Below are 484906 nucleotides of genomic sequence, written 5' to 3'. Positions count from 1 at the left end.
CTGCCAGTGAGACCAAATGATGGCACCGGTTTCCAAACTCACGTCCTGGGAAAGTGTCTTGAACCATGACTGCACAGCTATATCGAAAGCAGCGAAAATTACCCCAAGACATCAACCCTGTCAAGCCCATGTGATTACTCCAAAATCTTATCAACTAGAGGACAAAACAAATAATTATTCTGACTCATCAAACGCTATTTAAATATTGTCCATAAAAGTTCTTGTTGCTTTTCCCCAACACATAGAGCTAGGGTTAACATATCAGTGTCAGGTGATTGGAAAAAAGGCCACTTAAGGCTTAGAAGTGGATAAAAATTACTTACAGGAGCACATATATAGAAGACTTTACTCGCTCATTGATGTGTCTGGATCCTAAGCTTTGGTATAGTATGTAAGTCTTACCTAATGTTATATCGGCAGATAAATGGATGGAAAGGTAGATGGATTGAGTCTTTGTGTTATTGCTACAGCACAGAAATCATCCAGCAATCATCCTTACCGTCTGTCATATTGGCGATACGTAGACATTAGAGCAAGCAGTGTTTGTGGTTCAGACCCAGGACACACAGAGGAGATCATCTCTTGAATGGCTTGGTGTGTCCCCTCCAGAAGAACTAGAGGATCAAGAGGATATTGGTCCAGAGAGTCTCTGCACTTCTACCTCTGCAAGCCCACCCAGGTGGATTGATGGATTGATGGATGGATGGACGGACGGAGGAACAGATGGATGTACTGAGTCTTCGTGTCATTGCAACAGCACAGAAATGATCCAACAACCATCATTTTGCCATGACAGTGGTGGTGGCATAAAGGCAGGAAGAGTTCCAAAGGTGGTTTTAATGGTTTTCTTTAATGGCTGTAGCTCAGGAGGTAGAGCAGGTCATCTATTAATTGTAAGGTTGATGGTTTGATCCCAGACTGCTCCAGTCTGCATGCCAAATATCCCTTGGCAAGATACAGAACCCCCAGTTGCTCTCCGATGTATCCGTTTGAGTATGAATGTTAGACAGAAAGCACTTAAACGTGGAAAAAACTGCTCGTGTGAATGGAGCATGTTGTAAAGAGTGCTCAGGTAGAGTAGAAAAGCAATAAGAAACAGTCCATTTACCATTGGCTGCCTATTTGTCAACAAAGCGTTTTGGTTTTTTTTAAATAAACGCCAACAATTAATTTCATTTTATTTATATAATGCCAATTGACAATAACAGCTGCCTCAAGGCACTTTATAATGTAAAGAATCTACAATAATACAGAACAAACCTCAACAATCAGACAGTTCCCTACACTCATAAGAAGGAAATTGGGCTGTTGTTGCATTTACAAAAGTATAACTTGTAATTTGAACAAATTATTTCATGTTTCTATGGTGAACGTAATTAAATCATGTAGGATCTGCATAATATTCAATAACTTAATTTGTTCTTGTTGAGATGACATGATAGGATCTAGTAAGAGTGGTTAGTTGCTGGACTGAAATTCACAAGGGGAAAAGGAAAGTCACTGGGTTTATAAGAGGCAGACAACTACACACACACACCACATGTACGCTATCGCTATTTATCGTGGTTTAACCTGTCAAGGACAAAAACAAGAAAATTCTGCATCAAGCCTTGTAATCATAGCTTTCCTACTTTTGTTAAGCCTGGTTTGACAGTTTGGTGGCGTGGTGGTTAACACTGTTGCCTCACAGCAAGAAGAGCGTGCGTTCAAATCCCCAAATAGTTTGCAGTGGGTTCTCTCTGGGTAATCTGGTTTCCTCCCACAGTTAAGAGTCATGCAGTTATTCGAGTTAGGTTAATTGGTGATTCAAAATTACCTATAAGTGTGAATGTGAGTGCAAATAGTTGTTGTCTCTCTGTGAGAGACTGGTGACCTGTCCAGGGTGTACCCTGCCTCTTACCCTATCACTTCTGGGTTATGCCCCAGCTCCTCTGGAACCCGGATAAAGATAGTAGGATGGATACAGTGGAAGTTGTTGTGAATCCATTAACTTTTCATGTTATCTAGACTTTGTTGAACATTATGTAATATGAAGACAACATGTACTATTTACATGACCAAGTAGTATTTGGGTAAAAGTTATTGAATAGTGTTGGAATAAAGTGAAAAAATTGTGAAGAATTAAAATATTCCAAGAGCTCAACTTACTTCATTTAAACATGTTTCAATCACATTTCATCAACACAAAATGCACAGCTTTATTGAATATGAATAAGTTGTGTTGATTTAACTCAGTTGTTTAAGTTTCTTCCAAAGCAAAACAAGTGCAAAAAATGTCCACTATTGAATTAAGTAAATCCAACATGTTCTTTTGTTTTCAGTGTACGTGCAAGCACTTGGCGACAGTGGGAATGAAAAACTCCCTTTTAACAGGAAGGAATCTCAGGCAGAACCAGGCTCAGAGAGGGGCAGCAATCTGCCATGACCAGCTGGGGGTGAGGGAGGAAGGCAGGACAAAACAACATCAGTGACACATCAGGAATCCCCTAGTTTAGGCTACTGAATACATTATTTTCTCCATAAATTGATTAATTTCAGGATTGCTGACGATCAAAAGGTGTCCTTCATTATTTGTGGGTCCTTTCAAAGAGGACCTGCATCTACATCTATTTAAAGTGATCAAATTAGTAAACAGTGTATTTTTTCACCACTTCATACAGCACTCTTAGCTGTTTCTATCATAAATCCTTTACTTTTAATGTTGGCCTCAGTAGATTTTTAAGCTGTTATCCTGCTTAACTTTCACAGTTCAGCCATTTCCTTGATCAGCAGTCTGCCACATCTCTCCGGTCACCTGTCACTAGGAATAAAGTTCTCTCTCACAAGTAGAAAATCCCAGGGAAACAGCTTAAAGTTCAAAAAGTTATAGCATCCTGAAACCGGAGTTGGCCGGAGCGTTAAGCTTTCTGATGTTCCTTCACCCCTCCAGTGCAGGGTGATTGAAGATCAGCACATCAAACGAAGGGAGAGGGATATAATGATACAGAATACTGTATCAGGGAAACACTTTACAACTCCTCATCTAAAACAGTGAAGGAAAGAAACAGTTGTGGTGCATGTGTTAATGTACTTTAATTGCAGTGCACCGTGCTGCCTCAGGGGTCACCGACTGTGGGGGGACTGCTGGCATCTGTGTTTGTGTGGACAGATATGCTGCTCGTGTGTGTGTGTGTGTGCGCTCAGGAGCAGGTACAAAAGTCATCACGGCGTTGGGTAATGGTGACAGAGAACCAGAAATGTAATCTGTGAGGCGGTGTTAGTTTCTAAGAGTGTATCCAGTTTGATTTAATTTGCTGGTATTTCTTGCATTCTTTGTTAGCAGTGTAATATGACTGACAGTTGGCGCGACAGGCAGTCTGGACTCAGTCCAAGTCTTTTTCTGCTTTAAGTGTGTGTGTGTGTGTGTGTGTGTGTGTGTGTGTGTGTGTGTGTGTGTGTGTGTGTGTGTGTGTGTGTGTGTGTGTGTGTGTGTGTGTGTGTTCCCAGACTCTCTAATCTACCTCTTCCAGTCTGTCAATATCACTTGGCATGTGTGCGTGTGGCTAAATTTGCTCCTCTGCGGCCGTCCTTGGACATCTGGGGTGTGTTGATGCTGCTAATGGATACTGCGACTGTAACAAAGGAAAGAGGCCGATGTGTGGATTCTGTTGAAATATGAAGTCTGTTTTTATAAAGTACAGAGCTGGGGAAAAAAAGATAATTAAACTGCTCCCATACTATTATGACCAAACTCTATGGAATTTCCTCACAGGTACTTCTCACACAGTGACTCCTCACGAGCAGGAAAGAAAGAAGATGAGGTACACTCAGATATTTGGCGAAATGTTTAGACTCTTACAGGAATGCACTTTGTACTGACTGTGGGGGAGATGCCGCTGAGCAGGCGAGGTCTGGGGATTGTCCACTTTGAGCTTATCTACATCAAGAACTTGTTCTCTGGCCTCAAGAAGTTAGGCCAGAGAATGACGACTAACTTCCTCAGGCCTTCTCATTAGGCAGTTGCTTTAGAAAGTATTCAGACACATTCAATCTTGGTGCACAAAAATAGTTCAGTGGCCACTTTATTAGGCTAGTACTTGGTTGGACATCTTTTTGCCTTCAGAGATGCTTTAATTGTTCATGGCACTGATCCAACAAGGTGTTGGAAACTTTCCTCAGAGTTTTTGGTCCATGTTGACATGACAGCATCAAACAGTTGCTGCGGATTTGTCGGCTCGACATCCATAATGAGAATTTCCCGTTGCACCACATCTTGAAGGTGCTCTGTTGGAGTGAGATCTGGTGAACGTGGAGACCGTTTAAGTACACTGAACTCATTGTCAAGTTCAAGAAAGCATTTGAGATGATTTAAGCTTTGTGACACGGTGCATTTTATCCTGCTGGAAGCAGCCATCAGTAGGTGGGTACACTGTGGTGATAAAGGCATGGAAAGGGTCAGCAATATGCTCAGATAGGCTGTGGTGTTTAAATGTTGGTACTAAAGGGCCTGTGCAAAACTGTATCTCAGTTTTTTCCTGCTCTTAGCTGACCAGAGTGGCACAGTTGTGACCACAGCTGTACCTGATAAACTGGCTGGTAACATTTGTAATAAATGCAAATATAATATGTTTGTGTTCTATTTTATACTTTTGAAAAAATGCATTAAGTTTAAAATGCATGTGAAGAGTCGCATGTATTTTATATGCTCTAATCAATCAATTAACCAAGACTTGCAGGCCTGAATAAGGGCATTGTGCCCACACAGTTTAGTTTATTCCAACCTTGTTTCTTAGCCTAAAGTTTGTTGAGACAGATGGAGAAGTTGTAAACCACACCTTACATTTTTTTTAGCTACAAATAGAAAAGGGGATATCTGTACTAAAGTACACTGCTGACCCACAGAAGGTGTGTGTGACATTCACTCCAGGCTAAATGCTACAGGTCAGACAACCACAAAGGAGTTTGCAGCTTTTAGTACAGATTTATTGAAGCCGTGTTATGTTAGGGTAGCTAAAATCAGTCAACTCTTGGAAAACTTCCCCTTAAACCGACAAAAGAAGCTGTTTGCATGCAAAAGAAATAGTTAAAACAAGACAAATCAGGATTCAGGAATGATCAAAATGTTACAACTATATTGTAACTATATTGTAGCAGTGTCTTCCACATAAAGGACTACAGTCCAACAGTACCAGAAAAACTAGATATTTATTTATCCTGAAAACTGAAAACTGTGTGTGATAAAAATAAAAATAAAAGAAAGATTGATCTCAGTTCCCACATGAAACATCCAGTTTTAAACACTCTCTCTGGACGCTAGCGTCCTCGGAGGTACTACCACTTGTTTTGACTGACGGGCTAATTTAGGAGGTTCTACTTTTGGCTCTTTCTTGTTTGCCGGCAATCTTTTTGGCATTTAAAAGAAAACTGAGCTCGAGTTGCAGGTTCACTAACGCCGACCACAACTTCTGCTGAGAGTCCTTTCAGTGGTGACACGCCTCAAATCTAAAAACTCCACACTGTAACCTTATCGTGCTTATTTTTATCTTCAGTGAATGACGTTTTGTACTCGCATGTTCGATGGATTAAAGGGCCGGGCTTTATCTTGTGATGATCAGGAGGTTGCGGTCTGCCGGCTCCCACACACACACACACACACAAATGCACATGCACACATAAATATGCCAGCATAAATACACGCACACACTCCCCCCAGATGTTTCCCGACATGGTCTGCTGTGACTCCGGTACATTTGTTTATCCCTGCATGCATAGTTAATGCTACATGCCCTGCACAACAGAGCTTACGCTGCTTTTTGTTTTCCACTGCAGCTCTTTTCCACTCTCAGAGTGACCAACACAATGGCTAGTACACCTAAAATGGTACTGATGGCTGTTTTTCTTCTATTTGGAAGTCAAATGATTTTATCACAAAGGGCTTAAAATGAGACTGAAATAAGTGACGTCATCTCGGATGCCTGTGTATTGCCAGAACTTGTCACTGTGCTTATATTTCCATAACTGCATTATCAAAAGTGCCGTGGCTAAAGGGCCAAATAAGCATTCAGAAATGTTACATCATTTTGAAGCTTTCTGGAAGTCAGAGTTTTACCTGTTGTATGCCAAACTAGACAGATCACACCAGCCGCAACACCAGTGAATTCTCGAGACACAGAAATTATTCATTTTAATGGAAAATTCTGGTTTATTGCAACTTTTTTTAATGACTCATATAAGTCTGCAGTCCGCATACAATACCAGGTCTTACCAGATCTTTCAACGTCTGTGAAACACAGTGAAAAGGAGAGATGCACGTCTGTACGCTCTTCAGCTTTTGTGCTTTACAAGTTCATTTTTTACTAAGTTAATGGTTTGAAGTAGAAAAATACCCCAATCACTTCCCCCAAAATTGGATATGTTTACCCAATTGCCCAATCCTACCCACATAGCAGACAGGTCAGGCCCGGATCTGGTGTCAAGCCGCACTGCTGGCTGACTTCTGGCATGGTAAGTGGTATGTCATTCAGATATGGGCCAGGCCTGGTGTAGATGGCACTGTTTATGTGATGGCATCCCACATCTGGCCAGATTGTAGTTTGGTGTATGTGGCCCAGGCTCATAGAAAACAGGTCTGGCCCGAGTCCAGCATCAATCTGGCACTTCTGACTGACCGGTGTCATGGCAGAGTCTGACAATAATGGTGCTATTTATTTTCCTATTTTCCTATTTTAGTTAGAAGACCCATATGCCATGTTACAATACTATACTGCTATAGTAGCCAACGTTTCAAATGCAGGTTTGTGAGTGTACACTTTATCCAAAACCTAGTGACGGTTTACTTATGTTTACCACCTGGTGGCTGTAGCTCAGGAGGTAGCGTGGGTCATCTACTGATCGAAAGGTTGGTGGTTCGATCCCTGGCTCCTCCAGTCTGCATGTCAACTGTGTTGATGTGTACAAATGTAGTTAGGAAGTTCTCAGTTTAGAGAAAGTGTGTGATTGGGTTAATGTGTCATGTTGTATGGAGCACTTTGAGTAATCTGGGAGAGTAGAAAAGTGCTATATAAGAATCAGTCCATTCACTGACTGAACAGAGTTTTGTCATGTTTCTTTTGCGCTATCATGTTCCGGTACATGTTGTTATTACATGGCTTCACTAAGGTACACAATAGGCTGACATCTGTCCCAGCACCGGGCCAGCAGTGTGTCTGCAACTGGCCCGTGGCTGCACACAACTTACACGTGGCCCACATACCACAAAGAATGACGGCCCTTTGGTGGTCCAGATCTGGTTTGCCAGAGGTAATCCACACATGGGCCAGCACAGGACCACCAGTGTGTCTGCAACTGGCCTTGTGCTGGCCCATGTGTGGGCCACATGTGTGGGCGTGAGCCTGGTTCTGCCGGAGGTTTCTTCCTGCTAAAAGCGAGTTTTTCCTTCCTACTGTCACAAAGTCCATACCAAGGTTATTATAGTAAACTAAAACTAACCTAAAAACTAGACTTTTGGAGGAGAAAGGAAAACAATTTTGTGAATTTAGAAAACAAAATGAACATTTTTGAGACTTCTACATCAGTGTCCCCCCTCCCCTGTGATCTGTTCCTCTTCATGTGATTTAACTCCAGGTCCAGTCCTGATGCACATGAACTCCGAAAAAATACTCACCTTCAAATTTTCACCTCCGAGAAGCATCTACGCGGTGAGGTCTGCTAGTCACTTCACTGAAATGCAACACTAACATGAGATCTCCCCTTCCTGAGAAATGTATTTTGCTTTTAAACCCACATCACTTACAGCTGCTCTCCTTGCTTAATCACTCCTGCTTGATATTCTGCAGTCACTTCCATCCTCCTGAAGGTGAGACTTTTTCAAACAGCTGCTCTGGGTCGCATGCTTTGTCAGATTGTTAACACATAATAAGCCCACGCACTCTTGTAAACATCAAAGGCGCCCCTCTCTCATATTTTTTTTTTTCCAGCCGGTGCAATGTCCTTTTCTGTTGTCGCTTTGAACACATATACAATTATTACGGCTGGTGGGAGGAGATACTGCACATGATGCAAATGGGGACGCTCGCACAATGTGCATACTCGCCCGTACACACAAACACAAACGGCCGAGGCCCTGGCATGTCTGAAAAGAACACTTTGATGGTGCGGCCCTCATTTGCCGTTTGAGTTGGCATTGACTGAGTTCTCCCGTGGTCCCCTGGCCACGGCACACACACACTGACACACACAGAGAGCCATGAAGGCCTCATGGAGCCTGCAGGGAGTCAAACTGCTCTCACCTGTTGTCTCTGGCAGCCTAAGAGGAGACGATTAGCGCCCAGCACTGACAATATGCTCTTTGTTCCCCTCTTTCGCTCCCTCTCCCTCTCATGCTCGCAGTCCGTTGCTTCTGCTCATTCCTCCCTCTAACCCAGCCTTCTGTCTTCCTGTGTTTCTCGCTCTCAGTATCTCTCTGTCCCTCTTTGTGTCCTTTTAGCTCACTTGCTATTTCCGTCTCCCTCCCTCATTCTCTCTCGCGCTCTCTGTGTCTCTATCCATCTCTAATGCCCTTGTGGCCATGAGAGCAGCGTGTGGAAAACAGTCGAGCACTTTATCACAGATCATCGATGTAATCCCTCGCAAGTATGCTACGCGAGGTCGCTGAAGCAGTCGCAGTGACTGAAGCCGGAATTAACTCATTTGGCTGTGCAGTGATATCAACACATGAAGGTCAAATGTTTTAAACATTAGCGTGGATTAAACCTTAGGAAATACAGCACATGTTCCACCCCGAATGCATTAGCATGTATTAGAGAAGCCTGGCCTGGCATCCACGGGTAAAAGGGTGTAAGCGAGCTGTGCATGTGTCCCACACGCCAGCAAGAGCACACAAGTCACAAACAGCCAAATGTGATATTTCCACGAGCGGGGGCACAGATGTGCAGCTGTATAAAGTGGGCTTTATAGCCAGAGGGGAAGATCTCACATTGAGTGACCCGAGCTAGCATTCCTCAGTATGCTGAAAACATAGTGGACAGCAGTGTAGTGGTAGGAGAGGTGCAAAGAGCAAAAGTCTGTGTGCTTGCTCGCTATCAGCTGTGCTAAAATAGGAAAACAACTTTCTCCCCCACTTTAAGCAAATACAAAACTTTTAGTAAGAGCAAAAAAAATGCAGGAAAAAACCTGGCATCTGCAATTCTTTTAATTTGCCAAATATAATATGTAAACATAATGATATCAGATTAAAAAAACGAAAACAACAGAAATTGCTGCAGACACTCTGTGCCTGAAGCAATGTACATGAAACAGCTGTTATAACTAGAGTTATAGAGCACTGCTTTGCAGCTATAATGCAAACTGTGGAGCTGCAAATAGTAACGTGATAAAGGACGGTTTCACAGGAGTCTCTGCAATCTTTACACAACATGCTTCAGTTCATTTAGGTTTGTGGGCGTTCATTTGTGCACAACTCTCTTCAGGTCCCAACATGGCATTTAGATCAGGGTGAGGTCTGACTGGGCCGTTGCCACAAATTGATTCTCTTCTTTTCCAGTCATTCGGAGTCATTGTGCTGTTTGGTTCATGGTCGATTCAATGACTGCAAGGGAGCCTAAAACAGGTCCAAATCATCACCCCCTCACAGACGGGCTTGTCATGAGCTGTTAGTGCTGGTATGGTGTTTTCAATATGTGTTGCCGTGCATTGTGGTCAAAACATCTCCACTTTGGTCTTGTGTTCATATCCAGCTATGCGAGTCTAAGTCATCCTGTCATGTTGTTTTTAGAGAGAAGAGCTTTGTAATGAAAACCTTTCTGAACAAGTCATATTTGTTCAGTTGTTTTCTAATTATTATGTCATGAACTTTATCGTTTAACATGCTAACTGAGACCTGTAGAGTCTGAGATGAAGCTCTTTCGGGTTTTTTGCAGTTTCTCTGAGCATTGCAGGGTTTGATCTTGGGGTGAATTTACTGGGATGTCCACTGCTAGCTTTATTCCCAGCTACAGCATAAAAAGAAAGTCAGGTGATACCAGCGATAGCATGCAGAATCATGGATAATCACGCAAATAATACTACATTTTACTTAATGAAGAGATAATCTCTTCCATGTGTGGGAGAGAGATGGTGTTTAGAGCTGTTAACATGAAATCCAGTCAGAGTTCACAGGTGGTCTGCTGTTTGCATAAGTGTCTTATCAGACGTGCTAAAAAAAAGCGTTTCCGTTCACCTGACACAGTGCAAACAAGTCAAGCGTAGCGTGCACAGTGCAGGCGACATGTAACTGAACAATAAGTTTACTGTGACCAGGGAGGAGAGGGTAAAACACACACTGGCAGATTTTAGCAGATAGTCTGAGATGTTATAAAGAGTTTTAAAAAGGAGTTTTCAACAGAAACACTTAAACTGAACTAGCTGGCCTCTTGTTTCTGTTCCTTTAAACCTGCAGTGTAGAGTCTTGGTTTGTTTTGGCAGATGAGAGCAGCTGGAGTAAAAACACTACCTGTCCATTTGTGGAGGCTTACATGTGATGCAGTGTCCTGGAAAAAGCTGTCTGAGTGTCTGCTTTGCATTTCCTCAGCACTGGTGTATAAATCATACAGTGTAGCACACGGATCCATTAAACGCAGAAAAGACCAAATATGTGTTATTCCCCACCGCTACCTGTAACTGTGATTAAAGCTTTAAATGTACTAACATCTCACTAAGTCTCTGAAATTCGTTTTAAATTTTTCTGGACAGCAGACGGTCACTCTGTGTTTATACAATTAAAAAAATGAAGAATTGCGTTTGAGGATTTGGTTTCCTGTGCAGAACTGAAGTCTCTCTGTACTTTTCAAACAGTAAAACTCTTGTGCAAGCTACCTGATGTCTGTAACTGATTGTGTTCATACTGTTTGTACCCTTCACTGCCCTGACAAACTGTACAAATTCTCTCATTGCTCGCTGTGACTTTTAATATTGTCCTTGGACTGGAGGGCATTTGGACTAAACCCAAATGCCCATTTATAAAGTTTTTGAAACTTTTTAAATGGGTCAGCTAACTCCAACCTGTTTAAAAAGTTTCAAAAACCATAATTAACAACATTAGATATACAAAAAAAAGAAAAGAAATTGCTAAAATCACATAAAAATTTAATATGTTGTTATGCATTGTATCTCCATTCGGCCTGGTGTGGGGCTGTGGCTCAGAAGATAGAGTGCTTTATATTTTAAGGTAAATACCCTGCAACAATACAGAGAAAACCACAACAATTAAATGACCCCCTATGAGGAAGCACTTGGCGACAGTGGGAAGAAAAAAGTCCCTTTTTTCCTTCAAGAAGGAAATCTCTGGCAAAGCATGGCTCAGGGAGAGGCAGCCATCTGCTGTGACCGGTTGGGGGCGAGGGGATGGTTATGATTGCATGCAAAGTGGTTGATAAATACAAACATTGGAAAGTTGGTGCTTCTGTAGTCTACATGTCCAAGTATCATTAGGAAAGATACTGAACCCCGTGTTACCCTGATGCATCCGTCGGGCTGTGTGTGTTACATAGGTTGCAAGAACTTAGTCAACCAAAAAGATGGTTGTGTGGATGAGGGTTGTAATAAGAACATGCTCAAATGGAGTAGGAAAGCACAATATTAGTACCAGTCCATTCATGTGACCTGCCGTGCACAGTCAGCCACCTACAGCCACCTTGATGAGACAGACTTCATCCAGTATTATCCAGGCAGTAGCAGTTCTGGCCTGCCCAGTAATAAACTCAGGTAACTTCATTACTGTTAGCAACACAGCCATCGCTGTGCTTTAAGGCTGTGCTGACGGGCCATGACAGATTGAGTCCCCCCTATGGACTGGGGCCTCTCCGCTCCCTGACATGCTGCAGCTTTATTAGACTCCCTCTGGACCACATTGCCCAGCCTGACCTGGATCGCTCCACTACACGATTGGCTTAAAAGCCCTGGGTCGGGACTCTCTTAGTTCAGGGGAAACAGTTGAGGCATGTGCTGTAAATCAGCAGGCCAGAACAATGACACCTGAGGAAGCTAAACTCTCCTGATGGTGAACGCGCACCATAACTCACACCGGCTTAACCTGGGAAGACATGAGGTGCTGATCCGAACGAGAGTGAACGCCTGAGCCAAGCTGAGAAGTTTCATTACCTTATATGCACTAACTAACTAAGCCTGTTATGGCCTCAGTATCTCATTGGCAGTGTGAAATATGTTGCATTCAGAATTTATGGCTGATCTGTCAGAGATTCACATGCAATATTCATGTTTTTTTCCTCCTGAACACACAAGGTTCTCCATCCAGCAGCTGTGATAGATGAAGCGTTCTTGTTAACGGGATTTATGAGGAGACGTGAGTGCAATCAATATTTCAGCCCATCGTGTAGCCGGTTGTGGAAAATAGACAGTTTTCTATGCTGGCTGGAGCTTTGTAAGATCAGGGCTCAGTAAAGTACATTATTGAATGTTTACAGGCTAAGCTCTGCTTGATGAATGACCTGCACAGTGGCAGCTCTCCTAAAATCAAATAGGTACACTGGCGTATTTGTACAAAACAAACACGATGAAGAGGACAGAGTATATATACACATGTCCCTGCATGCTTGTAGGAGATGTTGTTGTTGTTTAACTGGCACAAATGTATCTATAAATTATTTATTGCCTATTCCCTATTTATGATCCTATTTGTTTCAGTTGGATCAAAAAGCTGGAAAATGGAACTGATCTGGAACCACTCTGATAACTCTTTAAATCCCAGTATTGTAGCACGGGAAAATGACTGCAGATCTGACATTAATGAGCCAATAAGTTCTGCCGTATTTCACGAGAAGCCACATTCATCAATCACAACTGGACTCCCTGTGCACATAGTCAACAGACCGATCGGGTACCTGCTTATCACAACCTTCACAAAACTCTCATTGGTACCATTTGTTTGGTTATTCACACTTAGCCTGGCATAGTGGTAACCATGGATGGAGGAGACTCAGGCCACCTGGATGTGCATCTTGCCCACCCAATCAAAAGAATGTCATATTTAGTGAAGAGGGGGACCCAGATTAAACAAAAACTAACAAGGGTAACTAAAAAACATCAACTAACAGAAACCTAGACTAAGGAAAAGAGCTAGCAACCAGGAGCACTGAAGCTATGCAACACAAGGGGAAGGTGAACAGACACTGTGACAAAGGCAAAGGGGAATACAGCAACTATATGCACACAAAAGGGTGATTAGGGGAGGAGAGACAGCTGGAGACAGAGAAAAAGACACAGGTGAACCAAATTACAGCGACGAGACCAATGACGTAAAACTAAAAGCAAAGCATCGGGACTACAAACTCAGAAAACAGGAAGTGATCATTAAATCAGGAAGACAAAGACATGAATTAATTTAATACGAGAGACTTGAAACAGGAGGGAGGAACACTAGGGAGGAATTTCAAACTGAGACCAAGACTAAATACACCAAGATAATGAATATAAGAAATAACATAAACATAACACAACACTGGGATCTAGAAAGTCTCCATAAAACTGGGTCAACTGGCCGATGACCATGACAAAGTATAAATTTCTCTACCCGAAGGAAAAATAACAGAAGAAATATTGGAACGATTCCTAACATCTGATTGGATGGACCACCTAGAGATTATCGCCAATATCGCCCACTGCCCTTCCCCTCTTAAAGAGCTCAATGATGAAGTAAAACTCCCATTCATATTCTCCATAGGGATTTTGATAATGAGTCATAATCAAGTTAAAACCATAGAAAGTAGACCTACTACGAGCTACAACCTGGTGAAATGATGGCAGCTGCTCCTGTTGGAACTCCAAGTCAGTATGATACCAACCTTGTATTGTTTTATACTTTATTATACTATAAATTCTATATGTTGACAATTCACAAGACCCATTTACAAATCATAGTCTTTAAGTTATAAGGTTTTTTGCCCATTTTTGACCAATAAATTACAGAGTTCATCTTGAAGACCTCAGTGGACGTAAGCCAAATTTTAACAGAATTTTAACGACCCCACTCTCCACTCTACAAAGTTTCCACAGAATTCATTCGAGACTTTTTGAGCTATCATGTTTACAAGCAGAAGGACATGCACACAAATGCTACCAAAAACATAACCTCCTCGGCGGAGGTCACTTCTATCCTCAATCATAAACCTTTTTTCCAGTTTCTCTTATTTTTGTTAAACCAAATCAAATATTTTTTAGGATCAGGACTCATCCTGCAGCTGGTTCAAAGCTTAAAACTCTTTTTATACATGTGTTCTGATGGTTCATAACACATGTATATACCATGTGTTCTGAACCATCAGTGGATAAAATGAATGGGAAATTCACGGTCACTGCTGAGCTCTGTTGCTGTGTTCAAAGACACTTCCACTGAACGGGATGATGTTTAATGGCTCACAAACTATCCGACCGCTAATGAAACACTACACACTCAGACACACATAAACTCTGTACGGAATAAATCTGGTGTTTTATGGTATCAAAGCGGAAACAAAATGCCAAGTTTCTGGTCTTAAAATGGCAACTTTCAGGTGACTAATCCACTTCCTAACCTCTGGATTGTGGCTACACCTACTGCTCAAGTCGTCCAAATATTATTTCTACAAGACCACCCGAGTATAGCAGGCTAACAGTAGCCCTAGCTGGGTTTAAAATATATATTCTATGAGGCTAACCTCCCTTATGAGCCAAGCTAATATGAGCAATCAAACTATTTCTGTGCAGTTTGTCAGTAAAGGTGCGTGTTAAAGGTACAGTTTCTGTATTTACCTTGAGGACAAAAGAAACGTTAATGTGTGACAAATTCACTCTCAGAAATTGAGAAAGATGTCAGAAAGATTTCATACTGTGGAAAATAATTTAGTGTAATTCAAAGGTTGTATGAATAGTAAGCACTTTAATGCAGGTTTGTTTGTAGTACTGCAACTACGATGCACCGGTGCAGAGAAGCTGTGGCGTTCATGGTCAGTGTTAGCTGGTTGATGTCAGCTACCATTTAAATTTTAGCTAATGATGCTGATTAGAGTCACACACTGGATGCTAGCTTTATAGTGTCTAAGGGTTGCTGCTTATATCTTGTTACTTATTCCTGAGGGACTACAACCAATCTTATGAATCCCCATGAATGAAGTTAAAACGTCCCATTTTAACCCCTGACTATACACCTTTTTCTACTTGTAGGCAACAGCTAATAATGCTTTGTTTTTCTCTGCTGATGTTCTAGCAAACCAATGTACAAGCTGAAGACTTTCATTATAATTATAATTTAAATAAAGATTGTATTCCATTCAAATCTTTTAATGCCATTGACTATTGCATTTCCATCTTTGTCACTGTACATCTGACAAGACATCTCAAAGAGCCTTTTTTCAGTACTTCTGCTTAAGTTATGAATGTGTGTACTTAGCATGCTACTTAGTGTTTTAGCATTCTAACATTTACTAAGCAGTGACTTACTGTAAACCTAAATATAATATAAATAAATATAATACAATCCCACAGCCAACACCAACAGCCGGAGATTTATTTAAGCATACATAAACAAAACAAGCAAAAAAAAAAAAAGCCTTATATGAAATGTTTGTTCATTCTTTATGGATGACAAGGCCTTTGTTACTATCAAGTGATCACATGGGCAAAAATAAAACTTTAGTAGCTAAAAAGCTGTTCAGACAGTCATGTATCTATTTGTTTAGAGAGATTTGTCTCTATCAAAAAGACAACATAAGATTACTGACGAGTTGCAGTGGAAACACTAAAAGCCTTGTCTGCTTTTCTTCCTGCTATTTTTTGCTAATCGTATCTCTCACTCCCCCACACGTCAGATCCATTCAAGGTTTTTCTTTCATGCCCGCTCCAGTGAGGCGGCTGTTATGAGTCAGAATTACCAGGTCGAAACTTCAGCGTTTGAAATCTTTATTATCTCTGAGATCGGTTTTCTAGTCTACAGTTTGGCATAGGGGCGCTTTATCTCACATCGTCCTCACCGGATCAAGTCTCCTAATCTCACAGCAAGCCTCCGCTTTAGATGTGGGCGTGGGGTTACGAGGTGAAAAGGTACGCTCTCGAGCCAGTTTGTGAGTTTTTAATATACAAAAATCAACAGTCCAGAGAAAATAAATGCATGAATGAAGGTTTTCTGTAGTTATCTGGTTGGAAATCTAGTTTATCATCCAACTGTGACTGTCAGTAGTTCCCTTTGAACCACGCAAGAGTAATTATCGCCATTTGATGTGGACTTTTTAGCCATTCCACAAAAATACAAACTTTCTGACTGGAACGGGTCAAAATGGAAAGGACATGGCCAAATGTAAACTTAATGTGTTGTTTTTCCAGATTTCTGGAGGCTTGAATTTTGACAGACGGGGGTAAGGTGAGACAGGATTAAAATATCAAATAGGCTTTTGGGCTCATTACAAAAGAAACAGGATTTTTATACGTCCTCTTCAGCAAACCAGAGTAAGCTGTGTCCGTTGGCTGCCGGTGAATGCGCGCTCTATGTCCTGACAGACAGAAGAATGAGCTGCTTTATTACCTCTGCGCAGGGCTGCCAATCATCATACGGCGGGTATCCCCTCACACTAGTGCAAAAACAAATGGAGTATAATGTATTAAAATATATATTTCCATTTGAACAGATATTCAGTGTTTTACTAATATAATGACCTTTACTGCATACAGTGATCCTGCAATGGATACAAAAGCCCCAAACACAGGCGGGATTTCATAATCTTGACCTTACAGTGCACCGCCCTCATTTTATCTCCCATCAAATCACATCTCTTTCACTTTTTCAATGAGAATTCAGCTGCTTCCACACTACGCCGACTCCTGGAGTCACGCTCCCTGCTTCATCCTGCTGATCCCGCTTTATCAGAAGAAACGGACTGCGATGGAGAAAGCTCTTATCTGATGGCTTTAGTTGCTGCCTTCCTTGATTTTCATTGTTGATAAGCATCAAATTTTAAATATATGTAAGCAACAAAACAGGTCGTGAGAGCCAACCAAAATGACCCTGTCATTATCTCTGTGGCCTTATCAGCGGATGGAGTTGCTAAGGTGACTCTAAGATGGATCTGTTAGCGTTCAAGCACTCGGCTTTGTTAGGATTTCATTCATAGTACTTTTAAAACTTGCTGCTGGCTTAAGACTATGTTGTGTATCCGGATGCTCACTGAACACTGAGGGCTCAATAAGCGACATACCATTAACCAATACTTCACTGTATTTAGACAATGGTGAGTGATCAGAGACAGCAGGGTCATGCAGGGTGAATGACTGAATGACATATAGAACTTGCTTATTGTTAAATTATTATGGTGTGAAGCCATTTTTAAATTCTCTCTTATGCACGTTGATCAGCAGTGTTATTTTGCAGAGCCCGTGGCCCTTTCAGTGCCAAAACAAGGTATGACACAAGGTAGCAAATCCAGACATTTAGATATTTACGCTGTACACTGACTGTAAAAAACACCGTTTACCAAAAGCGCACACAGGCTTGTCTGAGGAGGTTATGAATGTGACTCATCAGTAATGAATTTAATCCAGGCACGTCTACACCGCTAGACGATTTTATTTATGGCTCAGTCACTGGAGTAAAAATAGGACGGGATCCTCCTTGCGACTAGGAAACATTTGGTGGTTGCACAGCCACTTCATTTCAATTTTCTGCATTCGCAAAATGATTGCAAGTAGTTGCTGTGACTGCTTTTGATAACCAGGCGACTGCACGGGTTGCCTGATCGAAGGCGAAACAATCGTCTTTCACCAGCGGCGATTATCTGCAAACCTTCGCCAAGGCAGATTGGCAAAGGTTTGCAAATAATTACCATCTGTCTAATTTGTAAATGCAGGCAGTTTGCCAACACACTGCAATCAGTCTGTGCGTATGAGTGCAACTCATCTGCAACCTGTCCCTTTCTAATAGGGCTTTGTCTAAGCTGGTTGTATCCTCATTATATTCCTATATAAACGCGAGGCTGCTGAGTGCATATGTCCTTTTGCAGTTAAATTGTTGCCGCCTAGAAACTACGTCACTATTTGTGGAGGAATTTCAGACCTCTGAGGTTCTGTTTGGACTCTGACTGTAATAGTATATACGGTAACAGACGTGCGACAAGTGGCAACAGACTTGTGTTTTTTTTCCAAACTGTCACAGGTGATTGCCACTTTATCACAAACAGATTGCATGTAATTGCCAGCTTGACCCCATTCAATCACAAACTGATAGCAGACAGCAGTCTGACTCCGTCTTATCCAGCTTTTGTCAACGTCTCGTCGCACCAAAGTTGCACTGAAGACAGCAACTGACTGTGATTGGTTACAGATCTGGTCCCCGTCTTCAGGGCAACCACTGAAAAAGAGATAAAAAATTTGGTCGTGCTGTGCACTCCCACTACTGTTTTCCCAGGTGTGACTGGAGCCAGCTTTCTTCATTCATCGCAGAACAAAACTGCAGACACTGCTGTAAAAGCGGTACTTTTTAAAAACTCCTTCAAACAAAGCACTTTATTATTTTTATGTAAAATTACTTCCTGTAAAATGACCCTTTATAAATGACTTGCTTTCCAAAACAAACAACAACAAGCAAGTTTAAAATGAAAGCAAAGTTAATCATCCTGATGCTCTTAGTTTCACACTTTCATTTCTATTTTTTAACTAAGAAACCATAAGTGTAAAAATGTGCTTATTTGAAAATACAACCACTCTCATCTCCTTCTCTGTATTAACGTAATAATGTGTTTAAAGCATCATCGGAGGGTAACGTCACTCTCCTCAGAGGCCTGTACTTGCCCAGCTGCAGTGCTGCTGGCACAGGGGCAGTAAGGTGATCCGCAGGCTATCAGCGGGCCATTGGTATCATCTCGGGTATCTGTGTCATTTCTGGCATGTTCCAACCCAAGAGCCAGATTCTCTTTCCATTTCCACTCCTGCATCACGAAATCAAAGATCAAAGATAGCTGCCAGCCTTTCGACAGCTCACCGTCAGAGAGGAGCGCCTGATCTTCTTAGATTGAGATTTGCAATTAAGTCTTTGTTTAATCTCTGGCTCCTCAGTGTTTCCACACGCCACCCGAATTCCATAACAGTGCTGCCTTATGCTGCAGCACACCCTGCCAACACTTATCACATCAGCCGAAGACTGAAGGGAGCCAAACGTTTGTTCAACCTCGCATTTTCGGGCACGTTAAAACACAAACTGCCGTTCACTCCATCAGATGGCATCGGTCTGGTCTTGCATAAAACAAAAACCCCGAAATCTTAGACAAGTATCAGAACAAGGCACAACTTTGTCTAGCCTGCCCCCCACACCCTCTATGCACACACACCCCACCCGCTGACCCCCACCACCATGTGCCAAAAATTATCATACAAGTTTCTCTTTGTATCCATATTTAAAACATGATGGAGAAGAATTGAGCCTTTATACGAGGGGCAGCTTGTGTGTTTATCCAGCAGCTCCAGCACCAGGAAACAAGAGAAAGCCCCCATTGGTAGTGGTGGAAGCAGGAAAAGGTTGGAGACTGCGGGGCTGGCGAGAGGAGAGGTGAATGGAGACGGGGGAGAGAGAGAGAGAAGGAGAAAGAAACTCTTTGAGTGACAGTAATTTGGGAACCTGGACTTTTTATGACTTTCCTCCTTTTGGGAAAACATACAGACTTCGGGGTATAGCACTTGGGACCATATCAAAGGCATCTTTTACCATCAGAAGGTGTGTGTCTGTGTGTGTGCTTTATACCTCTATGTGACTTGTCTGCATGAGCAATATGTGGCTACGGTGAACCAATCACCACACAAATGTAAGTTTAAGTTCTTCCGATGTTCCCAAGTAAATATAAAGTTTTTCAGAAGAGGAAAAATGTTTGTTTTCTGTCAGCAGAAAACTTCAGACTTCTGTGAGGGGGGTTGTTTACCACCACAACACTGGACTGTAATTTGAGAACCAGCATTAACTAATGTGGTAGAACTGTTGGGATTTATTATATAACCATCATCCATTAACCATCGAATGTCAGCTACACTACGTGTGGGCCGCACAATCTCTTAATCGTTGAAATCAAGCTTTTTGATAAAGAGGGCATTACAGTTTTCCTGTGATGGAATTTTGCCATGGAATACCAGATTTTATGGAAATTAATTGACAGAAGGGAAAAAAAATGAAGCAATTTGTTAAAACAGCGAATGATCACACACATGTTGCTAATCCAGCCTTAAGTCATCATATAATATTTTGCATTTATCTGAAAATACCTAATAATATGGTGAAATTAGAAATTAGAAAATATATTCCTTTTTTTACATTTTTACAGTTTGGCAAGTTACTTTTTAAAAAAAAAAACATTTAAGCAGGATTTTAAACATAAATCACAGTACTACCGTACACAAACTAGTCAGTTAATATCATTCTCTAAAGCCGATGTCACAGCTCGCCGTCCATTTCCACGTACAGATGGTTGGCCTTTTAAAAGTAAGGACACATCAAAACTTTTACTCTCCACACTGATAATGAAATATTAAACAAGCTGAATTTAATGCACTCTTTAAACCTGAAACATTCAAACTGATTTTTAGGTGTCAGCTTCAAAACACAAGGTAGCGCCTGGAAGGCGTCTAATATATTTGCAGTCCTGTCCGATTATCAATCACCGACTCTCTTAAAGTTGTGAAATTTAAAAATACTGAAACTACAAACTAGCAAATTATTAAGAAATTGTAAATTGTAGAAATGTGAGAGTTGAGAAACATTTCTACTGATGGGTTTGTTTTTGTGGCCGTGTCAAACAGAGCCAGGACTGAACGGGCCTCTTCATGACCCTCTGGCCTCGCTTCCACATTCAGGACGCTCAGGAAGGCCTGCGGCTTGGAGGTTTGAAACCACAACGACCTTCTCACTCCGTTTGCCTCGTTTTAAACTTTTTTATTTCGAAACGAGACAGGGGATAAATTGCGCTGACTATGAAGGGCCCCCTTGTTCACTAAAGAATAATAAAGAAAGGATACCCTGGTGGAGAACCTTGGAGTAATTTTGCCTGTAAGTGTGTGAGAGTATGTCTGGGCTCGAGAGTTGGCTGACACAGAGGGTAGAGAGAGGGAGCGAGCATGGGGGGGAGAGCCTGTCTCATTCCCTCCATGATGGATGAGCCTATTAGCTGTCCAGTGTTGGCACAGGTTTAGCTTTACAGCTTGGCGGCGCTCGCCTCATGGCACACCACGGGCGATCACAGCAACCAAAGGGAGAAGGAGCGGGATGAAATGATGATATCGCGTTTGGGGTATGCTTGAATCGACATCTGCTCCTGCAAACGATTGGCAGTCATGTTTAATTTAAACGAATGTCCACATTGTACTTCTCAGATGACCTGTGCATGCTGCACATCACTGTAAAGAACAACTTGGAGAAAAAAAGAATTAAAACCAAAGGAAAATTGTTTGTTTACATAGTTGGAGTTTGTTGTATGGTATTTCTAATCCACCTGAATGTGCCCCCTTACTTAGGTACACCTGTTCAGCTGCACCAATGTAAACATATATAAATATGAACGTGCAGAACACAAATATCTAGTCATCTGGCAGCAACTCAGTGTATTTAAGTATTTAGACATGGTTAAGACAGCCTGTTGAAGTTCAAGCTGAGCATTAGAATGAGGAAGAAAGGTGATTTAAGAAACTCTGAAGGCATTGTTGTTGGTGCCAGACAGGCTGGTCTGCGTATTTCAGAAACTGCTGATCCACTGCTACAAAGAAAGGTCTGAAAAAGAGAAAAGTTCTAGTGAGCAGCAGTTCTCTGGGAGAAAATGTCTTACTGGTGTCAGAAGTCAGAGGAAAAAGGCCAAAATGGAAGGCAACAATAACTCAACTAACCACTTGTTAGAGGTCTGAATATGCAACATGTACAACGTGAAGCTGCAGAAGACCTCTCCAGGTGCCACTTCTGTCAGCTAAGAACAGGAAACTGAGGATAAAGTTTATACAGGCTCAGGCTCTCCAAAACTAGACAATAGAAGTTTGGAAAAATGCTTCTTGGTCTGATGAGTCTAGATTTCTGCAGCAACATTCAGATGGTTGGTTTAAACATCGTGAAAGCTTGGATCCATCCTGGGGGATATTTTCTTAGCACACTTTGAGCCTCTTAGTATAGACGTTTAAACACCACAGCCTGCCTTGCTGACCATAGCCATCCCTTTATGACCACACCATACCCATCTTTGAACCCTGCTTCTCAAACTGGTTTCTTGAACATGACAATGGCGTCCACAGTCACCAGATCTCATTCGATAGAGCACCTTTGGGATGTGGCGGAGCAGGGGATTCACATCATGTATGTGCAGCCGCCAAATCTGCAGCAACTGTGTGATGCTGTCATGTCAACATGGACCAAAATCATTGGAGAAGACACACAGCAAACAGCCCAGGGTGGATTTGAACCACAGAATATGAAGCACCTGCTCAGCCGGATGAGCTAAACCAACACTATGAGAGCATTATTATCATCAATACTATGTCATTCCTCTTTGGGTAACATCCTGCATTTTAATGAAATTTGTTTTCTTCTTGAACATCGACAAGAATATAAACAGAATTATTTGAAGCTATCATATTTTTATGTATCATGATTTATTGATAGAAACCACCACAGAGCGGGGAGATCAGACTTTACAAGCTTGTAAGCTGTGACAGAGAGTTAAAAAATTAACAGTCACTTTAATCCTGCATTTACTACAACCAAGGAGCACTCCTTATGCCTTTATTATTTCATTATGCTGTTATATACAAACAATACTGACCAAGTGGTCCTTTCCCCCCCGTTACAGAGCAGCAACCTGTCCAGCATGTATCCTGCCTCTCACCCAGTGTCAGCTGGGATTTGTCCAGTGTCATTAGAGCTTGATGAAGACAATGTGATAGTTCAAATCTATTGATCCGATGCCTATTAGCTAAATTTAAGTTGAATTAAGTTTGCAGCTACTTCCAAACCATGCTGACTTCTGATGGTGTGCGACACATCTGTAAACCTTTGGATAGCCTTAAAGACTCGTCTGTATTTATGTTCACCCATAGTGCAGATAAGGGAAAATTAAACTGTTTTACTATTTTACCTTTAATTCACTTTTAATATGGAGAAAACAAAACAAAACAAAACATTTATAGCACATTAGCACCGCAGATCAGTGAGACTTAGGATACATTCCTGTGCACATATATTGGAGCAAATGGACATATGCCAACATCCCATCCCTGCACACACGCAATCGCAGGCGCGTCAACATTAACACATACATTCACCCTTCAGACGTGGACAGTTTCCAGAGGAGAGTCCACCTGATTCTCTCATCCATCCACAGGTTATAAATAGGACTCGTTTGACGTACCAGGGCAGAGGCCTACAGGGTGGGCAGATGATGCAGGGGTGGGTGTGGGGTCAGAGATAGTTGATATCCCTGTGCTTGTCCCCTAACCACTCTCTTAACCCCCTCCTGTCTCTGCTGCCAGCTTTCTCTCACATGCACGTCTGCCTCCCCCTTCCTCTCTTCCCTGTGCTCTTGTCTGTGTGCTCGGCCCGCCATGTGTCCTTCCTCACTCACTCTGTGCAACATGTGTCACTCGCACTCTCTCCGGCATGTGCTCCGTCTCTCATGCTCTCTATAACTTTCCGTCCCCCCCAGCTGACAGCATGTAATTGAAATGGTCAAACGCATGAAAACATGACAAATGGCGAGGAGGTATTTGTGCATCATCATCAGCATCGCTGCTGCTGCTGAGCGGTCTCTCCTTTGCACTTCGTTCAGCTGCAGCTCAGTTGACAGCTTGCAGTCAAACTGCATGGGGAACACGGCAAATGGTGAGGCGACTGAGAGGAGATTTGTGCTTCATCATCATAATTATAACGGGCCCCAAACTGCCTCCTCCCCTTCAGCAGGACCTACACACTTGGCTGCAGCGCAGAATGAGTCAACATGTGTTAAAATATGACCTGTGACTATTTAGCCTGCACATGTTGTACTTCCCAACAGAGAGTCCCTGAGAAACGGGATGTGCAGCTTAACGAGATTAAAGATGATCAACCAGATTAAATGTGATGCCTGAGTAAGTGGAGAACAACAAATTGATTTTAAACCCGTTTTAAATCCCAGCGTATAGTTTTTGGCTCAGATTGTGTGATCACTGTTGATCCACTTCTGAAGCACTTTTAAACTTAAGAAAAAAAAAAGCCTGGAGAATCAAACTTCCTGGTGCCGTGTCGGAGGATTCCTCCACTAAGAAAACAGAGATAAAGAAGTAATTAGGATAAGAGAGGGGGAACCATGCTGAGCCACTGACCTGGGTCTGATCAGCAGCCGTCAGCTCTGACAGTATATCACCATACACTGATAACATGTGTTTGGTTTGGGCACTCGGTGTCCCTCATGTCAACCACAAATGCCATTAGATACTTACCCCCAGCATTTTAGCTAAACTAGCAGTGTTGACCTTGAATTAAAGGAATAGCTCAACTTTTGGGAAGCATGAATTGGAGAAGCTTTGTATCATCAGGCCAGCTTGTTCCTCTTGCAGGAAACGACCAATGTATGGGGTTTAAAAAAATAGCTATGCATGCGTTCCTGAAACAAATGCCGTATACGTGTGTTTCCACTTTAAAAGACCAAAAAAGGCCACATTAGGGTGAAGGTGGGGTGCAGGAGGGACAACACACGCACATTCAAGTCTTGTTTCAGGTTATATTTATTTGTATTTTTTCTGCGGTTTCTTGGTTAAGGTTAGGATTAGATCACGACTTCCTTGCTAAACTTAGTAGCACACTTTAAAAACAACTTTAAAGTTATATAATTGCAAAAATATTAAAAAATAATGTGTCACGATCCTAAGATTGTACTATTATTGATCTTTGATTTCATCATAATTTTTCACTGCTAGTCTCTTGGTTTCAGTTTCCAGTATTTCTAGCTCCCTAGTTCCTTAGTATTTCATGATTTCTAGTCTTTAGGTTTTGTTTATGTGCCTTCCCTGTGCCTTCCTGCCCCACGTTTCAGGTCTCTGTTCTCTGTGTCTTCTTCATCCTTGCGTCCGTGTTCGTGTGTTTCCTGTTTTACTTTGAAAGTCTGTGTCCTACGTCAATGTATTCTGTTTTGCGTCCTCCCTGTCTCCTCACGTCTAATTAGGTTCAGCTGTGTCTCCCTTCTGTTGTGCATTCCCCTCGTTACCTTGTGTGTATATTTACCTCTGTTCTTCGTCAGACTGTCTATGTCTCATCATTCTGTTCATCTTCCCCAGTTTCTTGGTTGCTATGTTTCCAGTTTAGCTGTCCCCAGTTAAGGTTTTTGTTAGTTTGTAGTATTACATTCAGCCACAAGTAAAGGCTCGCTTTCAGTTAAACATCTTCATCTCCATTGTCTGCGTTTGGGTCCACTCCTCATTCTCACCACACAATTTGCCTTTGCAAACTCTGACAGTACGCTCTGACCAAATAATGGACGCAGCAGACTTCGAAATGCATGAGCGACAGCAGGCAGTTCTCGCCCAGCTGGAAGACGAGCTCAGGTGGAAGCCATGGCTCACCCCCGACTACGAAAGCATATTTCGAGGGACTCGTTTAGCTCTGGGGGGTCCCCGGAGATGCCGTGCTGCTTCACCTGCTGCTCCACCAGCACCCAAGCCTTCATGCCTGCGCTCCCCAGCCTCGGCGCTGCCATTCTGCGCGCTAGAGGCTAAGTTGCCTGGATCACCGGCTTCCTCTTCCCGGAGGAAGCGGCGCTCACGCCGCTGTCACTCTACCCCGGCGGAGCAACCTTCAGTGGTGAGTAAAAGTGACTTCTTTTCTTACGCGCCTCCAGAACCCACAAACATAAACTATAAACTCACCCCAGAAAGCTTTGGAATTTCTTTTTTGGATGAGGAGTTGGACTTGGAGGATTCTTTTCGTTCTGCTCCTCCAGAGGAGGTAAAAGACAATCATTTTTCAAGAAATGATAACGCTGTTAAATCAAAAACTGTAAGCCATGTTACCAAGTCAGGTTCTGTCAAATCAGAGTTTGTTCACTCAACCACAAAGACTGTAAAAACTGGTGGAAAAGGTTTTAAACCTATTTTTGCTGAGACTGTTTTTTCCGAGCCTTCTCCTCTGCCTCTCTGTGCCCCTGTTTCCAGGGCAGCTGTGGTCCGGCCGTCCCCTGCACCTGTATCAGTTTCTCGGGTGAGGGGGGCTGGGGCCCGGTTGGTCCCTGCTCCGGATTCAAGGCCAGGTGAAGCTCTGCTAGTCTCTGCATCTGTACCAGCTCTTCAGGTGGGGACAGCAGCTGCCCAGCTGTTGCCGGTACCTATTCCGGCTCCCAGGGCAAGGCTAGCCAGGACACAGCCCACCTCTGCACCCGTACCCACTCCTCGAGTGGGAGCAGCTAGTGTCCGGCAGGTGCCTGCATCCGTTCCTGTTTCCGCTGGAGGCTTAGGTGAGCCCGTCCAGCCGTTTCCCTCGTTTTTTGGAGGCTTCGGAGAACTAGTTCAGCCACCTGCTAATCCACCACTTCATACACCATTACAACAACATCAACTTCTGTCACTAGCTTACTTGCTAGCTCAGTTATTAGCTCAGTTATTAGCTCAGATATCTGCTCAGCCACCGATTCAGCCCGGGGTCTCCACACCTGCTGGCCCTGCTTCATCTCAGCCCGGGGTCTCCACACCTGCTGGCCCTGCTTCATCTCAGCCCGGGGTCTCCGCAACTGCTAGCTCTGCACCTGCTCCCGCTGGGGGCTCACTGTCGCCAGCCGCTTTCCAGGCCATCGGCTGAGCATCTTTGCCATCATCAACGGCCTCCTGAACTGTGTTGCCAAAGCCGCTTCCCATGTGGTCAGCGTCTGGACTTGCTACACTGGCGGCGCCGCCTTCTTCATGGCAGGCACCCTGGACTGTTTCATTGCCGCCGCTGGCTCCGCGGACGGCCTCCTGAACTGTGTCTGCACCGCCACTTTCCGTTTGTTATGCTCTTCTGGTTTGGGCTGTCTGGAGCCAGCCCTTGAGGTGGGGGTACTTTCACTGCGAACCAGTGTTTTGAGTTTGTACTATTATTGATCTTTGATTTTTATCATAATTTTTCACTGTTAGTCTCAGTTTCAGTATTTCTAGCTCCCGAGTTCCTTAGTATTTCATGATTTCTAGTCTTTAGGTTTTGTTTATGTGCCTCCTCTGTGTTCTGTGTTATGTCTGCTCTGTGCTCTGTTACTTTGAAAGTCTGCGTCCTATGTCAATGTATTCTGTTTTGCTTCCTCCCTGTCTCCTCATGTCTGATTAGGTTCAGCATCTGTGTATCATCCCCGGTGTCATTATTCTGTTCATCTTCCCTAGTGTCTCTCCAGCCATGTTTCCAGGCTTCAGGTTGTTTAGTTCCAGTTTCATGTTTAGCTGTCCCCAGTTTAGGTTTTTGTTTTGTAGTGTTCATTCAGCCACAAATAAAGGCTCGTTTTCAGTTTCATCTTCATTTCCATTGTCTGCGTTTGGGTCCTTTCCTCATTCTCTCCGCATGATTCACCTTTGCAAACCGTGACATAATGATCAATAATAATCTTACTGTAATGATTGCAGCATAAATGTCTGTATCTGCCCTTTTCCTCCTTAACAGTGTTGTGCCAAAAACTTGCTCCAGGAATTTAAACTGTTATAAGTGACTTGTTGATCCATAATCTGTCTAAAATGTGTCAAACAGAAATGTGTTGTGAATGAAATAGTCATTTTGAATCATAATAAAACATCCCAGTGGTAGAAGCTGCAATGAGTTTGTGGCAAAGTAACTTTGATATTTCCCTTCCCCCTCTTTTTTTTTTTTTTTTTTTTTTTTTTTTTTTTTCCCTCCTTGGGTAAAAAATCTCATTAACAATAAAAATGTTTTTTCAAGAGCTCTGGCCGAGAGAGCAGCAGGGGGGGATATAAAAGATGCTAATGAAGTGAATCATATTTCCTCTGGCAAGTTATTCCACAACCAGTAAACACTTGTCTTTAAGCGTAAGGTGGGAAGTGCTTCTGCCCGAGGTTCAGAGGCTTATGCCTTTAAAAGATTATATGAGGACGTTTTCTGGGGAGGACAAGGTACTGTTTGTCTCTGTTTCAAGTCTCTGGTCAAAGTGATCTTAGGGGCTAGAGACCAACCAAGCTGTTGGGATCCTGGAGAGGTCACCAGTCTTTCACAGTTCTAACACCGAGAGGCAGACAAACATTCACACTGGCAGTCAATTTCGAGCCACCAGCGACATGCATGTGTTTGGACTGTAAGAGTACACCAGAGCACCGGAGAGAACCCCACGCAGGGACGAGGAGAACATGTAAACTCCACACAGAAAGACGTTGGCTGGACAGTGGATTCAAACCCACCATCACTATGCTGCTATATATACACTACCAGTCAAAAGTCAAAACCTCCTTATTTAATGGTTTTTCTTTGTTTACTACTCTATATTGTAGATACAAACTGAAGACATCAAATATATGAAGCAAGATATAAAGTTATGTAACAAAGATAAAACTGATATGTAAAAGGTTTTTTTGTTATCTTAGATTCCTGAAAGTAGTCACCCTTTGCTTTTTTGACAGCGCTGCAAACCCTTGGCCTTCTCTTAATGATGTAGTCACCTGAAATGGTTTCCACTTCACAGTGTGCCTTATCAGGGGTTATTCATGTATTTTCTTCCTCCTTAATGGGGTTGGGACCATCAGTTATGTTATGCAGAAGTCGTCTTTTCCTTTCCTCACCCCCAACTGGTCTCGGCAGATAGCCGCCCTCCCTGAGCCTGGTTCTGCTGGAGGTTTCTTCCTGTTAAAAGGGAGTTTTTTCCTTGCACTGTCGCCAAACCGCTTGCTGACAGGAGGTTGTTTGATTGTTGGAGTTTTCTCTGTACTATTGTAGGGTTTTTATCTTACAACATAAAGTGTGTTGAGGCAACTGTTGTTGTGATTTTCCGCTATATAAATAAAATTGAATAATAAAGAGTGCTTCTTTGTGATCTTTCATTTTTTCTGATCTGAGGAGTCTATTTTTTCCCATTTGATGTTCACCTAATCACGTGCAAGCCTTTTTTGTTGTTGTGATTTTTTTTTTGGTAAATATAAAAATAAATTCCCATCATAAGAAACATTTTTGAAGTAGTTTGGAGGCATTTTATTTTAAACTCAAACCAGGAAAGTGCTCAGCATCATTAACATCTTTTTTTATTGTTCTAATATTAAGTTCACAGAATATTGGTTCACTCACAATAACTAAAGCTATAGTTGTGATTATACTGTGAGGTCTGGATATGTTACCAACCTCATGTCCCAGTTTAATTGTGAGTTTCTTTTTTGGTAAACTTATAAGTTATATCAGCATCCAAATAAAGGTGTCTGTCTTTATTTTCACAGCAGAACGTGGGAGTTAAATCACACGCTGACCTGCTGTTTTATTGTAGCTAACAATGTCGATAATGACAGTTACATGGCCAGGAATGCATTACATGCAGGGAATACAATTGGAATATCAGCAACTGCTTCCTCAAGCCAAATGCATAATCAGGTTGTTTTGGTACCTCCAGCTATCTCAAGCAGCCATCTTTCAGCTATCCTAAGCAGCTATGTCTCTGTCCCCCCTCCGACATCAGATGGGAACTGAGCATTGAGAGGAAGACAACACTGGATACACTGATAGTGCAGGAGTTTTGTTTTCTCGTGTGCGTTGCCAGGATGTGGTGTATAAATAGGTACTGAGCTGTTTGTGTGTGAATGCAGGCTTAAGTTATGCGGCTATAGCTTGATAGGGGCTGTGCGTGGCTGCGGGGGCCACTGCTGGGCCGGAGCTATGGTGGGTCAGGGATGTCGGCGTCTTCTCATGTCCCGAGATCTGAGAGGCCTCACCCAGGAGGTGGTGACGGGTGGCAGAGGGGCATGGATTCGGAGTATTTTAGTGTTAATTGAGCTTATTGGGCTGCTATTCACAGCCTAGACATGTGATTGATTTAAGAGCTAGTGTGAGACAGAGCTGACATCTATGGTGGCGGCTCCTTAGATATGGCCCGAGGACTGCACAGCTGTGAGAAATAATCCCCTCCCTCCTTTTTTTTCTTCAAAGAAGAGCGAGCAATGCACCCTCCTTCAGTATTTTATTAGTTTTCCATCAGTACAGAGAAGGAGAGGAGAGAAATCCGAGGGCCGTCCACAGGGCCTTGAACCTGAACACCAGGGAGGGTTTTACAGACTGGAGCAGTAGTTAAACTCACAGAGCTAATCACATACCAGGACCAGATTTCACCATTTAGAGGGAAAGGTTTCTTTAACTACAATCAGAGCTAATTATTCAACTGGATTTAATTTCTAATTAAACTTGGATGCGTTATTTATTTGTTTAGCATTCATAATTTATCCAGTATTGGTCAGATTTCCTGGAAACAACAATGCCAACAGCGCAAAACATCTTCCTGCCCTGTGTTTGGTGCAAGAATTTAAAACACTGACAGTTGGGGGAATGTATTCATCTCTTTTAGTTTTACTCCTGTTATCGTTATATTAAGCTATAACATTGATATTCAAACACACATTTTGATTGCAGATCCAATGTTGATAACTTGTCATTCTTCTTTTTGTACACCTGTGTACAGTTACAGTCTCTGTCTCTACCACAGTCACTCTGCATGCCCATTATTAGTAAAAATGAATGTTTTGCCCTTGTGAACCAGCGTACCATTTTTATTTTCACTATCCATTGTCTTGCCCCAGAGTTGAAGGGGCAAATAAATCCAACTTATTTAGGACAGTTTATGTTTATGCATTTATTTTATATTTTTTGGTGTATTCACATTTTTTATTTTTCTTTCCTCCTTTGCATTTGTTCTCTTTCCTTTCTCTCGTGCTAGCCCCCAGACTACAGACGGTTTTGAACATGGATGTAGCCTTCATGATGTCACCCATCAGTGTTGGAATTTTTATTTTGAAGTGTCAGCATAAGCCGCTATGTTGGTTTTTGGTAGATGTCACCATATTTGGAGGAAAAGAAGGGATTTTTCAGCAAATGTCATCAAGCTGTATCCATATCTGCTGATTAGTTCTAAGTAACAGTCTATCTATTGCTGGAGGTTGATGGCAATTTCTGGGAAACTGACTGCTAACGCCCGCATCACACAGGTCTCCAGATGAGTCAGTGACTTCCTGGCATCCAGCTGTCGCTACGGGAAAAACGTTCGTTGTCCAGCTGGTTGGTAGAAACTTCCATGTCATTGTTTTGTTTGCTATCACATTGCTGCAGTCAGAGTTTCAATGGAAGTGGTACAAACACTGTATATCTACTCTCCGAGCTGTAGTGAAACTGGGAACAGTGTGACATAAATTAGAAATGAAAGCCTTCAAAGTAAAGGTTTTTGAAACATGTTTGCTGCACTGCTAACAACTTTTATTTTGAAGGTGAACAGTCTCCATTTTCTGTTTGCAATGCAGTTTTTCAAGTTTTACTATCACTGGGCTAGCATTATTATCAGCAAAACAAACATGAAAAATGCTGCCAGTGCTACCCCTCAGCCTCCTAGTGGATGAACCGATTATATAAGTTTGAACATCGTAGGCGACATCCTTCTTGAGTTATTGCATTCACAAGCTTTTCAGAAAACTTGTGCTTGAGATCATTGCCACCGAGATTCTAACTTGTCCAAGATTATTTTTATGCACCTATGGTAACAATTTAAAAGTCCTATGTTGTATCGTTCTCGAGTTATCATGTTCACAAAGTTGGGTGGATGATGTCAGTGTTTTATGGCTGCGGAGTAAAAACTACAGGTGACTGTGGCAATCTGCAAACAACCAAAAGCAAGGTTTTGGTGCAGTACATTCTTTGCAGCCAGTTTCATCCAGCTAGAAGCAGCAACTTCCACCAGCAACCAACATTGCCCACCAGCCTGAGAATAGGTGATATAACCTATGTGTTTTTAAGACATCCAATATGTTGGACAACTTTTGAGCAAAATTCACATGACAATCCTCAATATTTTTCGCTTTAGCGTAGCTTTTTAGCTCTTTAGTTTTTTCGCAAGTTTTGGTTCTTATTTCCACCTTCTTCACGCCCAACAAGCCTGACCCCTTAAGGGCGTCTACATAAAAGCAACTAGCAGCAACTATAGAAAGTCGAAGGCATGGCAGTGATGTCAGTTAAATCCTTCCCAAATCAAAAACCCTGGATTAACGGAGATGTTCGCACAGCACTGGCGGCACGGAGCACCGCTTTTGCCTCCGCGAACACATCGGACTACAAACACGCACATTACCAACTCCGGAAGACAATCAAAGCAGCCAAACGTGAGTACAGGGACAAGGTGGAGCAACATTTTGACAACCCTCGGAGTATGTGGCAGGGACTAAACACGATCACAGACTTTAGAGGGAAAACCAGCACACCGCAGACCACGGCCTCTCTGTGTGAGGATCTAAACGTATTCTACGCTAGATTCGACACAGCGAACACCACGAGACCGGACAGTGTGCGCACCGCGGATGACGTCAGTGCGCACACTGTGTCTGAGGAGGATGTGCGGAAGTGCTTCAGGAGGGTGAACGCACGCAAAGCTACTGGTCCGGACGGGATTCCCGGCCGCGTCCTCAAGTCATGCGCGGCTCAGCTGGCTGGAGTGTTTACACACATCTTCAACCTTTCCCTCTCTCTGTCTGTAGTCCCAGCCTGCTTCAAAATGGCCACCATCGTCCCTGTACCCAAATCCTCCACCATCTCCTCATTGAACGACTGGCGACCCGTAGCCCTGACCCCCATCGTGAGCAAATGCTTCGAGAAGCTGGTCAGGGACTTCATCTGCTCTGCACTACCCGACTCACTGGACCCTCTACAGTTCGCATACCGCCACAACAGGTCCACTGATGATGCCATAGCCCTGACACTCCATGCTGCCCTGTCACACCTGGAGAAGAGAGACACGTATGTGAGAATGCTGTTTGTAGATTACAGCTCAGCATTCAACACCATCGTTCCCTCGAAGCTGGACAGGAAACTGCAGGATCTAGGACTGAGCAGCTCCCTCTGCAGCTGGATCCTTAACTTCCTGTCTGACAGACGCCAAGTGGTCAGACTGGGCAGCACCACCTCATCCCCCATCACACTGAACACTGGTGCTCCACAGGGGTGTGTACTGAGCCCTCTCCTGTACTCACTCTACACCTACGACTGCACAGCCACTAGAAACTCCAACATCATTGTGAAGTTTGCGGACGACACTACAGTGGTGGGTCTTATCACCAACGGTGATGAGACGGCCTACAGGGAGGAGGTCAGCGCCCTGACCCACTGGTGTCAAGACAACCATCTCACCCTCAACGTCGCAAAGACAAAGGAGTTGATAGTGGACTTCCGGAGGTGCAGAGGAGTACACACCCCCATCACCATCAACGGCGCCGCTGTGGAGAGAGTGAGCAGCTTCCGCTTCCTTGGTGTACATCTGGCTGAGGATCTTACGTGGTCAGTACACATAAACAAAACAGTGAAGAAGGCGCAGCAGCGCCTCTTCTTTCTCAGGAGACTGAAAAGATTCGGCATGAGCCCCCGCATCCTCAGGACCTTCTATCGCTGTGCCATTGAGAGCATCCTCACTGGATGCATCACCACCTGGTACGGCAACAGCACCGCTCACAACCGCAAAGCTCTCCAGAGAGTAGTGCGGTGCTCTGAACGGATAATTGGAGGTGAGCTTCCCTCCCTCCAAGACATCTACAGGAAGCGGTGCCTGAGGAAAGCGGGGAGGATCATCAAGGACTCCAGTCACCCCAGCCATAAACTGTTCAGACTACTTCCATCAGGAAGGAGGTTCTGCAGCATCCGGTCCCGTACCAGCAGACTGAGAGACAGCTTTTTCCATCAGGCCATCAGACTGCTGAACACGTCATAGACACCTCACCTTCACTACTGGAACTTCAACATTATGCACTCCATACTGTATATAAATACCACTGTTCTGCACATACCAACCTCTGTATATTTTATATATCTTATTTTATTGTTTACTTTATTTCATTTGTAAAACATGTATATACATACTATATACACACTCAAACACACACACGTAGAAAAACATATTTAGTATACACATTCAGTAATGTATATACCTTTACATATTGTACATATATTTATTACTTTTTAGATTAGCCATTTTTATATTTTGCTTGTTTTACATTATTGTATTTTGCACAACTCTGTTGCTTGTGAAGCTTGCACACAAGAATTTCACTCACATGTACTGTACCAGTGTACCTGCACATGTGATGTGACAATAAAAGTGATTTGATTTGATTTGATTTGATTTGTCAGTGATGGACGAAATGGCCACAAGCTACGTGAAGTGGGTGGGTCCCAGTTAAGACTCGTCTCAACTTTGAGTCGAGCAATGAAAGCGGCTACCAATGAGAGTGAAGAATACAGCTGACTGACATTTACAGGTAAATACAGCACACTGAGGGTTACCTTAGCATCTGATTCAGGTTGCACATCGCTTTTTACCTGACAGTTGATTCTTAAGCCTTTATTATGTCACTCAGACCTGAGTGGACCTCACTCAGGTCTGAGTGACATAATTTCAATGGAATTATGATAAGCGTGAGGGTCCGTGCAGATGTTTGCATACCTGCCCATTTGTTAGGACCAAACTGACAGTGCAGTGTAAAGAACACATGTGCCAAAGACAGTGGACTTTAAGTGGACTTGATAATGAGTACTCAGCATCGGGTCTGTTCGTGTCGGTTTGTGTAAAAGTATAATCATGGCTTTATTGGACACTCCAGGCTCCAGTTGCCTAGTTAGCAAGGTTTTAGCAAGGTCTGAAAGTAAATTGAGCCAATAACATAAATGCTTTTGTGCGGATGCCCCTTAAAGAGCGTCCATTTGGGTTGTTGCCTCTTGCAGCATGGTGTTAAAAATGCCGACAAAGCAGACAGTTTACTAAACACATTTCAAGCCGACCTTAAAGAATAAACACATCTAAGATTTGTTCATTCTGTAAGGAAAGTTTCTGAAGCTGACTGACGGCTCCTGACATAATAAACACCAACTGCATGTGTTATTTCAAGTCAGATATGCTACTTGTTCCTTTAACCTTGCTCACCCCAACACCCCTCAGTCCATTTTTAGTCTTTCCATGCCGGGCTGGCTGACAGCTTATGTCGGTCACTAGCTGCACTACGACCTGTAGTGAAACACAATCAATCCCCAAGCAGGATGCCTTTAGAGCATTCATATTCTGGGAAAGAAGAATAATATACGATCATCTCCTGTTATACAACTGTGGCAAACTGGCATTGTTCTTTCTCCTCTCCTCCCACAGAAATTCTAACAATCTTAATAACATAATATCATTGTTTTGGCTCACCTCCCCTAAAAACTTTATCTTGAAACATTCCTAAATCCTCTAACCCTTCTTTCCCTCTGTGCAAATCCTTAGCCATTCAAAACACACACCCCCACCCCTCTCCACTACGTCTGTATGACCATGCACTGGTATTGCTTTCAACTGCATTGCTCCCCAAGGACATCTGAGAGTGTCCAAGTGTATGCCCAGAAACTCCAGCCTTTAAAAACAAAGCAGAGACTTTTCACTGTTTGCAAATTGAGCCATTGAGCATTAGCCCTCCTGTGCAAACATGCACATGCACGCACGCACGCATGCACGCACCGCATGCAGACGTACTGTTAATACGCCAGTGAATCATACGTTTATTTCATGTGTTTGACAAAGCTGAACGAAAGAAGACTATAATCCATCTCATTCTTCTTAGCTAATGCAAACTTTTGGGGCAATGTTTATACTTTCACAAATCCCTCTCATATGAATATACGGCCCAATTTATTTTGTAATATCTCAAAAATGTTTTGCTCTCGCTGGCACATTTATGGTGGCTGTGTGTGTCCTGCTGAGTCTGAGAGAGACTTCGTGATGTCTCGTGATGGATAAACATCCTGTGCCTGAAACATATTTTTTTAAACTAAATGTTTACATTTTCATCGAAAAAAGGCCCTAATTCGGACATTGTTTCGGTATGTTTGAGGTCGCTAATCAGAGCTGCTGTCTATTTTTTTGTATTTGCATCTATTTTTATATTTCTTAATGATTCAGCTGCAGAGCTGCTTCCCACAGAGGTCGGTTTGAACTCAGGTCAAAGTTGGGGTGGGATGGTTCAGAAGCACAGCTGGCTGTTGTTATAACTGTTATAATTGTGCTGTAGACCCATTTCTCTGATTTCTAAGTAAGAAATACATTTGGGTCACGAAAAGCTGTGTTTTAATGAACAAACCTGAGTTTTAAAAAAAAATTACATTTTGTAATAGTTCCTTTGTAAATCTACACAAACCAGCAATGGGAGGACAGGAGTTAATACGGACGGCTACAAAAAGATGAGGCCTGTGCAGGACTAGGCCATATTTCCCAGGACACTAACTTTATTTTGCATAACCAACAACTTTTATGTATGTTTTATTTTACATTAGAGGTTTTTTTATGCATAATGACTTTACATCAGCTTCATTAAGTTGTTGTGACATCCTAAACGCAGTATGCACAGACTGTAAGGTTGCATGCACTTTGTCTCAATTTAGAGACTCAGAAAGTGCTCAGAAAATTCTAAATTCTTCTGCAGCGAAAAAGCTTTTACAGAACAGTGTTTGATAACTATGCAACCGTTTGGTAGCTGTGTTAAAAAAGCATCTTCCTCCTACTGGCTGAAAATTGTTTGGTGCTACCCCCCCCCCCCCCCCCCCCCCCCCCCCCCTTCCACTAACTAGACATGCTGGTGACCATGGATGGTGCAAAGTCTAAAGTGTTCCACACCAAACCTTTGGACCATTGTTAGATTGCCATTTGTTACTCTGGTGAGGACTTATTTGGCGAATACCACCTTTAGCAACAACAAAGTCTGCACGACCCAATGTTGTGGAGAAATTTTGGCCCGCTTATCTTTGCACGTTGCTTCATTTCGTTGAGGTTTGCAGACATTTCTTCATGCTTAGCTCTTATAAGGTCACAGCATTTTAGTCTTGTTGAGGTCTGAAGTTTGACTTGGTCATTGCAACACCTTCATTCTTTTCTTTTTCAGACATTCTGTTGTAGATTTGCTGCTGTGCTTGAGATCATTGTCCTGTTGCATGATTTAGTCTGAGTCAAGCTTTAGCTGTTAGACAGATGGACTCACACTGGACTCACCCCTGCTCCACTGTCCTGAGAGTAAATATGAGGTGTTTGTGCTGATATACTGTGTTTGGTTTTCTGCAAACGAGGTGCTATGCATTATAATCAAACATCTCCACTTAGGTCTCATCTATCCAAAGGACGCTTTTGCAGAAGTCTTGTGGTTTGTTCAGATGCAACTTTGGAAACAAGCAGCTGTGCTGGCGTGTTCTTCTCAGAGAGAAGAGGCTTTCTCCTGGAAACCTTTCCAAATAAGCCATACTCATTCATTGTTTTTCTAATTGTACTGTCATGAAACTGAGCCTGTAGAGTCTCAGATGTAGCTCCTGGCCTTTTTTAAGTACAGGAAACAAACAATGGGAGGTGCTCACACCTGCTGATGATCAGTTTATCAAGCACATTTGATGCTTCTGCTACTGACCCTCATAATTCCTATGGAAGTAGTAAGGGTGCATGTAGTTTTTCACAGGACTTCAGAGAGTCCTATAAAATCTTTCATTACATGACTGTACTTGTCAGTGTGAGCACCCGTTTGCATGAGAAAAGCAAGTGTAAGTACAGACGTATGCAGTCAGACACAACAGATAAGATGCCAGCAAAGCAAACAAGACCAAACAGGAAGTAGTCAGGCAGTCAAACTCCGTCAAACTGATGGAGCAGGATTTGTGACAAGACAGCGGGCTGGTATAAAAACAAGGCAATGTGGGACAGGTGTGCAGGCAGGTGACGATAAGACAGTCTGTGAACCTGTCAGATAGTCTGCCTCTGGAGACAGTGGCCAGCTTTTTAGGGCTTCCACTGCAGCCACGATATCAGATTCAACACTTCCTGTTCTTTCCACCAGTCTTTGCTTATAATGCAGATAATTTTGAGGTTGAGTTTCAGCAGAGACATCAATATGTCTGCTCAAACAAGACAAGTCAGTATAACTCTAAGATTCTGAATATTCTTCTGCAGATACCTGCGTATAGAAATGACTGATATGGAAGCTGAGGAACAGCAATAAGAGCGAGTGATGTAAAACAAGTAAAAACAAAAGAACAGATGACCATGCATCACAGCAGCGTTAACTAGACAGAAAAGGTCAACTAAGATCTCTACCAGAACAACGTCCAACTCTGCACCCAAACTTAAGCATCTCAAGGCTCCCACCTAAACATAACCAGTGTTAAGCTTATGTCTAAACCCAACCTTTCAGTTTGGCAAGCCAGTCACATACTAGTCATAACCCAAGCGGTGTTATCATGATTTGAACTGCTCAGGCTCTTCAGGGGTAGTGCACTCCTCTTACTCCAAACAGGGGACTGTAGAAAATATATCCTATTTATAAGAGCCAACTTGTGGAAACGTTTTTAGCAACAAGTACCCACTGTCCTTGAAAAAAGAGCTGGCAACGTTGCCACAGTGTTGCATGTAGTCAGCTGGTAGCAAGACAGATAACCCAGTTTCTATAATCAGTGTTTAAACAAATTATTTGCTTAAGGGTTGAACGCCAGTTTTAGGAAGGATGGCAGCTGCAGGAAGCAGCAGTGGCTGTGCAGCTCTGTTTTTACCGTCGGATGAGACGGATCGGCTGTTTGTAAGGCGCAAGAAGAAGAAAGAGAAGGAAATTTAAGGCATGCATATGGAAAACTTCGACATTTCTACAGAGCAGTCATAAAACAAGTGATTCTAATATTCATGCTGGCATTTCAAAAGCCCTGGAAATTTTTCAAGTGTGGACAGTAAGACTTCGCTGTCTCTTAGATGCATTTCTATTAAAACGTGCTTCCATAAATGCATTTCAAGAGAACTTGGATCACAATCACAACATTTTGATTGTTTAGCAGCTCAGTTATCTGCTCATTTAATTCCAGTAAAGCTGACATTCAGAGGATATGGCAGCAGCCATGCTACCTGCCGCAGGCTGTGAAGAACATTATCTCATTTCAAAACAGGATGAGGAACGCAGATGGACTGAGGTGAAGAATCAGGCCCATTCACTCAGTCACCTAATAGCACTACATAAAATTGCATAACAGTGAAACTGAGACACTTTGTGCACGCTGTCCTCTCATTACAGCAAATGATTGTTTCAAAAGGAGCGTTCGAAAAGAGGCGAATGTGGACGTCAAAATCCTGCAGTCGTGATTGCAAAACAAGACGGCCCCAGCTGATGCTGACTTTTGCTCTGCCTGCTTTTTCTTTACCCTTCAACACTGCATAAATTTCAGATTAGTGCTACACAACATGAACAAAGAGGTAATTAGACGATCCGAGCCTTAACAATTTGCCATTATACTCCCTGTCAAAGGCAGCGCACTCATCCAGATGTATTGCTTTACATGTGAGGTGTCTCTTATTACACCCATAACAATCTCAGACAGCCCGTGTCTCTGGGATAGTAATGTCATGCTGGGCTGTGGCAAGGCTCTCCCATTGTTCTCCACAGGTTGTTTATAGCTTTGTGCCTGATATATGATAACCAATAAGTGAGAAGTAGTAATTACAAGGCCCACACTCCAGCGGATCGCCTGATGAATGCGTGAAATAAAAGATGGGGGTTCTTTGTGGAGGCTTGTTATTACAAAGACATACAGAGACTTGACATACGGCAGTATTATGAGCAGGCAAAGGGGGGTATAAATAGCGTATACCCATTTCCACCAAATAGCAAAGTAAATAGCATTGACCTTCTTAAAACAAATCAGCTGCAAGCCAGAAAATGCCCAAATCAAAATACTCAATTGCACATATTCCGACTCTATTCCCGTCTTCTGTTCAGGTCAGGAAGGAATAACACGATTAAAAGAAATAAAAACATACAAAGAAAGCACAATAGTATCCTATTGTAGGGCCCGGGACACACAGCAGCAGTGCGGTCAGACCGTGTGGCTCCGAAGCTAATCAGCGGCACAGTGCCATTTATTCTTTATGCAAGTCGCAGCAGGAATACCAAGGAGGTGCAACAGCCAAACTCAGAGGACCCATTTGTTAATTTGCAAATTAACCCAGTAAGTTGCATCACACTCGGCTTATTTGTGCCAGGAGTTAGCTGAGAAGATTAATAGCACTCTGTAGTAAGAATAAAGCGACATCCGTTCACAAAGCAGCTATTTCTGGCTCAGTGATGTCCTGAGATATAATAGTAAATGACCACACAGTCACAGAAACCATTAATCAGCCTTTTGAGAGACAGGCTAGCTGCAGCATTGCTTTATTTAAAGATGTGGTTCATTCCAAATAGGCAGTTTAGGAAATGCACTTTCTTAATGAGAAGATTAATATCAGTTTCTGGATTTTTCTGTGTTAAACACAGAGCTTGAGCTAGCTAGCTTAGCCTAGCATAAAGCCTACAAATATGGTCGGTTAGGATAGCACCTTGGTTAAAGCAGAAAATCCAAAACTAACATACGAAGACTTTCTGAGGAAATTTCTCACCTGTTAGTCCTCCTCCTTTTCACCAGGGAAAATTAACAGACAACTGGTGATCTGACAGCTAAATACTCATTTGCCTGAAGGCACTTTATATGGTAAGATAAAGACAATAATAAAATAGCAAAAACCCCAACAATCAGAGCAAGCACTTGGCGACAGTGGGAAGGAAAAACTCCCTTTTAATAGGAAGAAACCTGCAGCCATCTGCTGCGACGTGGGGGTGAGGGGTGGGAAACATGACAAAAGAAACACTGTGGAAGAGAACCAGAGATGACTGAACAGAGATCGGTGTATAAACACATAGAGAGAGTGAAAAAGGTGTGTGAACAAGAAGCAGTGTGTCATGGGAAGACCCCAGCAGCCTAGGAGTATTGCAGCGTAACTAAGGGAGGATTCAGGGTCATCTGATCGAGCCCTAAATATGTGCTTTATCAAAAAGGAAAGTTTTGATCGCAATCTTAAAAGTAGACATAGTGTCTGTCTCCCAAATACAAAGTGGAAGCTGGTTCCACAAAGAGGGGCCTGAAAGCTGAAGGCTCTGCTTCCCAGTCTACTTTTAAATACTCTAGGAACCACAAGTAAATCTGCAGTCTGAGAGTGAAGTCCTCTATCTGGGTGATACAGTACTATGAGTTATTTCAGATAATGTGGGGGCTGATTCTTCAAGACCTTGCATTTGAGGAGCAGGATTTTAAATTTTATTCTGGATTTAACAGGCAGCCAATGAAGGGAAGCCAACGTATGGGAGAGATATGCTCTCTCTGTCTAGTCCCTGTCAGAACTCTTGCTGCAGCATTTTGGATTAACTGAAGACTTAATAGAAGTTTTTAGGACAGCCTGGACTGGCCACTAAAGCTGTGAAAAGGTGCAACAAAAAATACATTATAGGTAGAGCACAACACAAGTTTTGGGCTATTTCATGCTCAAACCAACAGTCAATGCAGTGCGTACTGCTTTCTATGTAACTTGCATTAAGTTAACTTTTGTTATGCTCTGTTTTTTGTTATGAAACACTTTGTGATCCTTGTCTTGAAAGGTGTTTTTTTTTACTTACTTAATTACTTATGTGAAGGGACCATACCAAGCAGTTGCTATTCTTTTGTCTGGCTCTAACCAGGGAATGAACCCAAACTTAAAAGCTTGAGTTTTTCAGTCTCTGAAAGAGCTTTCACTTTACTTCAGGAACCCTTATGTGGGTTATTTCAGACAAACAACCGATATGAATCAAAAATCCACCTAACAGCGCCTCTAAAACTCCCTACAGTAATGCTCGCATTTGTTCGATATCTTACATCTACTTTGTATTTGCTAAACTAAGTTATACATGAGAGTATCATCAATCGTCTCATTTAAAATGTTGAACTGCTCCTTATTTGTTTTAAAAAGGTCAATCTTGATTGATGCAGACTGAGGGCCAGGTAACTATCATCCAGGCTACTGCTACACTCTAACCGTGATCCACCAGCGCTCCCACCGTGAGAGGCCTTGTGCCTTGCATAGACCCGCTAATGTATCCTGATATGTGTTGCTTAGCTTACAGAGAGAAATCTCTCCAACAATAAACTGAGGCCTTCAGAGGGCATACTCAGCCTTCAGTCTGGCCCTCTCCGATGACCCACTGTCTTTGAAGTGTGAACTTAAAAAACGTTAAAGTGGAGAGTGGTAATGGAACTTCAGTCAAAGCTTCTCTTTTTGATTCACCGAGGTCTGGGTGCTGACGTACAATAAGATATCATCTCGGAGTCTGGAATGCATTTCCTCCCCCGCTCGATCAGGCTTAATTTGAAGTCGGAGCCTTTTTTTTCCTACCTGAAGCCAGATCTGATAAAACCGTCTTCTAGCCCGATTTGTCAAATAGAAGCACAGGAGTAAATTTCCTTTCATAAAGCAAAGGTAAAATACGTCTGATACTACAAAGTGCAGTGTTTGAGCAGCAGATTTTCACACTTCACTGGACAAGATGAAAATATCAGGCTTTGCAGTTATCTTAAAGAAATAGTTTGAAACTCTGGGGAAAATTTGCTTTACTGTTCAGAGAGGGCTGAAGTCACTCCCTTAGCAGGCATGAGACAGGAAACAACAGAAGCAGTACTTCAGCTCTAAAGCTGGATAAAGAGAAACGTTTTAAAAGTATAACAGCTATGATTCAGGGGACGGGGGTTATAGTTTGTTTATTGCAATAAACAGCTGCTCTGTGTCTCTCCAACAGTTGAAATAAATCTAACACTTACAGCTATAGACCATTTATAAAAGCCACAGTAAGTCACGTAGTGGTGCTGCTATTTTGAAGCATGCGGAGTAGAGGTGGACGAATAGATCCAAATACTGACGGTTTCAATACTAACGCTCATATCGGTATTGAATCGAATATTGAAAGTTCAGTATGTAGCCCACTTAGTTGTGTTAAATTAATTATTTAATTTATACGCTTCAAACGTACACTATTAAAAATGCCTGAACCCTTTTTGTCTACTTTATTTGCAGACTATGGCACATCTAAACATCAGAAGTTTAGCGACAGGCACATTTACATTCCAGGTCTCAAAAAATCCCAATTTCAAAATACAAGGTGTGATTTAGTGGTTAATAAAGTCAGGATCTGCAATTGACTCATAAGTCATGAAGCACTGCTCTCCCCTTCATAAACTGCCTTTATAAGTTAAAAGTATCTGTATTGGTATCGGTATTAGTCCGAGTAGTCCAGGATACTTATAAAATACGACTCACCAAAACTGAGTTAGTAAAGTTAAGCCTACTAAAATTATTTTTAGCTTATCCAGCTTGAAGGACCGATGAGTTCATGACATAGAGAGGCGTTCACAGTTCACAAGAATTGAAGCTCGTCTTGGAGTTTTGCTCCAATTTTACTGAAACTTGCACACAAGTGTTCACCTTAAAGATCTTCACTCAAATTCTGCTCAAGATCACATTTGCGTTTTTTATGGCCACATTTCCATTTTTATAGCGTGACTTTAACGCATGCACTACTTACAGATTCATCTAATCTTCGCTCCTGATGTACTGAACAGTATTATTATTGGATTAAAATCACTATACTTGTTGCTACATGCAGATGGTGATGAACATCATCTTACTGGTGGTGATGATGGAGGAAGTGGTCCTCCTGCTTTATGAAGGTGTGGTTTGGGCCTGCTTATCAACCATTATGCTGATATCAGTAATACGGTCAGTGCCATGACATGCTGATTCTCATATATTATACATAAATATTCTTTATTTTTAATAGTAATGACATAATAATACATTTTATTTGTTGGCACCTTTCTAAAACCCAGGATCACAGAAAAAAATTATTTTTTTAAAAACAGCATTAGAAAACAATTAGAGTCCATGTTTAAAAAGATGGGTTTTGAGTTTTGACTTGAATAAGGGAATAGAGCAAGTATTTCTGATATCAGGAGAAAGTGAATTCTCTATAGTGGTGAGACGGGCAGAGGGAACATTAAGGTGACCTTGAACGAGAGGGAGTAGTAATGTGGAGTAAATAACACAAGTAGGGAGGGGCAAGGTTATGGATGCATTTGGAAGTGAGAAACAAGATTTTGAAAGTGATTTTAGAATCTACGGGTAGCCAGTGAAGCTGCTGAAGAACAGGAGTGCGAGTTATGATCCAGGCTGCAGAATTCTGGAGGAGTTTGTGAAGGGACTTGTTAGGAGACCAAAGAGAAGAGAATTACAATAATCAATCCAAGACGTGACAAGTATAGCTATAGCATGGGGGGTGAGGAAAGGGCGAGACGATTGGTGTTGCATATGTGGAAGTACGCGGATCAGGTGATGTGATTAATAAGAGACTGAAATGATAAAGAAATGTTGAGGATGACACTCAAAATCTTAGCCTGAGGGGAGGGAAGGATGGAGAGTTTGTCAATATTAATGGAAAATGCGTGGGATGTGGTTAGAGTGAAAGCTGTGCAAGTAGAGTGAAAATAGAACTTCAGTTTTATTAATATTGAGTTTGAAAAAATTGAAGGAGAACCATTAGACAGTCACAAGGGGAGATAGGTGGAAGGGTGAAATTGGGTTTGGAAGAAATATACAAGTGAGTGTCATCCACATAACGGTGAAAATTAATATTAATACTGTATTTCCGAAATATGTGACTGAGTGGAAGCATGTAAATACTAAATAAAAGAGGCCCCAATACTGAACCCTGGGGCACACCAGCAGAAACAGAAAATGAACTGAGTGTGATCCAAGAGATACGAGGTGAACCAGGCAAGGGAGTTATGATTAATACCGATGGATGCAAGTTTTTTCAGAAGGATAGCTCAGATCAAGAAGGATGAGGATGGTGAGAGAACCGGCGTCAGCTGCCATCAGGAGGTTGTTGGTGATTTTTAATAATGCTGTTTCTGTGCTGTGAAGTGGTCAAAGGTTATTTAAATTATGGAGATCTGTACCCGGTTTTTAACAATTTGAGTAACGGAAGTAGTTTTCAATAAGGTCAGTACTGAGGGGAGAGTGAAACTTGAAAATGACGAATGGTAAACAAAGAGTGGAGCAGGCAGTCAGCTTCAAAGACTTCAGCTCCTGCAGAATTAGGTTTCTGGTGAATATTAGAAATTTTGATAGTGAAGAAGGACATGAGAGAGTTACAAAAGTCAGCACATACATATGAGAAGGAAAAGAGTCCAGAGGCCAAGTAATGTTGTTAAACAAGAAAAGAAACTTAGGGTTACATGCGCTAGAACAGATTAAACCAGAATATTATGCAGATTTGGCTGAGGCAATACAGTTCTTGTAAAACAAAATGTGATTATTATACATTTCTTTGTGTATGGTTAGTCCAGTTTTCTTAAAACTGTTGGCGACCAGTTGGCGCCCCTTAGCTTTGAGAAGGCACAAGGTGGATGTAAACCAAGGTGCTGAGAAAAGGAGACAGATCTGAGTTTGAGTGGAGCAAATGTATTAAGAAAGTTTTGATGGTTGGTATTATAATAAGAAACCAGATCATCAGGAGTTGAAAAACTACAGGTTAAAGAGAGGTTAATTATAGCAGATGATTTATGGCCACTGTGGAAATATATAATAATATAAATATTCCTAAATACGCTTGAACTCAGACACTTTGATTTGGTAGTAAATGAGGTTATTCTGTCTTAGATATGACTTTTTTGTGTCTCCTCAACTTCTCAAAGGAGTTTAAGTCTAATTATTCTGTGCAATACAGCCACCCGATGACAAGAAAACTTATCACTTTCTTCCTGCATCTCATGAAATACAGTACCTTGTGTTTATATTTATGTTTATCTGAAATGGACGATGCATATTAATTCACATGAGCACTTTAATACATCGTGTAACAATGCCAGATTTAGACCCACAAGCTAATTTTCATTTGTAGCCCCTGGCAGGTGAACTGTGAAGGATCGTGGGCTGGATGAGCTGCTAACTCACTGACATTCTGGTTTACTGTTTACATCAAAGATTATATCCTTCTGATCTGTAGTGGCTTAAGCTCAGGTTGTAAACGATGGCTGGAAGTAACCATATTCATATAAGAGGGTCCTGCATTAGTAAACTGTAAGGGTTGCACTGTACACATTTTGAATAAATGGCATTTTTTTGGTGCTTCTAGGTTGTCTTCATTTTTCAGCCTATAAGTTTGCCTCTTGGTTATGATTTTAAAACTAACTACTGAAATCCGAGCTGCACATATGAGTTTTAAGCAAAGCTAGCAGCTGCAGATTTTGTTTTGGCCTAACCAAGCGTGGTTTGCTTTTCAGTTTTTATATAGCTCAAGCAAAAAAAAGTTTTTTATTTTATCATGCTGCTAAGCTACCAGCTGCTGCTGCTGGTGGTAACCCTTTATTTAACATTAGATATGAGAGTGATATTTCATATAACTCTTATCAGCTCTACTGAAGCAAATAAGAACGCTCCAAGAACTTCCACGGCATCTTTCTAATTTTTCAATGTATTTAACCTGCTGTGCAGTGCCCTGAATGTTAACCCTTCAGAAAGGGGCAGGACGAGGCATGTACGCATCTCGCTGCAGCAGACAGACTTTTAACACAGGGGCTAATAGAGACAGTATGCAGTTGACAACCCATTCAGTCCCGCAGGGCGAGGGGCCAAAATCCTTGAGTTCCAGCCCTGTTTGAGAAAAGATCAAATGCTCAGAGCGACAGCTGTGGAGCTGCAGGCTCTTCCCATTCAGCCACTAGATGGAAACAATAGCCTGCTCTGCACTATCACCACTGCATTCATTTATTGCCTGTTATGCCTGATTCTGTGCACCGCTTTGTCTCGTCTCATCATGCCCGTGAAATCATCCTGTTTATGTATTCTGGGTATGCATGGGTCTTGTGTTTTTAGATCCTTCAACTGGTCTGCATACAAGCACCTGCCTCTTCTGAAGTATCTTTTAGCAAGGCAGCAAAAAAAAGGAAAAAAAAAAAAACAGCTGCAGAACTGCTTTGCTTTTATAGAAACTGGCCCGCAGAGCTTAATAAAGTTTCACATTATATTACATGAACACATTAGCAGAAATGGTGACAGAGTAATTTGTGAGTCAGCAACAGTGAAACGCCACTGGGACTATCACTTTACCATAGGAGCGGGTTATTTTCTACAACTCCACTGGAGAAAAATAAACTCTAAGGAGCAGTAGTAGCAGGTTCCTTATTAGGGATCCAGAGGGGGAACGTTCCTGCCTCACATATGTCATTTTTATGGAGTCCTCAAAATTACTTATTAACACATAACCACCATTCCAGCTCCCCTTGTTTTCATATCCGACTGTATGGTCTGCATTTTATATGACTTCACGTCCTCATTGGAATGCTAGTTTGTAACTAATATTTAATGCTAACCAACTGCTTGAAAGTATCTGCTGTAAATGTGATACTTCTAGAAAAGTCAGACCTTAGCTTTTACCAAATCCTGAAGCTTTCTTTGTCTAAACCTGGTACTAAAGCTAGGCGGATCTATCCAAATATCACTAGTATCATACCATCTGATCCTCAGTATTTAGGCCAATGATTTTTGTTGAGTTAATTATATTTTTGGGAGTGAAAAAATATACCCCAAACATGCGCTATGAAAAATGTCTTAACTTTTTTGTGTTGGCTGTCGGTTCATTTTATTTACAGGCAGATTTACATTCAGGGTCTCCAAAAAGGTTTCAAAATACATGAAAAGCTGAAAGGTGTGATTTGGTGATTATTAAAATATGATCAGAATTTTCAAATTGATCTCATACGTCATGACGCACTGCTCTTCCCCTACATAAGCGGCCTCTATAAGTAAAAAGTATCGATACTGGTCTGCGAAATATTGGCCCTGTATTAATTTGGTATCGATCAACACCAAAATTTGCAGAATGGCACAGAACTATCTGCTCTGTGACCCACTTTCCTGTTATATTAAATATGTTAAATGCTGCATTTAATTATTCTACAAGCTGGGCAACACAGCAGCACTTCTAGTCCCAGGTAAGGGGGCCTCTGCAGGTTTACTTGGCACTTTACTAATGAATAACCAAATGCATGAATACCTTTTATGTATTTTCACACTGCAAACATGTAGAATAGCCTCCTGCAAAAAAAAAAGAAGTTTTTATTATTATAGCTGTTCCTGAGTGAGATTTTTTGCCTTTTTAACTGCTGCCCTACGTCGTGTTTTGTGTGAAAAGTTGCCAAATAAGTGCAGCAGCTTTTCTGTCACATCGCTAATTTTTTTTTACTCGAGTGTGCAAACGACTATATTCGTCGTGGCATTGCAGCTTCCCCCCTCCCTCCAGGCAAAGCGCCTGAAAGGGTAGGCATACTATTCAGGGCAGAAATGTCAGAGGTATTTGACCATCCTCCAGCATCTGTCTGATAATTTTCCTTGTGTAGTGCTCGGGCTGAAATGTGAGCGTCACGGAGCGCCCACCCTCCTCCTCCTCCTCCTCTTCTCCGTCTCTCCCTCAGTGAAGTCCCACTGAGCGGCTTTCAAACTTCAGTGTCGAGCCTGAAAGCGGAGGAGGAAGAGCTGGAGCCGACAAACAGCCTCACAGCAGCTCAAACAGCCGCTGTGATCGCTGCCTCTCTTTTTCTCTTCGCTCGGTCCACTTTGAGGATTTACGCTCAGCTCCCCGACGTTTGATTTTACGATTTTTGTTTTTGTTTTCGTTCCTTAATCGTGTATCGAAGTTTCCGACTGTCACGTTTTAGTCACGGACCTTTATCTCGGCAGACTGTGGGAGTAACCGCTTTAATTCAGGACTAAATAATAACAGCGAGCCGCTCCGAGTGCAGCTGGGGAGGTTTTCTAACGGAGAGCTGGCTGAATTTCGACCTGCCCTCGACATGGGGAAATAGCGGGGATCCTCTCTACCCGACCCCGTGTGTCTTCTGAAAGACAGAGACCCCTTTTTTTCTTTTTCTTTTCTTTTTGGCCGAAACAATGAGTATGGACGGCTGTCCGCTGAAGGTGGTGATTTTTTTGTGGTGTCTGCTGGTGATTTCGGGTTCCAGCTTTGAGATTGGCTCCTACGACCTGGAGCGTGGCAGACCGGCCAAGTGCGAGCTCATCACGATCCCCATGTGCCAGGGGATCGGCTACAACCTGACCCGGATGCCCAACTTCATGGCCCACGATGACCAGAAGGAGGCTGCCATCAAACTGCAAGAGTTTGCCCCCCTGGTGCATTACGGCTGCCATGTGCACCTCCGCTTCTTCCTCTGCTCCCTCTTCGCCCCCATGTGCACGGACAAAGTGTCCACCTCCATCCCCGCATGCAGACCCATGTGCGAGCAGGCCAAGGAGAAGTGTGCTCCCGTCATGAAGAAGTTCAGCTACACCTGGCCGGAGTCACTTAATTGCGAAAAGCTGCCTACCAGGAATGACCCCAACGCTCTGTGCATGGAAGCCCCGGAGAACGAAACCAGGACGGAAGGGAAGAAAGGGGAGGGCATGCTTCCAGTGCCCCCTCGCCCCAGGCAGCCGGGCACGGGCAACAACCGCTCTCCGGGCAGCGTGGGTTCCTGCGAGAACCCAGACAAGTTCCAGTTTGTGGAGAAGAGCCAGTCTTGCGCTCCACGCTGTTCCCCTGCTGTGGATGTCTTCTGGTCTAGGCAGGACAAAGACTTTGCTTTCATTTGGATGACTGTGTGGTCCATCCTGTGCTTCGTCTCCACCGCTTTCACCGTCCTGACCTTCCTCCTGGAGCCTCACCGCTTCCAGTACCCAGAGCGACCCATTATCTTCCTCTCCATGTGTTACAACGTCTACTCCGTGGCCTTCATCATCCGCTCAGTGGCTGGGCCCGAGAACATCGCCTGCGACCGTGAGCACGGCGAGCTGTACATCATCCAAGAGGGACTGGAGTCCACCGGCTGCACCATCGTCTTCCTCATCCTCTACTACTTTGGCATGGCCTCATCTATCTGGTGGGTCATCCTCACCCTCACCTGGTTCCTGGCTGCAGGGAAGAAGTGGGGCCACGAGGCTATCGAAGCTCACAGCAACTACTTCCACATGGCTGCTTGGGGCATCCCTGCTCTCAAAACTATCGTCATCCTCACTATGAGGAAGGTGGCTGGAGACGAGCTGACGGGGCTGTGCTACGTAGGAAGCATGGACTCGGGCGCCCTCACGGGCTTCGTCCTGATCCCTCTGTCATGTTACCTCATCATCGGCACCTCCTTTATTCTCACGGGCTTCGTGGCGCTCTTCCACATCCGGAAAGTGATGAAAACCGAGGGCACCAACACGGAGAAGCTGGAGAAGCTAATGGTGAAAATCGGCATCTACTCCATCCTCTACACCGTGCCGGCCACCTGCGTCATAGTGTGCTACTTCTACGAGAGGCTCAACATGGACTACTGGAAGCTGAGGGGGCTGCAGATGAAGTGCGGATCTTTCAACGGACCCGGCAGCGACTGCTCGCTTCAGACGTCCGTGCCCACAGTGGCCGTGTTCATGCTGAAGATCTTCATGTCGCTGGTGGTCGGTATCACCAGCGGGGTGTGGGTTTGGAGCTCCAAGACCCTGCAGACCTGGCAGGGCCTGTGCAGCAGGAAGCTGGCAGACAGGACTAGTAGTAGGAAACCCTGCAGCGGTGTCAGCTGCGGCAGCACACACTGCCACTACAAATCTCCTGCTGTGGTTCTGCACATGGCCAAGACTGACCTGCACTCAGACAACCCCACACACGTCTGAGATTGAGCACACACACACACACTCACACACCTTTGCCCTGTGTAAGGAGCTGCTAAAAGACTTAATATGAAGATGAGGCATTGAATTGAACTGTCACTTACTTCTGTGCTGCTGCCAAGGGACACGAAGCTACACCACGAGAAACTATAAACAGTATTCAGTGCATAAAGGGAAAAATGTTCAGTATTGCTATCCATATGTTTCCTGTTCATAGTGTTCTGTGCAGTAGACATGCCCGGTGTTGCAAAGAGAGGGAAAAAAGAGACTCGTAGGGGAGGTATGTTGGGAAATATTAGCGTATTCTCCTCCCTGAAAGTGGCATGATTAACTGTATAAATGTGTATAAATGTGTTATTTATTGTAAATATATTTAATTTAAAGTTCACCTTGGCTCTTACAGGATTTGTTGTTTAGATACATTTATTAAAAAGGTCGTGGGAAATCAAGTGCCTTTTCTAAGACCTCTGGTTCTGGCCTTTTGAAGGATAATAAATTTGTGGAACTCCTCCTCAACTTTCTTGCCTTCTTGTTGTTTCGATGACCGTTTAACAGTTTCAGCAACCTTTAATAGGTTTTGGTGGCCACAAATGATTGTTTGAATAGATTTCGTAGCTTTTCTTCTTCAGGGATGTTTTTTTTACAGCAGGACTGCTGCCGCGTGTGTTTTCTTCCAAAGCGCAGGCTACATCCCAGAGGCGTCCCCGACAATAATCCTCAAAGAGAATTGCTGATGAATAGAGTGACAAACCGTGGCAAGTATTAATGTTTGCATCATCAGAGGAATATATTTAATTAATGGCTGTTTTAATCCTTCCGCCGAATCGCTGTTGTTGCCCTCTCGCTGCTCTATTTGATCCCCGTGCAAACACTCGGCACTTTGATGTGAGAGGACAGACCTGAAGTGGATTTCAGCCTTATTGCATGGTTTCACTGACAGATTGAAGCTTAGCGCACGCAGCCAAAACTGTGGTTGCTCATCGAGTAGATGGATTATTAACTTAATATTCGAGTTTATATGCGGCTTGTGTCTCTTGGAGCCTGCGCTTCTGATATGAATTAAGGAATTCCGCTAAGCAGTGCATTTTGTTTGGCTAAAGCAACAACGTGCCCTCAGAAACTGCCACGAGGTATAAATGATCACTGGCTGATTCAGAGAGAAGGTATGCATAGCATTATTTTTCATTGAACAAATACTCTAAGTTGGTCCTCTGCAGCTAACTTTTCAGTAATAAACCTGATTTTAACTGTGCATGAGCGCTAGCATCTCCTCACACAGTCCATAAAAAAGTGAAAATAAATAGCTTTTACATTACTGGACTTTAACAGTGTAAGCGCCAACGTAAACTGCAGCCACACACACACACACAGCAAGTTGTGTGGAAATTAGTGTTTGACAGCGGTGGAGTTTATTATGTCTGTGTGTAATTGTGTGCTGTGTCACCACAATCACCACCAGCAGCAGGAGCAGCTCGTGGGAGTGATAGTCTGGTAAAAGTGGGATAACCAGGAACATTACCGGGATGTGAGCTGGGTGAAGCAGGGGTGAGCTCGCTGACCATCTAAAAGTTGTTTCGTTTTCATTTTTTTTCTCCACCGCTTGCATTTCAGCCGAGTTATTAAGGATGTAATACAGCTTGTTCCACCGTTCAGCTATGACACGCACAGCATTTTTAAAATCAAAGGCACATTGTGTCTCTGCAGTAAATTAACCACATTTCCACTTGGCGTGGTGGTGTTGTAGTGGATTTGTGCAACGCATGAGTTAACTTAAATTACTTATTCCTTCCTTCGTTGGAAGAAGATGTGGGTTAACTACCAATATCCTCCCCTCTTTTGTTTTCATTGCTCAGCCATTGTAGACGTTGTCCACGGTTTTGGCAGGCGAGCTCTGCGAGTCCTGGACTCTGACACTGTGTGGATCACATTTAACTATTAAAAAGAGCTGTTTTGCTTGGAGAGCCCTCGCGGCCAGAGGCTCGGCTGGTGGTGTTTTTAGGCCACATGTTCCAGTTCACGAGCGACTGAACGGGGGCGCGTGCTTCCTCCCCGGTTCACACTCCAGTGACATGACCCAGAGAGGCCAAACACTTGCCGTGTGAGACACAAAGCAGCTTGTCCCACCTGCGCTGAGCTGCTCTGATTAGATAGGGGCTGCAGAGGGTTAAGCCCCTCTGAGCTTTTTTTAAATATATTTTTCCATGTAGTGCTGAATAAGAAGCCTCTTTTTTTAAAATAAAAAAGTGGGGTCAGCAACAGCGACAGGATGTCTTTAATGTGTTTCTTTTCCACAAGTATGAAGTCTATCGCTGCATTTCCAGGTCACTGAGAGCTATTTTTAGCCTCTTTTCTTTCACAGAGGAAAGGAATCACACAGCACAGCGCTTCAGATAGAGGCACGAACGAAAGAAAGGTTCATTCCAAAAACAGAGTTTGTTTGAGCTGTGGTTCTTTTGGCGCCAGATATGTGGCTGCCGGGAACACCTTGCCTTCACACACACACATACAAACGCGCACACGCACACACCTGAGGTCTGCAGGGCTGGAGGAGCGCCAGCCAATCAGCAGCAGGCTTGTTTTGAAGAAGACCCCACCCCATCTCCAGTAATGTCCAATTTCAGGAGTAAGTAAGCCTGGTCTCGCTCGAAAGATTTAGTTTGGCTGAGGCTCGGCGCTGTTTTTCTTCTCCTCTGGCTGAGGAGGTTAAATAGTGTCAGAGTCAGTCGCACTGAGCACCAAGTTTGTCTGGGCCAAGAGTGAGACTACTCCCAGAAAAGGCAACACTTTTCCCTTATAGGTTTCTCGGAGAAATTTCATTGTGTGCGCTGGGAGCTTTACAGAGTATTTATTGATTCTGTTTATCCGGGATTTGTACAATTTGTTTTTGACTAAAAGGCGTAAAAACACCTCAGCGGTTATCCCGCTTTAGCTGCTGACACTGTGTTTTTTGTCTGCCGAGGAGAAATCCCTCCATCTGGTCATGGGTCTGATTAAAGGCGATCATTATGGCATCAGTACGCCTCCCTCATAGACTTAAAACCCCTGCCCAACCCTGAGGGTAAAAAGAGAAAATAAAGCATCCTTCATTACCCTGCCCTCCCTCCCTTCTGCAGCCCCTCACCCCCCTTGAGCACTATCCCTTTCCTGTGCTGTTTTGATGTGTAAATGAGCGCATTGAAAACCTGCAGGCCCCCAAAGAGATGCTTTCCATGAAAATGCGGCAGTCAGAGAGCACCAAAGTTCACACAGCTCACCAGTCCTCGCAACCGGACTCCAATCAGACGCCCAGTACACGCACAAAAACCACACAACGCGACCGCGCGCGCATGCTGATATCACGGCCCGCGCGGCGACCTCTGAGGCGAGTTTGATGGTGACTTTTTGTCTAAAATGAGGATTTCAGTGTCAAGTGGCAGAGGAAGAGATTGAGGGGCTGAAGTTTTCCAGCCGGTTTAATGAAAGCAGGCAGACTGAGAGATGAAAAGCCGTTTTGCAGAGGGTTTCTTATTGTTTAAGAACCTCAAATGTAGCACAGAGGGAATGCTTAAAGGTGTTTTCACCATTCAAAATTACTGTGTCATACATACATCTGTTGGAGGTTTGCATACAGGTACTGAAAGTCCATCTCCAGTTACCTCTCTGTGTTGTTTGAGAGATGTTTTTAAGGATAAAGTCCAGCTGTTGCTCGTCCAAGTTCACGTCAATATTTTCAGTGCTGCTGTCTGGGAAAAAAAGGTCCATTTGCCTCACTTCAGTAAAGGAAAGAAAGTCAGTTTGTATTTAAAATATTATCAATTACCTAGAAGGTTCGGTCAGTTTTAACAAGTCAGATATTAAATATCCATATCACACTGACCTGATATTTATTACTCTGTGGATCGCAGTCTCAGCTGTAACTGTGCTTGATGTGAGCTCAAGGACACGTACCTTCAGTCTTCATCCTTTCATCTTCATCTAACGAGGGTAGAGACACGAACAGGAGGAAGTGTTCCTTTGAATTAAAATCAGAATGAACTATGAATTAAACATCGTCCAAAAGGGACTCAAATCAACATTTAAAACTTCAATGAAGAGCACGCAGGCATAGCAATAAGAGCGCCGGTGTCTGTCTTCTTCTGCAGCACGGCTTACAAGCGGGTGCACACGTTTGTGGCGTTATTGAGATGGCAAAATTAAAGAAAGAAGCAAAAGTGTTGTTTCAGGACCTTAACAAGGAGTGTCGACTCGCTCCGAGATATAAGAGGAGTTAAATATATAAGGAGCAGTTAGTGAGGAAAGCTCACGGTAAGGAAAAAAGTAAAAATTGATGACTATTGTTGTATTGAAATCATAATTAATAATGCCCTTACTTCACTCTTTAGCGTCATCCACTGACACTAAAGACCACAAGAAACAGGAAGTGACTGCACCTTTCAGACACCTGGAAACCAATGAATAGCCACAACCTCTAGGAGAGAACACTTCTACAGCCAATCACAGTCCATCTGGGAGTGACTACAGTCACTCAGATAACTACAGTATATCTAAATTATAAATTGAGAGAGACTGGCAACACATTGGAATCAATTGGAGTCAGTCTGTGCAATGGCAGCTCATCTCTTTGCAATAGGAAACTCGGTTCAACTGGTTGCCAACTGGTTGTTTTCTGGTTTTACTCCCATAGGAAAGCAAGGTTACCAAGACTACTGTTTGAGCCCATTCCTGCATCAACTATGTTGTTATTTGTGGAGGAATTTCTGAATTGTCTGTTCCCGGTCTGCAAGTTTCTGGTTGGACGCTGAAGTAGTTCATGTGAATTTCTGTTTAATGGGATCTTCTATGTATGTAGACATCAGATTTGCAATTTTCAATGATTTATTACAGACACACTGCTGTATTATCACAAACAGACTGCATGCTATTATCAACTTGACCCCATTCAAACACAAACTGATCGCAGACTCCATCTTTTATCACCTTCCTGATGCATCCAAGTCGCTTCGAGGAGGACAACTGAGTGATCGCAGACCTGGTCTCTGTCTTTGAAGCAATCATTTCAAATGCAACAAGACTACAAGTCCATTGTTTCCCTAGTGCTTAATATCTAATCCGACCACATTGGACCTTCGGGTTGTTCCAAGTCCAGGGATGAAAAAATGACAATGTTTTGTAAAATCCACTCTTTGTCCTTTGTGACGTTCAGAGTTATAGAATTAGTGAGAGCTACAATCATTATTCTCAAACGTGTTGAGTTGCTGTTCTGAAAGGGTGTATTTTAACTCACCCTATGATCTTTTACTAGAGTGAACCAGTACGTGATCTCCTGGTTTATAAAACTGCCAGTTTTGCCACAGGTCTCTAGAGCGGGACCTTTATCTGAAATATTCAAGACACCAAAGACAAAAGATGGTTTGAACAAGTGGCATTACCCAGAGGATATGGTTCTAATTGTAAAGTTACTTTGGGACAAATTAAGTTAAAGATGTCAAAAGTGCAGGGAAAACAGCACTGTAGGTCAGAACAAATAAAAACATAAGAGGTACGGATGGGAGTAGGAGCACTTTACAGGAAGTGAAAGTTTGAAGAAAAAGTTTCCAGCTTTTTGCTGTATCTTTTTTTAAATATATATTTTTTTGTTTTTTCACGTCCTTTGATCAATAAGCAGAAGACAGAGAAGTAAAGCTTTCTCATCCCTCTGTACTCATTCCTGTGCTCCGTCTGCCTGTGGCTGAAGGAGAGATGAATCAGTGAACAGAGGGAGGTTCCACCGCTCGCTCTCGCTCTCTGAAGCCAACAGCATTGCTGTGATCACTGTTAATCTCCTTTGCCACTCTGCTGCCATCTCCTCAAATACATTCATCTCATTTCCAATAGCGTTCGCAGCCTCTTCTTCCTTTCTAATTAGGCACCGTCAAGATTTCAGAAGTCACCCTTTGGTGTTCTGCAGTAAGCGAGATGGCTCTTTGAGCAAGGGGGTCAGCCATGGCAAGTATTTGTTTGAGGGTTAAATCACAGCAGGCCTTTCATCATGTTGTTATGTTGCACGATCAGAGGCTTGGGATTATGTAGGTCAGACGTTGGAGAGTGAGAGCACCCCTTTTGTAGCTGCCATTTTTATTCAGTTGCTAGGCAGCACCCGCTCTAATCTCTTGTACCAAAGAGTCTCTCCCCAGAGAAAAAGAGAGGGAGCAGGAGTTACAAAGGACGGAAAAAAATGTGAAAAAAAGCATCAACAAAGAACACAAACCCATGCAAGGACTGCTTTTAGAAACACTCTAAAGGGAGGGAGTGGAAATGGACAGGATGTGGGAGTCTAAGCTCGGCCCTGAAACCTGCTCTGGCCCTCCTGAACATCTTTAAACCCCTGTGGACTGTTTGTGCCATTGACTCGCTAACTAAAGGATCAACAACAGCGGGCTACATTCAGCATTTGAATCTGTGGCACTCTTGCTTAACGCCGGGAAGCAAAAACTTAACAGCCTTCAGTTCTCGAGTCTAGCTTTTCAAAACAAGTGGAACAGCTCCAGTGGGTCAGTCAAAGCAGGACAGTTGATGAAAGTCACAATGTTGACACAGATTTTCTGTCAGCGAGTGCCAAAATGGATCAGAACCGCTCAGATGTGGAGCTCGGTCTTCTGGCAAAGTGTGTCTGCTGTCGCGCTGCTGCTGCTGCTGCACCCCCATCCTAAATGTGCTCATGTCACGCTCTGCCATCAAAGGCTCACCCCTCGGCTCTGTGTTCTGAGAAAAGGAGGCACACCACCCCCCACCCCCACCCACTGATCCTCCCCTCCCACCCCAGCCCCGGGCTCAGTAAGGATCTGCTATTCTCCGTTGCATTTCACACGCTTTGATTTGGAGTTTTGAAGTTTGTTCTTGTCTGCCTTTTTTCCTCTCTATTTTTTTTTTTACTTAGTTCTGTTTCATATTGACTGTTTTGATTCATGAAGTTTTCAGATGATGAATGCTCTGAAAAACTGGCACTGCAGCACTGATGGCTCTAATGCTGTCTGTAATCCCATACGCCTGCTCTCAGTCAGTGAGCCTTTGCAATGACAAAGAAGGCCAATAAACTGTATGCAAAACAATGAGTTAGTCTTAATCTCAAACATTTACATCCTCACAGGGAGTGAGGTGAGAGGACTGCTAGGCTACCTCTACAGATTTAACATAAAATCTGAAAAGTTACTTATTTGCAAAGTTGCAAGCCTGCTGTTTTTGTTGAATATTTTCCAGATTTTCATTCTACAGTGTATTGACTCTCTTGGCAGAACTGAGATGAGCACTAGTACCATCGTCATATCTGTATTCAAACAATAAGCTGCTAGCTAGTAGCTTAGCAAAAGTCCTTGAGACACCCCTCATTTCTTTAGATTTTGCCAGGAAAATGGGAAATGGGTCCAGAGATTTATTCAAATGTGCAAATACACAAAGAAATACAATATGTGTAAAAATGTTAATCATAGCCTTAAAAGTACAAGTTCTTGGAATTTCTTTAAGTATGACAAGAATGCATTATCATGTTTAGAAATAAAGCTGCTACCAATCAGACACTTTCCAGGTGGTTTTCTGAGTTCATAATTCCATCAATTTTGACAAGATCCCCAAAACCACTGGCTGAAATGCAGCTCAAAAAATCAGAAGCCTCCACTGTGTTTTATAAATGGCTACAAACACTCACTGTTGTACTTGACCTCCTCCATACATCGTGACAACAAACTGAACTAAAATTTTAAGTTTGGATTAATCGCTCCATCACACCTGTTGTCACTGATTTTCAGTCCAGTTCTTGTGTGATTTGGTATGCGTCAGTCTTTTCTCCCTGTTTCCCTTCCTTAAAAATAACTTCCTGACAGCCAGCTTTCCGCCGAGACCATTTCTGATGAGGCTTCAGTGAATCAACTGAAGGGCCAGATGCATCTCTCAGGTTCTGTGTCAAGTCTTTCCTGTATTTTTTCCCATTTCTTAAAGACATGACTTCCAGATACTGTTTATCTGGTGTAAATAGTTTTTCAGGCCTACCCCTTCTTCTTCTTTTTTCCTCCATTTGTTCAGTTTCATCAATTTTTGAGGATAGAAAAAGTTTTCCACTAATAGCTCAATGGGGAATCCCCTTATTGGCATCATCTGCCTGTCAAACTGTGTTATCTATGGCATCTTTCATACATTAAACAACAAAAAAATGGGGCCAAATCATGTGTATAGTAATACAATTTTAAATTAGCTAAGTTGTCTGTGATCTGTTGACTCAACACTGCTTCATAGTTCAAATTAGTTTCCTTTTTATATTGACTCATGAATGACTGACTCATAGGTCAGCATTAAGCAAACATAAAAATCGTCATCTAAAAGGTAAAAGGAGTGGACTGAAAATTGGTGAGAAAGCATCCAGTGCCCAAAGGAAAAACCCTGAAAGACCTTCAGAAAGCCAGAAGAATTATTGATCAACAGCATTTAAAAAAACTACAAGTCTGGCTGCTTAGAAGCAAAATATACAGAAATGAGGGGTGGCCTAAGACTTTTGCACATCACTTTAGTTGATAGTTAGACTGGAAACAAGTGTGAGCAAATAAGAAAATCTGCAAGCCAGTACCTCTAAATCTCTGTCATTAACATGCTATTATAAATTTTATTTCCATAAAAAATCACAAGTCTGAAACTATTTTTCCATTAGTCTTTTGCAAAGCTAAGCTAACTGTTAGCTATCTTTGTAATTAGCAAATATTTCACAGAATTACATGCACAAAAAAATTGTAAGTCAATAGTTTCTTGTTTTCTTAGAGTAAAAGAAAGACTAAAGTAAGAGAAAGACTAGTACCACTCTGTCTTTTTGCTAAACATGACGCTAAAGCTAGCCACCCGCTACCTAGCAAAGAGATTGGAAAGAAGGGAAAACAGTGAGGTTTGACTTATCCAAACAAGATGCAGTTTCAAGAGAGGTTCTGTTCATCTATTTTTTATAAAAAGATTATATAAATTTGATCTAAAATCTTAATTAGCAAGATTTAAATGTTTTCTTTGTCAACTGTTTCCAGTCTTTATGCTAAGCTAAGCTAACCGGCAGGTGGATGGAACAAGGCTCAGACTGACGCTACATAACAAATGTTGAATTATCACTTTAAAATTAGCTTGAGTAAGTGGAGCACATCAAACAGAGGGGTGATTTTACTCCACCAGACTTAATTGGCTAATTAAAGCGGCGCTGTGTGAATGGTGCCTGTTATTGTGGGTGTGTGTGGAAAGTTGAAGGGTGTAGGGGGAGTCCTCAATATAACACCAATGGGAACAGTTTTCTATCCTGGCTTCTGTTCTTTGTTTGCAAGAATGAGTGCGTTAATTAACTTGCGTGTTCGGCACATTATGCAAGTATCCGCTCAGGTTGCCCGGGATTATTTGTATTCTGTAAATAAAAGGAGAATTTATTGAATAGGACATTTTGGGGCAGTTCAAACACATTTATCCAAAAAAACAACTTTCCTATCATCAATTAAGCCCCTTTCTAGCCAGCACTGTTGACTCAGGCTGATCACTGTACATTAGCCAGTCTGCGGAGTAAAAGGAACCAGCTGGGGCCACACTCACTCCAACACTGGACCTTTTGTCAAGGTCTGAACCCCCTACAAGTAAAAGAAAAACCTTGTTGTATAAGACATTGTTCCTATTGTGGCGTGTTAAAGCTGTCATGCCAGGTCCAACACAGTGCTGAATAAACTGCGGTTTGTGTACATACTGTAACTGTAGGCTGTGGAAACGGAGTGAGGCAACGGTCTGTGATGATCTTGGCGGCTGGTGAGGATTTGGCATGCAGACCAAGGGCTACAGCAGCAGTACCACATGCGGCCTTTTCCCTCAGGATAATAACTGCCTGTGGAGGAGAGAGGGAGAAAACCTGCAAGGATCAGCCTTCCTGTTCACACCCCATCATGCATGAGCTGGCAGGATCCTTGTGTTGTTATGGTCATGAGACATTTCCTGTGTGTGTTTTGGGGTTGCATCTGGGCTTGTTTACAGCCTAAGCTAGAGCCTCATTAAGTGGAACATGGTACTAGGCGGATGTGGCAGGGGGGCTCAAGTGCCTATTAGTGGGGCCAGTCTGTAGCCCCAAACCAGAACCCAACTGGGCCAGGTGCTTCAGCCGGGTTTCCAAAATACAGCCAAACATGGCGAAGGAAAGCTTACTCATTAGAAAAGTGTGCAATTAATTAAAAAAAACAGCACATGTATCATCCACGGAGGCCTCAGATGCAGAATTAAATAATGCTGGTGATATTCTGTTTCATTTCTTAACGCATGCTTAACACACTTCACACCATCAGACTACTAATCACAAATTTCTGATCATAATATTTAAGCTTTTGGAATAGAAAGAATAAATGATTTGTGTGTATTTGTTGAGCACTAATTCCAGCTGTGTATATTAATACATAACACCACATTTATTTTTTGAAGTTCAAAAGTTCAAAGGAGGACCCGAAAATAAAGATGCAAAGTGTGCACGACGCCAGGTTGCAAAAACAATGAGTGAGGCCTAATTTCAGAAAAACAGACTCGCAGAAGTCCAGCCCAGTTCAGTAAAAGGTCAACGAAAGCAGCAAAAACAGGTACAAAAATCTCGAGTCAAGGCATCAGCTGAACCACAGGGGGACTGGCAATCTCAAAACAACAGCCAGGCGGAGCTTTAAACTGCCTATGTTACAGAAAAATGTGATTATAATGCATTACTTTTTAATGTGTTACAGCCAGCGCGAGTAAAGTTGTGTGTGGACAACTTAGGACAAACTTTTCTTTTGTTTCTTTAAATTACTTACAGATTATATTTAGGTTGCAGTTATATGATGATGACTGAGAGTGCAATCGCTTGAATTTAAGGAGCTGAACAAAACAATGTATTTTAATACATCCCATTTGCAGGGAGTCAAGTGAAAACTGGCTGCCCGAAGTCTGAAACCTATGGATCTCAATAACTAATGAGTTTTCTTCTTTGTGATGCTTTGCCAGGTCTTTCCTTCTGCTGTCTTCAAGTGCAATTCAGCTCATTTATGTTGTGATAAATCTGATTGGGCCATTGCATAATGTTCCTCCTTCTTTACCTAAACCCTAAAACCCCCAGGTTTCTTCCTGAGTATCTTTTGGGTTAGTGTTTATCTGCACTTTGAAGCACAGTCCAATCAACTTTCCCTCATTTGGCGGAATCCGAGCTGGAAGTAAAGCTCCGTAAACATCGCAGCTCATCATTTCTGTCTTCTGTCAAATCACTAATAAACACAAGTGACCCAGCGCCACTGAAAGCTGTGCGTGTCCATACATCACGCTGGCTCCAGTGTGTTTTACAGAGGATGTGTCATTCTCTTTAAGATATCCAAAGAATGCAGTTCCAGCGCCGGTCTGCTGTTTTAGATGTTTTTGCAGAGCCTAATCTGTTTTTTTCTGTTCTTGCAGCTGATGGCTGGTTTTTCTTGTTTTCCCTTTAAAACACCCTGCCACATAGTGAGCGCATTCTTCATTTGATTTTATGTATTATATATCTGAAGAGGTCTTTGCTATGGAAAGGACCCCATGATCATCCACCACTCCTATCTTCAGTCAATATCTGGGCCTTTTTGTGTTGTTGTGTTTCTTTTTTCCATCCTTTTTGCAGCCCGAGGACTTCGCTGCTAAAAGAGCTTCTTCTACTACAAGTTGGGCTGAGAGAGTTTCCAAATTCAAATGTTACACTTCTAATCACATGCTGACATTTTAACCGCTTAACTAACTGGTGAAAAGGCCACACTTGTACAAAGAGCATATTTTCTAGTTATATTTAAGCCCCGGGTGTCAAACTTATTTTACATCAAGTGTCAGTGTAAAGATGTTTAACTACACATTTAATCCCTGAGATATCTTAATAAATAAGATGAAGAGGTACAATTACAACATCACATTTCAATTATTCTACATGATAAAAGTGTACAATTACAGAAAAGGTTCTGGTAGCTCACTGCCCGGACTGTTTCGTATTTCTAAAACATGAACTTTTAACCAAAATTTCTATATTAGCCAATTAAAAGCATGATTTTTTTTGTCATGTTGTTTGTTTTTATATTATTGAACTACTTTGGTGTAGTATAAATGCCTGTGAGGGAGGTCTTTATCAGCAGGAAAAGCAGCTGTAAAACTTCAAAAAGTTCAAAAATGAATTCCCGCCTTCATGTTTTCCCAAAACTGTCCAGTGGTCCGGATTGGAGTCTTTGCTGGGCCGATTCTGGCCCCAGGGCCTTATGTTTGACACCTCTGCCCTGGACGGTGACTCAGTCTAAAAACTTGTGGCACAACACAGGCAGGTGATCCAGCTGGCGGGAACAAGACAAATGCACAAAGTAAAACTAAACATGAAACACAAGGTAAAAACAAAACAATTCCGGGTTTTAGAAATTCAGTACTGATTTTGTGTCTTTTCTTGGAATTAGTCTAATGGGAATTGCCCTTCATGGCATAAGCATGGCTGCTAAATGAGTCTCTTTGATTAGCATGAGCATACTGAGGCGTTCTTGATACCTCCTTTCTTTCTGTGCATATCCAAGTAGCCATCTTATTAATGTGCACACAACTATGAGACCCTCAGAGCGGCGGCTTCGTGAATTCCTGCGACGTTCCAGTGTGAAGCGTCTTGCACAGACAGAGGACAAAGCAGAGAGGGATTAACATCTCCCGCCTTTCTGCACATGCACACTCGCGCTGTGTAACGCTTAACATAATCAAACACTCACCCAGTGTGACACACAACACAACCAAACACTCTTCTGGGGCTACACTACTAAAACAAACCCGCGAAGAACCCCAGGGGCCAAGGAGAGAGGTGGAGGAGCTGAGGAGGCGGATATGAGGGAGGCCAAGCACTCCTGGTGTTTATGCTGAGCAGCCAGCGACTGGGAAACGCTCGGAACACGATCCTCATGTTTTCCTTACCCCAGCTAATCCGACAAAACGACAGAGGGAGCAGATTCCGTTACAGAGAAAGCTGCCACTTAGATATTTATCCTCACTAAGGCAAACATCTGGCCCCAGTGGACTTTTTTCACAGGGCGATATGAGTGGGTGTGATACTCTGCTACATTTATTTGGGTGTGAAGCTTTAATTAAAAGTGAAAGCGATGCCCGCCGGCCAACCACGACAGTTTTCTCTATCCCGCCCAAGGTTCATCTGCAGGTAGGATGAAACGAGAAGAGCATTACGGCCTGTTGAATAAAACACAAGCAGATGTCAGAAAAATGAGAATGCAAACAAATACAAACAAATACAAAGACAGGGAGAAAGGGCAGAGGCAGAGGAGTAGGGGATTTATCTGCTAAGGAGGTGCCCAGGGTGTGAAATTTCCCCTCTTGCTGTTTGTTTTCACTTGCAGTCAGATGGAACAGCCTGAGTAACAGACAAAGTGCCCATTGCCCTTACACACCGAGACGGGCGTATTGCTTACAGAGAAATCTGCTTACTCTCCTGGGTCTGCTTTTCCAGAAGCACCCTTGCATGCAAGATCGCTTCTGTCAACCGGCTAACGGGGGAACAAGAACCATTCTTATCCAGACCGAGGACGAAAACTGCAGGGCAATTCCCAGCATTCATATATTCTTTCTTTTTCTTTTTTTTGCAGTTTTATGCTTTGAAGGGACATCTTCATCACACGGTACAGCTTCAGCACTGCGGTCACAGTCGTAACAGCAGTTTAGGGGCGAGAGACTGAGCTCATTTTGTGTTTACCGATTGCCTCCGGTGCTGGGGCCTCATTTATGAGCTGGCACATAGGATCCCTCATCACCAGAAAAAAAAAGAAAAGAAAAGCTTCTTGTACATACACCGTGTTTATAGCAATGCAGGTAATAAAGCTAAGCCTTCCGTCTATCAGCTGTAATTGCCTGTGTAGGAGGCAGAAACTGTGTGAATGAGCTTCGGTGCCCCCATGTGATAAATGTTCCAGACTACTTGTAATTAAAGTCGGGGCTGGATTTGCTGACACGGTGCAGGGAACAGTTTTGGATTCCTCTGTGCAAACCGTGTTTCTGTTTTTTACTTTATTCATGAGTTTTCGGACTCTGTAATCATTTGTCGTGATGTTTACTGTCCACGCTGCCTTTACAGCACTTAAAGGCACGGCTGAAGCCATTTATTCCCATTCATTTCTCCGAAAGCTGTACAGGGAGTTTACGTGGGACTATTTCTTTGCACACCGCATCACCAGATCTTCTTATATGTGTCAAATGATATATTTTCAAGTGTAGGATCTATTCAAACATGCTTGGCCTCTCATCGTATTGAAAGAAACTCTTGCCTCGGGTCGTATCGCTGACAGATGTCCAGCACATGGATAAGCTAATGAGTGTCACCCCACCTGACTGTCTGCCCAGCTCTTTGCTTGAAAGACTCAGGCTATCATGTGTTACCTGGCCGTGCTCTCAGTGTGAGAGGATGTTAATTGGCGGTGAGGCGCCAGTCTCCCCCACCACCAGTCCTCTGGCGTCAGTCGGAGCCAGGAAAGGTGGCATAAAGCCTGGCCTCGGAGCGCTCTAGACTCCCTGGGTCCAGAGGGAACAAGGAGGCTTGATCCAGTGTGTGTGGAGGCCATCCCTGAAGCACACACCTGGAGTTAACTTGTACGCTCGAATGGAAAACGTGCCCAGAGAGCAACACAAGGAAGGAACTCAACCGTTTTTTGTTTGTTTTTTTCTGTTAGGAATAAGAGTGAGAATTATTTTCAATTTAAGAGCCAGAGTGGTTCAAAGAAACGGTCCTGTCTACTGTTTAGTGCCGTGCAGAGTTCCCTCCTGGCTGATTGGAGTTCACCCAACAAGTGTGTGCGTGTGTTTGTGTGTGCTTGAATGTGTGTGTGTGTGTCTCCTGGCTCCTGTCTCCCGTCCGTCTGCCTACCCTGGATTGGACTCCTGTCGCCTTCGCAGTGAAGGGCCACTCAACCTGGGTGGATATTCTTTCCCCCACATCTGCTACAAATTTACCAGAGCCAAGCCATTCAAAGGCTCCTTTATGGAGCCGTCAGCAGCACTGTGACTGCTTCCTATAACACACACGCACTCACACAGTTGGTACACTTATACACCTTGGCACAGATGAGCACACAAACACAAAGGACACCCGTTTTGCATTCATGTGCACTTTTGCACTTTCTAAACATTTTTAAATTCACATTTTTTCCGCAGTTTTTTCCATTTCTCTTTCTATACAAAGACAATTAGACCCGAACACAACCTCCTCCAGTTTCTTACTGAACAGAAAATCTGAACTTAGGTCATCCCCAACAGCTGCAGACATTTTTTTAAGTGAATCAACCGTGCATGGTGGAGAAGTGCAGGGGTGGTTATTGGGCCATTACACACTTTAATCTATTTATTGCTGACATCCCTCTCACTTGGCATATGCACACTCCAGAGGAGCATTAGCTGTGACAGTGCAGGGCAACCACCTAACTTTAGGTGGATTTGATCATAAGAAAAAAGATCGATGCAAAACAATGATCTGGGGTAGCAGGAAATTATTCTGCAACTTATTCCTTTCTGTTATTGGATTACGGAAAATGGATTGATATGTTTTCCTGATCTGCTTACCAGAGACATGAAAATATACAGTAATTTTAGAGTAACTTGCAAAAACGAATTTGCTTTCTTGCCAAGAGGTAGATTGGGAAGAATTATAACTTGTACAGGAAACATTTAATGACCATCTGCAGTCAGTCAGCTTACCCTAAAGGACCAGTATTAACAATGACCAGACCGTGGTGACAGTTGTGTCATCCATAAACAAGGCCAAGTCTACATAAAAATAAATTTAAAAAAATACAAACTTTTTATTCTCGGAGAGCCATGGTAGCAACATATTTACTGCATGCCCAAAAAACAAAGAGAAAATAAAGCCAACAATTGTCCAAAACACTTCTTTGCTTCAATGGACATTTGAGACTGGTGCCAAAAGTGAGCAAAACCGATAGACAGTTAAAAAATGGACATAACCTCTGGGTTTGAAATACCTTCAATGTGCGTTCTTATAGTGGCCATCTGGGGGGGGGGGGGATCCTATGGTTGCCTCAACTCAGTAAACGATTTCTTGATGAGTTTATGGGCTTTGTGACTCTTTCCAACTGTAAATTCTAAGAGACACAAAGGAGAACAATCCAGGATATGCTTCTGTGCGCTGTTGCGGTCAGATCCACTCCTCTCTCGTCACATCTTGTTATAAAACACGAGTACGGCGACAACTCGAGGTGACAGCTTCAAGTGTGTGACATCACACTGCGAATACTAACTGCTAACCACTAGGTGAGCAGAAGTAAAACTTGGGAAAAGTGCAATTTAACGCAAAAACTGTACTTTACCACTGCAACAAACACATTTTAAAAGACAATTCTTTTACTCTAAAGGCAAATGTTCTCCATTTCCAATAGTTGGGGAGTGTGTGTGGATAAGTTGGCATCTTTCATACAGCTTGTACGGACAACAGTAGTAATCTGCCACCAACTAAAGTAATCGCAAAGTTTTTCCCAGTCTGGGAATACTCACGATTCCAACTATTTGGCAACTCGTGGTTGCCAAATAGTTGCAGACCAGTTTCTAGGCCTAAATCTTACCATATATCCAAAATGCTGAACAACTAAATTTCAAATATTTAGGAAAACCTCAGCATATAGTGCATTGTAATATCCCCTCTTCCCCTCCCTGGTTTCCTATCAGACCTTCACTATCACATTTTCCATATTTTTTGGCTGGATAGAGCCAAGTTTAGCTGAGCATTGGAAACATGGAAGCAGATAGCTTGGCTCTCTCCAAAGATAACAAAATCCTCCTACTAGCATCTCTAAAGGTCACCAATTAACATATTATATATCATTTATTAAACTCGGATTAAATCCAAAAAGGGAAAAGCAAGTTTATAAGTGTTATGTGCTGAACTATTCATCAACCCGGCACAGTAACAGACCCAGACTCACCATTTCCTTACTTTTAGCACTTATGCTAGGCTAAGCTAAGCTGCCTTCTAGCTGTAGCTCTGCATTGGACTCACGGATATAAGAGTGGTGACAATAAAATGCCATTTACTACTTTTCTTTTAAAAAGCCAAAGGTAAAAAAAAGTAATTTAAGGGTAGCTCTGTGTCACTGCATGTGTCTCCATGCCTGCTGAAAACAGTGGGAGGAAGTTAACTGGCTCTGTATCATCCACTGCTAAGCCTGCAAAGAATCCACCGATATATATAAGCCTATTCAACATTTGGAATCACTGGCTTGCCTGAACGGTGAGATGAAGCCTCAGTATGAATCATGAAAGGCCTCAGCCCACTTATTACGTCTACAAGTTTGACTGCCTTTCATCTTCCCTGTAGCGCGCTCATCCAATTGTTGCTGCTGCCATATCTGAATCCCCGAGTTCAAAGAACTCACTGGGTGATTCTGCGGTTATTCTCTGCAGTCCTTTTCCCAAATTGCCTTTAACATTTTCCTATTTGTGTCATCATGTGAATCTTAAATTAAAATATTTTTGAAAAAGAAAGAAGAGGAAGTGATATGAACAGGAATATAGCAGCGTTTACCTGTGTCATGGAAAGCCAGCCAGAGGATATAAGCGCTGACGGTGTCGGCATTTGTTGCAGTCATGGCAGAGAGAGAGGTTATGTGAGTGATATGTAAATGCTGCTGTTTGGTCTACGGGAAGATTCAGACTGTTTCAGAAGAGTGCAGGATTCCCTTTGGGATGAGAGCTCTGCATTCCCAAGAGAAAAAAGCCATCCTCTGAACTTCTCCGTCTCTGTGCTCCCTCACTTTTCTCCCCTCTTACTTTGGTTATATCATCAAAGGGAGAAGGCGCACATCAGTGGAGAAAAAAAATGGGGGGAGAAGGCTCTGTTTTGTGCATAATGCATTAATAATCATTTATACTTGCTCTTAAAGCAGAAGGGGGAGACAGAAATTTAGGGCATGTCGCTGCTGCGGTCATGTGAGTTGGTTTTCACACTCAATTTTCGAGACACCTTCATGCTCTGTGAATGATTATGTTACTTCACTTCTTTCTGTTCTGGCAGCCTGTCAGGATTTTTCTCTTTTTCCCCCCCGCTTGTCCTCATTTTCTCTGTGTGCATTCCTGCAGCTGCCAGCCTGATAGACTATTGACTGAGCTCATTCTGAAGTGTGGCATGATATGACACAAATCGAGTTTACGCTCACAGCTCAAAACTACCTTCGCTGTCTGCCGGAGCAGTAAGAGCCTGACTCGCTGTGATGGCACCGGTGGGACAGGTGTCAAAAATGCGGCAAGCAGGCCTCGGTGTAACTTCATCTTAAGCTGGGGATGTGTTCAAAATGTACAAAGATATTCATAAAAGATCCTTACAGTGACAGCTGTTACAGGTACAGATGTGCTGCTAAAAGACAGTCACAAGCCTCCTATCCATGATAGGATCAGGTGACTGCAAAGACCAATCCTCAAACTCATCTATCTGCTGTTTACTGATCCCTTGTGCCGTCTATGGAATTATCCATGTTTGTTACATTCCTAAATCGATTTTTTTATGTTGTTTAGTCACCTTTAGTCACCTGAACATATGTTTTAAGACTGAATCTTGATTTAGACTTCCACATTGTAACTTAAGACATTACCAGAAATGTTGTAAGTTACGCAGCAGATGGCCGGCCCTCCTTTAGCCTGGTTCTGCTGGAGGTTTCTTCCTGTTAAAGGGGAGTTTTTCCTTCCCACTGTCACCAAAGTGCTCACACATAGGGGGTCATATGATTGTTGGGTTGCTGTATGTATTATTGTAGGGTCGACCTTACAATATCAAGCGCCTCAAGGCGACTGTTGTTTTAATTTGGCGCTGTATTAATGAAACTGAATTGAACTGAACCAGAAACCCCTCCTAACCTTGTACTGTAGCTTTCCACACCATTCAAGTCAGTGCAGGCTCCGTTGACCCGACGGGCAGTAATAATTCTCTGGGAGGTTGACGTCAGGGTGTGGGAGGTTACAGCGTAAGGTTAAAAGGCGTTTCCAAATCATGCATAAGAAATGCCAGTTACCCCATGCAATGCTCAGAAAAACTGCAAAAACCCCAAGAGCTACATCTCAGACTCTGCATTCCTCAGTTAGCATGTTAAATGTTAAAGTTCATGACAGCACAATTAGAAAAAGACAAAACAAATATGGCTTTTTTGGCTCCCAGGAGAAAGAACATGGCAGCATGGGTTAGGAACAAACCACAAGACTTCTGGAACAATGTCCCTTGGACAGTGACCAAAGTGGAGATGTTTGACCACAATACACAGGATTTCGTTTAGAGAAAACCAAACACAAACATCTCATACCAACTGTCAAGCGCAGTGGTGGAGGGGTGATGATTTAGGTTTATTTTGCAGCCACAGGACCTGGGCAGCTTGCATTCACTGAGTCGACCATGAACGCCTAAGACAGCCAACACTTTGCCAAATTGGGTCATGCAACTGGACAATGATCCAAATCACAGCAGCAAATCAATAACAAAATGGCTGAAAAGCAAAAGAATCGAGTTGTTCCAATGGTGCAGTCAAAGTCTAGACCTCAACCTGCATGAAATGTGTGGTTTAAGAGAGCTTTGCATAAACAAATGCTTGCAAATCTCAATGAACTGTTAAGAAGAGTGGACCAAAATTCCTTCGTAATGATCTGAGAGACTGATAAAGTCATACAGAAATTGATCGCTTCAAGTTATTGCTGCCTAACTTGGATCTATAAGCTACTGAATCATTGGTAGACTTAGTTTTTCACATCCCTGTAGTTCCTGGGATGGTCATGAGTTAGTCTTTGGTGACTCCCATCTTTTAATGCCCAGCTTTAATCTGCGTCCACACGGGAAGCAAAGCACTCATTGTGCATCACATCGTAGCTGGTGATTGGATGACATTCCAGGCTCTGGTTGCCTAGGTAACTTTACTGCTCTGTCAGATGTTAATCAACAGTGTCCTTCCCTTTCATTGGTAGTTCAACCCATCACTCGCCTGGAAATTGAAAAAGGTTCATCTCGTCGCCATACTGCTTCTTGTGCTGACTCAGATTTTGAGCAGAAATAAGAATGTTTATTAGATTATTTCCCCTTTTGTGACGGCTGTCCAAAGTGTGAATTTGTGTATAACTCACCTGTTAACACAGTATTAAGGCTTGGAGTTAAGCCTCAGCCAGATGCTGACACAGACACTAGATGCAGGTCTCTTCCTGTTTAAAGGGAGCTCGTTCTCCCCATTGGTGCCAAGTGCTTGCTCATAGGGGATCATCTGTGCATTAGATGAGTTCTCTGTCTAATACACATTATAAGGCACTGTTGAAACAGCTGTTGTTGCAAACTGGTGCTATATAAATGAAATTGAACTGAACTGAATAGCTGCCAGGTTTCACCTCAGCTAACATGAATTTCTGAACTCAACTTGACCGTGTTGGCGCATTTTGGAGCATTTTTTGATGCAATTAACTGACAAAGAGAGTGTCCAACAAGCCTCTCCTCCAGTTTCGGTGAATATTTTATTTGTATTATACGTTGTATTATATAGGAGTGCCAGAATTGTATTGTTTGAATCTATTTCAAGCAATCTAAGAATTTTTTTTAGGAATTTTCAATCTTTATTAGCATCCTCTTGTTTGTTTCCATAAGGTCCCAATATGAAAAACCAAACAAGAGAACAAACTAAAGTTTCACAATTAAATAAAAGCTCATAAGGAACAAATAAAGGAAGGAACACAGCATAACAAGTAAACAAATGTTTTAATATTGCACCACTCTTATAGATCAGGGGTCCCCAACTCCAGGCCTCGAGGGCCGGTGTCCTGCAGTTTTTAGATGTGTCGGTGATCCAACACAGCTGATTCAAATGGCTAAATTACTTCCTCAACATGTCTTGCCATTCTCCAGAGGCCTGGTAATGAACTAATCATTTGATTCGGGTGTGTAGGCCCAGGGTGAGCTCTAAAACCTGCAGGACACTGGCCCTCGAGGCCTGGAGTTGGGAACCCCTGTTATAGATGCTTGAAGCTCTCTGCGACATTGGTGAGTATCACATTAACAATCCAGTCCCTCAGCTGTCCTGCTATGTGGCCCCAGTGAAGTCATTCCTTGTCTGAATGAGAGCGACAAACACACTTGTTCCCCTCTTGCCACATGCCCTCTGCACTAACTTGGACCTGAGGTAAATATTTGCAGGGCGAGTTGCTCCACTCTGCTCATCCACATCCACACGATGTGCCGATGGACCCATGATACAGTCGGTTTGCACAGGGTTCAAAGGTTAGTCCACGCATGGCCAGTGTTTGCTTGCTGGCATGCTGCTGCTGCTGTTTGTACTTTTATTGAACTCAGTGTCTGTGTGTGTTTGTGTGATATAAATGTGTCACTAGCAATGCCTAATGTGCAACATGAAACTAAAGGGGAGTTTCACGCATCCGAACACATTCAATCAGTGACATAAAGGAGCGCAAATCCACATTATATAAGGAAGTTTTTCCACATTCCACACCACACATTAAGTCATAAAACAGCACAACATGCTCACAACTATTCAAAGTAAAAGATTCCTCTGACGTCATGCAGAGAGGGAAAAAGCAGCTCAAACAGGAGAACGTTGTGCCGTGACCCCGTATGAAAGGCACATGTTGTTTGGCACCAGAAAGTTTAAAAAAGAACTGAAATGTAGCAGGAATTTAGGCAGTACTGTGTGCTAAAGAGAAGTGGAAATGAACAAATTGTTTTAAAAACCTAGGGAAATCAATTAATGCAAAGAAAGAAAAATCCTTCTTACACAGAGGCGGGAGGGGCAGAAATTACTGGGGGATAAGGTGGTCTACTTCGCTCTTTTCTGTGGAAAAACAGAGCTGTTGTCTCTGCCCTCCTCGATGCATTTCTGTAATTAAAGTATTGAAGTTTTGCAGACACATGACTTTTTAAGCACATGATGTTCACTTGTCTGGCATTTTGGACTTGTGACAGTCATGGTGACCCAGTGACACAGGCCTAGAGAGCTTTTCTCAATCGTGTGGCAACCACCTGTCGTGAGGAAAAATCAGTATTCCCTGACTGGTTGCAAGTGGTTGATGGAAGTTGATGCTAAAGCCCCAGTTACACCGGGCCAGAGACCCCTGGCAACCACCTGTCACTAGTATAAAATGTATATTTCCAAGGCAAAAACCTTCCTCAATGCAAGCATCTACAAACATTTTAAAGGTACTCTCTGAGCTGCAGTGAAACCAGGAAGAGTGATGCAAATAGGAAATAGAGACCTTCCCCTTCAAAGTAAAAGTTGTGCCTTTTCAAAAATGTGGACTGCAGTGCTGAGGAACAACTTTTAATTCAGAAGTAAACTGTCTTAATTTTTCATGGTTTTTTTTTCATGTTTTGCTATTGCTCGGCTAGCAGTTAGCGAGTATTTATGAGAAAATACTGGCTATTTATTGTTGTTGTTGTTAAGCATTTAAAATATTAATAATATAATAAGTTAGGTTTCCTGTTCCTGCCAAATTCAAGTTACTCATGTTGGTTTGCTTGTGACAGTTTTTAATAGTATTAGCTAACTTCTTTGCTAATGCTAACTGAAGGATTGGTCAGTTGTGATGTTGAACCTGTGTTGTATCATGTCCAGTGTGACGCAGAACTCAGTTTTATTTATATAGCACCAATTCACAACAACAGCCACCTCAAGGCGCTTTATACTGTAAGGTAAAGACCCTCTTTGAAGACGCACTTGGCAACAGTGGGAAGAAAAAACTCATTTTTAACAGGAAGACACATCCAGCAGTACCTTTTTTTTTTTTTTTTTTTTTTTTAAACCTGTCCCGTTTGGTTCTTTTGCCATCAGAATTATTGTCTAAAGGCGAAGAAAGATGCCCAACGGATTTACTTTACCAAATGGACCATCCCAGCCTTGCCGTAATGGTCCATTTGATTTACCTTTTATTGTTTATTTTATTTTATTTTATTTTTTTTACTTGCTAGATACGGGACAGGGGAAAAGAAAAGGGAGAAAGAAAGAGGGGGGAAAAAACAAAACAAACAAACAAAAAAAAAAAAACAGCGGAGAAGAGGGACGGGGATAAAGGGCAAAAAACAAAAACCAACAAAATAAGCAGACAAAAAATACATATATCGATCACCTGGATCACCTGTTGAGAAAGAAAAAAGAAAACAAGCAGAAGAAAACGAGAGTAATAGAATAAACAACATCACAATGATATATGGGAATATAACACTACATACTTAATATTAAACATTATTGTGCAGCACGTAAGATCGACAGCGCACAGTGTGCTTTGAGGTAGGAGCCAAAAAGGGTGTAGTTTGTGTGTGTGATCACCCGTGTGTACACCTGTGAGCATGAGCGCGCTTGTATTTAAAAGGTTCCTTAATGTAATGATCTGCTAGAGGGTGTGGGGGGCCACAGACCCATCCTCCAGGGCATGAAGCAGGTATGGAGGAGATCAAAACTCCAGACATCCAGAGGCCCCCAGAACACAAGAGACCAAGGAAGACCAACAGAGGGGCAGCCGCGCCACTATCCCAGAAAGAGCTGAGGAGAGTCCCAGATGAGGGATCACTCAGCAGCCGCGGAGCAGAGGCCAGGGGGGGTTGCAGTGACGTGCCCGTGAGCTCCGCCGGCAGCCAGCTGTGCCTGAGTGACCGAGCCCCAGGCCGAGAGGCCGAGGGCACCCCACCCCCGAAGTGGCCCGAGCGAGCCCCAGGTTCCAGGCCCCGATAAGCAGCCACCAAGGAGTGAGCCGGTGTGTACCCGGACGCCCACCCAGTACCTGGCTCAGTGAAGGGCAGCCATATGCCATGACTGGTTGGGGGTGAGGGGTGCAAGACGTGATAAAAGGCCTGCTGTGGAGGCACAGTGCACAAAGCTCAATATGACTATGTAAGGTTAAATAATATCACATGCAGTGAAAACTATTGGGTTAAATATGGATGTCAAACAATGTATCTGCAACTTTTGAAAATTAGACTACCCCACACGCACTCGTCCAGCACATGTTCATGACAATCCATTGATACTTGCTGAGATACTTCAGTCTGGACCAACACGTCGGTCATACTGACATTGCCAAAAGCTGTGCCACTAGCATTGCCTAATGTGTAACATGGGCCGAAGTCATAAACCCGACACAGTCGCTACATAATGAGTCATCATGAAGGACTGTGGACCGTTTATCCCTGCTGAGCTACCTGTAAAATGTTTTTGGTGGGACATGCCAATGTGTGCAGTCGTTATCTACTCTGACCTCAACAAGGGAGTGAGAGTTGGGTGATTAATGCGTGTTTCACTGCGTAGGATGGACTGTGTGAGGAATGACAAATACCTCACGTTTCACGAGCTTGGACAGAAACCGATAGATCCACAAAACTCCTAAAACATTAATATATCATGGCTGTATCTAGAAGACAATGAGACTCCTAAAATCAAAGTGATCTACGCCCCAGAGTTCATTAGAAGTTCATTCAGACTTTGGTATTACGCTGTGAACCAGTTAAAGAACCAGTATTAAAAAGAAGTCCTCATGTATTGATTAATTTTTTATATATTTATACGGGGAGTAAATAAAAAGCACAATAAAACATACCAAAGTGAAAGATCACTTTAGGTTTATTATAGCTGAATGCAGCTGCCACCATGCCTGAACTGCCACTAATCAAGTGCTACGTTTCCACTGACTTTTCACATCTCTGACCTTTACTCTGATCCATCTTAGACTGTACACCTGTTGCCAAATTACAGATGGCTCACAGGCTGTCACCACTTCACTCCTAAATATTTCATCAGGTCCTGCTGTCCTCCTTGCACTCTTCTTTGGCCCATACATCACACGCTCTGTGGGATCATCGCTGCCGCCTGCTTACCTGTACAAGCCTCTCCTGAGTGAACCTGGTTACCAGTGGTTACTTTTCTCAGGTTATTCCGAAATTATTGTGCACAGAGTTTTTAAAAATCAGGTAAAGCTGCACTTTACAGTTGGATAAATACAATCACCAGTCGTTTTATTAGGTACACCTTACACGTGCTGGGTTGGACCCTCTTTTCCCTTCAGAGCCCTCATTCTGGTCCATTTAGACACGATAGCATCACACAGTTGCTGTAAATTTGTCGGCTACACATCCATGACGAGAATCTCCCGTTCCACCACATCCCAAAGGTGGTGTCCTCCCAGAGAACTGCTGCTTACCTCCCATCTTCTTTTTCAGACCACTCTCTGCAAAGATGGTTCCCAGTAGATCAGCAGTTTCTCGAGTACTCAGACCAGCCTGATACCAACACTAGCGCTGCATTCAAAGTCACTTAAATCATCCATCTTCCCAATTCTCACTTTCAACTTCAGTCTTGACCACGTTTACATGCCTAAAAGCACGAAATTACTGCCATGTGATTGGCTGACTAATTATCTGGGTTGACAAGGTGAATAGGTGTACCTAATAAAGTGTTAGTATAGTTGACTATGTTGAGAACATCTGAATCCAAACAGACGGCTTCACCTTTTCATGGAACGCTTTGAGTCCAAGTCGCTCATCCTTCTGTGAATAATGAAACCATTTATCCTGTTATGACGGCTTTGGCTTCGACATCCAGGGTTTGCAGATCATTTGTCTTCCACACAAAGATTCAGATGTTCCGAGAAAATGAACCAACACCACAGTATAAAACAATGATTTGATATTTTATTAAAAAGTAAAGAAGACATAACTTGCTTGTCAAAGCTAGCCCATTTTTTGTTTTTTAAAAATCACAAAGTTTACAGACGGACGGCAGTGATGTCAGCCTCATCAGCTCAGTACAAATCAAACAGGGAGAACTACAGTCTTCATCCATAGCCTTTATTGGAAATTCTTTACAAGTGAATCCTCAGAACTTGCCCAAACCCAGCTTTTAGAGACTATAAATATATATAAAAAAGGAGGTGTAAAAGGATTTTGCAGTTGCTCCAAGTACAAAGAAAGCATTTACAGTCAGATCTCATTTTGAGAAGGGCAGTTTGCTCGTTTGTTGAAATGTCAATTTTTACAAACATTGTTGACAGCTGTTAATCGTGTCGGGAAGCTGAATTTAAACAAAAACAATACGGGGCAAAAACAATCAGTGGCCGAAAGAAAACAGGAAAGTTTCGATGGTAACAGCACTAGAAATAACACGGGCGAACGGCACAGCACAGTACAGACAAAAGAGGGCGACCCAGCCACTGCCACATCAGTATACAGGTAATATATACACACATTTGATGGCAGGCAACCGAATAACTACACATGGTCTTCTGCACACTAAGAGCTAAAATATCCCAGCACTATGAAGCTCCCCTGCAGTGACAGGCAGGTGGTACAAGAGTACAGCTAGCAGCACTGCCGCTGAAGTACTTGGAAAATGCTGGCACAAGAGTGATAAAAGTGCAGGTATAGAGCGCCACCTGGTGACCACACCAGGAAATGTGCTGGAAAACCTTTGATTTACCTTTAAAGAGCTGCTTTACCCCAAGTCTGAGCTACTAATCTAATTGAGCTGAACCACAGCGCTCACTGTGTCACAAAACGTAAAAAGGGAAGATTTCTCCTGTTGACTATGCGATTAGTAAAATAACTCGTGGCACGTTCTGAAGAGAGCCCCGTTTTAAAACCTTGCAAGTTCCTGGGTACTATTTATTATTTACAAATAACCAAATAAAAAGTGCAAAAATTATCAAAGGTTAAAAAAAATGCCCATTTGTCTTAACAAACATCACATCTGCTGCTTTTAAACACTGTTTACAAATGTTTATGCACATAATTTCAAATATAGTATGGTCCTGCAGCTGCTGGCATATTAAGTGTACTTTACACAGAAGGAGTGCAAACTGACGGATCATTTGAGGTACCTTTAAAGTGGCAGGGCACTACAGAGGAGGAAAAAGGTCGAACAGCTCTACAAGCTGACAAAGAAGGGGAGACTCAGAGTCCATCCCTGATAACATCTTGGCACCAAAAGCTGGGATGAAGCTTTTTTTTGTTTGTTTTAAACCGGTGAAGTGATTGGACTACAAAGCCCCTTTCAGACACAAGCTCCTTTCCTTCTAATGGCTTCACATCACACATTTCGCTTTTTCTTTCTTGTGATTGATAAATCAGCCAGCAAACGTGTGGCTTCACCGCGAGATCTCAAGGCTTCTTAATAAGGATTTCGCAAACCAGTGGGCGACATCACAGTAGCTACATCCAACTTCTAAACAGTCTGTGGTTACTAAAAATGTCCCGGGGCTCTGTGAAGCCTGAAAATTGACTCAGTGCTGTCACTAACAAGATTGAGGAAGCTGAGAATCTTGTGTCTGAAAAGGAATTTTGATTTGCAGTCTCAGCCCAGCTTTGGATGAAAGATTTAAACCTGGGCTAGGAGGGAAAATATATATATGTATATTTATGTATATGCTAAATCTAGTAAAATCCTATGGTGTTTATCTATGAACATGGAATTAACCAAAGATTGTAAGCAAGATGCTTCACAGAAAGAGTAATTTACAAGTGACGGCTATCAGCAAACTCCTAGATTGTTTCAGACACACCAACACGATCTGTTACAGTCAGCGACTCGTCACAGATGCTGGGGTGGGGGGGGGGACAGAGAGCTAGCTGGACTCATTCCTGAAGCACACCAGTAAAGCCATGTCTCAACTAAGTGTGAAGACAAGTCCCTCTGATTACACTGTACTCACGTTTGGAGAGGACACAAAGCAGTTCACAACATTTAAGTCAAATTACACTTGTGTGTGAGGTTGTCGACTTTAAATCGAAGAGTCTTAAGAGCTATGAGGACCTCTCGATTATCTCAAATGTCTCATTTTTCTAGGTGGGAAAAAAACAAAACAAAAACATCACCAATATTAAACATGTTACAAATATAAATCAGTTTTCTTCTCTTGTTTTTCCAAAATATGAGCATAGACTTATTAACACAAAAAAAAGTCCTTCTGAGGATTAGGTCCCGCTGGCTGTGTGAGGAGGAGATGAGGCGCTCGTGGTCATCGTTCTGAGGAGCGGGACAGAAATTTTTAAAGCAAAGAGAGATGACAGAAAACAAACAGCACCCTGGATTTCACGAGCGTTTCTGTCTCTTGGAATGTCGCTGCTGGTTTGACCGGTCCTCGTCGCTGCTCGCTGCCTCGTTGTCGCCCCGGCCCCTGCGCTTACGAGTTCTTCGTGTTTCCCGCTCGCCGTCGCTATCCTGCTCCCTGTAATCCTTCCTGCCCGAGGTGGCAGAGGTTCTCTTACTTCTCCTCCTGCCATCGTCATTATCATAATCATCATCATCATCCTCCTCCTCCTCATCTCCTCCCTCTTCTTCATCCACCTCATCTTCTTCCTCCTCCTCACTTTCGCTGTCGTCATCCTTCTGTCTTCGATCATTTCTGGTTGTTTTCCTCGCATGAGATTTTCCATTTGTCATCTTCTTCTTGGGCTCTTCTTCCTCTTCCTCATCTTCTTCCTCCTCCTCCTCCTCCTCTGATGTTGCAGGAGCTTGGCTGACACGCTTGCGGGAACGCCGCCGGATGTAGCTGAGACCAGGCAGCAGCTTCTGGAGCAGCTCGGTGAACGTCTGCTCTGTCTTGACCATACAGGAGAGCACAGTGCTACCCTGCTGGTTGTACTCCTCGGCATTGGAGAAGACCAGCTTTACATCTTCCAGGAAATCCTGGGCGTGGCGGTACGAGCCCTGGCTGAACTTGCCCAGCATTGTCTGGAAATCCATGGGCTGAGAGATGATATCCAGGTAGTCCTCTGCCTCGTCAGAGGAAACAGGCTCCCTGAAAGCGGATTTAAAGCATGTGATGAGTGTTAGACTGGAGATTTGGGACCATAATGTGTGTCATGTTTTATAAAAGTCGAGAAACATACGCAAGTCATATTAAAAAAAAAAGAGTTTAAATCCTGTAAGACATTTATTGGAGGCAGAGACACAAATCCCTTTGGGGTTGCGTCATGAGGGAGATCCAGCATCAAACATGCAGACCTACCCATTGTGGTGATCCCTTCTGAAAAATGGAGTCACATGAGTCAAAGTGGTGAATGTGACCACCAGACCACCAGTTACCTTGTCTCTTCAACATGTCTGACCAGCTCCCTGAAGACCATCCATCATATGTTTAGTGCAGCAGTTATTATTACGATCATAAACTCTCAGAGGAGCAGTTCAGCCCCGCACCTTTCTCTCTCACAAATCTCTACTGCTGCTAGGATTAGCAGCTAATAACCAGCCATACAACCCACACCATTGCTCTGTATAAAATGACTTGCAGAGGTCAGCGCTCGGTCTAGAAGGAAATAGTGCCCGAGAGGCTCTGGGCTTTGCAGTTTTCACACTCTGTTTCTGCTGAGGGAAAACCATTTACAAAATGAGACTCAGTCTGATAAGCTTGTAATATTTCTGTGTGCCACAGAAATATTACAAGCTTACATTTAAAAGGTTTTTGAATGCACAATTAGTTCCCATAGACAAATGCTTTCCGCACTGATGGAAGCATAAATACATACTTTATGTGGACAAAAGTACTGGTCCACCTACACATTGCACCTAGGTGCACTGCTCAGCCATGGAAACCATGCTACGAAGCTCCCAGCACACAACGCTTGTGCTGATGTTAATGCCAGAGGAGGTTTGAACTGTGCAGTTACTGACTCAGTGGTCTGCAACTGAGTTTCTCCTAAACACTCAAGATGACACCAGTAACAGCTGCAAGTACAAGGAGTCAAGAAACTTCACAAACCACCTTGATGCAGTGGTGACATCCTATCATAATATCACACTTACACACTTTAGAACAACCCATTCTTAAATGTCTGTAGAGGCAAACTGCATCAGGCTAGGTGCCTGATTTTACACATCTATGACCATCAGGCTGAAAACAGGTAAATTCAAAGAGTAAGAGGTGTGGCCCAACACTTCTGTCCTTATAGTGTCTGTAGTTTAGCTAATAGTTGAAAAGGTTGTTTAGGAGTCAAAGTGGCTCCTGTTTGACATGCACTTGTGTCACATTTCTTCTTCCCTCACCTGAAAGGCCAGCTGTAGCGAAATTTCATCAGCTTCTTGAGGATTTCCTCACACCTCTCCAGCTCCAGCACCTGTCTGCTCACTCCTGTCTGGGAGCTCTGTCGCACCTGCAGAGACGGCACACACAAAAGCTATAATTTTAGGACATAAACGATACAAAGCTGGTCTGTTCTAAGCTCTCTGTAAACTTCTTACCAGTTCGTCGATGTCTGCAGGACTGTTGGGGCCTGTTCTCTGCTTGCCGCTCTGATTACTAGAAGAGGCCGACTTCTTTGATTTACTTTTTGAGCTTTTCTGCCGTGATGAAGACTGCTTATTTTTCTTTCTTGGTCTCACTGTGGAGGAGGAAAGACGTAGAGAAGAAGCAGAAGTAGAAATTAACATGTATAACACTGGACTCTCATGAAATCAATCCACATCCAACTGTTCAATTCTTGGCATTTTAAGAGGTGGCTCGAAACATTCCCAGGCCACCATGATTTGAACGTTCGCCTGTCTGAGCCTCACGCTTCAATTGAGAAAGATAACTGGCTCTTAGGTGCACCGACACCTCTCTGTTGAAACTTCTAAATCATTATCCTTGACACGCAGGCCTGAACTGACAGAAGGGATCATCCTGCCACATACTCTGAGTGAAGCCACAGTGACAAAGCTTCAAAGCCAGGTCCAGACCTGAGCTGTGCTACATCACACACAGACAATGAGACACAAAGAGGACAATGGCTGAAATTCCCCATCAGCATTCCTCTCATTCTCAACCTTCAGCACCAAGGATCCTCCATTTCCAAAACAAACTCAGGTCTTAAAGCCTTTAATAGTCTATAAAAGGATCATTTTAATGTATTCACAACAATGATTAAAAAAAAAGGTATGGAAAAAATGCTAATGGTAACTCAAACTGGAAACGTATTCCTCACCACCTCCTTAACTGTAGGAGTGAACTTAAACTTGGTCAAAGAGTTACAATTTTTTTTAAAACCTAATTTTCTCTGTAAAATACTCACAGCTGTGTCCCATGGCTTTGTAGTCGTTCTCTTCTTCGTCCTCTTCCTCTTCCTCAGAGTCCTCCTCTTCAGACTCCTCCTCATCGTCTTCTTCATCAGAGTCTTGCTTATAGTTCCTGCAATGGAGAGCTTGCCTTTAAAGACAGCTGATGAAGTATAGGGCAGACACATCTGGGCTTCAGTTACACTGGTTGATCCGCTGCTCTGTTTGTGGGGCACCCTGAAGAGGGTCTCCCCTTTCACTATATCCAGCTACCACACCATCAGTGGGGTGTGCGATTACTGATCACATGATAGAAAACTAACAAAATAAACAATGTGTTTGTTAGACTATGTCCTAACCAGCTCTTTCTCAGCGACTGTACAGACAGGTTAGCATTTGGGACTGGGGCACAGGAGAGATGCTTTCTGTAGTCACTAACTGTCTGAATGTATATTTAAGGTGCATGTCAGCTGGAACCAGGAATTCCTTTAGCCTTTATTTATATTTTGGTTATTTATCTTTTTCCTCCATACAAGTGGTAGGGTCTGTGCAAGATGGGCTGGGAAGGCATAATTACTGTGAGTAGAGAGCAAGACGCAGCTTGCTATTAGACGGCACTTTCAGTTATATTTTAGTCTCCTTTTGTTTGAATTCCTTAGGGATCAGCTTATTCAAAGAGTGGAGGACAGTTACCTTACACGGGAGCCACGTCTGGCCACAGTTGGCTGGCAGGCTGGGCACAGCCACTCTCCATCGGGGACCCGGTAGAGAGCCGGTCGCAGGCAGAACAAGTGGAAGGCCTTGTTGCACTCATCACAGAGTATAAGTTTCTCATCATCACCTGGAAGAGATCAGAATCAACCATAAGGCCTTTTCTTTTTAATTTTAAAGCTTTAAGTTTTATTCTGGGTCTTTTAAGCAGCCCCACATATTTCCACCCCGACTCTTTTGCTTTTCCTGACCTTCAGTTTAAACAGCTCAGCAAATCTCTTACATGTTTTCTACTGTCATCTTATCACTACAGGTTCACCTGTCGGCCTGCGGAGTGGTTGGCTCCGTATGTAGATCTGCCTGACACTACTACTCTGATGTGCTTTGACCCTGCAGTTGCTGCCCTGCCTGGATCTACACACCTCCAACCTCAGCACAGATGGGTTCTCCCAGAGCCCTAGACAGGAGGGCAGAACATCATTTGGCAAGTGCAAAACTGCTTCACTCAAACAGGACCTAACCTTTATGAAGTTTACATGCAAATTAACACCATAATAATCTGGCAAATTCAGAGTGAAACTAGATAATAGTGCAGTTTTTGTTGTCCTCTTTGAAATTTGAACTGTACGCAATTAATAATGCTCCCATCAGCTGCAAATAACTGGTGATGAGCATTCTCCCACACACAGCAGGGCAACCGTGGAAAACATTTCTAACCTTTCCTGCGACAGACTTTGCAGCGAGCGTTCTCAGCAGACATGTCCCACTTTATGCAAGCGTCCAACATTCCCAGCAGCACGTGCATGCGGGAAAATGTCTGGGCCTCTCGGATAGCGGTCTTCCACTTCTCCACTGCTGTTGCTACCTGTGAGGAGAAGTAAACATTGAAAATAAAATAATTGGGGGGGGGGGGGGGGGTTTCAACATTTTTTACTTTATTATTTGTTTTAAATATCAAAAATTAGAATTTCAGTTTCGAATGAATAAAACTTTTGACCCTGATTTTGCTCCATACTGCTTTAGCATCAGAGTGCTAACAGTTCATCTCTTTCCTCTTACCCTGGCCTCTTCTGCCAACCGCTTCTCCTCATCCACCTCTTCAGCCTTGCTGCTTTCCTCTCCTGCTTGCTTCTTCTTCTTCTTCTGCTTAGGGGCCATGAAACCCTGCAGGAACTTTTTGATTACACAGGCCTGAATGGTGATGATGCACTCGCCGAAGTCTTTCAGGCTCTCCATGTCTTTCAACTGTGACAAGAGGATGAAGCAGACGGAGAATTTCAATTCAAAACACAGACACACGGCATGCCCAGTAAAGTCACAAAACTTCCCTGATGGGTGCTTCATGAGGAAAGAGTATCTCTCTAGACCAGTTAAACATCCAAGTACAAATGTTTCATGAAGATCATACTCCCTAAAAATTTACAAAGCATACAGAAAGTAATATTTCTTGTTAAATCAGCTCCCCCATATTACAAGTAATCCATTTAGAAAAAAGGTTAAGGACAGCCTGATATGTTTTAAGAAAAATAAGCACAATTTCAACAATATCAGGTTCCCAACCTGCAGTGAGTCCCAAAATCTTCACATGCAGAGTTTCGGTAACTAAACTAAAAACAGTATTTTACATCTTTATGATTGAAATAATTTGTGTTTTTAGCAGGACATTTACACTTCTGTGCTGTAGGCCCACGCTGGCATCACCAAACCAGGGTTGGCAGTGAATTTTATTGAAAAATTTGAGTAATTAAAAATGACCAAGCATTTTTTACACCCTGGAAAGCCAATCAGTGGGCTGTTCTGACCCCACATTTGTTTACATCCCTGGTGTTTGTTTACACCCCTGGTGTAAGTATTAAAAGCCACATTTGCCACACTACATGCTGTGCCATTTTAGTGGAATTTAAACACAGATTTTCACTAAAGACTGGGAAGAGTCTCATTTTCAAACTGTCTGACTATTCACCTTATCCTCAATGTCCACATTATCGTCCAGGTACCCGAGGCCGCCTTTCTGCAGGCGTGAGGCTACTTCCTGGATGTCGCTACGCAGATATTTGAGTAGCTCCGCATAGCCGTCACAGGTCCTGAGGCCAAGCCTGGCTTTCCGGGTCAAATGGATGGAGTGGAGTATTTCCTGATACCTGACACAGTGAGAGGGTATTTGACATTATCACCGCTGCCACCACAAAAATCATAGATATGAACTACAGACAAAAAAATAAATCAAAAAATAAAGAACTGAACTCTGCAGACTGGATAGTTTTATGTGGGTTAAAACAATCTCTTATAATACTGCATTCACCTGCTTTGTATATTTGACTTTAGTTCACTCTCTCTGACCCCCTGAGGATGAAGACTCTCCACCAGTTCCTCCAGCTCAGCTGAGCTGTCACATATGAACCTGAAATCAGAAGTGAAAATGAGAAGATCAATTAAACAAAAAGGATAATATGCATCAAATGAAAGTGAAAAAGGAAAATAAAGACGGACATAGACACCTACCAAAGGTTCTGTCCCTGTTTGGGAACAGTAGTTTCTATACAAACATCTGGTGCTGCTCCCTGCTGGGCTCCTTCACTAACAGCACCGTCTACACTGCCATCATCTTTTTCAGTTCCTGCAACATAAATAATAATTTAGTGTCTCGAGATAAAGCCATGTGTGGAAATTTGTTTCTCAAAAACACACATTAACTACCAATTATGTGCAAACAAGCCTGCACACAGAGCAAACAAAACCAGACAGAAACAACAGGAAGGAAAAAAAATTCTATATCAGTTAATAAGAATATTTGCATTACTAGATCTAAAGAAAAACAAAAACATTTTTCAAGAGAATGTATTTTTGCTTACCTTGTGAATCAGGAGCAGGGGCTACCTCACCATCCTCCTCCTCTTCTACCTCAGGCTCAGCTGGTTTTTCCTCTGGTGGAGGGGTGAAGCTGTAGTCTATGCTTTCGTGCACCCAGCCTTTCTCGATGTACAGACCAGGAACCACATCAGAGAAAAGCCAGAATCTGCACAAAACCATCACGTATGGTTAGAATTTACCAAAGTGCCTCTGGTAAGTACGTTGTTAGTCTTTTAATTTTTAAAGACTAAGAAACAGCTAAAATGTCCGGAAATTTTGTGATACCCATTAATTTATGACACTTACAATACATTCCTGACTAGGGATGTTCCTGGGGACCAAATTCTTATTCCGTAACCTAATCCACTATTCTAACACTGAGAAGCAATCAGATAAAGTTACATTTGAGACCAGTTTAATGAACAATGTCAGAAGCTCCCTAAAAAGGCATTTGAAACCAATAACTATTAGTACTTTAAATGACAACTTAACCTCTGAAAAATTAATCAATTGCGACTGAATAGTGTGGCACATTGTGAATCACTCATAGTGCACAGCACATTCTTTTACAAATCTAACAACCCGCGCTATGAAAATTTAAATATAAAAATCATAAAACAATCAGTCATCCATCAATTTCTTCCAGACTTCTGTCCCCAGCCACCTCCCTCAGCTTAACCGGGCATAAACCGAGAATACCAAGGCGTTCCCAGGACAAACAAGAGATGCAATCTCTACAGCATGTCCTCAGTCTACCAGGGTCTTTGTCCTGGCAGGACACGCCCAGAACACCACACCAAGGAAGCAACCACCTCTGCTGGCTCAGTTCAATGTGGCAGAGTTATAGTTCTACTCTGAGTCGCTCCCAAATGGCTCCTCACTCTATCACTAAGGCAGAGCCCATCTGGCCTTCAAAGAAGTCTCATTTCCATCGTTTGTATCCGCAATCTCATTCTTTCACCTTCAAAATAACAATAATATGCTTTAAAAAAAAAAAAAAAAAAGAAAAAGAAAAAAGATCAGGCTTAGATTATCTGATTTGTCTTCAATGATGTCAAGCTTGCAGCGCCCTCTGGGGCAAACAGCTGCATGACATTTAGGACACAGCACTTTACCTGCATCGGGTATCAATTAAACCATTTCAGTTAAATTAATGACTGGTACATCTGGTGCAGACGATGTGAGCAGACATGATGTTTTGGCTCGCTGAGTTAATTCCTCGTGTTAAGTACCAACCTGTTGTGATTTCTGTCGGTACCTAGAGGAGTCCTGCGCATCACTTGTCTCGCTTTGGTTATTCCATCCTGAAAAGCCCTCTCTGCAGCCGCCCTCTGTTTACGCATCCGCTCCTCTTCAGCCTCCTTCTCCATGCGTTCTACAGAGGAATAATAGTAACAAAAAAATAAATAAAGCATACTATGTAATGAATCAAAGTTAGAATTAGTATCAATCTTGCTTAAAAACTGTACCTTTGTTCTGTCTGTCCATCTCCTCCTTCTCCTTCTTAGCCTGCATGGCCATTAGTCGCCGGCTCTTCACTGAGCTGATCATGTCCTCTGGTTCTGGCTCAACCTTTACTTCCTTCTTGACCTCCTTTTTAGAAGACCCTTCTTTTTTCTTCTCACCTTTAATGGCATGGAAAAAAACAAAAATATGTAAATACAAACTGTATATGTATTTATAATGTCTGCTTTTAGACCCCCAGACACATGTGTTGTGCGAGACTTCAAATACACACTAGACTTGAAAGGCATCTACTTTCTCTGACAATTCTTAGGGTAAAATGTAGATGAACAGTTTAGAAACTGTGTAAAGTACACATTTGATTCACAGCAATATATCAAGACTAGTAAAACTGATGATCCCTCCTACCTTTGTTCTCCATCTCCTTCCTCCTCTTCTTCTCGGCTCTCTTGCGGTCATTGGCCTCTTTCAGCATTGCCAAACGCTCCTTCCACAACTCGGCTGACCGCTGCTGCATTGCATCAACATGGTCTTCCACAGAGTAAGTCATCAGGATCCGGTGGCACAGCGCCACTAACAGGTTGACCTTCTCCTCGGGGCTCAGCTCAAACACCTCGGTTGTCTCGAGTTTATCCAGGAACTCGCTGGTCACCACATCGTCATATCCACCCATAGCCCCAGAGTCTTCTGAGCCCTGGCCGCTCTCCTCACCGTGAGCGTCACACGGTCGCAGGCACAACCGTGCCAGCTCGGACGCTGAGTGCATAGTCAGAGGAATCTCGGATAAGGGCATGTCCAGCTCACTGTAGCCCTCAGCCAGCTCATCCTGCAGTAATGTTTGGAGCAGCACCACCAGCACACGGTTTAGATAAAGGAAGCCAGACCGTTCCCCAGCCAGCGCTTCCATCAGAGCCGCTGCTGTGATAGGATACTGGTCATTTGGCATCAGCAGCCCTGAGTAACAGTGAAGGAAGTCCACAGCCATGGCCACATTCCCAAACAATGTGTTGGGCAACCCCTCAGGCATGTCCACAAGCTTAAATGCAGGCAGAGGCTTGCCACCTTCGATTTCCTGATCTTCATATCGGCGCGACTGTTCACGGCGGACCAGCATCTCCTTCTCTCGTCTCTCCTTGGCCTTTTCTCTTAACTTCTCTTTGAGTTCCTCACGCCTCTTCTTCATCTCTTCCTTCCTTTCCTCTTCACTCATGGCTGCCCATCGCTTCTTCTGCTCCAGAAGCTCCCAGCGTTTCTGCACTAGCTCCTTGAGTTCCTCTGGCAGGCGACTACGATCATCTGGGGACAAGGTCTTGGCAGCTTTGGAGATAAGGGATGAAAGGGAGTTCTTCTTATCCTCTTTACCCTTGTTCTCCTTGTAGTAACGAAGGAGGTGGAGAGCCATAGGGTGTAGTGGCTTCCCAAGTTTCGGTGTACCAATGCCAGAACTACGAGCTCTCTTCTTTGGGCTTCCTGTAGCACCGCTCTTAGCCAGATGCAGTAGAGTCATCTGCTTCATCTTTGGCCCCTTAGCACCAGCTTTACCGTCCTTTTTGGATGCTTTGAGAACATTGAGCTTCTTCTCACCACTCTTTCCAGATTTCCTTCCTTCTTTTTTGTCCCCTGACTTTTTGCCAGATTTCGGAGTGGAGGGGGTGGAGCCTTTACCTTCTCCTTTCTTAGGGGTTCCTGAGTTCTTTACCTTGAGTGGAGAACCATTCATTTTTATTTTCTGAAATACAACCAAGGAACCATTAAACATAACAGTGACGTTTGAGGGATACCTCATAAATTAAATCACATTTCACCATGTACACACAAGCTGACTAACCTGCATGTGGCCCCAGATGGTGGGACTAAGGGGCATGCCTAAAGCATCTTTCTTCTTTTTCTTCTTCTTTTCTTCCTTCTCATTGCCCGAATCCTCTCCTGGAGTGTCAGCAGTCTTGAGCTTCTTGTTAGGCTTACCCTCTGGAGATGACAAGCTCTTGCGCTTCGTGGAGGGATTCTCTGCCAAGAACTTGAGATGTACACAGGAAGGTGAGTCAAGAACATGCAACACTTAAAAACTGATTTAAATAATGAGCAGCAAAATGAAATAAGTAAACTTACCTTGTGTGGATCGAGAAGAAAGTCGCTGAATTTGCTGGGCAGGTTAAATTTTTTCACCAGTTCATCTTCAACCACCCAGGGAGCACTTTCTCCCATGCCCAGCCTTAGAGCATAGTGTCTGATGAAGTAGCGCATGATCTCCTTGGTTGGAGGACGCTCTGTTCTATAAAGACTGTCCGCTGGGACGTCACAAATCACCTATGACACATGAAATTTAGAGTCCAGTTTTTCTTAAAATCACCAAGTCTATTGTCCACAAGTATATTAACCTTACGTATAACCTTTTATAGTTTAAAACTAGAACACATTCAATTATTTCTGATGTTGGGAAAAACTCCACACACCATTTCTTGAGTGATGATGTAATAAAACAAAACAAACCTTGTCCTCATTGATGAGCTTTACATCATACTTATGAGGAAGGAATTTAGGCATTGCCCATTTCTTCCTCTCTTCTTTCATGGCAGTGGGTAGTTTCCTCGGAGAACGTCGTGCTCTGTCACCTAAAAGGAAGCCAAACATCATATATTGAACAAATACTGTATAAATAAACAATTTTAACCTGCTTATTCAAGCAGCATTTACAACATGTTCTTAATTTTATCCACAATGCAAGATTTCGCCTCTTAAAACTGATTGGCACTCACTCAGACTCTCCCTCCTGTTCTCCTCTCGGGGAGGAGGCTCCTTCCTCTGGTTTTCCTGGCTTGCGTTCTCCTTGTCGCTGGATGGAGAGTCACAAGCGCCTTCAAGTTTCTTTTCCCCGGACTCACCCTCTGTGTTTTCCAAGGGGTGGATCTTTACCACCGTCACTCGCAAGCTTTTCTCCTTCCCCACCTGAAGCCAAGATGTAAGATTTGACATTATATGAGAAACTTTACACACACACTATAACTTTTAATGCAGTAAATTATCAGGTTACAAAAAATACTGACAATATCATAAGATTTCTAAACTTGTCTGTAATGTCAATCTAATAAGAGTAAACTGTCAAACTGACCAGGAAGTCGCACTCTTCACCCACAGCATATTTGGTGAGGATTTCCACCCAAGCCATCTCAACCAGTTTGTCTAAAGACACTGTGTTGTGGTGAACCATCTCAAGGACTGGTTTCTCAAACCACTTTGGATACTCCTCTTGAAGCCTGCACACACACACACACACACACACACACACACACACACACAATGTGATCAATGGTTAGTTTATAAAAAGGTAACAAACGTGAGACTGTCTTGCAGCTCCATCACTCGCTGTTCACAGGGGTTGTGAACAGAGAGTTAATCATCACATGATTTGTTTTACTTTGCTTAGATTTCTGCAGTGCATAAGTCATCCTGTGATAGACACTGTGACCCTGAACTGTAATAAGCAGAAGAAAATAGATGGATCGTTTGCCGAGGGTTGCCAGTAGGGGGAGTAGTTTCTCTTGGCTGACATAATTAGAGCATAAATACTGTACAGCTCATGATCCCGACTTACTTCAGCTCTGGGCAGCTGAGCACTGCTCTTCCCAGTCTCTACTGTGACATCTCTTTGGGCCATATTTATTTTTTGTTCTCTCTCTTGCTAAAAGGACATAGTGATCCCATATGTCAATACATATTTCAAGTCAAGTGGACTGAAAGAGATGAGTTGAACCATTTTATTATTTTCCATAGGTTTTTCCATTTGCAGATCAGGATAAAGGAACTCAGGCCCTTGCAGATTCAAGGATGACTGAGTCACTCGCCCTCTAAATAGACTGAGAGGAGGAGCACAAGATTTATCCAATCATAGCAAAGCAGTAAGCCTTGTGACCTTCACTGGGGTTGTATGGTTCTCTTCTTTGTTGATACCATGAACTTCTGTTAAGTGACTACTCAGTATTTCTTGCACAGTCCTTCCACATAAGTAGGTGTGTTTTTACAATCAGAGGTTTATGCAAACCAGGTTTTACTGCACATCTGAATACAAAGGGCAGGACTTAAAGAATTGAATCTATGCATTTTTACTCACTCAACAGCCTTTATTAAACGTGCATACTCTGTTTGGTCTGAAATTAGCATAGTAGACCAACAGAGCTTTCACAAGTTAACATAGAATAATGAATGTGCACGTGCAACACTGTGGATGTAATACTAACAGTTCGGTGACTTCTTGTTCCTCCTCCCATGCCTCTTTGTGAGTGAGCTGGCTGCTTCCAGTGCTCTTGCATGTCCAAATGCGTTCATTATATCTCTGTAGGCGGGCCTCGTACTCTCTGTGTACATTCGGTCAAGGAAGTTACATCATCCAAATGTTTTCCTATTTAGGGTTTTGTTTACGCACAACAAGCAAGACGCAAGTCAATAAAATTCCATCATGACATTTAACATCACTGAGCATAATGAGAGGTCAAGGGACACCCAGCACAAACACATTTCAAAACAAATCATCTGTGAATAGTCCTGTCCTAAGGACAAGGAGAGGGTTAGGGACGGGAATGAATAATGATTTCAAAGAAAGTCAGAAAGATCAGTTGACCGCTGTGTAATGGAGTATACTACATTTCCATGGGTACTCTAACAACATACCAAGTCAAATTCCCATAGATGGGACTGTTTGACAGCGTAGTGGTTCACAAAGCTTTATTGAGACAATAAAAATGGATAATAGAGTTTAGACACCCGCATAAAGTCAAATATCATAATCGATTATCCATATCAGCATATTATGGATACTTAACACTAGCTACGTGTGCCACAGCAGGTTTCATAACCTTGCTGACAGTCGTGGACCTTTAAGAGCTTAAAGCGTTCGTGTGAACGTTTTAACAACGTGGTAAAGTTGTCCAATTGTGACAACAGAAGAAACCAAGCTAACAACAAAATGCTGTCATAAGTCACTGAACACCTTTCAGTCAGCCCAAAATACAAAAGTAAGTTAAAGCGAAACGGACTCTGAGAGGCTTCTGTGCTAGCATTACCAGCTAACACATTACCAGCCGGGGAGCGGCGTCAGTCTGGGCTATTGTGACATAATGGGATACCTAACGTTAGCAACTTGCTAGCTCACCCTGTTAGCATTGCCAGCAGAACCGTAAAACATGAAAGTGAAAGACTCCTTTTCGCCCTTCTCTACAATGACGTGCTATTTACAGTCATATATTTAGCTCGGTTAGGTAAAAAGCTAACTAATAGGTAAAATTATTTAATTACCAGAAACAGCGGGGTGTTAGCTAGCCAGCCTGTCAACCCAGAGTAAACTGTGTACATGCGGGGAAAGACTTAACGGGGGAGAAATGTCAGGTAACGTCAAATTCCTTGCTTTAGCCAGCTTTATAGAGCTCTACTCGTGACTATGGGCACATCAGTTCAGCTAACCAAGACAAAGCCCGCTATCCAGCCTATCGACTGGCTCGATAAGTCGAGACTGATAACCAGCATCATGTTAAAGGATACTCTTTGTTCCTGAAGGCCTCCTTGGTGTGCTCGATGATGTAGACCTCCTCTCCCGGGCCTGGTGGCTCGGCTAGCGGCTTAGCCAGCGGGTACGGTTTCCGGCCCAAAAGCGGTGCCATTTCAAATCCAGAGATGGCACGAGTGCCGAAAGTAAAAACAGATATTCTAGCAACAAACTAGCACAATAGTACACAATGGTATGTCCTTTGCATGTATCCCAGTATTAAAAATGTCAGAGCCGACAGATAGCACGTCTCACGTTACCGCCGGCAGGCCCGGCTCTCAGCGTGTAGCAGCTAGCTTTCTAGCTAGCAGGCTGGGTTATCTCGTTGCAAAACAATAACAGTGCGCCGCTTCTCGCCGCCGGACTCATCGCACCATTCTTCGCTCTTCTGGAAGTGGTGTCAGGCTGTTTTTTACGCTGCACTTTAGGTAGAAAACACGCTGGCAAACGTGTCCCCGGACTCAGTTGTTAAAGTTCAGCACCTTCGGGTGAACGTGAAAGGATGCGAACCGCACCAAAATGAAACTCGCGGCAACCGTCAGTCAACAGCAGGTCTGGCGGCTGTACAGTCCCGAGCAAGTGTTCGCTAATTAGGCCTGCTCTTTTTTAAACTGTACTCGCTCCATGCTCCGAAGCTCCTTGGCGTCAGGTAACAGCGTGAGCAAGCGTTGCGAGAAAGTAACCTGAATCAGCTAAGAGGAGGTTAATTCCCTGTCGAAATGGCGGGAGTTTTCAGTCCACCGGCACTGTGCCTCATACCCTCAGAACTCTGTTTCCCCGGTAGCAAGCAGCGTCGCGCGCATGTCCCGCCCCCTCTTCGCTTTCACTGGCTGTCTCGCTGAAGCGCCATCGTCAAATTTGCCTGCAGGTTTCTCATTGGTTGAATTGTCCTGTCTATCGTCAGTCTTTTCCGATAAACCACGCCCTCATTTAATATACATGAGGCAAGAGGGTCAGCTGATGACAATAAAAATTATATAAACCGTTCAAATCAGCACTCTTAAATCATATTTCAATAGACTGAACATGGGTTTTGTCGATATCTAACGAGGAGCTGTCTTCTTCAGTTATCGAATTAATTTTTAAAACCATTGTCTGGACTCCATTTTGAATATGCTGATTAAACAATAGGTTACCCACTACTGGGCTTCCTCATGGTGAATAAATCCTAACTTTGCAGGATCTTCTTCGTCTTCAGCTGCTTCCTTTAGGGGTCGCCACAGTTAATCATCTCCCGCCATCTCACCCGATCTCTAGCATACTGCTCTGTGAAGCCAGCCCCTCTGCATGCCCTCCTTAATTACGCAAAACTTACTCTGTCCTCTTCCTCTTTTCCTCCTGCCTGGCTGCTCCATGTTAAACATACATTATTCAGTTTATTTACTATGTCTTCTCTGCATTTCCAAACAGTCTCAGTTTTGACTTTCTAACTTTGATTTCAAAATGCTTAGCCTGTCCGTTCACCCCCAGTAACAATCTGAGCATCTTCTGCGCTGCCACCTTTTTTTAAAATCTATTTTGTTAGAGCCACCATCTCCAAACCATACTTCAATGAGTTAAAATGAACAGTCGCATTTATTATGATTTACAAAATGTGTTCAGTTATAAACATGGGCAAATAATATTATAGAGCAATATATATATATATATAAAAAAATCATATTCTTGCATGTGATAAGCCAAAAGAAGCTTCTTTTTTTAAAGGAGGGCACTGTATTTAATACACAATGGCACATCTAAAAACAGCAATTTGCATAAAGCTTCACAAATAACACCTTTTCAAAATCACCAATAAACCTTCAGAATAAAGCAACAGCATATGGAAACATGCATAATTTCAGCTGCGGCTGCCAGGAAAATCAGACATTACAGCAACTGCATGAAAATACACAAAGCCTGCGAAATACAGTTCAAAATGCTCCCCCCCGTCCTTTTCAAGATGAAAAACGAAACACAGCATGACTTCAAATATCAATTAAAGTAGGGGGAAAAGAGAAGATTTTGCAGTTAATACACATTTTCATAAGAGCTGAATTTAAAATAAGCAATATTTGCGTAAATTATATGAAGAGATCCAGAATAATTGTCAAAGCTTTGCTAATCTCACAACAACTGAGGACATGTTTTGTGTGCATTTTGACAAAACGATCATAAATAAGCTATCTCAGAACAGCGTTCTCTCCTGTGCAAATCTTCTTTAAGGGAGGCGCTCCTGATTCATCCAGTTCCTCCTGTTCAATGAAAAGAAACACATTTAATTAGACTGCAATAAATTTAGGAATGATTTAACGAAGGAACATGCTTTTTGGTCTTCTTTGAGCTCATTTTTTAACGCAGTGAACCTGGGTGTCTGGGGTGCTCCGTCTGACAGTTCCTGATGATAGAAGGTCCTCCTTGATCAGAGTGGGTGGCTCATCTGTGCCCTCCTGTCCTGAGTGAACTGGCTCTGCATCATGAAGGAGGCAGCGAGATTATATACTGATTATCGAAGCTGTCACAACAAATGTGATGCAGTGCGTATTATCTACATACCATCCACGCTCTCCTGGCCGAGCATTGGAGGCTGGGAGTCTTCAGCTCGCAGGCTGGAGGCATGAGGAGGGCTGACCTGCTGCGAGCTGGAGGTGCTGCTGCTGTTATCCATTTTAGGCTGGTAAACGTCCGACAGAAAGCTCTGGTTGCTGTTTTCATCTGGCGCAGAGAGGAAGGGAAAGGCACGGAACATGAGGTTACAGCTCTTACAGCATTTTTGAAATATATATTACTGTGCATTAGTCTCGAGCAACCTCTCATTTCTTTATGAAATGAGCAATAGGTCCAGTGAATTACTGTGACATATGCAAACATACATGAAACTGCAACTCAATATTTGGTATGACCACCTTTAGAACAGTACTGTTACTAATTTCTTTTAGATTGTTGTTTTAATTTAGACAGCATTAAGTACAAAACAAGTCAGCAAACCTTTTAAAAATTATTTTTAAAAGCCTTCAAACATACCAGTAAAATCCAGTAGAGAGTTGGTGTTTTCCAGGACCACATCTTTCAAGCCTCTAACTTCTCCACCGGTGGATTTGGTGCGATATATCTGACAATGGAAGTGCAATTTGTCAGTTTCAAGAAATGTGAGCAAAAAAAGGTTATTAAAAAATAAGCTACACATGACAAAAGGCCCACACCTGCTTTGTTTCCGTCACTGGCACCCACTTGAATATACGTAAAGACGTGTCACCAACTGTCACCCATTTCTTCTCCCTGGGGATGTGATTAGTTTGATTACATTGAGACAGGAGCTCAGCAAACATCTACCGCTTTCACCTGGTTCACAGCCTCAGTCTCTAACATGACATACAGCATACACGCTCACGTTTTCTCTCTCCAACAGCACACAATGGACAGCTGCACAAATATCACAATGTGCCCACTAACAGGCATCGCTCACAGTGCAGGAGAGGGTTAAAACCCCCGGGGAAACGTCCGCGGGTGTTTATGAATTACACTGTAATTAGACTAACGGGACAGCGAGCCGGAATTAGCCGCGCGCCGCATGTCAGGCTGAAGCCATATTGACAGCTCTCGGCGGAAAAACTCAGCTAGCCCCGCCCCCTCTGTCAAACTGGGGCACGGGTTGGTCGGCGTCTCCGTCAATCATCTAACTTTTCCGACTGAAGTTTGTTGTGCGACGCAGCAGATATCGGGCTTCGGTCTACTAATACCTTTCCCTCCATATTGTCCCCCCGCGGATCGCTTACGTACCATTTGCGCACTTTCTCGATGGCCGCTAGCACCTTTTTGATGTCGTCTTTAGCCCGACTTCGCGTCTCAGCGCGGCCCGATCGTCCCGACATCTTGATGCTGTTATGATTCATCTACAGATGCATCTGAAAACTTCAAGACCAAGCCCCAGTCCTCCGTTACACTGGTAATCTCGCGAGATTCCTTCGTCACATTTTTTTCTCCCTTTTTTGTCAGCTTCATTCTGACACCTTATGTTCACTCTATATATATATAATGTACTGTAAAGACAGGCTGGGCACGTTTGATTTTATTCGTCTTTTTTGTCCATTATCCATCCCTTCTGACTATAGTGGAGGTTTCTATTTAATGTACAGTTTATTCAAATGCTGTACTTAATGACAGCTTTGAAGGCTGTAAAGTGAGACGTGGGGATTTTGTTTTCACATTAAAAAAGGCATTCTCCTAAAAAAATAAATAAATAAATAAACCCAACATGTTGTGGGGTTGTCCCCCTGTGCGGAGCCCCTGTCACCTTTAAAGTGAGTTGTTAGCAGCTCTACTCAAAACTACACTACTGTGGAAAAGTCTTGAACCACCCCTTATTTCTTTATATTTTGCTTCCAAGCAGCCAGACTTTCTTGTCAGTTTTTACCAGTGGTCTTTAGGAATAGCTCTCCAAGCTTTCTGAAGATCTTTCAAGCTCGTTGGGAATCAGCTATTAGGTCCAAAGTGTGTACTTAAAAAAATGGAGGAAACTGGAGAAGTGGAAGCCACCACCTAGGATCTAATGTTCGCTGGAGCCTCATCAGACATGGTCTCAGTGGAAGGGTGGTTGCTATGAGGGGAAACAGGGAGAAGTATCAAAACCATTGTCTGATTTTGATCCACCATACGTAGCACCTGGAAAACATCTGATTGGCAAAGGCTACATTTTTCAGCATGACAATGAGCCTGTATAGGAAATCACCGCGGAATGCTATGAGTCATGGATTGGCCTCCCCAGAGCCCGGATCTCAACGTTACTGAAGCAGTGTGGGATCATTGTTAGAGAGGATGGAACAAAAGTCAGCCAACATCCAAATAAGAGCTTTGAATGTCCTTCAAGAAGCCTGGAGAACTATTCCGGAAAACCACTTAGAGAAATTATAAGAAAGCTTGTCTAAGAGAGTTTAAAGTTCACATATTGACTTTCAAGCTCATTAGATTTGTACAAGCTGTGTTAACAATACAAATCAAAAACAAAGCAAATAAAATCCTCTCAGAACATCTTGGAGGGGATCCACTGCAGTAAATAATTACGTTTATAGTGCATAAAGCTCTTTTCTTTGCTTTTGTATTGATTTTTGTGAACTGGATTAGCGTCTTTGTATGTACTTGTTCCCACATGTAATCAACAGAGGGCAGCTTTGAGTCAGGCATTAGCAAACCTGCTCCTCCCGGCCCTCAGGGGGCACAGAGCAAAGGTTGTCAGTGTGTTGATTTATTGCTGAGATAGGAAGGAATCACTGACAGGAAATTATCCTCAATTTGCTTTGCTTGTCATCTGCAGATAGTAAAGGAGCAGAAGCAGGCCCAGCTTCTCTTTAAGCAACTTGTTTTCACTCTACCAAGAATGAAACTAGAAACATTGTGACAACATTGTCAAGTAATGTGAATATTTTATTTATTTATGCAAGTCTGTTAACATTATCATCTTTTTAGTAAGAATGAACATAAATAGATTAAATCCTTTTTTTCAGTTAACATCAGATCAGTGACTGAGAGAGTTACAATAAACTGGATGCTGCCTAGAAAAAATAATCTCAGCGATGAAAAATCTGTATCTTAGTCTCAGACTAAACATTTCCGTGGCGTACGTTTCCAGAATCATCACATTGAATATTTTCTTTTAGTGTTTCTATATCTGTTTGACAGGATATGATAAGACAGCTGAATGTGGGGAAGGCCACAGAAAAAGAAAAATGTCAACATATTAACTGATGGCGTAGGCGGGGACTGCTAGAGCTTCAGCCAGTGGCTGACAACACAGGGAGGAGTCCCAAGGCCGTTACTAGAGAAAATATCCAAATAACAGCCCAGCATGCAGCTGAAAGTTGTCATGGTACCTACAATGGCAGCAACTTCCTGCCACGACTTTGTCATTAAAGGCTTTTCATTTTTCAGAGATTGTGAGGTTTGCACATCAGCGTTGATGACAAACACTGTGAGTCAGGTGAATTTTGTGCTTTTATTTGCACACATTACCACAAATGGACGTCCATCAGTTTACTCAAAGTTGTTGTCATTCAGAGGGGGCACGTAGTCCTGGCTTAAAATGCAAAATATAATATTTAACTTTGGTTCATATTTATTTATTTAATTTAAAAGCAAAAACATGACAAGTAACTGGCTGAAGAAATATCTGCTTTTAAAAGTAAAACTAAAATATTTTGATCTTTGGCCATTTCATTGGGTACACATGTTCAGCTGCTTATTAACTTTTACCTAATCAGCCAATCGCATGGCAGCATCTCAGCACACTTATGCATGTAGACTTGATCAAGATGGTCTGCTGATGTTCAAACTGACCATCAGAGGGAAGAAGAACGCTGATTTAAGTGACTTTGAATGTGATGTTGTTGTTGGTCTGAGAATTTAACGAGATGTTGATCTATTGGGATTTTCTTACACGACCATCTCTAGAGTTCACAGAGAATGGTATGAAAAAGAGAAACTACCTTCAGAGCTCAGAGGAGGATGGCAACACTGTTTCCAGCTGATAGGAAGGCAAAAGTAACAACACTTGTTTACAACCAAGGTACCATGCAGAAGAGCGTGTCTGAATGCACAACATTCAGGTACAGAAAAAGACCACACTTGATGTCACAAAAAAGAGGAAACTGTGACTCAAACTCACCAGAGAGAAATGTTGCCTCGTGTGATGAGTTGTTGGATCATAGTTTAGCATAAACAGCATGAAAGCATTTATCCATCCGGCCTTGTATTAACTGCTCAGACTGCTGGTGGTGTAATGATGTGGGGGATATTATCTTGGCACATTTCTGACCCCTTAGTCCCAACTGAGCACAACTTCACAAAGCTTAAATCATCTCAAACTGGTTTCTTGAATGAATTCGCTGTATTCAAATTGCCTCCACAGTCACCACATCTCAATCTAATAGAACACCTTTGGGATGTGGTGCACAAGGACATTCTCGTCACTGATCTGCGGTGTGATGCTGTCATGTTAGTATGGAGGAAAATCTCTAAGGAATGTTTCATGCACCTTGTTGAATCTTTGCAAACAAGAAATAAAGGCAGCTCCGATGGCAAAAGAGGGTCCAATTCGGTGCTAGCAAGGTGTACCTAATAAAGTGGCCAGTGAGTGTATATTCACAATATAAGCTGTAAGTTAAAATATAAGTAACAGCTGAGTCTATCTCCGCTCTCCACATGTGAGATTTACGTCCTCGCTAACTGTCGGAATTTGGGAACTTTAGTTTGAAAAAGTGAAAGCGGAAGTGAGCCCTTCGCGGTGAGCTTGTGCGCGAGCTTTACGTTGGTGCCGCTCAGGCTGCTCCTGTCATTGACTGGGGTGGTGTTGGTGGTGGACGCAGAGGCCAAATGCTTCTGTGAACGGGGGCGACGAGTCCAGCAGCGCAGTATGGACGGCTGCCCGCCATAGTTAGCGCAGTTCGGAGTCTACTTCACTGTAGCCTAGAGAACGGTTATAAGCTAAAAGCCTCTCTTTCTGTTTTTCCCCCCCGCTGCTGTTTGTTCTTCTTCTGCCTCAGACGACAATGGATCGAGTAAAAAGCTCCATGCAGCAAGTCCCCAACGCTATCCCCAAAGTGATCCGACGGACCGGAGGAGCCAACAGCCTGGAGCTGGAGAGGGAAAACTTTGAAAGAGTGCAGGTACGGAGCACAGGAGGTCACAGTCATATAATAACGTTATTCTGCCGGGAGCGTGGGATGGAGGTCCCGGGCTGAGAGCCTCTGTTTTATGTCGCTGGTGGGAGGTTTTTAAAAAGTCATGTCAGCTTAAACTATGCACAGCACTGTGTCACTATTTCTCTCCGTCTGACGCGAGAGAAGGAAATGACACGGGAGCCAGATTTTTCCTTCATCATTTTAAACGAGTCACCGTGTGACAGCTGAGTCGATCAGGCCTACCCCGTGTTTGCTTTGCTTTTTTTTTTTTTTTTTTTTTTTGATCCACATTGTTGTCACCTTCCCACACGTCTGTCTGAGATCAGCAGACACAAAACGAGCCCACTGTACAACAAAAGAGCTGTGGAGATGTGGGTCAGTGGCCTTTTGAATTCAGATAACTCTGCTGCATAAAAAAGCACACAGGAGGGGGGCTCAGTGGAGCTGTATCATGTATGTAAACTGCATTTAAGGCAGGACCAGGGATGAGGATGAAAATGGGTGAAATTGTAAAACCAAGGTAACTGACTGTCTTCCTTCCTTGTGTTTAGTTTTCATGGCTGCTGATGAATAATGAATGTTGTGTATCTTTACTCAGCTATGCCTGACTGCAGGGATTGCTCTTCCTATATATACATATATGCTGTGGAGCCTGCTGCTTCCTGCTTGGTGGTCTCCCCTCCCCTTGCCCCGGACCAGGCGCAGAGGAGGGAAAGCGGTGGGGGAAAGTAGGTCAGATGAATCAAGGCAGCGTGGTAGTGCTGCAACATGCTTTTCCCAATCCACTCCTGCTGCTAAAATCGGACAGTACAGTCCACACAGCCTAAATGTGCACAGTAGGTATTTGGCCTCGCTGCCTCTAGATGGTCTCATCCAGTCTGGCCCCCTCTCTGCCAGCCCGTCGCAGCAGCAGTATGGATTAAAGTTGGGGAAAGACGCATGCGTAGCTTTGTGCATCTCAAGCCAATCCTGGTCACTGGGTCACTGTCAGGCTCCTGAGATCACACCCTGCGGAAGGTGCCAGCATGGCAACGTAATGCAGGCACATAGTTGCTCCAGCTTCCGGGGAAACTGGAGGGGGAAGTAAATGTGTCTGAGCAGAAAGGTGTTTTTGTCTTGCTCTAGTGTATCTCCCATTAAAGGAGGGTGAAAATATTCAGGCAAGCTTTAACAAGCCCAAGTTTGATGTGTTGTCGGCAGATCACACTACTGTTTTCGTACTAATGGAGTCAGTTTCCGCCTCGTAAAGGTGTAATTTTTAAGATAATACTCATTGGGATTTGTCACCCGTATGAGAGGAAATGCTTATGTTTGCTTTTTGTTCCTCGTGGTTGTTGTTTTTGTTTTGTTTTGGGGGTTTTTGTTGGGGGGGGGGGGGGGGGGTTCTAACTGAGGATCCAGAGCTGCGGCAGGAGGTGCAGGAATCAATGAATGTGCTGTCTGCTTTACAGGGATCAACGAGAGATAATCTCATCTGATCTGTTGTGCTCTAAAGCTGCCTAAATCTGCTGGGTGGCTGGCTTTCACCTCTATAGAAATCCCAACAGCCTGTCTGCTTTTAGATATTTGTTTCTTTCACCAGCTTTTTCCTTTATTTCCCCTTTTTTTTCGTCCGTCCGTTCATATTAACAAGCTCACCTTAGATGTAAAACTTTTTTTTATGTTATTTGTTTCTACTGTTTGGAACAGAATCTTATTATTTCTGTTAAATTTCTTGTTTTTGTGCTGGTTATCAGTGATATGTTCAAGTTTGTTTGGACTGTATAGTGTCAAAAATGACTCGGTATAATAACCCCTAATCATAGCCTCAATGCTTTTTTGCAGATGAATGAATCCAGGCATTCCCAGATTATTCCCAACGCTTCTTTATCTGATTTACCCTCACGACATACTGTTTTAGCCTTTCATGCACTTAGTTCAGCTGACATGCTATTTTTTTCCCTTGAAGACCAATTTCAACATCCATATTATAGAGCAGTGTGCAGAGCTCTCGGTCAGCCTCTCGTTTGTTTATGTTTTGCCAGGAAAATTTGAAATAGGTGCAGGGATTTACTGAAACACCTGCAAACATACATGGAAATACACTATACAAGACAAAAACTGTCCATTTTCTACATCTTACACATTACTTTTAACTGACTTTTAACCTTTTGTCCACTCAGCTCTTTAATTAAATTATAACTTTTGGGTTTTATTTTATTCCCTCGATTAGTTGAGTTTATTCCACCAAATAACCCCTTTATACTGGAGAAGTACCCCGCCCACTCCGCCCGCCCTGGCTTAGACCCACTGAGTTAAACAACAACAACTTAAAAATGACTCCAGAATCATCTGCTGTTAGTTGAGACAAGTTCAAGGCGTAAATTAAAAGCTGTTTGTTTTTCTTTTTTCTTTTTTTACCCAAATGTCTTCTGTGGTTTTCTAGCCACGCTCATCCTGAGAACTTCCTGCCCGATCCTTTCTGTTGTGTGCAAAATCCCCTCTGTCATGTCCACTCGGGGTTATAAAAAGCACGAACCAGGGCAACCTGATAGCACTCAGCACTTTTAATGACATGTTTAGTCTCATAACAGCGACCGAGTCTTTCATTTAGAGTTTAGGCGGATTAAATCTCCGGGGGAGTTCGTCTGAAACGTCATTCTGTGTTTTGGTTTGGGTTGAATCGTAGCCTCAAAGCTGTAGCGAAAACAAAGGAGTAAATAACACGATGAACACCGGCGGGAGTTTTTATCATCTTTTATCTTCAGGCTCCGAAATGTCCAAGATGCCAGCTCCCGGTCCCTGAGCTCCCAGAGGACAGGAGAGGTTTTTCATTTGAAAGCTGGCGTAGGTAGTAATCTATGGACCAATAGGAACCATAATTAGTGCTTGAGGAACATTTCTGGGGCACCAGCTCCTCAGTTGGGATATGCAGAGTGAGCCACAGAGTGACACCACATTGTACGCATGTTACATAATGAAGGCCTTAAAATCAGACTGTCTGTCTGCCTCGTCCTTCCCCTTTAATTGTCCATACTGAGGGCACTCCTGTATCTGGATATAAAAGTGCTTTGACTGTTTGACTGTTAATGGGGGCGGTGTTCTCCTTATTTTCTATCAAACTGAACTGCCAGCATTAAGGTTGCTTTGGTTGAGTTTGCAGTCCTGTTCCTGGTGTTTTGGAGGAGTAGTAGAAGCTGGATGTTTAACTAGAGTCTGATTAATTCTTGGGCTGATTCGTAGGAAGTAAATAACCTGCTCTTAGTACAGAAGGCCTGTCCCCCAGGCCTGCGCGATCTTTTAATTCCGTTTGGTGTCACGGCAGCTTTGCAATTCAGACAAGGAGCAAGATCACGGCCTTTGGGCACAAGCAGGAATCAGCAGGGGTCTTTGTAGACAGGCGTTTTTTTTTTAAAATCACGCTGTCTTCCTGCCTCTCTTTCTCCCTCGTCTTTTGTCTTTACCTCCTTCTGCTCCCCTCTGCCGCTCATTGTCTCGAGTCCTCGTCGCCTTCTTTGACATCCTGCGATTCAGAATGCGCAGGAAGTTGTCGAGGGATATCCGCATGCATGTGGGATACACGCAGACGAGCACGAAAGCGAGACCATTAAAGGCGCTGAGGGAGCAGAAACGGCGGGTGGTGGTTTGTGGCCTCATTGCGCTGGCTGCGTGGAATAATGGAGCGGGACGTGAGTGACGGGTTAGTAAGTGGAACAAAGTGCACCGAGGAGTTACTGGTGACAATAACAATGGCTCTGAATTGCAGGTTGTTTTGGAGTTCCCTGCTGAGTTTTACGAGCACGGTACAGTGAAAGGTGCAAGGTGGAGACGGGGTGCTTGTTTGTGTCAGTCGCAGCAGAGGTCAAAAGTCAGACTGGAAGCTACGTCACCGGTGGAAGAGCGTGGTAGGGGAATTGGGCTGCTTCAGCCGTAGAGCAAGGAGGTCTGCCAATCAGGAGGTTCGATCCCTGGCTCCTCTAGTCTTAGTCTGCACGTCGAAGGATCCTTGGGCAAGATACTGAACCTGATGCATTCATCAGAGTTAGCTTAAAAGCACTTAGCAATAGGAAAAAGAATCTTTGTATGAGTGGGTGAATGAGGCTTGTAGTAAGAAAGTGCTTTGAGTGCTCAAACAGAGCAGAAAAGCACTATAAGAGTACAACTCCATTTACTCCATGTGACAACCTATGTCATTGTCAGAGTTTCTTCATTTCAAATAATACAATATTATCATATAATTCTTTCAGGATAATAATAATAATAAGTCCAGAGGTCCTGCCCTGATGGTCACCATGCCAACACGAATACCAAATGTCAGAATGAAAATGAAAGCTTTTTTTTTAAACTGCTGACACAATAACAAAGGTCTCCTCTACACATAAATGACTGAGGCTGAAAATTCCCTGCTAGTCTGAAGTAAGCTCATCAAAGCTGGGCTTTCTTGGCATTAGCTGACTTGACCCAACCTAAAACCCCCGGTGGAAGATGACAGTGTTTATCAACTTTCTCTGTTAAGCCGGACTTTCTGCGTCATTCTCGGTGAGCGCTCATATAACAAGGGGCATTTCACGCATCATATGACTCTTCCTCTACACGAAAGAGTCCCTGTGAGCGCTGCCTGCTCCGGTCAGAGACGTTATCAGATGATGATGGAGATAAAATCTTTAAAGAACATCAACTATAACTATAGCAGTCAAATGTCACACAGTTTCAAATAATACGAGGGGGGTAATAATCTCAGGATTTAACACTTAGAGTTTAAACTCGAGTTAATGTATTTATTTTATTGCTAAGTGCGCTCTCGGTGCTGGTGTTTATTTCTAGTGTGGTGGCTGCTCATCGAAGCTCTGAAACTTTAAACCGGGTGCTTTGAAACATGAAAGGTTACTGCCCCGAAGCAAAATAAAGGAGCCGTGGAAATCGCTTTGGTTTCTCGGCAGATTCGAGTCAAATAAAATTTATTGATTGAACAGGTGCTCTCAGTGAGAAATAGCGTGAACGTTTTTCTGATCTGTCCTCAAGCAGCTTCAATTCCAGCAGTGTAGCAGAGACCTGGCAGTATAAAAACATTTATGCATGCACGCTCCGGTGACGATGTGGTGCACAGTTTGCTGAGCTTAACAAGTTGCACGTATAAAATGCGTTCCAACTCTTAAAACCGAGCTGTAAATGAAGGAATCATTTCCTCCACCTGCTCCTGACCGGGGTCAAGCATGTGTTGCCACGGTGAAACTGAAAACTCTGTGTTTAAGCTCAACGTAGCTCGCTAACCCAGTAATCTCGCTCCGTGGTAAACCCCTCTGATTCGATTTGCAAACATCTGCTTCAATATCCCAGGTTACTGATGTACAACATATAGACATGATGAAGAAGTGGCTCCAGTCTTTTTAAAAAAATCATCCTGCTGTGTCAATAACACCTTATGTTAGCGCATTCACATGATAACACACCACAAACTCCTGTGTTTTAATGTCTTTTTTTTTCCACTGCGGGAAACAAAGATATTCCAGGAAAAGTGTCGTGTCATAACACTTGAGTTCAAACAAGAGATTTTGGAGGACTTTAACCCCTGACTGTGTTTTGACATGGTACAACGACCTTTTCCAAGCCACACCTGCTTAAAGAGATATGACACACCTTTTCTAATATGTCATATGGCTGCTGAGTAGGAAGTTTAACACAAATAATCAGCAGGTTAGGTGAGCCTTTGCTCTTCTTGGTCCTTAACCTTTAGTCAGGAAGGTGCAGTATGACATCACGGTTCAAGTGGACTGTGAGAGGTTTACTGGAACAGGAAAAAAGATGGCACATGATGTATGCTGACAGCACAACCCAGCCAGCCCGTATTGAACTGCACTTACTCAGCAATCCTAGCCCACATCTGATTTAACTGCTGAAACACCTTGAGCACTCTTACATGCTTCATATTGCTAAATTAAAACAATGACTGAAACTCAGAGATGTGTCCTTTTAAAGCGGGTTAGACTGTATAAAACAGAGATGAGTGTTGCTGAGTCAAAATAAAGACAGAGACAGAGTGGGACTGCTGTATGTGAGAAATGCTCGGCGATGGGCCCACGCCGTACCAGGAAGTGAGGAGACTCGGTGGAAAATAGCTGGCATTGTTTTTAGACTGACTGCTGGGCAGCCTGGAGGTTTAATGCGCACACCCGATAGTCTAATGAGTGACATATTGATTATTGTGGCTGGCCTGGCCTGGCCCTGGTTGGTCAGCTGTGATTGAAAGCCTGGCCTGGATTTTAAAAATGGATCCTGTGGGCTCGCTGGCTGTCTCCGAGTCTTCTGTCGTGTAATCCCAGACTGCCTCGTTGATGTTGGCGGTTGTACTGTCTCTTTTTCATTGAGGATGAGTCTTTGTCACTCTGCCTGGATGTTTCGCGTTGTTGTTATTGTGAAACAAAATGAATTATGAGCCAGCCAGGTATTACACGATTGATAAGAAACTAAGGGCACAGATTCGCACACACTGGCCACTTTATACAGTCTAGTTATCGACATCAGGCTGACACTTCTGTGCATGCGGCTGAGTCCACACTTGGTCCCTAAAATGTGAATTGAAGTTAGTAAATATGCTGTTTAGATACACTCACTGGCCACTTTATTAGGCGCACCTGTGCGACAGCTTGTTAATGAAACTGTATAATGAGCCAATCACGTGGTAGCAACACAATGCATTTAGGCATGCAGACATGGTCGAGACGACCTGCTGAAATGCAAACCGAGCATCATCCCGGTGATTTAAGTGACTTTGAATGTGGCATAGTTGTTGGTGCCAGACGGGCTGGGCTGGTCAGTTCTCTGGGTAAAAATTGACTTGTTGATGTTGGAGGTCAGAGGAGAATGACCACACTGCTTTGAGCTGATAGGACGGCAACAGTAACTCTCATAACCACTCGTTACAACAAAGGTATGAAGAAAAGCATCTAGGAATTACTGATTGAATTAATGAAGCTTGTATTTCAGTAAAGAGGCTTAGTTTACGGGAATTGTAACACCTGCATTTTACCTGCTATGTCATGTTAAAATTGTATCTTTATGGAGGGTCTGTTATAGACGACTCTCCCAGAATTTCTTGTGTCAAAAAGGCCTGAAACTTTAAGCTGTTGTGAAGCACAAATCCTGCGGGCTGACACAAACACAAAATAACTGAAGACTCTCAGAGGCACCAGATGGGGGCATCAGTTGCCCAGGATTGATCTCCTTGTGGACGCTGAGCTCCTTTCCCCCACTTTTCACCTTTTGAAAGTTGCTTTTTTTTTCCCAGGCTTCACCATCACTGTAGTCAGAGTCAGGATAAGGCTTTAAGGCAGTGTGTGCATATAAAGTATGGAAATATAGGGGCTCTACAGTATACTGTCAGCATAGTTAAGTTGTTGAGTTTTCTTTGTACCACAGCCTTTTTGTTCTTTTGGCTAAATTTTATCTAAGTGTCTGTTGTTGTTCCCACATCTTCTTCTCTTTCCTGCTTTTTCTGATCTTCACGGTGAGGAAGATGATTTAATTATTTTAAATTTCTTTATTTTTTTGGAGGTAGGGGAGGGGTAGATGGTCTTTTGGCTCCTGCTGCAGTTTAGATCAGGTGACCATCTGTTACTTCTACTAGTGAATGGAGCAGCAGTGGAAGTTGCAAACCCCAACCACCCCCACCCCGTTTTTTTTTTCTCTCCCTGCTAGGACCCCCGGCGGTTCCCCGGACCCCAGTTTGAAAACCACCGTGTTTGAGCCATCCCACTCTGCGGGCTCCATGCTACTATTGTCTAACAGGAGAGCGGGCTATTTGCAAAATAAAGGTAGCCTCCTGCCTCGGTGTTTGCCCCTACGAGGGCTGATTCATGCGAGTGGGGTGATTGTCTTTTCTTTTGCCCCTTTTAAAGTGAAATGAGCGCCTATCGTCAGCGGTAGTCCGCTGGGTTTTTCCTCCCAGACAGCTTGAGCTCCTCGCCGGGTCGGATGCTGAAAGTCCTCGCCGATAAGAGATCGCGCAGAGCTCGCGGAGAAAAGCAGACTGGACGCGGAAGGAAGCAAAGGAAGAATAGAGCAGCATTTTAATACCAAATCGGGACACATGTTGAGCTAACGGCCCTCGCCACCTCCTCCCCCCTTCCTCTCCTCCCAAATGCATTTGTAGCCTCAGTCGCTTTCCCGTTACTAATTACTGCGCTTTAGGAGAGAGCCAGCAGCTCCGAGGATCCCCCGCTCGCCGTCTTGGAAGGACGATCATGGATCTGAGCAAAATCGTAAGTCCCGAAGAGCCGATCGGGTTGTCTTTATGTGAGCTAAGGACGGATATTAAGAGAAAAAAGGAGAAAGCGACAGATCCACGGGTTTGCATGTTTTTGTGGAGGTGGGGGTGGTGTCCAAGAAGTCCTGAGCGCACACACTACACTCGGCAGGGTGAATACATGCAAGTTGGGCTCGGTGCAAGCAGGGACTTGCTCTGTCTGCTGTTTACATGGCAGCTAAATGCGTCCGTGGGAAGTTTGGGTTTTGTTGTGAAAGCTCGGAGGTCTCCCGTGGGTTTATTCCAGGGGTTTGCGAGCTGCTGTAGTGAAAGAACAGCTGCATTTAGTCGGGAAAATGATGAAACCAAGAGTCAGAAAGCACACGATTGTGTTAATGCAGCCTACTCTCTGGAGGCTTTACATTTCTAGTGCAAGTAAATGAAGCCATTCACACATTTGGCTTTAATATAGTGTTCTTCTTAGACCTGGAAATGTTTCCTGTGTTGACCAGAGCTCTGTTTCTGCTGCAGGTTAGAGGAAAAAGTTCTGCAAGCATGGTTTAAATGTGCCATGAATGTCAATTACAGGATCTTATTGACAAACCTCAAGGCGAGTCTGAGTGTGTAGTTAAAGCTCTATAACACAGATTCAAGAGACTGGGGGCTCTAAGGGTGAATTTAAAGTATAACTTCTTCACAAGCAGTGATGTTTTCAAACTGGCGATCGATGTGGAGTTTATTCCACATTTGCCTGTTCATCTTCCTTTGACTCAGAGCGATGGGGATGAGGCAAAAGAGGTGCAGCTTGGACTGCTGAAGCAGGTGCACAAGAAGCCTTTCACAGTGGATGAAGGGGTTGCACTTTTAGCCTTTTGTACAGAAGTGTAAGAGAGTGTGTGTGTGTGTGTGTGTGTGTGTGTGGTTTGATGAGAAAGCCTACTCTCTAGTAATCCTCAACCAGGTTAGAGACTCAAAGGTTTGTGGAGGAAAAGCACAGCGAGTGTAAATTCTGTAAAGATGCACCGGATCCTGACAGGCTGTCCATAGCTGGAACAGGAAAATCACTCTCTCAGCTGTGAGGAAAGAAAAAACCTCAGCCGCCCACGTGAAGTCAGTCACGTGTAGACATGGCGTAGGTAGGTGTAGTGATGGAAAGCCTCCTGGTGCATCACCTTCCAGTTGCAATTAACAGGTTATTTTAGCTGAACCTCGAGAAAAAGTGGGAAAGTGTAAAGTATTCCAATCAAAGCTTTTCTACATGTTGTTTCTGCCGCTGTCCAGTGGGTCTTGCAGACTGTGCATCACCGCGCCACCACAGGTAATCTGGTGATGCACAGCAGAGATGAAACATTGAGGAATGTGGCTGAAGGTATGCAGGGTGTGTTGTTTAGAGATGATGACAGCCCTCCAGCTCTTCCGCGACCCTGAAAAGGATAAGCGGCAAGAATGGATGAATGGTTATAGACCTACAGTTTCTTTATGTAAATATACACTCACTGGACTTTTTTTTTTTTTTTTTTTTTTTACCTCCAGGACTGCCTTAATTCGTCATGATATAGATTAAACAAGGTGCTGGAAACATTCCTTCAGTTGTTGTGGATTTGTAGGCTGTACATTCATGATATGAATCTCTTGTTCCACCACATCCCAAGGGTGCACTATTCGATTGAGACCTGGTGGTTGTCGAGTTCATGTCAGTAGAGTGAACTCTCTGTCATGTACAAGAAACCAGTTTGAGATGATCTGAGCTTGGTGACATGGTGCTCAGAAAATACCCCCCAAATCGTTAGACCACCAGCAGCAGCCAGAATAGTTGATGCAAAGCAGTATGGATCCATGCTTTCGTGTTGTTTACGCCATCGTCTGAATCTCTCAGCAGCAATAGAGACTCATCAGATCAAGCCACATTTTTCCAACCTTCTATTGTCCATTTCCGGTGAGTCCGGGCCACAGCTTCCTGTTTTAGCTGACAGCAGTGTCACCTGGTGTGCTCTTCTGCTGCATCTGAATGTTGTGCATTCAGAGATGCTCTTCTGCGTACCTCGGTTCTAACAAGTATTGTTAGAGTTACTGTTGCCTTCCTATCAGCTCGAGGTACTCCGGGCTTTCTTGTTTGACATCAACAAGTCATTTTTACCCAGAGAATTGTGCTCTCTGGATATTTTCGTCCTCTTTTTCCCAGACTCTAGAGATGGTTGTGTAGGAAAATCCCAGTAGATCAGCACTTTCAGAAATACTCCGGCTAACAACCACACTACATTTAAAGTCAATCAAATGACCTTTCATTCTCAGTGTGATGCTCAGTTTGGACTTCAGAATGTCGTCTTGAGTTTCTCTACATGTCGACATGCCTTAGTGCACTGAGTTAATGGCATTTGATTGGCCAATTAGAAATTTGTGTTAACGTGCAGCTGAACATTTGCCCCATTGTTGCATCAGCTGGAACAGTTTGTTTTAGATAACATAAAAAAGAAGCCACAGAAGCAGATGATTGTGACGCCTGTTTATATTCGGTTATTGCTGTGCTGTGAGGTGGGGTGAGCTGAGGTGCACAGATGTGGCTTTTACTGATACGTCTTCAGGAAGTTGAGGCGAGGCCGTGAGGCTTTTTCACGCAGAGCTGCAGAGAGAGGAGGGGCTCAAAAACCTGCCACGGGGACGAAGGGCTGAGAGTTTAATTGTGGTGGAGCCCAGCCTTCGGCCTACGTGTGACTTTAACCAGCTGCCACCCTCCACCTCTGCCCTCAGCGATGAACCCATTGCTGTTAGGTCGCACGCTCCAAACATCCCGGAGCTGTATGTTTGCATGCTTTTTAATGGGCTCTTATGAGACTGCAACATCCCGCTGGGCTTATCTGCATCACCCATTGCCCCGTTATTAATGGGACAGGAGATACTCGGTGCATTAGGTGGAAAACAAGCTCCCAGTTACAGCCTCAGGGGCCTGCACATGACTGGCAGCCATTGTTACTAGGCTGGTGGCTGGTTTCACCTTCACTCTATGATAAAATTGTACATTGCATTCCAGATTCAGCTCGCTGGGTTGATAATGCTTCCTCAGTGCCTGCAGTGACACCTGTGTAGCATGCATGAGTTTGTAATTTCCCTTTTTTTTTTTTTTTTTTTTTTTTTTTGCTCCCTGCATGCACATAAGAAAAAACTCTCACTCTGCCCTCTTTGCGTCAGTGCAAGCCTGAATTTTGAGAGATGCGAGGAGGCTCACACGGGAGCAGATTTGCACGTCAGACGCGACACACAACATGGTCCTGAAACAAGCAACACAGAGGGCTCTGTTCAGACCGGTGACCTTTTCAGCCGGGTGGAGTCGCTCTTGGAAAAATGTTTGGGCCAAAAACGCTTTTCCAGTTATTATCCTTTTTTTTTTTTCTTCAATGGATTTGTAAAAGAATAAATAAAAACTGTTATTTCATGCTGTTGTGACCTCTGAGGAGGCTGCTTGTTTGTGTGAAATGCACCACGGTAAGGCGAGCTCTCAGTTTCACCGCGTATACTTTTACTTGTGCACGTTGAACCATGAAGGCTGTTGTTTTATTTTCGAGGAAATAGGCGGATATTTTTAGTGTGTGAAACCTGAAGTCAGATACCGAGTGCACCGGAACCATGCTCATCGGAGGTATAGTCCAAAAAAAATGTTTACACCACTATGTCATACTGCTGTAATCTGTGTTTTTAGATTAAACAGTTGGATTAGGTCATGTGTGTATATGTAAAAGGGAGGTTTCATAAGAACAAACACAGAAAGGCTTGTCTCCAAATCTGCACTTCCCCTTCACATCTTTGAGCTCAATGGTTTCGTTTTCCAGCTGGAGACTTTGCTTTTGGGTTTACTGTAATCTTTTAAAAAAAGACATTAAAGTCTGGCTCCTTGAAGCCAAATTTAATAAGAGGTGAGGCCGGGCTAAACATTTTTGCACAGCACTGTATTCTCCAGGTATGACACCATGTGCAGACTCCAAAGGTTTTTAGAAAGAGATAAGACACAGTACAAATGTTGTTCTTTAAGCATTTGATAGTATATGAATTAAAGATCATTTTGGATTTGTCTACGTACTGAACTGGAGACAAAACACATATTCAGTGAATATCAGACTTTTATTGATCAGCTGAGCAGAAAATGCTATTCACAGTGTGTGTACTTCACATGTAAGCGTGCAGGTGTTTGCAAACAGATGTGTGTGCTTGATAAGTTGTGTCTAAATATTACAGTCTGTGAAGTGGGGAGAGATGACATGTTCTTTTTAGATTGTTATTTCAGGTCATCTGTTAGCGATAGCTGACTGCCCATTTTTAAATATCCGTGTTCCTAAAGGTCTGAGTGTATTCACACAAAGACACCTGGAGGGGATCTGGCAGGAAATGGAGACAGCAAAGTGTTTGGTCTCAGCTGCTCCCTGTCTGGCTTGACTGAGCAAGGTTTTAGCTGAAGGCGGGGGTGCTGTGGATTTTTCAGCAGGCAGGAAATGGGCAGTATAGGGTGTGCCAAGACAGGAAGCCTGACTGAGTGCCTGCAACCCACCCACCCCCCCCTTTCTCTCCTTCACCTCCACCCCTACAGCGTCAGCCACAATGACCGTGCCTCCTCTGCCTCACCTCAGCGTTAACAGGGCTCCTGCATTCACAGCCTGCACGTTTCCTGTTTTCATTCCTTCCTCCATCCCATCGCTGTTTACCCTTTTTATAGCAGAATAGCTGGACTGGTCTCGGCGGCAGCTCCAACCTCGGCCTCCGTCTTTAATTTAGACGGGTAGCTCAAAAGGTATAACAGCAGTTTGGTGTCTGCTCTGTTGTTTGGGAAAAGTGATAGACTTGGTGAAAGCATTCTGGGCTCTTGTCCCCTGTTGGGTGTGCTGAGAGGTTAAATCAGAAGGAGGAAACATTGCAAAAGGATTGGGAAAGCATGCAGCTGTTAAATACAGACATGCAGTCCTTCTTAGCTGTGCCTTAATGAAGGTTTTAAGACCAGAGGCTTCACTTGTTGATATCATGCCAGAGTCAGAATCACTGGGAACATGGTTGAAGCTAAAGCAGACTCCACGGCCTGTCACGAGCTCTCTCCTCCATCCACACCTAAATAACTGCTGTCAGATAATCATAGTACCATAACTTAAATTAATCACTCCACTCCCATGCTAAGGATGCCGCCGCCTCCTCCTCCTCCTCCTCCTGCTTAACCGTGAGACTTTAAATCCAGTGAGAACAAGTGTTGCCGAATTTACTCTCCCCCTTCTCATTTGGCCCTGCCGAGGTTTTCCACAGGCATTTTCTCATGATTGAGCATCACTGGCTTTGAGTTATTCTCGGCACTAATGCTGACATGAAATGTGCGACAGCGCGCCAGAGACAAAAATATCCGAGAGCGCTGTCTTTTCTCTGTGACCGTCATAAAGTGACCACGATAAGATGACATGTCTCCGGGACTGACATGGGAATCAAATCGCCCAACATCGCTTTTTAGTCACATGCTGTTTGGGAGGCCGAGGGTTGGGGAAGGGAGTCGCTCAGCGAGGGCCGTTTCGTTTAGCAGGCAGAAGATGCTTTCTCCCTCTGGGTGCTGTGCGCTGGGCCTTCAGCGGACGCAGCCAGACCACGATCAGCATATCAATGCCGCGCTTTCCACTGAAGAGCTGATTGGTGCTTGCCAGGCCCGACTTTGCGTGCTTTCAACACTGTATCAATAACACTTTGTTTGAAAGCAGAACTGTGGAAAAGAAGATGTTTCTGTAGATACCAAGAAGCAGAAAGGACTTCTGTGCTGCGTCGGCGAGTAATTGATTGATGGCTCGTTATGACTCTTTGCTTCAGGGCGGAAAGGGGAAGCGCAAAAGATGCCGGCCCCCTGCAGATGCAGTGACGTAGGTTCCCCAATTTAAGGACTCTCTCGGGGCAGATCTTTGCTCCTCAGCTTTATAATCACTTTCCTCTCACCTGTGATTTAATTGCTCGTCATTTGACTTTGTCAGCCGGTCCGAGTGGCTGCACTGCAAGGGGCTAATAGGCCACTGATTTATTGATGCCGGCAAGCCGCCTCAGCCAATGCCAGGAGATCTAGGCAGCTGGCACTCCCATTCAACCCTAACACAAAGTACAAAGTCTCACTGTGGGCTAATTGGGTCATCCTCATGTGGGAACCAGTTGCACTGGCGTTTACTCAATCATCCCTTGATTTTTTTTTTTTCTTGTGTGATGGAAAGAAAAGGAGAAGCAAAGCGAATTGTCGATGTTATAACTTACAGCTTCGATCCCTGAAGGCTGTGTTAGCTCACACGCAGATCACAACACGAGAGTGTCACAATTTTAGTGCTTGTGACAAATTAGCAGCCAGTGACCATGACAGGAAATGCCACAAAAGTCACTTCCCTCATCAGTAAAATGTAAAGCAGATGTGGCTTAAGTGTAGACATAGTGTTTCAGTGTTAACCTACACTTTGAATACAATTTTTAGAAATATGGGTCGTGTTTAAAAGGAGGAAAAAGGTGCAAAACACAAGAAGTGTGTATAGATTGTATTCAAACTCTTAAGTGTAAATATATACAGCACTATATGTTCATAACTCCTAAATAGGAGTGACAATATTATCTTAATTTAAGGCTTTTTGAGTTGCCTTTGGCCACATTTCAGGTTCCAGCCTCCACACGCAAAGCTTCAAATTCAGTCTGTTTAATTCCAAATACTCACAGGTGCATCAGTCTACACAGCCTCAATGTTTCTGGAGAAGAAATAGCTTTTTGAATGTGTTGCATCACTGAAAGCCTTTCTACAACCATTCTCTGTATCAGCCTCAGGTGGTGCAAGAAATCAGGGTTTCGCAGCTGCATGGGGTCTTTTTTTTTCTTTCTTCCTTTTGTGCATGAAGAGAATCTTCAGGGTTGTTTAATAAAAAAAAAAAAACAAAGAAAATTGTTCCAGTAATCATAAAGTTCCCGTAAATTTCCAGATCCTGTCGTCAGACCCTCTGGTTTATTTGTAAACAGGAAGTCTAACTTTTTTCTTTTTTTTTTTAAAGCACATGACTGATTATAACTCACTGGTCTTCCTTTTGTGGACTCTATCAGCAGACACAGGCTGTTTTCACGCGTACGCTTTTCTAGATCATATCCAGCGGTGCGTGTCAGGATGCAAACATCCGGCGCTGACCTTTATCCTTTTTAAAAAACAAAAAAGTGTGCGGCGTCGGGTTGTTACACTTTGTGCCTGCATGAAAACAACTAGCCGGTGGTCGTCACGTGTCCCGCCACGTGCCTGCTCTCCCCAGGCCACGCTAGGGGTGTCAAACATAAGGCCCTGGGTCCTAAATCGGCTCAGTAAAGACTCCTACCCGGCCCACTGGACAACTTTAGAGTGGATAGATTTTGAACTTTTCGTGCTGTAAGTTTTTTATCAGCAGGAAAAGCCGTAAGAGTCCCCACCCACCCTTACTGCACCAAAGTATAAGGGCACTTTCTGTTGTCCACGTCTGTCTCTTATCACCTTTATGATTCGTAGCGGCGCCTGTTCGCCATCGACAGGACTACGACCTGAGCGCGGAGGGGTGGATGCTGTGCAAACAGCAACCAGCTCCTGAATTCCTCCTCGTCTTCTCATGATCACTGAATCACTCCTGTGACTGAACCAAACTCATAAATTAGATTTTTCTCAACAGTAAACTCGTGTTTGCCTGCTTGCTTGCTTTCGCTGCTGATGATATGTCACTCAGAGTGACGGTGCGTGTGGAGGTGGCGGTCTATTGTCTGCCGTTGTTTTGACAAGCCAGACCCACATTCTTCTTCTCCGATCCAAACGTCATCTGTTTCAGGATTGTGGTTATAAGGAAAATATTTTCTAGATGGGTTCTCTCAGGCATTTTTTTTCTCAGCAGTCTGCGACACCAGGTAGCGTTGTGGAAATCTGAAGTAGATCGAGGTGCACGCACCCAGGTTGTCTTTCCAAAGCGAAATAAAACTCGCTGTAAACCTAGAATATTTATAGTCTAGTTATCTGTCAAGCTCAGTCACAGGATGCTGTCAGAACATTGTGCAATAGAAGATAACTCGAACATCAACATGTGGTGTATCTGCAAGATCACACAGAGACAGACTAAGAAGATATGGAGCCTTTCATTCACCGAGGTCAGCTCGACACAGAGAAGATCTTAAAATTTTCCATCACTTGTTTGCCAATTCTAAAGAGACTGACAGAAATCCCTGCTCCCACATCATTCCTCCTTTCATCTTTCCTTTCCCTTCCCCATTCCAACCTTCTTCTACCCCACTCCTCCTCCTCCTCTTCCGATTCCTCGCAGTAAACTTCCAGTCCCGGCGGCTCACATACTGGAAGAGGAGGAGCGCACTCAGAACATCTGTGGGAAGTGAGATTATGAAACAGGCCTCCCGTCCTCTGCTGACCCCATCCCCCTCGCTCTCCTCGCTCTCTGCTGGAGATACCCTGCAAATGATAGTGGCAGGATACGCTGCCCTGTTTGGTCGTGTGTGCGGAAGACCGGCATTTCGGGCTCCGTTTGAGTCAGCTGTTTGGATGTAGAACTTTTCCCGGTTTTGTTTTCCCCTCGTGTTTAATGTCAGCCAGATGCTGCTTCACGACACCTCGCCTTCACAGAAACTATCTGAAAAACTCTGAAGTGATGTGGGTTCTAGAAGATTTATATTTATTTGTACTTGCAGATTTTTCCTGGTTGGCTGACATAACCTAAAAGTATAGTGAAAACTTTCACACAACAGCTAGAAGGCTTTTGAACTTTTCATGCACGTATCTATGGATGCAAATTTCTGTCAGTCCAAATTTAAATGGGCTATAAATGGACTGTAATGTATATATCATTCCTACATAGTTTGAGCCCTCAAGGTACTTTCTTACTACTCCAGGGGACAAATGAGTATCTTCCCCAAGGGTACTTCTACATGCAGACGAAGGGAAGCCAGGGATCAAACCGCTACCTTCTGATTAATAAACGACCTGCGCTGCTGAGCCACAGCCGCCCCAGTCTCGCTGTAGTGGACCGTTCAGATATTCCTCAGAGGATGAATCCAAATAAATGCAGCGATCTCTGATGTTTATTTGTTTTTCTCATCATAAGTAAAATGTGTATGGAAATTTCTCAGCAGGTGTTAAATGGTTTATCATAAAATGTCCGCATATCGATGGTCTCCACAGGCTGAGTCAAAGAGGAACTCCACTGGCCAGTTTCCACATCGCAGAAGGCGCCACCGAATACGTGAAGATATTTTGGTAGTGAACTTGATTGCACAAAACCGGTTATGAGTCAGGGTATGTTTCTTAGATCAGCACTGGCGAGGGGTAGAGCTTAAAAAAAAAAAAAAAAAAAGACCTCAGCTGATGCGTCAGGCAGTCGAATGATGACAAAATTAGCCAGTGTGTAACGTTGAGGTCATATTGCATTGTGGGAAATTGGGAAATTTAGCATAGAGGACATGAAAGAATGAGATGTGTAATTCTGCCTCATCGCTTTAATCATTGGTGCTATAAACTCTGTTTTAGCTTTTCTTCTGGCACCATCGCTGGGTGATCATTTCAGTTCCTGTTTTTAATTTCTGGATCATTTCAACATTCTGGTTTCTGATCAAGCGCCTACCAAACGAATTGCTTTCCACTCAGACTCAAACTGTAAACTTCATTTTCAATGAGCAAGTGTTTTCCTGCTAACAAATAAAACTAAAACGATTAAAACAAACGAGTCTGGATGTAGGAAATGTTTTATACCTCGTGCTTTCAGTCTGTGTAACGCAATATATCTGTCTGGTACGGAGATCAGTTATTATCCCTGTTTATTTAATTTTTTATTACTATTACTCATGCTACTGCACTTATTTGGCGTGGCTGTAGCTCAGGAGGTAAAGAAGGTCTAATGCAAATTAGATTGACTACTGAGAAGGTTGGTGTTTCTATCCCCGGCTGCTCCAGAGTGCATGCCAAAGTGTCCTTGAGCAAGGTACTGAACCCCAAAGTTGCCCTCCGATGTGTTGTTAAGTGCGCATATGGATGGATCAATGAGGCATGTTGTATAAAGCACTTTGCGCGGTCAAGTAAGAACCAGGTTGTTTACCATTATTTGGTTTTAGTCTGTTGCTAGGTGGTTGCTAAGACACGTGATGACTATAATAAAACGCCTGATTTAAGTTTGGTGCCTGTAAATCAAATGTGTATTGTATTGAAATTAAAAGGATGCAGGTGCGTAAATGTGACAAGTGGGCCATTCTAGCTCATTAGGCTGTTGTTACACAATGAGGTCACAATACCTGATATAGATGAGGTTTGGTTGGTGTGAGGAGTTACTACTACTGTTGTTGATGTTATTACGGTTATGGTAAATGGCCTGTATTTGTATAGCGCTTTACTAGTCCCCAAGGACCCCAAAGCGCTTTACACATTCAGTCATCCACCCATTCACACACACATTCATACACTGGTGATGGCAAGCTACATTGTAGCCACAGCCACCCTGGGGCACACTGACAGAGGCGAGGCTGACACTGGCGCCACCGGGCCCTTTGACCACCACCAGTAGTACTTTTGAGCCACGATCGGTTGATGGCTGTAACAAAATAATTTTACAAATATCGGATAAATGAGGAATTTTTCATCTTATTTATTATTTGCATGTTAGCATGGTACCATTAGCTTTTAAGCTATGCTATGCAAAGTCCAGCCTCACAATCTGCAAGCATTGCTGGACACCCAGGCTTTGTTTTATTAAATAGTGGTTGTGTTTTTAATGCTTTTCTTTGAATAGCACTTTATTAATTTTGTAGTAGTTCGTAATATAAGTTATCTTAGAGCATGTTTAGTATGCCTCATTTTCACCTTCCTATGTTACAGAGAAAGAAACCCAACAATATCCTGTATAGAAAGTTACAGTTGAGAGAAACGACTCACTTTTAACTGAAACGAAACCCCAAACTAAACCACACTCGGGATTGGTGGCTTCTGCCTCAGCTAAGAAGGTATACTCGCCACTTTGGTGGGCCAGGAAGTGCAGACCTGAAACATGTAGAGCCTGCACAAAGGTAGGCCACAGCGCGAGAGAGAGAACAAAAAGTAATTGGCTGTAGCAAAGAAATGCATGGAAAATGGGGGGGGGCCACAGCAGCATATCTAAATGATGGCTGAACCATGAGCTTTTATGTAAAAGGGTAGTTTAAGAATGAGAGGGAGTGTCCATAGTAGCTCCTGAAAGCCAATAGCGTGCCATAGCACAACCACAAATCCCCACAAAAACTGACAAACTAACACCATCCAAGCTACCAGTGGCAGCATTTTCAGCCTTGTGACTGTGTCACACTGAGTTAGAGCAGAAGTGAAAAGTCATTCCAGTGTGTTCTGGTGGTTCTGTAATTCATGTCTGATGATTTTTAAAATTTGAGCTGAAGTTGGAGGAGCTTCAGGTTCAGTCTGGCCAACATTCCTCAGTAGATTTCACAGCACAGACAGATACTCCCCTGCTTATCCGCACGTGTCTGCTTGCTGGTGCCGTCTCATTAAATCTGTCTGGTTACAGTCTTAATGTTAACTATGTTTGCTGAAGAGTAGTCATTGTTGTTTTTCTGTCCGTCCTCTATCCTCTGCAGATGTTGCAACTGTTTCCTGCTCTATTCGTATATTTGATGACATCTAATCCTGTGAATTAACACAAACACGCAGGAGAATTTAAAAAAAAAAAAAGCACCTGCGCCGTTTCAGCCCTTCTTACATGCTCCGTCACATGTCTGTAATTTAACTTGCCGACTGCGCTCCATGCTGAGATTTGGCAGCACACGCGTCTCTTTCAGGCTGCGAGGGTGTAGATCCTCCTCAGCAGCAGAGAGGAGGCCTCTCAGCTGCTGCCTTGAATACCAACTCTGCAGAAAATGGGTCAATCAGCGCGTTATAAAAAAAACCTGGCCTGCCTCTCATTCCCCAGGTGGTTAGAAAAGGGAAAAGGCAACTTTCTGAAAGGTGGAAGGATGTCAAGTTTTAAAATGAAACACTTGACTTAATTTTTTTTTGTTGTTTTTTTTTGCTGTGAGTAAAAAAGCTGTGGGCTGATTTATTTCCTCTGCTTCTCTCCCCTCTTCTCTTCTGCCCTTTCTTTACTCCTCTTCACAGGCTGTCAGCATCAACAAGGCCATCAACACACAGGAGGTCGCTGTCAAAGAGAAGCATGCCAGGAATATCCTAACATAATGTGTGTGTGTGTGTGTGTGTGTGTGTGTGTGTGTGTGTGTTTGAGGAGAGGAAGAGCATTTGTTTTGACTTTGTTGTGTGTGCAGAATCGTCCTTCCGTAGCTGGAGGGCTGTGTTGGTGCAAAACAGCAAATTTTGTGTAACCCCGTCGTTTGCACATGGCCCTGCTGCACAGCTATATTAGTCGTGTGTGAAACCAAATGGAAGGCTAGACAGACATGTTTCTGTTTCATCAGACAGCCTAAAAAGCACCAAACAGCTAACATCTAAAATCCTGCACAGAGACAGAGCTAAGCAAAGGCCTCAAACATTAAAAAAGAGATCATTAAAAAAATACACACACAAAGGAGACGCAACAAATGTTAAAATAAGAGTTTTCTGTATTAAGATTGGTAAATACTTAGGCTCCACCAGGCTCCGACTACACAAACACTGTAAGCCTGTAATCCTTGACTGCCGCTCTCACCCTGCATCTTGGGGACCCATCATGAGAAAGGTGCCCACACCTTCTGGGCGGCAGTCAACCGGCTTCCTCTCTCCAGCAACGCCGTGCTCTGCTGGAAGTTCTGCCACGTCTTCCACAAGCTGCTGCGGGACGGGCATCCGAACGTACGTAAACACGAAAACTTTGTCTCCCTCTTATTGTAACTGTGTTCTGATACTCAGTGTTAAGGATGTGTCCCCTCTCTTTGTTTCCATTGTTGTTTCTTCAGGTGATAAAGGACTCCATGAGGAACAAGGCTGATTTAACTGATATGAGCAGGATGTGGGTAAGGATTATGTCATCTCACACAGTCATAAGTCTCATTTACCGCATTTTCCACACTACAGGGCGCACTTAAAATCTTTTAATTCTCTCAAAAATCGACAGTGCGCCTTATAATCTAGTGTGTCTTATGTATGAATTCTGGCTGTGCTTACTGACCTCGAACCGATTTTATGTGATACACGGCATTAAGAAATCTGACAAAAAATGTTTTAGTACGGCTACCGTAGTCAGGAGCCTTGTGGAGTAATCTGGGTCCAAAACTCCGTCCGCTTCAGGTCCCAAAGTCAAACGAACACTGCAGCATCACTGAGAGCTAAAAACTGTCTAAATTATTTCATCTTTAATAAAATGATCAGCGTTGCTGCTTTACCAGGTGTAATAATTAAGTTTAAGGCATCCATGAAAACAGAATTTATTCAATTTAACAGATTTAGAAGTTAGCAGGAAGTTAGCTCACTAGTTTCCACCTAAACATGATATAGCATGTTCTGACTGAGAGATTTCTGAACAAATTAAAACGTACAGCTCTGCTATCACTTCCAACATAAATGAAGACAGAAAACTAAACAGCAATGACGTTTGTAGGGTTACTGAAGTTGGGCTAGCTGGTATATAATGATGTGCTACGTGATCGCTAGCGACACAGCTATGTTAGCATAACATAAACACAGTGAAGCTGGAGGATGAACGCTAAGTTTTTTCCACTCGATAAAAGTTAACATGAGGGTTCCTGATGGTTAAGGATAAATCCAATCGCTTGGCAGGATGCTGTAAACAGACCAAACTTCAGTCAGGAGAACAACTGAGATAATCCATCCACAATACGAGGTTAGTCATTAATATACTGCAACAACATGGGAATAGAGCAGCTGCGAGAGAATTCAACATTAATGAATCAATGGTACAGAAGTGGAGGAAGCAAGAAGAATGAGTTGAGTAAAGTTTGACTTATCTGTTTTGTTTCGCTTAATGCACCTTATGGTCAAAAAAATACGGTAATCTTCTTTAGTCATTACTTTATTGTAACACTAAAAATGAATTGAATAAAACATGATACGAATGAAACATACTCATTACTAAAAGGTAAATCAGAAGTCAATACAAGACGAACAAATGTGACCATTTAAACTAGTAAGTCATGTCAGTATAGCTTGGGGTGTTACTCCTGTATTTACAGTGGCTCCATAGTGTAGTGGTTACACATATGCCTAGCATGTGAAAGATACCGGGCGGAGACACACATCACTCTGAGGTTTTGTTAGGAAGGGCATCCAGTTTAGAAATCTACCAAATCAAATATGCCGAGCTATGTGCTGTGGTGACCAGCAATACTACTCTCCAGTAAAATTTACAGCTGTCGTCATAAGGGATGTGATCTGTCTTTACTGAACCAGTTTTGTATAACCAAACTGTCTTCTGCAGCTATATGAAGGATGCCTTATTGTTATTGCCTTTAAGTGTCATTAAAGTCTAGTTACAGTAATTAATGTTATAAATCATTCTGTGATTGCATGGTTTTCTGACAGCTTGGCATTATCGTGCAGCTTGGCAGTGGCTTGTGGGACCACTGCATTTGTTATGTGAAGACACGAAACATTGTGTATTATTGTCCCCTTTATTCTGGCATCGTAGTTGTGTGTGCAGAAGTGCAACGTACTGTAGAGGCACTCGGTAAATGAACAAAACAAATTCTGTCAATTAATTTACGGAGGCAGTAGCTTTTTCGCTTTACTTCCTGAATCACAGCAGAGCTTAAAGTGCTTTCAGAGTAGATTATTTTCTTTTTAAAAGCATGTTGAGAGACCAGGAAAGCCACAGAAACAATAACGCAGCAGTAAATAAACAGGCGGCAGAGTTATTAGACATATAGTGCTCAGGCTATTTTTACAAGCTGTTAGATTAAGCACCAGATTAAGTTCACATGGAATAAACTTGTGTAGCAAACCTCAGGCCAGGTGAAGGTACTCACTAAAAAGGCATTAACAGGCTATCCAGGTGGGTGTCGACTCATTAAAATGATCTTTCTAGGAGTTTAACATATACAGGTGCAATTTTTGCTGATTTACTTGGATTTTGTTCATTATCAACAGAGTACGGCTGCCAACTGTGCTCCTTGCTGTGGTGATCATAGCAGATTATATTCATCATCATTTGTTGGTAGCCTGCTGCCAGAGTGTAGTGACAGACATAATGGACAAAAGCCACATGAGCTCATGTTGCATCATCTACCACCCTCATGAAACAGTAATGTCACCGAGGCTGGTGTCGTTCTGGTTTGGGGGATTTGTGCTGTCGTGCGTTTTGGTGGTGTAGTTAAAAAACAATACTGGAGTCTCAAGTTGTTTCAAAAGATTTTCAAAATAATGTCATTTGATAATTTTGCATTTATCCACCCCACTGACTTCCCTCTCCAGGTATCTTGTAGGAAGCCAGAGATGCATTAAAAGAATAAATAATTTAGTTGACCTGAATAGGTTTGAGCACCACTGTTAGTGTTACTGCGCCTTAAGTTAACCAATAACAACCGAAAGAAAACACGAGTGATTAAAATGGACAAGAAATATCTTCCTGGTTGAAAAAGCATGGATGAAAATTGTTTCCTGACATTATAAATGCAGAGATTATTTTATTGATTTATTTTTTTAAATAAAGTTGCTAAAGTAATGAATTAAAAGTGGAAAATTGTCATAGCTAGCTAACTGTGCCTCAACAGTTAAATTATTGTTCAGTGGCAGAAACAAACTTACACAGTTAACAGCTGAAATGATATAAATAGCTAAGTATTACATTAAAAGTTGTAAATTGTCATAGCTAGCTAACTATATGCCTCATGAGTTAAATTATGTAGATAATAAACATAAAGGTTTAGATGGGCAGTAAAAATGATTAACTGTATGCATACATTACATTGTTAGCGCAACCTAATGGGTTAATAGTTGAAGTAGGTAACTAAACTTAACTAGACTGAAAGTTGGAAATTATCTTAGCTAGCTAATGGTATGGCTCAATAACTCAGAGAGCTAAAGAAATGTTTTTAGAAAAAAAACATAAGTTTTAACAAGCAATTTAAATGATTACCTAATTGTATAAATAAACAAATGAAATAGTCAGCTAAACATAATGGATAAATGATTAAAGCCTGTTTCCACCAGTAAAGAAAAACTATTTCACCTTCAGCAACTCACACTTTTATGTTAGCAGGTTAGCAAGTTGCATACCAAGTTTCGACTTAGGAATAACTCACAATTTTGACTTGCGTGTGTGTGTGTGTGTGTGGGGGGGGGGGGGGGGGGGGGTTGTTCAGTGGCACAGTTAACAGCTAAAATGACATAAATAGCTAAGTATTACATTAAAACTTGGAAATTGTCATAGTTATGGCGAGCTAACAAGTTGCAAGAGCTGTTCAAGTTGTTATCCAACTTGAACAAATATATAAATAAAACAAATATATAAATAAATAGATTAAATAAATAAATAAATAAATAAATAAATAAATAAATAGATGAAAGTGGAAGCCAAAAAAGTGTGAATAAACTGTTAGCTAAAATTCTTGTTAACGGAACATAACAGCTTAAACATTCGGCTGAATAATCCTGAATGTACACCCAAATAACATATACAGATATATGTAGTATAGCGCTGATGAAGCAGTGTTGTCCATCTGAATGGGGCATGGATGGAAAATGCTGGGAACCACTGATAGAAGTGAGCAGATTTCTCTTCATTATATTGATGCCGGCGACTCTGATGAAATGCAAGCGTAAACATGTGTCAACTGCAATACATTTAGCCACAAAAATCTCAAGAGACACTCCTAAGTGATTACTTGAGCAACAGCGACTGGGGTGGAGTTCTAAGATATTCCTTATTACACTAACTCAATTTTGCTGATGTCAGTAGGGAGGAAGATACAGGAAGCGTGGTCAGTGGGACAAAGGTTGTGGCCTCTTTCTTTCCTGTTATGTCATTACCACCCTCACTCACAGGCTAGAGATATTCTACTTTTTTCTGGCACAAGGATGTTGTCAACTGGGTTTTTGCATTCACCCGTACACTGTGAGAGTGACCTTACACGGTGTTCCTGTGACCTTTAGAAGGAAGGACATGGGGACACTCCTTTGTTTCCTTGAAGTTTCTTCACTTCCTCTTCTGTCTTTCTACATCAGGGTCACCTGAGTGAAGGCTACGGGAAGCTGTGCAGCATCTACCTCAAACTGCTCATCACCAAAATGGAGTTTCACATCAAAGTGAGTTGGCCTGACCTATAAAACCCATCACCACTCTCCCTCGTCTCTCATTATCTTTGTCTCAGACTCTCCTTTTAGTGCCAGCAGGTCTCTGCGGGTGGCTTCAGAGAAAATTCCAGCTTTTACACTAATGGCCTCCCAAGAATCTGTAATGTAGCTTTTTATGAGACATCTGAGTAGAGTTAAGGAGGGACCAAAATACAGTGCCGGTGCTGTCCCAGAAGGTCTGGGTGTTTTTTGCCAAGGTTGAGGATTTTCACCTGGAAAGTGACAAACATGCATATGATGCATGCCTGCTAGTATGCATATTAATTCATTATTAGTAACAATTGCTCTAATCAGTTGTTTCTATTAAAAATGGATCACTACGCGTAGATTGACATGGCTATTTCACTATATGTTTTTAAATCGAGTAATCGAGTAAAAGTAGTAGTACAAAATAGTGTGAAATGCTCACGGGTAGGGATGGGTATCGTTTAGGTTTTATCCGATACCGGTGCCAAACCGGTACTTAAAGAATGGAGAACACAAAATTGGTCCAAAAACCTCTCATGTTTAGCTGTTTTTTTTGTAAAAAAAGATAACAATGTTAGCCTTTTCTTCAGCTATAGGGCATATTTGGTATCACTCTTGGCTGGAAGGAGTGCTTAATCAATGGAAAAAACACAAACTTTGTCCAAAAACCTCTCATGTTTAACTGTTTTCCACTTTTTCTTTGGTCATTTTAGCCTTTTTGGCCAGGGTGAAGGGAGTATCTGCCATCAAACAAGAAGACAGCCGCATGTAACTACGACGGTGTTTGCTAGTTCACCTTGCATGCATTAATGTAATAACGTGGTTAGCCTACCTACTCAACGTAAATTACACACGAACAACATTAAGTCACTCACGCAGAGAAGAACGGCTGCTGCTGCCATCATCATCCTCATCATTTCTGCTACGCTGACAGGGCTAGGGGCCAGGACTCTACTCTTCGGGTTCTTGGGGGATGGTGCTAACTCCGGGTCCGATAACAGGCACCACACCCGCAGTAGATGTGCACAGTGTGAGGTCTCGCAGCAAGCTATCAAACACGGCGCATTTCTCGGCTTTAAAAAAAAAACGCTATGCGTCGCCAGGTGTTTCATCAGATTTGAGGTGTTACCTCCTTTGACAGTATCACAGTATCACCTTAAAGCACTTGTTGCAGGCTGCTGAGTTTGCATCTTTTGCTGCGAAGTACAGCCAGACTTTTGACCGCTTCGTCTTGGGCATTTTTAATCTGTAGCGCTGCTCTAAAAGAACGTACGTACCTGGCCCCGCCTACTATCCTCGGAAACGTAAAATGATTGGCTAGAATTGGCTCAGGAAAAAAAAAGCACCGAAATAAAGCACCGAAATGTGCGCTGCTTTTCGGTCTGGTTAATACCGTTATGATGGCACCGGACACCGGTACCCATCCCTACTCACGGGGTGTTTCAAAGTAAAGCCTTGTCGTTTGTATCTTTTGTCCTGTCTTCCTTCCCTCATCTCCAACCGCTCGTACAACTTATTTGACTCACAGTACTCAGACTAATTAATGAATCCTAATTTAAATAGCACATTGCTTTGTACAAGCATCAGATTGGTCTGGTATATAACCGTAATCGGGACATTTACATTGCTTTGTCTTTTAGAACCCTCGTTTTCCGGGAAACCTTCAGATGTCAAACCGACAGCTCGACGAGGCGGGAGAGAACGACGTCAACAACTTGTGAGTGTGGCGAGTCGCTGCTTCGGCTGCTCGTATTGTTTTTGTTTGGCAGACAGGACCGCTGTGCTGGCCAGGCCCCAGCGTTGCCTTTTTCTCAGCTTTGTGGAGCAAAAGTGTGAAATGCAAAATCCTTCAGTTGTTACCGGACAGTCACACACGGATAATATGTGGCTGTTCATGGGGATAACCAAAAGGCTTGTTCTTTACTTTGACACATACTAACACTTTAACATGTGTACAGAAGATGTTTCATTTGAGGTATAGCCTCCACTCAGCATGATGCAAGCAGTCTCCCATCTGTGCACAAGTGTCCGGATCTGTTGTTGAGAGATTGCTCTGCATTCCTGGATGAGTGCAGGCTGCAGCTGTGCAGTGGTTACTGGTTGTGGCTGGCCTTTGATGAACATTTTGATGTTCAATAGGAGACATATTGGGAATAAATGGTGGCTAAGGAAGTGCCTGGATATGCTCCTGATCCGGAGAGAGATGGTCACGTAAGCCAACAGTCCTGGATCGGTATCTGCTTCTTTAATGCTTTGATAGTAATAAACCAGATGCGTTTTTGTTTGATATTTTCCCCCCAAAAAGGGAGCAAAAGTTTGAGGAAAATCAGAAAAAATGGAAAGAACTGTGTAAAAGAAGGAAAACGCTCGTCTGTAGGTTAAAAGAAATCTAATGTTATAAGTGCTCTGTACCCATTTGTTAGATTTGCCATCGATGTTGTAATCTGAGGCGTGTATATCAGTGTCAGAGCCATCTCACGGACGCGGAGAGGTTTCAGTTGTCTTTTATTCGTTTTTGCGAGCCACGTGGATCTAATCAACACGGGCAAAAGGAAGACATGAAAGAGCTGTCATATAAACACAGCAAACACTTCATTTAGGATAGTTTGCCCATAACTATTCCTTTCTGGGCTTTTTGTTTTGTTTTGGGTTTTACTGTTTCGAGGAGATTCCAGGAGAAAGTTACTCTAGGAGAGCTTGACTGAGCCGTAGAAAGTCCTTAACTCATCAACAGGACCCGTATCTGCTCCTTTGTTCGATGAAGATCTTGATGAGCACTGCCGGAGCTAGAAAATGACCTCCAGCAGATCACTGGTGTGAATGTCTCTGACCAAACAATCAGGACTTATAGAGGGTCCTGTACTCACTGCCAGCACCGTGGAGTCCAACTGGAATTTGACATAGAATACCAGAATTGGTAGGTTCACCACTGGAGGTTTTCACAGATGAGAGCAGGTTCGCTCTGAGCACATGTGACCGACATGAAAGGGTCTTTAGAAGCTGTGGAGAACATTATGATGCCTGTAAAGTCATTCAGCATGACTGTGTTGTTAGTGGGTCAGTGATAGCCTGAGGAGGTGTATCCATGACAACAACACCACCATTAGGTATCAGTAAACCTTGGATCCATTGTCAGACCCTACGCTGGTGCAGTGGGTCCTGGGTTCCTCCTGGTACACGGCAATGCCCGGCCTCATGTGGTGAGAGTATACAGGCATTTCCTTGAGTATGTTAGAACTGATGCCATTGGCTGCCCCTCATGGTTGCCTGACCTAAATCCAATAGAAACCCTCAGGGACGTTATGTTTCAATGCCACCAGGTTGCATGTGAAACTGGCCAGGAGCTCAGTGATGCCCTGGTCCAGATTTGGGACCTCCGCAGGACACAAAATCCATCATCTTTATGAGCCTCAACATTGTCAGGCATCAAAACAAGCATGTGGGGGCCATACAAACTAACAAGCACCGTTATGAGTTTCTGCAATGACATTTCGGTAAAATCCCTGTGGCATAATTTTTTTTGGTTTTTACTTTGATTTCAGGGTGTTTCTGAATCAGGTTGATCGTTTTCATTTCCATCAAACGATGTGGCATCCTTGTTTTGCTAACCAATTATACAGTCCATATCGGTGTAGACATCAAGCATGAGATCTGATGTGTTTTCAGAGTGTTTATTTTTTTTTAAGTTTAGCATTTCTATTAAAATGAGCTCTGCCTGTCTCTCTCCTGTCCTGTAGCTTCCAGCTGACCGTAGAGATGTTTGACTACCTGGAGTGTGAGCTCAACCTCTTCCTGGGTGGTAAGTTATTCTGGTCTGACTGCACTGCCAGCTGTGCTTATCTTAAACCGTGCACATTAACATTCACACACCCACAGATGAATGCATCCAAGTTCACACTTTCACAGACAGGAATACGCAGTCGGAGGCCTCTGCACAATGGTGCGCAGAAATAAAGATGATGTCATGATATATATATATATATGTCACGTCAGAGCTCCACCTCTTCTGATTCAGTCTACTGCCAGGCTGTTTGTGGATTCATGTTATATTTTAGCCCCCCTTGTTGTCTGGGTGAGTCATCCCAGGTTAATGTCTCTTGAAGTGTGGGTCGAGCTAAAAATAGAGCACTGGGATGTGACCAGGAGCTCAGAAGAAATGCCGGGAAGGCTGTGTGCCTCCATTTATGAATGATCAGGAGGAAATTACATTCTGGTATCTATTTATCATGGCTTTCATTCAACATCCTGGTGATGTTATCAAACCCTCGTCCCCAACTCCACTCCCAATATTGCTCCTAAGCCTAAATCATATCTCTTCGTTACATTGGTGATCACATGTCGTGCTTTGACAAATGAAAAATCAAGGTTGCACCCAAATCTCTTATGCTGTCGTCAGCTTCCTCCTGTGGTCTGTTCTCTAAAAAGCATCACGTCACCTAGGGGTGAAGAGGCCAGACATCTAGGTGCATGTGTGTGTGTGTGCACGCTGTGACTAAGCAGGAAACCACACCTCAGCTTTACACAGGCTCTCAGCGGCCGACTTTGGGGATAGTGTGAGCAGGGCAGCAGAGAAATGAAAGAGGGGGGCGTAATGACAGCGAGTCACACAATCCTGTTAGTGTTCAGGTTGCTGCTCTCTCTCTCTCTCTGCGTCACTTAAAACCTTTTTCTTTTCTTTTTTTAAAGCAAGAGTGAGCCATGTGCTGCTCTCAGACACTTTATTAGTTAATTGTGGCAGAAGCAGTAAAATGAAGAGCACGAGTTGATTGAGTCATGAAACATGAATGATTGATGAGTCTCCCACTGTTTGCAGTAATTACTAATGCTCATGTGTGTATGAGTGTGCATTAATTTTTGGGTCTGCATTTATTGACCGTCTCTCTCCTCACAGTGTTCAGCTCTCTAGACATGTCTCGGTCTGTCTCTGTGACGGCGGCGGGTCAGTGTCGTCTGGCCCCCCTCATCCAGGTTATCCTCGACTGCAGCCACCTGTATGACTACACCGTCAAGCTGCTGTTTAAGCTGCACTCATGTGAGTCACACACCCCTGCTGGTCGAGCACACACACGGCTGCAGGCTCAATAACTGCAGCGGTGCTCAGTGTTGTCGTTACTAAATGCAAATGTTGTGCAGTTTTTGAATATCGTTGAAGTGACTGGAAACCCTTGTTAGACTGGGCTGATTTGCATTTATTGATGTCTAGCTAAAGTAGGATTTCGTCCATGGTGATAACTGATTATTTCCATTTTTTCTTATTAGTTGAGATTGTGCAGGAAAATAAACACGGGCCTTACTCTGAAACTTTTTTTTTTTTTAAATCCTAAATGCCGTTTATGGTTTTCTGACCTTAGCTTATGAGAGCAAATCCTTGGCTTAATCAGAAGTGGTTAAGACTTAGTCTCACTGTGTTTTTATTTTAATGTTAATTGTTTTTAATGTTCGAAACTGGTCAACAAACACAACAGCAACATTAGGTCTGCAGCTAGCGATGAACAAAACTGCCATTTTTTTTTAATGCTTCTGTAATTTGTTGCTAAAGGTAAATAGTAATCATTGCCATCACATCTGTCTAAAGCACAGATGTGCTTAAGCCATTAACACTAACTTATGACTCATTCAAGTGCAGTCGAATGATCAGTGGATGGACCAGTGTTGTGTCTACACGTAACAGACAACCTAACAAAGATCCAATGTCTTTACACACTTTGTAAACATTTTTGTGACAGACTGCTGGTAACAATTTCCATAAAATAGCATTTTTGCACCAACAAGGCAATTCTCAAAGAGCTATTAGTCTGAAACTTGGCATATCTCAGCGTGGTGTGCAGTGTGTCCTTAAACAAATTTAAGGAAAATGAACAGATGCGGGACAAAAGAAGAAAGGGAAAGACTAAAAAACTATCTACAGCAGATAAACAGCATCTGAAAGTCACATCTTTAAGAAATAGGAAAAAATCCAGCAAAGACCCGACACAGGACCTGAGTGATGCATCTGGACCTTCAGTTGATCATCTACTGCAATGGTCTCAGTGGAAGGGCAGCTGTCAGGAAACAATGGAGTACTGCCTGGAAAGTGTCTGATTGGCATCACTTTCAATTTTCTGCATGATTATCATCCCAAACACACTCCCAATGCAGTTTTGTTTGCCGTTTCAATAAGTCACTGCACCTTTTCCAAGCAAAGTATAAAGAAATGTGGGGGGGCTCGACACTTTTGAACATTACTGTACCTCAAATATTTGACATCATCATTTTGCCTACAACAGTAAAATCACAGACCAATAAATACTGTAGTATGGGCTTGTATTCAAAGTCTCACTCGTAAGCACCACTTAAGTACAAGCTGATGAAGCCCTGTGTCTCCTGAACTGCACTGGGTTTAGCTGTAGGATTTCTAGCCTTACCTTTGGCTCTTAATATTCCTCAGATGTGTGCATACTTAAAATCTCTGACAGTTATCTTCAAAGACTGAGAGATGCGTTTCTCCTCTCTGAATTGACGGATTCCTCAGAACCCCTCGGGCTCATGAAACCTTTCAAAGTCTCACTGGAAAAAAAAAAATTAACCAGCAGCTCAGTTTCAAAAAGCCTTTTTCTCACTCTCTGTAAAGGTAGATGTGGAAATTTGCAGTTCTGAAGTATTCTTAATCAAATCCCTCGGTATGTGTATGCAGTCAGACATGTTTTAAAGTATCCTGATCTACCTGTCTGTAAGTAATTCCTGGCCACTTGTCTTTGTGTGCACGCAGGCCTTCCAGCTGACACTCTCCAGGGCCACAGAGATCGCTTCCAGGAACAGTTCAAGAAGTATGAAGTTCACTTTCAGTGTCTCACACACACACAGAGTTGGTCACAGTTTCTCTGAGCTCTCTGAGCTCTTGTTACCGTGCTGAATGAATTTTTAGTGTCAGACCTTTTTGCTCTGTCTGCTTTTCTCAGTGAGGTTTTCTCGTTTCCTCTTTTTCATTTTTATATCTCTCCCCTTTTTGCTTTCAGGCTAAAGAGTCTGTTTTATCGCTCCAGTAACCTGCAGTATTTTAAGAGGCTGATTCAAATCCCACAGTTGCCTGAGGTGAGGACTTAAGCGCATTTAAACCACACCTAAACGTGTAAAAGTTTCAGTTCAAAGCTTTTATCTTTATTGTTGAATCCCATCGTTTTTCACAACTGAAAATGAAATGTGAAAGTCCTGACACGAGGCAAATTCATGTCACGCTTTCATGAAAATGTAGGCAAATAGATTCCACTGTGATGAACCTGACTAAACCAGGACGTTATACAAAGAATAACCTCGTGCCTTTCTGATTGTCGCAGAACCCTCCAAACTTCCTGCGTGCGTCTGCTCTGTCGGAGCACATCAGCCCCGTGGTCGTGATCCCCGCCGAGTCGTCGTCCCCGGAGTCGGAGCACGTAGTGGAAACAGACGACCTGGTGGACACAGACGTCCCCGTGCTGCCGGTAACCAGACAAACAGCTCTGGATGCTGTCTTCTTAAATTTGGCCCATCTGTTTGTCCAGCCAAATTATTAGGAACATCTGTGAACTCTTATAGGATCCAGTACAGCTGTTCTGCCGCATCGCATAGATTTATATTTAAATGTGTCGTCTATCTAAGCATTTCCTCTGTATACATCTGGTTTGTATAGTGTTAATTATGTTGTTTTTCAGACGCACATGAAATCCAGTGTCTCAGCTTATTGGAATATTTAATAAGATCAATTAAAAAAATAAAAATAAAAGGATTTACAGCACAGAAACAGTCCAACCTTAAACAGTTTGGTGCAAATTATTGGTATGACATGGACGTGATCAGCTCGTGGCACTGCTGAAGTGTTACTGAGGCTTTGACAGAAGGTTTCAGCTTGTCTGTATTTTTAGCTCTGGTGTTTCTCATCTTCCTCTTGACAATACCTCTGAGTATGGTTCGGTTCAGTTCAGGCGGGTCGATCGAGTGCAATAATGAAATGGTCGACAAACCGTGGGCACGTGTGAAGTCGGCTTCTCCATAAAGTGCTCTAAAATCTCTTGGTAGACAGCTGTGTTGACTTTGGATCAAACACCTCCAACAGCAGCAGGTGACACAGCACTCAACATCATCCCAGGCTGCAGAAACCTCACACTGGACTCCCTCTGGACTCTAGATCCTTGATTTCCAAATGAAATACACAATTTACTTTTATCTGGAAAGATACTTTGAACCATAGAGGATGTCCTTAGTCCAGGTAAAACATTTTCAATGCTGTCTCTGGTTGACGAGTTTCCTGAAGACGTCTGAGCGTGTGGTGGCTGTTGATGCTCTGACCGCAGCCTCACTCAACCCCTTCTCTGCAGGCTCTTTCTGTGCCTGCTTGTTGAAGATGTCAGCGATGATCATCTGGGCCGCTGTCAAGTCAGCAGTTCTCCCCATGATTGTGCTTGCGTGTACTGAACTAGCCCATCAGACAATCTGAGTAAATTACAATCCAAACTGTACAAACACAAACTGGAAAAGAAATATTCTAAATACAAGAGATGCTGGATTTTCATGAGCTATCATAATTATCAAAGTAAAAAAAAAAAAAAAAAAGTGGTGACATGTTTCACTTTAGGTTGCTATGTGATTTGTGTGTTTATCCTTTTCAGGCTCCTTTGGAGACAAAATTTGACGACCTGTTTGGCACCTCGGCTGCTATCGACCCGTTCAACTTCAACAGTCAGAACGGCATGCGCAAGGATGACAAGTGAGTGTCATCACAGGAGCATAGTGACATGAATAAATACTTATTGTAAGTGCTGCGTAAACATGTCTCTGGTGCCAGAATGGTACCGTGTGAAGCTTGTTCTCCAGTTTTACATAGAGCAGCAGAGATGACAAGTATTTCTAACAGTTCAGGACACACGTGTGCCATCGTACCCCAAATAACTAAAGTTTTGCTTATGTTAACAACAATCTTGTAAGATCAGATTAGATTCATTTTTACCTTTGATGTTAATGACAGAGACCGGCTGATCGAGCAGTTGACGAGGGAGATCCAGGCCCTCAAAGAGGAGCTGGAGTCTTTCAGACTGGAGGTAAAAATGGCGGCTTTTTTTAACTTTATCCGAGCAGCATCCTCACAAAACGTGTGACCTTTTCTCCCGCTCTCATGTCCGTCGCCAGAGCGGTCGGTTGTGTCAGGCTCTGCGGGGGCGAGTCAACGAGCTGGAGGCGGAGCTTGCCGAGCAGAGCCACCTGAGGCTGCAGGCTGTGGGAGAGAGCGAGTTCCTGAAGGCCGAGCTCGACGACCTGCGGAGGGTCAGGGAGGACACGGAGAAGGAGCAGAGAAGCCTGACGGAGATTGAGAGTAAGGCTTCGTTTATTCTACACCGGCACATTATCTACTCAATCAACGAGTCGCTGAGGTGATGACGTGAAAAGTTGCACAGAATTTTTGGTCATGGTCGTACACTCTACATCTGATGTAGCCGCTTCACCTGCTGCGTGTGTGTCTCTCTGTATGTTTTCGCGCGACTTTTACCAGGAAAAGCTCAGGCCAACGAGCAGCGCTACACCAAGCTGAAGGAGAAGTACACCGAGCTGGTTCAGAGCCACGCAGACCTGCTGAGAAAGGTGAGACACTCTACTTTGAGATCCTTGGATCGCAGTCTGGCCTCCTAGTGTCCTTTATTTCTGTCAAGCTGAGGATCTGCTGTCTGAATTATAAGTGTTTCTTTGTGTGTCTGACTGCAGAACGCAGAGGTGACCCGGCAAATGACAGTAGCTCGGGCGGCACAGGATGAAGTGGAGGCGGTGAGGAAAGAGATGCAGGAGAAGGTGAAGGCCGCTCAGGAGGGGGCGGACAGACAGGTGAGAACGAGGCTGGTTTGGTCATCACTGCCAAACGTGTACGGAAAGCTGGCCCCGTGCTTCCAGCTCGGTGGTTTCGCTCCAAACGATGTGCAGAGTTTGGTAAAGTTGGATTTTTCTGCTGCAAAGTGACCAAACAGGCTGTTGTTTTTAAGATGTCTGAAGTTTAATTTGGGCTTTTCTTGCTCAGGAGCGGGAGCAGCTCGAGCATCTTCAGGAGCTCCAGAGAGAGCTGGTCTCAAGCCGGGCAGAGCTGGATTCCCTGAAGACCAGCATGGCCTCTTCGCAGCAGGTCTCTCTCTCCTCTCCTTTCTTCACTCAGATCCTAAATCCAGATCCCAGAGTTGCTATGAAAAATTACAAAACGAATTTATTGCCCGCTCCCTGCCCTTCAACATTAATCTATAAAAACACCAGCTAATACAAGAGTGTGCGAAAAGATTAATGACATGGGTGACCTGTGTGATCTTTATGGATAAAGTCTTATAATGGGGCGCTGACACCACACGCTCTTATTCTAATCATCAATTATTAAATGATCTCAGTCACTCTTTAGCTTGGCAGCAGAGAAGGGACAAAGTTAAATACAGCTGGTATCCTCCTGTGATCCTGGTGCACACCAAGCCTCAGATCTGTAGATTGTTCTTTGAAGGAGTCAGGCTTTCTTGGCATTTTTAAAGTGATCTAAAGCAATAATTCTCCAGGCTTTCTGAAGGTTTGTCACAGTTTTTCATCAGACGCTGGTTCCGGGTTAGTACCTGACCCAGAGAGCTGTCAGGGGAAAACGAGGCTTATCTCTATTAAAGGTGCTCGTAGCAAAGATGGACTTTTAAGCTTGTTGGAATTAAACAAATGAGGGATGGCTCAACACTTTTACACAGTACTTTTAAATGGTAACAACACATCCCGGACGCTGACTCAAAGTTAAATAACCGCTTTTCTGTCACAATCGCGCTCCATAAAAACACCCTCCGTCCCCGTCCATCATCCACGCCCTCCATTTCTTCTTCTTTTTCATCGTCTCCTCTCTTAGTCACCGACTGTTCCTGTACACGAACCGCTTCAGAGACTCAAAGCGCAGCTTGTGTTAGAATTGATATGCTAATTTGTTTGTTTGACATCAGCGATTGAATAAAACGATTTTCACAGTGGAGAAATTTAAACAGAAGCAAAGCCTTGTTATGTATTAATTTTTTTCCCCTCGCCGCCTCTTTTCTTTTCTTAATCGCCTCTCGGTTTGTTTGTTTTTTTTGTCATTGCTGAGCTGAATAGAAAAAGTTGCAGAAGACAAAGAGAGAGCGAGAGATGAGAGCGGTAAAAATCTTTACATTAACTGCTTATGGAAACACGGATATTTAGTCCCTTACATTAGTGCAGCATTTCATTCCAGGATCTTAACTACGGATGTTTCAGAGGGGAGAAAAAAAGCTGGAGCTAACAAGATCATTTACAGGAATATTCATAACGGGATAAGCGTAATTTAAAAAAATAAAATAAAAATCCCTGAATCATGCTGTCAACCCTCAGGATCCCCGACGACTGTACCGTTTCTCTGCACATGCTCTGTTCCCTGTGCCTTTCATCCGTCTCTCAGCCTCCCACTCCTGACTTCCTATTCTTTGCAGCTTCCACTTATCAACTCCATCACTCTTTCTGTCCTCCTCCATCTCTCTTCAGTTCTTTTCGCTCCCACAGCCCACATTTTATCGCTCTTGTCACTTTATTTTTCCTTCTCCCCGATGAGCAGCTCTCATACCGCAACTTTAAAAAGCCTAACAGTTCTGTTTCTTCTTCATTTCCTCCTCTGTCTGTCGGACCTGCCGGCACCCAGGCTGTAAGTCTTTCACCTTTTCCTGCTTTTACACTTCACTATCTACCTGCAAATAAAAGGGCAGGCACTCGGCTCAAGTTCCACTGCTCTCCTCCAAAGACACGAGGATGTAGCTACATTACAAAACCACAAATTCCCAGAGTTCCTTTATTTAAAGGTCAACCCCAAAGCTCTGGAGTCTGAGACAACATGGTTATTGTGGTTAAAGATGAAGTGGGGGTTTTTTTGTGTGTGTGTGTTTGGGTTTTTATTGTGAGGTCAGAGCTCTTCCTGTTGTGTCCCGACAGCTGTGAATTATCCTGACCATCCAAATTGTTTCCTTCTGTTGTTCCTCTCACTTCATTGTTTTTGTTTCGTAATCCCTCCATGTTTTATTTCCTCGACACAGTCGGGCGAGGTGCTCGGCACTCAGCTGGCAGCGTTGGAGTCGGAGAAAGCCGAGCTGGTCCAGTCGTTGTCGAAGGTGGAGGCGGAGCTTGCGGCCCGGGGGGAGGAGCTAGAGCGGGTCCAAAGCTCGCTGGTGACGGAAAGAGAGAGCAGGGTGAAGAGTGCTGAAACCCTGCAGAACCAACTCAATGAGAAGGTGATGAATTCAAACATCTCCCCTTGTAAACGTCTTAATATTAGTCACTTTAAATCGAGCATGTGGGAGACGCGAGCGGCTCGGAGTGTGCAGATTGCGATGTTTGTAAGTTTGACCATGTGCGTTTGTCCACAGGAGAGCAGGGAGCAGGCGTTAGAGAGCCAGCTGGCAGCGGCTCGTTGGGCCAGCCTGCAGGGCGCCGTGGAGGAGGCGGAGAAGATCATCCAGGACAGTCTGGCTCAGATAGACGACCCAGCGCACATCAGCTGCACCAGCTCGGCAGGTCAGAATCTGACGTGTGGATTCTGTGTAGTGCAATTGTGATAGTCACCTCTTTGTGTAGCAGCGTGTTCGTGTGCATGCTCTCATCAAGTGTGTCGCTCCATCTCTGCAGACTACCTTGCATCCAGGTGTCAGGCCTCCTTAGAGTGTATGGAGAGATTAAATTCTACCAGAGTGGCCTTCCTGGCTGACAACACGGGTGAGACGAAATCAGAATGTGAAAGAATAAAATTAGTTATTTGTTTTTAATTTGTTATCTTTTAAAATCACTCTGTGTTAATGCTGTTAAATAAAGCTGATGAATATTTGTGATAATTTTTACTTTCTTTTTTCTGCTGTTTTGTGCAGGTGTGTCTGAGCTGGTGCGTGCAGTGACCCAGTCTGGCCACCTGGTGGGCGACACCATAGTTCAGGGTAGTGCCACCTCCCACATGGTGCCTGTTGAGCAGGCTGACGGTAAGATTGTTCTCTGTGAGAGGTACAAAGAGACGATTTCAGTTTATGGAGATTTTCATGTCCTTACTTATCTGAACTGTTCTGATCCTTCCACTCACTGGTCACTTTATTAGGTACACCTTGCTAATACTGAGGTTGGACCTGTTTTTTGCTTCAAAACAGCCTTAATTCCTCATGGCATGCTTTAAATAAGGTGCTGGAAACAACCTACAGAGATTTGACATGACAGCATCACACAGCTGCTGCAGATTTGTGAATCTCTCGTTCCACCACATCCCAAAGGTGCTGTATTAGATGGAGGTCTGGTGACTGTAGAGGTCATCTGAATACAGTGAAGTCACTGCCTGCTTAGTGATGTGAAATCATCATCAGTGTGTGTGGGCAAAACAGAAGCGACTTTGGATTTCTAACTACAAATCCACTCTCTCTTGTTTCTTTTTCTCTTTATCCCACTCCAAAATTTGGATGTAACAGTGAGACCAAATTTACAACCCAATAGAAACAGATCCATATTCATTTACTGCAATATTCAAACTGAATACAGGCTGCTGCTGGCCATTGACATGTAGCATCCTTTTGACTTGAAGTCACCTGGAACTGTAGCTTTGCTGTAAACAAATAATGAAGCACAGTTTGACCAGAATAAGAACAAAAATCCAATTCAATTCAATTTATTTATATAGCACTTGTCACAGGATAAAAATCACAAAGTGCTTCACAGTAATGTAAAAACAGAAATACATTTTTAAAAAAGCACAATCGAACATACAGCACAAATCTAATTAAAAGCCAATCTAAATAAATGAGCCTTAAGCTGCTTTTTAAAAGAATAAATACAATCAAGGCAACGTAATGATGGAGGGAGAGCTCCTCTGGTCTTAAAACATGTTTGTGGGACTACCAACAACCTTTGATTAGATGATCTCAGGCTGCGAGAGGGAGCGTGGGGTTCTAAAAGATCAGAAATGTAGACAGGGGCATCACAATTCAAAGCTTTAAAAGTCAGTACCAAGATTTTAAAATTAATTCTAAAATGTACTGGAAGCCAGTGTAATGAACGTAAAACTGGTGTAATGTGCTCTCTTTTTCGTGTCTTAGTTAAAAACCTTGCAGCAGCATTCTGGACTAACTGGAGACGGTCAAGATTCCAATAAGCCAGAGGACTAATGGCTCAGAAGGCCCAAATGAAGCTAGTAATGTCCAGATATCTAGCCTATATTAGGCTACGTTCACACTGCAGGCGAAAGCGCATCAAATCCGATTTTTTTTTACCCTATGCGACCCATATCCGATCATGGTATGACAGTGTGAACAGCACAAATCCGATATTTTCAAATCCGATCTGGGTCACTTTCGTATGTGGTACTGAATCAAGATACATATCCGATGTTTTAGAAAGCGACTGCTGTGTGAACGGTCAGGTCGCATTAAATCCGTCTTTTACGTCACTGACACAAGACAGACACCAATTATCAGCGCCGGAGAAGCGCCCGAGAAGACATCGCGAACGCTTCCTGGCCATCCAGTGTAGATGTTAGTGCAACTGTTGGGAAGACAACGTTGGAGAAACGTGAACATTTTATTTGTACTGTATAATCTGCAGATTCTGACAGAAATCTGCAACTATCCTTTGAAGCACCGCTTCTCTCTAAAACAGCAACAAGGATAATTATTAGGTTATTTACATTATTATGTAAATAACAAAATAACTTAAAGCAAAAATTGGGAAACGTAAAGTCGGAAGTGTTTATATTAAGGGCCATCAGTCAAACAATATTGTTTGGTCTGGGTCTAAACAGAGCGCGTTGTGTGTGACGCCTTCTTTTGCGCATGCGGGCCGCTTTGAGCGTTCACACTAGAGCGCGTTTGCTGTCGCATTTTATTTGTAGTGTGAACAAGCAGACAAAAAAATCGGATTTGATCAAAAAATCGGAATTGAGCATTAAGACCTGCAGTGTGAACGTAGCCTTAGTTAATATTCATTAACCTATGTAAAGAGCACTTTTGCTCTGTTTCAGGTAAAGTGTAAATCTGCACCATTTTCTATTCGTCTTTTTTCTGCTGCAGCAATCAAAGTCTGATTTATTAATGACAAACCAGTGGTAGAAGCATCATAACATCAAGAAAACTGGACAGTTAAAGGATTTTCCTTTTTACATAAAAAAGAAAAAAAATGTTTGATGATCTGAAATGTTTAAGTGTGACAAACATACAATAAAATAGGAGAACGCTTTTTCACACCATTGTCGTATAAAAATGACTTACTTCCTTCATTCTGTTCATTGACCCCATTGTGGACCACTAAAAGTTTTTTATAGTATGTAGTATATACATATATATATGTATGTAATATATATTTATTTTATTTATTAGTTTTTGGGTTTGTTTCGTTTTTTGCACTACATTAGACAACATCAAAATAGCGTTGTCAAAAATGACAATAGCGTTGGCATTTTTGTTATTTGTGTTTTGTAATCTTTATAAAAAAACGTAGAAAAAAACACCTCTTAATCTTTGGTATATGGCGAGGCGCTGTGGACATCCAAGTTTGTGATAGTGTAGATTTTTCAAATCAATACCATGGTTGCATCTACTGAAAATCTCTGTGAACCTTAAATCTCAGTGACCTTGACTTCAAGGTCAGAGGTCAACTTTTCTGAAAATCAGAGGAGTTTCACATTTATAACACAGGTATGTCTACTAGGAGGCTGAAGGGTAGCACTATATATTAATAAACAATCAAAAACAACAATTTATTTCCAATTTTTATGGAATTTATTTCTGTAAACATGGTGTTTTAGGTCAGATTAAAGGACTGATGTGATGGTAAGGTGTCCGCTGCTCTGCTTTGAATATTGGTAGGCTTTTTTTTTTTTAAATTTTCACAAGAATTGCTAGTTCCCCTGGAGTTTTGGCCACCCCAACAATCAGACGATTCCCTATGAGCAAGCATTTAGCGACAGTGGGAAGGAAAAACTCCCTTTAAAAAGGAAGAAACCTTCGACAGAACCAGGCTCAGGAAGGGACAGTCATCTGCCGCGACTGGTTGGGGTGGGGGGAGTGAAATTTAAAAAAAAAAAAAAAGCCAAAGTGATAATTATTGGAGCAGCTTAATTAATTTTTCCAGTGTAATTTGCTGTTAATATCCTTTTCCAACCCCAGTTTGTGTTTTTATCACTTTTGTCCAGGGTGGAAGATGCCATGCTGGAGATTGACTCTGTATGGTTTTTCAATGTCGATACATGGGAACCTGTTAGAAAGGCCAGGGCTGAAAAAGGGATGCCGGAGAACCTCCGAGGGTGTTATCCGCTGGTGTGCATCCAAGGCCAACATCTCTTTAATTAGGCTGACAAATAAGCGTTGGCCAGCTTCTGGTCCTCGTTTAAACATCATTATTTGTTCGAGGTCATCCAGACGTGTAAGTTTTATGTATCGAGTCTCCAAAGATTCATATCCTGTCTCGTATTTAAATTGTTGGGCGGTCTTAAATGTCCAGCGCTGTTGGTTGTAGTTGTAGTTGTCTTTTGTGAAATAGTCTTCAGTGTACACGCCAGAGTCTAGAACATGATCTGGTGGCTGACCCTGAGTCTCTATGATGAATTTCAAAACATCATAATATTTATTTCCAGGGTAGAGTGGCACCCCTGTACCAAGCTCCACAGCCACCAGCCCCAGAGACCACATGTCACTTGCTTCATTATAAGGAAGGCCAAGCATAACCTCAGGTGCACTATAACCAACTGTCCCCACACGGTCACCAGGCATCACTGTAGACGCAGGACATGCGAGGCCAAAGTCTATAAGTTTGACTTTGACTGGAGACTCATAGCGGTTTACAACCATGATGTTTCCAGGTTTGAGGTCAGCGTGCACTATTCCCAAAGAACCCAGGTGGGACAGAGCATTTGTGACTTGACCTAAAATTGGCCTGACTTCGCTTATGGGGAGACGCCGGTTATTCGGGTCCCGTATGTAGTCCCACAGGCATTGATCTAGGAGTTCAAACTTTAGACAAACCCGCTCTCTGTCAAGGAAAAAGCCGTTCCATTGAACAATGTTGGCGGCATCTGGATCCAACCTTCGCAGCTGCTCCAGGATGAAAATTTCCTTTTTTGCCAGTTGCAGAATATCAGTGCGGTTCTTGTTCACTTTAATAGCCACAGCTCTGTTGGTCTTGGTATCGCGACATTTGGCTACAATACCAAAGCCCCCTTCTCCGAGGAAAGCCTCTACCTTGTAGTGGTTTCCCAAAATGCTCCCTTCAACTATTTCGAGCTCATCTGAGCTGAAGGATGGACTGGCTGACGTGTGGACGAATACTTGCTGAGAAAATTTAACTGAGTTTTGGAAACTGCAGTTGATTTTCTCTGATCTCTTGCATTTCAAGTTTGAAGGGTGCTGAGAGACCATAGGGTTTTGTGGTCTTTCAGCACTCATGTCAATGCAAGGGGAACTCTTAGGGTTGAAAAAGGGATGCCGGAGAACCTCCGAGGGTGTTATGCGCTGGTTTGCATCCAAGGCCAACATCTGTTTAATTAAGCTGACAAACAAATGTTGGCCATTTTCAGGTCCTCGTCTAAACATCATTACTTGTTTGAGGTCATCGAGACGCGTCAGTTTTATGTATCTTGTCTCCAGGGACTCATGTCCTGTCTCGTACTGAAATTGTTGGTCAGTCTTAAATGTCCAGCGCTGTTGGTTGTCGTTGTCTTCAATGAAATAGTCTTCAGTGTACACGCCAGAGTCTAGAACATGATCTGGTGGCTGACCCTGAGTCTCTATGATGAATTTCAAAACATCATAGTCTTCATTTCCAGGGTAGAGTGGCACGCCTGTACCAAGCTCCACAGCTACCAGCCCCAGAGACCACATGTCAATTGCTTCATTGTAAGGAAGGCCAAGCATAACCTCAGGTGCACAATAACCAACCGTCCCCACACGGTCACCAGGCATCACTGCAGACGCAGGACATGCGAGGCCAAAGTCTATAAGTTTGACTTTGATGGGAGACTCATAGCGGTTCACAACCATGATGTTTCCAGGTTTGAGGTCAGCGTGCACTATTCCCACAGAACCCAGGTGGGACAGAGCATTTGTGAGCTGACCTAAAATTGGCCTGACTTCGCTTATGGGGAGACCCTGGTTTTTCCGGTCCCGTATGTAGTCCCACAAGCATTGATCAAGGAGTTCAAACTTTAAGCAAACCCGCTCTCCGTCATGGAAAAAGCCGTTCCATTGAACAATGTTGGCGGCATCTGGATCCAACCTTCTCAGCTGCTCCAGGATGAAAATTTCCAGTTTTGCCTGTTGCAGAATATCAGGGTCGCTCTTGTTGACTTTAATAGCCACAGCTCTGTTGGTCTTGGTATCGCGACATTTGGCTACAATACCAAAGCCCCCTTCTCCAAGGAAAGCCTCTACCCTGTAGTGGTTTCCCAAAATGCTCCCTTTAACTATGTCAAGCTCATTTGAGCAGAAGGATGGGTTAGCTGACATGGTGGAATGTGTCGGCTTGGTCGGTGAATTGCTGAGAAACGTGAAATTCTTTCAAAACTCTCCAAAAGGATTCGCTTGCTGTCAGGTCAAGGTCCGTTAAGCACTAAAGTTTAACAGAGCAAAGCCCCTACTTAAGGGTTTTTGTCTCTCAGCAAGAGTATGACATCACAAGGGATCAAAGGCATTCTATTTTGGATCAAAGGGATTCTATTTTTTCAGTTGAAACACTGAAAAAAAATAGTGTTTCAACAGGGCAGGCTGGCGCCCTGTGCGAGGCAGAGGTGATAGGGTAAGGATGCAGAGGATAAGATCCAAGAAAAGATTTACATATCTGTCAGCTCATCAGCGAGCTGCCGCAGAATCACAGGTGCAGCTTGGCAGGGGATGGAGAGTGAAGACACAAAATCAACAATGACTTAAGGCAAAGTTACAGTGTCAATGTTATTCTTTATTTTTTCTCAGTGTCTTCTTGAGGGACAGTATGTGTTATATGTGTACGCGATATTAAATGAATGTTTAAGTGCAGGACACTCAGTGCCGCATACCGTATTTTTCGAGCCGAAAGGCTCACTGTCGATAACGGGCCTGTTTTCATACATAAGGCGCATTAAGCGAAACAAAACAGTCAGATAAGTCAAACATTACTCAACTCATTCTTCTTGCTTCCTCTTTTCCGTACCATTGATTCATTAATGTTGAATTCTCTCGCAGCTGCTCCAACTTTTATCGAGTGGGAAAAAGTTAGCGTTCATCCTCCGGCTTCACTGTGCTAATCTTATGGTAACATAGCTGTGTCGCTAGCGATCACGTAGCACATCATTATATACCAGCTACCCCAACTTCAGTAACCCTACAGAAGTTATTGCTGAGAAGTAGTAGCAGAGCTGTACGCTTTAATTTGTTCAGAAATCTCTCAGAACATGGTATATCATGTTTAGGTGGAAACTAGCGAGCTAACTTCCTGCTAACTGTTTGATATTTCTCCTTCCACAACACTGACACTGAAAAGCTGTGGGAAAATGGATCTAGCTAGCCACAGCTTACTTCTTTACCCAGTTCTTCATGTTGACCATGTCTGCACACATAAGTCCATTGATGATTTAGATATATGCGTTAACTTTTGAACAGCTGTACCTAATAAAGTGACCATTGAGTGTATGTCTGTGTATCGTGTGGCGGGGCACTCACATTGCAGTCGCAAATAGTTCTTTAGTCGTGTTTTAGATACAGAATGTGAGCCAAAACAGGCCAGAATAGAACAAAAGTGCTGACTTCATGCAGATGTAATGTTTTCGCCCTCGGGGAGATGGCAAGTCTAAACATGCCCAAATATAATGGAGTTCTGGCCAGCACTTATTTTACTGCAGCAAAAGAAAAAAACAAAACCTAAACACTGGGTCAAAACCGCAGGCTGCAGAGGCTAAGGATCAATGAGGAGCACTTAGCTTTGACTCGGTGTGTGTGCTTCCATACATTGCCTGTGGAGCCTGTGTACAGTTTAGAGCAAATCATCTGGCTGTCAGGTGCTGCAGAGTTATATTTTGGCTTCCTCCTGTCAGAGTGTTCGTCTGGAGCGGTTGACACTTAGCCTGAGGAGATATCGGTTTAATTAACACTCCAGCTTCAGCTGCTTGTGGCACCGTCACATCCCAGAGTTCACAGAGTATAAATCTGGTAGCTCAAACACTTAGAGTGTGTGTTTGTGCATTTATAACACGTGCATCCTTCCTGCCCCTGTTTGTGTGTCAGCCCTGTCAGAGAGTGTGAAGGTGTGCGGGGCTGAAGCTTTGGCTCTGCTGGGACAGATGAAGCAGCAGGACGGCCTCGCTGCAGCAGACAGCGGCAAGCTGAAGGCAGCTCTGGAGGCCGTCCTGGCCATGGCAGAGGTGGGTAGAGATAAAGAGTCGCTCTGTCTCCGCAGCTGCTTTGTGATATGATGGCTAATTTCTCCCTTAATGTGAATACTTGACTTTCCGCTGTTTCAGAAATTGCGTCCTCGGGGTTTGGAGCTGCAGCAGGGGGAGCTGGGAGACCTCGTGGAGCAGGAAATGGCTGCCACTTCTGCCGCTGTGGAATCGGCCGCTGCCAGGATAGAGGTGCATAAGTGTGTTTGGGAGGGGTGTTTAACTTTGGTCATCAGGCACCAGGTGTTTGTGCGAGTGTCCAGTGTGAAAACATTGTCCCCTGTTTGACTTTGCAGCAGTGTTAACTTCAAAGAGTCCTCTCACTCTTCTCCCCCCCTTATGCTCCTCTGTGCGCTCCAACAGGAAATGCTCAACAAGTCTCGAGCAGTTGATACAGGAATCAAGATGGAGGTCAACGAGAGGTAATGCTCAGATTAGGACTTGTTTTTTTTGGAGGGGGGGCACCGCACGGAAGCTGAGCAGATTATCTTTTTCCTATAACATCATTTTAAGTTAAATGTGGGTTTCCAAAGATAGCTGACTGTCTCCCAGGAGAAAAAGTCTTAATCTGGCTTTTAAAGCAGCTACACGTATGCACTGCAACCGTGAGCCTTTCTACACTCATGCAACAGCGTAAAACTCGGACGAGCGGACATTCAGCGACCTTTAAATGAGTTCAGAGTCATGTAATGTCCTCGCTCTAACCAGGCAGCACCCTCCTCCTAAAGCAAACAGTCACACGGTGCACTGAAGCTCTGATATAGACCTGCCAAACATAGCACAGACAACAACACCACATTTTACCCCTAATTAGAAACAAACTTCAACCTCAAGCTTTTTAACTTCCGGTGGTTTTGTTTTGGTTTCTCTTTCCTGCACAGCAGCAAAATGCTTTTGAACTTTAGAAGAAGTTGAGTCATCTCCAAAAACTAACTCAGCATCTTCTTCAACAACAAGAAGCTCTCCACAAACCTCCACCAAAGCAGTGTTTACCTTCAAGGGAATAGTGCTGTAAATAATTAGAAGTCCCTATATAACATGATACTACAGTATATTTCCTGAAAATACTTTCTTTATAGATATAACACATTTTGATGGAGAGGTCAGAGGTCAAATGTGACACAGTTTTTTAAAGTCTTTCTATATGATGATGATACACCCCACACTTGTAAGAATCATAGTTTCTAAATTGGAGGCTTTTTGTTAATTTTCCACCAATAAATATTTAAGTGAACTTTGAAGATGTGAGCTAAATTTGAATGGATTGTTAACATGACCTCACTCTACACCACTACAAAGTTTCATCAGACAGAATGACACGCACGCATACAAGCATTACCAAAAATGTGCAAATGTTGTGTTTTTTGGTAGCGTTTTGCCTCCTTGGCAGAGGCGAACTCCTCCATCTCATTTTGAATAAATAACACAGACACAAGCCTGCAGGTATCTGTTTGTATTCTGATGGGCGCAATCTGAGGAAATGAAGCGGAAAAGGAAAGGGAGATGGTTTTCATCAACCGCGAGATGTCGGATAGTCACCTGCTGGGTGCTGATGTGTGAAGAGTTTCATAAATTCAACCACAAAACCAGGACAAAGCTTGACATTTGAAGCCAGCCTGCCACTTGTCTTCAATGCAGTATTCTGTCTTTTCAGCCTCATTAACTCATTAAATAAGAGTCGCGCCGTTTGTCGGACTCACAATAAAAAAAGATTGGGTTGACTAGGTTCCTCTGGTATTTATCCAGGCTGTGTATTAACTCTGTGTGCAAATTAAGCCGATTAGACTTTCTCTTAACTCTCAGGGTGACTTAATTATTCATGTAAAAAAGGAAAAAAAGTGTTTAATCTGTAGCTGCTGTGGGAGATGATCATGCAGAGAAACAAACAACCACTACAGCTGTAACCAAAACAAAACACACAAACTGCACTGAGGATTTGGGTCAGTGGTGCATCAGTCGTGCATTAGCTATCGCTACAAGCTGCGTTCAAGATATCTGCAGGTACAGCTTCTGAGCTACATCAGGCTTGCTTGAGCTGGAGAGCTGCAGGCAGTGATTGTGTCTTCTGCTCTGTCGCCCTCTGCAGGATCTTGGCCTCCTGCACAGAGCTCATGCAGGCCATCAAGGAGCTTATTTTGTCTTCCAAAGATCTGCAAAGGGACATCGTGGAGAGTGGAAGGGTGAGTCACACTGCAGCTTTATGTTACTGGTATTTTTTTTCTTTCTTTTTTTTTTTTTTGCATTAGCGTAGTTTAAATAAACCCAATATCTAACATCTAATTTAAACATGTTTGGTGTTTGTCCACCAGGGGGCAGCCTCCATGAAGGAATTTTATGCCAAGAACTCACGCTGGACCGAAGGCCTGATCTCTGCCTCCAAAGCGGTGGGATGGGGCGCCACAGTCATGGTGTAAGTAGCCTTCCTCTCCTCTGTGAGTCTTCCTCACAGCAAAGTATTAAAGTGCTTGAAGGCTGAGTGCTTGCTGTGGGAAAGTTGATGATGAACAAAGAGGTGACTTTTTTAGAGGAAGATTGATAAAGCGAACACTTTAAGGCTTGTGAGGTCATTTACAAAGTTTTAGTTTCTTCTGAGCGTGATGCCCAGGAGCTCTGGCTAGTGACAGGGAAGATGACATCACAGATGCAGACTGCTTCCTCTGAAGCGTTCCTGGGCACACACTTAGGGATGGGATTAGGTCGGGCAGTCGTTCAAAGCAGAAAAGGAGCAAAGTGAAATTGTTCAGGCATCCAAGGAATCTCCTAGATGTGGCGTTGGTACAGACTCAGACTCTGTTAGCTGAGTCAGTGTTCCCCCGGATGAGCTGCGCTCTCTGCTTAAAGTGCTGTATTTTCAACAAGTGGAATTGCCAAATACAAGAAACCAGTAAAACTATATTTAAAAAAACCTTTGAATTTCAACCACAGGTGGACATACTTAACAGTTTTGTTCATGTAGTAATGATGGCTGTTATCTAATGTTATGTAAATGTTATGCTATAAACGCTTACCCTGATGTGGGATATAGTTTATGTTTTAAGGAGTCGTTTTTGTTGTTTCTATGTGTGCTTTGGTTTAAGATGCTGGGAGATCGAACTAAACTAAACTAAGCACCCACGACCAGGATAAGAAGCAGAAAATGCATGAATAGTTTGTTTCTGCTTCCTTTTCTCTCTTTTTTAATTAGTCTTTATTTAAACAAGTTTTTTTAAAAAAGGTTAAAAAAAGGAAAATAAAATAAATAAAATATTGGGGCAGTGATAAATAGTGTCAAAGATCAGGAAACAAATGTAAACAAAGTCCAAAGGTAACCGCCAGCGTTAACACTATAAAAATCTCCAGTGTATAAAAACTGTTTCCACTTCCTTTCTAGCTTTAAATTAAAATCAGAGCTTCCCTTGAGTTTGTTTTGCACCGTTGTTGTTGCAGGGATGCTGCTGACCTGGTGGTTCAGGGCAAAGGGAAGTTTGAGGAGCTGATGGTGTGCTCACATGAAATTGCTGCCAGCACAGCACAGCTCGTGGCTGCTTCCAAGGTGAGTTTAGCTTTTTTGAGAAAGCTAAAAACGTCACTTTAGCAGTTAACGCTACGGAAAGATGTTAAAGATTTCACGTCTCTCGCGTTATTGCTGCTCTCCTTCTGCAGGTAAAAGCAGACAAAGACAGCACCAAGCTGCACCGCCTGCAGCAGGCGTCCCGCGGTGTCACACAGGCCACCGCGGCCGTCGTGGCCTCCACTAAGTCTGGGAAGTCCCAGATTGAAGAGACAGGTGAGTTTTAGTTTCCTCTTTCCTACTACCTTAAAAAAAAAACAACCACAAAAAAAAGTTACCACACTAATTTATGCCGGTCTTTTCTAGACACTATGGACTTCTCCAGCATGACTCTCACCCAGATCAAGCGACAGGAGATGGATGCACAGGTGAGCGAGCAGCAGACGGTTGAGCTGCGAGTCTTAATTAAATCTGGAGGTGACCGTAACGTCATCTGAGAAGCTTTTCACAAGGTGCCTTTCATTGGACGTGGATTAAAAATAGTCTCTCCCCTTTGGCCCCAAAATAATCAGAAAGTCTTATTTTTAGCGAGCGAGCCACTCGGGTAGGCGTGCTGATCCGAGACTCTGAAGGTTCATTTTTCATCGTGAGTGAAGCCGAGGTTCATGTGAACACTTGAGTCTGTGTTGTGGCTTTGCTTCACCCACACTGAAAGAAAAACACGGGAAGCTCTGAACCTTCTCTCACACACACAGACACACACACAGCTCATTGTTGGAAACGCACACAGGGCTCCTATTTTAAGATAATCCAGTGTGTGTTTTAGTTTAAGTCAGACCTGTTTAAACAACAGCTTTCATCTGGTTGTTTAGAAGGTTTTCTCTCACTCACACACACACACACAGACACTTGAGCCTGACATAATTCAGCCTGGATGACAGTTGGATTTTCCGTGTTTGAGAAAAGTTAAACCAGCTGTATCTGTATCACGCCGTGACACCCATAAACCCACGCTGGCAGCTGTGGCTGCGTTACGTACAGTTTTAAATGTAATAAATCATCAGCTGTTGCTCGATGAAAGGTCGTCCTCTCCCTTGTTTGTTCAGCTTCGAGCCGATCTGTTTATAGTTTTTAGTTTTCCAGGATTTGAGAGGGGAAAGTGATTAACAGCTATGTGAACGTGTCGGGGTCTCCTCAGGTCCTGGTTCTGGAGCTGGAGACCCGTCTGCAGAAGGAGCGAGAGCGTCTTGGTGAGCTGAGGAAGAAGCATTACGAACTGGCCGGCGTAGCAGAAGGCTGGGGCGAGGACGAAGAGGGTGGGCACCCGCGTTACAATTCATGCACGGTTTAAAAAACCCAAAAAAAACCCGTAGCAACAAAAACACTTAATCTGTCTCCTCCTCGTCCTCCACAGGCACAGGCTGATCCCCGCCACCGGTGTCGTCGACCCCCTCCTCCTCAACCCAGAAGACCGGCTTCTGTCTGCCTCTTTCTATTTATAGACACACTTTTCAGCCTTTCTTCTCCCTTGTTGTTATTTTTTTAATTATTATTTGTTTGTCTATTATCCAAGCCAAATGAAAAGGTGCTTCTTTTCTAAACCCGCTTCTCCACCCATGTCCCGAAGCTTCCATAAAGGACAGCACCAAGGGCTCAGCGACAGCGGAGGATGGGTGGGGGTGTTAGTGGTATCAGAGGGATGAACACATGCACACGAGGAACGGTGTGAAAGACGACCCACAGCCCGGCTTCACGGCCTTCCCCCCCGCTCCTCCTCCTGGACTGTGTTGGGAAAACTCAGCGGCGAGGTCTCTTATTGTCGTTTCCCTCCTCGCTGCACAAGTTCTACTCGTCATCCCGGGACGCACCGCACAAAGGCCGAACTCTGAGGAGCAGGACGGAGGGGGGAGATGAGTCCACCCAGCCCACATTCATGTCTCCGTAACATAGACGGCGTGCTCTCCCGTTACAAACAGATGTTTTTGTCCTGCGCGTGAAACCGCGGGAGCCTGAGACGCTTCTTTTTTTCTCACTGTGAGTTCTCACCTTATTGAGTCCGCTTCGCTGGACTTTCTGCCTTTCACCTCCTCACCATTGTAACGACCGTGACTGTTAACTTAAACACCGGCCCCTCCCACACACACAGACACACCCCTGATTTTTGGTCTTTATTTTAATAAACGCTCAAATAGAACGGTCCATGTGCAGGAGGGTTGGGTTGCAAAGTAGCACACACACACACACGGTCCCTGTGAACTACCTCATGCTACATCATTGGAGGTAGCCGTGCATCAGGGGGAAGGTTTAGATGAGCAGGTTTGCTGAAAACACTAACATGGGTCTGATTTTTCAGATTTTCCTTCTTTTACTGGTTAAACTGGGGAACAGGGTAGTGAGAGGCAGCCCTCTTTATTATTATTATTTTTTTTTAATATAGAGCTTGTTCTGATGTCTTTTTCTCTTCATCAAAACACAAGTTTTGCTCCTCGGTTCAGTAAAGACAAAGACCCTCCTCTGCTGTCTCGTCACAAGCTTAGCCCAATAAATCAGCAGGAGAAGCAATATCCATGAGAACTTTGACCTTTCTTGAAGTCAGACTTAAACGAGGACTCAAGGCCATTCCCGCTGCACAAACCTTTAGATCGGCCCGGTTTGATCACGTGACCCAGCCTCTCGCCACGCACAGCGAGGGACCGACTGCCGTTATTTTCCCTGAATTCCTTCTCTGAGTGACAGAGGGATCACGGGGACTCGGACGAAAGCAAACTGCAGTGTTTTTTCAATAGCTTCCTAAAGACCAAGTAGCTGTGTACATAAACTACAAGCCTCCTGTTGTTGGAAATAATATTTTGCTTGCTTTTAAGGATTCGGTTTAACTGAAACGAAACGGTTAGTTTCCTAACTTCCTGCTGAACCCAACGAGCTGCCGTTTGGCTCTGGACTCTGAAACCTGAGACGAGCAGGCGTTTATTTTCAACCCTCAACACGTTACTTACCTTCTTTCTATTCGATGACTCTCGCCGCGGTTGGTGGTGGTGGGGGTTTGTCTCTCTGTGTCTTAACGTACTTTAGTTTTGGACGCTCCGCTTCAGCTGCGTATCTCTAAAAGGTTGTGACACTGGGTAATTTAACAGCTGCTGGTCGAATAGTATTTGCCAATAATAAGAAGTATTATCTGCAGTGCTATTGAGTCCAGGTCTTTTTGTACTAAATGATTTTTAGCTGTAGTCTGTCACTTCTTCCACACCTGGACGACACATCTGGTAGCTGACTTCAGTAGAAGAAGAAAACCTCCATAAAAGAAAGGAGCATTTTCTTTGTATGGATTTTTTTTCCAAGTGTCTTGAAAGACGAGTCGATCGCACCTCGAGTGACATTTTGGGTTTTATTTTATTTTTTATTTTTTTGCCCAAATGACCTTTTTATTAACCTCTCTCTCTCCCTCTTTGGCTCTCTCTCTGGTCTGTTTAGTCCTACCAGCTCAGCCAGCCTTTCAAACTGCCTCACACTGTAGTCAGAGAGAAACAGATACTCACATAGCAACATTGAAATATGTCTTTGTATAATATACTAAAACTATGTTGGTGGGTTTGTTTTTATTTTTTCAGTTTTTAAAAATAAATATTTCAGCTCATTAATACAGACCATGGCGTGACTGCGTCTCCTTCTTTCCCTTGTTGGATCTTAGTTCTGGGGAACAAACCAAAGCCTGTAAAGAGCACAGTTTTGAGAAATGTTAGTATTCTTGGAAGACGTCAACGTTGCATAACAGTCACTGATTGATAAATTACTTGAGTCATTGCTCCGTTAATCCTTTTACCTGATAACGCGGTGGTCGCTGGGCAAATTTTGAGGATTTCCAAGAAATAAGTGAATAGCTGGTGGAGATGACGTGCAGACAAGTGCAAACAATGGCATCCTTATGTGCATGAGAGCGCAGTGGTGGGAGGGTGCAGCGGGTGTAGGCTCAATAACCATCTTTTACAGAAGCAATAACCCCTTCATGTGCGTTGGATCAGATTTGAAATCCTAATGCAGCTAATTGATTTTTCTTTTTCAGGAGCAGGGGTTGGGGTGGACTGTTTTCCAGTAAAAGGATTGACTCGAGTATTTTTAAAGTGCTTTGTTGGCACTCACCTTTGCCTAAAATTCTGGCCTATGAAAGACAAAAGAGGAAAAACTGCTAATGAATCAGCCTGAGCCACACCCTCCCCCACCGCACCGAGATATGGTTGGAGGCGCTGCGGGACTTGTGAGTAAATGAATCGGTGTAATCTAAAACCACTGTGCTGAGATTACATAAATCCCCAATCTGGGCTGCTCCAGGATCAAACGTGTCTCCTCATAAGAGCCTTAAATGCTCCTAACTGCAGTACAGCTGATTGCCGCTGAGGAAGAAACAAAATATAAACAATACCACCTCACAGCAGCAGATCATCATTAACTCTGCTGGTAATGTCTGAGTTATAAACCCTGCTTGCATCTTTTAATCACAACACTATAGTTAAAGTCTGAGTATTTCAGAAGCTGCTGATCTGCTGGGATTTTCCCACACACCCATCTCTATTGTTTATAGAGACCTAAAGGTCTCCTTTTCCAACCAAATATCCAGTAAGCAGCAGTTCACGGTGTAAAAATACCCTTTTGGTGTCAGAGGAAGATTGTCAAGCTGATTGGAAGCCAACAGCAGCTTGAATAACAACCAAGGTATTCAGAAGAGCATTTCTGAACATGCAACATGTTTCATAAAGCAGATGAGCCACAGCAGCAGAAGACCACAATCCTGTCGGCTAAGGTGAGGACACTGAGGAAACAATTCAGCTCGCCATAACTGGACAACTGAAGATTGGAAAAACATTGTTCTGATCAGAATTTCTGCTGCAACATTTGGACGGTAGGGTCAGAGTTTGGTGTAAAGGACCTGAAAGCATGGATTGTGCCAACAGTTCAGGTTGGTGGTGTAATGGTGTCAGGATATTTTCTTTGCACACTTGGGACTCCTTAGTACCAACTGAGCATCATTGTCATCATCATCATCACACCCTACATGAGTACTGTTGCTGCTCATGTCAATTCCTTCATGGCCACAGTCCAATCATCTTCTTATGGCTGCTTCTTGCATAATAATGCACCATGTAACACTGGTCAGATGATGATGAGTGAGTTTACTGTACTCAAATAAACCTCCACAGTCACCAGATCTCAATCCAAGAGAGACACTTTTGGGATGTGATGGAACGGGAGATTCACATGATGGATTTGCAGCAACTCTTTGATGCTATCATGTCAACATGAACCAAAACCTCTGAGGACTGTTTCCAGCACCTCGCTGAATCTTTGCCACAAAGAATTAAGGCAAAAAACGTCTCTATTACTACCGAGGTGTACCTAATAAAGTGTCTGCTGAGGGTGATTCAAACATTTATTTAAATTTAAAGTGTACAGGTGTGCTACAGAAATGCATCCCTTCTCTGTGACGGTCACAGCTGCAGTCAGGTGCAGACAGGCCACAGGTGTGCTCTGTTTACAGTCAGCAGGGACCGTAAACCTGCAGGCCCAAAACAACAGTAACACTTTTGTAGGTCAGTAAATCCTGTAAGCTGAGAGTGTTGAGCAGCAACGACAACAACAGCAACAGGCTGAGGATCTGTAGAGCAGCACACAGCTAATCATAGCGACACGTGACATCTGAGGATCAATCAAAAATACGGTGAATACAATCAGGGCAGAACCGCAGATCAAAGGGCAGTGCGCACAAAGACGTTCATCAGATGTGCAAAACATGTTTCTGAATATATTAAAAAGTGTCTATACAAAAAGAAGTGACCCTTCTGTCTGGTGCACGCTTCGGTCATCTCCACTTTGAGACAGAAACAACATGTCATGTACAAGTGAAGCACATTTAATAAATGGACTTTCCAAAAGCCTTTAAACTGTCCTCTTAAAGGTTGTTCAACATTATTGTTGAAATGACAAATAGTCACTTTTTATTGTCAGCATTAGTTGTTACCATGGCAATAAAGCTTAGAGGACACCTTAGCCTAAATTCACTAATGTTAAAATGCATGCATAAAAATGTTATGCTGTCTCTACAGACAAAGAGATGTCATTAAAGCAGCTCTCTCTCTTTAAAGAGCCCTACATCAGTACATGTTGTTCCACTCCCCTCTCAGTGGCTCAGTGTGCAGCGGTGCTGAACTGTTTTGCTTTGTGCTGCTGTTCTGTCACATGGGTTATGTAGTGGGTGGTGCCTGTGAGAAAGACAGGGCTGAGCTATTTATAGCCTCTGCAGTCTCTTACAACAGGTCTCCTGGCAGCAGCAGCAGCACAGCCTTGGTCTGTCTGAGGATTCAGCAGGGACCAAGAAGCCCCACGTATGCAGCATTTTTTTAGATCAGTGTTTACACTGACAGGTTCAGCACGATTGTTCACACAGACGGCAATAAACTGAACTGTAGTAGGTTATACAAGAACAGAAGCATACAGCATATAGAAGGTTCTGCACAAAGCTTTGTGAAACTGGCAAGAAGAGTAACTAGTAAACAATAGTGGTTTCAGAGAAACTTCTTTTTTCCAAAGAGCTGCTGGTGACATATAATTGCATCCATCCTTTGCACATGAAACTAAAGCCACTGCTGTCCCCTGTGCACGTGGTGGTGATTCACATTTTCTTTTTTTGATTGTGTGTGTTTTCATGTGTTTGTTTTGCTAATGTGCTTCATTAATTTCTCATTTGAAGGCCTCATGCAGTGCAGACCTCTCCCTTAAAGCTGCATCACAGCTGGTCTTGTACAAATCTGTTTTTATTTTTGTGCACATTACACACAGTTAGGTCGATTGGTTTTTGGATAATTCTCTCTATGTTTTTTATAATTCAAGGGGTGGAACAAAAAACACTTTAACAGATTAAAATAACAAAATCGCAATAACTATTTAAGAATTAGTCAATTTTCAGTCTCAACAGTAACTCATTGAGAGGCAGTTGCATGGCCATGTGAAGCCCATTATCTTGTATTTGTTATTTGCTTACTGGAGCTCTCAGTAAGCAAATCCAAAAAGATGGCAGTACAAACAAAGGAGGCCGTCATTAGGCTGAACAACCAAAATTAAACCCATCAGAGAGTAAAAACTTTAGGAGCTGCCAAATCAACAGTCTGGTTGAGCAGCTGAGCGATACCAAAAGACCTGAAAGACCACAGAAGACAACTAAAGTGGATGATCACAGAATTATTTCCATGGTTAAGAAGGAAATCCTTAAAATCTTACCAATCTAAAATCTCTCTGCTCAGATCCAGAAATATACTGCAGAACCGATTAGAAAAAGCTTCATAACGCAAATAATATAATGTTTTAAAACATGCTGCAAACCCAGTCAAAAGGGTTCTCAAAGCAGCTTTTGGAGTCAGCATCAAGTGATGATGAGCTGGTCCTGATGTTTCTAAACAACAAAAAGAAGAAATGGAAAATATGAGTTCATGTGCCTGTCAGGAGAAGACCGCAGCAGGGAGAATTTCATAGTTTGATCCAGGAGTTGAAGTTTTATCACAGTTGCTTTTATACATATTTCAGGATGTGAGAGGAGGAGTTTGAACTCTTGTTGGCAGAGTTAAGACCACATCTGAGGAGGCAGAAAAATTATTTCAGAGAGCCAATTGACCCGGAGCGCAGTTGTGGTCTGATTGGTCAGCCTGAAAAAATAAATGCTACAAATTTATCCTGTAAAATTACCCGGTCGGTGTGAATGGCTGCATTAAAAATAGATAAGTACAAAAGTATTTTTAATATATGATATATTTGCATGAATGATCAAAGTCTGCAATCAAGAGACTCTTTCATAAACGTAAATAAAGTTTACAACACGTGCAAATCAGTAGTTAGTTAGTTCAAGAATAAGGCCAAATTAGGCTTTACCAGAAAACATATAGAAGAGCCTGCACAGTCCTGTAAAGGAAAATAAATAATCTTTGAACAGATAACATGAAGATGAACTTGTACCAGAATGATGGGAAGAGAAAAGTTTGGTAAAAGAGAGAAACGACTTATGTTCTGAAACATACCACATCATCTGTCAAACATGGCAGAGGAAGTGTTATGGTATGGGCCTGTACTGCTCCCACTAGAAGCAGGTCACTAGTGTTTATAGATGATGTGACCGCTGATAGAAGCTGCAGGATGAACTGCAAAGTGTACAGGGCTACACGTTCTGCTCAAATTCAGCCAAACACTCCACAACTGATCAGACAGCATCTCATAGTGCAAATAATATGATGACTCAAAGAATACTGCAAAAGCAAATAAATTATGTGGTTGGTGTGAATGGCTGCATCAAGAATATGAGTCCAAAAAATATTTTTCACACACAAAATTTTTGCATGAATTTTACGCACCCGCTGTATAAAGGCCTTGATTCCCTAAACAGTTAATGCATATTTCATTTTTGTAAAACTACTTGAATTAAAGTTAAAAGTCTGCACTTTCACAAACTTACTCATAGAACTAGAGTTACATTAGTAACAACTACTCTCCTACAAGTACTTTTGTGGAACCTTTTCTCTACATCCATTGTTCCCAGGAGGACAGATTTTACCAGGGAAACCACCCATTTAAATTGTAATTATGTTTTCAAGTTTTTACAACTACTCATTTTTGCTGCAGATCTACAACTCCTAGAACTCATATTCTCTAAAGTCAATGTAAAGTATGACATTACTTCCCCTATGTCCTTCTTTACCTAACACTTGTCATAACACTCATATCATTTCTCAGATTTAAATACAGGGAGAACGTGATATTTTTTTTCAATGGTGATAGAATAGAATAAAATAGAATAGAATTCAACTTTATTGTCATTGCACATGTCACAAGTACAAGGCAACGAAATGCAGTTTGCATCCATCCAGAAAGTGCCTTAGCAATAATATATAGATATATTACAAAATATATATTATAGCAATAATATAGATATATAGATATATTATTAGTATTATTATTATTATTATTATACTATTATAGGTATGAGGGTACAAAATATGGGTCTATTATGGGTATGTTACAATATACACGGTATGAAGGTATATTATGAATATGCTATAGCTTTAAGTATGTACAGGCTGTAGTGAGTGTACAAGCTATGTACAGGCTATGAACAGAAGAAGGTTAAGAAAGAAGAAAGAAGGTTAAGTGCTCTTTTTTAATCTATTTTTTAAGTCTTATATAGTAGTTTACTATGTGTGGGGGGGGGGGTTACACAGAGTTAGGTTTGAAGATGTTAGTCGATTTACTTACCTTTGGACGCAAGCTGTCTTCAGTCTTTGTAATAAGCAGACTCATAAATCACACTTTCTATCTAAGAGTAAACAGCCGCAGTCTATTATCATCTTCTAAACACAATTCTATCACATGATTTATTTCTGTGGTTGAGAGAGTCAATGTTGCCTTTGTCAGCAGGCCCAGCTTTTCCCAGCAGCCTCCCTGACCCCTCAGAAGCTGTCACAACAAAATGAGAGCAACATGATCGCATAGCACCAGAGTCGGCCTGCTTTTTCCAAATCTGTAATTAAAATTCATGCTGTGGCAGAAAGGTTGCATTTTATTTTAGTTTTATGGCCTCTTTAAAACGTTATTTTGTACTCGATGGTTGCTACGTTGTGTGCTGGGACTTAGAGATGAGAGGTCAGAGAGTGCACTGAGCTGGATTTAGGCCTGTGCTGCTTCACACCGTAACCTTTGGCATTATTCACCTTCTTACACACTTCAGGCCACATCACAACAGCTGACTGTACGAGCTGTGGAGCAGTTTCCCTTTCACGTTTGCCTGACGATGTTTTCATGAAGAGAAGAGACGAGCAGGCCAGCAGACTCGGGCTGCTGATATGTTAGTACAAGAAAACACTTCAAGTGACTCATTATTTTTGGCAGCAATTTCAGTGTCACCCACTAGGAGGATTATTTATAGCATGATACTGTTTGTGTGGATTAGTCATTTAGCTGTTTAGCTCTGTAAGCAGCTGTAGCAATTCTGAAGATTGCAGTTCATTTTAAACAAATTTAAGGAATACACAGTGCCTCTTCCACCAAGCAAAATAAATTCACTGAAGAGCATTAAAAAGACACAAACTTAACTTAATTTTCTCAAAGTAGCTCATTAAATTAGACACTGTTTTGGGCGGAGGTCATTTCAGTCCCCATTTCAGTTCACCAGTTATATAAAACGAAACATTAAATCCAAATAAGTCTAGACCTACCCCTCACTTCTTTATATATTTGTTAGGAAAACAGAAAATATGTGCAGTGATTTATTGACACGTGCAAACAGACAGTGCATCAGTGATGTTGAGGCCAATCTATGATTCAAAATGATCTAATGTGTGTTCTCTTATTCAGGAATCAGTGTCATGCTGAAAAAACTAAATGCTGGATCAAAATCTGATGGTGCTTTTCTGCATTGTTAATCCCTTTAAGAGCTCCAGCACCACTGGGTGAAATGCAGCCTCAAACCACAACAGAGCCTCCACTGTGTTTCACAGATGGCATTTACTGATGTACCTTTCTCCTGATCTCAACCAATTAATGACATTATAGTACCAAATCACCCCATTAGAGCACTTCGCGGGTCTGTTGTTCCTAGAGTATTTAAAAGTAGAATGGGAGGCAGAGCCTTCAGTTTTCAGGCCCCTCTTCTGTGGAACCAGCTTCCAGTTTGGATTCAGGAAACAGACACTATCTCTACTTTTAAGATTAGGCTTAAAACTTTCCTTTTTGCTAAAGCATATAGTTAAAGCTGGACCAGGTGACCCTGCTGCAATAGACGTAGGCTGCCGGGGGATTCCCATGATGCATTGAGTTTTTCCTTTCCAGTCACCTTTTTCACTCACTATGTGTTAATAGACCTCTCTGTATTGAATCATACCTGTTATTAATCTCTGTCTCTCTTCCACAGTGTGTCTTTATCCTGTTTTACTTCTCTCACTCCAACTGGTCGCGGCAGATGGCCGGCCCTCCCTGAGCCTGGTTCTGCCGGAGGTTTCTTCCTGTTAAAAGGGAGTTTTTCCTTCCCACTGTCGCCAAAGTGCTTGCTCATAGGGGGTCATATGATTGTTGGGTTTTTCTTTGTATGTATTATTTTAGTGCCTACCTTACAATATAAAGCGCCTTGAGGCGACTGTTGTTGTGATTTGGCGCTGTATAAATAAAACTGAATTGAATTGAAGAAAAGATTTCAAATTTGGATTCATCAGTTCATCAGACCTGCTGCCACTGATTTTCTGTCCAGTTCTTATGTAGTTTGGCCCACATCAGCCTTTTCTGCCTGATTCTCCTTCCTTAAGAATGGCCTGTTAACACACTTCCTCAGATTGTTTAAGGATACACTGCACACTATGCTGAGATATGCTGTATGTTTTCAGCTAATAGCGCTTTGGAAATTACCTTTTTGGTGCAAAAATAAAATTGTATACCTGTCAAACTGTAGTATCTTTGCCATTTTTCATAGATTCAGGTAAAGAAATGGGAACAAATGATGATGAAGCTGCTAGCAACACAGTGGAGTTTAACCTTGTTTATGGCTGAATGTTTCATCAGTCAGTGTTAAGTGGCTTAACAAGAACGTTTTTGAAAGACCTTCAGAAAACCTGGAGAAAAAAATATGTGTGTGAGCCAGGATCACAGAAGGATATCACCTGTGTTTAACTGCTACAAAACAAGTGAGTGAGTGAGATCATCAAATAACTCATGATTAGATAAGACTATGTTATGTGTTGTCGGCGCCCCACTTTATCCAGACTTTAATCCATAAAGATTGCCCAGGTTTTACATTACCTCAGTGCAGTGCAGAGCAGTGAAATCTAAGTTGTGGAAGATATCTGAGACGAACTGCTCTTGTGTTGGAAAATTGTCTCAATGTTTTTGCTGTTTGCAGACCAAGACTGTCAGGTCGCTTAACAGCAAACGTCATCACTCAGACCAGCCTCACTGAAGGCCTTTTCATTGTTTTGTGCTCGCCTCCCTTGTTCCTCTCCAGCCTTGGCCTGTGTGTCTGATACAGATATGAGTGGGGAAGGAAAAAACCTTCCTCGCTCTGTTGGGGCCTGTGGGTACTTCTACCCAAGCAAACAAACAAGGAGGCGGCACTTTGCTTCCCTTGGGGGGGGCAGCGATTTCCTCCGAAAAGAAGGAAAAGCCACAAAAGGCGCTTTTAGATGCTGGTGCAAACAATCTGCTGTCGACACTTCATGACTTCCTATTGATTACCAGCACCACAGAGCATTTTAGACATGAGACAGCATGATTTTATTTAGGGCAAGTGAACAAAAAGTTACACAGCACTGTACTTGTGAAGCTGTGGGTTGTTGAGTTTCATGCTACCACACTTGGAGGAGAAGGATTAATCATTTGTGTTGTCTGTGTGCCACAGCTGGAAAAGTAAATTAAAGCAATTAATCAGGGACAGGGGCATCATAACATGGCTTGGAGCTGCCATTTGTATTGTGTGTTCTCCCTCAGCTACACTTAAGTATCACAGCAGTGTGCGTGTGTGTGTGTTTGTTTGGGTGGGTTTGCTTATCTGTGCATGATGGATGATTTTCTGGGAGCCATTAGAGACTCGAGAGCATGGCAGCAAACTTGTGCCATAAAAAAAACCAAAAAACTTTTGCTTAAAGGAAAAATTTGTGGAAATAAGAGTGCGTTCAGAAAGTCAGTAAGACTTTAATGTCTCTTCAGTAAATGTGAACCTGCAGCTTAGCGTTTTTTAGGGCTTCTAAACCTCAGCGATTAACACCTTGCATTGCTTTTTTAAATCCATGAAACCAAAGGATGAAAATAATAATTATTTATAATAAATAAATAAATGCCCTTTCTTCAGCTCCATTTTTGTTTCCTGGGATTTGCTCTGTTACTTTAATGGATTGGGGCCATGGCTGCAGTGATCTGGAAATTGCACTGGTCTGTCAAGGTAAATAGAGTCTTGAGTGTAAAAGTAAAGCTTTTGTTTTACCGGTTGATCTACATCCTTACCCTCACCTGTGGTCACGAGCTCTGGGTCGTAACTGAAAGAACAAGATCATAGATACAAGCGGCAAAACTTAGCTTTCGCCTATGGTAGCTGGGCTCCTGTTTGAAGACAGGTTGAGAAGTTCAGTCATTCAAGAGAGGCTCAGAGTAGAGCTGCTACTCCTCTATATTGACAAGAATGCCTCCTGGGCACCTCCTGGGTGAGGTGTTCTGGGCATGTCCTACCCGGAGGAGGCCCTAGGTTAGGTCCAGATGCATCGGACAGATTATATCTCTCAGCTGGCCTGGGAACGTCTTAGTGCCTTAGTGGAGGTGGTGACTTGGGAGACAGAGGTCTGGACTTCTCAACTTAAATTACTGCCCCTACAACCTGGCCCTAAGCAGAAGGAAATTAATGGATGGATGCACTTTCACCTTAATATTGAGTTCAGTGTTTGGTGTATGTGGTTTTGTACTTCAGTAATCCTTGTGGAAATCAATTTAAAGATTAACCAGTACACAGTATGTATGCAGACACAGCTGTGTAAGTGTACTGGACCACAGGTACCATAAAAACAAAAGGACCGCTGTGATGTCAGGATGAGAGTCCTCATTTGCCCTCCTCATAAAGTAGAGTGTGTGGGTGGTTGTTTGGCCAGAGCGCAGTATTTCCAGCCTGGCAGATTGCATCTACTGTTACATATTCCAGCATCTATTGTTTCAGAAGCCTCCCTGGCAGGATATTAGATCATGGGATAATAAAGAAAATACCAACACACAGATATAATGTACATTTGTAAGTTTCCAGCAGTTTAAAATACCATAAACATCTTTGTACCCAACATGACCCAGATGCGATCTCTCTGCCGTCACAACATATGTGAACATCTGTAAAATCTAGGCCACATGGGGTTACAAATCCCATTTTTTTCTGTGTGCGTGTGTGTGTATGTGGGAGTCACATCATATGCTGTGTCCTGCTTTGCCCATTTTTCACATCCGATGTGCTCGTTGCACACGTATAGTCATCCAGACAGTCAGCCGCTGCCCTACTTTTGCATAGACATGAACACTGAGAGGCAGCCAGGTCAGTTTGAGAGACAGAAGAGGGGTGGGCACGGCAGACCCAGACAGTGCATGACACCAACTCCTCCACTGCTCCGGTTTAGGAAAGAGAGATGGAGTGAGACGGGGTTGCTAGGAGACCTGGCCCAATGCAAACACAGCACCATCTGCTGCAGTGAGATTTGGAGTGGGTTAGCCAAGTCAGGAGGTTCACTGGAAACGAGGCTACAGGGAGCAAGAGGGAGCGGGAAAGCGGGAGGAGAGCACGGGATCCAGGCTGATAATGGGAGGTGGAAAGGGAGAAAAGGAATGCGGGATATGAGTGGAGCAGACAACACGGAAGAAGTACTGGAAAGTACTATAAACATGATGAGGAGCTCGATTATTGCATGACTAACAGGTGTGACTCTTATACCAGCCCCTATAGTCGTCCTCCTGCGCATACACACAAACACACACACTTTCAAACGTAATCTCACAGAAAACATCAGGCGAACCATCAGCACGTATTTTCTGTATCAGAGTGATAAACACTCATGAAGGCGATGCCAAGCTGCTGTTTCGTTTTCTCAGTTCTCCAGTAGTAACAGATGATGCACTTGTTACCATGGGAACCATAAAATGTCATCACCAGCAGATATCACCGTTCAGTCGCAGCGGGCTCCACGCCCACGTCCTCCGTCGAGCCCCGGTCGAGTCACACAAACACACGCCTGATAATGAGTAATTTTTCTCACCATTACCGACATTGGAGCCACGTTTTAATTACACAAGAACGGTATCAGTGGGAAGAAACTACACAACAGTCATTACAGTCCTGTAACTCTATGGTACAGTGTTGCCTCTAGGTGACTGTGGCCTTTTATGCCCACACAGTAAATCCTCATTTATAATGCAAAGCTTTAAAAAAAGGACACAGACCCTCTGTTTCTGTCACATGGCTCTTTGGACACTAACCTGGATCTGAAACAACCATCCACAAATGTATCTTTCTGTCACTTCACATACAGATGAAGAAATTAACATTTTAAAGCTTTTAATCAACCTGTTTTCTAATAGAAAGTGATCACAACTCAAATTTTTGTCCCTTTATTTTGGTAGTGTGTGGTTTTCAACTGCACTCAGAATAACAGTCACACTTTTCTTTTATCTCTTCTATTCAAATTAGGTTGATAATGTAATATGTGATGTGATTAAGTTCAGACTGTTGCTGGCTAAATGCAACTGTGCGCTTCATGTTTTATCTGCACAGAACATTTGCTTATATAATGGCAACACCAGGAAACTGGAAACAAATATTTCAATGTAAAACAGAGGAACAAACACTGAAATAGGACTAATCTTGTTTCAGGGATTAGGGTTGGGATAGTTTTGTTTAAGAGATTATCTGCCATACACTCACTGGCCACTTTGTTAGCAAAATGTAGCATCACTGTTGGTGTTGTCAGGCTGTTCCGAGTTTTTCAGAAACTGCTCATTAAGGTTTACAGAGAATGGTAAAAAAAAAAAAAAAAGACTGCTTCGAGATGATAGGAAGGCAACATTAACTCAAATAACAACTCGTTACAACTAAGCTATGCAGAAGAGCATCTCTGAATGCACCAGCAGAAGAACCCAATGGATGTCATTCCTGTCAGCTGAACACAGAAGCTCACATGGGCTCACTAAAATTGGACAACATAAGATTGTAAAAATGTTCCCTTTTCTGATGAGTCTCAATTTCTGCTGTGAGATTCAGGATTCTTTATTTGCCACGTGCATGGTTATACAGATATAACACGCAGTGAAATGTGACCTGATACGCTCCTCGACTCAAACTTTATATACAGTGAATGAGTATATACAAAAAGGACATTACGTGCAGCAAGTGGGTGAGTTATATACATTATATAAATAAAGATAAAAGATGGTAGGGTCAGAATATAGTATGTCATATTAGATTGCTGACCATATCATCCCTTTATAACCACAGTGTACCCATGTTCTGATGGCTGCTTCACACCTCGTCACAAAGCTCAAATCATCTCAAACTGGTTACTTGAACATGACTGTACAGTACTGTATCAGATTTTGTTAGACTTTTATTAAGTAACTATCTACTTTATTTTTATTAATTGCATTTTATTAACTTTAGGCAACCAAAATAATAAATGAAGTACATTTCACACACCAAAAAAGTTTTAAGATTTTTTTTTCAATTAATATTTTCACTTATTTATTAACTGAGTCAATTGTCCACTTGGTCAAAACTGCCTGAATCCAAATTTTAAAAATGTGCATGCTCACACAATATTACTTCACCCAATATAGCACAGTGTGCAATGACTGGAAAGTAATATGAAAGGCAGGCAAAACCTGCACTCCTGCTAGCTAAGCTAGTTGCAGAGATACCTCTAACTTATTTGTTCACCATTTCTTCTCATTTTCTAGAATTTAAAAAAGTAACAAACTGTATTTTAATGATTCAGGAGCTTAAACATTAGTGTGTAATGCCACATATTTAAAACACAAGCTAAATGTTTGATATAGAGATAACCTGCAGCTAAAACCCAGACCTTAAAATGCTAACTAGCTTTAGCACTATGAGGCGATCTTTGCAGACTCTTGACTCTAGTGGTATTTGCCAGATTTCCTGCTATTCCCTTTTCTTCAAATCATGTTTCTTACTTATATATTTGGTATATGTTTTAGGTAAGATATTTTAAAACTGTCAAACTTAATAATTATCAAATTAAATGATTGTCAAATTATTATAGCCAAATCTACAATCTTGCTTTTACAAATTCCAGAGCTGGAACAATGTGTATGATGTCAATGAAAACAAAATGGAATGATTTGCAAATCTCAGTCTATTCCGAATAAAGCAAACACCAAATGTTTTAACTGAAAAAGACTAAATATCTACAGTATATAATGTCACAAAAAGATTCTGAGAATCTTCGGGTCCCGGGGCGGCACTGCATTCAAAACAGGCATGTTGCTGCTATGGAAATCCCTGCTTGGGCTCAGGAAAACTTCCAGAAATCATTACTGTGAGCACAGTTCACTGTGCCATTCACAAATGCGGGTTAAAGCGCAAAGAAGACGCCACATGTGAGGATGATCCAAGGAACACTGCTGTCTTCTCTGGGCCAAAGCTAATTTAAAATAAACTGAGGCAAAGTGGAAAGCTGTTTTCCTAACATTCTTTTAGGAAAACATGGACACCACATCCTCTGGACTAAAGAGGAAAGGGACAACACAGCCTGTTATCAGCGCTCAGTTTGAAAGCCTGCATCTCTGATGGTACAGAGGTAAATATGGAATTGGTAGTTTGCATAGCTGGAAAAACACCATCAATGCTTAAAGGTATATACAGGTTTTAGAGTAACATATGCTCCCATCCAGACATCTTTTTAGTGAAGGCCTTACATATTTCAACAAGACAATGCTAAACTGCATACTGCATCTGTTACAACAGCATGGCTTCACAGTACATGAAATGAAAAATATGACAAAGAAGACCGAGGACTGTAGAGCATCTAGACTCCTATATCATCAATGTCCAGCAGCTGGTCTCCTCAGTTCCCAGACTGTTGCTAAAAGAAGAGTGGATGCTAAGTAGTGGTAAAAATGGCCTTTTCCCAACTTATTAGAGACCTGTTGCTGCCATCAAATTGAAAGTGAGCTTGCTTTTTTCCTAAAATGGTACATTTTCTCACTTCAAACCTAGATTTTCTATGTTCGATTGTGAATAAAATATGGGTTTATGTGAGCAATGTGTTCTGTTTCTACAGCATCCCAACCTTTTTAGAATCGGGCTTGGACGTATGTGCTATCCTCAAGGTTATCTCACATTTGTCCGAACACTTCAAACTCAGTTGTTGGAGTGGGCGAGGTAGCGCGAGAAGACAAAAACACAACGACCCTTACAGATACAGTGATGCATTTTATTAGATGAAGATCCAATGATATATAGTCAACATCAGCATCCTCCTTTAAAAAAGACATTAAAATTGAAACATTTTCAGTAAAAAAAAGTAGTATCGTACAGCCAATGTGGGGTACCAGAGAGAAAGCATGACATGACCTAAATCATATTCATTCATCATCGTAAAGATCATAGATAAAACACATTACATTAACACTGTTTACAATCTGTAACACAGAGGTTGACATGAATGATGAATACAGTAAATAGAATATATTCATATATTAAGATCTGTTTACAAAATCAAAGTAATGCATGTATGTATATTATATATCACAGAGAAAGGCTATCCACAACCTTGGCTTTCAGCTATATGCACACCCCTTGTTATGCAACACTTTGCCCAAGCAAAATGAAATCTTTTGTTTGGTCAATTTATTGTTAATGGGTGGGTTCTTTGGTAGTGCTGGGTTTTTAACGCTGCAGCCTCGGACTGAGCGGTGAGAGTTACCGACGAGAGTTAACCGTTAAGGTTTGGTTGTCACTGAAAAGGACTCTTCACATACGGGGCAACTTCTAGAGCAATGTTCGCAGGAAACTGTGTCTGTGACAAAACAGAGCAACTAATTTTTACTTTTCTAAACCAGGATCACATTTAATCTGCGATACATCTCACAGCTCAAACGGACTGAGATGAAGCTGACTAGATGTCAAGTTATAGCACAAGGTTTGATTGGAACTTTAATATGCACAAAATGCTGTTTTTCACCAAAAAACAAACATCATGAGGATCTCTAGCACAAAACTAGTCAGAAAACTTTATACCGCGCATGCATTAACAGTGCATTTGCATGGGATGGAGGCAGCTGTAATGGATTCTCTCATTTGAAAACAATACATTTCCATTGGAGAATAACACACCCAGCTCGTTTTGTAGGATCCTGGCCTTAGCAAAGAAAAGTTAGCATCAATGAACCTGAGCAACGCTTTCCAGTAAGGTTACCTCGCACTGTGATTAATCCAAGACTCTTAGTGGATGAGGAGTATTTAGTAAGCTAGGTAGATCATGTGTCGGTGCATTTAGGAACAAAAGTGAATCTCATACATTCCTTCATAATGTTACCCATTAGGTTCTCCTTTTTTAAACAAGGGACAGTTAGTTAACGATCAGGGTAACAGCAGTTAAACAGCAGTCATCCCAGACTGAAAGAGAGCCTTTGAGCGATGACTGAAAATCTGCAGTCATGTATAACTCGGTTAAAAGTATATTTTCATGTTCTCTTGACACATGAAACCAGTTGCTCTGTAACCACTGGCTGGTTGGCTTCTTCAAATGTGTTTGCATCTGACTAATCGCCTCATCACCTTTGCTCTTCCTCTAAGCAGCAGAAAGATGCGCACAGTGTTTGCAAACCTTTTAGGAACTCTGGCCAAAGTTGCTGACCTGAGACGTGCCTACGTTTTGTAATTCAGTCTGGTCCTGTAACAAAGGTGGGCTCAGCGATGGGTCCGCAGACACCAGACGAGCTCGGGGGAACGATCAGCAGATCGCTTTACACGACTTTGGTGTATTGAAGGATGAATAAAACCCGGGAGAGCTGCTTTGCTGCTGTGAGGGCAAATTCCTATGAGGTTTTGGAACAAGCTGGTGGCTGTCCATCTCTATCTCTCTTCCACATTCGGCTCACCCTGATCGTCCTGAGCTGCATCACTGGCATGACATGGAGTGGATCCCAGCCAGAAACCATCAGAGCCTCAACAAAAATGGATCAGGACCCTTCCCTCTCCCACTATTTGGAGTGAGAGGCCCAGTGGGTAGCAATCTCTACCCCCCCATCCCCAACTCAGCGCCCCATGTGCTAGGGCCTCCGTGCCAAGCCTCAGCGCCAGGCCTCATCAATGGCCCAGCTGGCATGGCCCCGATCAGCTGGATTTGCTATAATCATATTAGGTCATCTCTTTTACGTCGGGGACGGAGTGGACGTTCGTCAGCTCCTCATTCAAGGCCGTCGAACCCCTGCAGGCTGGGCCAACCGGTCTCATTCTGGCTAAATTTCCCGTTAACAAATGGTTTTAAAGTTATTATTAGACAAGGTACAATACTTCACACAGTGGAGACGTCTCCTAGCAGGTATAGAGGGAGTGCGGCTGTCTTTTTTAAAGGCTCAGAAAAAGAAATTAGACATCTTGCCTCGTATACTGTTGCTGGCCAGTCACCTAGTCCTGCTAGCTGCGTACAAGCCTGCCTAGTCCGTCTCTCTGTCAAACTGGGATGTCTGGGACTTTGACGCGTGTGTTTTTGTGTGTGTACATCGAGAGGTGTGATAGGGAGGGATGGGTAGTAAGTTACAAAGGTTAATGGTAAATCAGCCAAACCAAAGTCACACACTCACCCACCACACACGACCCCGCTCCCACCCTCTACCCAGTCCCTCCCCTCCTCCTCCTCCGCTGCGGTTGTCACCCGGCTGCTCGCCCCTCAGTCCCAGCCGTTGTCCTTGATCATGTGGGCCAGCTCGATGATGAATTTGCCCTCTTTATACTTTTGACTGCTCTCAAAAGCATGTTCCTGGAGGGAGTGGCAGAGGACAAGAGACAAGAGAGGCTGCGTTTATTTCAAATGTAACAGCATGTATATGGAGAGTAGGCTAATGCAGTCTTTTCAGCTCTGTGCAAAAATCCTGGCCTGTCTCTGCTCCTGGCTCAGGGGAAGCTGGTTATATAACAATCAGTCACTAAACACTGCAGAGGAGCCTGCAGATCCAAAACCCTGACCAGACTGCACTGTCATACCTTACATTGGCAGGACTGAGTCCCTAAGCAGCAGAGACACCAAATGAACACAGGCTGCAGCCAATGCAGGGCAAACTCTGCAAGCTAAAGCTTGCTTTTCCTCGCTTGGGTGTGTGATCCAAAATTCCTCAGGAAAATATGAATGGATTTAGAAAAAGTACCAGAGTACAAGTCTTAGCTACATAGACTATTAGTGGCTTGCAGTGTTGGTAAGCTAAGTAAACACACGAACATGTATGTAACTGTGCAGCTCATTCTTCCTCTGCCATTATCCAGTTCATTGACTCTTTGCTGACTGATCCTTTTATCATTCAAAAAGGAAGTCTGCATGCTTGGGCTAGCTTACTGAAATGCTCTGAACTCGGCCAAAAAGAGTCCAGAAATGGCAAAAAGATTTAAGCCAGATAAATGCTTAAGGTCCCAGCCAATGGCTATTTTGGTACAGTGGGTTATCTACCACTGTCCAGTCCGCATGCCAAAGTATCCTTGGGCAACATACTGAATAAAAATGCTGCATGAATGTGTGACTGAGAGATTGAATGGGTCAATGACATTTGTAGTAGAAAGACTGTTTGAGTGCTCTCCGGAGTAGAAAGGCAGTATGTAAGCCTAAATTTTCAAACTGGCAATGGCCAATTGGGGAAGTTGGGGAAAAATTAGCATTCCCTGACTGGTCACATGAGGTTGATGTCTGTTGCTATGGAAACATTTGCTAGATTGGTCACTAGTCTAGCCACTCCCTTGACAAGTGGTTGAGGGAGGCTTGGATGGACACTGCAAACACTCTCCAAGTGACAATGAAACTGTGAAAGAGAACATCCATCTTCAACTGGCAAAGAAGCTGAACGTTCTCTGTTTCCAGTTCAGATTGCACTTTGCATTTCACTACCACTCCGTGGCAAGTTAGCAATGTTTGCAGACAAATTGGCATCTTCCATGCAAACTACAGGCGGCCAAAGCAAGAAGAGGATTTCTGATACAGCCCCCTTTTTTCAAACAAGTTCACCAAGCAACAGCAACCAGACTCCAGCGACCACTCAGCAATCGGTTTGCCAACCAGTCATCAACCAGTGGGGATCTATGACCTAGATCTTGGCTAATTTCTCTATTGGATAAGCTACCAATTTGTAAGTAAATACTAATGGCATTTGCATCATTCTCAACTGTACACTGAAACAGCCTCTTCCCCGGGACAATTCCGACTGTCACCAAACACTATCCACCTACACCCCACCTCACCAATCTGAGCCATGGGCTGAGTATCCTTTATCATTCAGGCCACTAACATACACACTCTAGTCAGACCAAGTCATTTGCACTACTCCCAAGCCCTTTGTTCTCCATTGTGTGCCTTTTCTAATGTGTGCTTCTGTCTTAATGTCTAAAATGATTATTATAGTCTTTTATTTTACTTCATTTGCTTAAAATTAGTGAGGCCATTGCAAACATGTTGACGTCACTGAAGGCATGTCTCAATCAGCCATTGATGAAATCCTTTTAGCACAGCTCTTATTTTGAAAAGTACGGAAAGCTGTTTTTATCCATCTGATGTTCCAAAGAAAGAGTTGATTATTGTTAAACATGTCACAAAACAGTAATATTCTGCTTTCTGTGCAGGTCATTCACTCACTGTGAGACCCTCTGAGGTGTGTCACGGTGTAGGCCGATACAAATGTTCTTTTACCGCCGATCGCCTGTACCTTGTTTTGTCTTTGGCTATTTTGGTTCAGACCTGCAGAGGCATGCTATCAGATTTCTCGGTGTAGAAGTGCAGTAGGTCAAGCCTCTCAATAGAACTTTGAACACTGCAGAAAATCTACACTGCTGCCGGCAAAGGATATTAATGGAAGCTCTCCATTAAGCCCTATCTAGTGCCTGCACGCTTTTGCATACATGTGACCTCTGTTTTCTCTGCCTTGTGAGGTCCTGACAGGAATAGAAACTACTGAGAGATGGAGCTACTTCTGTAGCTGGTATACCAGGTGTTTAACATGTGCCATAAGGAGGGTACTTTTTTAGGCGGAGAGGTTAAAGAATAAGGTCTAAGGTTATAGAGGTAGTTGTGAATGTTAAAGTTAGAGGTTAAGCAAAGAGTTCTGGTCAATGGCCCTTTCTCAGAAAAAGGATACTGCGTGCACATGTTTGGTTGAACTCTTCAGGGATGTAGCCACGTGCCCTATAATGTAAACTCTCACTTCCAGGGTTCACCACGGACAAATGCACATGCTCTGTTGATATATGAAGACTGCTGGATCCTGTTTAGGTTCTCACTGACATGTGACCTAAAAAACTGCCTGTCCTAAAAACATACTGCACATGTATTTTGACATACAATATCACTCCTTTACAGACGCTTCAACTCTACCTGTGTTTTAAACTCAAAAACGGTTCCAATCAAATCTGAGTCTGAAGGAGTCGACATCCAGAAATCCACATTTTAAACTAGATAAAAGATTCCTAAATAAACTACTTTTCCATGTAAAGCTTCTGTTTGATTAACAAAGGGAAAAAGTCTTCTGTTGAACCATCAACAACTCAGACTTTTATTAAAGTCCTATACTCCGAACCTTCAAGGGGCAATGCTTTTGCTTTAACTTCTTTTTATGACGTGAACATTAACTGCACAGTGTAGTGGTTACAGAATAATGACATCTTCAGTGTTTAGGCTTGTTACCTCCAATTCTTGATGTCATTATGTAAGACCGTTAGCCACTGAGTACAGAATCTCCCAGGAAAATAAAGGCTCGATTGTGCAACCAAAACAAAAAGAAGAGAACTTTGTGTTTGTGTTTCCTAGCAGAGCTATTGGTAGATTTTCCAGGTAGCTGGATGCTGGAACAGCCGGAGTAAATGTGGAAACTGTATTGAGGATAAGAAGGAAAAAACACTCTGGTACTTAGGAAAGTTCAAAAGTGACGTTCAGCTGTTTTGTTTGGTTTTTTTTGGTACCCAAGTCACATTTATTTAAAGATACAGTCAGTTAAGTTTTTGAGCTTATTTAATAGATTAAAAAAAATGTTGGAATAATAAGTATAAATCAATCGGTGAGTAAATAAAGAAACTGATGCATTCACATAGACACGGAAATAATCCAATAAAAGTACACAGAAGTGCATGCTGGATTATATAACCATTGTTGTACCACCATCTTGAATACAGTGTCTACAGTGGCCTAATCCTGTTTTATGTACGTGGCTAAAGTCTTACACGATACTTTTAATTTATAGATCACAAATAGCTCCTTCAAACTATTTATGTCCATTTCACATTTGTATTTGCACGCTTTCATCATCTCTTTCTCATTATTTTTTCTCCTCCCTCATTTCCACATCATCCTCATCTCGTGAACTGAAGTCAGGGTTTTAATACACAAAAGCCTGCATTAAGATGCTTACTTATTCCCAACATTGACACAATTACTTATCGTCAGGAGATTAGACATTCAAACCTCCCATCTCCGGACAGCTGACAATGAGCCAAGCTAGCTAAACAACAACAACAGCTGGTTATAATCTAACATTATCCCAGCTCATGTTAAGCTCAGATGCCCTAAAAATGACACCTGAACTCAGGTAAAGTTTGATTAATAAACTCTATTTAAAGAATGTAAAGTCAAACAATGTTAGCTCCTCTGCAAAGAAAGTTTCACTAATGCTGGCTAACAGTAGTTAAGAGAGGCTAATAGGGGCTAACAGAGGCTAACAGAGGCTAACAGGAGCTAAAGACAGCAAAAACAGCAGCCTTACAGACAGAAAGGTTCAGGATATCAGCCAATAACTCAACTCAGTATCACTGTCATTGGTCAGAAGTAGTCAAAGTTTTACAGCCTATTAAAGAGTAAACAGACGTAAACCCCTGGCATATTGAGAACTGAGGCAAACAGTGGCAGCCTACACTCACTACATACAGTATGAATGGTAACTAAACTAGGTTTCCCCACAGTGGCCACCATAGCTAGGATTATGCATTTGAATTGGGAAGTATAAGAAAACAGCATTCTGCTGATTGCAATCTACTGACCTCTATTTGTGAGATCTTACACACGGTACCTTTCATATAACATTATTCTAGTCTTATTGACTGCTCGAATGGTTTTAAATTCCAGATCACATTTTACTATACATTCATACAGGATTTAAACTACCTCACATCTGTGGCCAATTTAGAATCAGTAATTACCACAACATTCATGCCTTTGGACTGTGGTAGGAAATTGGGAGTAAATCAATGCAGGCTACAGGAGAAAATGCAAACTTCATACAGAAAGAACTCACAAACTTAGAGGTCTGAACCAGGAGAGAGCAGTGCTAACCATCGCACCAACCAAGTCCACAGTCTCTCTTTTTATAGCAAAATCTAAAACCTTCCACCTGTTTGTTTTCTGTTTTTCCTGAGTTTGTTTTTCTATTGCGAAAAATCAGACACACACAACCTGGCATTATATCCACATTATGTAACAGAATGTGTCCATTTATCGGTCTAATGCAAGGCTGTTTTATAACAAAAATTGAATGCAATCTTATTCATTCAATATGCTGCCTGGTAGTTTAATTGACTGCATGATAATTTATTGTACTTTTAGTCATTATATCAATGTGTCAATATGTTTCCCTCAGATCTGTAGTAAAATCAGATTAGAAAGAGGTATAAAATACAGAAAGAACCAAAGAATTATACCCCAGTAATTAACTGGAGTCTAAATATAATTTATTTTACAAATAAAATAAGAGTACGCTATAATAACAAACTCTCAGCTTGTCGCCCTCTAAACTTGGATGTGGTTTGTGGTACTTACGTATTTCCAGCCAAGAGTCGTTTTGCAGTTCTCACAGTAGATATCTGCTACAGCGTGCAGGCCCGTGAGCAGAACTCTCTCCTCTGCAGGGCCACACCCAACATTTACCCTGAGAGAAAGAGACACAAGCAGAGACAAAGAGAAAATATTAAAAAAAAGAAGTGTGAAAGATGTTGTGCATAATGTGCACAGAGGGTGTTGCAGAGAGGGTGCACTGACAGGCCACCAGGCTTTGCAGCAGCATCATTTTCACACTCAATTCAGCCAGTAATAACACCGCTCTGAGGCACAAACTGGCTCTATCTACACTGGGGCCTTAAAAAACAAAAACAAACACACCCCAATATTAACCTGAGCATGCCACATCACCTGCTTCCTGTTCAAGTCCAGCATGCAGGTTTCCTGCGACGCCTTGTGCCTACAGGTAGACTGAAATGCAACAAGAGCACTGGCTTTTATTCCTAAATCAATACTCACACTGAGTTGAACAGGTAGGCTCTGCCCTGGCTGCCCTGGAAAGACTGCAGAGACAAGATGAGACAAAAATGAGAAGACTGAGAAAAATCCACTAGTCCATACAGTGTAATAACTCTGAAAGATTATATAAGCATGCTATTATACTGCAATAGTGCTTCGTATGTTATGGAAGAGCTTATATTAAAGCCTGTGTGGTCTGTTTATATTACTGATAACATCGTGGTTGACTGCTGTTTTAATAGGCCTACCTTTACCTGGCTTTTATTTACAGTAAGGCCAAAGCTCGCACTGACGCGCCATATTAAACAGATTTAATTCAGCCAGCTGTGTTACGACAGGCGGAAGGCCTTAGTACACAGGTGAGCATGTTTCCGTAATCACACATGGAAAAAGTGATAACACATTCATAATCCAATTCACTAACCAGCTTATAACCTAATCCATAACCTAATCCGCCCACAGGCAATAGTGAGGTGGTGGCTGACACAAGCGTACAGGTGTTCAGCCTGCTGTTTATTTTCATCCCTTCTTCCTCTTTTATGCTTTTTCAGTACTTGTCCTTTTAAGTGCTGTTAAACAATCTTCTTTATTTCTGTGTAACTGAAGTAAAATATTAAATAATCTGAATCTGCCTGCAATAATTAGCTGCCTGAATGGCAGCACAGGGCGCGATCACGCCACTGTTGCCGTTGGATACCTTTGAGATGAGCTCGTCGTGGTTGGCTAGGTGAGCTCGGCAGTGGATGCAGCTGTAGGTCCGGTGGCAGCTCGGCAGGTACGCCTGGAAGGTCTTGGAGCGCGTCATCCTGACCATGGGCGGGGTTGGCGGGCGGTGCAAGAAGGGACTGCCAGCCCAGGTCGGCTCACAGGGGAAGCACCGCAACACACAGGTGAGGGCCGTGGTGGGCGGTGGGTCGGGAGGTGAACACCTGAGCGCAGAGAGGTGATAAAAGTGCAACTAATGATGACATGCGAGTGTAACAGCTGCCTCCTCAATCCCAACCTACAGGTGTATAAGTGCTGATGGGAATAAAGTGATCACTGCTCTGCGGGTTGAGAGAATTCTCCAGCTGGGTCGCATCTGTGAAACTCATAAAACCTGAAAAAGCTATGGTGGGACAAGACAGTGTGCATTATTAATGACCCGAGGAACCCTTAGTGGTCGTTTGAGCCACCAAAGCAGGGACAAAGACTCATTTTGGTAAATATTTGATAACGTGTTACTGTAAGCCATTTATTACCTTGTTTGAAGGCAGTTTTCGGATGAAGCTTGGCTTTTCTACTACAGGACTTTTTAGGAAAACATCTGCTGACTAGTGAAGTCAGATATGTTACTGCTTAATGACCTGTCTGAATTAAAAAATGCTTATAGAAGAGGCACACGGCTGTCCAATATGTACCAATGGACCTGCAGGACAGTGACTGACCATGATACAAGCACACAGTAAACACTAGTATCCATACTGGGTATAATGAATATTTATAATTATATATTTCACTGCCCCAGCCTGTGTCCCTGCCTCTGCAAAATTATTTATAGTCCCCATCTGATTTTAGCATTGCATCGTGAAACAGTCCACAGCACAAACAACAATCATATTAGAGGATGACTTTCACGTTCAGCGTTCACAATCCCATCACAGCAGACATGACAATGCCTGGTGCAGGATGATCCCCAAAACTACCTTTCACTAAAAAAAGAGAAACAAAAAGGGGCTGATTCAGAAAACTCACTAAAAATCTTAGAAATACTCCTACTGTCTGATTGCTGACAGAAGAATTACCCACAAAAGATGAAAAGCAGCTGTGGACCAGGGCTGCTGACTTTGCCAGTAATGGAGCAGCTGCTGATAGAGAGGAGCAGCCACACGCCTTAGTGAAAAAGATCGACCCCAACCTGACCGTCATTCATTGCATCAATCACAAGGCTGAACTTGAAGTCCATGATGGTGCAAAAAGCGTTACAGGGCTGAGCCACTTTCACACATTTATCGACTCTTAGACTGAAAGTCTGGTGTTAAGCTCAATAAATAAAGACAGTCGCCTCCTTCTCAGCACGAGTGTGGGTAAAAGAGGGGCCACGAGCTGCAGATGATGCAAAAATGCCTTAATCGAAGCAGAATGTTTTTGAAGTCTAAAATGTAGGAATCTACTATAGCAGAATGTTTATTTATTATTTGTTTAAACTGACAGTATTTTGTTCTGTTCAGCTTATTTCAGATTAAATAGTGATGTTAAGTGCAAATGGGATTTAATTCTGGCATGTTACACTGTTTGTATTATTAGGTTTGAATGTGTCACCTGTGTCTGGAGAGGAACGCATAGACTGAGACTACTGTGCTCACTAATTTAATTTTAAAAATACGTTATAATATACTCAATATGCTTACTTGAGTGTACTTGTCATCACTCGCAGCCTGGACCCAATTCAGGGGCCACAACCTTTGAAGGACTCGAGGCTCCTGCTGCCTAGCAACGTAAAGCAAAACGTCTGTCCAAGACAAGAGACATCTTGGACAGAAGTGGTGGAGAGAGAGGAGAAAATGCTTGTCTTACTATTATATTTCATACATTTGGCTTATAAGTTTTTGAGACTTCAGACTAAAAAACCCAAAATAAGTTGCAACATTTATTTTTGTGCAATAAAATGAAAAGAAATGATCAGATATAGCAAATATTATACAAATTAAAAAACATATATGCAAATTAATATTGAATTTGCATACAAGAATTCAGTAAACACTCTATTTTCAAAAATATTGGAATTTTCTAGCAATTATTTAATGTTTCAAACTATACTAGAAAGAACCATTTTGTTTTGTTGTTATAGGAGAAAATTGAGCTGTTTCATTGTTACATGATGTACCTGAGGCTGAGAGAAGTTTAAACTCAGGCTATAGGCTCTGTGAGGCTGCTTTTACAGCAGTGCTAAATGCTAATTTCAGATGACTAACATCCGAATGTTTAGAAGTGCTAGGTTATTTCTGCTGTAAAACCCGTCTCAGATTTCAGGACTGCCTCGTGCTTTTCCTGTTTTCGATTGCAGGTCAGATGTTTGAAGATATCATAGAACAACAAATGTACAACATATATATGTAACAAGTATTCAGTACTAGTCATTAATAAAACCACTTCTTGCCCACCGTTAACATGCAGTCAAACCCTGACTCCAGCTTTGCCAGTGCCCACAGGCAGCAGCAGTCCTTGCTCGCTCTCTGAGGCTGCAGAGATAATCTGCTTAGCCAAGCACAACTGTGAGGACTGCGCTCTGCTCGCTCCATGATATCCAAATGGATCGAGGCCTTAAAATACTTCTGCTGGTGTGCCCTGGTGACTGAGAAGATTAGAGAGCTGACCCAGGAACCCATCCCAGGGGCTGAGGGGCAGAGAGGACAGGAGTGTGTTTAGACTAACTGTACAGGAAGAGCTAAATAGTTAGAGGCCTGCAATCTCTACCTTTTGATGCAGTAATAATCTTTGAGGTTTTATTGCTTAATGCAACTTTAATTGTGATTTCAGCACTGCAGCTCTGCTGCAAAACAGACCCTATCAATCACAAAAGCAATCTTGTTTTATTCCCCTGTTCTGCTTAACACCTCCATAACAATATGCAACTTTCACAGTCTCCCCTTTAACTACTATCCTTTCTATGGGTTATTGAACGCAATCCTTTTTTTAGTTGTTCACCTTTACAATCTGTCTCTATGTCTCCACGCTTTCCTGCCTGTCTTTACCCAACCATCTGGAAAAACGAATAAAATAGTGATTGGGAACAGGAGGCCTCTGTGAACTGAGGACACACAAAATAACGAGCTGAGAGTGAGAGAGGGGCCTCTTTACGTTGCTGCTCTGCAATATGATTGTTTTTAGTGTCAGCGCGAGGCTGATAAAGGCTCGAGTGCTGATGGGAAGGACCGGGAGGGGGATATAAATAAATAAGGCAGTGAGATGTGCCCTTGTTTTCTCTCCTCTGACACGGTGCCAGCAGCGTGGGTTTGGGGCACAAAGACACATTCAGTACAGTTGTCAGAGCTGACCCCTGACACACACGCATACAGACTGATGTTTTACCCAAAGCACGTTTCATCCTCTCACAAAGTTTATGCATCATCCAGTCCTCCAACACTTGTTCAAAACGTTGAGTCCTGATGTACAGAATCAACAAATGGGCACACAGCTGGAATGACTGCTGCGCCCACAAACTCACGTTTGTTTGTTTGTTTGTTTTTTGTTTAGTTTTTACCATTTTCAAACCAAATTATAGACCAAATAATCAATCAATTAATTAAGAAATTTTTCACAAAGCTGCCAGATTACAGCTGAGTAATTAGTCTCACGTAGGAGTGTAAGCTTCAACCTTGGGTTTCAAATTTAATTCCATTAAATTTAAGCTTCTGCTTTTAAGCCTCTGCAGCAGCATTTGTTGCAAATCACTCAGTCTGAAAGGACCAGCTGAATGCATGAAGTGAAAATATGATACATGGATCAGGTGCCAGAAAAAGGCTCTGTGGGATGCTGTTCCAGCTATTGTTGACGTATAGCACGCTATGATATTAAAGTGCCCTTGTGGGCTGATTTTCAGGGGCAGGATTATACAGTGAATGCTATGCATCTACTCATAGGTCATATTTAATCCACGTGGAGGTCTCTTTGTGTATAATCTCTCTGATGAAAGATCACTTAATGTCAGCCTTAACTGTGTACAAGTCCATGTCAGTGGCTTTAGATTGAAATCAGTGCAGTGACAGGAGAGGAATGTGCCAAGGCTGAAGTATTTGTAAAGCCTTCAGAAAATTACACCCACATTGTCTGGTTGAAGCTCACCAAATGTGAGATTTAGTTAGTTTCATTAGTTAAATAACCAACTTTTTTTTTTTTTTTGACAATAGACAAAACAAGACATTCACAGGCTAGAGCCCAAACAGTACTTGCCTTTTTGGAGTGGGGGGGGGGTTGAGATGCGTAGTTGGCAAACCCCTGACAACCTCTGGCTGCTAGAGAAAAATATTTATTTCCCAACTGGTTGGTGAGTGATTCATTGATGGTGCAGGCTCTGCACCAAAAACATCCCTGGGATTAACTTGGTTGCTAGCAGATTGCTACAGTTGCTGACTTGTCTGCAACCACTTGGCAAATAATGTTTGCAAAAGTCGAAAAAGCGTGACACAAACTGGAAACGGACTGTTTGACTTCAAAGCTTCTGAAACGTGTTGGTAGCAGCAGTAAGGTTTTTTTGTCGCACTTTTCAGTTTTATTACGACTCAGCAAGTAGCTGAAGACTGTTTGGAGACAAGCTGTTGTTTTTCATGCTAACTTAGGTGACCACAATCTGCTAGCGAGTCCCTGAGTGAGTCCTGACTGGTTCAGAATTCGCGGTCGTTCCATTGGATCATGTAACCTTCAAATAGCTACCCCAAGTGCTTAGCAGGCAGTTTGAATGTGTGCTGATTAAACAGACTTGTTTTTTAACTTCTTAAAACAGCATCTCAAACCTATCTGCTGCTATATTTCTATGGCGCAGCCAGCACATGTTGCTAACTTTTGGAACTATTGTGAGGCTCCATGATCCGCCACTAATGTAAAAAAAAAAAGAAAAAAAGATGTCCATTCAGCAGCTAGTGCCGCAATCACAACCAATATCACCTAGCAACTACCAGAACCCACTCACCTGTTAGGAATAACCATTTTTCCCTAGCAATCAGTAGTTTCCCGGGAGTTGCTGATCAGTCTCTAGCCCTGTGTGACTGAGGCCTTATGTATTTATATTTAAAAGGTAAAATGATGTGGCCATTGTTTCAAACAAACTGCATCCTCTACTAACCAGCGACTAGTACTAATTTACTATTTACTAATTCTTTTACCTTTGGCGATAGTTCACATTTAATGTGTGTATGGAAGTAAGAGTATGCTTGAGAAGCTGGATAACCATACATCTGACTCTGTATTTTCATGTACTACACAAACACTTTTCTCATGTATGTTTTATCCAAACTGTGACGCACTTTGTGCACTTTAAAAATGTGCTAAACAAAAAAAACATATTATTATTAAAGACTAATTAATCGTCTTTAAAAGACCAATAAACTGGAAATCTAATGAGGAGAAGAACTGAAATGATTCTAACCTCTATCAGATGTATGAATTTGATGATTACAGTTTGGTAAAATTATAGAGACACAAGAGGGGTTGTAGAAGGCTTGGTTCGATATTTTGTTTTCCTTTAATAAGTGAACCACAAGGTTGGAAACAAATTAAGCTGATATTGTCCTTTAACAGTGTCAGTGGAAGATGTTTGTGGTTTTGTGCTTACTAAATTAAATCTAGAGTATGATGAAGGCTTTAAAACAGCTAAGATATTTTCTTATGGAGGAATGATGAATAATAAAAACATACAGAATACATACAAAATAACCACACAGTAATACATGAAAGAGTGAAAGCAGGCACAAGCTGGAGAACCAAATTAAACAGATGAAAAAAAAGACGTAGTGAAGCTGTTCGAGGGGTTGAAAGTGATGCTGTTTGACATTTTCAAACAGCTTCCAAAAACAGGACAACACTCATGCTGGTGGGTGGACATGCTTGTAAGTCATTTTTGCAAAAGCAGCATTGTCTGTGGGATGCTGACGTTCAGAGAAACTGCTGACGCAAAATGTTTGCACTAATAAAACCTCTCTGGCAGGAAAAAAAAAACCCAAAACAAATTGCATAAATGATCAGATGACTGGAAGAGCTGATCGCAGCCATCCAGACAGGTTCCGGTGGCGTAGATGTCAGAAAGAAAACCCAAGTTTATCTACTCCTTCATCTGACTCTATGCCTCTCTGATCCGCCACGGGTCATTTGAGGTCACTGAGCTGTCCATTCTGGTCATTTCTGGGTGTCATCACAAAAGGCTACGTGCAGCGAGTCTCACCAGCCAAAAGGGCCCTTGTATCCAAACAAAAAAAACAACCTTTGTTATGTAACACACTGATGCTGCTGCTGCTGCTGTCTCTGACAGTGATCGCGCAGGAGAAAACCAGAGGGGGGGGGGAAGCGATGCCAGGTGAAAATGACTTGGACAGAGAGTTGAAGGGAAGGGTGAAGAAAAAAGGGAAGAGGTGGTGTTGGATGATTCGCTGCTGCCCACGAGCTGCACCGTCACGATTTCTGTACTTTGTGTACTTTCATCTCGCTCTCCATTCACTGTTACACCGAGGCCACACAGCTTACAGCAGCATGACATCACTGACTACTCCCACCATCTCATTAAACCACATTGATGGAAGTGATGCTCCTGCTTCTCAGACTCTTACACATATGCATGCAGCTGCTCTCCTGCCCCTCTTTGGCTTGGTTTCATGTGCTTGATGTGTAGATGTTATTTCTACAGCTCTTCCTGTAAGTCAAACCTGGCCAATTGCAGGCATAACACACTGTGCACAACTTTCGTCCGGGCAAGATCATCTTTCAAGGCCTGCAACTCTGACCCTCCTCTTCGATCCCTGGGTATCGAGCCCCCACATAATCATTAGGGATGTGCGTGCGCGCTCTGCAATGAAAATAGATCGCAAACAGTGGAAAACAAGGCTGTGCCTCGATATGGGGTTCTCGATCTTCATCTCCTCCGTATGAACTCTCGCGGACGTTATTTACTAGATTTCTGGGATTAACATGAGGCACCCCCACCTGCAGGTGAGGCTCAGTCATGTGTGTCTCATCACCTGAGGTAACACCTAAGTTAAAACATGAGGGTTTACAGTGTGGGTGTGTGTATGAATCAGGTCACAGGCAGTGGCGCACTTTATCTGGGGCATAACTTCAGCCACCACACAGAGCACAGATGGCGGGGATGCCTGGGCTCAGCAAGACTGACACACACACACACCGCCTTCAAAGCTTTAAAATCCGCAGTGACTTTAGCAGGCAGGTGATTGTCGTCAGCATGTGATCACGTGAGCGTACATTACACGATAACCCGCATCGATCACTGCTGACGTGCACCGCTACGGCCGGGGGCGCGCGCACGGGGATGATGGCGCAGACGTGCAGCAGTGCCACAACAAAAACAGCATGTGTCCTAATAATAAATAAAATACTAGATACTGTAGTAGATACTATAACCACAGAGAGCAACTCTTCAGCATCCCGTCCGCAAAGCAAACAGGAAGAACAAACCTGCAACAGTTACCTAATGCACGTAAACAACGCACGACATCATAAACTTCTCTTTTATACTGTCATTTTACAGCACGTGAGTCTGCAGTTAAAAGTTGACTCGGTTAAAGGCGTTGAGCATAAATAGGTCGATGCTTGAAATGGGTTAAGAGAGCAGTGTGAAAACAATAAGTAACAAATGCACCGGAGGGGAAAAATAACGCAGACGAAATCATCTTACCTTTGAAAGGAAGAAAATGCGGGTCTCCTCCACGTAGCCTAGAAAATGTGGCACGTCCTCGTTTTTCCTCGTGGCAGTGCCAATCCTAAAACCTCTTTCGCATTCCTTCCCAGGCAAATTTCCTCTCTTCTCTGGCCCTGGCAAGTCCTGCAGAGACGCAATGTTTTGACGCGCAACGATGCCCAGCAGAGTTTAGAAAGCCACAGAGAGCAGTGGAACTTCCAGCCGGAGCGAGAGCATTCACTCCTACCTACTTCTGTGTTCGCAGTAAACCGTTATTCCTTTTACACGGCTTTACCCATTAAAGGGGGCGTAGTCAGTTGCTGATTGATATTAGCTTTACTCCATATCACTTGGAAGGTTAAGAATAGTCTTTCCAGTATACCATAAGGAAACCGTTAAATGTATTTCGAGCTAAAAAATTACATGGTACGGTGTCGCGCATGCTCAGTATAGGTGCATTGCTTTTTTTTATGTTAAAAAAAACAATGCAGTCTGTAAATTGATTTTACAGACTGAATTTATAAATGATGAGGATTCTTTAAATATATAGTTTTGTTTATATTTACTATTATGTGCATTAACAAAAGCGTTTTATAAGCCGTAACATGGAAAACTAGCTAAAAGGGAAGCCGCATTTAGGGGAAAAACCTCCAACAGCATCCTTTCTTTTCTAAACACATTCACGGTTACTGTAAAACTTAGATGTTCGACTTCATTGCAGTGTAACTAGTAACATCCAAATAGCAAAACTGGTAAACACAAACTCTGAAAAAACGGTAATCATCTTGAGTTGATACTCTTGGTCCCAAATCACACTTGTCCTTAAGGCTTGATGAATAAATGACAGGCTTATCGGCCAATCAGTGAACAGATAAAGCATAGCAACACCGTGTTTATTGGTCAAGAGTAGAAACGATGAACCAATAATCTTTCCGGATTCTAACTTTTTTTTTCTACATGAATTCTCTAGAAAGCAGTTCAGCTACCTGCAAATATTGTTTAATGAAGCTGCCTCGAGCAGGACAACACAGCGAAGGCATCACCTGCTCTTGTGAAAAAGTAGGAAATTATTATTTCAACATGTCCAGCATCATTAACTTTTCGCTACAGTGAAAACTTCTGACGTCGTTTTAGTTTGCAGCGCCACCGCCTGCCAGTTACATAAACTGCGACATAACACAACCCTACAAAACGACAAATACCAGTTTTATATAATGATGTACATACAGTGTTTATTGATACAGATACAAAAAATTGCTCTTTAAATAATTTCTCTCTCGGCAAATCAAATCTAAAGATGAGCCCAAAAAAGTTCAGTTCAACATACACAACAGTTTTAAACATGCAATATAAAAGTACACTCAGGACAGCATGAGTAGTATAATCAGAAAAATCCCAGTACTTGTAATGTGATTGTTGGATCAAGTCTCTAAAAGAAATCTTCATGAACATTTGTAAAAACATTGTAAAACATCACACATAAGTGATTTAAAATGCCCCACAACAAACCTAACATTGTTTTGACTGCAAAAATCCCAAACAACATACAGTACATTCAGCCAAAACCACATTCATTCGATTAGAGACCGCCACCGAGCATCAAAATATTTCATATATTTGTATATTAAAGCAAGGAACTATGCGTAAACTACTTTCATTAACACATTTGAATCTTAAATGAGTGCAGTAAAGCGATCAGTCTGCATCACTGCCTATACTAGGCTGTAAAATATTTTAAATATACACATATGTCATATAAAGTTCAATGCTGATTGCAATCACCCTGACACAGGTAAAAAAAAAAAAAAGAAAAAAAGATCAGGTTTCCTATTTTGTGCAAAATTCCTCATAAAACAGGCAATGTACGCCTCTATTATTTTATCTGATCAAAAGGAAACAAAACAATGAGAAAAAAATCTAGACACTAAACAATAACAGAAACATGAGACACAGCATACAGGACAGTGGTTTTTACAGTGCGGCGCACAGCTGAAATGAATCCGTCTGAATGTCCGGTTAACTGTTCCTCACCTGGTGCATCAAATAATATTTAATGTAGTGGAGAATTTTTGTTTTGTTTGACTGCATTTTGGGAAACAATGTTTCACCACTGCTTAGACATGTGGCAAATTACAGTGTGCAAAGAATGTATATAAATATATATATTTATATGTATGATACAAGTCGAAAATAACATGACATCATCGAGCTGCATCTGCTGGTGCTTGCACATTACCCCTATCATGATGCAGTAATACTGCAAACTGTAACTTGAAAGCATCAAAAAGGATCGAGTTTGCGCAAGTAAACCCTTACAGAAAGTGTCAAGTCAAGGACCATGAATCTATTATGGCATCTGAGACTGATAAAATTTAAAAGCACAATATTTCAGTGGCATTTTTAGCTCTTTGTAAAAAAAAGATTCAGTGGTTTCAATTAAGTGCGTGCTCCTAGCAGAAATATCATACTGTTATATGGGTATGTGTGTGCAAGGGAACGCACCATGGATAATATTAATAATACTAATAATAATGAGCCAGGATTTTTTGTGACTAAAAGAAAACATTCAGATTTCATCATTTATGCATCTAAAATATTGTAAATGCATGCAGTATATTTGTGTTATAATGGCAACAATTCTTATTAACTTTTTCGAAATATACTTCAGTCGTAACTTACCAACTTACTGTTAAGACATCGCATGACTGCACCGCCATCTGCTGCAGTCATTGCTGAGAGGATTGTAAACCAAATTACCCAAATAAGTTTTCATTTTGGGTCATATCAGAAAATCTGTAAGCCTGTGGCGATATACTGTCTCTGTGACGGGGCCCAATATCAGTCAAGCTCTAATATGATCACACTGTTTAGTATGAGTAATGAAAAACAGGAGTATGTGCTACCACTACATGTACAACACGCGGTTCCTAATACTTGTGCTGGATACAGAGCATGTTGGAGTTCTTACAGACTGTAAAACACAGTGTGAGAGTAGCTGTGCTGGAATGCCTGCAGTAAAAGCGGGTGCATGTTGGGGGCTGGTCTGGCAGGTCAGTGGCCCTGAAGGATAATCACTGGTGAGAGGTGGGGTGAGGTAGATTTTGGCAGGTCACTCCGCTTTGGAAAGGCTGTTCCTGTCCATGAAGTCTTTAAGCTTGGTGGGAAAATCTGTCATAACTCCCGTGGCTCCCAAATCAAACGCCCTCTGAAAGTCATCCTCGTCATTCAGCACCCAAATGTACACCTGAAACCACATGAGGGATTTGTACAGTTAATACACACGCGCTCAGAGGCTGTCACACACAGGAATGTTTCTGTACTCTATTCTATATTTGATCTGGTAGGAACCTTTCCAGTAACTGCTTTTAACCACAGTGTAACTACAACAAACACACAGGCTTAGTTCTGGCATTTTACATAAGTTTTACACACTGTTGGAGCAAAACAAGGCACACGGAAAGTAGTGACAGTAGTAGTAGCAGTCTTCAGGAATAGTTCTCCCGGCTTCTTGAAGGACATTCAAAGCTCTTCTTTGGATGTTGGCTACCGTTTGCTCTATTCTCTGTCAACATGATCCCACACTGCCATGTTTTACAGATGGCTGTAGACTCTTAGTGTTGTACCTCTTGACCTCCTCCATACATGCACTAGGACTAAACCATGGTTTTTAAAGTGGGATTCATGAAACTACCATTTTATCTTGCTTTTCAGTTATTAACCTGTGCAGACATACAAGTGTACAGTACTATAAAAGACCATGGGGACGATGCTGTGTGTAGCTTGAAAGCCAGGAAGCACAAAAAACCCTCTGTTTTTTAAAGTACTGTCCTTCAGTCAGCATTCCTTGTGGCTGGCTGGTTGTTTGTGACACTGCCCCCTGGTGACAGTACACAACTACAACATGCAAACCTGTGCGTAGGCTCTGATTAAGACCAACGCGCAACCATCCCCTTTACGTCAACTAATCTTGGAAATTGTTCCAGGACTGCAAATAAAAACTTGGCAGGTAAGAAGATGAGCCATCTGCTTATCTCTACCACGGGCCAAGTTCAACCAGTAAGGCCAGCGAACCATAAGAGACTAAGAAGAAAAGGAAAAACATGCTACAACACGAAGACTTTTGTATCCATGTAATCAGGTAAGGAAATTCCGATGAACCAGCCATCCACTCTAACCCCTAAAACACTCCCATAGCTCCTCATTTGCTGGCCAATGGTTCCTCACAGGAACCTGAATCAACTTAATAAATAAAGGAACTGCAGTTTTACCTGAATTCCCCGAGCTGTTAAATGGTCAAAAAGAGCTTTCCTCATCAGCAAACTGCAAGAGAAAAATAAACACTAATCAGCTGAGGTGTGTGACTGTAAATCCTTTGTATGTTAATCATGATCGCACAGCTACATCTCAGTAACACAGAGAAATACAAAAAAGCCTAGTGCTGCTGCAGGTTTATCTTTTGTTGAATTTTCTGCTGATTCAACCACAAAACTCAAAGAGATTTTACATTTTTGGAGGAGAGAGCGACTTACGTGTCTGCCAGCCAGGCGATAAATCGCTGACCTCTAGTTAACCTGCTGGGATCCTGCAGTCTGAAAAAATTCACACAGAAAAGTAAAATAATTAAAAATGGTAAAAAAGAAAGAAAGAAAGAAAAAAGGCACTTAATTGATTCTATAACAGCATGACAACATATTTTTAGTAAATGTCTGAAATCCACCCAAAAAAATTAATAAATCAGTGTGTTTAAATATGCACAAGAAATCAAGTCAATCTCTTAATAAACACAATTTATGGTTGCAGTCTTAAAGCAAGAACTTAACACTTTAGAAGTGCAATAAAAAAAATTCTGTTAATCCTTAATGAGCATTGGGCAAGAATAATCTGCTCTTTGACCATGATCCTCATGATCCACTAACACACATTTCGCAAGGCCAATCTGTGCAAAAGTTTCTTCTAATGACCTAATTAGTGAGTGAGTCCATCTTTCAAAGATCATCCTTCAGGCAGATAACAGAGACAGAAAGAACACCAGCGCAGCCAGGGGAGTGAATCTGAGCCAGGTACTGTGAAAAGGCTCTAAAGCCCCAATTCAAAGTTAAAGTATGTTTAAAAATATTAGTCAGGCAAGAAAATAAAGTTATTAAAGTTGGGATCCCCTTTGTCTAAACTTCTGTAGTTTGGAGGAAACAACAAACAAGTCTGTATATGTTATCCAAAAATCCAATAACAAGGCCCAGCTAATGAAGACTTCTCCAGAGGTTTACTCCACGTCCTGACGCTTACACAGTATGAAACTTCAGCCTTGTGCGTCTCTGTCAAAGCTCTACTTCGACTGTTTGATGAGCTGCTGCTGTTTGCTGAAGGACTTTTCTCTGCAAACAGACCTTGTTCCAGGAATTTTTACTCACATAATGATAATCATAAAGGTCAATAAAGAACCTTTAAACTATTGCAAGTCAGATGGCGACATTTCAGTTTCACCTGCAAACTGAGATCAAACCACAGCACTGACAACTTTCTCCAGCCAATAAACCAGCAGCAGCTAAAACACAACGCTGCCAGATTTTACACTACTAATTATTAATAGTTTGTGTTGACAATGCAGCATAGAGGACTTTAATCATTTATGTTAACTGAACAGTAGGTTAGTTAGGGTATAGAGAAAACAGTGATTCAGAGCAGGGTTAAGGTTATTTCACGTAGGGCCTGTTTTGTGACTGTATTAGTGAGGGTGTTTGCATGCTGCCGAGCTAACCCTTTCCTGAAAACTGTTTATCAAAGTTCCTGACATGCACCTTTTATTTCTTTAGTACCACATTCCCTGGCCACTTTATCAGGCACACCTTGCTAGTACTTGGTAGGCCTCCCTGTTTCCTTCAGAACTACCTTAATTCTTTATGTCATAGATTCAACAAGGTCATGTAAACGACCCTCAGATAGCATCCCATGACAGCAGCAGATTTGGCGGTTGCACATCCATGCTGAGAATTTTTCGTTCCACCACATCTCAAAGATGCTCTGCTGGACTGAGATCTGATGACTGTGGAGGCCGTCTGAGTGCAGAGAACTCACTGCCAAGTTCAAGAAGTTTGAGATAATCTGAGCTTTGCATTATACTGCTTAAACTGTTATACTGTCACATGATTGGCAGCAAATCACTGCATCAGAACAGGTGTACCTAATAAAGTGTCCATAGAGCGTATTACTAGTATTTGGTTACATGAACAACAAAGTGCAAGTGATTTGGGTGTGTGACTGTGTGTGAAGGAAACTCAAATACATTTCCATTTGCTCACTGTAGTGGATGCAAATCCACCTCCCTGTGTGCTCACTGCCCTGTCAGAATACCAAACAGTCTCTCAACTGTCATCAGTCCAGAGCGTAAAGAGACTTATTTGAACGTCAGCAGGTCTTCTTGATCATTTCTACATGCATGTAGTGTAATGTGTTTGGATGATTAGATATTTGTATTAACAGGCGTACCTAACAAAGTGGCCTTTGAGATTATTTGTATTGGATTCACACACTTACTTGGTGATAATGGAGGGCATTGGGATCTCCAGGAACTGCTCCTTGATTGGAACAAAGGGCAGGAGGCCGGTGTAGAAGAGGCCTAACAGCTGCAACACTCTGGGCAAGCTGAACAACACTGGAATATGAGGGTTCTGCAAAAACAACCAACCAGACCAGACTTAGAAGCAGTTCCAAGTCATTTTTATTCACCGAAGAGGATGATGATGGCTTATGACGATAAAAGTGTTTCCTCTAAAACTCCTTCAAAGGGTCTGAACATTTTTAGAAACAAGACAAAAAGATGAATAGTGATTCCACAAAGCAGTGCATTTAAAATACTGCGATATGGGACAGATTTAGCACTTTTTCTGTAGGCCTGCTGGTAGCAGGTTATTCCTTTGTTGTTATGAAATTCTGTAATTTCATAACAACAAATTTTATAAATAGCTACACACATTTCACCAAAGTAATGTGAAGCAGCATATAAAAGTACCTCTTTGTAACACTTTTTCACAATCTGGTTGCTGGCGTTGCCCCAGACAGTCAGATGCGCTCTGTCATACTTCACGACCAGCTCGGAGACCTGCAAGGATTGAAAACTCAATGAAACTATGAAACAGAACATTTTCTCTTGCTTTTGCTCTGTCCTGTTGCCAATGTTTAAAACTTAGAATTTGTTTTTTGATGAAAAGACGGCGGCAAAACTCGTAAAGTCTCTAGACGGACACTTGGAGAGCAGAGTCCCAATAACAAGGCCAACGTCCTCTTAAATTAGATCAGTTCAGGATCTGAACAGGTTATTCCTCTGTCTACATTTTCTCCCCTCTTCATCAGGTTTGTACTGCTACTTTATGCATGATTGTGGTGACAGACAAATAAAAGAGACTTAAAAACATATCTCAGTCTTGGTTATCTAACCATTGTACTTTAGGAAATGCTTCACTTTCCTTTGCTTTACTAGGGACCATGGGCTTTGTAACTATGGAGGACTTTTTTTTTTTTAAACAGGCTGTTAAGTCGATACATTTTCGGACAAGGATACATTTTTTTTTAGTTGTCATCACAGCATATTTTAAATCAAGACACGACTGAAGCGGCGACTTCAGCCCTAATTCAGGGGTCTTAACAAAAGCATTGCATTAACTCATTACTCCCTGAAAGCCCACTAGAAGTAATCCTTGAAGCTCTTCTCTGTCACATCGTAGGGCTGCTTCCAGGACAAAATGACTGGGTGTGCATCTTGGAAAAACCTGGAAATTATTCTAATTAATGTCAAAACACGTTTTTATTAATACATAATAGGTGTCAAAACCCATCATTAGTGTACAGGGGAGGCCAAATTTAATCTTTATGGGAGAAAGAGTTCAGGGTTTGGAATTATAGCCATTTTTAAACACTGCCTTCTTCAGAAGCCTAAAAGTAAGTGAACAGGTGATGAGATGTCCCTCTTGATTCCAAAATTGACACAAAATCATTTGAGTCCAAGTGCTGAACTTGCAAAAAGTATGAAGAAGAAAAGAACAACTCAGGATCTAAAGCATCTAAAGAATCTGTCAAGGACGGTGGAGGTAGTGTTATGGCTCCCAGTGAAACCGGGTCACTGGTGTTTACTGATGATGTGACTGCTGAGAGAAGCAGCATGATGAACTGTGAAATGTACAGGGATGTACTCTTTTCTCAGATTCAGCCTGAGGCTCCAAAACTGATCGGCTAGTATTTCACAGTACAAAGTGATGATGACGTAAAGCATCCTGTAAAAGCAACCCAAGAGTTTCTCAATGAAAAGAAATTAGATATTCTTTAAAGTCAGTGACCTGATCCCAACTCAAAGGTGCCTGTTTTTCAATAACCAAAGACAACAGTGACAGAAGACCCACAGACAGGCAGCAACTGAAGGCAGAGGCAGTAAAGGCCTAGCAGAGCATTTTAAGGGACAAAACACAGCATGTGGTGATGTTTATGGGTTCTGGACTCCAGGCAGTCACTGACTGAAGTATTAAAACAATCTAAAATGATGTTAGTTTGTCCAGTTCATTTTGAGCCACTGAAAATCAACTATGTATAAAAATGGCTGCAATTCCTAAAATGTTTTAATGCAAAATTTTCCAAAAAACACAAATTAAAACTGCAGTTTGATCTAAAATCCACTAAAGTGATGTACAGAGGCAAAACTACAAGAATGGTGTCACTGTCCAAAAAGCCTAACTGTACACTGTTTCCTGCACAATGAAATAACCACAAGCTGCATGTCATCAATACAGTAAAGCAAGTTTCAGTCAGGGGTCAGAGAACTGAAAGAATAAAAACAGGATGAGATACACATACACAGACAAACACACACACACACACCTTCTTGATGAGCGTGTCATTGTTAACCTTGATGTCAATGTTGACAGGAGTGTTGGGAAATGCGTCAAAAACGTCCCTGAGGAGAGGGATGCGTTTGTCCTCTCCTCCTTCGCAGAAGCACTCTGCACAGACAAGGACAGGTTAAAAACACCATCAGCTTCAGATTAGACGCCGGGTTGTGCGCACTTGTATTTTTAGCAGCAATTTTCTGCCCGTCAGCTGTCAACTGTTATAACCTAAAATGTCAATTTGTGTCACCTATTGAATAAATACGTTGCTTCGTGGTAATTACATAAGTGACAGATACGTGATGCTCACCTCGCTGAAAGGTTACACCCAGCCTGCAAAGGTATGGAGGGAGTTCCTGCAAAGAAAGCACGACAGACACAACTTCAGAGCTCCTGGAAACAAAGCAGTCATGCTCAAAATAAATCCAGGATTTCTGATATAGTTTTCTCTAGAGCAGCCATTCCCAAACTTAAGACTTCCGAGGTCAGCTGTGAAATCGTTGCAAAGGTCACTAAAATATATGTGTTTTTATTTATGGCAGGAACAACCGTTTCCTGTTCCATCAAAGCAAATGATGACAATAATTTGTTTGAGTATAATGGGTGTTTTTTATTGTCTTTGTAGGGATTTCAGAAATGTTGTTCATGCATATTAACTGAAAGATTTTTTTTAAGAAAAAGAATAAAAAGAGTCAATAAGAATGTTAGTAAATGTTTAAAATAATACTCTGGCCAATAACTGAAGCCCATATTTTAGTGTCTTGTTGTTTTTAATATATATTGATTGTTGTTTTCTTTATTACCTCTTTTGTGCTGGAGAAACAGAGAAATCTTCTTTATATAAAACAACTTCTTCAATCTTACCTCCACCTTCTTTTTAATTTGTTTAAGCTAAAGATTGATGTGATTTATATATACTGTAAAGTAACACACCATATAAACCACTGACACTGGTGTTTTTCATCTTATTTGCCAACAGCCAGCCATCAGTCAGGAAGGCTGGTATCATTGTTTAGATGAGATCAGTTAAGATAAGAAGTACTTTATTTATTCCATATATGGGAAATACTCTTAGGATCACTGTATCTGGATATTTATGCTGATTTATAAGTTCTACTCCTTCAAGAGTACTAGCCACTAATGTTTATGAGTCTAACCTTACTGGACAGCTTCCTAACTCACTATCATGATCCCACCAAGGTCTGTGCTTATGTCTACAACAAGGCCAAAGACCATTAAAACCCACTAAGCCTCATCTTCAGTTCCAAAATATAAAATCTAACTTGTAGATGGGATCGCTGATCCAAGAACCTCTACAAATACACAAAAATACTTCAGTTTAATGTTGTAAGGCTTCTTCGCAAGACAAAAGCATTTTTTTTCCAATAAGCATTAAATGTGTAGACTACCAAATGTTTAAAGAGGAGAGCAGAGCTTAGCCAAAATCCTAAGTTACTCACAAGGAATGTAGCTGGATAAGAGTTTTTTTAAATCACGTGACGTAATCAGATGACTTGGTTTTGACCTCACCTGATCAAGGCGCATGATCCATCAAAGCTCATATCATGTCTAAACACAAACCACATTCACAGTTGTGGTCAGACGTTTCCACCCAATCATGATGAGCACGAGTGTCATGATGATTTGGGGCTTTTAATGATTCCTTTCAACTGTTGTTTTTCCAGGGTGGAATGATCTTTAATGACTTTTAAAAAGAACTGAGTACACAAGACTGAATTTATGTAAATTTTGTTTGAATTCTCAATAAATAAATAAATAAATGAATAAAAATTAGTCCACGACACTTCTGTCTGACCGAGCTCTTTGCCATACATGTAAAATTAAAATTCAGTGTTATACTTGTAATGGTTTTCATGCAAAGAATTAAACATGCACAGCGCTTGATCAATGGTGAGAAGAGATTTGAAAGTGGCTTCAGTTTGCTGTCAGACAGCAGAAACTTACAGCGTAGGTCACATCGGAGATGTTGGTGTTGATGCCGCAGGTCCTCTGCAAGTCGCCATCATGTGAAACCACTACCTGTTCATCTTTTGTCAGGTGGCAGTCCAGCTCCAGCATATCTGTGCCGACATCCACAGCGCTGCACAATCCGACACACAGTACACATATAGACTCAGCCGCAATCTCAAGCACACAAACATTAGCATTGAAATTTGGACCCTAACCATGCAGTATAGCACACAGATTCAATAAATGCATAAAACAGTCCACCTCTTGTCTGATTAACTAATCAAACAAAGGAGAACCACAAGGTTATCTTTTACACGAACAGTTACTGTACATATTGCACCAATTCACAAGCTTGATTGTGGGTAAAAGAATTAAGACAACATCTCAGATGACACACACCGTCCACAGTCACAAGTGCAAAACCCAAAGAAAGAGCTGTGTCTTATGACTTTGAAGTTTCTACTCACTGCTTGAAAGCCATCATGGTGTTTTCCAGATTTTCACCTGCCCCTGAAATAGGAAAAATAAAAACTCAGATTTCTTTTTATCTGCTTGGCTGTGAAACACATGTCTGAAAGAGTGCCTGCACTCCATATGTGGGCAAAACAAGTATCTTCTCGGGGAGGGTTCTGATATTTTGCTTGTGGTTCATGTGTAGGTTTTTCTCATTTTTATCTTTAACTAATTTCTGCAACTACTGCCCAGTAACAAATAGATGGTTACAGGACCAAAACCATAGAAGAGAAATGTGACAGTCAAAACCCTGAATAACAAACCTGTTTTTACCCATGAGTAAGTAACTAGCTGTTAGTGAGACCTAAAAGAAGCAAAGTAAGTTGGGATTAAGTGGCACCTTTTACCTTTTAAGTCAAGGGCTGTTCTTAAGAAAGAAAACTGGTGACCTACCTCCACGGTGAGAAATGTGCTTGCTGACGAAAGTCTCTCGCTTCTTTCGATGTAACAGATTTGGGCATTTTAGCAGCAGGGCAGAGGTGAGCACGTAGCCCGTTACCGTTGACAGGACATACACAGCAGCACACATCTTCTATCAGTCCCCTGCAGAACAAACACCAGACATTTAGCAGTGGCTGTGTCTGTCAGATAAATGTGTGTTGGTTTTTTGTTTGTTTTTTTTTTAATGCAGATACATTTTTCCCACTCACCAAACGTTTTTAACTAGTTAAAAGAAAATCACAAACACTGAACAAAAACAAACCTATTTTCTTCATATTTTGCAAGGATAACAGGAAATAGGTCAAGTGAATTATTGATACATGAAGAGATTAACACACTTTAACAGAGCCTGGATTTTCTTTAGCAAGTTTTCTTATAATTTCCTTAGTAGTCTTCAGGAACAGTTCTCCAGGATATTCAAAGCCTTCCCTCTGATTTTTTAGTTCTTGTTTTTAAGGACACACAGCACACTGTGCCAACATATACCAACTTTTCACTATTTGAGAATCATTTTGCCGGTGCCCATGTCTGCGCTTGTCAAACTATGTTATTGTTGGATTCAGCTAAAGAAATGAGGGGGAAAAATGTGTTTTCATACAGGCTGCTGGTAACAAAATACCTAAAGATACTATTTAAAAAGGGTTCTTTGCCAAGTTGTCTGCTTTCTGTAAACACAGCAGTAGTTAATCCCTTGAGTTAGGTGCCTTTTGAATGACTTGAAAAGGCGTGGTCAGTGTTAAGTACCTGAAGAAAAGAAACCATTTCTCTAAAAATGACCAGGTTCATGGACTGAACAGAAAATGAGTGAAAAAGCAGCCGATGTCAAACAAAAAACTTTGAAAGACCTTCAGAAAGCCGGGAGAACTATTGCTTAAGACAAATTCTTTAAAAATTACAAGAAAGTATGGCTCCTTGGAAGCAAAATATAATTGGGGTGACTCAGGTCTTTTGCACAGTACTGCATAATCTACATTTTTGTTTATCAAATACTAAGAAAAGGAAAGGCAGGAAAACACAGATCTCAGACAAATAGTGTTCAAACTGAACATTTGAACTCTACATGGACCATTGTTGAGTATGTACACAGTCAACCAACAGAAGCCCACTTCAAAAAAAACCCCTCTACCATTAAATGCCACTAATATCTCCAGCTGAACAATTCTTAAAATAAATTACATAAATGTACAAATGTGAGGTCCTAAAATGCAAGTTTTGTTTTAATAACATGCGAAATCTCAAAACACCGTTCAGCTAAAGCTAGTTAATACTGATTAGGAATTAAAGGAAATCAACTGAAAATATGCCCTCTCACCAAAAAATGTTTGCGTCACTTAAATTTTTGAGTTTAAGTTAAAAGAAATAAAGAAAACAGGAAAACAGTAAACAAGACACAACAAAATTAGACCAAAACATGAACCCAAATACACAAACGAAACAGAGTTACAGCAAGTTACTTACAGCACGCTTCCTTACAAGCTAAAAAAAACAAACCAAAAAACACCCCTGGCCGAGCACGAGCTCCTATTTAAATGACAAAACAACACATGCTGCAGGTCAGGCCCACAAAAAAAGGCTGGGTGGAGACATCGTCAGCCTACATAGTCAAAGAAAGTCTGTATATTTACATTTTAAACAGTTAAAAACTCTGTAAATAAAACTGGCACAAATAAAACATATATCCAAAAATTTTCCATTTTCATATATTCAGTTCAATTCAATTTTATTTATATAGTGCCAAATCAAAACAGCAGTTGTCATGAGGTGCTTTATATTATAAGGCAAAGACTCCACAATCAAACAACCGCCTTTGAGCAAGAACTTGGCAACAGCAGGAAGGAAAAACTGCCTTTTAATAGGAAGAAACTTCCAGCACAACCAGGCTCAGGGACGAGCAGCCATCTGCTTCGACTGGTGGGTGTGTTGGCAGGAAAACAGAACAAAAAACACATATTTACGTGAAATTGACTAATGAAAAGCAGGTAAGACTCTTTACAGTTTTGCAAATTCAAAAGAAGCATTTTCAGTCATGAGCCAGACTTTTCAGGCTGAGAAATCACCCGCTAGAGAAAATGCTGGTTTAGACACTTTGGGCAAACATGACCTATACCCACCAAAGGCAAAGTTGAACTGACTGAGGTGCTGGTGTATTGAGCCATTCCTATATTGCTCTGATTATCTTACTCCAGAAGGGCAAGTCCACATTTTACATGGATAAAGGTACCTTCATGCCTTTTACATTTCCAGCACAGAATACATCTTCCATTAAACCTATTTTATAAAGGCGAATAGATATAAAGAAGTAGCAATGAAGTACCTTATACTGTCAAATGTGTTACAAATTTACTATTACATGGTACTCTACCCCAAAAACTGAAATACTTTATAATTTCAGTTGAGAAAAGCAGTGCAAGTGAATAACTGATCCAAGGACAAAAGAATTAACATCTAAGAAATGATGAAGGATTCAGCACATATCAAAAGCGTTTCTTAAATAAAAAGACAAAATATAGTGATGTGATTCATATGCTGGGAGCCCACCCACAAAAAATGGGAATAAAAAAAATGCCTTCACATATTTTTATCAGAAAAATCTAGCTCCAAAAGATAAGAGATCTACCAGAACAGCAGCTCCACATATAAAAGAGAAAGAGAAATGCTTGTTTACTTTTTGTTCCAACCTCTAATTTATTGTTCAAGTCAAAGTTGACGCTGCTGTCATATTTTCAACATTGGAAAACCTGTTAAGTAACAGATAACAACAATGAAATCCATTATCTCTAAAACCAGCTTACTGCACACCAGCTAAACTGTGCTAACGTTAGCTGTGAAAGGGTCGAGCTAACAACATGACCCTCTTACCTTTGTCATCAAATTGTTCGGACTGTTGTTCTTAGTTGTGTTAAATAAGTTAGCGACGTCCACGTGTGTGTGAAGCGAGTTCGATAAAGTGATGAACTAGCGTCTCGTCTGCAGTCTCACTGAGCTTGGAAAAAAACAAAACACCACCACTAGCCGGCCGCTTTGTCGTGCCCATGCGCACTTTGCTACTTCCGGCTCGGGGACTATTTTCACTTCCTCTCGGATATTTCAAAATAAAATTGAAACGTCACGACTTTTCTAATGAAGAAAAGTCCATTGTTTTCCTTTAACTGGTTTTTTTTTTAAATTTTGTTATCATCAAACCTAAGTATAAGTTGACACTATTTTTACACAAACTTTCTTAGATTCACTGTTTTAAAAGCTATTATTGCTTATGAAAAAAGAAGTGTATGGTAGCTAATATTAAAAATAAGGGGGACATGCAGAGCTGTAGTAACTACAGAGGGATCAAATTGGTACTATGAAGATATAGTCAAAAATATGTCTGAAGCTAGGTTACAAAAAGAAGTGACAATCAGGTGACAGCGGTATGGCTTCATGCTGAGAAAGCACACTACTTATGAGATGTTTGCTTTAAGAGTGTTGATGGGGAAGTACAGAGGTCAGAGGGAGGTCTACTGTGTCTTTGTGGGTCTAAAGAAGGCATATGATAGGGTACTAAGAGAGGAAATGTGGTACTGCACGAGGAAGTCAAGAGTGGCAGAAAAGCATGTGAGGGTGGTGCGGCAAATGAATGAGGGAAACAAGACAATGGTGAGGTTTGTGGTAGGAGTGACAGATGGGTTGAAGACAGGGATAGGATTACATCAGGCTATTCTTGTTTGCAGTGGTGATGGACGGGTTGGCACATGAGGTCTGGCAGGGGTTTCTGTGGCGTATGATGTTTGCAGACGACATGGTGATATGTAGTGAGAGTAGGGAACAGGTGAAAAAGAGCCTGAAGAGGTGGAGGTATGCTCTGGAGAGAAGAAAAATGAAGGAAGGCAGAAGAAGAAATTAAGGCTTTGCACACAGCAGAACACCTGTTTCCTTATTTATTGCATTGTATGATTAGAAAGATTTCAAACCCACTGACCCAGTTAACTGAAATGTGTCACATACAGTATACACAATATACAAAATTTTAAAAAGTTCATGCAGAGTGCAAAAGCAGAGTGTTAATGTCAGATCCTGTTTTGGGGAGTTGTACATGCTCAATACCACTGTAGCTCAGACTAGACCAGTGGTTCCCAAACTTTTTTTGCCGGGCCCCCCTTTGTTTTACAAGAAAAATGTTCGCGCCCCCCGCCCCCTTCTCGCGCGTGCACGCGCGCACGCACACGCACAGACACATCCTCCAACCACACACACCCATATTTTGCTCCATTGCGGTTTATTTCACACCTCAAACATTTAGTAAACAATTAAGCAAATACAAGTAACCTGCAATAAATTACAGGTAGTAATAAAATAAACTACTAACTCTTTTACGCTGCGTCCACACCTACACGGGTATTTTTGAAAACGCAGCTGTTTCGTCCACACGTAAACGGCGCTTCGAATCACCGAAAACGGAGATTTTTTTAAAACTCATTTTTTGCGTTTAGGTGTGGACCAGGAATACAGAGTTCGTCAGGCAACGTCAAAGGTATGTGCCTTTTTTCACGTCACGCTGTGCGCCACGTTAGTGTTTACATGAGATGAATTGCAGAATGGCAGATAGAGACAAAATACTGTTAATCTGACTGTCTGCAGGTTTTACATGCAGTTACTGTCCCTCCATTTACAAAGGCAGAGGCGTCACGGTGTGATTATTTTACGTGTAGTTGTTTTTTTTTTTTTCATGTGTAATAATATTCAACATTGCTATCAATACATTTTTCAAAAAATGCCTCTCTGTGCAAAATGGGTTTAAAAACATAAACAACTGTAGGATACTGTTTGTCCGTGATTTGAAGAGCCCAGCGCTGCTCCCGACACAGGGAAAACCAATTATGCAGGGGAGACCTACCTTGGCACTTGTGCAGGTGAAACCAAAGGGAAGATATGCTTCACCATATTTTCTAGTCGTTGGCTTAGAATGAAGTTGGTTTGGAAACACATTCAGCGATGCTTCATCTCCTGCTTTGCGTTTCTGTGGGCGCCCCATGCTAGCAGTGTCCAAGCGTCCCCCCGCCCCCCTTTTCATTCCGCGCCTCCCCTGCAATGGCTCTGCGCCCCCCTAGGGGGCGGGCCCCACACTTTGGGAAGGTCTGGACTAGACACCGTGATTCATTTGCTTAAAGTGGCTGGGAATTGGACTTCTGATCATGATTTCTGATGGAACAATGTTTCTTCCTTTCATTTACATGCATGAATTACCAGTGATGGGAATAACGGCGTTACAAGTAACGGCGTTACTTTTTTCAGTAACGAGTAATCTAACTAATTACTATTCCTATCGTTACGCCGTTACCGTTACTAACAAGAAAATATTTTTCAGCAAACAGACGGTTGAAGCTGTCTTCAGCTTACCGCTTCAGTTGCACGGAAGTAGCTGACTATCTGGGCGCTACAGCTTTAAGCAGCTAAGCCCTCCCGCAGGCGGCAATCACTTTCTGCCCCACGATCACTTTTTGGCACAACACCTGGAGCTAAGGGGGCAAAACAATCGCATGTGTGCTGCTGTTTGACTGAGGAAGAATAAAGTAGTCGTGGTAAGCCAATCACAGGACCACTTCAAGATGACAAACCAATAAGGTGATATATACCAGTTTTTAAATTGTGTTGATAGGCCTCATAAAACCAGAGTCATGATAAACAATATATACGCGGCGTTTTTTCCTCAATAGTTTCGTCACGTTTACTGTCTAAGGACATGCAAGGATTTAAGGTAGTAAATGTAGATGAGTTTAAATTCCAGGGGTCAACCATCCAAAGCAACTAGCACAGTGCACAAAAGAGGTGTAAAAGAGAGTGCAGGCAGAGTGGAGTGGATGAAGGGGTTAGGGTTGATTTGCATCAGAAGGATGCAAGAGTGAAAGGGAAGGTTTACAAGATGGTAGTGAGACCATCTGCTATGATGTAGTTTGGAGACAGTGGCACAACTAAAATGACAGGAGGAAGACCCAGGATGGACAAGAGTAGTAAGGAGTAGATCAGAAGGACAGCTCAGGTTGATTAGTTTGAAGAAAAGGTTTGAGAGGCTCGGCTGAGATGCTTTGGACATGTGCAGAGGAGGGATGGTAGATATATTGGACAAAGGATGCTGATGAAGCTACCAGGCAGGAGGAAGACCACAGAGAAGATTCATGGATCTAGTAAAGGAGGGCACACAGAGGGGTTGTAGTGATACGGAGGCATGATTCTGTGTGGCGACCCCTAAAGGCAGCAGCCAGGAAAGAAGAAGATTATTCAAAAATACTACTTATGTCACAATAAAATTACAAGTATGGCTTGCAGTAGCCCAATACAATCCACTAGATGCTGCTAACGTGTAGTAATATAAGTGTATTAAATAGCATGGAGCTGGATGTACTATGGCAAAAGTGAAGACTGCAATGCAGTTAACAATGACCTGCCACCTTAAGCTCTGCAGGTGATAAATTAACACTGTGATAACAAGAGATTAATGTCCAAGACAAAATCTTGCACATTTGTACCAGTCAAAGTTCACTTTATGCAATCAACTGTACATGGAGACGTGATCCACACCCTGGGAATACTTCACCATCACATTTCAACTCATTTCATGGTGCTCGAACACCATCGTCCCTAAGCTGATGTGCTGTTTTTAGCACTATTGTTTACAAAATGTCAGAAAATTTGAAAAACATCCTGGAGGAATGGAAAGGTCTGGAAGAAGAGTATCAGCAACTTCAGGTAAGAAACTGCCCATAATCAGTTTAGAGTCTCGGGACAGCCTTGCACTGTATACTGAATATATGATGTTCTTTTACAGATCCACAGAAAGCTGAAAAAGTTGAAATATTTCTTCTAATTGATATATTTCCTGTGTTGTTGTTATAACCTTGTGTTCTTAATGTCCTGCAGGAGACACACAGAATGTATTTAAAGAAACTGGATGAACTTTCCAAACTGCAAAGCAACTGCTCTTCCTCTATCTCCCGTCAGAGGAAAAGACTGAATGAGATATCCCAACTGGTGAAAAAGTAAGTGTGAGTCACACCTAGAGATACACACGTACACAGATGTACAACAACGTAAATTATATCTTGCATTGCATCATAAGAATTGCGGGGAGTTCTGCTCATTTCAGGTGTGTAAGCCTTGATTTGAGTCTTACAACTAATATAGAGAACTTTATACAACATGCCTCATTCACACAAAAAATTTTCCTACACCTAAGTGCTTTCTTTCTAACACTCACACTCAAATGAACACATCCAAGAGAAACTTGGGCTTTATACCTTGTCCCACATTCCCATAACCCTCATCCAGTGTGTTGCTACAAGACCAATGGCTGAGCAGCATTAACACTGGCTGCAAGTCTTTAGTCCCTGCAGGGGTCCAGGTCACAGCCTATAATCCTAAACTGTCTTAAATGGCCATACAAATATTAAAAATCACATTTCCACAAAAAACAACCAAAAAAGAACCTCGGCAGAACATAACTGAAATACTATCGCAGTTCTAAATTTATGATTTGAACGTTTTACAGTGTTGGCACACTCACCAGTTCACCACAAGTGTTCCTTACTTACTAAATTAGTTAAATATTAATTGTGGTGGATGACACCACAAAGAAATTTAAAAGACCTGTGTAAATTAAAATTAGTGCATTAACTGGACTTTTACAGTGAATTAGCCTACGGAAAAAATAGAGCCAGTCAGGTTACACACATATAGTCACAGACAGTACAGTGGAAAACATTTAGGGAGTGCATGCTCTGCCAAGAACATTGCCATGCAGTTCATTTTGGGTCCTTAATTTGCATTTGCTCCAACTTTCCACCAAGTTTTATGAATTAGACTCAGTAGTTTTGCCGTGTCCTCACTGGCGAAGAAATAAACAACAACAGTCATATCTTTGGTTTTAGAAGTGGCTGAGACAATACAATGATGCAAAGTTATCTTGTGCTCTTATGTCACTCGTCAGATCCAGCAAAGGGTCATCAGAAGAAGATGCCAAGATTCTGGATGAAATAAAAGAGAAAATCAAGATTCGACCAAATGCTTTCTTTCAGATGGAGGCTTTCCTTCCCAAGAAAAATGGGTAATCAATAGCTTTTAAAATATAACCTGACTTTCATTAAATAAAACACTTTTTTAACCTAAAGAGAAAAAATCATGTGGTTGTTTGATATTACAGCCTTTACCTCAGTCTGGTTCTTGGAAATGTGAATGTCACGCTTTTCAACAAGCAGTCAAAGTAAGTTTGACCATCAAACCCAAAGCGCCGAGTATAAATATCTGACTTTTGCATTTTTCTCTGTTGAGTCACTCTTATAGCACCATTTTTATTTATCCAGCCACAGCTTTAATATTCAGATAAGTGCTTTCATTGGCACAGCTGTCCTCAGCTGCTGGATTTCGACAATCTTTCACTCTTTCCGAACTTATGCTTTTGCAGATTTGCTTACAAAGATGAATATGAGAAGTTCAAGCTGTGCCTCACAGTCATTCTGCTGCTGTTCTCCTTCATTTGCTATTTCTTTGTGAGCTACAGGTAAAGCGTAATGTCATCATTAATAGCTGAATGTAACTGTGTGAGATACAAGCTGACACTGTTTCTCTAAACGTAACACTTGGCTTTAGATTTTCTGACGTAATCCTCAATTTTCTGCTGGTGTGGTACTATTGTACCTTAACTATCAGGGAGAGTATCCTCATCACCAATGGCTCCAGGTCAGCACCTCCAATCACGATCATCTTTTTCATAAATTGCTACGACCTATTTATTAAAGAACTTGTGCATTACAGAATCAAAGGTTGGTGGGTTTTTCATCACTACATATCAGCGGTTTTGTCCGGTGTAATGCTGACTTGGTGAGTAGAATAGGTTAAAAAAAACCCTGATGCTCTTTAAAACACATTTAAACTCTAAATCTTTATTTACAAATGCCCTCCCTTTAATCCTCAAAGGCCAGAGGGAAACCTGTACCACATATTCAGGAACCAGTTCCTCGCCTACTCTCTGTATCAAAGTAAGGTCTTATTCCTTTCACACTTCCAGCTTTTCTTTTCTTTTCTTTTTAAAACCAAACAAAACCCTGATGATCACTGTTTGCTTCAGGTTTCGTTCAGTGTCTGCAGTGCTATTATCAGAGCGGATGTCTGTACAGACTGCGAGCCCTGGGAGAAAGACACAACATGGATCTGACTGTTGGTGAGACACAGTGTAGCAGGCAAATTTTATATTCATTAAATGAAATGTGACCACAGGCCTCACTGTAATCATATATGGAAGTAAAAACAGACCTGCAAAAATATAAAACTGTTGTGTGCTTTCTGTATTTAGAGGGATTTCAGTCCTGGATGTGGAAAGGGCTGACATTTCTTTTACCCTTCCTGTTTTTTGGTCATGTGAGTACAGTCTGTGTGACACTGACAAGCTTCTTCTTCTAGCTGCTTATTTTGCATTAAAAAAAGAAAAAGAAAAAAAAAGAATCATGCTTTGTCATGGTTTAGATCAGGAATGTCAAAGTCATTTTACACCGTGGGCCACATACAGGCTACTTTGATGTTAAATGGGCAGGACCATTCAAAAACATGAAAAATGTGTGTAAAATTACAGAAAAAGTTCTGCTGGTTCATTACCCAGACTGTCCTATAATAATAAAAAAAATGTATTATTATTTTTTACTGCTAACTCACTGTAAATCAAACAAAAAACAAAAAGAAGCAAACAAAAAAGAGACATGTCCATCATAATGGAAAAACAGGTAATTTAATTATTTTTGGTGTAAGGTGAATGGCAAGGTGGGGGATGTCTTTATCAATGGGAAAAACTGTAAAACTTATGACAAGTGAAACAGTTGTTAAAAAATCTATTCACTCCCTCACATTTTCTCAAGATGTCCAGTTGGCCTGTTTCGAGTCTTTTTGCGGGCCTTTCCTGGTCCCCGGGCCTCATGTTTGACACTCCTGGTTTAGATGGAATAGGCACTGATAAAAATGCTGATGTCATGTAAGACTTAATATTGACTGTATTTAGGCGGCTGGAGACAGTGTTTGGGTTTTTGCTGATCTTGATAACAACTCGATCTTTAGCATTCCTCTGTGTCTGCGTACTACAATCACTACTTCTGAAACAAACCCTGAGGCTTCGTGTTTTGTCTCTCAGTTCTGGCAGCTCTTCAACGGGCTGTCTCTATTCAGAATGGCTCAGCTCCCAGAGTGTAAAGAATGGCAGGTCAGTGGTCTCATACACACCAGGTTTTACAGTTTCTATGTGACATCCAGTCACCATTAGCACAGATTACATGCTGGTAACTGTGTGTTTAGGATACGACTCATCCTCTTCTGCTTGCTCATGTTCTCTATGCTCTAATGTCATCCCAGGTTTCAGTGTGTGGGCTCTGCTTCCTTATTCTCTTTGCGGGAAACTTCTTCACCACTGTTGCAGTCGTGCGTCAGAAGCTAAAGACCAGGAATCAGAAGCCAAAGAGCCTGTGATGCAGAAAATTATTACAAGGTGGTTAGCAAGAAGGTCCTGAGTTCAATTCCACCATCAGGCCGGGGTCTTTCTGTGTGGAGTTTGCATGTTCTCCCCGTGTTTGCTTGGGTTCCCTCCGGGTACTCCGGCTTCCTCCCACCGTTAAATGACATGCAGATTGTTGGGATAGGTTAATTGATTAATCCAAATTACACCATAGGTGTGAATGTGAGCGCGAATGGTTGTCTGTCTCTGTGTGTTAGCCCTGCGACAGACTGGTGACCTGTCCAGGGTGTACCCCGCCTCTCGCCCTATGACAGCTAGGCTCCAGCGCCCCCCGCGACCTTGAAAAGGATAAGCGGAAGCGAATGGATGGATGGATAGACTTATGACAAGTGTATTGCCTACAATATCCATTGTATGCATTGTATTGTGTAAAATGACTAATCACTCGCAGTTAAATGTTCAGTTATGATCCACATCACTTACATGTTCAGAGACAAGCATCACTCTCCAACAAAGTCATTATTTTACAGATTTTCTGCAATTTTGTTTGTAGCCCTTAATGTTATTTTCACAACTTCAGCTATATTTTATGTTAAATGTTATAATGAGTAATTGATGTTAGATTTTATTTCTCTATGTGTTAAACTAATGATTAGCAAACAATACAGCCTGGGCTAAAAAGAAAAAATCAGTGTTTTTTACATTTCATGTTTTATTGTTAATGCTCATTTGGTGTCATCATAATAAAGTGCTTTTACAGTTATTAATAAACAAGAAAATGGACTGAATTTCTACTTTAAACAAGGAGCTGGAAACATTCCTCAGGGATTTTGGTCCATATTGAAATGATAGCATCACTCAGCTGATAAAGTTTTGCCAGCTGCACATCCATGATATGAATCTCCTGTTAAACCACATCCCAAAGGTGCTCTACTGGAGTGAGATTTGGTGACTGTTGAGGACATTGGAGTACAATGAACTCATTGTCTTGTTCAAGAAACCAGTTTGAGATGATCTGAGCTTTGTGACATAATGTCATATCGTGCTGGAAGCAGCCATCGGAAGACGTGTACTCTGTGCTTACAAAGGGATGGATATGATCGGCAGGCTGTGGTTTTTAAACGATGGTTAGTTGATGTTTAGTTGGTACTAATGGGCACAGTGTGCCAAGTATCCCCCATACTATTACAACACCAACAGCCTGAATCATTGATAGAGGGCAGGAAGAAGAACAAGCAAACTCCACACAGAAAGGACACTGGATTTGAACCCTGTGAGGCAAAAAGACCAGACAACATTTTTCCATTTTTCCATTGTCCAACTTTGGCGTCAGCTGTATCCTCAGTCTCCTGTTCTTAGCTGACAGGTGTGGCACCCAATGTGGTCGTCTGCTTCCATAGCCCATTTGTGTCAAGGCGCAATGCCGTGTATCCAGAGATGCTCTTCTGCATTACCAACAAGAGGCAGTGGCTCTATTTGCGTTTAGAGACAGCTGAGCCAGTGTACCTATCAAAGTACATGTTTATGTGAGGTGATATTACAGAGTACAGACGTCAAGTCTACTTTGTCATGTTTTAGTAACTGAAAAAGCCTTCAGTTATTTGTATTAATGAGTAGAGAAAAAAATCCTACAGTTCATCTGAATAGAAACAGATTAGAAGAAAATTGTGTATTTATTTATTTAATAAACATTCACTCAGTGGACAAAGATAGAGTTAGGCCTCGGTGACTGGACACAGCAGAAGTAAAGTTTGCTTTACTACCAACAGGTTTTGGCTGGAATAATTAAACTGTGTACAAAGGCCAGTTTGTTTGCTTTTTCTTTGTTATTATTATTATTTTTTTAAATCTTGTTTACTTTAAAAGTGTACCATAGTGTACATGAACAAATACACTCTTTTCCAAACAGTGCAGGAGTTGTACTACTACTGCTATTCTTGTACTCGAGTACTCTTTAACCTTTTTATTGAGTTTTACTTGTCAATAAATTTAAAACCATTCTCATTGTGAGTGTACCTAATGAAAGTATCTGAACACGCAGGCAGAAAGCCTGACGGATTGTGGGGCTGTCACGTGTCTTGGCACTGTGAACATAAAGTGAACATAAAGTGACTTGCGAGGTCACGTTTGATGAGAGTACCTCTCAGTCTCTCAAAGATACATGGTGTTTGTTCTGTTCGTTGTATTACATAACCCTGACCCTTCGCCTGCTGCACCTCGCCTGTTATTTACTGAGCCAGATTAGATGTGCACGGGCGAGTCTAAATTTAAAAAGACCCATACAATAAATAAAATTAAGTGGTTTTTTCTTTCTTTCTTTTTTTTCTTTCTTTTTTTTTACATCATTAATTTTTAAGCTGAATCACGTCTTCAAAAAACACAGACACTCAACTTCTCCAAAAATAACATGACGAGGCTAAACGCCGCTGGCCTTCACAGTTCAAATCCCACCCCCTGACACCCCCCTGCTTCCAGGACGGAGTTGGTTTGATCCTGCATGGCGTAAAGTTTCCTTCCGCGTCGAGCACGCCAAGAGTCTGCCGTAAATCCAGGAGAAGAAGAAGAGAGCTGTGCGAGAGGCTTGCACAAAGAGGAGAGAGGCAGTTAAGGTAAGATGCTGAGAAAACTCGCCTTTTATTTGGTTTACGTCGACTAGCGCTCTGTGGCAGTGTGCGGAGACTCAAACCTAAGCGATATCGGACTTACACCATCACTAGAAACCTCTAAGACAGAGCCAATATTCCGCTTTTACGTCAGATATTAGCTGTAGACTACTGCCGACTCCAGTGTTATGCAAACTGAGGTCAACTTGTGTAATCTTTAAGCCACGAACATTTTAAAGTAGAATCTGATCATCTTTAAACGTGCAATTTATAAAACTATTGCGTGTCTGCGTTCACCAGTATTTTCTGTAATGTGTTTACAGCCACCTTTGTCACTCTCCAGAACATAGTCAGAGCCCGGTTCCGCTGGCTACTATTTCTATCGTTATTTATTAATTTGTAGTGTGTAAAATGGGATTAAGTCTGCTATAACGGAGCTAACTGACATTCATAACTAGTATAACCGGTGTGTAGCGTGACATTACGTGTGGTACTACACACACACACACACACACACACACACACACACACACTCGTGGGCCAATCTGGACTGTCCCACAGCTGATAACGCTTTCGTGACTGAAACGCATATTTATTTTAGGTGAAAGAGCTGGACCGTAGTGATTTCCCCATTGAACTGCTTCGCTTTTATCAGCTTTCTGGTGTTGTTGGACATTTTTGCCCCAAATTAACAACTCACTTTATGTGGTTGTACTTTTAAACAACCACATAAAGTTCTTACTATTTTTCAAAATATGCCACTTGTTAGTAGCAGCGTGAGGGTATCCGGTGGGATTTTTATGTCACTGCGGGTAATTTAAGTCAGTGATCTTTTAGGGCACATGTGTTTGATATGGGTGAGGATATAGGAAAAATAAAAAGCGTTATTCATACAGTTTTACCCAAGGTTTTCTTTTATGGCTGCATTACAGGTATCTCTGAAGGAGTCACATGCAGGTCACTAGAAAGTTACTGTGTAAAAAGGGCACCTATGATGACGCAATAACTGAACTGGCTCCTTGTGAGTTGTAGATGTCTTTTTACCAGGTTGAAGGTTAATACATGGTTTTAGGGTAAGGGCTTGGCACTGGTTTGTGTTGCTGAACTTGAGGGTAAGAGGGTTGGGTCAGCATATGTGGCCCTTCCCCTTACACACTGAGTGGAGTGGGCAGCAGCCACTTTTTGGGAGTAAAGGAAAAAGCTTTTAGACTAAATATGAGAATAGTAAATGTGTAACTTCATTTTCCACATTGCGCTTACTCAGCAGTTGTAGAAATGAGCCAGGAACAAGTAAGCGTGGATGTTTAGAGATTTTATGAGTTATTAGTCATATTTGGTGAATTGTCACTGTTTTCTCGTGTCTTTAGCCTGAAGCGAATTGGCATGAGTTTTCTATGTGGCTCCATTATGTAGTGATTTACATATTTACCTAACAAGTGAAAGAGCTTCAGTTTAAGCTGGGGAGGAGACATACATTTCTTCTGGCTTGCATCAGCAAGGGAAGCTGGAGTTAAAGTAAAAAAAAAGTTGCCAAACATGCGTAGCTACCGACTGTTGCAACACTTTGTCACTAAGTGCGCAGCTGAAAGTAGCTTTTTAGGTAACCGTTTTCTTTATGACAAATCGACCTTTATGTAACTCACTGTGACGTTGAGAGAAGGTGTGGGTTTTGCTCTCAGGTTGAGTTCTCTGATCCTCCCAGGAAGTCACTATGTTGTTGGAGGGGTGCCTCTGGGGTGTTTAGCTTGGATACTGCTTGTGGAGTTTGTTTTTTCTGTATGGCCGCAGTGACACTTGGCATCTGATAACGCTACCTGTTTGAATAACCTGTTCACTAAAAGGGTTTGAAAGAGTTTATTTAAAAATAAGACCTTTAGCTAGTTCTACTTAAACAATCAAAGATTTATATATTTTTATATCTTGCAAAACATATCTATATAGGTGGATTGTTTATATTTTCAAGTGTTTTTAAAGGGTGTGGATCATTTGGAGCATTTTATCTTCATCAGTCTTTGATAAATTAATCAAAAACTGATGAAAATGTATCTATTCAGTTGATCTTTTCATCTCACTGGAAGTTTCCTAACTTCACATGAACTTATCTGAGATTAAATTAGATGCAATCACACTACAGTACTTTAAAGATTTGTAAAATTTCCTTTTTAGGAATTGGTTGATAATGTTTTCTATTATGTTGGGCTGTCATGTGACTTTTATCACCGTGACTCCTGTACCCACTGTGATAGGGCTGAGCTACCTATGAAATAGTTTGCTTAATAAACCAGTGACTTGGTGTAGTTTAGTGTGCATGGTAGCACTGAGTGAATGTCTGCATGGCTAGTTGTTCATCAGCCATCTTAGAGGATCAAAGAAGCTCAGTGTCATTGTTTTCAGTCTGTGAACCAAACTGAAACCTGAACGCTCAGAACATTAGGTCCTCTCGACCTCGGTATGAAAAGAGCCGGTGCTGTTGCTGCACGACAAGAAATTCCTCATGCACTGAAGGCGGTGGTTTACAATGCCACAGTATCCCGAGCCAAATGCAAATCGTAGTTGTCTACTATTGTGTGAACACGAGGTGTCATTGTGTGCTATAATGCATAGCAGGTTGCTTACATATGTTAGCAAGGGTGTTGTCTGTGTGCATTAGCCTTTATAAGCTTTGTTTATTTGGAGTTTAACATGCAGCCTGTTTTAAAATGTGAATTTCACAGATCGATAGCAGCATCTTCATGTCAGTGACATGTTCACTGTAAACCATGGGCCTGTAGTTAATGGGCTGTTTTGGATCCAAAACTGTGACATCTGTGGTGTGTTGAACAGTAACTGAATGATGTCCCACCCCAAATACATAAAAAATAAATTTATGACCAGGAAAAATAGTCAATTATTTGTTTTTTGTATTGTTTTTTTTTTCACTTTAGCTGTGTTCTGTCTTTCCTCACGCAGAGGACCCACATGCCAGACATGGACCCCGAGACCACCCACACCGAGCCCGCAGTGGATGAAGAGGCATCTCTCTTCAGCACCATGGACCTCTTGCTGTTCTCCGTCATTGTCGGCTTTGTAGTTTACTGGTTCATGTCCCGCAAGAAGCCTGAGCCCATTCCCGAATTCAAAAAGCTCGACACACCGTGAGTATCCATCAGCTTTCAGGTTCCATCTGGGACGTGAACACATGACATGAGGTTAACGAGTTGAAGCTCATAAACGGGAGTAGTCGGGGTACTTTAGTAGATCTGCTCAATAGCTTATTTTTATCTTCAGTCACAGTTTTAAATTGTTGTAGCGGTAATGGTGCTGTATTGTAAATTATCCTCACGTGTAGATGCACATTTAAACTGCGCAGCTGGACACCCGTGAGTCAAAGTTTGCTTTCAGAAGCCAAGCTGCGTCATATGTAGGCGGATCCTCATCAAGAGCTGCAGTTGCATTTATGTATCCAGGGACTGGGTCTAATGGTGTTTGCTGAATGAGCTCATTAACGAGGACATTTACTGGGACACAGATGATTTGTGCTGGTGGATAAACCTTTGGTCTTTAAACTAATCATGTGTCTTGTGTGGGCAGACTTCAGCTTCTTATCACCTTAACCTGGCAAAAAATGTGTTGGACTATGTTGCATAAGTTATCTGTGTTATATGCCATCTGTTTTTTGTTTTGTTTTTTTAATCTTTATCTAATAACTTATTGTTTTTTAGACATAATTCTAAACATGTAAAGATTGATATGAATTTACAAATGCACAGTGAAAATGAAGATTAAACATAGGCTTCTTTTTAAATTTGTTTTTTTTTTATTACATCTCTTCAGGTATATTTTAATTGGGTATGATACTGACCCAGAAAGCCTGATTGGTTGTCAATTACAATGGGTCGATACACGATCCAATCCATTCACTGACTCTCAGTTTGATCTGAATAAGGCCTGGTGCAATTAAGGTATAATACTGGTGGAGTTGACTAAGACCATGACATTTTATTTCATTCTTTGATTGTATTCATGCTTGGCCAGTTTTTATTGATTATTTTAGGAAACTTATATTCTTAGATGTATTTATTTATTACATTTTGTTTTATGCTTAGGAAACCTTTAGTATGTTGTGAGTTCAGCATATCAAGCTTATCTTTCCATTATCTGGAATCACTTACCCTAACACTGGCAATCAGACTAAACAGTCACACGAAGCCAGATCACTAAGTTAACCCAGGGTTACCTTTGCGCGTTCACATGACCGGGGTGGTGTTGCACCAAGTAATCACTTTTAAGGGGTGTTTCACATATGACTCCTTTTCCGCAGAAAACGATCCCTATGAGCGCCACCTGCTCCAGAGATGTTATTAGATGGTGATTAAAAATCTATAAAGAGCATAAAAAACTGCAACACTGTTGTAAAAAGAACAAGAGATGAATTGCTAGTGTACAGAGCAATAAACAGAATTAAAATGTTTATTTTAATTATTTTGTGGCAGAGTGCGTTGTCTGTGCTGCTTTTTATTTCTAAGGTGACGGCTGCGCATTAGATGTCTCAAACTTTAAACTGCATACATTTAAACGTTGAAGCTTACTGTCCCATAGCCCGATGAAGGAGAAGAGGAAATCGCTTCAGTTTCTCATCAAATATTGGTGAAATTGATTGATTTGATGCATATTTCTGTGACAATGTGTCACACAGTTTGCACTTCATTCTGTGGTTTTGGTAAGGTACAGCTTAACAAGCTGCACATAGAAAATGTGTTTCCTCAGCAGAAAGTCTCTATTGTGTTTAACCCTTTCACGCATAGTGCTCACTACAGCAGACAGCTATTCAAAGGCTGTTTTCTTGTATTTGTGTCAGTGTTGAGGGTATACTTGTACATAAACACAACACGCAGTGTATAGTATTTATTAGTTTCTCAAATTCATGAGTCAAATCATATGTTGTCCACCTAAGTGGACATGTAAAAACTCTTTGAAAAGTACATGTTAAAAAAAAAAAAAGAAGTTAAAAAATCTTTTTTTAACTTTTAAGATAAGTTAAAATGCTTAAGAAAAAAATCCTGATTGAGGTTGTTATAATTCATGCATGAAAGGGCTAACAGATATTTTAAATAAAAGAATCAGTGAAAACGTGGTGCTCCCAGATGATTATAAACCGAAACTTAGGACATAACCTCCTGACAGTTTTAGTTTTATTCTCTTAATTGCAGACTCGCTTCTGTTTTTAAGGGCTTGGAAGTAAATATATCAAATGGGCTTACTCTACATGCAAATTTGACATGTCAGCAAGTACAGTTTGGATGTCCTGTTGTAGGATCATATGCTTATAGGAAAATAAAATGATCAAATGTTTGCTGCCAACAGAAAAAACACAAACCTTAGATGCAGCTGAAAAACTTTACACGTTCTCTTCGCAGGCTTCTGGGGGGTCTTCTACGAATAGTGACTCTGTTTTCTAGAGAATTGATTGGTCAGCAGGTGGGATTTTCATACCTGTTGCTCTCTAATCTGCAACATAATCTACTCCAGAGCGGGTTGGCTCTATAGCGATATACTCTGTTAAGAAGGGAACCACCTTCCTAGTACAGGAAACCCAGGATTAAGTCTGGATAAGCCATTATCCTGGTTTATAGTTCAGGTGTCTGATGTTTCCTCTCACATGATGATTTCCAGCCACTTCCTCACATACTTTAACCCTGATATCAGGTGTGTACTCGGTATCTGCACATATCCACAGCCATGGTATCGGTATTAGATTGCAACCAGAAAAGCCAAATCAGATGATCCCTAATTTTCACATTGTTTTAATCTACTTTCAAAAAATGCAATTAGTCAAATTGTTTTTTATTAATATGAAAGAAATGTGTTAAAGTTGTATAGTCAGTTTTAAGAGGAAAAAAATTTATTTTTTGTATGTATTTTTTTTCTTTCATATTTTTAATTCTTTTTAAAAAGAATTACTTTTCCCTCAGCTGCTCATCATAGCTGTTTTTAGTACTGAACATTTCTTATAGTTTAACATGAATAAGCGTAAGGGGAAGTGTTCTGTTTCAGTCTTCTTTATGAATGAATAGTGTTTTCTCCTCAGACGAGGCCTCAGGACGTTCGGTCTCCAAGCAGAGACCGTGACATCCTTACAGTAGAGCAGCTGAGGACTCTCTAGTAAATGTTTCACTACTCGTGACCTTTGTTTTCTCTCACCCTCTCCTTTCACACAGTTTCTGTCCTCCCATAAACTCACCCGGGCTTTCTGTCTGGCTCCTCTTCCTCTCTTCTGAGCCCTCCCTCCCCTCCCCACTCTGTTCACTCCAGGTACAAGCCTGTGCAGACCACGAGTGGGCGTTCCTCTCAAGTTACATCCAGTTGAGTTAGGGTCACAGTTAAAGTGATTCCATCCGACCACAGCTGTTGGGGAGGGCTCATTCATTTTCTGTAGAGACTACTTACTCTGCTCTCCCCTATGATGGCGTAATGGAGGCTTGGACTTGCCTGGCACTGGCCACATTTTTTTTTTTTTTTTTTTTTTTTTTTTTTTTTGTCCACTTCCAGGCATAAGCTTTATTTTTCTTTACTTTATTTTTTGGTGAAGGGGGGAAAAAATAAGAAAATGAAGCAAAAGGAAATCCTGACCATTTGTGTTAAAGCAGGAATTTGGTTGGAAAGGAGGTAATGACCCCTGGAGAACATGTTTTTGTCGAGGGCGGGCCTAAAGAAAAGGGAGTTTGGGGGCAGCACATCCTCAAAGCTGGTCTCTCCTCCCCTTAAAGGGGCAGCGATTGCTTAACTGCTATGAAGGGGGCGTAGTTTTGTCTCTTTCCTGTGCTTTTGTTTTTGGCCCTGAACCCATTTTGAAAGTTCCCTGGAGAGCGAACTAGGCAGGCGCGCCAAGTTCCCTTTTGTGAGCCCTCTCCAAAGGTGGAAAGTTGAGGCTGAATACAAGCAATCCATTCTTTGTCCACAGTTAATTTTTTTTCTTTCTTTTAAATCATCCCCACCGCTGCTTTTTACCCTCCCCTCGTTGTGGGTGCGTGTTTGTGTGTGGGTGCGCTCTGAGCTTGTTCCACCATTGGAGGGCCATGTCACAAATGAAATCCTTTTATGATAAATGAGGTTGCCATGGAAATGACATCCCCCCCCCCCCCTTCCTCTCTCCTCCAGTTAGGTGGGGGCAGGGGATACTTCAGGGGAAAAACATACCATTCATTGCCCCCCCTCCTCCTTCTCTTTTCTCCTTTAGTGGTCCACTGAAGAGTTGCTCTGATAACCAGCCAAATTCTCAGATTGGACTTTTTTGCTCCTAACACCTCTGAGGCTGGAGAGGAAAAGGGGCGGGGATGAGCAGGAAGGCATTTTCAGCCCGAGATCGCTTCAGTGTGTTTGTGTGTGAGTCAAACGTGTGGGTCTGCAGCTCGGCTGGATTTTATGGGAAAGTCAGTTTCCCACCATTGTGTTCTCAGCGGTTGCCAGACACTCTAAGGGCTTGTAGGCTGCTGTGCTCGTGCATGTGTGTGTCTGTGGAGTTGTGTAGAGCTGCTGGTTTCACAGAGCAGTACAGGAAGAAGCTGAGTTCAGATTGTGTTTGAAGCGTCTAAGGGGAAGTCGGGCCGCTCTACAAACCTGTAAATATCTCTCTGACTTTTTGGGCTGGTGTTACTTTTCCATCTCGCACCTCTGGACCGTCCTGCCCTTTTGATTTTTTTTTTTTTTTTTCGAGCGTGGCGGCTCCCGGTGTTGCCTAGCCAGCGGTGCTAGTGGCAGCGGTGAGCTACAGGGCTGCATGCCATGGGCTGCGTCTTCTCCCTGCCAGAGGACAGGAGAGATGCTGCTGAGAGGTCAGTGACATGTTTGATTTACTGCTTCAAAGCATGATGCAGTGTGTTTTTAATGCTGCTTACTTGAACGGTGATGTAACATTTTTTTTGTAACATTTGCCACTGGCTGCCTGCTGATTAGGCTGATAGCACAGACCACATTTGCAAGTAATTTGTAAGCACTGAGTAGTAGCTTGTTTTCAGTAAAACCTCTGCACACAAAGCTTAGCTGTCTGTTTCAAGACGTTAAAGCGAGTGCTATAAGAAGCTATACGTTGTTTCTGGAGGTTATGTAAGACGGAGATAATATCTATTTGAATGCAAGTCCAATTTGATTATTGGCTGCTCTGTTTCTTTTCTTGTTTTCCCTTTACCGCACAGGTCACTTGCACATTTACAGTCTTGTTTGCTTTAGTTCTTTATATCAACTTTGCATACGGCTCGGTTTCCATGTTACTGGCACATTTAAATAGAAAGGAATGGAAATGCATGTCATTCATTGGTTGTGGCGTCACAAGATCAAGATCAGGGGATAACTTCCTGGATTGGTTCTTTATCTTAATTTCTATTTGTGCAGCTAATTACTGAGCAGCAGGTTGGAGGTTTGTTTTGACACAAGAAGCCAGACTTCCTTGCATTTTATTTTGTTGTGGTCTCAGGCGATAGTTGTCCAGGTTTTTCAAGGTTTTTTTTGGGGGGGGGGGGGAGGTTTCGGTCATTTTCAATCCAGTGTCTGTTTCTGACCATTTTCAGAGGAATGTTTTTTGTTTGTAAGCAAATTAATACCGAATAAGGGATGAGCCAGTGTTGTCTACACGTGGTAGACATCTTCACAAAGAACCAGTTTTGTTCCCATTTCTTTAGTTGACTCTGCACAAAATGCCAATAACAGTTTGACAGATTCTCAAAGAGCTAAAAATTGGCACATGTGCTCTGCATTGTGTTAAAAATCTGAGAGTACTGGATAAGTGGAAAACAAAAGACGTGTGTCTAAACAATACCTATCTACACAAGATGTACAGCATCTCTTATGGAGCAAATCCAGCAAAGACCTGACACCGAACCTGAGAGATGTTCACTGAAGAGTGAAAATCGGTGGCAGGTCTTTGGATCAAGTCATCGTCATTGTGTTAAGGAGGAGGTTGAAAGTGATGCAGTGAGTGTCTACGGCCATCCTTAAAATATGGTCGAGGCTCTGTCGGGTTTGAGGCTACGCCTCAGCTGGCTAGTAAATCCACCACACCTGTTGATGATTGATCCTGATCGTCACATTTTATCTGATATTATTTGTGTTTTAGGCTGCAAGGATGGGGAGATTGATTCATAGTCACAGCCTTTGCTGCGTGTGTATATCTGATGTATTATAATGTAACCAGGTGCTGCATTGACTTTGAACTGGCGTAACCTTGCTGTTTTGTAATTTCACACAGAAATCCTTCCTTTTGGCAGGTGGTTCAGAGCTGATAACACGTCTAACGGATCCTGCTGAAGCTGTCAGGAAGGGTTTCGCTTCAGTGCAAAGGCTTGTTTTAAATTTTGATCAGCAACTTGGTTCAGAGGAAAAACTCAATGAACCTGCTTTTTTTTTCTTTGCTTTTTTTTCTCCTTTAATATATAATTACACGTTCAACGTTTATCCCATACACACTGCAGGGGTTAGGTTCACTGAGGTTGTATTGGGTTTTTTGTGCCCTTTGTTGGGAGCATAGTGTACTTTGGAAACCCGTCTTACGTCATAGAGTTTGCATCAAATCAATATGTTGCTGCTCAGCGTTAATGGCTTTGCTGGAGGTCTTGTCCTCCTGAATCATGGAAATGGTGTGTTCATCTTGCATTAGGATTTATGCTTGTAGTCATGTGTGGCCTGCGTATTCCTTTATCAGTGCAGATGTCCACTCAGGGCTTTGATGCTGAATGAAGCTGTGCTGCCTTTCATTTTGCTGCGTGCTGCTGTTTTTTAAATGTTTCAGTCCATTAGTGACTGACTTGGTAAATATGAACCCAGAGTTTAAATCATCTGATGTAACACATTATATATTGAGCGCTGTGTAATGAATGCATCTGTGGGTCTGCAGACGATTGTTGTGAGCAATGCTTGTGTAATAGCCTTCTCACTGATGTAAGGATTGCATCAACTGAGACTGGTGAAGACTTGCTAAACATTTCTTTTTAAACTGTGTCAGCTTACAGTAAATGCATTACTAAGCTAAAAAATGTGTCCTTAAGTAAAACAAAAATCCCCATCTTTAAAAATACTCAGTATGAAACTGAAATGAGAAGCCTTTAAGTAATCGAGTGAAGTGACGCTGCATACACACTTAACTCTCCTCAAAGTATTTAAGTGGTTCTGCCACCCTGCGTTGTTGGGTGTTTTACCAACACCTCCACTACCCCAGTAGTGGAGGTGTTGTTAAGCTCCACCTGTAGGCTCTAAATGTATAATCGTTCCCCAGTTTCCGTATGTAATATTTGCTCTGAGTGACGAGCTCAGTCTAGATGCCGGCCGCGCCTCCCTGAGCCTAGTTCTCCCAGAGGCTCTTCTTAAAGGGGGGTTTTTCCTTCCCACGGTTGCCAAATCTCAAAGGGGGTCATGTGATTGTTGGGGTTTTCTGTTTTCTTTGCATTATTGTAGAGTCTTACAATAGAAAGCACTTTGAGGCACCTGTTGTTGTTGTTAAATATGCTATACAAATACAATTAAATTCAAACTCTAAATTCAAATTCTGTTGCTGTAATAAGTCATTTTAATACATTATGTTTAACTCATTTGTGATGATAAACCAAATTCTCCTTAGCATGTGGGATCCTATATTTTTAGTTTTTGTTTTTTTTTGTTGTTTTTTTTTTTTTTTTCTCCGCCTGTTTTTGTGACGCAAGCGGTGACGCAAGCAAGCAAGCAAGCAAGCAATTTATTTATATAGCACTTTCGGATCAGCCCCCAGCTGAACACAAAGTGCTGTACACTTGACATGCCAGAGTGATACATTGAACATGTTAAAAAATAAGAAAAATAATAATATAAAAAAAAAAAATGTGTATATATATATATATATATATATATATATATATATATATATATATATATATATATATATATATATATATATATATATATATATATATATATATATGATTATTAAAATAAATAAAATTAGCACAAATAGCAAAGACAATAATAAAATAGTATAAAAAATGATGATGAGAATTACATTTAAAACAATAAAATCAGCACATTAGATCAAAACAATAATAAAATAGTATAAAAAATGATGATGAGAATTACATTTAAAACAATAAAATCAGCACATTAGATCAAAACAATAAAATCAATAAAATTGGGTCAGACTGTGTCATATGCCAAGGAATAAAAATGGGTTTTAAGATGTGTTTTAAAAGTGGACAGTGAAGTTGTGTTGCGTTGATGTTAGTTTTGACTCAGGACAGGGCAGCATACTTACACAAACACACGAAAACTAATCTGTATCATGCTGGAACAATCCTCTTCCGAGAGTCATCCTTTAAGGCAGAACATGGCACATCGGAAATCTTTCAATGTGCAAACCTACATTCATCAGCCACTTTGTTAGGTACACCTGTTCAGCTGCTCTTCTGTTTCTTGAACATAACAGTGAGTTCACTTGTGTGCAAATGGCCTCCACTGTCATTAGATCTCAATCCAACACAACCACCTTTTGGGATGTGGTGGAACGGGAGATTCACATCGTTGATGTGGAGATGAAATCTGCAGCAACTGTTTGATGCCTTCGTGTTAATATGGACAAATCTCTCAGGAATGTTTCCAGTATGTTGTTTAAACCATGTCATTAAGAATTGAGGCTGTTGTGAAGTCAAAAACAGGTCTAGCCTGGCTACTGGCAAGCTTTGCACTCATGTCCCAAACATCCAAAGCTTCTGGCTGCTACACAAATCTTTGCACCCACCTATTAGATGTATGAGGTCATGCTCGTGAATGTTGATTCAGTTCAGGTTTAGAGTACATGTGCAGCTGATGATTTAACTAAGGCTTAAAAAAAACCAAAAACTACTTTGACCTCTCCAGCTGTCAGCCATTTGGAGGACAGAAAACTTGCTGTAATTCCTCCATCAGCTTCTTTGCAATGGTTGTTACTGCTAAATGGTCTTCAACCATAGTGTCTTTGTAAAAGGATGGTCGTCTCTGCTTATTTGTAATTGTAATATTTCATTATCTCTTCCAGGACACCCACAACAAGGGAGACCAGTTTCATTGAGAAAATGAAGAAAACCGTAAGTAATGCTACTCTATCAGATATATTTTAAAATAACACTGTATAGACGAGTGAACTCCAGACTTGCAGAGTTAATGTTGTGGTTATTCACCAGCTAATAATTATCTTTATGGGCCCTGCAGAGTAGTTTTGTTGCCCTCTTGCTGAGTGGACGAAGCATACAATAACTGTAATGGTATCCCTGCTGATGTAACCACATTAAGCTCTTGATTTCCAAACAATGTTTTGACTTTTGTGGAACTGTTTTGTAGCCAGAGCTGAGCAAAGACTCGGGGTTTAACTGATGTGGTTTTTGAAGAGAATAGCTCAGATACCACCGTGGTGGCAGGAAGGATCTTTGGCCACCACTGAGGTTTAACTTTGCCCCTGTTTTTGTCTCAGCAGTCCTGAAAGTGGCAGTTTATTTTATGGCACAGATTTACACATGGGGATGGAGCTGTCTGCTGGGGGGGAAGAAAAGAGAGTAACTCAATGATGGAGTTCATGCAGAAGTCCTATAGTTCAAACGCAGGTCTAAGGATGCATTTTATGTAGATTTAAATAGATTACATACTTCGTGATGTAATGCATTTACATTAGGTACTCATCATTTACATTACATATCTTTGTGTGCAGGGAAAGAACATCATCGTGTTCTACGGATCTCAGACGGGTACAGCAGAGGAATTTGCTAACAGGCTGTCCAAAGACGCTCAGCGTTACGGCATGAAGGGAATGGTTGCTGATCCAGAGGAGTATAGCATGGTAAGTACTGCCAGTGAATGAAATGCACAGCACAGTGAGGATAAATGCAGTTATTCTGCGTTGTTCAAACATGAAATGTTTGATTTTAATGATTTTTAGTGAACCTTCTCTCATTCCTAGATAAATAAAACATGTACACACCTCATCACATCAGTTGTTCCAGTCACAGTTGGATGTAATGTCTGCTTATTGAGAATCAGTGTTTGCATCCATTTTAAACTTCAGTGTCTCCGATTCTCTCTCTTTGCAGGGGGAACTGTCCCGTCTGTCTGAGATTAAAAACTCACTCGCCATTTTTTGCATGGCCACCTACGGAGAAGGAGACCCAACTGATAATGCACAGGACTTTTATGACTGGCTGCAGGAAAATGATGATGAGGATCTCTCCGGATTAAACTACACTGTGAGTTTTTATGCTCAACTTTGGCCAGTGTAAATTCTGTCAAATTAAAAGCGACTTCAGGAGAACTTCTTTGTAGAAAGTGAAGTTTTAAAAAGTACAACACAGACAGTGAAATGGACGCTGGGCAAGATATCAGTGAAGTTTGTCGTATGTTGGACTGTTACTTCCTACCAGTCATGCTACACTGTCATGATGGAAAGCCCAGTCAGGTTATAAACTGACCTTTTTAAGGTAAAGAATAATAAATGGAGATGATGACGACGATGATGATACTTGGAATTTGAGTCACCAGCTACACAGCCTGGATTTGTGTCACGCCGTTCATGTGTGACATCGTGTTATTGTTGGGATTCTGTGTCCTCATTTGAGTGAAAAATTTGATTATGGTTAAAATTTGATTATGGTTAAAATTTAAGTTGGTTAAACTTTTTTTTAACAAACTTCTTGTTTTCACTGTTGTGTATATTTTGCCATGTGTGCAATTTGAGGGAGCAGGTCAAGTGGAGGACAAAATAGGAAGTGGCATGCCTAAAAACTATCCACAGCAGATGAACAGTATCTGAAAGTCATGACTTTTGATGATCACTTCCTGCACCTGTTTCCCATTTTCTTTGCAAAATACGAAGAAGTGAGGTGTGACTCAAGACTTTTGCACATTACTGTGTTTTGGTTTTCATCAGTAGAAAACCGGTCGGACATCTGCAGCGATCTCACAGTTGCACGGGATTACTGTGTACTGGCCACTCTTCATTGTGTCCCGGTCTGTTTTCAGGTTTTTGGTTTGGGCAACAAGACGTATGAACACTACAATGCAATGGGGAAATATGTGGACAAAAGGCTGGAGCAGCTGGGAGCAACACGCATCTTTGATCTTGGTATGGGAGATGACGATGGCAAGTAAGTGACTGATGGATCCTCTGTGCCTAAAAAGAAGTGAGCTCCACATTTTTGAGTGGTGCAGCACTTATTGTGGGTCGAGATAGATTAGACCATTTTAAGATCCACATTTGAAGACTTTATCAACCTTTTTAAAATAATGCTTTTTTTGGCTTAGTCTGGAAGAGGACTTTGTTTCATGGAGAGAGCAGTTCTGGCCGGCCGTCTGCGAGCACTTTGGAGTGGAAGCCTCAGGAGATGAATCAAGGTGAGTTCAGGGACAGTTTGTGCCATGCATCATCATTTAATTATTTCAGACTTTTGATTTGGCAATTGTGCAACAGTTGCCTTGAGACATTTTTACCTTTCTCTCACCCTGCCTGCTGTTTTTTGTCCTGCTGCATCTCTAAAAAGAAACTACAAACACAAAACACAGGATGACTTGCTGTGATTCACTCCATATTGAATTGGTATGTCTCCGCGTGTGCACAGCTTGCAAACTGTAGTCTGTTTTGTCTCTCAGCATTCGGCAGTACGAGCTGAAGGAGCACACTGACATCAACATGAACAAAGTGTACACTGGAGAGATCGGCCGCCTGAAGAGCTTTGAGGTCCAGAAGCCGTGAGTATCGTAGCAGAAACTAATCACTGCGGTGGAGACCGATCAGTCACTGCTAGCATTTCACCTGCATTTATGACAAACTCCAGACTGGGTACAAGTGACCCTTTCTGCCCTCTAGTGGTTAAAAAAAAAAACCCCAACCCTAAACTTTTTTTACTCTCTTAGAAATAAATCTTTTTAATACTTAAGTGCTGCTCTTTTATTCATAGGCCTTTTGACTCCAAAAACCCCTTCCTGGCTCCAGTGACTGTCAACCGCAAACTAAATAAAGCTGGTGACAGACATCTGATGCATCTAGAGTTGGACATCACAGGCTCCAAGATCAGGTGAGGCTGGATGGGATAATTGCTTAGTAAACCTTTATCTCCCTGATTTAATGCAACGATATGCACAGCCCTGATGTATTTTTAGCTTTATGAATTCAGCTCAAAGTCTGAATTTTTTTTTTTCTCATTCTCATTTCAGATACGAGTCTGGAGACCACGTTGCAGTTTTTCCCACAAACGACTCTGCGCTGGTGAACAAGTTGGGACAGATGCTTGGGGTTGACCTTGATGTGGTTATCTCTCTTAATAACCTTGATGGTATGGCATTGACAGACCCAAAGCACCTTGACCTTACAGCTCGTCCCTCCCACAGTCTAGTGAAATCTGCCCTTGATATTCAAACTTGCAGTATCAGCTCACTTAATGTGTGAGTGACAGGGGTACTGTTACATTATGTAATAGCAGTAATTTAGCGGTAGTATAAATACTTAAGTTAGCTGTTGTTATAAAGGTCAGTTGTGGTGATTAAGGCTGCTCATTATCACTGAAAGTTGAGTAATAAGGCTACAAATGTGAAACTCTTATCATTTCGCACCTTAAACTTGCTCATTCAGACCACGTGCAGTTTATTAATACAATAAAAACTTGCCTATAACCACACTTTAAAGCTATTTTACCACTAGTGTGATTAAAAAGGTGAACCCATAAATCCACTGAAGACGCCCAGATACATTTTAAATCTTTTTCTGTTAGCTGTTGACCATTAAAGTGTTTTCAGAGTAGTGTCCTTGCTGTTTTGTGTTTCAGAGGAGTCCAACAAGAAGCATCCGTTCCCCTGCCCTACCACCTACCGCACAGCCCTCACTCACTACCTGGACATCACTCACCCTCCTCGCACCAACGTCCTCTACGAGCTGGCGCAGTACGCCTCTGATCCCAAAGACCAGGAGAATATGCGCAAGATGGCCTCCTCCTCCCCCGAGGGCAAGGTCAGTAATGGGTGGTAGTTGGGGGTTCGGGGCAGTGGCGGCATACAGCATGTGTGGTTGCCTGCACGTGCCTCCCAGAATCCATTTTGTAATCAAAGATCGTTGCGTTAAGTTCTTGCAGATATAATTATTTATCAACTTCCTTGTGCGGACGCTGGACAAACGGGAGTCTAGTGACAGACCAAAAGTTTTCAGTCCTTTCCGTCTGACGCTGAGTTTTAATTGAAGCTTGGTCGGTCGAAGAAAAGAATTAAAGAGCTTGGACCTGACCGTCCAGAGTTAAATATTCAGCAGCAGTCCATGGATCTTGGGAGATCGTGTACATGGACATTCTCTAGCACGCTATATGACAAGCGCAGTTGGTTAACTGGGCGTGGGGTGAGCAGTGCCTTTTGTTTTCCGTGTCTGCTGTGTCAGAGTCCTCGTACTGAAAGGTTGTGGACCACCACAGTTTTACGGGACTTCAAGCACTTAACAGAGAAGTACAAAAGACTCGAGCAGTTGTAGCCACTTGGATAATAGCGTAGTTTGTTTGGGGTTTTTTTTTTCCTCCATTGGTGTGACTGCAGTCACTCTCAGATTATCGAAGGTTTGCAAATGATTGCTGCCTAATTTATAAATGCAGACAGATTGCCTTCAGTCTGAAGGAGTCTATGTCAGCGTAACTCGAGGAAACGCATTGCATGTGATGGCCAATTTGACCCCATTTAGTTGCAGACTAACTCTTGTTTTTTTTTTGTTTTTTTTAAATAATTCAAATTTTATTGAATTCGGCATAAAAACGTCAAAACGGAACAAAGCAGTTCAAAGACACTGACAGAGAGAGGTATATAAGGCTGTTTGTATAATAACTTATTGGGTGGTAATGATTTGCCAGGCGTCTGGTTCAAACAAAGTTATATTTTCACTTTGTCTCTGGGTAAGACGTCACAGAAAGTGTCCCATTCTTCCTTGGCCATCTCATTTTCATGATTTAGCCCTCCCCAACATCTTCTCACAGACAGCAGTGTTCGTCTTCTGTTCAGTCTGCATTTTTAGTGTCTGAGTTTGCCACTAGCCAAGAATCCGTTCTCATGCTGATTGTCATATGGCAAAATTTCCCCCAGGTTTAGTGGTGGTGTTAGAGTAGCTGTTATCAAGTTAATGTAACAGAAGCTGGATCACAAAGCTTATATGAACCGTTCTCTGCTTATTTGCAGGCCCTCTACCAGAGCTGGGTGTTGGATGCCAGCAGAAACATCCTCGCCATACTGGAGGATATGCCGTCACTGAGGCCTCCTGTCGACCACTTGTGTGAGCTGTTGCCCCGTCTCCAGGCTCGCTATTACTCCATCGCCTCCTCTTCAAAAGTAAATCCATATACTTCTGTTTTAACATTCATTGAGGAATTGAATAAGCCGTCTGATTTTTAGGAGTGAGCTGTTGTTAACTCTTCTCTTTTATGCAGGTTCATCCCAACAGCATCCACATCTGCGCCGTCGTGGTCGAGTACAAGACCAAGACTGGCCGCACCAACAAGGGAGTTGCGACCAATTGGCTGAAAAACAAACTGGTCACGGACAATGGGCACAAGTCCACCGTCCCCATGTACATCCGCAAGTCTCAGTTCCGCCTGCCGTTCAAATCCACCAACCCGGTGATCATGGTCGGCCCTGGGACTGGAATTGCTCCTTTCATGGGCTTCATCCAGGAGAGAGGCTGGCTCAAACAGCAAGGTATTTACGGACTAATGTTGTCTAACCTTGACAAGAAACTGATGAATTAGGGGAAAGACCTCCAAGCATGTTTGTTATTTCTGTCCTTGTGTACATTCTAGCATTTAAAGGCTTTGAATTGTGGGCGCACATGAGAAATGGATGCAGGGAACTAGTTATAGTAAGGAATTTTTATCTATATTAGCATGTTGCGCTATCATCTATCACTAGTGCAAACCTGGAGAGTGTATCCAAGGTTACTTTCTGTCAGCATCTGTGTACGGATGTCCCCTAAATGCCTCATACACATTCAATGCACTAGGAAGAGGAACATTTTTAATAAACATGTTTGGTTACCTGTGAAGCAGGACTAAATATTTCGTAGGCAGCTCCCAATTATTCACAATATATTAGTCAACAACAAGGAACCAATTCTTATTGGTGGGGAAAAAAAACCTGTTTGTTCCAAGATGTCACCACGAATTTGCTTCTGGTGGCAGTTTATGAATGACGGTGAATAATTTGCTTTGCTCTGTGGCTGTCATCTGATTATAGGAAAGGAGGTTGGAGAGACCGTGCTGTATTTCGGCTGCAGACATAAGAACGAGGATTACATCTACCAGGAGGAGCTCGAAGGCGCAGAGAAGAACAGAGTCTTAACACAGCTGAATGTTGCCTTCTCCAGAGACCAGGACCATAAGGTACAGCTGCCTACGAGACTCGGAGTGGTGCATTATATCAGATTACCTCTGTTGACAATGTCTTGTTACATCAAAGTCGGGAAATGTACCTGGATTTTCTGTTAGTAGTTAATGTGAATTTCTTTGGTAAAAAAACCAAATTGAGATTGCAGTAAAACATTCGATCTACCAGTTTAATGGGGATCCCCGTTAGTATCAGTCTCGGGACCCCAGTGAACCCGGTGACACGCCACGTAGCATCAGATTGGCGAGCATAATGGCTCCATTACACACAGGCCAACATCCACAACACATTAACATAATACTAGCTGCTTCTAAATATACAGATGTCACTTACTTTCATGGAGAGAAAATAAAACTATAACAGGACACCGAAAGAAGCGATAATCTGCGTGACACATTGATACAGTACAATAATGGTTCTCCTTAATGTTTCCTCTCGTCCAGTGTAATGTCCCTTTTGCCATATCCCATTTACAAACTTATATAAACAGGATTCTTGACTTGAGTACCTTCCCGGTTAAACTCATCGAAGCACAATCTTATTCTGATCAGCCCAGATTACCAAGAGTATTGTTTGCATTCGGTTCTGTCTGGTTGTTTAGCTGTTTGTAGATAAATACACTGTTTTCTGTGCAGGTTTTTGACACGCACATATAAACATTGTTTTTCTGTTTTTCAAAATAAAGGTGTACGTGCAGCATCTGCTGACAAAAAACAAGGAGCATGTCTGGAAGTTGATTCACACGGACAACGCTCATATCTACATCTGCGGGTAATTAACACATTTCACAATTGTTACATTTTGGTGTGTGTGTGTGTGTGTCATCGTGAAGTATGCAGAAGATGCCATTGTGGTTGGGCTCATCTCTGATGGACATGACAGGTGTACAGGGCGACGGTAGAGAACTGTCTTGCTGGTGCTCAGAAAATAACCTACCGCTGAACTAGAGCAGGGCGATATGGCCAAAAATATTTATCACGATATATATTTGAAAATTTGCGATAACAATATAACTGACGATATAATTGATGCGAAACAAAATACAACTCCACAACTTTACTAGTGCAAAAAAAACCCCATCCATTTATTTTCACTTAAACAAGAAGCTGTTTTTTATGTGCATTAAAGCTATATAAAAATTTAACAGTACAAATGCAAATTCCTTGCTGAAAGTTTAACCAAAAGGCATTTCCAGTAGAAATGGGCTGACATATTCTGAGCATAACCATGTATAATATCCACTGAAGTTAAAAAGAGGTGCTTTGCAACATTAAACTGCAGTGTGCCAAATAAAAAAGTCAAATACGTAGTTTTTGGACCATAAGGTGCACGGGATTATAAGGCACATTAAGCGAAACAAAGCAGTCAGATAAATCAAACTTTATTCAACTCATTCTTCTTGCTTCCTCCACTTCTGTACCATTGATTCATTAATGCTGTATTCTATCACAGCTGCTCTATTCCCATGTTGTTGCAGTATATTAATGACTAACCTCATATTGTAGATGGATTATCTCAGTTGTTCTCCTGACTGAAGTTTGGTCCGTTTACAGCATCCTGCCATGTGATTGCATTTGTCTCTAACCATCAGGAACCTTCACGTTAACTTTTATCGAGTGGAAAAGTGTTAGGTTCATCCTCCAGCTTCACTGTTTATGTTATGCTAACATAGCTGTGTCGCTAGCGATCACGTAGCACATCATTATAAACCAGCTAGCCCAACTTCAGTAACCCTACAAACGTCACTCCTATTTAGTTTCCTGTCTTCATTTATGTCGGAAGTGATAGCAGAGCTGTACGTTTGAATTTTTTCAGAAATCTCTCAGTCAGAACATGCTATATCATGCTTAGGTAACTAGCGAGCTAACTTCCGCTAACTTCCTGCTAACTTCTAATTCCGTTAAATTTAATAAATTCTGTTTTCGTGGATGCCTGGATGTTAAACTTCATAGTTACACCTGGTAAAGCAGGAACACTGATCATTTTATTAAAGATGAAAGAATTTAGACAGTTTTTAACTCTCAGTGATGCTGCAGTGTTCATTTGACTTTGGGACCTGAAGCGGACGGAGTTTAGGACCCAGATTACTCCCAGATTTACGAGCACCTTAGTCTGAGAAATAAGGCAATTGACCCTGTGCACGAGAAAATGCTAACTTCCTGGTTTGAGACCGGATGTGGGGTTGTACATTTCCGGTAGCTTTACTTTGCGGTCAATCGCTACTGCGAAGATATACTCCAAAATCATGTCCAAAACTCGAAAACGGAAAGATCGCGTTAAGTTACAAAGAGCAGAAGGTGGGAACACTCACCACTGTTGTGTTATTAAAAAATCTAATGATCAATTTTGATGTTTAAAGAGTTTAGATCGATCAGTTGTTTACATCACTCAACACAAGCAGAACTGCATTACAGAATCAGAAGACACATCGTCCACCTTCAGAAGCACATCTCTGTATAGTGACTGGTCTTATGATTTAAACAGGCAAATGTTCAGCATTCAAACTACAGGTGAAGAATAGTCAAACCAGATGTTTCCCCGTTATGTCGATATCAGCTAGTCAAGTACACACCTACACAGCATGTCAACAAACCATGAAAAAAAGCCACACAAAAAATGAATGATTGCTGGTAAGGGTTTCTATACATTAGTATTTACGAAGGGTATGTTGTGACTTACCTTCAGAATTACAGTGGTCCCTCGCTATAACGCAGTTCACCTTTCACCTCGCTGTTTCGCAGATTTTTTTAGTGCAAGTTTGCATGCTTATTTTTACGTCACATTGTGTCCTGCGTCCTGATCGCTGCAGACGATCTCCTCCGTAACGTCTCTCCTGTACAGTACAGAATCGCTGCATCGATCGCTAGCAGTGTGACTCTGAAGTGCAGTACTGTATGTCCACGATGTCCACGAAACGTTTTGCACCGTCAAAAAATAAAATTGGCTACTTGATTTCACCTATCGCTGGTTATTTTTAGAACATAACACCCGCGATAAACGAGGGACAGCTGAGAAATATAACATTTGAATCCCTTTTCTCTTTTGCTCTGAGGCGCGGGGGAAAAATATCGACAAGTCGATGAACATCATTTACAGATATATTGGGTAAATGCCCAAGACATCTATAGAAATGTAAATCGCCGCTTGATTCATTCATTTGCTTAACTTGTTTTGGACCGTAAACAAGGCGCGAATAGGACACCGGAAACAAAGCTCCCCACAGGAGTTTCCGCACCGGAAGTAGCATATGCTAACGTGCACATAGTCAATAACGACGGCCCGCTTGCATGTTCTACCAAAAAAAAAAGTGCTTTGTTGTGTATCTGACGGACAAACACCAAACCAGTTCCACATCACTGAAGTTGCACCATTTTTACAAACCAATTCTGGTTCACCCGTTTCAACAATCGGCCATGTGCGTATGAAAACAAAGGCACTGCGCTTGCGCGTTTTACCCATATTCTATCGCGATATTTCATTTTCTTATCGTTGCCTAACATTGTACCGTTATTACCGTGAACAGTATAATATGGCCCAGCCCTATGCTGAACGTCCTTAAAACTAAAACGACAGGTGGAATCTGTGTCCACCTTTAGGTTTCTGGGCACCCACATCTCTGCTGATCTCACCTGGATCTACAACACCAACTCCCTGGTAAAAAAGGCCCAGCAGCAGTTGCACTTACTCTGTCTCCTGGAAGAATAACCTGGACTAGAAGCTGGCCTTCTACTGCTCCTCAGTACTCTCCTACTGCTTGGGTGTTTGGTACACAGGGGCCACTGCTGAGAACAGACAGGTTGTGAAGAGGGTAATTAAACCTGCCCAAAAAAATCATTGGCTGCCCTCAGCCATCGCCAAATCCTCCTGTCTCAGAAAAACCAGGGCCATCACAGGTGACCCCTGCACCCTGCCTACCATCTGTTTGACCCGCTGCCTTCAGGTCAGTCAGGTCAATCAGGTCCCACACCTTCAGCTTCTTCCCCTGGGCCATTCAGACTGTTAACATGCCCCACCCCCTCACTCTCCCACACCCTACCCCTGCACAACCACCTCGCCAATCTGAGCCATGGTCTGAGTGTCCTTTATCACTCAGGCCACTCACATACAGACTCTATACTCAGACCAAGTCCTTTTCACTACTTTCAAGCACTTGGCAACTTGTAGACAGCAGGAATGAATACAAAAGACAATTTATATTTTATTCCAGCACAGTTTTTGTGGAGCACCCACAATTTTGTTGTGCATATGCAATGACAAAAAGGGCTATTCTATTCTATTCTGACACATCCTCAAAATACATTTGTCTCCTCCCAGGATCTAACAGGTATGACGAAGTATCTGGGCCACATCAAGGACAAAAAATATTGTTGATTATTTTGAGAAAAAAAACCCATATGTGGAGGTAACCAAACTGCCATGTTTGCTAAACACTCTACAAACCGCCTTGTGTAGATGAGTTGAGTGAAACAAATTGATCAGCTGTCTTGTGATACAACATACATCCTCTTTATTGCACAAGGGTGTAGCCATCGATAACCTTGCAGTTTGTCTTGAAACAACTGTAATCTTCACATTTCAACTTTTTTCTCAAAACGATTGATAATACGTGTATATATCTTCTTAATGTGATCCTAGTACTGCTTTGTAAACTGGGGATCTTTAGCTCGTTAGGTGAACCTTCACACTGTGGAGCCAGTCAGGAATTCGGCACTACATGGAAGTGATGCAAGCCTGGATTCTCTTTAGCAATGTGTAATTTCACAACTAGTGAAATAGTTGTGAAATTAAAGTAAAGAATTTCTGTCTGATTTGAGGGATGCGCTGATCACTATGTCATTTCTTTCCCGTTGTAGAGATGCAAGAAACATGGCTAAAGACGTGCAGACGGCTTTCTACGAGATTGCGGAGGAGGTGGGAGGCATGACGCGCACCCAGGCTGTAGATTACGTGAAGAAACTGATGACCAAGGGACGCTACTCACAGGATGTCTGGAGTTAAATGGCCTCAAACCTGGCCTCACTTTGTGCACATACAGTGGTAGTTTTAAAGGTTTTTTTTCATCCGCCTTGGTCTGGACTGACTTAAAGAAACAAATGATTCAATTTTAAACCTTGTGTTCGTACTCACCCTGGTTCACCTTGACAGCGACAGCTAACTGAAGAAAATGAGGCAAACTCTACCTCAGCAGATCTTACTAAACCAATAGAGCAACCTCCTTACTTTTGTTTGTGGACAGGCAGCTTGTGTTTGCTGAGATCCTCACATGATCCTAACTGTTTCAGCCCTGTGCTTTCCGGGGAGTGTTAAGAGCCTCCGATTTATAAATGAACGAATTGGTGTAGAATCCCACCCGCTCTAAATTCTTAAATAATGAGTATTAGATGCACAAGAGTGTCATTTAATTTTGTTTAAATGGGGTTTTTTTTATTTTTTTTATTAGCCTCAGATTTAAGGTGTCACACCACAGCAGTTTATGATGCATCGTGTGTGTGTGTGTGTGTGTGTGTGTTGCAGTGTAAACACTCAGAGTAGGCTGAGACATGAATGGACGCTTTTCTCTCTGAGCTGATTCAGTAACCGTTTCCTAGCAACAATAAACAAATATCTAAAATGTTTGAAAAGTTTTTATTTGGTGTAACAAACTGGCATCGCAGGTACAATTGTGTGTTTACCTTTGTGTTTTGACAAGGGGGTTAGCCTTTTATGCAGACGTTGCTGTTCATTTGAAAGAAGAATGGTAACATTTCGAGAGGCACCGAAAAAAAGGAGACGATCATATATGAAAACCATGAGATTATGTGCATTTCTTTTCTTTTAATACCCTGCCTTTTAACATAGAGAAAATAAATATTTTTAACCAGTGATATTTTAAAGCATTTTGTATGTTAGAGCCTTCCTCCCATGGGACTGTTGTTTTCTGTGATATTCACCTAAAAGCAGAGGATTGTGGGTTCATTGGGTGGCATTGGCAACTCTAACACGATAACCACCTAGGGCTGTGCGATATGACCAAAATCTCATATCCCGATATAAGACATTTATCGTCCTGACAACGATATAAATCACAAAAATTTAACATTTTCTGTAAATTCTGTGAATCTCGGGCAACTCAACTTGCGTGAAGTGTTTCCAGCTGGGCGTCCTTTACCTGGAACCCAGTGTTTTAACCGAAGCATGAAACTATACATTTTTAGACATAAGTTGTAATGGCCGCCGTTTTCTTTCAAAGTTTAAGTCTAAGGTTTATTTTTTTTTTAGCACCTGACGGCTCTTTTTCGCTTCCCATCCGTAAACTCTCCGCATATTCTTTCACGTGATTTAATTTATTTTGAAAAGTCTCAACAGGATCTTGAGCTTTATTGTGAAAGGTTTACGTGGAAAACAAACAATCGGACAGCGGAGGCACGCGATGGTTTTACCGTCATTGTTGCTAACGACAACACGTAAAAACAGGGTCCGTAGTGTGGTTATATTAAATATAAAAGAAAGAGAGAACTTTAAGAAATTAATATAGCCACTACAGTGACCATCAAAACGATGAAAAAATATTGCTGTAAACAGTTTATTTTACGACACCACGAAACAAACGATAGCGTAATAGGAAACGATAGACGTTTTTATATCGTCATCCGATATATATCGTTATATCGAACAGCCCTATAACCACCTCTGTTTGTCTTTCTTATACTGTTCTGCGCCTCTCCCCCTTTTTGTCTGACCACACCTGCGCCGCTGCACGCAGAAGGTGGCCAGACGTATCCGAACATTTCGCGTGTTCTCCCGTTTCAGTCCGTCAGAGCTCGTCACGGAGCTTTGGGGGAGTTTGAGGTCAGTCAGGCAGTGGAAGTGCAGTGCCTTTTTTTTTTTTTTTTTTTTTTTTCTATGATACCTTATGTATGGAGTTGGCAGTAAAGTCTGGATACTTCATTGTATGTTTATTCCTTCTTTCTTGCTTATATTTTGATAGAAAGAAAAGTTCATCTGAGACACTTTACCTAGTGCTGTCACTTTTATCATTCCTCTTTACAATGTAATCATTTGATTATATGGAGGCTTGCTTTTTTTTAATTAATAAAAAGACTGAATAATTTTTGGAGTTTTGTTTTTCTTTTTTCTTTTTTCAGGGGGGGCATTAGAGGTATGTAAGGGTTCCTGAGGCGCCTTACACACCTTTTAGCACAGACCTTCCCAAAGTGTGGGGCCCGCCCCTAGGGGGGGCGCAGAGCCATTGCGGGGGGGGGGGCGCGGTATGAAAAGGGGGGGGAAAAAAACCAACGCTTGGCAGGGGCGGATCTAGAGAAATTTTCTTAGGGTGGCATGAGGGTGGCAAAGAAATCAAATGGGGTGGCAAAATCAAAGCCTTTTTTTCCCCCCCAAACACATGCAGGTGGTTGCATATGGTTAAAATGATTCAAATGCAGTAAGTATACACGTTTTTCATATAACTATAGTCTATAACTTAATTATTGTCTGTAGCCCACATAATTACACACTTTAGTTACATAAAACAAGTGAGTTTTGATGTTATGTACTGTATAGCCTGTATAATAAATAAATATGTAGCCCAATAAGTATAAAATCCAGAAAGCTACACAACATGGGGTGGTTCATTTACAAGCACAAGTCTAACTTAAGTTTCACACTGTTTTTTGTTAGAAAACAATCACATTGTTAGATGCTTAAATTACACAAAATGTCAGAAGTCTGCACTGTCATGATCAAAAATTTAAACCTAATTTTTCATGATTTGTTGGATCAACCCACTGAGGTCTGAAATACAACTGGCCATTTTTGACTCCTTTTGAGTTTACGTTTGTATTTCACGCTCAGATTGTTTCATTTTATTTTTTTCTCCTTGCCATGTTTGGTATCATTCTTTTCAGCTCAACTGAATTTAGTTGTTTTTTTCACTGACATACTGCATTAGTATTACTGATCTGAAATCACACAAAGAACTTAAACTCCTAGTAATATTTTTTACTGTAAAAAAAAAAAACACAGACATGTTGAGTAAATTTTTATAACTTGAAATGCAAATATAAATTGTACATTTTGTAAACATATACAACTATTTATCTAAAAATGCAGCCAATACACCTGCCGGGTTTTTTTGTTTTTTTTTCATTTTTTACAACCATTTAAAAATATTACTAAAACTAAAGTGAGAGAACAATCAGGTTTCGCAATAAGATGCCCCACAATTGATGTGTGCCAGTAAAAAAAAGTTTGTCCACCAAAAGACAGAGGAGAAGAGCACAGGGATAAACCTGCAGGTCTGACAACAGGAGGTGTATCACTCCGCTGGTTTTCTACTTAGTGACAGTGTTTACACTGCAATGTGCCTTAGTGACATTCATTAGTGCCCTCACTAACACACAAAACAAAACGACTACACAACATAACAGCTACACAAGACAACACAATACACTAAGTATACACTCCACACTAAACGTCACAAATCTCCCACATCTAAAAACTCTCTCTCTCTCTCTCTCACTCGCTCGCTCTGTCTCGCTGCCGTTACCGTCACTCCCAAATCTTTCCCTCTTCCTAAACAACCAAATCCCACATGTTGACTTTTTTTTTAATTGGTCGACATGGTACATTTTTCCACCGATAGGAAAGAGGTGGCTTTTTTCCCTTTCTGTACTGTTTTCGCGCTGTCCTTAGAAAATGCTTAAAACACACGCACACAAAAACGTGACGACAGTATTTAGAAAAAAGCGGGGCTTATATATATTATCATAACTCTGGATTTACTGGCCTGTAATTAAAATTTAAAAACTTTGAAGTCCGAACTTTCAATGTGGGCTGAAATAGAAACTCAGCGTGGCTGCAGCTTGTTGCTGTGTCAGCTTAAATCAGTCATGTGATTTGGAGGTGCAGCGTGTTCGTGGACCACGGAGGGTTAATAACACTCACCTTCCTTCCATTTACAGAGTGTAACATCCAACCACCTGTGCAAAATCCGAAATTCCCATGGTGTTGTTCAAAATGTGCTCTGGCACAATCATAAGCATCGCTTGCTACTGAAACCAAGAAAAAAGCCGGTCCTGCTATGGGCTGAACCATTTGTTAATGGTGGAGGGGGGGGGGACACTATATTCAGTTTTAGCATTTATATTCACTGTTGACTGTAACTACGCTCAAACTGTTAATGCTATCTTATTTTAATAAACAACACTGTCATATGCAAAACTGGGGTGGCACTTGGGGTGGCAAGGAATCATTTTAGGGTGGCACTTGCCACCCCATGCCACCCTTCTAGATCCGCCCCTGACGCTTGGACAGTGCATTATTCAAAGAAATGTTCTTTCTTTATGCTACTCTACACTGACCTGCGAAGGAGATCAGTCAGTGATGTATTTACATAATGGACTTATCTATGTGGATGATCAGTAATTTGAAAGTTGGGTCCTTAAAAAAGAAAGAAATGGTCTCAAAAGAAAAAGGGAGAAAAGGCTCAGTTATGAATACCTGAACACACAAGAACTGGACTGAAAATCACTGGCAACAGATCTTATAAAGTAATTTATCCAAACTGTGAATGCATGAAAGTTAATGTCAGATTTTTATCTACCATGTGGAAACAATCTAATTGACAAAAGCTTAATTTTTCAGCTTGATAGTAATCCCAAACACACTGCCAAAGTAGTAAATGTATACCTGGATAGAAAACTCCATAGTCATGGATTGACCTCAATCAGGTTAATCAATGACTATGGAGTTTGGAGAGCTATTACCTGAAGGCTACATAGAGAAATTACAAGAAAGCTTGCCTAAAAGAGTTGACACTGTGCTGAAGAATAAAGGTGGTCATACGAAATACTAACTTTCAGGCTCTTTAGAATTGTACAAACACACTTTTTGCCTTATATACTGTATTTTCAGGTATGTTTACACATGTTTCAATAAATCCCTGCAACTATTTCCCATTTCCCAAAAATATAAATAAGTGAAGGCTCAAGTCCTTTGCACATCATACATACACATTAATACAATTATCAATTAATCCCTAAAATGTGCATTTTTGTGAGCTGGACGCACATAAACCTAATCAGAGAGAAGATGCGCAACTTTCTGCGCTATTTCGTCATTAACGCTCAGGACCAGCAGGGGGCGTGAACGCGCTTTAAAGGCGGGCTCCGGAGCGCCCCGCCCGCATGCAAAAGCTGCTGCATTTAGCACAGATTCGCAGCGGCGTGTTCGGCTCTGCGCTGTTTGTTGCGCACTTTCAAGCAGGGGTTTTAATCAGCCACGACGAGAACCAGAATTCATCAGCTTTTAAACTACATATATATAAAAAGTACACACAATGGCCACTGGTAAGTGAGAACGCATTTTTTTTCGATGAGAAAGTAGGTCAAATAGCTTTGGAGCTAACGTTAGCTTGCGAACCGCGAGGCCAGAGCCAGGGCTGCGTCTATTTCATGGAACGCAGGCTCTTTTTCCCCCTCATTAATGCATGCAAATAATTTTATTTGTTTATAATTATTCATCTTTTCATAATGGGAATGTGCTTCACGGCATCTTATTTTTAGCTGTACTTTAAAACACGAACTGTGGCTACAGTGGTCTTTGTCGGGGTGGCTGTTAGCAAAGAAAAAAAATTGAAAGCGTCTTTGTTATGGCGAAGGCTGTTGTTTCTCTTGCGGATCCAGAATTATTTTGCTCTTGTAACGTTATCTGATATCCTGCATTATAGTTAACTGTAGTCGTACATGTGCGTATTTTCATTACATCAGACTGTGCCAAGAACAAGGGGTATTTTGAGCAGATCATTTGTTTCGTTTTCAACATTTAGTCTAAGCCAGCGCTAATGTGACCGCCATTTTCCCGGCTCGGCCTGACTAAGGGCCTGTTGGCGTGTTGCTGGCCTGCTTAAAGTAACCTATTTTTGCCTTTGAGGCCAGCTCATTGGTCAGCTAGGTATTTACTTAACTTTTTAGCAAACACATTTACACCACTGTGTTATTTTTGTTTCAGACTCAGGCTACGGTGGCCCGCAAAGGTAATGTGCAGACAAACTTTAAAGTACATACCCATGTTCAAAGCGTGTAACTGAACAACGTTTTAGCTTTTTGAACACATTTAAACCTGGAAGCTAAATGTCTTTTTAACCATGTGTCTGCAGCTATGGCTCGTATAGTGGAGGTCAGCAAGGCGGGCAGGTAAGACCTCTATTCTGGCTACTTGATGTAATAGTACAAGTTCATTTATTTTTACGTAAAACCTGCTTAACTTATGCATTTGATTGGCAGGGTTATGGACAAGGAAATAGTGGCAGCTCCTATGGAGGACAGAATTATGGTGGCTATGGACAGCAAGGTACAGTATGTAAATGCAACTTAAACACCTTTTGTTAAACAACAGAGGCCACCTAAAAAGTGTCTTTTTATCATTATTATTATTACATTTTTTTAAATATCAGTTACTAAAATGTCTTTTCACATCTAGTTTAGTTGGTGTTTAAGTTATGTGTCCTTTAAGATCTGGCATACGCCTGTGTCCACACACAACTTTGGTACTGGTTTTTATTGTCTTTTGGTGGAAAGTATCCCGGGCACAGCAGAGGTCAGGATACTGTCCAATTTAGTACAATCTCATTTGGTACAGGTTAATTGCTTTATAAATTGTGAAATGCTAATGTGAACCTTGGGGTTGTTTTTAAACTTGGTTAATGTCATCTCTTCATCTCCACAGAAAATTATGGCCAGTCTCAGCAACCGAGCTATAATAACTATGGACAAGAGTCCTCTGGGTAAGTTCATAATATCTCTGTATTAGGGATGGGGTGTGTTTTGTGTGTGGAAAGGCGCTTCCAGTGACATCCTTTGTCTGTTCAAAGAAAGTTAGGATTATTAAATAATACAAGTGTGTAAGAATTTGTATGTATTACGAAATGGGGGAAAATCCAGTAATGATTTGTATGTATGTAACTCTAATGCAAGATTTAAGGGGAAAAAAATCCAGCTAATTCTGCACTTGGTTGATAATTTCCCATTCAGGTATGGTGACAAGCCCTCCTATGGGCAGCAAGGATCTGGGTCTTATGGACAGCAAGGCTCCTACAGTGGTCAGGGGCAAGGTGGAGACAGTTATGGACAGGGACAGGGTGGCGGCGGCGGTGGTGGTAGTAGCGGATACAGTGGCCAGGGTGGTGGCAGCGGTGGATATGGAGGCCAAGGGCAAGGAGGAGGTGGTGGCGGTGGATATGGACGATGGAATGAAGGTACGCTAACTGGATCATAAAATCTCAATAAGTCCTGTATTCAAAATTGGCCTGTGCTAAGAATTTATTTTCTGACTTCCACCAGGTGGTGAAGGTGGTGGTCAGGGTGGGAGGTTTGGGCGTGACTATGGAGACCGTTCAGAAGGAGGGGGCTACAGAGGCAGAGGCCGTGGCGGCGGTGGCTATGACCGCAGTGGTGGATACGATCGTGGCGGAAGAGGCGGACCTCCTGGTATGGGGTAAGTTGCACAGTGCCACTGCCCCCAAGGTACCCTTTTAACTGAAATATGAGAAATGACTTGTTTATAAGCACATCATCACCACTCATCAACTACAAACCATCCACATAGATGGATTTTTTCACCACTCATCTGCTTTGTGCTCCAGATCTGCAAACACTGGTAATTTTTCTTCTTTTAAAACCTGAACAATCAAATGTTGCCGCAGGTAAAAATTTCCCCAAACATCTGCTCCAGGTCCTCTGAGCCTTGATTTTTTTTATTTTATTTTTAAATCTTTTGTGTGTGTGTGTGTGTGTGTGTGTGTGTGTGTGTGTGTGTGTGTGTGTGTGTGTGTGTATTTAATCTCATAAGAGTCACGCTGGTGACAAAATCCACTGTTAAGATTGTGTGATTTGTACTCAAGTGGTGGTTAATTGGAGCATAGTTGCTCGACTCATTGGAGATCCACTCGCTATCAATGGGATCTTAAGGTAAAAAGAAATGGAGATTGGATACAGCTGCCCAGATAAGAGCTGGTTGTGCAACTAACATACCCAGACAGTGACACAAGTTTTGTCCATTTGGCAACAAAGGTTGAAAAGGACCACTTGGTGTTTCCAGAGACTTTCATTCAGTGGAATATTAACCTAAATGGTGCCATAGCATTCTTCTTTTTTTTTTACTTTGGACTAATTTGTTACTAAAAATGGATTTGACTTTTTTAATATTTAAACTGTGCCTCTATTGAGAGGAGGTAAATATAATCTGTATTTTTGGAGCCTGTACAGTCCGAAAGTGCCGCATTTCTTTTTCATCCTTTAAACCTCCTGTTATGTTAGAGATCTCGGTCTCAGTTAAATTTCCAGTAGCCACACGTTTTTAAGATGCCAGTAAGTTCACGAACTCCAGTTTGTGGTACGTTCATTTCTTATAATGACCACACAATATACTGTGAGCAGTGGAAACTCCCCTGAGGTGATGCACTTAGACCTGGAGCCACATTTTCAGCTGCTTCACATTCAACAGGTTTCATTCAAGTGTTGTATATTTGACAATGGCGAACATGTATGTTGTGTTAACATGGATCTACATTTTATACTACAGGTGATTGAACTAAAACATGGACCTCAGTAAAAGGATCACATAAATGCACTCAGTGGAAGATTGCTCATTGGTTTGCTGCACCCCTTAACATCAATTTGGCTCATTTTGTTTAAAAAAAGAAAAAGAAAAAAAGAAGCTGTTTTTTCAGCTTATGGTATCTAATCTGGCCATGTGAAAAGTACCAAATTATCTGTAAACGGTGCCCCAGTGACATGTAATAACTGCCTTCACTCGTCTGCCTGATTGTTCAGTCAGAGCTGCCTAGTCGTCTGCTTATTGATCTCTAATGTCAAAGACTAACGCATTCATCGTGTGAGACATTTCCACCGTAGTCGCACACCCTGGCAGGAGTGCATACTGGTGGGGATGTAGGGGAGCTTTGAGCTCTCAGTTGGGACAAAGGAAAAGCCATCATATCTCCAATTTTTCCTCTGCAGAGGTGGTGACCGTGGTGGCTACAAAAATTACGGTGGTAAGTGACGAGCATCAGAACTGTGTCGGTGGGGGAGGAAAGAGTTTGAGTTAGGAAAAAGAAAAGGGGGTTTTTAAAAAAGAGAGAGAGAGAGAGGAACTTCAGGGAATGCCACCATTTCCATGTCCAGATCCCAAGGCTACTCCACCTATTGCTATTTGTCATAATGGTAAAGAACATGGAGCTTGAGATGTAAAATAATGGTAATAATGGTTGCATGGAGACAAGAGCCCATTGTAAATGAGAGGTGTTCCCAGGATGAAGAAGGAAAACTTTCTAAAACTGGAGACTTTATGGTGGTTTTCATTTCTGGTGTAAGTTCAAAAAAGAAAAGTGAGGGGAGGAAAAAAAACAGAACAGTTCTGTTCCTGTTGAAAGGTGTTGGTATGTGACGCAATGGTATGAAAACACCCACCAGAAAGCTGTTAACGTGGTATTTGGTTAATTTTCTTTGGTATCATTATGCAATGCTAGGGACCAAGTTAATACTTAATTATGTGAAAGCTCACCCCAGAGTTGAAGAATCCTTTTTCACACTTTTCCCTTCCATCCTCTTTTCTGTTTTCCAGGATCTCGAGACTACGGCTCAAGGGATGAACCAGGTGAGGCTTAAAGTGGACATTAAACATGTATAGGCTAAAAGCCCTGCTCTGAATAAGTTACATAAATTTTACACTGCCTGTGGAGCCGGATGTAAGAAACGAGTGTTTAAGTTTTTAGAATGAGTTTGGCGCCATCTTGTGTACAGTCCAGTACAGCCTGGGACTTCACCAGGTTGGTTGTTTTCGGCTAATACACCTGTATTGGTTTATGTTGGCTAACTAGCGAGAGAACACACAACTCATTGTACAGCCAGAGGCAACACAAAGGTGACCCCCCCCCCCGACTGCTTCTTATTTTTAGTGTCTGTATTTTCTGCTGAGTTGGTTGTATCTCTGGTTGGTTAACACAAGCTAATGTAACTTTGTTAGTCACAACTTAAAAAAAACAGCCAACCTGGTCATGTCATGTACTGTTCTGTAAGATGGAGCCTAAATATGTTCTGTAATCTTCAAACACTTAAATTTGATCTGTTTTTAGATGAGGTTTGTTGACACTTTCTGTCGTCTGATCTCATCCACAGCTGGAGAGCAGGACAACTCTGACAACAACACCATTTTTGTACAGGGACTTGGAGAAGATGTCACAGTTCAGGAAGTTGGAGACTTCTTCAAGCAGATTGGCATCATTAAGGTACTGAGCGAATCTGAGAATCATTTCTTTTCATTTGACTGGATTTTTATTATACCAGATCAGTCCTTTCTTTATGCACCTGAAGCAACTTCTGTCATTTTAATTTCAGTTATGTCTAATTTATAGCCACAAAACTGACAGTAGGGGTAGTGCATTACGATGCAATCATGTTGCCTGGCCTAATAATGGACTAAAATGATGTAAGCATTACAGAGGACCAGAGGGCTAATACTATTTGTCTTTGATTCGTATAGGCATCATCTACCACCTCTACTTCATTTACTTTAGTGTAATTAGGTTTCAGTTTTCCACCAGCACAAACACACACGATACTAGTAGCATGGGCGTGTACTCGTGTAGATATTCATTGCAGCAGACTCAGGTATTTAAAACAGTAAATGCAAAAAATGCTGATCATCTCGAAATCTTCTGTACTTTTAGGTGAATAAGAAGACTGGCCAACCAATGATAAACATCTACTCTGACAAAGCCACTGGGCGACCAAAGGGTGAAGCTACAGTGTCCTTTGATGACCCTCCATCAGCCAAAGCTGCTATTGATTGGTTTGATGGTAAGAGCCCTGATATGTATTTTTATTTCCTGACATGTTTCAGCACTGTTTTCACTGACCTCTTGTTTGTTTAATTTCAGGAAAGGATTTCAATGGCAAACCCATCAAAGTATCGTTCGCCACCCGCAGAGCTGAGTTCACACAGAGGGGTGGTGGTGGTGGCGGCGGCGGCGGCAGAGGGGGGCGAGGAGGTGGGTGTTGCTCAGGCCGTCCTCTGGGGTTCAAATGATGGATATCATATACAGTTGGTAAATTAAGTTACCTGTACTGATGATGCATCTTGGTTGGCAGGTTTCAGAGGTCGTGGTGGTGGTGGACCCAACTTTGACATTAAGGGAGGAGACTGGCCTTGTCCCAACAGGTGAGGATTTTAAACTTTTTATTTCATTTCTAAATGTTTATTAATAAAAACTCAACAGAACATGTCCATTTGGCTCAGTTGCATTTCTAAATGCCTGGATTTCCTTTCCTCAGCTCTTGCGGCAACATGAATTTTGCCCGGCGGCAGGAGTGTAACAAGTGTGGTGCACCCAAACCAGGAGATGGAGGATTTGGAGGTGGAGGTGAGTGCTTTAGAGATGTTCTTTTACCTGAAATGTTTACAGGATTGGAAAATGGTCCCTGTGGTTTTAGCGAAAAGAAACCTGGTAGCAGGAACATGTTTCTAAGTATGGCTAAACTTGCCATTTTTCCTTTTTTTTTCTTTTTTTTTTTTTCTTTTTCCCCCACTCTTTGTCCAAATCGTTATTGCTCAATTTTTATGTTAATAGATTTAGTGATGGATTAAAGGCTTTTGGGTAATTTCAGTTCTGTCATTTTATAAATGCAAGAAACTCATTTTTATTGTAATGAAAACACAAAGTTTAACATAGGAAATAACAGCACCACTTCAGAGTAGTTGCATGTGTTAAAGACTTAAATTGTTAGGCTAGTTTGTGCTCTAACCTGTCACGGACCCATTTGTGTTGTCACGTCATGATGCATTTGCAGATCGTGGAGGCAGAGGCGGATATGGAGGCGACAGAGGTGGTGGCTTTAGAGGGCGTGGAAGTTTCCGCGGGGGTGACCGTGGAGGCTTCGGAGGAGGTGGCGGAGGATTTGGAGGTGGCGGCTACAAAATGGGAGGAAGGTCAGTTGAAGACTCTTGGCTGTTGCAGTAGTGTCATTACAGCAGGGTGGTCCATCTACTTTGCTTGGTTTAAAAAGTGGCTGTTTCTTGTGAAATGGCTCAAGCTGTGATTTCACTCCTTGGCCAATCAGTGTCATGCAGTCTGTCACATTTTTGCTGGCTGAGGGGTACTAAAGTACCAGTACCTAATGGAAAACTCTAAAAACTGGGTGGAATTATAGTAGGTGCTAGTGGAAAAGAGACTTTAGACCAGGGGTGGGGGAACTGCAGGCCTCAAGGGCCAGTGTCCTGCAGGTTTTAGATGTGTCCTTGATCCAACACAACTGATTTAAATGGCTAAATGACATCCTCAACATGTCTTGAAGTTCTCCAGAGGCCTGGTAATGTACAAATCATTTGATTCAGGTGTGTTGACCCAGGACGATATCTAAAACCTGCAGGACACTGGCCCTTGAGGCCTTGAGTTTCCCGCATCTGCTTTAGACACTACTTTATGACCAGAAGAGGGCGTACTCTGCCCAAAAATGACTATAGTTTGTCTTTTTCAGTACTTTGGCAGTATGATCTTCAAGGAGATTAAACTGCATTTTGTGCTGTTAGCAAGCTGTGAGTGAAATTACACGATCCAAGGAGCCCCTAAGTGTTCCAGGTGTCTGAATATTCACTCTGATTTGTGTTTGGTTTGCCCTGAAGGTGACATGCTGCATTAATGGGTGTCTGCTTTATTGAAAGCAAGTTCTGCTGCTCATTTAAAATGTGAAGGCCTGTGCGAATGAGAAGTTGACATCATGGCTCACCTTCATTTGCCGGCTGATTCCGGTTTTTATCTCAATGACAGAAGCAGATGTGGGTCTTCGTTAAAATGCAGCCCGAGTAACAGACATCTTTGTCTTCTCCCCTCAGAGGTGACCGCAGGGACGACAGAAGAGACCGGCCGTACTGAGTGCTCCAAAGAAGGAAATCATTCCAGCCCTTAAGTTTGCCGTGGACGGAGGATTTAGATTGGAGGAGGACTAACGGGGTGTAGGAGGGGGGAGGGTGTAGATGAGACGATGTTTTTTGTCTACTGTAGCTGGTGCATCCTAAGTATCACTGTTCTTCTGTGATTCAGGGATGTGTTGAGCTTATGTAAAGGGGCTGATTGGCACCTGTAGGCATGTGGTCTTTTGTTTTGTTTTTTCTCCCCATTTTTGTTTTTTTGTTTTTTTTCTTTGTTAAATTTCTTTGTACATCTTTTTAATTTTCTGTCAGATTCTAGTTGCTGATGTTATGTGAGGTAGACTTCATACCATTGTTTTGTATAAACAGAATAAAATGTTTTACTTGGTTTCTTTTTTTTTTCTTTTCTTTTTTTTCCAAAATGATATTAAACTGTGATCTTTTCTCCGTGCTTCGTGTGAGTTCATTACACACTAACCTCTTCAGCACTAAAGAAACAAACTGCATGTGATTCATATCTTTAAAATTGGTTGTGTGCAGCTGGGGAAACGCTGCCATGCCCTGCTGATTTGGATTTCTTTGCCCTGCAGTAAAGGGGCAGACGAGGGGCGGTGCTGACACACTCCTCCTCCTCTCCCTGTAATACTCCAGCTGTGAATAAGCTCCGTCAGTCCTCGCAGTGATGGAGAAGTCTTGGGATCACTTGAGTGTCCTCAGATGGTAAATTTAATCATGGAGGTTGTGAAGGGAGCAGGGCGCTGACTGCGGTTCTCCCCGCGATGAGCCGCCGAGCTCCGGGCCTGTGTGAGCGGGGCGTTAGGAGACTCTGGTTCCTGGCTGTGACGGCGCTCATCACCGCTCAGACTACCGCAGGATCACCGCTGCTCCTGGACCCGGAGGTACTGCTGTCAAAACTCATTTCACAGAGACTCAAAGACCTCTGTTACAAACATTTCTGGTAAGCAGGCGAATTAAAGTGACCCACATTTAAAACTACGCTGTGGGCACTGCGAAGTTATCCTACCGGGGAAATTGTTTTATCGGCTTTACACCGAAACTTTGACACAGTGAATTTGGTGGTTATAATAAAATAACATTAATAGCTCGCAGCAGTAATCAAATAAGATGATTTTACAGGTGTTTCAGACGAATAGGTGCATGTCTGTCTAAATGTATTTCTGTAAAAACATTAAATATTGTTAATGGCTGTTTTGTTTTTCATTTACAACCCACAATTTAAAACGCAACTCCCTCCTGTCTCTATAATAGCGCTTTCCTGTTTTGTCGCCATTATAAAATGTGCAAACTTTTTAATAACGGGAATTATTACAGCTGGACAATGTTGTGTATAGTTAACTAAAAATGGACGTAAAAAGCTGTGAAAACAAAGTCAAAATTATAGATGAACTTTACTATTTAAGTTGTATTAACATGTCTGATGAGGCTTTGATGTCTACAGTGCTGTACCGTACTGCAAACTTCAGATCTATACCGATATAGATCCAATACCATGTAAAACAGTCCCAGTATTGCCGATACCAATAACATACATTTAACCTAGATTATGAACCAAGAACAAAGATTTTGAGTCGTTGCGGGGGGGTTTTCTTATAGCTGTACTGATTTTCCCCAAATCTTGCATCTTGGCATATGCCCTTCATACAACAAAAAGACTAAAGCTAACAATTAAACTAAAAAAAAAAGCTAAAATGAGCAACCCCACTCAAAACAGATTTAAAAACAAAGTCTGTATATATCCTATATTCATTCAGGAAAGGTTACACGTACTGTGATGTAATGTTAAAGTCTACTGCATAAAGACAATTAGATCTGACCCATTCATAAAGAAAGATAAACGAGTTTTGCCTCGCTGTGGTTCAGACTGCACCGCTTTAATCTGACAGCTCCTTTTGCTGGCTGTCCAAAGACTACACGCTTTCCTCATCTGGTTTCACCAGCTCTGCTTTCATTCTTACATTAAACAAAGCCCTGTGGCATTTTCAGAAACATTATTATTATTATTATTATTTTGTTGTTGCACATTCCTGTTGCTGAAACGCATCTGTCATCTCCTCAGTTTTAATTTCCGCCCCGTCACATCTGTAATCGCACTCTGAGCGGTGCCTGCTGCTGTTGTCTGAACATGAAGGGGCTGTAATATTAAACTATGAACCAGCCTCACAGAATAATGCAACACCTGTTGGCGTGTACCCTGTGGGTTCATGTTAAAGCTCTTTATAGGTATTACACCGGAGCTTTCCGTGACTTGCATGTTTACATGGAATTCTTGCAAAATTATAACTTGGGAGTTTTTGGGGCCCCCCGGGGGGCTTCTTTGTCTTATGGGTGGTCTGCGTACTCATAACCATGTACATGGTAAAATAATGCAGATGTCTTGCAAACTCATGGGGATGTGTGGTTACTACGCTGTGTTCTTATTAGAAATATGTCCGTGTGACAGTATTGGTTTTTGAAAACAGTAGCATTTTTTAATAATGTCACACTATTAAGCATTAGTAAGGTATTAGTAAGTGCTTAATTAATTATTTGTATGTCATTACTCCTCTTTAGTATGTCGTTTTTAAAAACACGTATGGTTATCCATCTGTCACTGTCACACCCTGTACAGCTATCACTGCTAGTAAAAATCATAGTCATAACCATCACCATTTTTGTTCTGCTGCTTCTCTCGGAGTTTAATTATTAACAGGTATGACTTCTGTTGTAGGACTTTCTGGAAAAGTATGGCTACCTCCATCATGACCACCACATCCACAATGCGGCTGAGGTGCAGTCTGCAGTCCGGTAGGTCCATTTGCACACATTTCTACCTCTAGGCATTGCGTGTTCATCACAGGGAGGGGTGAGCTCGGTGTGGTACAAGCCTCAGGGCTGAACGTCTGTGCAGGGCAGTAAAACACACCCTCATCTCCGCATTGGGAAACCTCTCCTGAACCCTCCCTGAACCATCCAGGAATTTCAGGAACCTCGCCCTCTGGCCCGTCTGCTCACTGTACTATAATGGGAACTGATTAAAACTCCTTCATCTTGGACTGAATGATGTGTTCGTAAACTCTGTGCAGTTTTTATGTATCTAAATGCTCATCTCTACTCAATGTATGCAGGCTCTGGTATATAAAGGACATAAAGGTTGGGGATAAGGCTACATTTTTGATGTTATCAACCTTAACAGCTCTTCTGCTTTCCATCCATTGATGTGGGAAACCTAGCTTCATGATGCTGATGTACTTTTGAGTTATATGTATCTGTAACTCACCTGAATCCAGGAACAGTTCAAGTGCCTGGCTGAAAGCTCTCGTGCAAATCTTTAATAGCTCCTCTCAGAAACACAGAAGTGCATCAGATCATTAAATCTCTATGCAGCAAAGATCTATCACCTTTTGCAGCCCTTTTGACTCACACAGAGAGACTCTAAGTGTTTTGTCTCTCTCTGTCTCTCCACAGAGAATTCCAGTGGTTGTCCCGTCTGCCCATCACAGGCAAACTTGACAGCGCCACCCTGCTGCGGATGGCAGAGCCCCGCTGTGGGGTGTCGGACGAGGGCAGCCAGCAGATCTGGGCTCAGAGAGTAAACTTCATCTTTACTGGACAGAGACCGCAGCAGCAGCTGCGCAGGAGACGCTCCGCTGCAGAAGGTATTGTTTTATTTAATTTATATGCATGCATGTGCAAAGTGAGCCTGACTGACATGAGAGCCGGTATTTCATTCCCTGCCTTTTTATGTAGCGCCTTTGTTTGCCCCATTGTGGTCTGAAAGAACCAACAGTTAACTGGGAGGGTCCGCCGTCATAAACTGAAGCACTAAATAGAGTTGAGGGTAGTAATTAAAGCTGGTGGAGTGTCTGATGGTGCACACGTCAGCCCTGGGTGATTCTTATTATTTAGTTACACAAGCCCATGTGTCTTTCATGTCATGTTTACTGGGTAAAAACTTCAACTTTAGTCTCCACTTTGTCTTTAGTTACTGGGATTATGCTTCTCTCTCTCATCTGCTGAAGTCCTTCACATCTCACTATGTGTTCTTCAGTTTAGATGAAGGTTTGGGGAAATGGGCTCGTCCAAACACATATACCCCTGCAACCTCACTTCCAGTTTCTCCGAGAGGTAAATCTGTTCTATCCAAACCGAAATACCAAAATCTAAAAACCAGAGGATTTAAAGAGTTTCCTCTCTCCTATCTTTCAGTGTTTTATGTTGTTAGAATATCCTTGATGGGAACAAGAGAAGAAGACACTGAATATAACACAACTTTGCTGAGCGGTTTTGGTATCAGTCCGATACCAAATAAATACAAGGCCAATATTACTGATATTTTTAATGTAATTGTATTCAAGGCGTACCCTTTCATTACCAAACAAGATTTAACACAATTTAGTTGGCTACATACTGAATTTGAAACTATTAACTTAAATTCAAGAAACAATGCATTGATCCTTTTCCGCTAGTATCGATCGGATACTAATATCGACATTGGTACTGACACTATCAATATTTACATCGATATTTGAATTGATCAGCCCACTAATTTTGAATCTGCACATGTATTTTTATTGGAGTAGAGTACTTCCTTGGTGGAGGACCCTCTGACCGGCTGAAATTGCTTCCATCCAAGGCCACTCTACAGATTTTGATGAGACCTGTAAACGCCCTTTTTGTACGTCTCCGAGTTTTTCGTTCTCGCTGTCTCTCCTCAGTGCTGCTGTTCGTCACATCTCCTTTGTGAATGAACAGCAGCAGCAGGCCGACGACAGCACCAGAAGCCCCGGTAATGTTTTCCACTCCCTCTCTCTGTGCTTGTGCCTCCAGCCTCATGATGTGTGAAGCCTCTGCATTCCTCAGTGTCACTGACGAGGTTGGCTAATGTTCGGGGAATGCAGCGGCGGCTGATGTTTGCCGCTGCCTCTTCGTGTCAGTACCTGACACGTTCCCTCTGGTACACACATCCATAACTGACTGACTGGATTATGTTGTTTGCCAAACTGGCTACCTATCTCAGTGGTCAGCTGTTTGAATGGATCTGAGCCTGCTCTTTAAGATCCCAGACTTGTCTCATATGACAGGCGGCAGTGTTATTAAACAGGCGGCAGATACTTTTACACCCTCAGGTCAAACCTCTTACTGATCTGGCTTCATGCATCCACTGATGTATTGTAGCAATAATAGCTTAATTGTGAATAACAGCGTTTTGCTTGTGCGGTGCCACCACCTCTAACTCAAACATTATGCCGCTTTATGTGATAGAAACGGCAGATATGTTTCTGCTTGCAGCTTCACGAGTGTTTGCTCAAGGAGTTTTGTGTTTGGATCAGACTCTTGGTCTGAACAGAGTCCTGTGAAAACATGTGTTTAGTAGAAATGAGGCCTCAGGTATGTACAGTGTTGGCTGTCAGTTGTTCTACTTTAGCACAGAGAGTAATATCTCAACATGTACTCAACACATGGCAGGAAATACTGTACAGACACATCTGTGGTGCAGATAAACCCAAAAATGTTGGTGATCTCTTTTGATCAATAATGTGACCTAATGTTTTCACCTACCCTGTGGAACAGTTCAAGTCTATCCTTGTTTATTTATGTGTAACTTTGCTGATCCTCTGTTTTTTCCTCCCTCCTTCTGGTTACGTGTGTTGGATGGATTGCAGCTATGGTCATAAGTTTACATACACTCATCATGAGCATGAATGTCATGGTAATTGAAGTCTTTTAAGGATTTCTCTGAACTGTTGAATGATTGTACATCTTTAATAACTTACACAGGTTCTAACTTATTTAGAATTTTCTTTAATCTACAAAAAGTAAAGGGATACATACAGGTTTAAATATGTACATACATACATAATTTGGTTAAATGTTACTTAGAGAGGAACATTCATGTGAATAACATTCATGTGCCATTCCAAAAGCTCAGTGTTAGCTCAGTGATCATTTTCATGTTTGTGTCCATGTTTCAACCATCCAGCTGATTTGAGGTGATGTTGAAGAATTTGGAGGAAATCCTCCTCTTTCATTATTCCATTCACTTTATGCAATGTACCAGTACCACTGACAGCAAAACAGCCCCAGAGCACGGGGCTACCACCACCATGCTTGACAGCACGTATAGTTTTCTTAGGTTTGAAAGCCTCCAAACATACCTCTTGTCAATCTAGCCAAATAGTTTGAAGGGAGGAGCTTCTTTCTTCATTGGCACCCTCTCACTCCACGGTGATGAAAAACTTGCTTCTCTGTGGACAGTGATGCCGGTGTTCCTGCAGTTTCCAGTTCATATCAGGCTTGAGGCTTAGTGGTTCCTGGATTACTAACCGATTTTCCCTCATCTGAAGGTGATAGTTTGGGTCTTCTTGTACTTGTGTACAGTTGTTTGAAATGATGATCTTGGAGTCTGCAGTTGTTTATAAATGGGCCTGCAGACCTTTTCAACTTGTCTAAATCTACAGTTCTCATTGCTCTGAGTATTGGTAAATCCAGTGTGTCATTTCTATACCAGTTGTTGCCAATTAAGATCACTAACAAGAAGTTAAGTTAGACATTGTAAAACATTTGCTTATTAAAGTGAACATATATGTATCCTTTTGACGCTGTGTGTGGATGAGAAAATCCCAAATAAATTCCAACCTGTACATCCAGTTCTTGTTTTTTAAAGTCATTAAAGATGTCAGAGAATTACGCCTTCATTTATTTAATCATTTATGTTTTAATAGTAAATATCAAACATTTGTAATTAGATGTACAGAGGTATGAGTTCACCACCTCTACAGTTAAAAGGTTTTCTGCACAGTTACCATTCTGTGAAGCAGGCGATCCATGACTTAAAGCTAACCAACCCTTAATGCTGTTTGAGCTGTTTGACCTTGACAGCTGACTGTGGCTGCTAAACGAAGCCGTGCGACTGCAGCAGTGTGGGTGAGTCAGACGAGCTGCCTGCTCGTTCACTCTCACCTGTGGTGTGATATGATTTTTGTTTATCAGCTTCTGAGCTTCCTGGAAACTGAAAACAGACCTTGACTTGTGGTTGTTCCCACTGATATTTACAGAACTGACTTTCCACCAGCTTGTCTAAGATAAGCTATTTAAGTGCATGACGTGTGTGTGTATTTTTCTGAGGTGTGCCTCCATGGATCCATGCCATGAAGTGTAGACGCTTAAACAATGAATGGGCATTTTTGCAAATTTTGGTAACTATTTCAATAATTTCATTTTTAAATAATTAGATCGAAGTTTTCAGTTCAGTCAAAGATTCACTGATTCCAGCAGACAGTTGGTTTCTTTTGCAAAGTTCCCTATTTTCATATGCATGAATGGCTTTATAGGTATCTGAGGCCCGCAATCAAGGTCTGTTTTCAGTTTCCAGGAAGCTCAGAAGCTGATAAACAAAAATCACACCTTCACCTGCAAACAAGTAGCAGGTGAAGGTGTCTGCAATAAGGCCTGGCAGAGGCCTTACTGTACTCCCTCTCAAGAGAGGGAGTACAGTATCATCCAATTAGAGCCCTTTAGCTTACCTGTGGTTCCCAGGACATTTAAAACAAGATTGGGAGGCAGAGCCTTCAGCTTTCATGCCCCTCTTCTGTGGAGCCAGCTCCCAGTTTGGATTCAGGAGACAGACACTATCTCTACTTTTAAGATTAGGCTTAAAAGTTTCTTTTTGATAATATTTATAGTTAGGCCTGGATCCAGTGACCCCGAATCCTCCCTTGATTATGCTGCCCGGGCTTCTTCTTCACTCACTTCCTTTCACTCTCTGACTCCTGTTAAAAGGGAGTTTTTCCTTCTCACTGTCGCCAAGTGCTTGCTCATAGGAGGTCTAGTCTGAGTATTGGAGGTTTCTCTCTTTCATTGTAGAGTCCTAAAGCACCCTGAGGAAACTATTGTCCTTATTTGATGTAAATAAAACTGAATTGAAACAAATTTTGGATTTTAGACCACGGCCTGGACAAAATAACCCATGAGACGTGAATGAAATCTGGTACATCGCGTCGGGCCTTTTTTAGCCTCGCCCATTGGCTTCGTTGTCAGCGGCATCTCTTGCGTGCATTTGTCGCACAGCCTTCTTAACACCAGCAACAAACAGAATCTCCCCGAACCTCCACAACCAATAACTTTAGCTATCAGATGATCTAAGTCACTTCCTAATGTCTGTGATAGCACGCCCTCCCCTACACTGCCGCTATAGAGGGCATCATAATTGCTTCCATAAGGGAAGTCTTGGAATGTCTTGTGGGTATCGGACTTCCTGGCTTCTCTGCCGTCCTCTGGGACCTCTTACTCCGCGGCGGTCTGAGATGGAGAGTAGGCGCCTGAGCTCTGCTGAGAATACACATCTACACACATGATGCGGTAATAGGCCTAATGTGTGCAGTTCATCTTGGAATGAGAGGTGGAGCTGGGATGGGAACATGTTTGAGTATCCCACACTCTCAAATCATACTAATCAGACTTCTAGAGGATTGCGGCAAATGATCACTTTATTTTGAATCAGATTTTTTTTTTGTGGTGTTTGAGGCTCCATGTGCTTCCACTCTTACAGTGTCATATCTGTGTAAACTGTTGCAACAAAAAGGATAAGCATGAAGTTCTTATAAGAGTCAAGCTGCTGCCGAAGCACTTCTGTTTGTGTGTTTACTCACACAGCTTACACACTGATGTCACTGCCAAAACCATGTCTTAATGGCTCCAGATTTCCAGATATTTTCCAGTCTCCAGGGTGCTGTTGCGGTCTCTCGGCCATTCACAGTATGCAGAACATGCTTCTCGTATATTTCTCCCATATTCTGTTTGCAATGCATTATTTAAACAAGCACAAATGGCATCGAAAGCACTCAGAGTCTGTCCTCCGTTGTAGCAGCCTCAGGCAGCCTGAGGCTTTAAGACGGAGCAGTAGTGTGTAACGTGAGCAAACCTCCCGGTCACATTTGGCGGTCTTTTAAAAAAAATATTTTGACAACTTTGGAAAATAAGTTTGATTTATGTGGACGCTTAAGCGTCAGCTCTCCAAGTATGTGTAAATCAGCCGAGCCCCGAAGTGAAGACTGAATGGAGAAGAATCACTTCTTGCAAAGTTTAAGCGTCAATTCGTCGCCCACGTGTGCAAAGTTTATTTCAGTGACGGTTTCAGTCCAGTGTTCTTGTTTTGGCCAAACCCCCTTTGACAAAATCAGCATTGAGGCTTATTTGAGCAAAGTCTGTGCAGTTTCATAAAGCTCTCATTTAAAAGTGCTCTGTAAGTCCTGTCAGCGACAGCCTCTCCAGCTGCCTCTTTCTGAAGGTTCATATTATCTGCTGATTGTTTCCTGCAGGCAGCCCCTTTTGTCTGTTAGTTGTGGATGCGTATTGAGCTGCTTGTGTGTGTTTGCTCTTATGTCTGCTTTGTTTCCAGACTCTTTCCTGTGTATGTGTGTGTATACGAACAAATTGGAGTCTTGTAAATTAATGAAAGGCTGAGCATGAATCCCCCCTTCCTTCGATCCTCGAACAAATGATGTGACTGTGAAGTTTGCGACACATGTCATTATACCTAAGCCAAGAAACCACAGACACATGGTGAAGTAAACTGTTTGGTGAAGCATGCAGTCAGTTTACCCAGCTGGAAGCTTGCATGGTTAACATCCTATCATTTTGGCTCAGTCGGCTGGATTTGTCACAGTTGAGGATGGGATACCAGGCATTCAGAACTATAAAACAATTCAATTCAATTCAATTCAATCACCCCGATAAAGCATATCCCTCTAAGACTGCAGGTTTACTTTGGTTCCTAGAGGATTTAAAAGTAGAATGGGAGGCAGAGCCTTCAGCTTTCAGGCCTCTTTCAGTCCCAGTTTGGGTTCAGGAGACACATACCCTTTCTACTTTTAAGATTAGACTTAAAACAGTCCTCCCTTAATTATGCTGCAATAGGCCTAGGCAGCTGGTGTGTGTGTGTGTGTGTGTGGGGGGGGGGGGGGGGGGGGGGGTGTTCTTCTTCACTGGTTATTTAAGGTGTAAATCCACAGCTACATCAATGGCTCATAATAAGGACACAATAGTAATAATTTAACAATTTTCAATGGGATTAGCTCTCTAAAAGTTCAACTACTTTAAAATAGCAGACTATCCAGCAAATTTGAAAAGAAAGAAAACAGCTACATTAGTCAAATGAAACAAAGCAGGGATTGTTTTGACATCTTATAAAGAGGGTCACTTCTCTTTGAAAAGATAATTCAGTTTAACATATATGAGAAAATCAGCATGACTGAGCACTTTTTATGCTCTTATTCTCGTTTAGTTAGCATCTTTACCCATGTACCTGTCTGAGGGCTAACTGTGTTATTGAGTTTTAGCCAGTATTACTTTTTAATATTCTTTGATAATTGCTTTGAACTAAGCCTTGCTCCGAATAACACCGCCGGCTTTTTGTTGGTTAGAGCTCATCTGCTGATGCACCGGCTGAGATGAACCAGACTGGGAGTTTCATAGTGTCTCATTTCTGCTTCTCTCTGTCTGGCCGTTCTCCAGTTGACAAGTGGTACAAGCGCCACCTGACCTACCAGATCGTGAACTGGCCTCAGCACCTGTCGCTGGGCTCTGTCCGGCTGGCTGTGCGTGCTGCCTTCCAGCTGTGGAGCAACGTGTCGGGCCTGGTCTTCCAGGAGGCCCCTGGTGGACCCGCAGACATCCGGCTGGCCTTTTATGAAGGAGACCACAACGACGGGGCCAGCAACGCTTTTGATGGACCAGGTCAGGGTCACAACACATTGATCTATTTCATCTTCATTTATATTTGCAAAGACTTGTTTAAGAAATTCTAAAGATATTTAACTTCCTTAAATTCTCCTTACACGTACTGGCAGGTTAATTTCATTAGTTAGGTGTGACTAGTAATGAGATTACTGGGAATATTTGGGCTTAAGTCCCACAAAATCACAAGTTTTTTACATTTAAGTACAACATGTAAACTCATTAAGATCCTTTGATCTGACTCAGCAAATTAGAAAATATAGAAATATTAGAGTTTCTGAATTTAAAAAGCACTTTAATGCAACTTTTTTCTCTACACTGTGTGTTATTTGTAACCTGAAAGCTCCCAGTCTCACAATGGAAAGAACGGCTGTTCAGAGTCTTTAACGACCTCTTTAATACATGAAGCAGCACCATCCTGCAAGTCCTCACCGTGTTCGAGTTGGGTGCAATTCATAAGAAGAGTGATTTTAATCTTGCACGGTTTTTATTTCACTTGAGTAGATGAGTAGGTATGCCTTTTTTGGTGTCTTATGTCCATGTGGGTCGGCACTTTGTGCATGACACAGTAAAACAGCTAAACTAACCAGCTCATAAGAAAAAGAGCATGAAGTAACAGTGTCAGTTTATACAGGCTAATAAGTCAAGCTTTATGGCTCAGATCCACTGTTGGAGAACTCTCATATAGAGTGGGGTTTTTAAAAAAACAAAACAAACAGTTTTAGTGCAGTTGCTGCCCCACTGCAGGCACCTCTGCCACATCTCCTTTTTTGCTGTATCTGACATGTTGTCACTGACAGCTGCTCTGCTTCTGCTCTGTGCTGAGATCCTGAGAAGATAGAACTAATCAAAAATAGCATCAAACAGAATGAACAAAGTTCCAGTGCCAGAGGCTGAAATGTGCATCTTGCAAGAACAAACAACTTAAATACAGGGGCGTAATTTCCAGGGGGGTTATGACCCCCCCAATAATCAGACCCAGCCAATATAATCCCCCCAATAAAATTATGAATTATCTTGCATAAATAGGCTGTTGATTTTCTTTACTCATTTCAGTTATTACCAGCAAAATAGTTGCATGTTTAATCATCTGGGAATTTACCCAGATTTATTTATTTAGACAGAGATCTTGACCCCCCCAATGTTCAGCACAAAGTTACGCCCATGCTTATATAACACCTTTCTACTGTGAGTTATCTATGCCTGTGGATGCCCTGAGGGGCAACTTGATGTTTAATACCTTGCCCAACGATACTGAGACTGGAGGAGTGACAGATTGATCCACTGACCTTCTGATTGGTAGATAAACTGCTCTACCTGAGCCACAGCTGCTCAAACCTACGGCACTAACGATTAAACGCAGAGCGGTGTATAAATACATGGCGAGTGAACAGTGTTAGGTTTCACTAATAAGAATGAGGGTCTAATAAATCATAAATGCGCTTCAGAGTTTTTTTTCCTTTTTCTCGTTCAGGGGGAACTCTGGCTCACGCCTTCCTGCCTCGCCGAGGCGAAGCCCACTTCGACATGGCGGAGAGGTGGACGCTAAACGGGCACAAGGGCCACAACCTTTTTATGGTGACCGCCCACGAGATTGGACACACTCTGGGCCTGGAGCACTCCCCCGTTCGTCACGCTCTGATGTCGCCGTACTACAGGAAGCTCGGCCGCGGGCTGGTTCTGAGCTGGGACGACATTATTGCTGTGCAGCAGCTGTATGGTGAGAACATGGTGCTTGGTTTATGGTAACAATTTAAAATGTTAAATAAGTTTAAACTTTTTGGAAGAGTTGCATCCCGTTACATAAAACTAACACAGCATTTCATAAAGAGAAAATCATACCAACAGTCAGACATGGTGGTGGTAGTGTGAAGATCTGGGGCTGCTTTGATGAACTGTGCATGCACTGTGACAAATCCAGACTGTCTCTCTGTTCTATTGCCCTCCAAATTGGGAGCTGTAGCACCGAGCTGTGAAAAAGGCCAGCAGGCCACTACAGCTCCAAACACTGACGGTGACTGAGTAGAGCAGCAAAGCCAAAACTTAATTTCTTACATTTCTTGTTTGCAGTCACTCGAAGTTTCTGCGTGTTCTTTGCAAAAGAAATATGCACAACACATCGCAATCTAATCTTGAGTTTATCTTTAGCAGCAGGAGGAGTTTGTTCAGCCTGACAGCCTCTTAGCTGCTGCTGTGGGAGTGTTTATAAGGAGAGCAGCGGAGGTGGTGTGAGTGTCAAAACAACACACTCAGCAGCCTGTTTGTGTATTATTATTATTATTAGCATTGCAGTTATGCACACTGTAGTTACCTGCTGTGATAGATTACCGTTGTGGTTTTGCAATGTGGGAGCATCACCCTGGACTTCTTGAATGACGGCTGTAAGAATTTCTGTTTACTGTGAGTTTGTTGTCCCTCCTGGCATGTGTGAGGCAGGTTTCCACATGTGCCGCTCTGCACACTTCTTTTATTGCTTGTTTTTGGGGGGTTTTCTGCTGCTGCTTGGAAAATGATTTCTCCACAACAGCTGCACAACAATACGTCTTAAATAATTTTTGCATTGCCAGCAGCTCTTTAGCCGTGACTGTGTGACGTTTTGAAGATGCATGAGGAGCTTCCTGTGCTCTGGCCCGGGCTCTCAGGTGTACGGCAGCTGCACAGAGAAAAACAAGACACTGTGCAGGAATGCTTGCGTGGCTGCAGGACAAGCACACAGCTCTGAACCTGAGATCAGCAGAAGCTTGCAGGCAGATCACGTCCAGCTGCCTCTCCTTTTATTTAATAAGTGAGGAGTTCCATCTGCTCTGCCTCTGAAATATTCTGTCTTCACCATCCTAAAGTGGCCCTTCACTCCCGCTGTATCGGCCGAACAGAGAGACACACATCTTTATTTCAGTTACATTCAGGACCTAAAGCAATTTGACCATAGATTGAATTAAATGGCAGCAATTATAGCAGATAATTACCTTTAGTTGGTCGTTAAGCTGTATGTGCTTTTGTTTTTAGTGAAACTTGAACTTTGGGTGGCCGCTTATCAGCAGACCTTACACAAAGACCTCAAGACAACTCTCCAATAGCTTTTGGGGTATTTTTTGCTTCAGGGAAAATTACCCAGGATTCCTGCTGGGAATCCTGGGTAGCGGACACTCAAATGAAGCTTGGTCTGCTTTTTCTCCTTTATTCTTATCAACCTGTGCACACTGCAGCTGCTCCCACGTAAACGTCAAGCGGCTCCAAAACTGACGAGTCCAGCTGACAAAACTGCTGATGCTCCAAAAATGTTACATCTGCTTAAACATATAAGCTTTAAGGAGAATATGTGAATGTGTGTGTGTGTGTGTGTGTGTGTGTGTGTGTGTGTGTGTGTGTGTGTGGGTGGGTGGGTGGGTGTGTGGGTGGGTGAATCATTCCTGGCACTTCAATCTGATAAGGAGCACATGTGAGCAGACTGGATATGTCAGAGAGCAAACATAGATTTGGTGTTTCTGCCTTTGAATACAGTGGCGTGTGCACTGTGACGGAGACATCATCGACAACTTTGACTTGAAGTGGACTTTTTATGCTTTTCTTTCTTTGTTATATATACTGTTACAATGCTGGCTGCTCATATTAAATATGGCCAGTTTGAAATAATGAGGTCAGCGCAAACTTACCGGCCACTTTGTAAGATGCACCTGCTTAACTGCTTGTTAATGTAAATATCTAATCAGCCAACCACAAGGTAGCAGCTCAGTGCATTTAGACATGTAGATGTTTAAACTAAGGGAGCATCAGAATGAGGAAGAAAGATCATTAAAGTGTCTTAAATGGTCTGATTATTTTGAGCTGGTCTGCTGCTGACACTTTATCTGACACAAACATCTCTAGGATCTACAGAGCACGACCTGAAAGAGAGAATATCCAGTGAGTGGCAGTGGCAGAAAGGGCGTGTGGCCTTAAAGGGACAGCAGCTCGTAAAACAGTTACAGAAATATGTAACTATGTAACTAGTGCAGAATGTAATGCAATAACCTCAAACATCCTCCCCAATATGAAGTTCAGCAGTATAAAGTTAAATATTATTCACATCCAGGCCTATATGACATTAATTTTAGGATTTATAGCTTTAATATTTCAGTTTAGTTGCCACTTTGGTGCAATTTCATATCTAAATATCTCTTCCACTTCTGATGAATGTGGCAGAGCACGAGGAGGGAGTTTGTGTGTTTGGGTGAAGTCATCTCTGCTCCTACATGCTCACAATGAGCTTTTGGATACCACTGCGGTGCGCACAGTAAAGCTATCTTTCCTGCCTTCTTCCTCCTTTTCTTGGGTGTGCTGATTTTATCCATCTTCCTACAAAAATGTTTGTTGAGGTCCTTGCAAACAAAGTGGCTGTAATCACATCTGAAGCGCTATCATTTACTCTTCAGTTGAGCTCAATGTGTTGTGCCCCCCCCCCCCCCCTTTTTTTTTCTCCTTTATTCTTTTCATGTGCGCACTGCGAGGGTACGCGGGCCAATAACAATAGGACGGCTCTGATTTTGGTAGTTAAAAAATGTTAAAGGTTCCAGCCCGTGCTCTATCTTCAGTCTGTTGTTTATTTCCTGTGCACTGGAATGTCATCCATCAGTATACATCAACCCAGCCACATCCTGTAAAGGACAATTTAAATGTTAACATTCTCCAAGTCCTGTTTAAGAAGAAATCTCCACAGTTTGTGTTCCCATTTGTTCCTGATCTAATTTAGTAAACAGTTAAATTGCTGTTTGGGATGCATGAGAAATCGGACCGATCTGTAATGTAAAGTTTGTCCGGTCAGCCAACGAGAACAGTTAACAATAAACTCCAGCTCTTCCTCTTCATTGTTTTATGGCTTTGCTTCCTTTATTTTTTGTGCCTTTAGGTAAACCATTAGGCGATCGCCCGGTGAGGTTGCCGGGTCAGGTTTTGCACGCTGCGCTGCAGGAGTGGGAGTTCTCAGAGCTTCAAAGCAGACGCGACACCCCGGGACAGCCTCTCTACTGCCAGGGCGTCTTTGATGCCATCACTATGGGTGAGGTCCGAATAAATGAAATCTTATCAGAAAACAACATTCAGCCACAACTCTTGTAGAAGAAGCTGAAGAACAATAATAAACCCTGTAGCAGGAACAGTGGATATTCCTGTTTTCATATTTATTTCTATAACAAAAGGACAAAGCTTCTGATAAATACTTGCTTTCCTGTATTTCAAAATCATTTTATAGTTAAGCAAAACAGGAAAGAAAGTTTAAGCCACCCATGTGTTCTCATGATATCTGAGAGAAGAGCGAGAAAAGTGAGATGCTCTAATTTCCCCAGCATGCTCTGTGCAAGAATGAGAGACATATACACGTATATTAATCTGTTTTCCAGACCAAAATAAGACAGTGCTGGTCATTCGGGGCAACGTATACTGGACTGTACCGGCTGAAGGGAGCATAAGTGGCCCGCTGCCTCTCCATCAGCGCTGGCCCGACCTCCCTCCGGCCATCGAGGCCACTGCCTTCTCTCCGCCGGACTCCAAATGGTATTTTTTCAAAGGTACTGCCTCATTGAGCACATTAATGTGACTCACACCTCCTTTTAAAGGCATTTCCTAAACTGCTGGCTAACTTCACGCATCTGTTAAAACTCCCAAAATAGATCCTCTCGTGCCTTTTAAAATAGCAAAGTGCTGCTTAAAGGCTGAATACGGCAGTGAGGCTCCAGCTGTGGTTTTAATCGTCTTTGTGCTAAAGGCTACAAAAATTTGTCTGAAGATAGTGCCAAAATGTTCCACTAAATACCAAAAACCTGACAAGACTTTCTTATCTGCCGAATGCAAACAGTTTTATGCAAAGCTCAGATGCTCTGATGCATTATTAATCTCCATAAATCATAATCACAAATTTTTTAAATTAAGAAAACCGCCCAAAACACTTGTTCATACTGTGTGTAATTTTTGTCTTTAGTCAAAGTTATGCTTAGTTTTAAAGAACATATTGCGTTTCGGTAAAGTTATTTCATCTCTTAAAAGGCCTGGTGTCCCGAAGTCTGAGTTTTTTGCTAAATATCATAAGATGGTGTATTGTTTGTGCAGGACTGGTGAAATAGAGGTTTTATTTTATTCTAGACTCTTCGTGAGCATAAAGTTTGGTGTCATTTCAGTGTCTCTTGCCTCCTGCTGTGCAGGGAAGCGGATCTGGCGCTACACGGGCAGCACGCTTGACCCCGGCTTCCCCAGGAAGAGCAGCGAGCTAGGACTGCCTCGTCACCCTGACAGTGCCTTCTACTATGCTCCTCTGGGTCACATGGTCCTCTTCAAGGGCTCCCGTTACTCCGTACTCAACCTTAAAACCTTGCGCCAAGAACCCTACTACCCACGCAAGCTGGCAGACTGGACTGGCGTACCGCAGGGGACCAACGGGGCGCTGACCCGTCCAGACGGCCGCCTTTACTTCTTCAGAGAAAAGCGGTTCTGGAGGTTTGACCCAGTGAAGGTGCGAGTCACCAAAGAGGGCCACTGGGCCAAGGACCTGAGCTGGACCGGCTGCAGGAGCGCTCCTCAGAGCAACAACATCCTTTGACCAGCAGATGGCGCCGCAGGATTTAAAGCGCAATTTGTTGATGTATTGTAACACAGAGGAGCTACAGCTTCTCAGCACATACAGTATTTACACTGCAGAGCGATTAGCATTACTGTGTATGGAAGTGTAATTACAGCCTCAACAGGACTGTACATCATCATCAGCAGCAGTGTTTAAATTATAATACTTACTCTGGAATGTGATGTTCAATCCCTCCTGATTGCTAGAGGCCCCAAATCAATCATGACAGAGTGTGAGAGCAGTGCAGGTGAGTCATTGATGGCGATGACGTTTCAGGATGTCAGTGGGGCAGTTTGAACTCTTGACCATATCTGAAGAGCCAGAAAATCATTTCAGAGATTGCCCATTGATTCGGAGCAGCGTCTAGCTGCGTGTCAGAGGTAAAATAGTATTATCTGACTATTTCCATATCTTTGCATTTTTAGTATCGTCTGGTGTTTTGAGTGAGTGCACTTGTTTCCAAATGCAGCAGTCTGATTGGTCAGATCTCTGTATTTGAATCAGAAAAATCGAGCTTGAGCCTAAAAAAATAAATGCTGCAAATTTTTCCTGCTAAATTACACGGCCGGTGTGACCGGCTGCATTAAGAATGTTTTTAACGCACACAATCTGCAATTTACGTGTTCTGTGTCTAAAGGCCGGTGTGTAAAGCAGCTGTAACTATCTGTGTTTCAACATTCATTGAAAGATGAAATTATGTCTGATCTGGATTTGAGTATTCAGCGTAGCAGTGTTATCAGCTGTGTGAATATATGTCTGGGAAACTTCAAGCATTCACTTCTCACCTCCTACTTCATCTGCCTGCCTGCATGTAAACACACACACACACACACACACACACACAGCTGTGCGGGCGCAACGACGTAGCCATTTTATTATTCCAATCATTTATCTTTTAGCCTACATCACTGAACATGTTACACACTACTTGCTTACAATACTCGCTTTCTTCCAGTTACAATTATTTCCAGTAAACAGTTAAATGCTCTGACGTTTTCGAGCTCCCCAGCTTGCCTACGGAGCCCAGCGGGAAAAACTCTGACCTCATAATGCACAAGTGAAAAAACCCAGACTCCAATTAATCTGTTAGGTTAAACTGAGAAAGCCCTTGATCACAATTCAAAGGAAAAAAAAGATTAAAGAAAAATAAGTAAGAGACTAGTCTGACCTGAATCATTACATTTCTTATTACGATTCTTTTCCTCACTTAACATCTTTTGCCTTCAGAACAGCTGTAATGATCAAACACTGTTTAAGTGATCATAAAAAATTCATTCAAGTTAACCTGTCCTTACTGTGACCTTTCAGTAATGAGCATTTCTGAGGTGTCAGGTCGACTAAAGGGAGATAATTCTTCATTACTGTTATGTAGCCTGGTTTACTCCACTGCTTGTCCATTTTAACAAGCAAATTCTGGATCAATGATTATCTGAAGTTCCTTAAAACAAATGCTTTAAAAGCCACAAGTCAGCTAAATCAGCTTTCTAATCACGACCAAGGGCAACATCAAAGACAGCCTTAACGCTGAGATCATCTTAATCTGTTCGAAGTTAATCAAAGAAAAAAAAGTTGCCTAGCTGAGTGATGAGAAGAAGCCTAGTGTGCCTCACTTAAATACAAAACTCTGATTGCTATTCACTCGGCTACAACAGCTGCACAAATCATTAGCTGCACCTATGTATAAAACTAACTTAGACATTCATTGTATTACATTTACCTGCGCTGTCTTGAAAAAACAAGACAAGTTAAACTAGTATTTAGACATCTGGATGTTACGTGTCAACTGCTGCAGTGCTCCGGTGTCCCCGTTGTTTGTCTGTGATTATTACCACTGCTCGTGACAAGGTGGTAGGAATTTAGATGAAGAACTCATCCAGCGGTTCCTCACAGTTCCTCACACGTGCCGGCTCAGCTGTAGTCCTGTTTTCTACCAGGGGCCTGTTAGAGGGGCTTTGCCTGGTCCTGCCTGCATCTGTTCCACCACCAGAGCCCCATGTCCCAGACGACTCCTGAAGGTGTGTGTGCTTTCCTTGCAAACAATCACTCAGCTCCTTGGCCAGTTCCTCGACAGCTGAAGCTCCAACTGTTGTGGGTCTCTCTGACTGGAGGGTCACCAAAAGGTCCAGAGAGGAGGAGCGAGTCATCGCTTTGACTGCTGGGTCTGGGCGAGGAGAGACGGCCGCTCCTGTGTCAACGTTGGTCTCCGGCTCCTCCTCGTCCTCTTCCAGAAGGAGATGGGAGAGAGAGTGGGTGATCGAGGGACGCAGCGGAGAGTCGGGGTGGTTGGAGGTTGAGACTGGAGCAGGGCTGCTTCGCTGGGACGAGTAACAGGAGCTGCCAGGAGGAGTGCTACAGCAGCTTCCTGATCCCAGGCTCTCTGCTCCACCACTTCCTCCATGAAGCTTTTCCAAGATGGGGTCGCTGCGCGGTCTCTGGGCTGGCAAAGAAACACCAAACAGATGTTTTAATTAAAAAATTAAAAATCGTACACTCAGTGTAAACAAACATGAAAACTATTTCTGCTTTGTGTTACTTTAAGCTGTAATGTTGTCTCTCCTCCTCTTTTGGGTCTTTATTCTTTTCACTTTGTGACTTTTTTTTAAAGGGCTATACAAAAAAAAACTACTTACCTAAAAACTTTCTCCAAAAAAATTTAACTATGTAACTTAACACTTCCTGTGAAAAAAATCTGAACTGCTTCAAATAACTACTTAAAAAAAGAGACCACATGGCCAGTATAATTACTGGTAAACTTTTCTACTGATATTCATCTCCAATAAAAAGACTTTGCACTGTGCTGGCGGAAACATTTAATATTTGAATCATTATACGTACAAATGCTTTCTAAGTCAAAATGATCATTTAATACAACGGCAATTAGAGAGCGCCAGGGAATCATTATGAACTCAGAAGTCTTTGGGAGAGCGCTCAGTGAAGTAGTAATTTGGAGATATTTCTCCCTGTCTGTCAAGCTCCAGGCGATAAATCTCCCACTGAAAGATTGAACATCGCAGCTTACCGTGCCTGTGTGTTTGCCCGGACAGAGGAGATGTAAGGCTGCAGGGTGAAAGGCTGTGTCCCGAGCTGCTGAGTTGAATTCCTCGAGGAGGCATGCTCGAGCCAGTCAGGGGGAAAGCACAGGTCAGAGGTCGCTGAGGTTGTGCCAGGGTTTTCACCTGCAGCACAGGACGACAGAAGGAATGGGATTATAACGTATACCAGGACTACATCCAAACATATCTTTATGTTTCTACTGTTTATCTGTTAGAATACAGGATGTAAACTCCTGTTGGAAGCCCCAGCCCATCTACACCTGAACAGATGTTCATCTCCCACCATGACAAACAGTGCAATACAACAGTTGGTTCAGTTATATTTACACTATGTTATTAGTTTCATAAAATAACATTCACAGATTTGCATATATTTGCATTAGATCCAAATCCTTATCTAAAACATAAAAATTTCCTGTTTCATAAATCACACATTAGTGGCACATGGAACAAAGGTCTTGCCAGTTTCCCAGCATTCTGTGAGGTAATTAGTGGTTAAACCTCCCACACTTCAGCGTGTTTACTCTTGCAATGCGAGGCTGCGTCAATCTGCCATTCACACAATCCTCACGTTTAACATAAAGAGCGAGATTGACTTTTAAAAACACTCAGCAAAATAACCTGCAGTTATGTTGAGTTAACCTGGGGTCAACCCTCCAAAGTATAAGACAGTGCACAAGAGAGGTGAAGAAGAGAGTGTAGGCAGGGTGGAGTGGGTGGAGATGAGTGTCAGGAGTGATCTGTGACAAAAGGATAGCAGCAAGGGTGAAAGGGAGGTTTACAAGATGGTAGTGAGGCCTGCTATGGTGTAAGGTTTGGAGAAGGTGGTACTAATAAAAAGACAGGAGGCAGAGCTGGAGGCTTCTCTTATGGAAGAGAAATGAGTACATTAGAGGAACTGGTAACAAGGAGCATTTTAGACAAAGTTAAATGGGGAAGGCTGAGACAGTCTGGACAATGTGTAGAGGAGGGATAGTGGATATACTGGACAAAGGATGTTGAAGACAGAGCTGGCAGGCCGGGGGTAAAGAGGAAGACAACTGAAAAGATTCATGGGGATGCTAGGGGTGAGAAGGAGACGGTGGATCCTATGTGGCGACCCATGAGGAAGCAGCTGAAAGAAGAAGATAACCTGCAGTTACCTGAAAGAGAACCTTGTTGCCGTCGAGGTCTTCAGTCTGCCAGCGTGTAGCGCTGATGGGGGTACACGGGTTTGGCAGCAGGGGAACCAGCTGGCCAATTTCTTCCACACTAAACTGTAGCACAGCAGAGCTGCATGGCTCCACCCGAACTCCTGGTGACAGCTGCTTTAAAGCCAGCTGTAGGCAGAGCCCGGGCTCTGGATGCAGGGGAAATAAGGCAGGAGGAGACAGCAGAGGATAAGACACATTTTTAATACGATGTTTAAAAAAAATTATTATTACAAAATTTACAAAATTTGAAATAAATAAATGTGTATGTAGTTTTAATTTGAGGAGTATAAAAGCAACACTGCACAATCAAGAGCAAACACTCTAAAGCCTTACCCATATGCAGGGTGAACCAGCAGAATCCTGCCTTCTGCTCCTCTGCCTGTCGCTGCAGCACCGTCTCATAGAGCCGCACAGCATCCTCATAATTGTCATACGCACTGTACAGCGTCACACGTAGTATCTCACCCCCACAGTGCACTGGTCGAACTCCCCACACCGGCATCCCCGCACCCAAGCTATAAAAGTCTCTGCTGGGCAGGAGGTAGGGCCGCAGCAGGGCATTGGAGGGCGAGCTGCTGGAAGTAATGTGGATCCCTCCGGTTCGGCTGCCACAACTCTCCGTGTGATGATAGTGCCAGGGAGGACGCTGGAAGAAGTCCAGCACTTTGAGGATTCGTTCCTCTCCGTAGGCCTCGTGCAGGAAGAAAGTGATGGCCAGAGACGGGTAGCCTGAAAGATGTCAACTTTTATTTTATTCATTCTAAGTAAAAACAGACATGGCTCTGGCAGGAGCTCATTGTGGGATGGCATGTTTACAACGGTTAAAGTGCAACATTTGATGGAGGGGGATGTTGACCTCAATGGCAATCTTAAATTTCTCTAAATATTTCTCATTTTCACATATGGAAGTTATCATTATAGCTGAAAAATACACCTCCAAAGTGTGTAATAAGGTATAATGTATGGTTGAAACATCCGTGCCAAAGAAACAGCTGAGATCCAAGTATATGTACTGCTTACTACATACTGTGCTGAAATGCAGGACTACACACTGAAAACCCAGGATCCTTACCAGCCACGGGGCAGAGGCGGGGGTAAGTTCTGAATGGCGAGGCCCTCTCCGACACGTGGAAGATGCGTAGGCTCGGACAGAGCCAGCGCAGCAGGCGATCCAGGGTGTGCTGCAACAGCAGCGAGTCTCCGGGGTTAGCCAGCAGATGCAAGTGCATTAGCAGGAGCTGCTGCTGCTGCTGCTGTCTGACCCGCCTGCTCACGAGGTCGACTGATGTGACGCACAAAAAACACGAGGCACAGAGTGTACAAAGATATTTTAGACAGGGACAACAACTTCACTGCTGGAACAACACATTAGGTTTTGGAGGAGGGCAAAACCAACTACCAAATGATTTAACTACGAGTCAGGTTGGGGAACAGCTGTAAAGGCTCTGGTTTGGCTTTTCTGGGTTTTTTTAAGGGTACAGTCTCACTCCATCATTAAACTAATTCAAGAATACGTTTATCCCCCCAAAGGGAAGGAGTATTTAATCGGTTCATTTGTTTGTCTGTCTACTATCCACAGTTTTCAAGATATCATTTAAAATTTTTGTGTGATTATAGATATCATTTACTGCTCCATCTGATTACATTTTTTCAAGCCCACTGGACATAAATTTGGACTTTTAATCTTTTTAATTGTATCGTTTATTTTACAACCTTTATAAAGATAAAAACCTCCCACATGGCCATTCATGTTCAAGTAACAGATGAATAATACATTACAGAAAAAGTTCATATTTTCCTACTGCAGTAATGTCATTTTTTATTTACAGTATGGCAGATCCACAAATCCACACATGCAAAAAACGGATTCAATTTTACTTATTTTTCATATATTAAGAAATCTGCGGGATTAAATATTTAGAGTCACTGGTCTGACCCACTTAAAATCAAATTGGGCTGTACTGCAACCCACGAGGTAAGATGGTTTAGACTACTGTTTTTGTCTTTATAAAGGTGCGAAAAGTAAGTTTGAGTGGTTTTTTTTTTCTTTTTCTGTGTGTGTGAGTCTAGGATTACTTACTGCCAGACGACGACATCCTGCTGCAGTCTGATCTGAAAACAAAAAAGGCCACGAATTTAGTTTATTATTCATTCATATACTTGGGGAAACACAAAAAACTGTCTCCATCTTGTGGTGGCCGGTTTGGAAACGTTCCCTTTACTTTGGTCTCCATGACAACACTTTATCTGTTGTTAGCTAGCGTACAACTTAAAAGAATCACTAGAAAAAAAACCGTAAAGATCACAGCAGCTGCCAAAAAGCCGATGTCGTAAAGTGCTAAAGGGTTAAATGAACGATAAAGTCATACTCTTCATAATTTAATGTCTGGAGCAAAATTAATTTCCATTGTGGCAACCGCTAAAAAAAAAGAAAAGAAAAAAAAAAAGCGAAGCTGGCTAGCTGAGGTTAGCCTCCGGAGCTAGCGATGGGACCGTTGACTCACTCACTCGGCAGTATCAGCTCCGGAGTCCACGTTTTCATCGTCGGCTCTCTTCAACACCGCCGCTCGGCGCAACATGGTCCGGTCCACACTTTCACATCTGCGCCCATGCTCCGGCCAGTGAGTCTGAGCTGTGTTTACGGCAGACCACACTCGGGCTGAAAAGCATCCTGTTTGATTTCTTTCCGCAGGCTGTTTCCAAAAAAAAAAAAAAATGGGACACTTGCTGGGACGCTGACGTCACATGGCACCCATACACCGTTGGTTTATCCTTAGTTTTAACTGTAAGACCCGCTGGGTTTTTAAAAAAAGAAAAGAAAAGTAAAAAAGGAGAGGTGGCCCGTTTGGAGTCTAGAAGAAAAGCAGGCTTGAGGGTGTACGTATGTTTGCGCAGAGCTACTGAGACCAAATCCCGGGCGAAAGGGACCAGCAGAGGTGGTGCTACTTTAAATCCAAAGCCGCCTCCTATAATAACAGAGCAGATGGCAAGCTCTAACAAAATGACAAGACAAAGGAGACGGTCCAGACGGCCTGGGCAGATTTAAAAGTGCAGGGGAGGCTCCAAAGACTGTAAGTTAAACACGTTGTTTGTTAAGACCTTCTTAAGACCATATGGAGAGCTTTAGAAAGGCACAGTTTGGACAACGTTATCAAGCAGTGCGAAGTGAAAAGCAGATAAAACCATCATTCAGTGAAAGACACAAGTTACATCAATATATTCAGAAGAAAACTAAACAAAAACACCAAAGCAGCCCTGCAATCTTAACAAAAGAAGTGTTAAATGTTGAATAACCAGGCATCGTGACATAATACAAGTATTTAATCAAGAATATTCACTTTTCTGATATCACCCTTTACTCTAATTTGGGTAGATATCCTAAATAGAAACGTTTCTAAAGTACAAAGTGCTGGAAAAACATTTTTAATATTTATTATTGAACAGACTGGGGCTCTAATTCGAAGGCCAAGATTTGTGTTTTTGTCATTTACTGTTATTTCATTACTCATTGTATTTTCATTATTCAGTAAAAGTATTAAGAACGCCTTTCAGTACGAAATAATATTATTTAACACCAGTACAAGCCACGGACTTAAAATAACTATACTCTGTTATAACTAGTTTTCTACACTCACCAGACATGTTATTAGGGACACCTGTTCAACTGCTCCGATAACAGCCAATCACATGGTATCTACTTAGTGAATTAAGGCATGTAGACATGGTCAAGACGATCTGCTGAAGTTCAAACTGAGCATCAGAATTAGGAAAAAACATTATTTAAGTGACTTTGAATGTGGCACGGCTGTTACTGCCAAACAGGCTGGTCTGAGTATTTCAGAAACTGCTGATCTTCTGGGATTTTCCACACATAAGTGTCTCTCGGGTTTACAGAGAATGGTCCAAAAAAGAGAAAACATCCATTGAGAAGCAGTTCTCTGGGGGAAAATGCCTCGTTAGTGTCAGAGGAAAATGGCCAAACTGCTTTGAGCTGTTTGGAAGGGAACAGTAAGGTAAATGTAAATGGACTGGTTTTTATATACCACTTTTCTACTCTGAGCACTCGAACACCTCAAAACAGATGGGCTACAGCAGCAGAAGACCACACTGGGATCCAGAGCTGTTGGTCAGAGGAGCCTCCATTTCTGCCTCAACATTTGGATGGTAGGGTCAGAATTTGGTGCAAACATAATAAAAGCATGGATCCATTCTTCCCTGTATCAACGTTTCAGGCTGGTGTAATAGTGTAGTGGATATTTTCTTGGCACACTTTGGGCCCCTTAGTACCAACTGAACATTGTTTAAACACTACAGCCTACCCGAGTATTGTTGCTGACCATGCCCATCCCTTTGTGACCACAGTGCACCCATCTTCTCGGATAAAGCGTATCACAAAACTCAAATGATTTTTTCAACATGATAAGTTTACTGTACTCAAATTGCCTCCACACTTGCCAGCCTCAATCCAATAGAGCACCTTTGGGATGTGGGATTCATAGGAGATATGGACCAAAATCTCAGAGGAATGTTTCCAGCACCTTGTTGAATCTGTGGCATGAAGAATCAAGGTAGTTTTGAAAGAAAACGTGTTTTGACAGAAAATGATCCAAGCTGGAAAGCAGGGTGTAGCATAGCAAAGTGGCCAATGGCAGCTTCAGCTGAGTATTTAAAAAGTAAAGAAAAACAGAAACACGTGAATCGGAAAATACTGTAATAAACATCATCCTCGTGAAGCCTGCCAAATTCTTGTTGTGAACACACAGAATCTGACTGTGGCTTACCATTGAAATTAAGCCTTGATTATGGTTACAGATGCATTTCTGAGGCTTGCCAAGGCCTTGGTTGGTCATGCAAAGAGGCAGAAAAAAAAAGAAAAAAGCATCCTTTCATTTTTTTTTTAAATTCTACATTTAATATGATGAAAACAAGGCCCTGTACAATCCACCTTTGCAGTGAGTACAATATTTATTTTACAATTTGTACACATTAGAACATGGTGCTAAACTGGTTCCAGCTGATCAAAATGCAGTCGAGAACGAAAAATAATATCCTCTTTGCACACCTGCACCACCAAGAACCTTCCATTCAGAGAGAAATCTTTTTTTTTTTTTTTTAGGGGGGTGGGTGGCCTATCATACAGCAGGCCTTACGTGAAAAATGTGTCATGAGAGTCCAAACACCTTTCATGGAGTTTCATGTGTGTCTTATATTCCCCTGATTGATCCAATAGATAAAAGCATGCTGTGAAGCAACAGCCCTTGATCTCTATAACCACTAGTACAGACCTGGCCAAATGAGAATGGCATTAAATAGTTCAGCTGTGAGGTGGACATGTTTGATAGCAGACATTAAAACAACTCCCCCACCCCCCCTAAAAAACCCCAAAACACCCCAGACCTATTTGCAACATAAATTAAGCACTCTTCATGTTTTCTCAAGTACTCAAAATGTATTTCACTGCTGTTGTAAACCAGGTCTGTACCAGTTAACACTCTGTCCTCTTCTTTAAATCTAAAAATCCTCTTGAGAGGAAAAAGGCCCATCTGTCAACCTGTACAGCCATTATTGTGCCACAAAACACAAACAGAACACATTGACATCAACATTTAAAACAGGGGAGTGAGTTCAAATGTTTTCTCGTTCTCCGTGTGGCCTCTGATGCGCTCGCGTTTGGTGGCGGCGCGTCGTTAACCCGCAAACAGGCCCACTAAGTTCTCTCCAAAGGCCACAAGAAACATGGATTTTATACAAAACTAGACTCCCTCATTTCAGTTCTCTCAGCTGAAGAAATCTAATAATGCTAGAAAACTTCACCATCCTTCGCATGATTTTTTTTTTTTTTTTTACCTTTTTCTTTTTTTAAACACATTTTTATGGAAGAAATGTTAACCTTCCCAGTGTTTCCCAGAATCAACAATGAAAGCATTTCCAAGTTTGTTCAAACACATAGCAGTCCACCAAAAAAAGAAAAAAAAAAGAAAAAAAAAGAAAAACAAAGGCCCTCAGCTTCTTTCAACTCGACGCTAGCTTTCATTGAATTAATTTGTTTTATGCTACATAAGTGTACACTTTGCGGTCCTCCGGTGTTCTTGCCAAATATTCCCTCTCAATGAGTCCTTCAATGCGTTTCTTGATGACTACAGGACTAGGAAGGAATCGTGCCCGCAACTGCTGTGTGACCTGTGGAGACACATGAAAACACGACTGTTTAATTCACGGCTTCTTCTTTCGTGGCCTTTTTATTTATCAATTTATTATTAACTTTGCTATGCAAGACTCTTTTATATCAGCTTTTTATGTGAAAGAAGTAAACCACTAGAGCGCACTAGAGGCTCTAACCTCTTGTACATCATATAATGTGCCACTAGGGGACTCACTGACTGGTGCTGTCCACCACAGAACATTATTACAACTATAGTTTTATTTTTGTGCTCTTTACAAGTGGGCTTTAGCTACAGCTTCTGCTGACTGACCTCTGCTACCAGGACATTGTGCTGCATCTTCTTTCTAGACTTCATGATGCGAACGATGGCAGCTTCGATCTCATGCTTCCTGTCGTCGTCCACTTTCTGCCGCGTCTCCTTCCTCTCTGGATCCGACTCCCCCTGTTTAGCAGCCACTGGGTAGTGCACAAAAAAGACGGACAATAAATGCAAGAGATCATGATGAAACGTGTCATTTTCTTATGTACATTCAATAGCCACTTTATTAGGTATGCCTTGCTAGTACTGAGTTGGAACCCCCCTTTGCCTTGTGAGCACCTGTAACTCTTTCCCTCATAAAGGCGACATGTGACCACCTCCCCTCTACCCTTAATGAGGAGTTCTGACACCTTAGTATATAATCAATAAAGATGTGGTTTGATGACCATCAGAACAGTTTCTGGGTTTTTCCAAGGGTAGCTGCATAGACAGAAACCACCCACACTACCTTCTGCTGCACACCCATTTTGTTTAGGAAACAGGCCTGAAATATGACAGACATCGCTCAGTTCAGAAGAGAGCTTCAAGGATTACTTCTAGCAGGCTTTCAAAGCGTAAAGAGGTAATAGACAAAATCATCAACAGTACTGAGACAGACTGTGGTGTTAGACTTGTGGCGTTTTTGTCTTTCGGTCTTCTTTTGAACTGTAGTGTCAGTTTCCTGTTCTTAGTTGAAGGGAGTGAACGTGGTGTGGTCTTCTGCTGCTGCAGCACATCTGCTTTAAGGTTGACGTGTGCGCGTTCACGGATGCTTTTCAGCATACATGTAATGAGTGGCTATTTGAGTTACTGTCGCCTTCCTATCAGCTTGAAGCAGTCTGCACATTCCCCTCTGACATCAATAAGTGATTTTCAGAAAATATTCAGAGAGTTTAGGCATGTCTGCATGCCTAAATGGTATTGAGTTACTGCCATGTGATTGGCTCATTATATAATTGCTTTGATGCACAGTCGAACAGGTGTATCTAATGAAGGTGCCATTAAAGTTTATATTTACCTGTTCACAAAATCACATTAAAATACTGTAATCCACGCATGTTTCCTGCTCTTTACGTGCTACTAGACTTTGAACTTCTTTATCTGACTAAATATTTATTAATTAACTAAGTTTTGTTCTAGTGATACGAAGATACAAGATTAAGGAGGAAAAGTCTTGAAAAAGCAAGATAAGCTGTATCTGTAATAAATTTACTGCCTATTACTAAGCTTTAAGAAAATAAAAGTTCATTTTTTAAGCCTGACACAGTATAAATCTACACTCACACAGTTTACATTCACAGAATAACACCTAGGAAAAATCAAACTAAAGCTGTGAGCCTCAAGAAAACTGCTTAACTTCATGATTTTTTTTTCATACCTGTCTGGATTTTGACACGGTGCAGTTTGGAGGTAAACTGGTCGTTAACTGTAAACACATGGCCATTTTCGATCTCCTTGGACTTTGGCTCCTTGGTGAGAACTCTCTGTGTTGGCTTCCCACAGGCCAGAGACTGCAGTGCTCGCACCAGCTCCCTCTCTGGGATGTCCGTCTCCTGCTGGATTTCCTACATAGTGAAGAGGTCAGGCTTGGTGTCAACACAGTACAGAGGCCACAGACTGAAATGACCTTTTCCTGCTTGTCCACTACACATGAAGACATATGGGGACCAAAATATCCTACTATGTCGGGTACTAAGGAATTAAGTTGTGTACCTCAAAGGTGGACTTCTCTCTGTTGTTGAAAAGCATGAGAATGGTCATCTGGAAGGTGGACACTTGGAGTATGTGCTTTCTAGTATTGGAGCCTGTCACCTGGGCACCACCTACTCCGACCTCTGACCCATCCTCCTGTTCAAATGTTGGGATAAGGCAACATAAAAACATTAGTCAGAATCCATTTTGACAAGATGTCCACAAAACAGCAGATTTCATTTTTACTTTCCATTACTTAAAATTGTTACATTTATTCGCATTTGCTAGTCTGTCATTTTGCTTATATTTAAAACACTAAGCTAATTTATAAAACAGAAAATTCACAATAAGTAATGAACGTAAAGCCAGGTCCACTTGTTATTCTAAAATGAAATAAAGGTTGCTGAAATGTACTGAGACTCCCCTTTCCAAGTGGGGCGTACCTTTTTAATTGGCCCGTAGAAGGTGGCATTTAGATCTGCAGAGCCCATATGGTGCTGCAGGGTGAGCTGTCTCCCACTGTGCTTCCCAAGGTAAAACCTGCATGCAGAGGAGAGTCATACTAGATTAACCTACAACAAATGATCAATGCAACTTTGCTTTCTGCAGCAGGACACAGATATTTAGTTTGAAATGCTGTGTCTAGCAAAACATACACGATAATATTTTCATGAAAGGGACTAAAAGAAAAAAGTAATCTCCATGTACTACTTCTACTGGTAACAACACATATAATGGATTTATTGTTCCTTGTGGATCACCCGGAGAAACCTTTTAGAAAATCACCAGACTGAAAAGCTAAGTGCTGTTATGAAAGCACTCACATGTAATCAATAAACTACTAAATCTGTGAGTGAAGTGAACAACTAACAAACCTTCTGAAGACTTCAAATGCATGTCGAGGTGAAGGTGGAATATTGCACTTGGGTGTTGCTGATTGCGTTGGCCAGTATCCCGTGGTCAGGACTCTAACAGTGAGATCGACCCCTCCGAGTGACACCTTGAGTTAGGAAAAACAAAAAACAACACATACGATCACCTACAGTGATGCCATAGTGATACTATGTGGTAATATTGGTAGCATTTAGATTTGGGAGAAAGACATCCTCTCTACTTTTAAGACCTGACTTAAAGCTTTTGTTTTTGATAAAGCTTATAGATGAGGCTGGATCAGGTGACACTGAATCCTCCCTTAGTTAAAGTGTAATAGGCCTAAGCTGCCGGGGGTTTCCCATGATGCACGTCAGTGTTTCTTCTTCACTCTCTCTGTGTTTATACACCACTCTGCATTTAATCATTAGTTATTATTCATCTCTGGCTCTATTCCACAGTGTGTCTTTTGCCCTGTCTCCCACCCCTCAATGTCAACTGGTCACAGGACTTTCCTGGTTCTCCTGGAGGTTTCTACCTGTTAAAAGGAAGTTTTTACTTCCCACTGTCGCCATTGCTTGCTCATGGGGAGAAAATTATTGTAGGGTCTTTACCTTACAATATGAAGCACCTTGAGGTGACTGTTACAGTTACTGTGCACACACAAGATCCAGACATGACAAATATCAGACAACACTACTTGGACCATGAATTTAAAAGCAATGTGCATAAATATGAACTCAGACTGGTTACACCGTTCACCAAATAGAGCTAAAGTTACCCCAGCAATCTGAAAGCACAGCACAAGCCAGAAGCTTATGCACTATGATTTTCCAGGATATGGATAATTAGGTGCCTAATTGTTAATATGTAACTGAGCAGTGCAACAAAGCTCAGTCAAGCAAGCAACAATGTCCTGATTACATTTACTAATTAGGCTCTTTATTGTGACAAAAAGTAGATTTTCCTCACCCCAGTTGTCTGCAAATGTTGTCTAAACTCATCCATGGTGGTGTTGGAGATGCTCATATCTCGGAACATGCCCTCCAGTTTAGAGGTGAACTGACAGCCGCACTCGGTCTGTGCAATAAAGACATGAAGAAGGATTAGATTTATAATTGGTAAGCTATTCAAAAGAAAAGGGGACAGCTCAACCTGAAATCAAGTGTAAGAACATAATTCTGGGCTGCAGAACCAGATTTAGAGATATCAGCTATAGAGATATCTGCTTCCTCCTAGCCTCGTCATGCTCAGCATTGCTTCTTTCTAGAAATCATGAATCAATAAAATCCATAAACCTTGTTGTGAGAGACTCATGGGAATCTTTCCCACACAGCTAGCCTCTTGTCATAATTGGAGAGACGCTTCCATCTGCAGGGATAAAGTGGCGGGTGCAGTTTGGTAGAAAAAAATAAATAAAACTAAAATTCCAACATAAAACTGCTCACATCAAGGTTTGTGGATATCTTTGAGTAACTGGGTCATGATTTCTGCAAAGAGTCATTTCTGCTGAGTTTTTCCAAATGTCTTTTTTTTTTTTTTTTTATGGCTGCTTTGAGCAAAAGAAAGCGAAGGACATCTGGTTCTATTATATTCAAGAGAAAGCAGACATTTCTACAGCTTATATCTCCAAAACCAAACAAGTCTTACTGAAAAAATGATAAAAAGCACTATAGAGCACAGAAAAAGTGAGTATATTTGATTTTGAAGGGAACTGTCTATTTAAAGTAAAGAAACATTTATATAATGATCAAACACAGGCAAGTGGATACAGTCTGAAAACTATGTTTCCTTTTACCTAAACAGCCACTGAAATGCAAAAACACTGAGAAATAAAAATGTAAAGAAGTGTGCATAACACATCTGAGCACTGTGGCCAGTCTCCAAGCACCCAAAGATCTTTTATTTTATATTCAGCTTACTCCAAAGCGAGAGTTATATCATGCCACATGCCTGCTCACCTTAAGTTTTGAGATCATGTTCTTTTCCGAGTCGTCAGAGACGCTCTTGTTAGTGAGCAGCCTGCGAGCCAGGTGCTGCTTGTAGTACCTCTCAAACACGTCCTTCTCCTGCATGAAGCGGAAGAGCACCATGGCCTTGTCCAGTATAGACTCCACTTCTTGCTCTGTCAGCTGGATAAAAATAACAGGGTCAGGTTATACCCATTAATCAAAAACAGACTTTATGATTTATTTTCCCCAGCACTTTTGAAAACACAAAAGAAAAAAAAGAAAAAACAAAAGAAAGCAGAAACACAACTTTTTACATGAAAACATTGTGTGGGGTTTTTTCTTTTTGGCATTTTTTGAAGTGAGGTTATAAATTTGAAAGAAGCAGGTCAGTAACATTTGTCATACGTTCTAAAAATAAGAGCATGAATGCATGATTAGTGGGCTCACCCCTTTAACACCCTTCTTCAGTTTGTCATCGATGAAGAGTGAGAGGTATTCAGGCGAGCGGGAGTTCAGGTTAAGGAAGTACTCAAAATCACCAGCAATAGTTTGTTTAAAGAGGCGGTCGTTGTTGAAAGACTCCTGGAGGAAGCGGTCAAAACGGGACTTCAGGTCCAGCAAACCCTGCAGGAAGACAGGAAATGCAGCAGCGGCGTGCATTAGAAGGAGCTTAACAAACAGTAGCTACAGCAAAGGAAAGGTGGTCTCATCAGAAAAGGTGAATCTGCAAGTAAGAGCTGATGTGGTAAAAGAAGAGGCTGCTGTTTTCTACTAGAGAGTAAGAAGTGAGTCATTATTTTAACCAAGAACTTCAAAAGGACTTGAAGGCTATAAGATTTTCAAAAGCACTGATGTCTTTCTAGTTGCCAGAAGGACCTCACATGTTAAGTATAGTGCAAAGACTCAGTGTGGATGAGGGTAAAGACCATCATGGTTTGTGGTAACAAACATGGGAGCGAGAGCAGTTATTCTCTGCTGGGAAGTAATTAAAGTGCATTATGGTGAAGGCTCATCACGCAATGGCATGCTGAAGTGTACTGAGCCAGAGGAAATCCATCTGTGATCTCTTACAAGGTAGCACATTCTCAGTATCATCAGAACAGTCCATCTTCAGCAACATTATGTCGACTGATAACCAAGTGCCATACCTGAATATAGTCCACAGGGTTTTTCCCTTCTCCTTCCTCTGACACCAGGGCCTTGCCCTGCTCCCGCAGGTATGAGCTCATACACTCACACATGGTCTTCAGCCCATTGGGAACCCTGCTGAACAGCTTGTACATGCATGCCAAATCTGTAGAGAGGTAAGCATGAATACACACATGAGCACACATCAAAAATCCACTTCTGCCAACTGAAAAGGGACTGAGCATCTGAGATCTGCAGAAAAGGAGGAGAAATATACTCTCCAGGCACTACAGTTCCAGTTTCACTGAAATCAAATCATCATTGAATTCCTCACATATTACTATTTGTGGCATGAACCAATGGGAACACGATATGACTGTATTACTGAGCCAGTAAAGTATTTCCTGGAAGTGACAGCTTCACGGTTTATTAAAGAGTGTTGGGGATTTTCTATTTCGCTGTAACTCGCGTGGATGTCAATTTAACCAATAAATCACTAAAAATATAAACGCTAAAGAGGTGAAGTGGAGCAGCAGGCTGTGACTGAGGGCTTACCATCTGTTTTGCCGTTCTTAAGCATGTGGACCAGACCTGAGTTTTCCATTTCTACAATGGTCTTCATGTGTTTGGAGATGAGCTCACGTTCCACCACCTTGACGATGGGCTCCTCTGTGGATTTATCCAGGCAGTGCATTACCCGCTCGATCTCCTCATTAATCCTGGCTTCAACTTTCTTTATGTACACACTGGCACTGTTTTCTGCGAGGAACTTTTGGCTTTCCATCTGAGCGAAAACAAGAAACAGTTTATACAAGAGGTTTTAGCTCCTTTAAGGGAAACCACAAAGAAAAATAGATCCAAATTAAAATAAATATATAAACACATAAACAAGGAAAATGGATTTCTCTCCCAAACCTGGAAAAATTCTGCAGACATTTCTAAAAACGGTGCTTCAAAGTCTTCTTCATACACAGATCTCCCTTCAAGGCCGAGAATCATTAACATTTGGCAGGCATTTCTAATGGCTCCCCTAGAGAAGAGGAGAAGCAAACCAAATGGTAAGTAATGCAAAACAAAACAAAACATTACAAAAAAAACCCCCAACAAAAAACAACTTTTGTGGAAGCTCATTTCACACTCAGTATAACTGCCAACTAACTTTTTACTATTCATCCATTGAAAAACAGTTACAGTCCACAGTGCATGAAATTCAGAATAGTCAATGTTTTTTAAAATGCCAGAGGCTCTGAGGCTTTTGCCCACTGGGTGCAAATACAGCAGATGTATTTGACAGATCTTATATTTCTAATACCAAAGGCATCCGCCATGTCCACCCCTGGTGAGAAATGATGACTTTTCCATTTAAAGATCAAGAAAGCAAACTTCATTTTATTTAAAAACTAAAGATAATTTATTAGATAATGCTATTTGTGACTTTTGGCTACCTGTCCACCACCTCTCCCTTCCTCTCCCGGGCAATCATGTCTAGCAGGGTTTGTCGGAGGTGGTCTCTGATGCAACCATAGCGAACCACTTGATCCCTAAATATGATAAGGCCCAGGTTGTAGACGTTCTCCACGCTATTCTGCTGTACGTACACCCGATCCTGTGACACAGACACACAAAAATGTCCCAAACAACATTAGAATGAACTGGAATTAACAGCAGCTCAGCTTAAATGTATATTTAAGCATATAAAATACAGCTGTTATGTGTAAAATGTTTATATCTAACGCTCGTCAGTCTTACTGCATGATTGTATACTCACCATATACATCAGGATGTCTCTAATCATCACCATAGCTGTCTGGTGGTCATTCCAGGCCTGATTTAGGGTTTGGAGGAAGTTATTGTTTAACGAATTGAGAACATCTTCCCGTACCTTTGGACGAGACAGAAACACAGCCTTAGAACTCAAGCAGACACCTGTATTTGTATTTTGTTGCTCGTGCAGCATTTTAATGCGGGGCTTCTTTACTAGTCAGGCACACAACAGCTTGATAACAGTCACACTGCAGTGTGACTCAGCACAGTAAACTAAATGTCTCAGTGGAGTAAGATTCTTAAGGGCACACTGACCTCTCCTTCCTTCTCCTTCGGGGCAGAGGTAATATATTACGGCCTCTGCTCCTAATGTTACAGGCGACCAAGCTTTATGAATGCACCGACTTCTTCTTTTGCACATCCACATCAAATGTCAGAAGCAAAACCATAAATCTAAACGTGCACTATGCAAAGTCATGGCTTGCTTAAAAAAAATCAACAACAAAAAAACCCCAACAATGTACCCAATATTATATTCATCTGTTTGCCACTTTGTAATGCTGCTTTTCCATCATATCAAATATTACATATATTACAAATCAAATTGTGTATGTGTTTATAAATGCTTTATTTAACTTTAACTTTCTTAAACACCAGCTGTAATTAAAGTATGCCTTAAGTTATCAATTTCTGGCCTACATTAAAGAGCCAGAAGACTGCATATGGTCTCATCTAAACTTCAGGTCTTAACAGGTTAACATTTGAAATAAATAAATAGATAAATCACAAAAATGACCATAAAAGCCAGAAGTGATTGTAGAAAATAAACATCTGAGACCGAATAGACATGCTCGCTTGGACTTAAAGCTTATTTTCATCCCTTGTCTAGACAACGATGAATCACTGCTGAAAAAATACACATCTCCAAATCCTTCTCTCAATAATTCATAATAACATTAACTATTAGGCCTAAAACAATATATAAACCCCCCCCCCCTCCCCGCAAAAAACAAAACAAAGGCACTTGTGACTGAACCTCTCGACTGTCTTCCAAACTTAAGCTGGGTTGAGACCATGCTGTGTTCGTACCATTACAACTGTTTCTTTCAAAGCGATGCCTTTACCATTATAAGACAATAAAAACACACTCAGCTGTCAGAGAACTCGTCTTTGATCCATTACTTGTTGACATTTCCTGACTGCTCATTTACTAAGCCTGCCAAGCTGAGAATGTGCATTTAATTAAGCTGTAAAACCATCTGGCTGTTATTCAACAACATCGTGCTGAAATATTGCTCATTGTGTGTCTGCTCACTGTAAGCTGCAAAGAAGCATTTGCGACAGATCTCATGGACAGGCATAATTTGCAACTAATTATACATGCTACAAAAATACAAGCGACAGCTTAGGAACAATTATGCTTTCTCTAACTTATTAGGAGTTTTAAGAAGGAATAAATCTCAGATAGCCCTCCTTTCTGCCACTTTTGTTTTTAAAAACAAGCTGCTTCACTAACATTTTATTTTCAGTGGTAAAGCAAATCAATTACATGTCCGATTTGAGAAAATGACTCCATCATCAAAAGCATCCTAAAGCTCTTCTATAACGCACAGGACAACGCCTGTTTTATGAAGGGCTTTCAGACAGATGTGCCTTCTCTCACAGCTGAAACCCCAGAATAAAACATCACTGAAGCCCCCCATCCTCAAACCTGGGCTCTTCCTTGCCTTCCAGCCACAGGAATGAGGCATCTGCTAAAAAAAGGGGCCGTGAGTAAAGGGTTTTACAAATCTACCACAAGACTTAAGTAACAGCCTGTGGATTTATATTCTCCATCTTTCTGCTTATGTGCCTTTACAAGGCTGCTCATGAATGCAACCGGCTCATATTTTCTGGTTTTGCCTTTGTTGTTCAGTATGGCATGCAACCCAAGCAGGGGAAAAAAGAAAAAAAAGAAATCATAATATGAATCCTATGACAGTTTCTGTTTAGCACCAAACAGACTTTACAGCATTTGAGTGAAATTCAGCCCCGACATTCGAACAACAGGCCTCATTAAAATCAGATTTTAATATCATTGTGTTAACTGGAGGAAACTATTCACAGGCCAGGTTAGGTTATTCTTTTGTGGAATAAACAGTCTCCAAAGAGCAACTACAGCTTCAAGTCTACTTTAAATACCAGCACAGTATTGTGTAATACACACCAGCCCACCATACATGTGCTGTATGTATTACACAAAGGAATGACAGATAGCTCAAATTAACTCTAAATATTTTAGTCAATCTGTCATCACTTGACTTCCAGCAACTGTGTTAGGCTGTGATCTGTGATGGCCTTACTTTGTTGATAAGGTGTTCGGTAACAACTTCACGCAGGCCGGTGTACAGCTTCTCTCCATGTTTATGAAGCACCATCGTGTAGGCGTTCCTATAAAGTTCCTCAAAACTCAGGCCGCTGTTGTTCTTCCTCTGAATTTCCTGGATGGCATTCTTCAGAAGGTCCCATATGTTGTTGACGTACTTCTCGTCCATCGTCATCTGCAAGAAGTAACAAGTAATGGGTTTCAACAGGACTATAACCAGTGATTAGTTGTGTCAACATGAAGAATCTGTGCATACCACATCATGTTCTAGAAGATCAGACATTTTGCTAATAAGGGACCTAAGACTCCATTCACACAGGCCTAGAAAGTGGTTGGTGACTGTCTGGTAACCACTGGTTGCCAGGGAAAAACGAATATTACCCAATTGCCTGTGAATGGTTGTTGGAGGTTGCCAGCTGTCGCTAGGAGAAACTGACTGCAAAGAGGTATAGGGTGCTTGTGGGGCGACCATGGCTCAGGGGGTTGGGAAGCTCATCTGTAACTGGAAGGTTGCAGGTTTGATCCCCGGGCTCTCTGTCCTGGTCGCTGTGTCCTTGGGCAAGACACTTTACCCTACTGCCTACTGGTGTTGGCCAGAGGGGCCGATGGCGCGATATGGCAGCCTCGCTTCTGTCAGTCTGCCCCAGGGCAGCTGTAGTTACAGCTGTAACTTGCCTCCACCAGTGTGTGAATGTGAGAGTGAATCAATAGTGGAATTGTAAAGCGCTCTGGGTGCTTAGAAAAGCGCTATATAAATGCAATCCATTATTATTATTATTATTTACCCAAAAAACCCTTGTGAATGCTTTGCTTCCCAGCAGGTTGCAACTTTGCTCATAGTTTGCATGGAATATGGCAACTTGTCTGCAAACACTGGCCAACTTTTTTCTTTTTTTTCCCCCCTGTCCTGTTTGGCAGTGTAGCAATCAGAATTGTTGTCAGAAGGCCAAAAAATGACAAACAGATTTAATTTCACAAGTGAAGCATTGCGCATTTGTTGTAATGGTCCACTTGATAATCATATTTTATTAGACCTTTATTAGGGTTTTTTGATTTTGGATTATCACAACCATAATGGACAAGACCGGGTGATGGAAAAGAAAAAACAGAAAAAGTAAAGTTGGGGAGAAAGTTGACAGAAAGAGAGGGAGAGAAGACGAGGGACAGAGAGAGGAAGGGAGAGAGCTAAATCAACACCTGTTGAAGGGAAAAAAACAAAAAAAAACAGCAGAGAAACCACAGCAACAACCAACATATACATAAATAACAATGACAGTCACCCAGCAGACACAGTGCAGAGACCCTAGGGGGTTGCAGTGACAAGCCTGGAGGCTCTGTCTGCTAAGCCAGAGCAGACCGAGCTCCGTGGCCAGAGACCCGAGACCCAACAGCACCCCACCCCCCAGTAAGGGCCCAACAGAGCCAGGGGGCCCAGTGTGTGTGTGTGTGGGTGGGGGTGGGCCCCACACCTGAGATGTTCTAAGAGAGAGGAGAGAGGGAAGACAGTGTTATCATCTAGGTCGCCCAACAAGCAAACTGAAGGGGAGGCTGGAATGTTACATTTCAGAACCTTTGATAAGACTCACATATCTGGAACCAAAACCTCTGAACAGGTGGACAGAACCAGCAAGCATGGATGTAATTGTCAGGTGTATTGCCTTGACAGTGCGAACAGGTGTTAGATGATGCAAACCGATCCTGAACATCCGTTGATCTGTATAGTGTACTTTATGAAAGATTTTCAATTGTATTAATTGTAGATTGGGGTTTCTAGTCATTTTAAACATATCTGAGACCAAATGTTGTGGTCAAAGCTGACTGATAGATCCACCTCCCACTTAACAATAGGAAGGGATATCTATTTTGGAGAGCATACTGTATATTTGGAGGTTTTGAAATTAAGGAATTGCAATTATTTGTAATTCGACTAGATTAGGCTTAAAATTCTTTTTTACTTTGGATTTAATTTACTGCTTATGAAATCTATAGATTTAATTTGTATTCTAAAAATGTATTATTGTTAAATACTGTAAAACTAATCTGTCGAATGAAATAAAGTTTCCTTTGAATATATGTTCCAAGTATTTAATACAACTCAATCTAGGAAGTATTATCCATCCATTCTCTTCCGCTTATCCTTGTCAGGGTCGCAGGGGAGTCTGGAGCCTATCCGATCCCTTAGGGTGAGAGGCAGGGTACAGTCAGTCTGTCACAAATAGAACCATCCGCACTCACATTCACACCTAATTTAATTTACCAACCTAAACCCACTAACTGCATGTCTTTGTACTGTGGGAGGAAGCTGAAGTACCTGGAGAGAACCCACACAAACACAGGGAGAACATGGAAACTCCACACAGAAAGACCCTGGCCTAATGGTGGAATTGAACTCAGGACCTTCTTGCTGTGGCAACAGTGCTGACCAACGTGCCATCCCTTGGAAGTATCATATTACTGTTTTCTAGGATGTCAGGGTTGTTCCAGATGGGTTTATGTTTACATGGAATTAGTGAAGATTCAGTCATTTTTAGAAATTCCCACCATGCTGTCAGAGAGGAGCTGATATTGATGCTTGAGCTAATGAACTGTAGGTCCGAAATTTCTATATTATTGCATAGCGCCTGTTCTACGTCTAGCCACAGCTCATCTAAGAGGGTATGTTTTAACCATCTTGAGATGTACTGTAGGCCTGTTGGCTAATAAGCAGTGGTCCCAACTACTTGCTAAGCAGTAGCTGAAGCTGAAAAAGTACAATTCAATCCAGAAACAGAAGATGTTTATCTTCAAAGTAAATAATGTGCCTTATGCTGAAACCAAGGTGTTTTATAAGGCATAACTATTAGTTAAAGTGGACGTCCTCCATTTCAGTTTTTCCAAGTTTCACTACCACTAGCTGGTTAGAGAGGCTACGTTCACACTGCAGGTCTTAATGCTCAATTCCGATTTTTTGATCAAATCCGATTTTTTTGTCTGCTTGTTCACACTACAAATAAAATGTGACAGCAAACGTGCTCTAGTGTGAACCCTCAAAGAGGCCCGCATGCGCTAAAGAAGACGTCACACACAACGCGCTCTGTTTAGACCCAGACCAAACAGTATTGTTTGACTGACGGCCTTAATATAAAGACTTGTTTCGGACTTTACGTTTCCCAATTTTGCTTTAAGTTATAAAGTTATTTTGTTATTTACACATGGCCTAATAATTATCCTTATTGCTGTTTTAGAGAGGAGCGGTGCTTCAAAGGATAGTTGCAGATTTCTGTCAGAATCTGCAGATTATACAGTACAAATAAAATGTTCATGTTTCTCCAACATTGTCTTCCCAACAGTTTCACTAACATCTACACGGGATGGCCAGGAAGCGTTCATGATGTCTTCTCGGGCGCTGATAATTGGCGTCTGTCTTGTGTCAGTGACGTAAAAGACGGATTTAATGCGACATGACCATTCAAACAGCAGTCGCTTTCTAAAACATCAGATATGTATCAGATTCAGTACCACATACGAAAGTGACCCAGGTCGGATTTGAAAACATCGGATTTGTGCTGTTCACACTGTCATACCATGATCGGATATGGGTCGCATAGGGTCAAAAAAGTCGGATTTGATGCGCTTTCGCCTGCAGTGTGAACGTAGTCTTAGTTACCAAGTGTTTGCAGACAAGTCGGTGCCTCCCATGCAAATTTCTCGCAACCTTGGAAATCTGCCATTGACAAAGAGCATTCTCCCCTAGGCCTGCATGACTGAGGCCTCATGTAGCATGGCAAAATGAACAACAGAGAATCAACTGTTCATATCACATATGGATATTAAGAACATTTTTTTGATACTGATGTCCAAGTTAATTATTTGATAACTCCTGATCCATTTTCTGTGCATTTAAAAAAAATGGCTTTCATTATCTGTGAGTCCTCTGAGTCAATGCACAAACAGAGTAGGAAAAAGACTGACATGTGACTCATGTGTCACTGCCACAAGGCTGACGTCACTGTTTTGATATGTTCAACTGCAACAATTAGGATTTCATAAGCTTAGATTGGAATGACACTTTATTGTGGACACACACACAGACGTGTGTATGTCCACCCCCATCCCAAAATTTTCTTTTCCGTGGATTCCACCTTCATTGTTGGTGCCCTGCACATCAAACTGGAGGGCCTGCAAATGTCTGCACGGAGTCTTGTGTTTATCCTGACCAAATGAAGTCACTTGAACACGAGCAGGTCCTCTCTTACTCACAGATGTGTAATATATATAATACCTGTATTAGTGGAATACGGATCTGGTCTGATGGATGATTAGCACTGGTTGTCACGTGGAACTGGCTCATGCTTCCAATCTCTATTCACGCCTATTATTCCAACAAGCTATGTTTATATTTGAATTGTTTGTGACTTGGTTGTGTCTTTAACTACTAACATGAAAGTGGCTGTTTTCACATGTTTTTCTGCCAGCTCTGTTATTCTCCATGTGTTTAGAGGAGGGAAAATAAGGTGACTACAAATGACAGCATTTGAGATAATTAAACAGAGATGAAACTGAGATTTAAAAGACTAAAACATTAAATAAAATACTTTGGCTCAGTGGTGATGCAGAATACATTTTGCAAAGTGTCAATCCTCAATCTTTGATTTTTACTTCATTATTGAGTATAAGACACTAACAGAGCTTATTACTCCTCTAGAAAACTCTTTCTCATTAATAAATTTGCTCAGATCTGCAAATATTAAGATGATCATTTCTTCCCTGCTGTGTACACTGCCTATAAAAAATATTCAATCATAGGATAAATCTGCTTATTATAGCAAATTGCTCAGACTAGTAAGAAAACTGCAAGAGTAAAAAAGGATGCCTCTCAATAAAAAAAGAAAGAAGAAAAGAATAAAAGACCCTTACATGAGGTACATTAAAAGCTCAAGGAAGTGCTGCTCCCATTCCAGCTGATTTAGAAACCATCACATTCCTGTAGCAACGATGAACACTAAAGACTAAGCAGTTTTCATTCTTTTGAACACTGTGTTGTGGGTTAAAACACCTCTCAGTTTCCTCAGAATCCTAACCTGGTATGCTGGTAAGGAAGTTGGAACAATTTTATTAGGTTAAAACCTTTCTCTCTCTCTTTCTTACTTAAACCCCAATTAACCCACCAAAATGATTTGTATAGTGAGAAAGCAGATATCACAAAGGGTAAAGGTGAGATATATAATATCTACCATGTCCTCTGAAAATTTGGCTCTGTCAAAACAAACTCATAGGCTGCTTTAAGTACTTGCATAAGCACTATGAGGAAAATGTAAAGTGAAAGAATGCAGGTCAGTGTCTATACACTAATATTAGGGTTAGTCATTGCATACACCAAGCAATTAATATTAAATATTTACGCATACATGGGCGTGGGTTTCAGTGCTTCTGAAGCTACCAGCCCCAGCTCCTATAGTTTAGTTTTTTTTAAGGTTTCAGATGTCATTTTAAACCAGGAGGAAAGGTTTTTTTTACGTTACAGATAGGATAAATAACCGTAAAGTGAGGACCTAGTTTAGCCCAGCTGTAAAGCATCATGGTAATAAGAAATCTATAATCCAGTCTAATTAAAATCTTTAAACTTAGGAATCCCACAAAGTCTAGAGTAATTGCCAAAGACACGTTATCCAAAAGCAGAAAACATAACACATGCCACCCCTGTGCTACTCCTCAGCAGGCAAGCCCAAACACATGCACATCACGACGCTGGTTTGACAGCAGCTCTGACAGTTATCCTATCAAGACTGGGCCACGATCAGAGGGCCGATAGGCATATATAAAGGTGGCACTGAAGTAAAACTTCGTCACTAAGATCCATCAGCTACATGGATACTGTTGCTACGCTCTCATCAAGCCTTTACAGACAGGCTAATGCTTTATGAAAATTTAGGTCAGTTCAGAAAATAGATAATTCAGTGTCTCGCAGACAAAGGGAGTGCCATGTGAGCGAAGAATCGATTCCAACACCAACACAGGTCCACAAAATCCACACAGGCATTAATCCAGAACCAAGAACTGGGTTAGCTCATTTTGGTTTTCATTAGCATCATGTAAAGCGGCCGTAACGCCGCTGAGGCTAAAGTACAGACGTCTGTCTGCACAAACGTCCGTTACATTTAGTGCTCAGTCATAAAGACATTATGCGTTTATATATATATATATATATATATATATATATATATATATATATATATATAGATATATATATACACATATAGACACATTTTAGAAAATGAGCAAAAATAAAATCACTCAAAACAACAAGTGTCAAGACCTATGGCTAACGTTAGCATCGGCTACTTGGCTGATCATATCGGCTAGCTAATGTCTGGGAAGTTGTAAGACAGTTAAGCGACAAGGAAAATAAAAGTGATTTATAAAACTTATCACCGAGCTGGTATTATAAATGAGTTTCCATCTAACAGACCGACCAAGAGTGTGGAAGACTGGTTATCTGACGGCTACACTTTGTTTACGGATAGTCAAGTCACATCAGCTGGTTAGCCTATTAGCATTTAGCCCTTAGCGCAGACCACGGTAATCGAGTCCGCGACCGTCGGACGGGCAAAGCCCCTACTGCGGCGTGCACTTACAGGAAAGGCCCGTATCCTCATTTTGGTGTCCTTCTTGGTGCCGCCTTTGCTGAGATTGGACATGGTTGCCTCGTCCGTGGGCTCCGTATTCACATGAACGTGTTGTCCAGGGAGGACTGGGCCGACTACTGGTTTATGGAGCAGCCGACGAGCTTTCACCCGACCTCGTAGCTCCGGGTCCCGGCACCACAAGTTTATTGACTGCCAAACACCAAATCCGACAGTTCTTCATACAGCGATGGCGGACTACCTGCAGTTCTCATTGCGCAGAGCTCACGCACTCCAAATCACGCGAGGATTCAATTAGTACGAGCGTTTTCTCAACTTTGCTTTGTTTTGTGCTCGTAAATTGCTGATTTTTAATTTTAGAGCATGCGTTTAACTGCTACACAGTACTACTGTAGTTTGTTTACTCTACTTTACCAGTGTGATACTAGAGTGAAGTACAGGCGCAGTAATAAAGTAATAAATAATTTTCAGTAATTGTTATGCTTCAGATTGTATACATAAAATAGATCACTTTATGAAATAGTATGTATTTTTGAAGATACATATAAGTATATATCACGGACACTGCGCTATCATAAGTGCCTAATAGACATGATACGTCCTCTTTTAGGCCTACTTAACTACCTGTTCCCAAAAGTCAATCATTTGCTGTTAAAATTATTTTGTTATTATTTATTTATTTAATTAGTTTGATTAGGTTTGTGATGCTTTGTAAGATGTGAAGGATGCATTTGTGCTGTGATCTGAAGTCTACAGTAGCTGCATGGGTCTTTCCTGGACTTCTAAGTCTAACTTGCCTGTCTCATTTTCATGAAAGGGGACCTATGATGTTCTTTCCTTATTCTGTCATATATGCACTATTGGGGGATTCTCATAATTCCCAACGCTTAGGGTTCAGTCTGCTCCAAACCTTTCTGACAGCTTTTTCAGTGCATGGCCAGTATAATGACACAGAGAGCAGCTATCTCTCAGGAAGACAGCCCCACACACCTATTGTTCCTTTAAAAAATTTTTTTTTGGCTTATTAAGGAAAGCCCATCACAGAAATGTTGTTTTAAAGCAATCTGCTTATGTCAATTCATTACTAAAAATATAATATGTCCCCTTTAATCAAATTTTGCTTTCTACTATCGATACAGAGTTGTGGTCAGAAGTTTACACTCATCATTGGTATAATTTTCATGTGATTTTGGGCTTTTAATGATTTATTTGAACTGCTATTTTTCCAGGGTGCACAGCATTCACCTTTAATCAATTTAAAAAAAACAAGAATTGGGGTGTAAAAGTTTGGATTTATTTTGGATTTTGCTTAAAAAGAATAAATCCTTTCTTAAATATATACATACACCATCTTAAATCTTTTCATAACTGGTACTGCAATTCTACAATTGATTTTAACTTGCCAATGCTGAAGCCTATTAAATTCTCATTAGTGGTCACGTTTGGCTAAAACTGGTAGTTTCAGTTTGCCAGCATATAAAGGATTTATTTCACAGCACTCACTGGATTGACCAATAGTCAGAACAATGGAAAAGTCCAAGGACTTCAGAGACGATCTAAGAAGGAGAATTACAAAAGTAAGAACGTCTCTTTGAATCATTTCTAAACAACTGAGGATTCTAAGATCATCATTTAAACAATTGCACATCAGTACAAGTTATTCAGATGTGTCATGACTTTGCCGAGATCTGCAGGAAGACCCAAACCCTCAGATGGTCAGGAACCCAGAAACCACCAAGGTTTAAGCCTGTCATGAACTGGAAACTGCTGGAACACCAGCATCACTGTCCACTGTAAAGCAGCTTGTACATCACCATGGACTGATAGAGTGCTGACCGTGAAAGAAGTCCCTGCTACAAAATCAGCAACTTTAAACTCAAGTGAAATTTGCAGCTGCTCACATGGACGAGCCAAATGTCTTCTGCAGAAAAGCTCTATGGACAGATGAGATAAAGACTGAGCTGTCTCGCTTGAAGAGTGGTCATATATACAGCCAGACTTTTGCCAGAAACTTGTTGATGGTTACCAAAAGTGTCAAGTTGAGGCGCAACTTGCAAAAGAACATTAAACCAAATATTAGTGGGGTACATGTATATGTTTGAGCCTGTATATATACTTTTGAGAAAATCCAAAGTCAATTCAAACTTCAACACCAAATTTTTCATTTTGTTTTTAAAGTTATTAAAGATATTTGTTGTACAGTCATTCAACAGTTCAGAGAAATCATAAAAAGACCGAGATTTACCAAGAGATTTATGCCCATGATGAGTCTATGAAAGCTTCTGACCACAACTATATACTGGAATATCTTCAACTAGGGGCTGATAACATATAATTTAAATGTAATTTCCCATTATAAAAGTATAGCTGTATGAACAAGCTATATAATTTCTATTTAAACTAATGTAAAAACAGGAGAAATGCTTACTGCTTTAGGGGTAGATTTTTGTCCTAGGAACCCCTCCGAAATATGTTAGCCTAGCCATGCTTAACCATGAGTACATGTGGCACAGGTCAACAGGAACAGCAAAGATGCCTCTGTGACGACTAAATCAGTGTTGCCAGATACAAATACACAGCTCCAGACAACATAATACACAGTGCAGCATGTGGTGTGCACACACATTTAGAAAGGACAACCGAGAAGCCTTTCACCAGATTTATTTCAAGAAAAAAAAGGATTTAAAATGTTGCACATTTGCCTACTTCTGAAAATTGTCCTTGTTCAATACATCCGAAGAACAAGATCACCAGCACTCAGAACTCAATGAAACAAATGATTAACAGATGAATATCCTGGATTTATTGGCCAGTATAAGCATCATTTATACATTTCAGATTTGCCTGGGTTATATATTATACGTATATCCCAAACAAACATATAATTTTCTTTCATCCCCTCTGTTAAAGTCTGAGCTTAGGGTTGTTCAAAAATGGCTTAGCAAAAAAAAAAAGAAAGAAAGAAAGAAAAGGAGAACAGAAGGCAACCACTTTAAACACATTACAGAATTGGAAAAAAAAAGTCCCATTGTAAATGATGACAGACGATCAAGAAACGTTTTCTTTTGAAACTCTTGATATTTACAGCAATTATATTTTTGCCACTTTTAACAATTATGTCACAGGTGATTGTTACGATGACGTTACGTCACAGGTTCGAGTCCCGCTGCTCTGTGATGATGGGAAATCGATTGTGTTCACAATCCATTGACAAGCTGTCATGACGTAGCGGGAAAAGTCAAATATGAACACAGCCCTCGTCGACACTCCAACATTAGAGAACAAAAATATTTTAAGTTCTGTCTGTTTTTTTTCTTTTTTCTTGTGTTTTTTTGTTTTCTTTTTCTTTTTCACTTTGCAGCTTGCCAAGAAAGTAGAAAATGTTTGCTTGGCACATTTAGCCCTGACTCTCTAAAACAAACAAACAAAAAAGGACAGATACACAATCGTGATAGAAAACTGAAGCATTTTAGGATTAAAATTGTCACACTCCATTGATTTGTGTTTCTTTTCTCAATGGAAACATCATGATCTAACACTTAAAAGGCTTTGGCAACTCAGACCTAAAGCAATAATTTAACAAGAGGCATAGGTATTTACATAGGAATCTATGCAGTGTCACAGAGGCAGACAATTTATATTGCACATGGAAAAAAAGGCAAGTACATGTGAAATGTTGGTTTCGAAATAACTGAAAAATAAAACAAAAAAAAAAATGAGAGAAAGAGTTCAAGAAAGAGAGAGTGGCTCTTATACAGACACGTCTGTATGCCCTTTAGAAACTTTGCAGCAAAACTATCTCGTCCACGGCAGATCAAGCACTTCCATCGAGCTAGCGCTGATGCATATCCCAATCTTGGTTTCACACATACATCACACCACTTTTAGAGGCGATTAACCTTCCTCACTAATGGCTCCTCACTAATTTTTTTCAAAAGGATCCCATGAGGATTCATAAGGTACTTTTCAAAGAGAAATCCTACATTTGTAACCTGTGATTTAAAAAAAAATGAAAAGAAGCTTTCATCTTCTTCCATTAACATTATCGGGGCAGCATAAAAGGAAAGGGGGGAGAAGAAGGAAGAAATTCTGATAGATCACTCGAGGTTTGTGTCAGCCTCGTTTCTGTGAACACCGCCTCTGTAGAGCTACACCGAACATTTCTCTCTTGCTCTTAACTACCTCTCTCTCACCCACGTAGACGCTCGTGCCCATCCACACATTCACTCATCCCCCGCCCCCTCCCTGTGCAGCCCACGTGCAATGGTGTCCACTTTCCCTTTGTAACTATTCAGCGGTTTTCCTCACATTGCTCTGCAGCATTTCCTACTTTAAGCATCGTAAGGTAAAACTGAGCAATAGCGTACTGTAACATAAAACTCCAGTCAGGTTTTCTATGAGGCACAAGCTGAGAACATAACTTTCTGACGCTTCCTTTGGAGTGCAGCAATAGTGAACTGCTGGATGGTTCCAAGAAAGAGTAATTTCTGTGATGGCTACATCTCTAGTTCCTTTAAAAAAAGAAAAAAAAACCCAGTCTGGATGCACTGAGAACTGAACAAAACGCTTTTATGTCTGACTGGGACACCCGAGGGTGGCTGTGCAGATAAAATAGAAAGAAGTGAAATGACGACTGTGACATCTGAGGTTCTTCACACGGGTATTTCACAGATATACATCTTCTCAGCTGATCATTCAGTCAAACACGTCGATACTCACGCTATCTCTATAACAAATATACAACATACATACTAAACAGACTCTTTATTTCAATTTTTATATATTAAAAGCTCTAAGAAAGGCAGCAAAGATGCGCAATAAGGCAGATCCATATGACACACTCGATGACACACTCTACTCTGGCACATTTGCACTTACAGATGAGATGGATCTTTTAAAGGGATTTGGTTACTCTTTACCTAAAGTGGGTTCATGAGGAAGTTAGTTAAAAATAGAAAAAAGAAGAAAGAAAAGAAAATGACCTAAATGAAGAGGAAATGTGACAGATGGAGGATGGTGAGAAGAATAAAGTTGGGAGTCTTTTGAGTTCAGTGTTTAATGCATGAAGAAGGGTCAGGGATCAGTGAGTCTGTCATTAATAAGTGATTGTCAAATTGTCTCCTAAACACCTAAAAAAGCAAGAAGTGAATCACTAAAAAGAAACAAAAACTCCCCGTGCATCTTGATGGTCATGAATTTATTATTACACATATCCTGAAAAGCTGTAACTAAAATGTGTTGAGACGGAGTGGAGATGGAAATGGAGTGCATTCATTTCTTAGTTAATGGGAAAAAAAATAAACACTGACCCAGATAAAAGGAATAAAACATGAGGTGTCCATACAGCATGCATTCATAAGCATCAGGTGAGGGCTATGGCAGCTGCTTTAAATCAATATAAGCTTTTATGACACATTTTACAGAAACTATAGCACTTTCATCTCACTGTTACATGTTGAAGTAGTCTCTGCTGTCACAATGAATCTTTTTTCCCCCCTCCATCTTGAGACACTATGTGCATGTACATATGTGTGTGTCAGTGTAGCTGTGTGTTTTTACAATCTTAATCAGGATCAGTACTGTATGAATGAGCTTGTGACTAGTGGTAAAAACCTATTATCCCGGTATAGCTGCTGAAATAGACAAAGTCACCACCTTCTGCCATCTTCAGCTGGAGACGTGTGGCTCCAGCACTCGTTTCAGATCGCTCGTCTGATTCAGTTTGAAACTTTTGTCCCGTCCTGTCTGGCCTCCTAAGCATCTAAGTGGTTGACAGCAGAGGGAGACCCGTGACTCTTAGGTCACTAAAAAGGTATCCTCAGCCTCTTACGGGACCACAGAAAACTCGACGAAAACCGTCCGCAGCCTGCTGCCGTCACTGACCCCTCCCTCCTTCTGTGTCGTCGAGGCAGCCGTTGAGGCAGTGGTCGTCACTCCCGAAAGCGCCCTGGGCCTGCAGCAGCTCGTATTCCTGGTCCAGGAAGTCGAGGCTGTTGTTGCTAGGCAACCCACGGATGGTGAACTTATGGGACACTTTGGTCCACTGCTCACGGTTAGCCGCCACCCTCTCGTACAGCTCGGTGGCCCCGGGAAACAGTTCAGACAGCAGCCTGAGAAGACAGGAGGCAGCAGGTGGTGTTAATTTTAGGCCTACACGTGATTGCTAATGAAGAGTCCTCAATGTCCCAGTCTGAGAGTTTGTTCAATTAATGCCACTCTAAATGAAATGGATTAATCATTCATATAAATTATTGTTTTAATTTTATTTCTTTAACTTCATGTAATGATTTGAACTGTGCTATCGGGTATTTAATGATCCAGTAACCGGCATTTTGATTTTTCACAGTTTGCAGACACAGCACATTATCAGAATAAACTGTATATATAGACAATGTTAGTGGCCAAAGTGATGTCAATCACTGGTTTTTGAAGTCCTGTTTTCAAGCTTCCACTTTAAGCATTATGTGTTTGTTTGGTTGCTTTTTCAATAACCAGATGTCATGTGCCAGGTCTGGGTCTGACTGAGAATCTGAGGATCATGTGTGCTCAAATGGTAGCGACCACAGGTGGCATAAAAGTCGTCACCCTTTGGTTTTTCAAATCCTGTTCTGAAACCTCGAGATGAGCGTTTGCCATCGCCATCTTCATCGATGATGACTTGTGTCATTAGCTAACAAGTGTGTGGTTCATGCCACCTCCACTTTGAAATGTAATATGAACAAGATTTACATAACAGACTTCATTTATTATTCAATAAGAACAAAACTGAGTTACCTAGTCCATAAAATCAGCAGAAAAGTGTTTCAAGAGGTCAAGATAGAAAGCTGATTTCCAACACACTTCTATTAGCACGGAAATCTTTTTGCAACCAAAACTAAACCCATCTGGTGGCCTTCAGATAAAATGCAGCTTTAAGCCACTAGGCACATTCTTCTGACCTAGAAGCTACATCCATGCTTTATTCTGTCTGTCTTAGTGACTTTTCAGTCACCAAGTAGTCCTGATTCATTGTTTATTTCACTCTTATGAAGACCCCAACCGGTCAAAGAAGAGATGGCTTCCCCTCCCCTGAGCCTGCAGGGGAGTTCTTACTACTCGCTCATGGGGATCGTCTGATTGTTGGACTTTCTGTTGTACATTGTAGTGTCTTTATGTTGAGGTAAAGTGGCTTGAAGTAACGGTTGTTGTGATTTGGCACAATATAAATATACATATATCAATTGAATTGAACTCCTGCGACCATAATTTACAAATAAATATCATGCTGTATTCAACAAAACATGAAATGAAACAGCAGAGTCGCCTCCCCTGCAGGCCATTAGACGTATTTTTCTATGATTATCACTTTAAAGGTCTATATATTGCAAATGTGATGCACTTGCTTAATTAAATTTACTGAATTTAATTAACATTAATTTCAAACTGTTAATTTCGACATAATGAATTTATCTACCTTTATCTGTTCTTGCTCCTTTAAATGAGTTACTTAGATGCTCAAATGTCCACCAGTTAGTTTTAAAAGTTTCAACCACAGTAAAAACAGTGCTGATGAGAGTGAATGCCAAAACAATCAGCCAAAAGACTCCAGAATCAGGGGATAATTTGTACATAATCTACAGTTTTGTTTTAAGCACATAGAGCAACGTTTCAAACTAAATCCTTTGTGTGATAAAAGGACCAAAACAGGTCCAATAATAATGAGTCTGTGCTGCTTTCACGTTTGTACGCACTTGTAGATCGGCATGGCGATATGCTCCATGAAGCTGATCTGCAGTTCCGGTATGTACGCTTTCTCTCTGTCCATCATCTCACTGGGCCTGTTACCCATGGCTTTTTCCTGCAAACACACACGCACAACGTTAAGCTATGATTAATGACCTCAGTCAGGCGTACAATAACACACTTTCACCACATGCTACTATTTTCACATGTCATTTAGCAGTTAGCGCACACTAAAACATACCAGATCTCCTTGAGAGAAGAACTCTTTATAAATCAGCTCCTGTAGGAACATAGCAGCAGATATTTGAAAGTCTTAACATGTGTCATACTTATAGAGACATCGCTATGTATGAAATTTAGTTTATTTGTCTTTTATGCAAACGTTTTATGCTGTTACCTGCCATAAACTGCAAGTCACTTCTATTAAAGTTCAATATTTGGTGTGATTGGGGTTTTTCACTGATAAAAATGCATTCTCTTGCTATTGAGATGATAATGTATCAACTGAGCACAGTAAAAGCCAATAAAGTCTTCCACAGAAATGTGCTATTGGTTTTGAGAACAAGGATTTACAGTTTATTTGCTTTAGGTGTTTGGAGATTGAGGGTGGAGGATTTGGGGCAAGGTTTACGGGTTTGGTGTTGGAAAGGGGGCAGGCCAAGATTAAACATAATCCTAAAATGGAGTGCGGTTTCTCAGAATAGAAAATAATGGAATACAGCTCAAAGGTTGTTTCCAGCTGTACAGCTTTGCATCTCATAATCTCCAATGTCCTAGAAATGGGTCAGTTTCACTGTACAAACACTGTTAATTAGAAATCTTTAGTCGTGTTGCTAAAAGATGAAACAGAAACTTCTTTCTCCTGCAAATCAGCAAACGCAGCATGAACCAGATCACACTAAAGCCTTTTCTATTTTCTTCTTACTTACAACAAACTGCTACAGTGTGTAGTTTACAAGGTCAAAATAATTACAGCTATTACTTCTACTAAGCTTTTGGAATTTGTACTGCAGTAATGCCAAAATATTAACAGTCTTAACTAAATTAAACACATTAATACAACATTTTTGCCACAAATTGCAAGTTCTAGTAAGTATGTGGTAATGTTTCTCGTATACTGGTGCAGAACACAAACTGACAGCAATTTTGCGTGTGGTTTTCCAGCCCTTGGTTTGGTCTGACAGGTCACACGAAGTCATCAACAGGCACAGCAGCAGGGAGTGGTGGGTACGGCTTTTTGGATTGTATCCATCTGAAAAACACACAAAACGCATCGCTCTGCGTTAACAGCATTTCAAGCAATGTTGCTGCCTTTCATCTCAGAGGAAAATCACACAATTCCGAAGCAAAAATGCTTCAAACTCATTGCATAAGGTTCATTTTAGTCTCCAATATGCAAAATGATAGAAGTGATAATAAAAGAAGGTCACAACAGGATGTTAGATAAGCAGACTTTGCGTGTTTGGTAGGAAGAAATGATTTTCCAGTGCCTATTAACACTCTACACATTCATTCAGTATTCTACTCCATGATTGACAAGTCACCTATTCTAGAGTGTGAGAAAGTTGCTAACTCATTTCGTGGTTTTTAATGTCCTTGAATTGCTTTAACGGCTCGAAATTGTTTCCACGGAGGAGACATCCACTCAGGATAACTTATAATTGGTTGCATTCAAGCGTAACAAACCACTGGCCTGGAGGTTACAGCCAATTACATTACATAAGAGTGTAAGCAACTGTCTTTTCTAAAGGGTAAATAGTCCAATGAAAGTGGAGGATTATTAAGAATGTCAGAGCTGAATGTTGCAAGCGTGACCTCGGATCTTTGCAAAATAAGTCAGTTCATGAAAAAGAAGCAAGTCATAGTGCAGAGGAAAATGGGTTGTCTGTCTGTCTGTGAGTGATCATTCAGCTCAGCAATGCATAATTTTACTGTACTGACCGAATGAAACGGTGAATTTCTAATGTTCTATAATGTTTCTTTTCCCTTATGAAATCAGGCCACTTTAATCTAAGGAGAAGTAAAAAGAAATATTGCTTTGCTTTCATTGTGAATAGACAATCAGAACCGAGCCTCCTGGAGCTGTTCACGGGTGTGAGTCTAAAGCAACTGCAGAGACGTGGCTGTGCATACTGAACATGTGACATGTACCATCAGACATCTTCTGCAGATCCTTGAAAATGCGAAGGTGGTGAGCAAGGTCCGTGGCCAGAATTATGTCTCTCATTAAATCCAACATGCGCTGGTAGTCCTAGAGACATAAAAAAAAAATCTTTAGCTTGCATAGGCGGTGATAGAAGCAAATGAAATATATGAAATCAGCGAGAGATTGAGAGAGAGAGAAAAAAGAAAGTTGTTGAAATGCACGAATGGAGAGAGGGTTTGATAATTTACCTTCCTGGAGAACTTCTCAAAGATGTTGCAGCCATGAGTGTTCAGAATAGCGATGGCCTGGGCAAAGTGATGTCTCTGGCGTGGTGAATAAAGCATAATGACAAAACATGTTAGAAAACGGTGACTCTAAAGTGACTAATGCTGCAATGCAAAAGGCAAAAACCAATTTAAATTCCTCACATTGCCTCATCGCTGCTGCAAAAAAATGTCAAGATTGATTTTGGCCACTAGATGTCCTAGCAGAACACTACATTAGCAGCTCTCAGATAATGGCATTCATTAACTATGAAGGAGCAAGCCTATACCAGTAATCGCACAATCTTATCGTCTCTGTCATAGGAAATAAAGATTTACACAGTCAGTGCGAAAACTTTGAGAGACTTTACCTCCATCACAGATCCCTCTGAGCTGTAGAGAGCAGCCAGCACAGATTGCTGGAAATATAACAGACACACAATTGAAACACAATCCTTTTAGCATGCGCGGCACATTGATTCAAATCAACATCCTCCAATAAAATGTAGCAGTGTTTTCTCTTTAACAGGAGATGGCAGCTCTCAATTGAAAAAATAAAAAATAAAATAAAATATATATATACAAAAGCTTATCAATGATGGATTACTTTTGTCTTATAATGTGTGTCTGATTTAGGTTTGTGCCTGATTAGAGTGTAGCAGGGCGACACGCTTCTAATCACCTCGTGATTAGACCCTGATAAAACCGTGCAACCCTCGATATTACCCGGGATGCTTCATCTCGAGCATTTAAAGTAAAATTTTCGACATTATCATCACTGTCACTGTTGTTGTCATGTTAAATGAAATAGTTTGTGCGTTGCTCGCCTTCCTGGCTTTTGTCAGGCGGGGAAAGTGATTCACAAATAACATCCCACTAACGTTTGCTTTTTAATTTATTCATATGTTTTTTTTTCTTTTTTCATTTACAGTAAACAATACATACTAATACAATATTGTTAATGCAGAAACCACTATCATGTATTGCAATATCTTCTCTTCTTCTGTCTCTTATCTCCTCTTATTGTGTTCTTTCTCCCTCAGTCTCATCTGAATGGTTAGTATCTGGGCAGAGTGGATCTACAGTCCTCTGGGGATCCTCAGGAGTGGGCGGTTTGGGAAGGCAGGCCAGGTCACTGTTCCTATCCTCTCGAATACACACTCTGTATTTGAGAGGATAGGAAGCCCAAATAAACAGGCAAAATAAGTGGAAAGATACCACAGTATATACCATAATAATAGATATAAGTTAAAATTACTGAACTCATATATCCAAAAATGAAAAATGCCAAAGACAAACACAGCTTCACGGGCATAAAATTATATTTTTGTGGCACCAAGGTGATCCCTAAAGAGGGTACATCGATGCATCTGGCCTTTTGCTCATCCATCTATCCATCTATTTATCTCAATGGATCATCTATCAGTCATGGATTGGTTTTTACAGAGCCCAGACCTCAACATTATTGAAGCAGAGTGGGATCATCTTGACAGAAACATCGAAAGAAGAGCTTTAAATGTCCTTTAAGAAGCCTGAAGAACTATTCTTGAAGACTACTAAAACAAATGAAAAGACTAAGAGAGTTCATGGTACCACGCTGGTACCTATTTTTTGTTACCTTCCTTGTGGGTTTGTATATATTTAGCTGTCATTTGTATCATTATTTTCCTTGCTCTAATTAGTATTTAGTTTTCTATTTATCAAATAGCTGCTTTAGTTGAATTCACCGTGTTTAAGAGTTCAGAAGCCTCGTCTGTTTGCTGCGGCTCTTTGTGGTTTCCTTTTAGGATTTATTCATTTTTATTCATATGTTTTATTCCTTATTAAGATGCCAAGTTTTCAGTTGTTATTAGTTTTTATTTTTACCGTTGACGTTGCTTTTAGTTCATTTCCTTTTTTGCTCCTTTTTGTCGCAGTCTTGTCTGCGTTTGTCTTTCGTCTTTTTACGTTCCTCCGTCTCATCCGCCGATCTTCCCTCCGTGTCAGGCTCATTCTATTCCATCCATTGTGTTGTGTTGTGTCACACTTCCTGTTTTCTGTGTCTTGTGATGTGTTTACTTCCCCATCTCGTTATATTTGTTGGCTTCAGCTGTGTTAGCACCTGCTACCGCTCCTCTCTATATCAGGTGTGTCTCTGCCTCCCTCTGTCAATTGCAGTTGTGTGTACCCCACTGCTGTACCTCCCTGCTCGGAGCTTCCCTGTATCTCCTAGTGTTTTTGGATTACTTGCTCATTTCCCTGGTTTGTTTACTTATTATTGTGTTTATTTTCCCTATATCAGCTTTTGGACTGAATAGAAGATTAAAAACATAATGCATTTTTTTGTCAGCATGCATAAAGTTGCAGCCCTGCTTAGAGCAGTGTTTATTTTCCTATTTTTTTTGTATCATTCCTATTGCTTTCTAATAAAACAAAAGCAAAGTATGTGCTCTCACCGAGGCCACTTGGAAAGAGTTGTTGGTGCCACGGTGGTCCAGATCATGGCACATACAGGAGACAAAGAGCGCTAATATTTCTATATCCCTAGAAGACAGCAGGCATAGGAGAATCATTTTAAATACAAATGATATAAAAGGTCATTATAAAGTCTTTTGAGAATTGTGTACTCACTCGAGGTAGTTGGACAGCCCTAGGTTTTTGTAGAGCAGGTAGCAGAAGTGTGAGACGGAGAAAGCGTGCATCCAGTTGTGGTAGGGAGGGTCTCTGTAGCCTTTCTTCACCATCAGACAGAACCTGGCACCAAGGCAGCAGTTTAAAAACACTCTCATGACTTTTTTACCAACATGTAACTCAGTGGTAGCCCTGGAAATTCTCATTCACAACCCATCTCTCCATCAGCTTTAAATAAAACAAACCTGATTGAAGATTTTGCTACATAACAACAGCTTATGTCTCTGTTCCTCCTCCTAGGGATTTGGCTCTTATAGCTTACAACGCAATAATACTTAACAATGTAGCCAGAGAATCATTAATAAATAAAGTAAATATTCTTTATTTAAACAGCTGATGGAAAATGATTTAAAGCACAGGCTCTTATACACAGCATATAAATTGATGGATGTCAGACCTGGCGAGCGTGTGCATGTCGATCTTATAGGTGTTGATGAAACCCATGTCTTCAAACATGCTGAGAACGCACTGCAGACACACAACAGGAGCAGTTATATCAGATTTTGTTCTCTTTAAATCTTTGTGCTGACGGCATTCAGACACACACTCTCTCTCTCTGCTTCTTACCATCGGCGTGGTGTCATCGGGAAGGGAGCGCGGCGTGTACGTGAACTCTGCGAAGCACGGGTCAATCTCGTTCACTGGGTCGATGCCAGATACCAGCAGCTTAGTCACCTCTTCCTCTGAAACCTGCCACAGACTCATACTGAATCATACTGAGTAAATAGCATGGACACTGTCAGTAAGTGCTGTGCGTCGCTTTGCGAGAGTGAGTTTGTGCGATTAAGAGATGTGATTTCACCTTCATATGGTACATCATCATTTCATTGGCCAGATGGGATCTGAACTGAGCCTCGTGGACTCTCTTGTAGAGCAGAGACTGGAGGAAAAACGGCACATTAAAACGTTGCTAATTCATTTTTAGTAAGAATGAATTCATTATATCATCACAATAACTGGATAAACGGCGAAGACAAACAGAAAGAAAGAAATTAAATTAGATGTTTGTGATATAAAGTAATAAAGTTCAGTGAAATATTATAATATCAGGATCTCCTACTTATGATCGATCTTCCAGCTGGAACCATTTTTTGCTTTTCATAGTACCACTGACCACATGCTAGTGAGAGTTGAAGTTCTTATCTTTTATTTTGAAACTATGTTTGTGGGTGGCTGTGGCAAAGAAGGTAGAGCAAGTTAGTGGTTCGACTCTCCCTGTCTTTATGGTCTTTTACAGAGTCTTTTACACACACTTACTTTACAAAGTAAGTGTGTGGATGAGGCATGTACTAAAAAAAATGCTTTGAGTGCTCAGATACAGTAGAAATGCACTAAATAAGTGGCATTTACCATCTTTGGATGCACTGAAGCAAAAAATCAGGTTAGCAGTTTTCCTAAATTATGTGATTTTTATGGATAAATTATCCAGATTTTTGTTTTGGCCTTTCGTTCACACACAAAAAGCATTTTGATCTCTGAAAACTGACCTTTGAAAAAGACATACAGGAAACAAACATTAAGGCACAAGAGCCACTATAAACATATGTTGCAGAAAATTATAATTGATTTTCAGCTTTTGCTCCTGCTTCTAAGACGTGCGCCTGATTTTTGATGTCAGACTGTGTGCCGTGTTATTGTTTGTAGGCCTCTGAGTGGCCACCATTTCTGTATGATCAGGATTTTATCGCAACCTGTTGCTTGGGCATGATCTCGTTTTGCATTTTCATGTGGACAAAACAGTGTTTGTATGGATTTTTTTCCTTTAATGACAGTGAAAAAAACCCTAAAACCGTGTACGTGTGGACGTAGCCCAACTTATATGGCTGAAAAACATGTTTAGCTGCTTTGAAGGAAACTCTTAATCCTCTTCAGCTTTCAGTTTGCCAACCTTCGTGTCTGCTCTTCTTGCGCCTCTCTGTTTGTTTTCTGAGTTTTGACACCTTTCAGTTTTTCCCCATTTGTTTTTCCTCACTTGGACTTTCGTATTTTGTTTGGGCTTTTGTCGGATTACCTGGAATATTCTTCACCGCCTTTTTCCAAGCACATCAAAGCCATTTTCAGTTGTCTCACCAGTTTGTGATTACACACATATTATGTTTGTTACTGCTTTTACATTCACATTCAAATGGTAAACCTGTGATTCATGATTAACAAGCATGTTTTAATTTTCGTGGGCTTTTCACAGCCCTACATCTGGCCCCCGCTTTACCTTTTAGTACATGAGGGAGCTTTTTACAACCCTGAGAGTACTCTACAGCATGATACTGGGTGAGATCTGATGAATAATATATCTGGCTGTGCTTTAAATGATTAATTAGTGGCCTCGAAAGCAATTATTTTTTTTCTATCAAATATATTTATAGTTTGTAGATAACCTATTAAGTACCAGCAGTCATTCAGAGGTCACACTCTGCAGGAGCTACTCAACATGAAGTGACTCTGTTTATTAGAACGGGAAGACATTTTCTTTTATCTGAGATCAGGGTGGTGAAGGATGAAAAAGACAATATTTCAACAGATTTTGTGGGCGATAACAAATATATCTCTCCTTGTTTGTTCATCGCTATTATCACAGACGTGATCGTCTTCATAATCGTCTCTGTGAGCCGCGCACAGCTGTTCAGCTGGAAGTATGTTAATAAGTTCAGTTTGCAGCAATCATACAATGTCAATGAACTGCACCACGAAAGCCGCTCACTTCCATCTGACTGAATCTCCTTAAATTTCCCTCGAGACTTTCCTCTTCTCTGCCTCGACTGAGCATTTCACTCCCGCTGAGCTGATCTCATCTCGCCAGGACGGGATCAATCTTTCTGACATCGTCAACTATTTTGGGGAGAGACTCCTAATGATGGATATACTGTAAATGCTAAACTCACTTATATTTGCATCATTATAAGGATGCATGGAACTTGCAGAGATTACATTATTTAAAAATGAAGCTGACTTATTGACCGAGAGAGCCAGTGTGTATGAAGATGAATTGTGTAGCAGTCTGGATTTATTCACTGCTGCTCACAGAGATAATAAGAGGAAGTTTGGAAAGTGAGAAGTTATAAAATAATAGTTACTGGAATTCAATTATTTCTGCTCACGTGCTCATGTATGTGTGTTATTTTTAACAACTTAGTCTCTTTGATTTAAAGGGAGTTAGAAGAGACTCACATGTGCAATGCTGATGCCACAGTAGATGGAAAAGGCTGTCGCCAAATCCTCATCGAAGCGGTTGAACCACGGCCCATTCATCTTATTCACCAACTCAGCAACGCCGATGACTTCTGGAAAACGGAAGATTTAAAGAGGAAAGGGGTGAGGAGAAGAGGAAGGTGGAACAATTAGGGAGGAAATGATTAAGCAGGAAGAAGGGCGAGAGATGCAGGGATGGATGGAGGCGGGTGAAAGTTGATGAAGAAAAATGGAGAGTGGAAGAGGGAGCGACAAGGACGAGAAAATGAGGCACAAATGGCAAAAGTCAACGTCGAGTCAAAAAGGTCTGCTAACTTGAATTGATTTCACGGTGGAGTCAAACCTAATTGCACATAAAAAGCTCTGAAATTAAAATGTTAATATGATCCGCAGACAGCTTCTTTTTTTTACATGGAGACAAATGACACTGAATGCAAAGCTTCTCCGTGGATACAGCAGAAACCATTAGGCAGCAGCATCAAAATGGAGAAGAGGTTTCTGAAAGTCTGGAACACAGAAGATGGTCTAAAGTGCACTTTATACATTTAGGCACAAGGACGTGATGTAACCTCTCTTTGTGCTATTCCGAGAATGTAGCTCCACTTTTAAAAAAAACAAACAAGAGGGCAATAATGCACTAAATATGATGTTTTAAAATCTGGTGTAAGTTGCTTAGCTTTTATACAAGTCACAGAGAATATACTTTTCTGTTTTTGCACGACATCTATTACAGTTCTTCTTGTTTGTTGGGTTTCTTGTGAAATAATGCTGGTCTGGTCTCGAGGGTAGACCAGTTCAGCACCTGCTCTCTTTTATTGTAGCTCTTGGAAAATATACAAAATGTTTTTTGGGATTTTTATACTGAAATAATTAAAGATTTTCCTGAAAACACGTCTAAATGGCAGTAAATGTTGTTTCATATTCATATTTACCCTTCAGCATTAAAAGTTCCTTTATAGATGTGTACGTTGCCTACACAGTGTACGCTAATGCATCCCCTTTTCCAGTAAAGGTACTGGTTTTTGAACTGTTCACTGATAACATCCATGTCCATGATTTCCAAAAATATTTTCATACCAAAGGAGAGGTTTCACGTCAGCCTCTCTTAACTTTTTTCTTTGCGTCATAGAGCTTTAACTTGGATGCGCTGATGGTTTGCATTTGCTGGTTTACAGAAGCCGTCCTGATCATGTGTAGTAATATTCACTACAGAATCACGTACATGTTTAATGCAGTGTTTCCAGAGGCCAGCAGACCAGAGCTACTCAGTAATGGTTAAAGTCTTGTCCTCTGCAAAAAGAGCTTTGTCTCAATTCCCTGCATCTTTTAATGATATTAATCACTGTATGTAACAAATTCCCCAAATTCTCTGGAATTACAGTATTGAACAATTTGCCCTTCCCTGAGTGTTGAGACCCTCCCCATATTTACTTGTAAAAGACTCTTTGGGATGTTTTTTTGTTAGACACAGTCCTGTTACTAATTATCCTAATGAGATGTGAGCTGTTCTGCCAGGTGTCTTGTTTTTAGCATTACATTATGTTTAAGGCTTTTGATCCTCTTGCCTGAACTGTTTTGAAATGTGCTGCTAACCTCCAATTTCAAACAGGCTTTGAACTGTTGTCAAATCGAATTACATTAAAATGTTCTGCAAACGAATACATTCATCATTTTACACATAGTTCCCACTTTTTGGTACACAGGGTTGTATATTTTGCATGATTTCATCAGGAAATCCCTTTGTGTTGAACTCACTGGTATGAAATGAAAAGTCCAAATGTGTGTGTTCATGCATTGTTACCGTTATTCTCATCTTTGATGGGGAAGCAGAGGATGTTGCGAGTCCTGAAGCCCGTGCTGTCATCCACCCCACGATAGAAAAGAGGATGAGAGTAGGCGTCCTTAATGTTCAAAATCTGACCAGTTGTCGCCACGTGGCCGGCAATGCCCTGATCGGCTGGGATGCGAAACTCATTCTGCGCTCAGACACGAAGACACACACAGTTTTGTCTTTACTTAACAGCTGACAGGATAGGGAGACAATCAGCAAGTGTAATCATATAAATATCTTGGGACCATAATCAATGAAAACCTGAATTTTGATGAGAATTGCAAATTGGTCTGGAAAAAGGGTCACAAGTGCCTTTACTGCCTTAGGAAACTTGCTCATTTCCACATTGACTGAACAATTTAACTTCATTTTATCGTCCTTTTATTGAGTCTGTTTTATCTTTTTGTTTGGTGGCATGGTTCGGTCAGACCTCTGTTGCAGAGAAAAACTGACTGAATTGGATAGTGAGATGGTCCAGTCGTCTGATAGGTGAGTCACAGCCCTGTTTAGCCTCCCTTTACACTAAACAGGTACAACGGATGGCTTTATCAATTCTTAATAATGGTTCCCATCCTCTACGGGGTGAATTTCAGCTTTTTCCTTGGGGACGGAGCTTTCTAGTTCCAAGATGCAGGACAAAGTGTTATAAAAACAGCTTTGTCCCCGCTGCCGTCACTGAACTCAATAAGAACGGTTTTATTTGATTTCATCTTGTCTAATTAACAAATATGTGTCTGTCAGGTTTCATTAAGTGTGTGTGTTTAGTGATGGGATTCTAAATGCTATCATTTTGCCTATTTTATTGTGGTGTTCCTCAAGGTTCTATGCTTGGCCCACTTTTGTTTTCAATATATATGATGCCTCTCCACCGTATGATTCAAAAGATTGATTCTAATTACTTTAAAGCATTAAATGGTTTGAATTACATGAAGGACTCATTAACATTTATGTGCCTGGGCACTAACTGATATCAGTGAATGAGGTTCTGCTGGTTATCCTGAGGTCTCTTGTAAAGAAAGGTTAGCGGGCCTTATCCGTCAGAGCTCCAATTGTGATCAGAATGACATCAGAACCTTTTGAGTCTTTTAAAGCATTTTTTAATCATAAAGTTTTTATGAATGTCCCAATGTTGGTTTTAGTATTCCTGTATTTCTTATTATTTGTCTTGTTGTTATTTGGCTTTTTTTTTCTTTTTAGATTTTTAACTCTGTTTAACTTTTTTCCTGTGATGCAATAAAGTTTATTATTATCATTATTATTCCAGTATGTAGATATTTGTTCAGTGTACTTTGATAATTCTCCCTGTTATAATTTCCTGTCACTCCCTGTTGCCAAATTCAAGACAGCCAAAACAGTCTCCATAAATCTTAGACCATTAGGCCACAGTGCAGCTGCAAGATAACCCACTGTCAGCACATTCATGCTAAGTGTCTATATGTGTGTTAAATTAAATGCTTGTTTGCCGTACCTCCTCTTCACTGACCACACCACCATCAAACACCTTCGCCACCAGCTCATGGCTCACACGATCCAGCAGGAACACCGAACAGCTGCAGAAACAGTGAACGTCAGATTTCGAGGGGTAAGAGACAGAACGGAGCACAGCTGAGAACATTAGAGAGTTTTATCTCGTTTCATCTCAGGTCATTTTGTAACTTATTAAATGACGCAAGTCGGTTAAGAACAAATTGCCTAGATAGCCTTTGCAAATGGAGATAAAGACATTCACACTATGCACAGACACACATGCACACACTCTTTCTCTCTTTCATACACGCACACTGATAAATCCCTTTGAAGATGAATCAGAGGGCTTACATCTCTGCATCACTGAGGTTCCTGGCCTCCACTATAATTTCCTGTAACAGCACTGACACATCATCTGAAAGAATCAGAGAGACAGAGAGGAGGGGGGGAGAACAAGAGAAAAAAAGAAGGATGAGAGAGGGAATTAAATGGAAAACAGAGGAAATTATAAGGGGACACAGCAAAACCCAGATAGACAGAAACAGAGATTACAGTACGAGTACCCGTGGATCCGCCGCACAAGCTGATAAGAGCTTTTGTAATCAACGCTTCAGTACAGTGAGAGGCAATTTGCTCTACCAACAGATCAATTTTTGTACCTGCAATCATGATGCCATCAGTGCTTACAGCTCGATAAGAATGGAAATACCTCCATAGATAGATGGAAATTATAGGAAAGAGAGGTGGACCCATAATTTTCAATGCCCTTTTGATTTTATGACAATGATCACCTTAAGGGTTGCTAATATCTCATTCAATTATGTGCACCATTTGTTTCACAAGGTGATCACTTCAATTAATGCAAATTGCACCACACTGGTCTTGCTTCACACAGACAGACACATGGACGGACAGACGGAGGAGAGAAGACTTACCCAAGTGTGTAAAGAGATTTTTGGCCACTTGCAAGAGCGCCTATAAAGAGAAACAGTGGACACAAATAGCTCTTCAAAGGGCAACTTCATGTATATTTATGCATACGGCATATGTGAGAATATGACTGGATGGGTGTGTGTTTCTGTGTGTGTCCGTGTGCATGTGCAGTACCTGGCACTCCACTTTGAGCTTCTGCTCTTTCTGGAAGGCCAAAGTTGAAGTGAGGACTGTTGAAGTGTAGCAGAAACAGTGCTGGATGGCATGCTCATCTGCCTCGGTGTGTCTGCAATAGGGAACACACAGGGGTCAAAGTCTGCCTATAACTAACAGGCTCCTACTTATTTCATTTATTATAACAAATCTGGATTTTGCACTGCTGGTTAGATACAGAGATCATTATAGGCTATGAAACATTCCCCATTTATGAAATGGCTTACAAATGCAATTTTGTAATTAAACTATCCAACTGCAGATATGTAAAGGTTTATGTAAATAGAGCAGTGTGCAAAAGTCTTGAGCCACCTTTTATTTCTTCATATTTTGCTTCCCAGGATCCAGACTTTCTAATAACTTTTTAAAATGCCCTTGATAAGTAGTTCTCCGGGTTTTCTGAAGGTCTTTCAGTTTTTCTTAGGACATCGGTTGCTTTTTCACTCATTTTTAGTCCAATCTTTGTACCTGAACATTTTAGGAGGAATGTTTTCTGCTTTAGTCCCTTCACACTGACCTATGAATCATTCACGCATACCTAATCCAAGAGATGAACCTGTGTACTGTTTACATACAACAGACAACTTAGCAATGAACCAATTTTAAATGGTATCTTTAGGTACTTTGTTATTAGCAGCCTGTCAGAAAAACAAAGATAACACATTTTGACAGGCATCAAATTGCCAAAGAGCTATTTGCTGTATTTCCATTTTTCCCATTTCCATTTTCTATTTTCCATATTCCTAGTAACAAATAAAAACTAAATAAAGACTTTTGTACAATACTGTATATCAGAACCATTTAAATAATCTGTTTTGTCATAAAAACATGAACACGCTCTTACTTAAGCCCTTTTTCCAAAACTAAAATCATGCAAAAAGTCTAGAGTAAATAAGAAACCTCAATAATTACCTTCACACACAGGAAGGTGGAAAAGACAACAGTCTGTACTCTTGGCTAACTACAACAAAGACTTACACCTCTGTGCAGGCAACAAGTGAAGGCAAAGTCACTGAAAAATATCAGAAATGACAGAAAGTTGAACTGAAGTTTGTTTCCTGCAGGTAGTGAAAGCAGCCGTGTCCTTCCATATTTAATAATGTGAGAAATTGACAGCAACACCATTGACCACATTCATGCTTGTAGCTGTCTGTGTTTGCCTACAGAGGGCAGTGGCACATTATTGTGCAGATATCAAGGTATATTGTATATTGCTTCAAGGCGTTCTTGCCCTCCGCTTGGAGGCCTCAGAGGAATCTAAGCAAAAGAGGTTGGAGCCTGAAAAAAAGCCTGTCAGGCTCACTTTAACTTCAACAAGTGTCCTACAAATCTTTACGAGTGACATTCAGAGATTCAGAGGAGTCAGAATAAAGAGAGTGGAGAATAATTTTCAGTGGTAGACGCCAGTTATTTGAAGCTGTGATAGAAAATGATCAACAGCCAGTGGGAGTCCACCTCCAAAGACCAGAAGGTGCATGTCTTCTGTGACACTGGACTGGGGCAGTTAAAAATCCTTCCATCACTTAGAAACAAACCATCACTCAGCCTATTTGTCAAAAGAACAATATATCTGAGTGTAAATTAAAAAACAGTGTCTCTATTGTCTCCTTCTAACAATGTGCTTCTGCTCATTCTCAAGCTGCTTCTTTTTCCTGCTGCCACTAAATCTGAGATACGGACCTGTTACCAGTGTCACAATATGTTGTTATACACCGGTGTCACGGGTTAAGAGGACACATTATAAAGGAGAGACAAGCGTCGGCAAACCATGAATATGATCAGACAATATCTATAATGAGGCGATGCACCTTCGAGATATACGGCTCCTCTAAAATCTGGATGATTGTGCTCACAGAACAGGATATTCATCACATTATATGCACAGTTGAGACCATAATCCTGCTGCTGTTACTATGGTAATGAGATGCAAGTTCTATCATTTGTGCCACTGGCAGAGGGAGAAATTATAGGACATGATCCCTTCTCATCTCTCACAATCTTGACGGAGAGAGAGAGAGGGAGGGAGTACAAACACAGGACTGCATGAGAGTGTCTGCACGTGTGTGGAAATCATACAATACACAGAAAAACTTTCCCAGTTTCTTAGACAAACACAGAGACAAACAGCTGGAGTGCAAGTTTACAGACTTCTGCATTCAGGAGATAGCAGCATTGCTCTGGGCAACACACACACACACACACACACACGCACACACACACACACACACACACACACACACACACACACACACATGTCTGGTTTGCTATCCTCGTGGGGACATCCCATTGACATAATGCTTTCCCTAGCCCCTTACCCTAACCCTAACCATTAAAAATGAATGCCTAACCCTAACCCTTACCCTAAACCTAACCATAACCTAATTGTAACCCTGACAGTAAAACCGCATTTTGAGTGTGAAAATTGCTTTCAACCCCGAGGGGACCTGGATTTTGGTCCCCACGGTGCAGAAAGTCCCCACCAGGATAGTAAAAGTCAGATTTTGGTCCCCACCAGGATAGTACGAACCCGTACACACACACAAACACACACACACACACACACACACACACACAACCAAACACATACATACACACGCATACCAAAACATAGCACCAAACCAGGCAGCAAAGCCTCCCGCTGCTTTTAGGCTCATGACCTGACGCTAGATACTCACACTGTCATCCTCATCGCAACCATCTGGACACACACACACACACACACACACACACACACACACACACACACACACACACACACACACACACACACACACACACACACACACACACATTAGAGGATTTCACACAAGCTCAAAAAGTGCTGTGGTATATGTTCGGGGGCGGTCACTCTGTCAAATGACGGACTTTCCACATCTGCCAGTGACACGGAGCGGGACCCAGACTTAAATTATCCGTGTAAAACTGTGTCACTCTGGGTTATAATGGTAAGTTTTGTAAGCATCAGCCCGTGCAGTGAAAGATGGGTGTGCATTAAAAAAATGATGCTGTTGTTGATGGAGTCATATTAACAACCTGATGAGTTAGCGGGTCTTCTTGCCCAATAAATGACAGCTGCATACTTTTGCAAGACTTTTAAGCAAGAAGCACTGCCGAGTAGGGATTCGCAAGAGTGATGACAAACAGCCATGCAGAATGAGGGATAGGTGAGGCCTTGACTTCTAACAAAAACATATACAGGGTTTTCTTGCAAATCATCAGTAAATACCTGAAGATCAGTTCAGCTCAGACTCAGATGGCAGACTGTTAATAATCAGCATTGTTTCCCTTGTGTGCTCTCTGCACAGACACTTGGCATCACCAACAGTTTCTGCTTGAACTAACCTAAAATATCCTGATTTCACGTATCAGTGTCAGGCATCTGTGCAGCTCCGTGTGATTTGTGAATCCATACAGCCTGTGCACAAATCTGGTGCTTGGCTGGAAAATGACTAAGAAGCTTTAATAGGTAACTTGAAAAGGAATAAAACAATGTAAGCAGCCTATTTTTGTAGCCAATGGATGGGAGGGATGTTTATTTTATTCATTTATTCATATGTTTTGAGAAATACAATATATCAGCGAATATTTTGGAGATTGTTATTCAAATAGGTAAGAAGATTTGCTATAAGACGAGACAAACTGCGAATTGTTTTGCTCCACAGTTAAAAAGGTAAAAAGAAAGCACACCCTCTTTCAGGTTTTATATATCAGGAGATAATAAAAATCAGCTGGTCCTTAGCAGGTCTTAAAATGAGGTAAATGGAACTACAGCGCATAACATATTACACTGCACCAAAATGCAGTAGCAATGTGTGAAAAAATACACCCTAGAAGCTGCTTCCTTGCCACCTTTAGCTGCAATAACTCAAAGCTACATTTTCTGTATTACTTCATCATTTCCGCACATCACTGTGGAGGAATTCTGACCCGCTCTTCTTTAAAATATTGCTTTAGCTGATTTGGTTTGATTTGTTTACGCATAGCTCTCTGAATTTCCTACCATAGCACATCAGTCAGGTCTGGATTTTGACTGGACGATTGCGACACCTTGATTCTTTTCTTTCTAGTCATTCTGTACGAAGGATCATTTTCCTGTCGCATGATCGAGTTTGAGTCAAGCTTTATCTGTCAGACAGATGAATTCGCGTTTGACTCTAAAAAAGTTTGGAACACAGAGGAGTTCATGGTCGACTAAAAGACTGCAAGCTGCCCAGGTCCTGTGGCTGCAAAACAAGCACAAATCACCACCCCCTTTGATGACAGTGGGATATATAGTATAATATGGTCAAAAATCTCCACTTTGGTCTCATCTGTCTAAAGGACATTAGTCCAGAAATCTTGTGTAACTTGGCAAACCTCAGCTGTGCTGCCACGTGCTATTAAGAGAGAAACGATTTTCTCCTGGCTACCCTCCCAAAGACTTGTTCAGTCTTTTTCTAATTTAACTGAACTTTTAACATGCTAACTGAGGCCTGTAGAGTCTGGGATGTAGCACTTTGCTTTTTGCAGTTTGTCTGAGCATAACAGGGGGTGACTTTGGGGTAATTTGCTGGGACGTCCGATCCTGGGGTGATTGTCAGCTGTCTCAAATGTTTTCCACTTGTGAATGATCTTTCACACTGTACAATGATGGACTGATTTGTTAATGAAGTACATACCTGTCCTCTTATCCTCTTGCTTCTTATGGAAGCAGTAAGGGTGTACTTAGTTTTTGGTGATGATTTATGACATATGTGATGTGTTGGAGTTGCATTTACCTCATTTTTACACCCGCTAAGGACCAGATGATGCTTTGTTATGCTCTGATATTTAAAACCTTAAAATTTAAAGAGAGTATACTTTCTTTTAACCATGACTGTATATGCTCAATAGCATCCTGTGCTGGAAAACATGAAATAGCCTCTTTGTGTTATACTGATGCATGAGAGTATTATATATTTAAAAACACAGCCTTTAACTGTAAAGCTGTAGCAGTATGTGCATGTGTCACACGTTGCCTTGCCTATCACTGGTCTGAGTAATATCATTCCTCCTAGCCTATCCTTACCTTTCCATTATTCTGTCTTTTTGCACACACTTTTGGAACCTGTCATTACACTCACATTTCTGACATGTGTCTTTAAACAGACACTCTGCTATCAGCAAAAAATCCCGTATGAATGTCAGCCCTGCCGAGGACTGCACAAGTATTTCTGGGCTACTCTAGCTTAAACTCCAGGGCTGCTTTTGCATCTCAGTCCTTCCCCTGCATCTGTTCATGGCCAACACGAAGCACAACCTGCTGGTAAGCTGCAGATCTTAGTGGAAACAGCAGTGCAGTCTCTGCTACTATAACCTCAACAAATCTGAGCTGTAAGGCGCAACTAATCAGGCCCCATCCCGACATTACTGTAAGCTGCTGTCAGATAAATCTTTGCATCTACCATGAGTCAGCAGTTGTGGCATTAGGAAAAGCCAAATCACTTTTGGACTGACAGCCGAGTAATTTCAAAAAAGTTTTTTCGGCATTAAGCCATCAACACTGGAGTGATTTCTGAACAGCTGCGAGGTCCAAAACGCGACTTTAGCGAGTGCTGTGTGGTCCTCTCAGCATTAAACTGAAAAACAAACCAAAAATAAACAACTCAAAGCGAGGACATACCTTTTCCCGCCCTCTTTGTTGAAAGCGCACGCTAGTGCCACCACCTGACCTGTAGCCCTGCTGACCACAGGCACACAGAGCATGGAGGAGATCTCACAGCCCAACATGCTGGACAGTTGCCTGCGCTCCTCCTGCCATGGTAGCAGGCAGAAAAGACAAACAGATTAGTTACAGTGATGCAGACAGATAGATAGATGCACAAATAGATAGATCTCTTACAGCACTGATGTCTTGAAGAGTAATTGACTTCTTCTTCTCGACAACCTGACCAAAACGTCCAAACATGAGCTGCACAGAAGTGAGAAAAACAAGGAGATAATAAAGACAAGATGAGCACAAGGAAAGTAAATAAAACCAGTATAATGAGGGTAAAATAGATATAAAAAAGCTTGTTTATTGTCAGTGAAGCTTATTACCAGTGCTAAACAGCACATACAGCCACTTAAGTTTTTTTTTTCTTGTGTCTTGATATCTCTCTTCACCGGCTATTATCGAGATTTCACACATCATTTAGGCTGGGGCACGCAGTCTATTCACACGATAATGGAAAGCCTGTTAAATATGCTACACAAGCACTGCAGCCAGAGACAGGAGAGTGCAAGCCACCCAAAGGATGTCATTACTGGCCCTCACCAAATTTCTTAATTATAACTCCTGCTGAGGATTATAAGTGATTACATGTGGGAGGCTTATTCTATCATGACACTCGAAAAAAAAAGAAAAAAGAAACTACACGCAGGGTTGCAACACTTGCATCATAATTCTGTTTATTAAAAATTGGAGAAGACATCCCTGAAATCCGCACCTCAGCTTAACAGACCACATAACGAACAAGAAGCACTCAGAGAGCGCAAACCTCGGCCGAGGCAGCTCACCCTCGATAATTTAAGGAAAAACGATTGCGTTTTGTATAAATTCACTTTGTTTTCTTTGTTACTTTTAAACTTTAAGAAGTTTGTGGCGCAGTAAAAACAAGTGCAAAGTGCAGGCTTTTGTTATTTGCCCTGTTGAAACCCATTTGAATATACTTGGCATATTCTTTCGTTCAGATATTATTCTTCACGATCTTTTATTTATGTGGATATAGCGTTCATTTCACTGTATATCACTTCCTATGTGCCTGTATGCTGACATTGCAAACAATAGTGTTAGCTTTAAACAGCTCTGTGTGGCATTAATATCACTTTGACCTTCAGATCAAGTCATTGATCTCGAAGAGGTATTTTGTATCATTGTAGGGTCTTTACCTTACAATATAAAGCACCTTTAAGCAACTGTTGTTGTGATAAAACTGAATATAATTGGATTGAAAGAGGTCAGAGGTCAAATATGACATATTTTAAATTCACAGCACACTTGCAAGAATCATAGTTTCTAAGTTATAAGGTTTTTTGTCAGTTTTTGAGTGTTAATAATTAAATTGACCTTGAAGACCTTGATGGGTGTATGTACAAATTTTTCAGAATTCATTCAAAGCATTTTGAGCTATCGTGTTTACAGACAGAGTTACACACACGCAAAAGCTATTAAAACATAACCTCGCTCCCCGAAGGAAATGAAGGTCATTCATGAGTAAAAGGGAAAAATAAAAGACTTAATGGAAATGGTATCAAACTGGTAAAAAAAAAACTGTTTTACTGGGAACATTGGAGACAAACATGAAATGTAGATGAAAATCAATAAACAATAAGTAAATTATTGCATTGATATTTTCCCTCACCGGGAAGCTGATCTCCTCTTCCAGGACTTTGTCTCCGACTACCTAAAAGGTCAGAGATGTCAAAGGTCGGGAGTTCTTCAAATGTTAATGTTCAAATTGCTCTTTGATAAATGAGTCATGGTGTGTGTGAGTGTGTGTGTGTGTGTGTGTGTGTGTGAGTGTGTGTGTGTGTGTGTGTGTCTGTGTGTGTGTGTGTCTGTGGCGGTGGGGATGAAGAGAACAGTATGTGAGAAAGATTGGTGTGTGTGTCCATGTTGTTTTTTGTGTGGTATTTCAAAGATTATGAAAACAAATGTGTACGACAGCGATAAAGATGTGTCTGTGTGTGCGCGTTTGTGTGTATACCTGGCAAAATAGCTGGTGGTTATCCTCAGAGACCAGTAGCAAACAACAGCACTGCGACCGAGTCTGCTGCTGCAACTGCAGAAGAACACAAACACGACATCAGTCCTGACGTATAATCACAGAAATCTCTCTTTATCGGACTCGCTCAGATTGTTTTAAAACCTTCAATTTACTATTCTTTGGAGTGTAGCCTAGGCGTGGAGATAAGATAAGAAATCGGCGGACGGTGAAAAATGACTGCTCCCGGGGCGTGGTGAGAATTCAAACTGATTTTTGCAGTAGATTAAAATCTGGAATGAAATTAGGTTTTTATTACGTTAAACAGACGGGATTTATTCAAGTACATTTTCAGCGTAAGCCCCGCAGTTTGCTGTGATTTTCCAAGATGGATAAACAGAAGAAAATCACATTTGGTGTCTGCGTGTGTGTAAATTGAAGTGTGTGTGTGTGTTCAAGCTCCCTGAAGCTGTTGCTCTGTAAGACCTGCAGAGTTGCAACCAATTTCCCGCTGCTGTCTGTGATGAAAACATTTCATTCACATTCATAGACTGAAAATACACTCTGAGCTGTACACGCCCCTGCACGCACGCTGACACAAACATATACATGCACACACACACACACATATGCAGCAGCGCTTCCTCACACAGCATTCTTCTCCGTAATCCACCGAGCTGGATGGAGAACAAGCAGAACAGGAATAAACGCCAGCCACTGCCAACACATTTGCCCCCCAGTCTCTCACACACACATATGTGCACGTACACAAAGCACGCTGCTGCACCCTCATATAATAATAAGCCCCTCCAACCCCTTTTTCAAAATGCTGTTAATACCATAAGAGCTGCCCCGAGCTCTTCCCACCCGAAAAAACCCACGATTCTTCAGAAGCAACAATCCCATGCTCCTCTTCCCTCTCCTCTCCCCTGTGCCCTCACCCCATTATTTTTACAACAGTAAAAATAAACAAATAGACAAAAACAAATCATGTCGGATTTAACATGCATCTTTAAAAGCCCTGCAGTCTATTTTGCACCACCGCAGCCTCTGTCTCTCTCCCTCGCTCTCATCTGTGAGACGGATGGATGAAGAAAAAAAAAAAATCCAATGCAGGTTCAGGGGCATAAAAGGATGCAGGCCGCGCTGCTGTTGTTCAGCACCGCTGAGCTGGTCCCAGGGTAGCACAGGTTGCACAGAAGGTCAGGTAGGTTTGACTTAAGCGTTTACAGAGAGACATATCCACCTCGCTTTATGCTGGTTTTCGGAGCAACCTTTGCTATCCGTGTACTCAAAGACAGCATCTATAATTTCTGCTGTGCAGGGACGCCGGTAACAGCAGCTAATGGTAAATGAGTTCATCTGATAGCGTCCGCCTGCTAATGCATTTTCTCATTTTAGAAACATAATAGAAAACGAGGAAAAAAACGTTGTCGAAGGAAAGCAGCGAGTTCACTTGGTTCCTTTAACTAAATTAAAAATACTCGGAATACCTGAAACTCCGAGTATGTTAGGGCTGCAATTATTCCGATTATTATGAGATTATGAGTTGCAGCAGTGCTCGCGATTAGAAATTGCTGATGGTTTTATTTTTCCTTTTCATGTGAGGACAAAAGACTGTGTTAACATTTTCTTTTACCAAACTCTGAAGAAAAGACTGGCGTCCCTGGATCCATCAAGCTTCCTTGGATGGACTGAAGCTCTGTCCATTTGATGCAGCATAACCTTCAAATTTCTCTACTTTCTCTTGCTTTATTCTCTCTCTCGCCCTCTCTTATCTTCTTCTTCTGTGAATATTTCCATACATTTGAATTGTAGCCAGAGTCCCGCTGACTACAATTTACTGACTACCGTGGCTGAAGCTTGATAACTCTGCTCTCTCTCACGGCTCTCTGCACAGCTCCTCCTTCCTTGCAATCAATCTCTACACCTCTCGCTCTGCTCCCCTGGCTTCAGAGAGTGTATCATATAAGAAGGGTGCGCACATTAAGGGGAGACTAATGGGGTAATTGTGTGACAATAAGCTTGTAGTAAAAATAATGACAGGAAGAGAGGTAGAAATCACCGGGAAGGATTTTATGTCTTGAATGTACTGTACATATTTAACACAGAGTGTGTGTCTGCAGGTTGTGTGTGTGTGTGAAAGCGCATGAGTGATCTCAACCACTTACATAATTGATGACTTTAAGCTGGAGAGAGGCTGCATCAAGGTCATAGAGCTCACCTAAAAGAGAGAGGGAGACAGAGAGAGAGAGAGAGAGGATGACGGGAGGAAAAACCAGCGTAGAGCAAGGTCAGAGTGGCGTTAAGGAGAGTGGGAATGCAGAGCATGTACGCAAGTGGACAGAAAGCAATCCAGGGAGAGATACACTGAGACAGCGAGGTCGGGGAAGGGTGAGCAGGAACCAGCTAACAGAGGGACTAATAATGAAGACAAGACATGGGATGGAGGGCTGCCCGGACTGCAGATAAAGACCCCCCCCAAAACCCAAAAAACAACTAAAGAGACTAAATGCAACCCCCATTTTTTGACAGTTATCAGGGAGCAAACAGCATTGATGCGTATGTGTGAAGAAATAGCATTAAGCATGAGATTTTAAACAATGCTTTGTGTTTTCACATGACAGACTCCATCTGAATTCCCACAGCTCCATTATTATATCCCACCTCTCATATACGCATATGCATGTATGCATGAGTTTGGTGTTTTCTCAGAGAAGAGTGAAAGAGGCAGAGATGAACGTCTGTAAAGTGTGTGTGTGCTGTGTGCGTACCACAGAGCTGCAGGATGTTGCGGTCCAGCTCGCAGTAGTCCTGTTCTGAGACATTGAGGGGCAGCAGTGCATTGTGGGACTGTAGTGGAGAGGGGCTGAAAGGAGGCCTCTGGTAGGATGTCTGAACAGCTTGGACCCGCACACATGCCACCGAGGCCTGCGACACCACGTGGACGTAAAAAGATAAATTATAACTTCTATATAAGCATCATCTATTTAACATTATACACAAGATTTGGATCCGTAACACAATACAAATGTAAAATTGGTGCGTATCAATACTACAGACTATAGTTAAGGAATAAAAAATAACATCACGGCTTGTACAGATAGTTGTTAATACTTGTTCGACAACCATTGTTTCCTAATTTCCTAATACAGCAGAGCACACGCATGTATGCTGTTTTTTTTCTTTGGTAAAACACCGTGCCAAAGAGTGTTGATTAACTAAAGAGCACCGTAGCTGCTGCCAAGCTGTTTTTTACGCAGGAGCAAGCTTACATGTTTTTCCAGCACGCTCAGATGCAGTTCATCCTGATCAGATAGTGGACCGCAGCCCACCTGCAATACAAAAACACACACACAGAGTGGAAAATCAACAAAATGCTATTCAGTCGAGTTGGTGGTGCGAGCTGTGTGGTCTCTGTGGAGAACTGAATTCACATATGGCGCACGACTGAAAAAATCTGCCTTTTGCTTCTTTAATAGGAGAACTTAGAGGTAATGACCTTCTCTGCTGCAACTGGTTTTGTTACTTTGGACGATTAATTTTTTGTCCTTGACTGACTCACCAGTAAGACAGCGATGACCTTGTCCTGCTCCAAGATAGGAATGACAACAGCTGAAAGAAAGAAAGAAGAGCATTCAGAACACATCATGAATTTATTCAGAGGTCTTTTAATCGTCCTTTAATTTTCCTTCCATGTCCTCGTCTAGCTCCTAATCTTATTTGTTCGCCCCCACGTGTTCTTGTGCTACATATGGAAGAAAAAAATATGGTAAAAAGTACACCTGATGTCCTTGCATAATACTTTTTCTTCCTCTGTTCTTTAATTTGTTTTTCTCATCTTTAACAACACCTAATCCTAATCAGCAAAATAAATGTCATCACCGAGGTGTGTGCTGCTGCGCGTGTGGACAGCAGAGGACAAAACAAACAGAATGATGGGTTTAGCACTTTGGTGCCAGGCTAACTCTTTCCCTGCATCATTATTGTGATGGGTGTTCAGTATTATGTATCGATTCGCACAGTGCAGAGTGGTCATGCATGTGTACTTTAGGGTCTATAATTACACCTAACAAAACTAAACGTGGTATTTTGAGTGTATTCACTCATCTCCATTTGCTCTTCTGCATTTTTTCCTCATCAAAGACCTCTCGTTGCTTTTTTTAGTCCTCTTGTCCAGCTTTTCGTGCCCACACGGCTCCATGCTTCTCCCTCGGCAACCATCGCCTCTCGCTACTTCCCTCTCTATCTCCTCGTACTTGTTTTTTTTCCTCCCACGTTCTCACATCTCTCTGCTCTCATGCACGCAAGCGAGCTCCCGCGCACATGCACACATTTGCGAACAAGGACATGCTGGGCACTTTGTCTGTCCGCTAGCAACATTAAAGCCCTACCCTTCAAAACATAACCACACCTCTTCTGTGTGCTGGTAACGGCGCTGCGAGGCAGATTCTGTACTTCTCTGGCAGTTCGGATGGAGGAAGGCCGGTGCACTGACATCGTTTCAGCTGGTCCGCGATGCTCCTGAAACAGATGTATGATAGATAGTTCAGTGTGACTCTGGTCTGAGACAGACAATTACCCGTGCCATATTCGACACAAAAGGGAGGAGACAATCTGAAAGACAGCTGGAGCAAAAGGAAAAACAAGCGGCAACATTATAAAACCAGATGTGTGCTGAATTCATTCATACTAACAAAAACACCCCTGAATAGCCCTATTATTCATTGTGAAATTATAAACTCACCGCAGCCATTTGTGCATATGTGTGTGTATGTGTGTGAAAGAGCAAGCCAGGTGTGAAGCCAGGTGTGATGGCAAAGGTGTAGGTCTTTGTGGGTGTTACATTAAATAAAGAAGGCAGGTGTTTCATGCTAAAATATAGGACATTGGGGCAATTGTGTATTTTGGACCGGCTACCGCACGTGAACACAGTGCACGCCTCGTGCTCAAATGTGCACGAGCATACAAAGCAACAGGAAGAGGAAGCAACACGGTTTCGCCCGTGCACACAGTTAGATTCAAGATGTATGTGCTTCAGATAATAATCAGTTAATCCCTTTGGCAGCCACACACACACACGCACACACAGAGCAGCAGTCCCTCTGTAACGCACACGGGCTCTACAGAGTCTGAAATCCCTCAGAGCGTTGAAGCCAAATCTCTGCATGGTGCATTGATTTAAAAATGCCCATTTATTCAAACTCACTGAGGAATATTGCACTTCAGTCAAAAAACATTCTCATTGTACTTCACTACTGTGACAAATACAGTTGACCTTTGCGTATGTATTTGGTTCAAAACAGCTTCTCTTGGTACAGCGGAGAGCAAAACAAATGACCCCGAGGCACTATGAACAATACTGTTATTTGCTGTTGTGTGTGTACGTCTGACAGTACATGTGATGTTAAAATGTGTGTTTTAATGTTCGGTGCGTGATAATAAAAGAGCAACTAAAAGTCTCATTTTGCTATTGATCTGACACCAAGTAAATAAACGGCCAGTATCACCAATACCGATACTTTTAACTACTTTAAAGGCACCTTATTTATGTCATTTCCCATATAATAATAACAATTCAGTGGTCTACACACTGAACTTGGAGGATAGCAGTTTGTTTGCGTATCAGATGACAGTTGCAAATGCTTCTGCCTAAATCTAGAATGTAAATCTTATTTGTCATAACCACTTAACCATCAAGAAGAAAGCGGGGGAAACACTGATATTTAAATTGTTTCCAGGGGCTGAAAGGCTCCAGTTTAGCCCTGGACTCTTTTACTGCAGCGCCATGCTGATGTAATACATCATCCGAGGCTCACCCAGAAAAATATGTCAGACATATGGAGGGCAGCACATCCATCGTGGATCACTCATAGCAAGTAGGGTGGTCCCTCTGCACTTCAGCTTAGAAGATGCAGCGTCTACAACCTCCACAAAGAAGTTTTCATTGGTCAGACAACACTACCCCTTGCTCCATATTTAATGAGCTCGGGCCCAAAGAAGGTGGCAACAAGTTTGAGTCGTGTTTATTATCATATCCTTGCACTCTGGCCTTGCATCTTTCTTCTGCAGCATTTGTCATTTGGCTTGTTTGGCTCTAAGAGTTCACATATTGTGAGCACAACAAGTTGTTTAGAAGAGAAACCTTCAAGGAAGATTTCTTAGCTGAACTTGTTTAGGTTTATTTTTTTGCATGGCTGTGCATGTGCGTCAAGGTCCACATAATGGGCTTGTATGTATTAGAAAGTAGGCTGGAACAACATGGCCTTCTGCCTCTTATAAGGGTTCATTGAGTGTGTGTGTGTGTGTCAAGGACTTGATAACAGGCTTATATAAGCAGGTGAGTTGGAAGGAGAAAAAAGTAACAAACTTCCCTGTAGCTCTTTTAATATCTCCACGATATCTCGTCCTGATAAATGCGAGTATGTGAGCGTTCGTCTGTGCGTGCGCTCAGGTGTTGTGTGTGCGTGTGTCTTTGCGCGCTGGTGCCTCGTGAGGATGTTTGTGTGGCTTCCCGTTGTTCATGTGGCAATGAGGTGTTGGAAACGGGGTGGTTGTCTGACAAACAGACACTTTCATCAATAATGTAGAATTGGTTTTTCCCCAGCGCCTCGGCAGCAGTCGCAGCAGCACATGGGGGTCGTGGAGCTTCGGGGAGCACTTAAGAGAGGAGAGGATCGCCGAGCCTCGCTGAGGGACCGGAGGCACTGTCACCTCTGCTATTAGCCCCGCAACGCTTCCACGGGAGAGGGATTGAAGGTGAGAGAGAAAGAGGAGCACGGGAAAGGGGGAGGGCGGTAGCTGTAGGCAGGAAGATCTAAACACAGGCAGCATAGTGCTTTATGGCTCTTTGGGGGAAGATCAGGCTGAGAGGGAAAAGAGGGTAAAGATAGACTCATGCAGTGAGGTGGGAAGGTGGGAAAGCAGATGACAAAAGAGGAAAAAAGAAGCTGTCAGAGAGATGGGTGGGTGAGGAAGGGTAAAAAAAAAAGAAAAAGTGATGGGGTAAAAATCAAAGGCCAGGACAAAAACAGAGGAGGTCCTCTCTGTGTGTCACCTTATCTCTGTGCTGAGGAGGATGTGATTTTGGACCGAGTGGCTCACATTCATTTAGACGACACCTGTTTCTCACACAGAGGAAACATCCGTCTCCGTTTCCCCTCCACCCCCACCCCTCCTCTTTGTTCTATTGCTTCTCCGGGTATCGCTGCCCTCAACAACAAATGCAGCAAATCAGTACACGGCGGAGATTCACTGAGACGAAACATCTGTGACTTGCCGCATAGAGAGAGAGAGAGAGACAGACACACACACAAGCACAAGCAGCACACACCTGATCTTGCCCTCCTGTGGCAGCTCATGTGGCGGGTCGTCAGATAGTAGCCTCGAGTCTTCCTCCAGCAAGTAGACACATGCACACTCCTGGAATTAAAACACACCCGCGTATACATGCACATTCATTTGTAAAATTAATCTGATTCTGATTAGTTTAATGAGCGATGAGCCTCATCCATTTGTAACAAGGTTTGGGGCTCTGTTCCCTGGTCCTGTGTCAGGGCTGAGATATTAACCCACACCACTCTGAATACTAACAGGAAGCTTTTTCTTTTTCCTTCCCCTTCCTCCAGGTAATAAATTGAGGAAATTCCAATATGTGTGTGTTTTCGTGCATTACCGTGCTGGGCAGCAGCTCCCGAACGCCGTCTCGAAGGGCCACTCGCAGAGAGCGCGCATCCACAACTGCCGCCAGCCGCAGCAAGGCATCCTGGGGAGGAAAACAAAAACAGATGCCCCGATGTCTGTTTGGTTGTTTTTCTACGATCGTAAAGTGCAGCTCGAAAAACCCGAGGCCTTGGCTATCAATTTGTTTTCTTTGTGGGCACAAGGATTACACCGCAACAGCTCTTCCTCAGATATTTACCTTGGCAGGCTGCAAAGGCCTCTGAAACAATATTTAAACTGTGTCACACTCAGTATATACTCAGCAAACTGCACCAGTTGGAGACACAAGTGTGGTACTTAGGAATGAACTGAGCTCGGATGTCACCAGGGAGTGGATTTTGCTCAACAAGGCGCTCGTTGCTTTTGTTTCATTTCAGAAAACAAAGCACTTGGCAATTCATTTGCACACTTTGGTAGGCAGCCGATTTATGAAACGAGTTAACAAGTTGCAAGAAAATGTACATTCCTGGATGCTCTGTTATGCCTGATCAAATTCACCAAGAGCCTGTGAGAAATCATCTTTTTTTTTTTTTTTTACTGCACTCTCAAATCTTTAAGATAGACAAACTAAAAAATGCTTGCCTGAAGCTATGCAGGCTCTTACTCCTCTTCACGGTGGAGGCTGGCTCTGCTTGGAATAAACCTTTTTACAGGAGGTGGCATCTGACCACTCGCCACACAGAAAGCATTTCATCTGAGTTTCCATCCAGCTAACGCCTGACTGAACAGATACGCTCTTGTTTTAATCACTCCAAGCTGTCTTCAGCACAATGGCTTCCCTTTCATTCATGCCAGTAAATGTGAAACAACAGGTATTTTTCTTTGGTTTTGCACCTTTTTGAGACAAATGATTGCATATTGGGCTCTGAAAAAAAATGCCAGTCACCTACACTCACCTACACTATTCCTGTGAAGACATGGTGTAAAGAAAAAACTGTTTGTACCTGATGTGAGCGGACCGACTTGACAGAAACGTATGAAGAATGAAAAAACAGAGCTTGAGAGAGAAGTTCAATCCTCACTGTCTCCACACACCAGGCTACTGGCTGGGTGTAGCGAACTGCAGAGGCAATTTTGATGTCAGAAAGGTTTAAGGGACGGGTGTTTCAGGTACATTTCTATAAACAACCCCATTTGACGTCCAATATTGTCGTAAAAGGGACAATTCAACTGCAAGGCGACAGCGCTTTTATAGCTCTTTTCGGTCCTCTGAAATACACACTTTGATAAAAATTAGATTAAAAAACAGGGTCGAGGAATGGAGGAGTACACAAACAGGGGAGCAGATCTCAGATGAAAGGGACCGTATAGTTTGAGGTCGTGCAAAATTGAGGTTTTTACATTTTTTTTTACCTTCCGCAAACACTACAACGAAGCACCTCTGCATCTCCGGCCTCAGCTTTACCAGAAACAGCTATAAATTCCCACCATAGGCATAATTATTCTCTGTGTGAAGTCTACTTAAATCCCTACCAGTTCCAGTGATCACACTGCATTATCATTACATTTAACCGTGGTCTACAGAAACATCTCAGCGGGACTTCAAAATCTGATCAAAGCAAAGGAAAACACAGAGGGAAATCTCAAAGGCTTTAAATGCTCCTGCTTTAAAACTGTGTGCTGAATATGAATGGGGAAGAATACACAGAGCCCGAAACCGCCAGATCTTCTTCTTCCAGTTGTTCATGACAAAGCTGTTAGTGACACGGCGCAACTGAAAGGAAGAGCATCTTGTTTCCCTTGGGCGTTCAAGAGCACGAAGGTATCGAACGCCGGGCTCAGCACTCTAACGAGGCGGTCCAGTGTCCTCTTCCCCTCATTTTGATACCTCACTTCTAGCGGTTTTACCGCTCTCTGTTGGTTGTGACTGATGCTGAACATGGATGAGGAGGGAGGAGGACATGTTTTTTTGCAGGTCTGTGTGTGTGTGTGTGTGTGTGTGTGTCAAATGTCAAGGAGGAGAGGAGACGAAAAGCGGGGAGATGGAGAGAGAGTGGAGAGCGCTGTCATGCCTGAGCGCTCAGTGTTGGTTATTACATATGATTAGATAGGATTAAATGTGATTAGCTTTGATCACTCAATCAGCCGGCCGGAGTGCTGTTGTAATGAAGTTGGAGCTCTGCCAGCCCATGTGTGAGTGTGTGTCTGAGAGTGTTTTGTATCCTAAGTTGCAGATTGTGAAATACTCGCACAAATCCCAGTAAGCAATGTGTTGGCCGTGCAGCAGACAAACAATGAACGTCTCTCTGGTTTCCATCCTCACGATGCTGATGCTGTCAGGAACGACAGACAGCGTTTGTGGCTGTAACAGATTTATGCCTCGGTAAATGTCACACTCTGCACTTTGACCTTTCGCAATAATTTCTTTCCATATACCTCGAACCATCTGTTTTATTAATTTACCTCCTTCTCCGCCCATCATTGCGCACACATTTACACACACCCACACACATTCCTTCAGGTATGCATACATATCCTGCCACCCACTCAAGCAGGACCTGAAATCACGAGATGATGTCGATGATTTTTTCTTTAAATGATAACATTTCTAGTTTTTATTATCTGGTGTTTCTTCCCGGGGACTGAAAGAAGACGTTTATTTAGTTGAGCTGGTTTTTATCCGTTCCTCCTCACACAGAGGATGATGCAATCCTGAATCATGGGGGAGATCAAAATTGAAATGAAAACAGCGATTGTGATTTCATTACACTAACAGCGTTCTCTAATGCCGGTTCAGTTTATGTGAATTTGGCTACAGCTTTTATCTAAATTGATCTGAAAATGCTTTACAGAACAAATATTTGATCATCAGCCTTCACCAAAATGGCAAATGCGTTACTTTGATTTAATTATCGGAAAAATATTCCCATAGATTTGATATTCATTCAACTCATTGCATTACTGTCATGTTTGAATTTGTTTCAGGATTGCACTCGTCTCAAGCAGGTTGCACTGCCCTTTTGTGTCTGTGCATGCAGCATCACGATTTTTCTCTTAATTTGCTTCGTTTTTTAAATCCACCTTTCCTCAACATCTCTCTTAATTTCCTCCGTGTACCAGAGTTTTCATTTTTATGTTGATCATCAGGTTTCTCCTCCTCTCATGGGGATGTAGTCTTTGTTGTTGTCTTTATCTGCAGTTATTCTAATCACTTGAAGCACTCTTCTGAAGGGCACCTTTGATCAGCATAACCAAACGTATCCTTTTCTCTTTTTATCGTTCTCAGATCGTCACATCACCCATGTCTTTTTGTTTTTTTTAAGAAACGGCAGTAATGGCGGTGTCAAATACTCCAGTTAACCTCAACTGCAGCACGCTTCGCACAAAAAACAAAACAAAAACAAAAAACTATAACTGACAGAGAAAGTTGAGGGCAACGCATTCATGGTGTGAATCCACCACGTCCCAAAGGTGCTCTGTTGCATTGAGGTCATGTGACTTGAGTACAGTGAAATCAGTGTCATGTTCAAGAAACCAGTTTGAGATAATTTGAGCTTTGTGTGTTTTCCTGCTGGAAGAGCCATCATAGGATGGGTACACTGTGGTCAAGAAGGGATGTACGTGGTCAGCAACAACGCCTTTGGTAGCCTGCGGTGTTTAAATGATGTTCATTAAGCCCTAAGAGGTCCAAATTGTGCCAAGAAAATATCCCCCACATTGTTACACCACCACCAGCCTGAGCTGTTGATACAAAACAGGCTGGATCCATGCTTTCATGTTGTTTGTGCCAAATTCTGACCCTACAATTGAAAGTCACAGCAGAAATCGAGACTCGGCATTTTCATCCAGAGAACTGCAGCACTAGATATTTCCTCTGTTTCAGACCCTGCAGATGGTTGTGTGGGGAGATCTCAGCATACAACCCTGTATGTTCAAAGTGACTTAAATCACCTTTCTTCCCCCCTTTTAATGCTCAGTTTGAACATCAGCAGGTCGTCTTGACCATCTCTACACATCTATATATATATACATACTGAGTCTGATTGGCTGATTAGATATTTGCTTAACAATGAGTTGAACAGGTGTATCTTATGAGCTTAATGATTTCCTGCAGGGAAGCTATTGTAATGTAGGCAGAAAGAGTGTCTAAAGCCTCTCCTGCGATGGCTATTTACTTTTAATATTCTCGACACTTAAGCCTGAGACATTCTCATCAAGTTTCTTGGTGACTTATGCAAAATAATGAAAACATAGTGGTCAAGCGTAAGGTAGCAAGGAAATTACATTACAGAGAAGTGGAGCTTGACTATCGAATGAAAAAAGGCTCCTGCTCATCATCATTAGGCTGCTGTCAGACAGAATTTTCAGATTGTTACAGTCTGTTTCCATCAGCCATTCGGTGGAGTTAAAGGAATCAAAGGTACGAACTTAGGTGCCGGAAAGGGAAAAGAAAAAAGCAGCATTTCATTCAGTGATGTCCCCAAACTACAGCAGTCATAAATTTGAGTTAATAGAGAGGGAGCCAGACATTTGCAGAATAACTCCAGGAGGACATCTCACTGAAAAGTTTAATTAAGTCTACACGGACAGAGCTGTAGCTAGCAGGATAAAGTCAAATCAAGCTCTGTATAATGTCGAGATAATTTCCTGTTGAGCAGAACTAGACCAGATAATATTTGCACATTCTTTCTAACGTTTATTTTGGCTGCCTGGTGAGGAGTGATGTTTTTTTCCCGGGTCCTACATTATTTGGAGTTGCATTTCTATATTAAAATCAACTCTTCTGACATTGCCTGATTTGTACGCATTTTATATTTTGCATTATTTCCAGCTGATTAAAGCAAAAGGATATCGCCAAGCTGATTGACCCGGCTATGTGAGTCTGCTCTCGCTGCTCTGGATGTATTTCTGCTCCAGCGGCGAAAGCATAATTGCACGTTCACTGCCGGTTGTGCTCTCTGAGGGACTCTTCATATGAATCCAGCAACAACAGCAGTGTGCGAAAGGCTGAAGAGGAAACAGATTTATGCCCCCAGGGAGTGTAGCATCATATATTTGATGAACACTGAAAAGGGAAAAAAGAAGTGAGTGGTGTTGGTAATATAACAGGTAAAAGTGAGAGAAAGATCCCTAATGGCCCACTGTATTTCATTTAAGTGAAGACAGACGAAAGCCTCAGTTGAGACAGGAGCTTGTAAGAGACGACCTGACTCCCTGTTGTCCTATATTATTGTTTTATATCTGATAAAAAAATGTCTTAAATTATTGGAAGTGTTCCAGGGCCTCAACCCACATCTCAAGGCCTTTATTAATGACTGGATTCTGCTGAAAATAAAATAAAATAAATTTATAATAATATGAAGACATAGTACTGTGTTCCTGCAGTACTTATGGAAAGGAACACGGCTGAATATAACAGTGAAAAAGCCATTTTCTTTCTACTTGAACCGACTTCCACAGCAGTCTCAGTCTAATGAAGTGCTGAACATAGATGGAGAGAGTGTGGATGTCTTTAAAAAGCGGGCCACCATAAGCCTGCCTGCAAAATTGTCCCAGTGTTATGTGTGGTGTTGCAACTAAAACACCTAAACCAGCGGTCCCGAACCTTTTTTTTGCGCCACTGACCGGTTTATGTCTGACAATATTTTCATGGACAGGCCTTTAAGGTGTCGCAGATAAACACAACAAAATACAACCAGTACCGGTACCAAAAAAAGAAGATTTATTCATAACACATGGGAAACGAAGTTAACGATAAAAACGATTAAAAAAATAACGATAAAAACCCTGAAAACCATAAATTTCACACCCAAGCTTCAACTCTCGCGGCCCGGTACCAAACAACTGATAAGAGGCACTCCACCAGGCCCTCTGACCACCACCAGTAGGCAACGGGTGAAGTGTCTTGCCCGAGGACACAACGACCGAGAGCTGGGACTTGAACCGGCAACCTTCCGATTACAAGACGAACTGCCAACTCTTGAGCCACGATTGCCCCATGGTGGTTAGCAGGAAGGTCCTGGGCTTGAATCCTGCTGCCTGGAGCCTTTCTGTGTGGAGTTTGAATGTTCTCTTAGTGTCTGTGTGGGCTTTCTCCTACAGTCCAAAGATATGCATAGGTTAGATTGAACTCTTAATGCCTAGTGTTTTTAAATAATAAAAATTGTGAAAGGGTTTAATAAACACTTCATTTTGGAAAAATTAAAAATTTCTCGCAATTATTTCATGGTTCAGGCTTTAAAGGGTTAACTAGTGAGTCTACATTGGCTGTAGGTGTGAATGTGGACATGATTGGTCGTCTGTCTTTGTGTCACTCCTGTGACAGGCTGGTGTCCTGTCCATGGTGTACCCCAGCTCATGCCCTGTAACAGCTGAGATAGGCGTCAGCACCCCGCATGACCATAAACTGGATAAGTGGGAGAAAAGTGAAGGCAAATCTTGGTTCGATATTTAGCATAAAACAAATTTCTCACAAACATTAGAAAAAAAAAGACTTCGTGTACTTCATAACCGCAAAGCAGCCACCTGCAAGTGCTGATAAGACAAAGACAATAGGGGACTGGAAGGGAGCGATGTAGTGCATACCCCACTATTTTGCTTTAATTTTGTTATTCTAACCTTAATCCGTTTGCTGAGGCCGTTTCACACTTGTTGGACCCGAGGAGTCTGGCTGGGGGGCGGAGATTATCTCTGATAGCGTAGTTACTGGTGGTCCCTGCACACGCTGTGCTCAGTGTGCACACAGCACGACGGAGAAACAGAGCACTCTTAACTGTGTCTTAGTTAAAAATATCATTTTCTTTTACTGCTTTTTTCATAGTAACGCACAGTTTATTTGTGTGTTTAAGAAAAACATAAACCAATATTAGATAGCAGCGCTCATAAATTATTATAACATTTTTATCACTTTAACGGGATAAAATTAAATGGGCAGATATAAAAACAATTACAGGGCTGTAAGCGCATCCCTGGGATTGTTTGGGGAACTCTTCACAATTCATCACCACCAGCAAACAAGGTCAGGCTTTACTCTTTGTATTGTGGATTTTTGGTTCATAGAAAGTTTGTGTCATGGTCCTGAATTTTCTCTACAGTCGATGTAATTGGGGGGGGGGGGTGTCCAAATCACATGACCAATTTAAGATGACCTAGAGGCAGCACAAAAGTGCAGACAATGGTTTTAAGCCTAAGAGGGTGGTTTTGTATCATTTTCTGAATCACATTTAGTTGTATATTTTAGATCATCTCGACGGATATTTGGGATTCATGTATTTGTTTTAGTTCTCGCTAAGCACCATTTGCTAGCAATGGTTGGTGCTGCTCTCCCTGACTGAGTCTTAGTTTGTGATTGTTTACAATCGTCCATCATATCTTAAAATCTTGAGCCTTAGTTCTGTTTCAGTTCCTGTTTTGGCTTCAATATCTTGGTCACGGCTTATTATATCTCTTCTATTAGTTTTACTTCCCTGTATGTTGTTGTTTGGCTTTAGCTCAGCTGTGTCTCCCAGGTGTCTCTACTCTGCCTCAATCACCCCTGTGTGTGTATGCATAGTCCTGTCACGCCCTTAATCTTTGTCTGAGTGTATGTTTCCATTCCCCATGCGTCCCTTAGAGTTTGTTTACATTTCCTTTTCATATTTCTTGTTATAGTTTGTATTTCACATTTTTTGCGTGTTCTGGGCCTTATGACAGTCAATTATTCTTATCAGATTATTCTGCCAAAATGCAATCTACAGTCTGAGTATTAAACTGCATATTTAACAAAAGGATACTAAAAGGTCCTGACGGAGCATCCTTTGGTGTAAAAGCTATCCCTGGAAATTTTGGTCTTTTATGTTTTTTAAAATCATTTACACATCCATCTAAAGAGCAAATATTAGCACTGAAATGAAAAACCAATTCAAACCAATTTAGTGTTGGTTTAAATTAGCTACATCAACCTTGATATATGAGTGTTTGAGACTTCGACGCCATCTGTGTGATATATGTAAATTAATATTTAACTAATCTAAAAAAAAATGAAGGTCCAATAAACACTTTATTTTCCAAAAATGTGATTTTTTCTGGCAATTATTTCATGGTTCAAGTTTTAAAGGGTTCAAACTGCTGGCAGGTAAATCAGACAAATGCCTCAGCAACAAAAATCTGCCACTTTGCCCCTTTCTAGAAGAAAAATGGCTGCCTTCCACCTTCCACAGGCAATAACACCCTTTCAAAGTAAGATGTAAAGTATATCAACACAACCAAATTGTTGCTGTTTGTTATCTGGTTATATAGCTTACTAATTGCCAGAGATTTTAGTACTCTGACAATCCTGTATGATATATTATCCCACATGTCAGTAGGTCGAGAGAATCGGAAGCACAAAAACTGTGAGTTTCAAGATGCAAAAACAGGTAATAGGTAACATTCATATCCTTATTTATTCTAGAATAACTTCTGCAACTTTTTGGAAGATTCACTACAACAAAACCTGACTTTGTATAGATTTTAAAAATATTATTTTGTGCTTCATTGCACTCATGAATTCACTGAAGGAAACAACCATTCCTCTGAGAAACAGAGCAGATTAGCCAGTTAGTTGAATACTAATATTCTAAATTGGTCACATTAGTTAACGACTGCGCTGCAATAAAGGCCTGACCGAGAGGATTAGTTTAAGGAGCTAATTGGAGTCTTTAGGGTAACTCCCATATTTCTTATCTGCTGCATTGTTCACAGAGCCATCCGACGCCTTGAGTCAAGCCCATCTGCATTTCAAGTGAGTCGACCTTGATCTAACAGCGAGAGGATGGAGGGTAATGGCACTCCACTTGCACATGATTAAAGGTATCTTCCTTTATGTCTGCAGAGATTTATGCAAAACCAACAATTTACTTGATCCTACAAGCCCCTCTGTGCATTACAGTGAATCACTGTGCTTAACCAACACCTTCTGCTTGCGTATCTGTGCATGTTTAAAAGCACCAGCACGGTTGTGAGCTGGGTCTACACGCAGCAGCTTTGCAGACCGTCAACTACATGTTATAACAGTTTACTGTCACCAGTGTGTGGGCTATGGCTGTTTGTGTTGTTGCTAGTCCTTCAGCCTGCTGCAGAGAGGTCTAAAGTTGTAACATTCAACAAGTTGAAGTGAACGTCAGTGTTAAACACAATGAAAAATGTCCACTTTGTGTTTCCACTTCATGAAGAAGTCATTTTCCTGTTCAGGCCCACTTGTGAACCAATCAGCATTTGACTTGCGCATAGTATCATTTCCGTTGCATTATGTGCTGTTAGCTTTTGGGACACAAGTACATCTAAGTGAGCTTGCATACCCAAAATCCTTCACTCTGTGGAGCCGAATACCTCCGCAAACTGAGACAAACTCAGAACCACGAATCCCCGTTCGAGTCAGCAAGAGATGCACAGCTGGGCTCTTCCGGTCTTTAACATATAAGTGATTTCCCAATGCGTATTGATTTTTCCTTACCGGTCGTCTGTCACGGAGAGAGGAGGGATGAGGGACACATTTAACGATTTAAGGAAAGATTGAGAGAAAGACAGGCAGAGGCATGTATACACACACATGCACACCACAGCTGGTGGGAGGCTAGCAGCGTGAGGTCCTGGTTGTTATTCCAACAGAGCTGGGTCTCCAGTAGCATCACTAACATACTGGAGACACATGCACTGTAGAATACAGCCAAGCCATGAAGACGGGCCTCGGAACAAGCACTCACACCCCATTCATTCAGTTAAGAGTACCGAGAGGAGGAGGTTTTAAAAACAACAGAGCGATGCTGACTCCTGTAACAACAAGGGCGACCTATCGCCGAAGTACAGGAGAAACAGATGCATCGCAATGCTGCCCCGTAATTAACCAAACAACCTGTGTGTGCGAGAAAGAGAGACTCAGAAGACGAGAGACAGTGATTTTCAGCAGCTTCCAGTGAAATTTATTAAGATCACACCGCAAGAGCAGCCAACAAACCATAATTCATAATTCATGTTTCTACAGCGTGACTCGAAAGGAAGTAGATGATAGACAGAAAGAATGAGGAACAGAAATTAAGGCTGAAGTGGACTGACTAAACACGGGAACCCAATCCTATAAAGACAGAAAACTGCTCGCTGATGAAATTCACACATTGCTCAGTTGGAGAGAGACAAGATTTGAAGAACTGCAAAAAGGACTGGAGGCAAGTGATGCTTTAATAATACAGCACAAACTAGGGCTAACAGATTTTAATAGAATGAAATAGGCGTTAAATTAAAAGCTAGGCTAAGTCTGAGAGGGGAAATGATGACCCAACAAAGAGGACATGCAAACTCCCTGGGCAAACATTTGCCTTTAAGTCATAAACCTCAAACATGTCATATCATATGGTCACTTCCTGTAACATTACAGACAGTCTCCATGCAAAGTTGGTGCACTTGTTACATTGTTTTAATAATCCTACTTACAGCATTCTTTAAACTTAGATGTTTGGATTAGTGCAATAATGGTTTTCGCCAGCAGCTACTGCTCGGCTAGATTACGGACAGCCCTGCAAATTTAATACAAACTCATGCATAACAAATATCCAGCAAGGCTCATTTTTCTAAGACCCACACACTATAAAACTTGACAAAGATTTCCTGGCAGTAATAAATGTCTGCCAATCCTCCTCTCAGTTGCCTCCTTTATCTCCTCTGGAGACAACAGCAGACAGCTGTTCTCATCAGGTCTAATCAGATTTGTATTTTAATTGAAGGAGTAAGAGAAAACAGTTAGAAATAAGAAATAGTGGATTCATAAGCTGATTTATGGGTCTAGTCTTTATGAAACCTGATTATTTAGCAATAAATTCATCCTGAGTTATCAAATAGACATTGAATCCCTTGTAAAGTTTCATAAAAGATCTCAGTTTATCAGCGTCATGGTCTGTGGGTTTTGTGATCTTTCTATTGTTATTGATAATATTATGAAGCCTCTGTTCTTAGTTTTATTTGTTGTCTTGTGTGGGGTTTGGTCATATTTTTTTTAAAATTTTATCCGGTGTTACATGTTGTTTGGTGTGGGATTATCAACTATTCCTAGCATTTGGGTTTGCTTTGACAAAAAATATCTGCTCGTGACACGCAAAAAAACAAAACAAGCTTCGGTAGGTTATGAAGTATTCTCAAAGATTTGAGATGATCGTGAATCCGAAACTGAGCAATAAACCACTAATTAGGAAGTTAGTTTTTCCTACTTGCCGCTGGTCTCAATTGCACTGCATTTATTACTTACGCCCACTTTTGAAAAACCTTAGCTCATTCGATCTCCCGTCAAATTCCTGCAGCTAAATCTGTGATGAAAACTGCGGATGACAAACACTGGTGCACAATGAGCTCGTTTTAGGTGGAGCGGTTGATTCTTGCTTGAGTGTTTGTGTGAGTAAATGCAGCCTGTCTCATGTCTCCTTTTGTTTCAGGCTGTGAGTGAGCAAGCATCGGCTTCCTTTCATGCTGCATGACTCTTTCTCTGTCATCGTCTCTGGAGGTAGTTGTTGTCAGCGGTTATTAAAGCGGCACTAATGTTCCTGTCATTCCTACAACCTGTGACGACAGTGACAACACTAACCGAGCTGGTGATGTCACTTCATGAAATCTGAATGTTTTTTTAGCCGTTTCAAAATAAGTCGTCGAGTTTTAGACATACAGTTTTTTTATGCACTTATAAGACCCCTGACATGTCTGAGTTAATTAGATGGCTAAATTTTAATTACCAGTCTGCTTTGTTAGAACACCATAACATTTGCTTTGAGTGTGTTCCTGACACAGTGCTGGTGCAGTAAAATGCAGAGCACCTTGTCTAATTTAAATGATTGCCATCAGTATTAACCGAGGGACCGGACTGCTCGAAAATGTCAACAACTGCCAATCACGGCTGTCTAAATATCATGGTCGCTCAAAAAAACTACCTTACTCGAATGCAGCAGATGTGTTGTATGATAGCACCTTTGTTACAGACAATGACACCCAGGCTCATCTACTTTCTCTCCCCCCGGGAGCGCCGCAGTGAGGATTTATTCAAAGCTCAGGGGAGTAAAAAAGGGACACTGATGGGACTGCGCAGGCAAAAAAAGAAACACTAGTTGTTTCTCACTCGCACAATCTGAAAGGGAGGACACAATAATGGCCTCCATTCTTCATCCTCACCCTTTTTTTTGTTGCTCTGAACCTTTCACTCATCTGCATCTTATTCACGGACTCACTCTTTGTCGCTCTGTTCCCTCTAATGTTTTGCATATTCTCACTATTCACAGCCACCCCCCCTTTCCCTCTGTGTCTTTGTCACCTGTTTCTGCATTTGTCCCTTACATCCCATTATGAGTCTCTCTTTCTCTCTGTCTCCCCGCTGCAGGTGTTTGACAGTCACACTGTCGTCATATGGCTGTTGTTCTATTTTAATCTGACTCTTCTGTTCAGGAACAGACACCCACATGCTCTCGCCATTGTCTTGGCTCTCTATTCACTTTTCTCCTCCCCTGGATCGTTACCTTGCTTGAACTTCTACCATTTGCTCCGTTTCTAACTCCAGTGCTCTTAACATCCATCCATCCAACCATCCTGGGAGAAAGACGGGAGGAAGACACACACTTCAACCCAGAACCCAGACCTCTTCATTAGCCTTACAGCACAAATGTTGACTTTTACAGGTGGTTACATGATGGCTTCCTGCCTTCTCTACCATAAACAGTTTGTGGTTATACATTTGAGTTTGGTTAGCTAGACCTTTTGAGCTTATGAGCAGTTATTATTTTTCCAGTGCAGATTCATTTGCATTTTAAACCAAGTAAGTACTTAATTCACCATTTAATGTTAACAGCTGTTCCATAAAAACACACGTTTAGATTCAAGCTACAATGACATTTAATTAAGATGGGAGAAAATAAGTGAGAAAGTGCTGCTGACATATTTTTTAATCCAAATCACGGTCCTTTACCCAACTATAGTGCTTTTATGCTATAAAACCCCCCAAACCGTAACCATAATTTATTCACATCAGAAAAAAAATAACTCTATGGTAATATGCTCTTTTTTCCATCAAACATTTGTAACATTTGGAAGTCAAACTATTTATGCTCGGTCTTGTTGACTGAAATGTCCGATTCTACTTATCAGGGGAGTGACAAATGCACGCGTCACTTTATTAGGTACGCCTCTTCAGGAGCTCTAATCAGCCAAGCACACGAGAGAAACTGAATGCACTGAGGCCTGCTGAAGTTCAAACTGAACATTGCCTGAACATTTTAGAAATTACTGATCCACTGGGATTTTCTCCACAGAACCATCTGTAGAGTTTACAGACGATGGTTCAAAAAAGAGAAAATATCAAACACCACTGCCTAATCCAGCATTGTTGCTGAACATGCCCATTCCTTTATGACCATAGTGTGCACATCTTCTGGTGGCTGCTTTCAGCAGGATAATGCACCATACTCAGAGGCCTCCACAGTCACATGATCTTAATCCAGTAGAGGAGGAAATTCACATCATGGATGTGCGACCAGCAAATCTGCAGCAACCGTGTGACACCATCATGTCAATATGGACCCAAATCTCTATTCTCTGTTTTCAGCACCTTTTTGAATCTGTGCCCTGAAGAGTCAAGACAAAAAAGTACTAACCAACAGTACTCCTTGGTACTAGCAGGGAGTACTGTTGGTTATTCATTAAGAAAACTGTAATAATTTATATTTGTTAAATGACTCACTTTACACAGAAACTTATTGCTGTTGATTGGAAGATTGCCATCTAAATAGTTATGTATGCATAAATGTGTTTTCCTAAGTCATATCTATAGTTAAATATCAGACCGTAGCGGACCTAAACATCCATCCATCCATCCATCCATCCATCCATCCGCTTCCGCTTATCCTTTTTCAGGAGCCGACCTAAACAAGAACTTGTAAAATGTAACCAATGTTGCCAAAGTTCCAAAACAAATTTGAATTTTGTTCGAGTAGAAACTAGTCGCACTTTTGTTTCTGCTTTTATGTTTATCTCCTGTTGCTAAAGCTAGAGCCGCAGCAACACGAAATCAGTCGTGTTTGAAAATAGTTGAAGGGTTGGAAAAGTCTAAGACCGAATCCGTCTTATGTCACATCACTCGCTCGGGCATGCAGGGCTTCAAACCCTCTAGATGACAACCGTGGGATTTGTTTTTGGCAACAGGTAAATCTCCTCAGAACCGACCTTCAGCGATGTGGCTGGATCGCTACATAAGCAATCTATAAATGAAAGTGTTTGATTAAATAATCAAACATTTACACATTCTGAGTTTTGTTGATGATTTTTAAATTAGACTTACTGTATATGTCAACTATTTATAAATACTAGAAATTACTCTTGTAAGGTTTTTTGCCTTTAAAAAAAAATTACACTATTTTTTTCTTATTTATTTTTCTCTAATATCTCTAATTCATTTATTCTTGCTGCTGTAACATGCAAATTTCCCCAGTATGAGATTAATAAAGTCTATGTCTTTGCAAAGAAATTGTTACATTGTTACTTAATATGTTCAAGCAGCAGCCAGTGTACTTAAAGGAGGTTGGAAATAGCACATTCACATTAACTTGCCAGGTGAAATTTCTTCTCTCTGTCACAGAGGCAACTGTGGAGACAAATACAGCTTATTACACTTTCACTGTATCTAGTGCACTGCATGTATTTATATTTATTGATATAGTGTTTACTTATCCAGGGACTGGAGATGGAAATTAGCTGGTAGCTAAATCAGGTACAATGCGCTTTTTCCCCATATTAGATTGCTGTGCATGTGCGTCTTCCCTGACAATTACACTACATAAAGTACACTAAACTGAATATAACTTCATAACAATTAACAGTGCACCCTTTTCAAGCAGGTCTGTTGTTTTCAGTTTGGTTATTTGCTCACAGCAAAGTGTCTGGGAGAATCTGTGGGGAGGTCTGTGACGCATCCGTAAATACCCTCTGTCATCTTTCAGTGTTGACACTTTCAAGTGTTTCTTCTTTGGACAAGAGACAGGAAGTCAGGAATACCAACACACACACACACACACACACACGCATGTCTGGTTTGCTATCCTCGTGGGGACATCCCATTGACATAATGCTTTCCCTAGCCCCTTACCCTAACCCTAACCATTAAAAATGAATGCCTAACCCTAACCCTTACCCTAAACCTAACCATAACCTAATTGTAACCCTGACAGTAAAACCGCATTTTGAGTGTGAAAATTGCTTTCAACCCCGAGGGGACCTGGATTTTGGTCCCCACGGTGCAGAAAGTCCCCACCAGGATAGTAAAAGTCAGATTTTGGTCCCCACCAGGATAGTACGAACCCGTACACACATACACACACACACACACACACACACACACACACACACACACACACACACACACACACACACACAGCATATTCCCTGTGTTCACAAGTTCACACACTTGTTATTTTAACCGTGGGGGCCTTTCACCCCGACTCCAGCCTTCTGTTTATCGCGTCACGTTGTGTGCCTGTGTGCCTGTGTGTGAGACCCCACTTCAAAGTGTACACCTGGGGCAGCTATTGCACATGAATACAGCAAATTAAAAATGACAATGTATTAAACTGAATTATAAATGCACTATGATTAGTTCATCCAAACACACACAAATGAAAATACACACAGGTGCAATCTCATAAATGCAATTTTAATGACTGAAAAGGAAAGGGAACGCACACACACACACACACACACACACACACACACACACACACACACACACACACACACACACACACACACACACACACACACACACACACACACACACACACACACCCAACACAACAAACACCTCAACACATAATTAAGCAGAGGCTGTCTAATGTGTCTAATGTGATTTGACTAATCTGAATGTTTTGTTGTACTATCTCTGTTGTACTGTACTCCTAAGCAGATTCAGAGCCATTGTGACTGTGTGTATGTCAGGGTGTGTGTCCCTTATGCCATTGTTTAGGGTAGAATAAATTTCCTGTTGAAAATTCCAGGATGGACTCTGGACGCTCTGGGAGCTTCCCTGTTTATCAGTGTGTGTGTGTGTGTGTGTGTGTGTGTTGGGCAACACAATGCCTCGATCTCCTTATGTTACCTCTGAGTCTCCTTGACATTCCGCTCACCTCTCCTTTTCTTTTTTCCTCCCTCACCCCCCTCCCCCCTCTCATGCCTCCCTCTCCATCTTATCTTCTACTGGGTCATTTCATGTCCTTTTACATGCTTCTCTCCTTTCCCATGACCTATTTTCCTCTCCTGTGTCCTCTTTAAAAAAAGAAAGAAAAAGGGCTACCTTGAACTATGTCGTTGTGTGAGCACTGTGTGAGTGGAACCTCAAGTTTTTTCTTTTCTATTTTTCTGAAGTATGTATTCAGGAACATGTAGTATTAGTTTAATTTACTTCTGGTTTTTTGAAGGTGCATTGAGTTGAAGGGTATTATTTGTAAGAATGAGGTGGGGGTGTCACATATAGGAGCCATAAATATTTGCAGTGCTTCTTTACTATCTGTGTCCTGAAAAAGAAACAAGGTTGCATGAGGAGAGGAACTGAGAGTTAGATGGTTTCACTGGGGAAACGGGTGTGAACATGCTAGAAGGGTGACAGCAGGTAAGAAATAAACCGGGGTTTCGGCCCTGAAGGCAAACACGTCAGCTATCGTTGTTCTTACCAGGCGATAAAGCCAACAGTTTCCCTACATGTAGTTAAACTTCACCACTTTATTTTTTCAAGGTCACACTGCATATTGCCTTTAAGGCGAGCATAAATTAAAGCTGCTTTGCAATACCGTTTGGTTTGATGGTTCGGCTTCACAATTTTCTGACATGTAAATTGGTTGATGGGTAAACTGAGACCAGTCACAGTGATGTGCAGTACAAATAATCAGTGTGAAAATCAGCTGGGGTGCGCTAGAGGATTCAAAGGAAACTGATGCAGACAGGAGAAAAAATTAAATCTGCACCAAGAAAAGTCCACACAGGTAACACAAAAGTCAAACACAGGTCAGCCTACTGTGATATGATTGCGCTGTGTACTTTGAAAGACTTCTTTATATCAAATAGATTTTGGATCAAAAACAATATATGATACTCGGGCAAATCTTAACTAATAAATGCTGTACCAATTCATTGTGATGAGAAGTAACTTGTGAGTAGTTCTAGGTGGACTGCTGAAAATCCAAACACATTTCGGTGTGTGTTATATTGTTTTTTTCATATACTGGTAGAATAGTGCTAGGCCTTAAGAGTTTGGGATATGGTACTCTCGTCTACAGTGATGACTAATGGGGAAAGAGTGTTGGTGACCATTTGGAAGTCCGGTAGCACCTGTGGTCAGATGGGGGCAGAGTCAGAAACATGTTGTACAACCAGCATGTGGGCTACTCATGCTTGTGCTGTTGATAGTGCTCTGAGTTAGGATGCCTGGGTCGTTGACCCGGAGTTTTGAGTTTATTATATTATTTATCATTTCTAGTCTTTGGTTTCTTTGTTAGAGTTCTGTCTTATGGTTACGTCTCCGTTCCCTCTGTTGCAGTCCCTGCCTGTGAGTCTGTCTTTAAGTTCAGTCTGTGTTATGTTTCCTGTTTTACTTTGAAAGTCCGTGTCTCATGTTAATGCGTCTGGTTTTGCTTCCTTTGTCTTGTTAGGCCTGATTTGCCCCAGCTGTGTTTCCCTCCTGTTTCCCATTCCCCGATTGCTCCCTCTGTGTATTTAAGCCTTGTGTTTCTGTGTCCGTGTCGCGATCTACCGTTTACGATGCTGTGTGTTCTGTCTGCCTGCCTGCGTTTATTATTTGCGTTTTGGAAGTTTGTTACTTTGAGTTCAGCATTAAAGCTGTTTTTTGAGTTCACGTCTGTTTCCGGAGTCTGCACTTTGGGTCCTTTTCCTGCCTGCACACAGCCGTTCCATAACACTCTGAGAGACAGCAAATTCTGGTATCAATCCAAAGCACACCTTTCAGCTTTTTGTTTTTCATTGCAAAAGTATTTGTATTTGTGTCCATTTGCAAATGGGCAGCAGCATAAATTCAGACTTCACAATGTTATATTTTCTTCACTTGTAGATCCTCATGCTAAGCGATTGTTTGGTCTGTTGGCAACGTGCAATACTTAGTCTTTACCTTTCTCAATGTGATTATGTTGCTTATATACTAAAAATAGGGCATTTTAGCAATTTACTAGGTGGTTGCTAGGCAATTCAACTGTGGGTAAAAATAAAACGCTTTTGCTGTGAAATTAAAATGATAGGATGCTTTTATAAGGTGTTGTAGGTGCTTAAAGGCTAAAAGCAGGCCATTTGAGCCCGTTTCTAAGTGGTTTCCAGGGAACATGATAGCATCATAACACATCATTCGTGTGTAAATTAAATGCTACTGTCATGATTAAAATTATATGGTATTTTATAGGTTTTTATGGCTTAGTTTAACTTGTTTGCCAGGTGGCTGGTAGGCAACATGATGCCATCATAATATCTGATATAGATAAGAACCTTCAGGGGTCTAAGATGTAGCTGTCTGCCAAATGGAGTTCCTCAAACCCTGAGAGTATTAGGAGTTGGCGGACAAAGAAACGAACGTACAGACAGATTTCATGCAATGCAGGTTTTTTAATTAAGGTACAATGTTAATAAGAATAGAATAAAATTCCCATATATAACATCTGTCATATGACATATGTCAATAAAAATAGTCTGTAATGTGACTACGGGCAGACCAAATGCTGAACACATCTAAATAGACAAATGCACTGAACCACAGCCTCTCATTATGCAGCCCTCCTGGCATTGGCAGAACCAATGCTCTTCCTGAGTTATATGAAACACACCGTGCGGTCTCAGTAGGCAAAGAGTAGGATTCAGGAAAACAATTATAACCCCAATAGCATGAGCATAATATGGAACAAGCCCAGAAACAGTAATTACAAGATGGGTCTATTAATTGAAGTGAGCTAATTTGTCCCCACTCCGGTCTGTGGGTACTGAACGATGTCTGTGGCATCTGAGAAGACTGAGGTATTAACGAAAAAATAAACAGACACTTCCCTCGTGTGTGCATTAGTTGCTTTTTTGCCTCCATGACAAAAGTACCGTGTTTACCCAGATTTGTTCCCACTGTAAACAGCTCACACTCATCTAAGTGAGTCTGATTATTTTGAGCAAGTAAGCTCACGGTGGATCTATTGTTAGCACTTTGCGTTTATGTAGATTTCTTTCAAAAACAAACTGTCTGCAGGTGAGAATTTATGGACAGCTAACCTGTCCAGTTTTTTTATTTTTATTCAAGCTTTTATCTCACCGAGTCAGGTCACTGGTATTGGCTTGCTTTTCTGCCAAAGTCAGTCAACAATGACCTGGCTGCAGCTGATGTCAGACCCCGCTGCCAGGCTTGTGACAAACACTCTTGCAGGTCCCACATCGCCACATGGCTGTCCTATTTTTATTGGCTCCCACTGAAGTACAGATTTGATTTCAAAGTCTTTTTCATTTCACACACGGCACCATGGTCAGGGGCTGACATTGCTTTAAATGAAACACTGAGTCCTCGCGTGGCCTGATGGATGAAGTCCAAGCTGAAAAAAGTCCGCAAATGAATGTCTTTATCTACAATCTCCTCCCACGTGGAAAAGTTCTGATTGAGTTCTGGATGATCTTATATTTGTCCATATTTATTTACTGTGGTAAAACTGCTAATATGCTGACATAGTTTTCTTATTCTGGGTGGTCACATAATGTCATTTTCACTCTTTTTACTTTCCTTTCTTAGGAACTAAAAACGCCTTATAGTGTGGCTTTGTAGAAGACAGTGGTTTGGTTTAACATATGCCACTTCACAACAGTGAGCCTGCACACTGACAAATTATGAGTTTGGAGCCCCATCTCAGTGATGCCATGACCCAGTCCATCACGTGGACACCGTACGTGTAACTGAGACACACCAACGACTTTGACAAAATGTCATTTGATGAGCAGGGAGGGGAACGGGCTGGATGTTGCACAAACTTTTGTGTCAGAGTGATGTATTTATTATTCATGTAATTTGTGATATTTTTTGTGAAAATCTGACATGAACCAGTGAGTGAAGATGATAAATTCATCATACAGCAGCTGCTTTTTGAGCTCAAAAGAAGAGCTGCTTCCAGTAATTAAACCTCTGTCCTTCACTGTTCATTATGTGTTTCACACTGTGACTGTGTTGCCAACTCCCATTACCGCTGACAACAATGTTGCCAATCGCTCGCTGCTCGTGTATCTTTTTTTGTGTGTGAAATGGAGAAAAGAACGACGAAGGAGCGGTTAAACAAGATGGAAAGAGATAAAATGGAGGAGAGCGGAGAAAGGAGGAGAGCGGTCACTGAAGATGAAGACGGGAAAAAGGGAGAAAATGTGATGAAGATATGTCAAGAGGAAGAGGTGGGGAAGACGAGACCTATTGCTAATAAAGCTGTGTCGTGACAGTGGGGAGCCAGACATTCAATCAATACTTGCCCCAGAGGTCACAAACACACACTAATAAGGATGCACACACACACACATGCACACACACATAAGCCCACAAACAGCCTGACAGCATGTTGCTGAAGCCCGAGGCCATAACTCTGACAAAAAGGATTCCTGCCACAGATACACAGAGAGACACGACCGGACAAGAAGCCTGCTGTGGCAGAACATAAATGGCACACACACACAATCATACACAATCATAAACACATATCTTTCAGACTGTGTGACAATGATGCAGTAAACTGTTGATGTGAACACTTTGAACTCCTTGCACTCGCGCAGTGAGGTCCCATGAGGTCCACCAGGTGGACAAATTGTGCGTTTGTTAAACTGTGTCATCGTCAGGGAGACAAGTGTCTGTGTCGTTAAGCCTGTCACGTTTGGGCCGTCAATGTGACCAGGAAGCGAGAGACGCCTGACGCAGTGCAAATATCACATTCAAATGAGTTGTGATGACTTAGCAGAAAAACGTAATATATTTAATGAAAATGAATTAGATGAAGCAGTCTACACATGGTTGCGTGCATTTTAAACACAAACACACACACATTCAGGCACAAAATCCCTAGTGAGGTCCACTTAGCTTATTGGACTAGAAGTGATTGATTTAGTTTAGTTTAGTGGCTGATGGATGGCAGCTACTTCAGAACAACACACACACAAACACCCACCCACCCACACACACACACAGAGACACAAACATGTGATGCAAACCTTGTGAAATAGTTAAAACTAATATTAATATTTGTTGTATCTTGCAAGGCTGCCTTATCAGGGACTCGCAGAAGTCTGCTTTGAATTTCAAAATAAGCACTCCTCTGTGTATACGTGCGCATGTTTGTGCGTGTGTGTGTGTGTGCGTATGCACGTGTTGCACTGTTAAATACACGTCTAACTCCTTGCCATCGTGGCCCATGCACTTGTCAGAAATAAACAGCGGGCTGCAGATATCTGAACACGTCATGTGCACATTTGCAGACATGTTCAAATAGGTTAATGGTAGAAAAATGCCATTCTATCCAGACTCTCAGGCTGCCGTGCTGAAACTGCATTTTCACCTTGTCGACAGAAGGCAACATTACTGCGACAAGAAAAATAAACACTTCATTTGGTCAGCACATAACTGCAGCAGTGTGTGCTGGATTTTAACCACCTTTCGCAAAGCAAGAGCTGCACTGCTGTAGCGTGTATCTTCTCCTCTTATCTTCTGTGCGTGTTTGTTTGTGGTTGTACTTGCGCATTACCTCTGAGCGGGCACAGTCATACACAAAGATTATAGTACGGCCATTAATTCTCTTCCACAAACATACTCGTGCATGCTCAAGGTCAACCGTTTGAACCCTGGCCATGTTATCTGCCTGTGTTAATCCAGTTTAGCATGCATGTGTATGTGCATGTGTATGTGCATGTGTGTTACCCCCAGTGAACTGTATATATCACCTGCACCATTTTGAGATGACTGGTTAAAGAGCAGCTGCACAGCAGATTACATGCTTGTGTCAAAGGTGGGCATTATGTGAAGGTATTTAACCACAGTGTAGTAGTTTACACATTCACTTAACAAGCAAAAGATCCTCAGTTCGATCCTGCGAGGATGCACAAATCCCTTTGGGGTTGCCTCAAGAAGGGCATCCAGTGTAAAAATCTGCCAAATCAAATATGCGGCGTAACCCTTTGTGAATACGAGAGCAGCTGAAAGTAGCTTTTTTAACAGATGTATGCTATTCTGCCAACACACACAGCAGCTCTTGTGGAAAAGTTACGATTCTTCAAAAAATATGAATATAAACAAAAAGGGGAAAGAAAAGGAGGGCAATCTGTCTCAAAGAAACTATCCACCGCAATGCAGGCAACACAAAAACACGGGCATGCAGCAAGCACAAAGATATGCGCCTATACTACCAAAGTAAGATGAGAGAGCAGACACTTCAGTGGAAACCTGAAGAAACCTGATTCTTTGCTTTAACTCGAATCACTTCAAAGATAAAACTGATGGAAGTCAATAGTTTATACTCAGTACCAAAAAAAGAAAGAAAAAAAAGATAAGATTGAAAGGACAAAGGAAAAGGACGGGGAGAAGCGGGAGACGAAGAGACAAATAGAAGCAGGTAGACAGATTAGGAGACATGACACAACAGACAAGGTGAAAATAGATGGGGGTGAAGTGATTGATAGATGGCAGACAGCTGCAGAGGAAAAAAACATACAAGAGGAAGGACTGGGTGGGTGAAGGGCAGAGAGAGTGGGAAGAGCATGTGCATGTTTCAGTGCAGTTAAAAAGATTGATGAGGGAGGCAGAGGGACTGACGGTAACTTGTAGGGCAAGTTCACGCGTCTCACATGTCCCCACTGTGCATATTTCATGTTTCAACCCAAAACAGCACACTGATCACTTTGTTTGTATCATGCCTGTACTGAGGTTAGCATGACATTAACTTGACAGCCATGTTTGATGTGAAACAAGTGAATAAGGCTTCAGTCACACAGGTCTAGGGATCGGTCAGCGATCATACGGCAAACACTGGTCGAGAGGGAAAAATGTGTTCAGGGATATCCTCCTTGCTTCTTGTGTTTTGCAGATTTCTGTGGTCACCTGTAGATTGCAGGGAAGATGCTGGCTTGTCTCCACACACCCACTAATTACTATCAAAATTGTGATGTAGCCCAGAAATGGAGAGCTTTGACCATCAAAGTAAAAGCCGGACATTTTGAAACATGTTGGCTGCACCCCTGAGATAAAATATTTACTTTGACGGCAAAACTTTCTGTCGCACTTTTTCAAGTTTTACAACTGTTTGGGTAGAATGTTTGCAGACATTTCCCATGCAAACTACAGCTGGCCGTGGCAATCTCCTCACGGTGTTTTTTTTGTGAAGCAACGTCTTTGAAATCGATTTCAACAGCTACCAACCGCTAGCTAACCAATCATGGAATACACGTTTCTTTCTTTGCAACTGGTGGTTGCATAACATCTGAGAGCTGGTAGACCACTCTCAAGCGATGTGCATAGAGAAACCTCTAATGGAGTTTCTGTAGCTTTAAATTGAACTGAAACAGTTGCTTAACACGCCCCTTTCAGGAACACGTGACAGTAAGTAGACCAATAGGAGCAGCGCAGCTCATTGGGTAGACTACACAACTTTACACAAAGTTACTTGTGTAAAGTTGTGTGTATGGTTTTAACATATATCAGCTATTTTATTGGTGCTTTAAAACTTCACCAACAGCTGGTCGCAGAAGATTGGTGCCTGTGTCTGAGCCTGGTTCTGCTCAAGGTTTCTTCCTGTTAAAGGGGCGTTTTTCCGTCCCACACTCTCCAAGTGCTTGCTCATAGGGGGTCATCCGAATGTTTGGGTTTCTCTCTATTATTGTACGGCCTTTACGCTAAAAATTGTGCCTTGAGACGACTGTTGTTGTGATTTGGAACTATATAAATAAAATAAATAATTTGCTGGCCACATTAAAAACAATATTTCATAGTTTGTCTGACAGAAACATAAATAAATACATCCATCAATACATGTTGTGCATTTGGCTGAAATAAAACCCAGTAAAAGTGAGTTCTGAGAGAAGCAAACAGTTGAGGTTAACTGCACTGAAGCACATAAAGTGACAATAACAAAGAGAAACACACACAGTATCGCTCCTTGAAGTTCCCCCAGTTTGTGGTTGTCCCTCAGCTTTACATTCTCCCCAAAAGCTCCGGCCTGTGTGCAAACGATCAAAGCTAATAATTACATCAGCCAAATTAAGCACGCTAGACAACAACAGGGTTTTCTGCTCCTGTGGGAACACCATCAACTGAAGTATTTCACTTTGTTTTCAGTTCTTCAGCTGGCAGGAGAACATGAAAGTGTCAGTTTGGTTATTTGTAGCCTATATTAATTTTCATCGCTTTACCCGCTGTCACACGGCCCTTTTTGATGTGTTACCCGAGCCATTATGTTTCTCTCATTAAGCCCACCAGACTCCATTGACAAAAAAAGAAGAAGCACTAAGTTTACCTCAGACAACACGGGGTTGCTGCCTGACTATGGTGAACAGCAATCCCATAAACTAACTCATTGATTCTCCACATACACTGATCCAGGAAGAACAAGAGGGCGGAACAAAAGGCGAATTTAGCCCAACTCCTATTGGTTACATATTTTCACGATGTTCACGAAGAAAGAAAGAAAGAAAAAAGGCGACTTGGTGACGAGACATTAAATACTGAGCCTTTGCTTTACACCTGGTATTAATGGGAAACCGTGCGTAATCTGGCACCTGTGATGTGACTCGGATCAGTGTCAGTGTCAGCTGTGGCAGAGGATCTCAAATGTAAGAAAAAGTATTGCATGTGGATTAAGAAAGAAGTGAGTTTACCACACCTCTGCATGAGGCAAGCAGCTTAAGGCTACATTAAGTGCTTTCAACATAGCGCACCCTAATCTCAAAAACTCTCTTTCATTTCTTGGTACCGTTGTGTTAAAGCAAACACTTTGTTTGTGGTTCAGGAGGCAGAGCTGGTCATCTACTAATCAGAGGGTTGGTGGTTTGATCCCTGTCTGTTCCAGTCTGTGTGCTATCCTACAGTGGCCCTGAGAGGCCAAACAGACTGCAACTTAAGAAAACACCAGGATTAAGAAAAACGCTGCAAAGCGCACAAAACACAATGGAAATAGGAAAAACGACAACGGAAATAGGAAAAAACAGATTTCCAAAAGCACAAGGGAAGTGTTTCTGGGGAGACAATAACCCGACGGACCAGTTGCAGGAACCAAAATATGCTAAGAATTGCGCTGGGAGACACTTAAAAGAAGTGGAGGATCTATCGGTTTTGTGAGGAAAGAAAAGATGGGACGTAAGTGTGTTAGCCTAACTATTAGCCTAAAAATCTGTCATCAGTATTATATGAATCATGATGAAACACACCTACCATGTTTTGGGTTCCTGTAACTGGTCCGTCGGGTTATTGTCTCCCCAGAAACACTTCCCTTGTACTTTTGGAAATCTGTTTTTTCCTATTTCTGTTTTCTTTTTTTCTATTTCCGTTGTGTTTTGTGTGCTTTTGCAGCGTTTTTCTTATTGCTGGTGTTTTCTTAAGTTGCAGTCCGTTTGGCCTCTCAGGGCCACCGTACTATCCTTTGGTAAGATCCTGAACCCAGAGTTTGAATAACACGTTGATCAGAGAGTGGATTTTAGAGAGAAAAAAAGTGAGCAGAAAAGCAATATATAAGAGCCAGTCCGTTTTTCATTTACTAATCAAAACAGTGTAGCTGCAGGAAGATGAATGCATAAAAAAAGTATTTCGTGGCATCAGATTTTATCCTTGTTTCTTTCACACTGATATCTGGCTGTGTTAAAGTCACCTAACATGGGTAATGCTATCGATAGCAGGAGAGAGTTCCCTATCAGAGTTTTCCACATAGTTTGAAGAAACAGTGGTAACAGGCAGATTAAGGTGCAAGGGTAAGGAGGGCTACTTGAAATGTCCACATATTAGAAAACTGAAACTGCTTCACCCACAGGTGCCTCTACGGCCTTACCATTCTAGTAGCGCTCAACCTCTTCGTGTCACACTGCAGAACTGGAGTTTATGGTCAGTCATTTTACACCCGCTGTCACGGTCGGGTATAAAAGTCAACACAGGCACTAATGACTTCATTTACATAATTTTCCTCTACGGGGTTCTATAATTTATGTTATTAAGTAAAATAAGCCCTTTGGATGAAGAGTGCACAGGAAAAATGGATTTTCTTCTGTGTGTTTGCGTGGATGCGCGTGTGCGTTTGGGCATCTCTCTTCCAGTCCAGCTGGTATGTGACAGTGCTGCCATGGCAACACGGAAAGCCGTCACAGCCAAAATGTCTGTTATTAGACTTGCAGATATAATTGTCCTTCTGTTTAACCCTTTTTGTCTTTCTATCTCTCTGTTCTGTTTATTTCTGTCCAAGTGATTATCAATTAATCTGCCCATCTGTTGATCTATCTATTCTCCTTCAGCCCCTCGATCGATCTTCCTGTTCATCAGCTTTTGCATCGATCCATCCTCCCCCGTTGCTCGCTCAATCTTTCTGCTCATGTGGAACATCTATCTATCTATCTATCTATCTATCTATCTGTATCATACAGTGGGTGTCTGCATTTTTCCTTACCTTTAAAAGGAACCGCCCAAAAGCATCAGCAAGGCGCGGAGGGACACATATAGAAGAGAGAGAGGGAGAGAAAGACAAAAGACTATTATTAGAAAAGAATATAGTGGAATATGCACAACTCAGCAGTTGTCCTACACTGTGTTTCAGCGTCATCTCGGTTTGACACGAGCTCAAAATGTCAAAACCAGTCACTGACGAATATTAGTTCCAAAAAATGTCATTGAAATATTAATTGTTATTGTTGCGCAATGATTGATTCATGATTACAAAATACTACAAAAACACGACATTGTGTAAATCATGGGATTCCACCCGAAAAGCCTTGCTTTGGTCAAAGGTGACCACGAGGCCCTGATGGAGAGGTCATCATGTCATCACACACACTTCCACAACGGAGCGAACGCCACCCACTTCCTTTTGTTTCTCTCTGACCCCTTAAAGCACACGTGGATGCCTGGACACGATGCATAAACACACACTCTGTGTGTAAAAACAGCTGTGTAGTTAATTATGCTCTGTGTGTGAGTGTAATTAGGTGGTAATTATCATCATCAAGACAAACGTGGGCTTATAATTCTTAAAAAACCACAGTGTCCTGTCAGCTTTGCATGTGTGAGAGAGGGTGTGTTTGTGGGTGTATACAGATACACATGTGTTTGTGCGTTTTTACATTTCCTCGTGAACCATACACAACACCTAGTGTGCATTTGTCTACACACCTGTGTCTTTGAGCTGTTCTTTTCAATACGTTTGCGTGTCACTCCTCTCGCATAGTTTTAAATGTCCTACTGCAGTTTCATCGTTTAAAGCCTGTGTGTGTGTGTGTGTGTGTGTGTGTGTGTGTGTGTGTGTGTGTGTGTGTGTGTGTGTGTGTGTGTGTGTGTGTGTGCGTATGTGCATACTCCTCTACAGAAAACTCAATATGGCAGGGTCAGCTCTGCAGAAAATGGTCCATTGAGCAGCAATTACATTCTGCTGCCAAGGACTCTCTGCTTGACTCTTGCCTTTTCTATGGAGCTTTACGTAAAACCGCTGAGCCCACACACAAACAAAGACACATTGCGTACGTGCGTGCACACACACACACACACACACACACACACACACACACACACACACACACACACGTACGCAGATACACACTTGTGGAACAGAGGATAAAGGAAGAGACTGAGAGCAAGAGTGGAGGAGGTGTGACTAATCTTCTCTTCCTCTGTTTGGAAAGACTGGAGGAGATGAGCGAGGGCTGTAAAATCATTTTGACGGGGAGGATTAAGACACTAGCAGACACACACATGCGCGCGCATGCACACACATATATACACACACACAAACACATGGACAGGTATACGCCCCTTCTCACACCTAGACAGACCAATATCTCTCACTGATACATACACATATGGAGAAACACTGCTACATCCTTGGCTCCAACATGCGCATGCAAACTCAGGTTTTCTCTCTCTCGCATTTATTATTATCATTTTAACACACCTACACACATGCTCACAAGCTCCTACACCAACAAGTATACAAACTACCAATTGCACCTGGCAGTAACATGGATCTCCTCTGACATTGTGTCTGATGCTGCCAAATGTCACTAACATCTGCCACGAGGACCAGATTTTTCTTTCCATTATGTTGCAGTTTGTTACACTGTCTCCACTCCTCCTTGTAATAATAAACCCTTAAAGGCTCCATGTCATTCAAATTTCATGTGCTCATATCCACCACAGGATAACTTTCTTCACACAGATGTGGGTTAGTTGGACCAGTTACACTGAATAAAGTTGAGGGCTAAATCAAACTACACAGCCATAACAGTGAGCTCTTTCTGGCTGAATTCAAGCTGCTGGGTAAAGGTCAGGTTGATCCTGCTTCACTGTAGTCAGACTTAACAAAGCTCAACTTAAAAAATGATCTATACTATTTGTAAACAAAGAATACAAATGTTTTTGGGCAATGAAGACCTACAATGCATAAAAATGTAAAAACAGGCAGCGTGCCATGTCAGAGTTAACCCCCTGCTGGGCCTACATACCGGGATGCTAATCTATCTTAATTATCCTGCTGTTTTCGTCATTTTCACATACAGAAAAACAGAGTGGATGAGTTCATAAACTATAAATAAATATAAAAAAAGTTTGAAAAGACCCTTTCCAGTGTTTTTAGTTTTTGGCATATTTTTCACACTTAAATGTTTCAGATCATTGAATTTAATATTAGACAAAGATACAAAATGCAGTTTTTAAACAACTGCAAAAGTTATCAAAACCTACAGGGCTGCCTAAATCTAATAACTGGTTGGGCTACCCTTGGCAGGAAGAACTGCAATCAAGTGTTCAGCCACATTGTCTGGACTTGGCCAAGCCATTCAGAGCTGGACTTGCTGCTGCGTAACCTGAGTGAGCTCGAGCTTCATGACATGAACTAATGGTCGGACATTCTCCTTAAGGGTTTTCTGGCAGAGAACAGATTTAATAGTTCCATCAACTATAGAAAATCATTAAGATCGGCCTGGACAGCAGCCTGAGACCATCACACTACCACCACCATGTTTGGTTATTAGTGCTGTCAGATGTAAAGGGACGCAAACCTTCCAAAAAGTTCGACTTTTCTCTCGTTAATCCACACAATGTTTTCTCAGAAGTTTTAGAGATAATCAGGATGTTCATTTGTTGATGGTGGATCTCACCCTGGTTCAGTGGAGTCCCAAAGCCTTTAAAATGCTTAATTTTTAAACCCTTTCCAGACTGATGGACGTCAATGACTGTTTCTCATCTTGTCTTGAGTGATGTGTTGCTTTTGAGACCGTAAAGATAACTTCACTTTGTCAGACAGATTCTACTTAAGTGATTTCTTGATTTAACAGGTCTGGCATTAATCAGGCTTCGGTGTGGCTACTGAAATTGAATTCAGCTGTCCAAAGAATCTGGCTAATCACAGTTAATCCAGGATTTAACAAGAGAAGGCAATTACTTTTTCCACACAGGCGCAGTTAGGTTTGGATGACCTTTTCCCTTAATAAATGAAACCGTCATTTTAAGACTGCATTTTGTAGTTATTCAGGTTATTTTTGTGTAATATTAAAATATGAACAGTTACATGTGACAAATATGCAAAAAACGAAGAAATCATGTAGGGGATAAATACTTTCTCATGACACTATACTATAGATTGTATCACCTTATCTCACCTTAAACCATTTCCTGTATCTGAACAAGACCAACCGTGGTATGGTGATCTGCTATAACCTATGTTAGCTTCTCGTGGATGTTTGAAGTCTGTGTCTGTAATGAAGACCCGGTCGACCCTGCAGTTCAGTACAGTCCCAGCCTGCAAAGTTTTATATCACTTCCCCAAAGCAGCATTGTCATGTCAATAGTTTAAATAATTGCTTTGGTATGTTCAGGTTTTCCCGTTAGTCTAAATGCTTGTAATTCCTCCACATGTGCTGCAGAAGTGTCCCAGAAGCATATCTCTGTGAGTGACGTTAAAAAATATAGGCTGAGCATATTTTTGATGAAGGCCAAATAAAATGTACTGAGCAGGTGAGGAGGACCGGATACCAGACACAGGAAGGGAATAGAAATTTTAGTCCATTTAAAAATAAAAGTCCTCTAAACGCTTTACTTCTGAAACAGTCATGTTGTGATTTAAAGCTTATTCCTACAAGGTAGGATATAATATATATATATAATAAAATTCCCGTACAGAAATGTCTGTAACACAAAAAAGGCCCATGTGGGATATCCTGTGTGTTCTTTTACAGAGACATTGAAAAACTTTGTGAAAATGAAAACAAAAGTTCTGCATTTGAACGTTTGGCAGCACGAGTTGTTCAAGTATGACCAACTGCTGGGTCTGATAGGTTACAGCAGGGTTAAAATGACAGAAGACACAAATATACTCACCATTCATCCAACACACGCGCACACACACACACAGAAACACACACAGGCCCTTGCATCCTGTCCATCTCTCAGTGCCACAGCAAGAGGCCTGTTGCCAGGATACAGGGGCTGTGTGTGTGTTTCCTGTTAGATCAGTCAAAGGAGGAGAAATACAATTTTCTGATCAAGCTGTCACTTTCCTGTCATTTTACAGCCTCTGATCTCCCGTGCCCGCTTCTCTGAATGCATGTGTGTTTTGAGAAGTGTGTTTGCCTGTAAGCCCCGATATGTGTTTAAGCACATTTGATGCAGTCTTGCATCTCCCTCGACTCCACATTAGTGAAATGCCAAATACATAATTAACATTTATCTTATGTTTCCTGGCACTGTATGACATAATTCTGTTGACATTTGCTATGCCAGTCAAGTGTAATTTAACTTTGTGTGTGTTTGTCTTTTTTCAATAAAGATATCAGGTGAAAAATTCAAGGAAGTTTTAAAAAAGCAAACAGGTTTTGCAGACATTTCAGCCTGATTTCAAAGTCATGAAAGACAAAATAAATATACCTTTACAGACCCCTCCCCCCACCACCACTTTAGACTACTCTCAGACCTCATCTTTAAGCTCCCCCATGTGAATTACGGTGGCCGTTTTGAAGCTTTCCTGGAATCTTACCTGAGCTGACCTGAGAAAGAGTTGAGGAATAAAAAAATAGCAGTGAAATATGGCGTCTGGTATTCTCATCAGCGGAAATAATACAAGAACATTCACTGCAAAAAGAAAAACAAATATCAAAAAGAAAAAAAAGAAAAAAAAGAATTCTGTGTTCCTCATAGATTCATTAGAAACAAGCGCACCATTTTAAGATCCGTCTGTGTCTGTGGTGGCAGGAATATCTGCAGAAATTCTCCCACTGCCAGTACACATATCTGGCAGAATACTTACAATTATAAAGCAATATAAAAGGCTTTTTGCCTCTGCACAACGCTGCAACAATACTGAACAGAATACACGCAAAAACTTTCCTTTTCAACCCAAGCTTTTTGATCTTCCTTTGTTTTCATGGTGTAGTTAGGGGGGAAAAAAAGCAGAAAAAGCTTCTGGTTTTTTGAAGCGCATGTTTTGTGCTTTGGTTTTTGTGTTTTTGTTTTTTTCCCTTCTTTTTAAGAAAAACCGTATGATCGGATGAGTCAGACTCAATTTAAGACAAGGCACTCGAGAATTAGGAAGCTGTCTTTTATACTAAAATCAGTCAGGGGTCTTCTTAAATGTTCTCCGCAGGCTGCTTAGGAAGATTCCTCCAAACTCCAAAGATATTTTTGGGTGAATTTTAAGGCGGGATTTAAAAGATTTCTGCATTTAAAAGGGATTAGTGCAACGACAAGATCAAAATGTTTCAACCAAACGCTAAAGAGTGGGTTGAGTTTAATGTAGAAAATCTCCCCCAAAAACTGGCTTAAACCTGCGAGTGAAAACAGAGCTGCGTACAGCACTCGTCGCTCTGATCGGAGGGTTACTGTGACTCATAGGTCAGTGTAGTTCGCTCCACTCAGAGGAACTGCTACTAATCTTTTACACCCACATAACCCCCACTCGCATTTAGATCTTTGTGTGAAGGAGGCCGCGACACAGAAGGCAAAATCAGGATCTGCGGCGCATACGCAGGAACAATCATTTACATAATAACTGTATTCATCAGAACGCTCCACTGAAAGGAGGAGAGTGCTGATTAATTCCTCACTTACGCCTTGATTTCTCTTTGTTTGAATGACACGCACAAAAACACATAGGGACACCTTACACCTTATTATGCAAAAAAAGAAAAAAATCCAAAAAACCTCACCCCGTCATAAGGACATCCATCATTCCACTAGTTGTTTTTAATATCACTCACTCAACTTCCAAGGTAACGGCAATTTGCTGGTTGTTTCCACGGTTACTGAGAGATGACTAACTCTAACAGGTGCTTTTTTTCCCATCATAACTAATTTCCCTTCTGACTTTCTGCTGATAGTTTTACTTGCAGGAGGATTTTGGCTCAGCACTATCACACGGTGCACTCAATGTTCTTCCTGTCGGCATTAACAGAAAAAATTAAATTAAGAAAAATTATAATATGACACTGCAAAACAGCACGCAAGCAGACAGGAGTCCATTAAATATCATCCACAGAATGGCCCCAAAAAGCAGGCTGTGCAGAGGAGGATACTTAGATGACAGAGTGCATTTGTCAGGACTCTCTAGTGGACAAACTATGTCATAGTGGCACTATTTTTAAATTATAAAATTGATAAAATGACCACGCACAGGAATATTTCATTTGGCTATTACATAACTGTCAAGTTATGGTGCTTTATCAACATGATGCAAAAATCTAATAACATTTGAAACATATCCCCGGTCGTCCACTACCATAAACTTGAAAAAGGTCCTGTCTAAAAATGGTTGTGGTCTGACTGCAAAATTGCAGAGTGGATATGAGAAAGGCAGCTGTAGGAGAACTGTTATTTCCACCTCCTATAGACCTTCTATTAGAAACCAGGAAATTTCTATATTTAAGTTAATGCATGCGTCGGCTATGTGATTGACAACTTATTTAGTTATGAAATGGCTGCGTTCAGATCGCAACGTAGCGTCTGCTCCAAGTAAAAAAGACTTGTATTAAAAAGTACCTGCTTTGTAAATATCCACATGTACACTGTGTCATCATGTGTTGCACAGTAACGTTTTCTGTCCAGGTACCTTGAACATGTCCCTCTCTGTACACAGTATGAAGCTGTGGTTTGTACCTGTATGATATTGTGGTTAGCTCCAAAGTATAAGAAGCAATTGTATGAGTTTGTGAGTATAGATAGATACCACCTCAAGGTAATTAAATGTTTCTACAGGATAAAAAGTTTCTTTAAAAAAGCTCTGCTTTGTTAAAAAAAGTCAACAAAGGCCATCCAGCTGAAGGATACAAAGCACGTTGAGATTGTCTTCTTCTGGATTTTACCTACAAGCCTTAAGAAACAGCTTCCTGTAATTTGAGTCATTTGTGTTATTTCAGTGAAATACTGTGCTTTGTCACGTTAACTCAATAGCTTTTTGTTAAGTCGGTTCAACATTTTAGAGTCAAGTGCAGTCAATTTCTCAACAAACTTATTCAACAAACTTGTGTGGAACCAATTTTTTTAAATCAATTAAAAAACATTTTATTTGAGTGCACAATATTTTGTTGAAATAAATAAATAGAAATGATTCAAGTTAAGTAAAAAAAACTTAATTTGTTCAAATCCAGCTAAAGGAGATTCTTTAAAACCAACAACAGTGATATTTCATGTTTCTGGGACTGCCTTTCATCAAAATGAAACATTCAGTGTCTAAATGTTATATATCTATATCTATATCTATAGGTGAGAGGCAGGGTTATGCCCTGCCAGTTTGACACAGGCTAGCACATAGAGACAACCATTCACACCTATGGGCAGCTTAGAATAATGAATTAACCTAACCCCACTAATTGCATGTCTTTGGACTGTGGGATGAAGCCACGAAACCTCCACACAGAAAGGCTAGTCGAACTCAGGACCGTCTTGCTGTGAGGCAACAGTGCTAACCACTGCCCCTACCTTTTTGGGGTATTTGTGACATGCCCTCTAACCACTAAGGCATCATTCCCTCAGGAACCAAACATCTAGTGACTCCAGTGAGTTCAGTGTTGCTTTTAAAGCTGGTTTGAAATCAGGTTTCAGTTGAACAAGCCTTCATTACTGAACTGACACAATTTTAGGGATACATGGGTTAGTCAACACGTGTTATGCACAAAAACTGAGATAAAATGTGAGAATGTGTTTTTATTGGATTAAGCAGAAGCAGAACATCCTCCATTAGCTACCGTAACAAGCGTAGCATTTCTGGATGTGGCATTTCTGCTTTATCTCCCTATCAGATAATGAAATAAATCTAATCTCTGCGTGTGAGACTCGCGCATGTGTGTAGGTGCTACATCTGAACTTTTCTGCATTGTCCATGAACATCTCTCAGCTACTGCAAACAGCGCCAATGCGGTCTCGTCTCTCTGTGCTCCTCCCCTCCTTCATCCCTCTCTCGCACTCTCATGTGCCCACTCACTGCCACTCACACTGATAGACACAGGAAAACACACAGATGAAGTGAAATTAAATGAAAAATGAGAGGATGGGATGTAGAGAATAATAGCTCCCCCTTCAGTTTGCACACAAGTTTGTGTAGTCGCTAGCACTGCACCAGCTTGGACTGCTGTTTCAAATAATCTTAGGATATCAGCCCTGGACTCACTGCTTGTTCTTCTCTGCACTCCCTGTGGCAATAACACATCTTTGCCGTTCCCCAAAACCTCTGTTGCGCGCTCCTACAGTATATACACAAAGACTGAGCACTTTCACACTCCCCAAGGCCTCCTTCAAGCAAAGTACACAGCTCATTGATGTATCTCTGCTTCCTGACCTTCCTCTGCCTTGCACTTACAGTATCTTTTTTTCAGTTTCTCTATTCCAGTCCACAGGTAAAAGCATGTATAGATATAAACTGACCTTTAGCACTGTGAATGTACACAGAAAAACTGGCAATACTAACCAATGGGGACCGAGATGCAGAATAGCACTTTTCCTGTTTCCTCTCTCAAATCTGCTTTGCCCATTTAAACCAGTCATTATCTCCCTTTTGTTGGGCGGAGCTTATGTCTACTGCAGGCGTATTTTTACGCCTACATGCCCTTTGTTTGAAGAGGATTGTGCTGATCGTGTCCCCACAATTTACTGTGGGCTGCAGTTTTACTTTCACTTTGATCAGTGTCAGCATGTATCATTACGGAACAGTGAACAATATACCCCGAGGTTGGAGGACTATTAAGAATCTGACAAAATAATTACAATGTAATTTCCCACAAAACCGATGCCCACATTTTGTCGAGCTGCTTACTCACTCGTGTAAACCTAGATTTAGACTTGTTTTTTATGTTTCTTGAAAGTCTGATATGTGATAGGGAAACAGGAAGAGTTATCTGAAAGGTGTCAGCCAAGTAATCAAACTTAAGCTGTTCAAAATTAGTGTTTCCCACACTTTTTTATTTGGGTGGGGCACCCTGATATACTATTAATGCTCATTCTTGTACATTTGCAGACATATTTTGACATATATTGAGGAATCTCTTTGCTGTGACACTCTTTTGAAAGTCTAGTAGCAGCAAACCAACTGCCTGGGCATTTCCAGTCTTCTGCTTCTCTGCTGGCTCTCTGGCTATTTGCAGAGTTGCACATTCTCCAGCTCTCCTGTTGTGGACCTATACTGGTTATGATAGTCTTGATTCACTACAGCTTCACTCTAGTCAGAGAAGAAATTAGTCTCAAGTTCACCATCAAGACCTGAAGTCCAAGAAAGTGGAGTTAGCATGCATTCTCAGTGTGTGTGATTCACTATGGAAGCAGCTGATTATTGCTCTTCTGTTTATTTTTCCCAATGTCGCCCTACTTATACAGCTGTGTGAAAAACTAAGTGCGCTCCATGATTCAGTAGCTTGTACATCCACCTTTAACAGTAAATTCATTGTTTCTATATCACTATCAGCCTCTCGCTTGTTTTTGGAGGTATTTTGACCCACTCTTTACAAACTTGCTTCAGTTCATCAAGGTTTGTGGGTATTCATTTATGCACAACTGTCTTAAGCTGTGCATAAACTTTTACTGGGCCATTGCAGCACCTTCATTCTTTTCTTTATCAGCCATCATCTTGTAGATTTGCTGCTGCTGTGCTTGGGATCAGTGTCCTAGCTCCTGGACAGGCCTAGCTCCTGGATGGGCCTAGCTCTGCACATTTGACTCTAGAATACAGAGGAGTTCTTGGTCGACTCAATGACAGCAAGATGCCCAGTTCTTGTGGCCACAGAATAAGCCTAAATCATCATTCCTCCACCACCGTGCTTAACAGTTGGTATAAGGTGTTTGTGCTGATATGCTCCGCATTATGGCCATAAACATAACAGTTGTTCAGATACAACTCTGCAAACGTAAGCAGTGCTTTCTATGTACTTTTTAGAGAAAAAAACGGCTTCGAAATGTAACTCTTTGGGCTGTTTGCATTTTTTCTGACCTTGGGGTCAATTTGGTGGGACGTCCACCTGGAAGATTGTGGCATTGTGTTAAAACACATCTGATTGCTCCAAAAGTGCAAACTGCGAAAACAACTGCTTTTTTTAGAGGTGCTCACACTTGGCGATGATCAGTAAATCAGTTGCATTTGATTAGCAGCACCTGGCTGTTGCTGACCCTCTTAATTCCTATGGAAACAGTACCAGTGTGTCTGCTAACCATTTACTTTTAAAGTCACAGTGTAATGTCATTGACATTATGATCAAAGGACTATCTGTAAAACAGTATCTGCTCACATAAACTACTGATGTAGTAGTTACAATTTCCATGCATTTAGGTGGGAATAGATATTTGCAGTTAGTTGTAGTTATACCGATTTATTTATCATCTCCAGAAAACTTTTGATGTTATTTTCCCACAATCCCTCATTCAAACTCTTCTAACAGATGTACAGCTGTTGTACGATGTTTAGAAATCCTCTTTTTTCCCAAACTTTTGGGTTCATTTAACTTCTTCTGTAGAGAACATGGCCCCCCAAAAGCAGTTAAATGAACCTAAGCAAAACCTCATCATCTGTCTTTTTACGTTTCTTCCCAAAACAGCTGAATCTCACCAGGATCACCCAGCGAGGGCACATCATGGTGTGCTACAGAGTGAGACTTGCAGAGATAACAGAAAGCACAGCTGAGGAGACGAAGTGACGTCTCACAGGAGATGAAGAGCAGAAAGATTGGCAGGTAGAAGAGGGTCAATAATGTTAAGACAATGGATGAGATCAAATGGCTCATCTTTGTCTTTAAAGGATGAAATATTTAATTTCCTGGTGAAACACGCATGGAGGCATTTAGTGGCCGAGGGAGAGGCCTCTAATATTATTTTATCAGCCGCAATAACCAAAACAAACACACATCATCACTGCAGACCCTCTTAAAGGGACTGATCTACACATATCCAAATTAATACCCACTGCATCGCGCTCTCTCTCTCTCTCACACATACTCACACACACACGCACACACACACACACACACACACCAGCGCTCTGCATCACTTATCCCTCTTTTCGAGCGCTAACTGATAATTTGGCTCTGCCATTTCCATGGTAACACAGAACTGGATTGCCTGTGCAGGCATTTCGACATGTCTAAATATACTCGCTCACACACGCACGAATACATACGTGTTGCCTCAGATAAAGCCATGCAGAGAGCTATGACTAAATGCCAAGAGTTTTCGCTGTTAGTGTGCATGTGTTGCTCACACTGTGGTGAAATAAAACTGATTGCACAGATGCACGTGCATCCGTTTCAGGGACAAAAGTCAAGTCCCTGTAATGTAAATCATTTTAAAGGTTAGTCGAGTAGCAGTAATTGTAAGGCTGAGTCTCCAGTCAATGTAATGTCCTCTAAAGAGATGGAAACTGGACTCTGTGTGTGTGTGTGTGTGTGTGTGTGTGTCTTTGAGCAGGCAGTATCAGTGTTGTCTTATTAGGAAAGGTCATTTTCTTTTTTGTCATACAGACAGGTTTCCCCAGCTAAGAGTCAAATCTGAAAGGTTCAGTGTTTCTTCCAGCGTGTCCTGCAAAATGTGTCCAGCTTTTCTGCATAATTTTCCTCACTGAGCTGAAACTACTGAAGACGTTGTTGTTTTAGCCTCTAAAACCACTTTTACCAACCAGCCAATAATACGGAGCAGAACTTCGTATATACAGCAGCATCATGTAGCTCTATTTTATTCTAATCGGATAAAACAGAAGCACGCAGAGAGAAATGGGCATGTGACAACATGACATTCAGCAGTAACAATGCATCGCCTCCTCTATTGTCCTTTTTTTGTCTGTCCTCTGGACATAACCCCGACCTTTTTCTCTGTCTCTGTCTCTGACTTTCAGTTCGATGACTTGAATTAAACAGTCAATCTATTCCTAGAGGGAGCGGTATAACCTCTCCTCTGTTCCCATTTCTCCTCCCCTACTACCTTAACTGAATACCAAACAGGAAAGATGCAGACTTTGTAAACAATTTAACCTGCAGTTAGCTCTGTATTACTATAAAGTTAATATATCGGTATGCAGTGAGGAAGCCGTGAAGAAAAAGGCAGCGTCAGATGTGCAGTAAGTACAGTTTCCAACAATGCAACCAGTGAGTGAGAGAAGGAAGGTGGAAAGGAAGTTGTGCACCCTGCGTCACAAAATAATGATTGCCCGAAAGGCAATTTCAATTTCTGCTTTCACTTCAAGTCTCCGATGCATAAAATGTGCATTAAATGAATCAGTCTCACCAACTTCCTGTTTTGCTTACAGCTTGAAACAGTTTGAGATGGTTTCTTGGTTACAGGGACTGAGACTGATAATTGGAAAGTTAAGATGTTAGATCCAGGCAATTTTAATCCTCTAACGATTACTCTGAGCTGTCTGGGTAGTGTCGGTGACATTTTTCTTATTTGGATTGGAGGAGATCTATAACAAAGCAAGAAAGAAAGACAGACAGACAGACAGACAGACAGACAGACAGACAGACAGACAGACAGACAGACAGACAGACAGACAGATTGATTGATTGATGATGGCAATATTCATCTTACTCTACCATGACCTTCCAATAAGCCATATACATATACAAAAGCATTCATAGCTACACAGTGATATGCATGCATACAACAAATATATGCAATTATACATCTATGCATGCATTAACCTATACTATACACACCTGTACCCTTAGATTCACCCACACCAACACTTAACCACATTACATAGTCTTCATCTCAGTTTTAATCAATAATCACGACACCTGTTAGTGGGTAGGCTATATTAGGGAGCAAATTGCCAAAAAAGCTTAATGCCAGGGGTCAGAATACATAGTGGATTGCAGTTTGTTGCAAATAGGCGTAGGCTCAGATCAGTCAGGGTGTTCATGCTGACCCTGTCCACCAGCAACAATGGGCACTTGGTCATCACAACTGGACCCCGGAGCAATGGTTGGGCTGGTCTGATCCACAAAGCAAAAATGGTTCAGGAATGGTTTGATGAGCACAACAATGAGTTTGAGGTGCTGACTTGACCTCCAAATCCTCCAGATCTCAATTCAAACAAACAGGTCAGATCCATGGAGTCCCCACCTCCTAACCTACAGGACGTAAAGGATCTGTTGCTAACATCTTGATTCCAGATACCACAAAAGGGAGCCCAACACAATATTAAGCAGGTGCTCATAATGTTATGCCATATATAACGAAACAATAAAGGCTACACAAGCCAATGAATGCTGAATATACACATAAATTCATGTGTCAAGCTGAGGAGAAATCGCTATCGTATCAGTTGTTTATTGAGTTTGCATGATGAAGGTATCGCCACTGGAAAATAGGGACAATTTAAGAGCAACCTGACACAGTGTCATTAGTCATGTTCTCACTACTGCATGCACTGGTGTGTGTGAGTGTGTATGTGTGTGTGTGTGTGTGACAGGCAGCAGCTGTGGCGTCTGTTAGCGCTGCCTGTGATTAAATCATAAATAATTAAAGCTTTGAAAGAGACAGAGGGCGAGGAAGAAGAAGAGAGGAAGAAAGAGGAAGAGGGAAGACAGGAGTAAGTGTAATTACAATCTCTGTGGGGTTTTCATTTGATTGTTGAAACAAGTGCAGAGCTAATGTATTTGTGCAGGCTTACCGTACACTTTCTTTCTGTATTTCTTTCTTTCTTGCTTTCAAGCAAATTAAATGTTGGCTAATCCTCCTGGCATAGACCGAGGTGATTGAGCACGTGCAACTACAAACATGCAACGAAGTGGAAGGAAATTTGACAAACCCAACGTTTCTGTTTGCTTTTTGCTTTTCTTGTTGGGCAACCAGAAAAGCTGTTTTCTGTGGCACCGCTCAGCTTGCAGGTACGCAGTCTTCATTAAATCACAGAAACACTTTGGTAGGTGAATCGCTGGCATGTCTGCGCTCTAATGGAGCCTGTGCCAGTCAAAACCACAGCGAAAGCATAAAAGTAAGCAGTTGTGTAACAGTGACCCCCTTCATGTCTCTCTATTCCCTCACCTCCCACACGAGCACTTCATCTAAGTAACATGCGTCACAGCTTTGGATGGAGCGGATATTTTATCCAATATACGAAGCATCAGCAGTCATCTTTTTTTTTTCCCTTTCCCACTCATGCAACACTTCTCTCTCCTTCCCTCTACATTTGTCATCTATTGCTCGTCTTTGCTGTTCCATTTCCTTATTTCTCTTCGCGTACAAGCCGCTCTCTCTTTCTTTTGAGACCTCTGTCTCATCTCGATGCTTCGCTGACTGAGCAGAAAGCCAACGTGTGGGAACATTACCCTTTCTTTTCACTTTCCCACCTACTGTGCCGCACCTTTACTCTGTCTTCCTCCCCTTTCCTCTCCTCAGTCTTCCGCTCTCCATTTCTTCTTTTTCAACTCACCTCATTGTCTCCTTATTTCATTCCTATAGCTGCGACTACTTCTAAGGTGTGCAATTATTCCTGCAGTAGAATCTTACACGTACTTGAACCAGTGTGTGTGACTGTGTGAATACTTATGCGTATACTAGACATGCCTTTAATTTAAAAGATGCACACATTGTTTGGCAGCAAAATGCTAAACTTTAAGGTTAGACAGTTCTGCACAGAGGTGATCATTTCATACATGCCCAGTGATGGCAAAGGTAAATGGACTGGTTCTTATATAGCTCAAAGCACTTTATATACCTTGCCTCATTCACCCATACAAGCACTTGTTTTCTATGCCTAAGTGCTTTCTATCTAACACTACGATGGATGCACCAGAGAGCAACCTGGGCTTAAGTATCTTCCCCAAGGATTCTTGGGCATGCAAACAACCAAAGTAGTCAGTAGTCAGGGATCAAATCCTCAACCCTCTGATTAGCAGATGACCTGTAGTACCAACGTTGCTCTTTAGTAGCAGCATAAGCGTCAGATCGGCCATCATGCACTGACACTGGACATAAACGGCCTCAGTGCGGCCAAATCTCCAAGATTTCGAAGGATAACAGTTTTATTTAGGATAAGTTTTTATTTTTGTTGTTTATTGAATGAAAGTTTTGTTGAAGAAGAGTTAAATACCACAGAAATTTGCATCTCTGGGCTGACAGACACAATGCTAACGAATCTTGTGCGATTTTATACTACTTGAGGAAAAAAGAAAAAGGACAAAACAAATGGAGCAAACAAAGCAAACTGTCACAGCAAAGCAGGCAAAAACCCTCTTAGAGACACTACAAGATCTGAGATTGTTTTCAAGCACTCCAAACAAAGAGTGAAGCGACAAAAAGACGCTGCTACTTAGATCATCAAGTTGCTTTATTGAGCCACCGATTTCGTGCCTATTGCACCCCCGTGACCATGCATCAAGACAAACACCAACGCGACATGCCTTATCTGTCAGGATGGGAGTTTGGGGGATACAAGTTATCTCCTCTGGACCCAGACTTAGAAATGTATCACCAAGTGCTTCATCTCCCTGCTGCTGATAGAGATGGAAGATACAGGAAAAAGTAATCGAGGCCCAATAGTTCTGACACGAGGAGTCACGGGGGAGCAAAGCCGGAGGTGAAACTTTGCCTGTTTCAATCTTGCAGACAGACATTACAAGGTGCTCCCCGAGGAGTGCCATTTTATGCTTGCCTTGGTTTGTAAGAGACAGAAAAGGGGAAAACAAGACAGGAAGAAAAGGAAAAGCAAAGCTGGTATTCAAGCACAAGAGGAAAGAGAAACTTAGAAGAATCACAGTCATGTTTGCATGCCATGGTCCATTAGTTACAAGTGTAATGGACCAGCATGCTTGCAGCTACAAGTTTTTGGATTGCTTTTGACACCTTTCAGGTACCTGTTGGTCAGCACCTGTGAAAATTCCTTAATAAAACCTTCAGAGGTGCAATTACTTGACTTCTATTTGGGGGCAGAGGGCAACATGTTGAGCAAAAATGTAACTTGGTGTGAGTCAAAATGCAAATTTGAGTATGAAAAAACTGAAGTCGCTCCAGGTGTAACAACAACCTGGGTTGGTATGAAGAGTCAAACTTGGGTTAATATAAGGTGTAGCCAAGCTAAGAATGAGATAATAAGCCTTTTCACAGAAGAGATGTGACATGTCACAGTGGGAGATAAGGGTATTAACTGCTTCAGTTACAGGATCCTGGTGGTTTTCATGCTGACTTGTTCACACATGAACGGGACAAAGTACTTATTAGGGTTTCATGTATTTATTTAGAATATTTTTGCTTTTCTACTAAAACAAAAGATTGCCATCAGGGGTGAAAGTGGGATTTAGCAGGTGGGAAAAGCCAGTCTGAATAAATGAGTCTTCAGCTGCTTCTTAAAAGAATTAAAAGAGTCAAGATAATGCAAAGATGGAGGCAAGGCATTCCACAATCTGGGGACCAAAGCTCTAAACGATTTATCCCCTCTGGTCTTAAAATGAGTTTGTGGGACCATTAACAGCCTTTGACTGGAAGATCTCAGACTGCGAGAAGACGTGGGTTTAGACAAATGAATTCAAAAAGACACAAGCAGATGTTACACGAGTTATACGACTAATTTCCACTGAATCTAATCAGCCTAAATTTAATTTGATGTCTGCTACCCTTGATGTGACCTCACATTGACCATGAACACCACAGTTTGCCCTGCACCAGTCCACATAGTTAATTTTTGTAAACTTCATCACAGTACTGCAAACTAATCAGTTTAGCCTGCACCAAACTGCAACAAAATTAGTATACTTCAATTTGTCTTGCAAAATGTTTCACAAAACCATAAATCATCAGATCAGCACATCGTGTACTGATTAGTATTTGATTAAAAACTCTATAAACTCAACTCTTAAACGTTTTACACAGTATTTATGTAACAAGATTACATAGAAAATTTACATAATTAAATTGGTCAAAGTAGCATTTTGAGCATTTTTTAGTATACTTTTTAAAATAACCTCTCACTTTCCTCCCCTTCCCTCATTCTTACTTCATTCACCCTCTCTCAGTGTCGCACATTGAAATCTTTTTTTACAGTAACTGTATATTTAGCTCACAGACCCATTTTGTGAGAAACTGCACAGAAAACAGTTTTTGTTGATATTGTCTGAGTTATTTTAAAAGCTGCATTTAAAAACCACCTGCCACTTAAAATAAAACAGGCAATTTATGCTCCTGTGTAGTGCTAGATAGTGCCGTGACCACAACTTTATTTACATCTGCTCCATGAATGCGTCACAGGGATCAAAGAAAATAAGGGATGCGTTGAAGGTGTAAGCAGGTGTGGGATGCCATTATTTTCTTATTACCGAGCAAGTATCTCCATGCTGTCACTGGAAGCAACATCAGGCTGCAGCACATGAAATAATAACTAATTGAACAGTAATATGCATTAACCTGCCAATCAGATTTAATTACTCATTAACTGAAGGTGCTGGAAAGCGTTAACACCTGCCTATGGCAGACGAATAATCTAAACAAACTAAACAACAAACATATCTAGATATTTCTTATATGTGCGAAATAGTAAGTAGAGCTATGGGGCATTTTTTTGCCTTGCTTGCCAGAATTTGATTTATTACTTTAATTATTTTAATTTGATGTAGGTTATGAGTATACATGTAGGGATGATGAATACCAATAAGCCACAATGTTAAATTACGAACTATTTTGGCATGTTGGCTGCAGCTGTGTTGTTTTCTTGGAGCCAGAAGTCGCCTTATAAGGAAGATCGGAGTAATAATTTGTTAGCTAACGCTATAGGAAATGTGATTAGCAAGGTGAATCCATAAATGGGTTTGAGAGCAATCCACAGATAACAATTTGAGCTCATTAGCGCTGAGACAAACAAAATACTAACATTTCACTCACTAAAACTGAAGCACAAACTTCACACAGCAATCTATAATTCTGAGTCAGTTATTCTGTTAAAAAAGGCTCCAAAAGACCCTGACAGCAGGCACACAATGAAGAGGTCCAGTTAAATGACTAAAAGTCGGCAGTGACTGTCTGCTTTTGTGTAAACACCTGCCACGCCCATAACTCAATAATCCAGGTGGATGAGCTATAAAAAAAAATCAGCCTATTCAAAATTGTCATTAGGTGGGAAACTGTTTTTACCAGGCTGTAAAAATGCTTTTTAATGCTGCGAAGGTGGACATTTTCACACGTCCAGGGGAGTCCAGAGGGACTGATTTGCTTTTGGGGCCAACCTCAAGTGGCACCCAGAGGACCAGCAGTTTGTGTTACTTCCACATTGGGTTCATTTTTCAGCTCTGGAGGTTTCCCCTTGGTTGGCAGCAGATCCCTTGGGTTAGGATTGGGTCTTTTTTTTCCTGGTGTATCCCAAGCCCGCTCAGTTAAATTGAAATCTGGGGAATTTGTATTTCATGACAACAGGCAGTGCTGCTGTCATTAAGGTCGTGTATGTGTGCAAAAATTTGGAAGAGGTGAAAGTAAAAGTCGCATGAATGGCATGGACAAAGGTTTCCCAGCTGAATACTGAAATGTGACTAATCCATAAATGTTTTTCACTTGGCTTGTTCGTGTATGTGAACAAAAAACACTTTTTCTGCACTCTGATGTTTATTCATAAAATATCAGAAAAGTCAAGCTTCTAAAGTTTATGGGGCATTTGTTGGAGAGATGTCAGTATCATCTGCTTAGAGCAAAGTACACTAAAAAGAGAAGATAATTTTCATATTATACCCAGAAAATAAAGTGCAAGGTACTAAACCAGTCTTTTATGCTTTGAAGAACGTAAATTACATGTCGTCTTTGCACTTAGTGACATAAAATGTCAAAGACCACCTGATGTTCCTTTACAGGCAGGCATTTATATTCATAAACACGATACACTGGATGTAAAACATCATTCGAGGGACTTGCAAAGGAATTTGCAGTTCACTTTGCACAAACCACATCTCTTTGGTCTTATTTGCATCACTTCTTTGTATTAACTGCAGATAAACTTTACAAGGAGAAATCAGTAAAGGATAATGGATTTTTTTTTTTTACCTGATTCAACTGTTTGATCATTCAAAGGGAAATGTTTCCGATAAATCAGAACTTTAAAGTACATCCACATTTCCACAGCTCATTACTTTGATTACGACATCTCTGCAATATGAAAAACCTCGGTAATGTAACTTCAAGAGGTTTTAAAATCACTTCTGTTGCCGCTTCTTTTCGTCTATCAAAACGTAGCTCCGCATTTATCTTTTCCTCGCCTCGCTTCCTCTCCTCCTCCCATTCTCTTTTCTTCCTATTTGCCATCTGTCTCTCCATCTTCTCGCTTTGCCGTCCTCCCTCTCCCTCTGCCGCTGAGAACAGATCTAACTTAATGTGGCAAAAAGGGGGAGGATTGCTGGACCTCCCTCGCCAGACTGGCAGAGTCCACTGCTGCTAAAGACCTCAATTAGCCCTAGCAAAACAAATACCCGCACAGGGACACTTGGATTCATTTAGAGGGACATTCAGTGTGCAGTGTGAATATACTTTTACAGAATGTAAGTTACACAAGCGCACATGAATATAGCGTTGTCTGCAATGCTCCGGGCACTGTCACAGTGCACGCTTACATGCGAGGAGTCGGTATATATTTGTGTTCATGTGTTCTGCCCTCCCTGCATCTGTGTGTTTCATTTTGCTTTTTTTTTTTTTTTTTGCTTTTTTCTAGACTGTTTATTTGTCCACTTATAAAAAAAATGCGTTGTTGTGTGTTGGTGTGTGTCTTTTTATAACCTCTGTGTATCGCTAGAGAATTCCTTCACACCCTCGGCCCGACAGATGCTGTGGCAGCGACTGTTGCGCTGCGCCTCGCTCTCTCTCTTGGCCTTCAGCCCACTCATACACAAACACAGCCACAATATACTGCACTGTTACACTTACACAAGCATACACACACCTCATTTGTGCCTCATAATTCATAGAGCCATAGCCAGAGGGATAAACTGGGGATTGAGGAGGAGGCAGGGGGAAAGAAAGGGATAAGGAGAAGGAGAAAATGGAGTGAGGTTATTAAGAGCAGATGTATTTACTGATATATATAATTGCCACCTGAGGTTAGACTTTATTGATCTGCCCTCCTGTAGCTCCGTTTCCTTCCTCCCCTCCGCCCCTTTTTCCCTCTTTCCCTCTCTTCCACGCTGTCTGTTTGAGTTGTGGTGTCAGATCTCTCATCCATATTCAGTGCTGAGGCCATCTGTGTGTCTCCAATATGCATGGACCAGCCTGGCGGAGAATCACTGCCAAGCTCGCAGCCATCCAGTGTTAAAAGAGAATGCCGGTGTCATTTTGAGTCAAACTACAGCCCATTTACTTCCATCTATGCATTTTGCAGTGCACGTCACTTTGAATTACTTGTATTCTGCTGCTTTTGTTCAAACCCAGCTTGAAATGACTGTAACGCCCCTCCACCCTCGCCCCCCTACCCACCCACCAGCTGAGGAAGAGGCCCTGAAACGAGAAGTGACAAAATCTGCAAAGCGACATGCGATTTCTTCAAGGACACTTGCGTCAGACGGTCGTGTTGTGTCACAGAGGACTGCAGTGATCAGTTTTGTCCACTTCCCTTGTTTACGAGATGTCACCCCTGCAGCATCTTTCATTCAGACAAATAAATATTGTTTGGTGTGGCGGGAGCTTTCTCGGTGCTTGCGTAGATCTGAAAGCTACTCAGACGCAGGAAGAAGAGAAAACAATAAACTGCAGGCTTTTTGTTGATCTGGATGGTGGAGCCGGTTAGAAGGCTCTCACTGACGAATCCACAGTAAAACTCCTTCTGAGAGAAAGAAAACAAGCCCTGATGGCTCCAGCGATTTTGACTGTGCGTGGACTCACCATGTGTGTAATGAGTGCTCTTGCGACCTCAACATCTGGCATAATCACGCACTTTAGTGAACCCTTAGAATAACCTCGCTTCACCTTTTTTCTGTGTCATCCCATTCTCAAGGCAGATGCACACACATCACACACATACATATCCCACAAAATAGTAGCAGAACAGATGCCTGAATGCAATACCTCATGGGATTATGTGTGCTATTTTCTAAAAAATCCAGGGAAAAAAAAAAGAAGAGCGTTTCTAGCTTGCTTCTATCCTTGTTCGCCAACTGTCTCTTCCAAGCCATCGAAATCTCTCTGCATTTCCACTCCTCACCTCAGGAAACTCTTCGCATGCCCTCTAACTTTTACTCCGTCCCTCTTCGCTCTTTCTCTTATTTCTCCCTCGATTTCTCTCCATCACTGTGCCTGTTCAACACGTACCCACTCTTCTTGTTATGAAGCCAATTAGTGTAACTGAAATAGTTTCCATGGCGACAGAGGTGCTAATAATAACAGACACCCCCACAGCAAGGGCTGCTGAAGAACATGCATGGCTCATACACATATATGTGAGCTTGCACACACACACACACACGCGCGCGCACACAAGGACACGGACACACACATCTCCACAAACACATGGTACGAAGAGGAACATGCAACACATGAACGACTAACAAAGACGAGCCTCTTAAACGTAGCGGCTGTATCGCTCTCGAGCAGTGTCCAGTCAGTGTGTAGTGCAACGCTGACAGTGACAGGTGGTTTAATCTCTGATGCTAAGTTGACTTGACGTTGAGCATGGGAATATGTTTACTTCTAATTTAACATTTGTAGCAGGGCCTCTCTTCACAGGCTCTTGATTTAATTTGATAAGTCAGGAAAAAAGAACACTGTTTGATTGATAAAGCTTCTAGAAAAGGCAAAAGAAAAACAAGAAAAGTGCAAGAACTTGTAAACAGACAGCCCTCCTAACCCTCTACTCGGTGTTGTCTTTACATCCTCACTAGACAGCGATAAAACCAGTGAGGTACAATGCTATGTTCCACTGGGAAACTGTACATCCTGGTTTTAATGTGGCTATTGTTTCGACACATACCTGCATTGGTGCTTGGAGTTTTGAGTTGTGGACTGTTAGATTTATCCAGTGTTCTCTTTTTGGTTCCTACTTTATTTATTGGTCACTGTTTCTTCTTGGTGTGGGTTCTTTAGTATTTTGAAACTTAACTTGTAGCTCTGAGTTCTTGGTTACACGTTATGAGGTTTGTTGTTTGGATTTCTTGAAATTCCTGTTTTATTTTGGGGGTCTCTTGCCTCTTCCTTTATCGTCCCATTGCCCCAGGTGGAGGAGTTTGAGTATCTCAGGGTCTTTATCACAAGATATAGGAGGGTGGAGAAGGAGACTAGCGGCAGATGGATTGCTTTATTAGTTTCAGCTGTGTCTTTTTACCCTCGTGTGTCCACTCTAACTAATTACCACCTTCATCTACTTAAAGTCCCAGCTTGCCTATATTCATTAAGAAGTTTTGATAGCGTTGCAGATGAATTTATATGTTTCTCATGTGTAAGAATTGCTGACAATAATCTTTTCCCCCCAATCTTCCAGGTTACTTCCTGTAGATTTTTCTCTTCATACAACTTTATTTTACTCACTGAATTGGTCTGAAAACATCACTGATTGTCCAAAATGACTGAAAAAACCTTAAAACAGTGCCCAGGGCTCTACATCCCACTCACTGAACATATTTAAGTGCGGCAACGACAGCCTGCGAGGGCAGCTGAGGTCGAGAGGGTAGTCTACCAATCAGAAGATGGGTGGTTTGATCCCCGGCTCCTCCAGCTTGTATGAAGTGCCTTTGAGCAAGATATTGAATCTTAACGTGTCCCTGATGCATCCATTAGAGGGTTTGTGTGTGTGTGTGCTTGGCAGGATAAAAGTGGAGAATTAACGAAAGTCACTAGTGGTAAAAAGGGATTCAGTTAGAATAGAAAAGCGCATGTGAGGGCCAGTCCACAACCTGAATTTGTCACTGAATCAAACTGATCAAGTTGCCTCTCATTTCCTGTTAAAAAGTGCGGACGCGCACACACACACTTGAACTAATGTCTGGCTGCAGGCTGCACAGTCTGTGCCTGGTTGAAAAGAAATTAACTGGTCAATAATCTGTATTTGTTCTCCAAAGGGCATTTTAGATAAATGTACAAAAAGCCAAGTGTTTTAATGCCATTGTGAAGCTCATTATGGATTCTTGGCAGGAGTGCTGACTGAGAACATGTCTGATGTCTGGTATGGTAAAGTTTTCTTCTCACTGCTTTGCTCTGCTGCTTTGAGCTTTTGCTCTTTTGCTTCTAAAAGAGAAGTAGAAAATAAGCACGCAATAGAAACAGAAATTTCAGTAATTGGCTCTTTAGGAAAAACAGTCAAACATCTCTGCTGTCACCTCCTGTGGAAATTTACACTACATTGCAAAAAAAAGAAAAACCCCGCGGGGGGATATTTCATGTCTGTCTGTGGGGGAACTGAAAAGATGTGACCAATCGCCTCAATTTTCAACGGAGGATAAAATCTCTGTTATGCTCCAGCGCTCGTTCAGACTTTTCTTTGGCCAATTCCATTCACAATAAGAACAACGAACACTTTGTTGAACATGCTAATGAGAATTTAATATCAGCTGAGTCCGTTTTATCGAGCCAGCACGTTGCTAAAATCCCATTTCTGTGATATCACTATTAAGCAGTGACTCACCTAGGCACTCTTTTCATTTCAGTGCTATTCCGAGTGTGGGGATCTGTAAGGCTTTAAAAGATATTGATCTAAAAACGTCACCTAGCCCTGACAGCTTGGAACCCAATCTTTTAAAGGTTGCCGTCGTTTATATTGCCGAATGAACCCCTAGTATTTTTAACCAGTCTTCAAACCAATTTCTTTTCCAAACAGACTGGAGCTGCCTCCGTGATCCTCCGATTATTAAACACACCCATCACATCACAGAAAAATTTCCCACATTTCCAATCCCTGATGGGATTATCAAATGCAGAATTAATTTGTAGTTTGAAGCTGAGTGAAAATGAATTTATAATTTAGCACCAAACCTGGGGGGGGGGGGCACTTTTTAATGACAGCAATGGATTTCACTGCTTTGTTTGGATATGCATATTTTGCAGTGTTTGTTTTGTTCAGTGCCTTTAATTTTATAGATTGGTTTAGTAGCTTTCCTGTAAGTACTTACATAGAAAGTTAGATATTAAGCTTTATGGATAAAACTGAGATCTGAAAAGCTTGTTCTGTTTTTATTGCCAGTAGTTAAGAATCAGGAGGAACATGTCGTTTTTAAGCATAAGCAGGTATTCTCTTTCAGACCTTACACAATATTCAAGGGCAAGGACTCAGCTGAAAGAGTGTTGACATAAGTCTTTGCTTTTTAGCTGCATTTTACAGGTGCAGAGGTGGTCAGTTTGTAATGTGAAGCCTAAGCATTCTAACTTTTATATTCTTTTTTAAAAAAATTCACTTTTGCCATCTCTTTGAGATTTTCAGTCTATTGTACTTCTGATCAAACAGAATCGAAGGCTCAAAAATAGTTCCTCAAATATCCACCTGAGGCTGGCTCCAACTTCAATGTCCAACTTAAGAACATCCAGCTAATTCACCACCTCACTTTTTTATTATTTTTTTTTGCTACATATTGATTTGTTGGGGAAGAAAAACCACAAATGTGCCGCATAATGTTTGAACAGGACAAAAATCAATGACTGTTGCACACAGACTAAAAACTACCTATTTTTCCCCAGGGAAATGAATCTGAGCAAATAGTGCTACCTGGAGCCGTGCTCCTGCAATTTCATCATATGTCGTTGCTTGATCTTCTCCACTGTATACCCTGTAAAGAGGCAAGTGATTGAAAAAAAATGCATCTGAAAAGCCATTTTCTCTGCTGAGCATCTCTGAGATATCTACAGACGAACGCTGAAGAGGCGAGACTGGTTAAAAGCGAAAATGAGAGAGGATTGGTGCTGAGGGACAGACGGAGCGACAGAGTAAGGAAAAATGATGGTTTGGAATAAAGACGGGAATTGATAAAAGCAAAGGAAACGTATTAGGTGAGAGGCCGAGAGCCTTTTATTGTTCTCTGATGCTGTGCATAAATGCCATCATCAACAAATAGAGTGCTTTTAAATTGGCTTGACTTGAAAGTGCGTAGTAGAGAAAAAAGAGAGAAAAATAAAGGTGGTCTTCTGAGGACTGAATGACGCACAGAGCTGACTGGGACCAGAGTGACAGGGCAGCAAATAGACATCTCTCACCTTATCTCAACTTTACTATACTCAACTTTACTAAAAATACATAAATAAATAAACTTTTCAGACTAAGTGTTAGACTTTATGCCGAAGGGTGCTCACTGCTATTGATATATGATGCTTTTGTTTAAAACTGAAGGATATATTATGGTTATTTGTCATAACTGATAGTGTGAAAAGTGATTAAAAACATCATCTGTTACTTTGAATATTATTAATGCATGCATAGAGGTTTAGTCTATGATCAGCTCTAAATTAAAAACAAGGCTGAGGTATCCGTAAAGTGCGTCACCGTGTACAACGTCTTTAAGGACAACACATTTTCAAGTGTTTTGCAGTGAATAAAAGACCTTAACTAATGCCTGCTATCAAGAAGCAATGGAGCCAACAGAAGTGCAGTTCCTTCATGAGCCATTGAGGCTGGCTTTAAAACTCCCAAATTTTAAAAAAAAAGAAAGAAAGAAATGGTTTTAGTCTCTAAAGCTCATTTTCACTTTCTGAAGATGACTTTGATTTTATTTAACTCAGCAATTCAAACTGTACTAAGGCCTACTTTTATGTATCCTCACGAGCGTCTCAGGTTAATTTCTTTCAGCATTCAGTTACACTGTGAGAAATTGAGCCAGCTATCCACTTTTAAAGTGAATAACAGATGGACCTTGTTGTTAGCCCAGCTAGCTAGGTTATGCTCAGCACTACCCTGTAATCCAAATATTGTCTGCTTTGAATAAAAAAAACAAACACAAAAACATGTTATTCCTGATTTCATTTACTTTGACTCAAGCCTTTTATGGGATGGGTAGACTATATTATTAGGCAAGTAGTAGTGGTAGAGACATGTAGACACAGTTAGACAATTTAATAACAACTCACAATCACAATATAGGTCCTAATAAATAGGTTATTTAACAGGACTTTGATGTGAATGAAGTTCCTGGCTTAACGTTTCGCAGTATTAGTGCATCTACACAGCTGGAATACAGATGTGCCATGGCACACAGATGGATTCACCTAACCAAATCAGTGAAGCAGGCATAGTTTAGAAGATGGATATAGCTTCCGGGTCTGAAAAGTGAAACCAGTGCAAGAGTGTCTTAAACTTGTTTTATCTGAAGGCCTCCAGAGGGTGATAGCTGTGGCTGTAAAAAAGTTTATCCACCCAATTTCTTCCAGTTATCCATTTACGGGCCACGCGGATGTTGAAGCCTATCCCAGCTCTCAGAGGGTAAGAAGAACACCAACCTGTTGCAGAGCTAACTGCACAGAAACATTTACATCTGTAAATTTAGAATTAGTAACTAACTTAACCCCATGCAAACTCCAATCAGAGAGGTCCCACAATGGATTCAAACCCAGGACCATCTTGTTGTGAGGCAACAGTGCTAACAACTGGACTTAATTTGATAGAAGAGCTTGGTCACTTGTTTGGGCTAATAATTATGTCTATTTTTATAAATCTTGGTCACAGGATGTTTCAAAATAGAGGATTACTTTTCGGTCAAACCTTTCATCACATCCAGTTTTTTTAAAACTTAAACTTACTTGCTGACGCTGGAAATGCTCGTGTTGAGGCTTCAAAACAGGACTTCACAAACCAGTCAAAAAAAGTTTTGGTAGCTACATCCATCTTTTATTGTCTACCGGAGCAGGACACGGCAAGTTAATCTGAGCAGAATAAGGCTTGGTCATAAACTGTCCAGCATCTCTTTTTCGCCTGAGTGAGTGCAGGATTTAAAGGCAGCACAAAGCTTTTCAAAGGCTCAGTAGATTTGTGATGGCATGTCCTGACACTCACTGCAGGGCCTGTCACATCCTGTATTATACTGTATGCTAAACGTGGTGCAACAGGAGCATACGTTGAATAAATTCATAAAATTGATGATCTCACGCAGGCAGTATGTTTTACAACAGTATCTGACCTATCAAATGTTGCCTAACACAAGCTAAAATTAGCAGTATTTGCTAATGTAAGCTAACGCTATAAGCTATAAAATGATGAGAGTGGATGGAATCAAGCAAAGCTCACTCAAGGATGGAAACTGAAATTTGTACCAACTTAGTCCAACCTGTTATTCCTCATTGGACTGGTGGTCTCAAAATGTAATAGTAGTTTGCTTTAGCTTAGCTGGCTCCTTCATCTATTGAGCTCTTCTGCTGGCAAAGTTTGACCATTACAAATCAATTTAAGCCTCTTTGGAAATCAGGTAAAATGAAAAGGGTCAACATTATACCGAGGAGAGTACACACAATATACCCAGAGCCACTGCACTTCCACCAATATGATAGCAGAGCTGCGGTGGTGACAGTCTGAGGAAATTGTATGAATCATATTTTGAGGAAGAGTCTCTTGACAGCTCTGCAGCAACTTGGGCTTAGACACACAGCAGAAGCAGATTTACTACGACAAACACACTCAGTGTGGCTTCCACATGGCAAAGAAGGCTCTTCAATGTCGATAAAGTCAGTTTACAGTGCGAAGACACCTAGCGAGTGAAAATAAGCCTAGGGCCGTCAAAGTAATATCAGTTTACAGCAAAAAACTTTTCCACATGATTTGACTTGAATCAGTTTGATTGTTCATTATCTGCTGGTTTAAGCTGAAACGCCAAATCTGATTTTAAGTAACAAAATGGGGAAAAAAATGCCTTCACTAATGAAACGTTATTTTAGTCTTTCTCATTAGGACTAGTAGTTTAAGGTGGAACAATCTACAGCAGTTGTATAAATCTGTCTATATTTGCTGTGTGCACAACATTTTCACTTAGAGGTAGAATGTATTCTGTGATTTGTGTTTTCCTCATCACATAATAAGATGTCATCCAGGAAAAAAATATGTAAAGAAACTGTCAGTAATACACTGAAGAATAAACTCTGCTAGTGGTCATTACTGAAATGTCATTGCAAATTGCTGGTCTGCTCCTTCCAAAGTTACTTCAGTTATAATCAGCTCGAAATTATGTAGGTTATAATGGACTTAAAGGTGAGAAGTTTCAAAGGTAAAAGAAAGAAAAAGATTTTTAGAAAATCTATAAAACCTTTAAAACATTTCTGCATATCAGGTTTGATGTTGAAGTTATGGCTGAATAAGAGTGAGATGCTGAGGGCGCACACAGTAGAAAATGCTAAGCAACAATAGCAATCAAATTAATGATCAAGGTAGTAGCCGTGCTGCTCACAGTGTGAAAAAATGTCACTTTACTGTTCCAAAAATGTGAACCTGAAACATTTAGCTTCCTGTTTTCTTGTTCTTAGCTGACAGCTGCTGCTGTAGCCCATTTGATTCGAGGCTGGGCGTGCTGCGTGTTCAAAGATGCTCTTCTGCATACCTTGGTTGTAACGCTGCTGTTCTATCAGCTCAAAACAGTCTGGCTATTTCACCCTGTTCACTCGATATTTTTCTCTTTTTACACTAACGACTGTTGTGTGGGTAGATCCCAGTATATCAGCAGTTTCTGCAATATTGATAAATATAGCCATGGCTTTGTCAAAGTCTCTTAAATCACCTTCGTTGCTATATTTTTATGCTTATTGTGAACTTTAGCAGGTTGTCTCGACCATGTCTACATGTCTAAATAAGTTGCTGCCATGTGACTGGCTGATTAGATAGTTGTGTTAAAAAACATTTGAACCAATGTGCCTAATAAAGTGCCCACTGAGTGTATATCTACAGTCACTTCCTCACTCTTGACACTTTTTTTCCGGTTTGTTTCATGTCACTCGTGCTGATGATAATTTGCTGGTGAAAGAAAAAGGCGAGAGAGTCAGCGAGGGGAAGGATTTTACTCCCGCGCTGCCTCCCAGAGGGCAGGACAGCTGCTACCTCTGAACCAGATGTGGGGTTTTCAGCGTCAGAGTATCGAAACGTTACACACACACAGAAATACACATGTCCAAACACATGCTGTGCTGTTTTATACGTCTGAAAGCAAAGTAACACTGCTGAAACACGCACAGAGGGTAAAAGGCGCCACAGAAGCAGGCACTAGTTTTTTCCTCTTGTCATCTTCTCTTTCATACAACCAATGAGGCTGTCTCGTGTGAATCACGAGGTCAAATCCACAAGGACAGTGGTGAATAATAACAAATAACAAAGGTCCAAATTAAGTTATAAAATAAAATCGAACAATAAAAAATACTATTTTTCATCACTTAAACTTATTTTTATCATCTAAACATCAGCACCTCACATCCCAATTCCCCGAGTGTCTAGACGTCCCGTCTTGTTGTGTCCATCATCCCACCATATGAGCTGTGCAAGCCACAAAAGAAACAAACAGCAGAAGTGCATTTCAAGGTCAAGAAAATAACAACCTGTTCTAGTGCGGGGTACAAGTCTGAAGCACCGCCATCTCCTCTCTCTCTAAATCTTCTTTTTAAACACACACACACACACACACACACACACACACACACACACACACACACACACACACACACACACACATTTGAGAATGACGCCGCTTTGAGACTCCCCAAGGACAAAATAAATCCAGAAATCTAAAAACTTTGGGAACTTTCGGAACAAAAAGTCGACCCATACACCCACACACAATCAGTCCGTTTTCCCCTCACACCCGTCCTCTCAGCATATATGAGCGGTATCTCAGGCCGGATACATGCTGTGTGCGTCTGTGTGTGTGTGTGGGCGAGCACATGATCTTTGACATTAGGCACCGAAAAGAATCCCATCGTGAAAATGTGCTCGCTATAACGAGAAAAAAGCCGAATGGCAGAAACCTCCACACGCACACCCACACAGGACGGACACACACACACTGAGTACACACACGAGCACGAGGAGTGATAACTAGATAGTGACAGAAAGAGATAGAGATAGAAAATCATGTTTAGAGAGAGTGCCTCAGGCTGAGGATCAAGCAAACAGGCTCTGTGTTATTTGTGGTGCTGTATTATGTAGAGCAGTGCATTACAGGGCTGCGGTTCAATTATTGAACAACACTTTTCATCACAGCTGAATTATATGTAATTGTTTTTGGTGAGCCTCAGCAATACACTGTATCCAGCAAACACTCTACTTTTTTCCAAGCACACACATGCTGTACATGTAATCATGAGATTCCTTTTAAGTGTGCCTTTGTTGGTGACCTTTATAAAGGAGTAATAGACAGTAGGGCGGCACAATTACAGCCTAAAAGATTATGACATCAATATTAAGATCATGATCATTTGTGACAATTATTCATAAATTTTAGTGACAAGAATTGTATTATTGCACTGTCATATAAACAGAAACACTCCTTCCACATCTTCCGTGGATTAAAATAAAATTGTTCTTTTTATTCACCTAAATTCAGTTAATCTCTTAAAAGAAAATTAAAAATAAGAAAAAACAAACCTTAAATTAAATAAACAACGTTGCTGCTTTCACTTGCTACATCCCTGCTAATTAAAACATCTTTGCAGACAAATGATGTGTTTAGCGACCTGACCTGAGCGCATCTCTGAGAAGCACAACATCACATCTTTCACTCCATTCATCAAAACCTGCATGATGGATATTAATAAGGTACTTGAGCACTGTGCGATCTCTCTTCATGAACCCTCCAATGCTTTGCACAGAATCGCATGAGGGGATAACATATCTTTTCTCCAGTAAGTTGACCATTTCTCGGAAGTTGTCCTTCCTTGCAGTGTTTATTGGCCAAATGGAACTGCGATGGTAATTTGAGTGCCTCTTTGTGAGCTGGCGCGCTCTACAGCCTCACTTTAACCGATGTCTGTGTTGATGTTGAACGATTCACGTTAGCAATCAGTGCAGTGTTTTTCTAGGCCTTCATGCATTAATTATAGAGCAGTTTGTGGGTAGTTTCAGGCGGCTCATACGTTTGTTGTATTGCTTTGTATAGGATTTGTTTTTAGCGGACATCACTTGCTCTAAATCTCAAGTATTTCTAAAAAATGGACGATTTTTTTTTTGCTTTGAGGGACAAGCTGTGGAGACAGAGCCAAACATTTGAATGTCTTTAATAATAATAATGCATTGGATTTATATAGCGCTTTTCAAGGCACCCAAAGCGCTTTACAATGCCATTATTCATTCACGCTCACATTCATACACTGGTGGAGGCAAGCTACGGTTGTAGCCACAGCTGCCCTGGGGCAGACTGACAGAAGCGAGGCTGCTATATTGCGCCATCGGCCCCTCTGGCCAACACCACAACACAACGACCAGGACAGAGAGGCCGGGGATCGAACCGGCGACCTTCCAGTTACAGGTGCCCTTCTCAACCCCCTGAGCCACGGTCGCCCCTTTGTCGTGTCTTTTAATGTAATGCCACTCATCCAGACTAGTCCAGGAAAGTTCACGCTGGACGGTGCAGGGAACAGCTGTGACTGGCTCATACAGGCACATCAGGCATTGATTTTGCTTTTGTGTTGGTAGAGAATGCATTTTCATTATCACTCAATCATTTGCATGAAATTGTGCGAACCTAAAACAGTGCTCGAGATTGAAATTGCATTAATTGTGCAGCCCTAGTAGAAAATATACTAAATGGAAAGATAAAACTGGTGTGCGGTGGGCAAAATCCAAGACAGGAAAGCTCAGCAGCAGGTGACTCAAACCACTCAGAATATCACCGTCACTCATGTACCGAGCATCAGCGGTGTCAGTGAGGTGTTTGCACAGAGCCCAAAGGGTACAAAAAGACAACATTCACACCAGCCTGTTCACCCTGCTGCCATCTGGCAAGCGACACAGAAGTATCCGATGCTGTCCCACCTCTCCTCAGGCTGTGACACTACTGAGTTCATCCCCAACACTTCACCTCAAATAATAGCTTTATTTTATGTAATTATAATTTATTCATTATTTCATATATGTTTGTTAGAATTGAGGGACTTTATCTGAATTCATCTAGTGATGCATACTGACGGTTACAATAATTCTTAAGTCTTGATGACTAACGGCACCTTTTTGAATAAATCTTCTCTCTGGACAAATTTAAATTGCTATTAATTTCTGGAGAAGAAGAAAAGAAAATCGCTGTCAGGCTTTATCGGAGGCTGTGACTCTCTCTCTCTCACCACACCCCGCTGAACAGGATGCCAGAAGAATGAAAATATTCTTTCCACCGTGGACGATTATTAAACACCAACGTCCATTATTCTGGTCTGTAGCGGCCCTACAATTTCTTTTTCCTGCCTAGAATAACACATCTTCACTTCCCATCGCCCCCACATCGACACGTCTATGTGACAGTTGCCACGGTGATAAACGGCACTGAGGAAGCACAATAATCTGATGGAAAAACAGTTAAGGACATCACAATGCACTTCATTCATTCTCCTCTCTGTCTTTTCATCACCCCGTCCATCGGTCTCACTTTCTCCATATGTCTGCTTTTTCTTTCTTTCTGCTCCTCTCTGTGCTTCGATGTCTTTTTGTTTTAGCCTCTTTGCCTTTATCGCCCACTCATTTTGTTTCTTCTCTGACTTGCCCAGATGTCCGTGTCCATGATGTCAATGGTAATGACACAGTATTGGTGTGTTTTTGTCCACGTGCATGTGTCTGTGTGTCTGTTAAATGGCAAAGCTATTTTTATGGTTTCTACGATATGGCTGAAAGGGCCTGAAGGCTAATGAAGAGACCGCATGGTGGTTCTGCTCGTTAGAAGGAGACCACCACTGAGTGTGTGTGACTGTGTGTGTATGCTATAAATTGGTACTGGTCCATGGGGGTCAGGTCATGATGACACTAACTAAAATGTAATACATTACATACACAATGACTCACACAATGAGAAAATATAAAATGAGAGGTGCTGAAATCAGTCGAGCGGAGGCTTCAATTTGAATCATATTGTTGAAACGATGTAATCAGTATGCTTTGAAAGTTTTCGTGGGTTTAAGGAAAATACTTGTAGGGTCTGTAGGGTATTTAACTCCTTATTGTTACTAGGGATATCACCAGAAACAATACTTACAGTACTTTTCAATAACAAAACAAACTGAAAGTTTGCCTCCTCCAGCTGACAAACAAGCCCCTCCCCTCACTAGCAGCTGAACAGACACTATTTGCCAAAAGTATTCACCCACCCAACCAGATGGTAAATGGTAAATAAACTTGTTCTTATATGGTGCTTTTCGAGCAGTTTGGGGATAGTTCCTCCTTGCTGCAGCATGACTACACACCAGTGCACAAAGCAAGGTCCATAAAGACATAGAAGAGCGAGTTTGGTATTGAATAACTTACTGCCCTGATATAAATATTTAGACACAATACCAACAAAATTGCACGTGTGATCTGGGTGAAGTAAGCAACTTGATAAAGGGGCCTGGCAACCAGTAATCGTCTTGCCTTTAAACACATCCCATATTTGTTGTTAGTGTTAGCTAGCATCAGTCCTTACCAACTATGCTGGTTGCCTTATACCTTCATTTGAAGCTACATTTTGTCTTCCAGATGCTACAGTAGTACCTGTTGACACTCGCTGACATCTTTTGTCACAAGTTTGGGGAGGATGTTGTCCAGGTGATAGCCAACTTTTTTTCCTGTGCATGTGCTTTGCTTCGTGCTTAGTGTCTTCGCTAAATTCTTTGTGAGGGATATTTGCCTACGATATCTACACTATGTTTTCATTGTGTGGTTTACTCATTTGCTTGCAAATAAAGGTTTGCTGATTCAGTTCACTAAAATACAAATACCCTTTGGGGTTTTATCAGGAAGGGCATCTGGTATAAACCAACCATGTGGAACTGTCCGCTATAGCAACCCCTTGTGAAAACAGAGCAGCTAAAATTAGCTTTTTATTAGCAATTGTTACTACAACTCCTGTCCTGCTGTGATGTTCTTGTTATCTTGCAATAACTGTGTTGAAGATTTTGTGACTGTAGCTGATTGGTTTGACAAGTGCATACCAACATTAAAGAATTAAAGAGTTAGTTATTAAAACTGTTAAACAGGCCAGCACATGCTAGTGTTAGCTGTTTAACTATTAGCACTATTACGTAGCTAATGATAAAGTGGTAATGTTGCAGCTAGACAGCAAACATTTTTAATCTTGCTCGACTGAAACCTAAATAGACAGTGGTAATTTAACAAAATATAACAATTATTTGTACATAAAAAGTATTATGTTTTTCATAAAGTCTCTAATTGAAGCTCAGAAAATTCTATGAACAGCAAGACAGAAACAGTAGCAGTTTTCAATTCTATCTGATGAGCAATGAAAATATAGGGACATATAAAGTGCAATAAATAGGCTGTAGCTCAATACATTTTCCAGGGATCAATAATGTTCTAATCTTTATTTAAAAAACAATTACGCCTCTCTCCCCCCTGGTGGTATCAAAACAAGTATTTTCTTGGGTATTGATGTCAAGTTTGAAATTCTACTATAGAGATCAACCCGACTTTTTACCATAGCTGGACTGTAATTTTCCCTCAACATTTGTTTTTTGGGGTTTTCTTTCACAATCTACATGCACACAAAATGAAAATGTTGATAGTGAAGAAGATGGAGGAACATTTATTGGAAAATCTGGTTTTAAGGATCTGCCCACCTACAATTCTGGTGAATTTTCAGTCCAAAATCTGCCCACACATTGTATAAAATCTATTATAGCAAATAAATACTTCAGTGTGTTTCCATGGCTGGATAAATGAAATGATTTTTTCAGTTCCAATCACCACACACTGAATGATCCACTGTTATTTTTTTTATAAGCTTGAATTTGTTAAACAGCCTCAAACCTTTTTACCATGAGAGCTACTCAGAGAAATGAAATCTGTTGAGAGCTGCCATCTGATTTTATTAGAGCCTCACTAAATGACACAACGCTGTGTATTTAGATTCAGACATATTCTCTTTTCTACTCATCCTGACACATCCATTTTTCCAAGCCATTGCAATAGAGACTTTGTGTGACACATATTATATTCCATATTTTTATTATTTCACTTCCAAGTACAGTATATGATGAAGACAAAATATTAAATATATTTCAAGTTAGCGAAAAAAGCACCTCGGCTCACCAGGTAAATAAAATGAGCTTTCTTGTTGCACAGTGAATCTGTCGTGCTTACTACATATACCAGCTGATACTATATTTTTAAGGCCTGCACTGATATCAGTGAACATAAATAAGAAATCACTTCATATTACTTATTTTACTTGAACATTGAAGTGTTTAGTGTAATGCACATACATGTACATGAACATGAAGATGCTCTGATTTCATTGGGAGTGACCACGATGGACAATTTTAGAAATCTGTACATCAGAGGGACAGCTCAGGTGGGGCAGTCTGGAGACTGTTAGAGAGGCAAGGCTGAAATGGTTTGGACATGTGGAGAGGAAGGGTGGTGGATATACTGGACAAAGATGGAGCTGCCAGGCAGTAGGAAAAGACCACAGAGGACATAGTGAAGGAGGACATGCAGAAGGTTGGTGTGACAGAGGAGGATGATAGTGATGCTGTGGAAAAAGAGGTGATTTGCTTTCCTCTGTTCTCTACCTTTCCCCCCACTGAGTTTCTTTTTCTTCACTGCAAGTGTCTTAGCTTTAATTCGCTTATCCCCCATACATCTACACAAGTGCCACCACAAAATTTTATGGAGTTATGGAGCAATCAACTATGAGGTCACTGAGATTTGGACTTACGTGTAATTTATTTATTTTTTTTTCAAAAATGAGACAAAAAAATTGGCATGAATCAGTGTGTGACACCCTAGATGGCTTTTACTTTGAAAATACTCCACAGGAATCCTACAGTTATGGCCCATCCTGCAGTGCTTCTGATTGGATTGTGTTTAAAGATTTAGGCTGATGCGTCACTCTTCAGTGATGGTAATTGGCTGGTTTAGACATGAGGAGTGAACACAGCAGAGGCACCAACTAAGTAACTTTAAGATTTCTGTAAATTTTATTCTATTGCTTTATAAACACCAAACTAATGTTTAATTTATACGGAATCAAATCACAAAATGCTTTTACTGTAAGGTAAAGACCCTGCAGTACTCTGGATAAAAACCCCAGCAATCAAGCCATCCTCTATGAGAAAGAACTTTGCAACTGTGTGAATGAAAAACTATTGTGAAAAAATATTTCACCTTAAAATGCATTAAAAGAACAAATTGTGGAACTCATAATTTCTAAACCCTGTCCCTGTAAACAGTGACTCTGGTATCAGCGCTGTCATGTGGAATATGTTTAGAGCTGGTGCATGTTTTAATAAAAATACTGAAATCTTGGTGTTATGATGTATTCCCTTATAACTATTCAGTCTCACCCATATTTAAAAGTTGATTCTGGCCAGAAAGAGTGTCTGATTCAAATTAAAGCTTGGAGCTTTGTTTGTGCATAGGAAGGCTAAATGAGATTTTATATTAAGAAATCAGACCCTAATTGTTCTTTGTTTTTACAAGTGGCAGCATCTCAGATACCTTTACTAAATATATAATATATGACACTCTTCTTCATCTAATCTAATCTTCATTAATTGTAATTTTATTTTTTCATTTTGCTGTGGTAAGACCTTCAACAAAGCATATGCTGTGCAAGTCTCTTCTCATTCCTTGTAACTGCTTTTTTTAATAACAGCACGCTTGCAGAGAGCACGAGAAAAAGCCCAAGAAATTACAATCAAAATTGGTTTAATATTACTTTGTTTCATGTGCAGTGTTAATATCTACAGAGCTACATTACTCCTCAGCGGGAACATTGCTCCTTTTAATATCCCAATGGCGCCGCGGCAACAGTTAAGAAAGCATCTGGCTGTGTTGTTAGGATTAAATTCCACGATTAAACTATACGAGGATAGGTTTGGGCTGACACTGACAGGTGAAAGCTGTCTGAATTTGCAGACACCTGTCCTGTGCCGTTACAGCTTCTGTCATCAGCTGCTTGCTGTCGTTGTCATTGGAGAACAGAAGGAAACAGAACGCAATCATCGTTGGGGGAGGCAATGTGCATGAAATTATTTCAGGGTGAACTTGAAACTGACACATGCACAGTGTTTGTTTTAATGTGGAACTGATCAGACAAACTCAAATCAGACAAGATGGAAGATGCTGAAGCGGCTATGAGGATTCAGGGACAGAAAAAAAAAAAAAACTGCCAGTGCATTCATATTATCAGAGGTCTCTGTGCACTTGAATAAGCCCAGGATGAATAGCTGAGCAGAGGAACAGGGCTGTTTAAAAGATAAGTAGAGAAGAAGAATGGTGCAAGGAGTAATGATGGAAAGGAGCAGATTTGAAGATTGACAGAAGAGGAGAGCGATAGACGCGGGGAGAAAAAACAGATGGGAGGAGAAAGTGTTGTAAATTAGAGTACAAATGGAGCGAGGGGGGGGAGTGCAAAAAAAAGTGAAGGGAAATGAGAAAATATGGAGCGTACTGTACGGAAGTAGAGTTGGGTAGAATACATGATGAAAAGAAGAAAGACACAGAGGGAGAATGAGGCATATCCGGCAAAGAATTGAGATCGAACAGACAGAAGGAAGAAGACAAAAGAAGATTTGAAAAGGCCAGAAAGAAAGAAGGGCAGGTGGAGGGAAGAGAAAAGCTGAGGAGACCGGGGTGACGGAGAGAGGCGCAGGGAGAGAGGAGGTAAAGATGAGAAGAGCGGAGAGATGAGGGGAGGGATAGCGGTCATGATAGATGAGTAATGTCAGGTTCATTTCCTGAGGAGCAGAACAAGACAAAGCCCATTTAATATCTGTCACACACACATGCACCTTGGAGACACACGCCGACTGGAAGCGTTCGGGGTGTTAGCTGTATTTTTTGATAAAAGATTTGAGAGCCACAGAGTGCGCTTAGAATAGATAACATGTCATCTCATAGTGATTTGATTTAATAGAAGACGCCTGCTGTTTAGCATGCTGCCATTGGTTTTAGAGCGCGCGTGTGTGTCTGCGCGTGTGTGTCTGCGCGCATCGTCTGGTGTGCTCGTGTGTGCTCGCCATGCTCGGCCCAGGTGCCAGCAACTTTAAACGCATTTGATCCGAAGCAGAAATGTGATTTTGCCAGCATAGTAATAAGGGGCCGTAACAAAATAGCATAATAAAACGACATGATGTGATCAAGATAATTAAATTACAGGGAATCCTGTTTGCTTTGTCTCTGCCTTCTTTTTTATTGTGATCTATGTACACAGCTGCTGCCAGTCTGTCTGTCTTCCTGTATACGTGTGCGTTTTTATGCAACTTGTCCTTAGGACCATTTCTCAAGAGAGCCGTACAATTGATTGTTTCATCAATGGTCACCTGTCCTGCTATTGGTTAATCAATTCCAGGGCAAACATTAAGATTAACTCTTTAAAAGAGGGAGATAATTGACTGCAAAGGCTTGACAGACATGCTTGTTGGAAGTGCAAGCTGGTAAAAGGACACAGAGACAGATGGATGCAGAGCAGCAGATGGAGGGATGGATGGATAGAAACAGACTGAGATGGAAGTAAAGAGGAACTGAGAAGAAAGGGGAGAATATAAACCACGTATCATGGATGCAATGATCATTAAAATGCTCCCTGACCTCTTTTTTTAAAACTCTCTGCCGAGCACTTAACAGGTCGGGGCACACCTGACAGCTACTGTCATCCGTACTTCCACTCCATCGAGGATAAAAACCACATGCAAAAATTAGATTTAAAGGAAAAACAAAAATGTCAGACAAACGAAAACGACAAAAACATTCGTTAAGAAAGGAACGTCGTTATGTTAAGCTTATTAAAAATGCAATTTGCCATTTGAGTTAATCTAATAGTGAGAGACTGCAAGAGTGCAGGCCGTAATATTTTATTCTAAATTTCATTAGGAGCAACACAGGAGTAACGTGCTCCTTGTGTTTCTTTCTTTGGTAGGGGGCAGGGTGCTGTATTTTGAACCATCTGTGTATGAGTTATACCTTGTTTAATAAGGAAATATAAAGATTTACAACAGTCGGGTGCCAGTATAGGTCACCTAATTGACATGGCAACCTGTATACTGAAGGCTACAGTCCTTGCTGCAGGGGCCTGTGTTCAAGTCTGCCCCAGACCTTATCTTCCATGCCATTACCCCTCACTCTCTCCTTATTTCCTGTCAAATAATGGCTAAGATATAGCGGCCCTGAGTGGGCAAGAAAACACCACCACATAGAAGAATACTAACCCTAACACAACAGAAGTAATTTAAGGGACATGAAAGAAGAAGAAATTAAAAAATCTGGACCTGAAGACTGTTTTTTTCCCTCCCAGCACAGTTAAATAACATAATTTATCTAAACTTCTTAAAATATGAAAAACATCATGCTTGGAAAAAAAAGGTTACACCTAAAGTGATGGTGCTCAAAAGTCTAAAACATCACATCAGCAAGAGGAACATTTTAGCCTTTGATCCTTTGATCAGGCATTTCAATCAGCTCAAACAGTCCTGTGGGGAGAAATCAATCAAGGATCAACATATCCATTTCTCTGATAATGCAAAAATAATGTGGCTGCAAGATGCATTTCACTTTAACTTAGTTGGAGCATCACTCGCTTCTTCTGTACTAGTATTATTCTGATAATAACAGTTTGATGGCTACTGTCGCTATGCTCCCTCCTTCTCACTTATAAGGAGAAGAAATGTTTTGAGGCTAAAACCCTAAAGGAAAAAAGTGGAAGGCATAATCTGTGAAAAAGTAAATTAGAGCACTTTAGACAAATCCTTGCAAAACACAGGCTGGTTAAATGCTAAAGAAAATGTGTGAAAGTTTAAATATATCCCTTGGCAATACTTGCATATGGTCCAGCTTAAGTTTTTTTAGAATACAAAAGATCAGCTGGGATAGGCTCCAGCGCCCCCGCAACCCTGGATTGGATAAGCGGAAGAGAATGGATGGAATACATGGATACATGAGATCACATGCCTCATTTGTTTAAGACACCTTTGGGAGTCGTTTTAATCAGTAACTTTTGTTCTTTAAACCAACGCGGGGCTTGTTTTAGTCTGCAAACGCAGAGAGTAATATACAGAAATTTCACACCAAAGAGAGCACAGCAGCAGAAATGTACCAGCTCCAGAAAAAAGATAAATCCTACAGTTTTTATCAACTGAAAACGCCCAAATCACTCCATTAATCAACAGGAGCAATGAAATGCTAATCTACTGTATCTATCATGTAGCCACAATAAACCATGAAGACCTTGGCTTCAGACCCCGACGAGTATTCATTTTGATTTTTGTGGCAGTGTGGTACCAAATAAACAGGAAAACTGCAAAATTGCAGCTACAGAAAAACAAAATGATACTGCATTCCCTCTGAATCGAGTAGCGCTGGTTGTGATATGGCATCATTTGGCACTAAAAGCACCAAGATTATTAAAATTTGATGTAATTAAGTAACGGCTTCAGGTCATTTGGAGACGTGGTGTTTCTCAGGCAGCTGTGCCAGCATTAAACCTTTAATAAGAAAAACATGCTTTATAAATCCTGTAAATTTTTGATACTTGCTCATTAACGTACAAACGGAGCACTAAAAGCGAACTGAGTAGCAATGACACTGGGTTCAGTTATCTGCAGTACAGAGCCAGTGGTGGATAATAAAACATCGCTGTACGTTTTTTACAAAGTTTTTTAAATGATGTTTGCTTTCTTTTGATTCCTTTTTTTAGTTTTTAAACATTCTCTTTAATGGATCCAGGAGAAACATCTTCTGAGTGTTAGCAACAGTTGGTCCGTTTAAAGGACTTAATGCTGTCATTTATTTCTCATTTCAGAGCCGCCTGGAAACATTTAGTTAAATCAAACTGTCGATGTAAAATTGCACGAGAGAGAAAAAAACAGCCCTCTTTTTTTAGTTACATTTAATGCTGTTTAGCCTCTCGATTACTTTTACATGTTGTCATCAGAGCAGGTCAGCCAGTTCAATAAGTAATGCTCAAAGTTCATACAGTGATGATTTAGTGTGAAAACATTCATAAGTTTTAAGAGTTAAGAGCCTGAAACACCAACAAGAAGCCTAACCGGAGACGCGGACGGAGAGTTGACATCACTTTGACATTTTGGCCGCGTTTGAGTATCGCTGAGCGACACATCAGACACACACATACACACTCTCTCCAACATGCTTGTCGAGCGGTTCAGGAGTCCACCGTAGATAACAGCCTTGCCCCTGATGCATGACATGGAAAAACTCTTTAGAGGACAGAAAGGCAATTATGGGAAGTTTAAGAGTATCTAGCTGTCAGGCAAATGTTCGTGTTGGAAGTCTGCACGGTAAAAAGAGGCAGATAAAAAAGGAAAAACAAAGACGAAGCATCAACGGAGTAAGTTAGAAGCACAGTGACGAGAAGACAAGGACAGCTGAGCTGAATACAGAGTTGTGACTAGTTAACATGTTTGAAGATTAAGAAACGAGCAACTACTTGTCAACTTTTTGACAACACAACATAAACGCTGAAAAGGAATTAAATTGGCATCGCAAATCACTACGAGTGGCCTCTGTTTTTCTATATTAATGACGTTTCTGTTTGCTGTGCTGATTTTTTTCCAGACCTCTGATTCACTGAAGCATTCGATACCTGCAATTATAATCCAGATAATTTGACTCTGTGGAGCACATATAAATGTACTGATTGCCATGCCACTTTAAAGGTGATAAAGGCTACTAATTAGCATCCAGTAAATTATGGCCCACCCAGGTAGCAGTGTTTGTAATGTAATTTCAACACTTCTTTGTTAAAGTACCTTTAATGAAGTGCTCACCTTATTTTTTCTTCTACTTCTAGCAAAAAAAGTCCCCTTTTATCAGACTTACGGCGTTACTTTACACACTCCATGGAGTTTTTTAGTAAAGTAAAACTTTCACAAAAGGCATTTTTCACAAACAAATACCGTTCATCGTTCTCTGCAATTCACAGAAAGTCAATTTAGAGTCTTTCATAATGCTGGTAGGAACGCAATTTAAGATTGATCTTCAAAAACGAAGCCAAACAAAAGCAAAAGAAATCCAACCTTGAAATAACGTAGGCGCAGCTTCAATTCGCAGGCACAATACATGTCCTCAATAGAAAAGTTAAAATGAAGGCAAAAGTCTATCTTACATAACATACCTTACATACCTCAGCTTTGAATTAAAAACATCCATCCCCTAGCTCAATAATGAATGATGCCCCAAATAAATAAATAAATAAATAAAAACAGAGCACCAAATGGGTTTTTTTTCTTACTCCGCGTAAACATCTAGAGGCAATTCAATCATGTCCTCTCAGCATCAATGTTCAAACTTTTTCAGCTTAATTGAAAAAGTTGTTAAAACAGCAATCATCAAAATTTGAAGCTGCTCATTATTTGTGATGTAAATCTGTTTGCCCAGAGGCAAAACTTGTTCATTTACTCAGAGGCAGAGCGGCACAGAGGAACAGACCTCGGTACCGGCACTGCAGGTGACGGTGGCTACGCCCTGAGGCACTGGATCCTTTTTAAAATGCCATGCGGCGTCGCCAGTGCTGAATGACTTCTTCTTTAGAGACACCTTCATACAACTCAAATGCCGATGGTGATGCCTCAGTACACTCGGTGGCAGGAGGCTACACCTCTTATTCAAACTCTGATGAACTGCCAGACTGAGCGCTGAGCTGTAACACAGAGGAAGGTCTCTTATTTTTCTTTTTCTCCCTGGCATTTGGCCTTCAGACTGTGATCAACATCCTTATCCAAAAAAAGGTTCTTCTCCAACTTTAAAAGTCAGACTTCATCTGCAGATAGTAAGAAAATGGTGCAGTGCGTTCTGCTGCAGTATTTGCTGGAATCAACCATCAGAGGATGGGTACACTGTGGTCATAAAGGGGTGGACATGGTCAGCAGCAATACTCAGGCAGGCTGTGGTGTTGAAACAAACCTCAGTCTGGCCCAAAGTATGCCAAGAAATATCTCCACACCATTACACCACCACCAACAGCCTGAAGGATCCCAGACAGATCCATGCTTTCATGTTGTTGCAGGGCAGGGATAGCTCAGTAGGTAGCGTGGTCGTCCCATGATCAGAATTTCGGGGGTTTGAATCCACTGAACGGCTACCCTGAGGTACCCCTGAGCAAGGTACGTCCCTGCACACTGCTCCCCGGGCGCCTGATTTGCAGCTGCCCACTGTTTCACTGAGTGAATGGGTTGAATGCAGAGAGAGTAATTTCCCCACAGGGATCAATAAATTATATGTTGTTGTTATTATTATTATTACCCTAAATCCTGATCCCACCATCCAAATGTCACAGCAGAAATCAAGACTCATCAGACCAGGCAGGCGATGTCTTTCGAATCATCCTCAGTTTCCTGTTTTTAGCTGACAGAAATGGCATTTGGTGCGATTGTCTGGTGCTACAGACCATCTGCTTCAAGGTTTGATGTGTTGTGCATTCAGGGATGCTTTTCTGCATAACCTGGTTGCAACCTGGTTGTAACAAGTGGTTACAAGTTACCGTTGCCTTTCTATCAGCCTGACGCTGTCCCGCCATTTGGTTTGAACATCAGCAGGTCGTCTTCACCATGTCTAAATGCTCTGAGTTGCTGCCATGGGATTGCGTTACGAGGAGTTTAAAGGGTGTACATAATAAAGTGGCCTAAAGTGTAAAATCCTGCATGCTCTATTGTTATGACACCATCACGTTATTTAATAGAGTGTCTTTTAGAGTTAGTCAGCCATCAAATGCTGGGTCAGCGCATTTTGTCACAGAACTAATTTAAAATGCCATACAAGTAGCGCAAAAAGAGACCAAATCGGTTTAAGCTGCAAAGAATTACAGCTGTTATTGTGAATGTTATGATGAGAAGCTCCAGCAGACAATCATTTTAAGGGACTAACACAAGGCTGAGGATAAAGAAATTTGCATTATGCCTCGATTCAGTTATTTCATCTTTTATGAGAGAAGCAGCTTCAAGACTCTATTACAGCCTCTTTACTGTCGGTTTGGATGTAGCAATCCTCAAACCATTACAGAGGTAAACAAGTTTAGGCATGGCTTGGCATGTCTGCACCCCCCTCTATGCATAAACCTTTTTAGTATTTTGGGGAATCTTTCCAAGCATGAGAAGTTTGAGAACCTTCGTTTTCTTTTTTTATTGTATTTTAGCTTACAATAACACAAGGAGAACACTCAGATATCCCTTTTTTAAAGTTATTCATTATTAATAAGGTTTTCTAAACTGTAATCATAGGCAATTGCTTTTATGCAATAAAGGTGCTTTGCATTTTGCATTCAGTGTAAGATGTGCAAAGTCACAAAGCAGCGTTAAATTCACAAAAAACAAACAAACATGCAGTCTGCTCACAGTTTTCTGCACATCAGTGTTCAGACAGACCGATGAGAAGAATACGGCTCATTTTTACATTGGCCGTCTGTAGGGATCTAAAAGCTCATATTTCCCCCTCAGTTAACTGTCAGTTTCTCCACAGGGATGTCTAAAAGCCACTCACATGTCTCGATGTATTCCTCCTGATAGAGCCGAGCTTTTAGAGTAAAAGGTACATAAGCCTGGGGGATGTTGACCTCTGTGCCTATGGAAATTTTTAAGTGTACCTCTGAGTGCATCATTGTATGCGTGTGCGCGTGCAGCATCGACGTGTTTCTGTGGAGGTGAAAGGATTGATCTCTTTTATCGGTGCGAATCGGATTAATCGCGTAGGCCAGTAAACCACCATCTAACAAGGTGGAGTGATGAAAACACACCTACATAAAGACGCGCATGTATGCACCCACACACGCACAAACGCCTACACCCTCACATCTGAATACACATACTGAAATCTCTCCGATAGGAAAACTTGAGCATGTTAGAAGTATATATAAAGGTCAACACTGAAAAGTGGCACAGTACACTGCATAGGCGTATACAGTACACACACACACACACAAGCACCTACACATTGCAAGTGGACAGGAACTAAGTGTGAGAGACCCAGAAAGAAAGGGACACGCCCCTCTATTTTAGTTCAATCCCCTGGGGAAATCACATACTGACACCTCTTCTCCTGCTGTTCTTTCACCCACTTCCTCAGTTCTTTTTCTTTTTTCCTCTGGCTTTTATTCTCCCCTCTATTCAAGTCTCCATTCAGTAATGGTCTATTACCACAATGGAAGGCCCACAAATTGAATGGGACAGAATGAGAATAGCACCAAAACACACAAACAGCCACAAAAAAATCACACCGTGTCACATTAGGAGGGAAATGAAGAGTGAAGAGAAAAGTGCACCTTTTTCTTTATCTATCTATCTATCTATCTATCTATCTATCTATCTATCTATCTATCTATCTATCTATCTATCTATCTATCTCATCCACCTCTCAGTACCTATTACTCATACTGCTCTCTTCTGCCTCTGCACTCACATCCTTATCTAACTTGGCCTCGCTGGCGTTAAGCTACTGCAGTGATGCCAGATGAACAGAAAACCATCTACTTTTTTTTTTTTTTTGGAAAAGAAGCGTGGGCAGGCCACCCACCTTAAGTTTTGGATTTTTTGCCGTTGCTCATAAACTAGCGAACAGTTGTTGAGTAAAAAAAAGGTTGTTTTTATGAGGCATAGGCATGAGTGGGATGAAGCAAGAAGCATAGAAAAAGGTGAGACATATGTTTATATATGCATGCTTTTTGTTGCCTGGTAAACTAAATTTACATTATATAATATTACAGGATGTCTTTGCCATCCTCAAAATAGAATAAGAAAAATGTAGTGGTCGTGATGGACGCACATGCAGCTTTTGGCTACGAAATCCCATAAAGCCTAAATGGCTTTGGTGCTTAGATGAAAGAAGGGTAATGTATTGTTATGCTGCACTTCATCTCACACTTACAGCATCCAAACAATGATTCATAATTTTCTGAAATTCATGTTATTTATTTAAGCTTTATTTAACCAGGAAAATAGGACTCTCCGGAAATTAAAAATGTCTTTTACAAGAGATTCCTGGCGAAGAAAGAAAGCAGTACAACCAGCAGAGTTGAATAAACTCAAGTTAAGTAGACTAAAATACAGGCGATAAAAAATAAAAATACAAAAACGACCAAATTTTATAAACTTCAGGGCCAATAAACCCTGAAACATCAGTAGAACGTTTTGCCTGCTGCCTGAAACAAGGATAATGCAATTCAAACATTTGCAGCCTGGAGTAACTACTTTAAAATCACCTGAAGTTTTACTGAGACCAGTTCCTTAAGTTTTTGTTGATGTTGAAATGTTAATTGGATTCTCCCTGCAGACTACCCCGACGATGAGGCATGTGTACGTCCACCTTTTAACTTTTCATGACTTATATTTTTTCAGACATGCAGCCAAAACACCGACTGCAGCTCATTACCAAACTCTGGACTGACCAAACACTTGCCCTTATAGCTTTCTGTGTGTAGTTATATTATTAATGATGTGCCAGTCAGAAATCTGAAGAAACTGACATTAAAATATTGTTACTGCCAGATGTTTCCTGCAACCTTAAGCAACACATAGTTGGTTTTTTATCATTAAAGTAGCAAATGAGGCTAAAAACCTTCCATTTTGACCGAGGTCACAAACCTCCCTTAGTTATGGAGCTGCAGACTCAGGCTATTAAGGACATGGCATGATGCACCGAACTTTTTCCTCCACTCCCTAGTTTTTCACTCGCCATGCATTTATAATGTGCATACTGTAGGGCCACTATGGCAGACCATTAACTGTTTTCTATCCTCTCCCATAGCTTGTATTTTCTCCTGTTTGTTGTTGGTTTTTATGCTTTTTTTCCTCTTACTTTTAAAAGTCTCTTCCTATGAAAACTGAGTTCTTTTTTCCCACCATCACCCTCTGCTTGCTCACTGTGGATCATAAGATTACCGGGACTCCCGCTTAAATATTGTATGATCTTTACCTCACAATGCAAAGCACCTTGGACTGAATTGAATTAAACTCTGACTAACATCAGCTTGCACCATGAAAGCCTGCAAAGGTGTATCTGTTGCTGTACTGGCTTAAAGAGTTTCAGGGTAGAGGATCACTTTAAGAAAGAGTTGCAGAACAACTTCTCTATATCCTTTCTGCCTACATGAGGTGAATGATGACTCACCGCTTGTTTCTTTCTTCTGTTTTGCTCAAAGTGGTGAATGCGCCTGGAGGCAGATAAAGCCACCTCACAATTTCACTTTTCTTGTTGTACTGTGGCAAGGCCACAGACGAATTAGCTTCAGAGAGGGGTCAGTTACTGCAAAGTGGGTTTTGCAAAAGGCGAATAGATCATTTCTTTTTAACAGGCATACAATTTAAACTGACATCTCACTGGGTGAATATACCATTTCTTTACACATGAGAGCTAGAGAGCTTTAAGAAGCAGCAAGTCATGTCATGTACCAAAATCTGAGGAAGCGAGAAGCAGCGTGGATTACATGCTTTTCTCTTGATCACTGGCTAATGAATCCACACATATGCTTAGGAGTAATGTCCATGGAGCCCTGGGGAGCATTTTTGTGTGCTGAATAAATCAAAGTTCTTCTCCGTTTCCTTTTTTGTTCTTGTCGGGGCAGAGGTGAAGAAATAATTAAGACCCAATTTTTACTTTCATGTCATATTTGCAATTTTTTTATTGGTGTGGACAGGTTTGCTGTAAAAGCTTTGTGAAAATTAATTTATTCCTAATTAATTTAATATTTTGCTAAACTAATTCATGTTTATATGTATGAGTGGTCTAATTACAAAACTGTTGTTCACAGGCAACAAAACCCACAGTTTTTAAGCACAAGACCTGTGGCTGGTAATCAATGTAATATACTGGCTCTGTTTAGTTAAAACCTGGTGAGTGACCACAGGTTACAAACTGGAGAGACAATAAGAAGAAATGTCATGTTCACTGCAGGAAAAAAATACATGTTATATTACAATAACAATATAGTTTATTTTTATTTTAAGACCATTTCTTGCAAGGCAGTCTCCCCTGATTAAATAAATTATATTAAATAAATGCCCAGAAATGAACAACAACAAAAGTTCAGCATCCCCAGGGTATCTTTCAGGAGTCTCTTTACCCTACTGTAGCATCAGTCACATGAAACTGGTTATCAACTCATTAAGTTAGCTCAGTGTTTTCCCTGCACATGAAACCTGGAAGAAAAGCCAGCAAAAATAATGAATGTGCAAGTTTACAGACTTATCAATATCATAGCTCTCTCGCAAGGACACAGGAAAATCAGATGGATTATAATTGAGTTTTTCATAAACGTAATATTTAAAAGATGGGTTTAGTTTTTATTCTTTCAGCTGTAGTCTGAGTAAAGAATAAATATAAAACAGAATTTATTCTATGTGCAAATTTAATATTAAGGTCCAAGGTATTTTAGGATCACATATTCATGCCAATAGCATCCCTGTTTTTCCCTGATGCTAACATTGGACATTATTGAAAACTCTAGGCCACTACATTTCCCTGGATGGAGGTCTAAAGGATCTTCCAACATAACCTGCTCCACAGCAGGTTAAATTACCATGGCAATGTACCCGGTAAGAAGTGAACTGCCTTCATAGCACAGAAAACCCTGATGTTATCTGGATATGATGAAATCGTGCTTCGTAGTACAGCCCTCAGTTTGGGGTTCAGAGTCAGTGTCCAAAGCACTTCAATACAAGGACAAGAGCAGCTGAGGAACAAGCCTGCAATTAGAGGATGAACAACTATATCTCATCTCTAACCTTATTAGAGGCGAAACAATCAATTGAAATGCAAGAAAGTGATTAATGAAAACCATCCACGGCAACAGTTTTTGTGGCCTCGTAGTGTTTGGCTGCAGTCTTTGGAAGCTCTCGTGCCCGCTTGCCTTGTTTTTCGTCATATCAACATTGCCAGCTGACAAAGAACGTGTCGTGATTATCACCTTTCTGTCTGAATGAAAGGGGGGGGCTCGAATGCCTACTCGTTCTCTTTGGAGTTTTGCAACTCAGCAGGGTGCCTGGACAACAAATATACAGCCGTAGAGCATATTTACCTGCAGATATGTGAGAGTAGCGGACTGTGGGTATGTGAACACGCGCATGCAAGCAGAAGGAGAAAGAGCTTGTTCAATGCCCCACAGGGATCCACTTGAGATAAAATTCAGCAGCTCTGAATAATACAGTCCATTTATCAAAGAAAAAGCGCTAACCCTGACATGCGCACGCACACAACGCATATATACAGCGCGCAGAGGGTTGTTGTGGAGTGAAGGTGCCCTTGTGTCCGCGGTCATTTATCAGAATGTGTAATTCAAAGTGCCATGGCAGGCGAAGCCTGATGGTCTGAACTTGAATTTCTTCTCATTGCTTTGAACCGTACAGCATGTAATGCAACACTGCTGTGCCCCTGTAAAGTAAAACACCCAAATCTGTCTGGATTTGCATCAGTCAGCCACAGAAAGCCCCGCTACGGGAGAAATGCCACCACATCAGGACAAGAAGGCAAATAAACAAAAGCACTATCTTTTATCTTCACAATGCAGAAAAAAAAGTTTGAGCAACTTTACTTTTTAATAATATAAAGTTTCCAAACAACCATCATTAAGTAAAAATACATAAATTCAACCATGCTCCAAAATCTTCATCTGGGAGCCACAGGACTAAACAACCAAACTATGTAAAGTAGGTAGAAATACCTCAACCACATACTCTGGTTAATTTTTACTAACCAAAAATACATTAATATTAAAGTTTTAGTATGAGTAAAAGTTGATTTTGTTAGTGAAAATTGTAGAGTAAAGGTATTGTGATATTTGTAGCCGCTGAAAATTTAAATATGTAAAAGAAAACAATCACTTATATTAAATGAGAGTATAGCACTCACTACAAAGCTCAAAAATATTAGGGAACATTTGATCATCACAATATAACACAGCTAAACTTCAGGAGTGTTAATCTGTCCAGTTAGAAAGCACGAAACACTGTGAGTTCATTTCACCTGCTTTGATGCAAATGAAACTGATAACAGGTGCAACAGAGAGGCGACAATAACACAACACCAAAAATGTTTTTTGGTCTTGCAGCTGCTGTCCATAGATAATTTTTCTTATTATTTAAGCCTCCTGAGTGTTTTTCCTCTTCTTTTGCTTTTTCCTCGTCAGTGTTGGTAGCATGAGATCATGCCTGCAGCCCATACTGGTAGTCCAGCTCCTCCAGGATGGCACATCCATATGTGCCATTGCAAAAAGGTGTCTTTGTCTCAACAGTGTAGAAGAAATATCTGAGTTGGGCTGTTACACGTGGAGAGCTGGACAGGGCAGTTGAAGGGCAATCACCTAGCCCGAAATAACCTCCAGCGGATTACTCATGTGCATGTTTCTGACCAAACTGTCAGATACCGACTCGATGAGGGTGGCACGATGGCCTGAGGTCCTTTAGTGGGACCTGTGCTCACAGACCAGCATCATGTAGCTCGACTGGCATTCGCCTGAGAACACCAGAACTGACAGGTCCACTACTGGCGCCCTGTTCTCTTCACAGATGAGAGCAGATTCACACTGAGCTCATGTGACAGACATGAAGAGTCTGGAGACAACGTGGTGAACACAGTGGTACCTGCAACATCATCCAGCTGTTTTGGCAGTGGGTCATTGATGGAATGGGAGGGCACGTCCTTGGAGGGTCGCACAGACCTCCACGTGTTAGCCAGCTGTAGCTTGATTACTGTTAGCAGGATTAAATCCTCACCTATTGTCACACCTTACGCTAGCGGTGGGTTCCTCCTGGTGCAGGACAATGCGCTGCCTCATGAGGCCAGAATGTGTAGGCAATCCCTGAATGATGGAGGCACTGATGCCATTGTCTGGCCCTGATTTGTCCCAGACCTGAATCTAATGAGAACTTCAGGGAGTTTTTACATTGGTGCACCTGACACCAACAGATAGCACCACAGACTGATCAGGAGCTAACTCATACCCTGATCCATGTCTGGAAGGAGATCCCCAAGGACACCATCCACCATCCCATCGGGAGCATTTCCAGATGTTGTCCGAAGTGCATCCAAGTCAGATCGGGCTTTGATTTCAGATTTTAATGTTGATTTTTAACCTGTTTATTTAATTGGTCAGCTTCTGGTGTGATTTAAGTGTTTTGAGCACTGCACAACTTACTGTAGTTGTGGCTCACATCATCAGGCACCTTTAATTAAAACATTTCATGAGTTCTCTTAATGACTTTTGGATTCTTTCATTTGCATTAAAGTAAAAGACCGTCAGTGCAAATTATTACAACCAAAGCAGGTAACCTTCCTCTTTGCTTCTGCACTGGGGCTAGGCAAGGATGAATGTTTTAAGATTGCTGCAATGAAACCTACGAATGACATGACTGATACAGAATGATAGTGTGTAAACTTCAAACTGACACCTGCACAAAAAGACAATAAAAAGAAATGTGGTCTATTTTCCCTTTAGGCTATACAGTATAACGCACACTACGAAGTTTGATCTGCAAACAAACTGAAACTGTCCTTGATTAAAACATCAAAGCAGAACAACACAGGCTGTACGAATGAATATCTGCTGAGTTTGATTTAATTAAACAGCTTATTATTGCTTCGTGTTTACTCTGAGCCTCGGGTTCAGTAATTCTGCTACAAGGAGGGGTTTCTGTTTTTGATCATGCACAGGTTGGTGCTGCTCTGTGCACAACACAATCAAATTGAAAAATGGACGTCCATAAGAGTAAAGTTCACTGAAAAGTTTCTTTCCCAGCAGAGAGCACGGCATATACAGAATCCTAATATTTAAAGCAAACTATTGTTGTCTGGTCCAATACTGTACTTTTCCAAAACATTTACAGACAGTGAAACAAAGTCCACAGGCAATCATGCAACAAGCTCACCGAGCACCGCTGTCTACATCAGTTAATGAGCCACCAAGCTTGCCTGCTGCCTTCACCGAACGGGCAATCGATTCAAGCTGTCACCTCACTGCACATTCTCCGCCGCTGCAGCCACTGCTCATGCATGACACACCTACCTGTTATTACAGAGTCCCTCGAGGTTTGGAATCGAAATACTGCGTTGGGAATTGGAAAACCTTATGAATCCTGCTCCCCATAGTTTCAGTTGTGCCACAATCGATCAGCGCAATAAAACCGAGAGCAGAAGCTCATACATGCTGGATATTAACTGTAAGACTGCGAGTATGTGGAGCTCCACAATATTATGTACAAGACACACATAGCAAGCAAATCATCCTCCAGATGTAATTTGATCTCCATGTGGTTTCTGCTGCATGTAAATGTCCTTCCCATCATGTAAAATGATGCAGTCTCCTTACTTGTGAGGTACATTTAATGCATGATTCCAGACTTTGCATTTAAAGTATTTACACATGACTGAGGTATAATTTAGATGCAGGCACGCAGGCGATGAGACACACACTCTGTGCTCTGCCATCATCTATATGAAGAGCACTTTAAAATATTCTCACTACAATGCTCGTGAGTCTCTTGAGTCGTCATGTAATTCGAGGTTATCCGCTGCGAAGTGACTGACAATCCACCTTCCATGCAGCGGCACACCCACACCACCTCACATGCAGTTCAGCGACACACACACACACAGGTCACTGGTCTTCTGTGACCATTTGAGGCGATTTGTTTCAATTGCCCGATCAACAACAATGGGATCAGCGGTGTGTGTATTTGGATGAATCCGCTGAATATAAAGCTCCAGGTTCGCTGCTTACAGCCCCATGTCGCATCGGTGGTATATTATTGAGGATAAAATCAAGTCAGACAAGAAGAAATACACTCTGGAGGTTTCACACCAGGCTGAAAAGGCCACATCAGGGCTTAAGGGCAACAGCGCTGCTTCCTCATGTCTCCTTTCAAAAGGAAAATGTTTGATATTAGCGGGATATTAGCGACTTTTTGCATCAGACTCTGGCTACTGTGGATGGATTTTTTTTCAGTGATTCCTTCTACTGGCTCCAAAAGAGAATTCAAGCAACAAGTAAAATGGTTTTCTTAAACCTTTGTCGTCAGATCAGATTAACACTTTTATCTCAAGGGCAGGCACGCTCATATAGAGCGAGCAGATACATGCCCAGTGCAACTAATGCAATAGTCATGTTTTAATCCCCATAAGACAGCTTTCTCTTCCAGCGGTGAGGTCAGAGCACAGAGTCTAACCCTCGCTCCCCAAACTGACAATTATAACACTATACAACGCAAACCCCCAGTGGGCTAAACTTACTCCATTCAGCAGAACCACTTTCATGTCATTAAGGTCAAGCTATCAGGGGAGCTTGTCTATGGAGTTCTGGGACACGCACTCAAATCCCCTCACGCACACACAGAAATAATTACAGGGTTTTTTTTTCTTCTTTAATTCAAATGGGCTTTTTTTTTCTTCCACCTTAACATTCAGTGCAGAATTTTCCCCTGCTTTTAACTCATGCCCATCATCTTTGGCTAAATGAGAAGAAAACGTGGAAACATCTGTGCAGAGAAATGAGTAAATGACAAGGATAGCGGATAACTGGGAGCTGGAGGAGAAAGGTGAATGAACACACCTGCCCACAAGTGTTGCTTCTGCACGCACTTGGTGAAAGTCACAGAGCTCGCAGACGTGTATGTAAACACTTCAGAGACTTTGGAGTGAAGCATGTTTGTGTGAGTATAAGCATCTATGAAGCCAAAATGATAATAATAATAATTTGTATTGACACACAGACACCCAGTGGAGTGGAGAGTGAGAAGAATCCACGAAAATAATTATTTTGTTAAACACCCTCCGATTCCCTGATGAACTAATCCTCACATCTGTTTCACTGGAGACTGAGGAGAGATGAGTCTGCTGCTTTTACTGCCCCACTGTCTCGCAGGCACGTACAAGCCAGCATATAAGCGAATGCATTTTACTCCATTACTGTATAAACTCACAAATCTCATAATTTCAGTGATGCATGACAGCAGAGATACGAACACTGAGGTTCTTCTTAATCGCCCTCCACCCCTCCAGCTCCTGCTTATCTGCCATCCAGAGTACTGTAAGATCTACGGTGTGACAAAAATACTTTATTGTGGACAAAACTGCACTCAAGAAAATGAATGCAAAAACTTTCTCTCCCTTTAAAATGCACATTTGTAACCTGTAGCAACTGTGACGCTTCAGGTCGTCCTCCTACAGGGCGTTACGCTCCCTCCAGACCAAATCACACAAGGAATTACAGTACGGGTGACGACAACTAACCATTAACAAACAAAACAGGCTGTAAGGGAGGAATGCAGTTGGACAGGACTTTCAGCCATGTAACCTGAGTGCGGAAACACGTACGTGGACATCTGACGCACAAATGCATTGGCAGCGTAAAGGCAGATACACATATACCGTACCTGCAGGCAGGTGTGTACGAATGAAAGCCGCAAGAATAAAAGAAGTACGTCGCTGCAGTCAAACACACAAAAGGTAGTAATGCTTTTTACATGAAGCAACATCTGGATAAAAAAGTGTCGGGACACCACAGTGGATTTTTCAGACCCATGTTTAGGTGTCCAACACGTCTTTGTTCTCAGAAACACCGACACGGATAAAGCATTTCTTTATGTTTATCACCTAACCCGCGTGTGTGACACTGCACATGCGCCTGCACCCCTGTGAGCATATATCTAGGTAATTGAATCTGAGCACAACATGTCAACACTGGCAGCCAATCAAACTTTCTTTCTTTTTTTCCTTGTTTTAATTTCACTGCCAACACTATATCTCTCAGCAATATAACTCACAAATGCTCGCATACGCTCACGCTGCTTGATGGGACATGTGAATATAACAGAGGGTAGCAATTTTAGATTTTATGCATCTGTGTGTCATAAATCATACAAATGCAAAATAAGGAGCAGTAGGGACGACAGGATGCAGGGGGAAGTAAGAAAGATGAAACAACACGAGGCTTGTTGATCTGGGGACCGCAAGAACAAACAGCGGCAATTTAACTGTTAGCCTAAAACAAACACAGACACACAGACACACACCCACACACACGTGCAAACAAGCACACCACAAGTGAACAGAGACTACAGTGCACAGGGCTCATCTGCCATTGAAAAAATGCACTGTCTTTAATTTCCTACCTTTCATGTTTATAGCTGCTTTATGTTTCATCTGTCCATCCCTTATCCCCCCACCCAACCTCCCCCTCACTCACTCTCTCTCTCTCTTTCTCTCTCTCTCTCACACACACACACACACACACACACACACACACACACACACACACACACACACACACACACATCCAGAGAAGTAATAAGCCTCTCAGTGACTCAATCAACAGAAAAAGAGAGAAAGCAACAGGAGCTGAAACTTACCTTCCATAGACAAAAAGTCATCATTAGCACCCCCCCCCCCCCCAAAAAAAAAATAGAGAGGGTCAAAAAAAGAGAGAGAGAGGGGACGACAGATGTGTGTGTTAAAGGGAGGTCAAAGAAAGGGATGATAAGATTTTATATTGGAAAACCGGAGAGTTGGAGGAAAATGCTTAAAAAAATCAGTATTGTTGTTTATAATTGAAAGGAAGATGAAACAGAATAGAGGGCATAGGGCGCAGAGGATATTGCATCCTGTTTTTCAGGCAGTGTGAGAAGAGAAGAGAAGAGAAGAGAAGAGAAGAGAAGAGAAGAGAGGAGAAGAGAGGAGATCCTACCTGGAGTTGTTCGGACAGCGTGGTGGACTGTCTGGCACTCAGGGCTGGAGCTGAACTCTCGTCAGGACGCAGGAACACTTGCTGACCACGTCTGTAGGGATCAAAAACAGCAGTCAGGACCTCTGTGTGTGTCTGCGTGTTTGAGTTGTCCTCTGTGCACGCCAGCTGTCAGACTTTAAGTGATAAGCTGCTGGCAAAGGAGCATTTCCATTCACACACACACACACACACTCCTAGACACAACAATTTATCTCTTCCTACATCTGAGGAGTGCAGGAATTTAAAGGTGTGTGTGAGGGAATGTAGGAGGGGAGAAAAAAGGTGAATGTGTTTGTGAAGTCCTTACAGGTCCTTTCCTTTCTTCCTCTCAAGCGCAGTCATGTCATCTCCACCTGTCGTACGCAGAGAGAGCGCCGGAGTCACACACACATTCGCACACACGGCGAAGTACCGAAGCACACACTCGCGCTGGCAGGCTGAGACGCACACTGGCGCGCTAACTCCACGAGCTGCATTGCATAGAGCTGAGAGTGAACACAGTCCCTCCTCCTCTCTCCTCCCACCTCTCTCTCATGCTCGCTCTCTCTCTCTCTTTTTCTCTTTCTATGTTCCTCCTCTGGGTCTTACCGCCTCCCACAAACCCTCCCCATGATTCATCTCTCTACTGTCAGTATGTACGCTGAAGGGAACACTGTTATAAGGACACACATAATGGACCGACTTCAAAAAAAGAAATAGAATTACCATCTCGGTTTTGTCGTTTGCTTCTGCCAACATGTTCTTATATATAAATATATATATATAGTGATAAAATGTCAGGTTAAACTGATTTTACTTGGCTTTGTTACCTGTGTTTTCTTGCTTTTTGTTGGTTTGTCAGTTCACCGAGACAGAATAAAACTCCCTGTATTTGTTCACGAGCCAATTCTAATGGAACAAAACTGCAGGCATGCTTCAAATGTGGATGTGGCTACAAAGAAGTGACAAATTCTAAAACATGGATGCATTCCTAACGTCATCAACCGAGCATCACAGAAGATCTCTACAATCATCAGCCAGTGTTTACCAAACTCAGAAATATAATCACAAGCTCACCTTCTGTATAGATTTATTTCCTATTTGCACAGCGTCATGTCACACTGAAGCTGACCTTTGACCTTTTGAATATAAAATTTTAATTCACTGCTTTATTCTATCCAGTATTTTTGTTATGGTCAGAAATGTGTTTGTGTCATCCATCCATCCACAACCTTATTGGTCATCTGGCTCCATCTCACCCTGTCCCCATCATCCTCCTCTGTCACACCAAGCTTCTGCATGTCCTCCTTCACTACATCCATGAATCTTACTCTGCAGTCTTCCTCTTTTCCTTCTGTCTGGCAACTTCATTTGTCCAACATTGCCACCGTCGCTCCTCTGCACATGTCCAAACCATCTCAGCCTTCCCTCTCTAACTTTGTCTCCAAACTGCTCGACTTAAGCTGTTCCTCTGATGTACTCATTCTCTTCCATCCTGGTCACTCCCAATGAGCTGCCTCCAGTTCTGCCTCCTGTCTTTTTCTTAAAGTAAATGTCCAAACCGTACATCATAGCATGTCTCACTACCATCTTGTAAACCTTCCCTTTCACTCTTGCTGCTTCTTCTGTCTCCCATTACCCCTGACAGTTGTCTCCACCCAATTCACCCTGCCTGGACTCTCGTCTTCACCTCTCTTATGCACTGTCCGTTGCTTTGGATGGCTGATCCCAAGTATTTAAAATTTATCTAGCTTCACTGTCTCTACCGCTTGCACCTTCACTTTTCCACCTCTCTTCCTCTTATTCACACACATGTATTCTGCATTCCTTCTACTGATTTTCATTCCTCTTCTCTCCAGCGTATACCTCCACCTCTCCAGGTTCTCTTCCACCTGCTCCCTACTTTCTCTATACCTCTCCATTAACACTCTCAAAGCAAACATCACATCTGTAGTGATCCTTCTCAGCATGACGCCATACTGCAGCTCAGTTATCGTCATCTCTATTCTTAACCAAGCTTCAATATCGCTCTCCCAGTTGTTCATAAGATGACTCATCAGCATTAGTTCTCTGCAGTTACTATAGCTCTGCACGTCACCTTTGTCCTTGAATATCGGTACACTTCTCACTCCACAGGACTGTGTTACACATTCTGGTTTAAAAGTTCACCGTCCCTTTTCCTTGACATCTGTGTAGACTTTAGAACCACCCCCCCCCCCCCCCCCCCCCCCCCCCCAAAAAAAAACAAAAACCCAAAAACATCAGGTTATTTGTGGAACCACTTAAAATAACTTTATTTATTTGCAGATATTTGGAAATTCATGAAAATTCATGTCAGTGAAGTCAGATGTGGAAAAGCTGTTGTTACAAAAGTAACAAGGATAGATAATTAAAATATATCTGACAACGTCCTCTGGTTTTTGATAAAGTCTTATTTTGTTTTTAAGCAAACAAATTTGCAAAATTTAGTTGCTGTTCTGGAATATTTAATCATATCACGTGACCTGATAAAGGAAATCTTTATGCACAAACCTTCAGGCTACACTTTTTATGATATAGCAACAGGAGAAGAAAAGTGAGATTGCTCTGGTGTTACTTGGGTCTCCTACCATCACACACAGTTTCAAATGCAATAAAAATCGATGAAGAATCATTTAAAACTCCCCACGGTGTCTAGAAGTATTTAAAAAAAGATTCAATTACATCGTTGGCCCTTTCATTTTTTCACACCCGCATTTATTATTGATAGAGTTTTCTTAAGTCTAAATAAAACAGAATAAAATCTTTGAAAATAAATCCTGAAAATCAAAAGCAGGAGGAACCCTAATTTATCCGAAAAACCAGCTTAGCAGAAACACAGTCACACACCACCGGAGCTCGGTGCTTTTAATCAGCCGGCAGATTTATCATGTCGGAGTCTAGAGTGATGCTGACAGCGACAGGACATTTAGCATGAAGCTGTCAAACAGACTGAAAGGAGTCTGTCTAATGCAAGTCTATCAAACTCACAACAAAACAATGCCTAGGCACGCTTACAAAGTCAGATCACATGTTAGCGGATGCTCTTCTTAAGCAGTCGTATCAAGTCAACACTCTGCCAGTAATTCTTGTTATTTTTAATACATTGTAGGTATTTGCATGATAGTTTGCTAACAGCTAGGCCACTTAACTGAGTACAGATTTGAAGCTATCACAGACAGACAGCCACAGTGTGGGATTACGACGGACCGATTCAAATGAAGTAAGCAGCTTCGGTTCAAATGCTGAAAATTGGCCTGACTCGGGAAAGATAATGGTAATTGTTTGGAAAAACAATCAAAACTAAGCACTGTTGTGATGTGTTCACTGAAGGCTGAAATTGTCTGAAATAAATTCAAGAAGGTTAAGCATTCATACAAAATCACATAGAGTGCATTGCAATGGCTATTTGTCTTTGAGTAGTACTTTTGCTCTAATGTACATGCTCATGCTGGTCAAATAATCAATGGCACATGCTATTTTATGAATTTATCACTACACTAAATTTAAGAACCAAACCTAGTTGAATCCTTTTATGAATTTATGAGTTCACAGGCAGTCAGAGGTTAAGCCCTGGCTCATGGGGTTATGTTGAGGTGAGAGTGCTCGGATATAAAATGCTCTAATATCAAACCCAGCGACTGCCTGTTTTGTAAACAGTGAAGGGTTATTCCAGTACAGCACAAGCTCAGACTGTATCGACTGTGTTGTGTTGGCTAATAGCTGCAAGACACAAAGACATAATCAGCACAGTACACAGTTCATATTATCAGCTCTGTATGGCACACACTCACAGAGGCAGGAGAGCAGGCCCTTACATATACTCAGAAACACAAGCAGAACTACAAACACACACCTCAAAATGGGTTAGTTCAAAGCGAATTCTCCTCAATGATTGTCTCTCTTCATCTGCCGTGGATTCGGTGATCTAGATTACCTTTTACACACATGCACACACATGCACACACGTGCACGCACGCGCAAACACGGAAACACAATTCTCGACGTTACTGCTGCCATAGTACAGCTGAAGAGAATATTGATCTCTTGTTTCTGATTAAAACCAGGGCTGCTCAAACGCAATCAACACACAAACCCACCCCGTGAACCCACCCACTGCTCTTTCTCACACACAGACCTGTAAAACAAACACACACACACACACACACACACACACACACACACACACACACACACACACACACACACACACACACACACACACACACACACACACACACACACACACACACACAAACTCTGGCAGCCTGAATCCAATGTGAAGGGCCATAATTAGTAATCAGTGAACATGGGATCGGATGATGATCCAGCCAGTAACTGTGCTCTAATAGTTGTGTATTGTCTTTATGAATAAAACATTTATGTGAATGTATGAGATTTATATAATGTCTATTAAAAAACTGTGATTGGAAGTGTGTATATGCTGAAATCCAGAGCTCGCTTTTGTCCAGAATCTCTTTGAGTGATTGAAAGCACTAAACAGTAAAGCTGCACTCAGGGGAATAGGGCTAATCTACATAATGGTGGAGATATATTAACAGCATCCTGATGCACACACACACACACACACACTTAGGTGTCAGGTGAATGGAAGTCTTCCTCATCCTCCACACTAGCAGCGCCCTCTCCGATGCGACTGAGCCAAACAGAGTTAAGACAATGATGTATTTATGTTTTGTTATGTTTATCTCTCTATTTAACTGTATCATTACGATGCTAATTACAGGGCAGTCTTTATGCAGTTTTATGTACATATTATAGTACCCTGTGATTAAAGACTGATAACAGCCTTACAGCTGGTAGATTACAGCTATTTACAACCGTACTGACATTTCACTATTTGTTTTTCTCTGAGAATATCACTAGAATGTAAATGAAAGGATTCATTTTCAATGCAGATTTCTCCAAAATCAGCCCTATTTTGTTTTACTTTCATTTCAGACCTCCATCAAAGCTTGAAAGGGGGGCTGTGCAACTTGACCCTTTTCTGTAAAACAATAGCGATTCCTTTTTCAAGATGGGATGTGCTCCGCTTGATGAGCAAAGTGCATTCAGAGAAGTGTTTCTACTGTGTGTGGAGCAGGTAAGGACAAAGAGAGGAATTACTTGATCATGCTCATAGTGGGAATATAAGATTGTTAGATAAGGCTGATAAAACTCAAATGGATCTGAACCACCTCACAAAGACGACTTATTGTGCACAATAGCAGTCATACCTCATGTAATGCACAATGTTTTACCTTAGCTTTGCACACAGTGCTGAAACAATCCATCATGGAACCTATTAGTAAATTGTCAGACACCCAGTTATTGATTAAAGCGACCAACCCCTGGTTGACAGTGGGTAACAAGAACCTGCTTTTAAAAGGAAGAAACACTCCTGCAGAACCAGGGTCAGACGGTGGCAGCCATCTGCTGCAACCAGTTGGAGGGTGAGAGCAAAGGGAAGACAGAAAACAGCACAGTGGGATGACAAACCGCAAACAGGACATATAAATAAATAACACATAAAAGTAATAAATAAATAGAATAATAAAAGCACAAACTGCAGGATGGAGAAAGCAAGTCTGTCTACATGAGTTAATAATAAGGTTACAGTCGCACTAGGAAAAACAGCTTAGAGGCCAAGGCACCTCAAAAATTACCGAGACTTTACACAAGGAACTTCGGCAATGAAATGTCTTGACTCTTGACTCTTGACAATGGCATTAAGCAGGAGTGAGTCTGCAAATGGTTTGTAACTGAATGCAGTAAAGTTGACAACTATCTGTGATAAATCTGTGAAAATTGCAAATCTCACTCCTACACGCACAGAAATTCCTCCAAAACTAGCTATAGGCACAATCAGGCATAATATTATGACCACCTGCCTAATGTTGTGCCGGCCCCCCTTTTGCTGCCAAAATAGCGCATTTAGGCATATGCTCCACAAGACCCCAGAATGGGTCTTCTGGTATCTGGCACCAGTGGAGGTGGGGCCTCCATGGATCAGACTTGCTTGTTCAGCACATCCCACAGTTGCTTGATTAGATTGAGGAACTGGAGATTTTGGAGGCCAAGTCAACACCTCAAACTCATCGTTGTGCAAACTATTCCTGGACCGTTTTTGCTTTGTGGCACATTATCCTGCTGAAAGAGGCCACAGCCATCAGGGAGTAGTGTTTTACAGTGTACGTGGTATGTGTCAAAGTAACATCCACATGGATGGTAGAACCTGAGGTTTCCCTGCAGAACAAAGCATCACACTGAATTTTACCTTCTTCCCATAATGCATCCTGGTGCCAGGTGATCCCCAGATAAGCAACGCTCACACATGCTCAACTGGCCACATGAAATAAAAGACAATGTGATTCATCAAACTAGGTCCAGTTCTGATGCTCCTGTGCTCATTGTTGATGGTGGACATAGGTCAGCACAGGCATCCTGATTAGTGTGCAGCTCTGCAGCCCAGTACACAACAAACTGGGATGCACTGTGTATTCTCACACCTTTCTATCAGAACCAGCATGAACTTTTTCAACAGTTTGAGCTGCAGTAGCTCGTCTTTTGGACACAGAGATCAGCCATCGCTCCCGACATCCATCACTGAGCCTTAGCCGCCCATGACCCTGTCGCTGGTTCACCACTGTTCATTTCTTAGATAGATACTGATCACTGCAGACTGGGAACTGTAGGGCCGCAGTTTTGGAGATGATCTGACCCAGTCATCTAGCCATTACATTTTGGCTCTTGTCAGACTTCTTCAAATCCTTACGCTTGCCCGTTTTTCCTGCTTCTAACACATCAGCTTTGAGGACAAAATGTTCACTCGCTCACTGATACAGCTCATCTACTAACATGTGCCATGACAATGAGATAATCAGTGTTATTCCTGTCAGAGATCATAATGCTGTGCCTGATCAGTGTAGTTTTTGCAGGACAGTAATTCAACTACAAAATTATATAGGTTCTTTTACATATATACATACATACATATATATATATATACATATATATATATATATATATATATATATATATATATATATATATATATATATATATATATATATATATATATATATACATATATAAATATATACATATATAAATATATATATAGGAATTTAACCAAAATAAAACCAGTTGGCAACCACTTGAGTTGAGTACCCTATTGCAATGAGAGGTACTGCAGACAAATTGTGCTGGTCAGTGCAAACTGACCCAGACCGGCTGCAATGTTCTGGCAATCAGTCTGCGTTTATAAATTAGACAGCAGCTATTTGCAGACTAGTAATTGCAGTCATTCGGAGTCGGGCCAGACTGCCTCTCAACGTGCGACCTGTACTTGTAATCGAAACACTGAGCGTGCACGACCCTCAACCTCTGGGCTGAACTGTTCACCACAACTATTTGCTATTGGTCACCACGTGCTAAAATACTCAATATGATCATGAAGCCCCACTGATTTTTCTTCACTGCAAAGCCATTACAGAGCAATGTGCAAACCTTTAATCACTCTGTCTGTGGGCGTTTTTACTGGTGCGATTCCTGCCTGTCAGTACTGAAACACTGTCATCTCCCATTACAGTGAAGTTGCTCAGTTTAAAGAAATACTCCAAGTAGCGTGCGACTAACAGCTTAGAGGGAGGTGTATGTCTGAGCATGTGTGTGAAAATTACTTAAACTTATTTTTACTCATAACTAATTTCCTTAAACAAAACAAGCAGTAAAACAACAGCAGGAAGGCAACAACGACACGCCCTCCTTTGGAAAGTCACGCAGGCAATCACACATGCACTTGAGGGCGAGCTGCTCTGTTTGTATTGATAACGTGTTTCAACACTGCAGTGCCTTTGTCAACCCAAGTCTCCTCTGCGAGGCATAGCTCTGGCAAACAATGAATTTGAACGCACAAAACTGCAATAAGGTTGCAACCGGGATGAGGAAAAAAAGCGCAGAAAACACACATGCACATATTTCACCTTTTTACAGCATGTATTCGCAACACTCCTCTGATTCAAACCCTCTTTCACTTCTCAAGATGCAGGCCTCTTTTTTTTTTTTTTTACAGTTTGATCAAAGTGTCTCATAAGCAAAGGTCTTAATATGACTGTGACTGATTTTTCAAACAATGCTCAGTTCGCTTCATTTATACACCAGTCACTTTCGAGCCCGATGTTGTGGGAGTCATTATTTCACTGAAACGGTTACAGCACCTTACAAATTCAAAGCTCTTTGTGCGAACAGTGGAGCTGTGCGTTGTGTCATGGCCAGCAGAATCCAAACAGCATAAATAACAAACCTTTCTGACTTCTGTTCATCAAAAATCACAAAGCAAAATTTTGAGAGGTTGCTTGGTGGTTGCTATGTGAGTTAGTGCGTTGGCAACCTGAAAGGTTTATAAGCCAGTTTCCATACCAACACGCGCTGTCTCCTAACTGAGTACAGGCAGATGAGAGGATGATGAAAATGGAAAAAAAGAAAGAAAGAGGAGAGGAAATGAGACCTTACTGCTCTATAGAAATCTCTGTATAGGCTTGTGTTGTTTGGAAATCCTACATGGTGTGGAGCACAATAACCCGACCCTGTAAGAGCTAATTATGCTGTATACTTATCTGAGAAATACATTTCACCTAGCAAGTACAAGGTATATAAACAGACGAGAGCAGCTGCTTAATTGAATCATTTCTGAGTTTGCTTCTAAGCCGAACTGATTGATACTTCACTGCTGGTGAAATTGCAGGCTGTTCAGCAAGTAGCCTGTGTGAAATTCAGCTTCTTCCTTTGTTTCTTTCTTCTTTTCTTTCTTTCCCTCTTTAAAATGAATTTGCTCTGTAAGTGATTAAACACTCGAAGGGAATCTTCAGGGTGCAATATTGAGAGCGGCTCTGCCGTGCTGCAAAACCACCAATTTGTTGTGCATGGCATGTTGAATAATGATAAAACTGTCAGGGAGTCGTTTTTGGATGGAAGACGGTGCAGAAGGAGACAATTTTCTCGGGCTTCCGGCAACAGACTGGACACAGGCTCTGCTTTGTTCTCTGGATTTCGTTCTTTGATCAAAATGCCATGACTTCAGTGACCTTTACATAAGAGCTGGACTGACCCCAAGCCGATGTCTGACTCTGTGTCTGTAATTGTTTCTTGCACTTCTTAACTGATCCTTTGGTCCATATTAAGGTTGCTGTCACTCACGGATAATGGACAGAGGCTTCAACTGGATTTACAGCAACAACAATTGCTTCTTATTGGTGCAGGCAAAGCCAGCACTTTGGTGGGTTTAAACACTCTATGGAAGTGACAGTGATTTTATGTAACTAAATTTAAGAGGCAGTTTGCAAGTTTGGAACTGGCTTGGAGTAGAGCCAAATCCTCCACATCATAAGGAGTCAGTTGAGGTAGTTCGGGCATCATGCCTAGGATACCTTCTGCACACCTCCTTGGTGAGGTATTCCGGGCATGTCCTACTGGGGAAGCCCCAGGGCAGACCCAGGACTCGCTGGAGAGATTATATCTCTCGAATGGCTTGGGAGTGTCTCAGTCCCTCCGGATGAGCTAGAGGAGGTTGCTGGGGTCAGGGAAGTCTGCAGCTTTGAGAGGCTGTTGAGACTTAACCCGGATTCTAGAACAGATGCTACATTTGTTAAACTTTCTAGGTTTCGTTTTTTTAAAACTTGAAGAAAATAAATTGCAGTTGAAAACAAGCCAGTGTGTCCAAGTGTCCAAAACCCCCAAATTGCAAAAGAAAAAAAGAACATTAGTTAAAATGTCTGAGTGCCCAGGAGAAGACTTTTGTTTGTTTTGTAGGTCTAAAGATTTCCCAACTACAATTATGTACAACACACAAAAAACAGCTACTGACATTTGAGAAGCTGGAATCAATGAATGCTCAGTGATTTCCACTAAATGTTTTTTGTGTGGCCTGTCGCTTTGCGCTAATTGTAACTTGGGTGGTTTTGAAGAAATCAGAAGCTGCAACAAAAGGCGGCATGCAATTGATTTAGTCTCACAGGTGATGAGCGCAGAGTGCTGGTGTTTGTAGTTGTCTGTGATGTGGCTTTCTGCTCTCACCGTAAAGGGCTGTAACTGGCTTTGTTAGTAATGAATACATACATTATTTACAGGAGCCATTTATAAGATATGAGAAGAGTTTTAGGAGTGTGAAACTCCCTTTGCTGTTTCAGCTTCTCTATGTTCTCTATGTTTACTTTGCTTCAAGGGCTGTAAGGGCCGGGCTGAATAGGATCTGGACTACTGCAGAAACCTTTCCAATTACAATAAGTGTTTCCTTATTTCTGCTAAGAATTCATGTCTACAGCTATAAATGTTAATACAGGGTTAGGCGATGTACCCGAGTCTTCAGCCGATCCGTCTATTGTTCACTGAAGCCTCATCAGAAATGGTCTCAGTGGAAGGGTGGCTGTCAAGAACCTATTCTTAAGGAAGGGAAACAGGAAGAAAAGTCCAGGGTATGCCAAATTACACAAGAACTGGACTGAAAATCAGTGACAACAAGTCTTGTGGAGTGATTAATCTAAATTTGTAATCATGAGTGTGTATAGAGGAGGTCAGGCGAGAGGTACAACAGTGAGTGTCTACACCCATCTAGAAAACATGGTGGAGGCTCAATGATCCCAAACACACTGCCAAAGCAGTAAAAACATACCTGGTTAGAAAAACACACAGTGGAACACAAACAGTAGTGGATTGGTCTCCCCAGAGCCTGGACCTCAACTTTACTGAAGCAGTGTGTGACATCCAAAGGAGAGCTTTGAGTGAGCTTTAAGAAGTCTGGAGAACTATTCCTGAAGACTGCTTAAAGAAATTACTCTTTAAGTAGTCTTAGGTCATAGCAAAGATGGCCTTACAAGCACCTTAGAATTGTGCAGATGGTGATTTTTCCTTATATACTGCATTTCCATGTATGTTTCCACATGTTTCAAATGCTATTTTCCATTTTCCTATTTTCCATTTTCTTAGTAGAATATAAAGAAATAAGGGTGCCTCAAGACTTTTGCACAGTACTGTATATGAAAGACTATCTACACTAAAATGAAAGTTTCTAGAAATAACCTACTTGACTTTCAGAGTGGGGTTTTTTCCAGAATGAAAGTCCCCAAGAAACAATGTCATCATAAAACATGGATTAAAATAGGTGTTTGTGTCTATGTTTATGTGTGTCATAGCTAACTGCTTCCTTCCTGATGTGCTGCTCAGCAGTGTTCAGGCACTCACACAGACACTCGGACTCACACACCCATTTCCTTCCTTCAGTAGTTGGTTATTGCTGCTCATGTCAGAGGTGAAGTAGTAAGCAGGGTTAGGGATTAGTGATAAAGCTCAGAGGATAGGGAAGAGGCAGAAGACAGCGAGATCAAGAAGGAAGCAAAGAGATGGAAGGAAGGCGCCAAACCTGCTAATAGGAAATTCACAGTTGAGGTGGATCATCCGTGTCAGTCATATAGCCCGCGGTAATACCAGAATCAGTTAGAAGTTAGAAGATATCGCAGATGAAATACAGTTGTCTTTACATGCTTGCTGACTTGAGCTTTAAAAACATACAGAGTGTGGTGTAAACTGCAAAGTAAGTAAATGCTGTGGAAACGCTCCAACTGTGTGAAAATGGTCAGAGCAAGGTTAAAAGAAAGGGAGTCAGAAAACAAACAGAGTGCATCTGAGAGAGGGAGAGAGCAATAGAGCAAGAGACAGAAATGGAGGAAAGCAAAACACTGCAGCAGCAGCAGCAACAACAACTATAGACAGAAAGTAAAAAATAATTGATTGAAGGAGTCAAGCAGGGGTGAGAAAAGCAGACACGGGAACATTGCAGCAAACCAACAAAACTTCATCGTCCGCCCTCTCACACATCTTTTTCTTCTTCTTTTTAACTTTCTTTGCACAATCCTTGAAAACAACTAATGAGGTGTGGGGGCGACAAAGTCCAGCTGCTGCACGCTTCCCCATGAAGTCGATGTGTACGTGCCGCGATGTGTGTTTGGCAATGCAGCCTGAAGATTTCTGCGTAACATGCATCATATTTGTGCAAGGGTATTTGCAAACATTCGCATGTGCATGCGCTGGCAGCAACCAGACAGATCAGATGGAAAATATCCAGCTAAATCTTTACCTGCACGTCCCATTTTTGTCTTTTTTTCTCCATCAAATGAGAACACAGCAGAGACGATATGGTGCTGAACAGATTGAATGGATGCTACAAATGGTAATGGCAAAAGATGATGTGTGTGCGCACACGAAACAGCCAAGCGGACTCCGATTTGTTGCTATGGCATCCCATCTTCCTGAGGTGCAAAAATCACAGAACAATTTATACCCACAATTTCCTTTCTATAATGAAGCGGTGAATGCACCGACCCTGGCGTGCACAATGCCGAAGTGGATGCTGAAGTGGACTATAACGCGCGCACTTACCCCGAACAGGTGAATGCAACCATACTCAAGAACAACATTTATATAAAAAAGTTATGAAAGAGAATAATCGTATATTCAGAAAAATACTGCTCACTAATTGAGCTAATAACACAGAGTACACTGCAGCACAAGTTACAAAAGACTCTACAGTCAGTATAGACAGTTCATTAGTGGATGCTGAAGTGGAGTATGTTGGAGAAGTCCTGTGCATCATTGCTCCAATTCCTGTGATACATTAATTTGCATTGCTCTGGTCTAGGTGCCTTTAACAAGCATGGGGTTTGTCACAGAGACTTTACTACAGTTATTAATGCAGACACTTTCAGTTCAATTCAATTCAATTCAATTCAATTCAATTCAATTCAATTCAATTCAATTCATATAGCCCCAAATAACAACAACAGTTGCCTGAAGATGGTTTATACTGTAAGGTAAAGATGAAAATACAGAGAAAACAGAGAAAACCCAACAATTAGACGACCCCCTCTATGAGCAAGCAATTTGGCAACAGTGGGAAGAAAAAACTTCCTTTTAACAGGAAGAAACCTCTGGCAGAACCAGGCTCAGCGAGGAGCGGCCAACTACTGTGACAACTAGGTGAGGGAAACAGGACAAAACACACAGTGTGGAAGAGAACCACAGATTAATAATAGCTAATAGCTAACAGGAAGAAACCTCTGACAGAACCAGGCTCAGGGAGCAGAGGCCATCTGCCGCGACCAGTTGGGCATAAGGGAAAGAATGCTTTCCAACTGTATCATCTGCAGCTTGTTTTTTTTTAATGACTTGTTATTGTCATTTAGAAGTTTTGAAGTCGTGTTGTTTATTTGATGTGCTTTGTGCAATTAACACACACGAAGATGGCACAGTTATGTGCAAGTTAATGTGCAAAAACATCAGGTGGGACTTTGGTTGAGTTCTTTTTACATCTGAAATAGCGAGGCAGGAAATTTTACAGCACTCCAGATGAAGAGGGATGAAACCAGGATGTTGTCTGGGTGTGTAACCTAACTGCGAATAGGTTTATGGCAGCTCGGGTGAAGCAGTGGTAGTGTAAGCAGATGCTCAGCTGCTTTTCTCCTGAATCACAGCAGCTCTCTTAGTAGGTTTTGATGCCAACGTTTCACAATCGCATTTTGTGGTTTTATAATAACAAGCCTGAAATGTACAGAAGAACAAAAGTGCCAAAAAGAGGATAAAGAAAATAATCAATAACATGATATGATTTGGGGATTGTTTAAAAACATATTAAATATACACACAAGGTCTATTAACCTACTTCTGTGTTTATCATGTATGGAGGACGCAATACATGGAAATAAGGGTAAATAATGCCTAACTAAATATACACATAGGTACACACATTTCAAACAAATCAAATCAAATCAAATAATATAACACAAACAGAGGCAATTTTCTATAGATATCCATTTTTGCCTTAATTAATTGGTATTTATTGTGAAGCAATTTAAGAGGCAGATAACTTCATTAGTTATTAGCTCTGTCATTAGTTTCTTTACGTGCTTTTGATTTGGCAGTTTTCATATGTGTCCACCATATAAAAATATACAAGCCATATAAAAAGTTCCTGCTGTAATGTGACAGCATCAAAAGCAAAAACCTTTCACTCATTCTTTCCAGGCAAATGGCACAAATTCATTGTGAGCTGAATGCAAAAAAATATTTTAAATGAATAATAAATTAATGTAACTTTTTTTTGGTTCCACACCAAAATATCAGCACATCTGTCTTGTAAAATATTAATTATTTCAATGTATTAAAATTTTGGAAATTGCTGTAATTATTTTTCACATTTTATGAAATACTTCTTCATTTAATTAATGTAAAACTAAACTGTTGTTTGTTCCTGCTAAATTCAAATCTGTTGTTATAGTCAGGGTAAATACATTTTTGTTAATCCAGCAGAGATGAAGGCCCGGCTGAGTGGACAGAGGGGAGAGTAATGAAAGATGAATGTAAGCAGCCGCTGAAGGAGGAAGGATGAATTAGTTTGAGCACAACAGAAATGGAGCAGTCAGCGGGTCAACACAAAGACGCAGTATCCAGGTCTGAATGCACAATTGCAATTTCAGCCACCACACACACACTCGGCCTGCACGTTCATGTCGTAAACATGACATGCCCTGGACTCCCATCGACATCCTCACCTATAAAAACAGACCATAATCACACGTTTGACCTTGTTCCTCTCTGGCCTCTTCTTTCCTCTTCCCTCATATTTTCTCACTTGGCCTATTCCTTCCTCCACCTCTTCCTTCACATATTTTTCTTGTAAAGTTTCCTTTTCTCTCCTCTATTATCTATTATCCTGTCGACCTTTTATTATTATTTTTTTCTGTCTTCCTACTGCAGGTTTGCAGTAACAGGCAAATATGTGCTGCTGTTAGAGTGCCCTCAAGTGGACATACACATAAACAACATACAAGGTAGATGGATAGTTGTGTTGCAAATGAAATCTTAAAACATCAATAAGCTGCTCCATATCCATATTAGGTTTTATTCTTGACATTCGTTTTTCCTTGTTTCTTATATCTTTGTGCGTGTACTCAACAAAATATGAACGAGGAAGTAACCTTGAGCAGCTGTCATTAAAGTAAATTTGCACTGCAACTGAACACACGGGGCATGTCTGCTCTCCATCTCACTTGGATTATTGTCAGGGATGACAGCGCAGCTCCCTCCACTTTATAAAGGCTGAGGACCAAAATGGAAACCAATTTTTTTTAATTTTCTTGACAATTTCTCTCAAGGGTCCTGTAATCATAAAGCCGCCGCTACAGAGCGGAAATGAAGAGCGACTTCTATGCTGACTTCATCTGAATGCCCCGCATCAGTTACAACATCACTCCACCTCCCGAACACAAACTTCAAAGTCTTACAAGTGTTCTCTCCCTCTCTCCTTCTCCTACACGCACACTTACACATCTCTATAAGGAATACCAATGAGCATATTGTTTCCATTTCAAAGGGAAACGTCAGGTCTGAAGAGGGTAAGAATTAAACATCAAGTCTGCCCCCCCCCCCCCCCCCCCCCACCCAAGAAAAAACAAAAACAAAAAAAAAGGATAAATAAGACAAAGAAAGGAAAAGGAAAAAAAGGCAAGAAAGAAGGAAGTCTAATCCACTGAGACGCTACAGTGCCAACTAGGCCAGATTGACAGTGCACTATTTTTCCTTTCTTTTTTTCTTCATTCATTTTTTCCTTTCTTTCTTTCACATTTCATCTTCTCTCTATTCACTTTACAACTCTTGACTAGCTTCGTCTCAGTGCTCTGACAGAAGTACTCTAGCGTAAGATTATGTGAGTGCAGCTAGGTGTGTGCGTGTGTGCGTGTGTGCGTGCGTGTGTGTGTGTGTGTGTGTGTGTGTGTGTGTGTGTGTGAACAAAACAACAGCAGTCTCAGCAGAAACTCACTCCAGTAGAAAACCTTCTGTGACAGAAAGTTGGTACCAACATAAAGGACATATAATAAGTAATACTTGATCTGAATCATCCCTTGAGGTGGAGGAATTAGATAATCTTGTACTGCAGTCAGTATGTTTCCATAATAGCGCAACATAAATCTTGACATAAAGTGATGACAATTAAGTTATAAATGGGCATAAATACTGCAAACCAGTTCAGACTAGTTAGGTTTACTGCTACGCTCACATGATATGCTTCCTGCACTGAAAAATATATCAAAGGGACTCTCTTAGTAATGGTGGTTTCATTTCACCAGTCGGTGTGCTATATAGTACCAAGCTACAAGCAGAAAAGGTCCTCCCGAAGAGCAAGCAGAGCTCAAAACAGGTTGCAGAACCACTGCACACATCTTTAACTTAGAGGATACTGTGCGATCAGCACCACATGTGTGTGGGTGTTTGACAGGGTTTGGCGTGCACGCTTGTGGATGAACATATTCAATTTTATTTTATGTATATAACGCCAAATCAAAACTGTTTCCCAAAGGGGCTTTATATTGTAAGATAGAGACACTATAATAATAGAAAAAACAAAACAACAACAATCAGTTGCATGCCCATCATGAACAAGAACTTGGTGACAGCAGGAAGGAAAAACTCCCTTTAGACAGGAAGAAACCTCAGGCAGAACCAGGCTCAGCAAGGGGCGACCAACTGCTGTGGTTGGGGGCAAGGTGAGGGAAACAGGACAAAACGCACACTATAAAAGAGAACCAGAGATTAATAATAGCTAATGTTTAAATGCAGAGTGGAGTATAAATGCATACAGAGGGACAACAGGTGAGTGAATAAGAAACACGGACGCACAAGACAGCAAAGTCAAACTGATCGAAAAGGGCACAGGTGCAGTCTTCTTCAAAGGGGACTGTATCAGATTAGTGTAAGTCAGCAGGCTGGAGTAAGCCAAGGCTGCTTTTGTTCATTCACTCTCCTCAACATATACCAGGAGAGATTTATGACTGTTGCATTAGAGGGAAGGAAAGATGATGGTAAAATGGCCTGATAAAGGATCATCCCTGACCAGGTGGTGGCTGGTTACTCGAGGTTGCTGGCAGTCACTGTGAAATGATTACCAAAGCCCCAGTAAAGCAGAGAGACAGGTTAGTGATCCCCAGAAACACCAGTCGCTAGGGAAAAAGTGCTTGCTGTCACTGTTGCAAATACAGCGCTGCACAACACTGTAAGTGGTCACCTGTAGTTTACATGGAAGATGCAGACTTGTCTGCAACCATTCACCTTCAAAGTAAAAGGTGCCCTTTTTGAAATTTGATGGCGTACAGAACTTTTACTTTAAAAGCAAACATTTTTCTATTCGGATTTGCATCACACTTTTTCCAGATTTCACTACCATGTGCTAGTTGGCAATTGTTTGCAGACAAATTGGTGTTTTCTATGCAAACTGCAGGCGATCTGCCAGCAACTAGAATGCTCTTTGTCCCTGATTTCCAGCAATCTCTAGCAACTTCTTGTGGCCAAATCCCTGCTCAACAAATTTACCATACATCTAGTTTAAAATATTGACTCGATCAAAGTAGCTACAGACGACATAAGCATAACTCATATGAAGCTACTATGTTATAACAGTAGTTTAGAAACAGCATATCTGCTCCTCAGCAGTTTATCACAGATTATGTTTAAGGATGGCGTTTGCAATCCTGCACATCACAGAGATTAAAGGATAAGAGGAGTGAATCTGCTCCATGATTAAAACACTTTATCTCATGATTACTGCAGCCAAGGCCGGCTCATAGCACTCGCCACTGAAGTACTAACAAAGTGTGATAGTGAGGGGGGATAAGGGTGCACCCCGGTGTGTGTGTGTGTGCCATTGTAGCACTCTGTCAGTAGTGCTTGTACAATCTCCGCATCGCTGCTGAGAAAAACCAAAATAATTTTCTTTTCAATTTTTCGCTCCCGTCATCTTTCCCTTTTCTTTCCTCTCCCCACCCTCCCTCTCTCTCTCCCTGCAATTCTATTTTCTGTTGTTAACACGGTTTCCACTTAGACGCCTCTTCAGTACTTGATGGGATTTCTAGAAAATGATTTGTCTCTGCCTTTTGTGACCCTCTGCAATAGCTTGCTCATCCCAGTTGCAACACCTGTTTCCAGAGGGTGACACCGCTCGAGTACACAATCGCACACATGAATACACAGAGTGGTGCTTTCACACAAAAAACTGCACAACCCACCCAAGCCTTTAGGCATCTACATACCAGTTATGGCACACACTGGGAACGCTGTCATTATCAGCCAGCAGGCGCATATTTAGGAATAGAAAGGGTGATTACACTGAGACACACACGGAGCGAAACATACACGCACACACACTGTTGCAAACAACATCAGTATGCTGCAAAGGTCATACTTTGCTTCTCTCTCTGTCTGTCTGTGTTACACACACAAACACAAAAAGCAGACAGCTCCCATGAACACCTTCATCTTTATCAAAGTCAGCGGTCAAGAATAAGAGACAAGCAGGGAGGCTTCACAGAAACCTGCTGTCACCATGGTAACATGCTCATAACAACCTCCTCTTTTTTTCTTCCTGCTAAAAACAGATTTTCTCCTCATTTTCTCCCTCAAATTCTCCCATCCCATCACCCTCTCTCTCCCTCTATCATTCTCTCCACATCTCATTTCTTCCTCATAATTCTCTCCTCTCCTTCGCCCTGTTTCACTCAGACATGCTTCTTAAACTTTCCCACTTAGCACTTTTCTGCCTTTCTGGCTTCTTCTTGTTGCAAGACTGAAACAAAAAGGTGCAGACGGAGACAAATCAGACACAAAGACAGACCAAAAGACAGCTGACTGAACACAATCATCCCGCTTCTATTTAACTAAACTAAAATGACTAACAAAACGAAAGACGCAAAATCAGAATCCATAACTATTGCTAAATAAAAAGGACCAGTATTATTCATCCTAGTTACCAAGTCATAAAAGTCACAAAAGAAAATAAAAAATGAAAACAACTAGATTTCCTACCATCACAGCAACACAACTCTTGCCAGTGACTAGGGAATAATCAGCTAACGAGCGTGTGCAGCGTGTGCCTTGCCCAGTCCCCAGGGAGTATAAGGACTAAGTGAAAACACAACTCAGCTCCACCTAGTATCTTATGAAATTTACAAGCCAAATCAATAACATTCACTTCATGTGTGCCTGCTTAAAGCATTCATAAACTAAAACAGAGTGCAGCTTACAAATATTCTAATCACAAAAAAAAAAAAAAGAAGTGGAGGTATAGCTTCCACTGGGCGGCATGCAAGCAATCACCCATCTGTGCATGGACTGCACAAGTGTCCGGATCTGTCGTTGAGGAATTGCTCTCAGTTCCTGGATGAGCGCAGCCCGCAGCTGCCCAGTGTTTACTGCTTGTGGCTGCTTCTGATGAACAATGGGCATGTCTCAGGCATGTTCAATAAGAGACATACTGGGACTAAATGCCGGCCAAGGAAGTGTCTGAATATGCTCCTGATTCAGAAAGGCCTGCACAGCTCTGGCAGTGTGAGAGCTTGCATTGTCCTACTGAAACAGCTGCAGGGCTGAGTGCTGTACAGGTTGGAGCACCTCATCTCAGTCCCTCTGTCCAGTCAGATTTCCACCAACAACACTCAGATCAGAGTTTATGCTCTCATGGACACACACGGCTGCTGCAACAGCTTGGACACGCGCGCCTGGATCCAGCATGCCAATAATCCTCCCTCAGTCTGCTCAGCACGGTAGCAGTGACGACAATGTTGTGCATGCACTGTTTTTTGTTTCTGAGACCGCTGGCTTGAGAAATCAGCAAAAAACTGGATTAATTCTGAGGTGCAAAAAGTGAGTTCATCGGTGTTCAGTAAACACATTACCAATAACATTACTGACTAAAACCAATCAAACAGAACTGAAAAAAGTAAAAATATAAAAAGTGATGGAATAAACGGCATTCAGGTGGTAAAATATGCGATTTTTGAGTAATATATGTTACTAACGAGGAAGAGGTGAGCAACTATGTGGCAGGAACAGAGACAACCACAGGAATGAAATGAAGAACAGGTGCGCCCAGGGATGCTATTACCAAATTAAACAGGAAGTGACTATAAGTAAGACACAAGACCCGAGCAGTCAAACAGATGGGGCACAGAAGTCAGAGAACAAAAAGAACATATAGTTATCGTTCAAATAATTCAAAAAGGAAACTTGAGCAACCACAACATTTAAGATTAAATACACTGCTACCCCAAAAAACTTTCCTGTGACTTTCTTTAAATTGCTCCAGTTTCTTTGAGTCTGCCACTCAAGACAAGGCAAGTCAGTCTTTTCTTTGAGCTGAGCTCCGAGACACATAATCTGTGTGCGTCCCATACGACGACTGACAAGTTGAGAGGCAGGCGTGTCTACAGAGTGGAAAAACTCTTGAGATAACATAAAAGTGCAAAAACAGATGCAAAAGAAAATCCTAGATAATTAACAAATGGAAAATTTGTGGCCTAACAGCGTTACCGGTATACTGTAGTTGTTTAGATACAGCATGGGACTAGCTTACATTTTTTTCCCAGCGCAGTGATTTAACATTAGTCTGACACATGGGTTAGGATCAGTGTAACACCCACAGCTTCTCTATAATGCTGACAGTAGGATGAGTCAAAACATGTCACTTCAAGGCACATCAAATCCAAAGGATTTTGCTGCTCCGCTCTGTGCTTGCTTTGCACACAACTAATGACTGGCAATTTGAGATTGTACAACTTTGCAGATAGGAAGCCCTGCTGTTCACTCGCATCTTACAGGATCAAAACAATGACAGTTGTGGCTGAGCTTGTTCACAAAACCCTGGCTCTGTTTGTATATGCATCTCAGTGAGTGCAGTGCAGAATGGCATACCGTTATCGTTATTCCGCTTAAGAGATTCGCTGCTAACTCACTGTAAACATGAGTCTTTGCCTTTTTTTTTAAATACAGGCTATATATCCACAAAAACTTTTATCAACATTTTGCTTAATTTGACATTGAGCATTGTAAAAAAAACAACAACAAAAAACGAAAACTGTGATTTTTACATTCCTAAATATGAAGAAATGAGACTGTGAGAGTATCTAACCTAACAGTAGTGTTTGTGATGGGACCAACTGTGGCTGCAGGAACACATTGTACATTTATGAAGCACTTGTCTTGTTTATTTTCCACCCTCAACTTACTTGTGCTTTCACACACATACACACTCATTCATATAGTAAATGGACTAGTATAAATATTGGCCTTTTCCCCTTTCACTGAGTACTAAAAGCTCTTAATGCTTCTCTGACATACACATACTCGCTGATAATACACCGAGGGGCATTTTTTGGGGTCCACTATCTTTCCCCAGGACACATGCAGACAGGAGACCATCCAATAAGCAGACAATCCACTCTATTCTCTGCTGCCCTCATCGTCATCGTTCAGTGTGCTGAGCTGAGAGCTCCAATCGGAGTAAAAAATCATGTCTGTGTGAGGTCCAGGGTTTCGGTGAATAGGGAATTGTGACTTCAAGATGAATCACTTTTCAGCTTTTCATGCGCCACTAGAAAACTCCAGGAAGTGTATGAGTCACTTTAACACTCTGCTCCCACTTGGTCATCCGGGATAAATGTGAAGTGCATCCAACTGATTGGTGAATAATTTCCTCCCATACTTCCAGCAGGCACATTTTTAAGATTCAAATTATGGGTTTGGTTAATAACACAATCACAGCATAGACTCTGCATGTGGTGGCTAGTTTGGCCGTGTGCTATGAACACTTTAATTTTATTGAGGTAAATATAAAATTGCGGACTAAACCCACTTTTGACAGCCTTATTCACACACAGAAGACCAAGCCAAACAGGAAATGATTGAAACATCTGCTTGTTAGCATAAATATAGAATAATTCAAATATCAGCAAATCAGTGCCTTTAGGTATGTAGACATGGTCAAGATGAGCTGTTCATGATTAAACTGACCACCAGAATTGGAAAGAAAGGTGATTTAAGTGACTTTGAACGTGGTATTTCTGTTGGTGCCAAACAGGCTAGTCTACTGGGATTTTCCCACATAACCATCTCTAAGGTTTACAGAGGAACAGAGAAAATACCCAGTAAGTAGTAGGTTTCTGGGTGAAAATGCCTTGTTGAAGTCAGAGGTCAGAGGAAAATGGCTAGACTGCTATGAGCTGATAACTGCTTGTTAAAACCAAGGTACGCATAAGAGCATCTCTGAACACACTACAGGTCAAACCTTGAAGCAGATGGGCTGCAGCAGCAGAAGAGCACTGGTGTCAGCTAAGAACAGGAAACTGATGCTACAGTTCACACGGGGTCAAAATTGAAAAAATGTTGCCTGGTTTGAGTCCCGATTTCTGCTGTGATATTCAGATGGTAGAGTCACATTTTGGCATGAAAGCATGGATCCATCCTGCCAACAGATGGTGGTGGTGTAATCGTGTGGGAATACCAACTGATCATCATTTACACACTACAGCCTATCTGAGTATTGTCCATCCCTTGTACTGTACTCATCTTCTGAAGGCTGCTTCCACCAGGATAATGCACTCAAATGACCTCCACAGTCACCAGGTATCAATTTAAACCAGCACCTTTGGGATGTGGTGGAAAAGGAGATTCAGATCATGGATGTGCAGCCAGCATATCTGCAGCAACTGTGTGATGCTATCATGTCAATATGGACCAAAATCTCCAAGGAATGTTTCCAGCTCCTTGTTGAATGTATACCGTGAAGAATTAAAGGCAGCCCTGAAGGCACTAAACTAAATTAAACCCAGTACTACCGAGGTGCACCTGATGAAGTGGCAGGTAATTTTATGCGCTTTTAAATTGACTTGTAAGTGTGTGTGTGAATCTGTTCTTGTACAACAGGCTGATTGAAGGTTCTCCTAAATTTCCTGTTTAACAGGCTGCCTCTTCCCTCTTTCTTCACTCCACTTGGCCTTCTTAACCTTATGCATCCACACGTCCTCAAACGACCCTCCCTTAATCCCCTCTCCCACTTCATCCCCATAAGTACGTTAAGCATTATTTATCACACATTCGTATCTAGAAGTGACTTACATTAATGCAACCAGTGGAAGCTGTAAAAGCTCATCTGCAAACATCAAGTAGCAGCTCCGACAAGCTTCTGAACACACTCTGAATTCACTACTGATAAAGAAAGGCAGAGAGCCAAACATGCAGAACATGACTTTTAAGTTTTTATCTACTCTTCAATGTACAGCAAATAACAGTAAACAATCATACCATAAACATTCATTAAAACTAAATATTCTCCACAGGGCGGTGGTTTACATATTTCCCTAACAAGTAAAAGGTCTAAACCACTGGGGGTTGGTCTGGGATGTCAATGATGGGCAAAGTGGTCCCAAAAAAGGCGATTTTATCATTTACCGCTTTTTGCCAGGCCTGCAGCACTTTTTTAAATTTGTCATTCTGCTATGTTACGTACAGGTGATGTATGTTGACTATGACAAACAAAGACAAATGGAGAACGCAACGTTGCATTTTCTGTGTGACGATATTTGTGCAAAGTTTCATTCAAACCGGCCCACCTGGTGAGGAGGAGATAGGGTGCATGCAGACATATATCCATACAATCCTTACGGTAAGACATCTATTGTTTATTTTTCATCAACGTGATGCACACATGCACTCTGTTTCACTATGTACAAGGGTAGAAGAGAAGCTGGTTAAGTGAACATAACATACCTAATGACAGCTCACTAAGTTACTGTAAGTGACATAAAACCTCAACAAACGTCTTTGTAGCTTCTCCATCACTCAGGTCATCACATTTCAGCTGAAAGCACCTGGACTTCAGATGCAGCTCTAATGACTGACATAATGTCAACGACTCTCAGAACCACCTCCTAGGTGACAACCTCACTAGGGGTTAAAATACCTGTGACTTTTTATCTTCAGTTCAATTCAGTTTATTTCTAAATCAAATCAAAATACAAGTTCTGGGCACCAGTTTAGTTCACTGGTCGAGCAGGTGTCCACCCAATGTCTTACGCCTGAAATTCAGCAGCTCAGATTCAAGCACTTTGCTGTTTGTGTTCCTATCTTTCCTGGAAGACATGCAGCACTCTTCACTGCTAAAAAGGCAAAAAGCCCAAAAAGAAATACCTAAGATAAAATAACATAACTCTTTATTGTGATTGCACAGTCATACTTAGCACAATCGTACAATGAAACTGGAAAACTGTCCCAGGACTGCACTAAACACAACAAAACACAGCGGAGTAAACTTTAAGGTGGATTAAAAGTGCAAAAAATATATGAATAACAATTTAAAGAATGAATGTTCAAACATGGTCACAAATAAAATAGTTATTGATGAAATGGGACTCCTCAAAAACTCTCCAGAGCTTACAAATAGGGGCCCAGGTATTAGATGATATACATGAAGTACATATAATAATCAAATAATCTAAAACTAAAATCCCTAAAATTATCCAAATGATCCTAACATATAAATAATACTGGTTGAATACATCGAGGCAGTGGCACATGATAATAGTAGGATGAGGTTATTAACATATGAACTTAGAATACAACTTTAATGCAAATTTTGGAAGATTGTTACTGTACAGGGTTCACAGTTAAACATATTTTAGAAGCAAAAATAAGTGGTTTGACCCAAACAAGCCTTTGGGTCGAACAAAGTCTAAAGAAACCATGCAGAGTTTCTTCATTATAACTTGTGTTTATTTTGCCTTCTGATACTGTTAAGGGCCACCACAAGAAGTGTTAAATCTCTGGTATGTAGAATTGAGCACTCAGTTCATATCATCTGTTGAACACTTGAGTGTGTCGATAATTTTATCACATTAAGAAGTAATAAAGAGTAATTTCATACAGGCTAATGCAGAGGGTGAGGAATTGACTATTGCAGTATGGAGAAAATTCCAAACCTATCTGGCTCTTACATAACACAGCTTTTATCAATTCTGCTGCATATTTTTAGCACTGTTAAACATGCCAACAAATAATCTTCAGAACACTTTGTTGACATGTCTGCAGTTCCTTTCACCAAACTGGAGAGAGAGAGGGTGTCAGACATCCCCTGTATCCCTGAGTCAGATCTACAGAAGTATTTTTCAACCTCCCAGCTGCTCTTTAAACAATTCCATGTGAACATAATGCATCCTGACACTACGACCAGGACTACATTTCCTCACCACCATCTTATCAGAGTGTCTGTAGTTTGAGTGTAAACGTTACTATTGAGTAATGCTACAAATTCCTACAATGAAAAGGACAAAAATTATGTCTGTGGCATTCACAACATTTGCTGCTGATAACTGGTCACATTTTAAAAAGGCAAAAACACAGCTATAAATGCTTAAACCTACCCAGCTTTACACAGGGTTGGCTGTGGGACTGTAAACAAACCTCCTGGTTTACTACTACTGTGATATTCAGTTTACATAGTAGGATGAATACCAGGGACTGATGTCATATCCACAATAAAATTTAATTACACATGCATTTATCGTGATCTAGATTTCAAATATAATAAAATCTGCAACATGAATGATACTCAGGCAGCATAATAGCAAAGTGGTTAGCTGTGTCGCCTCACAGCTAGAAGGCCCTGGGTTTTTATCCACCGTCTGACCTGGCTTTCTCTGTGGACTTCGCATGTCCCTGTGTCTGCGTGGGTTCTATCCTGGTAGTCCCACAGCTTCCTTCCACAGTCCAAAGACATGCACTTAGTGGGGTTAGATTAATTGGTGATTCTAAATTGCCCATGGACGTGAATCAATGTGAATAGTTCTCTGTGTTAGCCCTGCGACAGGCTGGCGACCTATCCAGGGTGTAGCCTGCCTCTCAATCGATGGCAGCTGTGATAGGCTCCAGTTCCCCCACGACCCTTAATTGGTTAAGCGGATGTGGATTGATGGATTGCAGGTTCAGATGTTAATTAGTATGTCTGAGATGTGCAGTCCAGAGTGGCTTCATGTATACAGATGCATTTTAGAAGTCATTATTTGCACACATGTGACCTGTAGTTTTATGGAGTGGCTATGGCTCAGGTGACAGAGGAGGTCATCTACTAATCAGAGGGTCAGCGGTCCTCACTGTGTCCAGTTTACATGTTGAAGTGTCCTTGCCCAGGGTACTGATCCCCAAACTGTACTTCAAAACTTACAATGAAGCGAGTGAACATCCTCTAACTTGTAATAAAAGAGAATTTTGAGTGTTCAGTAAGAGCAGAAAATAAATATATAGAAGTACATAAGTACTCCTCAATTTACCATTCAAGTCGCAGATTTAATGTCACAGTAGTGCACTACACATACACTCAATATGATATTGGCTAAATACAATTCTCTTTGGCACTACGACAGCTTGACCCTCCTGCTTTGTTGTTTCTTGTTGGGGTTTTTTCTTTACACTAAGTAGCCTGTAAACTTATGTAAGCTCACCCATTAATTTTATACTGCAGCTCATGCTGTGAATAACTATAATTTTATTCAGGCACTCAATGGCTACCAGCTGCCTAAGCTTACACTGAATCTAAAGATGAGAGAACAGTCGAAACCTGTCAATAAAATATCAGCTTGCAATGTTATAAGGGAATTACTATTCTGGGCCTTTGAAGAGTTGCAGTGAATTAGTGTCACATATCAAATCAGTCCAGTCCTAATGGTCATGAGGACACAGTGGAAACAGTCTCCTGCTGTACAATATGTTCCACCCATGGGCGATACTGTAGTGATCATCTCATCGGTCAATATGTGACTGCAAAGTACACTAACCTAGTTAGGTCCAGGAAAAAGGCTACATATACAAAATAAAAGGAAATGTCCACAAACTGAAATCTAACTTGATTATTTACCTTAATTTATTTAACTAAATCTGTTGGTTCTCGTTAATGTTTGGAGGAAAGTGCAAATTTCATTTCGAGTTTCTTTTTTTTTGGGGGGGGGGGGGGTGTAATTCAACAGACATTTTTAAATCATCCTCTGGAGCCTATAATAACTCGCACTATAAGTTCACAAGGAATAATAGGCACTTATTGGGATATTACACTATAAATCTACGGTTATATTATGTTATTATGTTACTTTTGTGGCCTCCTAATTTAACTTTTGAGGATCCGCCTTAATGTTTAGGGAAGTTTCTCAAGGTTATAAATTTAACCTAATATAAGGCCGCCACTGTGTATCAGTAAAAGGAAACATAATCTTCCCTGTCTCCATCAGACAATATTCACTGCCTTAGCTCCATAATCATCATTCTTACAAAAAACTACTGTGCAAAAGTCTTGTATCAGGATGTTTGTCTTGAGCCATCCCTCATTCCAAGTTCAAAAGGAAGATCTGTAATCACTCATCTGCCTGTTTTCTTGGTGTTGGGCTGCTTTTCTGTTCTTTACATGACTACCACCTTCCTACGCTGTCAATCTCAGTACTGACATCATTACTTTAGTCCATTAATCTTCTAGCTAACCTTCTTTAAGCCAATCAGCCTCCACTCTGTATGGTTTAAATCTGTGCTCTCTGTCATTCTCCCTGTCAGACTCTCTTCCGTCCAACCCACTTCCTCCCATCCCCACCTCAGACGGGGACTCCAGGAGTTCCTGTCCTATATCCTATCACAGATGGGACTGCGTTCTGCCACCATGAGTCATCGGAGTCTAATCGCCAAATACATTCATTTCTCTGTCTCATTAAATAACGTTCAGTTCTTCCAAGTGATCTGTCCTTAATGCAATATATATAAGGAGGGAACAGTATGCACACAATACACAACAAGCTTGAAAGTAGAGCTGGGCGATAAAACGATAACGATATGTATTGCGAAATAACTTTTTCTCGATAGAAAAATTAAACTATTAACCTAAACTATAGACCTCATCTCTTTCTTGCTCTTAAAAAAAAGAAAAGAAGAACAGCCAATCCAAATTAAGTAGCGCAGAGCCGAACCAATCACAGCCGCAGCGTCACGTCACGTGACTTCTTACGTACAGCACAAGTGCCAAGCCGCACATTATTATTAGTATTAGTAGTAGTAGTAGTAGTAGTAGTATTTCGTAGTGATGTGTCGGTCGCGAACGAAATGGCTCTTAGAGCCGGATCTTTGACGTGAACGACGCGAGCCGGCTCCTTATCGCGAGCCGTGGGTTTTTTTCTTTCCTTCTCTCACCCTCTCTCTCGCACTTTATTTCCGCTTCACTCCGCACACGAGCCTTGCTCTTTGTGCTGGGAAGAGGGGGGAGGGGCGGTAGTTACACTCGCAGTAGCACAGGAACAGAGCGGGAGGGAGAGAGAGAGAGAGCCAGGGACAACAACGTCACATTAGAAAGGTATAGTAATCATCCACAACTATTTTCAGTTGCGGATGATAAAGGATTCACAAAGTTTAGAAAGCTATACAACAAGGAGAGATTGAAAATTTCCTTTTAGTTCTCAGTTTATTTGATATTGACAAAAGTTAGTCAATTTTGTCTGTTCTTCTGTAAAACAAACTAAGATTTATTTTTAGAATTAACATTTTGTTTCTAAGTGGAATTGACAATTTAGTAGTCTGTTTTGTTTGTTCTATTTTGAAACTTAAACGCTTTTAGCGGCTGCCTTTTGTGTAGTTTGCAATATTTGCCTTTATTTATCTGAAAAAGTCTCATGTTCCTTAAGTACATCTACCCTGAACTTATTATGGGAAATAAATAGTAAAATCAAGACAAGCTGCTGATTATTTCACATTTTACTTGTGAGCAACGGCACATTTAGATCTTACAAATATAGTTATTTGGCTTATATCGTGATATATATCGTTATGGCCTGAAATGAAAAAAACATATCGTGATATGAAAAAATCTTATATCGCCCAGCTCTACTTGAAAGTCAATTTTTGGTATGACCACTTTTAGTCTGAACTCTCTTAGGCAACAGTCTTTAAGCAGGAATAGTTCTTCAAGGTTCTTGAAGGACATTCAAGGCTCTTTATTGAATCTTGGCTGACTTTTGTTCTGTTCTCTGTCAAGATGATACCACACTGCTTTAATAACGCTGAGATCCGGGGTCTGGGGAGGCTAATCCATAACTGATATTGTGTGTTTTTCTGTCCAGGTATGTTTTTACTGCACTGCAGTGTTTTTGGTCATAGTGAAAAATAAAGCCGTTGCCACTGATTTTATCCCACTTTTTCCACTAATTTTTAGTCCAGTTCTTGGCATACCTTAATCCATCTCTTTTCCTTCCTTTAGAACGGCTTCTTCACTGTCACCCTTCCACTGAGACCATTTCTGATGAGGCTTCAGTGAACAGTAGATGGATCAACCAAAGGCAAGATGCATTTCTTAGGTCCTTGGAAATACCGTGCTGGTGCAAAAACACTACTACTCATGAATGTCAAACTGTTATCTTTGGCATTTTTATAGATTCAACTAAAGAAATGAAAACCAATGATGTGTTTTTCCAACAGGCTGCCAGTTCCAAAGAAACTCGTTCTTTGCTAAAATGTGTGTTAAAAAAAATAGAAAAGCCTGGATGATTTAAGATTTTGGGACAGTACTATAACTATGTGACCAACAACAAATGACATGCATTGGCAGATCACATATAATTTACTATTGCTATTAATAGTACATAGTATTATTAGCACTATGTATTGCTATTAATCATCCTGTTCTCTAGCTGTTGACAATACAGGCAGATCAATATATGGACCCACACACAAATACGTGCATGCACAGCATATAGCAAAACAGCAAGCTTCCTCTCATTGCACTGAATGAGTATGTCAGAGAGGAAAGTAAAGGTGTGTGCATGTGGGAGAGAGTAAACACGGTGGTGGTGTTTGGAGTGATAAGGTTTCCGGTCTTCTGTTGGTACAGTTCCTGTGTTACACTGTAGATAAGAGCGTGCATACACTCATGCATAGATTTACACACATATGATATATCACACTCACAGACATAGGTACACAAAACTCAGTTTAAACCTAAATCAGTTTCTGGTACACTCCAGCTCTCTGTCTCTGTGACAGACACGCAAACACAAACAAAGGATAACATTGTACCCCACGATGGCCACAAACTAACATTTACACATCAGTGACTCCCTGACTGGGAATGATATCAGAGCTAAAGCAGCTCAAGACACAAATCTAGCACACAGCGAAAAGAGAGTATAATGTAATAATGCAAAGAATAATTTAAATATTTAATGAAAGAAGATTTTAGATCAAAAGCTTGCAAGATGGCTGTGCTTTCTGCAGTGCATGCAGAAAAAGTGTGAATTGTCCTCAGGCTGTAGTCAACCATTAGAAAATTCTACTGAGTAAAAGCTGCACTTGGATGATAAAAAATGAATGTCACAAAACTCACTGAAGCTCAATAATTCCATATCTGAGGTCTTTTTATTCAGCCCCCGTGCCCGACCTGTAACTTGGAATCAACATCAGCTGCTCTGCTCACGATCGGAGTATGATCTGTGATGCTGACCTTTGTTTTGACGTCCAAATCCTAATGGTGGTACAAAAATTGTTTCTTTTTTAAAGACAGATGGCTTTGCATCAGGTTTGGACCAAATGTCAATGAATGAATCTGTCAATGAATGTGCTAAATCAACCATTAGATGAAACATAGTGCAATATAATCATCATTAAGATATCTTCAGACTTACACACAAAAGAAAACATTCCAGGTTGTTTGAGCTGCTATATGACATTTTTCACTTTTTCCCCCTGCGGCTGTCACAAATATTGAATTCATTCTGAATCGCTATTTCTCTTTATGAAAGTACCAATGGCTGCTGACATGTGAGATGCATGAGAATTTATTTCAGATTATCTGTCATTCACACAGGGTCTACAATAAAACAGGTGAAGACAATCATACAGGCAGGAAGTTAAATCTGAAAAAGGACGAACTGTAAAAAAGTAAAACCTGGGAAAAAATAAATAAAACTCAAATATTAAACACTGAGAAGAAGGCACTAAAACATAAGAAGAGACTGGAAGAAAAATCCATAAACACAGGAACTAGGCAAAAGGCGATACAGACGGGAAAACACTTTGAAGAGCAGAATAAAAGTAAAATGAAGTCATAACCAAAAACACAACTCACCACCAGGCTAATAAAGCCCAAAGAACTGAATCACAGACACATAAATAATATCTGAAACCAAAACACCAAAACATCAAAACCAGGAAAGAAAGGCAGAAAGTTAAGTGGATAATTTTAATGCGGTTACAAAGAGCAATGAAGTTCTTTACCGTCCATTACACACTAATGATGCCATGGAGTGCAAACTAATGAAGTGAAACACGGGTAATTATTTCCATTAATGGTTCCATTGATTCAGTGTCTTTGATTAACAAAACAGTAAAAATCTCTTTTTCTAATTAAGTAACAGCAGCTACAAAAATGAGAAAACGTGTTCTTTAGTTTCTGTGCACGATAAACCAATCAATCCTGAGCTAAATATAAGTGGGAAAAGAAATATTTCTGCAACAGAGGATGCTCATAAAATATAAGTATGACCACCTTTAGCTTGAATGGTGACAACTTTTGTAACAGCAGGCAAACTCTGTGCTTTAGTTACCCATAAGTTAAAAGCATCATGCTCATTGAGACTGGCGCGTCACCTTTATTTCCATACGTCTGTCTGTGTGAATTTTGTCGATGCCTTGCATGTCATCACTTCTCATTTTAAAGGATCTCAAGTACCTCAAAATGAAATGAGACAAACTGTGTTGTCTTTTGTGCTTGAGACAGGACACTAGGCAGGATGGAGAAGGAGAGCGAGGCGAAGAGGCAGAACGAACAGGAGGTGAGGAGGAAGAAATGAGAGAAGGAGAGAAAATGTCATCAGGAGCGAGAGGGAAACAGGAAACAGTCCACAAATAAGTTTATAAGTAACTGCAGGACAATAAAACAAGGCAGATAGCTGCCACACAGTGATCAAGAACAAACGCACACACATATAAAACTCAGACAGCGTAACAAGGTAAATGGAGCGGTGAGCAGAGCTCCCAAAGAGACACAGAGGAGAGGAAGTGTGAAATGAGGGCTACCAGATTTGACAGAGTGCATCCATACACATGCACAAACACATACACAGACACACAAATAAGCACCTTTATCCGCACACAGGCTTTCTGATTATACACGAGGATATGCTGACATTTAATCCGCTACCCCTTACGGTGCTAACGTGATTATCCATGGCAAGGTAATTAAGCAGCATAGCAACCTGTAGACTCCCTCTGCTTTTTCTCACTATTTCACACACCCTCTCTCACACACTTTCTGACTCACTCACACAGAAAAACACACAGGCCTGATTTAATGAGTCCAGTTTAGCTTTATCTCTTTCACACTGTACTATTCATTAACAATGACACGAGACAAAACCTGCCCCAGGGCATTGGACGAATGCATGCGTGTGTATGTGTGTGTGTGCAATAAAATCTGTAGTTAAGCAGTCAATTAGACCTTTCATCTTTAGACAGAATGCAGTAAATTACTCTTATCTTCCAGTTCACTATACTCTATTGCAGAGCATGTGGACATGAAAGTATAAAGTATATGAAAGTCTGTGTGTGTGTGTGTGTGTGTGTGTGTATGTGTGTACGGGTTCGTACTATCCTGGTGGGGACCAAAATCTGACTTTTACTATCCTGGTGGGGACTTTCTGCACCGTGGGGACCAAAATCCAGGTCCCCTCGGGGTTGAAAGCAATTTTCACACTCAAAATGCGGTTTTACTGTCAGGGTTACAATTAGGTTATGGTTAGGTTTAGGGTAAGGGTTAGGGTTAGGCATTCATTTTTAATGGTTAGGGTTAGGGTAAGGGGCTAGGGAAAGCATTATGTCAATGGGATGTCCCCACGAGGATAGCAAACCAGACATGTGTGTGTGTGTGTGTGTGTGTGTGTGTGTGTGTGTGTGTGTGTGTGTGTGTGTGTGTGTGAGTGTGTGTGTGAGAGAGAGAGAGCGAGAGCGAGAGAAAGAGAAGCAGACTGCACGTCTGGCTATTAAATTAATGCGCAGGAGTTACAGTGTGCGACATTATCGCTTATATGTGATGGCATTTGAAGAGAAAGCAATGGGACTGACAAGACTGAAATATAATTAAGGTCAATGAAGGTTAATAGCAGCCCACAAAGCTCCTAATAAGAGTTTATAGACAGGCCCGCACACTCACACGCTTGTGCTCAAACGCAAACACACACACACACGCACACACATGCTAATTCTCTCACACACACAAAGAAACAATGACATTTCAGGGGTTAATTGCGTGTTCAAATGCCTGACGTGCGAAGTCATTTGTCAACATTAGCTTTCTAAAAGGGACAGTTTGCTGATATGCAAGCAACTGGCATTTTACACAGGCGGTGTCATTCATTATTAATAGCTGTCATGGAAATATGGACAGAGGGAGGGAGGACGGGGATAAAGAGAGTGCAGGGAGATGGATAAAGAGAGAGAGGGAGCATCATAAATCAGTCATGAAACCAGGAGCTCCACAAAATCCAAAACCTGCTTGCCAAATTAAATTATTACTGATTACAGTGTTTCATCTAATATCCATGGCAACGTCCTTGTAGGATTTTTAAAACATTTTTAGCCATCAGGAAGTGAAAAACAGCAGGTAATGCAGGAGCAGATTAAATTGGCACCAATCTGATTACATGGATCACCTGCCTACGGGATAAGAGTGCTCATGGATGTGAAGTTAACCAACGGATCAAGGCTTCATAACGAGAAATTTGTGTTTACAGAGGTGCACAAACGAAGGGCGGATGGGTGACTGGTTCAGGATGGAAACCACAGCGTGTCAACTCTGATGTCCTGTTGTCGGTCAATTAGGTTTCTCCCTTCTCTTCTCTAATGGGTCTGTGTATCCTTCCTGATGGAAAGCTAATGGGAGACACACCTAGCAGCTGGCTTCACAAGATCAACACGGCTATCGCTCACACACACACATAAAGACACACACAGACACGCATTCGTATGCACACTTTGACAGGAAACGGTTTGGCGGTTCACTGGATAAACTCGGGGTTATTGGACAATAGAGCCTACTGTAATGGCCTTCTAACGTCTCTATCGCCTGCTGCACACATCACCCTGCACCACATGACATCCACTGCATAAGTGCAACTGTTAGGACACAATATACGCTTACCACACAAAATACTGCTACCTGATGACCATAAGAATGTCTGTCGAGACATCTCAGATCTAGTGCCAGTGGACAGTTGCACCATCATTGTAGATTTAGCGAGCACCTTGCTATGACTAGTAAAACTGAGTCAACCATGAGTCGAAGCAAAACACTGAAAATACACACTGATTCATTTACAGTTTGTTGTTCTAATTAAGAAAGATATTATAAATCCTAAATGAGTACATGCCCACACTACACTATTTTTTGGGCTGTGATTTTAGTCCACGATTAGGTGGTTACTAGGCAACATTATATTATGCATAATTTAAGTTTGGTTTGTATAAATGATATGCTTTTGTTGTTAAACTGAATTCAATCATATGCTTTTATAAGGTGCACAAATGCTACAAATAAGTCATTTTAGCCCATTGGTAAGTGGCTGGCAGGCAATATGATAACATCAAAGTATTCGGTATAGATAGGAACCTTCAAGGGTTCAAGATGTACCTGTGTGTCAGTTTCGGTTGCTCAGCCTCTGATCGTGTCGGATCAGCTGTGGTCATGAAGAGATGGACATGGTCAGCAACAACACTCAAGCTGTGGTGTTTAAATGATGATCAGTTGATACTTAGCGTGTCAATAAAATATCTCCCACATGATTACATCACCACCATCAGCCTCAACCACTAATACAAGGCGTGATCCATGCAACCATACCTTGGTTGTAATGAGTGGATATTTGAGCTACTGATGTTTTCCTTTCAGCTTGAAGCAGTCTGCCCATTCTTTTCCGACCTCTGATATCAACAAGGCATTTTCACCCAGAGAACTGCTGCTCACTGCATATGTTCTCTTTTTCAGGCCATTTTCTGTAAAACCCTACAGATGGTTGTGTTGGTAAATCCCAGCATATCAACAGCTTCTTAAATACTCAAACCAGCTCCAATGACCAAGTTTCTTCTTTATTCGGATCCTCGCTTTGAAATGGATCGTCTTGACCATGTCTGCAAGCCTGAATGCATGCATGGTTCATTTGCTGCCATGTGATTGGCTGATTAGAGGTTTGTGCTACAGATATACCTAATAAAGTGACCACTGAGTGTACATTATTGACAGCCTGCTGGGCTTGTGTTCAAGCCTTATAAAAGCATATGATAACTGTGGTTTCACTACATCATTGCAGCACTGAAGAAGTGTCCGGTGTCAGCTTGTAGCTTCCAGCTGCTACTGAAAATCACTTACAGCCAAGTGAAAAAAACTTATGACTTGCTTCTGGACTGCTGGGGTGAACACAAAGGAGGTCACCGAGACCACATTACTGTAACCGAAAAAAATTGGCTCACTGAGTCAAAGATGTGACAGCCAGCTCAGAGTTTGCCAAGCTGCGGATAAGCCACTATGAAAGTATGCGAAAACTTGAAGTCTTCTAGCAGAACTAGAAGAGTACAGTATGTAACCAGGCACTGCTCATTCCCTGCAAATATACTCCTAACAGTGAAGCACTGTGATGACAACTGTAGGAAGATTAAAGGATAGAAATGCGGTCAAATAGGCAGAGGTCCTACTGAAGCCATGAAAACTTGTTCCAGAGTACACAAGACTAATTGCTAAGTTTGGTTAAGGAGCCCAGCTAAATTATAGACACTACAGGTTTTTCTCAATTGCTCAGGCACATTTCTTGCAGTGCTTCTGAAGCTCTGAAGACACATACACAAAGGTTAACAGTCTAACACAGGGTTACCTGGAGAGAACCCACGCAGTCAAGAGAGAAAAGGTGCAAACTCCACTGCATGTAACTCACAGAACACCTTAAACTGATTTGCCAAAATTAGGTTTTTGTACCAATTAATATTTTTTTGATACTGAAATGAGAAGCTAGTTGCAAATTGTTTAAACCAGGGTGGTAAAAACCTTTATCAATTATTATAATGACAGAAGAAGATTAATTTTAGGAGAAAAAGGTTTTGCATTTTATTTTATAAATCAAAAGAGCAAATAACATGTACATGCATTGTAAGGGGAAACTATTTTGGAAGGGTTTTGAATGATTGACAGTTACATCTATGACTTTTGAGCAGAAATGGATGCATAAGGTTCTTTATAATTCTGGACATACCTGAGCATCATGAAGATGAACTGTTAAACTACATGCACAGTCTTCTGCAGAGTGAACATCAAATATCCATAAGACTAAGCAGCCTTAAACAATAACATCACAAAAAGCATCTTGTACATTTTTGACAAGATTGTCCCCTGTTATAAATCTCAATAGAGTAAAACCAGAACATACAATCCCCTGAACTCCCATGTTTCATATATTGCACTTTCCAAGTTCTGAGAATTGAAGAAAAATGTAACTTCCACTGTTCCTCTGAGTTTTGGTATACTAGGATAACAGCAATTATTAATAGGTGTGATTACTTTCTGCACACAGATCCACACCTCATCTGAAATAACCGTCACCTTATGTTCCTTATTTTTTATATCTGCTTTCTCACATTTCTTATTAGAGTCCTTTTGCCCACCATCTGTCCTTCCATTTTGGGAAAGGCCAGCCAGTGTACATCTGTGAATAAATTGAATCCTAACAGCAAAAAACAGCAGTAACACATAACAAGATGGAAAAGGAAAGATGGAGACAGTCAGGATGGAGGAGGGAGACACAATATCGGTGCTGGGAGTGGTAGGAGATGAAGAAGGGATGTGAAAACATGAGATGAGACGAAGCAAGAGGAGTAAGTGTGAGAGAGAGGACGGGAAAGAGAGAAAACGTGTGGGGGGGGCTTTTTGGTCTCAGTTGTAATGCATTATGTATCAGAAATGGGCAGACCAGCAGGAAAAAGCATATGAGGTAGTCTATTCTCACATGGTCTAGCTTGTGAGTGTGCGTGTCTGTGTGCACTTGTACGTCTGTGTTTGTGAAGACAAATTTGAGATTTAAATCTTGGGAATGAGGAGGCACTTTGACACGTACATCAAAGGGCTTCACCAACGTTAAGATGTGTTTTAGAGTCAAGTTAAGGTTAGGCTTAGAAAAGGAATACCTTATGCAAATGGATGTATGTATGGGTGTAAAATAAGAGCAAAGTGGAAATTTATATGATGCATTTAGCAAAGCTTTGCTAATTGGTTTCTTTCAAAATACTCCCAGTATTTCTCAATCAAATCACATTCCCAAACCACTGTAGACAAAAACAGAGAAATACAGCTACTAGGGCCACACTCTGTTGGACAAACATATAATCTCAAAAATAATTGGACAAACTAGCATTACTTAAAATGTAAGGACATTGAGTTTTGTCTACAGTAACTGAAAAGCATGCTCTGTTATACTCTTATATCCAGTTTCTTTGCCTTGAGAAACTCTTAGGTTGCTTTTGCAGTTTGCTTTGGGTCATTATTCATTTGAACCGTTAAGCGGTGTCCTGTGGGTTTTGCGGCATTTGATTGAATCTGAGCAGAGAGTATGTGCACTTCACATTTCATCCTGCTACTTCTATCAGCAGCCACATCATCAATAAACACTAGTGATCTGGTTCCTTTAGCAGCCGTAGATGCCCATGCAATAACACTGCCTCCACCATGTTTGACAGATGATGTGGTATGCTTCAAATCATGAGCTGTGCCTTTCCTTCTCCATACTTTTCTCTCCCTGTCATTCAGGTACAAGTTCAGGTACAGGCTTATTTAGATATTTCCTGGCAAAATGTTCTTGTTCTTGAGTGTAACCAGTAGTTTGCATCTTGTTGTAAATCCACTGTTTTTCCATTCATGAAGGCATCTTTGACAATGATTGAGAGGAGGCAGTCCTCTCACTTGCACTGTTATCTCTTTGTACCTTACATTTAAAGTTACATTGAAAAGCTTTGAAATTCAAACTCAGCACTTTAAATCAGTTTCAGGATTTATGTCTGCTTCATTCATCCTAACCTGTCCATGTTGTTGAACCTCTTTAATTAAAAGTGAAAGTCTGCACTTCAATAGTATCTAGTAAGTCTTTGCCAAAATAAGAAGATGCCAAGAAAAAACAAATCTCAACCCAGTGAGCTAAACTGGTGGTTTAGGTTGAACAGCAATCCATATATCATATAAGACATGGGTTCAAATTCCCCCCCAGGCCATTTGCTGCTTGCCTTCCTCCTGTTCTCTCTCTCCCAGCTTTCCTGTCATAACAGAGGCTAAAAAATGATGCGTAAATCCTACTGACAAGCACTGAAAATCAGAACAAAGGCATAGCAGAGGTGAAATGAGAAACAGGATGACAGTAAACCAGACAGCTATGATGTTATGTACTGTTTTGTTAAAACAACAGTCGAGTCAAAGATAAAAGAGATGTTACACTATAATCTGCTCCCACCATCCTTATTCTTTCTTCCTCAAGTGTGTTTTCTATACAGCCAGCTGATTAATTCGAAAGATAGTTATGTTGAATTAGACAGATATGAGGACCTGTGTGACTCTAAACCTTGTACCCATTTACAGGGTACAACCGCAACCGATAAGGAATCATTACGCCATCTCAAATATAGGATCGAGATAAAACAGGGGCATACAATGAAGCTATTTATGCACAACAAATGGTTTTAACTTGATTTTTGAAGGGCAATTGCGATGGCAATTATGGTGATTTTCTTTTAAATAAACTGCCCAGTAGGTCTTGGAGTAATTCTCAATTGATAAAAATGTGTCAGCTCAATTTTTATAAGTGTTTCACAAATCTGAGGGATGCTGTCTGATTGGATTGCCCTTGAAATAACAAAAAAGAAAAGTTTGATATGCACAAACTGGAAAATCCAATTTCCAAAATCAACAGCTGGACGAATGACAGTTTGTTGAAATGAATGTCTCTTGCAAACTCCAGCCTGTAAAATCAACCCTGTCTGACAGTCAGAATTTCAGTGGGAACAAGCAAGCGTGTCTTCACCATTCCTCTATGGTGGGAAACATGAAGTCAACAAGCACAAACACGATCAACAAAAATGAGACGGAGCTAATCAGAAACATCCACCTCCTCATTACCGACCTCAGATTGTTGATGGCATCAAAGTAGCTTCTCACAGTGCCTAGTTAGGGACCAAGCGAGCTTTGCCCGATTTAATCTAAGCACAGAGAAAACAGACATAAACAAATTACAGCAAAGGCAGTTTTTAAGAGACATGGAAAAAAAGACAAAAGCGATGAAAGCAAGCGTGCCCTCCCATACACAGCAAGCCACTCCACCATGAGGAAACTGCCCAGAGAAAACTTTTAAAAAAGGGACAATGAGCCAATCAAAGACTTAAAGTCTCCCTCCTTCTCCTGAGAGCAGAGTTGACACCGATGCACACTGGGACACATTGGGAAACTTGTAACAGCGCTGGTCTTAACACTCTAAAACCACACAAACACTAAAAGACAACAACAAAATGAACACTTCTATCCCAGAAAGACTCCAGCCAGATGATGGACTCAAACCCAGGTAATTCTGTAAGGCAACTGTTCTAACCACTGCCCGGCTGAACTGCACACTTCTTGCATAAAATGGTTTTTAATGTGTTCAGGCTGTCTGTAAAGCACTGTACGTTTACATGCATAAATATAAGCACAAAGAGCGAACGCGGTTCCCTTTAAGACCCCCTATTGGCAGCAAAAATTGTTCATTTTTTGCTTGAGTTGACTTGAAAAAGAAGTTGTTAAGAAGCAAAGAGAAAAAAAGATACAAGGCAGAAACAGGAGATAGAATGAGAGAGACAGAAAATGGAGCCTCTGGGCAATTATGACTATCTATGTCTTTGTGTGCTTGTTTGCGAGTGTGTTTACAAAGTGCGTGTCTGTCTGTCTGTCTGTTTGTGTGTGCTGGCTAGAGTCATGATGTGGGACAAGTGTGAAAGGTAACCAGTTGGGGTCATTGATGACAGAAAGAAGAAAATGGGAGAAGACATACTGACAGAAGTATTTAGAACTACAGGGAATCACACAATAAACACACAAACACCTAAACTGACAAGACTACACAAACCGAGAAACGTATGTGTCTTGAGGTATAAGAGGTTATGAGAGATTCAAATATGGAAATTGTGTATGCGCTGTCTCCTTAGCATGTAACAAGCATATCATAATGCTGCTGCTTTAACAGCCAATCAGACTGAGTAAACACTGTCTGAATGCAAAGGAATATAATCACAAGCCTACCAAACTGTCTCTCTCTCTCTCACACACACACACACACACACACACACACACACACACACACACACACACACACACACACACACACACACACACACACACACACACACACGCACGCACGCACACACACACACACACACACACACACGTTGTCATATCTCATTGACATCCTGACACAAAAAACACATTTTGAGCCTCAAAAACGCTTTCAAACTCGTGGGGACGGGCATTTTGTCCCCATAAGTATAGTAGCATGCCAATTTTCTGTCCTCACAAAGATGTCTAAGTACACACACACACTTCTAATTAATATTAAAATAAAGAGCGCATAACCCTGCATGTATGTGTGTAATCTCTTCTTTAACCATGTTTTTGCCCAGGGCAGATTGTTTTCCTACTAGAAAACAAGCAACAAGCAGAGGTCAAGGACGACCTTTGTCTGGAAGCAGTTTATGATTTTTTTTTAACTAGTGTGTTAGATTCACATGTTTACTAAACGGTCCAACAAACAATGTCACTTTCCGAGCATAGAAAGATTCAGGATTTTATTCCTCGTAGCAGGCCCATCTGGATTAAACTCATCCTTAATAAAATGTATAAAAACGTGGAGCGCTCTGTATTGGTCAAATACTCTTTGAAAGACACCCTGCCAAGACTTGTCATGTGATGCATCCATCTATTGATACAAGTTGCTGGATATCACACCAGAAATCCAAATTCAAGTCATACACAACACAGAGTTTCACAGTCTAGTGAAAGATCAGGTTTCGGTTGCTACATCCTTTAAAGGTTTGTTTTCTTGGTTGCCGTGGTGATGCCTCCCGCTTTCTCGAAACAAATATGTGTTTCTGACATGAAACAGATTTCGTATTGAAACATGTTACTTACAAACTCATGATCACTTAAAAACAAAAAGTGCAACAAGTTGTGGAAATGAATACCAAAAAAAAGATTGTTTTTATGACTATTTCACAAACTGTAAAGAGTTTGGGCTGCTTTGTTCACTTCATGTTTATTAAAATGAACCATACTTTACTCCAAAAGGTTGCTAATACTTTGTTTTGTTTTTTATAACATCATGTTTAGCATTCCCTTGTAAAATGAATTATTTGTGCTACATTGTTCATTTATGCATTTATTCAACATAAATGCATCGGATCTGTGCCGCAGCTCAAAGAATGCCACTTGATTTACACTTCTCTTTAAAAGCTTGCAATGTAAACACTTAACATTTATGTCTGTCTTTATGTGGCCTCTGTTGTGGGAATAACTGAACTTTAAGAGCACTTAGCGACAGTGCGATATACATAGCCGGCTAACAGTTTACATAATGTCCTTCCCGTGTTTTTAAAACCTCCGGTTTTCTCTAAGAGGACACCCTGATGTCCTTAGTCTCCTGATGTTGTGTGACTCACTCATTGCATAATCCCAGCTCTGTCTGCAGCTCATCAACACTAGAAAGTTTTTTCTTTTTACCTGAAAAATGGGATTTTTATCTCTCAGTTAAATCAGAATCATCTTTGGTCTTATCTATTTATATAATCCTTCTCACTGTTTCATTTCTTTTGATTTATGTTTTAGTGGTTGCATTATGCATTACTCTACTAAAAGGGGTTCATTCAGCATGTGCAATCTTCTTTATACACTTTTTTACTTGAAGGATCAATACTGACCTTATATGCTGTTATCTCCATGCTGCCTTTTAGCCATTTTTCAACAGACTCAACACTCAAAACTACTTAAAAATCAACCAAGTTCTTCATAGGTTGACTTTCATCTCTCCTTCATCAATCAAATCACTAAAACAGCCAAACTTTTTCCAAACTTTTGATTCTGATGAGTGAAAATCATCATGTTTTCATCCTAATCAAAAAGACAAACTCTACCTCCCTCCCTCAGCTTGCAGTGAAACACAGCTGACTGCAAACTAATGCCACACTAGTTTGACTACAGTGGCTGGAAAGATTTGAAGAGCTCATTGCTCACACTGAAAGCCTTACACAGCTTAAGTAATCACACTGTGGATATCCCAGCTGGAGGATCTTAGTCTGTCTTCTCTTTTAAATCCTTCCTCAAAGCATATTTTAATGCGACAGGATTTTTATGATCTTTTTTTGAGTCTTTCATATTTAACAGCTTGTTTATTGTCTCAAGTTTAAACTTTTTTTTTCCTCTTTGAACTTTTTTTTAATTTCATTGTCTTGGCTGACTTTTCTTTTCATTTTTGGCACTCTGTGTTATGGAAGGCGTACAGTGACACTACTGAGGGATCCAACACAGCTGTAAATCATTTTATTATGTCTGGAAAAGTGCTCAAAAAGTCAAAAAATGATTACTAGTAGAAGTAGTAGCAGAAGAAGTACAGTATATGCATAATCAAATGCTTTTAGTTGGACTACCTACTGTAAGAATTAAAAAGAAACCATTAAGGCCGTCCAGCTGGAAACTGTCCCAGCTGATTTTGGGTGAAATGCAGGGTACACTCTGGGCAAGTCTCCAGTCCATCACTAAGACAAAGACAACCATTCACTCTCACAACCACACCTACAGCCAATTTAGCGTCACAAATTAAGCTAACAAGCATGTCTTTGGACTGTGGGAGCAAACCCACGCAGCCACAAGGAGAACATGCAAACTCCACACAGAGAGGCCACAGTCTGAACCCAGAACCTTCATGCAGTGCCTCTGGGCTTTTATTTGGACGTTACCTAGATTACCATAAAGTTCAACAGAATCATTGCTCATGTCTGATAAAATAGACTAAAAAAATTCTGCTGGCTTTGCTCGAAAACAAGGTTTTAGAATCTCTGTCGAGCTAGAACTGCCCCATACATTTCAATTCAGGAGTTACTCGAGTGTCATGTCTGTCTTTGATAATGTATGTGGTCTGATTTTTTTGTTTCCATTTGGATCAAAGATTGTGCCCTTACAAAGAGTATCCAGATTTTTAAAAACAGTGTGAGGGAAACATTTGATCTGTACCAAGTATAACAGCCGTATGGTTTAATCTGTCTGACAACTAAACCATTAGCTATCAGTGTAGCTGCGGCCTGAAAATAAAAGAAATGAATGAATTAAAAAGAGAGAAGAAATAAAAAACCTCCAGAAAATTGCTGTGCAGCTTTGCCACATCTGTCACACACTTGTCACGGAGCCTTTGATGAGACGCACACGGACTCAGTAACAACCACGTTCTAATGAACAAACGCATTAATTCGCGTCGTGCAAGACAGATCAAAGGAGGAAAACACCACATCTAGGACAACAATGCAGAATATAATACCCCTATATGTGGGGTAACCTGTGACACCATTAGTTGCCAAGCAACCTGGGCTACCCTTTGGATGAAACACCTGCCGTTCGTCTATCAAGCCATCTGAGCAGCCCCTTCTTCTCTCTGACACACCTGTCTCCCTGTCTTTGTCTCTGTATGGCAGGTGGCATGATAAGGGTTGAAAGCTGGTGAGACAGATGCTGAAAAAGAGAAGTAATGAAAAGAATGGAAAATGAATTTGACATAACCAGTAAATATCCAACGCTGATACGAGTCCACAAAATAATGTGAGATAGTAATCGATACTAAAAATTATTATTAGATTAGACACTTGTTTGCAACAGTATTGTCAGTCCTCCAGTGGACCCTCGACTTCACACAGCCCCTTATTAGAAGTATTTGACATTTACAACACTTTAGGAGGAACTTAAAGAGGTCAGTAAGGAGGTCAACAATTCTGATGTTTGAACAGTAAATGTTAAACTGATTGGCACAGTTAACACTTAGGAATAAGCTGATAACCACAAACCTAGCCTCAGGGGATCACAAGCTAGTGTCAGTCCCAATCCCAGATAATTGGGAGGGTCATGCCAGGAAGCGTCAAATCAAATCAAATATGGTGACCCATCTGCTCTGGCAGCCCATGTGGAAATACGGGAGCAGCCAAAGGTATCTTTATCTGATAGCAACCTTAGCCGCATGTTATCTTAAAGATACTGGCTAGCAGCTATGACAAACAATAAAACACTAACTATAATGTGGGAATTACGTTAGTCCTGCCCATCTGTAACACTCTAATGGATTGTGTTAATTTAAAGGGGAAACACAAATATTTAAAACTTCTTAAAGTTGTGTTTCTTAAAGTCCAAGATTTAAAAAATCTTGGACTTTAATGGCACTGAGTATTTTCCTGGGTATTGGATTCGAGTTTGGAATTCTAATATCATCACAACCCTTGTGTGCACTAAACCCTGAGAGACTATCAGTAGTTTCAGGAAAATGGTGAACATACTGGACAAAAGATATGTCATCCCTTCATGCAATTATTGTTCCAAAGTGACAAAACCTGCACTGAACACAGAACATCACAGGAGAAATAAAGAGGGATTTCACAGCTACCGAGTACTTTGCAATGAAATACTTTATACTTTGCTTTTAGAAAATGCACTGAAAACAGTGTTATGTTTACGTAATGATGCACTACAATCAAACAATCGTGACAAATAACCGTGCGCTACTATATACACTGCAGTAAGAGTAAGACAATTAACAGTTAAGAGTTCATGAGAATAATCACCATGTTTCCACTGGACAATCGCCATAAAATAGCAGCACGACTCCGGCTGAAATGTGTGTGAACTCTTGCCAGGTTTTATTACAAATTATTGCAGGATACAAAGTACTGTGTGCGTTCATCTTTAGTGTGTTTCTCCAGGTGTGTATCTGTGCAGCAAAGACTATGTGCATTCATGTATGCGTCAGTCATTCAATAGAGCTGATCAATAAGAAAAGCAGTCAGAGAAAGTGGCACAGTAACACATACCACTCTAGACTCAGCACGACACAACAACACCGATAGGCACGGTAACAACCGCTGAAATGACATCAGCATCAATCCGACTTCAACACACTGCACCGAACAAATACATAAAGAAAACACTACTAACAGGGGAATATGCATGTTTAAAGAGCAACATAAAACCAACTTCAAAAACATTTTCTAAATCAGCAGACGCAACAGAAACAAGTGTGGATTTACATCATGATGAATATCAGCAATAAAGCATTAGCAACGATAATAACGCTTCCAACAGCAAGTAAAGTGATGAAGCACACAGCAAACAACGAGCAAATCAAATCAGTTCACCAAAATGCTGTGACAAGATTAACCACGGTGCTGTTTTACCTGCACAAGGAGGAACACCAGCATGTGGGAGGGCTGATGTCTACTCTGTGAACTTCTGAATTTTTGAGCTGTGTGAAATGTTTTTTGTGTCCGCTGGTTTAAGATTCATATATTATTTACTTTGGTCATCTTGTGTAAATTTAAACCTCCTACTTCTTTTCAGCAGCAGCTTTGAATAGTCACTTTGATTCCACAAGAGACGATTCTTACTAATACCATGTTTGGGAGTACAAAACATTTAAGGGAGGCCCATGAACAAACTCTAGTGCATGACTGTGACGTGTGACAAAGTCCTTTTATTGTAACAACACCTTCAAAGAGCAAACCTGTACTTCCTCAAACTACAAAAGAGTGACAAACTAAAAGATGAACCAAGATAAAGTGTCAGCCACCACTGATCTCTATGAACGATATCTGCAACATGCAGAATCTGTAATGCAAGGGCAAGAAACCTTCTGGATTTAGTTTACAGTCCACTACAGTACTCCTGTCGATGAGTCATAATTTAGACTAGGTTGTATGCAGATAAACAGTCTGTTGGAGACCAAATGAGAAATCGCATGTCAAAAATATTTGCTATCATCTGATTATGATTTTTCTTTTTTAAGTGTATCTGCATTCTTTAAAAGTGATCAGACAGACCCTAAAAAACTTGGCTTTTAACACCAGAGATGAAAGGCCCAGTCACACAGGCCAGGAGACCGCTCACTGACGCCGATGTGTATTCCTTAATCAGTTGCCAAGTGGTTGCTGTTGCAAAGAGTTATATGGTGCTGCACAAAAACACTCCTTGCATGAAAGATGCTGGCTTGTCTCCAAACACTTGCTAACTACTTGCCAAGCAGTAGTCACATGTAAAAGCAATCACAATGAGTTTTTTGGTGCAGCCACTGATTTCACTTGGCAACGACAGGAACCTCCAGCAACCAGTTATCAACGAAGTCGGGGAATGCAGAGGTTTTTTTTTTGAGCAACTGAAGGTTGCCAGAGGGTTGCTGACTGGTTTGTGGGCCTGTTTGCCTCAGGTCTAAGGCAGTGAAATTGCACAACCAACCCAGAAAAGCTTTAGCTCTCCTTGGAATTAATTCCCCATATCTATGGAAGTCTTATAGAGGATTGACCATGTTTTTATCATAAGCTATTACTTAGTTGTGTTGATGACAGCAGAGAGTACGACTTAACATATTTGTCCAAAAGTCAGGATGTGGTGACAGCGAAAACAAAAGCAAGCATGTAGATGTTTACAGTTCTCTGTCCCGAGACCTGCAGAGAACGTCTGCTGTCTGATAGTGACAGTGTCAAAAATACACTACATTGCCAAAAGGATTCACTCATCCATCAAAATCCCTGAATTCAGGTGTTCCAATCACTTCCATGGCCAGTGTATCAAATCAAGCACCTAGACATGCAAACTAGTTCTACAAACATTTATGAAAGAATGGCTTGCTCTCAGCAGCTCTTTGAATTCCAGTGTGATTCCATGACAGGACGCCACCTCTGCAACAAGTTCAGTTGTGAAATTTCCTCGCTACTAAATATTCTACAGTCAACTGTATTATAACAAAGTGGAAGAGATTGGGAATGACAGCACTCAGCCATGAAGTTGTGGCCACATAAAATCCCAGCGCAGGGTCGATGAATGCTGAGGCACATAGCGCACAGAGGTCAACAACTTTCTAAAGAGTCAATCGCTACAGACCTACAAACATCATGTGGCCTTCAGATTAGTTCTTTTTTGTGCTTCTCCCATTCCTTGTGAACTTTACGGTCACTCCCTTCCTTATTCTGGTTATGCGCATGCATAGGTCATCCACATTCACCAAAGTGGGGTTGGGATTTTGCACAGGGGCACGTTTGCAGTGGTTGAAAACTCCTCTCCTCTCTGTCTGAACAGAAACCTGACGGACACATTTGCAGGGCTATAAGCTACCCTTTAAACTCAAATACCCTAAAGTAATCTCAGTGCATTCAGGCACTGAAGTGTTGCACGGGAACACAAAGTCTCAAACAAAAACTGCAAGTGTTAAAGCCATCTGTCAATACCCCTTTAGCTTCTTGCCACGACGACGGAGGAGACATGATAGCGTTTTCTAATTAAACCAAACCTCTGTGCCACAAACACAGCTGCCTCACCTCCCGCCTTCATCTCCTTGGGGAGGACACATACACACAAACACACCACGATTGTAGCTGCTGACAAAAACACTCATGCACACAGTTGTGGTTGTCCATTTGATGACTGACAGTGAGACAGCTGTAACCATTCATACACACACACACACACACACACACACACTTCTAACTTGTATACACACAGAGTTGTAAACACACTCGCTGTCGTAGACACCTACACACACACACCTGTCTGTGGCAACAGTACATAGAGATAAGGAGGCTGACAAGAGCTGCTGGAGCCAAAGCTGGGAACCATGGGGGCTGTCAGCGTCATTTTCCTGTGACACCTCCAGGCTCACACACACACAAATACACACCACACACTTGATGATATTGTATCGACTTATATTCATTTCCTGTCTGTATTCTTTCCATAACTGGCACATAATGCACCTAATGAAAACCCTGCTCTAAAGTCAACGCAACAGCAAACCTGCTTTTGCTTTAATCGGCATGAAAAATGACACCATAACCCAGCTGGAATTCTACCCTCCACCTTTAAAATAACTCCTCCTAATAAGGTGTGAGAAACAGTCACCATAAGAGACCAGATGGAAAGGTTTTCTATTCCTGTGCAGACCCCACAATAGAAAAAAAACAATGATGATACCCGAACCAAGAAAAGTTCTAGATAAATAATGTTCTACAAACTCGTACGTACCATGGAATGGACCTTCAACTACCTTTGTCCATATAATAATGAATGCAAAGTTATAACAAAATTATATAGAGGGGTATCATATCTTTCAAGATATTGCTAATTCACACTGCTTTGTGCTACAAAACTGTAGTGAAAATCATGACTTTCATTCAGCTTCAGCTTTCAGCTACGTGCCCACTGCCTAAAACCTAATCAAAATTACTCTGTATGCAACTAGCGTGTGCAAAGTTAACGGTTATTTCTCTACTCTAACTAAACTACATGACGTTCAAATCTCTGCAACACTCTTTATTTACATGAAAAGTTTGCAAAACTTTTGCAGGATGCTGATTCAAACGGTCCTTGATTCTAATGTGTTTTATAAGTGATTTTGGTCTTCGATTTTTAAAAAGGTATATGATTATGTGTTTATTTATGTATTTTACTCATGCTCACATGCCTCTGAATGTTTGGTTTTGTTGACTTATTGAATGTGCCATCAACCTGCCAAGGACTACAGATGAAAATGAATCTGTGTGGCTAAACCTAGCATATTTACTCGATGAATTTAAGTGCTCGTATTAATTAATATCCATTGTCCCTTTTAAATAAACATAAACACAAACTGAGATAAAATGATTTCAGTTGACTGCAAAATGTTAGCAGGACCTAACAAACATTAACAGTATCTCGGCTCATTTAGCGGCTCCACTTGGTTAATCATATTCACAGATCCATTTTTACGATAAATGGCGATTTTGCGGTCTATCGGTTTATATAAAACTTAGTGAAGGCAGTGAGGGACTGCAGGGTTTTCTATTGGCTGACATGAAATAGACTTCCACTCTGTTACAGTGACAGTTGTATGACATCTAATTACACAGATTACGCTGTTTAACATTAATGTTGAATGGCTCGTAACTAAATTAATGCATCCCATCTCATTCTTTCAAGCTTAAATACACACACAAATTAAAATACATGCCTTGTTATTGTGATTATTGAGGGCATTGAGTTGAATCCATTCAGAATAATGAAGTAGCTGAAATTCCCATTCACAGAGGCATATAGACGTGCTTCTGTGAAACTCTTCTTCAGTGGCTCCCTGTTAAATCCAGAACTGAATTTAAAATCATTCTGAAACCTGCTCCCAGTTTGGATTCAGGAACAGACACCCTCTCTACTTTCAATGTTAGGCTTACAACTTTCCTTTTTGACAAAGGATATTATCATTAGTTATTATTAATCTCCAGGGCTCTTCCACAGCGTGCCTTTTGTAATGTCTTTCTCGCCTCACACCTAAGCGGTCCTCCCTGAGCCTGGTTCTGCTGGACATTTCTTCCTGTTAAAGGGCAGTTTTTCCTTTTCACTGTCGCCAAGTGCTTGCTCAGGGGGGTCATCTGATTGTTGGGGTTTTCTCTATTATTGTAGGATCTTTACCTAAGGGCGCTAAGGCAACTGATGTTGTGATTTGGCGCTATATAAATAAAATTTAATTTAACTGAATATCAAAGCCAGGATGATGACTTTTCTTCCTCAGCCTACCAGGATATAATGAAGACTTTAGTATAATATATATGTGTAAATCTGTGATAAAACAAGGTGTTTGAAGCCTCTTATTTAATGTGGGTTAGGATAGGGTTCATCTCCATGCATACAGAAAATGACTGGATGAACAGATGGATAATAACTGCACTACAGTCTTTCTGATTGTTTTGTGCCAGTTTACAAAAGTAATTTCAGTTTTATTCAAAGCAAGGAACTCATTTTAAACTGAAGCTGCACAGAGCAGAGAATTCTTACTCTGTCTATTTAGCAAATTAAAGACTTTAATAATGAAAACCAGCTGTGTTTACAGGAGGAAATCGTGTATAAATGTGAATGGAACCGGTTCAGTTTAAGCTGTGTTCAGTAAACTCGACATCATTAGAGAAGTGCAGTCAGTGAACCAGGGTTGGGAAGATATGAGAGCAGTGCTTCCAGTGATATATATTTCAATGATAATCTCAAGTCAGAGAGTATCCCCTTGATAATATTAAGACAGGTTTCCTTACAGTTTGGGCTTCTGCGTTTAAACTCTTCTTTAATTAAGTTTATGCTGATTTAGTTTGATGCCTGAGTTTGTTATGGCCAGAGGCGCAAAGCTGACACATGTCTCTGCAATTAGGAACAAAACACTTTAGCAGTTATTGAATTTACTGAAGATCCAAACCCCAAATCACAAAGTTAATTATACAAATATGCAGATGCAAGATTATGTAACTTAACATTTATGAAAAACCTGCCACTCATGATGATGAGAGAATGATTTTTAGCCAGTATTGGGGTTCTTGTATTTCCTGTGAAAAGCAATTAATTACACATTTTTTTCCTGCCTTTCTCTGTAACACAACGTCACGTGGTTGGCAGTTAATACTATGCTGTTAAGCCTTGCATACGGCCACATTGTATAAGCACAAATCCTTATTCTAACAAATTCTGTATCAGCACAGAAGCAGCCTTAGCTGCACGTCACAGAAAATGTTGTGCTGACAGTGATTGGAAATGGGTCGTCTCTGCTTCTATTTTATGTTGGGATTCAAAATTTGGTCTGTGCTTACTCAGTTTAAACATCTCTGGATCTGAGGATCTGATTGCCTTTAGAGGTGATAGGAGAGGTCTGAGGTGGTGTTAGCAACTATAGATATGCCAGTTCTTTACGGCTGTTGCGCAGTTTCCTTTGGTGCAATAAATTATAAATAATGTGCACATCTCTTCATTTGAAAGTGGTTACACTGTCGAGGATATTACTGTGACATCACATATGCAAAACCCCTGTTATGATGTTTCTCTGTTCACCCATAATGCAGATAATTAAAGAACTTCGAGTAATCACATAATCGTTTGGATTGCAACTCTGTGATATGCAATAATGTGATGATGAATGTAGGAAGTGCAATGTGCTACACACTCCCTGCAATCTGCTCATGATTCTTCTTTCTTTCTAACCTTTGACCTCTCATAATTCAACGCTGCACCGAAGCTTTAACAGCTTCCTCGTAATAGGCTTTTTCATGCAGATAATGAGAGCAACCAATTATTCATTCACTTTAATATTTCAAGCAAACTTAACTCATTAAATTTACACCCTAGCTAAAGGACATAATTTTGTTCTGATGTTTATTTTTGTGCAGCACAGGTAATGGTTTCATTTGTTAAGCGAATAAAATTGTATATCAGCAGCTCATGCACAGACTACATTGTACTTTTTGGATAAATGCTGCTGCATGAAATCCTGGAGACGGGGGAGGGAATCAAAATATGGATAAAAGTCAGAATAGAGAGTTTTTAAGCCAAATGTTTGTTTGTATGTTTTTTGCTGAAGCGCACATATTTAGTAGCTACACAAAACCACACAAACATGTGCAAAAGCAAGCAAACAGTGCACACAAAGGTTTGTGCCACTTTCTCTTTGCCTTCACTTTATCTGCCTGTTCCCGCTCTGTCTCTTTTCTCTGTCTCTCTCTCTCTGAATATTTTAGTATTGATGAGCCCATTACTGATGATAACACAGTGCAACATCAGCATCCTTTCTCCCTCTCCCTGTCTCCCTCTCTCTAACACACACACACACATGCTCACTCATCAGGAGTCGGGTTACAACTCTTCCTCTGCTGTGTACTTCTGTGCATTTCGCTGTGAGTGTGTGTGTTCAGCGGGAGGCTGGGGGAATCTGACTTCCTGGCGTTGCTCCAACAAACTGCACTATTTTTCAGGCTGGATACCATTCACGTGCACACCAGCTGGCGCACAGATACACACACACAGGGGCGATGTGTGTCAGCTGTTAAAATGACAACAGCGAATAAGCAAAGTGCGCCGAATGCGAAGGTGGCTTCCTAAAAGGATGTTTAGAACCCGCAGAACACTTCAAGTAACGTAACGCGCATGGCACAAACATTAAACACAGAGCGGTGAACGATTCGGAGGCAGCGTGCATCTGATACTGTAGAGCGCTGTCACTGTGTCAGATGATGAATAACTGCCTCTCAAAGCAACGATCCAGGAATCCATACCTCTGAAAACCCATCACAATGACAAAAATGCAAAAGCCTGCAGATGTCTCTCTCAGAATTTTCAGCCAAAAGCGCTGCATTTGATCTCAGCACTCAGTCGCAGGAGGCTCACATCCCAACGGGTACAGGCATGACATCTGCTTTTCTGTATTTTGTCAAAGTGCCACACTTAATGACCCCCTCAGATCACCGGTGTGCGCTGTCAAACCTGCTCGAGCGTGAGGGAAGCAGGTGAGACCAGCTACTGAATCTAATTGTATATCAGTGATCACTGACATCCATGTGGCACATTCATTATTCCCCCAAACTTCTGGCTATAATCTTTTTTTTTCCAGGAATGGCCAACAAACGCTCAAAGTAAGAAGCTTAGTCTTCTCTGCGGTGAGGTGAATGAAAGTCATTATCCTCCAGTGATTTCCTTTATTGAGTTTAAACCAATAATGAAGGAGGGAATAAAAGCCATTAGAGGATTTTTTTCCAACTTTCAGACAGAGCTGAAATTATTATGAGGGAGATTTTACTAATATATGTGCAGTCAGTGTAAAATGACATCACTGGGTTATTATCCACAAATGATCTTATTCAGTTACACAGGAGGCGAGGGGGTGGGGAGTTTTATAAAACACACAGTGTGCTACGGATGCCTTCCTTGTCGAGAAGTGCTTGCTATCTGATCGGTTTGCTCATGCAGTGTCACTTTAATTTGAGAGCAGGCTTTGTGAGCTTACACAGTAAACTTTAATTTCAGACGGCAGAAAGCGGGTTCTACGTGAGGACCGCGCTGCTTTATTAACTAACATTTAGATAATCATTGAGCCCTGACATTTAAAAGTTCATCAATGTTCAGGCAGATGTCAGTGTGAAGACTCACGTCAAACAGACAGAGGGCAAACAGCTACAGCACACAACACAATGAACTCCAGCACAGCAACACATCCAGCTGAAGCAATGATTAATGCAGCGTTTTATAAACAGCCCTCTGACACGACAAACACTGTAAACCAGACAAAATTAGGATGCGATACTGGGCTGCTACATTGGATCAAATAGAGCAGCCAATTATTATAATGATCATGTCAGCCTCCTTTGATCCAGGGCTCATCGTTGCCTTCCTGTGAAAGAAAAAAAACCCCATCTATCTTTTTTAGAAAGTAAGAATAACAGCCTCGGGAACGGGAATGAACATTAACTCTGAAAAAGAGCCCCGGTTTAAGCTCTGTGGTGATGTATTTCAGGGTTTCAGCAGACAAAAATCTGTACAACAGAAGAATTTATCTCAAAAAGGTCGGGGGATTTCAAACATAATTTCCCTTATAAGGCATTCTCTATAATGGATTTCAAAGTGGCAGATAATAGCTTTATAGATGAGTTATAAACCGCATCAGATGTGTGTGTGTGCGTGTTCATTCTTTCTTTTGAGTAGGCTTAACATGTCAGCAAGACATAAAGGCATGCAGAAAAAGTCAGAAACAGATATCTGTGCAGTTGCCAGAGAGCCTTTTTCCAGGTCAAAGGCTGGCTCCAGTCACTCAGTTTTTCCCCAACTTGGCGACCCACAGTTGTACTTATTTTAGTTCATCTTAAAACGTGGCTAAATTACTTCTAAAACATTAATAAAGCTATTAGCAACAGCTTATAAACCATTTACGAAGGGTACCTTATTAGAAAGACAGAGTAAGACTATCATTAATTCTAGATCTAGTCTGCCCTTAAAATATGTTTTTAATATCATAGTTTTCATGGAGAGAATCCAGTTAGGAGGCATATCACGGCTGGCGGTGTATTTCTCCCTGTAGGAATATTAGAGGAAGAGCAGCCCATCAGTGTAATGTCATGATTTCCTGGAAGATACAAAGGGGCGATAAGGTCACCAAATTCCCTGCGGGAGCAGTCAGAGAACATTTTGGTGACGTTACGGTGATTTTGTGTGCGGGTTTGCACTGACAGCTGCATGCACGGTTCACGTGGGGTCTATTACCACCGCTGTCAGTGCGGAGATTGACACCCTGCAGGTCGCACTCACACTGCTGCTGCTACTACTACACACACACACACCACTCAGTATTTGGCTCGCTGCTAAACGCCATGTGTTTCCACAGCGGAAGAGTGGCAGGCAGCTTCGAGATGCACACACTTATCAGAAACACTCGCACTTACATCTCAGAGGACGGCGGCTGGCTACGGCAGAGGAGCGCGTGTCCGCACGCTTGTCCCATCGCGCATCCTGCCTCGCGCTTCTCCGGTTTGCCCGAACAGCTGCAGCTGGAAGCAGGGATCAGCCCGTGCGCGAGTCTCTTAGGCCGGGAGGGGTGAAGGAGGACGGACCGACGGATGGGTGGACGGCTGGGTGTGTGCTCCTCTCTCCTTACCCCCCAGTGCGGTACGCCTCTCTGCGATTCCGCTGTCCGCTGCTGCCTCCTCTCTCGAGCTCTGACAGCGCGCGGGGATTGGTCGGGACCCGGTAACTGATATTTGAGCTGTGGCGAGCTGGGATATAACAGCTGAGCAGAGAGAGAGAGAGAGAGAGAGAGCTAACACATGGAAGCGTCCACGAGAAAGACGCGTGTGGCTGAGGCACGTCACTCGTCCGCGTGCGCTGAAAAACAATCCTTCCTTTTAGGCCATGCCCGCTCCCTCCGCGAGCGCCGGACGATTTATCCGTGAAAATGAAAGTTGCATTGTTGTGAATATTTAACTTTTCACGGCGTGTCCTCACTGCGCGCGCTCATCCTCCTTTCAAACACCAAATCGTCCTTCGTAGAGTACGGGCTCCTCCGGACACACTTGGAAATGTTTTCTCTGCACTTCTCAAACAGAAGACCTCACGGTTTTATTGGAAAACACTCGTGTGTCTGTGTGTGACAGGGGACAGGTCTCAAGGTCCAGATCTTTTTCTGCCATATATGGCCCTTCCAGTACACTCACGGAAGCGGCAGAGATTCAATTCAGGAGCGGTGCGAGCTTGACGGGAGCACCGGGATTGTTTGTTTACGTCCAAAGCCTGTAAATGTGGTGTCAGGTGTCAGCAGTTTAACATCTCAGTGCTCAGTTATTGTTGCCTCATATGTTAAAGGAAGTAAGTAGTTTGTATAATAATACACCCCCCTTCGCCTAAAACCACATGTCCGCATGTGTTTGCAATCATTTTGTCTGATTGGTCTTCTACCGGAGGCTGTGTGAGCATGAAGAGACCGTGACTGATTGACACATTTGTCGCCTGTGTTTGCTCAGTTGCATATGTGCATCTTCATCATCGTCATGATCAGAACGACCAATCAAACATCTGTGTGAATGACCAGGATTTCATGTCATATAAGCTACAGGGTCTAGCATCGATCTACATAGTAGTAGGGCTTTCTTTGAGTTTTGGTGCGTGGGGCTATTTCTGTGTTTACATCTGGATTGTGTTTGCTCCTGTTTTATTATTTTTTGCTCTAGTCACGAGAACTCAATATATAATTGGCAAAACTGCAGTCTGTTTGTATGAGTAAAGATAGTCGTATAGTCATATATTAGATCAAACATTGTTACTACAATAAAACAGTGAATAAATAAAATCTGTAACTATTGATATTAATAATTTGTCAGTTATACTACACTGGTATGCAAATATGCACAATGTGAGGACCTCTGAACTTGAATACAGTACGGTCACCATTAATGATACAGTTATGGTAAAAATATAAGGACACCTTCTGTCAGTTCTAAGGTTTTACATAACAGGATGTAACAAAAATAGGTAAATACAGCCTCAGATGAACTACGGCACATGACATATTTACAGTTCATATATTTGACAAGAAACTAAGCAGAAGCAGTTTGTGAAGAACTAGTTACACCCTTACCGCTTCCATAGGAATTAAGAGGGTAAATAACGGCCAGGTGCAAATGCAAAGAAGCCGCTGCACCAAAAACGTGAGAGTGATTGCTTTAGTTGCTAGCAGACTGCCACAGTTGTCTGTAGTTTTTCATGTCTGTCTGCAAAAAGCCAAGATTTAGTAAAAATTAAGAAATTTGAGATTGTTTACCTTCAAAGTAAAAGTTGTGCCTCACCGCTACAGCCAGTGTGTTCAAAAAGTGCAACCTTTATTTTGAAGCCAAATGGTCTCCATTTTGTGTCCCAAAAGTATTTCAGTACAGTGCAGAAAGTAGCTGGACAGTGTTTGCAGACAAGTCTGTTACTTCCATGCAAACGACAGATGACTAGCAACCAATTGCACTTGTCATTATCAAAGTAATGACAAGCAGGCTGTTGCCAACTGGTTGCAGAATACGCATTTTCCCATAGCGACAGGTGACTCACTGATGACCGAGGTTTTAGCAATCATTTTCCCAGTACATGGCATCAACCAACAGCAATTTGTCTCACACGTGATTGAGGAATACTCATTTTTTCCTCACAAGCGGTGTTTGCCAGATGATGGCAGACCAGTCTCTAAGCCTGTGTATCACCATGATTGTCGCACACCCAAAAAGCAGTCACACATCTGCAAAGCCTCAGGACACATGACAGCTGCACTGGGATTTTGCCAGATAGCACATGACTATGAGAGGCATTGTCATCTTTATTCGGTCTGATAAAATGAAGTTTAAAGTATTTTATCACAATTCCCAACACTGTGCAAGGACCAAAAGAGCTATTGTGCATCTTTCATTAATACCATCAGTACAGTAAAATAGGGCAGTAACAGCACCATGCTGTGCGGATGTTTGTTTTTGTAACAGGCAGTGGGAGTGTAGTCAGGACAGGAGGAAGTGTAGAGGCAGTAGGATATAAAAGAGTTGTTTTTCCAAAGTGCTCAGCATCTAAAGCTGAGCAAAAGTTTAATTTCAACAGATAATGACCTTCAGTTAAACTCTGCGAAGGTGCTGAAGCGGACCAAGTGGAGTCTGAACCTGAACCCAACAGATGTGCACCTACTGTACCTAATGAGTAGTGTGGCCCTGCATCAGTGTTTCCCATCCAACCCTGTAATTAAGCCAATCTTCTAAAAGTTCCTAGATTTAGTCCTATTAAGGCTTGAGGCTATCATTGCTGCCAAAGGTAATTTAACAAAGTAGTAAGTGAAGGGTCTGAATACATATATGAAATATTTCAGCCAGTCATTTATTTTTAATACATTTATTGAAAAAATAAATAAATAAACTGAAAGTAAGTAATTTATCTTGATTCACGAGGAAAAGATGAGATCTGTGAGACTGAAAAATTAAAAAAATTGGAAATTTGAAAGGCTCTAAAAGCCTTCCTAATGCGCTGTTTATCTTAAGATTCAAGACCTCTGTTTCATAGCATGCTGAGATGAAAGGAAAGTTTAATGGTAATGAGAATGTCAGTGACTCAGTTGTTTAAGATCTGCTATACTTCACAAAAATCAACGATTAAAGTGCAGATTGAACAAGAAAAATATTGCGTATAAGTGAAAAAAATATATATATATTTTTTTCCATCCCATAATACATCCTGTGATGAAGAGGGGTCCTGATGATGCTGACACATGCACAACTGTCACTGGGATATGTTTTATTTCTTATAATTTGGCTGTTAAGTTATGGCTATATTCTGGACTATGCATGTGGTATGCTTTGAGTTTATATTATCTTACTTAATTATATCCATCCTTCTTCATTTGATGAATTGGATCTTTTACATGTGAAACACAAAAGCCAGAGTATGAGGACATGACCTCACTGTCATCTATGGTAGTTACAGACCTGCTTTGGCTTTATTTAGACCCCAACAGAAAGTGTGTTTATTTATAATTTATGACATGTGGATCATCTCCATATCACTGTCTAAACAGATACAATCTGATTCAAGCCAGACTGTCTCACTGTATTAGAGGAAAACCAGAAGGGATCCAAAAATCAGATCTGTTGTGCCTGTGCAAATTTATCCTAGTATCCCTGTCCATCTAACAGTCCTTTTTTAAACTATCCACAATATATATATATATATCTGTAACCATATGGATGGCAATTTCATGAAACTGTAATTTAGAAAATGCAATGTGTCTGATAAGCCCTGCAATTTCAAGAGAGGCATCTCTGGAGATCCAGCAGGACCTGTCAATCATGAGACATAGTGAGTGAGACAGGAACGTGTAGGGGGAGGAAGACAGCGAACAAGAGATCGTGACAGTAGATATGAGAGGTGGGATAGAAATAATAATGCAGAGGTGAGGGTGAAGGAAAAGAGGTGCAGCAGAATGAGGGAGACTGTTGATGTTATTACCACCACTGGATTTGTCTGTGTGTGCGTGTGTGCGTGTGTGTGTGTGTACATGTCACATCTGGTGTTTTGGCATAGAGACTTACGGTGCTCAGCTGTGTCTCAACATGTATTTGTGTGCGTTTGTCCAGAAGGTCTTCTGTGCCTGAGGCTTCCAGATTCACATCAGTCATTTTGGGCACTAAAACATCACCTCCTGGGACTTGTGTCAAAGAAATGTCTGCAAAAGATACTCATGACCAGCTGGAGAAAGCATTTATGCTAGTCATTTTTGTTTAAATTGTTTACTCATCGAGCCTCAACAAAAGGCTGCAGCTTTTTAAATGACTGATGAGAAAGAAATGAGACGCAATGAATGTTCAAACGAACAAAGGCCTGTTTTTTTTTGTTGTTGTTTTTTTACCTCTCAGTGCATGTAATAATTTATTAGTTGTTGTCTTTAAAATTTAAACACAGATGTAGAAATGTGAAGATGCATTTTGGAAGATAAAAGCTTACTTTACTTACTTTAGGAAGATGTGAAATCTTACCAAGAGCTCAAAACACACTCCTGTTATATTTCAAACTTAAGTAACAAACCAAACATGGCAGCAAAAGTCCTAGAGTACATTTAAATCCACATAGAAACCTTTCCAATGTCCAAAGCCTTGTTTGTGATATCAAGCAGTGGTTTTTCAAACTTTTCATGTCCAAGAAAAGCCAAAGTTTGGAGGTATTCATATCTGCAGACAGCAGCCTTTATGTCATCTGGAATATCGTCAGTTCTTCTTTTGATTGTTTTATCAGATTGCCTCCAGTCCTCATCAGACACTCATCACACAATCCAACCGAGCTCTTGCTGCCTCTGGTTCGGATCCAGAGATAGGAGGCAAAGTTTCTTTCAAGGGATTTTTCCTTTCCAAATTCCTCTTTACTTGCTTACTTGGCACCATGCTTGCTTTGGTTGACTCCTCCCAAGAAATGACGCACTCGGACAGAAGGCTGCTGAATTCTGCGGTCCAGCTGAAGCCATGAGACGGGGAGCTGTCGCAGGAGTTTTTTCAAAACAAAGGGTTTTTTGGGTTTTTTTTTTACTATATACTACTATTAAATTAAAGAACAAGTAAGTTAAAGGAGTTAATAGATCCTTAATAAGCACATCTTGTTTCGCAGCTATTCCAGATTATCAGAAAAACTAAAAAAGGTCAGTAATCAGCTTCATGCTGAGAAAGATTGCTACAGATGCTGCTTTGAGAGTGTTGATGGAGGAGAAGTATAGAGACGCTCAGAATCAAAACAGCGGTGAGGTGTGCAGTATGAGTCAGTAGGGGTAGTAAGCATTCAAGGTGGTGATGGGATTACATCAGTGATTGGTCTGAGAGGTGGAGGTATGCACTGGCGAGAAGAGAAATGAAAGCCATCAAGAAGCAAGACTGAATACATGTGTGAATGGGAGGGAAACACTTGGAGAGGTGAAGCTGCAAGGGATTGGGGTAGTGAAGATAAACGTAAGTAGTTTAAATACCTGGGTTCAACCATCCAAAGCAACGTTGCAGAAGAGGTGAAGAGAAAAGTGCAGTTGGGGTGGAGTGGGTGGAGACAAGTGTCAGGGATGATTTGTAACAAAAGGATAGCAAGTAGAGGTGATGTGGCCAAAATTGACAGGATTAGAGATGAATACATCAGATGTCCAGCTCAGGTGGAGCAGTTTGGAGACAAAGTTAGAAAGGCAAGGCTGAGATAGTTTGGACATGTGCAGAGGGATAGTGGATATATCTGGAAAGGATCTTAAGTATGGAGCTGTCAGAGAGGAGGAAAAGAGGAAGGCAACAGAAATGATTTGTGGATGTAATGAAGGAGGATATACAGAGTTTGGTGTAACAGAGGAGGATGCTAGTGACAGGGTGAGATGGAGGCAGATGTGGTAATCTTTGAAGTAAGCATCCAATTCAAGATAAAGCTAAACTGGCCCCAAATAACAAACACACTGCGAAAGCACACAAAACACAACAGACGTTTAATAAAATGCAATAATAAAAATTGAAAAAATTAAATCTCAAAAGTACAACAGAAGTGTTTTTCTTGGAGACAATAATGTGACAGAAGAAGTAGTGACAGAGAAGACAAGAAGCAGTGGATTCAGATGTAGGTAATGTGTGTTTTATTTGCATAAATCAGTATAACACTGTAGATATAGGTTTGGTATTAGCATTTTGCTTTTCACTTGTCACTTCCACACCTGGTCTGTCATGTTATTATCTCCCCTAAAATGCTTCTTTTCTATTTCCTGGTGTTTTCTTAAGTCTCAGTGTATTTGACCTCTCAGAGCCACCGTACAAAGAAGACTCTTGATTTCAGTGAAATGCATTCCGAGTTCCTAAAATCTCTTTCAACATCCCATAGTAAAGGGACCTTATACTCAGAAAAATTAAAAGGTTTCCACCAAAGAGGAACAATAAAAATAGTGCAGCTGTAGTGTGACAGCAGTGTCCGGTGCGAAGCTCTAACTGGTGCTCTGCAATAAAGTGCACTGAAGCTTGTTTTTATGAGGGGGGGAAATTCCTGTTTGTTCCCGTTTGCACTCAAACACACAAAGTGGAGCTGCTGCTGTAAATAAGGCGAGACTGATGAGCAGAGCAGCTAAGCATGGCTCTGTTCATTTTAAAACTCCTTTAATATGTGATTGAAGCAACCCATTAATGTGACCCCAAACACGCTTCCCCTCATTAAAAACTCATTTGATTGTTACATAAGATGAGAATTAGAGACATTTCATCCCATGTGTCCAAGTCCGATGTGTTGAAAGTGCAAAGCAGTGAAATAAATTATGTTTTAATCTAGCAATAAAAGACCACACAGCGTGTCAGATGTGCTTTACTTTATGGCTCAGTGGGATCAATATCACTACCACAGTCGATGGCTGTTTTGAGCATCCTGTAGTGAGGTCTAATCAAACCCCGTGAATCGGATAAGGTCAAGAAAACAGCGAGACAAGAAAATTCCCCTGCCATCAATTTAAAAGTTTAGTGACCATGAAAACCAAAATCCTCTTGTTGTGATTCAACAAAGCTGTGCAGCAAGAAGAAAGCATGTCACGCTTCAGTTGATTGGTTCCCCAGAGTGTTGCTCCCATATCAGCTCCTTGAGTTGATTACATCAGAACGTGATTAGACCCACTGTCCTCAACTTGGAGTGTTTACTGACATTTATAGGCAGTCTGATCTAGCAGTCATTAATGCTTCCTGGAATTTGAAAGTGCCGACTGAACACTTAATTATTTATGATCCTTTCTGTGCCCGTGGTCTGACTGGTAAACAGTTCTCTGTTGAGCCATGATATCTGTGATGATATGGTACTCCGAGGGGCTGTAATAGAGTGTGTTCAGACATGGCTGCTGAGCTATAGCGCCTGCAGCACACATATGGAGTGACAATATGGTTGGAAATAAGATAACGGGGCAAAAAGATGTAGTTTAGAAAGCTGTTGGCAAAATGAAGCCTGTATATCTCCTGTTATTAACTGTCCTGTACACTGAAAGATTTATCTACTCTCTCTCAGCTGAAGCTGCTCTAGAACACAAACCTGGGCCAGACTGTTGCAAAGCAGTGGATGTGTGGTTTTTTTTTTGCTTGACTTTGGTTCCCTTTCTTTACAAATATTTGATGAGTCTGCCAACATCTCCCTCCCCATCTCACTGACAGTGTGAGTATTTGATTTTGGCATCTTACCTGGCAGGCTGCAGCACCTTGTCCCAACACTGCAGCCCTGTTTTTTCACATCTTCACTCATTTGTTCTGCTCACATGATGCCAGACTAACAAGCAACAAATAACAAGCAGCAGCAACACAATGTGAGTTCAGCATTGAGGAGATGCAGTGTAAGGACATGTGGAGTAGGGAGGTAAAGTCACTGAATGTACTATTACCACCAAACAACAACTTGGACAATGGCCGTCCCGTCTCAGTAGAAAAATCTGAAGTAGATACCTAACAGGATGTGGTGTATGTTTGAGGATGGCTGGTTGAAACTCGAGTTTGTATCCTGCCTCATGTACAGTTGTGGTCAGAAGTTTACAAACGCTCATCAAGGGCATGGATCTCATTTGGGCTATTAATGATTTCTTTGAACTGTCCTGTTTCTAGGATGGAATGATTGTACAGCAAACATCTTTAATGACTTTAAAAAACAAGAGCTGGTTGCACAGGTTTGGATTTATTTAGTCAGCGGTGAAGGTTCTACAACATCATGTAACTGACAAGGAAAAAGCCTATTAACCTATCATTAGCCATCATGATTGACTACAACTGGTAGTTTCTCTTTGCTAGCATAAAAATGATTTTTGATAGCACTCATTGGATCAGTCAGTACTATCAATAATGCAAAAGTCCAAGGAATTCAGTGAAGATCTGAAAAGGAAATTAATAATAGTTGGGAAGGTCTTTGTGATCCATTTGTAAACAACTGAAGATTCCACGATCATCAGTTCAATGAACTGTGCATAAGTACAAGTTATTCAGATGTATCACCACTTTGCAAAAGTCTGGACCACCCTCTAATAAGACCAAATTGGTTAGGTTGTTCAGGAACAACCCAGGAACCACCAAGGCTCAAGCCTGCCATGAACTGGAAACTGCTAGAACACCAGCATCACTGTCAACAATGAAGCGAGCAAACTAAGTGTAGACTAAGAAAAAAGCCTCTTCTCCAAAATCAACCCCTTCAAGCTCGAATTACATTTGCAGCTGCCCACATGGACAAAATCAGTGCCTTCTGGAGAAAAAAATCTTTCGATCACAGGAGACCGATATTGAGCTATTTGCCCCCAGTGACAAGGGGTATGTTTGAAGGAGTAAAGGTGAGGCTTTCAAACCTAAGAAAAATGTACCAGCTGTCAAGCATGGTGGTGGTACCATCATGTTCTGAGGTTGTTTTGCCTCCAGTGGTACTGCTACACTGTACACAGTGAATGTAATAATGAAGGAGGAGGACTACCTCCAAAATCTTCAACTTCACCTCTAACCAACAGCTAGACTTGGGACACCAAGTTCCAAAAGGACAATGATCCCAAACACACATTAAAACTGGTTTTGACATGGATAAAGAAGACTAACATAAAACTTCTGGAATGGTCTTCACAAAGCTCCAACCTCAACCCTATTGAAAATTTGAGTACTATGCTTAAAAGCAGGGTAATTGTAAGGAAACCAACCAATTTAAATAACACTATTTAATAATTAATATTAACCAAGGAGGTCATACAATCATTCTTTCTAACTTGCACAACATATTAGACAAACCTATAAGTAGCTTCACTCTCTTATCTTTCAGCTTCCTTTTTTGTTCTTGCAGACTCTTAAAGGAAAAATCTGACCTGATGGATGCTGAATGTTTAACTATCTTACAAATCTCTGTCTGGCTTTTCGTCCTTGGCATATAATGGCTTTTTGAGAGTGTCTTTGATGGAATGCTTACAGGCTGTAAAGATGCTAAACACGCTGCAGATCTGAAGGGAGCTGCAAACTTTAATACAGGCAAACCTTCACCTTTTTACAAGTAGTCATTATAAAGATAATGATTAACTAAACAGTTTTAGTTAATCCAGACCATTTCTCTGTCCCAAGTATCACTGATAAGATAAATAAATCATTTTATACGTCTTCTGGTAGCCTTTGATGTTTCTGACAAACCTGACTTGCCCTTTATATGTGAGGAAATAAATCAACTGCTGTTGACTTCACACGCTTTTCAGACATTTCTCACACCTCCAATCTATCCTTCCTTGTCTTAATCCCCGCCTTTCTCTCTCTGTGCTCCCCTTGCTCTTCTCCTCCATACTCCCTCCTGTCATCCCTGCTGCACTTGCGCTATTAAGTTCCTGTAACGCATATTCCCCTCTTCTTTCCCGCTTCTAGCTCCATAACTTGCTCCCTCTGTGTCCTCCATTCCTACCATACGAGCACCTTTCCTCGCTGCTATCCAAATATGACACTAACTAAAAACCCTGTGGGTGCTGCCATCCTCGCTTGATCTTTTGCATTTTTATTGCAGCAAGTTATAACCCAGTGTTATCCTCAGCCCAGAGCTGAGTTTTCCCAAAACTAATTAAACCCTTTCTTAACGGGTTTGCCTTCCATATGTGTGTTATCTTGATCCAATTGAGGGCAAGCTAGCTCAGGGCTAAAACACATTTAGTGCCCTTGAATGTTGCTCTGTAAATAGTTCATACAGCTGCCCTGGGTCAGAGTTACAGTGCGACTTTAATCAAAGACCAACATAAATAACAATTGTTTTTTTGGACCCAAAGTGATCATACATATTTGACGCGGGTGAAGCGCAAAGTTAACAGCTAATGCTATAGTGTGGTTGGTTAGCAAGTAGAATCCATAGACTTCATGGGTGCATCGCACAGATCTGCTAACAAGTAAAGTGCACAAATAAAACACTAGAATCACATTAACAATGCTTGATGAGGTAGATTAGCTGAATAAACCAAAGCCAGATTTTATAACAGGCTGGTAACTTGTTAATTTCAGCTTTGAAGTTGGATATTTTACCATGGGAGTCTTTAAAGATTGACTCTGTTTTGGCGCAGACCTCTGAAAGCCTTTAAGCAGTTACTCCTTTGCTTAATTTTACAGACCTCTAGGTTGTCACTGAAATTCGCCAACCACTTCATTAGTTACATCTTGCTAATATCTAGTTGGACCCACTTTTGCCTTTAGAGCTGCCTTAATTCAACAAGGTACTAGGACCATTCCACTGAGAGTTTGGCCCACATTGACATGATAACATCACAGAGACGCTGCAGATATGTTGCCTGCACATCCATGATGTGAATCTCAGGATCCCAATGGTGCTCTGTTTGACTGAGATTCTGGCTGTGATTTTGAACTCAGTGTCATGTTCAAGAAACAACTTCATGATAATCTGAGCTTTGTGACATGGAGCATTATCCTGCTGGAGTCCGCCATCAGAAGATCGGCACACTGTGGTCTTAAAGGGATGGACATACTCAACAATAATACTCGGGTAGGCTGTGTGTTTAAATGATGCTCAGGTGGTACTAAGGAACCCAGCTGCAGGGCAGTTCCACTAAGGTACTGAATAATTTTATGCCTGTGGCTCTGACTTCTTTAGTGAAGTCCTTTGAGAAGATAATTAATTTTAATGCAGCTTGAACATCACCTCGACTCCATCCAGTTTGCATATATGGCAGGAAGAGGTGTGAAGGATGCTGTTGTCACACTCCTGCATTTCTTGTATAAGCATTTTAAAGGCCCAACACTCATGCAAGATTATCATTTGTTGGCTTTTCATCTGCATTCAACACAGTTCAGCCCTTCTTACTTGCTGATAGGCTTTATGATCACTTCACTAGTCTGATCAGTTGGGTTTGGCTGGTTTGGCTAGACTTTTTGACTAATAGGACACAATGCATGAAGGTGAACAGTGTACTTTCTGATGTGCTCTCCTCTTCTACTGGATCTCGCCAGGGTTGCTGTCTCTCGCCCCTTCTGTTCATTCTGTATACGAATGAGTGTCACCGTAATTTCACTGACAAACAGTCTGCTGATGACACAGTGATCATTAGTCTTCTTGTGGAGGACGAGACAGGTCATTGGCAGCTTGTGGAAGATTTTGTGGCTTGGCGTGATGAGTCCTTCCTTTCATTAAATGTGTGAAAAACAAAAGACATGATTATTGATTTTAGGAAGTCTTCTTATAGCTCATCACCTACTATCACTAAAGCTGCTGATATTGAGATTGTGGAGAGTTTTTAGGGATTGTTCTGGACCACAAACTGTGTTTTGAGCCTTATGCTGATGCCACTACCAAAAAAGTTCAACAAAGACTATTCTTTTTAAGAAAAATTAGATGTTTTAATGTCTCATCTGAAATGTTGTCCTTGTTTTACAGAAGTTTTATTGAATCTGTTATTTTGCTGCTTGGTTTGGTAACATGAATCTCAAGAACAAGAATTGGTTGGGACTTGCCAGCAAACTGCCAGCAAAATCTCAGGGCGTTGGCGAGACGGGCTTTTGGCCAGGCATGTGCTGAGGAAGGCTCATTTTATTGTTAATTTTTTTAACCATCCACTTCACAGTGAGTTTGACTTGTTTCCCCTGCTTGTCGTTTTAGAGTACCTGTGAGGACTTCAGGTTTCTTTTATCCCTACTTCAACCCATCTCCTTAATGGCAAATAACTGTCTCATGGCTTTTTATTTTTTATTCTTTCTATTATTATTTTTTTCAATTTATTAATTTTGTTTTGTTTATTCTTATTGTTGCCCTTGCTGCTAAACTAATTTCCCCTTGTGGGACATTAAAGTATTGAACTGAACTGAATTCAATTGAAAGTGTGCCAAGAGAATCTTCCACACCATTATAAACTGGCAGCAGCCTGAACAGTTGATAAAACAGTTGATACAAATTCCAATCTTCTATTGACCAATTTTGGTGAGCCTGTGTGAATTGTAACTTTGGTTTCCCGTTCTTAGCTGGTAGCAGTGGCACCCATTGTTCTCTCTTGGTACTGTAACCCATCTGCTTCAGGGTATGTTTATGTAACCCACCTAAAATTTGCCTCATGAAAATGAACTGCTGTTCCCAAAGAATGTCAGTAGGTGGCACTATGAGATTGTTTAGTGCTTGTGAACTTGAGTTGATGTAGAGAAGGAGAATAGCGCTAAGGCTACGTATGCTGGTCGGAGCTACTCACCGAGTTTTCTTTAATCCTTGTTCAAGAAAAAGGTTATGTGTGAAGACACAAATTGGATTTTACTCTTCCGCTTGTTGGGAAACGCGGACACTTTTTGTTGATGCCGATGTACCTCTGTTTTTGTGGTTTTTGTTCATTTCCGGTGAGTTGACTAACTGCGCTAGCATAGCAAGCTAATCGTTAGCTAATCATTAGCTTAGTATAATGTAAATTTCATGTGTTCCTTTTAAGTGCTGTCTTATCTTTTTATTTCTTCACTTGTGAATGTTTTAAACCAATCGGAAATATTTCTTTGGAAGCTAGTAGGTAAGTTTCATTTATTGTAATGAGATGATAAATATGAGCAGTCTTTGGCTAAATAGAACTGCGACCACGTTTTGCACTTTCCTCGTGCATCAGTAATGTGCATTCTCTCAATTCATTAGATTGATGTGACTGCTGTTCATAAAATATGAGATTTGAGTTAAATTTGTATGATGTGGAAATTGTTTTAAGGTTCTTTGATTAATTTTATTATCGATTGCATTAAGTCGTTATGCACAAAGAGTGAGAGGTATTTGATCACTAGTGTTGATTAAGTTGTTATATGATATTCATGTAAAATATGTTCACTGCCCTGTGCAGGTTGGTTTTTTTTGTTGGAGTCTAAAATTGCGAGCCAGGATTCCGGATCCCCAGGATCAGGTTTCCAGCCTACTTAGAAGTGACAACTGCGTTACTTCTTGACAGATAAGCATATGAGATCTCAGAACAATACACTACCCGGGTAGTACTACTAACATTAACACTATACACACACACTCACATACCTGAACTGAAAAGACTGAAAAGAACTCTGAAAACTGAACTCTGAACTCTAAAACTGAATACACGGACTGACAAATATGGACTATTGGAACTGTTGTGAACTGTTGAATGACTGTTTTGGTTTTGTTTTGAATAAATGTTGACTGTTCTTTTAGCTGTGTGTCATTCGCTCCTTAGTCGATTCCTAGAGAACGTAAGCCCAAGATCCTAACTTTTTCTACATTCAGTAGAGGTAAAGTATCGTGTGTTACATTTAGAGATCCTGGTATGCATACCTTAGTTGTAACGAATGGTTATCTTGCCCCACAACACATTTTGACCCAGAGAACTGGCCCTCACTGGACGTTTTCTCTTTTGCTGACCGTTCACTGTAAATTCTAGAGATGGTTGTGTAGGCAAGGAGATCAGTACTTTCTGAAATACTCAAACAGCTGGTGTTACACCAACAACCAGGGGCGTAATTTCCAGGGGGGTTAGGGGGGGTTATGACCCCCCCAATAATCAGACCCAGCCAATATAACCCCCAATAAAATTATGAATTATCTTGCATAAATAGGCTGTTGATTTTCTTTACTCATTTCAGGTATTACCAGCAAAATAGTTGCATGTTTAATCATCTGGGAATTTACCCAGATTTATTTATTTATTTAGACAGAGATCTTGACCTCCCCAATGTGCATCACAAAGTTACGCCGATCCCAACAACCATGCCACATTCGGTCTACATGTTTGTATGCCAACAGCAACCACACTGAATTGCTGCCATGTGACTGGCTTTCTCATCATTTCTGCATTGAGAACATCTGGAGCCAAACAGACAGCATCACCTTTTCTGCAGCATTTTTAAGGAACAGTTTGAGTCCAAGTCACCCATCCTGCTGTGAATAATGAAACCATTTATCTTCCATTATGTCGGCTTTGCCTTCGACATCCTGTGTTTGCAGATCATTTGTCTTCTACACAAAGATTCAGATGTTCTCATAAATGAACTAACACCACAGTGTGAAATACTGTAACTTGCTTGTCAAGGCGAGCCCATTTTTATCACGAGGTTTACAGACAGCTGTGATGTCAGCCTCATCAGCTCAGCACAAATCAAACAGGGAGAACTTCAGTCTTCATTCAAAGCCTTTATTGGAAATTCTTTACAAGTGAATCCTCAGAACTTGCCCAAACCCAGCTAAAGTTTGAGTTAGACCAGCCCATCTGCCACTAACAGCGCTTAAAGTCACTTAAATCACTTTTCTTCCCCATTCTGATGCTCAATTTCAACATCAGCAGGCTGTCTTGGCCATGTCTACTTGCCTAAATGCATTCTGTTGTTCCATGCGATTGGCTGGTTAGACCAGCTGGGGTGTTGACCCCATTTTAACCCACTAACAATGGCTTGTATACTTAAATGTATATTTTAGGTCAAATGAACATGTCACATGAAAAAATGACTTATTAATCTTTATTTAATAAACATGCTGACATTACTTGGCTGCCCTACTACAGTGGAAAACACAGAGTCATTTACTTTATTACAAGCAATATAGAGGAATGACATAGAAGAAAAAGTACACAGAGAAAAGTGATGCTCATTGCAATGATACAGCTCCTTTAAGTGAACAGATTTCTGTGTGCATATTTTACTGATCTTACCTGGCAGGCTGCTTTAGATGCATAAAATATCAGGGTGCCAGAAAGGTCCTTGAAAAGTTTCACTGCAAATCGGTTTCACTGGAGAACTTGCAAAGTGTGTTAATTTAATTTATAAAGCACAGAGGAGGCCAATGGGAGCACAGGCTTTAACTGCTGAGTGGCTCCTTTTTAAACACAGATGAGTGGCCTGTTTTCAGCTCTCATTACCACATTTAGAATAAAACCTGTGTTTTACACTATACAGATTACTAGTTACTTGAACAGTTAAGCTTGTCATATATGTGTATGAGATTTTCAAAATGACACAGCAAGATAACAGATTTGTTTCAATAGTGAGACACTGAAAGTCCTACATGGTCAAGACAATCAGTCACCACGGATTAAAGAGTCCAATAAATGTAAACTGTTTACTGACTGCTTTTGCTTGCAGACAGAAACTGTAGGCGGTGCAAAGCCTTGCAATGTCTTGCAGTACTTTATTTGAAATGGAAACTTTTCTGGGGCTGTGCAACGGGAGAAAATCCAAAATTCAACAAAACCAGTAGTGTTTAAGCTTTATGTCAGCGCAAAGCCAGCTGACCACGGTTAGTCACGCGCTGACTTGTGGGTGTTAATATTAATGCTCACAGCACAAGGGCTTATCCTTTTATTCTCTCTGCTCATATCACATGAATAACATCAACATCATTTTTTTAGGCCCAGCCAGAGGCACAGCACCATATACTGTGCGTGGACGTTAACATATCAGCAAAATCTTTTGAAACGCGCAGGGGGAGGGCGAAAACTCAGCGGCTACCACCAGCAAACACCGGGAGCTGATTGCCTCTATTGTCCTGAGTGGTTTGGCCAGGTTTGGTGTACTCAGAACTACTCAGTGTTTTCAAGAGCTTCAAGCAATTTTACAAATACCTGGAAGGAAAAGAAAAGGTGTAGATTTGTGTGTAAAAGAAGGAGAGTGTATGAATGTCTGAATACTCCATTAGCGAGGAGTTACGGTCATCCTGGCCTTCCATGATACCCTCTCTCTGATGACTGGTTGTGTGTGTAAGAGTATGTGTGTTCCTATCTGTGAGAGGGTGCGATGGAGACTTTGTGTATCTGCGTGTGTGTGCGTTTTAGAGGGAGCCAGATGGCTGCCGGCTGACTTAGCAGCAAGAATGAAAGGAAATCATATACGACAGTTGTGCTTATCTTTCCATTAATATACGTCACTGATTATCAGGCACTAACGGAGAGTGCCTGATACGAATAATTCCCCTTTCCATTTACACACATGCACATCTGCACACATAAAACACATGTTGCATTTACATCAGCGTTTTCAGAGCTTTTGGGATTTCCTTAATGGATAATGGATAAGAATAATAGTTCTCTAAAACCAGGAGTGGATGTGGAGCAGGAAGAAGAGCTCGCTGTCCACTTATTCTTGGCTCTTCTTTTCCACATTTAATTTCATTCTCTTTGCAAAACTCACTGTGGATGACTGTGTGATGACCAGTGTAATGACCCAGGCCTTGTCAATATTGTTTGTTTTCTGCTTTTTGCTTCCTCATTTTCAGGTCCTAATTGACGGCTCCCCACATCTGATACAGTAGAGGAAATACTTATTTGATCCCTTGCAAAAAAAAAAACTACAAAAGGATTTAGAGAGTTTCTGTAAAGAGGAGTGAGAAAAAATCCCGCCTGAGTGTGCAAAACTAGTGACTAGCTACAGGAAACATCTTACTGTTGTGCTTGCCAACGCAGGTTTCTCCACCAAGCACTAAGTCATGTTTTGCTTGGAGTTTAAATACTTATTTCACTCACTGACATGTAAATACATTTATAACCTTTATGTAATGTGTTTTTTTCCTGGATTTTTTCTTGATATTCTGTCTCTCGTTATTACAATTAAGCTATCATAAGAATTGGAGAAAATTCATTTCAACCACTGTAAAGGAAATTACTTCACTTGCTTGGGAGCTTATTTACTGCAAACTGTTTTTCTTCCAGGATGGCTCTCTACCCTCCCAGAAGGCAGGCGCATTTCATGGCACACAGCTTGATTTTCGTTTACTTTGGTATGATTTTGTTGTAGTTATTTCAAGTTTAAATCACATGTAGTTTTGGCTGCTGTGTGGCTCTCCCTTCCTTCTTATATCCTGAAGGAGTGGAGCACAACAACATGTAAAAAGAGAGCCAAACTGTAAAATGCTTTGACAATCACTGCAGAAAAGTGGCATGAGACAGCTATAGCCACTTAAGATGGCTGGCTGGACTATGACAGGACCTTGGTGGATCCTTGGCTGATTCTCGGCTAGTCCTTGGCATAATGAGATTTGCTGTCAATAACTTTGTCAGTGCAGCCAGAAGTGGTAACACCCCTAAGCAGGAAGGGAAAGCCAGTGGTAATGTCTTGTGTTTCCCCCAGATGTATGTGTGCAAATTTCATGCTAATTTATTAATTTCTGTTTATTGCTGCTGTAAATATAATGAATCCTAATTAATCTGATTAGAAATCATTGAAACAGTACACATTACATTCACCCCATGCGGTCATGATGGTCTTCAATTTGCATGCACATTTAATGCTTTTCTAAATTAGCACTTTATCCAGAACACCTGCTACCATCTACTGAGGACTGAGACTTAACTAAGCATCTAAGTGCCCGACAACATCTCGGTAGCAACAGCAGGAGTTTTCAACCTGAGAAGCACCGCGCTGTCTACTTGTTTCAATGTATTTGTTAATATTATATACCTATTATGTTACTTTATGAATAATTCACAAACATCATATGTTTATAAGACCAGAGATTGGGGGACATTACTTGAGACTTCCAGGATTTTCATAAAAAAAAACCAAAATTAAACTAATAAGTAAAGAAAGAGAAAACAAAGAAATAAAGAAAATCAATTTACTAATAAGTACAATGATTTTTGACTGGTGGGTTCATTCATAATCCCTTTAAACTGCATTCATGCAGGGTTTGTGAGCTTTTCAAGCTTGTTGTTTCGTCTTTGCTAAGCCGATGTCAACTGATAAATATGGTTTCAAAGACAGGTAGGAAATATCCACCTAACAAAATAAGCTAGCAGGAAATACTGTTAGCTCTGTAAATGTGGTTAAAGGTGGAGTGGTTCACAGACTTGCATGCCTTGCCAAAAGATGCACTTACAGTAAGCGAGTGCACCCTCGCCCTGGGGAGAGTTGCAGTAGATGTGTGGATTCTGAACTCATCTTGCTCGCTATAATATTGCTGGGGAAGTTGCTGCTCAATGCAGGTCAAAACAACCCTCTGGCCACCAGGAAAAGGCTCAGAGCGCCGACTGCTCCTAATCACCATTTTCTTCTTCTTTCCTCTTCCTTTAGAGCATAAACAGTAAGTTTCACTGAGCTTTATCCCTGCACATCAAGCACTGTGCTACCACCAGTGGGTCAAAAGTGGAATTGTATTGGTGCGGGTAACTTTCAAACTATATGTCCAGTTTTCAAACATGACTTTATCGCAAAATGGACATCATCTTGCACCATATTAGATCATGGACTGTGTTAATTTTGAGACCAAGCTTCATAAAAGTTATGATATGGATGTTTTAAACTTTGATAGTTCAAATGATTTGCCAATTAAAAGCAACTGCAGAGCTTCCAAACAGGAAGTGAGGTCATATTTTATTAACTCTGTAACATTTTATGACATTTAATTGTTGATGTGTTAACTGCCAATTAAAAAAAACATGTCAGGTAGTATGGTTGGAGGTCCCAAAGCCCACACTTCATGTCTACATATCTGATCTAACCATATTTTTTCAAAAATCATTCCCAATATTTACTAAAACTTGCACAAATGATCAGTTTTTCGCATTATGTACATGTGACAGTCGAGACAGTGAATAAGGCCCCAGTCACACAGGCCTAGAGAGCAATCCACGACTATCCACGACTACACTGGTTGTGAGGAAAAAAAAATATTCCCAAATCGATGGGCAAGGACTCGCTGGAGGTTTATTTCTCTGCAAACACTCGCCAGCTGCTTTCCGAGCTTTAGTGAAGCCGTGAAGACTGTGACACAAACTGTTAAAAGTATAAAAGCTGCACCCTTTGGAACTTATTAGCTTGGCACAACTTTTACTTTAACTTGCTACAGCTCAACTAAGTGCTGAGAAAATAACGACTCTTCTCCAAGTGTTTGCAGAAAAGTCATTATTTTCCACACAGACTAAAGGTAATGTGCTAGCAAACAAAGTAATCACATAGCGGTTTATGGTGCCCTCTGCAACCTATTTCACCTAGCAACAGCCAGGAACCACTCACCAACCAATTGGGAAATGCACATTTTTCCCTCGCAACCAGAGATTGTACCACTTCCATGATGACTATCCAGTCTTTAAGTCTGACATCATTAGCCATTTCTGGGTCCAAACTGCTTCAGATGCCAAAGTCAAACAAACACTGCAGCATCATGAGGGTTACAAGCTGTCTAAATTCTTTTATCTTTAATAAAATGATCAGTTTGGCTGCTCTACCAGGTGTAACAATTAAGTTTAACATCCAGGCATCCACAAAAACAGACTATAAAGTTTAACAAGTTCGAAGTTAGCAGGGAGTTAGCTCGCAAGTTTCCATCTAAAAAATTTTGTTCTGGTTTCCATCTAAAGATGATATACCATGTTCTGACTGAGGGATTTCTGAGAAATTAAAATGTACAGCTCTGCTATCACTTCTGACATAAATGAAGACAGTAAACTGGGCTAGCTGTTATACAATATTGTGCTATGTGGTGGCTAGCTACACAGCTATGGTTAGCATAATATAAACACATTAGCACAGTGAAGCTGGAGGATAAACGCTAACGTTTTTCCACTTGAAAAAGTTAAGATGAGGGTTCTCGATGGTTTGAGACAGATGCAATCGTGTGGCAGGAAAAAGATGCGGACCAAACTTCAGTCAGGAGAACAACTAATCCAGCCACAATACGAGGTTAGTCATTAATATACAGCTGCATGGGCTGGGCTGTCGTTACATCGCAGGGTTTTAAACGTGCTGCCGAAGAATAGCGGTAGTAAAAGTGATCACTTTTTTTACAGGCTTGTTCAGATTAAATATAACAATATACAAAGCATTAAAATGTGTTAAAAACACAGTAATAAACGCAGAATAGTTTGGACCCGGAAGAGTGACTGAATGATGTCACATGGGAAACCTCCCTAAGGAGCGGTGCATATTACAGTTTTTCTCAGTCGCTTTGGTGCTTTTCTCACATCACTATTAACATTTGCACAGCAGTTAGTGTATTTCTCAAAACAATTAGTGCAAACTGCAAAACCTAGTGGATAACCTGCAAAAGCAGGTCACTTGCTCAAAATCGATAATACATTCCTCAAAAGCAAGTATTCATGTCAATGAAAGTGTCAGTGTCATCAAAATGAAAAGTCTTGACACCATCTTGATGAACAAGATAATCAAATGGCTTTGTCATGTTTTCATTATGACAGTGTACAGTATTCTCTCAGTGTCTTCAATGCAAAAAAAGGTCAGAACTCGGTGACACTACCTGAAAATGCTCAAGACAGCACTATACACTTTTTGCACAGCCATGTACAGTAAAATCTACAGTAAAGTTAGACATTCCTGTAGTTGTGGAAGTAAGTGAGTACAAGACACTGAATACGTATGTTTCACATTTTTACTGTGTAGGATGTTTGTAATTCTACAACATTGTGCAAAAGGAAAATACTCTACAGTCACGTATTTAGAATAAACATGAGAAACACCCTTTTGGTAGAGCTGTGCACAAATGTGAACAATATAACAGTACATATTGTAACTGAACATACGTAAATCATTCTGGCACATTCAGACGTTCCTGTCTGTCTGGCCACATATTCTCATCTACATCACAACGGATATCATCCCTTGCAATGCAGCGAGGAAAGTATCTCCTGGAGTGGCGAATCCACCCTCTGCATGGCTCTGCTGTGATGTCGTCACATGTTGCATCCATGGCTGCTAGCAGGGCCATTTGTGCATGTGAATGCCGGTCATAAACCTTCCACCTCCAGGCAGACAAAAACTCCTCTATCGGATTAAGGAATGGGGAGTAGGGAGGGAGATATTCAACAGGCATTCTGTCATGTGCTGCAAACCACTGTTTGACCAGATGTGAGTAGTGAAAAGGGACATTATCCCACACAACAACATACTTGTTGAGTTGACCTCCACCCCTCTCATTCTCAGGGACTATGGCATGAGAGAAATTGTTCAATTTCGGGGACAGGAAAAAATAATGAAAAAAAGGTATAACATTTGCTTGACAGCATCTGAAAACGAATTCACCAATTTTGTATGTAATGACTCAAGCAATGAAATAAAGACTATTAGTTTTATTGGGAATGACTATTTAGCATCCAAAAGTATAGTTCATTTTGACTGACATGACATAAGCAAATGATAATGTTGTCGATGGCAGAGAATTGTACGAAAGCAACTGATACATGTCCAAGAGCATTTGCAATTTGTTCAGAGGAAGGAGAAATTGCTACTATGATGTGCACAAATGACTAAATGTTGTGGAGGTTGCACTAATGGTTTTGAGAATTTTCATTTTGATCTGAGAAAAGCACCAAAGCGACTGAGAAAAACTGTAACCTGACAGCTCAGTCACTCTGTTGCTGAATCATAAATACCACATAAACACTAGAAAAAAAAAGACAAGGTATTCAGTGTCATCTGTACTTTACATTTCTCTTAATCTCAAGTATCATCAGTGTCAAATAATAAAAGTAGGGATTTTTTTCCTTCTATGTAAAGCGACAGGCATAAGCACACGACACAAACAGTCAGGCACTAGACTCACACAGATGGTGCAATTTTTTGAAAAAGTCTGATATGTTTTTCTACAGCTTAGAGGCAGCTCGTTGTGTCACACAGCAACATACAGCAGTGGGGCATATGTGCACGCAGACGCAGCCAAAACAGGCAGAGTGAAACGAATAACAGAGTTGGAAGAGAGCGGGGTGAGGGTAGTGATTTGCAAAAGGGAGCGAAATGAGGAAAGAAAAGAGGATTATGCTATAACATTAAAAGTTCTGTGCACATTAAAAAAAAACACTGGCTGTGAAGTTTGGAAATTCATAATGAAATGGAGTGTAGCTGTGATAATGTGTGTGTGTGCGTGTGTGTGTCTGAGTGTGTAATCAATCAATCTGTGTCATTTTCAGTCTCTATAAATTGTATTTTTGATGGCACCCCCACCCCCACTCCCTTTTACTGTGTCCAGAGTTTATCCCTTTTCCCAAAGAGCTTACATAATTCAGACAGCATAACCCAGGACTACGCACACACACATACAGACACACACACACGTGCACACACACACACGCGCGCGCACGCATGAGAAGGCCCCGTGGCTACATCATCAGCACACTCTCTCTATTTTTTCTTTGGTTCCCTGAACAGCGCCCATGCTGCTTTGTGCTCAGCAGGGTGATTCTAACTGCAGACATATGATGCATGAAGGCTGCCCTCGTATGTGCGCTGTCTGTGTTTTATTTTTCAGCACAGCCAGTGTTAGAGTGTTGTCAGTAAGTATAAGCGGGTGTCCATGAACGGCCATACAGATTGAAAAAGATGGAAACGGAAAGAGCTATCTGCTTTTACACTCTGCGTGCGTCATTTTCTAAGGCAGAAAATGTATGAATGGGCAGGAGTTTCTAAATCACAATTTTGTTGTAATCAGTTTTTCCTACATCTGGGTCACATTCTCATTTGCCAAACTGCTTTGAAGTTGACGGTGACATCCTGAACCACGAAGAGCAATCA

At 41.6% G+C, this 484906-nt stretch overlaps 13 protein-coding genes across 22 annotated transcripts; 6 read left to right on the top strand and 7 right to left on the bottom strand.

The window, feature by feature from the left end:
- Positions 1 to 48570: 48570 nt before the first annotated feature.
- Positions 48571 to 51249, top strand: fzd9b (frizzled class receptor 9b). The gene has a single exon (XM_063493055.1). The coding sequence runs from the start codon at positions 48996 to 48998 to the stop codon at positions 50751 to 50753; it is 1758 nt and encodes a 585-aa protein (XP_063349125.1). The 5' UTR covers positions 48571 to 48995; the 3' UTR covers positions 50754 to 51249.
- Positions 51250 to 76399: 25150 nt separating this feature from the next.
- On the bottom strand, positions 76400 to 93085 carry baz1b (bromodomain adjacent to zinc finger domain, 1B). 3 transcript variants are annotated; one of them, XM_063492676.1, is made up of 22 exons: positions 92312 to 93085; positions 91015 to 91131; positions 89889 to 90033; positions 89536 to 89725; positions 89270 to 89391; positions 88889 to 89086; positions 88608 to 88796; positions 87188 to 88508; positions 86785 to 86940; positions 86552 to 86690; positions 85318 to 85481; positions 84968 to 85082; positions 84768 to 84866; positions 84429 to 84606; positions 83525 to 83710; positions 83183 to 83330; positions 82785 to 82922; positions 82448 to 82595; positions 81772 to 81887; positions 80963 to 81102; positions 80768 to 80874; positions 76400 to 79523 (listed from the first exon to the last, which is right to left on the bottom strand). In XM_063492676.1, exons 1-22 carry the CDS (start codon positions 92428 to 92430, stop codon positions 78815 to 78817), a joined length of 4944 nt encoding a protein of 1647 aa, XP_063348746.1. In that variant the 5' UTR covers positions 92431 to 93085; the 3' UTR covers positions 76400 to 78814. The 3 variants fall into 3 exon arrangements, with proteins under 3 accessions (XP_063348746.1, XP_063348747.1, XP_063348748.1); XM_063492677.1 differs by having other exon boundaries at positions 87188 to 88478; XM_063492678.1 differs by lacking the exon at positions 82785 to 82922 and having other exon boundaries at positions 92312 to 93084.
- Positions 93086 to 93889: 804 nt separating this feature from the next.
- On the bottom strand, positions 93890 to 96184 carry bcl7bb (BAF chromatin remodeling complex subunit BCL7B b). Of its 2 annotated transcripts, none has more exons than XM_063492699.1 (6): positions 95683 to 95851; positions 95495 to 95570; positions 95316 to 95403; positions 94848 to 95006; positions 94658 to 94761; positions 93890 to 94546 (listed from the first exon to the last, which is right to left on the bottom strand). In XM_063492699.1, exons 1-6 carry the CDS (start codon positions 95748 to 95750, stop codon positions 94475 to 94477), a joined length of 567 nt encoding a protein of 188 aa, XP_063348769.1. In that variant the 5' UTR covers positions 95751 to 95851; the 3' UTR covers positions 93890 to 94474. The 2 variants fall into 2 exon arrangements, with proteins under 2 accessions (XP_063348769.1, XP_063348768.1); XM_063492698.1 differs by lacking the exon at positions 95683 to 95851 and adding an exon at positions 96072 to 96184 and having other exon boundaries at positions 93891 to 94546.
- Positions 96125 to 152923, top strand: hip1 (huntingtin interacting protein 1). 2 transcript variants are annotated; one of them, XM_063492696.1, is made up of 32 exons: positions 96125 to 96237; positions 99827 to 99949; positions 120304 to 120367; positions 120848 to 120990; positions 121095 to 121151; positions 125317 to 125397; positions 127053 to 127129; positions 129150 to 129211; positions 130304 to 130444; positions 132161 to 132218; positions 132408 to 132483; positions 132726 to 132869; positions 134034 to 134131; positions 134390 to 134462; positions 134551 to 134734; positions 134912 to 135000; positions 135121 to 135237; positions 135428 to 135529; positions 137457 to 137651; positions 137787 to 137934; positions 138046 to 138132; positions 138282 to 138389; positions 145635 to 145771; positions 145871 to 145981; positions 146153 to 146211; positions 147876 to 147969; positions 148099 to 148199; positions 149216 to 149321; positions 149432 to 149555; positions 149646 to 149707; positions 150478 to 150595; positions 150694 to 152923. In XM_063492696.1, the coding sequence occupies exons 2-32, from the start codon at positions 99833 to 99835 to the stop codon at positions 150702 to 150704; spliced, it is 3144 nt and encodes a 1047-aa protein (XP_063348766.1). In that variant the 5' UTR covers positions 96125 to 96237; positions 99827 to 99832; the 3' UTR covers positions 150705 to 152923. The 2 variants fall into 2 exon arrangements, with proteins under 2 accessions (XP_063348766.1, XP_063348767.1); XM_063492697.1 differs by lacking the exons at positions 96125 to 96237; positions 99827 to 99949 and adding an exon at positions 107792 to 108201.
- Positions 152924 to 167249: 14326 nt separating this feature from the next.
- Positions 167250 to 183885, bottom strand: ypel2b (yippee-like 2b). Its single transcript, XM_063493297.1, has 5 exons — positions 183690 to 183885; positions 176007 to 176238; positions 175310 to 175353; positions 174833 to 174941; positions 167250 to 169813 (listed from the first exon to the last, which is right to left on the bottom strand). Exons 2-5 carry the CDS (start codon positions 176121 to 176123, stop codon positions 169724 to 169726), a joined length of 360 nt encoding a protein of 119 aa, XP_063349367.1. The 5' UTR covers positions 176124 to 176238; positions 183690 to 183885; the 3' UTR covers positions 167250 to 169723.
- Positions 183886 to 184917: 1032 nt separating this feature from the next.
- Positions 184918 to 198528, bottom strand: gdpd1 (glycerophosphodiester phosphodiesterase domain containing 1). The gene is made up of 11 exons (XM_063493860.1): positions 198347 to 198528; positions 195440 to 195589; positions 195001 to 195043; positions 194528 to 194663; positions 192873 to 192918; positions 192555 to 192676; positions 190699 to 190788; positions 190224 to 190357; positions 188222 to 188281; positions 187961 to 188012; positions 184918 to 186936 (listed from the first exon to the last, which is right to left on the bottom strand). The coding sequence occupies exons 2-11, from the start codon at positions 195573 to 195575 to the stop codon at positions 186802 to 186804; spliced, it is 954 nt and encodes a 317-aa protein (XP_063349930.1). The 5' UTR covers positions 195576 to 195589; positions 198347 to 198528; the 3' UTR covers positions 184918 to 186801.
- Positions 198529 to 201848: 3320 nt separating this feature from the next.
- On the top strand, positions 201849 to 206522 carry LOC134641250 (ion channel TACAN-like). 2 transcript variants are annotated; one of them, XM_063493578.1, is made up of 12 exons: positions 201849 to 202207; positions 202379 to 202497; positions 203445 to 203561; positions 203658 to 203717; positions 203919 to 204014; positions 204104 to 204193; positions 204269 to 204334; positions 204431 to 204492; positions 204582 to 204674; positions 204807 to 204871; positions 205632 to 205700; positions 205850 to 206522. In XM_063493578.1, exons 1-12 carry the CDS (start codon positions 202139 to 202141, stop codon positions 205961 to 205963), a joined length of 1020 nt encoding a protein of 339 aa, XP_063349648.1. In that variant the 5' UTR covers positions 201849 to 202138; the 3' UTR covers positions 205964 to 206522. The 2 variants fall into 2 exon arrangements, with proteins under 2 accessions (XP_063349648.1, XP_063349647.1); XM_063493577.1 differs by having other exon boundaries at positions 204104 to 204334.
- A 1935-nt stretch (positions 206523 to 208457) lies between these two features.
- porb (P450 (cytochrome) oxidoreductase b) lies at positions 208458 to 233992 on the top strand. Of its 2 annotated transcripts, XM_063493371.1 has the most exons (16): positions 208458 to 208558; positions 211502 to 211686; positions 220560 to 220608; positions 221226 to 221354; positions 221605 to 221757; positions 222530 to 222654; positions 222812 to 222901; positions 223157 to 223255; positions 223465 to 223581; positions 223721 to 223839; positions 224329 to 224510; positions 225710 to 225859; positions 225958 to 226225; positions 226760 to 226905; positions 227595 to 227680; positions 231763 to 233992. In XM_063493371.1, the coding sequence occupies exons 2-16, from the start codon at positions 211511 to 211513 to the stop codon at positions 231905 to 231907; spliced, it is 2034 nt and encodes a 677-aa protein (XP_063349441.1). In that variant the 5' UTR covers positions 208458 to 208558; positions 211502 to 211510; the 3' UTR covers positions 231908 to 233992. The 2 variants fall into 2 exon arrangements, with proteins under 2 accessions (XP_063349441.1, XP_063349442.1); XM_063493372.1 differs by lacking the exons at positions 208458 to 208558; positions 211502 to 211686 and adding an exon at positions 215889 to 216363.
- A 3066-nt stretch (positions 233993 to 237058) lies between these two features.
- taf15 (TAF15 RNA polymerase II, TATA box binding protein (TBP)-associated factor) lies at positions 237059 to 245254 on the top strand. 2 transcript variants are annotated; one of them, XM_063493529.1, is made up of 16 exons: positions 237123 to 237234; positions 237896 to 237920; positions 238044 to 238080; positions 238171 to 238237; positions 238613 to 238670; positions 238918 to 239141; positions 239227 to 239380; positions 240904 to 240938; positions 241508 to 241540; positions 242062 to 242171; positions 242613 to 242742; positions 242823 to 242933; positions 243034 to 243103; positions 243217 to 243305; positions 243733 to 243871; positions 244775 to 245254. In XM_063493529.1, exons 1-16 carry the CDS (start codon positions 237225 to 237227, stop codon positions 244812 to 244814), a joined length of 1332 nt encoding a protein of 443 aa, XP_063349599.1. In that variant the 5' UTR covers positions 237123 to 237224; the 3' UTR covers positions 244815 to 245254. The 2 variants fall into 2 exon arrangements, with proteins under 2 accessions (XP_063349598.1, XP_063349599.1); XM_063493528.1 differs by lacking the exon at positions 240904 to 240938 and having other exon boundaries at positions 237059 to 237234.
- A 217-nt stretch (positions 245255 to 245471) lies between these two features.
- On the top strand, positions 245472 to 262906 carry mmp28 (matrix metallopeptidase 28). Its single transcript, XM_063493019.1, has 8 exons — positions 245472 to 245709; positions 247539 to 247615; positions 248276 to 248466; positions 255323 to 255544; positions 257019 to 257264; positions 260430 to 260579; positions 260920 to 261087; positions 261718 to 262906. Exons 1-8 carry the CDS (start codon positions 245590 to 245592, stop codon positions 262110 to 262112), a joined length of 1569 nt encoding a protein of 522 aa, XP_063349089.1. The 5' UTR covers positions 245472 to 245589; the 3' UTR covers positions 262113 to 262906.
- A 616-nt stretch (positions 262907 to 263522) lies between these two features.
- Positions 263523 to 269322, bottom strand: LOC134640921 (protein FAM124B). The gene is made up of 7 exons (XM_063493018.1): positions 268888 to 269322; positions 268460 to 268491; positions 267452 to 267661; positions 266713 to 267108; positions 266329 to 266525; positions 265153 to 265309; positions 263523 to 264570 (listed from the first exon to the last, which is right to left on the bottom strand). Exons 1-7 carry the CDS (start codon positions 268956 to 268958, stop codon positions 263990 to 263992), a joined length of 1644 nt encoding a protein of 547 aa, XP_063349088.1. The 5' UTR covers positions 268959 to 269322; the 3' UTR covers positions 263523 to 263989.
- A 1506-nt stretch (positions 269323 to 270828) lies between these two features.
- cul3b (cullin 3b) lies at positions 270829 to 289481 on the bottom strand. The gene is made up of 16 exons (XM_063493740.1): positions 289226 to 289481; positions 282589 to 282786; positions 280251 to 280364; positions 279928 to 280088; positions 279398 to 279512; positions 279038 to 279266; positions 278503 to 278648; positions 277802 to 277978; positions 277364 to 277534; positions 276375 to 276482; positions 275408 to 275532; positions 274976 to 275072; positions 274554 to 274688; positions 274219 to 274405; positions 272853 to 272998; positions 270829 to 272559 (listed from the first exon to the last, which is right to left on the bottom strand). The coding sequence occupies exons 1-16, from the start codon at positions 289286 to 289288 to the stop codon at positions 272428 to 272430; spliced, it is 2304 nt and encodes a 767-aa protein (XP_063349810.1). The 5' UTR covers positions 289289 to 289481; the 3' UTR covers positions 270829 to 272427.
- A 2405-nt stretch (positions 289482 to 291886) lies between these two features.
- LOC134640857 (cGMP-dependent 3',5'-cyclic phosphodiesterase) lies at positions 291887 to 462182 on the bottom strand. Of its 3 annotated transcripts, none has more exons than XM_063492896.1 (31): positions 461885 to 462182; positions 407411 to 407501; positions 325044 to 325133; positions 324702 to 324790; positions 321783 to 321892; positions 320934 to 320983; positions 320644 to 320703; positions 320143 to 320299; positions 319540 to 319592; positions 317372 to 317446; positions 317027 to 317068; positions 315526 to 315594; positions 315307 to 315437; positions 309627 to 309738; positions 309455 to 309494; positions 308871 to 308934; positions 308521 to 308602; positions 307023 to 307197; positions 305201 to 305313; positions 302838 to 302915; positions 302603 to 302725; positions 302433 to 302503; positions 301976 to 302098; positions 301801 to 301888; positions 299737 to 299784; positions 299351 to 299425; positions 299108 to 299207; positions 298096 to 298208; positions 297198 to 297236; positions 296965 to 297071; positions 291887 to 295344 (listed from the first exon to the last, which is right to left on the bottom strand). In XM_063492896.1, the coding sequence occupies exons 1-31, from the start codon at positions 461941 to 461943 to the stop codon at positions 295110 to 295112; spliced, it is 2862 nt and encodes a 953-aa protein (XP_063348966.1). In that variant the 5' UTR covers positions 461944 to 462182; the 3' UTR covers positions 291887 to 295109. The 3 variants fall into 3 exon arrangements, with proteins under 3 accessions (XP_063348966.1, XP_063348967.1, XP_063348968.1); XM_063492897.1 differs by lacking the exon at positions 461885 to 462182 and adding an exon at positions 407757 to 407879; XM_063492898.1 differs by lacking the exons at positions 325044 to 325133; positions 407411 to 407501; positions 461885 to 462182 and having other exon boundaries at positions 321763 to 321892; positions 324702 to 324787.
- Positions 462183 to 484906: the final 22724 nt, after the last annotated feature.

This window comes from Pelmatolapia mariae, linkage group LG14, assembly GCF_036321145.2.
Source record: "Pelmatolapia mariae isolate MD_Pm_ZW linkage group LG14, Pm_UMD_F_2, whole genome shotgun sequence".
In the NCBI taxonomy this organism is placed as follows: domain Eukaryota; kingdom Metazoa; phylum Chordata; class Actinopteri; order Cichliformes; family Cichlidae; genus Pelmatolapia; species Pelmatolapia mariae.
The sequence above is the reverse complement of the archived record's forward strand: the minus strand, read 5'-3'. Positions and strand labels throughout refer to the sequence as shown.

What these genes read in the sequence shown, in the direction of transcription:
- fzd9b (XM_063493055.1), top strand. Translation starts at nt 48,996, where the DNA reads ATGAGTATGGACGGCTGTCCGCTGAAGGTGGTGATTTTTTTGTGGTGT.
- baz1b (XM_063492676.1), bottom strand. Translation starts at nt 92,430, where the DNA reads ATGGCACCGCTTTTGGGCCGGAAACCGTACCCGCTGGCTAAGCCGCTA. An exon ending in GATGGACAGACAGAACAAAG is followed by an intron (nt 86,691 to 86,784) that starts GTACAGTTTTTA and finishes ATTCCTCTGTAG; the next exon opens with AACGCATGGAGAAGGAGGCT. An exon ending in AGACGTGGCTCCCGTGTAAG is followed by an intron (nt 81,888 to 82,447) that starts GTAACTGTCCTC and finishes TCTCCATTGCAG; the next exon opens with GAACTATAAGCAAGACTCTG.
- bcl7bb (XM_063492698.1), bottom strand. Translation starts at nt 96,184, where the DNA reads ATGAATCATAACAGCATCAAGATGTCGGGACGATCGGGCCGCGCTGAG. An exon ending in ATCGAGAAAGTGCGCAAATG is followed by an intron (nt 95,571 to 96,071) that starts GTACGTAAGCGA and finishes TCACATCCCCAG; the next exon opens with GGAGAAGAAATGGGTGACAG. An exon ending in CTCTCTACTGGATTTTACTG is followed by an intron (nt 95,007 to 95,315) that starts GTATGTTTGAAG and finishes TCTCTGCGCCAG; the next exon opens with ATGAAAACAGCAACCAGAGC.
- hip1 (XM_063492696.1), top strand. Translation starts at nt 99,833, where the DNA reads ATGGATCGAGTAAAAAGCTCCATGCAGCAAGTCCCCAACGCTATCCCC. An exon ending in TGGAGTCTTTCAGACTGGAG is followed by an intron (nt 134,463 to 134,550) that starts GTAAAAATGGCG and finishes GTCCGTCGCCAG; the next exon opens with AGCGGTCGGTTGTGTCAGGC. An exon ending in AGCTCGTGGCTGCTTCCAAG is followed by an intron (nt 149,322 to 149,431) that starts GTGAGTTTAGCT and finishes CTCCTTCTGCAG; the next exon opens with GTAAAAGCAGACAAAGACAG.
- ypel2b (XM_063493297.1), bottom strand. Translation starts at nt 176,123, where the DNA reads ATGGTCAGGATGACGCGCTCCAAGACCTTCCAGGCGTACCTGCCGAGC. An exon ending in ACGACGAGCTCATCTCAAAG is followed by an intron (nt 175,354 to 176,006) that starts GTATCCAACGGC and finishes TTGTCTCTGCAG; the next exon opens with TCTTTCCAGGGCAGCCAGGG. An exon ending in CGACTCTTGGCTGGAAATAC is followed by an intron (nt 169,814 to 174,832) that starts GTAAGTACCACA and finishes CACTCCCTCCAG; the next exon opens with GAACATGCTTTTGAGAGCAG.
- gdpd1 (XM_063493860.1), bottom strand. Translation starts at nt 195,575, where the DNA reads ATGTGTGCTGCTGTGTATGTCCTGTCAACGGTAACGGGCTACGTGCTC. An exon ending in ATGACACGCTCATCAAGAAG is followed by an intron (nt 190,789 to 192,554) that starts GTGTGTGTGTGT and finishes CAATCCTTGCAG; the next exon opens with GTCTCCGAGCTGGTCGTGAA. An exon ending in ATCGCCTGGCTGGCAGACAC is followed by an intron (nt 188,013 to 188,221) that starts GTAAGTCGCTCT and finishes TTTCTCTTGCAG; the next exon opens with TTTGCTGATGAGGAAAGCTC.
- LOC134641250 (XM_063493577.1), top strand. Translation starts at nt 202,139, where the DNA reads ATGTCAGAAAATTTGAAAAACATCCTGGAGGAATGGAAAGGTCTGGAA. An exon ending in ATATCCCAACTGGTGAAAAA is followed by an intron (nt 202,498 to 203,444) that starts GTAAGTGTGAGT and finishes GTCACTCGTCAG; the next exon opens with ATCCAGCAAAGGGTCATCAG. An exon ending in TTCCTTCCCAAGAAAAATGG is followed by an intron (nt 203,562 to 203,657) that starts GTAATCAATAGC and finishes TTGATATTACAG; the next exon opens with CCTTTACCTCAGTCTGGTTC.
- porb (XM_063493371.1), top strand. Translation starts at nt 211,511, where the DNA reads ATGCCAGACATGGACCCCGAGACCACCCACACCGAGCCCGCAGTGGAT. An exon ending in TTGAGAAAATGAAGAAAACC is followed by an intron (nt 220,609 to 221,225) that starts GTAAGTAATGCT and finishes CTTTGTGTGCAG; the next exon opens with GGAAAGAACATCATCGTGTT. An exon ending in GCTCATATCTACATCTGCGG is followed by an intron (nt 227,681 to 231,762) that starts GTAATTAACACA and finishes TTCCCGTTGTAG; the next exon opens with AGATGCAAGAAACATGGCTA.
- taf15 (XM_063493528.1), top strand. Translation starts at nt 237,073, where the DNA reads ATGCAAAAGCTGCTGCATTTAGCACAGATTCGCAGCGGCGTGTTCGGC. An exon ending in GAGGTCAGCAAGGCGGGCAG is followed by an intron (nt 238,081 to 238,170) that starts GTAAGACCTCTA and finishes TTTGATTGGCAG; the next exon opens with GGTTATGGACAAGGAAATAG. An exon ending in GACTGGCCTTGTCCCAACAG is followed by an intron (nt 243,104 to 243,216) that starts GTGAGGATTTTA and finishes TCCTTTCCTCAG; the next exon opens with CTCTTGCGGCAACATGAATT.
- mmp28 (XM_063493019.1), top strand. Translation starts at nt 245,590, where the DNA reads ATGAGCCGCCGAGCTCCGGGCCTGTGTGAGCGGGGCGTTAGGAGACTC. An exon ending in CAACGCTTTTGATGGACCAG is followed by an intron (nt 255,545 to 257,018) that starts GTCAGGGTCACA and finishes TTTCTCGTTCAG; the next exon opens with GGGGAACTCTGGCTCACGCC. An exon ending in CTTTGATGCCATCACTATGG is followed by an intron (nt 260,580 to 260,919) that starts GTGAGGTCCGAA and finishes TCTGTTTTCCAG; the next exon opens with ACCAAAATAAGACAGTGCTG.
- LOC134640921 (XM_063493018.1), bottom strand. Translation starts at nt 268,958, where the DNA reads ATGTTGCGCCGAGCGGCGGTGTTGAAGAGAGCCGACGATGAAAACGTG. An exon ending in TCCGGAGCTGATACTGCCGA is followed by an intron (nt 268,492 to 268,887) that starts GTGAGTGAGTCA and finishes TTTTGTTTTCAG; the next exon opens with ATCAGACTGCAGCAGGATGT. An exon ending in CTGGTTCACCCTGCATATGG is followed by an intron (nt 266,526 to 266,712) that starts GTAAGGCTTTAG and finishes CCCTGCATCCAG; the next exon opens with AGCCCGGGCTCTGCCTACAG.
- cul3b (XM_063493740.1), bottom strand. Translation starts at nt 289,288, where the DNA reads ATGTCCAATCTCAGCAAAGGCGGCACCAAGAAGGACACCAAAATGAGG. An exon ending in ACCCTGTGGACTATATTCAG is followed by an intron (nt 277,979 to 278,502) that starts GTATGGCACTTG and finishes GTCTTCCTGCAG; the next exon opens with GGTTTGCTGGACCTGAAGTC. An exon ending in ACAATGTCCTGGTAGCAGAG is followed by an intron (nt 272,560 to 272,852) that starts GTCAGTCAGCAG and finishes GTGTCTCCACAG; the next exon opens with GTCACACAGCAGTTGCGGGC.
- LOC134640857 (XM_063492896.1), bottom strand. Translation starts at nt 461,943, where the DNA reads ATGGGACAAGCGTGCGGACACGCGCTCCTCTGCCGTAGCCAGCCGCCG. An exon ending in CAACATCCTGCAGCTCTGTG is followed by an intron (nt 319,593 to 320,142) that starts GTACGCACACAG and finishes TCTCTCTTTTAG; the next exon opens with GTGAGCTCTATGACCTTGAT. An exon ending in TGATGATGTACCATATGAAG is followed by an intron (nt 302,726 to 302,837) that starts GTGAAATCACAT and finishes AGTCTGTGGCAG; the next exon opens with GTTTCAGAGGAAGAGGTGAC.